The sequence below is a fragment of the Microplitis demolitor genome, chromosome 4 (assembly GCF_026212275.2).
Source record: "Microplitis demolitor isolate Queensland-Clemson2020A chromosome 4, iyMicDemo2.1a, whole genome shotgun sequence".
NCBI lineage: Eukaryota > Metazoa > Arthropoda > Insecta > Hymenoptera > Braconidae > Microplitis > Microplitis demolitor.
Window position 1 is genome coordinate 159,544 of NC_068548.1, and position 535,775 is coordinate 695,318.

Sequence of the window (535,775 nt, forward strand, 5' to 3'; positions counted from 1 at the left end):
ATAATATGCTTGTGAGTTATTTAACCCAAAAAGAGTACAGTGCTGAAAAGATAGAGAGAGAAAGAGAAAGAGAGATAGAAATGGATAGTATTTGAAGTTGGTGTATAGAATTGCTTGTGAACTCGGTAACTAGTCCAGTCACTTTACAAGGTATCAAAGTGGAATCAAGGGTGGTTCGGATCCCCGGGGATTGAAAAACGTGAAATGGACTCGCGAGTGCCCACGAAACACGATTGCCGGGGATAGAGAAATTCATGTTGCGGTTGGACGTGATCCTCCATCGGGAATTATACATATATACGCTATTTCGCTAGGATCAAATACGCCTATCTATATATATATATATATATATATATATGTCCGCATACATATAAATATATATCGGAATTTGTTAATAAGGAAAGGGAATAATCTACTATCCCTGGTTACTATTTCCCTATGTAATAATTTCATGAAACTTTAATTTCCCTATTTAAATTTTATTTGACCTAGTTATAAATAAATAATTTCATTTTTCAAGATTAGTGAATTTGAATTTACGAAAATCCATTATTTACTTAGTGTCTAAAAAATACGATAACGCATCGCTTGCAATCCATCTTTTGATAAATAATAATCGTACTTTTTTAAATTTATTCAGAATGATAATTTCTATCCATGTCATAATATTCAATATAATGTGATGAAAAATTGGCATAAGAAAATCTCTTTATCATAATATAAGTAATACTTTAAACTTAAAAACAACGATCGTGAAATAACTGACTAAGATTAAAGTTACGCTGAATAAAATCGCTTTATTTAGACTCATTAATTTGATAGTTTAAAAGTACTGGCATTAAAAAAATTTAATAAAAAGATTAAGTCTTATTTAATGATGATAAGTTATTAAAATTATTTTTAGACAATGGCTGTAATTTATAAAGTTTAGCACCAAAGTAGCATTAAATATAAAATATAAAAAATTGTCTCGGTAATTATAATATTGTATAAATAATAAGTAAAAGATAAATTTGAATATTGTAAAAGTTTTTAATGAGTTTAATGAATATTACTACAGTCGACTACCCACCCGATGTAATCGGATTCCTCTCAATCACTATTTACTGAGTCCAAACAGTTTCCCCTATTGAACATTTCTATTAAGTTTCATTACAGATAGAGTTTAGTTTGTCAAAACTTATATATGAGTTTTAAATTAAAATAAAATATAACAGGTATATTAGTTTATGAAAGTTATTATTTAAATATTGATGTAATTTTTTTCAGAATAAAATAAAACAAGTATGAATGGAAGTGGTGAATCTGGCGGGACAATGTCCAGCGATGATTATACTGAAAGTTGTACAAGCAGTGAAGAAGATACTGGTGCTAATTTACCATCATGGGAAGCAGCAGCAGCATCATTAACTCTTGGTTTTTTAGTATTAGCAACAGTATTAGGGAATGCCTTAGTAATATTGTCAGTGTTTACATACCGGCCATTACGTATAGTTCAAAATTTTTTTATAGTATCACTGGCAGTTGCTGATTTGGCAGTAGCAATATTGGTAATGCCATTTAATGTTGCATATTTATTATTGGGTAAATGGATATTTGGTATTCATTTATGTAAATTATGGTTAACATGTGATGTATTGTGTTGTACAGCAAGTATACTTAATTTGTGTGCCATAGCCCTTGATCGTTATTGGGCAATAACAGATCCAATAAATTACGCACAAAAACGTACATTAAAACGTGTATTAGGAACAATTGCCGGTGTATGGATATTATCTGGTGCAATAAGTTCACCACCATTGGCCGGTTGGAATGATTGGCCTGAAGAAATAGAACCCGGTACACCATGTCAATTGACCCAACGTCAGGGTTATGTTATTTATTCATCATTAGGTTCCTTTTTTATTCCCCTGTTGCTAATGAGTCTCGTTTATTTAGAAATATTTTTAGCAACACGTCGACGTTTACGTGAACGTGCACGTCAAAGTCGTTTTGGTATTGTTTCATCAACGCGTAATCGTGGTGGCGCTGGTGGTAATGCTGGAGCTGGTGGTAATGGTGGTGGGGGTGGTCCTGGTGGCAGTCATGATCCAGATGACGCTGAAGAATCTGTTAGTAGTGAAACAAATCACAATGAACGTACTATTACAACACGTGTACATGGTAAACCAAGTTTAGTTGTTGTTGAAGATGATGCTGCTACTGAAGTAACACTAAATCCAACTCCATCACGAATTGGTAAACGTTCGGGTAATAGTGAAAAAAATAATCAAACTCCAACAGTTACTACAACAAATCCAAATGCAACAACTACAACTACAACCACAACAACGGTTTATCAATTTATTGAAGAACGTCAGAGAATTTCGTTATCTAAAGAACGACGTGCTGCACGTACACTTGGTGTTATAATGGGTGTTTTTGTTGTATGTTGGTTACCATTTTTCCTTATGTATGTTATTGTACCATTTTGTCCGGCATGTTGCCCATCTGACCGTATGGTTTATTTTATAACGTGGCTTGGTTACATTAATAGCGCACTTAATCCACTTATTTATACAATATTTAATCTTGATTATAGACGGGCATTTCGTCGACTATTACATCTCGGCTGATATTATGTTACTTACATATTATTTTATCTTAATAAGGAATTGCCATCTCTCTTTACTACATTTATATTTTAAAACTAAGTTATTTTATTACGACTATAAACATCAGATGTAGTTCGAAAGTTATGTATTTTAATCTTACGGTACATTTTTCTCAAAATCCAATATCCGTTAGTTATTTGTTACAGTGAAATTTAATAAACTCACAAAAATTATAGTAAAACATCAAAACAGTTTTTCTATAGAAAATTTTTTATTAAAATTCAATATCATATTAATTCTCTAATAATTAATTACCTCCTCGCCAATGGGGTTTTAAAAATTGGAATCCCGATTCAGGTTACGAATCCTAGTCTTCAAAGTAGTAAACTAACACTGATGTCGGCTTTGTAATTTTTACATAACAAAAAAACAACGAAAATTTAATGAATTATAAAAATATTAAAATTTTTTTAGTTTATGAGAAAAATGTATCAAAAGGGCGTTAATTATTTTTCTAAAAAAAACAATTTAAAAGTTGGCAGTTCCAAAAAAATTAAGTTAATATAAATTTTGTCGTACTAAGCCAATATCCCGTAAATTGAGATTTTTCTCAATAAATGCTATAATTTTGGGGTGAATCCAAATAACTGGAATATAATTTTTACAACCCAAAATTATAGATTTAAGGTTGTATCGATTAAATATAATGAAAAAATAAAATTTTTCTACGAAATTGACCAAGACTTCAATTTAGATTAGTGAATAAATAAATAAACAGGTTGTAATTGTACTTAAATAACATTCCTGAATCAGGAATTTGTAATAATTTTTTTTTTTTTTTTTTTTTTTTTTTTTTATATAAACGTATGTCTGCATTTTTCCTCAATTTTATTTTCTTTACACGACGCACATATTTTATTCTTTCGTCGATAAGTGTTTGAGATCCTACGGCAATCGAGAAAAATGGAAAAAATTTAATGCAAATTGAGGGAAGGCTGCGTCATGTAAAAATAAAGAAAATAACTTTAGTATTGAGAAAAATAAAATTGATGAAAAAAAAAAAAAAAAAAAAAAAAAAAAAATCAACAGATAAACGTTTAAAAAAAATTTTTTTTTTTCGTCAAAAAAAGTAACATTATACTTATCATTATTAAAATAATATATCGAAAATAACTTTTTAGCAACGACGAAGACTTGTGTAGAATCGGTAGTGAACCTCTACCAATCGTTATTATATTATACTAATTCCAAGTATTAAGGTTGTGAGTATTATTAAAAAAAAAAAAAAAATAAATAAAAAAAAACAGAAAAAAAAATGATAATTAAAAAAACCAAGAAACAAAAGAATCTATATAAGAACAATGAACATTTAAAAATAATAATAAAAACAATAAAAATAAAATGAACATTCTTACGTAAATCGTACAGCATATCGACTTAGCCATTATGCGATAACGTTTTAATGAAAAAAAAAAAATAATAATAAGTAAGAATTTTAACTAAATTTCCGATATGCACTCGGAATATTATTATTATAACTCTCATAAGGTTGTGATAAGGTTGTGAGATATACAATTATATATATATTAATTCTTAGCCGTGCTTTGAATGGAAAACTTAATAATTTAAATAAAAAAATATGATATTCATATTATTATAATTATTATTGTGATTATAATTATTATTAGAGATGAAGAATTAATTAGTGTCCTGGATAATTGAAAGTTTTGAGACATTTCTACGTGCTCTGTTGTTTGAGAATAATCGATAGACTACCGAGTTGTGACATTATATATCTAAGTAAAGTATCACATCCCTATATCTAAAACCAGGTACAGGAACAAAACCGCCATCGAGTATTGCACGATATAAACTTTGTTTATGAGACTCGGAGGTTTTATGTTTCTACAACTTGAAATTGTTTTACTATAACACTACGTCTAGTATACTCATGTCTAGATGTCTAGTCTACAGTTATATATGACTTTAATATTGTTCACTATTAGAACCGGATACATATAGTGTCAAATTTGATTGCTATTGTAAATTCAATTTAAAACTTTGATTAATTGCTGTCGGTATGCAATAAAAAACAATTTTTCATCGAACCTGCACCGAAAGTTTTAATTTCTGACGTTAGAGGGAAGAAAGTCGTATATTTTAATTTTCAGGTGCAAATCTGGTGAAAAATAAAATTTGAGTATCCTAATTTCTGCTCCTAAAGTGAATTAAAACAATAGATTCATTTCAATAGAGTCACTGCTCGGTTGCCTTGAAAAAAAATCTTGAGATGGTACATAGATGTATGATAAGCTGATTCTCCTTGAGCTACTCTTAAATATGTATATATATATATATTTATATATATCGTGAATTTTAGTCTCTTCTTTTCTCTAGCCTTTCATTTTTTTCTTTACTTAACTCTTTTAAGATACATTATTGTCTTATTATGTTTAAGTCAGTAAAAAGATAGTCAAGGGATTTAATCTATTGTTTAAAGAGTTCTAGAATATTCTATTGAAATATCATATAGTATCTTCATATTGAAACAATTATGCTCTATTTTATTAATTAATATTCTTATTTGTAAATAATATAATATCATAAATATTTTTTCTTATTTTTAGTGAAAATTAAATTAAATTTAAATAAATGAGCTCAATAGCAAAAGTAGTTGTTGTTAAAAAAAAAAAAAAAAAAGTTGACTAAAAATAGCGTGGAAGAAAAAATGAGAAAAAAAAAAAAAGGAAATAACTAAAGAGAATGAAAAAGCACTACTTCTCGAGAGTGTTTACTTGGTCAAATAACTCTTCGTGCTGTTGTTAAAAAAAGGCTACTCATGCGGCTTTCAAGTCATTTTCATTTCTCGTAAAAAGGGAAATAAAAAAGTAAATCATAAAAAAATAGCTAAGAATTATTAATAGCTATAAACGCGAAAAATACTTTAAAGTAATTATGATTTTAAGGGTTAAAATTATATTTATTTCATGAGCTTTAATTAATTAAAAAATACTTCTTAAATTCATAAACAAAAAATAGATTTTTTTTAATAATTCCAAAAAAATCTATAACTAAAAACTTTTAAAGTTTCTTTATGTTAACTTATTTTTTAAGTTTACGTAGTGCTCTACCAACTGAACTATCGAAGATTCTAGTTTATAAGTTACATTAATTTATTTTTATACAAATAATTCCAACATTGATGCCTTCCCTTTATTGTAGTTTTTAAATTAATTTACAAAAAGAATATCTCAAGGAGAATATTAGAGCTTGGTTGCCCATGACGTAATCTTTACATTATTTAAAGAAAAAAAAATAATAATTATATAAATAAAAGAAAACTAAAATAAATTAATAAATATAGGTATATATATATATATTTATGTAATTTACGCATAGGAGTGAATAATAAATAAAATTAATCACTCATATTCGTATTTTACCGTATAGATAAATAATAAATTTAAGTGATAAAATAAAAAATAAAAAAAAATACTCAGTTGGTTGTGATTTATAAGTATAGCAATATACAGGAAGCCGGTGGGAGTTAAGTCATTTTGGTGAAATTATATGCCTGAATGTGTTCTTAATAGAAAATGGAATAATAATAAAAATGATATGTTTTGTCAAACAGATAAAGAGAAAAGATATTACTTATTTTAAAATTATCTCAACGTTTAAATCCACGTATATTTGAATTTAATGAATTTAAATTTTATGAATACATAAAACATGTGCAAGTAAATAAGGACGTATTATACACTTAATAATGATAAATTGAAGAATATAAAGAGCAAATTACTTATGGTAATTTATTAAAGATTTAAAAAAAAAAAAAAATTAGAGTGAAAACGAAATAAAAGTTAAAGGATAAGATTTAAAAAAAAAGACAAAACTCCTCTGGCATTTTTTCGACTGCGTGTAAATAATTCTCCCTGAATAAAAAAAAAAAAAAATTAGTCGAATAATTAAAAAAAAAATAATAATAATGTTACCACATGAGTGATTATTAAAATAAAAATGAAAATTTATTTACAAAAAGAAATTTATTAATTATAAGTGAAATATTAATTAGCTTTAATTTATTGTTATTTATTTATTATTTTTAATAAATTTTAATTATTAAATCCAGTAGTTATTTCATTATCGCAAGCAATAAACAACAGTAATTATTTTTAAATTTAATTTCAAGGGAATATGGGACAAAATCAAATAATTTTCATTTTTTATCTCAATAATAGTATTCAATTTTGACCCAGATATTTATCAAAACTATGGTGTCTCATTTTACCCCAGATCCTTTCATATAATAAAATTATTAACCGCAATAAAAATATATATAAAACTATCGAAACAATAAATGGTTTAATTATTGGATTTAATAATAAATAAATAAATATTGTACAAAATAATAAAATAATTTATATAATTTTTACCTTTCGTCCTTGCGTAAAATAAAATATATATATATAAAAAAAAAAAAAATATTAAATTAATATAAATAAAATTGTGTATTTGATTTTACAAAATTATTTATAATTTATAAATGAATAAATAAAAAAAATGATTAAGCTATGCTGATAATTGGCGTTTATTTTATATAGTTTTATAAAGATAAAAAAAAATATTAATAATAATAATAAAGTTTAAAGCTATTTCAAGAAATGGATTGAGTAGAGGGTGATTTTTTAAGTACGCAGGCGTGGAAAATAGTCGATATATGTGCCGGTAAAGCTTGCCTGAGCCCCAGGACTCACCTGACGTGTCCGATAACATAGAATAGTGCACTAGTATATATAAATATATATATATATATATATATATATATATATATATATATATATATATATATATATATATAGGCCAAAGACTAAATAATCCATTTATTCTTCTTTTCTATACGTAAATTCTTACACCTTTTGAATTCTAATAACAAGAGGGTTGCTACCCTGTTTTCATAATTTTGATATATTATTCATTTGTTAAACATACGTAACATTATTTTTTTTTTCATTCTTTTTCATCTCACGGAAAATATCTGAAAACTTTTTTAATATAAATTTTTTTTTTGGTATTAAAATAATTTGAATTATTATTCAAAAAAATAACTAATTTATATATAAAGTTCATCCGTATTTTTTATGTCTAAAACTTTGTTATAGTTGATGACAAAAAAAAAAAAACGTAAAATTTTATTAAAATAAAAAATAAAAATTATATGTTAGGAAAATTAAAAATCTTATACAACTTTATAAGTCGGAAATCATGTCGGTACTTAAAAAATTCATTAAATACTCAAAGCCCCTAGGGCTTTATTCTTTATTTTTATTCATTTAGTTTTCTTGTTCGTTAAAACTTTATTTTAAACAAAAAAATAAATTCTTAGTGGAAAGTATTTACTAATTTTTAATAAATTGTAGATCTTTAAGGGAGGAGATAAATTGGAAAATTCCATATAAATTATATAAATTTATTTTTTAATAAATATCATAATGCATGAATGACTTTTAATCTGACAATATTTTCATTTTTTTCACATTTACCGTCACCTTTTAACGTGAGGATCCTATTCATTCTTACCCGGAAATTTCAATTTTCTAGACAAAAGCATACATTGAAATAGAAAAAAATCTAAAAGTAGAACAATGATGACAAAAAAAAAAAAAAAATATAAAATGTTTCCTGCGTATTTAGCGGGTGAGCTACGTGTCGCTTAATAATACGTTAATAAAATAGCAATTGTTGGGTAAATATAAGAGTAGTAATGGACACGTCAGTTGAAGGACTAATGTTGATAGGCTTGGAAAAAAACGGTAGCAAGGAAAAAATGGAAAAAAAAAGGGTACGTGGTAAATTGATTGGGTCATCCCCGCGGCAACCGATGGACAAACACGATCACCCTGGACATCCTGTCAGCAGGGACACTACTTTCCGATCCTCAGTCATTCAGAGTATTTCAATGAGTCTTGATGCTCATGTCTCTTAACCATTATGGGCATCATGGGTAATTGGTTTTGGTGGAATTATATTTTTTTAACTAATTTTTTAATTGTATTTGCACAACAAAATCAACAACCAACTGGTCTTAGACCAGTTAATTTGTGTAAGTACATTTTTATTTAATTATTATTTATTATTTTTTATATTATTGATTTTTTTTTTTTTTCATTTGTCGTTCGTGTGCGAGCTTACTTCAATTCAAGGCCAAATTAATTTTATTAAATTGATTTTTAAAATTATTTTATTATTTATCATAAAATATTTAAAATTCCTAAAATTGATAGCTACTTAGAATTAAATTGTGATTTTAAATCGATTTACGGTGATTATAAATTGTAGAATTGAATTTAAATTTTATTATTCAGTTAGATTTAAATATTTAAAAATTCAACACAAATTTGAATTGTAAATTTTTATAAACTTTCAGTTATAATCAACGATGAGGAAAACAGTTTAGCAAACAATAGTGTAAAAAATGCACTTATGGGTATAAAAGACAAAGACAAAACGGTATTGGGTAACATAATTGTTGTCCAAATAAATGGATCCGATCCCAAAGGAAGTTTAGACAAAGTTTGTGCTGCATGGGATCCAGCGGTTCGTGATGGTGGTCCAGGTGTACCAGATTTAGTTCTTGATACAACACGCAGTGGTTTTGGTGCCGAAGCAATTAATTCCTTTACAGCTTCTATTGGAGTTCCAACTTTTTCTTCACAATTTGGTCAAAAAAATGATTTAAGACCCTGGAATGATGTAACACCTGATCAAAAAAATTATCTTGTTCAAATAATGCCACCCGCTGATCTAATTCCTGATGCAATTCGTCAACTCTGTTCCGAAATGAATATCACAAATGCTGCAATTATTTTCGACACAGATTTCGTTATGGATCATAAATATAAAAGTCTTCTTCTTAATATTCCAACCCGACACGTTATTGTTCAGTCTAAAATAAATACCAATGAAATTTTAAATCAATTACAGCGATTACGTGATCTTGATATTGTTAACTTTTTTATTTTGGGTGAAGAAATAACATTAAAAAGTTACTTGGATGCTGCCGAAATTAAAAATTTTACGGGACATAAATATGGTTGGTATGCATTGACGATGAATGAAAATTTAGATTTAAAATGTGAATGCCGAAATATATCTGTTGTATTTTTTAAACCAATTTTAACAACATCGAATCAACAACATTTGAGTACTCTAACAACCCAAGGTCTATTACCATCACCCTGGTTAGCATCTGCTTTTTACTATGACTTTGTACGCGTCGGAGTTGAAGCAATCAGATCAGTTATTAAAAATAATAAATGGCCAAATGAACCCTATCATATAACTTGTGATGAATTTAATGGAACAAATACACCAATACGTAATTTAAATTTACTATCACATTTACGGGAAGCTACAAAAAATGGATTTGAACCGACATTTGCTGGATTTAGTTGGGGTAAAAGTAACGGTGAACATCATGCTCAATTTGATATGCGTATACAAATGGTAGTTATTGAAAATGGTAATATTGTATCGGCTGATGATTTGGGCACCTGGAAAGCAGATATTGAATCACCTTTAAACGTAAGTGATGATTATACAGTTATTGAAAAAGTAAATGCTGTTGAAGTTTATCATCTAAATTTAAAAATCAAATCGCTTGTTGAAAACATAAAAAGACAGGTGTTAATTATAAACCAATTGATTCCAATTACATTTGGAGCTAATTATACAGATTATTAATTATAAAGTAAGTTTTAGATTTATTTAAGACTCTATTAGAAGCCACTGGGAGTTGATTAATTATTACTATTTATTAATTATTTGCCTACAGAGTAAAGATTCCTTGCGATCTTGCAACCACTTAAAATACAAAAAATACCATATATAGTAAATAAATTCCATCCATCATCTTAATTATAAATTATTCGATTTACGAAACAATCATAGCATGATTTTAAAATTTAAATAAATGTATGTATGCCTGCTGCATGTAAGCACTTGGTAATTCATTCCATATGCATCCATTGCACAAATTAACAACAATTTGTCTCATATATTCCATGCTGTGGAAATTTAGTCGCATAAAATAATCTTGACGTATATCACCTCTGGGAAGACGAGACTCCAATACAATACACATAAGTTTTTTAAAAATAGTGTTTTCTGATCAACATAACAATAATTTATAAACAAACCAATATTACATTGATTATTTTTTTTTTTTAATAATGTGTTATTGGAATCAATTATAATATTATATGCATGATATATATTTATATTTATTAATAATATGTAACATCTAGCTTACAGACACTGATTCAAAAGTTGCAAAACACACGGCAGTAACAAGTTTTCGTATTGTAACGGTACGTATTGCACCATTTGTTGATATTAATGCAACAGGACATTGGGAAGGTTATTGTATCGATTTGATAAATGAAGTTCAAAAAATAATGAATTTTGAATACGAAATATATGAATCACCTGATGATAAATTTGGAACGATGGATGAAGATGGTAATTGGGACGGGATGATTAAGGAATTAATAGACAAACGTGCTGATATTGCATTGGGTACATTATCTGTTATGGCTGAACGGGAAAATGTTGTTGATTTTACTGTACCATATTATGATCTTGTTGGTATATCAATTCTTATGAAGAAAAAAAAAGAAGAAACGTCGTTATTTAATTTTTTGACGGTATTAAATCAAACAGTGTGGTTGTGTATATTAGGGGCATATTTCTTTACAAGTTTGCTAATGTGGATTTTTGATCGTTGGTCACCGTATAGTTATCAAAATAACAAAGAAAAATATAAAGATGATGAAGAAAAACGTATATTCCATTTAAAAGAGTGCTTGTGGTTTTGCATGACATCACTGACACCTCAAGGCGGGGGTGAAGCACCGAAAAATCTTTCCGGACGATTAGTTGCTGCTACCTGGTGGCTATTTGGATTTATCATTATTGCATCATACACAGCTAATTTAGCGGCTTATTTGACTGTTGCACGATTAGAGCAACCTATTGAATCACTTGATGATTTGAGTAAACAGTATAAAGTACAGTATAGTCCGATAAATCCGTCTGAAGCCTACACTTATTTCAAACGAATGGCTGATATTGAGGAAAGATTTTATGAGTAAGTAATTATTAATATATTAATAATAGATTGTAAATTATACCATAATTAAATTGTTTATATATATACATATATATATATTTAACAGAATATGGAAAGATATGAGTTTAAATGACAGTATGTCAGAAATAGAACGTGCTAAGTTAGCGGTTTGGGATTATCCAGTAAGTGATAAATTTACAAAAATGTTTCAACAAATGCAAGAAGCCGGATTTCCTAAAAATCGAGCAGAAGCTATTGGACGTGTTCGTAAAGAAATTCCAAAATATAATAACACTGATTTTGCATTTATCGGTGATGCCACTGAAATACGTTATTTAGAAATGACAACATGTGATTTAATTATGATTGGGGATGAATTTTCACGTAAACCATATGCTATGGCTGTGCAGCAAGGATCACCCTTGAAAGATCAACTAAATAATGCGTAATTATTATTAAATAAATTTATTTTTAGTCGAATTCCATTAAGACTGACCGCTGCTCGATGGAGAAGTGGGAAATTCAGAGTTATTGGGATTCGACTGGATTTTTATAATTATTATAATTAATTATATTTGTTTTAAAGGATATTGAAACTACTTAATCAACGTAAGCTGGAAACATTTAAGAGTAAATGGTGGAGCAGGAACCCATACAGAGTTGATTGCACGAAAAAGGATAGTCAAAGTGATGGTATAAGTATTCAAAATATAGGAGGAGCTTTTATTGTTATATTTGTCGGTATTTTACTTGCTTGTTGTACTTTAGCTTTCGAGTACTGGTACTATCGTTACAGACCACGTGCTCAAGCTAAAAAACTTAAAAAGTTAAATAGTAAAAATGGTGGTGGCAATAAAATATCATCACAGCGTATTAAGCCAACGAGATTTAATCTAAAACCAGCTCGTAAAGCTTTTGAAGATTCAGGAACTGAATTTCGTGCGAGGTTTTAAATAATCAAAATTTTCCGCTTAGAATTTTTCTATTTTAAAATTACGATATTGTGCCTTGATATTAAAATACCGGATACGGGTTTCATGGTTACGTGGGATCAATTGTTACAATGGAAGAAAATATTTTTTTTTTTTAAATAATTATTTTCATAAAAAAAAATTACCGCAAAAAATTACACTCGATATTTTTATAAAATTATTGAGCTGAAATATATATATATATATATATCTGCTGATAATAAATATAAGAATTTTACTGTTAAATTTTTTGGCACTTTATTGTGTGAAAAAATTTTTCATGTGACTTTCAAATGCACAATAAATTTTATTTTTAAACAATCTTTAAAATTTCTTTATCAAATGATTTTAACAAATAAAAAATTTATATTATAGATGTTTTAATGAAAAAATACATAAATTTTTAAATTTTACTTGAATCTGATAACGTCGCCCGCCATTGGCGTGTGGACTGAATCATTGAACGTCAAAACTGAAAGGTCAAGGGTTCGAATCCAAGACTCGGTATTTAACCATATTTTCTGAAACACTTGAATAAAAATAAAAATAAAATGAGTGAAATTTTATCGCACGTAAAAACGCACAAATTTTAAAGGTTGAAATCTAAAAAAAAAAATTAATCATTATTACGAAAATCCTTAGGATATTTTCTAAAAAATTTTTTACTCCATTGTTGTCTACATTTAATTAAATTTACATGCATTAACATATCCGACTTTTAATTTTTACTTTAATTAAAAGATTATTCGGAAAAAAAAAGTAACATTTTTCTACTTTTCTACAAGTTAATTTATTTTTTTGTTATTTAATTAAATTACTGATGATATTTAGTTTTTTGATAAAATACTGCACGTATATTTTTTTAAATGTCTTTTAATAAATAAATATTTTAAAAGCTGGCATACAATTCCACGTTATATATTATGAAAAAATATATAGAAAAGATAATCCGATGATAATTAGAGAAATAAAACGGGCTTATGAATTTATGAAAGATTTTTTTTAATTAGGTCGAATAGTATATAAATTTGGAGCTAATTATTGAAATAATATTGGTGAGAGTCTTTTAATTTTAAATTTAGATTATTTATTGTAATTATAATGAAATGAGAATAATTATTTATAAATAAGCTGAGCTTTAATCAGTATACATTTTTTTTTTTTTTATTAAAATATTAATATTTAAGAAATAATTATTAAAATATTTTTAAAAAATGTACTTGTGTATTATATGATTGTTTATTAATAAATCTGTATTTCTGTGTAAAGTGTGATAACAACACGTCATGGAAATTGTTAAAGTTTAAATAAATAATTTAAGAATAAAATATTATATTATGATTTTTTCGCTATGAATGTAAAAAATCCTTTTTCCCAAAAATCCAGATAAAAAAATTTCGCTGCCTGCTCTCTTGCTAAGACTCCACGGATTTTTATAACTTCTATGATCATTTTTCTAGTGCAGAAGGTTGCCCAGAACGCGCCTGTGCAGTTGTTGCTCTATAAGCTCATGATTTGATTATTTTTTCTAAGATCTTGTGCTGCTTTGTGTGGAGTTACAAAGCATAGGTCACTATAATTTCGCAAAAAAAAAAAAAAAAAAAAAAAAAACACGAGTCAACAATGTCTAGATCGAAATCATTCTGTCAGTGTCATCTGTTAATAAAATTCTAAACCTCCTGGTATTTTTTATGTATTGAGGATAAAAGTATTGTTTTTTATTTTAGTATTTTCACTAATATCATCATTTTATACACATCTAAGTAATCGGTTATCGATATTAATATATGGATATTGTCGTTTTCCGCGGGGAAAAATCAAAACTCTGTTTTCTCGCCTATAAATGATCGTTTAGACTCAATTATCTGGTGAATCATTTTCCAGATCTATTGAAATTTTTAGTATATTTTCAGAGGAAAATGTCGATGGTGTTTTCTTCCACTATCGAATCTTTCGTGCCGCGGGAAAAATCAAAACTCCGTTTTTTTTCCTATAATTATAGTTTTTGGGCGAAATTTTCAGGTGTTTTCTGATTTAAATATATATATATATATATAACCCAATATTTGTTATTTAAAAAATTCTTATTAAAATTTATTTTTTATTGAACTAACGGTAATCAATCTCATGGTAAGTAAACAAAAAAACCTTGAAAACCTATAATTTTCCAACTCCTACTTTTCTATTCGTAGTTTTATGCCGCATAGCTCTCAGAAAAACAAGGCTTACGTGTCGTTCAATAATGCGTTAAAGTAAAAACAATAGCAATTACCGGGTAAGTAATAAGAGGCGTAATGGACACGTCAGCCGAAGGACACTATTGCTGATAGGCCCGGGAAGAATAAAATGTTGCCCGGGAAAAGGAAAATAGACAATGTGGTGGATCTGTTGGGTCATCCCCACGGCAACCGATATGCAAATACAATTTACCCGGGCATCCGGTCTGTCAGGATTCAAGCCATCGTTATTCAGTATCTCCGAATACTTGAAGCTAGTTCCTGATGGTCTTCCTGATCTTCAATCGTCATGTATAATTTCCATAAGCGGAATATTTTGGTTATTATTTTAACACAATATTTAGTTGCAACTCTGCAACAAAGTCAACCGCAAAATACTGCTAGACCAGTTAATTTGTGTACGTAACGTATTTTTTAAAATAATTTTATTAATTTTTTTGACTTTTGTGTGCGATTTTATTTATATTTAAAGTCAAAAATTTTGATATCCAATTAAATTACATATCTGACAGTTTTTAAATATATTCCCGGGGTTTTTTTCGAATTTTTTATACTCAATTTATATTAATTATTACTCTTTTTAATAATTAAAGTTTCAATAATCACCCAATTTGATGTTTATTGCAAAATTTTTTAAATTTTTAGTTATAATCAATGACGAGGAAAACAATATAGCAAACAACAGCCTCAATAATGCATTATCAAATATCAAAGATAACGATCCAACGGTATTAGGTGATGTAATTGTTGTCCAGATAAATGGATCCGAGCCGAAACCGGCTTTAGAAAAAGTTTGCGCTGTCTGGGATCCGATAGTTCGCAAGGGAGGTCCTGGTGTACCAGATTTAGTTATTGATACAACGCGCGGTTACTTTGCTACCAAAACCGTTGATATATTCACATCTTTTCTTGGGATACCGAAAATTTCCGGGCGATATGGTCAGCAGAGTGATGTAAAACACTGGGGAAATTTGACAGCCGACCAAAAAAATTACCTGATTCAGATAATGCCACCAGTTAATCTTATACCTAAAGCATTTCGTCAACTTGAGTGTGAAATAAACGCGAGCAATGCTGCGATAATTATTGACAGCAATTACATAAGGGATCCCGCTTATAAGAGTCTTCAGCAAAACATTTCAACGCGGCATGTTATTGTCGAAGCTAAAATCAATAACGACAATATTGACAAACAGTTAAACTATATTAATGATCTTGATATCGTGAATTACTTTGTACTTGGCAAGGAAAACACTTTGACTAATTACCTTGACGTCGCTGATGATAAAAATTTGACTGGACGTAAATATGGTTAGTATGCTTTATTAAAAACTATTCTTTTTTTATATGTAATCTATTTATTTTGTTTTATGTAATTTAAGGAATAGCATCAAACCAAAAATATCCTCGTAAACTTACTGCCCAAAATCTTCTACCCGCACCCTGGTTAGCATCAACATTTTACTACGACGTTGTTTATATTAGCGTTGAAGCCATCAGATCAGCTATTGAAAATAATTTTTGGCCAAAGGAACCCCGGTACTTTACATGTGATGAATATAACGGTACTAACACACCAATACGTAATTTTGACTTACTATCACAACTACGAAACGCTACGACAAATAGAATCAAATCAACATTCACTAGATTTCATTGGGGTAAAAATAATGGCGAGCATCATGCGGAATTTCATAGGCGTATCAGCATGGTTGTTATTGGAGATGGAAATTCCATTTACTCGGACGATTTGGGTCTCTGGAATGCTGAAATTCATTCACCATTTGATGTAAGCTATTTATATTTAAATATAAAAGTTATTGTAATAATTTTAACTATTAATCAGTAATCACTTTATCAGGATTACTGATAAAAGGAGAAAATTTTACTTTGCAATGGAAAATTTAAATAAAAAAAAAAAAAAAAAAATTTAGCTTACAGAAAATATCGACACAGCGCTCGCTCATTATGACAGTATACCAATTTATCGTATTGTCACAGTACGTAGACCACCATTTATTGATTTTAATAATGAAACAAACGATTGGGAAGGTATTTGCATAGACATGCTAAAAGAAATGCAAAAATTTATGAGATTTGAATATAAAATATATGAATCACCTGATGATAAATTTGGAACGATGGATGTAAATGGTAGTTGGGACGGAATGATTAAAGAATTACTGTTAGATAATGCTGATATCGCATTGGGTACAATATCTGTAACAGCAGCCCGTGAATATATTATTGATTTCACGGTACCATTTTATGAACCTGTTGGTTATTCAGCAATAACTAAACGTTTGTTAGACAGAACAAAATTATTTAGTTTTGTAGGATCATTGAGTATAAAAGTATGGTCAAGTGCTATTATTGGTTTTTTTATATCAAGTATATTAATTTGGATTTTTGATCGTTGGTCACCCTACAGTTACCGTAATGATCCTAATGGCCGTTTCAGTCATAATTACGTTCGTAAATTTCGTTTAATAGACAGCTTTTGGTTTGTATTTTCATCATTGTCACCACAAGGCGGTGGTATTCCGCCAAAAAATTTATCCGGACAAATGGTCGCTGGCATCTGGTGGTTATTTGGCTTCATAACTCTTGCTGCTTATTCAGCAAATTTAGCAGCTTATTTGACAGTCTCCCGGTTACAACCAATTTTCAAATCATGGGATGATCTCAAAGAACAATTTGACATTATGTATAGTCCTGCTAGACCATCCGATGCTTACACTTATTTTAAACGATTGAAAGACATTGAGGAACGTTTCTATTTGTAAGTTTTATATCTATATCATTTATTTTTTATTAATGCTGCTCCTAATTTTTCTACCCTATCACAAAAAATCCGTATGGAAATCCAACTAAGATTACATGAATTCCTATATAAATCTTTTATTTCCTGTATAGATTTATATGGATTCCCATGTAATCCCAAATGGATTTTTTTGATAAAGTAGTACTTGTTAATAATTTTAAACTTAAAAATAATTTTTTCAATAGTGTTTGGAAAGATATAAGTTTAAATGAAAGTCTAACAGATAGAGAACGTGCTGCATTAGCTATTTGGGAATATCCAGTGGATGATGAGCACACAAGATTATTAGCACAAATGGCTGAATATGGATTTCCATCATCAACAGAAGACGGAATTGATAGAGTTTTAGGGTTACCACCATATCCAAATGATTCGAGTTATGCATTGATTGCTGAAGCTACAACTCTACGTTATTTAGCTATGACAGATTGTAGATTTTTTCTACTCGAGGGTGAATTTTCACGAAAGCCATACGCCATGGCCGTACAACAAGGCTCACCGCTTAAGGAATTATTTGACGAGGCGTAATTATTTTTTATCACATAAATAATTATTTTTTAAATAATTATTTTTTTTAAATGCAATTGCAGGATAGTAAAATTATTGGCGGAGGACAAAATGTCGGAATTGAAGAAGAAATGGTGGGATGATAACCCGAAAAGACAGCCTTGGTGTCCTCAGGCACTAAATAAAAGCGACGGTATTGATATTAAAAATCTTGGGGGTATTTTTATTGTTTTATGGGTCGGTATTGCAAGTGCTATTGTTACCTTGGCAGTACAATACTGGTGGTACCGTTATAGATCACGCATGCGTTTTAAGAAAGACTTTGAAAATGGCGGATCATTGGATAACGTTGAGCCGAAAAAGTTTAAGGTAAAACCGGCTTTAAGAAGAATTTCGAAAGCTACCAATAATTAAAATACATAAGTTGCAATTAAATTTTAAATAGCAAAATTACTTTGAGTACTTTCTTTTAATCAATTGTGTAATTTTTCACAATCATAAAAATAGATCACTTGTGTGAAATTTTTATGATTTTTAAAAATATTTTATTACCGTAAAATGTGGTAATAAAAAAAACTATTAATTTTAATAAAAGTTTAAATTTGCGGTAATAAAATAGTACTTTTAAATATTTCACGTTTTGTGTGAAAATAATATTTGTGATTAAAATAAATATCCAGCATTGCGTAATTTACCATACAGTATTAACTTATTTGTGGATTATAAAAACTTCTGTCGTAGTATCAATAGAAGAATAAAATTCATAAAATAAAAATGATATTTTTTGTGGATTTTTAAAAATTATGTAATGAATTTTATCAATAAAGATTTTTAAAAAATTCAGTAATTGTAAAAAAAATATGTTTTCCCTAAACCTGTTCGAGTTAATGTAAAATTTAAAAAAACTTATTATTCATTCTCATCATTTTATTTCACAAGTTTCATACACACTATCCATTTAATAATTTATTTTTATTTTTTGTCAATTGAATTTAAAATAATTCATTCCATCGGTCTATTTATTTAAATTAATTCCATCAATTTTACTCATTCATTTCCATTCAATTGTTCTTTTAACATAAAATTTTTATTATTTCATTCGATTATTTAATTGTTTTAATCACTCATCAATTTATTTATTATTCATCTTGCGTGCTTGTAATTCTTTTTTTTTATTTATTTATTTATTTTTTTTTTTTTTTTTTTTTAAATTTTTTTCGCAAACAAGAAGAAACTTTCAAATAAATAAAACACATAAAACAACAAAATAGTAATTGTAATATTAATAATAATAAACATGATCTACCTTTTTTTTTTTTTTTTTTTTTTCAGTATCGTGTCTAGTTCTCATCAATTTTCTCTATATATTACTCTCTCTTTATTTATTACTTTTATTTTAAAAGGTATCAGTTGTCTGGGAGTTTATTAATAATTAATTAATCGCTGACTTTATTGTTGCAAACACTTTTTATTGTCTACTTTATAGATTATTACTGTTCAGTAATTAAAATTAATTGCCTACAAAATTTTTTTTGCCTCAATTATTAAATAAAAAAAAAAAAATCACTTTCTCAAAGCAGACAAAATTTCCTTTAAAATGAATACCAACATCGATATATTTAAATAAATTCATGTATTCGTTAACTGTCTGCGACTCGTCCGCGAATTAATCGTCACCACTGACTTGATTAAAAAATATTCATGTGGGTACTCAATCAACTGGAAATTTTGTCACAAATTCAACCGTAATGATATTTTTTTTGCAAATTAAATTAGTAAGTAATTTGTCGATTGATAATAAAAATATAGACAACTGATATCTTTCCCTATTTTCACTCACTTTTAAATAAATAATCGACATAATTACGAGTACATTTTTAAATTTTAATTTTTTCAAATAAAATAATTTTTTTTTTTTTGACTGAATCAGAAAATGACTTTTTTTTTTTTTTATTTTTAATTATTTAATTTTTTTTTTTTTCGACTTTTTTTTTTTTATTAAGGGTTTCAGAAAAGGCTGTAAGGTGATTAGGAATGTGTTAATAATTTATTTTGTTGACTACGAAGGTATTAATTAATAAATTAATTAATAAGATTCTTCTTAATTTTTTTTTTCTATCAATGAATTAATTTGATGATTAATTTATTAGTTGGGGCTTTAAATTATGATATTTTTTATTATTATGATAATAATTAATAACCAACTATCGATTAATTAATTTGGTTTTATTAATTATTAATAAGGCGATATTGTTATTAATAATTAATTAAACTATTAACCCTTTAACGATATATAGAGATGTAGATATACATATATCTATTATTTTAAATATTAGAACGATAAATTTATAATTCAATTACTAAAGTATATTTTTAATTAATAAGGCAAAATTATTATTTTAATCGACTCAACTATTTTAATAAATCGTTAAAGGGTTACTACATGATTAATTAAACAAAAAAAAAATCATTCAAAATTATAAAGAAAAAAAAATCATCGTATTGGTTTTTTTTCTTTATAATTTTTACTATTTATTTTTTTCTATTTCATTATTATATTAATTACGATTAATCATTATTTATTTATTAATGATTAATTAATAATTTTATTATATATACGATAAAAGAAAAAAAACATGAAATTTTGTTTTTACTTAAAAACTTTAATTATTAACCTTCTGTTCATTTCCTTTTTTTTTTTTTTTTTTTTTTCATGAATCAGAATTTCATTGCTAGAATTCTATTAATTTAATTAACAACAGAAAGTTAATAATTTTAAAAAAATTTTAATCATAAATTAAAAAATTTCGACGAAATTAAATATTTTGATAATTTATCTCGTTAATTATAATTTAATTCATTTTTTTAATCAGCATTATTGTTAAAAAATAAAACTCAACAGAATAATTTAAAATTGACTTATTGATATTTTAAAAATTAATATTTATCATAGAAAGTTAATTATTTATTGATTAATATTGAAACTTAAAAAAAAAATTAACTAGACAGGATAACATAAACACTCGAAAAAAAAATCCACATCTCAAATAGTCACCTCATTATTTATATATTTAATATATTATTCAACTATGTTTTATTATTTCCGACGAAAAAAATATTGAGGTGAGGTTGCATATATATTTCTTTGTTTATTATTCAATATGTTATTTTTTTTTATTTTTTCATTATTTTGTTTTTTTTTTTATTTTTTTTGTATTTTCTTGTTATTAACGCACATCGTTGTTTAAAAATTTTTTTTTTTTATTTAAGGGCTCACTAATAATAATTAAATTAATAATAATAATAATTAATAATCGGAATAATATTAATAACTTTCTTTCCGTCTATTACTTTTTTTTACTGTCTCGTTATTTTATTCAAAAGGTATTTTCAAATATTTGATTTTCCCGCCTTTTAAATAAATAATCAATTAAACAATTATCAATTAATTAATTAATAAAAAACAAATTATTCAGTTAATTATTACAAGCTCTCTCAAATAATTTATTAATAAATAATTTTTAATCTAACAATTACGTTATTTGTAATTAATTAATTCAATTTTTTCTCTATCACTACGACGTTTAAAGCTTTTTTTTTATTTTCATTAATTAATTAATTGATTTTTTTACACGATATTTAATTAATTAATTATCAGAGACAGTTGTATTTTTTAAAAAATTTTTCTTTGTTTTAAATAAATTTAGTTAATTTAAATAATTATGCAAGGGAGCTAGCTGTGCCTCCTTTCATGCATAACAAATTCCACATGCCAAGAGGACTCCCTTACTATGCTTTTATTTTATTATTTATTTATTTTTTTTAAATTATTAATTAACTACTCCGATCGGTTGATCATTAGATGATCACTAAATCGATTGATCATACTACATTGTATTGATAAATAATATTTATGTAGACTTTTGCGGTACTTATCTTTATGCTGTTGTTTAAAGTATTGATTAATTCTTTCTTTTTTATTTATGTTAATTAATATTTGGGTTCAAATATAATTATCCTCCACGTGATTTGAAGAAGCTGATGGTTTAATCCATTTGCTGATGATTTTATTTTTTTTAAAGTGTCAATGGGCGTAAAGCTGCCAATGGACGACAATTGAAACTACTGCTGTGTCTCCTGATAATAAAAACAATTTTTATAAAAAAATCAAATCGATTTAATAAATTTTTAATTTCGAAATTTATTTAAATTTCATACTAACCGTTTTCTATCGTTAAGAATTGATAAACTTGGTTGAATCCAATGCTTCCGGTCTAACATAAAAGAATCTTTCTCAGTATCATAAGATTCTTTTGTTAATATATTATCATTATCATCATCATTATTATCAGTATTATTATCATCATCCTCTTCATCGTCATCATCATCATCATCATCATCATCATCATCATCATCGTCGTCGTCGTCGTCGTGATCATGTATCAATTTAGTATAATAAAAATGATGATTAGTCTCAGCAATAATCCGACGTTTAACTGGTGATCTAATGGGATCGGTTTGTATTGATTTATCACACTGTTTAACACGAAATTTTAATGTAAAATTTTTAACTGCTGTTTCTTGATCTCCATCAGTGGTACGAGTTGCTCCTGATGATGATACTGATGGTGTTATTATTGTTTCATGATATTCCATGTATGGATTATCATCATTTGGTAGATATAATATATTACCAGATGATGAACGACGATAATTAACTAATTCATAATTATTATTGACAGGAAATGTTGTACCATCAGCCCAATTACCATCGTCTTTTATTGGACGAAAATGAGTACGCGCTGATGTCAATAAATCTTCTTCTTCTTCTTCTTGCTCTTCTTTTTTTTCTTCTTTAACTTTGTCTATTTTACCAGCATCATCTTTATTTTTAATATCAATTCCTAATTGTTCTTTATTTCCAATAACTTGAATAACTTTATTTTCATTGTCAACTTTTTGTTTTTGTTCTTGCTCATTATTTATTTTAACATCCTCAATCTTATGACCACCAGCATCATTATTAACAACACCGACAACATTATTAGCGTCATTATTAATTTTAACATCGACATCAATTTCATTTTTTAAATTATTTAATTTTTCTTTGTAATCATATTGTTGATAGTTCTGTTGTTGTTGTCGTTGTTGTTTTATTATTAAATTAATATCATCGTGCGGAGATGAATAGAATGAATTTATTTTGGGATTATCAATTGTTATCAAATTATTGCCAAGATCTTTCCAATTCCATGGTCCATCGCCCCCATAATCAGACCAATTTAAATTATAATCTAAAAAAAAAATGATTATTTATTTCAACAGCCACTTGGTTGCAAATTGATGTCAATTTAAAAGTACAATTTTTACTATCAAATTTCCTTGTAGTGTTACATTTGACAAAAAAAAATTTCAATAAAAACTTGACAGCCAAATTGATATAAATTTTGTAAATATCAACGTTTATATAAAAAAAACTTACCAATTTTATCTTTAGAATCATCAATAAATTTACTAACACCAATAATACCAATGTCCCATGGAATAATAGTTTCATCAACAATAGTACCATCATCATCATTATTATGGTGATGATAATTATTGTCATAATAATATGATGTATTATTATAACTATTTATTACTTTTTTGCAACTCATGATACTATTGTTATCATCATGATCAGCAATGCCATTATCATCGTCATCATCGTCATCATTAATAATGGGTAATATCAATAATTCTGTTGGATCAACGGGCCACAATGGACCCGATGGTATTGATAATGATGGAGCTGCCCATATTGACGCAGTATCACCAGCATTACCCGGTCCACTATCCCAAAGTGCCTCAAGACTTTCATCAAATTTAGCTTGCAGCTGTGCCAATTTTATTTTATCCATTTCTAATTCACGTTCCTTGTCACGTTCACGCTCCATTGATTTTGCGAATCTAAATGTTTCTTTATCTTCTTTACGATCAATTGTTCTCTGTAATAATTACAATTGTGATTAGTTAGATCTAATTATTTTATAATAAATAAATAGAATACTTACAATGGACATTTTAGGTTTTCTTTTTTTTTCGTTCTTTTTATTTTTATTATTGAAATTTTTTTTATTCAAATTATTAATCGTATTGGTGGCACTGTAGGTTTTATCTTTCTTGTGATTATTATTGTTATTTTTATTATTATTGTTATTAATATTGTTATTATTATTATTATTATTATTATTATTATTATTATTATTATTATTATTATTATTACTACTATTATTATTATTATTATTATTTTTCTTTGGGGTGGCAGGCTGTAAGGCTGGAAAAGCTGCGTAATATCTTAACGCTTTATCACGAGGTGTTAAGGTCTCAAATTTAATATTATTAACACTTTCTAGATTTTTTCTTTTACTTTCTTCTTTTTCAGTGTCACTAGTATCATTTGTAGACCCACTGCTACCTTCGAGATTGCGTAATTTTGCACACAATTCATCAACCAATGGTTCGACTCCACATTTCTGAAAAAAAAAAAAAAAAAAAAAATGGAAAAGGAAGAAGGGGGAAATGATTCAATTAGTTGAATAGATAAAAAAATTTCCTGTCGATTGAGTACCCACATGGATACATTTAAAAAATCATAAAATTACCTGATCAGCAGCATTTGTAAGACATTGAACAACAGCACGTCGCTGATCACGATCACCAGATATCCGGGCCCTTGGTCTGACACGATAATTTAAATGTCGACGTGCTCCAGTACTACTTCCTCCGCCAGCAGTAGCACGATTATTTACGACAGCAAAGTCAATGTCTTCGTCGAGAGGACTCAGGGCCGAGTCGGGGGGACGACGTAGAAGGCTAAGTACAAAACGCGAGTACGCAACCGGGTCTATACCCAATGCATCCAAGCGTGATTCAAGCCAATGTCGCAACTCCTCCTCGGCCCGTGTGCCAAATACGCCGCCACCACTTGGTGACGTCGTAAGCCCGACTAAACGTAGGCCCGGATTCCTCATTCCCTGAGCACCAATCTACACCATGAACCTTTTAATTTTGATAACTCCACTGCCTCCGGGGTGATCATCTCTCTAAACAATAATATAAAAAAGAAAAAAAATTCATTTTTTTTTTGCAATTTGTTAATAAAAATAATTATTTAATTAAAATAAAAACGGGCGGAAGATTAAAAATAAATTCATGTAAATATAGATGTAATTTTTTTTGTATTCGCAGACATATATTTTAATTATTCATATGAAGTAATAATTTATAAAATAAATTAACTCATTAAAAATATTCATATTTTTAGTATTTAATAATAATAATAATAATAATAATAATTCTATCGTTTGGATAAATTATAAATGTATGAAGCAATATTTGATATAATTATAATTCATAATATTAACACTAGACAAGTGTCTATAAGCATAATTACTAATTATATAAATATTCATTTATTGTACTTGTAATTGTCTGGTCTGAATAATAATTATAAATTATTGATAAGAAATAGTCGTAATTTTTATGTTCTCTCAAGAAATTTGCTGACAATTGATGTCAATAATTTTTTTCTAAAATTATTTTTGAGTAACATTTAGAATAGCGCGGGAAAAGGTGTTTAATTTAAAAAACGACCGATGATGAATTTTTCACTGATTAATTGATATCAATTGTCAGACAATTTCTCTGTGGAAAATAAAAAAATAAACAATAAATAAACTCACCTATTAGTTTTTGAATTAAATTTATTGTCCGTCCTCAATTGTGACAAAGGTAAACCACCACCCCGTAATTACCTTAAACTTTTGTTTATTTTATTTTTTATCACTTTTATTTAAATCACGTTTTGCTGTTCAATCTTGATGATTAATGATGGAGCTTTTTAATTTATTTTTCCTGATTCTTGAATTTTTTTAAATTAAATATATAGATTCAGTTGGAGATTTAAATTTGTTTTATTTCTTTAGTTTATTTTATTTAAATTAGTTCTTAGATGTTGATGTTTTGTTTTGTTTTGTTTTATTTATCAAGTTACTGTAGTTCCGTTTGTGGTACCTGGGTGGAGGTTCCGTTGTCTTTGATAGGATGGCATGTCTTAGTGAAGGAAAAATTATATCTCCTTCCCATTTTGACGCTAAAATTATTTTAAATAAATTTTCATTATTTACAATTTATTTTTTGTAACAAATTCAAAATTGCGCCCTTTTGTTCACCAATTTAAAATATTTTAATTTGTGACGTCAGTGTGCGTAAAAATCTTATTTTTAGCCCACGTTTTATATTTTAATGGTTTTGCTACTCGGAAAAATCGCGAGCATACGTAAAATACGTAAAAGCAGAGAATTGAGTCATTGCGTCATCTAGTGGGAAATTTTGATGCGCTTTCGATATTCTGACGATTACGGGCAATTTATTGGTGTAGTTTTCGAGTTTTTACAAAAATTTAAGTACAGATCTAGTAAATTTTGATATGAAATGTTTTTGTTGATTTTTTCAGCCAAAAATAGACCGAGCCATAATTTAAATGATTGATAAATTTTTTAAATTTTGAATTAATAATTTGAGATACATTTAAATTTCAAGTGTTCAATTTATTTTGCAGTAAAAAAAAAAAGTAAGAATTAAAGTTCTGCGTAAAAAAGTTTAATGTATTTGAATAAAAGATAAAAAAAAAAAAAACTAAAATTTTTGCGTAGTTCAATTTTTTTAAAATTATAAGTCAATGTCATTGAATTCAAAAATGTTTATTATTTATAACAAATAAAATAATTGACCTAAAAAAAAATATCAATAAAAAAAAAAAAAATGGCACACAACAAATAACGTTAAGAAAACGTACAGTGAAATAATCCCGCGCAAAGGTTAAAAGGGCATGGAATAAAAAAAAAGTTATTAATTAATAACAATATAAAAATAATAATGGTAATGTCAAAAAGAATAGTACGTTAATAATAAAAAAAAAAAAAAAAAACTAGACAAATAATGAACATAAAATGATGCAATCTCTATGACTAACGCAATATTATAATTGTAAAAATAAATATATAATTAAAATATCCCATAAAAACAAACTGTCAATATACTCAGCTGTCATTTAAATTTGACGTTTAATAATGACAAGAGCATATCAATAACCCATAGACGTGTTGTGATAACACACGAAAATACTTGGTAATAATTAGTAAATAACCTTGTCGTGTAGACTACGCGTTTGGTATGTACGTGACTCATAACGACACGGACTGCAATTTAGCTTAATGACGTTGCTTCATATTTTTAGTATTTAAATATTTAAATGTCAATAGTTGTGTTAATTATGTTTTTATATTTATTAAGTATGTGTTGATTGATCAGAAAGGGTTTAATAAATACCTGCATATCCTGAGAGATGATTTTTTCACCCCGGCCTTCTAAACACCCCACTTGGTGAAAAACATGGCGGCCACTAGCAATGGCCGCCACTCCCTTCTTTTCTCTTTCATTTTCGCAGTAGCGGATTTACTTTTTTAAAAACCCCGCCCTTATTTTATTATTATTATTAATAATAACAATTTTTAATTTTAATTAATGTTAATCAAAATATTGCCGATAAAATTTAAATTTAAAAAAAAAAGGCGGGAATTTTTGAATTTAAAAATAAAATAATTAACTTAAGTTTAAAATTAAATTGTAATAGACATTTATTTATTGAATTAATTACTATTTATTAATAATAATAATACATTTTATTTATAACAATTGTACAATTATCTCAATTGAGATTTCAGTGCGTAACTTGTTCCGTTATTAATTTTAATTTCAATGTTTTTTTTTAATTTTTATGGCATTTAAATTTCTCAGCGTAACAAAAAATGACATTAAAAATGCTCTTATTTATTTATATTAATAATTAAGTAATGAAATTAAATTAAATAGTGAATTATTTTAATTAGTTTTATAAAAATTTTCAAACTTTTTAAATATTACGGAATGATAACGATCCCATGTAATTTTTAATTATTTTATTGAATTATTTAAAAAAAAAAAGTATTTATAAAATAAAATAAATTTTTACCTTTTTATTATTTTCCATAACTTGAAAAAATAATAAAATTAAATCCAATTTAATTATATAATCCATTATGACGACGTATCAATATTTTAATCTGGTAAAAAAAATATTTCGTTTTGTTTTCGATTTACTAAGCATTTAAAATATTAAATTATTTATTATCAAAGTATTCTTTATTATTTAATCATAGCTGTTTAGAACCTTTTATTTTTTTAGCTGGTTTCGGTGGCGGTACTGTCGATGTTACGGGCGGTGTTGATGATAACGTTTTATGATCAATTGAATCTTTAATAATTGGCGCTGGATCTTTAAGTTCTTCTGGATCACTCAATTTATTTATTGTGGGTTTATTTTTAACCGACTGTGATGACTCGATATCACTGGCAACATCAGTCGCTTTCACTGAAATCTTGGGTATTTCGTTAATAAATTCTTCGGATGGCAATTTGTCTGGTTTAGTAACTGGTGTTGCTGGTACACTTGATTTACTACTGCTACTAATATTTTCCTTTAACTCTTTACTTTCTTTAAGTAAAGCTTTTTGTATTTGATCTTCGACTTCAAGTACTTCTTCTTTCTCCATAAGATTTATTATTTCATTCAATTGTTTTTTGTTCAGTTTAACGTCTTCTTTGCCAATTAATTCAATTACCTGTAATTAAATTTTAACAATTATTATAATAATAAATAAATAAATAAATTTAAAAAAATATACACTGACCTTAAGGACATCTTCAATTTTAATAGCACCATCTCTGTCAACATCAATCTCTCCTAAAATTTCCTGCATCCTATTCAACTTCTCTTCATCTGGGACACTCTGAATCTTCTTTATTGCCGCAATAAGTTCATCAATCTTGACCAATTCTTCTTCTACATCACCTTCAACTTTATCCTCATTATGTTTCAAACCCTCAATCTTTTGCTTGACCTGTTTCTCTTCAACCTCCAATTCTTCCAACACCTTGTCCATTTTGCTAATCATCTTGTTGACCTTCTTGTACAATCTATTAGCACCCTTGGAGACCTTCAAATCCTCAATTTCACTGCCACCATCTTTCATAGCCTCAGCTTTAATGTCATTCAATTCCTGAATGTCTTCAACGTACTCAGCCATTTCTTCCTTCAATTCCTTCAACTCTTCTTTCTCAACGGCCATTTTCTTTTCTTTGCCAATAGAATCTAGAGCCTGCTCCAGTACTTTAACATCAGTGGTAGTTATCTCATCAACTTTCTCTACAACAACAGGTTCCGGTGTTTCCTGAGCTTTTTGTTCCTGTCTTTCTTCTTCGATTTTCTTTTCTTCAAGTTTTATAATTTCAATGTTGGTCTTGTGATCAACTTTACCCTCTTTGTCACCAATGGCACCTTTAGTTCTTGCAAGGACATCATCAGGTAGTGCTGAAATAGTTGCTTTAAGTTTATCAGACATAGGCATTGTGTCTGGTATAAACAGAGCTCTTGAAAGCAACAGCAATGACGGCGGTACTTTTTGATGAATACTTAAATCTAACCATTGATTTAATTGTTCACGTAATTTGTTCTCGGGCATTCCGTATGCTCGCATACCGCGCGCACGACATGCTTGTTGCAATTCGGCTCTTGTTAAAGTTTCAACACCTTCTTTTTCAATAACTCTATCATCAGCAGCTAAATTTCTTAATTTCATTCTCAATAAAAATCGTAAGAAATTACTGGTACCTAATGTCTGAATATCTAAAAGACGACAGAGTGCAACTAATTGTTGACGTGATAATGAATCAAGTGTTATTTCATCTTCAAATACTTTTGAAAATTTTAATATATCATCGTTTGATGCAACACCACCAGTAGAACGTAATTTATTAAAAAATTCAGAAAATTCTTTAGCTTTAACTGAACGATGATCAGATGATTGTACGGCCATTTCATCAAGTGTTTTTTGTAAAAATTTAGCCATTTCTATTTTAACTTTCAATGATTGTTTAAGTTTATTTTCTTTATCGTCAGCTGTTTGAAATGTTGATGGCAACATACCAGGAAAAAATTTTATAAAAAATGGTAACAAAAATTCCATAAATGGGACAATTATAAAAACTGAAAATGGAATCAATCTAAACATATCACCAGTTGTTTTAATAAGAAGACGATGTTCACGTCGTGTTAATTCATGACCTCTTAATAAACGTACGACTAATTTAGCAGCTATTTTCATATCAAGACCAAGAAGACGAAATCCGTGATAATAATGAATCAGTTCAGCTTTTACTTTTTCCCAGATTTTACGTTTTTGAGTAAGCGATTTATTTGCCTCAGTGACTGCAGGTGATTTTTCTTTGGCTTCTTGATCTTCTTTGAGACTTTTAACTGTTTCTTCAACCTTCGACGAGGGTTCTTGAGCACGAAGAGGTAAAAACAGATGAAAATCACGGATCTGGAGGGTGTTCAAGGAAAAAGGAAGAGAGGATGGTGGGTTTAGTGAATTGTATGTCGACGAGGGGGGAGGAAAAGTACATATATAAGGTAATTTTGTTATCGAAGGGTGAAGAAGTTTGTGATTTAGATACCTGTGCTTCGTACAGTAGCATCCTGAAATTTTTTATTTAAAAAAAAAATTTCATTATTTTTAAAATTATGAGTAAAAAAAATCATAGAAAGAAAAAATGAAAAAGTCAAAATATCTGCTTGCAATATTTTTATTTTTTCATGTAATCTTTTGCTGATATATTTATTCTTTTTATTTTATAATTATTACTCATACAATTAAAGTAACCAATCGATAATTATGTAAAAAAAAAAAAAAAAAAAAAAAAAAAAAAAAAAAAAAAAATTTAAATAATTTTTACTTTCAACTCCTAAGCTCCTGATATAAATTTTTATAAATAAATTAAATAATTAATTAAATTATTTGTGTATTATTAAATCAATGTCACTCGATATTTATAAACAAAAAAATATTTGAATTAATTAATTGTAAAAATATTTAATTGAATAATTTTTATCAAAATAATTAAAAAAAAAATATGATGCAACAATAAAAAAAATTAATAATTCATAAAAAAAAGTATGTTTATGAATAAGTGATAAATGTAATTAACCTTAACTACTCATTATGAAAATTTACATTATTTATAAAAAAAAAAAAGAAAATGTGACACATGACAATAAAAAGTCAACGTATTGTTAAAAAATATATAAAACTAATTGATTGATAATATAATTGAATAAATAAATGAATAATTAATAATTATAAGTGTTATATAAATAAAAATGCAAATGATGTCATGGAAAATTAATAACCATCAAAATATAGCAATAAATATATATATATATAAATAAATATGAAACTTACGTCGTATGAGGTTAGAATTAACAGCAATTATGGTTTTATTATATACGATGGTATTCATATTGACATAAATATTAATTTTATAAATAACTTTTAATTTCAATAAATAAATATAAAAAATTTAATATATATATCTATTTATTATTACTTGTGTTTATTAATTCGTTACTCGTGTTATCGACACATATATAATACATCACATGTAACAGCAGACATTTGTATTAATTTGTATTGGAATCGTACGATAATTCTTTTTTTTGGATCGAACACGCGGGTGTCATCTGAAGTATTCTCATGACAATGAAATTTGAATATTTTACCGCTCATTTTATCCGGCCATTGTCAATAAAAATGTATATGAATAATTAATTCAATGAATTAAAAAATCAAAGTATTATTTCTATCAGAACTGATCATCATCTAAGAAAATCTATAGAAAACATTGAATATCACATTTTCTTTTTCTTTTCATTTAATAAATATTTCTCCAATACGCAAAATAACATCTATAGCTTATATAGATGACTTAAAAATTATATAAAGGACATATTACAGCTAAAATGGCAATGAGCGATAGTGACATCTAGCGAAAATGACAAAAAGTAAATGGACTATGGCCAAAATTACAAAATTAACAAACCAATCGAAAATGCGCATGCGCAAAAATTTAAAAGAACAAAACGGATGTCCAATAAAAAGTTCGTTGCATATATGTATTGAAATTTTGATTTATTTATTTTCGGGTATATATCGTACAGGAGATAGGTACTTTTGTAAAAATTCTTTTAACAGTCAAGTCATTTGATTCGAGTCATTTTTTATAAAAGTTGAGTTATTATTTTAGAATTAGAGTCTTTTTTTTTTAATTAGAGTCATTGATTTTAGTCATTTTTTTTCTTTAATTAACGAATTCGTTTATTGCAATTAGTCAAGTTACCCTAAAATTTTTTAAATTTCAATTTTTAATCTATGCTGATCTTCTGGACTGGTACGCATAACCCTCCGGTTTGATCGATGTCGATCCTTCTTGATCGTATACGCTAAGAAAATCTATTATTATCATGTTGTTATAGGTCACATTACACAATTAATATTAATATTGTTTGCAATGGTTTTATTGATAATATCATAATAAATGATTTTATAGTGACTTTTGTGTGTGATCAATACGGGGATTCGATTCATCGATTGGCTGGTAGCCTAATGCATACTTACGGTTCGGTTTTTACGGCATTTCAATTATTTAAAAAAAAAAAAAAAAAAAAAAAAACAAGTTACGAGAACCGCCCGATTTGTTTAATGATAATCTTTCTTTTTTGTTTTTTTAGATTTAGAAATATAATTATTTTTATCAGATATCCGCTTCGCAGTTCTAAATTTTCGCGCATGCGCATTTTCGATTCGGTTGCTAATTTTGTAATCCTGTCCACAGTCCCTTTACTTTTCGTTAGTTCCGCTAGATGTCACTATCGCTCATAGCTATTTTAGCTTATGTATGTAGTAGAAATTATTTTACGCGGAAATAAAAAAATTTTCAAAATAAATAGCCTGATTTTCTTTGGCACATTAATAAGTGTACCAGAAAAATCTGTACCTTATGACAACTGAACCACAACTAGGCCTACCACAAGTAACTGTACCACACAACAACTATACCAGTTTTAAACACTACCCGCAAAAATCTCAACCAATCAACAATTCTACTACTTAAGAACTCTCTGACGTTTCTGGGAGGGTTGTAATCTGGTAGAGTTGTAACGTGAGAGAGTTCTTAAGTGGTAGAATTGTTGATTGGTTGAGATTTTTGCGGGTAGTGTTTAAAACTGGTATAGTTGTTGTGTGGTACAGTTACTTGTGGTAGGCCTGGTTGTGGTTCAGTTGTCGTAAGGTACAGATTTTTCTGGTACACCTATTAATGTGCCTTTTCTTTTAACAATTAATCATTATCACTTTTAAAGAATTACGATATATTCTACTCATAATTTCAAATTTCATTTATACCTAACCTCGAAAAATTGCCACTAAAGTTTAAAATTTGAATTCTTCGTAATTTACCGCCACTGCAATACCGACGTAAAAAAAAAGTAATTGACATAAATTTAATATCAATTTCTACTCTATATTTTTTTTTAACATATACTATATCATACGTACACTGTACATACAGTAATTAATCCTTCAATTGATTCATTTCAACTAACGTTAAAAAAATAATAAAAAATTAAATTACTCTACAATAAGAAAAAAATAAAAACAATAATAATAATAATAATAATAAAAATAATAAGTGTAACAGCAACTTTCACTTAAATTTAACAATGTCTATAATAATGTCAGTAAGTTTTATAAAAAATATAAATTAAACAATTAAAAATAAAACCAAAGTATTTAAAAATTTTAAAATGATTTTATATTAAATGTGACAATAAATCTGTTTAATTAATTAAATAAAAATGATTAATTTATGAATATTAATAATTGTGTTGATAAATAATTAAAATAAATATATAAAATGCTTCAAGCAGTACGATTATTAACAGAATTAGCACGACCAGTTGATTATCGTCGTGATAATAGTGATATGGATCCACGTCAACAATTACAGCAAAATAATAATCAGCAGCAGCAGCAGCAGCATCATCAGCAAGTAGTAGGACCTGAGAATTCAATATTATTCCGGGAAATATATAAAAATGGTTGGTTAAGAAAAACAATTAAAACTGATAATAAAGAAACAAATCGTTACTGGGTTGCGTTTTGTGTCCATGATGATGTTGAGCCGAGATTAGAAGGTTTTACTGATCAGAAACAAGCAACAACTCATTCCCCTGTCTGGGCAAATTCATTGAGAAATATTCAACATTTATCACCAACACTTTGTGCTACATCAAGACATGACTATGAATTTTGCATAAATTTTTCTGATGATCGGGTACTGAGACTCGCTGCCCCAACTTACTCGGCAATGCTAGAATGGGTACAAATAATTACGAGGAAACTTACGGATATGAAAATACTGAAGCCTAAAGAAAATCTTTATTCGAGAGGTCCTGAAAGAATCGCCACCAGAGATCCTACTAGTCCGTTGCCGCCACCACCTCTGCCTTCTGGGTAACATTTATTTTTAATACTTGTTCTTAAACCAAGGGATTGAGTAAAATGCTGTTGGTACTCATCCCAGGTTAATTTTTATCTATATTATGAAGATTTAAAATCAACCTTAGGTCCAGAAACATCCAGGAATTTTGATGAAAAATTTTTTTTTTTTTCAACTTTTTCTAGATCATGGACATCTCAATCTACGAATGATCCACCATCAGTGCCAAGTATTTCAAGCACCCCATCATCTTCCTCATCAGTGTTATCTGTCGATCAACAAAATTCATCAATATTTACTTTCGAGGACATAAGTCTCGACGATCGTCGATCGCGGCCAAGTCAATCACGTCTAAGATCTCTGAGCTCAAGTCCTCATGTAATTCCAACACCTGCACCAGCACCAACTCCTGCATCAAGTATCGACGAAGACACCAGCTACGAAAATATATTCATGGCCTCATCATATCCATTACCAACCAACATAACCGAAGAATCACGTACCAATGAAGTATCTGTGCCAACAATCCAAAGTAATGTTACTCAAGAGCCATCGACTGACCAATATGCCGCATTGATAGAGTGCCGTAGCTCAGGAACGCCAGAGCCACATCTTCCAAGTGTCTCAAGTCTATCAAGTATCTCAGCATCAACAGGAATTTCTTCAGCATCATCATCCTCATCGTCATCAAGTTCATCTAGCACAAGAACTGTACAAAGATCAACACCTGGAACAACTTCATTGGCTTCATTAGCCGGGCCAAGTTCATTAGCTTCATCATCACCTGGACCAAGTTCATTAGCTTCATTATCACCTGGACCAAGTTTACTGGCTTCAACTTCATCATCTGGATCAAGTCTCTTAGTTTGTACATCACCTGGACCAAGTCTCCTACCCCCAGCATCACCTGGGCCAAGTCTCATAGCTTCAACGTCATCTGGAGCAAGCATCATAGTTTCTAAATCACCGGTAACCAGTATTTCATCATCAAATCCAACACGACAATTAACATTACGCGAAAAACAAATAGCTCAACTAAAACGTGAAATGACACATCGAGCTGGTGTACGACTACAACTTGGAAGACGTGATTGTAAAGACAGTATTGCTTTTGTTGATACTTTTGGATCCATCTGGTAAGTCATATCATTATTAATTTATCCAAGAAAGGGTAAAAAAACGCAGAATTTAATAATTTATCTAAATTTTCTAGGGTCGCCGGATGGAAATGTCGTGAGCATCCATTACTTTACAATGTTCTACATGTTGGCGACATGGTAATAAGTGTAGCTGGAGTTGTACCAAATAGCGCAAGTGCTATCCGAGATATTCTTAAGGGCATTACAACACCTAGAGTAAGTAAATTTAAATACATTATCCTAATAATATATATAATCGCATTACAGAACACAAAATGACAGAGTATCATCAGGCATTTTGTTAATCTGTAGCGCGATATTTATTTAATTTAATTAATATAATTATTATTAAGTAATTAAAATTTGATGTAAGGTTGAAGTGATAGTCCGTCGTCTACCTTATGCCCGCGCAATGATACTAACTAAGCGTACGGACAATGAGGATTTTGGTTTAGAGGTTAATGGTAATGAATTATCTGGAGTTAGTGGGGTTGCAATAAATGCCGGACTGTCACCTCTCGCTGATGCAACAGATCCTACAGCAACAACTGGATCTAATACAACCTGGACAATAACAGAGGTTAATAATCGTCCTTTGAATATGTTTGATAGCTGTGCTAGTGATCGGCTCAAAGCTATCGGTAGAGATATTTCTATTGTTGTACAACCTACTGATCTTATTGCGTCATTACGCAATAAATTACGTGCAATGCGTAGCTATAAAAGTTTTATTTTACAGTGATATATTTTTTTAGGCAAAGATTACTATTTTTTTTTTACTTTTGAGATTTTTGTTTGACCCTTCAGGGCTATCGCGATTTTTGCGCACGCGCATGCGTACAATCAGTTTAATTTAAAAGAACTAAAAAAATGAGATTAAACATAATTTATTTTAAACTATGACGTAACATGACGTACGGAAAGACACGAATCGAGCCGAGTAGACCCGATCATAAAAATTTTGTTACTAATTGTCCTCTGAAGGGTTGAATATTTTTCTTTGTTTTTTTAATTATTGTTTATTAGTCCAAACGAATAATTAATTTTTTTTTTTTTCAAATTAGAGAGATTAATGGCTATTAAGTATCTAATTAATAATTTATTTGAACTTTGAAATTAAACGTTTAATTATTAGTACAAAATTGTTCCGTAATTGGGACAACCCGGGTATTTAAAATTGTATTCTGCTATTGGCATTTTTTTTGTTTTTAATTGAAATTATAGATAATATTTAATTAGTTGTTATTATTATTATAATAATTATCAATATATATAGAGTAGCGCATTTATTAATTACTTGTCAATTATTTTTAATTAAAAACAATTAGAGTAATAATTAAATGTGCGTAACATAATAATAACAACAACAATAATAATAATGATAATAATAATAATATTAATATTAATAATAATAATAAGCGTATCCTGTGATAATTTATACGAACATAATTATTAAAATTATATAATTATGGGTGAAAAAAAGTTATTATCGATTATAATAAATTATTGATAGTTAATAAAAATAAGAAAATATATAACACTATTAACAATATAATTATAATTACAACAATAATAATAATAATTATTACTTTATTGAGGAATATACATATATATTGTAATGTTTTATTTACATTAAAAAAAAAAAAATAGTAAACAATATTGTTATTAATTAATATCATTAATAATTAACAGCGTCAGTCTCATGTGAAAAAATATTATAATTATTAAATATTAGAAAAAAAAAGTTTTTGTCTAAAAATTATCTTAAATATTGAGCATTAAAAATTTCAAATTTAATAATCTTATTTTTCTAATAAAATTTTTTTTTTACCGAAATTTAAAAAAAGTAAATATTAATAAAAAATTAGCTAAGTAATCAGTTAAATTATAAAATTACCAATCTAATGATTGGACTGATTGATAAGTCGGACTATTATCAGTATAAAAATTAGAGTACCATTTTCTATAAGAAGATATAGTATGATCTTCTCTAACAAGTTTTGGATTTTTTTGATATTTTTTATTATTCCATACAGCAATATCACGTTCAAACATAAAACATTCACCTAAAAATACTATTTTAGCATATGGACTTAATAATAATGGTGAATATATATAATGTGTAACACGTTGTAATAATGGCTCTAATGGTGTAACTGTTTGTATTACATACATCGGACCAAATGTTGTATCTACAAATAATTCAACATAACCTGGTCCTATTTGTTCCACATTTATGTTTAAATTTATAACTGACCATTTATTGAAAAATATTAAATTGTGACATAAATTTATTGTCGCACGATGTTTTTTACTATTACTACTGTTATTGTTATTATTATTATTAATATTATTAATATTATTATTATTATTATTATTATTATTATTACTATTATTGCTATTAATGTGTAATTTATCGTTAACTGTTTGCTGGCTATTATTGTCATTACTCAAAACATCAGCGCACTTTGAAGATTGATAAGATCGCCATCCACTTCCGGTCCATGAATGACGAACTATATTTGACGGAATCATTTGGATTATTTTAGCTGGGCCGTGTACTGCACTAAGATGGGCCCAATCTGCGCCATTTTCTGGTATTTCCTATTTACAAACAAAAAGTTTTTTTCTTTTATGAAATTGATATAGATGGAAAAAACCCCAGAGATAATTTCTAACTTCATTTGTTCCAATAATCCTTCCCCCTCCATTATAAATTAGAAAATTTAGACTAATCCGTACTATTAGCGAAAACTTAATATTTTATTCGAAAAAAATGAATAATAATAATTACTTGAATATGACAATTGATATAAAATTCATTTCGTCCTTGAAATCGCCAAGATCCATCGGTTATTTGTTTAACTGGTTCTAATTCCCATTCAGGATCAGCTAATTCAGCATGATACCATACAAAAATAATTTCGTTTACTTCACGGGATTTCCATGACTTTATCTCCATTTTAGAGGGATCTAAAAATTCGATTAATAAATAATTTAATTAAACAAAATTTATATAAAGTCGTCTCAGAGAGTAAGTCTATCGTTTTATCTTCAGCCTTAGAAAATTAATGACAATTTCGAACGGTGACTTACTCTTTGAAAAAACTTTATTATAGATAAATATTACATAAATAACCTGTTTTCGAGTAAGGAATGCTTGTACATTTTCCATCACCATTAAATTTCCAACTATGAAATGGGCATTCAATACAATCATCTTTAACTTTACCTCCTTCTGCTAAATTAGCACCCAAATGTGGACAATATGCATCAACAATATGGACTTTGCCTTTTAGTGTTCTATGTAACATATAAATTTATTAGTTAATTGATTTTTTGTTGTTATCCTACTGTAAAAAATTTTCTGATAAAATCCGGAGTGAATTCAAAGTATATGGGGAATAATTTCCCTTTTTATAAAATATAAAATACCTAAATACTGCAAAATTTTCACCAAGTGCACAAACATGTTTAACTTGTCCTTTAGTTAATTGCGCACTTTCAAGTAACGCAAACCATCCATTTGGATAAACTGGCGGTAAATCACCAATTTTACGATTTTTTAAATATTTTCGCCTTTCATTTATATTTTTCAAGTTCTAAAATATATATTTTTTACATTATTTATGACCACATAAAACAAGAGGGAGCTTTTATAAATTTCAGAGAAAAAAAAAAATATTACAATTTTTTTTACGGAAAATTAAGCGACTCTGCCTTTTATTAATTTACAAAAAATAAAAATAAAATGTCTTACCTGTACATAATTTATTTTGTGAATAAATAAAATATAAACGAGACATCCGACTAACGAACCAATTAACCATTCAATCATTTTGCTTCTGTAATAATAATAATAATGATAAAATAATTAATTACTAGGCGGACAAAAATAAATTTAAAACGACCGGTAATAAAATACTTGTTAGCAATACGAGGAGCTTACGTTTAACTAAACTGATTTTGAGTCTCCGTTGTCTTTTATACTCAACAGAAGCTCGTACATGTGTTCTAGTAAATTTTACCTCAATGTTATTCTGTAACAAAATATCTACATTAAAAAAAAAAAAAAGAGCAGGTAGACTTCGAGGCAAAATGATAAATTATTTTTTAGATAAAAAATTTGTTTCTTTTTTAAATTCTCAGTTACAGTTTGTAAAAAGGTACGGGGTAGGTTGGTCAAAAATCCTGGTAATTAAAAAAAAATTTGGGTTTTGAAATAGAGTATAGTTTTACTCCGTATAAAAATATGTATATATATGGATTAAAAAAAATATATATATATATATATCTAGTGTACGTGATCGTTAACACGTAAGTATGTAAAACGTTCTCGTAAATATATTATGTAGGCACGTATATTTTTTGTAAAAATATATCCTTTAAGTATAACATATATACAATTTACGTCACGGATTCCTATCCTATTTAGTTAAATGTATTTTAGTATCCATAATGCATGCTCCGGACACGAACCCATGTATTATCAATTTCTTCAGACATCGTCTCTGTCATCTCATCTCTAGACCGATCTCTTAGCTGACCACTACACCAGATCCATACATTTTAATTTACATTTATCTTGGGATTGTTATCTAGCACTCTATCTTTAGGTGAATTCGACGAAAAAAATTAAAAAAAAAAAACTAAAACACTGTATTTATAAATAATTACCGTCTATTAAATTTTCGGAAGTTGATAAAAATTTACTGTTATATTGTCTTCTGATAATAGAAAAAAAACCAAAATGATATTAAACTCTTTTTTTAATTCTAACCTTGAAGATTAATAATAATTACAAGTTTTATTGACTGATTAGTTAATTATACTTATTAACAACTTTTAAGTAATTAATAAATTTAAAAAAATATAATTTATAAATATTTTTGAGACTTAAAAAACGAATCAAATTTAAATTTTTAAAAAATTATAAATTAGTGATATATTAAAAATATAAAAATTAAATAACGTAGAAATACAATTAATATGATAAATTTATGTGCAAACTTACCCACGTGTGAAATATAAAAAAAAACTAAACAAATAAATTAAAGTGTTGAGTTTGTTGGTCACTCTCCTGCTGACACAAAAATACTGAGGATATGAAAGAATACTTGTGTGTTTGGTAACTTGTTCTTTCCTCTGGTTTAAATTCTCAATGTATTTATTATGATTATATTTATTTTTAATCCTTGTTTTAATTTAAATTTATTTTTTATTTTATTCCCCATATTTTTATTTCACTTTCATTATCCATCGTTCTCTTTTACTCCTTTACACTATTAAATATTTATATCTCGATTGACAAGTTATGGCCTGGTCTTCTTTCTTAGTCTGTTCCGTGTACAAGAATATTAAATAAATATAAAAAGAAATATAAAATCATGAAGAAGATGATTTAAGATATAAAAAAAAACCCTTGTCTTTAAGAAGTTGAAAAACATGTATTACAGCGACTGAATAACATGTTACCAAAAATATAATTATATTGTATAATAATAACAAATTGTAAAAAATTCGTTTTTTTTTTGTTAAATTTTCGAGCAGGCCATTATACCCCCTCTTCTTTTCGTAATTTCAAAATTTTGTAATTAACTGGATTTGATAAAATAAATTTTCAAGGAGACTGTCTTACCCCCACTTGACATAAATCCTAGCGGCAAAGAAAAGGATTTTTGAATTAATCATATATAGAAATTGTTACATAAAATAAATAATAATAAAAATTATATAGTTACATAATTTAGTTAGCTAATATTAAAATTGTCTAACTTGATCTTTCTCAATATATTATTTTTAATCTCGTCTTCCATCAGACTTATTTTCAAGGATTCTTCTTCGTTTGCTCATTCTCTCAACTTTCTTTGTTTTTTTACATGCATGACAACTTTTTTTTACGACACTGACCATTAGTTTTGAATATCTCGATCAATGTGTCAATCACACACAACTATTTTATAGCTTATTAATATTTATTTTTAAAAAAATAAATAATATTTAAACAAGTAGTCGAGTCCTTTTTTAAGGAGTTTATTTTATAGTATTTTTATTAAATAAAATATTTATATTTTACACAAAATTTGCATTATCAATACACAACTCATATAATTTTTATTATATAATTATAATTAAATTAATCTCAATTATTACTGATATCTTCTGTTTTTTTTCCGATGAATTCTTCGGGTGATTTTTCCTTAAAATAAAAACTTCAGCCGTAGACATGTGGGTTTAAGCTTTACCTGCAAATCAGAAGGTCTAGCGTTCGAATCCAGGACTCGGCGCCTGACTTAAATGACTAAGAAATTTGCGATTAATTAATAATAATAAACTTTGTACCTGTAAAAATTAATATAATTATAAATAAATGATTTGTTTTGGTCCTCGACCTTTGATACAAAAAATTAAAGGATTCAGGAAATGGTAATTTATTAATAACAAAGACAAAAACGATATTTGTTTAACATTATTTATTTTTATTATGTTAATTATTTTTTTTTTTTTCATTCATCAGATTTTAGAACTAAATAACATATACGCATTGTTCATTATTATTTTTTTTTATTAGTATCGTTATTATTAGTTCTGTTTTTTTTTTTTCTCATTATTATAATATATTTTCACCTCTATGTAACTATTGATAATTTTATTGTTTATTAAAATACATGACCCTGAAATATTGTATTTTAATTATCAATCAAATTAATAAGCACAAGTTAAGATAATTTTTTGGTCAGCCTCGATAAATTATTCCCTCTACTTTTACCTAAACAATAAATCTTTTTAAAATTAATATTAATTTCTCATTAATTCAGGGCACATTAAATTATTTTTTATTTCCATTCAATTTCCAAGTTTTTTATTTTTTTTTTTTTTAATATTGTAGTAATTGTTTCTTTTTTTTTTGTTTGGTAATATCATATCTATATAATATAACTAACAACAATATATAATATTATTATCGTTACTTAATCAATTTTTTCAATTATTATTATTATTAATATTTTTTTTGTTTGGTTTTTTTTTCTTTTATTACTTAAAATTACATTTAACAACAAACTTCGCTCGTATTCCAGCGTTCAACTTCTAAGCCAACTATTTATATATATATAATAAATATTTTTTTTATATTCTTTATACAAGATTTGTTATTTTTTTTTATTACTTTATATATTTTTAACTCAATAAAATAAAATTGTTTTTTTTTTTTTTATTTAACTATTTGATGACGTCAATTATAAATATAAAAAAATGAAATAAAATAAAATAAATTTTCCCCAGAAAATTTCGTGCGATTTTTTGGTACAGAAAAATTTTATTTAAGTTTAAAGTTAGTTTAATTATTTTGTAGTTCAATTTTTTAAATTCAGACTATTATTGATTAGTAATTTTTTTTTTTTTTGTTTACTTTTATTTAGTCATTTACTTTTTTCTTATTTGTGTAAAGAATAATAAATATAGGCATCAATAGTATTGCTTCTTGTTTATAATTATTTATTAATTTTATAATTTTTTTCGATTAATTAATTTTAATAAAAATAATAATAATAATTTTTTGAACCGAAAAATCGCTGAAATTTGTTGTGGGTAAAAAATTTATTTATAAATTCATATATTTAGATATTCAATATGATTATTTTTGATAACAATATATACCAAATAATATGGCAGTTAAAAAATGATTTACTCAAATTTTTTAAATTTTTGTTGTTGCTGTCCATATATAGGGCACTTAAATTACTGCTTTTGTTGTTTTTGTTTATTATTTAAAAATTCAACTGTTTTATAATTTAATTCATCATTCATACTCGTACAAAGCTAAAGCCTAAACATCATATTATTTTTCAACGTTAAATCTTAATTAGTTAATCAATAACCAAACTCACTCCACTATTTATTTATATTATTAATTAATACTTTAATACTAATTAATAATTACATTTTTAATAATCATCACCACTCATTATTTATGTAATTTAGATTTCTTTTTTTTTATTTTTATTTAATCGAATATTTAGTTGATTAAATATATTATTGTTGGTAAGGTATCAGTTACTTGTCATTTTAATTACCCATTCATCAATTTTTTTCACTACTTCTGGTCAAATAATGGGATTTTCTTATAGTATGCAAAATTCCCTTTATCAACATTACTATGTTTGAATAAAGTCATTAATTTGTTAATAATCCGGGAGTTCGTAAATTAACCGCGATTTGATCGTCAACCATGACTTGCTCCAAATATATTGATATGGGTAATCAAACAACAGGAAATTTTGTCACCAATTAAACAATAATCATTTTTTTCTAATTGACTTCAAAAAAAAAAAGTAGTAATTTCTTAATGAAAATTTAAAAATACAATTGATGAATCAGTATCAAAATGTCAGGCAATAGATACCTTCCTAAATAATTTATCAATAATATTATCAATGCAATAAATATAATTAATATAATGCTGATTAGTTTTTATTAACTTTGTTATTTTATTTGCTTTAATTATTACTTATTTAATAATGCGTTGTGTCGTTGTCTCTGAATAGTCATTATCTTTTTATTTTATTTTAAGCTGCTTCTAATATTTATTAATCAATAAATAAAAATTTATTTTTGAATTATTAAACAATTCAATGAAGAAAAAATGTTACTTTAGAATTCGGCGTTTAATTATGAGTTTAAAAAAAATTTTTTTTCATTCTAAACATGATGAGAATATTAACGTCTTATTTTCATCTAAATTACATTATTTTATTATTAAATTAATTAATTATTATTATTTTAATATTTTTTTTTTTTAAGAATCATTTTGCAGAATTTTTTTTATGAAATACGAATCATAAGTAACAAGTTGTAGAATTTTTTTTTTTTTATTAAATTTAATATTTTTTTATATCACGTGCCACATTGCTTTGTAAGAGCTGAGGGTGGCTTTTTTTAAATTATTATTATTATTAAAGATTTTTTTTTTATTTTATTTTTTTTTTATTGAGAAAGAGAAACAATTTTCAACAGGAATATTTTTTATTAATTTGAAAATTCAGTAGAAAGGGTTGTATAATTATAATAAGTTGGGCCATTTTAATTTTAAATTACGTAGATTTAGATTTTAAGAATTTCAACAATTACTTTTTTTTTTGTATTTTTATTTGGATTAATAATAATAATTATATAATAATAATAATAGTTGGTAATATAGTTGGCTATTAGGCCACAACAATGGTTCAAACGGACTGACAAACTCGAATCGTAGCGTCTTGTCATTTTTTTTAAAATTTTCTTTATTAGTAATAATAATGTTCAACTCCTTTTGTTATATTATATTTATAGCTTTCACAGCAATGCACTGGAAAAATAAATTTTTTCAAAAATTGTTTATTTAGAAAAAAAAGTCACTAGATATGTTACTTGAATTTTTTTTCCATGCTTTCAGAGCTGCCTAGTAAAATTAACAGATTCTAAAAAATCCTTAGAAAAAGTGAATAATTTCCTTAGAATATCCTAGTATTTTTTAAATGAAACATTTCCCAGAATGACCTAGTAATTTTTTATTACAAAAATCACTAGAAATAGGATTTTTTTAATTGCCATAAATTTTTTAGAGAAAATTTATATTCTAGTGACTTTTTAAATTAAAATAAACAATTTTTTTAAAATAAAACACCTGAGTATTAAAAACATTGACAAAATTTTGAATATCGAGAAACAACAACGACATACGGCATTACCCAGCATTATAACAATAGCATTAGCAACACTGCAATTAATAACAATAATAATAATAAAATTATCGAGCGCTTGTTAAGATAAAGATTAAATAGACATTCATTTCAAATTTACATCATCTAATAATTATTTTTTTTTTAGATTCAATACTTTTCAACGACGAATACACGATTTATTTTTTTTTAATATATATATGACTAAAGAATTTCATCTACTTTTTTTTTTTTTTATAAATTTCAATATTAATATAATTAATTTTGAAATTTAATTTTTTTTTTTTTTTTTTTTTTTTTTTTATATTTAATCAAGATAGACATTGAAACATGCATGAATTCGAGTTAAGTGTAAGAGTATGTAGATAAATTGTTGTTTTTTTCTAAGTATGATATTACGTTTGTATTTTTTTTTTTAAAACTAATTTTTTTACTCTTTAATTTAATAGGAAAATTAAGGGAAAAAAATAATTTATTTGCTATAAAAATAATTAGATTTTATTATTAATTATTTATGATATTTTATTTCTTTATATTGGCAGAATATTATTTTTTGAAATATGAAAAAAAAGTTTAATTAATTTAATTTAAAAAAAAAAAATAATATTTTCATTTTTACAATTCCTTTTTTTTTTTTTATATTAAAATATATTTTGTTTATTTTTAGCAATAATTGACTTTAGTAATATTATTTAATGAAATAATTGTTTTATAAAAAAAAATTTAAATAAAAAAAAAATGAAATTAAAAAATAATTAGTTTGAATTTTTGGTGTTGGTTGTTTAGCAGACAATGAGCAGAGCGACATTGACAAGCGTCATGCAATTTTATTATTTTAGAAAGAGAGAGAGAGAGAGAGAGAGAAAGAGAAAGAGAAAGATGAAAAATAAGTTTGATAAAAATGATAGAGAAAGAGAGAGAGAATATAATTTGAAAATTTCATACAAAAAGCCAAAAAAAAAATGTATATATATTTTATGGGTGTGCAAATAATTTCATCAGATATGAGCAGAATTAAAATTTTTGAAATTAGGTTCAATCGCTCCAATTCATATATTATTTGTACACCCTATATATAAATATATGACTAGTATAATCATTCCAGGGACGCATCGATTCGAGGATACAGTTTTCCGTTGAAACTAGATAACATGTCTCTCATGTAAAAAATAAATAAATACTAATTATTAATTATTAATTATCAATAATAACTAACAATATTCGATTAATTAATAATAATTAATTATTAAATACTAATAGATAATAACTATCAACTAATGACATCTTAAATATAAATAAAAAGCGTGCAATTATCTAGCATTGTTCATATCAACTATAACAATATATATATTAAACATAATTATCAATTGTAAAAAAAAATAAATTAATAAATTAATGACATTTATACATACAATCTCTCATCTCTCTCCATCTTTACAATCATTTACACTTTTTTTATTAAATTTCACGGACTTGCCAAACATTCAAAACTCGGGTCAATTTTTTATTTTTTTTTTTTTATTTTTTGAATTCATAATAATTATCATTATGTTAAAATAATAATAACAATAGCTTTTTTATTATTTGTAGAATATATAAGGCATGCATCCGCTCGGTGAGTTTTCTTCCATTTAAGTAAATAAATTAATTTATTAATTAATAATAAATATAATAATAATAACCGGAAGATAATGCTCACCTATCAACACTATAATTTATTTATTTTTTTTTTTTTTATCATTATTATTGATTATTAATTAATAACTTTAACAAGTGCCTCGACATGCGTGTCAGCTAGAAATACAGGCAACAAAAAATTCACCTAAAACATTTTACACAATTTTTTTTGTGCAAAAGCCTGTTATTAATTTTTTTTTTTTTTTTTTTTTGTTTTTTTTTTTTTATATGGGGAATAGGAAAAAAGGGGAATAGGAAATTTTTATCAGATTTTTAATTCTCATCAATGGCCCTGTGTCCCTACCTAATAAATTATTAATATTATCACTAATTTTTTTTTTTTGAAATTTTTTTTTTTTTTTGTTCAAATATTCAAACAGCCGTTGAACGGTTCAACAACTACATAACTTGCTAAATATTTAATGGGTACTAATTTATTATTATTATTATTATTTTTTTGTAATTATTAAAAACTCAAATTGTTGTTATTATTATTTAGTAATTAATTAATCCTCGTTGTTTAATAATACGAGGAAAATGAGTCCCTTCGATGCTTAAATTATTATTATTATTATTAATTTTTATTTGTTATATTTATCAATCGTCAAATTTAAATAATTATTATTAAAAGCATGTCAATGTCATTAAATTTAAAGAAATGAGTAAATTATAATTATTTTATGTCTGCTAAAACAATTAAGTTCTTTTATCAATCGATAGAAATTTTAAACTCTTTCTTTTCTTTTTCATTCTTATCCTCATTTCTTCTATTATTAATTTCCTTTTTTTTTTTTTGATATATATATGTAGTAATATATTTAAATCTCAAAGCCCTTTGTTATACTTTACTTAAGTTCTTTAGCTTCTTTCATCTCCTTAAATTTTTTATATTTTTATTTTTATTCATTATTACTTTCTTAAAGTTTCCTTTTTTTGTCTCTCTAATACGCTTTTTACGATCCCTTTGAAATAATTTTAATCTCCTTTAATAAGAATTAATACCGTAGCGTAATTATTATCATTATTTTTAATAAACTTATAAAATTATTTTATTACTTCATTATTAGTTGTAATAAAAAATTAATCTACAATTATTTAATTATATAAAAAATATTTTTTTTAAGAATTTATCTAGGGATTTTTTAACTCCAATATGACTAGATCCTAAATAATATAAACTCTTTTCTTTCTAGTTACTTTTCAAAATTAGACCAGCAACTTTTTAAATAAAATGTTCTGTAATTTTCTAGTATCCCTAGATTACAAAAAAAAATTTTAACATTTTCTGGTACCAAAAAAAAAAATCTAGTAAATTTTTTTAATAAAAATTCAAACAAATAAATAAAATAGACCGAATTTTTGACGATTGTTTTAGTAGTTTTTTTTTGTCTTTTTTTTTTTTTTTTTTATTTAAACCGAAATCAATCGAGCGTACGAGTACTCCTGTATCTCATCTCTATTGGCTGCTAGAGATGATACTATTTAATTAATTACCAGTGATTAATAAAATTATTAACTCTTTATTTTTTGGTTTAGTGACTAGATAATAATTTTTTTTTTTTTTTAATAACAATCACTAGATTTTAATTGGTTACTCATTGCAAGCTACATTTATTTTCAAGTTGTGATTTTATCTCCGTAACATGTGTCTCCAATGTTTGTTTTAATTCTAGAAAATATTTCAACATTTATATATTTATATATAAATTTATATATTTTATAAAAAAAAATCTTACTTGTAAACTCATCTTGTTCTTCAGCTTCAGCTTCCGCTGCTAATTCCTCTGGTGTCTTTTTCTTACGCATCAGAGGATTTGGTTCTTCTTGCGTTATTTCTTGAATTTCTTCACGTTTTTTTATATTATACTGCAATTACAATTTTTTCATACATTAATATCAAAATTTACTTTTAGTCGCAGTCACGTTAAATTTTTAATTAAAATCCTAATTTTTTTTATTTTCAAATTCTATTTATTAGTTGAAAATAATTCAAGCAAAAAGAGGAAAAATTAAAAAAAAAAAAAAAAAAGTTGAAATAATGTTTTAGATAAAAATAAAATAAGAGTTTAATTGAATTGAGGATTTTAATTGGAAAAGAGAGTAAACCACAAATAATTGATTTTTACAATACGAGAGGTCATTTAGCTTTTAAATCACAGCTCCAAAACATGTGTATATATATACATATATATTGTTAACTACAGGTTTCAAGAGTATTTTAGTATTGACTTTCACAAGTAGTAATTAACGTCAGATCCAGTACCGCCACCTTTGACGTATCCACGAGGTTCGACCTCATTTACACTAGTACCATTTGTCTTACTCATGCATGATCGGTTTTATACATATATAATCAAGGGTTTGTTTGAAATAGATCAATTATATACCTCTGTAAAATAAAATCTATGTTTACTTTTTTTTTTTTTTTTAGTCTAGTTCCGAGGCCGGGACTCGAACACTAGACCTCTCGCGTCTCAAACCTTTCAAAGCTTTAGCCCCTAAGGCTACATCGGGTATATATATATATATATATATAAGTACCTACTGGTGATGCCTTCATCCGCTTATTTATTCACCGCCAGTTTAAATTATATGATGTTAATTTTAGAAAGGAATAAAATTGAACCGTTTTCAAATTTTTTTTATAATTCTTATAATACCACATTTTTTACCTTCTTATAAAGTGCATATATAAATATATGAGTATAAAAAAAACCAATTTGTTTTCAACTTACATTTATTAAAATTAATAATTAGATACATAAAAGTATAAATTAGGATAAAAGTAGAGTAATAAAAATATAAATATAACAATTTTGGACTCTACTTTTTCCTTTACATACATAAATATACAGTAATAATTAAATTAGTAAATAAACTAAAGACTTAATTAAGTAACAATTGGTGAGCGTCTTAAAAGGAGTCAGCCTGACTCTATTAGGAAGTCGCCATATTGAATGCAGGGACTCCCTACTAGAGTCAATTTGACCCCAGTTAAGTTTACTTATTTTTTCTTTACACTTTATTATTATTATTATTATTATTCTTGATGATTTTATTATTTTCATCATCTTGTTTGTATTTAATTATCTTTCGTTGCCTCTTCTTTGGTCCCATGTCTCCAATTTCGCTTATTAATCCTTAATAATTATTTTATGTAACACGAAATAAAAAAAGTAATAGAATTTTTTTTTTGCTCAATTGTGGTATTAAAAGAATTTATAAAAAAAAAATAATAAATTTCTTTATGAAATACAAACACTTGTCTTTTGTGTTAAAAAAAAATATATCAAAACATTCTTGAGTTTTAAATCCTGACGGAATAATTCCGTTGAAAAAAAATAAAGTTTTTTTTTTGTGTTGTATGAGTGTATAACGTACGTTACGCCGCACTGCGGACATCATCCCCTCTTAACTTTATTCACCAAATGTGTTCTATTTGTGTGAGTATACAATGGGTGAAAGATATAGAGTGAAAAAGAGAGAAAGTTTGAACAATGAGCAAAAAGCTTTTTGTTTGTTTTATTTTTATTTAAATTAAATATTATTTTTTAGTTTTGTAAATTAATATTTCACGAATTATTTATTTAATAATAATAATCATTAGTATGTATTCATGTTCACATAAATATTGTGTGGTTTGTAAAAAAAAATAATTTGAATTCTTGTTAAAAAAAAAATAAAAATTCTTCAGTCAAATATTCAACTTTTGAATTGAGGGGTAGAAATATTTATTTTCATAAAATCATATTCTTCGTTCGAAACATTCTTGTTTTAATTCAAGAAATTCAAATTTTTTCGAAAAATAAAACCGCGAACCCAGACCGGGATTCGAACTCAGGCCGATTTGGTATCTAGTAAAGCGTTCTCCCGATGCGCTAATATGAATATTTTCAACTCGACCCATCTCTCCCATGAAAATTTCATTTACACATAATTATTTTACAGCCGGAATTGAATTTTCCAACGAAAATATATTTATATATAAATTTACAAAAATTTTTTGGTGAAATAAAATTACGCTATAATAAAAATTTCCTGAACAACCTAGATCACCAATGGAGGGTTGAAATAATAAATGTTTACGATGAAATAATAAAGATGGATATCTATTTTCCTGCGACATTGAACGATCCTAGCTGTTTATAGTGAAAATTTATTGTTTGCCGTCATAAAAAGTTTATGGTTATGTTTTAATATAAAGGATAAAAATGAATATCAAACATGTAAATAATAAAACAAAGTACTGAGAAATGAAACAAATTAAGAGAGTATTAAAACCATGTAATTATACTTTACTTTTATTATACTAAACATTAAATAGAAATAAAAAATGATAAAATTTAGTGAAAGCGTAATAATAATTACTGTAATAAATTTTATAAGTCATTGTTACAAAAAATATAACTATCATATATATTATAGTCATATATATGAACGCGGAATAGACTGGGGTACTATGGGCAATTTCTACCCAATTTCAAGTTGATTTTAAATTTAAGAGCAAAATATCGTATTGGGTATATAACAATATTTAAAGTAATCCAAAGTGTACTTAGTACTTGATACTTGAAAAAAAAAAAAATGTTTTTAATCAACTATCGATTGAAACTCGATGAGTGTTATCAAAGAAAATGGATGAAAAAAATTTTGAACAAACAACAATAATGAAACACGAGTTTTTAATTAGTCTAAGAGCACTATTGTTTAATTAAATAAATCTATATAAGATAGGGTAGGATATATATGTGATATAATCCATGGCCAAAAGAAAGCACTTCTCATCTTATATTTTTAAATATAAATAACTTTGGTAATTAATCCCGCGGGTATTGACTAATCAGAAATTGCGAGATAGTAAAACATAATAATAATAATAATAATAATCTGATGAAAAAATAATAGTATCATCGCGTATACAATGAAAATCAACACAAAAGATTCACAAAAAATTAACAAAGATGGCGGTTTTTTAATTAGTGCTTTGTTTATTTGTTCGCTCATTTTTCTTTATTTCTGTTTACGAATAGGCTGCAAATGACATCAGGAATTTTTCAATAGAAATTTTTTATATTGTTTTTCATATATAATATTATGATTAATTGTAAGATAATGAATCATATATGCGAGGTTCAAGTGGTGATAAAAAATGAAAATTTCCCTGGAAAAATGAATCAGATAAACTCATATAATTCATTTTTCACAGAAGTAACCAATTTTGATAACAACTTGATCGAATCCAATAAATTACAATCAAAATTTCTATCTATTGTTATCGATTATCTAAATTTAGTAATAATCGATATAAATAATTTAAAGTATTTCGATAATTGAATTTGATTAGTAGTGGTTAAATATGATGAAGATATATTAAAAAGGTGTTAGACAAAATTAACTTGAACCTAAATTAGTTTGAGCATGTGAAAATCAAGTGTACATACTTAAGCCCTAACCCAAATTACATACATACATTTATATGATATATCGAGCTTTTATGTAGATATATAATATATATGTATTGGTAATGGTAATGTATATACTTTATGGAAAATGTCAAAGAAACTTTTGATGCGAATTTAGTTAAATGCTGAGGGTAAAACTGTCAAAGGGGCATAGCACATGCTTCAGGATATTAATGGTCATACTATATATCGCAATATATATATATAGATATTTTGTATTCTCATATCTCTTTTGATGTTTTTTTAACCTCTTTTACTTTTTCACTGCTCTAGTAATTAAACTTTCATGAGCTAGTGAAATTTCATGAAATTCGTCTACATTATATGGATATATATATAATGTAATAATTGTATATAGTATATAAATTTAAAAAATAAAAAATATAATTAAGTATTTATTTACTTTACCTTATCTCGAATTTCTTGTCGCATTTTTTCTCTCTCTTCTTCCATCTTGCGATGTTTTTCCTTACGCCTGTCTTCGGCTTCCTTAATTGCCTCAAGCCGTTCTCTCTCGGCCTCTTCTTCCTTTTCCTTGTCATCATCATCGCCACCTTCACCGCCAACCGCCCCTATAAAAAATTATTCAAACAACAGAACATGAGTAATGGAATTTTATTTTTTATTAATCTTCGATTACCATCACAAATTTTATAAAATAAAGTCATTTTAACAAAACTAGTCCTTAATTTTTTATTTAAATTTTTAAAATCTTATCACAATGTTACCCTATAAAAAAAAATCCATGTAGGAATGGTAGCATAGATTCCTATATAAATTCTTCTTAGAGAATCTGGATACCCACAGTTTCCTAAGCCCTACATGTACTTTCTCATACAATCCTACATGGATTTTTTTAATAAGGTATGAAATTTTTTATATTAAAAATTAAAATATGCGGTAACCCAAAATTAATTAATGAAAATTTTTAATTTACCATTATTGTTATTATTATAGAAATTTTTGTTATAAAATATATAATTAAAATCAATCTCTTGTTAATTCTAATTATACGTACCTTATATTAAATGATTAAATATATTGAGATAATTGTACGTAAATGCGTGTATACGGGAATGTTATTAGGACACGCGGTGTCATTTAGGGCCCGATGATAGTAAGACGTCAATATCTGAGAGGAGAAATTCGGCAAGCGCGTGTAAGCTTCTGTTAATGGATGTCACCCGCGAGGATTGACCCAGTAACGACCTTGCTCAACGCAAACCTTGCTCCTCGACCTCGTTTGTTCGATGACCTCCAAATTAGTCCCAGAGTATCCCAGATGAATGTTTGGCCCTTAAGGGATTTACCGTCAAGCTTATTTTATTCATTCATTCATTCACTTTTTTTTTTTTTTTTTTTTTTTTTTTTTTTTGCATTCAAAATAATAAATTTTCTCATTTTTTAAAACCCCGGAAAAAAAAATATAATTTCAAATTAATAGTAGTATTTTTTTTTAATCAGCAGAGCATACGATAAAAATGTCAGATTGTCACAGGCAGAGTAGATAGAGTGTTTTTTTTTTTTATATTGATCCCAAAGCCCGATATATTCCTCGAGAAAACATTGAAAAAAGAATAGAATAGAAGGGATTGGAACAACAGTTTTATCGACTGCATACATATATACATATATGTGTGTGTGTGTGTGTATATTTTAGTATTTTTTGCACTAGATCTAGTGTACAATTGAAAAACAACGTTGACAAATGATTCCCATCAGCTAACCTACGACATTTTTCTTTTATCGATACAGCAGAAAAAAAATGCTAACCTAAATTTAACGGGATTCAAATTTTTTTTTTACCATTTTTTATTTATACTAATATTTTTTTTATTATGTCCTGAGGATTTATGAACATAAATATGATTGATAAACACTTTGGGTAGAAATTTATCAACTATAAGGACAAAAATACTTATATACTTTTTTTTATAATGGTGCGCTTTGAAACAATTGAAAAATAGGCCGATTTGAGACATTCTTAGACAATATTTCCGCCCCATGTTTTTTATGTTTGATAATTTTGATAGAAAAAACGAATCATACATGCCCATATATAGAAATTGACCGTATATGATTCATATATAAAGACCAAAAAATTTAAAATTAGAATTTCTTTGTTAAAAAAATTTTATCTCCGATTTTTGAGAGACATTTGAATGAATAAATGTTACTCGATATTATTTTTACTTTCAAGGACATGAATATAAAATTATATAGTTAATTGAGAAACTGAAGAAAATTCTAATTATAAATGGAGTTATTATTAAAAATAATTAAAATTTAACCATTTTCTTTATTTCCAGATTTAAAAAAGAGGTTTGTATTGATCAAATGTTACTAGGCATTATTTTTAGTCAAGGACAGGGGACTCGGAGATTGAATAAAAATTGCCCGGTTATTTTAAAAAATCAAAGGCGGCCTATTTATAAAAATACTTATTTTCTGCACCTTCATGAAAATTTTCCAATATCATTTTTACCGAAATCTATATTTTTAAATTTTCAAGATACAAATCATCAGATTGAAATCGAGAAAGTTTCTTATTTCGTGACAGTTTCATTAAATTATGGGATTAATTTCCCAGTGCACAAGAAATATTTTCATATTTTTTTTTCTTACTAAACTTTTATCGATGTCTAGATTTAAAAAAATTTATTGGGCATTAAATTAAACAAAAAAAAAATGTATTATTTACGTCGACTTATTTTCTACAACGAAAATATTTCAAAGCGACTTTCCAACGGTTAATTTACACATTTACTAAAAAAAAATTTTTTTTCTTCTTTACAACTTCTTATACGAGCGTAGAAATTTATTATCACTGTAATTTACATTTCCACTGATAAAACACGATAAAACTTTTCTCATTTATATAAATATTGAGCAATTTATTAGAACGACTTATTTTTGAAAAAAGTATATATATACATTTTACTTTCTTCAACTTTTTCATTTTTTTTTAAAATCGCAAAATTATTCATGATTATGTTATACCAATCTTTAATATATATATATATAAATTTAAAAAAGATTGAAATAGAGATTTAGCATCTTATTCTGTAATCGACATTTCGCTTGGATAACGATCGTATCCCTACTTTTTAATGTCTTTACTTCTATATCCGTCTTGTCGCGAGTTGGTTACTTGACCCAGATAAAAAAAAAAAAAAAAAAAAAAAAAAAAGGAAAAATATAACAAGAAAGCCTATTAACTTTTCTTGTCTAACTATTTTTTACCATTTTATTCTGTTCCTCCATTCCCCTGTTCTTTTATTATATATAATGATACTTTTTTCTTATATATATACTAGGGGTGTGCAAATAGTATGAACTTGCGAATTATTCTTATCGAATCGAACTATTCGATTCGACTAAACCGAATAATTCGAAAATTTTCGAATCACCGCACGCCCTAATCGATATATATTTTATCACTATTGGATAAAAAATAACTTTTAAACTTTTCCAACAAATTTATAAATGAAATTTTTTTTAGCGGTATGTGGTATCAAGGAAGCTGCCTAGTGCAATAAGAAAAGTACTTTGCGCCAACTTTTAAAATTTTCTATCTAAATTATGTCATTTTTTTTATTAAAGTTCGCGGTATTCAGTTAATTTATTTTTATTTCTAGTTTAAATTTTTTTGCAAATAACTCGTAAATCAAATTTTGTATACAAATATCTAGTTGATTTTTATTATTATTTAAAAGCATGTAATGAAAAATGAACCCTGTTAATTTAAATCTCCATTATCGCTTTAGGTTACCAGGCAGCAAAGTTTTAGTTAACTGCCAAATAGTTTCTCAAGATATTTAATATTTTTATATTATAAGTTTACAAGGCACATTTTCAAAGTTAACTTCCTTAGTTGAGTTAAAACTTATTTTTTAAATTTTTAGATAAAAATTCAAATATCACTTTATTTTCTTAAAAATTTGTCAAAAAAATATAAAGTTTTTGTGGCAAAATTATATAAATTTTGTCGAGATAAAAATAAACTTGCACCTGAACCTCGAAAGCCGCAGAAAATAATTAGCGGCTTAGCGCTCTCTTATTTTATAAAAAAAAAAAAAAAAAAAAATTCTTTGATCTGCGGTTTGTGTAAAATGTAAAATGTTTATTAAATTTAAAAAATAAAAAGGAAATTGAATTTAAATTAAATGACAAACTTTTAATAAACTAGTCTGTTAGGAAATCCTCTCTCAGGTGCAAGCAGTGCAAGTTATCAGAATTGGTGATTGGATAGTTAGAATGTCCGTTCAATTTCACTTTTTTTTCTTCTTTCTCTTTAACATCCCCTTTTCTCTTTACTTTTTTTTTCTGCTAGATTTTCTCTTTTATTTTCTCATCATCCGCGTTTTCATTTTCCTTTTTATTTTACACACCTGACTCATTCTTACAGAGTTTAAATGCAGATTAAATTCCCACAAATCGATTTTCCAGCTGCCAATCTCAATAATTTCATCAATTTCACATAAACTTTATAATTTAAATTTACCTCTATTTTTTCAAATTTTGAATTTTATAAAAAAGTTAAATCCGGGAAACTGCCATTAAAAATTAATATCAATAGTATGTTATTTTTTGTAAGAAATAAAATGAGGTAAGTTGGTTCTCGACCGCGGCCTCTCAGAAATAAAATATTAATAAATAACTGATAATTAAATTAAATCGTTAATGTAATTTCAATGGCGTCGCGGTAGTAGTCATAGAAATCGATCGCATCGCTGCTGCAGCAACGGTAATATAAAATGACGTTGCCTGTGGACTTGCGCGGATGATGCTGTCAAGAGGCTTCATCTTGTTCGAACAAGTAAAAAAAAAAATAATAATAATATAATATTTGTCTCTTATCTTTCCCTTAACTTTCCATAAACGATGACAAAAAAAATTGATACAAACCCTCACAACAAAATAAATAAAAATATAAAGTTTCCTTTATAAAGTATTTTATTTAAGTTTATTTTTCATAAGCGGATATAACTCTATTGATATATCTATATATATATTCTATATACATCGACAAACTTTGTTGGAGATACTTCGACAAGTGTAATCAAGATCTATTCATTTCCTATTTATGTATACAAACTTTTTATATACAATATCGTCTTATATATTACTCAATTACATATATATATATATATCCCTTCATTATTGTTATTATTATTAATAGACGGTAAATAATCAACGCATAGTAAGTAATTACGAGTTATATTGCTTGTAAACAAGACAAGATATTAAACTAATTACTAGAATTAATTAACACTTTCTTGTCGCTCTATCATCAAATTTTATTCCCTATATAAATCTGTATAATTATATATATTTTTTTTTATGAAAAAAAATTTTAACGCTTGTGAAAAAATAGTATTTATATTTGTATATAATAAATATGTGAAGATTAAGAAAGATAATGAAGTATTTAAATAGTAGGGATAAGAAAGCATTTAGCAAGCAGCCGTAAGCATCGTCAAATTAAAAAAAAAAAATTTTAATTGAAAATAGTTACGCGTTAAAACATACCCAGAATATCCATGGCAATAGTGTGCCTGCGGTCGTGTTGGTGCCGACAGTAGTACTGGCGTGATAACAGTCAGACATAAACCACCGGCACGATACAAATAAATTTACCGCGCATGTCGCACTGCGCATCTTATCCCCCCACTTTTGGTTCAGTCGCGACGAACCCACTTTCGGGATTTCCATCCCTACTCTTTGCGTTTTTTATCCCTACTACTAAGCACCTTATCCCCACTTACGAGTTTTTAATCCCTACTCTTAAAAATTTACCCCCACTATACCGAGCGTTACTTCCTTCGCGTAACATACCCCCCCCCCTTGAAAACTTTTTATCCCCTCTATTAATTCTTAGTCTTATTCATTAAACGAATTTTTTATTCGTCTAGATTTTTATTAGTTTTGTAATTAAAATATTTATTATTCAATAAATAAATTATTATTGATTTTTAATTTTATTTTCTTTTATATTAATTACAGATGGGGAGTAAATAATAAATTATAAATAGTTGAGGTAATCTCATTTTTTTTTTCATTAGTTTCTTTATTTTTTCCTTTCGTATTCACCAGAGGGTTGATAAATATAACCGAGCGTTGAATAATGCAGCTCATGTATTATATATATACACATGAACGAATAACACGAGCTAAGTAATCTTGAAAAACACTACCAACAATCTTGTATCACTGATTTCTTTAAATTTTGTATTTTGTTACTTTTAAATTTAAGCTATTTTATAAATAAAAGAATTTTCTTATTCTCTTTATTCATTTTTTTTATAAATTTTGAAAATTGAGTTTACATGTACACAAAAATGTTATATATATGTTCCTAATATGAAAATTGGCCTTATATTCCCCATATATGACAATTTTAGTGATATATACAATATATATGATCCAATTATAAGAATAAACCATAAGTCCGAATTATATGATTTATATATGACATTTTTGACCATATAGGCTATATGTATGATCCAAATATACAAATTGTTCATATATTTCATATATATAAATCATATATATGAGCCACATATATGTTCATATGATTTAATATTTCCATTAAATCGTGATATATATTTTAAATGAAAAAATAATAATAACATTAAATAAGTATATTAGTTACAGGTTACGGATATATTATTTGAACCATATATTTATTATTCGACAGCGAATTGGTTAATAGCCGAGATAAAACCAATAGAATGAATAAAAAAAAAATTTTTAAAATCGAATCCCACGAATTAATTGTCCGCCTGATTACTCATACTTTTATTATTATGTACAATAATATAGAGCTTATGTATGATTGTACATAGGTAAGATAAGGACACTATATGTAATAATTATCAAGCAGACAATAAAGTCGGGACTATTATAATACACAGCGTATGACGCATTGGTGCATCAATAACCTGTGTAATCTAAAATTATCGTTTAATTATGTAATACTCAACATCATACATTGTGATGTAACAGTGTATAGTAAATATGTTTAATTAAATTATTTTTCAATATCCATATAAACTTTATCGAATATTGTAAATCTCAATATTCATCAAATTAATATACGTTATACATTAAACAATAATCTACTTAAATTTTCAGCGAAACTTTTTTTTTATTCAAATTTTCAATAGCAAAATTCAGTTACCATAAAAAAAATAATACGGCCCATTTTACCTCAATTAAATTTTTTTTATAAAAAACCATAAATTCAAAATGTCAGACTTGAATGTCACAATTTTGATTTAAGTGATAATAGTAAACGTTTAATCGGGCCTCAGTAGTCTTGTATGAGATCCCTATAAAAAAAACTATATAGGATTATATGGGAATCTAAGACACTGCGTACCTGGATTTCCATATGGATTTTTAAGATTCCCATGGAAAAAAATATTAAAAATCCACATAGGAATCCCTACTAGATTCTCATGTGGATTTCCATGGGAATTCACGTAAGAATTCATATGAGAATCTTTATGGGAATCTAAGCTGGATTCCCATGTGGATTTTTTTCATAGGAATTCAATAAAATTCGTACATAAAATATCTATTTTTATGACATTATGCAATAGAACATCTATATATATATATATATAAAATTGTACAAGTTTTTTAAAAAAATATATGTATGACACTTTGTAATATCGACATTACAGTAGTTGTTAAAATGTTCAATATAAATGTCTTTATATATAAATATATATTTGAGCGTTTTCAACGTGTATGTTTTGTATAAAGAGTGTGATTTCTCACTTCTATCCGACTTTTTCACTGGATAGCTTTTCCCGTATCGTCTTATCTCAAGGGGATTTACGCCAAAGGAATTTATGGAGCAACCTGATGATAACAACTACAATCTATCTTTATTATAAATATTTTCGTTTAAATAAAAATAAATTATTTAAAAAATATAATTTTTTTTCTTCTTCCACTTGAAGTACATAATTTTATCGTAGTTTAACAGCTGCACAATTATCTGCCGCTACATTTATCCAAGCTCCCTTAACTTATGCTTGTATTATGTTACATATATTTATATATATAAAGGATGGGCTTATATATATATGTTATATATCCACAAGCCTTCGTTACGTTCAAACCTGCGGAAACGCGATATGCAATGGATGACAAGTTTAGTGGACGGTATACTTGTATATATATATATATATTGAAAAATGTCGAGTGTATTTTACACTTGAGTGAAATTCAATTTTCAACTTTCATTGTTTTTTTTTTTTTTTTTTTTTACTTATTATTTAATTTTCAAAAGCTGTCAATTTTCATTGGTAAAAATTGACATTATTTTCGGAAAAAAGATAAATTTTCCTTATGTAGTTGAGGTTTTTAATTGTAAAAGTACAAATAGGAAGAAGAATAATAAGAAAGAGAAGGATGGAAATAAAAAATAAATAGGAATCAGAAGAATGAGTTAGAAAATGAGATAAAGTAAGAAAGTTACCGTTGACTATTTCCTAAAGAGTCTACGATCGAACGAAGCCACTCAGTCAATTGGAACCCTGTAGCACTTGACTTTTAAGAGCATTCTGCGATTTCCAATTTTTCACCTCACAGAACTCACGAGACATGGACTAGACTCTTATGTGATGAAAAGACTATATATATGAGAAAGTGTTGACGGTAATTCTTTCCGAGTGCTCTTTAATCGCTTAAGCCAACTTCTAAACTAATGTCAAAATAAAATTTACTAAATAAATACATGATTTCATTTTCTTTTAATTATTTTATTATTTTTTCACAACAACTTTTTTTTTCAAAATTTTGTTATCTGAATTATTTAAAAGTCCGAGGTAACATGGGCCATTATAGATTTTTTTTGACTGACCAATTTTACCTCAGACTTGGGTCTTAAAAATTTGGAGGTCGTAAATCGAGCATTTTAAAAAAAAAAAAAGTTTTTAAAAAATTTCTTATTTTGGCTTTTAGATAAATTTGAATATTTATCCTTTGATATTTTAATTGAAGGAGAATTAATTAAATTAATGTATTTATTTAGTGTATTTACATGGGATTGTGTGGTATTTGGTCACATGTTTGCGTAGGTCTTGAATTATGTACAAGATGACAATTAATTAGCAAATACGTAATATTTACTTGGGATTGTTATTTGACATAAATACTTACAATTTTGATACATTTATATATGAATTCTTTGACAATACAGCCTCATTGACTTTTAATGTTATTTGTATATTTTTTTATTTTCATTAATTACGATATTTAATTAATGATCCAGTGATGGAGATTAAAATAATTAATAAGAATTTATATCATAAGATTTTAATAAAAATACCATTAAATAAAGATGGTTTTATCAATTTATAAATATATATCGCTATTTTCTATTGGTATATATATTTTAATTTATGATGTACATACACATATATATATACAATATGAGTCGATATAAAAATACTAGAAGCCCATTAATCATATTCTCTATTCTCGGCATCTTCGTATAAGCGCTTTTGTGTAGTCTTGAAACAAATGACCTTTTTTCATCATTCTTCATTTCATTAGAGCTACATTTAATTTTCACGCAAAGAAGCTTTAGCTTTCATTTTCAGTTTTTTTTTTTTTTTTTTTATTAATAAAAAAAAAATAAGAATTAAATAAGAAAAATCATCCTATCTGATCATATATGCTCATAAATACTTATATATGCTAATATGTGGTTGTATATGCTCATGTATAATCATATATGATCATATAGAATCATTTTTCGTCACATTTATCAATTGTAAGTATCTGTAGATTTAAAAATATGATCTTACTTGATCATATATGATAAAATTTCAACATACGTGATCATATGAACTCACATGTGATCATATATGGTTATATCCCTCTATTTTTCATGAGCATGTTGGTTATTAAAAATTCTTTTTTGTCAATTTCTACAGGCGCCAAATGCACGAATAAAAAAATTTGTCTTTAACATTTTAAATCACTTGGCTTATGTTAATTCAAAGTAATTTTTTTTTTCTCGTGCAAATAAATAAGATACTAAGTAAATAATAAATTAATAGAGTACAAAGGAGACTTAAATGTCCTGTAATTTGCTGAGCTTAATCATTGTAAGTGAAAATGTAAATTTAGTAAGAGTAACACGACAAATAAGAGAGTGAAGAATTAAATAAAGAGATGAAAAAAAAAAAAAAAAATAAAATAAACAGAGTAATAGAATAGAATAGAATAATAATTTAACAATGAGAAAGACAGTAAAATACAGAGAAATAATAATAAGAAAAAAAAAAAAGATAAAATTTAGTGTAGTAGTGAGGGAGTGAAAAAAAAATTACAATTTCAAATGTAATTTCTTTTCGGATGTTAAAGATCATGAAGGTTGACACCATAAAATCACTACAACATCTCGTATATTTTTCAAAAACTTTTTCCGCAAGGTCTTTTCTTTTCTGCTCTATTTTTTATCCTCTACTTTTTTTCTCTTACGCTATTGTATTATCGGGATTAAATGACTTGGAAAGAAGATCGACAAGTTTTCGAACTTTTTTTTTTTTTTTTTTTTTTTTTTTCTATTTAACAAAAGGATATTATTAAATTAATTAAATCTTTCTAAGTCATTTCTTCGATCTAAATTTATTTTTTATAGTAAATTTAATTATTACATTTCTTTTACGTATTTCCTTAACGAGTTGAACATGGGAATGAAATTTGAATTTAGATAACATTGAATTTTTAAATTAATTTTCTGTTTAATTATTAACCAATATCGTGTTTCAGTTGACAGCCGCGATGTCCCAACCAAATATATACTTAGTATATATGTGGTGTGTATTATTAACTGATTAGTAGAATGTAAAATATTGACAGTTTAAATTTTCGTTCCAGACACTCGGGGATTGAGAAAAAAAAAAAGTTTGTCAATCCGGACATGACAGCAAAAAATTTTAAATTTAAATAAAATAAAATTTCTAAAAGTTGAAAAAATTAAAACTCAAAATTATCGAAATAGTCACAAATTTCGAGCTTCTGCATGTCGACTTTTTTTAAAAATATTTCTTATTATTTTTTTCACAAACTTAATTATGCTCGTACTTATTTATTATTATAATTATTACTGACTTTCTTACTGAACGTTAACGTTTTCCAAACACGGATCTTAAAAATTTAGGGCTAATTTAATCGCTGTTCTAGATCTTGTCATGAATTAATTATTTTTATCTTTTTCTACAAACCTTTAATTATTTAATCGATACTAATAAAAAGAAAAAAAAAATATGAAATTTATTTCAATGAAAAAATATTAAATAAAATAATTTACTCGTCGCCTCTTAATAATTCCAATTAATATAAAAGTATGTTCATCATATATTTATTTATTATGTCCAATTAAATAAATAAATAATAACCGCAACATATATTTGATATAAATAAATTTATTAATGTATCGATTTTAATGTCTGCTATATATTGTGGCAATATTTCATTGACATTTATAGAACGAGGACAGTAAGAAATATAAATACATAGATGTCAGTATAAAATTTTTATATATTTAATATTAATATTTATACCGTAAATTTTATATTTTTTAAAAATTATTTATTTTTTTACGTAACTATTATTTTTGCACCCTCAAGAAATTTTTTTTGTCGACTATATCGCGGGTAAAATAAATTGTCAACTTTACAATGAAGAAAAGTGGTTATACTACTGTCGAGTCACGTAATCTTCGATAGATAATATATATCACAAATCATGATATAAATTATTGTGAAAAAAAAAGTCTTATATATTTTTTTTCTCATTAAAAAAAAAGAAATTTAGATGATTATGCAAAATTTCGATTTGAAAAATTTAAAATAAAAAAATTTATCGTTTCTTTTTCGGGATTTTACTAGTTGGTAAAATATTTAAGTAATGAAAGAAATGTTTAATTAAAGACTTTTAAATATCGAATTAAAATAAATGAAATTCTTATAATGAAAAAATGTTTAATTAAAAAAAGTAAGTAATAAAATGGATGAGAAAGAATGTTAATAAATATAATAATTATAATATTAAGTTGATATAAATAGTGTTTTTTATTAATTCCTTAAATGGTGATGATGAATAGGATTTTATAGTATTATACGAAAAAGGTAAATATCTATTTGAGCGCATGCCTGAACGCGTAATTTAACGTTAGCGGGTCGGTAGGAATGTCATTTTCACCCTCATTCACAAGACTATATTAAGGATTCCACCTCGTCGGACGTTCCACAAGGTTCACCTAGGCCACATAAAAGGGGAAACAAAACTGGGGTGGGTTTGAAAAACCCAAGGGATATAAAAGCCCGTAAGAATGAGTGAAAATAAGTATATAGAGATAGAAAAATAGAGAAAATTTATAACTACAGATCGTTCAGAAACTATTCTATAGGTATATGACTCTGTTCTTGCTCTGGTAAATGAGCATTCAAAGCATTTCAATTCCTTCTTTTATATTATGTCGTCTACAACACCCTTCTCTCTGATATACCACTTAGCTTCAGGCGAAAAGGGAGTCACGACCAAAAGAGAAAGAAAAAGAAAGAATATATTAGAGGAACTGAAAAATCTTCAACACGCTCTGTATATGACGCAGGTTATTAACTTTCAATTGACGTGACCGTTTTTATATTTTTCTCTGACAGCAACCAGTTCCTTTTACTATTTTTTTTATTTTTACCGACAAATAAGAAAAAAAGAAATCATGGAATTGTCAATTCAAATGGCAAAAGTATGTTTAATATATAAGTCAGGATATTCATTTTTAATAGATTTTTTTTTAACCTCTAGAGCTTTTTGCTGTTCAATTAACTAAATTTAAATAGTTTATAAATTATTCACACTTCGAACGCAAAGCGGAGTTACCTAGTGCTCTACTGTCACCAAATTTCAATAATTTTTTTAGATGATTCGGAAAATGCTTAGCGAAATAGAGTATAAAGTATCACAAATGACCAAACTGGAACTCTCGGATAAAAAATATAAAGTAGAGTCTCAGAAAAAAATCACTCTATTAAATGACAGTTTCGATAAATAATTCCGTCGTAGAAATCCACAAATCGATTAAGAGTCCATTAGATTTTCATCAATTCATTAATTATTTTTTGTCTTAAAAATAAAAAAATATATTCCGACATCTCGACATGGGCAATACATAAAATATGACTATTTATCTGCAGGTTATCGGAAAACAACATTTTTATTTATATTTTATCCAGAGCTTTAAGATTTTAAAAAAAAAATTCATAAATCTGAGAGTCGTAAAAAAAAGTTTGAATGACCATTCGCGAATTATTAATCCGATTAGTCAAAAAAAAGGTTATTAAGTCTTTTTAAATTATCGAGTAAATCTCTTGGGGTGTGCACAAGCTTCTCTTCTGTCAATCCTCCTCTCATCGTGTCTTTATTACATATATATATAGATATTTAACGGAATTTACAGAAGCGGTTTATTAAAATCTCCCTCAATTACAATCGACATACGTAACAATTCACTATCATCATTGTTGTCATCATTGTCATCATCTTATAATTTTAAAAAAAAGTACTTACCCTTAACGGCATTCAATTTATTTCCAACCATCTGCTTTGCCACAAACGCCGCCATTTTTTATTCTTTTTATACTTTTTCTTGTTAACTTGTTTAAAACTTATTTATTTAATAGTTAACACCCCGTGTTATCTGAAATAATAAATTTTAACAATAATTAGCCATTTTATTTCTATTTTAAATATTAATATCATTTATGGAGCATATCTGGTTATAAATGATACATTTTTATCAAATTTTTTATATTTTTATCTACAGTAATGTGTGTTGATAAATTTTTTATGTTTAAAATACCGAAAAATTGTCATAGTACACAAGGATCCGATAGTACGGAAAAAGTTTCTCAACAAAGAAATAAAATATAAAGAAAGAGGATTGACAAACAAAGTCATTGGGGAAAAATTCTCAGTGGGATTGGATGTCAGAGAAAGAAAAAAAAAATACCAGAAAAAAAAACCATACTATTGGATATAGAAACAAGAGAAATACAGAATGTTAGAGATCGATAAAGAAACTATATAAACCAAAGAGTCTCAAGTCCAAGCTAAATCATATATATATATATATGTATAAAAAGAGAGAACTATATTGACGCCAGAGTTTCCACTTTCTAACATTAAGACGTCGCGACATCCAAGATATATATATATATATATATATATGGTTATCAGTGAAAGCTTGATTTTCCAACACAACGTATGTCAACATCAACCCCTATTTTCGCTCTCTTGCAGCTTCAATACTCTAGCCCATTTAGACCCTTGAGTAATCAAGCACTAACCAAAGGGAAAATTGTTAAAATTGCCTATCTTCCTCTTTATTATTATTTTTTTTTCTTTCCACTAGGCATTTATTTATTTTGTTGTACTACAGGCGATCGGTAATCAACGATCGATATAACATTTTTTTTTGCATGCTTTCATAAACGAGAATATTAAAGCTTATGCTTGATATATAACTAAATATCCAAGTAACTATATACATATACATATATACACTTTTTTTTATATATTTGTGGATGTGTAAAGTATAAGTATATGTGTAGTGGGTATATCTAATAATATCGAGAAAATCGATACGGCTTTATACTTGCTATTCACGTTATTGTGTGCGGTAAATTTTAACCTCGAGTTTAATATTTTATTAATTTTTTTTTATTTATCTATACATTTTTTTATCTCTAAATATAGAGCACAAAATACTATATTTTTACTTAAGATATTTTTATTGCTTTTTTTATAGACCCAAGATATTGAATTTTTCAGCATGAAATTTTTACTTTCAATAAAATTCTTAGATTTTAAATTTTTTATTCCATGGAACTGGATACTTGCATTACTATGATAAAATTTTTTGCGTATACAGATTTTTGGATTCTTTGGATCCCCATGGGAAATTGTTGTAAAAGACTACATAGAAATCCATACTGGTTTCTCATATGGATTTGGGATGCTGTGGATTCCTATGGAAAACCATGTGGTAAATTATCCTAAAGTGACATATGGGAATCTAAAGCTGGATTTTTTTGATAAGGTATATTTTGTATAAAAAAAATAAAAAATATCAGATTCATAAGTGACTTTGATTGTTCATTAGATGTAGATAACCTTTCGATTAAACTATATAGAGTTGATAAAGTAAAGTTTGTTTTCGTCCGATGAACAAACTTATAACTTATAACTTGTAAGTTTGTGATGAAATTATTAGTTTCGAAACTGTCATCGTATCAAAGGTACATAAACAAGGCAAAGACGAATATGATGATGAACGGGGTTAAAAGTAAAGAATTATCAATTAAATTCACTTTATCATGCTATTAAATTAATATCATAAATTTCATTTCAATTAACTCTATATTGTTTGATACAATATAGCGACATCTGTTCCTAAAGATATATATAGATATATAGATGTAAAAATAGTAGTTAGAAATTAGTGTATTTGACACATGAGTGTTATCTAATATGATAACATTCTGTTGGCTGACATCAAAAGCTGTCAAGAGTATTCCGGAGATATATAATATTATATGTAAACGTTGGGTTGCTACCATAGAGAATAGGTTATGTAAAACGTTTCTTTGTCTATTGTCTAGTTAATTAAATGGATAAAGTAGCATTCTGTTACTTCAGACATTTTGTCTTTCTGACAGTGGAATATGAACATATTATTTTTCCTTTGTGTTAATTTTTAACATTATCCATTTTATGTCTCGACTCTATTTCATTTTATTCAATTTTACTCATTTACAAACAATGTGTTGGTAAACATTGTTTCATATGTATTTCGAGACATGTTAACAGTAAAAATAGAAAATAGTTTCGGATTAAACCAATAAACAGAAGTTTGTTTGACATAAAACGCTCATTTTTTTTTCTTTTCATTTTAGTTTGTATGCAAATAAAGTATTGATTTGTTTCGAATCGAAATGTTTCATTAAATTTTATCACAAACTTTTTTAGATATAGTTATAATCTTGCTGCAGACACCGGGAAGCATTAAAAATTTAAGCTTTGCTAAAGATTGTTATTTCGTATCTAAAACATTGTGTAAGCCAATACACAGCTCGTTGATGAAATTCTTTACACATTTCTTGAGCAAAACCCGTGACAGAAATTAAAACAAGAGATAAAGTGACTTTAACTTTCTGCAGCAAATTTTTCCCAAGAAATGTGTAAGGAATTTTATTGACAAGCCATGTGTAAGATTTCTGCAACATTATTTCGTACAATATGTCTTGCAAAAATCTTGCATTGATATCTTGTGCTAAACAGATAAAAGACTTAACCTTTTTCAGTGAGAACATTGGTAAAATATTTATGAAAATTAATATTCAACATAATTCTAAACGTCCTTGACGGTAATAATGAAAGCTAATTGTTTGAGCAATATATTAATTATACATGATTAATAATTAACATGACGAATTTGATAATTCACAGTATAGCCTACATGTTAATAATATTCTAGACAATTTATAGGAGAATTAATATTTCTATTAATTAATTCAAATTTGCATTGTGCAAATACTGGTACCCTCCAAGCCCAGCCTCAGTGTTTGCTCTTTAAATACCAAATCAATTATTCCAAGTGACAATTCAAGAATTTATTTTTAGCGTCAACAATTTTTACCAACAATTGACCACATAGTAAAAATGTTTCTAAATTTTATTGTTCCAAGTCTAGCAACGCTCCATTGAAAATAAATAAGGATAATAATTCACTATTAGAGTACAAAAGTACCAGAAAATGCAACTTTTTCTATTGTCAAAGAATTAGGATCCTCAATTTAAACTTATCTTCAAAAAACGATAAATAAATATTGATAATTTAAATTCATGTCGAAAGCTTTGTTAGCAGCAACTAGCATCTCTTTAATTAAATCGAGCTTCGTATTCTTCGAAAAATTTAATCAACGACTTTGTTTGCTTGCAGAACAAAGTATTTAAATAAAAACATTTCGTTAATATATTCCAGCTTCGTTAGTAACTGCGGTATCTTTTTTATTAAATCCAACTTTGTATTCATCGAAAAAATAAAACAATTTCAATATACTGTTTGTTTGAAAAAAAATATATTTATGTGGGTGTACATGGTGAACCATGTATAGAAAATTTCCACATAGAAATCCGAGTACGTAGAGTCCTCTAAGTATTTTTTTTTATGGGGATTGCCATATAATCCTATATAAATTTTTTTAATGTTTTTTTAAGCCGCATTGTTTCTCAGTTGAAACAACAAAGTCATTGACTTAATAAAATATTAAGTAGAAGATCTGATGGTTGTATCTCATACCCTAACCCCACTTGGCGTAGTTTGTTTGCAATAAATATGACCAAGTGGTAATATACCGATAGCCTAGTGTGTAATATTGCGAGAACTCAAGTTTGTACGCTCGTGTGAAGAACTAGATACGCTTGTATGCACTAAGGCTTTGTATGAACATGCATGAATGCCTCTACTGCTTTTTATCACATACATATATATATATATATATATATATATATATATATATATATACTTATTCTCCCTTAAACCTCCCACTTTACGTTCGCTCCTACTGCTTACCTCTATCCCTCACCCTTGCCACCCACATAAACCCATATGTCTCGTAAAAAAAAAATTACGCCATTTTTTTTTTCTTTTTATTTTTTATCCTCAAGATTAAATGTATTCATAATTCATAACGAGATTTTTGCATATTAAGCTTACATTTTTTTAGTAAGATTTTTTTCATCCTCTGTTTTACGGTACTTTAAAGATTGTTTGACGATAGCCCATCCAAAAGTCACCGAACGTAAAAAAAAAAAAAAAACTTTTATTATAAAACTTTTTTTATTCCATTTCTCACTCGTTTTTTCCCATGCCCTTTAAAACAAAAAAACTTTAACTATTTTTCTTCTCCTTTTTATTTCGTCAATCGCTTAAAAGCCATCTCTCTTCTTATTTTCTTTCTTAAATATTAAAAAAAAAAATTAATTGAAATGAAAAAAAAAAAAAAGTGTTAATGAATAAATTATAGTTTTAATAGCTTCGATCTATACTCTTATCTAATAGAGACCTGAGACATAACTTCATTAACTGTAGTCACCAATTCAATTAAAAATCCATCAACATTTTCTTTATGATCGATTATAAATTTTTAGTTTTTTTTTTTTTTTTAATTAAATGATAAATAAATATTGATCGTCAAAAAAAAATATCAGGTCAAATCATGTATATATATATAAATACATATATATACATATATATATATATATTTTTTTTTTTTTGAACATATATATAAAGGTACTTACCGTTGTTGTTAGCAAGAAATGGCGTAACAGACACGGGTGAAAAAATATTTGTAATAATAATTGAATAACAATAATGTAATTAAAAAAAAACTTAAATAAATAATAATTATAGCGCCTTGTAAAAATAAAGGCGAAAAAAAGGGAATGAAAGTCTCGTAGCAAATAACGGTCTAGTCGTAGACTGAATCCGAGTTGAAACTGAAGAGACAAAGTGTAAAAACGGACGACAGTGGCGCCATTGCGGCCATAATCTACGACGAGTAACGCCAGTCTCGAATCGATCGCCGCCATGTTATAAAAGAAGACGAACAAATACCAACTCGTGTTGGGGTGTAGTAGTAGTTGTGACCGAGTAGTAGGGTTGCTTTTGGCAGTACCCAATGTGCTACTAATTTTTAGGGTAGTTGTGACTACACATATATTTATCTATACATGTGTGTATAGAAGATTTTACATTTGTTTGTATGATTGTTTGGTAGGTTATATGATTTTAGGCAATGCTAGGGGGTTGTTTTAAGCATGTGTATGAGTGTGTGTGCGTTAAGGGAGTCCGTGGGGTAGCCGGAAGAAGACCAAGCGCGGAAAGAGGGTGAGTATGGGTATGTGAGGGAGAGATAGAATTCGAGCTTGACGACTCGACTTTAGCTTCGGTTTCTGTTCGCTGAGGGCGGGGCAACTCCTTGTGCATTGCTCTTTCTATCAAGTCGATGTCTTACTTTACAATATCCTTCTCTTTATTTTTAAACTCTACTGACTCTAGTTGCAGTTCCGCGGAACTTGCTCATGCTTTTTTATTCTCTCATGATCAAGTAGTACTTGGATTCTGACTTAAACCCTTGATGATAATTGCTTTTTATTCCAAATTTGACTTTTTTCTACTTCTCAGAAATTTTATTTTTTCAAGACTTTTTCGATTATTTATTTTTATTAGTTTTCTTTTTGGTTTGTTAAATATTATTATTTTTCAAGTTTTATATTTATAGCCCTATTAAATCTCCGTGTTAATTAAACTTTGTTTTTTTGCTATTAATTACTTTTCCTAAAAAGTATTGTTTTATTAGATATTACTTAATGATTAATTAGGTTATCAATATCTATATTAAGATAATTATATAAAAATTTATATAAAAACATATATTAAATGTATAATTATACGAATTAGATATGATATTATAAAGAGCGCGAATTTCCACTTTCTTGAGGTAAAATTTTTTTATGCGATTTTTGATTAAATATATAAGTTTTGACACATGTTCAAATTTCCCGCAAAAGTGTACTAAATTATAAGCGAATAAACCTTTACAAACCCCAAGCCAGGAATCGAACCCATGTTCTAGGGGATTAAAGTTACGAAGGGTACAGAAGCGAAAACTTTATGGTCATGATTCATCGGTTTTTTATTATATTTTTTTTTTTTTAGATAAAGAATGACAAGGATATTTTCAAAATAATTATAGTTTTCATGTACTACGTAGTTAATTAATTGAATAATAATTTTATAAAATAAAAATGCTACCTCCACATAACAAAGATTTGACGAAATAAAAAATTTATCGATTATCGATTATCGGAGCAGAGTTTAACAGATGTCGAGGCTCCGAAGTATGGGATAGCAAGCGTTCCTGATTATTTTGAGGATAATGTTTAAGTGTGCGTGAATAAATATTGAACCTCTCTACCACCTCAGCCAATTTCCACGACTTGTGTGTTAATTACAAAAGTATCACTTAATTCCAAAAGTTTTTTTAAATCAGACGGTGAAAAGTCTTAAGGCATTTTAACAAAAAACATTTCAAGATAAATTCTATGCCATTTTGATTTAGATCCGATGTGAATAAACAGAAATAATTTTTTTCAAATTTTGCTATTCGAAAAATCTGAAAAATTACAGGCCGGAATTTCGAAAATTTTTTCTAGCCCAAAAATAGTTTCTCATTTTGCTCAACTTTCCCCTCGAAAAAAACGTAAAATGAATTACTGGCATTTATTAATGAAAGATTTTAATGAATAATTTATTAGAGTGAATTGTATATATTTGAGTGATGTATGATAGACTTTGGGGATACTGCTGCTGAATTATTGTTGTTATTATTATTATCAGATAGTATTATTTTGATTATTTTTATATATTGTATGAGAATAAGAATAAGTGTTGGGGACGAGCGAGACTAAAGTGAGGGACGTGTGGTTGAGGATCGAGGACACGGTGAGGAAGGAAGTAAAGTAAAGATTCGTGTAAGCAACCTAGAGCACTACTCCATCAACAGCTAAGTATTATTATACTGTGACCGTAATAAGCGTGATAAGCATACATAGCGCAGACTTGAGTGGTTTTAGATTTAAGTAAAAAAAATGTAGAAAAAGAGAAATACAATGAAATAGAATTGTTATTATTTTTATAGGTAATAGGAGGAAGTGTTTATTGGTCGATTGGTCGTGGATGGTTAGATGATTGGGTGGATGGAGGAAGTGTGGAAGGATGGATGAAAAAGTGTAGCTAAGAGCTTGAGGATGTCAAGAGAAATGAAATATTATTTTTTTTTTTTAAAAAGGTTTACTGAAGAGACTAGACGAATTCTGCGAGAATTAATTCTCATGATATGTCATTAATAAGATGGTTTCTTGCAGCGAAATAAAACTCGATCGGTTTGATGTCATGAAGAATTAAATTGAATTTACCATAAGCTTGCATAAGAAAAGATTGTAAAAAAAATTTCTTGTAACCCGTGAAGTTTCAATTACTAGAAATAACTGAGGGTACTATAGACACTTTATGTTCAGTAGGATGTTTCCTAACGAAAAAATAGCCAGAAAGTCATCGGAAAAATTTTTATTTCGAGTAATTAACGTCAATTAATTTCGAGTAATTAACGTCCCAGGAATAATTTATTTTTTGAGAAATCGACATCAGGCGGATACGGGCAGATCCAGGCAGACGACACTGTCTATGCAATATTATACAAAGTGGCCTGTAACTTTGCTCCTGTTGGGAATAACCCATCATACCATAAACGTTTTTTGTTCGTTATGATGCCCTCTAGTAGGAAAAGCCATGAAAAGTCCCAGGAATAATTTATTTTTTGAGAAATCGACATCAGGCGGATACGGGCAGATCCAGGCAGACGACACTGTCTATGCAATATTATACAAAGTGGCCTGTAACTTTGCTCCTGTTGGGAATAACCCATCATACCATAAACGTTTTTTGTTCGTTATGATGCCCTCTAGTAGGAAAAGCCATGAAAAGTCCCAGGAATAATTTATTTTTTGAGAAATCGACATCAGGCGGATACGGGCAGATCCAGGCAGACGACACTGTCTATGCAATATTATACAAAGTGGCCTGTAACTTTGCTCCTGTTGGGAATAACCCATCATACCATAAACGTTTTTTGTTCGTTATGATGCCCTCTAGTAGGAAAAGCCATGAAAAGTCCCAGGAATAATTTATTTTTTGAGAAATCGACATCAGGCGGATACGGGCAGATCCAGGCAGACGACACTGTCTATGCAATATTATACAAAGTGGCCTGTAACTTTGCTCCTGTTGGGAATAACCCATCATACCATAAACGTTTTTTGTTCGTTATGATGCCCTCTAGTAGGAAAAGCCATGAAAAGTCCCAGGAATAATTTATTTTTTGAGAAATCGACATCAGGCGGATACGGGCAGATCCAGGCAGACGACACTGTCTATGCAATATTATACAAAGTGGCCTGTAACTTTGCTCCTGTTGGGAATAACCCATCATACCATAAACGTTTTTTGTTCGTTATGATGCCCTCTAGTAGGAAAAGCCATGAAAAGTCCCAGGAATAATTTATTTTTTGAGAAATCGACATCAGGCGGATACGGGCAGATCCGGGCAGACGACACTGTCTATGCAATATTATACAAAGTGGCCTGTAACTTTGCTCCTGTTGGGAATAACCCATCATACCATCAACGTTTTTTGTTCGTTATGATGCCCTCTAGTAGGAAAAGCCATGAAAAGTCCCAGGAATAATTTATTTTTTGAGAAATCGACATCAGGCGGATACGGGCAGATCCAGGCAGACGACACTGTCTATGCAATATTATACAAAGTGGCCTGTAACTTTGCTCCTGTTGGGAATAACCCATCATACCATAAACGTTTTTTGTTCGTTATGATGCCCTCTAGTAGGAAAAGCCATGAAAAGTCCCAGGAATAATTTATTTTTTGAGAAATCGACATCAGGCGGATACGGGCAGATCCAGGCAGACGACACTGTCTATGCAATATTATACAAAGTGGCCTGTAACTTTGCTCCTGTTGGGAATAACCCATCATACCATAAACGTTTTTTGTTCGTTATGATGCCCTCTAGTAGGAAAAGCCATGAAAAGTCCCAGGAATAATTTATTTTTTGAGAAATCGACATCAGGCGGATACGGGCAGATCCAGGCAGACGACACTGTCTATGCAATATTATACAAAGTGGCCTGTAACTTTGCTCCTGTTGGGAATAACCCATCATACCATAAACGTTTTTTGTTCGTTATGATGCCCTCTAGTAGGAAAAGCCATGAAAAGTCCCAGGAATAATTTATTTTTTGAGAAATCGACATCAGGCGGATACGGGCAGATCCAGGCAGACGACACTGTCTATGCAATATTATACAAAGTGGCCTGTAACTTTGCTCCTGTTGGGAATAACCCATCATACCATAAACGTTTTTTGTTCGTTATGATGCCCTCTAGTAGGAAAAGCCATGAAAAGTCCGAGGAATAATTTATTTTTTGAGAAATCGACATTAGGCGGATACGGGCAGATCCAGGCAGACGACACTGTCTATGCAATATTATACAAAGTGGCCTGTAACTTTGCTCCTGTTGGGAATAACCCATCATACCATAAACGTTTTTTGTTCGTTATGATGCCCTCTAGTAGGAAAAGCCATGAAAAGTCCCAGGAATAATTTATTTTTTGAGAAATCGACATCAGGCGGATACGGGCAGATCCAGGCAGACGACACTGTCTATGCAATATCATACAAAGTGGCCTGTAACTTTGCTCCTGTTGGGAATAACCCATCATACCATAAACGTTTTTTGTTCGTTATGATGCCCTCTAGTAGGAAAAGCCATGAAAAGTCCCAGGAATAATTTATTTTTTGAGAAATCGACATCAGGCGGATACGGGCAGATCCAGGCAGACGACACTGTCTATGCAATATTATACAAAGTGGCCTGTAACTTTGCTCCTGTTGGGAATAACCCATCATACCATAAACGTTTTTTGTTCGTTATGATGCCCTCTAGTAGGAAAAGCCATGAAAAGTCCCAGGAATAATTTATTTTTTGAGAAATCGACATCAGGCGGATACGGGCAGATCCAGGCAGACGACACTGTCTATGCAATATTATACAAAGTGGCCTGTAACTTTGCTCCTGTTGGGAATAACCCATCATACCATAAACGTTTTTTGTTCGTTATGATGCCCTCTAGTAGGAAAAGCCATGAAAAGTCCGAGGAATAATTTATTTTTTGAGAAATCGACATCAGGCGGATACGGGCAGATCCGGGCAGACGACACTGTCTATGCAATATTATACAAAGTGGCCTGTAACTTTGCTCCTGTTGGGAATAACCCATCATACCATAAACGTTTTTTGTTCGTTATGATGCCCTCTAGTAGGAAAAGCCCTGAAAAGTCCCAGAAATAATTTATTTTTTGAGAAATCGACATCAGGCGGATACGGGCAGATCCAGTCAGACGACACTGTCTATGCAATATTATACAAAGTGGCCTGTAACTTTGCTCCTGTTGGGAATAACCCATCATACCATAAACGTTTTTTGTTCGTTATGATGCCCTCTAGTAGGAAAAGCCATGAAAAGTCCCAGGAATAATTTATTTTTTGAGAAATCGACATCAGGCGGATACGGGCAGATCCAGGCAGACGACACTGTCTATGCAATATTATACAAAGTGGCCTGTAACTTTGCTCCTGTTGGGAATAACCCATCATACCATAAACGTTTTTTGTTCGTTATGATGCCCTCTAGTAGGAAAAGCCATGAAAAGTCCGAGGAATAATTTATTTTTTGAGAAATCGACATTAGGCGGATACGGGCAGATCCAGGCAGACGACACTGTCTATGCAATATTATACAAAGTGGCCTGTAACTTTGCTCCTGTTGGGAATAACCCATCATACCATAAACGTTTTTTGTTCGTTATGATGCCCTCTAGTAGGAAAAGCCATGAAAAGTCCGAGGAATAATTTATTTTTTGAGAAATCGACATCAGGCGGATACGGGCAGATCCGGGCAGACGACACTGTCTATGCAATATTATACAAAGTGGCCTGTAACTTTGCTCCTGTTGGGAATAACCCATCATACCATAAACGTTTTTTGTTCGTTATGATGCCCTCTAATAGGAAAAGCCATGAAAAGTCCCAGGAATAATTTATTTTTTGAGAAATCGACATCAGGCGGATACGGGCAGATCCAGGCAGACGACACTGTCTATGCAATATTATACAAAGTGGCCTGTAACTTTGCTCCTGTTGGGAATAACCCATCATACCATAAACGTTTTTTGTTCGTTATGATGCCCTCTAGTAGGAAAAGCCATGAAAAGTCCGAGGAATAATTTATTTTTTGAGAAATCGACATTAGGCGGATACGGGCAGATCCAGGCAGACGACACTGTCTATGCAATATTATACAAAGTGGCCTGTAACTTTGCTCCTGTTGGGAATAACCCATCATACCATAAACGTTTTTTGTTCGTTATGATGCCCTCTAGTAGGAAAAGCCATGAAAAGTCCGAGGAATAATTTATTTTTTGAGAAATCGACATCAGGCGGATACGGGCAGATCCGGGCAGACGACACTGTCTATGCAATATTATACAAAGTGGCCTGTAACTTTGCTCCTGTTGGGAATAACCCATCATACCATAAACGTTTTTTGTTCGTTATGATGCCCTCTAATAGGAAAAGCCATGAAAAGTCCCAGGAATAATTTATTTTTTGAGAAATCGACATCAGGCGGATACGGGCAGATCCAGGCAGACGACACTGTCTATGCAATATTATACAAAGTGGCCTGTAACTTTGCTCCTGTTGGGAATAACCCATCATACCATAAACGTTTTTTGTTCGTTATGATGCCCTCTAATAGGAAAAGCCATGAAAAGTCCCAGGAATAATTTATTTTTTGAGAAATCGACATCAGGCGGATACGGGCAGATCCAGGCAGACGACACTGTCTATGCAATATTATACAAAGTGGCCTGTGACTTTGCTCCTGTTGGGAATAACCCATCATACCATAAACGTTTTTTGTTCGTTATGATGCCCTCTAGTAGGAAAAGCCATGAAAAGTCCCAGGAATAATTTATTTTTTGAGAAATCGACATTAGGCGGATACGGGCAGATCCAGGCAGACGACACTGTCTATGCAATATTATACAAAGTGGCCTGTAACTTTGCTCCTGTTGGGAATAACCCATCATACCATAAACGTTTTTTGTTCGTTATGATGCCCTCTAGTAGGAAAAGCCATGAAAAGTCCGAGGAATAATTTATTTTTTGAGAAATCGACATCAGGCGGATACGGGCAGATCCGGGCAGACGACACTGTCTATGCAATATTATACAAAGTGGCCTGTAACTTTGCTCCTGTTGGGAATAACCCATCATACCATAAACGTTTTTTGTTCGTTATGATGCCCTCTAGTAGGAAAAGCCATGAAAAGTCCCAGGAATAATTTATTTTTTGAGAAATCGACATCAGGCGGATACGGGCAGATCCAGGCAGACGACACTGTCTATGCAATATTATACAAAGTGGCCTGTAACTTTGCTCCTGTTGGGAATAACCCATCATACCATAAACGTTTTTTGTTCGTTATGATGCCCTCTAATAGGAAAAGCCATGAAAAGTCCCAGGAATAATTTATTTTTTGAGAAATCGACATCAGGCGGATACGGGCAGATCCAGGCAGACGACACTGTCTATGCAATATTATACAAAGTGGCCTGTGACTTTGCTCCTGTTGGGAATAACCCATCATACCATAAACGTTTTTTGTTCGTTATGATGCCCTCTAGTAGGAAAAGCCATGAAAAGTCCCAGGAATAATTTATTTTTTGAGAAATCGACATTAGGCGGATACGGGCAGATCCAGGCAGACGACACTGTCTATGCAATATTATACGAAGTGGCCTGTAACTTTGCTCCTGTTGGGAATAACCCGTCATACCATAAACGTTTTTTGTTCGTTATGATGCCCTCTAGTAGGAAAAGCCATGAAAAGTCCCAGGAATAATTTATTTTTTGAGAAATCGACATCAGGCGGATACGGGCAGATCCAGGCAGACGACACTGTCTATGCAATATTATACAAAGTGGCCTGTAACTTTGCTCCTGTTGGGAATAACCCATCATACCATAAACGTTTTTTGTTCGTTATGATGCCCTCTAGTAGGAAAAGCCATGAAAAGTCCCAGGAATAATTTATTTTTTGAGAAATCGACATCAGGCGGATACGGGCAGATCCGGGCAGACGACACTGTCTATGCAATATTATACAAAGTGGCCTGTAACTTTGCTCCTGTTGGGAATAACCCATCATACCATAAACGTTTTTTGTTCGTTATGATGCCCTCTAGTAGGAAAAGCCATGAAAAGTCCCAGAAATAATTTATTTTTTGAGAAATCGACATCAGGCGGATACGGGCAGATCCAGGCAGACGACACTGTCTATGCAATATTATACAAAGTGGCCTGTAACTTTGCTCCTGTTGGGAATAACCCATCATACCATAAACGTTTTTTGTTCGTTATGATGCCCTCTAGTAGGAAAAGCCATGAAAAGTCCCAGGAATAATTTATTTTTTGAGTAATCGACATCAGGCGGATACGGGCAGATCCGGGCAGACGACACTGTCTATGCAATATTATACAAAGTGGCCTGTAACTTTGCTCCTGTTGGGAATAACCCATCATACCATAAACGTTTTTTGTTCGTTATGATGCCCTCTAGTAGAAAAAGCCATGAAAAGTCCCAGGAATAATTTATTTTTTGAGAAATCGACATCAGGCGGATACGGGCAGATCCAGGCAGACGACACTGTCTATGCAATATTATACAAAGTGGCCTGTAACTTTGCTCCTGTTGGGAATAACCCATCATACCATAAACGTTTTTTGTTCGTTATGATGCCCTCTAGTAGGAAAAGCCATGAAAAGTCCCAGGAATAATTTATTTTTTGAAAAATCGACATCAGGCGGATACGGGCAGATCCAGGCAGACGACACTGTCTATGCAATATTATACAAAGTGGCCTGTAACTTTGCTCCTGTTGGGAATAACCCATCATACCATAAACGTTTTTTGTTCGTTATGATGCCCTCTAGTAGGAAAAGCCATGAAAAGTCCGAGGAATAATTTATTTTTTGAGAAATCGACATTAGGCGGATACGGGCAGATCCAGGCAGACGACACTGTCTATGCAATATTATACAAAGTGGCCTGTAACTTTGCTCCTGTTGGGAATAACCCATCATACCATAAACGTTTTTTGTTCGTTATGATGCCCTCTAGTAGGAAAAGCCATGAAAAGTCCGAGGAATAATTTATTTTTTGAGAAATCGACATCAGGCGGATACGGGCAGATCCGGGCAGACGACACTGTCTATGCAATATTATACAAAGTGGCCTGTAACTTTGCTCCTGTTGGGAATAACCCATCATACCATAAACGTTTTTTGTTCGTTATGATGCCCTCTAATAGGAAAAGCCATGAAAAGTCCCAGGAATAATTTATTTTTTGAGAAATCGACATCAGGCGGATACGGGCAGATCCAGGCAGACGACACTGTCTATGCAATATTATACAAAGTGGCCTGTAACTTTGCTCCTGTTGGGAATAACCCATCATACCATAAACGTTTTTTGTTCGTTATGATGCCCTCTAATAGGAAAAGCCATGAAAAGTCCCAGGAATAATTTATTTTTTGAGAAATCGACATCAGGCGGATACGGGCAGATCCAGGCAGACGACACTGTCTATGCAATATTATACAAAGTGGCCTGTGACTTTGCTCCTGTTGGGAATAACCCATCATACCATAAACGTTTTTTGTTCGTTATGATGCCCTCTAGTAGGAAAAGCCATGAAAAGTCCCAGGAATAATTTATTTTTTGAGAAATCGACATTAGGCGGATACGGGCAGATCCAGGCAGACGACACTGTCTATGCAATATTATACAAAGTGGCCTGTAACTTTGCTCCTGTTGGGAATAACCCATCATACCATAAACGTTTTTTGTTCGTTATGATGCCCTCTAGTAGGAAAAGCCATGAAAAGTCCGAGGAATAATTTATTTTTTGAGAAATCGACATCAGGCGGATACGGGCAGATCCGGGCAGACGACACTGTCTATGCAATATTATACAAAGTGGCCTGTAACTTTGCTCCTGTTGGGAATAACCCATCATACCATAAACGTTTTTTGTTCGTTATGATGCCCTCTAGTAGGAAAAGCCATGAAAAGTCCCAGGAATAATTTATTTTTTGAGAAATCGACATCAGGCGGATACGGGCAGATCCAGGCAGACGACACTGTCTATGCAATATTATACAAAGTGGCCTGTAACTTTGCTCCTGTTGGGAATAACCCATCATACCATAAACGTTTTTTGTTCGTTATGATGCCCTCTAATAGGAAAAGCCATGAAAAGTCCCAGGAATAATTTATTTTTTTAGAAATCGACATCAGGCGGATACGGGCAGATCCAGGCAGACGACACTGTCTATGCAATATTATACAAAGTGGCCTGTGACTTTGCTCCTGTTGGGAATAACCCATCATACCATAAACGTTTTTTGTTCGTTATGATGCCCTCTAGTAGGAAAAGCCATGAAAAGTCCCAGGAATAATTTATTTTTTGAGAAATCGACATTAGGCGGATACGGGCAGATCCAGGCAGACGACACTGTCTATGCAATATTATACGAAGTGGCCTGTAACTTTGCTCCTGTTGGGAATAACCCGTCATACCATAAACGTTTTTTGTTCGTTATGATGCCCTCTAGTAGGAAAAGCCATGAAAAGTCCCAGGAATAATTTATTTTTTGAGAAATCGACATCAGGCGGATACGGGCAGATCCAGGCAGACGACACTGTCTATGCAATATCATACAAAGTGGCCTGTAACTTTGCTCCTGTTGGGAATAACCCATCATACCATACACGTTTTTTGTTCGTTATGATGCCCTCTAGTAGGAAAAGCCATGAAAAGTCCCAGGAATAATTTATTTTTTGAGAAATCGACATTAGGCGGATACGGGCAGATCCAGGCAGACGACACTGTCTATGCAATATTATACAAAGTGGCCTGTAACTTTGCTCCTGTTGGGAATAACCCATCATACCATAAACGTTTTTTGTTCGTTATGATGCCCTCTAGTAGGAAAAGCCATGAAAAGTCCCAGGAATAATTTATTTTTTGAGAAATCGACATCAGGCGGATACGGGCAGATCCGGGCAGACGACACTGTCTATGCAATATTATACAAAGTGGCCTGTAACTTTGCTCCTGTTGGGAATAACCCATCATACCATAAACGTTTTTTGTTCGTTATGATGCCCTCTAGTAGGAAAAGCCATGAAAAGTCCCAGAAATAATTTATTTTTTGAGAAATCGACATCAGGCGGATACGGGCAGATCCAGGCAGACGACACTGTCTATGCAATATTATACAAAGTGGCCTGTAACTTTGCTCCTGTTGGGAATAACCCATCATACCATAAACGTTTTTTGTTCGTTATGATGCCCTCTAGTAGGAAAAGCCATGAAAAGTCCCAGGAATAATTTATTTTTTGAGTAATCGACATCAGGCGGATACGGGCAGATCCGGGCAGACGACACTGTCTATGCAATATTATACAAAGTGGCCTGTAACTTTGCTCCTGTTGGGAATAACCCATCATACCATAAACGTTTTTTGTTCGTTATGATGCCCTCTAGTAGAAAAAGCCATGAAAAGTCCCAGGAATAATTTATTTTTTGAGAAATCGACATCAGGCGGATACGGGCAGATCCAGGCAGACGACACTGTCTATGCAATATTATACAAAGTGGCCTGTAACTTTGCTCCTGTTGGGAATAACCCATCATACCATAAACGTTTTTTGTTCGTTATGATGCCCTCTAGTAGGAAAAGCCATGAAAAGTCCCAGGAATAATTTATTTTTTGAAAAATCGACATCAGGCGGATACGGGCAGATCCAGGCAGACGACACTGTCTATGCAATATTATACAAAGTGGCCTGTAACTTTGCTTCTGTTGGGAATAACCCATCATACCATAAACGTTTTTTGTTCGTTATGATGCCCTCTAGTAGGAAAAGCCATGAAAAGTCCCAGGAATAATTTATTTTTTGAGAAATCGATATCAGGCGGATACGGGCAGATCCAGGCAGACGACACTGTCTATGCAATATTATACAAAGTGGCCTGTAACTTTGCTCCTGTTGGGAATAACCCATCATACCATAAACGTTTTTTGTTCGTTATGATGCCCTCTAGTAGGAAAAGCCATGAAAAGTCCCAGGAATAATTTATTTTTTGAGAAATCGATATCAGGCGGATACGGGCAGATCCAGGCAGACGACACTGTCTATGCAATATTATACAAAGTGGCCTGTAACTTTGCTCCTGTTGGGAATAACCCATCATACCATAAACGTTTTTTGTTCGTTATGATGCCCTCTAGTAGGAAAAGCCATGGAAAGTCCCAGGAATAATTTATTTTTTGAGAAATCGATATCAGGCGGATACGGGCAGATCCAGGCAGACGACACTGTCTATGCAATATTATACAAAGTGGCCTGTAACTTTGCTCCTGTTGGGAATAACCCATCATACCATAAACGTTTTTTGTTCGTTATGATGCCCTCTAGTAGGAAAAGCCATGAAAAGTCCCAGGAATAATTTATTTTTTGAGAAATCGATATCAGGCGGATACGGGCAGATCCAGGCAGACGACACTGTCTATGCAATATCATACAAAGTGGCCTGTAACTTTGCTCCTGTTGGGAATAACCCATCATACCATAAACGTTTTTTGTTCGTTATGATGCCCTCTAGTAGGAAAAGCCATGAAAAGTCCCAGGAATAATTTATTTTTTGAGAAATCGATATCAGGCGGATACGGGCAGATCCAGGCAGACGACACTGTCTATGCAATATTATACAAAGTGGCCTGTAACTTTGCTCCTGTTGGGAATAACCCATCATACCATAAACGTTTTTTGTTCGTTATGATGCCCTCTAGTAGGAAAAGCCATGAAAAGTCCCAGGAATAATTTATTTTTTGAGAAATCGATATCAGGCGGATACGGGCAGATCCAGGCAGACGACACTGTCTATGCAATATTATACAAAGTGGCCTGTAACTTTGCTCCTGTTGGGAATAACCCATCATACCATAAACGTTTTTTGTTCGTTATGATGCCCTCTAGTAGGAAAAGCCATGAAAAGTCCCAGAAATAATTTATTTTTTGAGAAATCGACATCAGGCGGATACGGGCAGATCCAGTCAGACGACACTGTCTATGCAATATTATACAAAGTGGCCTGTAACTTTGCTCCTGTTGGGAATAACCCATCATACCATAAACGTTTTTTGTTCGTTATGATGCCCTCTAGTAGGAAAAGCCATGAAAAGTCCCAGGAATAATTTATTTTTTGAGAAATCGACATCAGGCGGATACGGGCAGATCCAGGCAGACGACACTGTCTATGCAATATTATACAAAGTGGCCTGTAACTTTGCTCCTGTTGGGAATAACCCATCATACCATAAACGTTTTTTGTTCGTTATGATGCCCTCTAGTAGGAAAAGCCATGAAAAGTCCCAGGAATAATTTATTTTTTGAGAAATCGATATCAGGCGGATACGGGCAGATCCAGGCAGACGACACTGTCTATGCAATATTATACAAAGTGGCCTGTAACTTTGCTCCTGTTGGGAATAACCCATCATACCATAAACGTTTTTTGTTCGTTATGATGCCCTCTAGTAGGAAAAGCCATGAAAAGTCCCAGGAATAATTTATTTTTTGAGAAATCGACATCAGGCGGATACGGGCAGATCCGGGCAGACGACACTGTCTATGCAATATTATACAAAGTGGCCTGTAACTTTGCTCCTGTTGGGAATAACCCATCATACCATAAACGTTTTTTGTTCGTTATGATGCCCTCTAGTAGGAAAAGCCATGAAAAGTCCCAGGAATAATTTATTTTTTGAGAAATCGACATCAGGCGGATACGGGCAGATCCAGGCAGACGACACTGTCTATGCAATATTATACAAAGTGGCCTGTAACTTTGCTCCTGTTGGGAATAACCCATCATACCATAAACGTTTTTTGTTCGTTATGATGCCCTCTAGTAGGAAAAGCCATGAAAAGTCCCAGGAATAATTTATTTTTTGAGAAATCGACATCAGGCGGATACGGGCAGATCCAGGCAGACGACACTGTCTATGCAATATCATACAAAGTGGCCTGTAACTTTGCTTCTGTTGGGAATAACCCATCATACCATAAACGTTTTTTGTTCGTTATGATGCCCTCTAGTAGGAAAAGCCATGAAAAGTCCCAGGAATAATTTATTTTTTGAGAAATCGACATCAGGCGGATACGGGCAGATCCAGGCAGACGACACTGTCTATGCAATATTATACAAAGTGGCCTGTAACTTTGCTCCTGTTGGGAATAACCCATCATACCATAAACGTTTTTTGTTCGTTATGATGCCCTCTAGTAGGAAAAGCCATGAAAAGTCCCAGGAATAATTTATTTTTTGAGAAATCGACATCAGGCGGATACGGGCAGATCCAGGCAGACGACACTGTCTATGCAATATCATACAAAGTGGCCTGTAACTTTGCTCCTGTTGGGAATAACCCATCATACCATAAACGTTTTTTGTTCGTTATGATGCCCTCTAGTAGGAAAAGCCATGAAAAGTCCCAGGAATAATTTATTTTTTGAGAAATCGACATCAGGCGGATACGGGCAGATCCAGGCAGACGACACTGTCTATGCAATATTATACAAAGTGGCCTGTAACTTTGCTCCTGTTGGGAATAACCCATTATACCATAAACGTTTTTTGTTCGTTATGATGCCCTCTAGTAGGAAAAGCCATGAAAAGTCCCAGGAATAATTTATTTTTTGAGAAATCGACATCAGGCGGATACGGGCAGATCCAGGCAGACGACACTGTCTATGCAATATCATACAAAGTGGCCTGTAACTTTGCTTCTGTTGGGAATAACCCATCATACCATAAACGTTTTTTGTTCGTTATGATGCCCTCTAGTAGGAAAAGCCATGAAAAGTCCCAGGAATAATTTATTTTTTGAGAAATCGACATCAGGCGGATACGGGCAGATCCAGGCAGACGACACTGTCTATGCAATATTATACAAAGTGGCCTGTAACTTTGCTCCTGTTGGGAATAACCCATCATACCATAAACGTTTTTTGTTCGTTATGATGCCCTCTAGTAGGAAAAGCCATGAAAAGTCCCAGGAATAATTTATTTTTTGAGAAATCGACATCAGGCGGATACGGGCAGATCCAGGCAGACGACACTGTCTATGCAATATCATACAAAGTGGCCTGTAACTTTGCTCCTGTTGGGAATAACCCATCATACCATAAACGTTTTTTGTTCGTTATGATGCCCTCTAGTAGGAAAAGCCATGAAAAGTCCCAGGAATAATTTATTTTTTGAGAAATCGACATCAGGCGGATACGGGCAGATCCAGGCAGACGACACTGTCTATGCAATATTATACAAAGTGGCCTGTAACTTTGCTCCTGTTGGGAATAACCCATCATACCATAAACGTTTTTTGTTCGTTATGATGCCCTCTAGTAGGAAAAGCCATGAAAAGTCCCAGGAATAATTTATTTTTTGAGAAATCGACATCAGGCGGATACGGGCAGATCCGGGCAGACGACACTGTCTATGCAATATTATACAAAGTGGCCTGTAACTTTGCTCCTGTTGGGAATAACCCATCATACCATAAACGTTTTTTGTTCGTTATGATGCCCTCTAGTAGGAAAAGCCATGAAAAGTCCCAGGAATAATTTATTTTTTGAGAAATCGACATCAGGCGGATACGGGCAGATCCAGGCAGACGACACTGTCTATGCAATATTATACAAAGTGGCCTGTAACTTTGCTCCTGTTGGGAATAACCCATCATACCATAAACGTTTTTTGTTCGTTATGATGCCCTCTAGTAGGAAAAGCCATGAAAAGTCCCAGGAATAATTTATTTTTTGAGAAATCGACATCAGGCGGATACGGGCAGATCCAGGCAGACGACACTGTCTATGCAATATTATACAAAGTGGCCTGTAACTTTGCTCCTGTTGGGAATAACCCATCATACCATAAACGTTTTTTGTTCGTTATGATGCCCTCTAGTAGGAAAAGCCATGAAAAGTCCCAGGAATAATTTATTTTTTGAGAAATCGACATCAGGCGGATACGGGCAGATCCAGGCAGACGACACTGTCTATGCAATATTATACAAAGTGGCCTGTAACTTTGCTCCTGTTGGGAATAACCCATCATACCATAAACGTTTTTTGTTCGTTATGATGCCCTCTAGTAGGAAAAGCCATAAAAAGTCCTGAGAATAATTTATTTTTTGAGTTGAGACATCTATGAGTATCGGGTGGAGATGATTTTCAATGAAGAGTAGCCCGTAACTTTGCTCCTGTTGGGAATAACCCATCATACCATAAACGTTTTTTGTTCGTTATGATGCCCTCTAGTAGGAAAAGCGCCTGTACATCCTCAGGAAAATCCATTTTTTGAATGTACACTTATATCAGGATAAGTGAGGATTTCTATTCTTCAGTCGTTGTCCTGAAATATTGTTTTTATCATGAACAACTCCCACTAATTTAAACGTGTTTCGTTTCCCATCATGTTCTCGTGTGAGAGTATCACAAAAATGTTCTGATAGAAATTTTTTTTGTCATAACTTGTCAACAGTGTCATCAGAAGACTGGTTACTTTGTATTTCTATTGACTATAACAAATCTGAAATTAAATTTCTCCACAGCAGTTGTAATCCTTGTCTTCGCTCACTAAAAATTATTTTCTATCCTCAATAGCACACGAGTGTGTTTACCAACAATATCTCCAAACTTTTTTCTTAATGCTACTCAACTAACCCAGATCCCATCACAAGTCTCTGCCACAAGCATCATACCCACGGACAATGTAAAAAATCTAAATTAATTTCGTAACATCAACCATAATCTCAATTACTTAAATCTCATTTAATAATTTGCAGCATTGAGCAACGACCTCATCACAATTTCCTCTTACAACTTTACATCATAATTGCAAAAAAAAAAAAGTTAATAATTATTCCGTCATAATAATGAACATATCCCACAACCTAAAAACAGCTAAATTGAATTATTTCGAAGCAGTTATTAATAATTGACAAAAAAATTTTAAATTTAATATGGAATTATAATTAAAATCAAATTTTAATAGAAAAATAAGTTATTTTCTCTTATTACAAAAGTATTATATCGCGTGTTAAAAAAGGCCGTTACCCGCGGGAGTGAAAGAGTGCGGCAAGAGAAAATTTCTTTATGTAAAAAGATGTGGAGAGTAGAGAGTAGCAACAACACTGATATGCAACATATCTATATGTATATATATATATATACATCTATATACCTCATTTCGTGATGCTATATTTTTATAATTACCATATATATAATAAATTTTTTTAATATAAAAATTTTTAAATACTTGCATATAGAAATTTTTACATATATATTCAAAAGATAATATATATGAGGCAAAATGAAACTTCTGGATAAACTGGGCCACTTTTTACTAAATGAAATTTTTTTCAGATGTTTAGTTATAATTTCCCGAATGTAATGGGGTAAGTTGGCCATTCTGCCAATTTTTAATTTTCAATAGGATTTTTTTCTTAATTTAAAAATTTTGATTTGATGAAATTTTCAGAGTGGCTATTCGCTGCACTTCTTTAAAAAATTAATATTAAAAAAAATAAATTTTTTTTTACCAAAATTTATGTGAATTTAGTATCGGGTTTCAGTATGAATGTATACTTTGAATGCATGCGCATGTAATTGAAGTTAAATATGTAAAAAGAGAGAGGTAATGTATTGTCAGCGAAGTTGGGTATCTTATAATGTAACTAGTGGTTGTAACTGGTTGCCTGACTCCTGTCGGCTCAACATCGTGGGTCTACTCTTTTTAATTTTATTTATTATTTTACTCTTACTTTGTAATGACGATGATGAAGTTGATGATGTGATGTGTTGGGTGATGTTCGTTGGTGTATGTTATTAAAGAGTTGAGAGAGTGGGATCGAGGACCAAGTACTGGCAAATCGTACGATTAAAAAAAAAAGAAAATAAAAGAAAGATATAAAAAAAAACACATTTTCTGAGAGATCTGGTGAACACTTTCGACAACGCAGTTTACATCAAGACATCATGAAGACACGTTACTATTTATCAACCTACAAATATTTATTATTTTTAGTTTTTTTTATTACACGTAAGTTTTTTTTTATTTTTTTATTTTAAATCCTAATAAGAATTTCTTCAAAAAAGTTTTTTTAATTTAAATTATCACGATTTTTTTATTCGAATTTATTTTCAAATTTTGAGTCACGTGCTTTTAATTTTTTTTCTTCTCTTTTCTTAATTTTATTTGAAAAAATAACAAAATTTATTTTTTATTATTTTGATTTTTTAAAATAATTTTTAATAAATATAAATAATCATAACAATGAATTAGGTGTTAGAAATTTTCTTTGCTCTGTTTATCCAATAAATTACTAATTATTTAAGATGAAATCAATTTTCCGCTAATTAACATCCGATCTAATTTAAGTTTAAATTCAAATTCAAATTTTTTAAATATGATCTATTTTTTTAAATAAAAAAAAAAAGTGATCATTAATTATTATACCGAAAAAAATGGATTCATATAAAATTATAATTATACAAGATCATAAATATTAAATATATAGACATATATAAATATAAATGATCTTGTGAGAGTAAATAGAGGGGATATAAATATGATTGAATATTGAAAATATAGAATAGATGAAAGTAATGTATATACATTTATAATATAAAGAAATATATATATATTTTTGTTACGACATACGTTTATTTACCAATCCAGACATTTGTCTTGCTTTCTCCTCTTGTAAATGTCAGACGATCACAATATATATATATATATATATATATATATATATATATATATATTTATATAAAGTACATCTACCTGTATTCGATACCTTGACTCTTATATGTATAATAATTATTTATCTGTTATTATCTTTTGATTACTTTTGTTTCTATTATTACTGACAACATCTTAAGTAATTTTATTTTTTATAATTATAATTATAAAATAAATTTTTTTAAAGTAAGAGATTAAAGTTACGTAAAAATATTTTAGAAATAAAAAATTTTTAAATAAATTATAATTATTATTATTATAATTATTTTCCGACCTTATTTTTATTTTCGTATACGAAAAAAAAATAAGAACGTGTGAAATAGTATAAAAAGGCGTGCTTACATATTCAGCAATAATACTAAAAAAAAGAGGAGAAAAATTCACATGAACTAGGGAGACTTTTAAAAACGATGAAAGTCGTTTACTTATATATATGTATATATAAATGAAGAGTCAGCAAAACGTTTCAGCAAGTTACCTCGCGTACAAAACGTGAGTTAAAATAAGAATAAACGTGAGTTATAAATCCCGAGAATCGTAAATTTAAATCTTATAAACAAAAAAGTTAATTAAAAAAATATACGAATGTTAAAATAGCAATAACTCATTAAATATTAATAATATGAAAATTTAATAAAATATTAAATTTGTAGAAAATTAAATTGTCTACAAAAAAGGTCCTTACACATTTGTACGGATTTTGAATATTTAACGAGTTACCGGCAAAAAAATCGACTCCTAGTTTTCCGAAATTGTTACCATTATCTCAGTAGACCAACAAACATTAAAATATCAATAACTCCTTAAATATCAATAATTCGAAAAATTTACAAGACATCAAATATATAGGAAATTAAATTCTCTACAAAAAAGATCCTAATACATTTGTACGTATTTCCTATATTTAACGAGTTACCAGCAGATAAATCGACTCGTAGTTTGCCGAAATCGTTAGCATCATCTCAGTAACGGCTAACAAATATTTAGTATAAATGATTCTCGGTATACAAGAATAAATGGTTTAAGCTCAATACATATATGTATATAGGATGTGTACTCTAGAATAATAAATATCAATTGTAAGGCAAACTAAACGAGACTTGGTTGGTCTTGTTAAAGAGAGAATGCGCAGATCCATGGATGTCGTTAAAATCGATTCGACGGTTAACGGTACGACAGAGATAGAGCTTAGACTACTAGACTACGGACTAAACTGCTACAAATACAACTAAACAGTATACATCCTATAGAATAGTATATATAGATAAAATTGATGCATAAAAAATTCAATGCGCAAGAAGACTGTGTGTAAAGTACGATGTTACCTTATGTTATTTAAATTCAATTCTATTCACTAGTTTATTTATTTTATAACAAGCCCATAAGTCTAATGTTATTTTAAAAAGATCATCTATGTTACACAGTTAATCTATTTTATTTAACTCTGTTATTCTTATTAGACTGACATTTAACGATCAGATGTATATTCATTACTTATTTTATCCCTTTTCTTTAAATAGATTATTGTCATGCGGAGGATTATTATGGCAAATTAATTGGTAAATTATCCGAGTTACATCATGGACTGAGCGGTGAAGTTTATGCGGTCGATGCCAGAACATTGTTTATCAAGGATTTAACTTATGATGGTGAAGGTCCTGGTAAGTATTTTATTAAAAAAAAAAAAAAAAAAAAAAAAAAAAGGATTTGTTATTTTTTAATAGACTTCAAAATTATCGACAGAGAAAAATATTTCAATCAATTAATTTTATTTTGTGATGATAAATTTCCTCTGGAATAAATACCCACATCAATATATTAAAATAAAAAAAAAAAAAATTTCAAAAAAAATTTCAAAAATAATATTTTTGAGTCCACTATCAAATTTCCTCTCGATTGAGTACCCACATCGATATATTTAGATAAAAAAAAAATATATGCCTTTGGATGAAAAGAAAATGTTTTTATTTAAAGCTGCGTATTTTTACGCCGGAAACTCGCGAGCACCGATAATAAATGGATTTAGAATCCGAGATGAAAAAGGTAATTCAGGACCATTGAAACAGTACCGGAAAAAAAAAATAACTCTGACACTACCGGAAGGAAAGACTTTGAAAGACATAAGATGGTTCTCAGTTTATTGTGACGCCTACTCAGTAAGTATATATTTATATATTTATTTAAACTTTTGTACTTTTGTATATCTGAAACATCTTCATTGCATAGATATATATATATATATATATATATATATATATATATATATATATATATATATATATGGCGATGATGGGACTTTCACGCATATTTTTTGCTCCGTTATTCAATGACAAAGTAGAGCGTCGAGCATAAAATGCCAGTTAGTCTCGGTCTCAATGCCATTTGTTATATATTACACCAACTTTCATTCACTTAAATGCCTTTCAGCAAGAAAATAAAAGTCTCAATTTACAAAAGATATAATTTAATACTTTAAGAAATGAAATAATTACAATACATAACCAATTTGCTGCTTTTAAATCCAAGGACGGATTTAATAACTTTATGTCCTAAGTATTCACTGTACAAATTTACATTTTGGATGATAAATTTCTTTTAATAGTAATTGCTATTGACTACATTATGTAATTTCCGCTAGAAAGAGTACCGGCATCGTTACATTAAAATTTCATAATACTACAAGTAAATAAATATTTTTTTTAAATTTCAAATTTTATTTGGCGAAAAAATTTTTTTAAAATTAAATGAATTCCTGTACTGCCTAAATTACCCAATTTCCGGTAGATTGAGTACCCACATCGATATATTTCGAAAAAAAGTTTATCCTCCCAAAATTCATTATTAATTTAACAATTAAAGGTTAATTTCGGGGATGTAAAAATACCTCGAGGTTTCGATGCTCCAAAACCACAAAAGCTCGCAGGTTTAAATGGCGTCCATGGAGTCCGCTCTGAGCCCGTGGTGGTCGTCGACGCCCAGACACTATTAGTACCCTCATTCTCGTACGACGGAGAAGCCCCAGGTAAGTGAAAATAATATCTCCGAGATATAAATGATATTGCAGATAGTAAATAAAAAAAAAAAAAAAATCGGTTAGATGCGAAATTCTGGGTTGGTTCCGGAGCACATCCATCATCCAACGGCATTAGATTACCCGATGAAAATGGGAGAGAAACACCATTACGTGCTTATGATCGTAAAACAATAGTACTAACTCTACCCGGTGATATTACTATTCATCAATTGGGCCATTTTGGTATTTGGTGTGAGGCCTTCACCGTAGACTTCGGTCATATACAAATTCCATCCAACCTCAATGTACCACCGTCACTCAAAATGCTTGGCATTTCACCTCAGGTACATATATACATTAATATATAACTATATATATTTGAATACTTCATGATATTAAACGTCCACGAGTTTCTTTATTGTTATCGACTACAAAAAATACAAGATTTTTATTATTTTAAATTTATTGTTTGTAGAATAAGTGGGGGCAAGTTGGTGCACACCTCAATCGCTCATAATTATAATTATTAATTTTTTAAATATTTTTTTTACTTTCAATTTGAATTTTTAAAAATATCCCGCCTTTTTTAAAATCTCTTTTTCTTTTTAAATTTGACTGCCGCGCATGGATTTTTTTATAGGACATACAGCGTGTCGCGCTTGAGGTGTGCAAAAAAAAATGATTATTGTGATAAAAAAAAAAGGCGTTAAAAGGAAATTACAAAATGACTTTGAGGATAATTAAATTTAAAATGGTATTGCGATGAAAAAAACGCACTATCGGTAAACTGTCTCTGTCCTGTTACAGAATTTAGAACAGGTGCAGGGTCAGATTGGACCGTATAATCAACCAATAGACCAGTATTTGACGCAATCTTCTTATTCTTCTGCCTCTTCTGCTTCTTCTGCTTCCATTTATTCTGATTCTGATTCTACTACTTCCTCTCACACATCCGACAACCACCAACACCACCACCCTACGTTTGATACTACTTCTTTGCTGATAAATGAGTTTCAACGTCCAACGACCTATCGTCCTCCTATTATTCTACTATCGAATAATCGTCAACCGGCTTCGGCTTCGGCTTCTTCTCATCCTCACGTCCAAATAATTAACAACCAACACAACCGCCAATCGATTGATCGAACCCCGGGAAAAAATTTTGACTTATCAAACACTCAATCTGCTATACGCTCGTCGGGATTTCAATACATACATAATAATAATAACAATAATAATAATAATAATAATAATAATCAAAGAGGTTCTTATGCACGTTTAAGAAAAATTCATGGTGACCAGCGACATGACTCATATACTTCTTATTCTTCATAATTAATTTACCCTCAAAGGGTCACACTTCCGGCGAGGATCAAAAATCTATAATTTATTTTCATATTTTTTTATAAAAGTTCAAAATTTTTACCAAATTTATAAGCTACCAAAAATTTTAAGAAGTGTGATTGGTTTTTTGTAAATATTTTCGAAAATATTGAATTTTTCGAAAAAATTAAGAAACTTTTTTTGTAGCTCTTTTAATTTTCTACAAAAAAAGGTATCATACACTTTTTGAAAAAACTCAATAGTTATTGAGATATTTTGAGTTTAAAATAACCCAGTGTATTCCGGAACCCATGTGACCAAGGGTGAACTAATTAACTACTAATTTATATATTTTTTTATAAATAAAAAAATTTTATCTCTCTGTTACAAAATAAAAATTTTATTTGATGTTACTGGGTGTAATTAATGCAAATAAAAATATAAAAAGAACAAAAATATATATATAATTTTATTTTTCGAATAATTTATTTTTTCAGTCGAAATTAAATTGTGAGGTACTCGATGATAATTTAACATTTGAGGTAAGATGGGCTGTTGCTGGTGAGAGTATTGTTATACAACTCGTTTCACGTTTAGGTAATTATTAATTTCACTTCAATAATATTTAATATAAAAATATTTAATCGTGTTATTGATTAATTTATTTCTTTAGATGACAATAATTACATGGCGTTTGGGTTGTCAGCTAATCCGGAGCGTAGTTTGATGGTGGGCGGTGATGTTGTAGTAGCTTGGGTTGACAAAGAGACATTGCAAGGATACGCGATTGATTATATACTCGATGGTAAATCACAGTGTTCTGGTAAACGTGGTAGTTGTCCAGATACTCGTATACAGGTATTTACTTTTTTTTTTTACTAAAATACTAGTATCGAATATTGAATTTTTTTTTTTTTATATTTGATGTAAATAGTACGCTGAGTAATTGCCACTGAACAAGTACTCACATCTATATATTTAGAATCAATTTTTAAATGATTATAAAAATTCAAAATTGATTTTTCAGTAAAAATAATTTTTTTTTTTCAATTGAATACTTAATCGAGGTTTAAAATTAAATTTCCTCTCGAAAGAGTACCCACATCACTATGTTTAAATAAACTTTTTCAAAATTTGGTATAAAAGTTAAAATTGATTTTTTTTCCAATTGAATACTTATTCGAGGTTTAAAATTGAATTTCCTCTGGAAGGAGTACCCACATCACTAACTTCGTAGCTAATGAATATTTTCAAAAGAAAAAAAACTCCAAACTGACATTTCCAAAAAAAAAAAATACTGAATTCCATAAGTTATTTTATGCTCTGAGTCAAGGGTATCAACATCCCATAGATCTAAAAATAATTTATTTAAATCGCGTAAAAATCCCCAGATAATCCGTCGGTAAAAAACTAAAATAAAAAACGTAACTCAATTAATTTACCGTTTAAAGGACTCAACGAATTCAATACGTTTGCTAAACGCTGCAATGGTAAATGGCTACAGCATTATAACATACCAAAGACCATTAAAAGCCTCTGATGAATTGGATCTCGAGATAAAAACAAACCGTTCGCAAGCAATTATTTGGGGTATTGGTCCATTAAATGAAAGAAATGAGGTCAGCTTCCACACTCACTATCTCAAGAGCGACAAATTAATTGAATTTGGACGACCCGCCGCTTGGAATTGCCCAATGCCTCAGACTGATGACGATCAATATGAAGAAGAAAGTTTAAACAACAGTCCGACTACTCCTAAAAATAATTTCAATAATAATAATAACAATGACAATCAAAATAACAATAATAATAAAAATACCAACAATAACTACAGTTTCACTAACAATACCAATAGTAATAACAATAATCAAAATATTAACGAAGAAATTTCAGTTAAACCTACAACTCGTCGACCAACATCACGTTCTAGACCTTATACTGCAACACCAGCACCCGCATCAACAGCCAATGCATGGGAAATACCACCAATTCAATGTCATGAACCAGATGATGGGACATTTTACGCACAACTTGGTCCTACTGGTGGTAAACATGGATATCCTGCGATAACGGGTAATTACTTTTTTTTTTATATCAAGAATTCATCCCTGATAACAAATCTGACAAAAAGCGACAACTTACTACTGCAACTTGACGTCAAGTTGAACGCCATAACTTGGGAATCCCATAAGTTGGTTTCAATTTTTCTAAAAAGATGGTGAATGGATGCGGCAGCAAATCGTTGCCAACTTTAGGTGAACATTGGCAACATTTTGTAGTCAAAAGTTGCAGAGAGTAAAGTTGTCAACAATTGGCGGCAATATATTGACGTCAACTTGATTATCAGAAAACTGATAATTTACCGATTTTTCGAATAAGATGGGGAAGGGGGTTAAAGATTTTATGTACAGTCAGTGGGTCGATAAACTTAAACTGAGTTGAATAGAATATGATGTTATAAAAAAAATTTAATATCCAGCATTAATTAAATATTTGTTACTTAAAAGGTCACGTTGGTTGGGGAATTTCCTGGTACATAAATGGTTTATTGATACCTGAAATTAACGTAGTACGTGGCCGTCAATATTCATTCATCGTTGAAGCGGGTGATGATCCAAGTATACCAGCAAAATATCATCCATTTTATATAACTGATGATCCAGTTGGTGGTTACATGCATAAAACCCCTGAAGAACGTGCTCAAGTTAAAATATTTGCTGGTGTGAAACGCAGCCAAGATTCAAATAATTTAATACCGACTGGTGTCGGTCGTTTTTGCCGTTGGAACCATGACCAGAATGCACCTGATGCCGATAGTTATGCGTCATTTGGTGCATTCCAACGATCTTTGGAACTCGTTTGTGAAGAAGGTGTTCCGGGTATTGTCACATGGACACCCGATAAAAATACTCCCGATACCGTTTATTATCAAGTGAGTAAATTGGATTTCATTTTGCTAGCACGTGGGTAATGTTTAAATTTTTTTCTTAATTACATCTTTTAGTGTTTTACCCATCGCTATCTTGGCTGGAAGATAAATGTCTTGGACAATTGTCAAGAACCTGAAGGATCAGCATCTGACACTCATCAATCTTATGAATTACCTGATTCCCAAGTTGACTCAAGTATTCCAACACCTACCAAGGTAATATCAACTACTACTTATCAATCTCCTAAATTAAAACCTAAATTAAAACCTCATAAAGCTTCATCCCAATCCTATCAACCTCAATCTCAAACTCAAACTTATCAATATCAATATCATCAACATCAACCTCATCAACATAAATCTCAATCTCATGAAACTCAATCTCATCTTTATGAAAGTCAACCTTATAAACATGAAAGTCAACCTCATCAATATGAAAGTCAACTTCATAAATATCAAACTCCACCCCATCAGCATGAAAATCAACTTCATCAACCTCATCAACATGAAAGTCAACATAAAACTCTTCTCTATCAACACGAAAATCAACTAAATCAACATGAAAGTAAACTTCATAATCATGAAAATAAACTTTATCAACATGAAAATAAACTTCATCAACTTTATCAACATGAAACAGGAAATCAACGTTATCCTATAACTTCTAACCTCAATTCGATTAATCATGACATCATCGCTACTAACAATATCAATAAAAAAAATCCAATAGAAATGCCTCTACAATCATCACAATTGAAAATGTATCCAGAATATCCACCCTATCAAAATAACTATCAACAACACTATACAAAACAACTAGCCTATCATCAACCTCAACAATCTTATCAACATCAACATAACCAACAATACCCTCAACCCCATCATCAAGCATATCATAATTTAAATCAATATCAACATTATCATCAATCACCACGTCCATATCGTCATGATATTCCATTGCGCTGGCAATCATCATTAATAACATCATCATCATCATCATCATTACCGTTACAATACAATAATTATCAAGATGATGAATTACAGCATCAACAGCAACAGAAATTACTTAAAATGCCTAGTAAATTAATAAAAAGTCAACCTCAACATAATCCGTATCAATTAATTACAGATACACGTGGTGGGATCTATAACCAAAATTTAAAATTAACATTACCCAGAAATCAAAATCAACTGTACAAACAACACATTAATAATAATAATTATGATTATTATAATAATATCAATAACAATAATAATAATAACAATAAAAAATATTATTATGAAAATTATCAAAATAAAAGACGTCAAGATAATATTAAAGATGATCTGATTAATAAAAATGGTTTTAATCCAGATTCAATTATTATTGAAGGCGGTTTCAAGCCTATTATCAAAGAAAATAATAATAATAATAATAATAATAATAATAATAATAATAATAATAATAATAATAATAATAATAATAATAATAATAATAATAATAATAATAAACAAAATAAAAATTTGAATTTTAAAAAATTGCCGCCATTTGTTGATAAAACAATTAATGGGATTTCCCTTTCCCAGCAGCGTAATGAATTCAACGGTTATGGCAATAATAATTTAAATCATTTACGTATACAAAGATCAGTTGATAATAACAATCAAAGTAATTATTATATTAATGATGATGATAATGATAAACTAATATCAAGTACTGGTGAAACGGTTGTTACTAATTTACAGTATGTTATTTTAACAATTATTATTTATTTTGCCATTTGAAAATATAGCCTTTTCACATGGTTTTTTTTACAATTATTATTATTATTATTATTATTATTTATTTATTTATTTATTTGTCAATTTAATAGCAGATCTGAATTAAGGTAAATTGCTGTATTCCGAAAAATTACCGCAAGATGCGGTAATTTATGGCCGCATTTTAGGGCAAATTTGCAGTAAAGTACGATATTTTGTGGTAAAATATGTAATTTACCGTAATCCAGACCCGCTAGGGTTAGATTTATTGATTACTGCTCAATTGTTAGTGTCTGCAAATAAAAGTGTATTAGTGGACATAAATATTTTCAATTAGAAATTTTTGATATTATTATTGTTGTTATTGTTATTAAAAGTGTTAGCAATAGTTAATCATTTTATAATTAAATGTAATACATTTTTGTAAATAAAATAAAAAAATTGTTTAAAATTATAATTTTTCAATTTTTAAAAATAAATTTAACAAAATAAAAAAAAATTAATAAAAATTACTATTAATTATTTTATCTATCAATTCCTGATCAGGCAAATCGGCCATAATTATAACTAAATAAATACTAGGATTACGATAATAATTTACCATTTTCGAATTTATTTTATGAATTTTCATTAACCGCAATTTTGAATAATCGGAATTCCTAAACAAAAATAATTCTGGGGTAGAACTAAATATTGATATGTCTAAACTAGTCAAATAATTAATGAAACACGATTGATATTGATGATAAGGATTAAACATATCATCAAAATTTTTTTTTATTAGTGCCCATTTCGTCTCCACTTCCATAATTCCTTCAGCTTCCCAGTGGTTTTGGATGTCACATGCTAGCCAAGTTGTACAATCAACAAAATTACGTCCGTCATATTGACCCAACAAAACATGGCCGCGATGTTCTCCAATATAATCATCAATTAATGACCAATTTTTGATCAGCAGTAGACCACGGTTGTTCCATTTCCTGATATAATTATCCAGTACATTACACTGTTTTGATTTTGGAACGCTGACATTATTGTCGTACTCAATCCTCATCAACATGATGATAAGTTCACCTGAATTTTTTTTCATAAATTCAAGTACTTGTCCCAATACATGATCAAATGTCACGTTCAAAGAAACAGGGCCATAGTACATGACCAATTTATCTCCATGTAAATTAACGCACATATCTAACACACGAATTCCTGATTCCAATTGTTGTTTTATCGTCAAATTTTGAATTTGGCTGAATAATTTATTTTCTCCTGACGCTGAATTATGGGTACCAATTAATGCTAAATTTCGAATTAAACTTGTATCAGACAACTTTATTATAAATTGGCTGTGATCTGTAAATTTATCGGTTGAAGTTATTGAACAATGCGTTTTTTCAAAAATAAATTCAATCAATAACAATAATACTATTTTTTTAAACATTTTGAAGTGTGGCTTTTAATTAAACTTGTTTTTGGTCTGTATGATTAATAACTTTGTTTAAAATATTATTCCGCCATTAAAGTCATATATTTACTAAATGAATATAATTTCCAACTAAACGTAATTTATTTAAAAAATTTTCCAGCAAGAAGGTGTATCTCGGGTATTTTTTAATTTTACTCCCACTCTGAGTGTTATACATACGATATATTCTCCCACTCTTTTTCACGCACGCGCAGTTTAAAAATTTCCAGTGGGAGTGATTTTTCGAATTTCATTGTCTCTCAGAGACAAGTTTAAGTTTAACTTGTTATTGACGCGCAATAAATTTATTTTTATTATCGCTCAAAAGTTATTACTTTGAGTCGTAAAATAAAATTATATATAATTTATTTTCTAGTAAATACATATTGAGAATAAAAAACAAAGGAATTTTTTGAATAAAAAATAAAATAATAATTTATTCAATTTTAATGTTTTTTACAATTATTTTTAATCTCTAATACTAATTACAAAAAACGATAATAATTATACCTATTACATAGTAAATGGTATTAATATCTTATTATCAAATTACATATTGTACTTTATTTTATTTGTTATCGACATTTTATTACTATTTTACTTACATGGAATTTTTTTTTTAATTAACCTATTACTGTATGTGATAAATTTATTACGAAACTCATTACATTTATATCTTATCTTAAAAAAAAAAGACATTACCGAACTAGAATAAGGATGTTATTTTTTTAAGTTTTTTAAATTTTGAAAAAGTTTTTTAAAATCACGAGATCTCGTCTAATAATTTTTCCCGAAACTGGTTCCAATTGGAGAATGTGGGCGCCATATAAGCGCTCTCTGATTAAACTGATTGACTTTCAATCATAGTTTTAAATATAAATTATATGACTAAACACAATTTTTTTTTTAGGATGAATAAAAAATATTAGTAGAAATTACTATTAATAATATTATTAATTAATTCTTGAGTTGGAAAGTCAGTCATAATCATAACCAAAGTAACAATAGGATTTCGAAAATAATTAGCCATTAACTGATTAATATTTTCAGTTGCTTTTAACCTCTTTTCGAAATTGTCGCTGTTATTATAATGAGTTAATGTATCATTTTTAAAGAACACAGGATTGTCGGAGCATAAATAATTAACATAACATGAATGATAAGGGTAATACGGATTAAGCATTTTATCATAATTATCTTTTATGAGCTGCCACTTTCTTTCTAAATTAGTATCCCAACTATTTTGTACTTCGCATGGTAAATATGTTGTACATCTACTGAAATTATCGTCATCGTGTCCCAATAAAACATGACCGCGGTGTTCACCAACATAGTCTTCCAACAATGACCAGTCTTTAATCAACATTAATTTTTTATGCTTCCATTCTTCAATATAAATATCTAATACCTCACAATAATGTGAATTAGATGGTAAATAATCACCATAATGGTCTATTTTCATTAACAATATTATTAATTCACCGGAATTTTTTCTCATAAATTCATTTATTTCTTGTAATATATTTTCAAACATATAAATTAAAAATGCATCACCATAAACCATTACAAATTCTTGACCAACAAGACTCAGACGTATGTCTAGTTTAGAGATAAATTTACTGTGATCTGTGTATGTAGTTTCATTTAGTATTTTGCAGTATAGTGAATCGTATAAAAATATTATCGTTGTATACAAAAATAACAAAATTTTGATAACCATTGTTATTTATATTGAAATTTGAAAAACGAAATTTTTTTTATAAAATCAGTTTTTTCTAATCTCAATTACATTCTATAAAACTAAATTTATTTCAGACACTAGAAATTTTCGCACGAATTTATATTTCTTTGAGCAATTTTTAAAAAAATTTGCCTTACTGTCTGTTTTAATGGTTTTATACTTACAAGTCTATCTTGAGAAAAAAAAACAAAAAAAAAAAACATTGACAAGCTATTTCGGTGAAGTAAAATGTTGACAAGCTACAATGCAATATCTTATATTGTCTATACCCGGGTAAAAATTTTCAAGCCAAAAAGTAATAAAATTTCTTCCCGTAGTGAACACAAGGCCGAAAATAGGCAAACTTAAATAAGACTGAATAAAATTCCACGTCTTCAGCGTTAATTTTATTTTAGAATAAACTACCAACTACAAATCTATAAACTGTTGTATTACAATCACAGCACCTCTACCTGACTATTTATATAAACTATGATTATAATAATTATATTAGTTCTCTCATTGGCCGTTGGTTCAACGGCGCCGAATAGTTGGGATCATAATTAATTAAAGTTACTATCAATAATTTTATCAATCAACATTTGACTCGGAAAGTCTGTCACAATTATAACGAGAGTATAATATGGGTTACGAAAATAATTAGCCATTCTGTTGTTAATTATTTCAACTCTATCTAATCCTACGTCTAAATAATCAGACGGATCATCTGATGAAGTTGATGAACTAATAAACAGCAAGGGATTAAGACCAAATAAATAATTAATAAAACAGGAATGAATGACCGAGTATCCATTGAACATTTCTTCATTATTGTCTTCAATGAGTCGCCATTTTTTTTCTACGTCCGTAACATCCCAATTGTTTTGTACAACGCAGGGTAAGTAAGTTGTGCAGTCGTCAAAATTTTTTCCATCAACATGACTCAGCAAAACATGGCCGCGGTGTTCTCCAACATAGTCGTCCAATAATGACCATTTTCCAATTAATGACAATCCACGTCCTTGCCATATTTCAATATAATTTTCTAACACTTGACACTTTTCAAACTCAGGCAATAAATGATCAAATTCAATTTTCATTAACATTATTATTAATTCGCGTGGGTTTTTTACAATAAACTCATTAATTTCTGATAATATATCATCGAATGTATAAGATAAATATGTAGGTCCATAATAAAGTTCAAATTTTTCATCAACGAGCCGTAAATGGATGTCCAGTACACGTAATCCTGCTTTCAATTGTTCTGTTATCGTCAAATTTTGTGTACGCAGATATTTAATAGGTTTTACGGAAGCTGATTGATAAGATCCAATTAATGCTAAGTTACGAATTAATTTAGTGTCAGGTAATTTTGAAATAAAATTACTATTATCCCGTAATGTAATCTCATTAATTGTTGAGCAGTAAGACGAATTTTTAAAAAACCCGATAGTCATTAATGACAACAACAATTTAAGTATCATTTTTAATCTGAAAATAAATTAATTAGTTAATTAATGAGCAATATTTAGCAACTGTAGGATATTAACTTTCGATTGTTTTTAGAAATTAATTAATTACCGCATGATTGATTAAAAATTAATATATTAACTTACGGTTAAATAATCACTGGATCTCCGGTTCAATAAAATGATGTATTTATTTTTTTTAACTCTCACAAAAAATGCGTTGTAAAATTTATAAAATTTTATGATCACTATTTATAAATTTATAGTTAAGTTGTTTTTCTAAATGCTTGGGTTTATTTCTTATGAGCGATTGCATTAGGTCATTAAAAGAAATTAAATTTTTTTATTAATGAGCCTCATAATAATATCTTATCTCAAAATGAAATAATTTCTATTTTTAGAGTATTAATTTTGATTTGATTTGTTTTTAGATTCCTATCAGTTGTTAGGAATAAAATATATATAGAAAAAAAAATCATAGTAAATAATGATAATAATTTATTAACAAATATCGTTAATAATTAATACAAAAATATGTACATTAAAGATAATATAAGTAATTAAATTGTTCATAAGATATTTATAATTAATGATACATTATTCGATCACGATCGTGATTAATTAAAAAAAAAAAAGTTGTAATTTTTATGTTCAAATAGTCGCTTAGTTTATTTTGTAACCAATAATTACGGTGTTATAATTATAGTTGTCCCAAAAAGAAAATGGAGCTCAAGTTTCACTCGTCATAAATTTTCAGAAGCGCATGCGCCTACTTTTCTAATACGAAACCTTAAAAAGCCGATTATACCCGAAGTTAATTCTCTTGTTAGAACAATATAAACTTAAACCATTAAATTAAATTATTGTTTATCAGACTATTGTTTAATTGTACAGAAAATAAAATTTCAAAATTTGTATAAATAAGTCATGATTAAGTAAAAGTTATTCTGTAATTTAACTAATTAAAGTTAAATCATTAATTCCTAACCTTTAAATTGTTGATGTGGCATCGAGATACTGTGACTCTGCTAATTTTAAATACCAATGCATACTTTACCCCCATAAGATTCCATAGTTTGGGCGCGAAACTTCAAATTTTATTCATCAAAATTTTTGCTGAAGATAATTGGAAGTTTTGCGTACAAGCCGAATTCAAATACAAGACCCGATTGGGACAGTGCCGGCACCGACCACAAAATGGCATCGACCCAACTGACCAATCATAGATATAATTATAATTTGCAGACATACTTGAATATTTAAAAATAAAGGATACATTATTACCGCATGTGAGATTTAAATTGTCGACTACTTAAACATTATAAAAAAAATTTTATATAACAGGTTGATGCCAAACAATTTTACCACTCAAACATCCAGATACTAATAAACAATGTTTTGGTGAAAATTTAGTACTAAGAACAATGTCCGTATGACTAAGAGTAGTAGCTAATTCACACAACTGTCTCGGTCGGTCCATATCGGGTACACACGCCGACAATTCCTGGCACTCATTTGAAAATCCAAGTAGTCTTATACCAAAACCAAATGGGGAACATATCAGTCGTCCATCTGCCGAAAAACATAATTCCTTAATGTAACCCAGTCCAACATTTGGCTCCTGAATGTAATTTATCAGTCGGGGTACATTCTGATGAATTTTATGATTTCTCGGTATCGCAAAAGCTGCCTGTGTTGTTGATAAACTTGAATTATTAGCAGAACTTCTATCACCCAGTATAAAAACAGTATGGGAACGATCATCACGCAGAGGTCGTCTTAACATCCAATGACGTGGGTTATTTGATTGGTTATGATTATTATTATTATTATTTATTATTTGTTCAAGTTCACGCTCGCGTCTTGATCTATTTTCGCGTACTGCAACCAATGCTTCCCAAACATCAGTTGAGCTGACATGTAGTTCCATATTAGCTGCTGAAAAATTACCATTGTTATAAACATGATGATGATTACGACGATCCTGCTGTGACTGTTGCTGCTGCTGCTGTGAATTACCAGGAACACGTGGATCATTGTTTGGATTCACATTAGATCTTATAGCAACGACTTCAAAATTATTTGGAATACGATTATCTGGTCGTAATTCAGATAATCGTGAGTTCTGATTATCAATAACAAATGAATAACGTATTGATGATTGATCAGAATCATTTGATCCAGTAGTAGCAGTTTGATTAGTTGGATTAGCAGAAGGACTACTTGTTCCAGTTGTATTAAGATTATAGAGACCACTCAAGTCAGCACTTGATGATCCATAATCACGTTTATTGTCATTATCATCATCATCAACAACTGGAACTTGATAGTCTTGGATGTCATGAACGCAAGTATACTCGGATTTTTCTTCATTTCCGACGTTACGTGACAAAACACACCAACCTTGTGGGTGGACTTGAAGACTTGAAATAAATTCAGCGTCATTACCTTGAGGAAAATCGGTTATAAATTCAACCCGATTGTAATTACGTGATTGTGAAAATAAATGAGTATAACTAGCGGCTACTGGTAATGTTGTTTGTGAAACTTGCATCAAACGGTATACATTTGGTTTGAAACCATCAAGATCTTGGGCTAAAGAACTTAAACGTAAATTATGAATAATAATTAAGTATCCAGAAGTTGTACTGACTAGGATTTTTTTAGCGTCGGGGGTTAAACGGGTACGCATTAAACCATTTGTATGAAATACTTGAGTGAACAGAAGACTATTTTCAGTAGCGCTATTGATGTCCCAGGAATAGATACTACCGTCAAAACCGCTGGTAAGAAGAAGCTGATCTTGGGGGCTGTATTCAATACTTTTAACCCATTTTGTATGACCAAGAAGTGAACGAATTTTGTATTTAAGATTACGCGCATCCCAGAGAGCTACAGAATTATCATCAGAGCAGGTTGCGAACATACGATGATCAAGAAATTTAACGCAATTAACACAATCATTGTGAGCGTTATCCAAAGCTTTTATCAGACGGCGACCCAGTGGATCGAACATTAGGATACTTTTTTTTTCACATGCTGCCACCAGTAGCGAGCTGAAATTTTTAAAGACAATTAACAAAAATTTATACTATTTAAATTTTAATTTTTTAAATTCTCCCGCTACTGCGACATTAGTTTTCAAGTGGACACTTTATTTTTCCATGACTCTAGTTAATTTGCAGACTAATTATGTTATAAATAAATAAATAATTTCCTTACCCGTCAGGTGAAAATTCAAGATTAAAAACTCCACCATGGATTGCATTATTTAAATTATTACCATGGTCCCAGGACGTTACTGGTTGAATTGATGAATATAATGTTTTATAAAAACGATCACCATAACCTAATGGTGAATTTAAACCTACTTCGCGTTGACGTAACCACCATAAACTACTACCCGGTGAATCAAGTTTTTTTATTTTTGGCATTTCACTGTACTAATTATTGTTATTATTATTTAAATAATTAATATATTGTACTATAATATCAACAAATAACACAGCACTGCTAAATAAATTAAATTTATATTTTATTTATCATTTTTTAATTTTTTTTTATTATTGTACTCACTGTAACTTCATTTTTTTTTTTTTTTATATAAATATATATACATATATCTATGTATATATATGTTCTTTCATCGTAAGGTTAGGACATTTTTACACAGCCATTTGTTGTTTGTATATTTAGCAATAAATATATAAATTTTTTTTTTTCCACATATTTTGTATACTTGCGTGGTAATATATATTGTATTTATGTCGCAAGATGACGCTTTGGTTATTGTTTCTAATGAGTTATCAGCAATTGCTTAATTATCGATTCTCATATATATATATTCATATTATATATATTAGGGATGCAAGAAAAATTGAAATTATTGTAAACAATTTTTATTTTTCGTTAAACAAAAATTTCATTTGAAATTTAAATTTCGATTTAAAAATTCAAAAATTTATGATAGTAAACAGAAAATTTAAATTATTAATTTAAAACTTTAAATTAAAGAAAATAATTTTGAAAAATTCAAGCAGCTGTAGCGTAGCGCATCGCATTTCGGAGTGTACCCTTAGTAATTATTCTTATTACGTGCGCGGTAAATTCGAATATTTGAAGATTAAATTATTAAAAATGAGAAAATTAAAAATCATATGTCAAAATAAAATGGCGGCTAAGTATGACAGAAAAATATTTGAAAAATTCAAAAAAAGAAAACACTTGAGTGTTTGAACAAACCTTGGCAGAGAAATAATATGCAGAAGGGTATCCTAATACACTTGGAGATTTAAATTAAATTGCTCCAAGTGTATTTCAGCTAAACAAACGTCACTTAACTGCTATTTCCCCACCAGACGATGCCAGATGATTTTGCTCAGGAACTTGGAAGTTATCAGCATCAGCCATCAGCAACACTTTACATTAGCACTGAACACTCAACACTTAGCGACACCACAGACACTTTACACAATTTAAATTAACAAAAGATAAATTTTACAATCACTGCACAATTTTACACGACTTAACTGCAATACTGCGTTTCAATTTAAACGGAAAGAATTAATAATCTGGACTACTACTGCCATTGTCGAGATGATACTGACTGCCGCTATTGGACCGTTAGTTGGTACTAAGCAATAGACTTTGCAATTTATTCTCCTACCCCCACTTTAGCAAAAATATGAACGTCGACTACAGCGACGCCCAGTAGTAACGCCAACTTGGCGCGAAATTTAAAAATGTTAATTCAATAATTTTAGTAAAATTTATTTGTGTCAATAATTATATCAATTAGAATAAAAAGTAAACTCGAAATTTTTTGTTTTAATCAATAATTTATTAAGTAATCTTATTATCTGGGCGGTAAATTTAAATATTTGGAAAATAAATTATTAGAAGAAACGGGAGAAAAATTAAAGATAATAAATTGTAATAAAATGGCAGCATATGATATATATTTAAAATATATATATAAAAAAAAACACGGAATGTACTCTCATATGGCGGAATTTTCAAAATCTCTGTGTAAATTTTTTTACATAATTTTTAATAAAATTTTTAATTGAATTCAAAATTTTTTAAAATTTCAGTTTCCACTTATTGTTATGAAAATAAAAAAGTAATTGAATTTATTGTAAGTAGTCGATAAGCAATAAAAGTTCTGTACTAATATTGATATCCGGCCATGATCATTAAATGTTGACATTTAAAAATGGCGGCGTCCACAGGTGATTCAGTGGATGTCCGAAATAATTGTAAAATATGTATTATTGGTGCTGGCATGGCTGGTCTGTCAGCAGCAAATCATTTATTAAAAAACAATTTTAGTGATTTTATTATAGTTGAAGCAAGAAATCGTATCGGTGGACGTATATGTTCTACTAAAATAGGTAACCTAGCTTTTTACTCCACAATATATTTTCATATATTTTATTTCAATAATTAATAATTAATTATCAATATTTTCAAGTTCAAAATTCAAAATTTTTTATTGGGACAACAACATTTTATTCAAACAAAAAAAACTCACGACATTTAAATTTTTACAACAAATTCTATTCATGCTTCATATATTTATATTTTATTTATTTATTCCATGACAATTGACAACAAAAAACTAACAATGAAAGAAGAAAATTAATAAATGATTTTTTTTTAGGTGAAGATAATATTGAATTAGGGGCAAATTGGATCCATGGAGTATTGGGGAACCCAATATTTGAATTGGCGATGGCGAATGGTTTAATAAATATAATAAACTGTCCAAAACCCCATAAAGTTGTTGCAGCAATGGAAGACGGCAAGCAATTGTCATTTCCTATTTTACAAGAAATATATGAAGCATATGTATGTTTTTTACGTCGTTGCGGTGAATATTTTTTAAGTGCATACGTGCCGCCAGATGGTATCAATAGTGTTGGTGAACATATTAAATTAGAGTCAACATTATATTTATCATCATTACCTGAAAATGAACGTAAAATACGACAGTTGTTGTTTGATTGTTTGTTGAAACGTGAAACATGTATTACTGGCTGTGATAGTATGGATCAAGTTGATTTACTTGAGATGGGAAGTTATGCTGAATTACAAGGTGGTAATATCAGTTTACCTGGTGGTTACAGTAGTATATTGGAACCTGTTACTAAACACATTCCTAAGGATAAAATTTTACTAGGACATCCCGTTACTGAGATAAGGTAATTTCAATTATTAACATAATAAGCATCATTTTGTTACCACTAAATTTAAACAATAGAATTATCCCTGATAGCAAAACTTTTTGGTCAGAAAATAGATGTTTATCAGCAGCGATCAAATTGATGATAACTTCAGACTGGAAAATTTAAAGCAACTTTCTATTAACTGGATGTCAACTTTTGCCATCAATTTCCTTAAAAAGTTGACGTCCAGCTGTTCTAATTTTATGGGATTCCCAGTTGCTTTTAATTTTCACAGGAATTTAACATCCAACTGCTAAATTTTAATTTAAAAAAAAACCGGTCCATGGTCAATTATTGGGTTATTTTTTTTCAGAGCTTACTAATAATGAATAATTTACAGATGGCAGTCAGAAGACGATACGGAAGGAGAAGAAAAAAATAAAATTCGCGTCAGCTGTTCAAATGGTAAAACAATAACAGCCGACCAATTAATTTGTACATTACCACTAGGTGTATTAAAAAAAAATAAAGCAATATTTAACCCACCATTACCACAATACAAATGCGAAGCAATAGATAAATTAATGTTCGGTACCGTGGATAAAATATTTTTAGAATACGATCGTCCATTTCTAAACCCCGGAGTATCTGAAGTTCTTCTTCTGTGGGACGACAGTGTCATCAGTGATCAAGAAGATTCTTCATCTACCAAAGACATAAGTAAAACGTGGTACAGAAAAATCTACTCCTTTACAAAACTATCCGAGACATTATTGCTTGCATGGATATCAGGCCGCGAAGCCGAGTACATGGAGCAATTAACGAGCAAAGAAATATCTGATGCCTGCACAATGATATTGAGAAAATTTTTAAACGATCCGTTTGTTCCTGTACCGAAAAATTGTTTGAAAACAAGTTGGCACTCACAGCCATGGACTTGCGGGTCTTACACCGCGGTTGCGATTGGCTCCAGTCAACTAGATATCGAAGCGCTCGCTGAGCCTCTTGTTTGCGATGAACCAGACGGCAGCAAAAAAATATTAATTGCCTTCGCGGGTGAGCACACGCACTCGAGTTTTTATTCGACTGTTCACGGCGCTTATTTGACTGGTCGCACTGCTGCGGCGAGTATCATTGAGTCAAAGCAATTAAATGATCATTGTAAGCTCGGTAATAATCAAGGGCTTAGTCTTATTTGCGAGGATACTAGTGATCTTAGTTCTTGGATTCAAGGCATTTCGCTTAACTAGTTTAAGTTATTTTTTAAATTCAAATTCGAGTTTTTTTAATTTACAGGCTGTACTTAAATAACGTAACATTTGGAAGCACATTTTTACCTCCACCTTTTTTTTCTCCCTATTGTATGTAAATTTTTTTATTGTGCTAAAAAAGTGCGAATGGTTTCAAAAATTCAACTTCGGGATTCCCTGTCTGGTGTCGGATTTTTTTTCCCGCGACATTCAAATTGGGACTTTTTGGGATTCCCAGTCCGGTGTTGATTTTTTCCATCAGAAATTAAATTAATTACCCCTCCTCCCCCTAACCCTTAAAATTTGTTATGTAATTTAAGTACTGACCCTCAGCGGTAATTGAAATATTAAAGAAACTTTTGATATAAAAAAAATATATACGTTAATTTTATTTGTAATTGATGTGAAATTTTTTTTTTTGTTATTTAATGAATGTATATATTTTTCTTCAATATCAAAGACCGAAATTACGGATAAAAAAAACCGGGTAATTTAAATTAAACGCTTTTTTTAAGCTAAAATTCTTTGTTTGTAAATATGCAAAGAAATTATAATTAATGATAGTAATTAACGCTTTTGTACATACCAACAGCCTAATTAAAAATAAAATATTTATCTAGTCAAAATAATAAAAATAATTGCCACCAGTATATTAAATTTTTTTTTACGATTGCATTAATTAGTGCCATATATTTTGCACTCATTAATTAGTTGTTAATAATATTTACTTGTTTTATGCACGAAAACCAAAGGATAAAAAATTTCCAAAAAAGAACTTTAATTAATTTTTTTTTTAATGCACGAATTTATTTTTAAAAAATAAATAAAATGTACAGAAAATAAAATTGTATAATTTAATTAATATCTTAAATTATTTGTCTATAAATATAATTAATTGTAATAATAAATATAAGATTAGAGATTATTGATGTGAATAAAGAAAATGTAAAAAATAATTTCTGATGGGTTTTATTTTATTCAAGGATTTATTTGTTACGTAAAATATTGAATAAAAAATCCATTTATGGAAATCACTTTTTTTTTTTTTTTTTTTTTTTTTTATTTTATTTTAAACATAAAAAATACAACGAAATTGATTAACATGCAGATGAAAAAATAAAGAAAAATAATTTTATTATTATTTATAATAATAATAATAACTATGGATCAGTAAACTTATAAAACATAGTCTGGCACATGAAGTAACGATTTATAAAATTAATCAAAATTATTTTTTCACAAAAAAATTACAGGCATAGAAATATTTACTTTTTCTGGATTTTTAAAATAAAATTTTTACTTTCAATAACTGTCATAATAAATTTTTGATTTACATTTTTTTTTTTTTTTTTTACAAGAGGGTAAGTTTTAGAAAAAAGATTTGTTGTCAACTTTTTTTTTAATTAATGCAAATTTAAATTTTGCAATTTGAATTTTAAATTTTGAGTTTGAAAAGTCTATAACTTTTAAAATATTTGAATTACATCAAATATGGTGAAGATCTTTTTTGTCAAGGGTAAAATTATCTATGAATTTGTATTGATATATTTTTTTCATATTTTTTATAGTTGTGACGGAATTTTAATTTTTTTGTAAATTGAAAAAAAAAAAAAAAAAAAATTCTCAACAAATCTATTATTGACTTAGAAAATTCTCAGACAAAATAATTTACATTTTTTCATTAAAAATTTATATAAAAATCGACGATTGCATAATCGATTTTATAAAAAAACAATTTTTTTTAGGCGGGTATAAAATACGCAACGCATTGCCTTATTTTATTAAAAATAAAAATAAACAATAATAAAAATAAATCTTATAGTATTACTTTCTATAATTTAAACTTGACATAATTTAAAGAATAAAAAAAACAACTAAAGTACAAAAATAAAATATTATCCAAACTATCCTTCCATAAATTTTTTTTTCTTTTTTTTTTTTCATTAAAATTATTACATAGAAAACTACTTGTTTTTATTTAATTATAATGATTATATTCTTTTCAACGATAATAATTATAATAATTTTTTTAAAGCATAATATCAATATAAACCAGCATCGTTTACGTTATAAATATTTAATAAAAAATTTTAAAATTTTAAATTTAATAATCAACTCTCGTCATATAATTTTTAATTCTCTCAGATGGAAAAATATCATAACCACTTAATAATATTGATTATGCATTCTAATATACTAATTATTAATTTTATCATACGAATTTTCAATAACAACAAAATCGATCATAAATCAAATCAGATAAAATATTTATATCTGATCAAATACAAGAAAATGGTCATATATGACCATATATGATCGTATGTGATTATAAATGATAAGTATGAGCTACACATAATTATTTATAATCATATATGACCTATATAATTATATATGACCCTACTCATATATGATCAAATACTCATATGATCATATGTGGTCATGTAAACTACTAGATGAGTATTGATAATTATAGTTAAGGCCATGTATAATCATATTTGGTCATATACAATCATATATAGCAATATACAACTATTTATTATCATATATGATAATATTAAGCTACACATAACCATATATAAACATATGGCATATGTGATCATATATGACAATATATCAACATTTGTTACCATATATGATCATATTTATTCATATTCAGTCACATGTGTGACAATATTATGATTATTTTTAGTGATATATAATTATAGCTGATCATATGTGATCATATAATCACATATAGTCAGATATAATTTATACATCGATTAACTTTGATTTTTTTTCCTTAATAGCTATCATATAAATTAATTATAAAGTGATTATAATATTTTTCCTGAATACCATAACTACCCCACGAAATATATAATTTACTCCTTTCAAACACTACTGTAATTATAAGATTTCGAAATTAAAAAAAACAAATAATAATTATGATAAATGTATAATTAGACGCTCATTAATTAAAAAGCTACCAGAGCTTTAATGGTTACTGAATATATATTCGTTTAAATATGTTATTAAAGTAAAATATTATTTTCTTAAAATCTATTTATAAAAAAAAATAGTATATATATTTAATATGTATAAATATATATATTTATTTTTTTTTCATCAAGCATATATATACTACGATATTAATATTAATCGTTATTATTATTATAGTTTAAAAATAATTATGCAGGTATAGCGTTTTCTCTGAGGTAGACCAAGTTAGCCAACTATTGTTATTGTTATTAACATAATGTACTTATTACTTCTTAATGTATTTCATTAATAACTATTACTTTTTAATAATCATTGATATTTTATAATTATTATTGATTTTTTTACTTCAAGAATAGACGATTTTTCTTCTTACACACGATAAAAATATAGTTTTTTTAAATTTTGATTAAAAAAAAATGTAAACTAAGAATAGGCAATTTTTGTCGTAATCATAATTGTTGCCGATGATTACAGTGATGACCCAGGATATTATTTATAACTAAAAGTCGTCGATGCCACCGTCCGGAACCCCAGACTTCATTTTATCCAAAACTTTGTTAACAAATTCAGTCGAATGGTTTGCGATACGTACCTCTGTAATTAATAATTAAAAATAATTAAATATATACACGAGTATTTCGACAAATGTCTTTTACAATTTTTTGTTGACGCATACGCGGGAAATTTATTTTTTTAATCCTAATTGCACAGTTTGTTTTCGCAAAAGTTAACTTCAAAAAGTTTCCTTGAATTTTTCCTCGAATTTCCGTTAACTTGGAACTTTTCCGTTTTTTGATGACAATTCGTATACAACTTACTATATAATTTGATACAAATTTTTCTTTACAACTTTTGCTGTTAAATTGTCAGTAAATTTCAATGTCAAATTACTGTCAATTTCAAACTAAAGTAGCTATTAGGGATTACAAATTTCTCTGATAGCAAAACTTTCAGGTCAGAAAGTTGATGACAATTTGTTGCCATCAAGTTAATGACAACTTCAGTCTGTGTAACTGTTGACTAGTAGTTGTCAATTTTCTAGGAAAATTAAAGGTAATTTTAATTAACTAATGGATGTCAACTTTTGCCATCAACTTCTTTAGGAATTTGACATTCAGTTGATAAACTTATGGGATTCCCGGGTTGAGTTAAAGTTGACAACAACTTGTAGCAGTAAGATTGTCGCCAACTTTTTGTCAGATTCGCTATCAAAACTGCAGTAAATAAACTTTTTAGTGACAATTGTACTAGATCTTTTTTATAAAATTTCCATTTAATTTAAAATTAAGTTAAAATAAAACTTACTTGTAGCAAATTTGCAAATTTTGTCTATTTGTCGTGTCAACTCTTCCTGGTTATCAGGACTCGATTCCGTTAATTTAGCCGCCAATATTGATTTCATTTGTGAAATCCCATTAATAAGACGTTTGTGTTCAACTTCAAGACCGTGTAATTTTATTTTATTGGCTTCATGTTGTGCTTTTTTTTTCAAACGGCAAGCACGTGACGCCAACTTATTTTTTTCTTTACGTGTTTTAGGCCTAGCAGGAAATGGCAATTCAGATACTGGTGTCATATCATTTATAACACGTGACAATTTATCCAATTCTTTGCCAATAATACACAATTTACGTGGATTTGGTGTCAAGTCATTACCGTCACCTTTGCGTGCTTTACCAGAATGTTTTATGCCGCGCAAAGAACAACTTGGACTGAAAACTGGATCTGTTGCTTGATTGAGAACATGTGGGTCCACTAATCGTTTGTGTGCTATCAGACGTTGTCCTTTAGGTCCCTTGGCTTGCACATTATACTGCCAAAAATATTTTTCTTTCTTAGATAATTTTGATGATCCTGATGAAGTTGTTGGATCTCGCATCATTCTAATACTGTTGTGATCCTCGCCATCGCTCCCAGAGTCTTAAATCACAAAAAAAGAATAACGATCATCACAATATCCTGTAACAGACGTCACTGATTAGAAAAAAAAAAAAAAAAAAAGAAACGTACCATTATCACTGCTGTAGTCATCGTAGTGATCGCTATCATCATCACTGTCCTCGTAGCCTTCATCGTGACTAAGCGGATCCAATTGTCCAAGTGGATCAACCTGTGGATCGGGACTCAGTGCACCTCCGGTACTCAAACTACTAGTCGACTCAGCTTCTGCGACCCCAATACTTGATGTACTCAACAAATGACGTCGGGGTTCACGTCTAGCCCATATTTGTTCTAATCCAAGACTTTGTGTTGGCGCTGATGTTGATAATCTCGATACTTTTATTTTACTACTGCTGCCAATGTCCATTGGAATAGGATCCACTCGTTTTATTGGACTTACTGTATTATTATCAACTTTTCTCATCAACAACTCGTGTAGTGTTGATGTTTGTCCAACAGTTATTGATTTATTATTTATTGTTAAATTATTATCAGCAGTAGCATTTATACCACCAGGAATCATGTGTGGTGACGTTGATGAACTTGCTGTTGAACTTCCAATTTCGTAGCACGAGTCCATTGATTCTATTTCAAATAAAAAAAAGAAAACTAATCAGTAGAGACAGGATAATAGCTTTTGTTAAATTTAAAAAAAAAAAAATTTACCGGCAATGTTGCTGGTACTTGGACTGACATAAACAACATCGTTATCAAAGTTTCCAATAAAATTAGTCGAGTAAGTTGTGGTTGGTTTGAATGTTACTGTGCTACTGGGGTAACTGGCAGCAAAACCGCTGATGCCACTTGATACTCCAACATGAGAAGCAATGGGAATAGGTGCCGGCGCTATTGTTACTGGTTGAGGAACGACTGTCTGTGGTGACAGCGGCTGCAGTCGTTCTTCAGGTAGCAATAAGTCATCAAAATTCAAATCACCGAGTAAAATATCATCGTTGGCATTCAATTCAGCCAGTGTAGGGCCTTGGATTAGGTCGGCTTTGTCAACTTGGAATATATCATCATCTTCCATTTTGAATGTTATTCCCAGTTGCTCTGGGTCTATTGAGTAGTCGTCGGTGTCTATTCTGGAGCCCCACATTGACGGTAATGTCAGAGGTGAAGGTGAAAATTGGTCATAAATTCCCCGGGCGCCACGATGACTACCAGGTATTGGTACTGATGCCGTTGTTGTTATTTCTAATCCATTGGGTTCTTGTTTTATCGAATTGTCCATCTGATTTGAGGGATTCAGGTCACTCAGTATGAATTCTTGATAATTGTCACCCATTTTTATTTCTGGAAAATTATTTTTATAATGGATGAGAAATACGAGGCTTACATTTAATACGTTTAAAAACGTAATTAATATAACTACAGCTATAGGTTTAGTGTAACTACAGTGTTCAAAAATGAGTGGCGGCGCAGATTGTTTATTCTGTCGGCCATTTCGTTACACATTGAAGTTGATGTAAAAATTGTGTGATATCTTCCAGGGTAAAATTGTCATATTTTATTACTACAGAATCTACAAGACCAATTTATACTATAATGTAGTTACTGAATTTTTAATTTTAACCAGTCGTAAAAAACTAGAGAGATAAATTATAGTGTCACTCGTGCCAGATTGTCAATACGGTGAACACAAACTACAGTTTAATTATCTCAGTTGTAGTTAATTTAATAACATTTTTAATTTTGAATTTTCATTCATAATTTTACTTTTAATTCAAATTGTTTTTAATTCTACGGGCGATTGCTGTGGGTAAAAATAACTATTTATGTTCGTATTTTGAAAATTGTTGTTTATCATTAGATACATAACTCGGAATGGTGTTAATAAACTTTTTAATCTTTAATGCTTGAAATTGAGCTGCCAGTCATAACAACTTTGCTGGCGGGGTTAAATTCTGCTATTGGGAGTTTTTTTCCGTCGATGATTCAATGGAAGTAAATTTGTGCTGCTCAATTAAAAATTATCATAAAAAAAAACCAGGATGTCATTTTTAATTAACGGGTTTTGTTTTAATATTATAATTAAAAAAGCTGAATTAGTTTTAAGTTTTTAAATTTCGCGGGAAAAATATCTTTATAATTTTGTGGTAAAAAAACTATAAAATGTTTGAAAAAATAAAACGATCAATTTGAAATTTAATTTAAAATTCTTAATTAATGTATCTTAATGTTTTTATTATGACAAATAATAATAATAAACAGTATTATTGTTTACTTTTTGAATTTTAAAATAGTAAAAATGAAAATGGCCAGCCAATAGAAAAAACATTACTAGTTAAAAAAAATCCAAATAAATTTTTAAAATAAATAAATTACATACCTGTTTTTTTTTCTTTACATAAAATGATGAAATATTTAAAGAAATTAGGTTAGAAAAACAAAAACGTCAGTTACAATAATTTAAATAACAATAAATCCATAAAATAACTAAACCCAACTATCACATAATTGTAAGAATTACTTTCAATTATTATTATTATTATTTTTTTACACAAATATTTTTATTAATCACGACCATGACGAAAACAAAAACAATATTTATCTATTTTTGTCTTGACAATCACTTTTAATAACTTTTACATAAACTTTTTTTAAATTCTTATTTTTATTCACTCAATTATTTTTTCAAACTCAAGTTTTAAAAAAATTAATTTATTTTTCAATTTCCACTTCCCCGATTGTTTATTTGCACTAAATAGACAAAAAAAAACAAAACGCGTGTCTTATTTATTAATAACATCAATTATTTACATATATATGTATACATATATATACATATATAAAAATATCTATACTTGTATAGGTATATTATTGCATTAAAAATGAGAGGAAAAGACACGATCAATCACTAGACATATATAATAAAATATATATCTATATATATGAATATATATGTGTATGATACTTCACATTTATAAGAACATTAAACCCAGCAGATGTAGTAAATACAAACACTAAAATAAATTTTATCTTTCTTATTATTTATTCGACCAATCAGAAGACAAGATGCCACCTCACGTCACGGGAATTTTTTTTTCTTATTTTTTTTTTTCTATTCTGTCTACACACAAAGAAAACCACGCGACAAGTATATTTATTATTAATTACTTGTATTATTAATAAAAAACTTTTAAATAATTATTATTAGTTATAATTATTGTTTATTATTTAAAATATGATGATAAATTTATAAAATGTCCTATCAATTTGTTTTAATAGACTTATATTTATTTTTATTGTTAAGAGACACTTTAACGTGATGTTTACGTTTTCACACTTCGAGAATTCTAATATCGATTGTTGGGCTATCGAGTTAGATTTTTTTTTATATCACAGGATTATCGATTATGTAACTTCGATTGTTACGTCAAGCGCACGCGCTGACAGAATGATAATTTTCAAATTATCTTTACATTGGCGGCATTGGCTTATTTAAAAAAAAAATTTTTCGCGCGTAACTTCAGATAGCCGAGCGGAGAATCCAAACAAACCAAGACAAATTTTAAATTCTTAAAAAATGCACATTTGAAAAATTTGAAAATTAATAAATATCATTTTTTTTTATTATTTATAATTTTTAATTTATTTGATGTGTGCTACATTCAGACTATCGTTGCGCGCTGTTTCTGCGCAAGCGTTAAGAAATATTTTCAGGTTAAGGTCCAAGTTCTCGTTACCGTCAAAGCAAAATAAATAAACTGCATGTTCATCGCTTCAATCACAAGTGATAAATAAAAATTAATATAATTATAAATAACAAATATGATAAAGTTAACAGAAGAAATAAATTTATCAGACTACAAATTAATAATCCCAGCAGTTGCTGTGGGAAATGTCGGGCAATTAGCCCTTGATTTATTAATAACGAGTATAAGTATGCGTAAAATTGGTCATGTTATAAATTCATGTTTTATTCCAATCCTCGGCGCAGATCCTTACGTCAAAAATTCAAATTCTTTGTGTACGAGTTGCGATATTTATTGTCAGCAGAGTAAGAAAATAGTCGCGATTCAAATTCGCTCGCCTGTGGTCAAAAATTTGAAGAGTTTTTTTGATGAACTAAAAGAATTTATTATGAAAAATAAAATTTCACAGGTAAAATTAATTAATTAAGTTTGATTTATTACAGGTAATTAAGTTTTTTAAATTGCAGGTCGCAATTTTAACGAGCGGCTGGTCACATACGAGATCGGACATTCAAATTAGAACGGAGCCGATGCGCTACTTGGCCTCGCCAAGTATCCAAATTACCACGGGGAAATTATTCCAGTCTTTGGGTTGGCTGGAACTTGAATCGACGACAAGTGCTGATGGTACTGAGTGTGTCAGCATCGCTGGTGGGGGATTTGCTTTGAAACTTCATGAGTTTTTGATGCAAAATAAAATTTCCTCTGTCGTAATCCTGAGATTTTGCTCTGAGGGCGACAATGTACCTGATGCTGTTGCTTTTGTTGATTATCTGAACAAGTGGCTGTCATTTGGTTTCGACTCATCGAAGGTCAAGTTTCCTGACTCGTGGGAATTTCTGTTTGGGAATCCTGCACCTCTAGATATTTATTAGAAAACTTACGGTCAATTTCAGAGAAATTTGTGAAGATTTCTTTGAGATTTTTGTATTTTTTATAAATAATTAATTATCTTGTAATAATAAGGGTTACAAATAAAATTACGATTGTATTTTATTGTAAAAAATTTATAATTCATTTGAAATTTCTCGAAGGAAAAGCTCGTAAGAATTTTTTTTTTTTTTTAAATGGAATTGTGACTTAAATATTGAAGTTACGATAAAAATAATAGGAAATGATTTTGTAGGGAATTAAATTTCCCGTAAAAAAGGCCCTTATCAATTATTCCATAAATTCAATAGTTTAATTGATATTTTGATTTGAAGCTTACGGTTCACAGTGACAGGAATTTTCAACGAAAATTTTGAACTCTGTAACTTTAAATTCAATTTTCAAGTAAACTATCAGAGATACGAGAAAAAATAATCAATACAATTTTGTAGGAAATTATATTCTCTACGAAAATGGTCGTTATCAATTTTTCATTTAAACCAATAGTCTACTCAGAATTTTAATTTTTTCTTAAAATAAATTCATGGGATTTGATTTAAGAAAAAAAAAATGAATTATTTGTGATTTCTAAATGAAGAGAAATATTTTAATCTCAAGTAATTAATTTATTAAAACATTTAAATATTCTAATAATAAAAAAAATTAAATTTAAATTTAAATATACATTTTTAAAGTTAAGCGAGAAGTTTTGACTTTGAAGAAAAAGCTGCGTAGGAAACAAGAGCAGCGAGAGCTACGGCCAAGAGTTCTGAGTTTATCCAGGGTCCTTGATATACTCCAGGATTCTTCACAATGACAACAGCCAAGGGCTTGACACTTGAGGGGTCCTCGTTGTTGCGGTGAGCTTTTCTGATCGCGGCGTAACTTTCTTCGTCGTAAAGTTTAACTTCGTAGTCACCTGAGCGAACTTTCTTTATTTCTTCAGTCCAGGAAACCTTAAAATAAATTTTTATTATTTTAAAAACTCGTCTATTTCATGGCTCAATTTCCGTTTAAATTTACTAACTTTGAAAACTGAATTTAAAAGAAAAAAAAATTGAAATCTTGGAATTTAAAAATTCAAATTTTTAAAAATACGCGCCATTAAAAAAAAATGTTTTTTAGCTCGAAATTTTAATATTCATAAAAAATATATGAATTTTGATAGGTTATGTTACCTGATATTTATTATCAGCACTCAAACGAACAGCTGGCAAAGTTTTTCCTTCACATTCAGCATAAAGAGAAATATCTTTGACTCCATTGCTGCATTTTAATGTAAATTGTGTCGTAAATGCAACATTTGTTAGGACAGTTGCATCTTGAGTTACATATGCCGATGAAGTAACCTCTGGTTTTTCGCATTTCTCACATTTAATTACACTAATTAAGCAAGCAACAACACTCAGTACCACTAAACACTTCATTTTGAATATTTCGTTATTTAAAAAAATAATTTAAACGAAAATTTTCAAGTTTTAACTCAAAAATTTAAAAATTCTCTCTCGTGTTGATATTGAGCTCGTGGATTTTTGAATACACTCTAGTTACTCTAGTGTGTGTAGCTGAATGTTTTTTAAAAGTGATGTGTCAAACTCACAGCCACGTCACTAAAAGACGTGGAACTGAATTGATGTCAAAATTTTTGTAAACGAGTTTCTAGTCTGGGAAACTGATACTCAGAGGCGGTAAATTTAAAATTTTTAATTTTATACTATAAACTGGGTATTAGAAAATTCTTTAGCTCTAGCTATCGCTAAACAACAACGCTTGGCTAGAGTTAGATCTAGAGTATTTCAAAATGCACCCACAAATAAATTTTAATTAAATTATTAAATTAAAATTTTGAAATTTCGCGCCAAGTTAGCGTTACTACTGCGCGTCGCTGTAGTCGACGTTCATATTTTTGCTGAAGTTATGGGAAGGAGAATGAATTACAAAGTCGATTGTTTAGTACCAACTAACGGTCCAATAGCGGCAGTCAGTATCATCTCGACAATGGCAGTAGTAGTCCAGATTATTCTTTACGTTTAAATTGATACGCAGTATTGCAGTCGTGTAAAATTGTGCAGTGATTGTAAAATTTATCTTTTGTTAATTTGAATTGTGTAAAGTGTCTGTGGTGTCGCTAAGTGTTGAGTGTTCAGTGCTAATGTAAAGTGTTGCTGATGGCTGATGCTGATAACTTCCAAGTTCCTGAGCAAAATCATCTGGCATCGTCTGGTGGGGAAATAGCAGTTAAGTGACGTTTTTTGGCTGAAATACACTTGGAGCAATTTAATTCGAATCTCCAAGTGTATTAGGACACCCTTCTGCATATTATTTCTCTGCCAAGGTTTGTTCAAATACTGAAGTGTTTTCTTTTTTTTTTTTTTTTTAAATATTTTTTTATCATATTCTGCCGCCATTTTATTTCGACGTATGATTGTTAATTTTCTCATTTCTAATCATTTATTTTTCAAATATTTAAATTTTCCGCGCAAGTAATGAAAATAATTATTAAAAATAAAAAATTTAGGGTATATTTTTTAGTAAAGGTAGATTCGGAAATGCTTTGGCTGCTGAGAGACAGCGCTACCAGCCATTTTGAATCTTTTAATCGCGCGCTACATTCAAAGCGCGCAAGCGGCTGACGGTAAAATAAATTTTGAATTTACCGCCAGTTATTCAAATTTTTCTACGATGAGTTTCCGTGTCTGTGAATTTATTTTTTCACTGGATTGTTATTATTTTGTTCGGGTATGTTCCAGAAGTTATTATTGAGTACAAAAACAAGTACGTACATACTTGAATAAATATAATTCGCGGTTATATTTATATATTTATTCGTAAGAAGTGGCAAGTGTAATTATTTATTTGTTTGAATTCCATTATTGACAAAATGTCTGACACATCTGATGGTAATTTGGAGGTAACTGTTTTATATATTTATTTTTTGGTTATATTTATTCATTTTCATAATTATTAGTAATTAGTAACATAAATTTATATGAAAATTAAATGAATTTCAAATTTCATACATTATTTGAGAAATTTTTATTTTTTTATTTTTTATCAATGAAAATAAATGTAAATTTATATCAGAAGTACTTAGTAGTAGCTAGTAGGTTGAGTGACCAATATTTTGAATGAATTTTTCAAATTTTTGATTTGAAATTGTAATTTTTATTCAAAATTTTTTTTTTATAAAAATTTCAAATATTTGATTTTTTTTTTTTTAATTATTTCCAAATTTATGGCTAAACTATTGGGTCTAGAGACAAAATGTACAGAAATGAATTTTTAGAGAATTTAATTTCGTACAAAAAAATTATTCGTCAATATTTTTGTAAATCTGATAATTTAGATGGAATTTGAATTTATAAAAAATATGAAAGTGATAAAAAAAAACACTTTTTTTGAATTTAGCCGCCACAACTTCACGAAAAAAAATAATAAAATCCAAAACTTGTTGCAGTTGAAACCCGTGGTCGTGAGTCCATCTTCCCCCACTCCCGTGAAGTCAACCGCGGTCGTAAAGTACTCGGCCGTAGTGCCAGCGACCTTCGCCCAACTTCAATGCAACACAAACTTGAACCATCCCCCCTCTAATTGGCTCAGCAGTTCTGCAGAAAGCTATGGTCTGCAAAGCGTCCAGCCTCCGAATGCGGGATTCTCAAGTTTCCGTATGGCCCACATGTTCCCCGACTGCGTCGGTGAAGTTGACGTCGTCTCCGACGCAGAGAACATTAAAAAACTACTAAAAATGCCTTACAGCCACGGCGTAGTCTCCATGATGGTCCATCGTATAGAAAATACCCTCCTCCTCGACGACTTTGACATCCAAAAGTACCTTTTGCGTCAGGCTGAGAATGACTGGAAGTGGCTGAAAGAGTTCATTTACCAGCACGTATTCCACAGCGCAGAAGACAAAGAAAAGCGTCTCTCCCACAAACCCAACAGCCGTAACGCGATTCAGCAAAAAAACTTGACATCAAAATTCCTCTACCACTCGCTAGTCCCAAATGTCCCCCACCCAAAGCCTTCGGAGCAGCCCCCACTCCCTCTTCAGAAACTCGAAACTGAGCCCCCATTGCCCGAACCCACCAATGAAGAGAAACCCGGGCCCCGGAATCACTTTTCCCGCAACATAGTCTGGACTTTCGAGAACATTCAGATGTTAATTGGGACTAACATGCCCATTTTCGGGGGCCAGACCCATCCCTGCATATCTCTGAGGCTCCGAGACATGAACAAACCGATCAATGTCTTAACAGGAATCGATTACTGGCTAGATAACCTCATGTGCAACGTTCCCGAGGTGATCATGTGCTACCACCTAGACGGAATCGTCCAGAAGTACGAACTGATTAAGACCGAGGACCTCCCGAATCTAGATGACGCTAAGTTCAGTCCCAAAGTTATCAGAGATGTGGCTCAAAATATTTTGAGCTTTTTGAAAAACAATGCGACCAAAGCGGGCCACACTTACTGGCTATTCAAAGGCAAAGATGACGACGTTGTAAAACTTTATGACTTGACGTCACTTTGCAGTGATATTTCTGACGACAAAGGACAGAATCCATTTACTGTTCCGGTCGCCATGTTGTTGTACCGAGTTGCCAGAAACATGAAGTACTCTAGCGATGGTCATCAGGGAACTATCAGGATGTTATTGAAAAATTGCATCGATTTGCTTAACATCGAAAAGTATCCGCAAATTGTTACGTCTGCGCACTATATGCTTTCGGATTTGTATGTACCCGCGGATACTGATCCCGCGGCTCCGGTTCTTGTTGACCAGGGGACTGATGATGACGATGATGATGAGGATCAAAATGAGGAAAGTGTTCCGGTTATGGAAGAGGACAACGTTGAGGAAGGGGCTATTTCAATTCAGTCATTAACTTTGGCTCATATGAGAGACGAAGAAGAAAATGGCTGCAAGTTTAGGCCACCGGCAATCAGCGGGACTGTTGCAGAAAGATGCTTAGACGGATTAAAACATGTGGCTGAAGGCTTGGAGTGCTTGAAGTATTTTCCGGAGGAGGTTAAGGAAGAGGTCAAAGAGGAAAAAGAAGATGTTCTTAAGATGGCGAAGCCGTTTGAGGCCATTCCGATGCCCTATGAGTCGCTGAAGAACTCGAAGAATGAGAGGGAAGTGAGGGACGGAAGCCCTGGGCTCAGGAAGAAGAAGAAAAAGAAGGGGAAGGAAAAAAATGATGATAAGGTCAAGGACAGCAAGGCTTTGTGCAAGAAAATGGAGAATTTGCCGACTTGGCAGGCGCCCAAGAGTGACATTCATGACTGGAAAAACCATCTGAGAATTTTGCTCTACGAAAAGGCGACGCTGATCTTTGCTGTGTTGGGGGAGTATGAGTATACTAATCAGAGGTTCGGGAGATCGCTGAGGTACAGCTTGGCGGTACTGAGGTGTCATAAAATACTGGAGTGGTTTTGTGGGATGAAGAATGATAAGCTGATTAGTTACTTGCTAGGGAGGACTGGGGACTGCTGTTTGATGATTGTTCATGATTGGCAGAATATTGAGACTCACAGGAACGCTTATGAGGAAGCGGATGAGGTGGAGCTCAAGATTCTCAGCGAGTTTTTTGAGATCAGTGGGAATATGAGTAAGTATGGGGGTGTGTGGATACTCAAACTAACGGAAATTTACCGCTCTATTGAGAAATAATAATAAAATTATTCCAGATGAAGATGAGCTACTTCCCGACACACTAACGACCCTGGAGTCAACTTTGGTAATCTCACTAAAGTGTTACGAGAAAGCATTAGCTCTGGGTCCGTTAGAATCTGATCGAAATATTTTGATTCGTCGACTTGGAAACGTCCACAATGAACTAGGAGTCTTGTATATGAACCAAGCGACATCCAAGTACCAGCAAATTGACCAAGATGAGTCAGCCGCAGTCGTTGAGGTGATCGGTCTATTGACCAAGTCTCATAAGCATCTTGAGGCAGGAGTTGAAGCTTTCGAGATCAGCCGTGATGATGTTAATCTCGCGTTACTTCACTCAAATACCGGGAGATTAATGAGAACGTGGGCTCACATACCAGATAAAAAACAATCTCAGGAAAAATATTTTTACAACAAAGCTATCACTAGTTATCAAACGGCGCTTCTTGTTCTTGGGAGCAAAAAAACTAATCCTTTTATTTGGGAAGATGTCACATGGGAATTGTCGAGTACGCTTTATGCTATGGCGACATTAACACAAGATTTTACTAATAGCAATTATAAGGTATTTTTTTGTTTTTGATTAAAATTTATTTTTAAGATTTTTAAGTTCATATTTGGGTTGAGGGCATGATTTCCTCTGGAATGAGTACCCACAACCCCGTACCCAGCTTTCATAAATTTCTATAAAAATTTTAATCATAAACAAGAATACTAATAGAAATTATTTTACAGACTGAAGAAGAAGTAACGAGAGAAGTCGTCGAAATATTACAAAAAGCCTTAAAACACTGTGACACTGAAACACCTGGCTCGCGTCAGCCAATTTATCAATTTCGCGCCGCTAATATTGAACACCGCCTCGGTTCACTTTATCACCGGATTTACCGTGAACTCGATCACGATAACGAGACAACAAAACGTAAAACAAGTTTGCAATTAAGCCGGATGCACTATGAGAGAGCAGCTAAATTATTTATGACACTAGAGCAACCTGTTGAGTTTCTTACAGTGCAGCTGGAACGAGTCGCACTTGCAGAGCACCAGGCGTCTAGTGAGTTTTTTAAAATTTGATTTTAATTCAAAAAAATATCAGCTACCCGCCATTTTATTACCAGATTACAAATAATTTTTAATAAATACTAAGTAGTTTACAAATAAAATTTTTGACTATTTTTGGAAAAAAAATCGTTTTTTAGTAAAATGAATTTTATTTTCTTAAAGTTGATGAAATTTTCTGTCAAATGAGTACCCACATCGATATATTTAAACCAAGTCATATATTTGTTAAATATCCACGAGTCGTCCGCGAGTTGATGGTTAACAATGACTTCAACCAAATATATCGATGTGGGTACTCAAATTAGAGGGAATTTCGTGACGAATTCAACTGTCGTAAGCATTTTTTTTAACTTGCATTAAAAAAAAAGAATAATAATAATTTTGGCAATTTATTGATCGATAATAAAAGAGTAGGCAACTGGTGGCTTGTCAGTTGACAAAATAACTAATTTTTTTTTTTCTTTTAAAGCCTCACCGTTTAGCAAAAAATTGAAAGCTTATCAATCAGGTTTAGAGATAATTTTACAATGCCCACCGATGCTGGAAGTTATGATTGAAAAATATAAAGATAATAAAGTAAAATATAAAAATGATGATGAAAGTAAGGAAAATAATTTTGAGAATAAGAATAAAGAAAATAATATGGATAATGATGAAAATATTAATAATGAAAATCTGCAAAATAAAATACAAGATAAGAAGATGAATCATGATAATAAAAAAATAATAAATAATATTAGAGAAAACCAACAGGACAATGAAGAAAATCAGCAGAATGAAAAAGAAGAAAATTTAATTATTTTACTCGAGCAACGACTACAGTATTTACTAAAATCATTAACTAAATTATGTTTGGAAAAAAATTCAAATAAAAGAGAGTAAGTATTTCATTTTTTTAAAACTGAATTTTTTTCAAAATTCGATTTAATGAAAAATTTTTTCTTTGAAAAATGAAATCTCTTTCTGTGTTGTACACAAAATTTCCTCTCAAAAGAGTACCCACATCGATATATTTCGAGTAAAAATAAATTATTCAAACCTAAATATACAATTTTTCTATTTCCTATTGAAGCAAAACTAAAATATAAAATTGGTTTTAGGTACGAAAATTTATCCAACACTTACAAAATGTGCTACGGAAAAACTCTGAGACCAGTCAGTAAATCCGGAATCGATTTACTTGAGCATTTAATTAAAGTACTGAGTGAAATCGCTCCGAAATTACGACAGATTCAGGATAATTAATTTTATTTATTCACACCTTTGAGTATTTGGCTGTTCAAGAATCGGTAGTTTAGTTACGCAAAGTTATAAGCCTTTGTATTTATATATGTATATATATCCTCAATAAGATATACTATTTAAGTTATTTATATCATTACAATAAAGTGGGTTTTGATTTTTCTAAAAAAAATTTCTTTTTATTAAAAATTCTGCATGGTCCATTTTACCCTATTTGCATATTTTACCCCTTGTGATATTAATTTATAAAAAAATTTATACGATACATTTTGTTTTTCACTCCATCCTCCAGCGCATGCTCATAATTAAAAATTAAATTATTTATTTAAAATGAACACTGAAATACTAAAATTTTCAAAAATTAATTTATAAAATTTATAAACAATAACTAAAATAATAATAATAATTTTTTAAACTAGATCGTAAAAGAAAATTAAAATTAAAAATAGAAGAATTAAATATTTTCGCATCATAAATTTGTCATATTTATGTCGACTTTTGGACACAAAAATCGACACATTTATCAGGAGAACATAAATCCCTACAAGTTAATCCTCAACATATATTTCATACACATATATTCAATTATATCTTCGTCTAAACTCGTGAATCCGCGGGATACAAATTTTACCCGCGAAATATTTAAATTTCAAATCATCAAATTTTTTATCAGTCCCTAACTCTTTAACTACTAGACTTAGAGAAAAATTGACAGAAACCTTTTTTGTAGGAAATTTAATTTCCTACAAAATTGTCTCTTATCATTTTTGCTGTAAAGTTGATAGTTTGGCCGTAATATTAACTTTTAGGTAAAAACTAGAAGTATACAGCGATTGATGAAGAAAAATTTTTTATTGGCCAATTAAACAACTTGAGCGAATTAATGGACGTTAAAAAAATATACTAACTGTGGTTTAATGATCTCCTGGTGTAATACCGACCGAAAACCGTGCCCGTGCGTCAAGTTTGTCCGAACTTTGACGACTTTTGGACACAAAACCCGTGCTCGGGATCAAGAGCGCATGCAATGTCAGGAGTTACTTCTACTCATATATATATATATATCTATATATATATATACTATGTAACATATATATTCATGGACGGAGAATAGTTCTGTTAATACAGCGGATTATAGTACGAATATTAATTGTATTATTAATTTAAATAATTTTTGATAATTGGGTCAAATTATCAATTTTGTTTAATTATTTTTTTTTAATTGAAATTTTAAAGCCGACAAATGTTATGATTGAATACATACATATACAATATATATATATGTATAAATGAAAAAATTGCGAGGGTTAAAATGAACCTCTAAAATTATTTTTTTTAACTGTACAAGCGCAACTCTGACATTGGGTAATTTGGACAATCCAAAATTATTTTGAAATTTCGTACAACTAATTTTTTTTACCGTTAATTATTTTCAATTTTTATCTATAGCTGAATAATATTGAGTCCTAATATATTACCTTGACAACGTTATTGTGATATATATAAATATGTTTGGTCAATATTTATTGAAATGCTTCCAGTATCGAAATTATGAAATTTATATAAAAATCTCTAGACATTTTTAAAAATATTTAAATCCCTACAGAATTTTATTTTGATGTTTTTTCGATATTTTACATAGGTGGCCAAAAATCGGGTACTAAACCAAATCCACTAAAAATAAATTGAATAAGATTGTTATATATTCAAGCCAAAAGTAATAAAATAAAATTAGTATATATACAGGTTATATGACTAAATATATATGTATGAAGTTTCCTTTAGATTAACTAGCATTAAGTGAACAAGGATCTTACGGAGGGTGGCTTTTATCTTGTGGTTGGGGTTAATGTCGTACTATAACGGCTCTTTTATGTTCTGTACCAGCAATGCAAGCTTTGTATTATATATTCAATTATATATATATATATATATAAATATGAAGTACATAAATACACGTAGTATTGTCATGAGTACCTAGTGTTGGCGTATTAGTACCAACTTGTACTTGTACTTGTAGATATATTCCTACCCCAAAGTACTATTAATTCACTTTCCCTCTTTCTCTCTCTATTTTTACCTCTTACTATTTATAAATACTTGTACTTACTCTTATTTTTATCATTATATTTGTTCCTTTCTCTTCTATACCCGTACAGATCATTTTAATTTTTACAATAAAATTTAAATAGGGAAATACTAGATCATTCTTTTATTCTATTAGTAAAAAATTGACTTTTTTTTTTTTTGAGAGTGAATAAAAAAATCGTTATTACAGTTGAATTAGCGATAAAATTTTCTGTTATTTGAGTACCCACATCAATATATTTGAATAAAGTCATTGATGACGATCAATTCGCGGGCGACTCGCGGACAGTAAACGAATTAATGAGTTTTCTAAAATATGTTGATGTGGGTACTCATTTTACACGGAATTAAGTCTACTTCAAGAAAATATCAATTTTTTTATCATAAAAAAATATCATATTTATATAGGTAATATATATATTGGGAATTGATTATTAGTAATAAATTTATGATAGGAAAGATTAAAAAAAAAGGATTTCCATTGAAAATAAAAAACGATAGTTATATTTTTTTTTATTGTAGATTTTATTATTTAATATAAACCTTATATTATATATATATGTTAAAACATTACTACATGTGTTTTAAAATTTAATAATTTATTTTTTTTTTCTTAAAATTAATAAATCTAAATCTAAAATGTCCTTAAAAATTACGACGCTGATTTATATATATTATATTATTAATATATCATTCATATATTTTTTTTGTTCGCTTTCTTTGGACTGTGATGCAAAATCTCTTTGGATGTCTTTGGAAAAATTATTTATTGCAATTTTATAAATCCGGGCAAAATAGGTCGCGAAATTTCACATTGACAAATTTAGAAATTCACTAGAGGCAAAACTATCAAGTTTACATAAAAATCCAAAGAGACTCTTTGTATAGAGAATTTAATTTCCTACAAAATCGGTCTCTTATATTTTTATCATAACTCCAGTACTTTGTCCAAAATTTGAATTTAAAATTTCCAACTTCGTTAAATTCCAAACTATGCGACCATTTTACCCCTGAATTTTTATTTATCGTCTGAAATTTTTTCGTCCATATAAATACTTAAACAATAATTATCAAATATTACACATTACACATTAATTAGTTAATTTTATATTAAAAAAAAAATTCTCGTACTTTTTTTTTATTTAATCAATTATTTTTTATTAATAAAAAAATATTTAATTACTCCATCTAACTTTTTTTATTAATTAATAAATTTATTTAAAAAAAAAATACGAGATTTAAAAAAAAATTTATTAATAATTTTTGTTAGAGCTATTAATTAATTTGTTTATTATTGTTATTATTATATTTATATATATATATATTAATATTTACTGAAAGAATATATAATACATTTATATCTAAGTACCATGATATACATTTTTTATATTTTTTCTTTTGTAAAAATTTTTTTTGTATTTCATCGATAACTGAAAATTTGATTTTTTTTTTTAAAGAAATTTTGAAAAATTGAAAATTTAATAATATTCATTCTAATTTTTTGAAAAAGCATCTAGAGCAATAAAAACACAAATGCAATTTTTGTAAATAAAAAAAAAATGAATTAAATGCATTTGTTTGAAATAAATTTGGATTTATTATAATTATTATTTATTAGTAATAATAATAATTATTTATTTTACCAAGAAAATATATCGACAATAGGTTTATTATTATTATCAGGACAGGGTGTGACACTGCCGCACCATTTTGTTTCTTTGAGTGGTGGACAAGCAGCGCCACCACGTCGTGGTTTCACTGTAATTTTACGCACTCGTTGGGTTTCGCCAACACCGCAACTACGACTACATGCACTCCATGCTCCCCAGTCTCCAACTTTACAATCTCTTGGAAAACCTGAAAGAAAAGCAAACAATCACTTTGAAACTCCGCCATTTTTAAAGAATCTTTCACCTCAAAACTTCGACTTTCCTTTACTCTTTAATTAATTACAGTAACTACGTCAACTATTTTTTTTTAGGCTCTTTAAAAGTGAATTTAGAAGAATAACCCGCAATTTCTCAAAATTATTTACACCAAAATTCTTATCTATTCAAAATCAAAATTTTTGAATTGTGAATTTATCATACGTTTTTTTAAATAACGGATATCTCGTCGATTTTCAAAAAAATGCCTATACTGATAAGGAACTTTTTTGTAGGGAATTAAATTCTCTACAAATCATTCTGTTGAATATTTTCAAAAAAACCAATAGTTTAAAAGTTACAGGCTTTCAAAGTCAAAAATAAATATCCGCTGATTTTTTCCACTTCAAGATTTTGGTTTCTCCCCTCTCCTTATCGAACCGACAAAAATAATGAAAAAAAATTTTTTTACATTCTTCAAAAGTGAATTTAGAAATACCACTAGCATTTTAGTAAATTTAATAAACTACTAATTAATAAAAAAATTAATTAGATATTTTATAAAAGTGAGGTTACGCTTTTTTGATATTTTTAATTATGCGAGTGTTAAAATGTTTAAAGGAAGCTATTGTAAAAAAAAAAAAAAAATAATAATAGTAGAAAATTGAGGGTGAATGAAAAAATAAAAGTAAAATATAAAAAGCTTGAAAGACGAGCTTTGATCGGTCACGCAGAAAATATGGCTATTGAACGTGCTCTCGTATTACGGAGCATAAATGAAAAACTCCTGGCTCTCATGGGTTTTCTTTCTTTTTTTTCTCGTTCCTACCCCTTGTACTTTATATACCCTAGTGTATATATAGAACCATGGGGGGTAAAATGGGCCAAACGTGCGAATAAAAAAAAAATTGAATTATTAAAAAATACTAGACGGGGAATCGAACCGGGATCGTATTGTTTGAGTTTTATTCATTTTTCGGGTATAAATATTTTATAGAGGATTGTAAGCGATTTAATTTTGAGTTGAAAGGGGCTAAAAGAGGTTAATTGAACTGACCATGTAGCCAATGAGTTAAATGTTTTTAAAAAAACAAACGGATATTCATGCGAGACCGAAAATTAAATGAGTCAAACGTATGTCCAAGGATTTTATTAAATGCCTCAAGGGCTTTTATACTTTTGTTTTACCTATTATATGGACATTTTTTATTTGCTCTTCTATTATTATCGTTTTTTAATAAATATTTCTACTTTTCGTTCGCGATTTTCGTTTCTATCAAAGGACATTTTTAATTAATAGAGTTATTAAATTGAATTTTTATTACAACATTGATTGGCTTTTACTTTTTTTATTTCATAGAAAAACTCATTTAGGGGAAGATGGGGCAAAATGAGACATTTTTTTACTCACGTCGACGATAATGTTTTCCTTTCGTAGAAAGCCGGTGTTGTTTCATACGATATTTATGTAAATTATCTTTCGTACTGGTAATAACATTATTATTGTTATCGTAATTACTACGTGTCGTATTAAAATTATTATTATTATCATTATTATTGGTAACATTAGAAATTCTTCTCTGTATATCCTGATAAATTTGTGCTTTTTGTGCTTCCATAAGTGCATCGGCGCTCTTGCGCTGTATAATTTCTTGTCTTGTTCTAGTATCCTCGCTATTGGCCACATTAAAATTAAAATTCCCCGGACTAACGTGATAACGTTGCCCCGGCAAAGATGTCGGGGTCGCAACAGGAAAACGTGACCGTGACAACCCCAAGCCATACGAGGACGCAATGCTATCCATTATCAAAGCTTTATTATCTCCTGGATGATCTGTTACCACAGGGTTCGTTGGTCCAGATGTCCAGTACCTGCAACAATCACCCCATCATTTATTTCACCGCCTAATTACCCCAACTTATATATTTTTAATTAATCGATCAGAAAATCCCAAATTTCGACTTTTTACTCTTCGCCTGCTGATATCTTCCTAAATATCAAAAATATCATGATTTTTAATCAATACTTTTTTGTAGGCAATTAAATTTCCTAAAAAATTTTCTTATTACTTTTTTTTCTAAAATCAATACTTCTGAAGTTACACCGGTTTCAAATAAAAAAAAAAAAAATCAAGTAATAAAAATATATGTTATATATTTCTCATATTTTGTGATATATTTTTTATATTATAGTATCATCTGGCATATTACAGTGTAGAGAATAATAAAAATATATGACTGTATAGAAGGTTATGTATATTTATATACATTTGTATCTCAATTCCAGAATCCAGATTTTTTTTTTTCAAATTTATTATTTATTTTTTTTCCGTTTTCCAAGCGATGCTGCTCAGTAAATATTTACTACAATTATATATACAACTCATGTTTATAAAAAAAAAAAAAAAAAAAAAGAGATTCTGGAATAAATAAGAAGAAAAAAACGGGTAGAAGTAGATTAAGGTAAGATATCTAGTTAAAACGATTACCTGTATCTCTGAGTGTCCATTTCCTTTCGCTCCTCAGCAATCGCTTCGTTCAAGTCACGGTTCGGATCGATTCCCCTAGGAGTTGCTCCCGCTGAATTGTACGGTAACTTATCATTGGTTATAAACTCCATTTCTACTTCGTCTTCGTGATAGCTTTCTGTTAATGTGTATTCCTTTAACTGCAATATAAATTTATATATATTATATATATAACTACAAGTTTTATTTTTGATCGAATATAATTTGCCCCACCACCTATGACCAACTTACCCCACTCTTCTACGGACCCTATAACCATTTCCGAAAAAATAACAAATTTTTTTCCTACCTAAAATCTCTTCTCTCCCCTTCCTAAGTCAAAATATTTTGTCACCCCCACCCTTAATTATAAAAATATGATTGAGTTAACTGAAACAAACGTCTTAAATAAACACGTCTAACATGTGGTATCAAATGCAATTAGACATATATAACAACAAGTGAAGCTTTGAATGCGTTAATTAGAGATTGGCCTTAATTAAGCGTCATCCGAGAGTCTCTTGAGTTGAAAATCAAATAGATTTATCCGTATATAGTTTGAGATTATATTGTGCCGAGGTTGTTCGTCTCTGTCTATCTCTAGCTACTCGTCTTACTATATATATTACATATATATTTGAATAGAAGGGTGAGATAACTAGAGAGTTATGCAGATCAAATGTAATTCTCGTGGACATTCGACAGTTCTATCGACTGTATTTGATCAATCGATCGTATAATGTTGGGTCTCTTACTCTGTAATTATCCAAAGATCCATTAACTAGGACTTTATCGACCCCAAAATGTCTTTAAGTAATTGGAAATGTACTGAGTGTTAATGAATATTGATGTCACTTTACTTTTATTAACATTTTATTTCCTATTTTTTTTTTTTACACTTTGACTTTATTGAGTTACGTAAATTTTCAGTAGACAAGTACTTAGTACTTATTATTTAATTTAAATAAATTTTTTTCGCGCGCATGTCAAAAGTCGATTTGAAAATTTTTTAATGATTAATGGACTGTAACTCGGAAACTAGTCGATGAATGTAAAAATTTGTAAGGACATTTTTTGTAGAGCAGAAAATTTTGAAAAAAAAATGTATCTTAAGAAAATTAGAAATTTTTGATTGGTAATGAGATATTTGGGATAAAAGATTTTGCAGGGAATTGGATGTTCGAAATTTCGATTTATGAATGTAAATTATGGAAAATTTTATAAATTTAATTCAAGATTGTTGATTAAAAGGTTTTAATTAAAAGTTGGTACAATAAATCAATGATTGATGGCATTTAAATGTTTAATCGCGATATTTTGCTATGCAAATTTATAAATGCTGATATAAATAGAATGAAAAAAAAACTTGGGTTATATCGACGATTGCAAGTGATTAATAGTTATCCACGTCCGCGGGTTACATTCACTACATTTATCATACGTCCAATTTCGATTAATGTTTTTTTTTTTTTATTTACATTTCGTTTTTACTCCCTAGCATTCATTAAAAAAATTAATTAATTTTTACACTTTTTCTTTTTCAATCAAATCTTCACTGCGTAGTAACTACAAAAAAATATATGTATGTATATATATTTGTATAGTATATAAATATATAAAAGTGGGGCAAAATGAGACACCATTTTTAAACAAATTTTTTTTTTTATTATAATGAAAACTTTTTGTTGACTTTAAATTCATCATATCTTCGAAACTATCACAGTTACGAAAATTATTAAAGAATACTTTTTTATAGGAAATTCAATTTTCTACAAAAAAGTATTCTTTAAAAATTCTGATAAAACCAATAGTTTAGAAGTTACAGCTCCATATAGATAGAGGTAATAAATAATTGCTTAATTTCAAATATATATATATATATATATATATATATATATATGTATGTATATCTAATTACTAGAAGGCTAATAACTGTAGGTATGTATACGGTTCAATTGAATGGTACAGAAATGGCCGACTATTGAGACACGTCCATAGGATTTATAGTCTCTGAGAGAATACGTTCTGTGTTCCTTGTTTGGGAGGATCGACAACACGAAACGTTAATGAACATTCGAGTTCCATCTATATATATATATATATATATATATACATATACATATATAATAAATTCAATACATTCCCAGTGAATCGGCTAGAAAATATTGTCAATTAATTAAAAAAAAAAAATTAGTGATTTTCCAAATTTTTCAAAATCAAATATCAGCAAATAAAACCAAAAATAAATTGATTGAATTACAGAATCTTGAGTTACTTATTTTCGAAAAAAAATTTGTTTTAAAATGTAATACGACTCGTAAATATGTAAATTAAAGAATGAAATTCAAGAAATTGCAGACGTCTGGTGAGGATCTAAATGTGAATAAGTAGACTGAGTAATAAGAGACGAAAACGTAAATGGGATTGCAAGTCATTTAAGTAAATCTGTTTCTCTTCTGTCGTCTACTCAAGTATTTTATTTCCAGTTTGTAGTCTTTAGTTTTTGAAGATAATTGTAGACAAGGTGATAGTAAATCTCGTTTTATATATTCTTACTTCAAATAACATTACGTCATAGTTGTCAATTTTATTTCTACAAAGTTACAATAAAAAAACCTTACAAGTATAGAAAGTTTTACTAAAGCACACCCGCGTGTTTTTGGGGTGTGCTTATTTTTAAAGCCCAACAAATTCGCACTTCTAATGCTCATTTTGCAATAAAAATGTACACTCAGTGTCATGTATTCGTACTGTATTCAGTAACATACCGACCATTTAATTTCCGAGATGAAAATTATATGCACACCCTCAATTTTTCAAAAAAATGTCTACTTTATCAACTTATGACTGTTGCGCGCCCTTGGTAAAATACCGAATAAAAAAATCTAATTCTAGAACTCTTCGACTTTTCAATCGAGATTTCAATCCTCGAAATGATCAAAAATAGTCATTTGGGCTATGAAATGGCGCCCAATTTTTTTTTTAATTTTTACGTCGGTCTGCAGGCTCAGAAAATGACTTTTTAGACCAGAAAAAAATTGCCGCTAGCAAACGAACTCTTAGTCGAGTCGGGATTTCAAGCCGCGAAATGGTAAAAAATGGGGCGAATATAGAACAGCCTAATTTCGATTGCGCTTGCGGTGTGCAATATAAATATATGTATGGTTAAATAACCTTGTGATTGTCAATCAAACTAGTAATATAGGGTGTGGAGCATTGAACCAGTAACAGTTAACACGACAATCGCGGGTAAATGATCAGGATCTCGATGTTCAAGGGTATTAACTGCAAGATGATGGGGTTCGATTATCGATTACCGATTCAATTATTTTAGTATATTAAATGTAAATGTAAAAAGCTTATCATTGATCATTCTTTCATTCTTTGTCTTTCTGTGAACAAGTTTTATCTTTTTGTTATCAGTGTCGCGAGTCGCGTTATCGATCATATCGCCCCTTTATAAATGGGGAAGAAGCTTTTGACCACTTTGAAGCTATGCTATCTCGAGTACTAAACTGAGATCCAATCCTCTTTACTTAGAGATTATTGAGCTCTTCAATTTATTAATTTTCATTCTCAGATAAATCAAGATATATATATATATAGATTGCCAATCGTATTAGAGATATGAAATTGCTCGAGATTGGGAAGGGGAAATTGTTATTTAATTATTTTTAGATTTTTCGAGTATGAGATTATTTTTTATAATTTAACTGAAGAGTAATGCGAAGAAGAAAAATTTCTAATTTTTTATTTTTGACAAATGGGCTGAGTTTGGAAAAATGAAGTGAAATTATGCCATGGAGTAAAATAAATTTATTTTAAGGACTAAGAAACTAAACTTATTTTCAAAAAGTGAGCTAATTTCGGTGAAGAGGTTCAAAATTATCAGGGCCTAATTTCGGCTAAAAAAAAAATTAATTATTTCGAAATAAATATTAAAAACTTATCTAATCGTATTAAATATACGTAATAGACGTGCGATACGAAGCAGGGGCTTAAACGAACAGCCGAGCAAACGAATTTACGTTAAATCCGTTTATTGGCACGGCAGTGATGGTTCGAAGCTTATACTACTAGTTTCATGGCTCTCATGGCTCCTGTGATCGCACGCCTCCGGTCATGGGGTTCCTAAACTCATATATATATAGTAGGAATAATAACATGTGGCTAAAACGTTATTGCTCACTAGCCTAATCTTGCAAATCCTCTGCCCTACGGTCGTTCAGCGCGTCAGACTGCGTTTATCTGTTCCGCCGACGGTAATTTAACGTTAACAGTCAACTACCACTACCAACACTATTACCACCCTCCCTCACTAACTCACTAACTCATCCTATTACCTTAATTTATTTTATATTAATTAATCTATTTAATACTTTTATTATTATAATATCCACTATAAAATTATTCTAACGATATATCGTCTTCCTATGGAATCACGATTTTAAAAAATAAAAAAAAAAAAAATGTAGAGAAATAGAAAATTCCATGCCCTTCAAAATGAGTACCCACAAGACATATTTATTTTAAATATTTTACAACATCTATATATATGTTTAGTAAAATATATATAAATCATTTGAAATTTTGAAAATAAATATGTCTTGTGGGTACTCATTTTAAAGGGCATGAAATTTTCTATCTTTCTATGTATTCATATATATATATATAAATATATATGGGTCATATGAATATTTTTTGTAATTTAATCGACTCTAAAATAGTCTGTTTCTATTTGACAATTAAGTTGGGACATGGTGCCAAGTTAGTGTAATTACTTGCTGTTCAGATGACGTAAAATGTATGACTACTAGAGAATATTATATATATCTAGTTGAATTTCCGTTAGGGCGGTAAAGTCAATGGCGTCAAACTGGCACGTGTCCACGTTGAGTTTTGAGGATCGTGCTCGAGGATCCTCACCTCTAATCTCAAGATCTCCATGAAACTCGAGTGGTAACCCGGTTACCATTAGCAATACTCAGAGGGCTTTGAGTACTCTCCTGTACTTTGATTCGTTATGCTCGTCTAACTATTGAACATGTTAACCAACAGCACTCACCAACAGTTAACTCGACGAGTCTTTCAGAATTGCCTTATATTTTATTTTATTAAATTAAATTTTGTTATTTTTTTAGATTTAGATTTAGATAACTCACCTTGGTAAAGGTCAGGGTGGCAATTGGCGGCAGTCGTGGTAGGTTTGGGTAATAGAAACTTCCAGCTGGATGTGCAGGATATCGTGATGTTATTCTGTAAGCAATCCCCTGAGGGTTCGTCGGCCAATTTGCTGCCGTAAAGGTAAAACCGTTGTCTGTCCCACCGTCCAATGGGTCTAGCTGTATAAAATAAAACATTCAACTTTTATCTTACTGTACACTAGTGCAATAGAATAAAAAAAAGAAAAAAAAAATTGAAAGTTAGCTTTACCTCAACAGTTACGGTATCAACCCAATTACCCTCGACGCAAAGTTGAAATGAATCGACCCCGACGAACCAATCGGGACTTGGATTTATTCTCGCCATAATACTGACCAGAGTGTGATTACCATCGAGAAATGCACGTGATACGGTAGTACCCTCACCTTGGGGTATCCCAGGAGATCCAAAGACATCAAGGATATTAGTACTGTCACCCCCGGTGTCTAGACTATCTGTACGGCCTGTTTCGACATATTGCATTGCGCCGGATGATAATCGCTCTCCTAGACGGTATAGTGTATACGTTGAATCATGCGTTCGGCCTGAAAAAATATGAAATTTTTTTTTTTTTTTAATTATAATAACCAATGACTAGAATTTTTGTTGAAAAATAGATGGTAATTGACACTGTGTCATTTGATGGCGAATTCTATCGAAAGTTATGGGCTTAGAGAAAAAAGTATAGAAACCTTTTTTGAAGGAAATTTTATTCTGAACAAAATTGTTCATGTACATTTTTGTCGTATCTTTGATAGTTTAGGTGAAAATCGGTGAAAATTTTCCTGAGTCTTTAAAAAAAAGAAAAGGCTGAAAATTTTGGTTTTTAAAAGACTAGACTTTAAATCGCGTTAATATTTTGAACCAAAAATTCTTGATCTAATTTATTTTGAACCCCAGTAATTTATATAATAAATAAAAATAAAGAGTAGATCTAAAGGGGTCGTTAGTGATTTAGTTATTATTATACACAACAATATACAAATGTACTATAGGATGACGTGTATACACTAACTCATATCCTACAAGAGACCGGAAGCTCTATGAGATAGTCAAATTAATGCGGCACCTTGAATTTATGGCCAATTAATGCACCTCTCAACTCTCTACTACTCATCCTCATCCTCATCTTCGTATCTTCAGCCTCATCCTCAAAGCATAACCACTACCCCTCACTCCTTTCATTCTTTATGAATTTAAAATTTTTTTTTATTTTATTTTACATAATAATTTTTCTCTTCATCTGTATTCAACAATTTTTCTCCCTCTTATTTTTTTCCACCCACTCTTTGTTACTTTTTCTCTTAGCGTTCTATTTTATCCATGTCCTCATTGCTTCAGGACACAAGTAGACGTTATCCAGACAATAATTTCATTTTTAAGAGTTTACATTTTTTTTGTGACAATAAAAAAAATATACGAAATTGTGTAGAAACAAATGACCGCAGAAAATTGATATTTTCATACCTTTAGTTTGAAATTCAAATTTATTACTCTGTAGAAAAAAAGAATAAATAAATGAATAAATTTTTAATGGGTATGAAATTAGTTAAGTGACGTCATTGTGTAACATAAATAATAGTGAACGTCATCATGGACCATTGAACACGAACATACGTCTATATGTCCTTTGTGTCCCTTGTGAATTTTGTGGTCTACCATTATTTGTATTTTCGTCAATTGCTCGGAACACACATAACATTTATTTTCATTTAATTTGTACACCCACTGGCTACTCTGATATAATAAAATTTATTTATATTGTTATGTTATTCAATTAAACTAAAAAAGCAAATAATACTTTCTCAAAGGTCGTAGAACCAATTTGTTGGCGAACCAGCAATTTATGAGCAAAAAAAAATAATTAAAGATTTTTTTTTACATGAATTTGCAAAAATCCACAGAAATCCATAATGACATGGAAATATATATAAATCCATGAGAATTTATAGAACCTATGGGTTTTCATTGGGTAATTATTCCCTGCCCCATATGAGATTGAATTGTTGAGTTGCCCTCGAAAATTGTAATTTTAAAATATCAACTTCCAATAATAAGAAAATAATTTATTACGGCATCAGATTCATCGCTCAAAATTTATCTACTTATGAACTTAACGAGTGAGTTAATAATAAACCAATAACCACATTAATGAACATATTTAATATAGTTACCCAACAAGAATTAGGTCACAGTCGGATAAAACCTACGGAAAAACGTCAGTTCGTGTTGAAAATAGTGTCTAGCGTCGAAATAGACTTAGAGTTAGAAACAAGTTGTTGATGGTCACGCGATAGCTTCCATTCCGCGTACATGTACATAGATCGTAGCTAATAGTTGGGCGCCATGCTTTCTCTAAGCCCCTAAATCCTCGAAAATTTAGACGTCCTAGACTACGCCAACTTTTACAGTCTAATGCTCTAATAGTCTAATAGTCTGACAGTTTAGATTGTCGAGCTATCGATTGTTTATGTATTGAGTCTGTATTTTCTATGGGAGCTTCAGTCGAAGGCTTCTAGAATAGTTATAGAAACTCCTTTATTTTTCCAATAGCATTTATCAGTTTTCGAAGTATTCGTTAATTTTTTTCAGTTTTTGCATTAGTCAATTTCTACATTATTTTGAAATTTTCGCATTATTCGAACTATAAATTAGTATAAAATTTAATGAAACCAACTTTTGGCATTTAATATCGTCTTTTTAAAACTTTTTTCTTGTACCAAATAATTACAGTTCATTGAACTGCTAAACTAAGAACATTAACCATAAGCCCTGGCAATTCTCGTTCTAACTAAACCCAAAATTAATTTACCGAAAAAGGGCTCTGAATTTTCCGATTCGAAATTACGTTTTTTTATTCTTTATCTGAAATAATGTAATTTGAATGCTTAAGGCAATAATGATAGCAGATAAAATAATAAAAATAAATGAGATTTGTAGATATGAAAAATCTCATGAGATGGGGTTTAATAGTAACCCCGTTAGGTAAATTATCGCGGTATCTTGTAGCAGTATGACTCCCAGAGTACTCGGTGGTACATGAGGGCGGTTTAATTCACCCTCCGAATCGTTTGCCAGCCGATTACCTAGTTTTAGCAAATATATTGCGTTATCTTGTGTGTTTATCGACGGTTATTTCTATAATCTCATTTAATGTGTTTACGTATAAAAACAAATCTCTCATTATAAAAAATTTTTTTTTATATTTCACTAGGAATTATCTTAAATTATAAATTGGCTGCGATCAATTTTATAACTTCTTTTGACTGAAAACTTTTTTACCTGAGTAATTTTCGCATTAGTCGAACTAATCATGTTTTTAGTTAAAATATAAATAAAATGAGTTCGAAATAATTATCAAAACGTGACCTATCTAAAAATGAAAAAAAATTAAAACGCCATAAATGACTTTGTGGCTGGTATGGTAGTGAGCTCTCTAAACATTAAAACTAACGTTCATTTCACTAATGACACTCTGTGTGTAACAATATAAATACACATAACGTGTTTGCACATTAAGCTAGTAGTTCATTCGAGGATAGTTTGTTTCTAACGACCTATTTCACCCTACTACCCTTCTCCCCCTACCCCTAATTCTTCTAACCACGTATTTTTTACTCTAAATCCTTTTATCTCCCATTGCCAACCCACGCTAAATAATTTTTATTTTTTTCCATGAAAAAAAAAAAAAAAAAAAAAAAAAAATGAAGTCGATAATTTTTTTACAGAAAAATTATCCACGTTATTTATTATTTATGGTGGATTACTTTATGTTGTTACATTATATACGCTCAATTGTAAACTAACCGATAATTTAATAATCAAGTTGATAAATATTTTGTTTAAATTACTTGATGTTTTCACGTAAATATGTTATGGAACTGAGGGTTTCTATTTAATCGTCAAACTCTATATATATATATATATATTTGTATAGTATATAAATTGGGTGGTAACATTAGCTTTACACACGTTTGCGTTAATAATTGTTGTGGGTTTACACAAAATTAATTATTCACTGTAAATTAATTAAATTAGGGTAATTATTATTATTCTTATAATAATCATAATATTTTAATTATTGATATCAATATTTATGTTAAATTTAGTATTGACTTTACTTTGCAGTTGATTAAAAAAACAAATCGAATTAATATTCATTGATTCATTTTGATCAATGAAATGTGTATATTTATAGATTTCAAAATATGTACATAGTTTTTTTTTTTTATAGTTATTACGTATATACTGTGAGAGGCTACTAACCTATCAGTATGAGCTGGAAATTCAACAGTTTACTCGTTACTTACCAAAAAAGAGGAGAAAAAAAATACATATACATATATATTCGTGTGTTTGTATGTGTAGTTAGGTTCGCTGGCGCCATGTATTTATAGACTGACCTAATCTTAAACGTAAAACGCAGAGATACTTTTTTTCCTCATTTACTTCTGCGTCTTAAATTTCTAAAGAAAACTTTTTATTCTTACAAGAAATAAAAAAAAATATATATGTATTAGTGGAGCCAAATTATAGATAATATATATAGGGAAGTATATAAAATTATAATGGTCAAATATATTAATATGCTTGGTCTTTTATTCCCCATCATACATGGCTGTGCATGATTTTTTATGAATCATGCAAAATCAAACATGACTTTACAGAACCCATGGATCATGAATGACTTTGCTTGAAACATATAGGCTCGTGTACGACCTTTCATTCTCTATCATGCATGGTCTTGCATGATTGAATATGACTTTTCATGAATCATGCATGACAATGATTTTGTTTTCATACATCATGGTGCATGACTTTGCATTATCAGGCATGAATTTGCATGACTACGCATGAATCATGTCTTATCATGCATGTTGATTTTTTCACAGATTGTCATATATTTTTGAACATATACAATTCATAAAATTATATTGGGTTATAATTAAAAACCGTGGGATTAAAAATTAATATCTGACCATTTTTTTTTCCTTTCATATATTTATCACGCGCAATTGATTAGAATGAATTAAATTAATTAGGATAGTTAATAAAAAAAAATTTATTACAAATTTAATTAAAAAACTAATTAACCAAATTAATAATAATAATTGAAAGGTATAATTAAAATGAAGCTGTAGAATAGATTGGTTTGTCTATCCCATTATCTATATATATATATATATATATATGTATGTATAAATGTATAGATGTATGGAGACGACAAGGTTCACTTAACCACGAGGAATTCATACCCTCGGCGATTTCAAAGTACGTTAATCCGCATCCCCTACGGCAATCGATTCGCTCGCTCGTCTGGAATTTATTAGCGGGTTTTAGGATATCCACAACTTCATACACCCCTTCCGCACACCCCCACCACACCTTCTCTTACCTCAACTCCACCCTAACCTACGTTATGTTTGAAATCCTCTAATTCCATTTATACCGACTGACTATCTTCCAATTGCTTCATTTACGTCTATAATACAAACCCAACTCTCAATTATAACCTTCACATTTTTATAATAATTTCATCAGACCAAATATCATATTTTGAATTTTCACTAAATTTCTCTATTTACTTATTATTTCGTAATTAATAAAATTGGTGATTATTAAAAACGTCTTGAATATTGAATATTAAGTATGCGGCGACACAAAACAGCACGTTTGGTTACATATATATGCTGTCTTGATATCGCATACTAAAATGCCGTTTGCAACTCACGAATTTTGAATAATACATCAAAAGATCAGCGACAGGAAGCCAGTGCGCATCCGGAAGACCTAGAGATACCATACAGACTGATAGAAATACCGTCGGAAGTATAAATAAACCGTAAAAAAAATTAACATTTACATCAACAAGCATCTTTTATACAAATAATCCAAACAGTTATTATTTATAACATAAAAAATTTTCCATTTTTCTATAAATTTATTAAAATTTTACTTTTCAAATGAATAAAATGTTCAATTTATGACATCAATATATATGCGTTAATAAATATAGGAGGTATTAAAAAGCTTTTTTGAACATTATTCGTAAAAAGTCATATATATTTGTTTTACATTGTAGTCAACATGTAGCTTTACTTTATTGATTGTTATTGTTATTATTTTTAATGGCATTGAATTTAATTGAATTTTGTTATCAAAACAGAAATTCATTTTTTTTATCGACCATTTTTTTTATTCAAGATTTGTTATCGCAGATTTTTTTTTTTTATAATGATATTATTCAGAAAAAAGCTTCAAAATACAGACAATAATAATTAATATAGTTTTTTAACGGAATATTTTATTCTTATAAAATTTTTCCAAGTTCTTTTATCGAAAAATAAGTGATTGAATGGTAAGAAAAGTGTCACTGACATTATTGAACGTAGTTTTCATCCGTTCTAGTAAAAATCAACCAACGTCCTGAGACAATTTTTCAATTTTTTACTTGTATGTATTCTCTGTCATTTTCATATATTTTATTTATTCATCTTTCATATACACTTACAAATGCACACATTTATTCGGCATGAAATATACAATATGACAACCATCAGTTGCTTATCATAAATATTTTTTTCTATCCAATATTCGCTTTACATTTTTTTCTAAAAAAAAAAAATGCAAAAGCGTAAATAACCATTTCTGGCTCAAATATCGCGAATACCGCAAAAATGAAAAGAAACATTTTTATAGCAAATTCAATTCTCTATAAAAAAGGTTTCATTGCCTTTTTCCGTATGTTTGATAGTTTAGGCGTAATTTTGAAAAAACAAATCTGACTCAGTTTGAAGTATGCGAAATCTCACAGAATTCTATTCCGCTGGATAATTTATGGATTTGAACCTCAAAACTAAAGTGAAATATTGAAAAAAGTTTGCTTTTACTTTCTACAAGGTCTGTATAGCAAAATTATTTTTTTATCATGGATTGTATAGAGAATTGTAAGGGTGATTGCGGTTGGAATGTTGAAAAGTTTAAAACGGATGCCCATGAGGAATGGGATGAAAGAAATGGAGATAGGGTTAGAGTAATCGAAAAAAGAGTGAAATGAAAAAGAAAACCAAAGAAAAAAATAAAAATAAAATTGGAATAGCTTCTTTATTTGCTATCTTTTTTACTCTATACACTACTTGACTTTTTTATACTGCACTCTGTACATAACCAGTCGGTTTATTGCACGAGCTTATTTGCCACAAGAAAAAAATATATAAATATATATTGCGGAGCTAAAAGTTTAAATGAATACATTATGGCTAAAACTTTTCTTTTTTTTTAAAGCATATATATTAATTTATATTTAAATGAACATTATATTGATTTTTAATAGTATTTTGTTTAATTTGATTAGATGTGCGGAAAGTTTCGACGGAAGTGAGATAATCGGGTTATTTTAAATAAATTAAATTTAGATATTGCAGGGGAGGAATTTTAGATGAAATTTTGTTGGGTAGTTAGGTTAACAATTAACAAGTCATAAAGTTTATTTATTTTTGACTTTCAATTATCGGAAAGATTTCGAGAGATCGAAGTTAGTGAACCAATTACGAGGTGGCGGGTTTGACTTTTTATTTTTCCATGTTATTAGATTTTGTAGTATTTAATACTGCCCATGCATTTTTATGCAAAATGGCCCATGGATTTTTTTATATGGAAGATAACTCGACACAACAGAAACATTTTTTGTTTCTTATGGTGTCCTCTAGTAGAAACATGCCAAAACTAAAAGGTTTTTCTCTAGCTCGAAAATTCATAATCTAATATGACGCAAGAAAATTCCATAACTATCATCCCTTTCTTTCGAATATCGAATATCAACTGAAATTTTATTTGTTGTTTAATTCTTTCATCCACATTCAGTTATTCAGAGAATCTGTTCAATAAATTGTTTTTATTTCCGTGACATTTTATTGAAGAATGAATAATAGTGATGAGGGTAAGCATTTTTTTCCTTTTTTTTTTTTTTGGATAAACAAGAAAAATTCAAAGCTCGCCATTTTTTTATATTTCTTTTTTTATTATTTATTCCTGTTCTTCAGAGTTTGGAAAAGGGTCAGAGATGAAAGATTTAAGAAAGTTTAACCTTATTTGTAGGCTCGATTTGTCTTTAAGATAAATCTATCCTCGGAAACATTATAATCAAAAAAAATTATCATTTTTAAATTTTTTATCACCGAAAGTTCATTTTTTTTCGATCTCAATTATTTTCAATTTCTTTTTTTGGTACCGCAGCTTTAAAAAAATAAAAAACCATTTCTAAATTACTGTAAGTAAAATTTTCACATGAAAGACTTTTTATTAAATAAAATGTAAAAGTTTCCCAACAAAAAAAAAAAAACCAAACATTTTCGGTCAGCTCAAGTGTAACCTAAACGACCAATATAAGATCTGAAAGGGTCTATCGGAGGCATTAAACCGGAAATTCCACTACTTAACTTCATTCTTCTAACATATGAGTCTATTTTTTTTTTTTTTTTTTTTTTTTTTTTCGCTAATCCGCGACATAGAAAAATTCTTAATAAAAATTGATCGATCACGTGACGATAAATCATAAATGTCATTGATCAAGTTTTTATCTAAAGTTTGTTGGAAAATGACAAGTATGTTATATATAAGACAAATATGAAATAAATTTTATAAAAAATAAGTGTTTTATCGGGACGAATGAGAACCTCGAGAACTTTATAGGTAAAATCTAAGGAACAGTATTTTGTTCAACTATCACGATTTCGGTTGTAACTTCGATATTAATGACGCAATTCGAGACTTTCTGGTAAATTTATGGGTTTGGTGCTCGAAAAAAAAAAAAAAAAAAAAAAAAAACACGATGGAAGAAAATAAACTGAGAGGTCGAAAAAAATATCTTGAGGTAAATTTTAGGTGTAATTCTGTGCACTAAATTAGAGAATTTTTAATTGACACGAAGTCTGAAAAACTAATTGGAGAAGTTGCGCGAACTCAGCTTCAGTTTTGAAAAAAAAATTTTTTCCTTCAGTATTTTCTATTATTTAATATCGAAAGAGCTTCAGAAATAAAGTCATCGGTCCGAAATCATCTTGTTCCGACTGGCAAATCAGGTATTGAAATACACAGAACAATTGCAGGAGCTATGAAAGGAAACTTATGTCAATGCAATATTTATCATTATCACAGCTATTGTTCGATTGTTAATTGGCAAAATTTAATGAGTCATGGTCATGAAGCCAAAGAATAAAGGGTTTGTAGTGCATGCTCTAAGTACCCATGGTATTACATTCACGTATTTATATATAAACGTGTATTGTATATATATGAGACTCGTATTTACGATCACGCGTGGATATTTGGTCGGTCTGTTTCACCAACAAATATATTACCAGTTCGTGTTTATGACTGAAACTAAACACCTATATGTGTATTTGTATACATGTGGAGATATATATTAGAGGAAGATAGAATTATATTGAGGGTTAGAGAGAATTCACTGATACAGGGTGAAAGGTTAAATGTGTATTTAGACAAGAGAATAGTAAACTAGTGAATCCTAATTAGTCTGTTTCAAACATTCTAACATAAACACGAGCATTGCTCTATTAATGTTTTATTACTCTTCTGTTAAATAAATTTACTTTATATTTAATTAATACTTTGGACAATTTACCTTCCGAAATAGACTTTATTGACTTATTGTAGTATTCCGATAATTAATTTATATAATTAGACTTCGATAGATTAGAAAACAAAAAATAATTAAAAACTGTTAATTTTGATAAAATTTAAATGTTTTTCGCGGGATAATTAAATATTTGATTATAGGAACTGTTTAAGGATGTATTGCCAATCAAAAGTGAGATTCTAACAAATTTGGGTTACTCTGAATTAATGAATAAAAAAAACAGGAGGTTAATTGTTTAAGACATTGACAAGAAAATAAATGAACATCCGAGTTTAGTGGAGTGAAAAAATACATATATATTTATATATATGTGGGGAGTAGAGTGGATATATATAGATCTCGTTTGCGGTTTCACGATGGTCAGTTACTAGTGGTCGTGTATCTCTTGGTAATCCTCAACAGACTCAAGCACACTGGTTCGACAGATTGATGGATAAATAGATAGTCCAGAGAATTGACCTCACAAAAAATATATTATAACCGAGAAAAATAAAATATATAAATTTAAATTTAGTCTCCAAATAATACGCTACTAATTTTCTATCGAGTTAAATTATCGATTTGTGGAAATTCATTTATTTCGGGCTGAAATGTTTGAAATTATTGTAGATTTGATTCAAAAATGATTTGTTAAGAATTATGACGGATTTCTTTCAATAGATTTCGAATTTTAAATAGATTTCTGTGGATTTTTCAAATTTTCATACACTGATAGAAGGATTTCTTAGTATTAAAAAAGATTTGTTAATATTTAACAAATTATTTCTTAACGGAGCTTTATTTAAGAAATATTTATTAATATTTAACAAATCATTTCTTAAACATCATTTTTTTGTATTTAATAAATATTTCTTAGCATCTAATAAACGATTTGTTAATATTTAATAAACGATTTCTTTCCATTTAAAAAATGATTTATTAGTATTTAATAAATCACTTTTTAACATTTAATGAATCACTTTTTAATAATTAATAAATGAATATTTTATATTTAATATATTTTTTATTATTTGAACAAATTTTTTTTTTATATTTAAGAAATTATCTATTAACTTATTTATTAAAATTTAATTCATAAAATCACACAGTTCAAGAATATATATCTATATATGTTTTTGCATGCAGCTACACACATTCATTAATATTTGTATTTATAAACAAAAATAACTAAAACAACCATCGTATAAAATTTTCTGTTCTTTTAATTTCAAAATACAATTTCATAGTAATTAACACTATAACTAGAATAAACAAATTAAAATTTCTTATATTAAACTACGCTGAGAAATAACATAAAATCCGTTTGATAGTACATGTGTTTTTAATGGTTTTATATTTGATTAAAATTGAACTGAATAAAATTAACAAGGCTTCCATATTTTCATAGTTATAATATGGATGACAATTTACAAAACACTTCTGATATAAATATTATTTAAGTATATGAGAGCTTCAGTTGTAGGTTACGTTTAACCAACAATGCAAGCTAGAACGGAGTAAACAATATGACGTCGCAACGACACACACATATAGCTCTTTTAATACGTGTACACCACTACAGGCTCGTGTGTAGCCCTCTACCGACAAATTCGTCTAAGAAATATTTATTAAATATTAACAAGCCTTGTTTGGTGCTAACAAATATTTCTTTTATGTTAATAAGGCTTTGTTAGCATTAAAAATATTTCTTAATAATAAAGATGTTACTTATTTCATTATAATAAATATTGTTAATAATTACTAAATATTTGTTAAATCCAAAAAAGTCAGTTGAGAAAAATTTAATAAATCAATTTATTACTCCTAAACAAATCCTTCTATCAGTGTACGAAATCCTATAAACCTCATGAATCTATACAAATTTTAAATATCCATATAAAAATAAATTTCACTAAAATCCAAACAATCCCAAGCTTCATAATTTTCACCAAAGCCCGGGGTTACTTTTCACCAAAAAAAGTTTCAATTTCTAACAATTTTTTTTTTTTTGAAACCACATTTTTAGTGAATTTTATTTCACTGCTGAGTAAAATAAAATAATAAATTTAACGAATGAGAATTTTATTCATTAATTTTTCATTAAAAAAAAATCTTATTCTTTTTTTCTGGCCAAGGGAAGCAACCCTTAGTATTTGTTATAAAGAGTAGTATAGTAATAGTAATACGTCGTGGACTAGTTGGAGTAAAAATAAATATAGAAAAAAAAAAAAAAAAAAAGCTGGGACACAGCTCGTTAGCTGAACTTCCGGGGCCTCCAACCAGTCATTTATCTCTACCGACAGACTTACTTGTATATATCTACTGGACAGACAGACTTTTCCCACCCTCTTAATCCCTCCTATCCACCTAAACTATCCACCTTTCCTCTTTGCTTTATATATATATATCTAACGTTTAACATTTACTTTTTTACTTCTGTTTACTTTTTCCAAGTCTGCTACACTAGTCCTCGTTTTTGTCTTAACTAGTCTCATTTTTTTAACACTCGTAGAACAAACTATCGTTTAAAGTCAATTGTTCACATTTACAGTAAACTCTAACAATAAAATAATCCGTTCGATATTTTTATCACTTCGAACTCATATTACTTACGAACCATCAGAGTTATGAAAAAAAATTAAGATACCTTTTTTGAAGAAAATTAAATTCCCTATCGATTTGGTCTTATATATATTTATCATATTTTTGTTATTTTAGCCAGAATTTTAATTTGAAGCAAAAAAAATTTTTAATGAATTTTATTTTTTTTACTTTAAATTAAAATTCTGAGTTAATTATCGAATTTATGATAAAAATGTATTGAATAAAATTTATAGAGCATCAAATTTCCTAAAAAAAAGTATATAATAAATTTTTATATAAACCCAATAGTTTGTGAATAATTGCGATTTAAAAATGAATTTCAAGATAACTCGAGTGATGTCATAAAAAAAAAATAATAATAAAATTTTATTTGATATTTATTCGAGCAAATATATGAGCTTACAGGTTAATCTATTGAGTTATTGTTATAAATTTTTAAATCGCAAGACTGACTCAATACAAGCTGAAGAGTACTATTATATTTATATTTGTATCGATGAGTAATAATATATGACATATATATAGTTGTATTATATATGAAAAGCTTTCGAGCTTGATGATAGTATGAAAGCGAAGAATTGATACCGGCTTATCGGTAAAAAATATATTGAGAAAGTAAAATAGGTCGCAAGAAAAAAAATTACAATGAAGGATTTTTTTTTTTTTTTTTTTTTTTTTTTTGAAAATTTCATAGGAAAAATTGATATTGTTGTGACAAAAAAATATATATGTCTAAATATAAGCTGAATGTTTTTTTCATATTTTTTACTCGAGTATTTTAAATGAGAAATAATGAATCGATGAGCTGAGACAACTTTTTATTTTATGCTCAGAATATAATGATGTGGGTACTCATTACAGAGGAAATTTACCGTTTAATATAATGATGTCATTAAATTTAATGAAAAAATTTTTTTCAAATTTTACATCATTTTTTTTACAGGGACCGACAATTTTAATTTCTGTTACGGATAATATGATTAACAATTAATTAAATTAAACTTGTATATCGTACGTAATTTCTGGTAGCACAAAAAATAAACTGAAATCACAAATTAACGATGAAAAAAGTCGTTACTAAAAAATTCAAAACTAAATACAAATACATGAACTTTTTCTATGAATATTAAAGCATTCAATATAGTCACAAAAAAAAAATTAATTTAATCCGTTGCCAAACTTTTGTAGTAAATAACAAAAAATTTTTAATTAACCATTTTATTACATTATGCAGAGTGCAAACTTTATTATTAATTTTTTTTTTTTTTTTTTTTTTTTTTTTTTATTAATATTTCACAATGATTCACTAGTAGCTTTAAATTTTTTACGACATAAGAAACTCGTGCCCAAGTTTTTTATAACTTGCTACCTACTCTATCTAGTGAAAAATCCTGTTTATATATATTTATATATGAGAAAATTTTTAAATTTTAAAAACAAAACATTGTTTACAAAAAAAAACTTGAAACTAAAAAACTAAAAACTAAAGTTTTAGGAAAATTTTAAAGGTTTTTCGAAATCTCCATAGATCTGAATAATTTTTTTTTTGGGTACATATATATTTTGTTAGTTTCCAATTTATGCGTGCGCTCGTGCGTTAGTTTGTTCATTCGTGCGTCTATTAATTTGCATTATTTACTTTTCAGTTACATAAAAAATTTATCTATTAGAATTCAACTTCTTTGTAACATTTTCACCCCTAGTACACACCCTCGATCGATTTTAGTCTCGTTTATTTATCCCCTGTATTGCGGAAGCTAACGCATTCTCGAGTGCAATAAATCAACATTTTTATTTTCCTTTCCTCTACTTGCTTTCTTTATTTATTTTATTTTTTATTAATCATTATTTATGCACCAACGTGGCAATGGTCGAGTGCACTTTCATCAGCGACCTTAAGAAAAAAAAAAAAAAAAAAAAAAAAAAAAAAAAAAAAACACATTTCGCGATCGAAGTGCGCAATAGCCTTAGAAATTCTAATAAAATTTTACTGGTTCCAGTAGTTGTTTAAAAATTTATTTGAATCTTTGGCTGCTCCCAGTCCATTAACCCGGGAAATTTGAAAAATTTTGAAAACCGAACCCACTTTTATAAGTTCCCGTGAACTTAAGCATGAAAATGATTGAAATGTAAAAGTTGAGAGGTAGGAATATTGTCGAAAAAAATAAAAATCACCGAGATTTTACAAAGCGCTGAGTGTAGAATAGAGTGAACAATTTCCTGGATTAACTGAAAGGATAATTCATAGATATCTCTTAAGCGTACTGGTGCGTTTATGGATAACGATTCACCCGAACGCTACCTCTTGAGTGCATTTCGATTATCCCCAAAAGAGCTGTTACAAGAGAGTACATTAGATAAAGATAAAGATATATATATAGGTTATATATTGACTGCGGTATTAAATTTGATGGTAACGATCGACGAGTTTTGGTCAACTGAACCGTGAACTCAAGACAAGACTTTAGACTTTTCCCTTATTTTTTATGAAATTTAAATCCCTTGTCTTTATAACTCACTTTACATCTTTTACACTTGTGTTATACATCAGCCCTTACTCACTCAGTCATTCACTTACGCCCCTTGAGTCCTATCTACACCTAAGAATTCTCAAATATCCATTTACAGTCCCTATGTTGGAATAATTTGTATGACTGGCTCTCTGCGGAGAATACCAAATTGTTAAGTGAGTTTACTGATCGTGACCCAGTTATCTAACAAACTATTTTATCGCTGCTAGTGAATGCAGATACTGATAACTTTTATCTGTCTAGAGATTAGCTTTCATAGTACCGTTCTATGGTTGTATGTTTGTCAGGTACTTTTAGGGTTATGATTAGAGGATCACTTTTTTGGTTGAAACTTTTCACTACTTTTTATTATAATAGCTTCATGATGCGTTAACTTTTTATCTATCAACTTTATGAAAATTTTTACTGATATCAATTTTGTAGGAAATTTAATTTCCTACAAGATTGATATCTATGAAATTTTTTGTAAGGTTGAAAGATTCGGAGTTATAATGTTTTAAAGTTGGTAAGATTGAATTTTGGGCATGAAAATAGAAAAATTGATTAATAAGTATTAATTACAATGTATCTTATTAACAAGTGAATATACGGTGATTAATGTAAGGACCTTTTTTGTAGAGGATTAAATTTCCTACAAGATTGATATCTATAAAAATTTTTGTAGAGCTGAAAGATTAGAAGTTAACGCGTTGTAAATTTAGTAGTAAATTTTAGAATAATTGAATTATGTAATAAAATGAATTAATTGAAGCTTAAATGAAAAATAAGCATTGAGGAAATAGTAATAAGAGATTTTCGGCAAAACCAATGGCCTGTAAGTTGTAATAAGAAGAAACACACCCGGTTATTCAATAATTTTTTTTTCCAAACAATTTCTTAATGGCAGCCCACATTACAAAAGCTAAGTAAGCAACAAACCCATGGACCCGTGATGCGTAAAGAACAAAGGGAAAAACAGACAAACACTTCCGATGAAGTCAGAATCATCCTCGGGGAAAAAAGTACCACACAAAGCCAGAAAAGAAACATAAAAAAGTAAAATAAAATAAAAGATAAAGAAATAATAAACGGAAGGCTGTCAGTGACACCAGAAGAGGGTGAAATTCAACCCTCAACGTTTGCAAAACACTTTTCTATGGACATACATAAGACTAGACAGGAACTCAAGGTTACAAAACATCCAGAGACCAAAAACAAAAGACGCAGGACTTAAACTTTTCCCTTTGTCTCGAAAAGAATTAAGAGAATCTCCGTTTCTGTTGCTAAAATAATCGCGAGGACAGAAGATTTTAAAGTGAATTTATTTATTAAAATTTATTTGTTTATTTTTTTTTTTTCTACTGGCGCTTAGCGCACTTTTATTGTTAATTAGCGAGATAATAACCGAGCAAATAATAGTAAAAAGTAACAGGGATTTAGGGGCTAGAAAATGTTGGTAGTTTCACGCATTACCAATTCCGATGAATAATTCATTTAATTTTCCGGGGATTGCTGAATGTAGAATTCCATTGGCCGTTGACCTAGCAACAAAATTAGTACAAGCACCGTTATATATATATATATATACATATATATAAAGTTATACAAACGAATAATAGTAACAGCCAATTTACGATTACGCTGTGAAAATTCATGATCTTGATTGTGTATAATGTATTCTACGATTTCATGATATGTAATCATAGCTAATGGATTCATATATTATTATTCACTTTAATTTATTTAAATAAAAGTGTACATAAATAAATATATAGGGTAATCCATGAACCACAAAAGTCATGAAATCAAATATTTTCATGATTTCGTTAATAGGTTTCAGTTATTTTTTAAAAAGGCTGTACTCATATGGAAAAATTTTTAAATTTCCCGCCTTAATATAATAATACAGAGAATACTAGGGTTAGATGGAGCGTCAATTTAAAAATTTGCATAAAAATGATTATAATTGAAATCAATTAGAATAATTATATAAAATCACATGAGCGATGTGCGTTTGATGCAAGTGAAAATATTGAACAGTTTTAACATCTTTTAAAAAAACACTTTTACTGCAAGAGATAAAATTGAAGTCAACTCCTAATAGTTATTATTATCTTTAATTTCACCCGGCATTCGTAACATTTATGATAATTAAGCAAAAAAAAAATCAATATTACAACTTAACTTTAGTTTTCAGAATCAATAATTCTCTCTATTACTCTATTCGCACATTTTCCTTTCCAATTATTTTTTCTCCTCTTCTATATACATTCTACTACATTACCATTCTCACCGTAACACTCTATTTTCCACTATCACCTCTTTTCTACACAATTTTTTTATTTTTCATTTACGTTTTTTTACCCTTTTTCTTTTACTTTGTTACCATCATGTGCTACGTGACCCACACACGAGAGTCATTCTCACTTAGTTTTCCGTCTATTTCATTTATTTATTTATTTTATTTTTTTTTTTTTTTACGTCCGCCCTATTTTTCTATTTCTCTCAGTTACGTTTTTAACATTCTAATGCCGCGAGAAATTTAAAAGTTTGTTACGAATCCGATTGAGTGCACTAACAAAAAACTACCTTTTTCTCGTCACCCTTTTCCCCCACCTCTCTCTGGGTCTTTTCATTGTTTTTTACTTTCAAAAGCTTCATTGTACTCATGACAGTGTTTAAAAAGCTTTTGCAAGCTTTATAGAATATTTAAAAGCAACCTTGTAATTTTTTAATAAACATTTTGTCTTTTTCATTCTCCTGATGAAATTAACATAAATGTAATAAATTTAATTAATAAACCAACACTATGGCTTTATATTAATTTATGTACTCTAAAAATAATTATTTTCTACAATAGCTAAATTTATGACCGTCAAAGCAACGTTTTCACATTTAATTTAAACAGAAGGTAACAAATATACCCTAGCAGATCCGAATCACGGTAAACTACCGTAATTTACCTAAAATACCGTAATTTGTTATGATAACTACGATATTTACGGCAAATTTGCGATATCTTACCTGAAATACCGTAATTTACGATACTAAGAAGAATTTTTGAAAATTACCGCAAAATATGGTGTTTTGCCGTAAATTACGGCACTGTCGGCAATTTTTGGTAATTTACCTAAAATATGGTAATTTACTATATTAAGAAGAATTTCTGAAAATTACCGCAAAATATGGTATTTTGCCGTAAATTACGACACTGTCGGCAATTTTCGGTAATTTACCTAAAATATGGTAATTTACTATATTAAGAAGAATTTCTGAAAATTACCGCAAAATATGGTATTTTGCCGTAAATTACGACACTGTCGGCAATTTTCGGTAATTTACCTAAAATATGGTAATTTACTATATTAAGAAGAATTTCTGAAAATTACCGCAAAATATGGTATTTTGCCGTAAATTACGACACTGTCGGCAATTTTCGGTAATTTACCTAAAATATGGTAATTTACTATATTAAGAAGAATTTCTGAAAATTACCGCAAAATATGGTATTTTGCCGTAAATTACGACACTGTCGGCAATTTTCGGTAATTTACCTAAAATATGGTAATTTACTATATTAAGAAAAATTTCTGAAAATTACCGCAAAATATGGTATTTTGCCGTAAATTATGGCATTCTCGGTCATTTTCGGTAAAATATCGCCTGTTATGGAAAATTTTTCATAGACTACGGTATTTTCCGGTAATTTACCTAAAATATGTTAATTTACCGTAAATCGACTTCATTAGGGTAAAAATCACAAGATTATGAAAATTACTAATGAAATCTTTGGTAAAAATTATATCTAACAGAATCTTTATCTGATCAAATCTGATCATGTACCGCAAAATCTACTAAATTCGAGTCGACTAGACTAAAATTTAAGTTTATAAGGCTTAAATCTGAAAAAAGCTTTATGACAACAAAATAGTCGATTTATCAAGAGCTTTTATACCAAAGTACCACATCCGTTTTGTAAGAGTAAGAGTCACGATATATTTTGTAACAGCACCAAAGCTAATCAATACTGCAACGAACTGAATTCAATATATATCCAGAAAGACCGCAACCAAATCTGTTTATTAAACTCGTATTGAGCATCAACCAATTCGCATTTGTCACCAAATTAATTCCATTTGAAATTTCCAGAAAATGTTTTAAAAAATTCCATTCATTTATCCATCGATTCATTTTCATTCATTTTCAGCAAATTCACATTTCCAAGCTTTTCCAAGCTTTTCATTTGTGCAAACATTTTTCAAGTGTACCTTCTGTTAAATCTGATGAAACTAAACGAAATTTCGAAATAATCATTTCTGAAATTCCATGGAAAATCTAATAATAACAAAAAATATTGAGCCAAGAATAAATAAAAAAAAAATCATGAATACTGGTGGGAATAATAGCACGTGCAGAGCCGACTTTGATCGTTCTAGTCGTCGAACAGAGTTGTCGCACGTCCATATCTCCCTTACACTCGAACGCAAGTGAATCCTCTCGAATTTATGCGACCAGTTAGTTTCCCAGTGAATTTACAACTATGTCTATACTCTCGTACTTTTAGTACACCTTAACCTCTATCTAAACCTCCCCCCACCCCTCCTCCTCCTTTTTCTTGTCCTCCTTCACTGAGCCCCAACTGGATCCTCTTTACACCCTAGCTCTTGTCGTCCTCAAGATTTCCCTATACATACATATATATGTACCCTTACTAGTTATATGTTATATGTTTCCAAAGTCTCTTATAACACACTATGTAGATAAAAAAACTTTTTATCTACTTATCGTCTTTCATAATATCATATTTTATACATATCAAATTATTCAATTTTTTTTTTTTCGTCCGGAAAAAAAAATTCAAGTAATCATCTAATTTATTTTAACTTTTATCAGACAATCTTGCACCGACCTTTATAATCGTCCTCTTCTCTCAAAAATATAAAAAAAAAAAATTTTGAATAAAATTACCGGGACGTGGGTTCGACATCACGACCTCAGATTACTGATTTTTTGGAAAAAAGTAAGAAAATTCTAAAAGTTATTAACCGATTTACTTCAATGAGGACTCATTTTAATCAGAGGCTGATTCTTTATCATCAGAATCACTCTGAATCAAAACTGGGGCAATATGGGTCATTACAAAAAATTAACAGAAAGAGAAATGTTTTTCTATTAATGTAATGTTTAGCTTTGGGTAAAATAAAAAATGACAACGATATTTAACAAATGTTACGTTGGTGTAAAAAAAAGCGTATAAATAATTACGTGATTTATTATATTTCCTCTCTTTTATCAAAAAATCTTGGCACGAGAATTATATATATAAAAGGCGTCCAAGCACGTCTAACCATTATGGCTTCTGACGTTAGTAACACTAAATCCTCCGAGACTCGAAACTGCCTTCGAAGAACTTATTGCAATTATTACGGAAAATTCATAGCTCTTTTTTTTTTATAGCACGTGACGTTTTTTTAACGTACATTTATTTAATCCCCTTTTTATCTTTACCTCCAGTAGCCCCACCCTCTGACGACCTTCCAATGTACTATTTTATTTTAAAAGTAGCATTATACTGAATCTACAAGGAATAAAATAGATAAAATGTTATGGAGTACTAGTTATTCTTGACCTAATTTTTTTTAATTTTACAAATAACTTATATTTTTTTCTGATAACCGTTTACTGAAAATAAGCCATTACCTTAATTATTTATTGAATTTAATCAAAAAGTAGTTAATAAATCGTGAAAAAGTAACTGTTACATTTATGTCACTTATGTAAAATCCATATAACTCCTCAACTATCAGGTTTTGGAAAAAAATCATAGAGACTTTATTTGTAGGAAATTTTATTTCTTATAAATTTTCTCTCATATATTTTTTTCGTATCACCAACAGTTTAATCAGAAAAACGAATCAAAGTTATCAAGACATAAAATTAATGTTTTTCGAATTATACCTCAAATACTTTGAATCAAAATTGTGGGCTAAATATTGGAGATACAATAAAAATATATTAGAACAACATTGTAGAAAATTAAATTTCTAACAAGATTGTTCTAGTACAACTTTTTCATAAATCTAATATTTAAGCCAAAATCGTAAGTTAAAAGAAATAAAGTATAAATTTCTTTTTTTTTTTTAATAAAGTTGTCACTTTTCGAAGTTAATTATGACTTTTAAATTTACTATTTACTTAAAAGAGTTTTTTTTTACCATAATAATCTTCTCTACAAGTCTATAAGACAAGCTGTAGTCTTTATACTCGCAATTAGCGACGCTCTCATTAAATTTCAAGTAAATCTCTACTCTCCTTTCCGCTAACAATTAACAACTAAAAAATATATATCTATATTTGAGTCAACTCAGCTTACAAAGTTATTTTATGTTAGAAAAATATAAAAAAAAATTTGTTTAAAATAAAAAATTAAATTACAAAAAAAAAAAAAACTAAACAGAAAATATTTTTTCTAGTTGATTGGAGTTGATTTTTAGTGAAAGAGAAAAATCAAGATTATTGATGGAAATTCAATAATTTCTTACTATACTCGCGCTAAAACCCTCGGCTCGGTTGTTTTGCCCGAACGAATTTCACGGAACGGAACGGATCGCTACGACTAGGCTACGAATAGAACGAATGAACGAACCAAGGGAACAAGAGCGGAAGTTTACACTTGGTGTTTCGAGGGTGGAAGAGCAAATAGATCGTTGCTTCCTGTCAATGTCGACCCCATTAAATTAATTAGCTACGGGAGTTGATACATTCACGGGTTTATAGAATGACAATCAACTTCATTTTTTTTTAAAATCAACTTTTTATTATTTTTCGTGTCAATAAAACTACAGAACTCGGTTATTTACTTTTGTTAATTAAATGGCATTCTATATTTTATAGGAGAAAAGAAAAAATGGAAAAACACTTTTTTTGTTTAACCTGCCAGCTTACTATGGCTCGCTTAGTGCGCGAATCTCCGGTAGGTGGCCGATCCAAATTTTTTTTCTCGCTTACAGTTCGGATACTTGGATTTATAAGACCCAGTAAATAGTCGCTATCAATGACAGTAACAAAATTTATTAGGACACGGGTTATCCTAGCGAATAAGAAATTCTATAGACGATCGATAGAAAATCTAGACCCAGGTTTCGGTGCTAGAAAAAAAAATTTTTCAAAAAATTTACATATTTTTTACTGTTTTGACTCCTAGTCCAAGTGAAAAATTGAATTAGCCAGGATTTGCAAAACAGAGTCTCAAATTTTCAAATAACGGGTAAAAGGGTCACTCTGGTCGTTTGTTAAATATTCGGGCTGCCGATATAGCATTTTTGTAAAAAAAATTGTCAGGACGATTTTTTTTTGTCTATTATTAATAGCAAAGCGGTAACTGAATAAATAAAAAAAACAATTGACATAAAAATATCAAAATGACAATTAAAATAAAAATAATAAAATAAAAAATAAACTCGTTATTTTTATCGATCGTTTAATTAAAACTTTTCATAATAGACTGAATCAAATATTAATAATAAGTGAGACGGTTTTTTCTATTTGTGTATTAAAGTATTAATAAATATCGGGACTCCAATAAAGTAAAAAAAAAAATTTGACTGACGTGAAAAATTTTAAATTTAATTAAAGCGGGTTTTTTTTTTTTTTTTTTAATATAAATAATGAATATTGTAAAATTTATCAGTTTATTTTAGGATATGGAACTGAAAATTTGTCGATTTTATTTTCCTTACAATTTTCCACTCGCTGTCTCATTTTCTCAAAGTACCGAAAACTTTTTTTTAAGATCACGAGGGTGGAAAATGCTAAGAGACTATAAACATAATAATAAAAAAAAAAAATTACTGAGCCTGAGGATAATTCGCCGTTTGACTTTTATCGTAAATTGTATACTCTGTTAAAATATGAGTGAAAATTTTTTTCATTAAGCTGGAAATCGAATCACGTGGGAGCTAAAAATAATTATTTATTTAAAACAAATATAACTCTGTAACTATCGACTTTATAGAAAAAATTATCGAATACTTTTTTGTAGACAATTTTACTCTCTACAATATTGATATCATATATTTTTTTCATATTATCGATACTTTGGCTGGAAAATGGAATCATTTATAAAAAAAAATTTCTGTAATTTTTTTTCTTTATAAAATTCAAACTTTGAATTTAAATTCTGGTTTAACTATCAAATATATGAAAAAAATATAAGAATATAAATTTGTAGGAAATTTAATTTTCTATAAAAAACATTCCGATGAATTTTTTGAAAATCCTTATGGTTTTGGAATAATTCGAGTTTGAAGATTAATTGAATTTTCTATCGATTGGAAAAAAAAAAATAATCTGAATAATTGAATTTATGGACTCATTAATATAAATTTAAATAAAAGAAAAACGGTTTAAGTTTAAAAAGTTGTTTGAAACCTTGTTAAAACCAATATTATTTAAAAAACTTGAAAGAGAAAAGTTTCAAGATAAAAATCATGTAATTTTTATTTTATTTATATATTTTTTTCATTCAGCAACTCGAACTAGAGTGAACGTAATATTTTTTAAATTAAAAATACTTGTTTTATTTTTATTATTTTTATTTTTTCCATTCGCTTTATCTTGCACTCGACATTTTTAAACTTTTTACGTAGTTCGGAGCAAGAGGGCAGGAGAAAATCTAGTGAAGAGGAAGGATATGAGTAAGATAGAGGAGAGGAAGAGTGCAAAAGAGAGAGACCGAAAATGGCATCTGCGACCCCTGAGACTTTCGAGTCGCGCGTTCATCCCTTATATACATCTGATGGAAAAAAGGGTGATTCGCATTGGAGTTGCGGAATTTCATTGCAATTTTCAGTTCAACTATTACCTTATTTTCAATTTTCTTATTCAATAAACTTAAAACATAAGAAAATTCAAATATTTAGTTTTTTTTTTTTTTTATTTATTAATAAGAATCTTAAGAAAAAAAATCAATTATTTATTCAATTTTATCGCTCGTAAAAAAAAAATTAATCTTAAATGCACTTATATGATCATATATGAAAATTGACAATATCTGATGATCGCATGTCAAGCAGAAATATTTTTTCCTCAATCATTTAAACATCATATATAGTCATATATATGTTCATCTAAGAATCATATATGATTTCATATGAATCGCATATACATCCACATAAGACACATATCACCATATGTGCTGGCATATATTTCCATATGGATCATATACAATCATATAAGCCATATATGACCATATACAATCATATAGGTCATATATGATCATATATGATGCACACATACTCATATATGTTCGTATGCGGACCGTGTATCTCACACGAGCCACATATGCTCATATATGTTCATATAGGAATCATATATGATCTCATATGACTCATATACATCTACGCATGACATATATTACCGTATGCGCTCACATATGAGGTATATGTGCTCATATATGGTTCCATATGGATCATATACAATCACATACGGTCATATATGATTTTTTTCGGGATACCAATTCCAATATTTTAAATTTATAAAGTTTTCTAATAAACGCAATCGAGTAAACCGTATTCAATTAAAAGCTCATACAATATTTTTAATTTAAATTGTACAAATATTAACATTAATTTAGCATCAGTTTGTTATTAAATATTTCGGCATAAAAAGTAAATAAAAATATTTTCAATAAATCTTTTATTAACAAATTTTATCAATTTTACTTTCCAATACCATTCTTGTAATTTAAATAATGTAATGTCCTCGTGTACATAATAGAGCCGATATTCTGAAAATTGGAATTTACCCTCCGTTTATACTTTAATAAAATATTTTTCTCGTATATTTGTCAATCTTTTTCAGCATTGACGCTTTTTATCAGTATATGGCTCATCGTAATATATTTTTTATCCTCCATCATTCAGCTATTATTACACGCATTTTCGATTTTTACGAACGCGCCACACTGCCCGTGATTTTTCTCTTCATCCCTTGTCATTTACTTTTTTTTACGACTAGTACTAGAAAGATCGTTAGTTTTTTTTCACCCCAGCATACATTTTTTTATTAGCTCTCTTTATTATTCTATTACTTCGTTATATATAGGGGAAAGTGTGGCAAAATGAGTCACCATTTTTCAGCAAAAAAATTTTTCATTCTTAATTACGATCAAAATTTTTCGTCCACTTTAAAATCAAAATATATTCGGAACTATCACATTTAGGAAAATTATTAAAGAATCCATTTTTATAGGAAATTAAATTCCCTACAAAAAAGTATTCTTTGAAAATCGTGATAAAATCAATAGTTTGAGAGTTACAGCTCTTTAGAGATGCCAATAATAGAAGTAATTGTGTAAGATCAGAAAAGGTCTCATTTTACCCCTCCTACCCCTACATTCAATTGAAAAAAATAAAATGCAAGAGCACTGGCCTATTTTCTATGAATAATAATAATAATTAATATATAACAGTGGTGGTAGTACCAGTAAGTAGTTATAGAGAGCAGTAGTAAGTTGATCCGAGTAGTTAAAGCCCACTTTGAAAGTCAAATAAACTTTTTAAAGTCTTAAACACTTTATTGCGGTGAGCATTTAAATTTAAATATCATTCGATTACGTTTGAAGAAATGCACTCGAGTAGTCCAAAGCTTCACTCATCATATTTTTATTATTCACTTTATACTCTTTACTCCTACCCTATTTCCTTCTCATCCTTATTCGCATTTCTATAATTTTTTTTTCTTTTTTTTTATATATTTTTATCTCTATCTTCAACTTGGTACTCTATTTCCGTCTCGCTTGCGTCATTCAATCTTCGCTTTATCCCCATGTGTAAGAGGAAAAAATTTTTTCTCTCTTTCTTTGATTTTTTTTTTCTATATTTAAATCCATTCAAATATATTCGTCGCCCACTTACTTCAGCAACCCTCAGTACTTGTTACAGCCCCTATAATCGACCTCGAATTTATTTTTTCTTATTGTTATTATATAACTCATCCTCGTTATTGACAAGTACTTATCAAGTTCTTTGTTAAAATTTATTTTTAAATATTCATGGATTTTTATTTTCGTTCGCTACTGATTTTTTTGTTGAGATAATTTTACAAGAGACGAAAAGAGATAACGAAAAATTTTTTTAAAAAATTACCGTGATGTAGATTCGAACCCGCGACTTTAGATTATGGATTTTCTTTGTTTTAAATTTGTCTTCAGTTGCCGAGGGCGATAACTCGGACACTAACTGACCGATTTATTCAACCAAGGGCATATTTTATTCGGCACTCAATTCTACATCACCGGAATTACTGTCAAAAGAAAGTGGGGCAGTATAGGTCACTCAGAATTTAAAAAAGTAATAGAAATTTATGTAAATTTTTTTGTCTTAGAAATTTATATAAATTTTTTTTTTTTCAAAATAAATGATGCCAGGGAACAGAGCGGTAAATTTCCTCTAGTTTGAGTACCCACATCAAGATATTTAAAAAAAAAAATTTCACAATTGATTTTTTGAAAAAAATTGTTTTTGTAAAATTGACATCAGTATCGTGTAAATTAGTCAATTTCCATTTAAATGAGTACCCACAACGATATATTTCGAGTAAAAAAAATCGAACATATTTTTGGAAAGTGTATGGAAATTAAATAAATTTTACAAAATGCAACGGTAGTCATCTCATTTATAATTTTATATTTTTTATGAAATTCAACGGATCTATAAGTATTTAATTTTAAAATATTCAAGTCACGCAGAAAAAATTTCAATAAATTATAATTTAATATAAATATTACTCTTTGAATACTAATTATACTACACTACGATTAAATTAACAAGGTTAAAAATGAAAGCTTTTAATTATAAAAGGAAAAAATTTAATCATGAGAAAAATTTTTTTTTTTTTCCGCATACAAGAGCTTAATAATCCCACAGATGTGCCTAAGTAAATTGACACACGTTATAAAAGTGAAATGAACAAGTAAAAGTACCCGGAATAAAAAAAAACACATCGCGTTACTAAAACCATAAGGGCGTATCTCAAAATATACGCCCTTTTGGTTCTGCAGAACCAAAAGGGCATATAAAAAAACTTTTTTGCTTCAATCAATGTAAAAATGTTGACAACATTAGAATCTATTGAAAAAACGAAAGAAATTTTTTTTTTGTTTTACGCCTTTTTGGTTTTAAGAAAAAATTTTTTTAAAATCATAAGGGCGTATCCTGTTTTTTCGATTTATTATCAATTATAGGTAAGAGTAAGAAAAAAAATTGCCAGCGTAATAAAAATTATCACTCCACAATTTAATTTATATGAACAAATATTTATTTAAGTGAAAAAACAAATAAAAAATAGAGAAAAAATAAATTCATCAGGGTATTAGTCCTATACCATCTCCATCGTCAGAATCATCTGTAGCTAAGAGTATGAAAAAAATTTTTTTAATTTTTTTCAGAACATAACTTGACAATAATAAAAAAATTTATAAACTATTACCATCGCTGAAAATTAATCTTTAATAATATTGATAATATTTTTGTGGGACGGTGCCTGATGCACAAAAATGATTTAGGTCATTAAACTTGCTTTGATATATTGGTATTCTAGAGCCATAACAATTCTCAAGAACAACGGTAATTGATTTTTGAAAATAAAAAGAAAAAAACAGGAAACAGAAAATGAAACTTTGATTGAAAAATGAAAAAATGCACCTTTGAAAAATTGAACAATCTAAATGTGCATTTTTTTAATTTGATTAAATTAAATTTCACAGCACTCATAGAATTTAGAATTTTTTCGTTCCCGAATTATACATATTTTTTACATTAATTGTTGAATTAAAAAAATTGTGACAAACTTAAGATTCGATCAAAATTAAATAAAGAAATTTGGTTTTTTATTCAAATAAATATTTGTTCAGATAAATCAAGTTGTGGAGTGATAATTCTTATTACCCTTGCAATTTTTTTTCTTACTCTGACCTATAATTAATAATAAACCGAAAAAATAGGATACGCCCTTATGACTTTAAAAAAATTTTTGCTTAAAACCAAAAGGGCGTAAAACAAAAAAATTTTTTTTTTCGTTTTTTCCATAGATTTTAATGTTTTCAATGTTTTTACATTGATTGGAGCAAAAAAAAAAATTTTATACGCCCTTTTGGTTCTGCAGAACCAAAAGGGCGTATATTTTGAGATACGCCCTTTTGGTTTTAGTAACGCGACATAATAATAATAATTTAAAAATAATAATAATTATTATTAAAAAAAAAAAAAAAAAGTAAAAAAATAAATAACGAGAACTTTGATATAAAAGGGCGGGTAAAAAAAATCTTTCAAAGGATAAAAGTTGTGTTAGTATTAATTGGAACATTGTTTTCTTCTGTACTTTGAATTAATTTTTTTTTTTTTTTTTTTTTTCAATTTATACAACTTGGTAAATTATTTTATAATTAATAACTTGTTTTTATAAATTTTTTAATTAAAAATTTTTAATCGTATAATTTTTTTTCATTAATCGATTCGAATTTCAAATAATTTTTTTTTATTTCTAAAAAAACCTGATCGGGATTCTAACCCTCGACTTTAAGTCACTGTTCTAATAAATGTCTATAATTTTTTTATCAGCAGTGCATTCTTAAAACGGAAATATTTTATGTATTAATAAACTTTTACTACGATTTTACTCTAGGTTATTAATAAAAAAAGTTAAAAATTTATTCCCAATGTCTTATATACACATAATTTGTGGACTTTGTTAATAAAGTGAGTTAATAACTTGAAATCTTGATAATTCTATAAAATTTTAAATATATACTGTATAAAATAACCAGAAATTAAAATAATAATAATAGAAATGGAAATAGAAGTAAAGTTTCATATCTATATATATATATGAAAAGAACAAGAGATTGTTATTCTAGGTTGATTTCCCATGGAAACGACAGTAAGTCGGAAAAGAGGGTAAATCCCGAATCCAAGAGTCGTTAAGAAAGTCGTTAGAGTCTTCTCTAAGTGTTAGAATTGTGTAAATTTAAATTCCGTCGCCATTTTGACTTCACAAGTACTCGTGATAAAAAAATTCATTAAGAAAATAAAAAAAAAAAAAAAAAAAAACAGGATTTTCACTAAAACGCATAAAACTTTTTTTGGTTATTTTCATTTGAATGTTTAATGTCTATTGTATCCGAACGAGGTATGCAAAGAAAATAGCAAAGAATATAAAAATTAGAAAAATATATGAGAAGGGGTGTTAACGACAAGTCGTTTTGCACTCTCGAGAGGCAACAGCTTTTTTAACGTTTTTTTTTTTTTTTTTTTTTTTTTTATTAAGAGCTTCTAGTCGCCACTGCCAAGTTCCAGTGGCTGGATTGTGGTTTGCTGCAGACTTTATATGCCATTGCGTCATACGGGAGATTGCGCTAAGGGGGTAATAGTGTGCAAGTCTGAGGTTCAAATAAATATAAGGATTTTATTATATATATATTGTTATATTTATAACCAGGTGTTACAAGCTATTTCTTCAAGTGTCATAAATTTTTTTTATAAACATAAATATAAACCCTTTTAGACGGCTTACTTATATGACACTTCGACCCCCTCCCCTCATAGTTTTCAAAATACCTCACATTCCCCTTTATATTTTACTGTTTAATGTAATCAAATTACACGATTTTCAATCAATCGTAGCAATTTAAATTTGGATGTTACAGCCCCCCCCCCCCCCCCCCCCCCGCTTGGAGTTCAAGGATCGGATGAATTCTGCCATAGCTTCTATGAAAAAAATTTCCATAATTCCAAACAACCAACATAGATAACATTACAAAGGAATTTTTTTGAAATTATAGTCTTTTTCAATTGGACAAAAATAAAATACAAGCGATTATCCGAGGACGCGAGATATTTTAAAATAAAATTGACAGTGATATCAAATGATGCTGGCCTCCAAGTTACTCGATAAAATTTACGACATAATAATAATAAAGGACGTAGGGTAGATATGAGATTGATGTGTGTATATATAAATATGTGGGTGTATTAGAATATCCTTTGGTGTATTCTGTAGCTGTCGTCAGTGACTATCACAATGATGTGACAGGGGTTGATATATGACACGTTTGACAGTCTGAGTCAGTGCCTGTTATAAGGGGACTACGTGAAATTTCATCATTTGTTGTTATGTTATATATATATATATATATATATATATATATATATATATATATTATATTGTACAACTACTGTCCCTGAGTTGATATCGGCACATGTGTTAGTTGTTATACCTGATATAGATGCTTATGCTGGCTATTATTGACACGTGCTGGACATAAATACATTTACAGGGCATAGCATGTTGTGACATCTTTTGTATACAGTTTCATATTTTTGGATAAATACGACCTGTTACAATCCTCTCATTATTTTTAACGACTTTTTTTATCACTCTCGCCATCCCACAGTTTGAATTTAATATTTTCTGCTATAAGCCGAATTCACAGTAATCGCTCCGATCGTATAAAATCGTGTTCCCGAGGTTCGAATTTCGTAAGTATAATCTAAAAAGTTTAATGTGCGGATACGATTCGCAAGAATTGATTGGTTCAAGTGACCTACGGTTGAAGTTGCCTAGAAGAAGCTTATTCGAGTTCGTGCCAATAATGCGGTAATGGTATCATTAAAGTAGTTTTAAGAAATCTTCGATTGTTGTTTGTAATAGTGTTGTAATAATCACTAATCACACTACTAATGAATACTATTGTAAACCTGATCAAAACCCGTCACTTCTAATAGTCTTGGGTTGACCAATGATTTTAGGCTTAAACAATGATATTAGAATCTGATCGATACTAATCAGCACTAAAAAGACTTACTAATCATATTTAATTTTTCTGCAAAACATCAGTCTGGATTTCGAAAAAAAATATCACAATATTGATTACCCGATTTATAGATACAAAAATAGTGTCTAGATTGGTAGTTTGTCATTGGCGCGTTTTCCATGACCCTTTTAACGTACTGACACAAGTTGGTGTGAGGAAAGAGGTTATGGGAATGGGTTTGGGGGTAGAGCTGAAGCAGAAGTAGTAGCTGGTGGAGATATTTATGCAGGAAATCCGAGAAATTCCAGTCTACCACCCCATCTGCATTTTCACCCTCATTCCATCCCGTACAACACCACCCTCAATAGCAACCTTTCCAGCATCCCCGTCCTCTCTATCTCACTTCCTCTAGTACTTATATTATATATATATTTTAAACTTATTCCAGTACCTCTAGCTACTACTTTTGCTGGTATATTTCTCGGTCGTGCCTGAAGTCAACCCTTGTATATACACTCTGGTTTACTCACACCATAACGATCCCCGGATTGTGCCTCCGAGATTTCAAAAAGCCCATGCTTTATAACTATCTAAACTCAAATGATATATCTCCGTATATGTATAGATACATTCTACCCGAATATTCTATAGAAACCGTATAAAGCCACTTTTCATATCACATGTCACAAATATAAATATGTCCATATAAAAAGTATATAATGTAAAAGGGTAAAATGGACCTTTTTCCTTTTTCCTCCTTATATATTTCTCCCGTCTCGTCCATTTCGCTCCAGATAACGAATCGATCGGTCCCATTTCCGCCCCTTTTTTCTTCCTTTTTATAGGTTTGGAAAATTTAGCGATATTCATAATTAGATCCTTCGGGTAAGATAATTATCCTGATTGCGAATGAGAAATCATAATATAAGTTGATGATAATAATAATAATAATAATGATCTAAAGCAAACAAATTACATTAAGTATATATTAAAGATGATATAATTAAACTGATGAATAAACACAGTGAATAATGAGGTACAAATAGAAAGGGTGAATACCCTCCAGGTGTGTCAGTGCATACAAAATTACGAGCAGGGAAGTATTAGAGGAACAGATGTGAGAGGACGAGTGTAGAGTTTGAGTGTAGATGTATAGGGTTGAAAGCAGAGAGTAGAGAGTAAGTTTTAGTTGAGAATACGTCAGTAGCAGGTTGGTTCTCATCGTTACTTAACTTAGCATAGTGTTGTAATAGTTCGCTATTCGTATACAAGCATGCAAGCAAGCAAACTAGCTGGATGGTTGGTTGGTTGGTTCCTGGGTGAATGGTTGGCTGGCTGGCTGGCTGGCTGGCTGGCTTGCTTTAGTTTCGGCTCCCTTTGCTTAAACATGTTCAGTTGCGTTTCAGTTGCCTTTGCCTAAGAGATAACCTAAGTAGCTCGGGATTATATACGTATTTCCTGGGGTTGTAATGCGATGCGGTCAATTAACGTAATCGTTTAACTTTTAATAGCAAAAGTAGATTAACTTCTTTTAACATTCTTTTAATTTGTTTCGTTACTTATTTTTTCCTCGATTTACATCTTTTTTGAGAACATTGATTGCTGAGGTTTTTACATTACCGGAATTTATTTTATCTTTGATAGAAAATCCAGTGCAGGGTAATTTAGACAATGATTGTTTTATAAACTGCGTATGATTACCAGACATTACAGCTAAGTTACAGCAATTATAGAACTAGTTTACTGTAACAGGACTAAGATCTGGGACTTGTTATAATTGGGCATATTTGAACAGAAATAGTAAAATCTTAGAAATTTTAAGTATTAAATTGACATTATTAAAAAATTTTAATTAAACAACTTGTTAAATATTTTTTTTTCAACCCCAATATTTAATGAACACTTTTTTCAATTTCTTAGTCAAAGTTCAGTGAGTTTGAAGTCTTGTACTTTTGCTAATTAAAATCAAAGACGTACTCTGTAAATTTATAACCTACTGTAAGCGACTTTATATATTTAAGAAAAAGGGATCTTAAATATTTTCTTTCATTAGTTAATTGACGGCAACAATAATTTTAAAAAATTAACAAGCGAAATTAATCTCTAAAACAAACTATAAACAAAATAAATTAATTTTTTGCATTGAATAATTGAAAATGAGAATAAAAAATATTACATTCAAGTACTTTGTCATTAAGTAGTTAAGTTCAAAGGGACGGTGTCTTTGTGCGATTTGATGTCGGAATGTGTAGAAATGCCTCGGACTATTGGCAACTCTGTTGGGTAATTAAACTCTCCCTAGTACTGGATAATTATGCTGAGTAACATGAGATGTATGTATTGAGACAAGAGGAAATTATTTATCTCTATTACATTTACTCTTCAACTCACACTCACTCACTAATGTTACATTTAGAGATTAATCGACCGATTTATTATTGCTTCCTCTAATTATCTCATTACATTATTTGATTATTTTAGAATCGATTGAAAAGTACTCTAGTGAATCCGAATTACGATAAATTACCTATTTAACGTAAATTACCGCAATTCACGGCAAATTTACCGTAATCTGCATCAATTACCACATTTACCGTAAAATATCGCAGTTTTCAGTAAAATGTCGCATTTTATGGAAATTTTTCGGGGTATTGCCGCAAATTTCATCAAAAATTTCCAGTAAAATATTGTATTTACAATAAATTACCGCAAACGACTGGATTTTACGGTAATTATTCTTAATGCGGTAAATGATGGTAATTTACCGTAGTTTGGATCTGCAAATTTATAACGAATATTAGTGCAAAGGGTCGACCCCCCCCCCTCACCCTTTGTAAAGTGACCGACTGTACCAACTAAATTTTCTGAGGTTAGCCACATTGCGACTACGGTTGGAGGGAAATCAATGAATAGATTCAATAATTATGACAACCAAACTCGTATTGTATAACTTTCATTTCACGACTTTATAGAATCGTTTTTTAAATTATAAATAACAATAGAAATAACTATTAAAAAAACTGCATCGTATGGATTAATCTCTCATCAGAAAACAATAAAAAAAAATCTAAAATATATAAAAACAAATTGAATAGGACTTATAACGAATTTACGTGACATTTCCCATCCGATAAATAGAATTTTTAAACTTCAGCTATATCAAATAAAAAACATTCGACAGTGAAAACAACAATAACACTCACATAACTCTTCTTTCACATATTCCTATTTTTTTTTTTTAATTTATTATTTCATACGTTGTTTTGTCTCATCATTGCTTTTGTTTATTTCTTTGTTATTTGATACAGAAAAAAAACTTTATAAAAGAAAAGATATCCACATTCACATACACATATATATATATATATACATAAATTTATCGATTACATATATATATATAAATACAAAGATACTATCGTGCGCATTTTCGAAAAAGCTCTTCTCTATTTTCCATACCCTCGGGCATTTTAGCTTTCCAACCATTTTCAGTATATATTGTGTATACCCTTTAGCATCATCCTTCCACATATATATATATATACAAGGCAACATCTCTTGGCTTCACATCATTGCGAATACTGCGAATGAATTTAAACGCATAACGAAGGACTAGTCGATCTATATATGTATATATATGTGAATGTATAGGCCCGAAAAAAACAGATGAAAAGAATCGGATTAAAAAAAAGAGACAGATTTAGAAGCCTTTGGGGATAAAAAAAAAGTTTTTGACGACAGAAAGACGAAAAAGTGTAACAAAAAAAAAAAAAGTAAATATGAAAATCTATTTGACGGTTTGTATATCGTTTTAGATATGTATAGAGAAAATAATATTCAGCTGAATTGAAATCCAATTGGTTGTAGTGGATGAATTGGTGATTTTTCGACGGATATTGGGGTGGAAATAAACGGTTATTGTGGAGGATTTTTGAACATAAAAATTTTTTTGACGGATTGTTTAGTATTTGTATTGACGAAAAATGCGACTTTATGATTTAAATTGCTCGCGTTATTTGTTAAATTATAATTTTTATATTTTTATTGATTGAGACATGCGATTGTTGCAAGTATCAATTTTTCACGCGGATTTTAGTCGGAATTGTTAGATAAATTTTGTGATTTGGTCACGAAAAATTCGATCTTATTTTTCTATAAATTCAGAAAGCAAACTCACAACTCACGGGTATTTTCTCTCACTGAAATTTTTCCATTGATTCCAGGAGCTTTATCTCCGTGCGTGATAGTTTTTCTTCAAAGTTTGTGTACTCTATTGGCTGTTCTGCTCTCTGTACATACATTCAAAACTATTGCTATTTTGCTATTGAAGTTGTTTAACCGAACAGTGATTTACGATGTAATCTCAAAAAAAGTTTAGGAATTTCCATCGAATACAAGCGATTACCAAAAAAAGCCAATTAAACTTAATTGAATTTTTAACAGTGAAAATTTCAAAGTAAAACGAGAAATGTAAAAATGAAATTATTAAAGAAGTAGATAAAATCTTTCTCTATTTCTACATTCGTAAGATCTGAAGGATTTCGTCGGGTATTTCCTTACCCTTTCACGTGCAGACTGATGCAGTTTGTAACCCCCATGGAAACCGCCCGATCCCACTACTTTTTTACTGTTCATCCTATCTTACCCTCACCTTGAACCCGGTTTTCGTCTCCTTCTCATCCTCTTTTCCTCATCCCCCTCCAGAGCTACAATCCCCGTCAACCCTCTGCTGTTCTTCAAACCCCGGGAGGCTTTTGTTGATTTAATAAACGCAACTCCCGCAGGCTTGAGAGAAACGTGCATACTTTTCATCCCACACTTTGTATGAACATCTCACTACCCCCATCTACTATTCTCTACTTTCCACTTTTACTTTTCTTTTTTCACATTATTTTTTACAAGCTTATTCTTTATTCTTCCTCTATCTTTTTATTTTCCTTTCTCGAATATATTTTTTTTTTCATATTCTCTCTTACATATCTTTCTTTAATTTAAACCTTTTATTTATTCATTGTATTTCTCTTACTTTATTTTACTGTGGAAGCGAAATTTAATTTTTTTTCTTCTTTTTTTAACTTCGACTTCAATTATACCGACATTACTCTTAAGGAATATTGATAATCTCTATGGATTATTTCTGATACAATTTTCTTGAAGAATAATTTCATTTTTTTATCGTCTGTGAAAAATAAATAAATCTGATTATATGTGTTCTGATAAAAATATATATTATGTATAATATTAAGATTTGATTATATCTAGACAGGCAACGTCAGATTTTAAGAAAATTTTCATCTAAAGATCTGACAATATCTGAGTAAATCTGGTCTAATCTTGTCAGATTTTCATGACCAGATATATTTATAAATATCTATATCTGTTAAAAAAAATATATGAATATTATAATGTGATATATTGTACCAGATATATATGAAGAACATATATTTATAAATATAGATATTTTTGCCGCCATATCTATTACATACTCACCATATATATTTTAATATATTTTTAACAATATATAGCTTTTTCATGCGGGCAAAGTACTTTTATATATAAAATCATATATTTATAGGGCGATATAAAAAATTTATCAGTGATAATATCATATGTTCGTCATCAGCATATATATTGACATTTGAAACCCTTAAAATAAATTTAAAACCAATCAAATCCTCATTCACAGTAAAAAAAAAGAATCTAAAATAAAAAAGTAAAGTCGTCTGTAATCAATGAGAATTTAATATACGTATAAATGGCAAGAAATGAAATATTAAATACGCATAGCCTTCAATAGTACTATAAACTCAGTAAATTGTAAAATTTCGAATTGCCTCCATAACTGCCTGGTATTGAATATATGAATTGCCGACTAATGATCTCGGTATTATCAGGATCGTATTATCTGCCGCATAAATGATCGTCCGATGGACAGTCGACATTGCTAAATGCATATATATATATATGTCATTATATAGTAATGATAAAGGGTAAAATGCCCGTCAAAAGTGTAATAATATATGAGCTGGGGTAGCGGTTTACTGCGGAGTTATAAAAAGGGATGTAAAAGGGAGGTTAGGGCCTCCTATGGGGAAAGTTAGCCCACAGGGGTCGGGGTTTTAGTCTCTCGCGACATAAATACAGAGTAGCCATGGCGCCATCAACAATTCATCGCTATTATTACACGAGCTCTAACGGCAACACTCTCGACAAAACGACTCCCCCGAAAGGGTTCAATGAATTTATATACGTATATATGTATATATATGACTAACACCAATGAATAGTTTCCATTGGTATAGATGAGAGTTCTCGACTCTCTAATCTGCATGACTAACTACTACAGTTTATCCCCCACTTCTCAATTCACTGTTATAGCAGTATAGCATACGTGTAAAATATATATAATTTTACTTCCACAACACGTAAAACTACCCTTATATAACTAATTCTCGGATGTTGAGTGCACGCGCTTTTGTTAAGCTTATACCAGACTCTTTAAAACTCAAGTTGTTTTGTCATGTGGATCACCACTGCTATGAATAAAAGGCAAAGAGGATGAGATACTTTATAGTGGATGCTCGGATGAGCTTGTTCCTTGTGCTTTATACCTAAATCTCATTACCCACGCGTTAAAGGGCTGTCAATTTACAATTTATAATTCAATATCTAACAAATTAATGGGGTTTCTTTTTAATTTTTCGGTTCCGAGTTCATTTCGGTGAGATTTAAAAAGCTTTAATTAATCCGAGGTCGCAGACCCGAGAGCAAAATTATTAGATTCTACGACATAGTTGATGATAATTCAAATTTAGATCATTCATTTTTGATTAATGATTTATGGAAAAATAACCCCTGGCCTAAATCACTTTGAATTTTACACTATTAAATTCCTTTATGGCGTTTTCGGATGGATCCCTATGGGAACCTAATCTAGATTCTTATGTGGGCATACATAGTTCACGATATACATAATATTTTTATGGGAATCTTTTTTCAAGTTGATTCTTAGTCTCCAAAAGATTATTCATCAATTTATTTCACAAAGAATAAAAAGTGATTTAACAGTTTAAAATTTATTTTATAGTATACAAATATGAATATCATGAATTATTCAGTTAAATATTCTCTTTGATTATTTGTGTCAATAACTCTTGTGTTTTTATAATTTGAATAAAATTTTATTTGTTTTCAGTTCATTAAACACCACCTGATACATCATCCGTCATTAATATCCGATAGATTTATTCAGAATAACAATATTATTGACATACTACACTTTTCAACAGCTCTCGATAATCTATTTTTTTTATTTTATCGAATATATTAACACGGATCATTTGGTACAAAGGAAACGGCATAAATCAATACGTAAATATACAAATTAACAAACTAAATATTAAATAGGTAAAAGTAACTAATTGGATGATTGAGCCAATAATTGAATATTCAAAAAAAAAAAAAACTTACCAACAAGTTTGCCAAATTGCGCAGGAGGTCGCCATTCAGGATAATGCCTGGGAAATCGTGCCCTCGACCAATATGTGCGTAAGATAACTTTGTAAATGGCCAATTTATCTTGACGATCTGTTGATGTACCTGTTGTCCCACATTGTGATGCCACGTTTGTTATATTAATTATTAGTAATAGTAAAATATATAACAATGTTGATTTTATTGTACGATTAAAATATATCACACGAAACATCTGTAACAGAGAAATATAAGTAATACCATTAATGGTTATTTTATAACGAGATAGTCTTTCCGTAGAACAGAGGATTTTTGACACGAGTCCAATATTAATTGATAATAGAACTTGTTATTAAATTTTTCTACTTTTCTTATCTTAGTATTTTCTGATTACTTTTTTTTTTTACAAAACATTTGTTTTTTATAAGAGAATTTTATACAAAAAACATTAAATTATACATATAATTTTTTTTGTAACATTCTGCACACGAGAAAAATTTTTGTCATGCGCCACCTAGCGGGGCCTCGGTCAACTAAATAATTTTTTTTCTCAGCGATCGAATATGAAAATTTTGAAGTATAGAATCGTAAAAATAACTAAAGTTTGAAAGATCTGACATCAAAGAAAAAATTTAAAGTCAAGTGTCAAAAGAGAATTAAAAAATTTCTAACACTCTTGACATTTAAGATCGAGACCGGAAGTATCTGACTAAATTCATACACAGATAGCAAGTATTCAAAGTTTCATATATTTTAAATAATTTAATTTCTACCAAAAATAACCTCTCACTTAGAATTCGTCTGAAAAATCATATTTTTAGTCTAGATAAAAATAATATTTAAAATCTACGTCAGTACAGTACATGTTATATTATGTATGTAACAGTTAAATCTGTAACACAGGAAATAAAGAAAATACAGTATGAAAAGCGTATGAAATAAAAAATTTACAATAAAAAAATAAAATAAGATAAGAAATAAAATAAATTGTAAAGGGAAGGATGTTATAACAAGGACATTTGTTTTTAACGAGGTTAAACTAAAAGTACCAGTAATAACTGAGTTTCTGTTGTTATATATGTACATAGTTTTATGCAGTACAATATTAAACAATAACAAATACAAGAAAACAATGCAGAAACTCGTAAAACAACGAAAAACATTACTGAAGTTTACGTCGACGTTACACCGAGTAATGAGCATCGTAAACAAAAAAAAATACACTACTAATTAGAAAAATTTATTTTTATCTATTTCTCTATATACTTTTTGTAACATTCCCCCCCCACAAAATTTTTAAACTTTCAATTGTAAATTACTCGTTAAATTTTGAAAATACGCTGATTTTCAATGAGAACTTTTTTGTAGAAAATTAAATTTTCTGTAAAAATGGTAAGAGCAACTTTTTCTGTAGGATTGATAGTTAAAAAGTTACAGGGGTTTTAAATTTAAAAATTTTGGTGCTAATGAATTCAAATGTTTATATTTATAAATAAAATTAAGAGAAAAAATTTGATCCACTTAACAAATGTCTTAACGAGATAGATAAAAAAAAAAGCTCGAGTAAAGAGTAGGTATGTGCCAACTCACGTAGATGTTACTCTCGTTGAGCCTGTTTATATCTCGTTCTCGTTTCTATTCTCGTTTCCACGAAAAACGTTATGCGTCAGTGGCCCCTTCAGTACAGTAACAGTAGAGAATATAAGAGTAAGAAGAGAAATTAAGAGAAAAGAGAAGCGATAGCAAAAGCTAAAGCTTAAATAAAAATAAAAACAAGAGTTTTGTCGTCTCTAAACTCTAAAGTCCGATGACTTTGCTAAGATTTTTATCTTGTATATTTTCCACCCCCGACAGATGGTTTAAATTATAAACTTGGCTCTGATTATCTAATGAACTCTTTTTTTTTTTTTTTTTAGACGAAAATTTATTAATTAAGACGATAGTTAATTATTAACAAGTCGTAGAAAAGCTCAGATAGTAATATGCGCTTCTTTTGCATTTATTTTTAAAAAAGCGCGAAAATTTGAATATTTGAATAATCTAATTCTTATAAAAATTTACGAGTATTTTTGATTTACCATAACTTGGTAAGTATTGAAATTAGGAATGAAACCAAAGATACCTTTTTTGTGGAAAATTAAATTTCCTATAAAAATGGTATTAGTAAAATTTTTTGTAACTTTCATGGTTTTAAAGTTATAGCGGTTTAAAATTAATTAAAATATAAATTTGATAAACTGATTTTTTTTTTTTTTATAAAAATTGTAAATATTTTGTAAACAGTTGGAGATACAAAAATTTTCAATGAGACCTTTTTTGTAGAAAATCAAATTTCCTAAAAAACATTATCAATAAAATTTTCCATTAAATGAATAGTTAAAAAGTTACAGTCACGAAATTGATAAAAATAATAAAATAAACGGAAATATACAGTTTTTTTTAAATTTTTGGTTTTAAAATTCCAAAAAAAAAGCCGATAATACTTTGCTTGGGGCTCGGTGACCCGGAGCTTTAAATAATGTTTGAATAATAAAGTGTGAATAAAGTTTTTCTTATTCAAATTTACTGAATGTGTCAGAAGAGTCGATAAAAATCTTTAAACTTCAAAGTAATTTAAATAAAAAAAAATAAATAAACAAAAAATGTGATTTATAAATTTAAACTCACCATCTTCGATCAGTTATTTCCAATAAATTTATTATAATTATTTATTAATTAATAAAAAAAAAATTTGCTTATTAATCCACGCGTCACATCACCATCGAAAAAAAAAGAACGATTATTTATTCAATATTCCGTGAAATTTTATTTTGTATTTAACAACAATGTGATTTACACACAACACGTGATCACTAAAAACTAAACACTAATTTTTTTTTGTTATTGACACGAATGACAAAATTTTTGAGTTAATTTATGAACAGAATTATTTTGAAAAAAAAAAATAAAAAATAGATTACAAAAAAAAGAAAGTGACTTGTCTAAATATTTAAAATATTATGTAGATATATATATATATTGTGATATATGTATATATAAATAATAGATAAAGTACCGAACGAGGTGAATATTGCGAGGGCTGTCGCGTAACTGGCATTACTACTAGACGAAATTCATGATGCGTCGACGTATGCGCGCCAAAGTAGATATTAAATGAACAAGTAACGTCATCTGGTGTCATTAGTGCGCATGTCAATTAGTATACTTACATTATTTGGTGCACATTAGAATTAATTGGAAAAAGACTCTAACTACTAAGAAGTCGCTAAAAACTACTTTTCAATGGCTGAATTTTAAACTTTTTCAATGAAAATTACATGAAATGTTCTTCTATGGTCAAAAATTCTATAGAATGTTATTTTTTTTAGACACAAAAATTGATTATAATTTCAATTCCTTTTTATACTTTTAAGACCAATAGAATGATATTCCAAATCTGAATTTGAATTTCGGTAAATTACCATAAAATGCGGTGATTTACGGTAAAATATGGGAATTTACTGTCAAATACCGTATTTAATAGGAAATTTATGGTAAAATGTGCGGCAATACTGAAGTATTTTACCGCGAATAACCATAAAATGCGATATTTTGCCGTGAATTAGGATCAGTTGCGGTAATTTTCGGTAATTTACGAAAAAATATCGTAGTTTACGATAAATTTCGGTAATTTACCGTAATTCGGGTCTGCTAGAGATGCATAAAAAATATACTTTCAAAATCTATATTCATTTTGTTTTTTTTTTTTTTTTTTAACATTTACCTAGAGCTATATAGACTCCCATTTATCAGATGTTGAAGGCTCAATCATAGCAGTAATAATTTATTGCTTTAGCTGTACGGTCTCTATATTGATTTTCCAGTTTCTCAAGTTGATTGACTAGTAGAAAACGTATCATAAGATCAATAAATTAAATTTAACATATTTATTAACGTAGAAACCTCAGAGGGTTCGACTAAATGACGGAGATATTCTATTAATAAACTTCATTAATTAAAAAGAAATATATATATATATGTATATGTATAGGTTTATATAAATAGATATCAATGTATATTAATAGGCATTTATAAATATATAAGAATGTATCAAAACGTATTTATAGACATTAAATGTATTAGGATGTTTAAAAAAAAATATAAAATTTTTCTCATGTCACGAAAGACTTAACATAAAAAATTGATCATTAAATATGATTCATAAAATTATTTATAGCTCTTATGAAATTGCGTCGTATATTTTGAATGCAACTTCAATTTGCCATAAAATAACCATAATAGCCAAAACTCTAAAATCTATCGTTTTTAAGTTATGGCTAATAAACTTTGGTCTATAAGGACTTTAAGGGCAGAAAAGAGGGGGAAAGGTAACAATTTTACCAGTTTACTATAAAACTAACCGATAAAATTTATCACGATTTAAAAACATAATTTTACATAATTCATTTGATAAATCGCGAAAAATGCGGGCGTGAATAAAAGAATTGAAAATTTTTTTATGGGTCCAACTTGCCCCATTAAATAAAAAAATTAATTGAGTGTTAGATTCTGTTTGAATTAAAATGGAATGTAAGGAAAAAAATTTTTAAACATTTCAATGTAATGCGATGAGTAATGACATCATATATGATGTCTTTATATCTTAATGACCTGATCTTAAATATTTTTTGTTGCAACAATTAGCAAACTCTTCGCAGAAATAATTAATTAATTATATTTTCTCATCAGACTTAATTATATCAGCAGATAAAAAAAATTTATTTTTAAATAATTAACTAATTTTGAATTATAATTAAATATTGAGGTTAAAAAAAAATAAGTAAGTTGTAAATATTTTAGTGACATTAGTGTACTCGACATAATTTTTTTTTTTTACATAAAGAAGTAACAACCACCTAACCCTATTCATTTTACAAAAGAGAACTTGAGGCTTTTTTCCTCCCCGAGCATTGCTACACGTTTTCTGAGGCTAAAAGAAGTGGAATGAAGGTACGAATGAAAAATAAAAGAGAGAATGAAGAAATTATAGAGAAGAAAAATAAAACCCCTTGACATAAATCCTTAATACAAGTCTTTTAGGACAAATGGAAAAAAAAATATCAAAAGAAATAAAAACCACTGACACTAAAATGTCAACCTAAAACATACGATACTTGACCACATGTATAGCGTGATCTCATTCTCAAGTCTTACCTTTAATTAAACCTATGTACGAACATGAAAATAAAGAATTATTTTTTAATTATAATTCAGGTCAATAAGCTTTTGAGAATAAAAAAAAATCGGATTTATAGCTTAAAACAAAAAAATATTTGTTACTTTTGATATCTTATATTTTGAGTCAGTATATCAAACTGTTTAAATCGAGATGTCGTACTATGCAATCGATTAATCTATTGAATCAATAACTCAAAATTTGAATCGGCCCCTAGCGGATCAAAATTACGGTAAATTATCTATTTTACCGCAAAATACGGCAATTAGCCGCATTTTACGGTTATTTGCGACCAAAAGTGGTAATTTAGGCATAATAGCCCTAAATAACGTAGCTTAGTGCACAGTTTTAACATTTACGGCAATCCGCGGAAAATTAAGATAGAATACGGTAATTTGCAGTAAAAAGTAGTAATTTACCGCATAACAGTACAAAATCTCATAATTTACTGCAAATTTCGGTAGAATACGGCATTTTATGGTATAATAGCACGAAATACCGAAATTTACCGAATTCTGAAAAATTTCCGTACAATACGGTATTTTACCATTAAGTATAGCTTTTTACGGAAAAAAAGGTGGATTCGCAGTAAAATGCCCCAATTTGGTTGTACACTTCCTATATTACCGTAAAATTCCATATTTTATAGGAAGTATTTATGATAATTCTTCTAAATACCATAAATTTCGGTATTTTCGTATTATACTGTAATTTACCGAAATTCGAATCTGGAAAAGATATATTTAAGATAATAAATTAATACCTAGGATTTCATAAATTAATATAAAAATTCGATTTCTGTATATTTTTATATCGACATATCAAACTCGATATATTATAAATTTAATATAAAATTTCTAAATTTGAATTTCCCATATTATTATTTCTTAATATTGAGATTTTTTTCATAAAAAAAAATTTCTGGCATGTTTTATATCACAGCCCGTCATATCAACGTCTTTCGTCTTTTCACAAGACACTGATACATAATAAAAATGTCAGAAAAAAGTTTTCCTTGATGCCTGGTTTCTTAAGCTGACCTCACTCTTTAGCCCCGAGCAAAGTCTGATGACATTTTTAAATATGCAAGTGTTTTTTACATCAAGCTTGGCGACATTTCCTAAAAGGAAAGCTTACAAATTTTTTTTTTCACGGATCGAAACGTAAATAATTTTATATCAATGTATACACTGATAGAAGGATTTGTTTAGGAGTAATAAATTGATTTATTAAATTTTTCTCAACTGACTTTTTTGGATTTAACAAATATTTAGTAATTATTAACAATATTTATTATAATGAAATAAGTAACTTCTTTATTATTAAGAAATATTTTTAATGCTAACAAAGCCTTATTAACATGAAAGAAATATTTGTTAGCACCAAACAAGGCTTGTTAATATTTAATAAATATTTCTTAGACGAATTTGTCGGTAGAGGGCTACACACGAGCCTGTAGTGGTGTACAAGTATTAAAAAAGCTATATGTGTGTGTCGTTGCGACGTCATATTGTTTACTCCGTTCTAGCTTGCATTGTTGGTTAAACGTAACCTACAACTGAAGCTCTCATATACTTAAATAATATTTATATCAGAAGTGTTTTGTAAATTGTCATCCATATTATAACTATGAAAATATGGAAGCCTTGTTAATTTTATTCAGTTCAATTTTAATCAAATATAAAACCATTAAAAACACATGTACTATCAAACGGATTTTATGTTATTTCTCAGCGTAGTTTAATATAAGAAATTTTAATTTGTTTATTCTAGTTATAGTGTTAATTACTATGAAATTGTATTTTGGAATTATAAGAACAGAAAATTTTATACGATGGTTGTTTTAGTTATTTTTGTTTATAAATACAAATATTAATGAATGTGTGTAGCTGCATGCAAAAACATATATAGATATATATTCTTGAACTGTGTGATTTTATGAATTAAATTTTAATAAATAAGTTAATAGATAATTTCTTAAATATAAAAAAAAAATTTGTTCAAATAATAAAAAATATATTAAATATAAAATATTCATTTATTAATTATTAAAAAGTGATTCATTAAATGTTAAAAAGTGATTTATTAAATACTAATAAATCATTTTTTAAATGGAAAGAAATCGTTTATTAAATATTAACAAATCGTTTATTAGATGCTAAGAAATATTTATTAAATACAAAAAAATGATGTTTAAGAAATGATTTGTTAAATATTAATAAATATTTCTTAAATAAAGCTCCGTTAAGAAATAATTTGTTAAATATTAACAAATCTTTTTTAATACTAAGAAATCCTTCTATCAGTGTAAACAAAAATACCATCTTATTAAACCCGAAAAAAATAATAATAATAATGATAAAAATTGAGAAAGAATTTGAGAACAAAGAAAATTGGGTTCAAAGGAATTTATTTTAGAACGAAATTAAAGAATGTGCAAGGGTAAATTTTCAAGGTTAACAAAACGAAGAGACAAAAAATATAAAAGTTTAAATAAAATTGCAAAGGTCCGCAGGAATTCAACGACCGACCGATAAAGCTTTTACTTGGATTTCTTTCACTTTCTACTTCTCCCTTTATTTAATTTTTTTTTTCCTCTGTATATCTAAAATTTAACAAGTTGATTCGCTAAATAATGCCATACCCAGAGAATAAGAAGTAAATTTGGATGCACATATATTGAGTTATTTATGTATTTCATGAATTTTCTTAATCCGAAAGTCTAAGCTTGTTGCCAAAATTGAGAGTACGAAAAAATAAAATGTTACGGTGATTAATATAAATTTTGTACAATTTTAAGCGAAAAACTGAAAATGGATACTAATAAGGTAAAATGAGACTATCTTTATTTCTAGTCTCGAAAAAATATGGAATGAGTTGGTCGCATTCGTAAGTACTTACCCTCGACTTCTCGGAGCTTCTTATGCTTATTCCTACCAGAGGGCATCATAATGAACAAAAAACGTTTATGGTATGATGGGTTATTTCCAACAGGAGCAAAGTTACGGGGTACTCCTCATAGAAAATCATCTCCACCCATGTCCACCCATCTCCATCCGATACTCATAGAGGTCTCAACTCAAAAAATAAATTATTCCTGGGACTTTTCATGGCTGTTCCTACTGGAGGGCATCATAATGAACAAAAAACGTTTATGGTATGATGGGTTATTCCCAACAGGAGCAAAGTTACGGGGTACTCCTCATAGAAAATCATCTCCACCCATCTCCACCCGATACTCATAGAGGTCTCAACTCAAAAAATAAATTATTCTCAGGACTTTTTATGGCTTTTCCTACTAGAGGGCATCATAATGAACAAAAAACGTTTATGGTATGATAGGTTATTCCCAACAGGAGCAAAGTTACGGGGTACTCCTCATAGAAAATCATCTCCACCCATCTCCACCCGATACTCATAGAGGTCTCAACTCAAAAAATAAATTATTCTCAGGACTTTTTATGGCTTTTCCTACTAGAGGGCATCATAATGAACAAAAAACGTTTATGGTATGATGGGTTATTCCCAACAGGAGCAAAGTTACGGGCTACTCCTCATAGAAAATCATCTCCACCCATCTCCACCCGATACTCATAGAGGTCTCAACTCAAAAAATAAATTATTCTCAGGACTTTTTATGGCTTTTCCTACTAGAGGGCATCATAATGAACAAAAAACGTTTATGGTATGATGGGTTATTCCCAACAGGAGCAAAGTTACGGGCTACTCCTCATAGAAAATCATCTCCACCCATCTCCACCCGATACTCATAGAGGTCTCAACTCAAAAAATAAATTATTCTCAGGACTTTTTATGGCTTTTCCTACTAGAGGGCATCATAATGAACAAAAAACGTTTATGGTATGATGGGTTATTCCCAACAGGAGCAAAGTTACGGGCTACTCCTCATAGAAAATCATCTCCACCCATGTCCACCCATCTCCACCCGATACTCATAGAGGTCTCAACTCAAAAAATAAATTATTCTTAGGACTTTTTATGGCTTTTCCTACTAGAGGGCATCATAATGAACAAAAAACGTTTATGGTATGATGGGTTATTCCCAACAGGAGCAAAGTTACGGGTCACTTCTTATAATATTGCATAGACAGTGTCGTCTGCCCGCATCTGCCCGTATCCGCCTGATGTCGATTTCTCAAAAAATAAATTATTCCTGGGACTTTTCATGGCTTTTCCTACTAGAGGGCATCATAACAAACAAAAAACGTTTATGGTATGATGGGTTATTCCCAACAGGAGCAAAGTTTCGGGCTACTCTTCATAGAAAGACATGGACAGACAAAACCGGGATTTTGATCCATTTTGACCACTTAGGGACCCTCTGGATGGCTTTCTTATGGAATCTTACTTTATCCTTCGCTCGATTCCGATGCAGGGGATTGAAATCTAGTTCCAAACAAAATGTTGATGCTGTGTATAGTTATTGTAGAAATTATTGTTCGCTACTAATTTTCAAGTTTTCCATCTATAGTAATGTGTTATTACCATTACGAAAATTTTGAATTTTTCCTGGTTTCTGTTTTCCATGTTATCATATTAACAACCAACTAAACAATTTGTTTATATTACATGAGTAACCAATAACACATAAATCAATCATTAAATGATATATTTATCATAAAAATATTAAAATCAAAATATTTTCGTGTGAAAGTGTTAATAAATGTTATAACATCATATCGCAGACATGCGCAAACAATAAACAAATTCAGACGTTCTAAACTTGATCAGTACCCATATATATATTCACTCCAGAATTCGAAACTCAAATTAAATTTTCTTACATTGCACAAGTAGTCGAAGGGAAAATGCTGAGCGCAACAATTTTTTTTGGGTTAATCGCCGGATCTTTTGGCTACTTGACATTGCTCGATGGTAATTGTCCAAAAGTAAATCCTAGACAACAACTAGATCCGTATAAGGTAATTTTCAGTAATTTTTCAAAAAAATATAATTAATCATTAACATATATATTTTACATGGACAATTGATTTTAATTTTCTGCAGATTACCGGAAACTGGTGGTTAGTTGAACGCAACGTTGAAAATACAGATCAAAAGGGAACTTGTCAAAAATTACACTGGGATTCACCAGTGAATGGTGAAGTAAGATGCGTTACCAGCCGCAATTCAATGACGTAATTATTTATTATTTATCATGGATCTAGAAATTATTAGTAAAATCATCTAATTATTGGTGATTTATTCATTGAAATGCTATTATATTACACAGAACCAATCTTACTACAATAGTTGAGGCCCAAGCAACCATAAATGAAGACAATATCGTTAAATTCCGTAATGAAGTCCCTGTTCAGGGAGAATTCGACGAGAACCAATGGGTTCTTGCAATAGATTACGACTCTTATTCAATAGTCTGGAGCTGTACTAATATTGGAACCATGCGGTAAATTTTGAAAAATAACTATCATAGTAATTTACACCCGCACTCGATTGGGCAGCATTCGATTTTTTTCAAAAGACCATATTGAAAAAATTCACTCGGGAATCCAGCTCAGATTCCAATATGGAGTTCTTGGACGGATTCCTGTAGAAATCCAACTTAGATTAGACTAACTCGGAATTTCAAATTTTTTTTCTAGTATTGAGAAAGCCTTCGTATTCACAAGAAACCGAGAGTTAATGGACCCGAACTTCGTTGCGGCAGTATTCAACAGTTACGGCTTAGATTATCCTAATTTCACTGTAATTGATAACGAAAATTGTGATCCAAACTTTATTTACTAATGTGCAACTTAAGTTTCAAATAACCCGACATGTAATTTTCGAATCATTAAAGAATTCAATTTATTCACTTACTAATTATTTGGGTGTTATTTTTTTCTGTATTTTACTTGAATTCACGCTATAACGGCCGAAGAAAGCATGGAATAGATTATTTTTTTCCAAGGGCGCAAAAGATGACATTTTTTACTGTCAAGAGTTCCATTATAGACGAGTGCCAATCTAACGCATGTTAAATTTTTGTATTATTGATAACAATAATTACTGTAATTATTATAATCAATTATACAAGTAAATGTCATGTTTGAACGATTGATTATTATATTTTATAGTGTTCAGCGAGACTTTACTCATACATGCATACAAATTTGTAACATCGGTTTGAAGACAGTGTAGCGTAGTGGGGTTGAGAATTGAGGATAAATTGTCACCTGTTGGAAGCTTACTTATCGGAATTTCAGTAAAATCATCTCGATTGCCCCTCCCCAATTAACAGTAGTTGATAAAAATTCATAAGCTGACTACCTGCCGTATCTTGTTACAGAAACACATGACGAAAAGTAAAGGGCCGTACTAAAAATTGATTTTTGCAACGTCATGCATGAAAAACATTCGTACAGAATTACATCACTTTGCCCTAACTAAAAATATCTAGAGAATTTATTTTTCACAGCTGATGTTAAAAATGTATTTTTCTTTCTTCCATATAATTTTCAAGCAACAAGTTACACAATAATATGCAAATTATAAATTTCAAGTTTTTTTAATAAAAAAACAGTATAAATACTCGTATTTAATCAAGACATTGTTTTCTCAAATAATAATTATTCATAAATTTTTACTGCTCAGAAAGTAAATAAAAAAATTTCAAAAAATCTGTTAGATTTCTAATGAATAAACATTCTATGGTGAAATCAGGTTCTGAATTTGAATTTTCACTTAATCATACTTTCTAGTTATAGTGCTACAAATAAGTAAACATAAATTAATCACTATCGGTTAAATAAGTATAAAAATTTTTAATAAAACTTGTTTGTCAAAAATCTTGATAACAGTTTGTTTTTATGCAAATCTCAAAATATCTTATAACCCTGAACTGCAGATGTAGGTAAATAATAAACAATCTTCGGTAGATAACCACTTATATATACTGCCAATTTTATGACCAAGTTCAAATTCTTTTAAATTATTGAACAAGTACTTTAATAGTCAAAAATGTTGAGCGTCACAGTTTTTCTCGGATTAATCGCTGGATCTTTTGCCTACTTGACACTACTCGATGGTAATTGTCCAGAATTATTTCCTATGGAACCACATGATCTAAACAAGGTAATTTAAAAGCTACTATTAATTGTCGCTTTAATTTTACATAAACAAATTTTTTTTGCACACTTCGAACGCGAAGTGAACAGGTATTACTTTCTCTATGGAGAACATGCCATTTTAATAATTAATCTAAAGAAATTCCTTTGGCAAATTTGCTGTAAAATTGCGGTATTGCACCGTAAATTACCTCATGTTTGATTTAATAATTTTTTAAAAATTGAAATTACTATTTTTGCTCTTAGGTTCCTGGAGACTACTATTTGATTAAGCGCAACGTTGAAAATTGGGATAATCATGGAAAATGCTTAAGATTACATTTCGATCCACCTGTAGATGGGGAAGTAAGATGCATCACCACTAGCGTTTCTACAAAGTAATTATTTATTATTCATAAGTGATGTAAAATATTTAATCGAATTATTTTTCAAACTTGTAATTATTTTTGTTGACTTAACATCATTTAGAACCAATGAAATTACAAAAGTGGAGTCTAAAGTAACAGTAGATGAGAACTCTATTGTACATTTCCGTCACAACCTGCCAATTTGGGGCGAATACGATGAATACCAGGTGCCTCTTAAGTCAGATTATGTAAACTATACTATCGTCGTAAGCTGTCGCAATTACGGAGATAAACAGTAAGTTGATATTAGAATATTAGAATTATCCTTTTGTGCACCTCAAATTCGAAATTACCATAAAATACCGCAATTTATGACATTCAGAACCATTCCCGTAAATTCCCGTAAAATACGGGGTTTTCCGTAAATTATGGGACTTTACGGTAATTTACAATCAAATCCCGCACTCTACGGTAAATTTACGGTAAAATTGCAGCTATTGCCATGAAATTTTCGGTGATACTGCGGTATTTTAGGATAAAAAAGTAGTTATTTACGGCAAATTGCGGCGATTTACTGTAAATTACAGTAAACTGTGTTAGTTTGCCGTAATTCAGATCTGCTAAGGTTATGTTTTTCATTAACAAAAAATTTTTAGCATTGAAAACGCCTGGTTGTTCTCAAGAAATAAGGACTATAGCGATGACGACTTTGTGAACAGTGTGTTTGACAGTTACGGTCTCAAGTATCCAAATTGGGTTTCAATTGATCAAGATAATTGTGATTAAACTTCTATAGAATAATCATCAATTTAAGTTCTGTATAATACGATGTGTATTTTCACTATATGAAATAAACGCCTATTTTAATACTAAATTATTACGATTTTCTTTAGACATTTATTACACTGACATCCTTTTTTTGTATGCTATCAATAAGGAAATTTATGATTTTGAATAAATTATTATTATAATTATCATATATTTGATGTGGGTGCCAGATCTTTTGATGATTTCCAAATCGAAGTAAGTTTGATCAAACATTAACATATTTGATTGCTAATTACTGTCACTTACGACACAAACCAGGACAAAACAAGCAGAAAATTAAGAAATTATATGCAAATAATTCTTTATTAATTTTATAAAAATGAAATAATTCATTGGAATGTAATTAAGTTGCTGCAGTTTTCTAAAATAATTATAATCAAAAATTTTTTTACTTAAACTATAAATACCAACAATCTCAAATAATCTATGATTTTTAATCGATCGAATTCCCTAGGGATAGAGTAACAAACAATAAAATAATTAATTAATTGCTTTTAAATAAGTAAATATATATAAACCCCAGACAGAAGTTAAATAACTGTTTCACATACAAATTTATTAAAATGTTTCTCAATAATGTCTCGCAGATGTAGGTAACATATTAAATAAATATAAATGTATGATAATTAGATGATTAACCTATATATGTATGTATATATACCGCTAAATTAATGCCTTAGATCAAATCTCGTGAAAGCATTGAAGAGTCCAAAAGTTTTGAGTCAAAATGTTGAGTGTTACAGTTTTTTTCGGTTTTATCGCTGGGTCTTTTGCTCTGACGTTTCTTAATGGCAATTGTCCAGAAGTAGGTCCCCTTAATCCAGTTGATGTTAATGCGGTATGTATTTTTTTATTAAATTTAAAAAATAAAAAATATTTATTTTATATGAACTGATTCGTTTACAGTTGGCTGGAGACTGGTGGTTACTCGAACGCAATGTTGACAATTGGGATAATGGAGGAAAATGTGGAAAAAAACATATAGATCCACCTATAAATGGCACTACAAGAGTTGTTACCAGCCGTGTTTCGACAACGTAATTATTTACTGCTTATTAACGATAAGAAAATTTTCCCTAGTGGATTCTAATTGCAGTAATTACCGTAATTTACCATAAACTGCGGTAATTTACAACGAATTATCGAGATTTTACCTACATCGCGGTAATTTACCGTAGACTGGTATATTTTTGCGGTAAACTGTCGCATTCGACCGTAACTTGCGGTATTTTAGGGTTTTCGATAGGGAAACTTTTCAATTGTTTCTAAAAGTTTGAATTATTCGTAAATAATTTATTCTTTTTTTTTTTTTTTTATTTAGAACCAGCGTAACTTCATTGGTTGAGGCCAAAGTAACTGTTAGTGAAGATAATGTAGTACATTTCCGTATTCAAGTACCAATTTGGGGCGAATTCGACCAAGACCACTGGATTCTTGATTCAGATCCTGAAAATTATGTTATAATCTGGAACTGTCAAAATTGGGGTAGACAACAGTAAGTTAATAACAATACGGACAATAATTTCATTTATTGGAACAGTAGTAGTATATAATGTGAAATAGAACTGTGTTAATTACGGTTAATAGCAAACTTTAAATTGACTAAATTTTTTTAGCACCGAAGGCCTTTGGATATTCGGAAGAAACAAATCCATAAGCGGATTCGACGAAGGATATGTAAGACGAGTACTTGGAAATTACGGCCTCCGTTATCCGGAGATGGTTAGAATTGATAATGAAAACTGTCTTTAATTTTTTAATGCAAATATAATCTGTAATTTATTTATATGAAATCCATGTACTTTTTGCAAAAATAGAGATCCGAATATAATTTTATGGTCCACATTAATTGGGCGATTAACTGATAAATCTTCTGAATTTTTTTTACATTTTACCCTACTCTTCTAGAGATTTTTTAAATTTTGTAAAATTTTAACATATCTTATATTATGATAACTGCTTGCTGCAACTTACATGTTACGCCCCCGAACGTATGATCAGAAAAAGAGATGATTTTTTATCTCTCTTCAGCTCAGTGGTTTCCATAACAACACAAGTGATTTTGAATCAACAACAGAAAAATGATAATTTTAATCTTAATATAAATACAAATAAATGTTTATTTTAAAATTTAAAAAAAGTTTTGTTTCTTTTTATCTTAACACAATATCAGTTTTTTGTTTTTTTCGTTTTTGTCAAAATATTTATTTTAAGTTATTTTAGTGCAATTAGATAATTTTAATTTTTTTTTTCAAACTTAAACCTTTTGAAATTTATCATAACCCACGAGTAAAAGTTGAATTGAAAAATGTTCCCATATGGATTTAGGATGCCCGGATTCCCATGTAAAACTTCGGAAAAATCTATTTCTATTGGAAATCATACGAAAATCAATCGGAAAAAGGCATATGAGAATATAAGCTCGCCTCCCACCCAGATTGTTTTGATAAAGTTGTTTTTCTATAAAACTGAGTATGTTTAAAAATAACACTTCGCAGATGTTAGGTTGTATACAATAAACAAGTCTCACATTCAGATAACTGGGAGTGATATATAAGCCGCGAAACTGCCAATGGAAATTGCATTCTTTGGAAAAATCTGAAAAGTATCCAAGACCAAAATGTTGAGAGCCGTAGTTTTTTTCGGCTTGATTGCTGGTTCATTCGCTTTGGTATACATCGATGGCAATTGCCCAGATATAACTCCTAAGGGCCCAGTTTCTCTGGATCAGGTAATTTCGCTTACTTTTTCTGAAATACCGACTAATTGATGCTTTTATTTTGTGTAGACTAATCATTTTTTTTGTTTTTTTTTTTTTTTTTTTCAGATCGCTGGAGACTGGTGGGCAGTTCTACGGGACGATAATAGTTGGGATCTTGATGGAAAATGTGTATTAGCTCATTTCGATCCACCTGTAGATGGCGTGATAAGAGCTCGGGGCAGTCGTCTTTCGGCATCGTAATTATTTATTATATTTTATTTATTACTTGTGATTTTTTATTTATTTTATTGACGTTATGTCTTTCAGGACCAATGACATTTCAACAATAGAATCCAATGTTACTTTGAGTGCTGATAAAGTATTAGAATTCCGTCACCATTTACCAGTTTGGGGCGACTTCGACCAAGATCAGTTTATTCTTGACTCAGATCCTAACAGATACGCTGTAGTCTACAGTTGTCGGAATTACCGATATCGATAGTAAGTGAATAATTAGGATATTACACACCTAGGGAAAAAAACAGAGACATTCCAGCCCACGTGTAATTTTTACTAGAACCCAACGCGACTGCAACAAACGCGCAGGTTATGTTCACCCCCCACCAAATGTGTATACAATTTTTTACCATTAGCGCATGCGCGAGTTTTTAATTCTTAGTTTTCTCATAAGATGAAAAATTAAAAACTAACTTTTGATTTTCATTTTTCTAGCGTTGAGAAATTCTGGGTATTTGCAAGACCTGGATATTTGAATGGATATTATACGAACGGGAACTTTTTGAAGCAAGTATTAGACAGATATGGTCTGAGTTCTCCAAATTGGGTTAAAGTTGATAACGAAAACTGTAATTGATTTTTCTTTCTTGTAAATTTTTGAATTATCAATAAATATGAATGATATATATTAACATTTTGTATGATTTTTCACATTCCGAGATCGAAAACAGCGAAAAGTTTCGCGGCTAACTTATTTAGACATTTATTAGTATTGAGTTGTCAGGCTTCGCACTTTCTGAATGTAATTTTACAGAATTATAAAGTATAGTAAACAGAGATGTTAAATTAACTGACAATCTATTGTAGAAAAAATAAATAAAAAATGTATAGAATTTATGAAATAATTTGCGCACCGTTAATTAATGAAGAAAATTCTCTTCGCTTGAATTGAAAAGTATAACACAAGAGAACAAAGTGGGAAAGAGATAAGAATAGACGGAGAAAATAGTTTGTACATTTTAGAACTTGATAATAATGTCCGAGACATCCGCAGATTAATTAATTCGAGCTGTAACTGCTGAGTAGATAAAAGAAGACAAAGAAATTAAATTAAAAAATATAAAAAACTTATTATAGTAGAGAGAAGACCGACAATCGCTGAGATACTAATTATGTAATTCCTTACATTTTTAATAAAAAGGTATTGTTGTTATTGACGAAGGTAATCAAGCGAAATAAGACGATAATAAGAAAATATTTTTATTATTTTCATAGATCGTTGCTTGAAATTTTAGGTTATTTTCACGATTGGCGGATCTAAATTACGGTAATTTACCAAAATAAAAATTCTTTGTAGTAAATTACCGTATTTGACTGTAAAATGTCGGATTTTTCAGAAAAGTCTGGATTTTACCGTAAATTACGGATTTTTACCAAAAAAGGCGGTAGTTTACCCAGCATACAGAAGTTTTCAATAAAATAGAGGATTTTACAGCAAAATACGGCCGTGAATTTCAGTATTTCACTGGAATCTCGGTTCGCTTTTGATTCTTGATTTAAATAAAAAAATTTTTTTTAAACTGAGGTGGTAAGTAAAGAAGGTGAGCCGTGAATAGTGATATAAGAAGATAAGAAGGATGACGTGAAGACAATAAAGTACGAGTGAAAGGTCTATAAAAAAATGAAATAAAAAAATTTATGTATATATATTTTAAATATTAGCTGAGAAAAATTCAGGAATACTCAAGACCCAAGACACTTCTGTGCTTATATACAAAAGCTGTGAAAGAATAAGAAATATAATAATAATAGTAATGATAGTACGGGCATAAAGACAGGAGTTGGAGTGAAAAAGTAAAAAATGACTGTCGAGTATGAAAAAATGAATACTAAGAGGAAAACAAAAGAAAAGTTTGTTGAATAAAAAGCAACTTGAGCAAGGCCAATAAGATCTTTTATTATTTTTTATATATATTTATATATGTATATATTTACTTATTGATTTCCTTGAATATTTATCATCACTTGTTTATCGAATTTCTTAATTTATTAATTTTTAGTCACAATTAATTGCAATTTCCCGAATTGAAGTGTCGAATTGAAGTTAATTTTTTTTTTTTTAAATCACCTAGAAATCTCTACTCTACTTTTACCTGACTATATTTATAACAAACAAAGAAATAAAATATTATTTTAACAATTCATCTTTCATTTTATCCATAAATCAAATGATTCCCATAACCAATAAAAAAAAGCTTTAGTTTTCTAAGCATTCCCAGGTCACGTACAGACAAAATGTTTGCCCAATATCGTCTCTACTAACTTCTACCAAAATCGTCTTCATATCTATATATATATATATATTTTTTTTTCTACTGACGTATATTAATAACCGTAGATATTTTCTTACTGACAAACGACGGCGTCAACTTTCATAATGAATATCGACAGTTCAAATTCAAACTTTATTATTAATAAGAAAAATAAAGTATAATATTTTCGTAACTTTATCAAATAAAATAACGAGATGATTTAGAGCCAGTACATATATTGTTAGTGTTTTAAAAGAAAAAAAAAAAGGTCATAGAAAATACTTTAGAATAAAATGAGGACTGTAGTAAAACGTTCTCGGGTGGTCAAGCTGTTGGTGCATAATAAATTTTACTGGGCAAAACCACAATCACCACAGGCGGCCACCCAACGAAAGCTTAACAGTCATGCATTACTTTATATATATATATACATATATATATTGCTAGAGTAGTTACATTTTATTACTAGAGAAAAATATAACCATGTATTCTAATCACCACTACGACTGGTTTAAACTGCTTTTGTCTACTAAATTATATCTGCGTAAAAAACGGATTTTAAATTACTATTTTTTTTTTTATTTTTTTTTTTTTTTTAAAGAAACTTTTTTCAAACTAATGAATGACTTAATTGTTAAAAAATACTAATTTGGAATCTCCAATCTTCTAATTGCCGATTTTTGTAATTTAGTTTGAATTTTCGCCACCAGGCGGGAGAACTCTTTTTTTTTTCTCAGACTTGGAGAGTTATTAAAAAGATTATATATTCGGAGAGGAATAAAAATTCTTATTGACGGCAAAGTCAAGAAAACTTTTACTTTTTACTATCGAAATTCGAAATCATGTATTTATGTATGAATCAGTGATTAAAAGATTTAGATTTAATCTAGTATTTTTGACACAATTAAAAACATTTAAAATATTTATCTATAATGCAAATAAGTACAGAATTATTTTTTTAATCAGAAAAATTTCACCCAGCCCCGGATATGCTGACCTGCTTTTTTTGGAGTACTGTAAATAAATTACTATTTTATTCTTTCATCGATAAAATTATTTTTTAACTTATTTACAGAATTAATAATGTAACAATTTTCCAGTGCAGAAGAATATAATTAATAGATGAATATGATGGTATTTTAGTTGTAAATAAATAAAGCGCGGATGCATATAAAATATAATATCTGAAACCGAGGCGAGACGAGGGTTATTAATTAATTAATTTAAATCTCATGGTAGGTCACATGAGTCTGGAACACAGCTTCTATAGTCAGAGGTGATAGTTATGCTGGGGTAAATTAGAATTTGTTACAACAGTACATAGATATTTTACAGAATATTCGTATGAGGGTGAAAAAGAGGTATAGAGGTATAGAATTAACCCTCTCGAGTACATTGTTTTCAAGTTTATCCACATATACATTAATATTAATGCCTTATTTAAAAAGTTTTTCAATTTTCAATTACTTGAAAATTATACTATACTCGGATTCCCATGGAAAACTCCAGAAAAATCTATTCCTATAGGAAACCATATGGAAATCAATCCAACAATGCCATATGGTAATATAAGCTCACTTCTCACGTGATCTTTTTTTTTATAAAAAACGTTTTAAATAAAACTCAGTATATCTAAAATTATCGCTTCGCAGGTGTGAGAACATTAAATAAAAAATAAATTTCACAATTCGACGACTGGGAGTGATATATAAGCCGCGGAACCGGCAGTCGAAATCACATTCTTTGAAAAATATAAAAAACCAAAATGTTGAGAATCGCAGTTTTTTTCGGCTTAATTGCTGGTTCTTTTCCTTTAAATTACTTGGAAGGCAGTTGCCCAAATATAACTCCTATGGGCCCAGTTTCTCTGGATCAGGTAATTTTTATGAATTTTTAAAAAATTATTTAAATTTGTATTTTATACCAACTAATTTTCAACAAAATTATATTTAAGATTGCTGGAGACTGGTGGTCACTTCTACGGGACGACAGTAGTTGGGATCTTGACGCAACTTGTATATTCGATCATTTTGATTCGCCTGTAAACGGCGTGACAAGAGCTTTTGCCAGTAGTATTTCTTTATCGTAATTATTTATATTTTACTTATTTTTTTTTTAAATTATACGAGAATGTCAATACATTATTTTTTATTATATCTTTTAGGACCAACGTACGTTCAGTGATTGAATCCAACATAACTATGAGTGCCGATAAAATACTACATTTCCATCATCATCTACCAGCTTGGGGGGACTCTGACCAAGACCAGATTCTTCTTGATTCGGTTCCTGGTATTTATGCTATAGTCTACAGCTGCAAAAATTATCGAACTACGTAGTAAGTTATTAATTAGTACATTACACACCTAGGGCGGAAAGTAGAACATTATTCCAACCCGCGTGTATTTGCCGATTTGACCCAAAGCGTAGATCCCTCATCATTAGAAATTATTCGAAACAATTCAATTTTAATACTGTTTAAGCAATTTAATTAATTCAAATGTGAAATTAACTTTTAATATTTTTTAGTGTCGAGAGATTCTGGGTCTTCGGAAAAGATAAAGATCAATACGGATATTTTACTAACCAGGGGTTCTTGAGACAAGTATTGGACAGATATGGGCTCAGATATCCAAGATGGATTAAAGTTAATAACCAAAATTGTAATTAATTATTTTCACTGCATTTTGTTGAATAATTAAAAAAACTAATGAATCTTATAATATTTGCGTATGATTTTATTTCTGTATCCAAGCACTCTACAAAATAATAGTATCTCTATAAAAAAAAATCCACATAAGAATTAACGGCAAATAACTATCAATATTTAAATAAATAAATGTTTTGACAACTTGTGAAATGAAAATATTTTTATAAAAAATAAAGTTTATCTAAAGAATATAACTCCACAGATGTGAAGGTACGTTTTGTAATAAACATGTTTTTAAATTCATGTGTTTAATTTTTATTTATTTTTACATAAAATAAATGAAGACGATTTATGATTCAATTTCACTTGTACGCAACTCTTTCAATACGAAATTAACCCATTCGTCTTGACGAAAAATGCCTTCCGGTTATTTTTAACGATACATTTTAACTGTCCGAGAGTATAGACACACGATATTGTATTACTTTTAAATTTTATTTATGATTTTTAATTCACTCCTTTTTTTATATTGCTTTTATTTTTCCATCGATATCGCCGTGAAAAATGGCCGTACAAATATAAAAATAAATTTTACTGTTGAAAATACAAACTTTTTCTATTCAAAATTAGAAAAATTCAGGTTCCTAAAAAAAAAACTTAAAATTACACGATGAAAAATTCGTGATTTACGTTCTAATTAATTTAAAAAATTATAAGACAAAATAAAGAATCAGTGTAACGATAAAAAAAAAATACAAAGAAATTTCTGTTTACTCTTTTATAATTTTTTTTTTTCCTCCCTTCGAGTCTGAGAGTTTAGTATCTTTGCGGATTAATATTCGTTGTCTCAAGAGAGCTCGAGTTTGTGGATACAGAGACAAAATGAAAGTATAAAAGTAAAACGAGTTGAATAGAAGCTAAATAAAATGATAAGAAAATTGTGGAAAGAAAAAAATATTATTTTAGGGGTATATAATATAAAATTTTTTTCGAAACTTATCAACAATTACTTCCTTTATATTTACTGATTTAAAATTCAAATTAAAAGGCATCAGAGCGAATTTTCGAGAAATATTTTATTTTTGAATTTAAAAAAACCCCTCTATCACGCAAACGAAGAACTTGAGCCTCTTAACTAAAAAGGCCTTTTTTGTAGAGAATGAAATTTTCTACAAAATTGTTATTTGCATTTTTACTGTAAATATCATTGTTTAGTCAATATCAACTAAAAAGGCAAATTATCATCAGAAAAATGACTCAGGACTAAAACAGAAAAAAATTGAGACTGAAATTTTGTTTTTTAAGCATCAAAAAAGACAAAAAGTCGAAAAATATTACTACCCTAATATATATACACATATATAGTTGAGATAAAAGGGAAACCGAACAAATAAAGGTTTTGCTTTAGTATAGAATTTTATTCTCCGAGACAAATTGCGTGAATTTTCCCTTTGGGATGTATAAAATCAACAAAAAAACCTGCAACGTTTCAGTTTCCAATGACAAAATTAATTGATCCTAGTTTTCTCACGTATTTCAGTTGATTTATATATTGATATGAATCGAAAAAAAAATTATTAGAAAATATCTGATAGTAAATATTGAAAAAAAAAAAAATTAATTTCAGCCGTTTTGTTGTTGATTTTTTTTTTTATTCATTATTTTTCCGACAACAGAGATTTTTTGTTTCATTTCCCTAAAGAGAAAGAAAATCTCTTGTTACAGAGAGACAACTAGCCCATGACAAGTCTACTCGACCACGAGGGATCCTGGATGCGAATGCGATTGACAGGCAATTGTTATCTGGACACAAGTTCGAATTTCATTGATCCTCTACCAATTCGTTTTTTTATAGATGTTGCGAAAAAAGAGGGTTACAAATGAAAAAGAGTTTTACTGAAACTACTCAAAATAATGTTATTACCAAATTTTATTAGTTACTTAATTTACAAAAAATTATTTATTTATTTCTGAACAATGTTATGATAGTGAAATTTTATTGTATTTAGTTAGATGTAAATATAACTTTTTAAATTTTGATGGCAGTCTTTGAAATTTTATTTTCGTCACAACATCATTTTTTAATTCTTTTACTATTTTTATACATAATTCTTTATTGTCAATTACTTTTATTAAATCACTTGTTTCATCAATATCAATATGTTCCGCATCATTTATATAATTCATTACTAAATTTTCAAGAGTTACATTATTACTCATCGATTTTATGGGAGTAGTGTAAATCATTTCACGTGGAACATTCAGTTTGCTTGAATTTTTTAGCTTTCTTTTTAAATGATATGGAAATTTAAATACAACAACCTGTAAAAATAAAAAAAAATATTATAGTCTTGTGTAAATCTTACACAAGTTTTTCTGACAGTGTGATAATTTTCATCACAAGTTTCTGTCAAGACACTGCTCACTAAAAATTTCTGCACAAGATGGCACAAAAGACAATTTCAAGTCATCTTGTGCTAATTTTGTAAAAGTGTCTTGCAAAAAACTTCAAAGCTTCTCAATTCTTTTCAATCGATATTTTTAACCAGGGTTGCACAAGATTTTCTCAACGACCGGTGTAAAATCTGTAGTTTTCTCCTTTTTTTTTTGTTATCTATAGCACTTATTAATAAAATCAACCGCAGCTCATGCATAAGTGTCTTGAACAAATTTCTGTCTGCAGCAAGATTTGGGTAAAGACATAGCAAAAGCTTGAAATTTGGCGCCACTTTCGCAATATTCGTGACTGCGCATGTGCAGAATATCTTCAGATTGTTATAATGGTAGGAGAAAAGTCGATATTCTCACTGGTATTGTTGTGATGACTAGACTTGCGCAAGATTTTAGAAAGATTCTTATTGTCGTCCCATAAAGAAATTGTACTTCGGGTATCTTCGGTTTTTACTTCCACTCTCAAGTTCTGTGTACAAAATAACCTCCCACTTTTTATTGCGCAAATATTAAGTAGTGGGGGCATTCCGAAGTTCATTCTCTTGCTGGGACCACAATACCAAGGACGCTACTAACTTATAGATTATTAAAGTAAATTGTACTCATTTATTAGTGTTACCTGATACAAACAATTGCCTGTAGTTATAGATGACACATAATGTGTTCCCGTAGTCGAAAGTGGTGTTACTACGACCATCGATGAATTGTAAATTAAAAATTTATCAAAATCAATTGAACTTGTGTTATTTATAATCTCATCAAAATTTAATGAGTATAATGTCTCGTTTATTGTTTTAGTCATATTTAATGATATTTTCCTTTCCTCAATATTCCGGCATAATTTTAGTAATTCATATCTATGATATTTCTTGATATATTTATTATTAATATTAAATTTCGATGGTAAACTGTTATCATATTTTTTCAAAATTTTTCTCTTTGTCACCGGGTGAATTTGTTCGATATAGAAATCTCCGTAATGCAGTAATATGACATCTTCAAATTTTTTAATATTATAAATTGATAACTCCCGTTTTTCTGACAGAATATCCAAATTTGGAATGATTTTATTTTCAAATATATTATCGTAAATAATATTTGATGTTGAACTTAAATAATTTATATTAATGACATCACCCGGTTTCAAATCAATCGATGGTTTCATTATTTTACAATTTACTTCAATTAATATTAGACTTGAAAAAAAAAATATACTTACTAACATAACTTTTTTTTTTTGTAAAAATTTTTTTTAAACTAAAAATAGAATTTTCAAACAACTCTATTTATAAGAGTGAAATAAGTGATGATTCATCGAATATTTAATTTATTCACAGGACTAAAGAGAAAATTATACTAATTTTGACTTCCGCTTTTACTTCCAATAAAATTAATAGAGTTATGTAACCGTAACATTTTTTGACCGTGAAAATTTAAAAACATCACAAGGTTCCTCTATATTTATATTTTTAGATGTTGTAAGAAAAAACAATAGCCATTATTTTATTAATTTATTTATTCATTATATTAATTTGCAGTAAAAAAAAATTGATTATAATCATTATTTGAAATTAATTATTCTAATACAAGTTTAGCTTTGTTGCCATTTATTTCACTGTGAAGTCCACTTCGTAATGCAAGCTCGCGTTTGACACTAGCAAACAATACATCAGTAAGTAAAAATATTTGCGCGATTGCGAATGCCAGTGTTACGCCAAAGTAAAAGTTAGCATTCGCTGAACATGAGTAAATCCATTGGTGCCATACAGTTGGCGCAAATACTGTACAAAAAAGCACGAAACATCCGACAATAAATCCTTGCTGCATATCTACAAGTACAAATTATATTTATTTATGTATGCATTGTAAATAATAAGAAGAAAAGAAGAATTTCAAGGTGCACACCTCAAACAGACATTTTTTTAGAGAAAAAGTCAATTACCGACAGAAAAATTACCAACAGAGAAATTATCGATACAAAAAATTGTTAAAATAATTTTAAGGTGTGCAATTTATTTTCAACAGCCAAGTTGACATCAATCTACTGCCACAAGCTGACATCAAAAAGTTGATAATTAAATTAAATGTCAATTTAAAAATAGCTTTTACTCTTGATGCTTTTTTTTGTAAACAAATTGATGGCAAGTTTCTGTATCAACTTGCAGTAGATTTCTGTTAACCTTCAGTAAAATTGAATTATAAACTTACGTCGGAATAAATGTTGCCACATTGGTAACAGCGCCATATAAAATCCAACATCTCCAAGACTGGGATACGATTTAAAAATAGCAATTATTGCTAAATATGCAAATGACAATAGCATCGGATCGTTGCGTAATCTTAATGCCAGAGGTACGACATACAATAAACCGACGTTTATTTGAAATGATGCAATAAATAAGCCACGAAAATGTTCAAACATTTCAGTAAAGAAGTACCAGTACAATCCAATATTTGGACGTAAATCGGGAACCATTAATATGAACCCGGTTGTATTTTTCACGAAATTCCAATTGCCCATTATGTAATAAGATAAATAAATTAATGATATTAATAATGCTACGAATAGTGTTACCATGGTTAAAATAATTTTGAATATTTGACGGTTTGATTTAGCATCTTTGGCAACAAATATCGTCGCGGCAACGATCAATGACGCGGGATATAAATTTTGTAGCGTCAGCAAGGCGATTGTTAAGCATGCCGCTAATTTATATTTTTTTATCATGAAATAGAGAGCTAGGGAAGTAAGCAGATTTGAAAATACTGTCGTTGTTAATGCGACGCAGTTTAAAACAATGTAAGGATTGAAAAGATACGCGGCGGGTACGTAAATTATCGACGATGTTGCGGTTTTTGATATTGGAGTGTACGTTAATTCGTCTGTTGGATTTTTTGAAACTTTTAACTCTTCTTTTTCTCTTTTCGCCTGCAAAGTGATTAATTTTTTTTTAACTTAATTATTATTAGTAATAAAGTTTGAAATTTTTAGCGGAGTTTTGAAAGTTGATGAAAATCGAAAAGTGTGATTAGTTTTTTCTAAATTTCTTAAAAGTATTGAATTTTTCAAAAAATTTTAAGATGTCTTTTTTGTAGAGCGGTAAATTCTCTATAAAAAAGGTATTCTACACTTTTCTCAAAAAGTCGATAGCTACCGAGATAATTGGAGTTTAAAATTCCAAGAATTTGATACACAAAAAACTGTCAAAAAACTAATGATTGGTTTTTTTGAAATATCTTTTCAAATATTAAATTTTTCAAAAACTTATAAGAGACCTTTTTTATAGAGCGGTAAATTTTCTACAAAAATAGTATCCTATATTTTTTTTTAAAAACTTAATAGTTATTGAGATATTTTGAGTTTAAAATTCCAAGCATGAGATTCAAAAAAAATTAATGAGAAAATAAAAAGCCGTGACAGAAATGGATAATAAAAAATGAATCTCCATAATTTCAAGCGCTTTTTTTAAACATTCAATTCTCATAACAACTGACATCACAAAATCATTAAAATTGTCAGCTGTTTGTAACAATCGTTGCACATTTAAATAAGCAATAAATTAAAAAATTAAAAACTTACCACTTCTTTGACGTAATTACATGCCGTTGCATACAAAAACCAACTTGTCAATAAATCCCCAATGATAAATAAAATTCTCAATGACCACAATGACAGATATTTATGGACCCAAGTAAAGAACACAAGCCCGATCGGTGTTTCATGAAATAAATCACCGCTGTAAGGATCAATTCCAAAATTCCGTAAATGCACTCCTTCGGTAACTGGAATTACAATTAAAAACAATAATTAAAATAATAAATTATAATTTAAATAAATTTCCTTACCTCTTTTCCAAGAATTTAGTGCCGTTGATATTTCAACCCTATCACTTATTGTTTTTTGTAATTCCGAATTCATTAAAATTAAACGAATGCCTCCCGCTAATGTACAGTACAATAATTGTTTCAATGTAATCATTATTAACTTATTTTTGAATTATTTATCACTTTGTTTATTATTTTATAACCTCAATTTTACTATTAACTTAAAACTATTATTGACTTTTTTAAAAAAAATACATTTTGTTATTTTTAATGGAAGCTAATTAATTTTTATTATTATTAATCATTATTATTATTAATTATTCTAATTTATAATTAAAATTAACAATAACAATTTTAATACTTATATTTATTATATTTGTATATTTTTATTTTGAGGTTGAGGTAGACTGGAATTACTCAATAAGTCAAGTCAGTTTTAAATATAATTTTTTTTTTTTTACTTTAATTACACAATTTAATATCAAGATATATGTATATATACATATTTATATAATAATGAATTATAAATTTTATACACTAATCAATTATTAATTAATTACAGACACTAGATACTTTAATTAATTACTTAAAAATGTATTATAAATTTGGCGCGAAATTTGAATTTTTTTAAATTCTAAAATTGAAATTTTGTAAAACTAAGATTATCGTGGTTTAAACTGAAAATTTAATTTCTAATTAATTACTATGGATAATTATATCAATTTACAAATTATTTTATTTTTAAAATTAAACTATTGAATAGAAAAATAAAAAAAGTAAAAAAAAAAAAGGAGTCGAAAAAATGATGATTAACAGTAATCGATTTAAAAATTTGAATTCTTTGTCCTTGTGGTTTCTGGTAGTCTTGTCAGGAACCATAAGGGCGTATGAGAGAAATTCAAAATTTTATATTTGTTAATTTTTAAATTAATAGAAAAAAAAATACGTCAGTCTCCAAAAAATTTATTTCACCTTATGGTTCCTGGTAGCCCCTCCAGGAACCATAAGGGCGAGAACATTTAAAACTAATATTTTTCTAGCCCTATTAAAAAAATTCATGAAAACAAATATGAGTGCCTAGATTTCCATATGGGGATTCTATTTAAGAAACTCTAAGTACCTGGATTCTCATACAAAAAATACATACGAAAATTTGGATTTATATAGAAAATTATTTTAAAAATCTCCATAGAAATCCATACTAGATTTCCATATGAATGTAGGGTGCTGTAAATACCCATAAGAAATTGTTATAAAAATCCCCATAAGAAATTATTGTAAAAATCTCCATAGAAATACATACTAGATTCTCATATTAATTTAAATTTCTGTGAATTCTCATAGAAAATTATTATTAAAGCCCCCATAAAAATCTATACTAGATCCCCATGAGTTTAGGAAGCTGTGGAACTCTACAAGAATCTATGCTGGATTCCTATAAAAAACCATATGGAAATCTACTCGAAAACGCCATAAGACTCCATGGATTTTTTTAATAGAACGCTCATAATCATCTCCACTGCGCTATACAATGATTACAGACCATAGAAAAAACTCATAAACTCATCATTCTCAAATTGCTCAAGCTAAAATACTCTGCAATTTCTCTGACAACCACATCCGGTAGTTTCCCATAAAAAACATTATACAAAAGCTCACTAGCGGTATTCAAATATTCCTTCGTCTTCATCGCTCTGTACAATTTAAAACCCACAATTTTTCCATACAACGGAAACGTCGATTCCAATACTGTATTAGTAAAATTAATCCTACAATTTTTCAGCGCCAACGCCAACTTAAAATTATTTTTACGCAGCACATCGTAGTAACTCAAATGAGTCTCCGGAATTTTCTTTTGCTTCAGTGAATCAACTTCCCTGCAGCAGTCTCTGTAGTAGTCATCAAAATCTCTCTCCACAGCTTCCAAGTTACATCTCACGAGATAAAAATCAGCAGCTTTTAGCTTAACAATATGCTGCTTAATTGACTTCTTCAATGGCGTGCCAATAAATATCGATGATGTAGAATCGAGAACCTTAGTGTCCTTTTCATTAAGAACATTGACATCAGCACCCGCCATCAATAAGTAATTTATTATTTTGTCATTAGGAGACTTGAGGGCAGTGTGCAGACATGACATCCCATTGCTTTTCAAATTTACATCCGCGCCATTATTTATCAAATACTCGACCATCGATTCTAGTTTACTGACGATGGCGTGATGTAATGGGGTACCATCGACATCTTGGTCAATGTCTGCACCAGCATCCAGCAAAATGTCGGCAATTTTAAAGGAACTGCTCCAGTTCAATAAATGAATAAGTGATTTAGGTCGCGTTTCAACGTTTACTTTCGCGTTGTTTTTTATCAGCAGCTTGATTACATCTTTATATTTCTTATCAACGGCAACATACAGTGGCGTGGCACCATTGCAATTAGCATCGACATCAGCACCGTTGGCTATCAAGTACTCAATTATTTGATAATTATTCTGCTGGATCGCGAGATGCAGGGGAGAGACAACGTCACCGACTGGTAAATTGTCAACACCTGAATCGAGCACTCGATCATAAGGATTAAAATTCTCATTACCCATTGCTATAAAAAATCCTTTCTCCCCTAAAGATATGTTGTCATTATTCTTGTCTTCTAGCAACAATTCGATGACTTTTTTTATTTCTTCGCTCACTGCTGGGTAAATTGTCGTGTACCGAAAAAGTTTGTCAGTGAACTTTTGCTTTACATTGACATCAGCACCAGCCTCGACGAGTTTTCTCACTAGCTCATAGGAATCTAGGCGGATCGCCAGGTGGAGAGCGGGCTCGAAACATTTCGACGTCGCGTTGAGGTCAACTTTGTGCTTCAGTAAATAATTTATCAGACAAATGTCGTTTTTTGTTATCGCCAGTTGCAGAATGGATGGGTTTTCGTCAGAATCACCAGGATATCTTGTGTTGACGCTCATTGATCCTTGGAGAATATTTTCCCGGATTTGTTGGTAAATTAAACTAAATGGTAAAATTTTGACAGACGACATTTTCTTGATATTCTTTTTTTATTAATTCTGATTCGTTAATTTTGTAATTTTTTTTACTGTACGCTACATATATGTCATAAGTATCAAATCATAAATTTGTAGATTAAATTCACTGTAAAGAATGTAGGTATTAGAAAATTTTTTAAAATATTTTTGCACACCATTGAAATTTTACTTACGATTTGTATTTTTGAAAATTTTAAGATTTTCTAGAGTCTGCGTTTTAAATCTCAAGAAATTGTTTTATTGTCCATCAAATCCATGACAAAAAAATTGAGGCAGGTATTTTGATTTTTTTTTGTAATTTATGGTTTTTGAAAATAAAAAAATAATTTGATGTCCAGGAATTTCAGGATCATTATTATTGATTACTATGAATACTGATATAGGTTAGTTCATTAAAATTATAAAGTTAACCTACAAAAATTACGGACACTGATCACGGTTATTATTTGGTGCTTCGTTCTTACTGTAAAAATAAAATAAATTAATTAAAAATAGTTTTAGTGGTTTAAATAATAAAGTTATAAATTTACCTGATAAAAAAGTCGAAAAATTAATTTACTTTACACTTTTTTTGTTGTAAACAACTTGGTTACTTACGACACGAATGACCCAGATACTTATGACAGAGATTGACTTCCTCGCATACCAACCGTGGATCTAAAGAAATTGAATGTTTTAAAATTCAAGTGTAAGGTGCCGAAATATCAATAAATATTTCCGCTAGGTGTCACTACCGCTCATAGCCATTATAGTTATAAGTATTCTCATGGACATCTACCAAACGAAATTTTCCCATTTTTGCTTGCGCATGCGCAGATTGAGTACTCGGTGGTAGATGATTCTAAAGTTCTGTCTCTTTCTGGCGCTAGTTTATATTTACATATTTTTTTATAAATAAATTTTATATTTTAAATCAAAATTTTTTGTTATTCTTTCAGTTTAATTTTCAAAAAACTTTCAATTACTAAATAAATACAAAAAATAACATTTATATACATCTGTATATTTTTTAGGTTATGTAATATTTTTTCAGAATAATTCAATGTATTACATCAACGTGGGTAATTTCGGTCGTGATAATTTCAGTAAAAAAATTCTAGTATTCAAAAATAATCTCTTTTTTTCTTTTTATCAGAATTAATTTATGGAACTGCTGCAATTTTACTGAAAAATAATCGGAGTTTAAATTTATTTTTAAAAGGTTTGAATTTATTTTGACAGCCAAAGGTACTCAGGTTGATATCACGGTGAGATGAAAAATTAACGAAATTTGAAAATTTTAGATGGAAGTAAAAAGAAGAAGATTACCAAAGCCGACTGGTACAAATAAGAAATATATATTTCTTATTGGTGGATTTTTTACAATACTTAGTTGCGCACTTTTTCCCGCGATTATTCTCCCAATGTTCAATCCCGAGCCTTGGAGTAAGTAAATAAAAAAGTATACATAATAATAATTTACACTAAAAGTCTCAAAAAAATCTAGTAGATTTGAATTTTTTAAAAATCCCCACTCTGGTCGATAATTTAAATTTTAAAATAAACTCGGGTCCATTTTTGTTTTAAAACTCCTGAGATAATTATTTTATTTTACAGAAGAGTACAGAGAAAAAATAAACGCTCAGAAACAAGGCGTGGGGAAACGAGACTAATTTGTAAATAATTAAAATTTACTGTAATTAATAAAAATATTTATTTATGTTAGTTAAAATATTTTATTATTTAATATAAATATAAACTATATACATTATCTTGTAGACATAAAATTACTTATTTTTAAAATTTATTATAATTTTGTTTTTTTTATTTAGAATGTCATTTTGTTAGTTTATTTTTGTTCTTCAAAATTCATTGTCGTCACAAACATCAAGAAAAACATCAAATGCTTCGCGATTACAATTACCTTCAGATGTAAATACATATTTGTGAAATGTACCATCTACACAGACAGCTGAAAAAATAATTATAACTATTAATTTTATAGTAAAAGTTAATATTAATAATTAAAAATATATCAGTATCATCAATTCCAATTAGACATCAGTATAATTAACAATAGTATAGTTGTAATTAAAATTTATAGTAGCAATTAATCTAAGTAAATTACCAATTACTGAATTACGAGATCCAAATGCACACACACATGCGCACTCAGGTGGTACCGTAAATGTTGCTAGCGCCCATTGACTTTCTACATAATTACCAAGAAATCTCATTTTTGAAAACCTAAAAAATTTTATTCAAAAAATAACCACAATAATTGTAATTAAATAAAATCATTTTTTTTTAATTACTCACGTAGACCGGCGGTTTAAATGAGTATCTTTCAATGCGAAAATATGGACAGTGCCTTTATCACTGGACATGCAAAGAAATTCGGAATCTCTGCTAAATGTTATACTATAAAAGAAAAAAAAATTAATAAAAATTTGGGCGGTAATTAGAGTTGGAAATTACCAATAAAGTGTAGCGGGATCAGCACCACGTCTCAGTTCAACCAATAAGTGTCTTCTCACACTATCCCATACACGCACAAGTGTACCCTGGGCTGATGCCGTTGCTACCATTGTGCCATTTGGATTAACGGCTAAACAAGCCAGTGGTCCCTTTAATTAATTATTTTTAATTAAAAAACAATAATTATAAATACTTTTTTGTATTTATAATTTACTTGATGTGCAGCAAGTGTTGCTGGTGCTGATGAACTTCCAGCTTCAGTAGCAGCCAAATCAACCAACTGTACACTCCCTAATTTATGACCAGGAAATGCTAACAATTGTTTGTGCGCTGTCCCTAATGTCGCGACTTCAATCAGACCTTTTGGATTGTCACGTGTTTCGAGGGTCAATAATCGTCTTGTGGGGAATGGAAATGAAAAGACATGAATTTCACGTTGTAGTGCGACGATCAATCTAAAAAAAAATATCAAAATTAATAAATATATAAATAAATAAATAGTTTGTAGGAAGGAACTCACTTGTCACGCCGTAATCGTACGGCTTTTATTGGACTGGTGAATGTTATTTCCATGACGAATTTTTTTACCACGTCATCGTAAATTAGGACGGTATTATCAGCAAACTTTGGTCTTGTTCCTCCTCCGACGACGGCTATTATATTCGTTCGCCATAACATTTCCCCGATTGCTATACTGCCCATCAGGTCATTTTCAAAATGAGCCTTTTCGACCAATGGCTCGACGTTGTAAACTCTCAAGCCAGACTCCATGCAACAGGTGAAACATCCTTGGTATAAAAAATATATAATTAGTCATTTAGTTGATCATTTTTAATTTCCGTCATAAAGAAATTTAGTTTTCTTTTTGGAGGATGAATAAAAAAAATTGTTATCACAGTTGAATTCCTGGTGAAATTTCCTGTTGTTTGAGTACCCACATCGATATATTTTGATCAAGTCATTTTTGGCCATCAATTCGCAGACGGTCATCAAATAAATGACTTTATTTAAATATATCGATGTGGGTACTCATTTTACAGGAAATTTTGTCTACTTTAAGAAAATAAAATTCATTTTTTGAAAAAAAAATTTTGTGTATAAATTACATAAATATTAAATTTTGGTATTTAATAAATACCCCAGGTCAACTACTGGGTCACTGAAGTAATTAATGATTAAAACGTTAATAAAAAATTTTGTATTTACCTTGATCTTGATTAAACCGTAAATTAATAATACCTCGTCCAGCAGCCATTTTATAAATATTTATATTTTATATAAATATACTGTTATAAATATCAATCATTTATTTATATAAATAATAGTAATTATTATAATTATTAATGACAATTAATTTATTAATTTATTTTTAATAAATTCTTGGTTAAAATTATCATTACAACGTAAAATTTTTCGACTCCTTTGTTTATTTTTTTTACATACAATGTATAAATATCACATATACACATATATATTTTCACCAAGAATTAAATTATTCTGCCATCTATACATTTTCGAAAAAATAAATTCTACTTTATCAACAAGACAAAAAAAAAATTTACAAATTTTTAAAATAAAATTTTGAAAATTCCGCGTAATTTTTCAAACGTCAAAATTCGCATTTTTTTTCCATTTATTTCAAAATTTTGAAAATTTAATTCCAAAAGAAAATTAAAAATTTTCTTTTTTTTGACAGATCAAAAAAAAACGTCAAATTTTTTGACATTTTTTAAAAATAAAAATAAATTTGACGTCAGCTAACTTCAGACGAGTGTCAATGCAATGTCAATTTTTAAATTCACTAAAAAAAAACTGTCAGTAAAATAAAAATTTAAAATGCGCTTAAAAAAGTTCAGAATTCAAACGCGCGGTTTTTTAAAAAATTTGAATTATTTAAAATTTTAAAATTGTCAGGCGCTACATTCACTTCAGTCATTAAAAACTGTCAATTGTCGCTATATTCACACTCATATATATATGTAAAGTAAAATATACTCAATAAAATGAGTACAGTTTAACAGTATAATATATACAGTATATAAATATATATTACGTATTGTGCGTATGAGTTAAAAATCAGACGAACTTTAAGTTATTAAACTTACTGCGTTTTATTATTCATAATACCATTGTAATAATAATAATAACATTTATTATTATTATTATTTATCATAACGTAAGTAAATACAATAATAATAATCATTATTTATTTATATATATATATATATTTAATATAAATAACGTCGTAATATATGACCTGTAATACTCAACCCTTTATTATTATTATTATTATTTTATCATAAATATATATATACATATATATTTATATATTATACGTCATATATATATGACACCCACACCCGACCTTTGAACTCAAACTTTTTTTAAATATTTCAAATTTTTATTTAAATTTCCCTCTTTAATTTTAAAAAATTTGTTGTTTCAATTGTTTATATATTTTTGATACTAAAAATATATCATAAATATTTATAAGTATTTTTATTTTGTATATCATAAAAAAAAAGTCTTGGTTGCTTATATTTGATATATTTATATATTAATTAATGTGCGTTAGAAATATTAATTCTAATTCTAGGCTATCAATAGGTCATGAACAGTACGTAATTTATTTATATATGTACGTACGTTTCATATTTTATTTTTTTCATTAATATTTATAATTAAATATTTATCACTTTTTTTATTATTATTAATAATAATGAATAACTAATTAATAATTATTTCCTTGTACTTTTAATTTGTAGGGATAATTAGAGTATGATCAAGTCTTTATGGATAAATAATTTTGAATTTATTGTTGATAATAAAAATACAGTAAACATTTGTGCTGAAAATATTTTTAATTTGAGTGATTGTTTGAACGATAATATAAATAAGGATAATAATAAAAATATAAAATGCCACCGAAACAAAGGAAAATAGCAATTATGGGATACAGATCTGTTGGTAAATCGTCATTGAGTATACAGTTTGTTGAAGGACAGTTTGTTGATTCTTATGATCCAACAATTGAAAATAGTAAGTCTTTTTTTTAAATTTTTTATCTGATAATTTTTACGACTTCATATCAACTGATCCCATGACAATTGATCCCAACAAAATTCGATTCCACAGACTCAGATCTGATTTATTTGTATATATTGTTTTGATTGTCTATTTAACGGGATCAGTTATCATGGAATCAATTAACGGCGCCGTATTTTTTACACAATACGTTAACTAATGTATGATAATTAAAAATTACAGCTTTTACTAAAAATACTCGGGTAAATAGTCAAGATTATGAAGTTAAATTAGTTGATACAGCTGGTCAAGATGAATATAGTATATTTCCCACCCAATATTCCATGGATATACACGGATATGTTCTAGTTTATAGTATAACGAGTGCTAAAAGTTTCGAAGTTGTACAAATAATTTATGATAAATTATTGGATATCACTGGAAAAAATCAGTAAGTTATTTTTAGTTAACTTTTCAGCTAATTATTGACACTATAGAGAATGGGTTTTGATTTTTTTATCATAATTAGAGTTTATATTTTCAAATTTATTTTATACACTGTCTTTATATTTTTACTTACAAAATCAATTTTTTTAAGATAGATGATTTTAAACTAAAATTATCTCAATAACTATTGAGTTTTGGAAAAAAGTATAGGATACCTTTTTTGTAGAGAATTAAAATCTCTACAAAAAAGGTCTCTTACAATTTTTTGAAAAATTGATTATTTATAAAGATATGTCCAAAAAACCAATCATTAGTTTTTTTGACAATTTTTCTTGTGTATCTAATTCTTGGAATTTTAAACTCTAATTATCTCGATAGCTATTGACTTTTTGAAAAAAGTACAAGATATCATTTTTGTAGACAATTTAAAGCCCTACAAAAAAGGTCTCTTATATTTTTCTAAAAAATTCAATATTTATAAAGATATGTCCAAAAAACTAATCATATTTTTTTTTTTAAATCAAATTTTTCTAATGATCTTCACCGGAAATGCAACAATTAGTTAAAATAATAAATACTCATAAAATTAATAATTGAATTATTTAATTGCAGTGTCCCAATCGTTTTAGTCGGCAACAAAACAGATTTATACGTAGACAGAATGGTAACAACCGAACAGGGAAAAAAATTAGCCGATTCATGGCAAGCAGTTTTTTTGGAAACAAGCGCCAAACAAAACGAATCTGTCGCTGATATATTTCATACACTTCTAATGGAAATCGAAAAAGCCGACGGCAACGTTCAAGAAAAATCAAATTGTTTAATATCATAACTTTTAATTAAACAAATAAATAAATTTATTATTCAATAATTTCAACTCTTACTCTTTTTCATTAAGATGCAATAATAATAATAATAATTATTATTATTTTTCCTCATAATTATTTTTTTAAAATTCATACTGCATTTAGCATTTATTTAAACATTTATTATATTTTTTATTTCCGCTCTACATATTAAAATTTATTGTTATTTGTAAATAATTATATTGTAATTATAAATAAATAAATAAATAATTAATATGTAAAAATATACAGTTTAATTTTTTAAATTAGCCCTTAGGAACCTCAGCTTAAGTTTAAAAATCCTCCGTGGTCGCGCGCTTTTATTCTTTAATTGCAAGTCAGCAGGTCTCGGGTTCAAATCCAGGACTCTGTGCTAAATTTAAAAGGCTAAAATTTATTAATTATTAAAAGAGTAATAAATTTGTACCTGTCAAAATGTTTATATAATAAATAATTAAGTTTAAAAAATAAATTAAAATTTTTTTTGAACATAAGTAACATTTATTGAGGATAAACAATTTTACATTGAAAAAGGACACTTGGAATAGAGTTTAGCAGCCATTAGCAGGATTGTTCCTTATTATTATTTTTTTATATATATCAAGATATACATAAACATTTAATTGAATAATTAATAATTAATGACTACATAAAAACTATCGCTATTGTTAATTACTTGACTTAAAATAATTATAAATAATTGATCAGCAGTCATAAATTATCTAAACTTTTTGCAATTACAATACTTGTTAATTTTTTTGTCAAACACATAAATAATTTAAAAGAAAATTTTTTTTAAACAAGTCAAAATTTATGAAACTTTAAAGCGTTTTATTATTTTAATATTTTTGAGCATAAATATATGAGTATATATATATTTTTTTTGAGTATTTTTTGCGGCAATTGACTGTAGATCTATAGACTTAAATATATAATAAATATAAATAATTCAAATAAATAAGTAGCAATTAAAGCAATTTTTTAAATTAATAACAAACAGCCTTTTCTATTATTTATATAATTTGTCTATTAATTGTTTATATATTTTTTTTGTTAATTTGTTATATATTTATATATATTTTAATAATGTCATACGTACTGTAAGAAGCACGGTAGGTACATTATTGACAATTTTTAATTATAATTAATTAAGACGGAGTAAGATTTTAATTATGTAATTATATATTTATTTAATGGTCTTTTAATTCTATCACTAATTTTAGGTACGTTTTTTTTATATTTTTTTTTAATCGTTGTATGAGGACTCAAGGATCCGTACATATATTTTTTTTTTTTTTTTTTTTTTTTGGATTAATTTTTTTTTTAAGCGATAGATTGGAAGTGAAATTTTTTTTTCTAACACAGCCTATATTTAATAAATATGAATTATAATTATTAATTAATGATATTTTTTAAATTAAAATCACTTGGTTTTTTTTTTTTTTTTTTTTTTTTTTTTCAAGTACTGAATTTTAAAAAATAATAAAATGTAATTATCGTAATTAATTTGATATTTTTAAAATTCAAAAAAATCAAAATAAAATTTTTGACGAAAATTTTGACAAAGATAAAATTATAAAAATTGAAAAATTTTAGTAAAACAAAAATTTTTTATATTTATATATAAATATATGACGGATTAAAACACGTTTGATTGAAATTATTTGTAAATAATTAGACAATTAATTGAAGAAAAAAGAAAACGTGCATTAATTTTTTTGAATATGAAATTTTGGTTAAAAAAAAAAGATTTGATTTTAAAAAAGAGCGGAAAAAAATTAAAAATTGAGAATTTAAATTCTCGATCAAGTTGATAAAAAAAAAGATAAAATACTAGCAAAAAAAAAGAAGACTGAATTGACTAAAAGAAAAAAATAATAAATAAATTAACTAATTTTATTTACAGTTAATTGCTACGTGTTGTCAATTAATCTCAAAACACGTAAATTTATAAATTTGAATTTAAAATTATCTAAGTATTGAATAAAATAAATAAATTATATGATAATGACAATAATTGTTAATTAATTTATTAAAATTAATTAGTAAAATAAATAAGGAAGGTAGCAGCTATCTTCTGTCTTATTACTGACCGATTATTTATTTATAATTTCCATCACTGGACAGTAAAGACTTTTTTTTTTGGGAGGACAAAAAAAAATGGTACCATATTTGAATTGGTGATGAAATTTCCTGTTGTTTGAGTACCCACATCAATATATTTCGATGAAGTCATTTTTGATCATCAATTCGCGAGCTCGCGGATGACAAATAAGTGACTTTATCAAAACATATTGATGTGGGTACTCAAACAACAGGAAATTTCATCAGGAATTCAACTGTGATGGAATTTTTTTTTTACTTGAATTCCAAAAAAAAAAAAATTACAATTTTATAAGAATCGAAATTAAAAATAAACAACTGATTGATCTGTAATAAGTAAGAAACCGATACTTCCTTACAGAAATTCAATTCTCATTGCAGTTGCGATATATTTGATATGTAGCTAAAAATTATCTATCATTTTTCTATTGAAAAAAAAAAAAAAAAATTAAATAAAAGTTTTAAAAATTTGATAGTTCTTACACGTGCTTCTTACCCTAAAAATTCTAATTTGCACTAGACATTTCTCTATAGTAGACATCCATATATATAATTATTTTTGTTTCATATATATATTTATAATATGACAGTAGGATATTCAACGTTAATATAATTGTTAATTACTAATAAAATTACAGTATTAAATATCAATATTTTTTTTCAATACCAGACTTTTAAATTTCACATTGAGCCATCTAGGATGCGACTAAAGTGGAAGCCGAAGCTACCAAACATTTAATATTTATTTAATATCAATATTATTTATTATTATATCAATCCATCCACTTTTATGTTTACTTTCTATTCAATTAATCGATTAATATATTAATTAAATTTTTCATACAAATACATAAGTGTACTGATATATGAACATTTGTTTAGATATTTTTTTTTCTCAATCTATTAAAAAATTATTAAAAGCAGTTAGGATTTAAAATTATCATAGTTTATTATTAAACAATTAAAAGTTATTTGTCAAGTATATGAATAACAAATAATTGGTCGATGTAAGATTATTTTCGTTTTATGATTTTAATTGTTTAGTATTTTTTTTTTAATATAAAAAATTTTTACAGATATGCTTCGATTGAATCAATTTTTTTTTTTTTTTAATCAGCTATAATTCAATTTATTGTTGTAATTGATTATCAAATCTTTTATTATTATTTTTTTTTAATCAATGATTAGTCTTTATATATTTTAAATATCTCAATATAATTAAATTAATTATTATTTTTAATCAAATGCTAAAATTACTATTTATTATTTTTTTAAAAATTAATTTTTATCAATAAAATTAATTTGGTAATTTTAATTATCTGAGATAAAATAATTAGATATGATCATATTTTATCTACATGACCATATATGACTACATATGACCATATGTGATCACATATGACATGTAATCAAGTATGACTACATATGACATGTGGTCAAATATAAAGATACGATCATATATGACCTATATGATCATATCTGATGATTTTTATCTCAAATATAATAATCATTGAGATAAAAATAAAAAATTAATTTTTTAAAATCCAATTTTTCATTAATAAAAATAATAATTAATAAGAAATAAAATTCTATAATTATTATTATTTTTTTTTTTAATATTTAAATTGTATGATATAGTATCACATGCAATTAAATTTTTATTTAGGATTGTCGGACACATATTTGTTATATTTTTATTCGTTATTTATTTATTATGTTTTTATTCGATAAAATTTAGTTTTATCGTTATTCAAATAAATAATAATAATAATATATACTTTTAAAAGCGAATCTTTCATTATTTTCCTATACATGTGCATGAGAATCTAACACTCTGTGTCTCGTGCACAAAAAAAAAATATTTAACGTTTATTATTATCATTTTATTCATATAAATAATAAGTACTTAATCTTGGACACGTCTTTTATCTATTCAATGCAGTCCAATCATCAGCTATCCATATCTCTACGCTCTAAATTCTCTATATTATTATTTTAATTAAATTATTAAGCTTTATTATGAACGGAGTTGCCGATAAAATTTCAATTATTATTTTAATTGTTTAATAATTATGTTTCGTTTATAACTATCTCAGGTCATTATATCGAATGATAATGTAATTAAGTAATACGATAATTGGATTGATTTTTTCTTTTTTTCAAATTTAGATTTTTTAATTCGATGATTTAGTTAAAATTTTTTTTAGGCTTTAAGTAAGTTAAGTTGGCATTTAAAAGTTATCACAGTTAATAATAAACAAAAAATAATTTAATTAAAAAAAATTTGATTGAGTTATTAAAAAAAAATTAATTAATTAAACAGATAAATGAATTTTTACAATATAATTAGTAATGGACGAATGCAGGAAGGGCATTACAGGCAATTGTTCATTAAATAGGCATAGTAGCACATTAGCTTTAATTAATTAATTACTTAATCTCGGTCATTTTTTCCAGTAAAAAATCTACGAGAAAATTTTATTTATCAAAGTCAATAGGAAAACATCTACGTCATTCTAATTTTATTTTTTTTTTTTTAATTGTTTAATTAATAAATTTTTGTGTCAAGATAAGCCAGTGTATATTTTTTTAATTAATTATTTTTTATTTTTGTCACTCGATATTTTTTTCCCGGGTTGAAATATTCATATATAATCATATACATTTTAATATGACCAGATATGATCATATATTAAATTCTAATTACATACAATTAAGTCAGACAAGTTTTTGTAGTCATATATGATCAAATATGATCATATGATCGAGTCAGATATGACTAGATATAGTCATATATAGTCAGATATGACCATATATGATTGAGTCAGATATGAGGAAGTAGAGTCGTATATGATCATACATATTTAAGTATGACCATATATGATCAGGTCAGGTGAGTACGTAGTCGTATACGATCATATAAATTTAAGTATGATCATATATGATCAGATATGGTAATGATTAAGCCAGATATGATAAATTATGGTCATGAATATTTCAATATGATCATATATGAATATTTTTACCCAGAAAAAAAATTTTTTAAAAATAATAACGGAAATTCTAGCGTTATTAAAAATCTAAGACGGGTCACACCACATACACACGTGAGGAAGGCCACATTAAACTATTCTATAGAGACAACATCTTTATAATAATAATAATAATTATAATTATTATTATTAAATATAATTTTCTTTTGCTAAGTAGCAAAAAAACTACTCTCTAATAGCCATTTATTTTAAATATTTAATGTTTATTAATTAACTAAAGCCATTTACTTTCGTTTTTTTTTTTTTTAAATTAACTATCATTGATTATTAATTATGAAAATCCATGTGGATTTTTTAAATTATTTATTTGTGTTTTTTCTGGAAGATTTTATTGTGCATTTTTAATTAATTGTTTAAGTAACTCAGATGCTCATTAGCACCATTAACTAATACTTGATTGAGGTATTGTAGACTGAAGAATTAAATAAAAGTGTTTATATTAATTAATTAATCAAATTAATATAATTAAACACTGTTCCCAATATGGACGCAATTGTGAGCAGATTGTTGCAATTTAACAGATATTGTAAAGAAGAATTGAGCTTTTTTTTATCGTTGATATTATTGTTATTAATTATCATTAATAAAGTGTGATTATTTATTTTTTGTTCACTGTTGCTGTTTATAATTAAATCTAAGTTGCTAAGTCGTAATAGGTGATGATGTACAATTACCGTCAGCTGCCGGTGATGTTGCTGATACTGATGACACTGAAGATACTGCTGCTGATGAATCTTTAGTAATTATCGTAAGTATTACGTCACTTGAAGTTTCGATGATTTTTTTTTCAATATCTTTGTTTTGTAATAAAGTTGACTGCATTGCATTGAACATTGCAGTGCGCGCCAAACGTGCTGCCCGTGTTAATTCCCGGATACTTTCTGCTAAAATTATTATATCTAAAAAAAATATTTATTATTAAAAATAAATAATGCACCCTGTAATGAAGCAAAAAATAAGAACCTTTGTCATCATGAATGGGACTGCAATGTGGGTTTTCTTTTTGACGTTTAGTTGCGTGAGTTATTTCTTTTTTGCGGCATTCCTGAACAAATTTAATAGACTCAAGCCAGAATTCCATCGCTTTGTGTACTCTTTCATTCATAGTCACACCCCGCAAGTGCTCCATCTGTAAAAAAATTAATTAATAAATTAACATCCAATCCCCTAGTAGACCCAAAAAAATTACCTTGGCAATAAGAGTAATAACTCGCGCATGTTCTCTTAAATGATCAATGATAAGTCTATCGGCTCTCGATGGATTACCCTGAAGTCTAGGTACCGGGATGTTATTAGCACTGGTGACCCTTTTGCCTGGAAAGTGAGCAGCCAGTCCAGCTTCACATTTTTTCCTCTCTTTCTCCAGTTGCTTGAACTGATCGAATGTCTGCTCCAATCTCAAGTGCAGAATACTCGATGCCCCAGCACGTCTTGCTTTGATACCACGGAGTCCAATCGCACTAGCATTTAATATCGGCTGGACCAACGGCACCGGCAGCATCGATGGATAGACACCGACACCAACACCTGTACCAGTTCCAGTTCCAGGTCCAGCTCCAACTCCACTGGCTCCAGCATTAGCACCATTAGCTCTAATTAATCTAGCATTCATTAGCATATCCGGCATTCTCATTGGCTGGGACTGTTGCTGTTGTCTCTGCTGCTGCTGCTTAATAATTGAGTGCAATAAATTAGGATCAGCATTACGCAATTGCGCTGCTAAATTACTATAATTTATTGATCCAATAGCAGTCGTATCAGTTCTCGTGTCATAGTGATGATTGTTCAGTGATTTTGATCCATTTGTTTGGTAACAATTGTTGTTATTTATCATCGATAGGGAATTATTTATTGTAGAATTTGTTTTGTAATCATAATTATTGGCAGTGTAACGTTGCTGATAATTTTGATCAACATTCAATGGATAATTGTATTTATTTAATTGGTCCATTATTATTGGTTGTGATTGTTGTCCATTAATACGCGGTGTCACGCGATACTGATAGCAATTTAATCCTTGATTAGTATTATTTTGCTGTGATGGTAACTGATTATGATTATTTTGTAAGCTCTGGTAGTTAAATAATTGATTGTTTTTGTTATTATGATTATCATTTACTTTAATTGATGATGGCGTCAACATTTTAATTAAAGTGTCATCTATTTTTTGATTAACTGCCATTGATTTAGCATCATTTTCATGATAATTGTTTATGTAATCCCCTGAATGTCCTTTGTAATCATAATCGTAAGCTTTGAATCCAGTGGCAGACATCAGCGATGATGCTGATGATGAATTTTGTGAGTTAGCAGCGTCGTCATACCGATATCCTGATGAATAATTGCTGTAATCTGGTGATAGATGTTGATTTTGGAGAGGAGAGTTTGATAGGAACCCCGAGTCGGTTGAGAAATCGGTCATTGCTGAGCTGGAACGATTGTAGGGTTGGTTTGTTGAGTTGAAGTCCTGGATGTTTATCAGAGATGGCTGCTGATGACTCAATTCTTGATGATCCTGATGAATTGATGGAGAAATTGGATTGTAATTCAAGTCGTGGGATGGAAACTGTTGATGGCTGTCGAATATGTCATCGAAATCTGTCCAGGTTTGATGGCCTGGTTGGTGGTACTGAGGTTGAGGTTGGAGTTGAGGTTGAGGTTGATGCTGAGGTTGTAAATCAGTAAATTTTTTCGAAATCAAATCATTTACCGAGTAGGCCATCCCTAGATCGTTGTAAGCCGGTGATAAATTTTTGTATTTGTTGTTATTTAAATAAAATGTGTCTTGAGAAACTAAATCGTTTATGCAAAGTGACTCTAAATTTGAATATATATCAAATATATCACGATTGTCTTTAAGTGTTTGTGGCTGATGATTTTTTATGAACTCTTCATGTTGTAAATCGTAACTTTTGTAATACGAATTGTGATTTTGTGATTTTAGTAGATCGATATCGTACTGATTTACGTTGTAATTATTATTTACTGGCTTATCGGTTATCGGATCATCGTCCAATACTTTCGACACCAAGTCATTGACCATCGAATTGTTTAGATCCTGTGTCTCTTCATCCTCCATCTTAAATATCAAATAAATAATTTGTTAATAATTAAAAAATGTTTTAATTAAAATCTTTACTCACTTTGTGATTTTTATTCCGACTCATTAAATCATAATTCCATGGGTTGTATTCCCGGCATCTAGTTGGATCTGATATGCTATTGGTTCCTGTGTCGTACATATTGATATCACTCAACTAAAAAAAAGAGGAAATGTTAATAAATAATTTGAAAAAGGAAATTAGCCGATGTAATAGTTTTTGAATTTATTTTACAAACGATAAAATGAAAAAAAAATTTTTTCGAAAAAATGCACCTGTAGTTTTTTAAATTTCCTACAAGTTCATTTTTTTTTTAATTTTTATTTGTGTTAAAAAAAATCGTAAAGATTTAAATGTCAATGTGAGGATCATTAAATTAAAATGTTTAATTAATAAAAAAAAAATTAATTAATTATTTTTCTACCTTGTCATTGGTATTATTTCCAATTAATGTTAAATTTAGTACCTTGGAGAGAGCCATTGTATCAAAAATTAATAAACAGTCATTTTTTAATAAACGTCAACAGACTCACCAGTAGCTGACGGCTACTTATTTTAAAAATTAATTATCATATTTTTGACAGACCATTATCATATATATAAATATATGTATATATACATAGAGATGTTTTTTTATTGTAAGGTCTACGTGTGTGTTGAATTGTAACTGAATTGCGTTGGTGTTGATTTAAGTTCGCGACTCATATCACCAGACAACTCAGTCGACATCGGCTCTAGACTCTTGTGCGCCTGACCCTCTTCCCTCTCTTATTTTACGGATTAATGTTTTGGTTTTTTAGTTTTTTTATTCACTTATTATATATTTTAATAATATTTTTACTGTCATACTTTTGATGAATTTATTTAAAATTTATTAATCTGTTTTTTTTTGTTTAATTATTTTTAAAAATTTATTTTTATTTATTTAAATAATAAATAATTATTTTTGGTAATAAATTAAATATAAAATAAAGCGGGGTAATTTGGTACGCGAAAATTTTTACGCGGAGTTTTTATTTATTTAAATTTAATAAAAAACAAAAATATTATTTTTTAATTTTGCGCGCGTTTTTTTAAATTATTTTAATTTACTAATTTAATTTAAAATTAAATTATTTAAAAAACGAATTGTTTTTTTTTATTGATAATTTCAAATTTTATTTGCTACAAAAAAAAAGTTGATACATTTATTTTATTAATTGTTATTCAATTATTATTTCTGAGTAATTGGAGAAAAAAAGTAAGACGAAAAAAAAAAAAAAAAAAAAAAAACAAATACCAGAGACACGAATTATATTTTTTATTTGTTGTCAATTCTTAGAATTTACTATTCTACTTACTTACTATAACGTACACTTTCTACCTAGAACTCGATCATACTTTTTTTCACTTTAAAAAATTTTATACTTTTTTTTTTAATTTTTCCCACCAAAAAGATTTCAAAGATAAATTTTAAACATTATTAACAAAAACTAATTATTTATTTAACTATAAAAAAATTAAGTATTTAATCAATTTAAAAAATCAAATTTCCCGCTATGAATTTTAAAAATATTTAAATTAAAATTTTAAAAATTACTTACGCTCATAATAAAAAAACTCCGTTTTTATTAATAACTTTCACCATAGAAAATTTTTTTATCGATTTTTAAAATTAACTCAATATATTTTTTGTAATTTAATTTGAAAAAACTAAATTATTAATTAAAAAAAAAACTATTGAGAAATTTGAATAATTTAAAATTTACTACACTGTAATAATTAAGAGTGACTCGATGTGTAATTTATGGCAGACAAGAGTCGACTAACTTGAAACCGGATAAAAAAAACAATAGAATTTTGGCGGCCGGAAATTTCAACTTAGCGCCATTTTTAATGCGCAGTTAATTCTGCGCAGCACGCAGTTTTTTATTATTGCACAATGGCGGCAATTAATTTATAATTTGAATTTCACTTTTAATTTATAATTTAAATGAATATAAATATATATATATATATGAGTACAAAAAATAAAATAATAAAAACACTAATTAATTTTAATGAAATTTATTTTTAAAATTCAATTAAATAAACAATTAAAAATAATCAATACAAGCTTTAAATTTGAAATGAAATTTTTGGTTTAAATATACGTTTTCTTTTTTATAAATTATTATTACGTAATACTAATTAATAATTATATTATTTAATTTTTATAATTAAAAAGAAATTATTGCAGTATTTAAATTATATTATTTATAATTAATAATTAATATCAACAATTGCTTACTATAATTTGTTTCTAAATAAACATATTTACATAATAATAATAAATATAGCAGATTATTATTATTTATAAATTATATATATAAAATATATTAAGCCATACTTGATTCATTGTTCAAATATGTTATTTATTAAATAATTAATTTAATAGTGCGAATTTATAAAGGAATCGTGTCTTATTGACGAATAAAACAATAAATAGGCACTGGAGCTTATATTCTTAACATCTGATTCACTTACAGCTGACACTCGATCATCATCATATTTAAACCATCTATAAATAATTGAATATACAAATTAATCCACAGAAGAAATATATCCGGGAAATTAATTCGAATGATTTAAAAAATTGCAATCGAATACTTAAGTACGAAAATAACTATTGTAAATTATCAATAAAAAAAAAATTACTCACTTTTGATTATTTTTACAATAGGCCGTATAATGCCCGCCATGAATACCACCAATGTGATGAGAAAGACCATACAGATCATAACTATAATTTTTGGTACTGTCATTAGCAACAAGATGACGTAACTTAAGATTAACAAGCGGGCACTTAACGTAAGTATTTTTTTTAGTCATTATTCCATCAGTTCCACTAAAACGATTCAAATGTATAATAATAATTGGCGGCAATCTTACAAAATCACATTTTTTAGTTGCTGGACGAGCAACTTTACATTTTGGACATTTCCATTCACTTATACTTTGTTCACTTAAATATTGTCCAATACAATCCTAAAATAAATATATATCACTAATAAATTACAGAATAAAATACCGGCACCGGGATTCGAGCCCGAGTCTCTCCGAATACCAGACTGTTACAATTAATTTGATTTAATTTAATGAAGTTTACTTACATACAAATCACATGGTGAATTTTCAGGCACTGAAAGTGTTAAACTATTGAAGGTTTCATAAGTCGCACTATGAAATCCGCAAGATATACATGTACATGTAGAACGTGATTGTCCATTAAATAATTCACTCAATACCGATCTTTTTCCTTCCAATGATTGCTCGTATTGTTTCTCGGCCTCGGACATCGGAGTATTCGGACGAATTTCTTTGTTGTCCTGTCAATTAATTCAAATATATGAAAAATTTCGCGGGAAATCGAAGGATTTGGAAAATTAAAATTGATAATTACCGTTCTGAGAGCGAGGTGCATCCACTCTAGCAAAAGAATTAAAAATTCATGGGAATCTTGTTGTTCATTAGTACCAAAGGCGTTGCTTAAACTTCCTAATGTCAACTGTAATTTTAAAAAATTTTAATTAATTAATATACTGCAATTAATGAATTTAATTAAAATTTGTTAGACAAATCTTATTTTTAAAAACTGATAAATAATTAGACGATAATAATTTATCATTCACTCCAAATAATCTCAGTAATAACTTTCTCGATAACCGAAGAGTCAAATCAATCAAAAAATTATCAATTATATAAAAGAGTAAATAAATAAATAAATAGATAATTTTTTTACCTTGAGTTCGATTGGTGAAATGTGACGTATGGTACCAGTCCAGAGTGATTTAATAACTTGGGCAAATGCTATTACTAATTTTTCATTGTTACCATAACTACCGTTTTCATTTAAAGCATCTTCGTAACTATTGTTTCTAAAGTACGTAGATAAATATGGAGTATTACTCAAACACTGAATTATTGAGCTCATGTAACACGAATTGCCAAGATTTTTTAATCCAGTTGTACCTCGTTGCTAAAAAAAAATGTCGATTAATTTAATCGAACCAGAAGTTCAGACAATTAAAATTTTGGATTTTTTTTTCACCAAATAAATGACAAAAAAAATATAATAAAAATATGCACATGTAGAAAATTAAAAAAACTATAAGTGCAATTTTTTCAAATATTTTTTTTTTATAATTTATCTTCTAAAAATAAATCCAAAAATTATTAAACGTCAGCTGACTTTGGTATCATATTTAATCACCTTCTTAAATTGTATGACAATATGGAACGGAGCTAATTTTTTATAAATATAAACCATATTTTATAAAATAAGTAAATACATAACACATAGTTTTTTTATCACGAGTTAATAAACAATTTAATTATTTTTTCCAAGTAATTTAAATTATTTAAATTTGACAGATTTTTGGTCATTAACATCTTTAGTTAATTGACAGAAACTTTAGTGTTGTGAGTTCGGCGGGTAGTGTCAGAGAGTTGAAATAGTAAATAAATTTAGCTGTAATAAAATATTGTTACGTCACAGAGCACGTGGTTTTTGTTGTTTTAGAATAAATTATTATTACTATCGTATTTAATGAGATTTCGAAGCCTCATCGATAACTCGTTTTTTCCTACACGTGTTTTTATATAAAAATATATATATCAACATTTTGTACATATATATTTAAAATTTTATTTTATAAAAAATCAAGTGACTAAAATTTCACAGAATTTATTTGATTAAAAAAATTAATGACACAATTAAACGAGAGTAACGCAGACTAAACTTGACGTTTGAGTAAATTTAAAAATACCCAGTTATTTAAATAAAAAAATTTACGTAAACAAGATTTATTTCGTTTCCTCAAAGATAATAATAATTAATGATATAAATAAATAATTAAATCAAGTTAATAAATAAAGTAATAACTTACTAGATAATAGATGTCGACATGAAAAAATCTAATTTGTACCATATTAAAAGAATTAATAACCAAAGGTTATTAATTATCGATTAATTGAATAGTAAAATATCACAACATGTTTTAAAAATATATAAATGTAACTTAATTAATTTCTAATCTAACTCGGACTAAAACTCTCATTAAACTGACAAGTAAAGGCATGTGATAAAAAATTTATCTTACGTTAAAATGTCCCTCGTAAGATTAAAAAATAAAAAAAACCCAAGGTCAATTTCTCAATCTTTGATAATTATTTTCAATTCATCTCATATATCATTATCATCAAATATTTATTTTATTTTTTATATTTACTCAAACTTCTGTTTTATTTTTTTTCGCTGCTCTTATTAATTTAAACATTTACTCAGTACACAATGTATACAATTTTAATATGAGAGTTTTAAATCCTCTTATAGTTTAAACGAATTAACTGTCAACGTCATTTGTCATAAAATATCTTATTTAATATTTATATATTTATTTTTTTAATATTATTCAATTTTTTTGTTTTAATTTTGCAAAGTTATGTAATAACTTTCTTTTTAATTAGTTCATTATTAAATACTTTTTTTTTTAATTCACGTGTTCAAATAATTGATCACGTGGATATGTTTTTTTTTCGTCTTTAAATAATTAATTTTACAAATAAACATATTATTATTTATAAAAAAAAAATCTAGTTGTTTTATTTTTAATTTCCATAAATTTTTTTTTTAAATGCAGGTAATAAAAAATGGATGTCACAGCTGAGTTTGTGACAAAATTTCCTGTTATGGGAGTACCCACATCAATATGTTGCAGTAAAGTCATGGGTGAAGATGAGCTCGCGGTTAATTCGCGGTCGACTCGCGGATACTTGAGAAGTAAATTATTTTATTTAAATGTTATGTTGTGGGTACTCATTTTAAAGGGAATTATGTCTACTTTAAGAAGATAAAGGCCGATTTAAAAAAAAATTATTTAAATATATATCTTACCATATTATCCATAAAAACCGGTTTCATATGAGAAAGATTTGAATCATCAACGGATTTATTATGAGTATTGCCATATAGATTTTTACGGAATTCCGAGGGCTTAGATGACCGATCAAATGTTGGTTTTTTTGAATTCTCATACTGCAAATTAAATAAGTAATTTATTCAAGAAACAAATGAAAATATGCATAGATAATAACGTAAATATGTTTTAAAATGTGGTGATAAATAATATTTACGTCTCGGGTTAATTTGATCTTTTTTACCTGGGCGAGATTTGGGCTTGACAAAGATCTTTTTAAATCAGAGTTTATTGTTACCGTAGCATCCTCTGATTTTAATGGCTCTTTATAGATTTCATTGTCATATTTATTTGTTTTATTTTTATTGAATGCTTCTCTTTCTGTTATTATTTTTTCAATATTTTTTAAGCTAAAAATAAACCAAATAAATAAATAAATTATATTTATAAATATAAAAACTTGGTAAATACTTACACTTCTTCACGCTTTAATTGAGTCTCTTTAATTCGACTTTCTATATCCCCGAATCGGATATCTAATTTTGTTTCATCAGCAGAACAATATGTAATTTTATTTTTAAGTGGCATTTTTTTACAATTTACCTGTAGTTTATTAATCTTTTTATCTTTAAGCTAAAAAAAATTAAATACATTAATTAATTAACTAAATAAATATAAAAAATCAGTTGCCTTATTTTTAATTTCCATAAAAAGTTTTTTTTTTTGAGCGCAAGTCAAAAAATAATTCTGACCGTTTAATTTGTGACAAAATTTCTTTTCATTTGAGTACCCACATCACGATATTTAAATCAAGTCATCGTTAACGATCATCTTGCGGTTAATTCGCGGCCAGGTAAGAATAGTATGACTTTGTCCAAATATATCGATGTGGGTACTCATGTAACAGGAAATTTTGTGTACTTTACGAAAATAAAAAAGTACTAACTATTTTATCAAGTGTTTCTTTAACAAGATTTCGCTCCTGTATTTTTTCCGTGGTATCAGTATCGTCTTTAACCAGCTCAAGAATACCCTGCTCAATTCTGTACCACTGGTTTTCTAATTTCTCTTGATACTCAGCAAGATCATTACGTTGCTTCAAAATTTCAAAATATGCCAAAATATCCGGATCCTTATTGGTGGGTTTTTTAGTACGATCAATTACTGGCATACTTGTTTTTTTAGCATTAGCATTAGGTTTAGTCGTCGTATCATCAACATCACCATTATGAAAGCTAGTACTTTCATTTGAGGTATCAATTTCCATTTGATTAAAATCTTGTGACAGCCGTGAAACCGAGTTACTTATTTCGTCTAATGTCTCATTAATTTCTGTAGTATGTTTAGGAATCAATTTAAGGAGATTAGATCCAGGTCGCTTTGGATCTGTGCTCAGCCAGCTAGGATATTCTATCTTCGGTATTAAATCATACTCGGGATGGTTATCCCAATCCGATGGACACGTGACATTCGGGTCAGTTACAAATGTCGGATAGACATTTATCCATTCATTGAAACCACCTTCGAGCATAACGAGATTTCCTTTAGATTTTCCTGGGTCCCATTTTGTTAATATTTCCTTCATTAACGCTATTGGACTAGACGGTTTTAATTTATCGTGAGTTGTATGCCAATCTACTAGTACCAATAAATCTATGTATTGATTGCTGCGTTCTTCATAAAGTGTTGCATCATTAGGATCTTTAATGAAGGTGGAATACTTCTTAGCAACCAAGCTGCAAAAAAAAAATTATTAATGAAATTTTTTTTTTTTTTTTCCAAGAGATATTTTTATAGTTATTAAAATCTGTATGTTTTATAAGCAATAAAATTTCGTTATAAAAAAAAAGTGTTAATTACATTATTATCTTATCTAATTATCTGAGGTTTGTTATTAATTACTTGACTATTGATAAGACCGCGAAATCAGACCCTGGTATGCGAAAAAAAAATAATAAACTCCAGTATAATTTTTTATGATAATTAAAGTGATTTAAACAGTAATTAGAAAAAACGTCCAGAGATACGACTTGATATATTTATGAATATAAATATATGTGTATATTTTTATATGTAGTTGAATTAGTGATAAAATTTCCTGTTGTTTGAGTACCCACATCAATATATTTAAATATATTTATTATTACCGGTCAGCTCGCGATTAACTCGCAGGTATTAATTAATTAAATGACTTTGATTAAATATGATGATGTGGGTACTCGTTTTACAGGAAATTTCATCAACTTCAAGAAGATAATATTCATATATTGATTTTATGAAAAAAAAATTATGTATAATAAACTTACCCAAGGCGGATACAATTTTCAGGTATATTGATACATTTTCTGGCTTTAATCCGTGACAATTTAAAATCATTTTCAGATCTAACATCTAGTATCAAAGTTCTACTATGATCAATTGCTGGAAATAATTCTTGACATGTTATAAAACCTTGAAATTTATTTTTATTATCGCTATCATTGATTTCATTATTGCTATCATTATTATTAGTTTTATTATTATTATTATTTATTTTAATAACATTATTGTTATTGTTGTTATTATTAACAGGTTCATCATCTGGAATGTCGGGACAACTAGAAAGTTTATCGAGGTAAGAATCTTCATCGTGTTTTTTCTTTTTTGGTTCATTTATCACTTGTTGATCGGATTTTAATTTTATTAATAAACTATCTACGAGAGCTTTAACTTCCTCAATCTGTTAATTTGTAATAAAATAATAAATTATAGTTTAAATAAGATGTAAATATCAAAGCTGTACGAATTATTTGTAAACCATTAAATAAAAATTCAATATTTGACATGTGGCAGACAAAATTAAAATTATTAATAAATAGAGTAAAAAATTAATAAAATAAAATTTTTAAAAAATGGGCATTTAAAAAATTAAAAAATTAATAAGTGCATTTTTTAAAAATATTTTTTTTTTAATTATTTACTCTATTTATTTATAATTTTAAATGTCTGTCTGCTGCATTGACACTCGTATTTGACAGCTGTCAAAAATTCAAAAATTTAAATAGCACTTTCGTAAAAAATTCAAAATAAATTTTTGAATTTAAAAAAAGAATTTAAGGAGTCTTCATAGTTATAAATTATATATATACTCACTTGTTTAGGCACAATATATTGTTGATAAATATTAGGGACATCATTATACGCCTTTTGCTTTTTAACCCATGCTACTATATTTAAGTAACGTGTAAAAAATACATATGAGTCTTCATATTTATTTTTATTTTTGCTTGTTATACCTCCTTCATATATCTTAGATAGTCGAACAGCAAGATCGAGTAATTTTTTGTTGGTAAAATCTACTTTTGCTTTATTATTTAATCTTGTTATCAATGAATTTTCACAGTCATTTGACATTTTATATTTTTATATATTCATTTAAATTTACTGTTCTAAAAAAAATAAAATACAATTTTACTATAAAATTTATAGGTTAATTTATTTTTTTAAAAATTACTCACTTTAATAAAAATATCAATGAGGAATGTTTATTATTTTATTACTTGTAAAGTATTTAGCTTATGTATTTATTATAAAAAATGTTCATTGTTTTTTTTTTTACCAAAAAATATACATGAGTAATTACAATTAATTAGTAAACGTCTATGAATATTAAAATTAGACAATAGGGTGGGTTTTTATGATAAATGCTCGCTGTCTTTGCAATAAAAAAATTTCGCGCGTGCGCAGATGTAGATGCGCGCTGTTTCTGCGTCATTTATTTAAGCGCGAGTATTTAAAAAATTTTAGCAGATGTTTTTGATTCAAATCTCGATGATTCAGATTCCAGATATCCTTGAATTCAAAATACTGAAGTGAGTCAACATCTTATAATTTTTGACTTTTTTTTTTGATAATAAATTATAAAGAAACAAATATTTTGAAAAATTGCACATATAGTTTTTTAAATTCTCTACATGTGCATATTTTTAGTTTTTATTTTTTTGTAATTAATGCTGCAGGATTATTTGATATCCGCCTTTCCGACAAGTTGCCGCAGAATCTTTCAAAAAAATTCAATGATCCGGATCTTGATCACCTCGTAGATAATGGCTCATCTACAGTAAAATCTATATATTTGATCAATTTCTAGTTTTTTCTGTCCATTACACATCAGAAGTTCCCCCATCATACGAAAAATCGAATTTTCAAGGCAGGTGTTGCAAAAGATACTCATTTTTGAATGAGTGTTAATGTACCATATATTAGACAAATTTTTAATTATTAATAAACCGAGTAAATAATTAATAAAATTAAATTTAAAAAAAATGCACATTTACAAAATTTTGCAATTAATAAATGCATTTTTTATAAATATTGTTTTTTTGATTATTTACTCTATTTATTTAAAATTTTAAATTTGTCTGATTCAAGAAGTGTGGATGTAGCAGACAAATTTAAAATTATAAATAAATAGAGTAAATATTAAAAAACAATTATTTTAAAAAAATGCACTTCTTAATTGCAAAATTTTTTAAATGTGCATTTTTTAAAGATTTTATTTTATTAATTATTAACTCTATTTATTAATAATTAAAAATTTGTCTAATGTCTGCCGCATTCACTCATATTTTTCAGGTCCGGAATTCAAAATAATTTCTGCGTTTTTTATAAATAAAAGTCCAAATGTTTTGTTCAATAATTACTTTATTTTAATTAATCATCGATTAATAAAAAAGAAAAACATCTTGTATTATTTTTTCTCTAAACTTCCTAATACAAAAAAAATAATTAAAAAAAATTGAGAGAAAAAAAAGAAAAGAAGAAAATAATAATATTGAAGTACACAATTTAAATTAACGTAAGAAACTGAGACCATAAAATAATTAACATCTCTCAGTACTAATTAATTAATAATTAATAATCGCTATTTAATATTTATTCTACCGTAAAATAAAAAAAAATACATACTCATTACATTTAAATTTCCTGCCAAGTAAATTCCTATCATTTTTATCTTTCAAATTAATGTAATTAATTGTTGTAATTAGTAATTATTTATTTTTCTTACTATCAATATGTTAAAATACAAATTGTTCAGACAAAAAATTTATTTTTTTATTCATTCATTCATTAAACTCTCATTCATTTATAAATAAATTTAAAATTAAATCCAGTGGATAATTAAAATAAATTTATGATAAAAAAAAGGCAGGAAGATCTCGTGAAGAAAAAAAAAATAATAAATAAATAATTAATTAATTTTAATTGTTAAAGAAAAAAAATGTGTTAATTTTTATAAATTACGTCTTAAGTTATTAACAATTAAAATATAAATTAATTATTTATAATTTTAATTAAATAATTGAGAGGACGATTGAGGAGAATGAGGATTTATATTTTCATACAATTAAGTACTCTCACAAGGTAAATTGGTATGTACAGTGAGAAATTTTTGAATTTTAATAAAAAAAAAAAAAAAAAATTATTGAGGAATGAGGTGACAACTTTTTTTCTTAAGGAAAAGGACGTCAATTCTCAACTTGTTAACTTTAATGACGTATTTTTGTTTGTTAATTAATATTTAATAGAAATCAATTAATCGAAAAAGTATCAGTTACCTAGAATTTTATTACCGATAAATAAATTATTAATGTCACTTAGATTTATTACTGTTTAGAAAAAAAATAACTCGCTTGATGTTTTTTTAAATAAAATGAATTTTATTTTCGTCAAGTAGACGAAATTTCCAGTAAAATGAGTACCCACAATGATATATTCTAATAAACTCATTTATCTGTTGATATTCCGCGAGTCGTCCGCGAATCAGTCACGAGTTGATGATTAATTTGAACTTTTTTTAAATATATTGATGTGGATACTCAAATTACGGGAAATTTTCTCACTAATTCTCATATCGCCATCAATTTTTTTTTTTTTTTTCAGTTCCAGAAAAAAAAGTTACAATTTTGCAGAATATTAAAATTCTTTGTAATTTTTTTCAGTACAACAGTAATAAATAAAAATAGTGAGCATTAAAAAATGTAATTGAAAATTGATCGGTGGGTAGGCAACTGATACCTTAATGCCATTAATTATTTAATAAAATTAATAAACAAATCCACGCTATTCATCATCATCCTCCTCGGCATCATCCTCTTCCATGTCCTTCTCACTCTCGTTCTTAATCATCATAGCATTTGCAGGTGCTCCCATCACAACACCAGGACCATCCTTCGTTTTCATTTTGTACGCAGTCATTTCCTTTAATGAAAAGTTTTTAATAGTTCGAAAATTACTTAATTAACGCAACGACTACATCAAATAATTGTTTCTTTAATTGTCAGTTTTTTTTTCTTTTTTTTTTTTAATATATATTTTTTTTTACTTTTTGTTTTTGTTACACACACGCTCTTTATTATAATTATCAATATTTTAATTAATCATGTATTTTAATAATTATTATTATCAGCTAATTATTATTACTAAGTTTAATAACTAATTATAATTATAATTCTTAATTAATTAATTTTTTTTTAATTAAATTTATTTATTATTCAAATACTAAACTTAATGTAATTTGTTTTTAAAAAATTTTATGGTAAAAATATATATATTGATATATATATAAATATACATTTATATATATACTATGTATGCAATAAATGAAAAAAAATTTTTTTCATACAAATTTCGTTACACAAAAATTTTTTTCACACAGCACATATATATATATATATTTATATATGTATAAATATATAACATATTTATAAAAAAAGTTACGTGGAAAAAAATGAAGAAAAAATCAATACAAAAGAAAATATGTGAAAAAAAAAATTTTTTTTTGTTATACTCGCTCCAAAGGTTCAACTTTTGAGCACTGGGTGGCGTCCGTAAAGAGACTCTTTTGTAGACTCTACTATACCGTCTTTTTTTTACGGCCTAGGCCGTGAAGTTTTACCCCCTCCTTCTTTTTACTAACTTTTCGTGAACACCCAGACGAAATTGAGAGATCGTAAAAAAAAAAAAAAAAAAGTCTCATTCTAGGGTACCGACCAATGAATTTGAGTTAAGTTTAAACTTAATTACTATTGAATGGCGCTAATTATTTCTCTGTTGGCAGTTTATTACGAAGCGGACCTAATGTTAATAAAATAATAACCACGCCATTTTATTAACTATAAATACACGATACAAGTAAATTATCAGCGTATATTTTTAAAGCAAGTAATACAAATTAGTCAACTATTTGTTTAAGAAATATCTATATTCACCTATGAGTGTGAATGTAGCAGACATCAAAGTGAAAATTATAAATAAATAGAGTAAATAATTTAAAAAATAATATTTATAATAAATGCACGTATTAACATTTGAATTTTTTTCATGCGCATTTGTTAAAATTATATTTATTAATTATTTACTCTATTAATAATTTAAAATTTGTCTAAAGTCTGCTACATTTACACTCATATTCACCTACAAGTGATTGAATGGAAAAAAAAAAAAAAATAATAATAATAATAATAAATAAAGTCATTATTTGCCTCCTATCCCTCAAAAGTTGAACTTATGGAGCGATAATAACAAAAAATATTGTACGTCATTCGGCCGTTTAGTGGCGATTTTGACAGCGACTTTTTTTTTATATTCGCTTTGATGTTAGTGACGCGAATGTTCGAAAACGAGCGTAAATTTCCGTTCTCGGCTACGCCTCGGACATTAAAATTACGCCCGTTTCGAACTTTCCCGAAACAAACCTTAAGCTCATAACGAAATATCGTCGCCGTCAGAAAACTGCCACTTCACGGCCTTATGACGTAAATATCTATTCTTTTGTAACAAAAATAAAAAAATTATCAATTTTCCTGAAGATTTTTCATAAATTATTTTTTCTTCTTTTCTTCCTTTCTTATTAAATAATTGTTTTTTTTTTCTTTATTTTCAATCCTACGTGTTATTAATTATTTATTAGTTAATAATTATTTAATGTATGATTAAAATTGTAAGTTTTTTTTTTTTTTTGTTTTTTTCAATCCTTTTTTCGTTCGTAATTATTAATTATTTAATGTCTCAAAGTATTATTATTACTATTATTATTATTATTTATAGTTTAATTATTAATATTATAATTATCCCCGATGAGAATAGCGCATTTTCATTCTTTCATTTTTTCTCTACTTCTCAGTGACTTATTAATCGAAATTCCGATCATAAAATTTCTCCCGGTCCGTTTGCCATTTTCTTCTTGTATGCAGTCGATTCCTTTAATGAAAAGTTTTAAGTTTTTTTTTCAATTATTACAACTCAATTCTACGCGTTGTTTTTTTTTTTTAATCATTTCAATTATTTAAATTACTTATTTATTTATTTATTTTATTTTTTATTTTTTATGACGAGTAGTTTCATACTTCATATATATACTTAGAAATATATATATGATTTATTTACAAAAAAAAATATATATTAAAATTGTCTTTTTTCTTTTCTTTTTAAATTAACAATTACGTCAATTAAAACAGAATTGTTAATTTTTAAAGGATAATTTTGTAAAAAATAAAAAAATTAAATAAATAAATAAAAAATTGTATTTTTTTTTAAATAAAAGTGGAAACTTGTAGTGACAAAAATTGATTAGTTATTAAATTGAATTCATTTTTCAATTAAAAAAAATTAAAAGTCAACTAAATTCTAAATATTTATATTTATGCTCATAAATATGGAAACTGAAATCATAAATATTTTCTCTTTATCTTGAAATTTAAAATAAATTAAGTCCTACTTTTATTCCGCCGCCATTTTGTTTTACTCAGTCGCTTAAATTCCTGCGAATATTTTGTTTAAAAAAAAGATTTTTCAAATTTATTACGACTGTTATCAATAAAAATTACTGCAGTAAAAAAAAAACTATCAATTACTAAAAATAAAATTTTCAATTCTTCAAATAAATTCAAGTAGTAAATAATCAATTTTAATCACGAATCCAAATAATAAATTTTACAAATAGAAAATTTTCTTACCCTTTCATATCGAGCTTTGTCTTTCTCAGCCATAGCCTCGTACTTAGATTTGGTTTCTGGATCTGCGTCAGACCATTTTTTACCCAATTCCTTGGAAATTTCACCGACACCGTACTCTGGATTACGCATTTTTACATTACCACGTTCATCATGACAGAACCAAAAGAATGCCGATCTGTTAACAAATGAAACAAAAAAAAATTATTTAAACTTTCCTTCAAATTTTCTTTTTCTTTAAACAAAAAAAAAAAATTTCTTACAATGATCTTTTGGGCGCATTGGGATCTTTAAGGTGCTTGCGTTTCTTTCCTCTTCCTTTAATATTTTCACCTTTGGGTGGTGTGTAATTTTGCATTTCAGCGTCGTATCTTTTTTTGTCTTTTTCAGCCATTTCTTGGAAACGTTTTTTTTCTTTGTCAGACATTATCTATAATTTTAAAAAAATAAAAACCAATTAAATATAACTTTCACGAATAAAAACGAGGCCGTATTTTAAAATTTTTCTCCACCGAAACTGTCTAATTCAAAAAAAATATTTTTTTAATTTATTTTGACGATTGCTTGCAAACTATTGACTTAACAAAAAAAATGATAAGGAACTTTTTTGTAGAGAATTAAATTTCCTACAAAATAGTATTCTTACAAAATTGTCATATTTCCATTATTTTAGTAGTTATTTCAATTTAAAGACCCGAGACCAGTTAGTTTGAATTTTAATCACTTCAAATAAAAAGAAAATATTTTTTAAATTTATTTTGACGATTGCGTGTAAACTATTGATTTTACAAAAAAAAAATGAATAGGAACTTTTTTGTAGAGAATTAAATTTCCTATAAAAAAGTATTCTTACAAAATTGTCATATTTTCATTATTCTAGTAATTATTTTACTTTAAAGACCCGACTTCAATTATCTTGTAAATTTAAATTCAAAAAATAATTACCCTCCACCTATCAGCGCATTTTTTCGAAAATTCTTGAAAAATAATGGTCTCTTCAGGATGTTTTTTCTTGTGCTCCTGACGGCATGTTTGAACAAAAAATGCATACGCTGTCATTCGCCCTCTCGGCTTTGAATCCGTTTTACCACGCGGCATTTTATTTACTTGGGCGTTATTTTGTTGTAAATTATTTTGACCTGGCAGCTGTTGGATCTGATGCTATTTAATAAATAAGTAAATAAAATAAATATATATATATAAATTACATATAATTATTTACATTCAAGCTTATTATAATAAAATCCATCTACATATATATAAATATATAGTTTTATTTCAGTTTTTATTTCCCGTAACTCGATACTGAAATTCCAAACCTTTTTAATCTCATTGATTAAATATTTTCAATTAAATTTTAATAATAATAATAATAATAATAATAAATTTATATATATATATATATATATATATATATATATAAATAAAATCCATAAATGTATATTTTGTAAAATATATTACGTTATGAGCAAAGGGAGGGTAAAAATGGTTTGAGGGGAATGAGATACCGAGTGAGAGAGAAGAAAACGACGCGAATTGCGCGCGGGCACGACCCGGCTTTAACCAGAATCAATAGCGACGATGGCTAAGGAGAGAGACAAAGCGAGAGATCGACAGAGAAAAAAAACGTAAATTTATAACGGAGCATTAATTTTTTTAAATTTAAATCAAAATTAATTTTTAAATAAATAATCAATTGTTAATTTTTTTTTCTCATTTGAAGTAAAATTTTTTGCACGTGGTAATTGCGTGAAATAAATAAAAAATTACCAAAATAATATTTTTAGGTGAAAGTTGAAGTAAAAAACTAAAAAAAAAATTATATAGATGAGAAGGATAAAAAGGGGGAGGTAAAAAAAAATGTAGCTGACCCGAGAGAGAAACCGGTATCTGGGGCCTGGTAGCAGCTCGGCTTTAAGGTACAGTACGTACTCAAGCCGTAGCTATAGACGAAAAAAAAAAAACGTACCACGAGGCCATGAAAGTGAGAGAGAGAGGAAACTGGGTAACGCGAGCCAACTAAAAAATTATTTAGTAAATAAAAAAATGTTGAATTTTAGTTGATGATTTGAATTTGTTGTTGTTCTGTTGGGTAACATACCGCGGGAATTTGATTTGCCGATAAATGTTGTCCTTGCATTTGTTGATGAACATTATTAGCGTCCATAACAGCACCACTGGTGGTATACCACCATTGCACAGTACCAGCTGGTGGATTATTTGTTTGTGTATTTGAATTAGCAGTATTACCACCAGTATTTGCTTGTTGATTATTACTATTATTAGGTTGATTTGAACCAGCAGATGTATTACTGCCAGCACCACCGGACTGCTGGGGCATACGATAATCGTAGCCACCTCCTCTCATACAATTAGCACCACCACTAGAATTATTTTGATTTTGATTACCACTATTACCACCGGCACCACCACTATTTGATGATGTCGTCGATACAGTAGTATTTGATTGTCCACCAGAATTTGCTGGATTTTGAAAACTTGATGCCATTTTATATGAAAATAATTGTTGGGTTGCTGCAGCAGTACTGCGTACGATGTCTTGATGATGTTGGTTTAATTGTTGTGCAGCAGCAGCAGCTGCTGCTTGTTGGTTCATTAAATGTTGATGTAATGTTTGTTGCTGTTGTACAACAGCAGCAGCAGCGGCAGCTTGTTGTTGCAGTTGTTGCTGTTGTTCAGCATTTATACCAGACCACCAATTATTAGCACCACCACCAGCATTACCAGTACCACCATTGTCATCACGATTCCCAGGGCTCGATGTACCCCAGCCACCAGCAGCAGCCGCAGCAGCCGCTGCCGCGGCGACGCGGTGATGTTCCGACATTTTTTTCACACGCGCCCTTACCTCCTACACCAAACTTATTTTTATTATTTTTATTTTCACAATTTTTTTTTCAAAATTTTTTCTATATATTATAGATCGAAATTCTCATATATTTATATTTATATATATATGTATATTCAATCTATACATGAATTGCGCACATCACTTTTATTATTTAAAATTTGAATAAACTTTTGAATATCGAATTTAAAATAAGTTTTTTTAAAATGCCACCGGTTTTTATTTTTCACATTAACACGCGCGCACCCTCCCGGGTGTCGACGGTATAAACACACGCCCGTATTTCTGAAGCGTCCTCGTCGTCTTCGTAGTCAAAGTCCTCTGGATCGACTAGACGCGAATATTTTACTTCAAATCCACTCAATATATGTATCTATATATATACATATATATATTTATATATATAAATATAAATATATATGTATATATATATATATATTATCACACAGTAACAAATAAAAAACTAAAAAACTAAAAAAAAAAAAAAAAAAAAAAAAAAAAAAAAAAATTAATTATTTAAAACTGACCACGATGCGCACTTTGAATATATTTTTTTAAAATAGTAAATTGCAATAATTGTAGGCGGGAAAAAAATGTGACACGTTTCGAATCAAGATGTATTATATATATACATATATATGTGTGTATATATGTATATATAGATGTATGTATATATATATATATAAATAATAAATGGTTAAAGAAGAATAATAATAACGAAAAAATGGTTGAAGTACTACACACACTTTAGGATGCGGTCTACTCGACGCTACACGTTCAACGGCTCCAACGCTCGTTCCGGCCATTCCATGGCCAGACGGGTGGCGGTGTACAGAGAGGGGGTGGCCGCCCCTTCTTTCTTTCTCACTCAGTTCTCTTCCGTTCAGCCCCACCGTTTTAAATATTAATAATATTAATTTAAAAAAAAAACGCGGTAAAATTATAAATTTTGAATTTTTAAATAATAAATTGGCCGATTTATTATGCGTGATAATAAATATAAGATAAGATATTGTTGTAAAATAATATAATTGTACGGTTATTATTATTTAAAGATGCGCGCGCATTTTATCTGTCTCTTTTTAGAGCGCATACGCAGCATTTTGTGTTGGCCAATGGATATAAAGAATGAGATGGCGATGGATTTTAAATAACAGAGACGGAGAGTGTGTGTTAGTCACTGAGGACTAGGATCTGAGGGGGGAAGAGGTAGAGGGATGAGGGGGGAGAAGAGGGAGAGATACTGCGTGCGCAGTTGCCACGTTGCGCTTTCACTTTAACGTTCACAAAGAAAATGTTCGATCGTAAATGCTGATCGTTTAATGCGAGTCGTCACGATCATGGCGGGAATGTTTTTACGTTTGGCAACCTCGCTTTTTACGTTGTAATTGTCGAGTATTTTTTAGTAATGAGGATTTTTATCATTATTTTTCGAGGGAAAAATTTACAGGAAAATATTTTTTGAATTTTTTTATTTTTCGCTCAAGGGACGCCAGCGGAAAATTTTAGGGGAATTAAGGGGAGAGGGAAATGAGGTAGTTTTATTTTATGAGGGAGGGTAACTGAAGGACGAGAGGATGGAAGAGGTAAAAGAGAAGGGAGATTACGATTAACTGGCGTCGGTGTGTTGGCAATATGGTAAAATAGTGGGGCTGAGGGGAAAAAGAGAGAAAGAGAAGAAAACCGGGTCCGGGTCAATAAGACGCGAGAGAGGCAGAAAGCGGACATTCCCAGGGACGGATCAAATATTTTACTTTTTTTTCAATTTATGGAATTTTTTTTTTTCTATTATAATTTTTATTTTGTAGGTTTTGAAAAACTGTATTTCATTCAGGTAACGGTCAAAGTTTCAACTGACGTTTGGTTTTTTCGGGAAACAAAAAATTCTCATATTTATATTAAAAATTAAATTTACGAGAACTAGTTTTCAATTTTTGAAAATTTGCGTAAGAAACATTTGAGAAAAATTCTTCAAGAAACCTTTATTAAAAAGAAAACTTGAATTTTCTGTAAGTAAAATCCGAGTTTTTTTTTTTTTCCCGAATTATTTTGAAAATCTTCGAGAATTTTCTTTTAAAAAAATTCATAATCATTTTTATAATGAAAATTTTGAAAACTCCTGAAGATTTTCTTTCAAAGAATTTTCATAAAAATTTCTTAAAAAATCTATAACAGAATTTCCTTCCAGAAAAATCATAATAATCTTTTTTTAAAAAATTACGAGTTTTTTTCAAAGTTTCCAATGCAAAGAATTTTCTGAAAATTTTCGAAAATTTTCTTTGAAAAAAATCATTAAAATTTTGTTTCCAATATTTTTGTTAATTTTTTTTATAAATAAAATTATTGAAGATCATTTTTAAAAAGAAATCTTAAAATTTTTTTAAAATTTTCTTTTGTAAAGAAGACTTAAAATTTCCTTAGTGAAAATTTTCGATAATTTTTCTAAAAATAATTTATTATCTATAATACGATAAGTACTTTTTTTTTTAAATAATGTAGCATGTGGCGTTAGTAATATAATTTATAACAAGGGTGGACTTTAGAAAAGAAAAGAAAAAAAAAAAAGGGTCGTTGGCATATTGCAATTTATGTCTGTTTCGTTGCAGCCGGCTTTTGCACGAAACATTAACTTTATTTTATTATTATTTTTATTATTATTATTACCCCCCTCTCCTTGTGATTTCTCCGTAACTTAGGTAATTAAAAATATTTAAAAATAAGTACCTTAAGTACTTAAAGTTAAAACTTAAAACTACAAAATAATAATATAATTCTTGGAATTAATTACGGCAATTTTTGCAAGGACAAAGAAATCTTGTCATTAAATTTAAAAAATTCTACAATAGGCGCGCAATTGTATTAATTTGAAATTTATAATTTAACAGGTATAACTTTTCAAGGAATTTTATTATTTTACTCAATTGGAATGTAACGGTTGCAATAGCGTAAGCGTACCGTTATTTTTCATTATTTATTTTTTTAAAATCTATTTTTATAAATTTAAATATTTTCAAAAAATTAGCAGATGCCCAGACACTTGTTCTGTAATTACACATACACTAAACTGTATTTATTTTTAAAAAATGTATTTAAATATTTATAATAATTTTCCCACGTAACAAAAGATGAGCATTTCCGGTTTTGCATCGCGTGCTGACGCCGAAAAAAACCCCGCGAAAATAAATAAATTTAAAATTTTAAAACATTCAATTAATCTACATAAATTTTTTAATAAAAAAAAAAAATAATTATTAGTGTTTCATTCTTTGTTATAAAATTTAAATTTTTTGGCGCGTAAATTATAGCGTCTGACGCCATTTTTTAAATCCCCACCACAAGCTCGCAACAAAAACATTACAGATCATAATATAGAATAACCTTCAAAAAATAAATTATCGCACATAAATATTACAAATAATGATAATAATAATAATTATTATAATTTACAATAACAACAATAACAATAGAAATAAATTGAATAATGGTAACGCCATACCTGAAATTTAATTTCCACAATTAGATAATTTAAAAAAAAATCAACAATAAACTTAAACTTTTTTTTTTTTATTTTTTAGAAAAAAAATAACGTATCGTCTTAACGCGGGAGCTGAATCGTAATTCTGTCGTTCTCACTCTTTACTTCCCTGGCAACCTCTTGTCCTCCCTCCACTACATATACTAGTACCCAGACGTCCATATAGAATTGTACATTTATATATATTTATATATATATATATATATATATATATATATATATATATATATATATATATATATATATATATATATATATATATATATATATATATATATATATACAAGAGAATAGCGTCGTAACGAGAAAAAATAGCGCCCCTAAGTTAAACAAACAATAAATAAATAGAAAATATAAAAATCGAAATTAAAAAAAAACATTTTAATTTAAATTGGCGCGAAAATAAAATTTTTTTAAAAAATCTAAAATACGCAGGAAAAAAATAATAACTGAAATAAATTGCGAGCTTGTAATGGCTGACATTTTGTAAAATAAATAAAATAAAAAATAATTTTTTTTTTATTTATTAAAATTAATTTTAAAAAATAAAATGAATTATTTCATGACATTTGAAATATTGCTGACATAAATATATATGTATATATAAGTAGCTTAGGGTTTTTACAATACAGGCAACAAACAGCAAGCAAGCAGCCTTGATAGCTGTTGGACTACACGTAATGGAGTCTAATGGACGCTTGAGCAACATGACAATTTACAGAAATTCAAATAAATATAAACTACAGCGTAAACATAAATAATTAATTACTAACTAAATATACATATATTTATTATAATAAACCCGCAATAATTATTTATTGTCATCAATAACAATATTAAATACATGACGTTATTACGCGGCCGCCATTTTTTATTTTATTTCCAAATTATTGGATTTCAAATATTTAATTATACATTTTTTTATAACAATAATTATTTAAATCATTTATATATTTTTTATACTTGATTCCCTTAAAAATATATATATACATTAATATATGTATATATATGGACAAGTATTTCAGACTATGGCGTTTCGAGTTACGGAGTAACAATGTTGTAGTTTAATATATATGTTATATATATTTTAAATATATAATATAAAAAAAATATTTAACGATTGACATAATTAATAATTACTAATTACAGTAGAATGTATTATTTAAGTATATATTTATTACTCACCGAAAAAGATACTGCAAATATGATTCTTTATAAATACGGGTCTTGGTATATCGTTACACTAGTAGAACTTGTAGTGTAGTTTAGTGTAGTGTGTAAATGGTGTATAAGGTATAATGTTTAAGTATTAGGGACCAAACACGCCACACTTATGTATGCGACAATATACAATATCATATTATGTACATATATATATATTTAGGTTTTTTTTTGTTACTATAGTCCGTGTTGTAAAAGGTCTGCCAGGGAATTTTCATTGGCGCGTTTAAGATAAGCCGCAAAAAATAAACCAATGAGAGCGCGTCATTTTCTACACTGGATCTTTTATACAGTTCCGACTCTTTTATGTCAGGAAATTTTTTTTTTTTGGAAATGAGAGATTGCGACATCTGGGAGGTCAGTTTATAATATTCGTTTGCGCGCAAAATTTGAATTTAGTTTCAAAAGAAAAATTGACATATTGGTATTAATTATTGATAATGGGTATTAATTAGATTAATAAAAGATAATTGATTCGTTATCTTGTGATAAACTAAATCATATATTTTATAATTTATATGAATTTGCATTGTAAATATAAGCAAAATGTTTAAATCAATTATTTAAATTTCCGCAGGATTTTTAAAACTCACAAGGGGGCGGCACTTTCCATGGCAATTAATTAATACAAAAATAACTACAATTTAATTACAGAAATTATTAATAAATATTACATATATATTTATATAACATGTAAATATATGTAAACTAATTAATTATGATTGTAATTAATGTAATTAACGATAATAATGATAATGAAAAATATTTTAGGAGCGCAAAATAAAGGCGCGTTTTCAGGAGGCTTAAAAATAAGTTGAATTTATGAATAAACCTTGAATTCAGTACTTGCGATAACTACACTGACAGACAAGTAAATTTCAAGCATTCTCCATACGTAATTGTGTAATTGTATGTTTTTATGCTTAAGCAATTAAATAATTAGTTAAAAATTAATTTTAAATTACTTGCGATTTTCCATCGTCCAGCTCTCAGTTATTAAAAAAAAAAAAAATATAAAAAGTATTTAAATGGACACGTGTTAAATTATCTTTGTTTTGTTGAATTAAATTTTTTAATTTTAATGTTAAAGTTGAGTAATTAAATAATTAATGTAATTAATTAGCAAGTGATTTAATTATTTAGTGAGTCGAGTTTTTGGAGGATGGTAAATTAATGGAATTAAATATTAGGTAATAATAAATAAGTTATATATAAATATATAATTAAAAATGAACGGATTCAGTACCGGTGAAGAAGACTCTCGTGGTGCATCTGATCAGATTTGTTGCCTCGTTGACGAGGGTGAAAGATGTACCAGAGCTGCTGGAAATGCGTCGTACAGCAAACGGATACAAAAGACTGTTACTCAGAGACGGCTCAAATTAAATTTAGATCATATGGTAAGATAATTGTTTATTACGAAACCCCATGGGGATTTCTCATTTTTTTTTTTTTTATAAATTGATATTCAGTTTAATGGAGTGACAATTTGGGTTAATTTAGAGTTTGGTTCTGAATTTTTGTATGTGCTGGCTAAAATACTGGGTTTAGGTAGAAGTTTGTAAGGACCGTTTTTGTAGAGAATTTAATTTGCTACAAAAAAGTATCAGTGGGTTTTTGCTGTATTTTTGATACTTTAGCTAGTATTTTAATTTTTAATATTAGATTTGAAAAAAAAAATTTTTTTTTTTAATTTTAATGTTTAATCACTAAAGTAATGGGCTTAAGTAAAAATTGAAAGATACCTTTTTTATAGAGAATTAAAATTCCTACAAAATCATTTCTTATGATTTTTAGTGTATCTTCGATAGTTTGGTTATAAATTCGAATTGGAAGATATGAATAATGAAAAAATAAATAAATGGAGTTCTTGTTTGATACATTTATTATTAATGTATATTAATATTTATAAATTTATAGGCAAGACATATCTACATATGTGATTATCATAAACAAGTAATACAGTGCGCGAGATCAAAACAACAGCAGCAAAGACGGAGAAAAGATTCAGAAGAAGATTCCGGAGAAACTGATAACGATGTACCAGATGTTGATTTATTTCAACTGCAAGTTGGTACTTTAAGAAGATATAAAAGATATTACAAAGTACTTGCTAAACCTGGATCAAATAAAGCACAGCTCGCCGATGTAAGTTTTTTATTTATTTCTACTAAAAAAAAAATTTAATTAAATTTTCAAAAAATTATTGAATTTGTAATTAGTTATTAACTCACTAAGTACTAGACTTATCACAAAATTCATAAGGGCTTTTTTTGTAGGAAATTAAATTTCCTACAAGTTAGCTTATAATCATTTTTTTCATATCTTTGATAGTTTAGTCGCAATTTTGATTTTAAAGAAAGAAAATAAAATAAGTGTCAAATTAATGATTTTTTTTTGTCTTAATCAATTAATTAATGATTTTTTGTTACAGACTCTGATGAAACACTTCAAAACAATCCCAGTATCGGAAAAAGAAGTATCAAGTATTTTTATTTACACCGTTAAAACAAACGCCAACAAATTGGATCAGAAAAATGGAGTCAGTGCTGACACAACGTAACCATTAATTAATTTATTATTCTAATTTTATAATAATTACTGATAAAATTTATTAATTAAGAAAAATAACTGTCTCCTATAACTATAATTAAAGTATAAATTAATTATATTATTATACACTTAATATTAATAAAATTACTATATTAATTGTAATCTATTGATCATAATTACATTTACGATAATAATCTTTTTAAATTGTTAATTAAATATTAATTTACAATAAAATAAAAATTAAATAATAATAATTGTTATTATTTTTTTTTATTCAAAATTTATTTTACCAAATGATAATTCAACTTTTTAATTTATAGTAAATCGGGATTTGATAATACTTGGGTATCTTCTTCTTCGCTGTCACTCAGTACTGAAAAATAAATTTTTCATGATTACATGTATATAAATATATATGTATATGTTTTTAGTATGTGAGTAGATAGCATTTTAAATGCCCTAAGTACCAACATGACATATTTATTTTCAATATTTCAATAGATATTCATATATACTCATATATATGTGCATATGAGTATATATGAACGTATTTTTATACTTACTTCATTTGATAGAAAATTTAATTTCCTCTGAAGCGAGTACCCACAAGCCATATTTATCTAATATATTTTTATTACATATATTTATATATATAAATATAAATATGAAAAATAATTGATTTGAAATATGGCATGTGGGTACTCATTTGAAAGCGCATTCAATTCTCTATACAATCACATACTTCAAATATACATATTCTTAAATATATATATATACATATATGTTTATGTATAATTTACTAAAAAATACTAGAATTAAATATTTTAAAAATTACCTATTTCATCGAGTACTTTATTAACTTTAGTTACTTTTAAAGTTTCAACTTCATCACCATCATCATTATCATCATCATCATCATCATCATCATCATCATCGTCGTCAGACGAATTAATCCATGAATTTTTTTTACCTTCGCCAAAATTTTCACCCTAAAAAACAAAATCATTCAATAAATTAAATACTCAACAAAATGACAATAATTGCCATTCAAATTTTACATAAATTACCATTTTTGTTATCAATTCAGCGGATCCGACTCCTATTTTTCGTACTTCTGTATTTGATTCCACCATTACAACATCGTTATCATCATCACCATTATCATCATTTCCATCAAAATTGCAATCCATCTTTTCATCACCGCTATTTTCTTCTTTATCAGTTTTAATTTCTCTGGTATTCCATTGCGATAATTTGATGGCTATCCTTTCGCTGAACATACTTATTTTATCGGAAGATATCGCGTCTTTGAATCTATTTATTTTGCATATTTCTTTTTTGTATCTACAAAAAAAAATTATAAATATAATAATTAGTACTTTTTCAATTAAAATAAATAATTATAATTACCTGGTTTGAACGTCAAGTGTTACAGCATCACGTATTTGACGTATGACATTAACGGCATGTGTGGCTGCGATAGATTTAACAGAAGCCAATACGTCAGTTGACACTTTAGATGACGATGATTTGTCAGCGAATGATAAATTTACAAACTCATGGTACGCATTCAACCCCATCGTTAATTGAGTGACTCCCAGTCTTTCTTCAATGTACGTTGGATCCATAACTGTCTTTCCACTGAAATAATTCATTAGTTTCTATGAGATCACTTGCCATGATGATTTTTTTTATCAAAATATAGTCATGTGAGTACTCAAACAAGAGGAAATTTACCGCTTGATACAAAAAGTTCATTAATTTAAAAAAAAAAAAATTTTTTTTCATAAAATTGAATTTTTAAATTTTTGACAATTTTATTTTTAACTGAAACATAGCGATGTGGGTACTCATTCCAGACAAAATTTGTCGCTTGACATGAAAAAATGTCTGAATAGACGATCGCAGACACTCCGTACTTTAGAAATTATTTAAATTTAAAGAAAATTTAAATTAAAAATGAAATATTTACTTTTCAAATGTAGAAAATGAAACACAAACAGGCTGGTGGAATAACGTCAAAGGCAGTGGATCTTTTTCTGCAAATGAATGAATAATAACGTCGTCTCCAGTTGAAGTGACATCAGGTCGATGGAAATGCGATAGAGCTGCTAATGTTGCGATACTGGCGCAATCAACTAAATTGCCATCGTGATTGATGACATTGATATCAACTCTGATATTCCATACCTAAAAAAAAATCATTAACTTTTCTTGTGACATATGAAAAAATAAAAATGATTGAGTAAATTACTTTTTTATCAGCAACAATGCACAGAGATTCCATATCAATGCACCTAGAATCTTTGAAACATCTTTCTAGTTGTCTTGTTAGGGATACCCCAGCCTCGGATTGTCTTCCAGCTTCAAAGTGAGCCGCTGCCAATGGATTTAACTCAACATTTATGTACAATAAGCCTTCATTCGGTCGTGATAATTTTGGCTGCTGGATATCACATGACACATTTGCTATTACTCTGTCCCATAACAAAATTATTTTTTTTATTAATAAATAAAAAAAAATATTAATTTATTGGTATGATTCTGAAGTTAGCCAACTTTTGAATTTTTTTTTTAGCTACTTAATTTTGAAAAAACAATATAAATAAAAATATGCACATGAAGGAAATTAAAAAATCTATACATGCATTTTTTTTTTAAATTTATCATTTTTTAAAAAATTCAAAATGAGACGTTGAATAATTTCATTATGATGCTGAAGTTAGCAAACGTCAAATAATTTTTGACATTAAAAAAAAATAATAAATTATAAAAAAAAAATATTTTGAAAAATTGCAATTGTAGTTTTTTTTCATTTTCTACAAGTGTATTTTTTTAGTTTTTTATTTTCGTAAGTGATTTTATGAAAAAAAAAAAAATCAAAAAATTGTTGATTGCTACCTTCTGAATCATAATATCAGTATCATTTAATGAATAGAAAAAATATTTAATTAATAAAATAATTAATGTAAAAAAATAACCTGGTTTGTCCTAGAGATGCTAAACATGATCCCCAACTGGATCCAAAATGTAATTTTATTTTTCTTGCTTCATTTAATTTCCTCCCATCGAGTCTCTGAAATTGCAAAAAATTTCTATTGTTATTATCAATAATTATGATTTAAATTATTTAAATTCAAATGAATACTTACGATATTTTCATCAAGAGCGGAATTTATAAATTTTTTTTCGCACTTTGTTATTAAAATTTCTTTCATTCTAAATTATTTATATTCTTATATTTATTTATCAAAATATAACCACAAAAATACACGAGGATACAAAATTTTCAAATCTACGATACAAATTTTTTTTTTTTTTTTTTTTTTTTTTTAAATATGACTGTCCAATCAAAAAAAATTATTTTCAATAAAAATTCACTGCTCGTGATTGTAAATTTGCCTTAATAAATTTTAGAGGTTAAGTTGGTCCACATTTTGAAATAAATTTCATCATTCTTAAAGTAAATTTATAATTTTATTTAAATTAATTTTGAAACAGTGACAATTTGTAAGATAATTACAATTTTTTACAATTTCTATACAATATTAATAATAATAATAATAATTATTGTTTATATTTTTATATATTTAATTATTGATATTTTATTTTAGGTTGGAATTTAGCGGCATAATTTTTCGTTAATTATTTATTTAAAAAATAATAAGGAAATAAAAATGAGTGATTTATTTGGAAACACAAGTTTTGAAGAACCAAAAAAACCAGGAGTTGATAATGAACTCAATGAATTTTTAATGATGGAGAAACAGAAAGCGCAACTTACTGCACAGGTTAATTATTTTAATTATTTAATTATTTCAATCAATACCTCCGACTTTTTAAAAATATTCAATCACTATAAATTGTAATGACGGTATTCAAATTTTATTAATTAGTAAAAAAAAATAGTTTAAGCATTAAATGAAAAGAAGAAGAGCACAGTTACATTTAGCTGAGGTATAGATTGAAAAACTCTAATTCATAAATTTATTAGTTTAGTTTTTATACATTATTAAAATTTTTTCTCTTTTTTTCTTGAAAAAAAAAATTACTTAAGTCCGCGGAATATTTTGTAAAATTATTCCAGACCTACGGAGCTTTAAATTCAAATTCTATCTAAATCTTATATATTAATTGTTATATTAATTAATTCATAGTTAGTGAAATTATATATATTTATATATCATGTAAATATATAAATATATGTACAGTTTATTTATAATTTTGTAATTAATATTAATTATTGCAAATAAATTATCGTTTAATTTTTAATTACAGATTCATGAATTCAATGATTTCTGCTGGGAAAAATGCGTCGACAAACCAGGAACAAAACTCGATGGTAAAACAGAAACATGTTTAAATAATTGCGTCGACCGATTTATTGATGTCTCGTTGCTGATAACAACTAGATTTGCTCAATTATTACAAAAGTCAACCAGTGGAATGTAGATATAGCTGGAGAACTATATAAATTTATCACTATTTTAATTCTATTAAAATTAATTAATAGATCTTAGGCTATAGAATGAATACAAAAAAAAAAACAAAATGTTAAATAATAAACAATGAAAAATTAATTATTGTTAGCACTTATAATTATTCATTAATTACTATTCCTATAATTAGTTAATTACCTCAATTTATTTTGAGGAGTTTTTTTTTTTAGTTGAAACATTCAAAAGATATTACGAAGTCTACATTATTATTCTCAAGTAATTTTCCAAAATTTGATTTATTAATTGGAATAAGAATTTATTAATTTAAATAAAAAAAAAATTATTTTAATTTGAGTAAAAAAAAAGTATCGTGTTCTTGATAAATTTTTATGACGAGTGTTGAGTGGGATTTAAATGAAAAGTTTCTAAATAATGGCAACGCTGTAAAATGTCTGGTAAAGAAAAATAATATTTGAATAAAATAATTCTGAGAAGCAAATTAGGTAACTGGCTAACTAGGTAATCTGTCGAGACTGATGACGTAGTCATCTTCAGAATTCAGTAGACACATGAAAAATAATAAAATAAAATATGACAGCTGTTTTATAAGTAAAGCTACGGTAACTAATACAAATAAATGTCATACACATATATTTTATTTTACTCGAGAGAACATTAAATTTGCTTTGAAATGAGTACCCACAATCCGTTTTTATTTACTATAATTTTTTTACATAAATTTATATATATATATGAATATATGTAAAAAATAATTTATATAAAATATAGCATGTGGGTATTCATGTGAAAGCTCTTTTAATTCTCTATTCCTTCACTTACTCCAATATATAAATATATGTTCATATATATATAAATATATGCGCTTCTTAAATAAATAAAAAAAAACTTACGTTAGTTATAATTAATTATAATTTAAAAATTACTAGTAAAAATAAGATTATTTAAAGTTTATAAAAATATTGATTATTAGTATACTTTTCTATAAAATTTATTAAAAAAATAGTTAATTAAAATATGTACATAATTTTAAAATATACTCTTGCATTTCAAACACACTGAGTTTCTCTAAGTATTTCGGTTATTCCCTTATCGATGTAATCTGCATAAGCCGAAAACAGGTCATCGAAGTCGTCGCCCGATTTGTTTGAGGACGCCGATAATCTCGAAAACAATTCATCGTCCTCATCAATAGAGTTATCTGTTTCTGATGTCATTTCTTCAGACCCTTTATTACTTTCTTCAGAATCCGATTGAATAAAAGCCGGAACGTAATTATCCCAGGTACCATCTTCGAAAAATATTATTTCACAAACATTAGGCTGTAGTTTACCTGAAGATAATATCTCACTAAAGTAATTGTCAATAATGAGGCTTTCAAACCCCGCTGGCCGGTTGCAGACTGGACATTCCCAGGTGCCATGAGCTTCATTAGCTTGTAAATATGCTGACGCGTCAAAACACTCAATGTGCGTACAAAAAAATCCTCGGCAGGGGTCACGGATTCTCTTGTTCCCAAGCGGACAGACAAAAGACATTATCAATGAAACAGCAGCAAAGTCCTTGATGTCTTGATCTTCATCCAATATTCCCTTGATAAATTCCCTCGTATGATTCGAATCCAAACCAGCCTTAGACTTCAATTGGTCGAATAATTCCGCGCTGGTCTTCTTACGGACAAGATTGATAACCGCGACATATGTATTCGCATCTGCTGGTATGTTTATTTTCACGACATTTTCAACTGGTGACACTTCAATTCGAGATGTGATATCGATTGGCTTGAACTTCTGGGGCAGGAGTCCTGCGGAATCGTCAGTTAATAAATCACTAAATTCAATATTTTGTTCGTTGATCATCAGTCTAATGCCCAAAGGAATAAAGTCATCGTGTTCTTTGGCTGATGGGTCCAGTTTACACAAACGAATTTGCACTTGAACGGAGAATCCTGTATCCCCGGACTGGGACCGTGAGTTGGAAATTTCCTCAGCTTGTTTCGGAGACAACTTGAACCGAATGATATTCTGCTGCGGCTGTAAACTTGTCGGCTCAACTAATTCGGTCAACAAGTCGAATAACGGAGACTTGGTGAATTCAACATCCGGATCTAAGACAATGATCTCGGGTGAATTGTTTGACTTCAAAACCGTCTTTTTGGAGAGTTGATATGGCCGAAATCGACTGCGATTGAGTTTCAACTTTGATTTCTTGTCGACAAGGTCCGATTGCTGGTACGGTAATGATATTGAAGCACTTACTGATGAGTATATGGGTTCAGTCAGCAGAATATTTTCAGTTATAGTTGGAATACACTTTAACTTTTTTTCAAATTTGCTATAGTCATTTCCCAACAAATTTTTGAGTAAGTCTTGGTCGTATCTGAATGGCTTGGAGTCTTTCATTTTGCAATACACTGGTTTGTAGAGCTATATATTAAGACACTAGTCCGGTTGAGTTTATAATTGTAGAGTTTAAACTTTGTACGAAAAATAGCTGACGGCAGAACTAATTAGAGTTTGAAAGGACACTGTAACTTGACCGAGGTAAAGCAAGTAACTGAAGTTCTATAGTGGAGGGTGCAGAGCCAGGTAATGGGGTATCTTCCCCTTCCTATGGTGAAATAGAATGGAGCGTAATGCGGGGAGGGGGAAAATATCTCGTCTGTCTCTACTGGGAAGCTAGTACACCTCCGAGTGAACTAATTTCGATAAAGCTTCATGGATTGGCCACTGGGGATTGGTTGGCGCCTGGCCAATGAATGGTGGACCACTGCGTGGCAGCTGATGATGAATCATTAAGTAGATCCTCTACAGAGACATCAACATGGTGGGATAAATTTAGAATCCTCGGTAGCCTCTTCGTCTGAAACTTTCAGCTTAAACTGGACCGCGAAATTCCTGCAATTCGTTGCGAGCACAGCAATTGATGACAACTTGTCGCCAAGTGGAAACACAATTTTCCGTATCATAATGAAATTTTTTACTTATACTAAAAATTACATTTTTATTCAGGCATAACAAATCGCGTTACTAAAACCAAAAGGGCGTATCTCAAAATATACGCCCTTTTGGTTCTGCAGAACCAAAAGGGCGTATAAAATTTTTTTTTTTGCTCCAATCAATGTTAAAATATTGAAAACATTAAAATCTATGGAAAAAACGAAAAAAAAAATTTTTTTGTTTTATGCCCTTTTGGTTTTAAGCAAAAATTTTTTTAAAGTCATAAGGGCGTATCCTATTTTTTCGGTTTATTATTAATTATAGGTCAGAGTAAGAAAAAAAATTGCAAGGGTAATAAAAATTATCACTCCACAACTTAATTTATCTGAACAAATATTTATTTGAATAGAAAACCAAATTTCTTTATTTAATTTTGATCGAATCTTAAGTTTGTCACAATTTTTTTAATTCAACAATTAATGTAAAAAATATGTATAATTCGGGAACGAAAAAATTCTAAATTCTATGAGTGCTGTGAAATTTAATTTAGTCAAATTAAAAAAATGCACATTTAGATTGTTCAATTTTTCAAAGGTGCATTTTTTCATTTTTCAATCAAAGTTTCATTTTCTGTTTCCTGTTTTTTTTTTTTTCTTTTTATTTTCAAAAATCAATTACCGTTGTTCTTGAGAATTGTTATGGTTCTAGAATACCAATATATCAAAGCAAGTTTAATGACCTAAATCATTTTTATGCATCAGACACCGTCCCACAAAAATATTATCAATATTATTAAAGATTAATTTTCAGCGATGGTAATAGTTTATAAATTTTTTTATTATTGTCAAGTTATGTTCTAAAAAAAATTAAAAAAATTTTTTTCATACTCTTAGCTACAGATGATTCTGACGATGGAGATGGTATAGGACTAATATCCTGATGAATTTATTTTTTCTCTATTTTTTATTTGTTTTTTCACTTAAATAAATATTTGTTCATATAAATTAAATTGTGGAGTGATAATTTTTATTACGCTGGCAATTTTTTTTTTTACTCTTACCTATAATTTATAATAAATCGAAAAAACAGGATACGCCCTTATGATTTTAAAAAAATTTTTTCTTAAAACCAAAAAGGCGTAAAACAAAAAAAAAATTTCTTTCGTTTTTTCAATAGATTCTAATGTTGTCAACATTTTTACATTGATTGAAGCAAAAAAGGTTTTTTATACGCCCTTTTGGTTCTGCAGATCCAAAAGGACGTATATTTTGAGATACGCCCTTATGGTTTTAGTAACGCGAAATATTACAGCTTCAAACTCGATATTGTCTAGCTCTTAATAATAAACAGATTTTATAATTTTGAATTTTGTTCTGCACTGAAAGAAATCTCAGTAGTTGCCATAACTAAAAAGAGACAACTATTTAAATTTAGTTAGTGTAACGAATTCAAATAGTTATTGTAACTATTTATTATTCAGATGACTATAAAAAAATAGTTGAAGTAACTGAAATTAGTTTGTTATTTATTTTTAGTTATCGCTATAATTAAAGTTTATTAGTCCCAACAAATACTAACTAGTTGAAGCAAATATTATTTGGTACTCAATTCAACTAAAAAAAATCGTAGCAGTAATTATATACTTTTAACTATTTCGAAATAGTTGATTCAACGATTTTTTTTAAGTTGTATCCGTATATCACTATATTTTTGCTGTTGATGTAACAAGTTTCAGATAGTAGTGGTAAAACATTTTACATGGTTGTATCCAACTATTTTTATTTAGTTGTTGTAACTATTTTAAATAGTTATGATAATTCGCGTTACTAAAACCATAAGGGCGTATCTCAAAATATACGTCCTTTTGGATCTGCAGAACCAAAAGGGCGTATAAAAAAACTTTTTTGCTTCAATCAATGTAAAAATGTTGACAACATTAGAATCTATTGAAAAAACGAAAGAAATTTTTTTTTTTGTTTTACGCCTTTTTGGTTTTAAGAAAAAATTTTTTTAAAATCATAAGGGCGTATCCTGTTTTTTCGATTTATTATAAATTATAGGTAAGAGTAAGAAAAAAAATTGCCAGCGTAATAAAAATTATCACTCCACAATTTAATTTATATGAACAAATATTTATTTAAGTGAAAAAACAAATAAAAAATAGAGAAAAAATAAATTCATCAGGATATTAGTCCTATACCATCTCCATCGTCAGAATCATCTGTAGCTAAGAGTATGAAAAAAATTTTTTTAATTTTTTTTAGAACATAACTTGACAATAATAAAAAAATTTATAAACTATTACCATCGCTGAAAATTAATCTTTAATAATATTGATAATATTTTTGTGGGACGGTGTCTGATGCATAAAAATGATTTAGGTCATTAAACTTGCTTTGATATATTGGTATTCTAGAACCATAACAATTCTCAAGAACAACGGTAATTGATTTTTGAAAATATAAAGAAAAAAAAAAAAACAGGAAACTGAAAATGAAACTTTGATTGAAAAATGAAAAAATGCACCTTTCAAAAATTGAACAATCTAAATGTGCATTTTTTTAATTTGACTAAATTAAATTTCACAGCACTCATAGAATTTAGAATTTTTTCGTTCCCGAATTATACATATTTTTTACATTAATTGTTGAATTAAAAAAATTGTGACAAACTTAAGATTCGATCAAAATTAAATAAAGAAATTTGGTTTTTTATTCAAATAAATATTTGTTCAGATAAATTAAGTTGTGGAGTGATAATTTTTATTACCCTTGCAATTTTTTTTCTTACTCTGACCTATAATTAATAATAAACCGAAAAAATAGGATACGCCCTTATGACTTTAAAAAAATTTTTGCTTAAAACCAAAAGGGCATAAAACAAAAAAATTTTTTTTTTCGTTTTTTCCATAGATTTTAATGTTTTCAATATTTTTACATTGATTGGAGCAAAAAAAAAAATTTTATACGCCCTTTTGGTTCTGCAGAACCAAAAGGGCGTATATTTTGAGATACGCCCTTTTGGTTTTAGTAACGCGAAATGTTAAATTCGAAAATTTTTTTAAGACCGCCCAATCTTAAGACTGACATTTTCTAAAATTATTCTACAGTGTGACCTAAAATCTTTTTTTCCTGTTTTCTAAAATAAATATATATATGTATATTTGTCTTCAAGTGAAAACACATTGTCTTCAATTTGTACAGCACTTAGGCTACATGACGTCAAAGATGTCCTGAGACCGATCCAAGTAATCATAAAAATTCACTAGAAAATGGTTTATTTTTTTTTAATAGAAAACATACATTTTAAATTTACCTTTTAACATTACTATTAAACGAAAAAATATAAAATATTATTTTACGGAGAATAATTATTTTTTTTTCTCTAAATATCCTGATATATTAAGATAACTTAAAAATTAAATAACACTCATATTTTGTAATTTATTTATTTTAAATACTCGTATAATCCCAATAATCTCTTCTGCTATAAAAAAATTCCCATTCGTCTTGTCTGAGACGTAAATTAGTGATTTATTTCCTTTTCACACCTGAGGGACAAAATATTTAAGTACCGACATAATAAACTCCAATGGTTATCTAATTAAGGATAGACAAACTCTTAGTCATTATAGGATTAAAAACACTTAAGATAAATAAGTAAGGGTTCATTCAGTACAAGGGGTCATGAGTTCATTACCTGCGTAATTACCCAGTCTGCCGTAATGTTTGTTCTTTGTAATATACACAGTCTCCTTAGAGTTACCATTATTCTAAAGTAACTAATGAGATTCACATAAATTTTGTAAAATTCATCTGACCAATGAACTTGTAAGAAGTGTCCCTTCTACCTTAATTTGGATCTTTAAACGAAAAAGACTTGCTGGGTATTTGAAGTGCAACTCGCACCTTGATGCAGTTTAGTTGTCCTGTACTCTTTTGAGGATCACGATCACACTTTATCTTATTGATAATTGTTACAGAAGTTACTATTCTAACATCTAAGTTGATAGTAGTTACAGAAGTTACTTGTGTTTTTTTTTGAAAATATCTACATCAAAAAATTATTGCTGCAAAAATGAATTTCGTAAGTTTTTTTTCTTTATTTATTTTTTAAAAATCGCGTTACTAAAACCAAAAGGGCGTATAAAATTTTTTTTTTGCTCCAATCAATGTAAAAATATTGAAAACATTAAAATCTATGGAAAAAACGAAAAAAAAAATTTTTTTGTTTTATGCCCTTTTGGTTTTAAGCAAAAATTTTTTTAAAGTCATAAGGGCGTATCCTATTTTTTCGGTTTATTATTAATTATAGGTCAGAGTAAGAAAAAAAATTGCAAGGGTAATAAGAATTATCACTCCACAACTTAATTTATCTGAACAAATATTTATTTAAATAAAAAACCAAATTTCTTTATTTAATTTTGATCGAATCTTAAGTTTCTCAAAATTTTTTTAATTCAACAATTGATGTAAAAAATATGTATCATTCAAGAACGAAAAAAATTCATCTAAAAAATTCTAAATTCTATGAGTGCTGTGAAATTAAATTTAATCAAATTAAAAAATGCACATTTAGATTGTTCAATTTTTCAAAGGTGCATTTTTTCATTTTTCAGTCAAGGTTTCATTTTCTGTATCTTGTTTTTTTTTTCTTTTTATTTTCAAAAATCAATTGCCGCTGTTCTTGAGAATTGTTATGGTTCTAGAATACCAATATATCGAAGCAAGTTTAATGACCTAAATCATTTTTGTGCATCAGGCACCGTCCCACAAAAATATTATCAATATTATTAAAGATTAATTTTCAGCGGTGGTAATAGTTTATAAATTTTTTTATTATTGTCAAGTTATGTTCTAAAAAAAATTAAAAAAATTTTTTTCATACTCTTAGCTACAGATGATTCTGACGATGGAGATGGTATAAGACTAATACCCTGATGAATTTATTTTTTCTCTATTTTTTATTTGTTTTTTTACTTAAATAAATATTTGTTCATATAAATTAAATTGTGGAGTGATAATTTTTATTACGCTGGCAATTTTTTTTCTTACTCTTACCTATAATTGACAATAAATCGAAAAAACAGGATACGCCCTTATGATTTAAAAAAAATTTTTTCTTAAAACCAAAAAGGCGTAAAACGAAAAAAAAAATTTCTTTTGTTTTTTCAATTGATTTTAATGTTGTCAACATTTTTACATTGATTGGAGCAAAAAAGTTTTTTTATACGCCCTTTTGGTTCTGCAGAACCAAAAGGACGTATATTTTGAGATACGCCCTTATGGTTTTAGTAACGCGAAATAATTTAAGTCAAATTTTGAATTTAATGTGGATCAAATAATTATTTTGAATTAAATATTGTCAAATAAATTTTTAATTTAAGTGAATAGATTAATTTTTTTTTGGTGCGACTTTTTGAAATGTGATTTTTTAAAATGAAAACTATTTTTAATAAATATTATTTTATTAATTTATAGTTAAAGAACACTGAAGAGTATGAAGAAGTTGAAAACAGGAGATTTAAGAATAACGTGATAGAAAGCGACGACGATGAAAGCAGTAGCAGCGAAAGTGACGGAGATGATGATGAAAGCAGTAGCAGTAGCAGTAGCAGTAGCAGTAGCAGTAGCAGTAGCAGTAGCAGTAGCAGTAGTAGTGAGGAAAGTGACGACGATGGAGAAGTCAACGGTAGTAAAAGACGAAAAAGTTGTGACGACGACGATGAAAGCCGTAACAGCGGAAATGAGAAAAGTGACGGAGCCGACGATGAAGTCAACGGGAGTAAAAGAAAGAAAAGTCATGACGACGACGATGACTTTGATGATCGTTTGGAGGACGATGATTATGATTTGATTGAAGAAAACTTGGGCATTACTGTTGACCGTCGACGATTCAAACGTTTGAAGCAGATGCCAGCCGGTGGATCTGACGACGAAGATGACGAAAATGGAAGGACTGAGAAAGAATCTATTGCTAATGAATTATTTGAAAATGGCATTGATGATGTAAGTATTTTAGTTTCTATAATAATTATTTTAATTTACTTTATTTAATTATTTCATGGATTCAAATTTATAATTAAAAATTTTAGGATACTCAAAATCAAAGTCCCAGTCGCGAATCGGAGCATCAGGGATCCAATCTTGACGACGATGATCAAAGTGTTCCATCAGAAGATGATTTCATTGTTGACAATGATGACAAGCCCATACCCAAGAGGAAATATGTTTCTGCAGGCGATTCAGCTCTGGACCAGGCCAGGGAAATATTTGGTGTTGACTTTGATTATGACACCGTACAACACCAGTACGACGATGACATGTTTCCAGAAGACGAAGATGAGGAAGCTGAAGATGAGAGGAGTACAAGAAAACCTACAGGCAAAAATATTTTCCAAATATACGAGCCTAGTGATTTAAAACGCTCATTCTATACGGACCTAGATCATGAGATCCGTTGTAAGGACATTCCTGAAAGAATGCAGTTACGCTCAACGCCGATTACTCCTGTACCTGAAGGTTCCAACGAGCTTGATGAAGAGGCAGAGTGGATTTATAAGCATGCATTCACACAACGAAAAATTTTGCAACAAGTTACGGATTGTTCAGGCGGTATGAATAATTTTGGATCTAAAGGACCAGAAACGGTGAAGAAAATAAAGAATGCATTGAATTTGATGCGCAATCAAAACTTTGAAGTTCCTTTTATAGCTTTTTACCGCAAGGAACTAGTGAAACCAGAATTAAATATCGATGATTTGTGGAAAGTGTACAAGTTCGATGCTAAGTGGTGTCAATTGTACCAGAGAAAACAAAAATTGCTGAGGTTGTTTGAAAATATGAGAGATTTTCAATTGGACGAATTAATGAAGAATCCTGACGCGTCACTTCCAGATGAGATTCGGATTATCAAAGACGAAGATATCGAGCGATTGAAGAACGTCCAAACAAACGAAGAGAGAAATGACGTTTATAATCATTTCATGCTCTACTACAGTCGCGACATTCCGCGAATGAAGGAAATCTTGAGACAGAAGGAGATGGAAGCTCGACAGGAAAAAAATAGGAAACGTCAACAACATCTTTTGGAGGCTGAAGAAAATAGTGAAGATCCATCGCTTGGGGATCAAGATGCTGAAGAGACTGAAAAAAATGACTGTACTCTTAAGCAGGCCGTCAGAAGTGGACCTTACGCACTTTATGTCCGCGCCGGGCTCAGCAGTTTTGCTAAAAAGTTTGGTCTCACTCCTGAACACTTTGCTGAAAATTTACAAGACAATTATCAGCGTCATGAAGTCAATCAACATCCAGTTCATCCTGATGTAGTGGCGCAAGACTATCTCGGGGGAAGTTTCCAGTCCACAGAAGAAGTTCTGAAAGCTGTTCAGCACATGGTGGCCATCCAACTGGCACGTGAACCAATTGTACGAAAATGCGCTCGTGAAATTTACATGGATCGTGCTAAGCTGTCAGTACGCCCGACTAAAAAAGGAATCAGAGGAATAGATGAAAGTCATCCGATCTATACCATGAAGTACTTGAAGGACAAACCAGTTCGTGAACTTGTTGATCATATGTGGCTCAAGTTATCGACTGCTGAAGCTGACGGTTTGATAACGATCACATTCAGCGAAACCGTTAAAGGCATTGTCGGCTCAGACTTTATCAGTGAATTCAAGCAGCTATACATCAAAGATGAATTCAACAGAAATGTCCAAGACTGGAATGATTTACGTACTGGTAGTGTAGAATTGGCTTTTAAAAAATATGTTATACCAGATTTGAAGAATGAATTAAGAGCTAATATCACCGCTGAAGCAAAGGAATCCATCACGTACTTGTGCTGTCGCAAATTATTCAACTGGATAAAATTTGCTCCCTACACATGCAAATTTCATGGCCAAGATGACGAAGCTTGGAACACTGGAGAAGGCATCAGGTCAATGGGAATCGCTTATGTTCCAGATGTCAATCAAGCTGCGTTTGCTTCAATCGTCGCTCCGGATGGTGAATGCGTTGACTTTTTAAAATTGCCTCATTTGTTAAAACGTAAGAATAGTTTTAACCAAAACGAAAGACGTCTCAAAGAAGCTGATTTACTTTCTCTGCGAAATTTTATCAGCAAAAATAAGCCTCATATTGTAGTAATTGGCGGTGAATCCAGAGATGCTCAAACAATTTCCAATGACATCAGGGAATGCTTGGCAAAGCTTGCTGTCAAAAAACAGTATCCTGCTATACAAGTTGAAATATGTGACTCTAATGTAGCAAAGTTATTTTCTACTAGCAATAGAGGAGTAGCTGAATTCCGCGACTTCCCTCCACTACTGAGAGAATCGATTTCACTTGCGCGACGTCTACAAAATCCTCTCGGGGAATTTTCGCAGCTTTGTAATCCAGATGAAGACTTGCTCTGCTTGAAATTCCATCCCCTTCAAGATTTACTTTCAAAAGAAGAGCTTTTGGTGGACTTGTATACTGAATTTATCAACAGAGTCAATGAAATTGGTGTCGACTTGAGCAGCAATAAAGTTTACAATAAAAATTTATTACAATTCGTTTGTGGATTAGGCCCCAGAAAAAGTCAGGTTCTATTGAAAATACTGAAAAGCAAAAAAAATAAATTGGAAAATCGTACTCATTTGGTGACTGTGTGCCATATGGGACCTAAAGTTTTTATGAATTGCGCTGGATTTATAAAAATAGACACGGCTACTCTCGACGACAACTCAGATATCTACATTGAGGTGTTGGACAGCACGAGAATTCATCCAGAAACGTACGAGTGGGCGCGTAAAATGGCCGTCGATGCTCTGGAATACGGGGTCAAAAATGCAGATCCAGGTACAGCTATCGAAGAGATAATAAAAACTCCCTACAAGCTTCAGGAATTAGATCTCGAAGCTTTTGCTGTCGAGTTAGAGAGACAAGGCTTTGGAAATAAAATTACTACTCTCTATGACATCCAAACTGAATTAACTTACCGCTACAAAGATCTACGAGTGCCCTATAAATCTCCATCTCCTGAAGAAATGTTTACTCTATTGACCAAAGAGACTCAAGAAACTTTTTACGTCGGCAAACTAGTCCAGGCAACAGTTATTGGGTTCAGATTCAAAAAACCCAAAGTTACACAACTGGATCAAGCACATCCCGTTAAAAATAACGATACTGGACTCTGGAAGTGTCCATTCTGTTCCAAGGATGATTTTCTTGAACTCACTGAAGTATGGAATCATTTTGACACGGGATCTTGTCCAGGAAAAGCTGTCGGCGTTAGACTTCGTTTGGACAATGGAGTGTCTGGATACCTTAATTCTACAAATATATCTGATAATTATGTCGCGAATCCTCAGGATCGGGTGCATATCCAACAAGTGATAGCTTGTCGTATTATCAAAATTGATGTAGACCAATTCGGCAGCGAATGTTCCAGTAAAAGCAGCGATCTTGCTGACGTAAATAATACCTGGCGACCTGCTAAGGACTTATACTACGACACAGAGGCTGAAGAAGAAGATAAAAGAGCAGAACAAAACAGCAGGAAAAGTAAACAGCCGATTTATACTACACGTCTTATTGTCCATCCGTCATTTCACAATATAAGTTTCGCTGAAGCTGAGAAGATGATGAAGACTATGGATCAAGGGGAAGCTATTATCAGACCCAGCAGCAAAGGAATCGATCATTTAACAGTCACTTGGAAAGTAACTGATGACATTTATCAGTACATTGATGTAATTGAAACAGATAAATCAAATTCTTTTTCATTGGGACGAAGTTTGTGGATCGGCACTGAAAAATTTGAAGACCTGGATGAAATACTTGCGAGATATGTCAACGTAATGGCTAGTAATGTCGTAGAAATACTTAAATTTAAGTACTATCACCCTGAGGTTCTTGGATTCAAAGAAAAGGCTGAGCAAATATTGAAGGAACAGAAGAGAAAAAATCCTGCTAGTATTCCATACATTTTTTCGGCTTCGAAAAATTATCCTGGTAAATTTTTACTGTCGTACGTGCCTCGATTAAGATGTTACCATGAGTATGTTACTGTTATCTCACAGGGATTCAAATATCGCAACCAAGTGTTCAATAATCTTGATGCATTGATATGTTGGTTCAAAAAACATTTCAGGGACCCAATTGTTGTACCCCCTAGGGTTCCTGAAATGACACATCGTAATACTTCAGAGATCAGATGTTTGGCTGCTTGATTATTATTTTTATTTATTTATAAATTTGTATATATTTATTTTCAAGGCTTTTATCACTTCTCAATAAATTCAATGATGTTTGTATTTTTTAATAAAGAACAATCAAACGAATACCAATTTTTTTTTTTTAAATATTCCCATTAATAGATAATTAAGACTTTAGTTTATAAGAAATTAGTTTTATATTTAGAACTTAAGCTGCTGTCCAATACGTTGCGGAAATGAAGAATTTAGTCTAAGGTAAGTTCATTTTTAGTTCAATTTTACTGCCGTAAATAAATTAAGAATAAATATTTCTATACAATTGGTTTAAATATATATATCTATATGTATATTTTCACAGCGTATTAGAAACGATACATAATTTTACAATAAGGCAAAACATAAATCTTTTATAACAATGTTAATACATTAATCGTATTAGAAAAATTAATAAGTAAAAATGAGGAATTTTTTTATTTATATATATTTATTATATTAGTTGCATTTTTTAAATAATTAATATAAAAGAATTATAAATGTCTTTTAAATATTTTTTTCTTCATTAATTAACGATTAAGAGGCATTACCTCAGACTTATTTGTTTTATTTACTTTTTTTTTTTATTTTGTCGCACTTAATTTATTATGTTCTTCGCAGTTTTTTAAAAACTTACAAAATATCTAATTAAAAAAAAAATAATTAAATCAACAAAAAATATCAGTTTACATTTGTGCCACATAAATGTAAAACTAACTTTGATTTTCTTTCATTTTCCTACACTTCCGCTAATAATAAAATATTTAACCCCTATTTCTCATACAATTTATTTATTAATCAGCGGATTTTTTATTTATTCAAACAAGAGAACAAACCAATATTTACATAATACGTTCTCTCTTCATTATCTTTTACTCAATTCTCTTTTCAATAATAATAATAATTATAATAGTAACTTTCAAATAAATATTTCACGATTGAGCATTTGCATTTTTTTAGAAAAACACTAGAAAAAATAAAAAAAAAAAATAATAAATTTAAATTGCAAATGTTCTAGTCCGTGACAGCAAAGAATCAAAAATAAAAAGTACTTAATAATAACAATTTTGTTAATATGTAAACACTTATATATTCTAGCTCTTAATTTTTAGGACAATTGGTATTATTACATTTTATTTAAAAAAAAAATAATAAAACATTAAACTTAAGCGCAACCTCGCGTATTAGTTCAACTTTTTTTATTATCAGATCATAATTGTTCCAATAAAAAATTAATAGGTAATGGTAAATATTAATTTTCTTACAACAAAAATTACAGAAGTCTACGCGCGGGTCTGCCCTTTGATGTTTTTTTTTCCCCGAACCGGATCAGTACCCGCGCGTAGAAAATCTCTTTTCAAAGTTACAATTACATTTAAATTTAATTTTTAATATATGAAAAAAAAATTAGGAACAAAGTTTTAGTATAAAGATTAAACAAATAATTATTTTAAGTAAAAGTAAATTAATTACACAATTAAATATTTAATAAATGATAATTATAAATATTATTTATGTAAATGGCATTCAAATGTGTAATGAGACTGTTTTTCTTTTTTAGCTTGTTTGTACGAACTAATTTCGTTCGGTAACGAAAATTCGGTACTATTAGGAACACTTGTTAGTTTATTTTAAAAATTTATTATTATTTATATTTTAATTAACTGACTTTAGTTCATCTCTGTGACCAATAAATCATATTATACAATAGTTTATTTATTTATAAATCTGTTGTCACTTAGTAACGTTAAATTTTTTATAATTTCGTCAGACGAGGCTCAATATTAATTAATATGTAAGTTAGTTTATATATTTTAATAAACTTGCTTGATAAATAGAAATTTTAATAATTTTTTAAATTATTTTCACTACACTTAAATATGTTAATTCTATTTTTCGATATTTTTTTTTTTAAATTACGTTTTAAATATTTTTTTTTAGTTTTTTTTTTTTTTTTAGACAATGTAAACAATTTATTAGCGATGCTCTTAATAATTACTGGCATTGCGTTTGATTAAAAACAGTATGAAAAGCTCGATCAAAGATAATCTAGTTTTTTTTTTTTTTTTTTTTTTTTTTTAATTTATAAACACGATATTTGTGATAATTTTTTATGATAATATAAACATACGTCTCGCGTAAACGATTTAAAGTTTTTTTTTAGTTTTAAATTTTAATTACAATCTAAATGGAGCTCTCTGATCAATGGCCGTGGGTTTGGTTCCTTTGCGTGATGAAACTGGAAGAGCTGAGACTGAAGTATCTGAAGCTCCTGAAGGTTTGCGCGATAATTTTGACGCCGGTGGCAAGGGCGTCGATGAACCACTGGAAGGTGTTCGTGTCCTAAGATAATTTAAGTATAATAATTAGTAATTTTTATAAATGAATTATTATTTACACCAAGATAAACTACAGTTGACATTTAGACTCTTGACAATCACATTTTTCTACAAGCTATTTTTATAAGCATTTATTTATAAAGCAAACAAAATAATCATTTTTAAATTTAAATTTCTACTTTAAGAAATTATTATTTCAGTGTCAATTTTACTTTAACTAAATTTTTTAAATTGTGACTAAAAATTAGACCACGGATCGCTAGATTACGTGACATAAAATTGAAAAATGATTATTTTGTAAATATTTAAACAATGAATGACAGATGCTAGTTACCTAGCATATTTAATAGCTGATGAATAGTTAGTTGCTGAACTGGTACAGACAGAGCTGCCCCTGATATATATTTATGAGAGTTAGTATTATTTCAAAGCAAAATAAAATAGATATTTAGATAAATAAACAGTAAGGGTAAATACAAAAAAAAAAAAAAAAAAAAAACAAATAATAATAAAAGTCGGAGGTTGTTTTAAATAAAAATAATTTGATAATTTGAAAGTGGGTAAAGGAATTGTGCTGGCACTCATTAAAACGGTACTTTTTTTTTGGTTTTTGGAAAAATAATAATAATATCGGTGCAGTTTATGATGCAAGGAAAGAAAACGGACATGACAAACTAGCGACAGATCAGGCATACCCAGTGGAGTCAGTTGAAATTGTAGAATGGTTGCTTTGCGTGGAATGAGTTGAAAAATTACTCGTTGTAGATTGAGGAGATTTAATATCTGGTCCCACGTACACAGGAATCCGCGAGCGACTAAACCATCACCGCAGAGTTATAGAGAGCAAGACAGTGGAAATGTTAATTGAAAGTGGTTTTATTTTTATCTTTTTATATATATATATATATATATCAGAAATAAACCATTAGTTAAAGCAGCCTATTTTATTATTATCCCGACACCGTATTAAATAAATTATAATTCCCAGTTATATTAATTACGCTTTACCTATTTGGTGTTACGGCACCAGAAAGAGTTGGGATACTCGATGTTCTATAGATCGAACCAAGCCTAAAAAAATTTTTAGTTATGACTCTAGATCAGTTTGTTATGTTTTTCCGACATTATATGTCAAGCTATGATTATAATTTTATTTTTAAAAAATAATTTGCTCTTGAAAGTAACCAGTATATGAAATTTAAAAAAAAAAAACATTTTATTTCCTGAGTGAAATGAAATTTTATAGTATTCACTTTAGAACAAGATTCTACATTGACTATGTTTATAATATAATTTAAGATATAAATAATAATATTTTAGAAAATACAGTATGATATGTAACTTACATTTTCACCTGCTTCGGCGCAATTGTTTGCTGAATCATAGGCAAAACTGCTGACAGCCAACAGACAAACAGCAAACAGAGTCAGTAAAAATCTTATGGACATCTTTTGATTTACCCTTGAAATATCCAACTGACAATAAAAATAATATTTCTAAAGAATTTTCCAAGCGCAATTTATTATGAATAAATAAATATTCATCGATTCAAGATAACTATCTCATAATACATCAGTTTAACGAAGGATCAACCAAAGAAAATACTCAGAAATTGATTGTTATAGATTTGCCACAAAAGTGATATCTGAATTCCTGATTTAGAAAAATGATTTTTTCCATGCTAAGTGTACATCTATATATTATCCAATTCAAATTGTTGTAAATCATTTCAAATAATTTTTCTTGATCAGGGATCACAAGATGCTTCAGTAATTTATTAATATTGGTTTTATAAAATACTTACCGAGGAACAAGTAGCAAGTTGATGTAAATTTGTTAAAAAATTATAAACGAGAAATGCAGCTTTGAGAGTTTTTCGATGTGGTCAAGTTAGAACACGGTCCTTATATATTTATAGGGCATATGTATACCGTGTTTATCAGCCTTGAAAAAATTCTTTAACAATAAATATTGTTTTTCAAATTCTTATCGAAAATTCTTAATGATTTTGGCTCGAACCAATTAAATTCATCGGCGTGTCACCTTAATCTTAATGTGGTCTTTGATAAATACTAGACGTGATATTCTTGTATATAAAAAATCATAACAATAAATATTTTTTTTTGTTTTAGGGAAGAAACAATAAGTTTATTTTTTATTGACCTATAAAAAAATGTAACATTTTTTTTACTAATTTGAATAAATTTTCTAATTGAAATAAAATATACTCGTATTAACTACGAATCATAATTTTCACAAGAAAAATGATAAACAAATAAATGGAATTAAAAAAGTTCCACAATAATTTTAATACTTAAACTCATCTATATTTTTTTGTTAGTATCTCTTGAAATATTTTTTTATCGTAGCTCAAAAAAAGTCATGTGAATATGAATCATAGATCGTGTAAATAATAATAAATAAAAATTAAGAAAATTGTGTTACACTGTTTTTTTAGAACTTTTTTTTTATAGCTTACACAGATAATATTTTTATTTAATAGTCATAAAAAATAGCTGTAGGGTTACGAAATCCTGAAAACAAAATAATTTTTATTGAGGGCTGATTTTAAAAATAAAATAAAATGAATTATTTTTGTCATCTTTATATAATAAAATAAAAATACATATCGCGTTACTAAAACCATAAGGGCGTATCTCAAAATATACGCCCTTTTGGTTCTGCAGAACCAAAAGAGCGTATAAAAAAACTTTTTTGCTCCAATCAATGTAAAAATGTTGACAACATTAGAATCTATTGAAAAAACGAAAGAAATTTTTTTTTTGTTTTACGCCTTTTTGGTTTTAAGAAAAAATTTTTTTTAAATCATAAGGGCGTATCCTGTTTTTTCGATTTATTATCAATTATAGGTAAGAGTAAGAAAAAAAATTGCCAGGGTAATAAAAATTATCACTCCACACTTTAATTTATATGGACAAATATTTATTTAAGTGAAAGAACAAATAAAAAATAGAAAAAAAATAAATTCATCAGGGTTTTAGTCCTATACCATCTCCATCGTCAGGATCATCTGTACCTAAGAGTATAAAAAAAAAAATTTTTTTAATTTTTTTTAGAACATAACTTGACAATAATAAAAAAATTTATAAACTATTACCATCGCTGAAAATTAATCTTTAATAATATTGATAATATTTTTGTGGGACTGTGCCTGATGCACAAAAATGATTTAGGTCATTAAACACTTCAATATATTGGTATTCTAAAACCATAACAATTCTCAAGAACAACGGCAATTGATTTTTGAAAATAAAAAGAAAAAAAAAAACAGGAAATAGAAAATGAAACCTTGATTGAAAAATGAAAAAATTTGGTTCTGCAGAACCAAAAGGGCGTATATTTTGAGATACGCCCTTTTGGTTTTAGTAACGCGAATTATTTATTATTCAAATGACTTTAAAAAAATAGTTGAAGTAACTAAAATTATTTTGTTATTTATTTATTATTAGTTATCGCTACAATAAAAGTTTAGTAGTCATAACAAATACTAACTAGTTGAATCAAATATTTTTTGGTACTCAATCTAACTAAAAAAAATCGTAGCAGCAACTATATATTTTTAACTATTTCGAAATAGTTGATTCAATGAATTTTTTAAAGTTGTATCCGTATATCACTATATTTTCGCTGTTGATGTAACAATTTTAAATAGTAGTGGTAAAACATTTTACATAGTTCTATCCAAGTATTTTTATTTAGTTGGTGTAACTAATTTAAATAGTTATGATAATTATTTATTGTTCAGATGCCTTAAAAAAAATAGTTGAAGTAGCTAAAATTAGTTTGTTATTTATTTTTAGTTATCGCTACAATAAAAGTTTAGTGGTTACAACACATACTAACTAGTTAAATCAAATATTATTTGGTACTTAATCAAACTAAAATTGGGACTTAAAAAAAATTTCGGGGTTAAAATAATATATTATTTCGATATGATCTACATATAAATCGTTAAATTTGCGTTAGACAAGTATTATTATTATTATTATTTTTTTTTTTGAGCACCGAAATCTTTTCAGTCCCGAAACTTAAAATTTTTCTAAGTCTGAAAAGTCTAAATTGTTCTAAGTTTCTGAGCCCAAAATTTATAAGACAAAAAAATTTGGCCAAAATTTGTGTATGTCAGTCGATTCGGAGTTTCGTGACATGAACTTCTGTTTTATAATCAAAATATATTTTTTTTAGCGTGATATGTGAATTTTTTTAAGTCCTGAAGGTTAATTTGTGAGCGAAAACAATGGTTGCCGTAACTAAATTAATTTTGTTGCTGTAACGAAGTGAGTACTTGTACGCTTAGCTTACGAGTTAAGTAACGTCTATGGCTACTCATCGGCCGTGTGGCGTAGCGGTACATCGTCGGTCTTGCGTGCGTAGGGCGCTAGGTTCGAATCCTTCTTAGGGCGACTGCGAAATAATTATTTAAGAAGCATAGGAAGGTTGTTAAAAATATAATTTTAAGCGCGTGTGTCAGATAAATTTGACAAAAATATACATAAGCCATCTCCCATCACAAAAAAAAAAAAAAAAAAAAAAAAAAAAAAAAAAATCACATAAAATGAAATAAACTTAAAAGCCTCAAAAAAAAAAAAATAAATAAATAACCTAACAAACCATTAAAATTAACATTGTAAACAAAAAATAATTTTTTTTTTCCTTAAAATCCACTAAATTTCCATGGAGACAACAACTAAGTTTTTTTTGTTAGATGAAATATAATTTCATCACACTGGTAAATAAAAATTAGTTGTTCTCATAACTACATATATATGGTTAGCCGTACTATCCTACTTTAATTACTGTAGCTAAATATTATTTGTGTAAGTAATTATGAAATGATGTTAATATTCACTATTATTTTATAGTTTTAGCAACTTTAAAAATTTCGTTATGTTTAGTAAAAAATCTCAGTTGATTTAACGATTAGGGTTTAGTTCTTTGAATGACTGCTTTGAATTAAATATAACTATTTTTAGTCAGTTACATTAACAGTTAAAACGTTGAATTAACTACAAAATAGTAACTGCAACTAAATTTAATTGTTATATTAACTAAAATTGATTTGTTATCGTAACTAAGAAAATATATTTGTATCCATATATCACTATTTTTTTGTAGTTGCAGTTACTGATTTTTTCTCTCAGTGTGTAAGGCGCCCATTTTAAAAATTTAAACTCCGGGATTTTTTTAAAGATTTTCAATTTAATCTTGATTTAATTTCAGGCGGCTAGGATTCAAAATCATCCAATATTTCAGTATTTCCGGACAAATAGCAAGCCTAGTTTATTTTTAAATTAATCCGAAAAAATATCCGACACTAACTGAAGTTCCATCATCGAGAATTTGAACGAAAAATTGTCTCAGATTTCAGGAAACAATATCGAATTTTTCAAAAAATATATTAGATTACTTCAATCGATTAATGATCAATAAGTCTGTTTAAAAATTTGAAAAGCTATTATATTTTCAAATAAATATATAAATAACTCACTTTTAGTTTGGCAAATAATCACAATTAGGTCATTATTCAAATTCACTCTCTTTTTAGGAATTTAGAAATTGTTAATTACCGAGAATTCGTATAATTATTTACAAGTTTTTTGTCCGTGCGCATACAAGAAAAAAACAAAATTTGACCCTGATTTTTGATGAACAAACTCTTTTTGCGCGAAAAACCGACCGATGATATGATCAATCTCCGTTCTGACGACTTTGACATGAAGTATTTTTTGATTTAGAAATTTTCTTGGTAACGAACGTCCCTAGTCTGAGTTAAATGAATCTGTACTGAAATCCCATAGAAACTCACTTAAATTAGACTAGGACTGATCGTCAAGTGGAAATTTAAGAAAAGATCAATAGTTGGAGATTTGAAAAGGCTGTTCGTTGAAGAATATATTAATGTATTTTTTTTGGCGGATTTCTGGACAAAATTATGCAAATTGACCATGTTCGAAATGTATCTATTATTAGAATGCGTCTCTTCACAGCACAGTGAACTATAGTATTCGTCTGTGACCTTGAAGGAATGTTGTCACAAGTTGTTAGCTGATAAGTGTGACTCGAATGATATTTACATTTTGATACCAATATGCACTCAAAATTTCAGCTGATAATATGAGCAGGTAATAAAACTCCACTTTGGAAAACAAATTTTAATAACAATAAATAAAAGTTGCGTCACAATATATAAACATCTAAAGGGCTTTAATTAGTTATTGCATAGACGCGTTAAAGCGTCTTTATTTCTTGAAATTTCGTTTTCTATTCTACTGAGTTCACTTCGTCTATTAGGAGAATCTGGTTGTCGAAGTAACTCGTGTTTTCTCTGTGTAAATACTTGGATTCTATCTAGGAATATTTCAATTTTTCGTCGCATCGCGCCATTTGGCTGACCAGAATTAGACTGGAACAAGAAAACATTCATTTAGCAGAAGAAAAGTATATTTCAAAATTTTCGTTACGCAATCTTCCATCCAATGGAAGTTACAAATTTGTATGTACGTGTGCCTAACAAGTGCATTATTTATTTCGATGTAACAGAGTATGGGTATGGTTAACTCACTAGAGAAAGAGCATCGATAAGTCTGAATATCCACAAAATTTCCAGTAAGGTTCTATAGAGGATAAACATTTCATTATGTACTCACATGTTGCATGATTTAGATTTCTTAATAAAACACTTTGCAAAATCAGGAGCTCACTAGCTCAGTAGATAACGATTAGGTCTCAAATGAAGCGCATTTTGTAAACAACATTTTTATAGCCTAGCAGTTTCGCCTTGAGCTGGTACTCACACAAACATAAATAGTATGAACACTAGATTCAAAAAAATACATGTCCTAACTTGCTTGCATGTATGCATCTATACTCGCACCAACGGCTTGTACTCCGCGTGCGAATGAGACGTATATAGGTCGCTGAGACAAAATTGATGAATTTTGGTGTTCAAATAGATTGATAAAGTGTTACATCTGCTTCACACATGCGTCGTATGCATGTAGGCCAATTTAGATTATGCGCATATGTCCAGGATCCAATTAATAAACTTAGCTATTAACAAATTTAACTATAATAAATTTGTTTTTTCCCGCTTGATTTACCGGGCAGTTCTCCGAAAGGATAAATAAATTATTAGACACTGAATCGAGAATTGACATTTCGCTTAAAATGAAATCGCAGCTGCCAATTCTAGCGATATTGACTATTAATTTATTGTAAATGGTTGTAAACAGAATTTCTATTAGATATGAAATTTATATGAGACAGTTACCGAACACTTATCATTCTAAGTTATGAATACCTCGATTGTGTAATGAACTAAGATTGAAACTTTATAGAAATTGTTATGAATGGTACTTTAAACAGTACAATGAACTATAACATTTATCTGTTACTTCGAGGCAATGTTGACACTAATTAGTATTAGCTAACTGATAGCAGAACAGACAATATTTGAATTTTGATACTGATACGAACTTCGAATGGTAGCATATATTTATGTATTTACTTTTTTTGGATATTCTGTTCCAGTCTGATGGTCTAGAAGCAGATTAACCTCTATTTTCTTGTTACTTTTCTTGTCCTACGTCACCTAATACTGTGCTAGATGGCAATGTTCGGAATAGGATTGTGCCGACTGAGTAAAGAATGAAAACTCAAGTTTCTTATCAACTTTAATTACAAGAATTGCGCACAATTGGAAGAACAAAGAACAGAATGTTTTCACTCCACTAATTTATACACGAAGCATCGCTTTATTCATTGGAATAATCAGCGTCTCTGATTGTAACCGTTTTTCAAAATTTTCATCATTTTCTTATCCTTCTTGCTCTTAGCCATTTCCAAGGGTGTCAGATTGTCGTTATTGCGAATTTCCAAATCGATATCTTCCTGAAAGGACAGCCACTCTGCCAGCTCATATCTTTGTTGTGAAACTGCTAAGTGCAAAACAGTATTACCTTCTGCACCTTCTTGCCCGTTGATGTCAGCTCCCAACTCTTTTAGAACTTGAATCAATTTCACTGCATATAATTTGTCGTGGGTAACTGCCGCAACATGTAAGGCCATTTGCCCGTTATGATTTCGGGTATTCAAACCTGCCGCAGCATCAAATCCACGGACGTAAGGGGCAAATCTGGATAAGAGTGAGAAACTTCCAGAGCGCGCCACCTCATGGAAAAAGTTCTCCCCTTCGCTATTTTGTTCAAGTAATATTTCCTTCAGTCCATTGGTCAGCCATGATAGTAACTCCATTTCTGCTAAACAACACGAGAATTTTAGATCGTAACTATACTCAGCGAGAGACACAAAGACAATGCTCACTTGCAGGATGATTCCATATAACTGCTGATAATTATTCTGATAAATAAGTTTGCTTTTGTTAATAACAGTTAAAGGTTATCTTTGTTTTTTCGATTTGCCGCCGGAAATAGAACTTTTCGAGTTTGTCGTTGGTGGGTTATGATAAACGAATGACGAATAGTGGTTTCTATTCCGATAAAACTTCATTCTTAATCATTATTGACACCAAATATATCAGCACACGATAGCAAAAAAAATATTGCTCGGGAATAACAACGCTTGAGTGTCTTTGGTGCCGGATCTCTGTTACAATTTGAGGTAAAGACACTTTTTTAGTTTTCACTAATTTGAACAAAGCATTGTCTATCGCGCAGAAAGTTCCAGTTCGTCCAATTCCTGCACTGCAATGCACAACAACAGGACCCGGTGGAATTTGATGAGAAATCGATGCCATTTGTCTAATTGTTATAAGCACTTTGTTGACTTGTAGCACAAACAGGTAAAACTTTTTTACGTCAGGATAGTCATTTTCCGGCCATTTTGTGTACAAAAGATGATAGACATTACGTGATGTTCCAGTTAGCTCATCAGTTAATTTTAACACTGTCAGAATAAAAGTAGGTAATACATTAATTTTCAATGTTTTGATTTTGTAATGTCCGGCTTGCACTTGACCCCTTTCTTGAAGACTCCAGTACTGATAGTAATTGTCTTTATCATTATCAGCTGAATTTATCAGCACGACTATGATACGACAATTCTTAATCCACACCATTTTCCAAAAGTCTTTAACTGTATGAGCCATAGGTCCTTGGGTACAGATAAATTTCTTCTTGTTTTTGAATCCATTCACATAGTTGGCGTGAATGTAACTCGATGGAGTATTTTTATTCTGAGATAATCTCACCCGAGTTTTATCCCAACATGGAATGTAGTTGCTGCGATTCTTATCTCTATTGCCTAGGACTTCAAAAGCTTTCCACGTACCTGGATTCTGTCTATTAGTAATGAGAAAGTACTCTTCCCAAACAAGGCTTGAAAAATTTGGCTGATTCGCTCTTTTCCATAAGCTTTCCACATCGAAAGGCTTGAACTCCATGGCTTCTACAAAATGCACTCTTCAGTAAGTCGACTGTTGACTTCTCACAATGATAGCTGCTTACACAATAAATGAATCTTATACTAGCTGGGGATTCATATGAACAATGACGAATATTTTAAAGACAATGATCACGTCCGACTTAAATCGAATTCGGAAATTCAAATGAGCTGAATGTTTACCTAATACATTATTCAAGATATTTTTTATGACCATGATGTGATATGGCGAAAATCGATTCAATACTGGATGATAATGTAAAATGGATGCGGTATAATATTGTTTTTGTCTAATTATTGTTTACTAATTTTTTAGGGAGCAGTTTTCGCTACAAAGTTTTTAAGAGTTTAGGATTACTCGTTCTAATCATTTTTTGAACATTCATAATTTTTTTCTTTTTATTAAAAACTGTAAAACATATCCATGTATGGTTGTAAGATACATGTATTTTTTGATGGTCTTAAAAATATGTATATATCTATTAATGGTTAAATTTTGAACAAGTAATGAAACGAAAATGTAGGGCGAATAATGAAATAATACCTTGAATAAGTAGAGACAAATATTAGCGGATCCTTGTTTCCAGCGAAATATTTTGAACTCTGGCATTCGATATCATAATGACAGTAAACAGACTTGCACACACGAGTGGTCTGTGTTATCAGCGAGAAGCCGGAATCGAGTATTAATTAAACCATCATTAAAAATAATTGAATTGGATAATTATCTTTGAATTGTGTTGTTCTTTCTTTTGATAGATAAATATTAGTATGTTTAGAAAACATGGATTTTAGCAGTGATACACTAATAAACAAACATAGCCTTGAAGACATCACGTAGGAGACTAGCTTTCCTCGTAATTAGGTGATATAATGGTATTGTCGAAGAACGAGGGAATATCAGGTGTTGATTACGAAACCTAATAAATATTTTGAACTTGAAATGTCTTATAAGACATCAATGCCAAGTTCTCACGAGGTTGGTAGAAATAAAATACAACAACTCAGTTAGTGTTTAATATTTTTTTACTTATATTTTAAACACACAATAACCTAGATTAGAGATCCAAAAAAAATGACATTGCAATAGTATAATAGATATGACCTAATAAACTTCTCCGTAGAGTCTGCTGAGCTTAATTGATAATGTCTAGTGGCATGAGATGATATCACGGCGACCGCAAAAGGCAGCATGACATCATTTCATTGTTTAACTGCAATCTGTAACAATGTCAAACAAGATAATTTGAAGAAATGTCCCCATAGAATAGAGTTTAATAATGTTTGAAATAGATAATGAGGTTCAGAAAACTCACTTAATTCCCCAAAGCAGTTAACGAGACGCGTTTATTCAATGTTTTGCTGGAAAACCGCAGCTGTGCTTCCGTTGATGAATTCTGCTGAACAATTCAATTATGTTACTGACACATCTTCTATTGTTCTTATTGAATATGATCCATAATTGAAAATTACTCACCGCTTAATACTCCGAAGTAGTCGTCGACGAACTGTGCTTTTGTTGTTGTTTATACTCGATAGCACGTTCCCACTAAAAATATAATATTGATTTTGAGACCTATCCACTTTGACCAAACACTTTCAGCATCAATACTTACAGAGAAACCTACCACAATTTTGGAAATATCGGCTGATGTAATATTCTACTGACATCTGGTAGGACAGACGTCGCGTTATTTGACCACGTGTTGTCCAAATTCCTTCCGCTTGTAATTTCTATCTTAATACTTTCTCCATCTTTGGGAACATCTACATTGATGATATAAGCACCCATCATTTCTCTGAAATCAAAAACAAGGAAAACACCCTATTAATTATCTAATTTTAATCCAAAGCATTAAATTATTAGAAAACATATTTAAAGTACTTACTTTTCGGGCACTTTTTCAAAAATGTAATAAACTCCAAGCATATTAATGCAACGGCTCAATCGTGTTGGTATATTATTGATTTGTAGAATAGGACTGACATAGTCGAATTGTTCGATTATCCTCTCTGCTAAGGTCAACAGTAGGCTTTCTGCACGACTCGGCCATTCACTGGGCACTACAATGTGGACGCCCAATTTTTTATAAAAAATAGTCGCGTATTGTTTCTCCATTTTGTCTAGGCGGAACTAGCTCGTTGACTGCCAATAACATTCTGTCTGCTAACGGGACTGGCCGTCTTTTATATGCCTCTTTAATGACGCATTTGACATGATTAGATCCGCGTGCTAGTATATTTAGATTGAAATTATTTACGAGTAACTTTTGGTCAACGAAGTCCAAATTGTTTTTTGATTACCCGATAAAATCAATGATTTATTACTCTGAATAAAAATGTCAACACTCAGTGCTTCTGGGTTCTAGATAAGGAAGCATTTCGCAAGTAGCCTACAATGCCAACTGCCTGCAGATTTTTTTATTACGAATGACAGGAAAACCTATATTTAGAAACAAAGGCCTTGAGTTATTATTATTCAACCAATTGTATCATTTAATTTATTATTTCCTTTTTACATGAAAATTTTAACACATAAAAAGTGCTAATAAAGAAGTTACTTCCCTTCACCCTATTGGTGTCATTTTGCTCAGTGTAACATTCCCCCCCAACGGATCTAATTTATCGTGATTCATCATCGTTCATTACCATGAATTGCGATGATTCGTTAGGGAATTCCCTCAATATAAGACAACTCAAACCAGGATTTGAACCCAAGTTCGCGGAATGACAAATTTGGACCAAACCGTTCGTTATTCTAATTGGTGCCAATTCTTAATTATATTCATAGATATTCGTGTCTAGACTGATTTGTTACATTAAGTGGGTTTTCAAACCGGTTCTCAATTAAGCCAGTTATTCTAGACAGACAACTTTTATCGGAGAATCCAAGGATTATAAAACTTAATCCGAAACACCTGTAGGTATTTTTGGCAACTCATTGTCCGTGGCATGCAATACGTGGTGTGAAACCAAAGAGATTGATGTTACAGACTATTATCGCACTTACATACAAAGCATGTTCCATAGCCTTGACTTTGTAGTCAAATTCTAGAAAAAGTTTAATCACCGTACAGCAAAAGCGTTACATCGCTCAACAAGTTCACTCGGCTGGAATCTACGATTGTAAATATTCAAGAAAAACTGCTATCATCAAAGATAAAATTAAACTGGCCATTACGTTGTTTTTGTTGGGCTAGATCAGTGCCTGTTTTGATCATTTGCCTATTCACGGAACATTCTTTTGCACAACTGATTAGATAATGTATAGACATGTCCTATCTCAATATTATCAGCACTTCCAAACTAAATTACGAATAGTTCTAAACTTCGGACGAATTTAGAAAATCTGGAATCTTTATGTTATGAATTATAGCCATGGCTAATTGAAGATTTCGGCGAAAACAAGTAAACAAATTAGGGGACAATAAACTTGGAGGCATTTTTAAGACCAGAGAGAGAAATAAAATGAAATGAATATTGTAACCATTAGCAATTTTGACAATATCCGTGGGACTTGTGTTTGTCTAAACATATATTTTTGAATTAACGTTTCAACAGTTTGCTCATAACGAACACATAAATGTTTCAACAGAGAAAATAAATTCAGCCCCGAAAATTTAGAATTATTTAGCATTATGTTGAGTAATACTATTTACCGGTCAGCAGGACCATTGGTCGGCCAGTAAGCGTTTGTTAATCTAAGCCGAGAGACGCTCTTTACATCTCGTTACTTTGTTCAACCAAATAATAAAATTGGAATGGAGAAAAATGGTGACATTGATAATAAAGTGCGAAATATTCGGTTGACGGAAGATGAAGAAAATAATTTTATGATGATTTGCCGTAAGGGTAACGTTTATGAGCTGATGGAATTGGCACCATTCATTAGCGTTGATGGACATCTGCTGCATAAATACGACCATCGTGGGAGACAGTGTATTCACATGGTGGCATTGTACGACAGAAAAAATGCTATTATGAAAATAGAAATACTTGTAAACATGGGTGCAGACATTAATGCAAGGGAACGAAATACTGGTAATTCATTACTTCATATTGCTGTGAAGACAAAAAATTACGAATTGGCTGAGTGGCTGTGCCGAGAGCCAACCGTTAATCTAGGAGCTATTAATTATGAGCATCATACTGCTTACCACATGGCCTACTACCTTCATGATGAGAAGATGAAGGAGCTTTTGATAACCAACAGAGCTGTCTGTGACAATCCTGAAGGCATCGAAATGTCTGAAGATGATATTAGTGACTTTTCTAGTGACAATTAACGGATTCTTGTTTACAGTGTTTTAACCAATCTTTAACCTTGAATTGGTTATAAGCAACTAACAAAACAAAAAATGTAACCGATAAGATTATTATTGTTGCGTCTTATTGTCCATTAATGTGATGTAATTATTCGCGAAAGTGTTTTAGTGATAAACTTTAAACTTTTATTTGACAATACTTAATTCGATAAGAACATAAACAAGAGTATTTAACGGAACCGCTAACCGATCATAAGACATTTGTAACTGTACCTTTTATTTGTACACTTGAAACATGGGCTACTATGTCTATGATGAAAATGATGGAGCTTTTGGTTACCAACGGAACTGTTTATGTCGATCTTGAAGGTCTGAAGACGGTATGTGATTTTTCTCGTGAACAAAGCTTTAGAACATTAATTTAGAGTTGCGTTGTTTCACGTGATCGTGAACTCGATTGTGGAAAACTAACAATGAAATATGTATATGGTAAGATTACAATGCAAGGTCTTATTCTACATACTTATTTGTAAGTGTAGTTGACTAATATTTTGTCAAAAACACTGTTTATTGCAGTTCAACTGCCCATAAACCCTAATTGCTTGTAAATTGTATAACGAAAACGTTTTATTCATGAAATGTATGCAATAAAACTATAATAAAACGATTGTGGATTCATAGTTACTTGTTTTCGTCAATGTTCTGACAGTAAATTTATAGCTTTCACGCTTCCTAAATAAATATTATTCTTTATGAGCTTGTTAGCTAAGAAATTTTTGAGAACTGTTTACATTGCACCCGCCAGATTTCTGGCAACTCAGTTATTGCCTGTGTAATTCGACCCTCGAACGAAGCGTACCAATTATTTAGAGGTGTTTATGTTTTTTGCTTCATTATTACAATCAATTAAGAGAAAATATATAGCATTCTTCACAACAAATGACTGTTTTGTAAACTCAAAATTCATGAACAGCAATAGAATTCTATTTTGAATCCCGAATCTAATGGATTTTAGTTTAAAAATAGTGGGATAAAAATATTTTGACCATTCATTAAATATTTTGATGACACTGACAAAGATTTCACACACTTTACTATCCCGTCCGATACCTAAGCTCGATATGAACTTTAGGAGATTTTCATGAAATGATTATAAAACTCCTTATAAATAATTGGACATTTTCGTTTATAATCTAATCTTCAGGATGTTATCTTCTAATTTTTTTAATATTGATAAGAACAAACGATGCTACGGCATCAAAACTCATATATGTAGTAGTTATGTCTACGACGATATCACATGGCGACGTGATGTCTACAGTGCTGCGTCATAAATTATTGGCAACTACTTTTGAATACTCGGAATATACCGTTTTAAAAAATAGAGGTAATATTTTATTCGAGTTTACAAGTACGATGTCAAAACATGTTTATTTGTTTACCCAGCTTCAGTAAAAGTTGTGCTCAGTGATCACGACATTTATGTAAATAGTTTTTTACTTCTTTCAGTTTGTTCACTATTTTTGTTCAGCATTTAGAAAGCTATCATATTTAACTATACTAATGAATTAAATATAATACCAGACGTGATTCTATAAAAATTATGAATCATATTGATTTGGTATAAATAATTTATATAATAATTGATTTCTAATATTTTTGAAGAAAATTAAATGCTGCAGCATAAAAATTTTTTTTAAATTGTATTCTTCTAATAGTTGTTAAAAGAGGGGATATATATATAAATATATATTAATTGTATTACTTCGATTAATTCACTGTCAGTCGAATTTCATTAATTTTTTATTCATTTTATTAAATCGTCAATTTATTGATGAATTTATTTTTGGTTTGGAGTAAAAGTGGGAGATTAGACACGTTTTCTGGGAGTTCATTGATAATTGAAAAAGCTTTATTACTTTTGAATTAGTTGTGGAATAGTAAACATGTATTTTATGCGTAATGTTTTATTAGATATATATTATGATTCACTTTCTATAAAAATACATACAATGTCTTTACATAATAGGATACTCTTACATGGTAACACTGAGATTTTGACTCAAGCCTAACGACAGTGATTTCCTCTTGAGCCCGAGGATGGCTAAGCGGCCACCCATTTCAGTAGTGACCGTTCGCGCCACTTCTTAATATTTTGGTGATCGCTAGAGCCATACATTGACTGCGCGGCCATCACTGTCGCTATACCACTCGGAGCTGTTGTTTCGGTTTCGAAGACTTGGTTGAAAGTGGTTTACTACGAGTTCGCTTACTACGTCGTGGAGTGGGTCCCATTTTTAGTGGTTTGTAGTTATTGACTCATAAAAGCAAGGGCTCTTGTGCGTTTCTTTATTTTATTTTTGTTCTGGACCAATCCACCTGAAAAAAAAATTTCGTAGTTTTATAAAAACTATCAAAAAATATATATTCTGACATTGCGTTCTGGAAAAAGTTTATAATCGACCCGCTAGAGTAGGTACTGAAATATCCATATGTTGTCATAACAAAATAGAATGATAAACGAGTATGACGTCTTTCGTATAAATATAGATGCGAAACACCCGAACGGTGCCTTAATTCCCTACTCAACTACAATGTTCTTGCATACCGGTGTCGTATAAAATGATAACTCTTATGAAGTCTAAAGAAAATTGCTCATTTAATCCAAAAACAAATGTTATATTTTAAGATGCATTGAATTCGTCCCATTTTCAAGGCTACGAGCTCTATATGGTTTTTGTCGTAGGGAAAGCTCATAAACTTTGCCAACGAAAGGCTCGAAATTCCAGAAATAAGAGAGAATGCATGGTAGTACACGGATACTTTTCCTACTTTCTTGACAAAAATAAAGGGAATTTAAAGTTAGGAGATGTAAGAGTTATAGAAGTTCCACTGTAAACACTTATTTTAAGACAAAAGGGCTACAATTTAAGGAAAAAATCAAGATACTTACCTCTACACAAACAACAGTAGTTGAATTGATGATGCACAGTTCACAGTTGTAAATACTCAGAATTCATTTTAATTAGTTTCTGAAACCAACGCCAACGTTCGACGCCGTGCCCGACAAAGAATTCAGTCAACATACAGTAGACTGTTCAAGATTGTTTTTTTGTGAAGTGGGTGGGCGTGTAAGGGCAACAAAATATCTCGCTCTGTCTCATTTACGGATGACTCAATAACTACACGGAGAAAAAAATATAGTAATTTTTACTAAAAAATATGGGTAAAAATTACTATATTTAGATTGTAATGTTGAACCGCTATTGAAAATATAGGAAATATTATTAATCACATTAGTATATTTTACTTATCGTGGTTAGTAATTTTTACAATACGGATAAAGGAATATTTACTATACTGCTTAGTAAAATATACATCTCAAATATGAAATAGTATAAAACCTCATTAGTAATAATTGTAAGTCGTTTAGTAATTTTTAAAGTACGAATATTGGAATATTTACTATACTGCTTAGTAAAATATACATCCCAAATATGGAATAGTACAAAACCTGCTTAGGAATAATTGTAAATCGTTTAGTAATCTTTAAAGTACGAATATTGGAATATTTACTATACTGATTAGTAAAATATACATCCCAAATATGGAATAGTACAAAACCTGCTTAGGAATAATTGTAAATCGTTTAGTAATTTTTAAAGTACGAATATTGGAATATTTACTATACTGTTTAGTAAAATATACATCCCAAATATGGAATAGTACAAAACCTGCTTAGGAATAATTGTAAATCGTTTAGTAATTTTTAAAGTACGAATATTGGAATATTTACTATACTGTTTAGTAAAATATACATCCCAAATATGGAATAGTACAAAACCTGCTTAGGAATAATTGTAAATCGTTTAGTAATTTTTAAAGTACGAATATTGGAATATTTACTATACTGTTTAGTAAAATATACATCCCAAATATGGAATAGTACAAAACCTGCTTAGGAATAATTGCAATTAATAATTACAATAAGCTTCCGTAATTTGAAAAGTAAGAATTAAAATTAACTGATTGTAAAAAATAATATATTTATACGAATTATTAATAAATACATAATGCATTTTTTTATCTTAATACATGAATCTTTTCATACTTATAAACAAATATATATATGTGACTATTATAAAGATTTATAAACAATTACATTTTTAAAGTATAATTAATTAATTTGAAATCATTGATTCGAGCATAGTTGACTGTACACTAGTTGACAATTTAGTGTTAACTAGATTTATAACTATTTATCTAATTTAAAAATTATTCATCATAAAAAATTCAGTGAGTCTATAAAGGATAAATAAATGATTCAATTTGCTATTATTGTTATAACAAAACATTTAATTTAAAAAGTTATTGTCATAGTACAATATGTTGTGTATTTGTAGGAAAAGACATTAATTATGATTATATATAATAATATAATAAATATTAAAAAGTAAATAATAATAACTTATATTATATATAAACCAAATTTATATTAAATATAAACCAAAGAAGCGTCTATAACCGGCAGTTCCATTTTCACTTTTCTTAATCACAAGCTTATGCATATATATTTCACCTTCACTCAAATAATCACTATACAATTTTATAGGTTATGCTTCCTGAAGACAGGTTAACAGTACACACTATTCCAAAGCCGTTTGGGCAGTACTGAGTGGAGCGCACGCCGGGTTACAACGATATGGTTTCAACCTAGTACAAAATTACTAAACGTTTAGTAATTTTTGTATACTATGTACTTAGTAGTATTTCTTATGCGCATAATAAAATTCATAATACACGTAGTAAATTTTATTTCATGAATAGCAAAACTTATATTCCGTTCAATAATTTATCAAATCTCAGAAATGTAATATTTACTATATTGCTTTGTAAAATATACTTTCCGTTGTATTGTATTTATTAAAAATTAATGTAATAAAATTTACAACTCTGTTTAAAAAAAATTCAATCATGATAGTAAAAAATCTATTACGTATAGGAATTTTTAAAATCTGCATATTGTAATAATTACTGAACTGTAAATTTTACTAAACGTTTTGAAATAATTACAAAATGTAATGTATTTATTCATTTCTGTTAGTAAATTTTACTAAAATATTGTAATTATTACTATATTTTCGAGACTCGTTTTCTCCGTGTACTAACGAAAAAGCAACAGTGTATTATACAAACGTAATGAAAATTGGAACTTGCTATTTATGAAAAACATATAGTTTAATAAATTACTCATCAACAATCAAGAATTTTCTATTGTAATAGTAATTATTAAATGATGCGCACAAATAAATATTCTATACATACAGCAATGAGAATCTATCGGAATTTTTAAGCAGGAAAACAAATAAAACAGGATGAGCCAAAGAGGGCTGTATGGGGCTCAAAATTTCGCCGTCGTTTTAACCTCACCATAGTAAATGAAGAACAAAGCTATAAATGATTTTATTTTCAATTGACTCTGCACAACCTCAGCAAAGTTAGTGGTTCGAGGTGTGGTGAGAGCCAAAATTTCGAGTCGGGTGTACTTTTGACATACAGGCACACATGCGATGGTAGAGTTGGTTACAAATACTAATGTAAAGGCAATAAATATGCTCACTAAATAATAATTTGATTTTCTACTACTAGATGTTTTGTCCAAGCAATTAGTTCGACCGGTATTGGGAATGATATACATCAGTATTCTTAACTAGTTGTTGACAGTTAAGCGGAATGGCGACTGTTGATAAATTCCTCTTAAGAATAATTTGATTTATTTCGATTATTAATTAGTGGTTGGAGTAAAATGAGGAGGAAAAAAACATAGGGTATTATGATTCTTATTTCCACATATAATATTATAAACGTATACTTAATCACTAGGCGGAAAAATCTTATCAAATTACGCTAATGAATTCTTGAAAATATTTAAATCAACTAATACTAATTACCCGTAAGCTTTTCTAACAATAATACATTGAAATAATCTATGAATGTATTTATTTATTACATTTGAATCTAATTTCTTGCATTTTATTACGTATACTGTTTAAAATAGACTGGTTGTCTATTTTAGGCCACTTATTGGCTTGGGCATACTGTTCAACGTAAGTCAATAAAACAGTTCTTGCGTTTTCATCCAATCCAGGCCTTACATGTGTTCCATCGATATCGAATGCCTTAGCTCTAACGCCAGTTAAGGAACATGTATACAACGCACTTTCTGTAAAAATTTCTATTAACAATAATCGTGCTAGTGTTTTAGAATTTTTCGCGAATCTTTTACAATTCATAAGTCTGACAGCATTGATATACACGCCTGTATGTTCCATAAGTTCAACAAGCCCTGGTGCGTACTCACGATACCTTAAAGTCCATTTTGAGTCATTTTTATCATATTCAGGTGGTAAAGTAAGTTTGCGAGATTGAAATCGTTTTCTTTTCACATAATCATCATCATCATTATCATCATCCTCATCATTATCAGCAACATTATCATATTCCTGTTCGTTCCTTTCAGCCTCTCTTCTTTTAATAATCCCTATTTCAGCTTGTGTTCTTTTTGCCACTTGTCTTTTTCTTTCAATTTCTTTCTCTTCACGTCCTTTCTCTTCTACCACCGGAGCTACCATATCTTTTATTGTAGTATTAATAAGATCACAACTTCCGCTACCATAGCAATTTTTTACCTTATTCATTAATTTTTCTAAAGCCGTACAGTTTTGAAAAAATGCATCGCTGATATGATCGAGGAATGATAAGCCTTCTTCAAAAAAGATGTCATTGGCGTTTTTTACCAGACCTGGTTTGCTAGTATCTGAAATTGGTTCGCTAATTATTAAAGGATTCAATGATTCGTTTATTGATTGCGGGTCATCATGATTCACTAGTGATTCATTTGCTTCAATGCCTTCTAGACTATTATTATTTCCAACTGAATCAACATTGTTTGATTCCTCATTATTATTTTCTTGTCTAACGGTAATTTCATACGCATAATTTTCCCAATTCGATATTAGCTGTTTGTCATTTAATGATTCAAATGAGGCATTCGTCTGTTTTATGACCTCATTCGCAGAGTTAACAGTCTCGACTCCGTTAGTTTGTTTTTTATGAGTTTCTATTTCTGTACCGATCACCGCTAGCTGTTCTGATACGCGTTCTATGGTATAGTTTGACGGAGCTTCAGATATTTGAGGTTTATTTACACTTAGATTTGACTGATTTCGCTTGGACCTTCGTAAGCTCTTTATTATCTTGGACGGTCCATTGCCTGGAATAAACATTGCCATGAATTTCAAAGAATACATAAAAAAAAAAAACAGAACAATTTATACAAGAGTTCTGTCATAAAACGAAAAACTAGCCATTATTGACCGGTCCTGAACAGCTTTGCTTGTTAATTAATTTTTCATTGAGTGTTTTGATGTATTTTTCTGCGTCTTCGTAAGAATCTGTGAGAACAAAAACAAAAAATAATCACATACTTTAAAAATCAAACGCTTTAATTTCAAATATATTAACATTTTAATGTAAATATTATTCAATTCCAAAATGACGTTCGATATTAAACCACAGCTACTTTCAATTCCCTTCAATTCAATCTAATACGCATGTCTCATATCTCGCTTGGTATATACGCGCAGAGTACACACGATCATCAATTAATTTTATTGTTACGGAAAAACATCCGCACATGACACATTTATTAAAGATAACGAGTGATAACTGAAACGGACGACACTATTAGAAATGACTATTTTAAACCAGAGTGTTGTTTTTTATTTTATATATCATTCTTTGACTTTTTGCTCACTTTAAAACTTATAATAATTTTTTTACAAAAGTCTGTTTCAAAACATTATTTTAAATGGAAATCATAACACACTTGAATCTTAGAAATTTACTTACCAGTGCCATATTTAACTTCAGCCACATAAATTGACCAACCATCTGAGAAAACCTCACCATCTTTAACACGTTTTTTTGTTATTGATAAATTTTCAACGGGAAATTTAGCAACAACTGCTTGATCCGCTATTTCACGTAACTGAATCCAAGAATGCGGTATGCAAACGTATCGATCGACGTCACTGTATGGCGGATCCGCAAATTCCACCACATAATATCGGTAAGCCATCTTAATATCCATCTAAAAATAAAAGAAACGTTACATTAGTTAAAGTTATTCGAATAGACACATACATACAAATGACTTGCGTAACCGCATATTAAATGTTGAATAAATGTCACCTTTAGGTATAATGAGCAGAATCAAACTGATTGTCGAATGGATACCATTAAAGTATTACTTTTATTGCGCTTACTATAAAATCCTCTGAACGAATCAGAATAGAGCCCGCTATTATAATTAAAACCAAAACACGTTTTACAACGACGACGCCAAAGGGCCTACTGATCGTTAGATATGGCGCGTTGGCTTATATACTGACCTTTTTTATCGCAAATGTATTTTGCGTACACACAATACTTATCTGCGTCTACTCATTCATTTATTTGAACTTATGTAACCTCTTAGTTTTGAAACCACAAGATTCATTACGCGTAAATGCCACGTGAATAAACTTTTGGGTTACGGGGAAGTCTCGTCAACATTCTTCATAATTCTTTCTTCATTAGTGCAATTAAAGTATGGAATGCCTTGCCTGAACACTGTACATCACAACCGACGTTTTTGGATTTTAGAAAGTCATGTTATGAACATTTTATATTTGATTTATAAACTATTGATTGTTTTGTTGATGGTTGTGTATATCGTATATCGTATTAATTATATTGTATTAATTATAGTTAACTATTATATGTAAACTTTTTGTATCATTATATAGCATTTATTAAACTGTACTATTTTGCATTTGTAAATGGATGGCCGCAAGGAGTTATTACTCCATGGCCAATGAACAATAAATAACAATAATAATAAATAATAATGAATTATGAGGAATTTTAACTGAGTCACATCATGGGGAAAACGTATTGTAAAACAAAGTAAATAAACACAAATGTTATTACATGTTCACACTCTTTATTATTAATTGCATAATACAAAGTAGCAGGAAGGTTTTTATTTATTTATATTTCTAAAAATAAATCAATTTATAACTAAGACATGTACATTATTTACAACAATACTCTAAATGAACAAGCAACATTTGCAGGATCTGAAATAGTTATACAAACAGCCGTAATGTAATATAAAAAACTATTTTTCATTCATCATAAATCGGCTAGCAAGGAAACAAAAAGATAAATGAGAAATTTTCTTAAAACAAATACACAGACAAACCGAAAAAATAATAGGGACAGCTCAGACCGAGATTCGAACCCGGATCCCTCCGGTGTCGCGCCGAGTGCTCTCCTACTTAAGGGTATATGTATGCACACTTTTGACTCTACCCATATTTCCTATTTAATATTCAAACAGTCATGAGTTCTTGTTAGAGAACTAAACAAACTTAGATTGAATATATCAGTGGTGCGTAAGCAAAAATTACTCGATTTTATCAACTTATTGACAAACTTTATTGCATCAGTCTATAAAGCGAATTAATTAAACAAGTTTAGTTTTTCTATAGTCTAAGATCTTAACAATAAAATATTTAACACAAGAAACAATACATTACTTGTAATAACCTTTCATAACCATCATTATCAATGCAAGTGCACTCAAGAGCTCTTGATAAATTTTCAATTCTGATGATTGTACTTCACCAAGTGTCGATTGTGGTGATTCCGTTTGTAAAGAATGTAAATTTAAATAATTTTGCATGGTTCTTTGATAGTGAACATTATATTCATTGCACATTGAAATAATCGCCTTGAAAAGCACTTCTAAGAGGTTTTTCGAGATTTTGTAAGAAATTACTATGACTTTGAGGATACCTCGACTAGCGGTGCTTGCCAACAAGAAATTTTCAAAAACGACTATTTATGAGAAATAAAACTTGTAGTGACGATTACTGTAAATGTATGAAATTAATATAGTGCAAACTCGCTGAGTGGATTTTTTTATGCATCATATTCATGCCTCGATGGCCGGCATTGTGTTTCAGAACTTTGTTCAGTATTTTTGTTCCTAATTGCGAAAGCTGATAAACTTTCTACTGTATAATGTATTTTGCTAATGTTCAATGTCTCTGTAGTAATGATATTATGCAGGATGCTTAGGCAGAGTATTCGACAAAATACTTGAAGCAGAAGACGTAAAATCTTATTCAAAAATAGGATTTGAAGTTTTTAATGCAGAATTGTAATTGACAAATATTTAACTGTATTTAATTATGTAGCACATAAACTTTTAGATCCGTGTTCGTTTACAACGCGTAACAAATCGATATCATCGAATTCAAACCAAAAAATTGAACAAATGAGTTTTTAACTTTTTTTTGTTATAATAGCTTATTTATTAGTTACAGAATAAGGAGGGGGTACATATTTATATATATATATATATATATATATATATATATATATATACACATATATATATGTATATTCCCCTATACTGTAACTAATAAAAGAAATTAATATTTTTAAAAAACGATTTTGTTTCATTTCTCGCATTGAATTCAATATTGTGATTCATTTGCCAAGTTACTATCGCTCTATCTCACGTGACTAATACTGCAATACAATAATTTATATCATAGACACTACGTAATAAAACACGTATATTTATTAGTTGATGATGGTGTAGAAGTCAAAATTCTTCGATTGAAGTAAATCAATTCAAATTACTCAATTCACATAGTAGCGTAGCTAGATCTTGCATTCAATCTTGATCTATCCAGAAATTTCCAACAATTTTCAAGGAAATACTATACTAAGTAGTAAATCTATTAGCTTTTTGAATGATGAACGAAAATAGTGAATAAATTTCTGTTATATAATTTTGAAGTGATGATGTCATCCGGTGATGAAAATCATAAAAATAATATAGGCGGAACCAACTTCTTTGGTATTCCCCAACAGGTATCATGTCGAAATTTTCGACCTAGAGTGTGTTCCTGGTGGGGGTTTTAACGATAGTATGGAGTTTTTCATAGAAACTGCGCTTTTGCGTACTAGTAGTGATCTCCAAACTGAAATTTTCTCATTTAGCGAATCTTATTACAAACGTAAATTGAATCACTACAACAACTACACATTTAATAACAATGATTTTTGGCACTTATTTATTACTTAGCTCGTTATTTTATTACGTCAGATAAAAAACCTACGCTTGCAATAAAACCGCTGATAATAAAAATATTTAACGTCTTTTTCTCGTTCCTACTGTATAAATAAATGCAATTTGTCAAGCAGTTTTATATTTTATTATAATTTATCATCTCTTTGTGTTAATATATTTTAATTCAATTTTTGTAAACTAATAAAACTCATCAACACTCCCAATTTAACTCATCAACACTCCAATAAAAATCTAAAGTTACTAAGGAAAATCAGTTTGTATTATTCTTTTCGTTGCAAAAATAATATTTATGACATGTAAACAGCCCGCCAGTTCAATATTTTGATGAAATCGTTATTTCACTGCGGGTTTGTGTCAGAATTTTAGAAAATTGTTATAACAGGGCTTAAACGGATTATCGTAGATCTTACCGAAGTGCAATTCTTTCGTAAATAAGTTCTTCATCACAACAAAATGAGGCAAGATTCATAGAACAAATATTTATCTCATGATTATTATCGCACTTATATTTATGACATGTACATGCCTATCTGAATTAAGCTCACTATTAATCATTTATTTACAAAAATTTCAAACCATCAGTGTTTGTTTTTGTGACGTTTGTTTTCGATACAGTCATAGAAGCGACCTCGGAAATCTGGTTTTTTCTTAAAGTCAAGGTGATCTACTGCTAAAAATAAAAGATAAAAGAATGTGATAATAAACCATCAGCAAAATTTGAAAACACGCATGCATTGTAATGTGGCTTTGTTCCAAAAGCTTTTATCAACCGCAAATGTTATTTTTCAACTAACAAGTACATTCTCGACATTTAACAAGCCTCTTTATGCGATGTTTTGAAATTATGAGTCATTACTTTTAATGAAACTTGGCGTATTTTCAGAACAACTGGCTAGAGGTCAAGTGGCTAATATTTTGTATTTTGGTCTCAAAACAAAATTGCTGATTAAAATATTAGATTAGTATTTTATGTAAATGTGAATTTTATTGAAATATATGCTAACATTTTTGTTTTATTCATTTTTGATCTGATCTTAGAGTAATTTTTGCAGAAAGTTCCATGTTAACTGCTTCAAACGATCAGGATATCAGTTGACGTTCATATAACTCCAAAAAATCTTAGTCCACTTCTACAGTCTTCCCATAGAAAGTTCGGGACAGTGCAGCCAGATCGTGGATGAAAAGTTCCCCTTCCTTCGCACCATTTTAGCATCACTCACAGCTTAAACGGTGCTTGGGAAGAGGAACTTTTCGTCCGCGATCTGGCTGCACTGGTTCGGGACATTGCCCTACCACATTTATTCTTCCCTTACCACAATATTTGACTTTACGCGAGCGCAGAATATATTTTTCGGAATATTACAATAAAGGGGTAAGGAATGATGGAGGGAAAAATCCCAAGCTTCTTCCGGGACGACTATAAGTCAACTAAGTAATTAATAAAACGTATCAAATTATTATCATAATAAAACAATAATGTTACAATTAACTAACATGATTACAGTAGATGTTTTTATTTTTAGTCTACTTATCTCCGGCATTAGAAAGGTTATCTCTCTGTAATTGAAATTTAGTTTAATTAGTTGCCACAGAGATAACATAAGCAAAATATTGTTAACGTACATGAGAATATCATTCGATAACAAGTTGTTTGTTGGACATAAATGTAATAAAGCTGTTAACATAAATGAGATTTACTTTTATGTTCTGGCGACAATGAATTTTTGTACCAGTATCAAGAGTCAATTCATAAATTTCGTTTCTTGAGTAATCTCCCATAAAATACGATGTTTTCTTTCATCGTGCGCTGCGATCGTGCCAATAAACTGTCGACATTCACTACCGAATTCAAAATATTTCGTTGACATGCAGGTGTTGAAACTAGAAACTTATGCTGCGAAAAAAAATTTGCCTGATTTTTTCGGGGCCTGGCAAATGGGTTTCGCTAATATGTCAAGAGGTATCTTCACAATCGTCGATGCTAGTCTTGTTTTAATTAGAACGTAGTAAGTTTTGAGCTAATCAATTACGTGACCAAGTGTGCGATAAGACACTTATAATGATGGCTGTGTAGCGTAGGTCTTATTATTCAATTCTGTGGAGCTGTCAAACAAATAGAGTTTTTGTTTGTAGATTTACAAAGGAATTCGACTATCAGTGACTAAAATATGATTAATGATGGCAGTGAGATATGAAATAGTTGAATTAAAATTTAAAAAAAATATACAGAAAGTTTGTACATGACCAGAGTAAAAATAAAAGAAACCGTATTTTGAATAATTTATGTGTTATTATTCTGGGAGTTTCTAAACGGGCGTTAAGAAATAATTAATGAGTTTTAAAAAACAAACGATTAATCAACACATACTTTAATGCATATTTTTTATACCTGCGTACATCAGAGATAAATAAATCAGTGTCATAAAGTAAAAAAATATATTTGTGATTCAGACTGCGTCGTAACGCAGTTATCTTGTGTTAAGTCACTATCTTAGCGTGAAAATCACGGGACCATTGTACATAAGAACTTAAAACAACAGACAATAGTTGGACATAATAATCTTAGCCATGTAGCCATTAGGATAAATACATTAATATAGATAACGGTACTTAATACGATCCATTACTGAACAGTAGACAAAATAGTAATAGATATATTATAGTTAAAACTCTATTAACCCTTTAGCATTGATCCTTAAAACCCTACGCCATATTTAAGCGGGTCATTGTGGAACTAAAATTGACACGTAGTATTCGCTTTAGGTGCATTTTATAGAATAAGAAGCATTTTTTTCTTTCAATATTCAACTTAGTTATGTGAAGAGTCCTAACTATGACACTGATACTGTACACAAAGTAAGGTGAGAATAGAGACGTTCTGAGCACACAAGCACTAAAGGGTTAATTGGTATTTGTTCCATAAAAAAGTAGTCGACTTAAAATAACAATTAGAAAAATACATCGAAATTAGGGCTAACAAGGTTTAAAATCTGTTCTAGTTCATTGTGACAAACAATAATTTTAACATTCATGGATTATTTACGTCAATCACCATACGTTTGGAACACAATAGGCATTGCATAGCATTGTTACAAGCGACATCAATCAAGGAAAATGTCCGAGATGAGGAAAAAAACAATAAAGCTGGAGTACTTACATTATAAAACATGAATCTTTTGTATTACCACCATAGGAATTACTTGTATATTTGCATAGTAGTTATTGTAAACTTGGTTTAAGAACTTGATTTTCTATTAATTTACATATTTGTATTTGCAAGATTTTCGGTCTTCGCACTTATTTGGTTTTAGTGTTAGATTTCGCACCTTTATCACTGTTGCCTTGTGTCGATGAAAAATTCGACGGGTTTTGATTCGATGCCGAGTTCGATGACGAATTTGCAGATTGTGAACCAGACTGGGTATTGGTTTTCCAAATTGTTGATTTAGGGCCAACTGGTGGTGAATCAATACGCGCCATTTCAAGAATTTTCTAAAAAAAATTAAAAGTATCAGAGCTAATTCTTTCTCACTATCTTATACTAGGAACTTTTACTTACATGAAGAACAGTCAACGGGTTTATTCTGACTGAACATTAGAATTTGAACTGCCTAATAAAAAAGGTTTTATAATTAATATTTTGTATTTTATAAGTTTTACGAGCAAATAATCTCTGAGATAAATAACTAAGTTCACGAAAGTCGTAAAATTCTGACATCTGTTTTACGACTGTAGATAAATACTTTATTAAACTATTCTGATATGTACAACGTAATTATAGAGCTCATATTTAGGAAGAATCTAGGCCAAAAGGGAAATAATTATGGTCTTAAATATTAGGTTATTCATAAGAACTCACCATCATGGTGGTAATGGGTCTTTTGATTAGTTTCATATGAGCAGATGCTAGTGCGATCCGATAAAAACATAGGCTGGCTACGATTACTACACGACTTCAGTGTTAATGTTCCTTATTAACTAAATACTAAATAAGGAGGGGCTCCCCTTTTCTTAGAGTATCCAAGCCAGGACTCGAACCCTGGCCTACGGATCGTCACACATCCAAATCTGCCACTAGTGTTGGCTCTTAATGTTTCAAAGTTGAATGTAGCAAAACAAGCCTTTTCTAGCAAAAAGTCTTTTCATTTAGCCAAAGGTTGGTTCTTACCATGTGTCCAAATTTATGTGATGTCCAATTCAAGGGATGTGCATCATGGAACGGTCACCAAATTGAAATCTAGTCGTGTTGCTATTGGCTTATATCAGTCTGTGGTCTTCAATTGGCTGAAGTTGGATGTCACATAAATACTTTCTCTATTGATTGGCGACGCCTCGAAATCACAAAAATATCATCTGATTAAAGATCATGGATTTCTAGGTCTAGTTTCCCTTCATTGCCTAAGTATCAGCGTTATAAAAAGTAAGGTCTGGTTGAGCCTGTCTTCCGGACGGCAAATCAGACAATTGCCATCACGTGATCATCGATACCAAGCTTTTGTTATTACTTCTAATACAAATACATTTAGAAATATTATATGATAACAATGACCTTTGACACGTACCTTATAAAATTGGGTTAGGCAAGCTAATTGACGGAATTCCGGATCGTGGCAACAACAAATTTCATTTCTGTCTGTATTAACACTAACTTTATATTGAAATGTAACTTATTTATTAAAACCAGTGATTTTCCGGTTCGTGCGTCAATGCAACGCATTAAAATTACGAGAGTGCTCTAACGTTAATTCTAGGGTTGTCAGCAAAAGAAGTCCGTTATTTTCGTTGGTTTAGTCTTCGTGAGCTTCATTTTACTAGACAACGTAAGTAATTTATAATACATTTGATAACTATGACGTTTATTGTGTTAACTGTTGGTTGTTATTGCATTTTTTTTGCAGAACATGAAATCAATGAAAGGACAATACTGTGTTGTGAAATTCCTAGAAATGCTTTTCTTGGACACAGAAGAATATCAAGTGGTGCCAGCTACATGGATCGCACCAGGTGTAAATGAGCATCAAGTTTCAGTAAAATTCCCGTTGATGAACAAAACAAAACTTTTGAACGTGGTTGAAAATAGGCAACCAGCCGGTGAAAAGTGGCTTTCATTTCCAGCAACAACTGAATTCATAACGGGTACGTAACATTTCAACTTATTATTACTAGGATTCTGTTATTGAATATCAAACTAAACCTAACGGTCGTTTTGAAAAAACGACTTTCTACTTTGTTTACCTGAATTCAGCTATTCCATAAAGCAAAATATTGAAATAAGGCACAGAAAATCCTAAACATGCAATGTAACTTCGTTTTTCGTTACAGACAATTTCGATCACGCGATGCTTTATTTAGATTTACTTCAATAGAAGATTCAGCTGGATAATAAGAAGGAATAAATCGTCTCGAAGAAACGTTAATTGGGAATAAATAACGATCGCCCCTTCAAGCAAAGATTGAATCCACAGAAAATGAAAGCTGATTTTCTAAATTTATCGACATGTTTACTATTACAGTTTGATTTGTACTGTTGTTGTTTTATTTCATTGGATAGTCTAGTATGAGTCATTTCAAACGCGGTCAATAACCATTTGATAAGATAGAGTTAATTGATCTATTAGAGCCATTAAAATTTTTATTGCGCAAATAAAATAGTCCAGACATCAATTGCCACGATATTTGGGTCACACTAAAAATAATATCTTTATCTTATGAATGACTAGTGCGCATTAGTTGTTATTTGCTCTAATTTTGAGTAAATTCCGCACTATACCTTGATACTACTTTACCCTAACCCCACTTTTCCATTTCTCTACTCGTCTAGCTGACCATACAAATTGGCTACCTTACTACTTTGTCTCCCATTTACTTACGATGGTTCGATCAGTATTGATGGAAAGGTCCTCATAAAATCCAGCTGATATAGTTGGTCACTTTTCTACAAACCTCCCTCGAGATTATGCGGCTCTCTTGTTCCCGAGCCAAGTTTCGAATCCAAGCTCGCAGAGTGACAAACTCACGTCCTGTTGACTCACCCACTTTTCAGACATCGCAGTCTAACACTATGTTTGATGTTCAAAATTAGGACTAATTCTATCAAATTATTGTCTTCTAGTTTCATATTTGATTAAAGTGGAAATAAAATACAAAGTATCGAAAATAATTTATTAACGTATAATAATACAAAGAAGTAATTTTTCACAGCAACAGTATGATCTGGAACAAAAGAAAATCGCTTAATTCTCAATAATAATAAAAACTGCATTAGATTTTTTTATATCTCCAGTTTACGACCCAATCAAAACTATTTCCAGTGAAAAACATCTGCATTCATTCTGAGTGTATTTCAGAATCTATATTTTATAGGGATCGTAAAAGACATTTTTAATAGTTTAAGCTGTACTAAAAACTATTTTCAGCGCGTGCTCGTAAACATTATTTTTAGAAGAATCTTGTAAGAAAAACTAACCACACTTTTAATGATGTACACTCATATTTCTTCGTCATAATTTACGGTTATGTTTCTTATTAATTGGAATAGATTAGATATCTGAGTCCTACATACCAGTTCTGTAGAAATCAAATAGTTGAACACAATGTATACGATAAAAGATCTACCTCAATATTGTAAGTGTGAGATCATCGCAAAGGTCAGTTGGGTAGTAAAATATATATATAGTTTACCGGTTTATCTTGAGCTTCTTCCATTTTTAAGTGAAGAAACTTCTACAGCTTCAAAGTATTCAATTCTCATTGGATGATACCTGGTTGTATTTATGACAATACTTCTGTCCTCCAATTTTCTAAACCATAAAACTTTGTTGTGTTCCATTGATTCTGCAGTAACACTATTTATGGAAACGATGATGCCCTCAGATGTATTATGCCTTCTGCAGGACTCGCTGATTTCTTTTTGCAAAATTAATCTTGCCACGGACGATGGGTAATTTTTCCATTCGATGGGCACGTAACACTCACATTCGATGAAACAATACTTGTACCTTAATGTAGACATTTTAATTCAAGAAAAACACCACCGAGACACTCGAAATGCTAATGCACAATAACTATCAACTTCTCAGAGATCACGTTTATATACATGTATTTCGATAAATATTTATTTTAAATAATAATAAATAAGATACCCATTGCATCAGACGCAGCCGAATACTAATTGCGTCTGAACGATAAGGACAACACGATTTTCCGAGTAGTCTAAAAGCACTGATGGAAATACATTACCGACTTCACACATTTAAAATAACATTTCGTCCGGAAGGGAACAGCATGTTTTTCCTGTTAGTTGTAACAAAACTCTTGTTGTTCTAAAGCCTATAAATAGATGATAAACTTGTTTTGACTACCGAGTTTACTAATGCGTGTGGATGAACGAAATAATTCATTATTTATGTCGAGGAGTGAATGTTGGAATTGATAAAAGTGTTTATTCAATAAGAGCATGATTATCCTGTTTACACGGATAACCATTTGGTCTGCCGATTGACGTAAGCTTGCAACTGAAACTTAACGCTAACATTTCTGCAACTCGTTGGTGTACGCATCAGTTGATAGCAATAAATAGGGCGGATAAGAAGTTGCCTACAACTTGATTGTAGCCAATTTCCTGGTAAAGTTGGCATTTTGTAATCAACAGTTACCAAGGCTGAGGTTGTCGTCGTTGATCCCAACTAATGGACATTAGCTTTCTGATCAGAAAGTCTCTGACTATTGGAGTACTATGATGCACTTTTATAGTTATCATTGATTATCTCCAATATACTTAAGTTAACTTGGTCCAATTTATCTAGTATTATTGAATTGTGATTGCATTCAAATGACGACATAATTAAGAATTCAAGCTTCTCTTATACGACATTGACTGGAAAATATAATAGCTTTTCTGATTGTGTATGGACCATGTTTTTTACTAACCAATAGTTAGAAAAGCTATTAGACTTCCAGATAAAAAGATGACTAAGTCATCTTGTAGGCATTCTTTGTTCATAATTTGCGTGTTATTCGAATTCATAATCAGTTTCATAAACATAGAATTAAATTGAACAATTAAACTGAGTTCATTGCAATGATACTCTGACATTGAAAATGACAAACAAATGCATGAGTAGTTCTAGGTGACTGAACTGGATCATTATAAAAAGCAACACGTGTTTAAAAATAGAAGAAAACGAAATCACTCATCGGACGCTACAGTCGTTTTTTTGTATTTTTCAAATATTCCCGAGTTTCCATATGAAAAATGTGCTACAAGTTCGGGTGTGTAGTGCCCCGTGAATGGGAAAGTTTTCCCATGTTTGCTGTGAAAATTATTTTATACGCCGAACTCTTTGAGCACTGGCGGAGTTACGGCAGACTTGACAGTGCAGTGATTATCATAGGAAATGTGGTAGCTATTTCGGAAGCTTTATTTCCATTTCTGTGGTTACGTAGAGTTGGCGATACGAATCTTTTACCAAACTCAGAGTATAGCTTTGTTTATATTGACTGTTTTTACTGAATGATGTATTCAATTATAAGTGTGTTAAAAAATTAACATCGTTGTTTTATTTGTTTCGCACACCTCAAGCGCGAAGCACTTAGGGCACTCCATAGCTAGTTTTCTTGAGTAACTTATAATATTATGTAATTTTCATTATTGTTTACTGGTTTCTTAAAGGTGCGCATATCAAAAAAACGACTATTGTAGTCATAGATGCTAATTGAAATTTTCGACCTGACGATCGCCCCTAGTACGAGCCAGAACAGTTTGTTCGAAGATTCCATACATTACTTGTTAAAGCCTACTAGGCATAGTCGTCAGGCAGAAAATTTCGTGTTATCTACGAGTGAGTTATCACTGTCAGAATTATTTATCCTTGGGATATTACGCCTTAGGCTTTATTGACTCACTTGTAGAAACCGCAAACAGAATCATATCATCCAGACATACGAAACTTATCAACCGTCTGATTGGTGAAAAACAAACAGAGATATCAGATATTTTTCTGATTGTAAATAGATAGCGTTGCCAAAAAAACGTCCCTAATTACTGTTTAGTCCATCAAAATATTTACTCTAAAGTCGTACATGCACCTAAATATAGGAGTATGTTAAAAATATTATTTACGAGCGAAAAATTCAAGCGGTATTTTGTTCCATTGTAGTTAATATATTTCGTGTTTTTATCGCTCACGGACGTGGTCTCGAGCCACCATTTTTGTGTTATTATCCTTGTATGGTGCGGCAATAAAAACGTACTCGGTCATAAAAATAACCAAGTGAGTATGCCTTTAAGATAGTTTTCAAATCGTAATTTCTAATCAAAAATGAATGAATAATTACCGGAAGTAATAGTTGTCCTTCACTAAACTGTCACTTTATATTTCAGATTCGAGACTTTTGATCATGGTTCTTAATCTAATCATACCACAAGAGTGGAACATACTGCCCTGCGCGACGCTGCAGGTGGAACTGCTCCGTATCATCAGAGCAAAGAAAAAAAGTGACTTGACATCAGCCGGAGTTGTGGGCTATTACAATGACGTAGTTGCAGAATCAATGGATTTCTTCGATTGTTTGTGGTTCCGGAAGCTTGAAGATACTAGTAAAGAACCCGACTTTCATCGTTACTCGTTGATGATAGTGCCAATGGTTCCATCATCTGCAGCAGATTCGGATGACTCAAGCAGCTGCTCAGAGTGTGATTCCGATGCATTGCTATCTGACGATGGACCCTGTTCTACTTGTGATGAGTGTCACGACTCAGATAGGTATGAACTGTCATCAGATTGTTAGTAAACTGTAGGAGAGTAAAGTCTCAAGTAAATTCTAGTGTTTAAAGTAATTTAAGCTAGTGATTTAGATGTAATTGCGTGTAATCTAATGTAAACAGTGAAATTCGTGGTTATTTAACTCCGTGAGCCATATTCGTGTGAGAGCATTAGTGTCGAGAACATGTCACATTATTTGTTGGTACCCCGTGAGTGGAAAGTGATTCTAAAGATGAAAGTGAAACGACAGCTAAGGTATATAATTATGCAACATCACGAGGAATGTGCAATATCTGACGAACCGGTTGTGTGTTATAATAATGTGTGCGCAAGAGCAGAGAAATTCGGATGCTACATTTAGTTTAAAAAGACAAGTGATATCAGTAAAAAGCCGGAACTGAAGGAATACATTAAACTTACATTGGAAATAGAAGAAAAACCCTTGATATTTAGTCAAGAAGACATTATGTTATTATTAGAAATAGATAAGTAAATAGCTTACCTTTGAATTGTGTTGTTTTATTTTATAAACAAATACTGATATATTATAGGTTACATGAATTCCAGCAATACTAATGGACAAGCATAGCCTTGCGGACATCATTTAGGCAATTGGGTATTTGCGTGACTAGGTGATTTGAACACTAAAGTAACAAACAATGAGGTAATATCAGGTGTTAATTAATGAGCCTGATAACTATTCTAAGCTTGACATGTCATATAAAACGGCAGTGCCAAGTTGTCACGAGTTTGGTAGAAATAAAAGACAACTCAAAAAATGTTCAACACTTTTTCTTTTTTTTTTTTTTTTTTGCTTACATTTTAAACACACAATAACCTAGATTAGAGATCCGAAAAATGACATAAAAACAGTATAATAGTTGACCTAATTTACTTGTCTGTAGCGACTGTTGAGCCTAATCAATTATATTATGTGACATAATATCGCGGTGAGCGCCAAAAGCAGCATGACATCATTTCATTGTTCAACTGCTATCTGTTATAAAATCAAACAAGATAATTTAAATAATGTCCAAAAAGTAAAATCATTTACACTAACAAAGTGGTGCAAAAGAGGTAAATTATGTAATACTTTTGTTATCGTTTGGATCACCCATAAAATATAGTTGAACAATGTTTTATATAAATAATCAGGTATAAAAAACTCACTTAATTCCAGGAATCAGCTAGCGAATTCCGCGCTTATTCAATGTTTTTCTGCGCAAGCCGCCAATGTGCTTCCGCTGATAAGTCCTGCTGAATAATTACATTATGTTACTGATACGTCTTCCAAACTTCTACCCACGTTGTTATGAACTAGATATGATCCGTTAGAAACTTACTGTTTAGTACTTCCGAGCAATCGTCGACGAAGTATGCTATTGTTGCTACCCTTACTGGACATTGCGCTCCAACTGAAATCATAATATTGAATTTTAAACATCCACTTTGGCTAAACACTATTTCAGCTTCAATACTTACAGAAAATCTTACCAGGATTTTGGAGAAGGCTGATGCGACACTTTAGCAACGTCCGGTAAGGCACGCGTCGTGTTATTTGGCCATGTCTCACAGCCCGAATTTCTTCCGCTGTTTATTTCTATCTTAATAGTTTCTTCATCTTTAGGTACTTTTACATTGTAGACATTAGCATCAACAGTTTCTCTGGAATCAAAAACAAGCAAAGCACGCTCTTAACTACCTAAATTTGACTCAAACCATTAGATTATTAAAACAAATTTAAAGTACTTACTCTTGAGATACTTTCTCGAAAATGTAATAAAATCCAGTAGTATCAGTGCGACGAGTTAATCTGGTTGGTACATCGTTTATCTGTAGAATGGGACTCACATAGTTAAAATGTTCAATTATTCTCTCTGTTAAGGCCAGCAATAATATTTCTATGCGAAAAGGCCATTCATTGGGTACCCAAACGAAGGTGCCCAATTTTTCGTATACAATAGCTGTATAATGTTCTTCCATTCTATCTAGACCAGTTCACTACATTAAAAGCACAACAAATTGTCTATCTTGGCTCAACTTTATGCCTTTTATAAGTTTCCGTCTTGTGACGTCGTACAAATAAACATCACATGTATAGATATTTTTAGAGCCAATTTGTTCATGTGTGACTGAAACGTAAGATAGTCGCTATCGTTTCTATCGCCCAGATTAGATATTAATTATCTCAAAATTTGAAAATCGGTTTATGGTCATGTAATAATAAAGATCAGCAATAAAATCCAAATCTTCATTTATTAATCTAGAATGTTAGATTTTTTTACATCATTAACATGTTTATTTTCTTATTTACGACCAACTAGATTTTAAATGTGACTTTCAATTTAATAGAGGGCCTATAAAAAAACAGGATAGATAAGAAGATTAAATGGTGGCCTTGCTATAAGTCTTCAAATAAGCTGCGTAGATACCGCGAACAACAATACTCTTATCAAACCAATGACGTTAATTGATACCAATGCCAAGCTGATCAATTGAATGCCTATGAAATAGTTGAAAGTCCATTTAGCTCCATCAAAACATTTGCCAGCTTCTAGCGGTCCCAAATAGCTTTTATCAATGTTTACGATCTACTAATGCTAAAAAGTAAGTAAAATTAGCGCTTGCAAACCGAAATAACATGGTAAAACCCTACTGCAACCAACTTGACGTACGTAGAAGCATAAACTAGGATTTTCTGATTGATTTATGTGACAAAAAAGATAAACAATCCATTATACGTTGAATGTTTCACGCGAAAACAGAATGATCCGTAGCCTTGAATCCAAGGCTAAAAAGGTAAATGATCGCGGATCAAAACATCGCAGAGCTCAACAATGTTTACGATACCAAATTACGCATGCGCAAAAACGTGTTTAGAAATAGACAGAAAGGCAAGTATATTGTTGTTTGTTGAGTGAGATCAGTGATATATCAAGAATTTTTTATTCATACAGAAATGAATCATCAAAAAAATCTATTATCAGCTGTCTATTCATGACCTACCGCAATAGATCGTTATTATCGTTTACTGCTTAGAATGTTATAAATAGTTTTGAGCGTTATGATAACCTGAAAGACGAGTATCCGTTATCTTATTTGTTTCAACCTTGGCACAGTAAGGGCTTCAATGAATCTAGTAAACAAGCCTATGATAGAGAACGTAACAATATTATGTAATGTCTGATAAACAAACCTAATTAGGTATGTTTGTGTATACTAGATTATATTTTGCTCCCGGATGAACAGAGCGTTTTTTAGGATAATAAAAGAAACAGGTTTTGGTATAATGGTTAGTGAGTCATTGTGATATTACCTAAAACGCATATAGCTATCTTTGTGTATGAATCTGTACACGTTTTTAGCCACATGATCTCAGTGTGTTTATAATTGTAGAAACGTGAAAAATAAATACAGATGTTGGAATGAGGGTTCTAAAGTTTTCCACCTTCGTGAACCGATTGGTATTTCAATTATTCATCCAGTAACATTTGGTATTTTTTGAGAGGAAGCCGCTTTTCTTCACGCTCCGTTGTCTTGTGCAAGGGTACGACCGAATCGTAATGGAGAGGCAGTGTAGTACTAAAAGTCAATCTTGGTGTGTAAGAACAGCCGAAGATGAAGAAAACAATTTTATGATGATTTGCCGTAAGGGTAACGTTTATGAGCTAATGGAATTGGCACCATTCATTAGCGTTGATGGACATCTGCTGCATAAATACGACCATCGTGGGAGACAGTGTATTCACATGGTGGCATTGTACGACAGAAAAAATGCTATTATGAAAATAGAAATACTTGTAAACATGGGTGCAGACATTAATGCAAGGGAACGAAATACTGGTAATTCATTACTTCATATTGCTGTGAAGACAAAAAATTACGAATTGGCTGAGTGGCTGTGCCGAGAGCCAACCGTTAATCTAGGAGCTATTAATTATGAGCATCATACTGCTTACCACATGGCCTACTACCTTCATGATGAGAAGATGAAGGAGCTTTTGATAACCAACAGAGCTGTCTGTGACAATCCTGAAGGCATCAAAATGTCTGAAGATGATATTAGTGACTTTTCTAGTGACAATTAACGGATTCTTGTTTACAGTGTTTTAACCAATCTTTAACCTTGAATTGGCTATAAGCAACTAACAAAACAAAGAATGTAACCGATAAGATTATTATTGTTGCGTCTTATTGTCCATAAATGTGATGTAATTATTCGCGAAAGTGTTTGAGTGATAAACTTTAAACTTTTATTTGACAAGACTTAATTCGATAAGAACATAAACAAGAGTATTTAACGGAACCGCTAACCGATCGTAAGACATTTGTAACTGTACCTTTTATTTGTATACTTGTAATTACATAAAGAAATAATTGACTAAGGAAGTGATTGGACATGTGGTCACTGCAAGATTCTATCTTCACTTGTGAACGAAATCATGAAGGTGAGAACATAATTCACTATCTTTGCCGCAATGGAGGAGTCATTGATTTGCTGACTTTCCGAAATGCTATTAATGATGAAAATAGGTATCTGCTGTCGGAATACAATCGTGATGGAAAACAGTGTATGCATATTGTCGTAAGCCAGGATAAAGTTGATCCCATAAATAAACTCATGCTTTTGATGAAGTGGGGCGCGGATATCAATAGTAAGGATCAAAAAGATGGCAATACGGTTCTTCATATTGCAGTGCTTACAAACAACTACGAAGTGGCTAAATGGCTGTGCCAGCAGCCGGGAGTTGACATGGAGATTATCAACTTTGCTCGTAAGACTCCGTATCAGATTGCCTGCGACCGTGCCAATACCAGGATGATGGACCTACTCCGGAAGAATGGTGCACGATGTGACGTTCCATTGAAAATAAATACAGCTCGCCGAAGGGCAAGTCATGATTATGGTGTCAAGCTCATCAGAATGGGAGAATCAGCTCGTTAGTTAACGAGCGATACAACTTGAAACTCTGATAAGTTTTTGTAGAACTTGCAGTATCAATGCATTTATAAGTCATTATGTTCCGAAATTGTTAATTTTATGTGCCAAACAAACTTTTTAAAACTATTATGTGTAATTATTAACAGTTTTCCATTTCAAATAATTAGTCTAAGTAGATTCTTGTTTGCTTTTCTATGTTCGTAGTTCAGGCAAGCATACTCTCCGCGAACATTATTACAGTAAACTTTTGGCAACTTACTGTAAATTAATGAAACAGCAATAAAATAGCAATGTTTCAAATATTGTGATGGACATTTGCTTTTTAGCTGTCCCACTATCAGCACAAAACACATTTCAGTGCTTACGGTGTTTAATGTGATCTAAAATAAACAACAGGATATACTTTCGTTGAAAAATCAGTTACAAGGCTTTGTTCAGTATTTTTGTTCATCATTCAAAAAGCTATTATATTTTACAATAAATAAATTAATAATAGATATATGTAACATATATTATGAAATATGTGTTTACGATTTGGAAAAAATTGACTCAGATTAAAAGCTACAAAAATTTTTTCTCATTTGTTTTCTTTTATTAGTTGTTAAAAGGGGATATATATATATATATATATATATATATATATATATATATATCCCCCCTATACTTTAACTAATAGAAAGAATGAATATTTTTAAAAAATGATTTCGTTTCATTTCTCGTATTGAATTCAATGTTGTGATTTATTTGCCAACTTACTATCGCTCTATCTCACGTGACTAATATTGCAATACAATAATTTATATCATAAAAACTACGTGATAAAACACGTATATTTGTTAGTTGATGATGGTGTAGAAGTCAAAATTCTTCGATTGAAATAAATCAATTCAAATTATTCAATTCACATGGTGGCGTAGCTAGATCACGCATTCAATCTCAATCTGTCCAGAAATTTCCAACAATTTTCAACGAAATACTATACTAAGTATAAATCTATTAGCTTTTTGAATGATGAACGAAAATAGTGAATAAATTTCTGTAATATAATTAAAAGTGATGATGTCATCTGGTGATGAAAATAATGAAAATAATATCAGCAGAACCAACTGTTTTGATATTCTCCAACAGGTGTCATGTCGAAATTTTAGACCTAAAGTGTATTCCTAGTAGCGGTTTTAACGACAGTATGGCGTTTTTCATAGAAACTGCTCTTTTGCGTACTAGTAATGGTCTCCAAATCGAAATTTTCTAATTGGACGAAATTCATTGTAAACTTAAAGTAGAACTCCTGCAACATACTCTTACACTTATTTTCCGAGAATGTATACTATTTTCAGAATAAAGAAATACAACCCGTTAGCATATAGAACGTCCCGAAATCAGCTAATGCAAAATTTTTCCATCTCTTTGTTCATGAATATAATTATGCATCGACTTTTTGATAATCTATACACCCCATTATTCACGTGGACTGATTTAACGCTCCTGAATTGAGTTTCCATCCAAAATTTTCAAATATTTACGCAAATGATATACAAAATTGAACAATCGATGACGCACATATTCACATGTATAGCAACGTATTGAATAATTGCTTCACAATTTATTCCGAACGGTCATTATATTCATTTCAAAAAAAATTTTCTTCCGCTATGAATACTGTCGCAAAAATTTTGAATTCCTTCATTCGCTTACAGTGCGTGAGAGGCCAGGTACGTAAAAGAATTTTATTACACTGTTAATTCCATCAAAAGTTTCTGTTCCTCAATTCTAGAGATTTATTGCCCTCACAAATATTTATATTTTACGCTATTAACTTCGTATAAGCACATTAATCCTGATTTAAACTGGTGGTAAAAAACATTTCGCAGAAGCTGTTGAATTTGTTTTTTTAATGAGTTTTTCGCCCATTAGTTAATTAGCTAGCAGCTCACCTTTCACAAAAAGTAGTTGGTACATGCCAGTCATGTTTGGGTTGCGAACTAGGTCGGTAGTGTACTTATAAACATTGCTCTCATAGTTATTACCAATTAATTATTTCAATTGATCTCAAATTTACAATCGTGGGCCCTATTAACGTGTTATGATACTGTAAATAAGTTTTTAGTAATAGTGAAGAAATACTTGCAAGGTATGTGCTGACAAATCATTTTTTAAAGCAATTAACATTATCGTAGAACTATATGAATTAAAGCTCAAAATTGTCGATTGTAGAACAGGTTTGATAAGCGAATGTTATAACGATCAAAATAGATGAACCTTGAAAGCATTCATTGGAATGTAGCCTTCTTCAAATAATTTTTTTTAAACGCACGTGTTGGGATTCGAAAATCGATTTATCTTATGTATTATGTATCCAAAACGTTTGAACGAAATCTATTGTATTTTCAGAATGAGTGACTTCAGACCTCGTAGCTACTCTATTCGCGAGTTCCCATCTAACGGCATGTAAGTAAAATATAATTTCAGTAGGATTCATAAATGTAGAGTCAACGTTTTTTCTCCAACTCGTTTTTTGTTCACAGAACGAAGCAGGTCTCGCAGAGATCGATAGAAAATTCAGGTCATGAAACGAATACGGCCATCGAAAATGCGTTGGACAAGTTGAATAACCTAGTCGTTAATCCCGTTGGTCTGGTAAAAAAAGATAGTAAATTACCTCGTTATCGCTGAGATTAATATCCATTTATTCTTAAGCAATTTAATGCCTAGATAATAAATACTAATTCCTGCATAATTCGATAGTTTTATTATACTGCTGTCTGAATTTTACTGCTTACAAAGTTAATGAACATCTAATTTGAGTGAGTGCATTCCAGTCTGAGCCATTGTAATAATTCACGGCTTGGAAAATTGACTTAACTCCAGTGTTCTTAAGGCTTGAAGTCGCTTGAACATTTCTCTGTGTAAGTTCTAGCATGAAATGGTTAATGGGTTTGAATTCTATTTGAAAATATTTGCGGAATTGCTATTTGTTCAATTGAGAGAACATGACCTACAGTCAATACAGCCAATAGGCTTTTTGTGATTATAAGAATCTCTATTCAGTCATTTTTTAGTGACTTTTGCTACATGGAACAGCAACTCGGTCACTACAATGTTGGAATTTGCAACATGTGTGTACCAGAAACGGGTGAGGCGATGTCTGGCAACGAGTAAGACATGGTTTTCAAAATCCGTGATTCCATTCCACTAATTAATTAATCAATTAGATATAGAATATTTTTTTGTAAGAATGTTAATAACGTCCGTGAACCTGTTATCTCTAGAATTAAATTAAACATCCAGCTTATCAGTACGAAACTACACAAACTTTACAGTAATGAACCATTATTGTTATCATAGTTACGTAGTTATCCAATGCGAAGGTGAATAATATTTTTGTTAGAGTAGGTTAGGCAAGTTTATATTTCATTAAAACAATCAACTTATCGTAATACATCTCTAAGAATAGACAAACGAACGCACGTACGTAAATTAGTCACATTTGAATCAGAATATTGGGCTTATGGATGACCTACGTGTCAATAAACTGTTGAAATTGAATAGCGGATTGAGAAACATCTGGGCAAGATAGTGTTTTTTAAAAATAATTAAACTTGGTATGTGCTCGTAAAAAAAGATAATCATTTGTTGTTAAGAATCTTGGTTCACAACATAAAAAGAAGTTATCTTGAATGCAATTGACCTACGCTTTGATAAATCATAGCATTCTGGGCATGAAGCTAGTCTGTCGTTGGACGGGGAACACTAAACACTCGTATCTCAGTTTTCGTTGTATAAATTTTATTAAAATTATCTTGCTTTGTCATAAAAACGTCATGCAAAATTTAGATGCAAATTACGTTAAACTGTCGAGTAGAATTTTTGTGCCGATGGACTGGCCGGTTGGTCGATTCAAGAAACTGCTATTGTCATTAGCTAAAAAAGTGATTGACGATGTTGTTTCTGATCAGATAATCGTTTTACAAGTAAACAGGGTACCTACAACGCTGGCTCGATACCAAGATGAAAGTAGAGCCTACTACGTCTTTGAAAAAGTCCGCGATCAGTAAGTAGGCTATTGTTTTAAAGAAAACAAAGTACAGTACACACCAAGGCAAGGCACTCCGTGGTACTAATTAATAACTTCTGATGTTTATTTGCGTGTACCAAAGACTTAACAGTTTCCTTCATTCCTTGCAGAGAACTAACGGACGCATACATGATTGATGTGATCATTAGTAAAAATATCATAAAGGGAAGAAATTCTACGGGGGCTGGTACTTCAACTGCGTAAGTCATTACAACTACATCGCCTTTTTTTCTGAAATAGGCCCACGCTACGGGTGCTACGCTCACATTCTAGTTTTACAACGGCCCTTCCGAGCATGGAGTGAGGTTTCAAAGTCAAGCGCTAAAGGTTAATTCTATTTTTGAATTATTTCAGAGAGAACGCTTCAGCGAAACCGGTCGACGAAAATTCTAATAATGACATGTTGTTTGATGATTATGTTATTTGTACATATCAAACTGACAATCGAACAGCGTATTACGTAGTGCCGCCCACACAATTGTGAGTTTTTTGGGACATTCATGTGAAATTATATTGTAATATTTTTTGGATAGGAGCCTAATCTGAATTTTCTATTTTCAGTATACAGACGATGCGTCCTGAGAGAAATATCACACGTGCGACACATCAACGTACGTCAGGCGGTATTGAGAGGTGCTCATTATTTAGAATAATATAAAATAATTAATTAATATCCGTTTATAGTTTAGGTTTCTAAAGATGTGCAAATAGCAGAAAGAAATAAATCATACAACAGTAAAAACTAAAACGTAATTTTGTAATTTCAACCGGAACTGGCTTATCGTTGAAGAGACCTTGACCGTGTTCGGATTATGAATGTATTTCTTATCTTGTGTTATTTTTTTTTTTATTACAGACCGGGTGCGCGCCACGATGTTCTGCGTTTACTTGCCGAAATTGTGCTAACTTTTCTGTTTTTGATGATAATAATTAGCATGATCGTCTTTGTGTTGTTTAAGAACGAACCACTTGATGATTTATTTTAATAATGTTATCCCTTCGGTTTTTGTACAGAATAATTCTGTTTTTAATGTAAGAATTTAACAAATAAAACAATGGTCAAATTATAATTAGAGTTTCAACTTTATTTCAAATACTTTAGTAATTATATAATGATTAAAATCATGTAAGGAAGGTGTGCGCAAATCTATGCATTTCAGTCCGAAATGAATGGTCTTGCACACACTCACCCACAGCACATAGTTAATAGAACTGATATTAAACCGCCTTCTTGTCTGATTGTTCTAGTAATCTTTAGATCAGAGCATTAATAATAAACATGTAGTTCATTGTATATTCAAGTAATGCCAACCGCAAAATAACTTGCTATAACTGGACACCCTAAAATGACCATACTATAACGAATTCACTATCATTTTGTTTGACGAGAAATAATGCGCCTATTACGCCGTACTTCCGTGCCAATGAACTGATGACATTTAATGTTAAATAATAATCGGGCAAGGTCTTGTTTATCAACAGCTATTCAATTTAATACCTAGGTACTCTTACAAAAACAAAGCTAAGATTGGTTTTAATAATCTCGGGAAACCTGTTCCATACAAAACATCAAAAAAATTTCGCTTAAATGAGATTGATCTAGGCTTGATATAAATATAGAAATCTTGGGCATTGAGCTAATCAGTCTTCGGGTGGGAAGTACGCGCTAATATTTGTGGTTCAATAACGTAGATTGTATCAATACATAAGAAATGGAAGAATACTTAGTTGCATCGTATGATAAACTATCGCACAGAATTTTTGTGCCTAAGGGCTGGCCGGTTCGCGGATTCAAGAAACTCCTATTATTATTTGCTGAGAAAGTAATTTATGAAGATGACCCTGACCAGATAGTCATCTTGAGAATAAACGATATATCAACAATGTTGGCTCACCGCAAATATGGAAGTGAAACTTACTACATTTTTGAAACAATCTTCGATTAGTAAGTAGGCTATTAATTATTAATATTTTACTATACACCAAGGAAGGAAAGTATGAACCCGATTCAAGTATTGGCTATCCTCGCCCTTAGCTCAAGTAGACAATCAAACGTTTGGATTAGAATACCCTGCCTTCTTTTCTTGGTGTGTACTATACTACTAGCGTACTGTTTGTATTCCCGAAGTGAGTGAAGCAACACTTCAGCAACGGATAAGCATTGAATAATTAACAGTTTTCTTTATTTGTTTTAGCGGACTAAAGGACGCACACATCATTAATGTTGTCTTTACTGACCTTGCAATGATAAAAAATCCAGTAGCGGCTGATGCTTCAAATTCGTAAGTAATCGTAATTGCAACAATAATTTCCTTTAACTAATTTTGTTATTAATTTTATTATAAAATTTTTCGTAGAAAATCTTCAGCGGGAACGGTCGAGGAAATTTCCGATAATGAGATACCAGTTGATGACTACATTGTTTGTAAGGAACAGAGTTATTATATAACGACGCATTATGTTGTGCCAGTCACACAAGTGTAAGTATTATTACGGACATGTGAAATTTAATTACTATATTTTTCGGATAGAAGCCTAATTTGGATTTCTATTTTCAGTATACAGTGGATGCGTCGTGAAGCAGATACCATCCACACAGTGGATTCTCATACTTCAGCAGATTTATCTAGGTACTTATTGTTCATATTCCTTGAGATATGCGAACAGCAGATAGAAACTAAATTAGACGGCGATGGAGGCATAATCGTAGTTTTAGACTAATCATCTCGGAACAGGTTTTGCGTTGCATAAACCTTGACCATGTTCAAAGTACTCACGAATTTCTGTCATGTTGTTTATTTTTTTATTTCAGCGAAATTATGTGCTGTGATGTTCTGCGGTCACTTGTAGTAATTGAGACCTTTTTCCTCATTTTCATAATAGTGTTTCTCTGTGAATTCTTTTACAATCAGCCATCTGATGGTTTATCTTAGTAATATAGCTTATTGAACTTTTTATAAACTATAATTGTGTTTTTGATATTAGTACTTTGAAAATAAAACAACATGCTAAATACAGAATGTTTGGTTATTTTTAGATTATAGCTATTCATAATAAATATGTACTTTATTATATATCCATATACTACAAACGCAAAATTACTTGCCATAATTCGACACCCCAAAATAACCATATCGAAAAGAATTCACTCATATATTGTTAGGTAGAAAATAGAACGATTATCACGCCGCACTTACGTGTCTATCAACTGCTGACATTGAATACCGGATTGAAAGACATTGGGGTAAGATTTTGTTTATCAAAAGTTAGGTATTTACTTTAGTATACAGTCATGCAAATAAAACTAAAAACTGGTTTTAATAATCGTGAGAAGCTTGTTTCATCCAAAACATCAAAAAAACTTTGCTTCAATAAATGACCTAGGTTTAATATAAATATAGAAACCCCAAGTACTAAGCTAGTCAGTCGTCGGGAGGGGAACACTAAATACTAATATCGAAAGTTCAGTGACGTTCATTTTATTAATACTTTGTGATTTTGACAAAAAAACGACATGGAAGAACACTTAACTGCAAATTATGTTGAACTATCTAGCGAAATTTTTGTGCCCGAGGACTGGCCGGTTCGCAGATTCAAAAAAATGCTATTATTAATAGCTAAGAAAGTGATTAATAGTGATGATCACGATAAGATAGTCGTCCTTCGAGTAAACGATTTACCTACAATGTTGATCCAATACCAAAATGCAAATGGAAGTTACTACATTTTTGAAAAAATTTCCAATCAGTAAGTAGGTTATCGTTTAAAAAAAATAGTATACAGCATACCGAGGAAGGAATATATAATGTCCCGACTTGAGTGATTGCCACCTCGTCTTTGGCTTGGGTAAACAATAACATGCTCCAATTAGATAGCCCTACTGCCCTTCCTCGGTGTGTAATATACTACTAGCGTAACGTGTGTATTCCCGAAATGGGCGAAGCGACGAATCAGCAGCAAGTGACCAAGAATTAACTGTATTTTTTATTTGTTTTAGAGAAATAAGGGATGCATACATCATAGATGTTGTCTTTAGTGATGCCGCAATGATAAATAACCCCATGGAGGCTGGAGCTTCAACTTCGTAAGTATACTTACAATCATGAAAGCAATTTAGTGGTTGTAGCACTAAATCTACGGTGTAATACATTTATTTTAAAATTATTATTTCAGAGGAAATTTATCAGCGGAAACGATCGATGAAAATTCCAATAATGAGGTATCAGTTGATGACTATGTTGTTTGTACCAGTCAGAATGATCATGGAACAACACATCGTATCATGCCAGTCGCAGAAATGTGAGTTATTAGTAGTATGTGATATTAAATCGTTATATCTTTCGGATAGGAGCTTAAATTGGGTTTACTATTTTCAGTGCACAGATGATGATGTGTCTTGAGATAAATACTGCACATGCAGTAGATCCACATGCGTCAGGAGGAGCTTTATTGTATGTATTGTTTAAAACAATATAATATCAATTAATATTCACTTACATTATACATTCTTAGAGATTTTGTGACCAATCAACTTGGAACTGGTTTTGCGTTGCATAGATCTTGACCATGTTCGGACTATTAACATATTTCTAACGACGTATTATTTCTCTTTCATTACAGGGAGGTTCTGCGCTTCGAAGCACAGCGTTTACTCGTAGACATTGGGATATTTTTAATATTTCTCATGATAGTAGTCTCTGTGATCGTCTATAAGTTCTTGAAAAATGAACCATCTGATGGTTTATTTGAGTAACGCTGTTTATTCAGATTTCTGTAAAAAATAATTGCGGTTTTGGTGTAAGAATTTGGGAAATAAAATAATATTCTAAATATAACTAGAATTTCAACATTAATTCTTTTATTTTAGTAACCACATCATGATTAAAATATTTATGGCCGTCTTTTAATTGTTACCTCTGGTTTTGTTTACTACTGCAGATTCTTTTTGGTTGCAGAGTATGGAATTAACTAGAGGGCAATACTGCGTTGTATAATTTATAGAAATGCTTTTCTTGGACACGGAAAAATATCAAGTTGTACCAGCTTCATGGATTTCGCCAGGTTCAAACGAGCAGCAAGTTTTGGTAGCATTCCCGTTGATGAACAAAAAAAAAACTATTGCAAGCAGTTCAAAATAGGAAACTACCTAGTGAAAAGTGGCTTTTATTTCCTGCAGTTATTGAATTCGTGACCGGTAAATGAAATTTTAAACTTTTCGAAAATAAAAGAATCAGGGATCAGGTACGACCCAAAAAGTATTAAGAATCTAGTGAATGTCATCTGAGCTGCAAGACTGTTTTTGTCACCACTCGCCATAGACAAGAAGTTAAACCCGTAGATCATAAGTTCTTGCAAATGTCAATTGTTTAATGATGTGAATACGTATTTAAATTAGTTTTTTAGGTTTAGTGATGTAATTATGAATAAAGACTATTCTTAAAGCCATTGGTTGGTTATTTCAATTGACTAAATACGCGCATCCATTCTATATTAGGTCAAGTATTAGAATCGGATAAATCAATCAAATGTATCTGTGTCAAAAGATTCGTCATTGCCCAAATGGCACATTCATGCATGACTGATTGTAATAGTTATCGTGTTGCTAAAAAGAGAACAAGAGACTTTTATAAGTCTGCGCATCGTTTGATACTCAGCCAAAATATTAGTAAATTCTTCAAAATAAAGAACAATTATTGAAAATAGTAATTTATTAACCCAATTTATCTTGATTTCGTATCTTGGCGTCAGAAAAATCTGTAAAGAAACAAAAACCTTTTAAAGATTTACAGCATAAAAACAAGAATAAATTGGAACAGTAAATATTTAGGTATACTATGGCTATGGCCATGATTTTAAAGAAAACCCTTTTTAGAAAATGAGACTAGGACTAGAAGCATTAACCAGAAGCTCTCTATTTTCTGAAATGGAAGGGACGTAGGTCCATAGAGGCTTGAATTCGAGGTGGTTGTAGTTATATCTCACATCCTAATGGAATGTGATCTTTGAACATATCTCCAAAAAATGTCCAATACTAGTCACTTGATTATGTTTTAAACTAGGAGTGTCGTCTGGGCGAAAGGTGGGGTCAGTCGCAATGCGTATGTACTCAGAACGGGAGAGGCAATAATAATCCCGTTTTATTAGATAACTAGCAGTGACTTTTAACCACCTCATTTGTTCCTACTTACTTAATTTTTCAAATTTTTGTTATTAATAATTTCCAAGACTGCAAGTACACAGTAAAATAATGACATTGATTTACAAACCTTTTTAAAAAACAATGAGGACTACAGTACTATATTTTTCATCGGGTTCAACACTTTCATCGCCAATTTCACGGAACCATAAATGATCTTTCTGATCATCAACTATCGTTGCTGTTACATTTTCAATAGTTACAGTTGTACCAAAAATTGTATTATGAGATGCCCAGTGATCACGCATGTATTGGAACAAAACTATTTCAATTACATCCACCGAATACTCTAGCCACTGTACCGGTAATACAAACGAGTTTTGTCTGAACATATTTTATTAGTTTTCCATTATGTTTTATCACTAACTGATTCGCGACAACAACTAATACGTCCTCTCAAGATAAAATCAAATGGCGGACTCATGGGGCAGAAAATATATAAGTTCAAATAGTTCAATTGTTTATCAATTGAGAACTTTTATAACGGATAATTTCGTCAATAGGTTATTGTAAAATTTTACTCAGCTACATCTTACCTTCGTTAGTTATTGTTCACTGCAGTGTCCCCACTTCTAGAGCTTCAAAATATTCTATCTTCATTCGAGAATATCTTGTCAAGTCAACTAAATGACATGTTTCGTCGATTCTTCGGAACCATAAAGTGGACTTGTATTCCACTGATATAGCCGCCACACCAAAAATGGAAACCATTGTGTTCTCGGAAGTATTGTACTTTTTACATTGTTTACTTATTTCTTTTTGCAAAGTGTATTCTAACACAGGCCGCGGACAAAGTATCCACTCGACTGGTATAAAACAAGAACACTCTATAAATGAATATTTGAATCGAAGTGTTGACATTGTGTACACGATAAACACTATTAACGCACTTGAATGACTGATGCTTAATAACAACCGACTGGCAAACACTCACGTATTTATAGATATGAGTAAGTGTTTGTTTTGGCAAAAAATCAAGTTCATGAAACCACAAAACGTAGCATAAATAAAAAAACTGAAAGATTAAACAGTGATACGGCTTTTGTTAGTGAATAACTTTCAGTCATTTACATAATCTTATCTAACGGACAATAACAAGCTGATAAGACCATTCTGAAAACAGGACTTATCAGCGCTGATGTAACAAATTAATGTAATGGACCTCGTTTTTTTTTAGGTCGGCATAACACAGGTGTAATAACAATTTAAATACATTGTTCGTATACAAACGTGTCGGATAGTTATGTATAGTTATTTGCTACACGTTGACCTCGACGTTATTAGTTCAACCATATCACGCAAGTATATTTAAGCACAAAATTTTATTCTACAAAATTTTTTCTCAACTACATCTTTAGAGAATTCGGAGATCAGTTTAAAATTAATTTCAATAATTGCTTATCATAATTTTACTTACTCTCTAAACATAAATTAGTGAAAATAACTGAATATTCACTAATTCCAAGTGCAAACTGAACCTCTAATTTCAAAAAGTGGTTCGATTGACACTCAGAAGCCAAGTGTCTAAAATTTATGATAAATTTCGAGAATTCCTATTCTGCCATTTTCCCATAAAACAAATAAAAGCGGGTGTTATTTGATTTATGTTCAGCACTGTACTAACGTCAGTAATAAAACTGACTGATTGTTAACCTATGCCATAAAAAACATACGATAAGACAGGTTTATAAATAGAGCCAACGCGTCATATAGCGACCGTCAGTCAGCTCTGTGCTGTCTTCATGCTAACATGTCTTTTGACTTTTTAATTTTTAAAGCGGGGTTTATTCTGATTAATTCAGGGGATTTTTTAGTAAAAGTAATGAAATTAATACTTCAGAATTATCAATTCGACAATCAATTTAGTTCTGCTAATTGTACCTAAAGGTGAGATTCATATTCAACATCTAATATCCGTTTGTGCAAGTCGTTTGTATATTTGTGTCTATTCGAATAATTTTGACAAACGGAATGTTTCTTTTCATTTTAGATGGATATAAGGATAGCTTACCGATATTATGTTGTTAAATTTTTGGATCCGCCATACAGTGACATCGATCAATACGTTTGCATTCCGGATTCGTGGATTCAGTTACGTGAAATAGCCGATCAAGTAGTTGTTGCTAAATTTCCCGTTGAAAATTTATCAATAACAAAAAAACGTGTTAAAGATGATGAGGTTTTCTCAGATGGTTGGTCAATTTATGTGGCTGAAGTTAAATATGGCACTGGTAAGTAAATTTCTAAGATTCAAGTGTGTTATGGTTTCCATTTAACATTATGTTTTAAAACAGACTTTTCTGAAAAAATTATAAGTTTTAAAGTGAGCAAAAAGTCAAAGAATGATATATAAAATAAAAAACAACACTCTGGTTTAAAATAGTCATTTCTAAGAGTGTCGTCGGTTTCGGTTATCACTCGTTATCTTTAATAAATGTGTCATGTGCGGATGTTTTTCCGTAACAATAAAATTAATTGATGATCGTGTGTACTCTGCGCGTATATACCAAGCGAGATATGAGACATGCGTATTAGATTGAATTGAAGGGAATTGAAAGTAGCTGTGGTTTAATATCGAACGTCATTTTGGAATTGAATAATATTTACATTAAAATGTTGATATATTAGAAATTAAAGTGTTTGATTTTTAAAGTATGTGATTATTTTTTGTTTTTGTTCTCACAGATTCTTACGAAGACGCAGAAAAATACATCAAAACACTCAATGAAAAATTAATTAACAAGCAAAGCTGTTCAGGACCGGTCAATAATGGCTAGTTTTTCGTTTTATGACAGAACTCTTGTATAAATTGTTCTGTTTTTTTTTTTTATGTATTCTTTGAAATTCATGGCAATGTTTATTCCAGGCAATGGACCGTCCAAGATAATGGAGAGCTTACGAAGGTCCAAGCGAAATCAGTCAAATCTAAGTGTAAATAAACCTCAAATATCTGAAGCTCCGTCAAACTATACCATAGAACGCGTATCAGAACAGCTAGCGGTGATCGGTACAGAAATAGAAACTCATAAAAAACAAACTAACGGAGTCGAGACTGTTAACTCTGCGAATGAGGTCATAAAACAGACGAATGCCTCATTTGAATCATTAAATGACAAACAGCTAATATCGAATTGGGAAAATTATGCGTATGAAATTACCGTTAGACAAGAAAATAATAATGAGGAATCAAACAATGTTGATTCAGTTGGAAATAATAATAGTCTAGAAGGCATAGAAGCAAATAAATCACTAGTGAATCATGATGACCCGCAATCAATAAACGAATCATTGAATCCTTTAATAATTAGCGAACCAATTTCAGATACTAGCAAACCAGGTCAGGTAAAAAACGCCAATGACATCTTTTTTGAAGAAGGCTTATCATTCCTCGATCATATGAGCGATGCATTGTTTCAAAACTGTACGGCTTTAGAAAAATTAATGAATAAGGTAAAAAATTGCTATGGTAGCGGAAGTTGTGATCTTATTAATACTACAATAAAAGATATGGTAGCTCCGGTGGTAGAAGAGAAAGGACGTGAAGAGAAAGAAATTGAAAGAAAAAGACAAGTGGCAAAAAGAACACAAGCTGAAATAGGGATTATTAAAAGAAGAGAGGCTGAAAGGAACGAACAGGAATATGATAATGTTGCTGATAATGATGAGGATGATGATAATGATGATGATGATTATGTGAAAAGAAAACGATTTCAATCTCGCAAACTTTCTTTACCACCTGAATATGATAAAAATGACTCAAAATGGACTTTAAGGTATCGTGAGTACGCACCAGGGCTTGTTGAACTTATGGAACATACAGGCGTGTATATCAATGCTCTCAGACTTATGAATTGTAAAAGATTAGCGAAAAATTCTAAAACACTAGCACGATTATTGTTAGTAGAAATTTTTACAGAAAGTGCGTTGTATACATGTTCCTTAACTGGCGTTAGAGCTAAGGCATTCGATATCGATGGAACACATGTAAGGCCTGGATTGGATGAAAACGCAAGAACTGTTTTATTGACTTACGTTGAACAGTATGCCCAAGCCAATAAGTGGCCTAAAATAGACAACCAGTCTATTTTAAACAGTATACGTAATAAAATGCAAGAAATTAGATTCAAATGTAATAAATAAATACATTCATAGATTATTTCAATGTATTATTGTTAGAAAAGCTTACGGGTAATAAGTATTAGTTGATTTAAATATTTTCAAGAATTCATTAGCGTAATTTGATAAGATTTTTCCGCCTAGTGATTAAGTATACGTTTATAATATTATGTGTGGATATAAGAATCATAATATCCTGTGTTTTTTTCCTCCTCATTTTACTCTAACCACTAATTAATAATCGAAATAAGTCAAATTATCCTTAAATGGAATTTATCAGCAGTTGCCGTTCTGCTTAACTGTCAACAACTTGCTAAGATACTGATTTATATCATTTCCAATACGGAAACTGATTGCTTGGATGAAACATCTAGTAGTAGAAAATCAAATTGTTATTTATTGAACACATTTATTGCCTTTAATTAGTGTTTATAACCAACTTTACTATCGCATGTTTGTCCGTAAGTAAAAAGTACACCTGAATCGAAATTTTGAGCCCCATTCAACCCTCTTACTCTCGTCCTGTTTTGTTTATTTCATTGCTTAAAAAATCCAATAGATCGCTGTATATTTAAAATATTTATTTGTGCGCATCGTTCAATAGTTACGATTATAATTTAATAAAGTATATATTTTTTCATTAATAACAAGTTTCAAATCACATTACGTTTGTATAACACATTGTTTTTTCATTAGTGATTATAGCGTCATCCATAAAAGAGACAAAGCCAGATAGTTTGTCGCACTTACTTACACACACATTATACAGAAAAACAACCTTGAACAGTCTACTGTATATACATTTTGTATGTATTTTTATAGGACTTGAATCATAGTACGTGTTTAATGAAGCATTACGCATAAATAAAGCTTTTACTATTCTATGACTAATTCAAAAATATTAAAGCTTTTTCAATTATCAATATAGAGAGAAAATGTACCATAAAATCCATTATTGTGACACGGAAAAAAAAATTATTGTGATCAGCATGATATGATTTTCTGACACGATGCTCTTTAAGCTATTATTCGGAAGTTAGTTGGGTCAGCAATGCGTACATTTCTCTCAGTATGCCGCTGTCGGTTATTACCCCCCACTTTTCAAAAACCAGTCTAATGTCTCATTTATGCGAATTTATAAAAAGTTTGAAATAGTAGTGTAGTATGATAATAATAACAATAGAGTCATGTGGGGCAAGTATGCACATATATATTATACTCCCCCCTGTTAGAACTAATGAAATATAGAATTTTTTAAAAATTTCTAAGCAATCAATAAATCAGTGAATTATATTACAATCAGTGATTATTAACTAATTGAAATATTTTTTTCTGATTCATTTCAAAATAACATTTTCGCTCCCTTACAATATATACACATACCAGATAGACAATCATAAGCATTAATAATAATAATAAGATTAACTAGACTTGCCATAATTTTGAATTATTTAATCCGGACACTGAATAAATCATGAGTTATGTAGCAACTTGATATAAATACTTTCTCAATAAAAAAAAAAAAAAATATGTTGACTAACCTGGATATATGGTAACCTAATTTAAATGATGCTGCTAATACATACACATATATATATATATATATATATATATATATATATATATATATATATATATATATATATATATATATATAATTCAGAAAGAATATTTATTTAAAATATGTTTGCTCTTGTGGCCGACTAGTTTTGAGATCTCTGGTTTTAAATAAGGAAGTGGTTTGTGGGCGTTGCCTAAAAGTACGACAACGAAACTAATTTTGAAATATGGACACACATATGTGCGAGAATAGTTTGGGTTATTAATAACGATGTTAATGGGAAAAAATGCGTAAATTATGTAAAGTTTGGTTTTCTGTCACTGGATGTCATTTTACGGTTGGTCAGTTTCCAATGCACCTTGGAGTGACCATTCTTACGCTCTTTGCGTCTCCACTCTAATTGCGCGCGCATGTAGGTTGATCGGACGATCTGATTGGTTCGGAGAAGAAAAGTTGTTATGTTGGATTACTAATAGAATATGAGAATCGAGCGGGGTCTAAAGAAGCTTCAGCATCGTATTGGCTTTCGAAGCAGACTATGACGGCTGAAAAATTAAAAAACAAGGCGGATCTTCAGAACCTCAATCTGAATAAAGTACTAATAGCATGAAAGAGTTGGAAGAGAATGTCTGTGAGTTTTTATGAAAAGTGACTTGTAACTTTGCTTCTGTTGGGAATAACCCATCATACCATAAACGTTTTTTGTTCGTTATGATGCCCTGCAGTAGGAACAGCCATGAAAAGTCCCAGGAATAATTTATTTTTTGAGTTGAGACCTCTATGAGTATCGGGTGGACATGGGTGGAGATGATTTTCTATGAGGAGTACCCCGTAACTTTGCTCCTGTTGGGAATAACCCATCATACCATGAACGTTTTTTGTTCATTATGATGCCCTGCAGTAGGAACAGCCATGAAAAGTCCCAGGAATAATTTATTTTTTGAGTTGAGACCTCTATGAGTATCGGGTGGACATGGGTGGAGATGATTTTCTATGAGGAGTACCCCGTAACTTTGCTCCTGTTGGGAATAACCCATCATACCATAAACGTTTTTTGTTCATTATGATGCCCTCTAGTAGGAAAAGCCATAAAAAGTCCTGAGAATAATTTATTTTTTGAGTTGAGACATCTATGAGTATCGGGTGGAGATGATTTTCAATGAAGAGTAGCCCGTAACTTTGCTCCTGTTGGGAATAACCCATCATACCATAAACGTTTTTTGTTCATTATGATGCCCTCTAGTAGGAAAAGCCATAAAAAGTCCTGAGAATAATTTATTTTTTGAGTTGAGACATCCATGAGTATCGGGTGGAGATGATTTTCTATGAAGAGTAGCCCGTAACTTTGCTCCTGTAGGGAATAACCCATCATACCATAAACGTTTTTTGTTCATTATGATGCCCTGCAGTAGGAACAGCCATGAAAAGTCCCAGGAATAATTTATTTTTTGAGTTGAGACCTCTATGAGTATCGGGTGGACATGGGTGGAGATGATTTTCTATGAGGAGTACCCCGTAACTTTGCTCCTGTTGGGAATAACCCATCATACCATGAACGTTTTTTGTTCATTATGATGCCCTGCAGTAGGAACAGCCATGAAAAGTCCCAGGAATAATTTATTTTTTGAGTTGAGACCTCTATGAGTATCGGGTGGACATGGGTGGAGATGATTTTCTATGAGGAGTACCCCGTAACTTTGCTCCTGTTGGGAATAACCCATCATACCATAAACGTTTTTTGTTCATTATGATGCCCTCTAGTAGGAAAAGCCATAAAAAGTCCTGAGAATAATTTATTTTTTGAGTTGAGACATCTATGAGTATCGGGTGGAGATGATTTTCAAGGAAGAGTAGCCCGTAACTTTGCTCCTGTTGGGAATAACCCATCATACCATAAACGTTTTTTGTTCATTATGATGCCCTCTAGTAGGAAAAGCCATAAAAAGTCCTGAGAATAATTTATTTTTTGAGTTGAGACATCCATGAGTATCGGGTGGAGATGATTTTCTATGAAGAGTAGCCCGTAACTTTGCTCCTGTAGGGAATAACCCATCATACCATAAACGTTTTTTGTTCATTATGATGCCCTGCAGTAGGAACAGCCATGAAAAGTCCCAGGAATAATTTATTTTTTGAGTTGAGACCTCTATGAGTATCGGGTGGACATGGGTGGAGATGATTTTCTATGAGGAGTACCCCGTAACTTTGCTCCTGTTGGGAATAACCCATCATACCATGAACGTTTTTTGTTCATTATGATGCCCTGCAGTAGGAACAGCCATGAAAAGTCCCAGGAATAATTTATTTTTTGAGTTGAGACCTCTATGAGTATCGGGTGGACATGGGTGGAGATGATTTTCTATGAGGAGTACCCCGTAACTTTGCTCCTGTTGGGAATAACCCATCATACCATAAACGTTTTTTGTTCATTATGATGCCCTCTAGTAGGAAAAGCCATAAAAAGTCCTGAGAATAATTTATTTTTTGAGTTGAGACATCTATGAGTATCGGGTGGAGATGATTTTCAATGAAGAGTAGCCCGTAACTTTGCTCCTGTTGGGAATAACCCATCATACCATAAACGTTTTTTGTTCATTATGATGCCCTCTAGTAGGAAAAGCCATAAAAAGTCCTGAGAATAATTTATTTTTTGAGTTGAGACATCCATGAGTATCGGGTGGAGATGATTTTCTATGAAGAGTAGCCCGTAACTTTGCTCCTGTAGGGAATAACCCATCATACCATAAACGTTTTTTGTTCATTATGATGCCCTGCAGTAGGAACAGCCATGAAAAGTCCCAGGAATAATTTATTTTTTGAGTTGAGACCTCTATGAGTATCGGGTGGACATGGGTGGAGATGATTTTCTATGAGGAGTACCCCGTAACTTTGCTCCTGTTGGGAATAACCCATCATACCATGAACGTTTTTTGTTCATTATGATGCCCTGCAGTAGGAACAGCCATGAAAAGTCCCAGGAATAATTTATTTTTTGAGTTGAGACCTCTATGAGTATCGGGTGGACATGGGTGGAGATGATTTTCTATGAGGAGTACCCCGTAACTTTGCTCCTGTTGGGAATAACCCATCATACCATAAACGTTTTTTGTTCATTATGATGCCCTCTAGTAGGAAAAGCCATAAAAAGTCCTGAGAATAATTTATTTTTTGAGTTGAGACATCTATGAGTATCGGGTGGAGATGATTTTCAATGAAGAGTAGCCCGTAACTTTGCTCCTGTTGGGAATAACCCATCATACCATAAACGTTTTTTGTTCATTATGATGCCCTCTAGTAGGAAAAGCCATAAAAAGTCCTGAGAATAATTTATTTTTTGAGTTGAGACATCCATGAGTATCGGGTGGAGATGATTTTCTATGAAGAGTAGCCCGTAACTTTGCTCCTGTAGGGAATAACCCATCATACCATAAACGTTTTTTGTTCATTATGATGCCCTGCAGTAGGAACAGCCATGAAAAGTCCCAGGAATAATTTATTTTTTGAGTTGAGACCTCTATGAGTATCGGGTGGACATGGGTGGAGATGATTTTCTATGAGGAGTACCCCGTAACTTTGCTCCTGTTGGGAATAACCCATCATACCATGAACGTTTTTTGTTCATTATGATGCCCTGCAGTAGGAACAGCCATGAAAAGTCCCAGGAATAATTTATTTTTTGAGTTGAGACCTCTATGAGTATCGGGTGGACATGGGTGGAGATGATTTTCTATGAGGAGTACCCCGTAACTTTGCTCCTGTTGGGAATAACCCATCATACCATAAACGTTTTTTGTTCATTATGATGCCCTCTAGTAGGAAAAGCCATAAAAAGTCCTGAGAATAATTTATTTTTTGAGTTGAGACATCTATGAGTATCGGGTGGAGATGATTTTCAATGAAGAGTAGCCCGTAACTTTGCTCCTGTTGGGAATAACCCATCATACCATAAACGTTTTTTGTTCATTATGATGCCCTCTAGTAGGAAAAGCCATAAAAAGTCCTGAGAATAATTTATTTTTTGAGTTGAGACATCCATGAGTATCGGGTGGAGATGATTTTCTATGAAGAGTAGCCCGTAACTTTGCTCCTGTAGGGAATAACCCATCATACCATAAACGTTTTTTGTTCATTATGATGCCCTGCAGTAGGAACAGCCATGAAAAGTCCCAGGAATAATTTATTTTTTGAGTTGAGACCTCTATGAGTATCGGGTGGACATGGGTGGAGATGATTTTCTATGAGGAGTACCCCGTAACTTTGCTCCTGTTGGGAATAACCCATCATACCATAAACGTTTTCTGTTCATTATGATGCGCTGCAGTAGGAACAGCCATGAAAAGTCCCAGGAATAATTTATTTTTTGAGTTGAGACCTCTATGAGTATCGGGTGGACATGGGTGGAGATGATTTTCTATGAGGAGTACCCCGTAACTTTGCTCCTGTTGGGAATAACCCATCATACCATAAACGTTTTCTGTTCATTATGATGCGCTGCAGTAGGAACAGCCATGAAAAGTCCCAGGAATAATTTATTTTTTGAGTTGAGACCTCTATGAGTATCGGGTGGACATGGGTGGAGATGATTTTCTATGAGGAGTACCCCGTAACTTTGCTCCTGTTGGGAATAACCCATCATACCATAAACGTTTTTTGTTCATTATGATGCGCTGCAGTAGGAACAGCCATGAAAAGTCCCAGGAATAATTTATTTTTTGAGTTGAGACCTCTATGAGTATCGGGTGGACATGGGTGGAGATGATTTTCTATGAGGAGTACCCCGTAACTTTGCTCCTGTTGGGAATAACCCATCATACCATAAACGTTTTTTGTTCATTATGATGCCCTGCAGTAGGAACAGCCATGAAAAGTCCCAGGAATAATTTATTTTTTGAGTTGAGACCTCTATGAGTATCGGGTGGACATGGGTGGAGATGATTTTCTATGAGGAGTACCCCGTAACTTTGCTCCTGTTGGGAATAACCCATCATACCATAAACGTTTTTTGTTCATTATGATGCCCTGCAGTAGGAACAGCCATGCAAACTCCCAAGAATAATTTATTTTTTGAGTTGAGACCTCTATGAGTATCGGGTGGACATGGGTGGAGATGATTTTCTATGAGGAGTACCCCGTAACTTTGCTCCTGTTGGGAATAACCCATCATACCATAAACGTTTTTTGTTCATTATGATGCCCTGCAGTAGGAACAGCCATGAAAAGTCCCAGGAATAATTTATTTTTTGAGTTGAGACCTCTATGAGTATCGGGTGGACATGGGTGGAGATGATTTTCTATGAGGAGTACCCCGTAACTTTGCTCCTGTTGGGAATAACCCATCATACCATAAACGTTTTCTGTTCATTATGATGCGCTGCAGTAGGAACAGCCATGAAAAGTCCCAGGAATAATTTATTTTTTGAGTTGAGACCTCTATGAGTATCGGGTGGACATGGGTGGAGATGATTTTCTATGAGGAGTACCCCGTAACTTTGCTCCTGTTGGGAATAACCCATCATACCATAAACGTTTTTTGTTCATTATGATGCCCTCTAGTAGGAAAAGCCATAAAAAGTCCTGAGAATAATTTATTTTTTGAGTTGAGACATCTATGAGTATCGGGTGGAGATGATTTTCAATGAAGAGTAGCCCGTAACTTTGCTCCTGTTGGGAATAACCCATCATACCATAAACGTTTTTTGTTCATTATGATGCCCTCTAGTAGGAAAAGCCATAAAAAGTCCTGAGAATAATTTATTTTTTGAGTTGAGACCTCTATGAGTATCGGGTGGACATGGGTGGAGATGATTTTCTATGAGGAGTACCCCGTAACTTTGCTCCTGTTGGGAATAACCCATCATACCATAAACGTTTTCTGTTCATTATGATGCGCTGCAGTAGGAACAGCCATGAAAAGTCCCAGGAATAATTTATTTTTTGAGTTGAGACCTCTATGAGTATCGGGTGGACATGGGTGGAGATGATTTTCTATGAGGAGTACCCCGTAACTTTGCTCCTGTTGGGAATAACCCATCATACCATAAACGTTTTCTGTTCATTATGATGCGCTGCAGTAGGAACAGCCATGAAAAGTCCCAGGAATAATTTATTTTTTGAGTTGAGACCTCTATGAGTATCGGGTGGACATGGGTGGAGATGATTTTCTATGAGGAGTACCCCGTAACTTTGCTCCTGTTGGGAATAACCCATCATACCATAAACGTTTTTTGTTCATTATGATGCGCTGCAGTAGGAACAGCCATGAAAAGTCCCAGGAATAATTTATTTTTTGAGTTGAGACCTCTATGAGTATCGGGTGGACATGGGTGGAGATGATTTTCTATGAGGAGTACCCCGTAACTTTGCTCCTGTTGGGAATAACCCATCATACCATAAACGTTTTTTGTTCATTATGATGCCCTGCAGTAGGAACAGCCATGAAAAGTCCCAGGAATAATTTATTTTTTGAGTTGAGACCTCTATGAGTATCGGGTGGACATGGGTGGAGATGATTTTCTATGAGGAGTACCCCGTAACTTTGCTCCTGTTGGGAATAACCCATCATACCATAAACGTTTTTTGTTCATTATGATGCCCTGCAGTAGGAACAGCCATGCAAACTCCCAAGAATAATTTATTTTTTGAGTTGAGACCTCTATGAGTATCGGGTGGACATGGGTGGAGATGATTTTCTATGAGGAGTACCCCGTAACTTTGCTCCTGTTGGGAATAACCCATCATACCATAAACGTTTTTTGTTCATTATGATGCCCTGCAGTAGGAACAGCCATGAAAAGTCCCAGGAATAATTTATTTTTTGAGTTGAGACCTCTATGAGTATCGGGTGGACATGGGTGGAGATGATTTTCTATGAGGAGTACCCCGTAACTTTGCTCCTGTTGGGAATAACCCATCATACCATAAACGTTTTCTGTTCATTATGATGCGCTGCAGTAGGAACAGCCATGAAAAGTCCCAGGAATAATTTATTTTTTGAGTTGAGACCTCTATGAGTATCGGGTGGACATGGGTGGAGATGATTTTCTATGAGGAGTACCCCGTAACTTTGCTCCTGTTGGGAATAACCCATCATACCATAAACGTTTTCTGTTCATTATGATGCGCTGCAGTAGGAACAGCCATGAAAAGTCCCAGGAATAATTTATTTTTTGAGTTGAGACCTCTATGAGTATCGGGTGGACATGGGTGGAGATGATTTTCTATGAGGAGTACCCCGTAACTTTGCTCCTGTTGGGAATAACCCATCATACCATAAACGTTTTCTGTTCATTATGATGCGCTGCAGTAGGAACAGCCATGAAAAGTCCCAGGAATAATTTATTTTTTGAGTTGAGACCTCTATGAGTATCGGGTGGACATGGGTGGAGATGATTTTCTATGAGGAGTACCCCGTAACTTTGCTCCTGTTGGGAATAACCCATCATACCATAAACGTTTTTTGTTCATTATGATGCCCTGCAGTAGGAACAGCCATGAAAAGTCCCAGGAATAATTTATTTTTTGAGTTGAGACCTCTATGAGTATCGGGTGGACATGGGTGGAGATGATTTTCTATGAGGAGTACCCCGTAACTTTGCTCCTGTTGGGAATAACCCATCATACCATAAACGTTTTCTGTTCATTATGATGCGCTGCAGTAGGAACAGCCATGAAAAGTCCCAGGAATAATTTATTTTTTGAGTTGAGACCTCTATGAGTATCGGGTGGACATGGGTGGAGATGATTTTCTATGAGGAGTACCCCGTAACTTTGCTCCTGTTGGGAATAACCCATCATACCATAAACGTTTTTTGTTCATTATGATGCCCTGCAGTAGGAACAGCCATGAAAAGTCCCAGGAATAATTTATTTTTTGAGTTGAGACCTCTATGAGTATCGGGTGGACATGGGTGGAGATGATTTTCTATGAGGAGTACCCCGTAACTTTGCTCCTGTTGGGAATAACCCATCATACCATAAACGTTTTTTGTTTATTATGATGCCCTGTAGTTGGAGAGTCTCAAAAAAGTCTCTGGAAAAATGATTTTCTCTAATTAGATCATACCTTTCTGTAGGGATTTCTACAATCCCAGTATTTTAACAATCACCCCAATTTCTCCAAAGTGCTGCCATCTCCCTTCCCTTATTAAAGACCTTTATTTTTGATTGTGACATTATCAATTGAACAAAAACTAAATTCCTACATTACTGACTGATTGATATCGAAAATAAAACGTTATATATATTTTTTCTTTCTCTAATTATTGACGTTGTCGTTCTCTTTGACATTTCTCTAGCAGTTATTACACTTAGGGGTGTGTATCATTAGAATAATCTCAAGTAAACCGAAATATTCGCTCTTAATAATTCCCAACTCAGGTAAAATATTTATTACTCATACATTTAGTCAAATTTTTCTATTTTTCACCCACTGAATATTTTTAACTCCAATCGTGACGAATTCAATTTATAGGTTAAAAAATTCAATTCGATTATTAGACCGAGTACTAAAATATTTTTAATTACTAATTTTTTCAGGTATTAAGTTCATTAAGTTCTATTATTTTGTTCGTAATTATTATTTTAGAAATAAAATGGACGGTTTTGGTGACAATTTTACTGGCAATGATGTCGAAGTTGATCCAGCGGCTGAATTTTTAGCTCGTGAACAAGATCAATTAGCTGGCCTCGAAGATGATATTCCAGCAGTTGCTGTATCTAACTCAGCACCAGTTTTATCAAATATTGAAGGTTATCATTTTTTTTATCTTAAAATACAAAATTTTTCACAACCCAGCCAACAAATTCTGAAATTTTAATTAAAACTTGTTATTTTCTATCAAAAATAATATTTTCTCTTTAATTTAAATTAAATAAAGAAATAAAAATTCATTTCTCAAAAATTTTGTAACTAAATTTTTGTTTTTTGCCGGATTTTTAAAAAATATAAAAATCTGACAATTTTTGAATTTGCGCTCATTTTTTTTTCCAGTTATTAAAAAAAAACCGTGTTTTACATTAAATTTTACAGCAATATCGGAATTCATACCGCAGACATTCCAAAATTATACAGAAAAAAAACGACTGCCGTGAAATTCTCATATATATTTTTAAAAGTAAATTTAATATCAAAAATATGAGTACAGTTGATTCGTTGACCAAATCACCTCTAGTTTGAGTACCCACATCTATATATTTAAATAATTAACTTTTAATCACTTTAATTAGCAATTATATTAATTAAATATCATTTTTTCTAAACATTTCGATGTGGGTACTCATTTAACGCGGAATTTTATCAACAACTCGAATCTCATATTTATTTTACCCAAAAAATTACTGACAACAAAAAATAAAGTAATTCAGACTACAAGATAACAATACGTTCTGTTAATTAAATATTTAATTATTATATTTAAAGCTTATGAAATATTTCGTTGGCATTTTATTTATTAATTTAAATATTTATTTGCTTAGGTATTTATTGAGTTATTTATTTATTTACTTATTTAATTATTTTGTTTTATTTATTTTTCTTATGAATTTAGACGATTTATCTGGTAACTTTGAAAATATGACCGTCGAATCCGGTGGCAATGGTACTACCGGTAGCTTCGAGATGATTAATACTATTGATCAACCTACTGAATCATTTTCAACCCCAGGTAGTAATTATATTTTATTTTATTTTATTAACTCATTATTTTGTTAATTAATTAGCATTTTTTATTATTTAATTATTTATTTATTTATAAATAAATTAATTGCTAGAATTTTAATTAATTATTTTTATTATTAAATAATTTATTTTTGTACAGAACCAGTCGTCGTAAAAGAAGAACCAGAAAAAATAAAAAAATGGCGCGAGGAACAAGCAGCAAGACTCGAAGAAAAAGGTTCGTTACTTAAATAAATATAAATTTATTCTAGTATTAGAAATACCTCTAAAAAATCTTTTTACAAGATTTTTTGGCCTAAGGATAAATCTTTCTAAGGATCGTAATTTTGCAAATACGAGAAAAAGATTTTTTTTTTTAATTTTTAAATTATTAATTTAATTTTCTATTTAAAATTTTTTAAATATCCCGCCTTTTTTTAAATTTACAATCTCATGACTATTGTAACAAATTATTAAAGATGCTGAAGAAGAAAAGAAAAAAGAAGAATGGAAGGTAGCGGCTAAAAAAGAACTTGAAGAATGGTACAAACATCATGCTGAAACAACTAGTAAAACAAAAGCTACCAATAGGTGTGTTTATTTATTTATTATTTGTAATTAATTACTAGTTTATAATTACTAAGTCCTGTAATGTCGTCGAGGATGAAACTCTCCTTCAATTGCTGACCCAGTACAGGACCATCAAAATTTCGAAAGAATATTTTATATTTATAAGTAAAAATATGAATTTGAATATCGACTTGCCGCGCTGACTTTTCTCGAAAAATATCAATAGTTTCCGAGATATTTCATTTTACATCTAATTTTTCGCATCGAGACCTCCAGGTGTCTGTAATGGGACAGTAATTTGTTGGAGGTGGACTAACCTTCAACTTGTCCTAATACAAAAATAAGGATTTCTAGTCCCAAGAAATTATTTTTTTGCGTACGGCCCGAGTTTTCCCGTCTGTCCTGTCATTAAAAACAATTTCCAAGTTTTAAGTAATTAGATAATTAAATTATTTAATTTAAATAATAATAACAAACAAAATCTATTTTGATTTTGCTTCCTAGGGGAAATGCCAAGTAAGTTTTTCTTTGTTTATATAAATAATACTCATGCATGATTTTCGTAGTAAATAATATATATAGAAAATAAAGAAAATATAATTTAAATAAATTTTAAATCGTCTAAATTTTGACGTCATAAATTAGGCCAATTACTTTAGATACTTATTAATTAATATGCACAGACTAATTAGAAAGCCTAAAAATGCTTTAAGCGCATGACTGATTATTTATTTAAACAATAAAAATAAATAATTATTAATTATAAAATGTATCAAGAAAAATATATGGATGATTTTCGTAAAAAAATTTTATTGTTTAAAAAATTTGATTTTTAAAAATTTAATCGCTAAAACACGCGCATAAAAAATGCATTTTGACAGTTCACTGTATTATTAAATACGTATTTAAAAAAATGAATATATGTTTATATTTGTATATTTATAATTCAAAAAATTTTCTGCAATAGAAATGCTGAGAAACAATTCGTCGCAGAAGCAGGTGAAGTCGAACCGGGAACAGAGTGGGAACGTATCGCTAAACTCTGCGATTTTAATCCAAAATCTTCACGGATATCCAAAGACGTGTCGCGCATGCGATCAATTATTTTGCAATTGAAGCAATCGCCACCAGCCACTACATCAATGAACGTTTGAGTTCATAATCGCTGATCTGTTAAAACGATAACAATAACAATAAATAAATAAACAAACCTATATATATATATAAACTAATTATAAATTTAAAAAGAAAAATTCCATTGAGTTTAAATTGTTGATTTAAAAAATAAATTAAACTAGATAATTAATCTTGATTAAAATTATTATTAATTATTAATTATAAATAAAAATTCAATTAACAAATTTAAGTTTACGTATTTAAATATTTATTTTTTTAATTTTACATCTCAGTTTTTTTTTTAAGTGTTTAGTTTTAAATTTTTAGAAAAATTATTCAAAAATATAATTGTTTTAAATATATCACTTGTTATATTACAATGGTAAGTATAAATATCAGTTATTAATATTAATATAAATATGTTTGATTTTTTTTTTAATTGAAGGAAGAACTGATTTGAGGCGTAATTATATCTCTGTATTAATATAATGATTAATTAATGTAATTATAAATGATAAGACTGTAGATAAATAATCAAATTTTTTTATCGAGAATATAAGCACGAATTTTTTTTTTAATTTAGGTAATAAAGAAGACTTGTTTATATTAGAGATATAATGCGTTGGATAGAAGAAAATTTATGTCATTAGTTTTAAATATTTTAAAAAAAAGTATAATTTATATTTTTGAAACTTTTTATCATTTGCTTGGCGTGAATAATTTTTTTCTGGGTGTCCGGAAGCTGACACTGAAAAAAAAAAATTGTTAATTTATATAAATATTATATTATATGTATATATATATGAAACGAAATTAAGTATAAAAATATGAGTACAGTTGAATTGTAGAGGAAATTCCCTTTAGTTTGAGTACCCACATCGATATATTTAGATTAATTAATTTTAATTGATTAATTAACAACTATTTTAATTAAAAATTAATTTTTATTAAAATATTGATGTAGGTACTCATTTGACGCAGAATTCCATCAGCTACTCCAATATCATATTCATGTATATTTATATACACATACCTCATATATTTATACAAATACCGTGCAGCTTAATTGCGAAATTTGAATTATAAATTATTTACATAAAAAAAATTACCTTATATCATTTTTACGGACTGCTAATTGCAAATCGTGCCTCCATCGGTAAATTAATGGATAAATTTCCGGATCAATCGACTGAGGTATTGCATTAAAAACAGATAAATCAGTTTTACTGGGCGCGGACCCTTCTATAAATACCGGAAGTCCTTCTGAAGCGACGTACATTTCGTCTTCCGAGCTGCTATCAGTATCATCATCATAGTAATCAGAATAATCCGAACTATTGTTATCAGTTGGCAAAGGTGAAGATGGCGGTGTATAAAATTTATCATCAATAACTTTATCCGGAGAATTAAGTATCAGTAACCCCATATTTTTAATCAACGCATCAATATCACTATTATAAGTCTCATTGACTTTATTCTTTACATCTAAATTATTGTTATCAAAATTATCAAACAAATTATTATCATGAGAGTTATAAAAAATTGGCTTAATATCATCTGTGTCATCAGCCGGTGCAGATTCAATGCAATTATCATTCGTAAAATCTTTAGCCAAATTTTTAATCCTCTTAGATTTAAATGTTGGCTTTTGCGGGTCTTCTACTGAATTTACTGCTTCAAGTCTTTCGTGTCTCTGTAGATTACTTAAATAATTTTCTAATTTATCTAGGCCTTCAGTGGATTTTAAATTTACAAATTCGTTTAAAAATGGCCAGTATTCTTTCCAAGGTACATGATATTCCTCAGCTAGATCTCTGGTAAAAAGAATATTTATTTTTTATACTTTTATACCAGTGTAAAAATTGTCAGAACTTACCTTCCAACTCTTTCGAGACCTTTATCAAAATCAACAAGCCTACAGTCCGTTTTTTCAACCACTGAATCATTTAAGAACTGAAACGAATCATTCAACGAAGTATCACGTCTAGGTGTACCAAATAACGTCCTCGGCGGTGTTTTCCACTTCTTCCTAAACTCTAGAGCCTGTGGCTTAGTCATAGGTCCCGCGAAAGCTTTCACTTCAAACCGCGGACTAATTGGATCGATCTCAATCCGCGGAGGACTTGCCGGGGTAAAAAGATCCCCGACTGCCGGCGCCATTGAATTGTCTTCTGATCTCATTACTGGAACGTAATAGTGATCCTCAAGTAGGGTACAGATTTCTTGGATCAGTTGCGGGTTCTCCGCGCCTTTTCTATCACAGACAATCTATTTTAAACAGTAAATTTATTAATCAATTCATGGTTTAATTACTTTATACATAATAAACTTACATCAATAGGCATCTTATCATATTTATTTTTGACTGTTTTGGAACACTGAGGATAAGAAACTAGAAGAGCTACGACGTCTTTGAGGCCGTATTTAGCAGCGAAGTGTAGAGGCGTTTCATTGATGCCTTTATTCGGTGTATTTAAGAATGCGTCGATAAATACTTTACTTTTGTTGACGTAAGACGCTGATTCTTCAATGCCGTCAATTAATTCTATGAAGTTTCTATCACTGATGACATCCAGGATTAATTTGCACATATTAAAGGCATCGGTATTTTTAGATGTCGCTACATGGAGTGCATTGTAACGCGGACCTTCCTTTAATTTAAAAATATAAAAATTATTCAAGTATTTGTGTAAAAAAACGACTGAATAATTTTTTAAAATCTCGCGAAAATATTTGAATAAAATTACCTTTAAAATTGTTGGTGTTGCGCTGACACTGATCAAATATCTCGGGTTTTCCCAAATAGCTTTTCTGACACCTTCCAAATCTCCAGTCTCGATGAGTTTCCTGAAGACCACAAGTTCCTGTGGCTTGAGACTTTTGAATGCTGGACCTTTTTCATCGGCACTTTTACATTCGGAAATTTTTTCATCGCCATTAACTTGTTTGTTATCAAGGTCTCCATACTTTGCGTAACTCTCAGCTTCTTCTCTGCTTCTGAACGACTTCAGTCTACTGGTTTTGTATTTTTTAATGACTTTCAATGCGTCTAATTTGTCTGTATAAACATGCAGTTTATCTGAAATTAAATTTGAAAATTGATAATAGACTTGTTTGCGTTAGAAATTTAAATAAATTAATTTACCTGGATCTTCAGTTTCGGGTGTCGTTGGCTGTTCGTTAACAAATACCGCGTGATAGACATTGTTATTTTTAAAACTATCTAACATCACTGATGAATTATTTTTGTTAATTGATTCATTGACACTCATTTTCTCATATTTATTTAATATATTTTTTTATAAAACACTTTTTTAGGTTAGAATACAAGTTTCAAATTTTTGGAATTTTTATGATTTTTTAATTTATTATTTAAGTAACTAGTAATTAATTAATCAATTAATTGATTGATAAGTTAATCAATGATAAGAATAATAAATAGAATACCAGTGGTTTTTGATTAACTGGTTCGTTTTATTTTTTAGTCGCTGATGAATTTTAAAAAAGCGCGCGATTTTATTTTTAATTATTTATTAAAAATAATTAAATTTAAATGATGATATTTAAATTTATTTGTTAATTAGAGTGATAGTAGTAATTATAGTAATGGATTTTAATATTTTTATAAAAATATGACACGTAAGTGAAGTTTGTTTACAAACTTTTCATTGACCTTCGGCGCCATATTTGTTTTGTACGCAATTTCCAGTGCGCATTTATAAACTTGACCTTTTATTATACATAAAAATATATGTTATTTATTCAATTATACATATTACCTAATGTCATATTTATTATAGTAATTGATTTTAAATAAATTATTTGAATATTTTTTAATTTATTCAAATAGCCCGCGAAAATCTCTGTGTTGATAAAGAATTTGTTGTCATTGTTAATTATTAATAAACAATGTATTTCTTTTTATTTTCATTTTAATTTAAGATTACATATTTATTTTACAAGATTACGAGTTATGTTATCGATAAAATTCAAAAAATTTTTATAAATACCGCAGCTGGGATCAGACCATTGACCTAATGACTATTGTTTTGTTTCATTTTTTCATTGATAACAATTTTTTTAAATTTAAATTGACGTCATATTAATTTTCAAAAGTGTAACGAAAAAAAGTTCATTTTTTTGCTGAAGCGCAATTTGAATTTTCGTAATTTTTCGCGCGTAAATTTATGACGAATATTTTTATCCAGATTCAAAAAATGAAAATTTAAAAATACAAAAAAAAAATCAAATTTTTTTATCATAATTTAATTTAAAATTTAGTGTGGTTTTAACTCGCGCGCGCGTAAATTAAAATTTGAAAGCGCATGCCCGTAGTACACACGCGCCATAACCTAATAAAAAATGTCTACGCACATAGTGTAAATAATTTTTAATGCATAAATATATAAGTATATACATATCATTACGTCACAATAATAATAATTACAGTTGTTTTCATTGGTATAAATAATAATGATAATAATTTATTGACGTTTTTATTTCAAATTATCAATTACGTAGTCATCGAATTTATTTAACTGAAAGTATCAAGTGTTTAAAGTCAGTAGAGTTGAGGCTGCTGTCAGTGACAGTTCGAGTACATTCTCGAACTATATTACGCGTAATAAAATTTTTAATACTTAAATATTACTACAATTACCAATACCATTGATCTCATACATTTATATATTTGTAATTTGAATATTTGAATTTAATAAAAATAGACAAGGTCATGGTGACGTTTTGATCCCATTATATAAATGTATAATAGATGACCGTCAATGCAGTGAAATATATTTTACACAACAGTAACAAGTGACATATAATATATAATATATATATATATTATATATTTTTAAAATAATTTCGGAGAAAATGAATTTGTCATTTGCTGGATGCGGTTTTTTGGGAATTTATCATGTTGGAGTTGCTGTTTGTTTTAAAAAATACGCGCCACATTTATTGTTGGAAAAAATAAGTGGTGCATCAGCTGGTGCTATTGCTGCATGTTGTCTTCTTTGTGATCTACCCCTCGGTGAGTGAACTATATCGTAATTATTTATTTACATTTTATTATATCGTTCAAACTCTTTGTTTATTTATTACATATATAGATATATTAACTCATACGCTTTGACGGTATCTCATATTTTTATTTTTACCCCAACAAATGTAATTAGTCATTTTTAGTTATCTGGTAATTATTTTTATTCTTACTCTGTTTTTTATATTTAAGTCTGATATTTTATTCAAATCTTCGCTGAATGTCAGACGATACCAAGTTAGCTGACGTTTAATAAATGATTTTTTTCGAAAAAATAGTATATTATACACCTAGGATAGTAAAGTAATCTCTTAAATCACATGTTATTGGCCGAGGTGAAGATTTCAAAAATTCCACCTTTAGTTTTTTTTCGTAACTGATTTATTGAAAAAAAAAATTCAAAAATTGTTTAGTCATTTCTGAATTATGAGTAGAATTTTAAAAAATTGACAGTTTAACCTAGAGTAAAAATTTGGGCCCATGTGAAATACCGCTAAGATTTGTTCTGTACAATGAAAGTAAACCAGCGTGTGCAGGTAACTGTTCCCAGGAATTTTATCCCACGATTTAATAGATTCTTAAATCTACCGCAAATTATCTATGAGTTGGATCAGATGCCACGAAATCCAGAACCTAAATAATTGTGGTACGAATAGGAATCTAGTAATTACGAAGACCTAAAAAATAAACTAATAGTTTTAGAAAATAGAATAGAAATTTATGTAATTCATTTAAAAGTCACAGTAATTAATTTTTAAAAAAATTTTAAATTTCATAGGTCATCGCGAATGGTACTAAAGTTTGATGTGAAATTAGCCAAAGATAAATTTTCAGTTCATTTAAATGAGTTCAATGTTCTCAAGTCAGGTCCGTCACCTTATTTATCATAAATTAATTTTTAAATTTTGTAAAATGATAATTTTCTAGACTACTCGTTTTTAAATTTATTTTTTGTGCATAAATATTTAGAAATAATAACGATAATTATGACTCTTGAAAGCCGTAGAAAATTGATAGATTTGTGCTTCTTCCTCAACATCGTCAATAATAGAATAAACAGCCCAGAGATTCTCAACGAAATAAAATTAAACAGTTTTAATCCTCAAGAATCGTATTTTTTAATCAGGATGTTTACATAAAATAATAAATTTAAATAAAAATATTTTTCAAGCTTATCAATTTCTAAAAAGTTTCTATTTCACTCAAACAGGAAAAACAGTTATGAAATATGTGATCAATAATATTTATATTCACGATAGTATTATAAATATATATCTAAAAAAAAACATTTATCTAGTAGATTATTAAAAATTTGAATGACGTTTTAAAAACAAATTTCTATATTTTCTTCATTAAAATAAAATTACGACTTTAATTAGTTGAGCAATGAAATTTCTTTGTTTGGTAATGAGTAATGATCCTATTTAACTACTCTAGTTTATTATCATAGTTTTTAAATTTGAATAAAAATAATGCAATAAATATATATCGAGCTCAAGCATCCCCACAAAGACTATTGATAAATAATCATATTTATTATCACTTACATTAACATATATAAACGAGCATTATTATCAATTATCATTATATATTTTTAAAATAAATAAATAAAAAATTTATATTAAATTTTATAATAAATAGAACAAATAAATTATATTGTTAGAACTTTTTTTTTCTTATATAACATTTTTGAATTTATCAATTATTGCACATATTTATATATAATTTTATAAAATATTTAATAGAACGTGTGACAGATAACTGGGTCATACTTTTGTTTACGTTTTATTAAAACTATTTCATTAATCATGTGATAGTTTAATATATATTTTCCAAGGTTTTCATATATATACATTATTAATCAATTTTATCTTTACTTTATAAACTATATATAAAAATATATATGGCAATGAACTTGTTATCATTTTTACTACTGGAAAATAATTTAAATTTATTTATTAATATTAATAAATAAATAAATATTTATTTATTTATTTATCAATTTTATTAAAAAATTTTATATCAATTGTTATATTTTACTGATAGAATATTGACTGATAATCGATTAAAATGATAAAGGTTAAAAACCTTTAAGATAAAAAATTAACTGAAAAAAATTGATAAGATTTTATACATTTTATTTATCAATAAATGTTATTAATTATTATAAATTCTGTTCTCAGAAATATGTAATTCAATGATAATAATTTTAAAAAAGGGGCAAGTTGATCAATGATTATTTTTTTAAAAAATGATGACAATAGCTGACCATTTTACCTCAGATTCATTTTTTTTCTTAATAAAATGATTTAAATTAAAGGCCCGCGAAAAATAAATTGTTTAAAATCTCCCGATCCGATCAACTTGTCCGGTTTTTTACAAACCGTTTCAATTTTCCCGCCTAGTAAGTTTGAATATCGATTTTAATTCAAAAATATCAGACATGAATAAAAAAGTGACTCATTAAGTTCTTATATTTATACTGTGGCGTAATAGTCAGTAAATATGAGACGAAACCTCTTGTAAATTAATTAGACTTTGATTGCTGTCCTGTAGTCCAAATTCCGATGATATTAATTCCGATGTAGGAATTTTAAATTATTCAAACATTTAAATCAATGCCGCGAGAAATTTTTTACTTAAATAATTTTCCACACTTCAGATTCGCGGGGCGCAAAAAAATAGTCAATGTCGTGATAATTCTTTACGGAATTAAGTAAAACCCGCCTGAATTGATAATTATATATTTATCTGTTACAGGACTTTATACAAGTGATTTATTGAAATTAAGTAAGGAAGCAAGAAGAAAAACACTAGGGCCGTTTAGTCCTACTTTTAATCTCCAGGCTATTTTATTAGAATCATTACAAAAGGTTCATTAATCATTTAATCATATAATTGATATCTAAAAAATATTAATTGATTAATTAATGAATTAATAAATAATTATATATTTCTAGTATTTACCCGAAGATGCGCATATTAGAGTCAATGGAAAACTTCACATTTCATTAACGAGAGTTTATGATGGACGTAATGTTATCGTATCGCAATTTAATTCTAGAGAAGATCTATTTCAGGTATTTATTAATTAATTAAATAAGTAGATTATGTGACAAGGAATGGAACAAAACGATTTCAGATCAGGTTGCTGACATCACCAGTAGCCTGAAATCGTGTTTTATTCTATGCCACACATTTTATTATATTTTATATACTACCCTAGTAGCATTATAATCGTCTTGGTAATTAATGGAATGGATAAGGATGATCAAACGGGAATTTCCGTAAAACTATTTTTTAAAATTGTTGAGCAAATCTGCTCTCGAGATTGATAGATGCTAGTGTCTCTACGTATGATTTTTGCTGCAGATACTTAGTCTAGAATCTTGCTCAAACACGTGTTACTTGAGAGTAGTGTACGTTAAAAAAAATTTGACGGCCCTGAAAAGGGCCATTGGTGCTTAAGAGCATTGAGGTTATCCCTTCGGCTTGCGGGACGTCTCGGCTTTGTAGTCCCAAAGGACTCGGGTTACTTTAACACGACTTGAACGCCGTATTGGTACTGGTGGTGATGGTGTTGGTTCGGGCGTTGGTGGACGAAACGTCTCGTTAATTGCCTCAGCAATTAATGAAACGTCGAGATCTTCGAGCAACTGCAGGACATCTTCGTCGTCTTGATATTGGTCCATTTTCTTGTTCTGTTATTGCAGCAAGTGTGAGTCGGAATGGAAATAAGTAACGTAACCTGAAAGGCCGTCGGGGTTAAGGACTTTTCGTCGGGACCTGCGGCCCAATCAGATGCCATCTATCCCTTCTACTAGTGCTGCGCTCTGATTGGCTCTTCTCGAGGAGTGGGGGTAAAGATTGCCATAGACGAACATTCCATAGATTGCTATTAGAGTGGCTTCGTTTGCTATTTGGCTTCGGGGACATCACTACTCAGCCCGGACTCACTCAACGGCTTTGTCGTCAAGCCGACATGGAAAAACTTCGCAACCAGCAGCCATGGTGAAGAAAACGGACTGCCAGAATCATTTACATTATAGTTGAAATTAGAACTTTGGTCATGTCTTAAACTCCGTACCTATTTTTCCTTTTTCTCGACAGCAAGTCTGATCTAATAGATCATAGCCAAGTATTACTACAAATTTACTTGAGATATTTTATAGAAGCGTCTTGCCTTAGACTTTTCCAAGAGTGATCATCTAAACTTAAGACACAGATTCACATAAAACTTCTTTAACAATGCTACTAGGGAATTTCATTTTAATAAATAACTCGTTTAGAAATTAAAGATGTTAATATGTTTTAGGCACTTCTCGCAACATCATTTGTACCGATATTTTCAGGAATACTACCACCCCGCTTTCACGGCATTCGTTATATGGACGGTGGTTTTAGCGATAATTTACCAACATTAGATGAAAATACCATAACAATAAGTCCTTTTTGCGGCGAAAGTGATATTTGTCCACGTGATTTTTCTTCACAATTATTCCATGTCAATTTTGCCAACACGAGTATCGAATTATCACGTGACAACATTTATCGCTTTGCCCGTATTTTGTTCCCGCCAAATCCAGAGGTTGGTGTTCTATTACTTTTAGATTGACTATATTTTTATAATTATGCAGAAAATGATATGAGATAAAGTTCTTCCGCCGATTAAACGGCAAAAAAGTCGACTCGGAAATATTCATCTGATAGAAAGAAAAATGTATAGTCAATTAACCTACTTTTCATGAAAGTAAACTTTCAAATCTACAGAGATTTTACCGTAAACTTCTTGAAGAAAAGTAGTTGAAAAAAATTATATAATTAATGCAGATATTTTTTAATCGTTTTTGAGAAAGTATACGACCCGGTTCTTGACCTTTTCAAAATTTATTTGCATAATCATAAAAATTAACAATTAAATAAAATATACAGAAGATTAATGATTATTTAATAAAATATTAAATCGCAGATATTATCAAAAATGTGTCAGCAAGGTTTCGACGATGCCTTGAGATTCCTACACCGCAATAATCTAATAAACTGTACCCGTTGCGTGGCAATACAGTCGCCGTTCGTTGTATCCGAAACACTTGACGACAGTACTGAGTATGATCCCGAGTGCATTGAATGTAAAATTCACCGTCAGGAAGCGCTTGTCGCAAACTTACCAGAAACAGTTATGAGTATTCTTCAGGATGCTATTGACTCCGCTAATAAGGGAATCGTTAATTGGTTATTCAAACACAAAAGTATTAAATTGTTATCTGTTTTGAGTCTTCCTTACACGCTGCCTGTTGATGTTATGTGCGCTACTATAAACAAGTTAGTTTTATTACTTAATACTTATTGTATAATTTAGACAGTGTTCTACTGTAAAAAATCGGAGTTAATTCGGACTCATTACTCCGAAAATTTTTACAGTGTTAATAATGTCTTCAATTGTAGTAAGCTTGACTACGCTATTTTTTATATGTATTGTAATTTTTTATTTTTTTTTTAATTGCAGAGTTATTTCAACTGCACCGAAATTAAGTATCAATATTATTGAATTAATAAGAAATATTTTGAAACAAGTAAATTTATTATTACCGACAATAAATATACAATTTATATCAATAACTGATTTAATAAGGTTCCAAGTGGCGTTAGCGAAATACAAAAGTAATTATCAGTTTATTGTTCATTTTTAGCTCATAAAAATAAGGATATCAAAATTATAAATACTATTTTTATTTAATAGAAAGCTACAGTGAAGATGATACTGATGGGTGTATAAAACCATGGAGACGCGATGCGCACACAGACAATGGTGATAATTTTGAAAACATATTACATGTCACTACAGACTACGACGCATTAATGGCTTACTATTATATGAACCAGAATAAAAATACCGCGGGAATAAATGACTTATTTAAAATTAAAAGTAATGATTATAATGTGGATTTAAATTTTGTAGATAATAGTAATGTCAATATTGAATTTTCTGATGATTCTTGGGATGAACCTGATTGGATTGCGCAACATACACTCGCTGATGGTAATTTATACATTTTATTTGTCAAATTTAAAAATTGACTTTGAATTTTTATTTTTGAGGCGACAATTTTTAACCTCGAAAATAATAATGAAGTTAGGTCCGTTTAACCTTCAGAGAAAATGGCGGTCACGCGACGTTAATCAAACAAGTTAACAAAACTTTATTTTTATTCTATTGCATAGAATTGTAGCTGCGATATGATTGGCTCGCAGTTACAGACAAAGATTGTAACCTGCGATCTGATTGGGTCGCAGGTCCCGATGTAGTTCTACTCGTACATGGACTATAGAGGCAGCACTGCTGCCGGTCGCGTTCTTTAATATGAAGTTTTCACACTAAATCGAGTTAAAGACTGTCTTAAACACTGAAAATGATTTATAAAGAAAAAAAAAAATATAGGTATCGGCCAATGATAAATATATGTATTATTTATTACAGTTACAGAAATAAAAAATAACACGATGAGTATGAAAGAAATCCACATTAAAGAAGATGATCAAGGAAGTCTTGAATTATCAGATCATTCAATCGAAGATTCGACCATATTTTCCGATCCCGAAAGTGAATGGGTAATCGATAAAACAGACAAAGTAAAAGAAGTTATTGAAAATACAAATTCAACTCCTACTTCTCTCGCGTCGGACTGTCGCCCGGAAGTTGACCAACCTAGTCTTTAAAAATTTATTTATTATCACCATCTCCTAAAATCCACAGTTTATAATTTATTTTATTATTTTTTTTTTTTGAATTTTAAAATTAAAAAAAAAAAATTCACGAGTCTGCTTGAGATCAAATTTATATTTTGCACTACTTTTTTGTTACAGAAAATTTTAAGTGGATTTTAGGAGTGAGTGATGAATACGTGTACCTGAATAAATGGTACTAACTTTGAGAATTTATTTACTTGGAAAGATTTTAATTAAATGGAATGGAAAAAAAATTAACAGTATTTATATTAATGTTAATAATAAAATCAGCAATATCTGTTGTTTAATATTTAAATATATAATGAACGGGTCGTATTTTGTCAAATGACAAGAACGAATACAATATACATTTTTTTTTTAGTTATGATAATTTTTTTTTTTTTTTTTAAGAAAATAAAAGTTATTTATGGAAGAATAATATGCATGCACAAAAAAAAAAAAAAAATATTATTTATTCAGTAAAAAATATTTAAATGGAAAGTGATATAAATATACAATTAATTTATTTAATTGTTGATATTTTTATTAGTTTATATTATAAACATAATTATTAATTTAATTTTAATGGATAAAGTTAAACAAATACACATTTAATAGAATATATATTTTGTTATGTTTTTAATTTTTTAAATTAAATGTTAATAAGTATTGATCAAAGATTATATTAATGGAAAAATATCCGCATATACACTAGGGTAGAATTGATAATTATTATGAGTAAAATAAAAATTGAATTTCCGTAAATATTTTTTTAAATTTAATTTGATAAATTTGAATATTCTAAATAAATGAAAATAAGTCAATTAATGTAATATTACAAATAATGATAGTAATTCTACTTTATAAAAAAAAAAATTATATAATCTGTAATTCATTATTATAACCGAATTAATTAATTATTGTGTATAAAAATGATAAAAAAATTCTTGCCACGATTTTTTAGTGAAATTTTATATTTATAGAATATTTGTATCAGATATAAGTAAATATGTGATTGAATTTGATAATCTATGAATCATAACCCAGTAAAATATGAACGGGTGGTCACAAGTTCATGCATTTGCACTAATGCGCATGCGCGACAATGAAGATTCTAGAAAAATCGCTAAAAGATCATTTTTTATAGACTTTATATATGATTATGGTCATATACAAACATAAATGATCAGACATAATCATTTATATATCAAATATAATAAATGTAATTATATATTACCATATAAATTAGACATGTACATATATGAGTATCTGCGATCAGAAAATGTCATATTTTAACATATATGAGAATTTCAGATCTAGTATAGTCATATTTACTTCCAATAGTCATCAGATGTATACAAAATGATCAGATATGATTATATATTATTAAATAATTTATAGAAAATAAAAAATCTTTTTGTAACCAAAATTTCATTGTCACAAAATTCTAACCCTAAAATTGAAAGTGTAAATATTGCAGACATACACCTTTTTAACTATATTATATAAAAAAAGGAAATGATTAAAATAAAATTTTAAAAAATGCATGTACTAAATTTTAAGTTGTCTAAACATGCCTTTTTTAAATTTTTGTTTTAGAAACAAACTTGCTGACTTTTATTAGTCTAAAAACGCATTTTTATATCTTTATTCTATTCTTAAATTTGATTTGTTTGTTCGAAAACTTGAAAATTGCCACGTGTCTGTTACATTCACACTCATTTTAAATCATACTTTTTTTTTCAACTATATATTTATGGAATACATAATTTAATTTTTTCATTGTTATCTATTCTATTATATTACTTATAATAAAACAGAATAAAAAAAAAGTTTGCTTACCTTTTACTTTCATTAATTCCCTACTTTGTTTACTTCCATACATAGAAACTTTTTCTAGGTTAGAAAAAAACAAGTTACAAGTTTTTAATTATTATAATCATTTTTATTACTAATATTATCATTATCAATAATAATCATTACTTAATATTTATTATTATAACTTTTTTCATTAATTACCATAATTAATTATTAACTTTTACTTTTTTTTTATTTTTATCTTTTATATAAAAAACAAATTGTATGTATATGTAATTATGTACAATAATTGAAACCTTCGACTAATATTTTATTTTACTTTAATAAATTCATAAATTAATTAAAACAATCAATTTGTTCTTCATTTAATTATTTTTTTAATTTACTTTCATTTGATCCATTTTTATCACGATTAATTTGTTCATACTTAAAATATTAATTTAATTTGTTTTAACTTTTATTGCACACTCCTATTTAGTTAAAAAAAAAAAACCTTTTAATTTAAATTAATAATTTTAGTTTTTACTTTAAAATAAAAATCATTTTTTAAAATTATTTTATTCATTCAAATTGATTGTTCACTTTTTGTTAAAAATTCATAAAAATAATTATTAATTTACTTAAATTAATTTTACTTGATTGTGAAGGTTTCAATTATCCGCGATTTGTGATGTTAAAAAAAATGATTTATTAAATTAACATAAATAGTAAAAAAAAAAAAAAAATGTGAGAAGGCTATCTATATAAATAGTATTGAAAGTAATTTTTTTTGTGGATCATTTGTGAATAGAAAATGAAATAAAAGTAATATTAGACAGACGAGAGAAGAAAAATTATAAATATAAATAAAAAAAGTAAAATTGAACATTTAGAGTGATTCGTCTCCAGGAGCTGACGTTGCGGAGCTTCGAGGTTATATTTGAGTTCTATTTGGAGAGTTACCAGCAACTGCGGCTTTTTGTTGAGCTGCCAAACATTGTTGTATTTGTTGTAGCTGAAAACATTATATATTCATACATATCAGGGTTTTTTCCCAAGAAAAAAACACTTTTGGTTTTAAGAGTGGGTCTAAAATATAAATTAAATACAAGGAAATTTTTTATGGGAGACTGTAAATTATAATCTTCTTCTGCTATTAAATGCAGACACTTGTGTGAAGTGTCTGTTTAACCACAGACGTTTTGGCTTAGGTGTTCTACAGCTAGAAGAGATATCGACGGAATTCTTGAGACTCTTCACTAGAGTTTCCAACTGTTGGGACGTCAAGTCCCGAAGAAACTCCTCCAAGTCTAAGACCTTGACGTTGTTGGTTGTTTGGGAATCCATGGTGACGACAGTAACACAGTTGAAAGATTAAATGATCTCTGGGTCACTATGCGTGCCGTATATAACTTCCGCAAAGGCAGATGAGTGTATAGGTCCCTTTGGTACCCCCACTCTTCGAATGTGACCAATGGCAGCGAACCACAATAGACCTACTAGAATTTCTCTGAAGAAAGAGATAGAAAGACCGTGGCGCGCTACTATTGGTCAGTTTTGAAGAGTGGGGGTACTTCGAATGTGACCAATGGCAGCGAACCACAATAGATCTTCTAGAATTTCTCTGAAGAAAGAGATAGAAAGACCGTGGCGCGCTACTATTAGACAATTTTGAAGAGTGGAGGTACTAAAAGGGACCTATACCGTTGAGTCTGTATGTGCGCAAGTTGTTTTATAAGGCACGCATAGCGACCTTTGACTCGTTACCAATCTTACCAACAAGTGTACACGACGCAATGGCTCCAGCAGTATCAACAATCGACAGCAACTACAGCTATTCTGAGTTGGAGGTCATTTTACGAGCTGTGAGGCCCGAACGAGTGGACGCTTTGGTCAAGAGCCTGAAGAATTTCGCGAAGAATCCAACCGGGGTACGAGTAGCGAAGCCTAAACGGCTTTTGCTGGGCAGACACCTCAGAGAGTTGTCGAAGAAGAAGGCGAAAAACCCTAAAAAACTCTGGCTGGAACGACACTCTGCACAGTTTCCGTAAGAAAGACATCTCAGTCAGGTGTCAAATACGACGGAGGTGAACACAGAGCAGAAGACAGAGTAGAAGTCGAAGTAGAAGAGCTGTTAATCAGCGTGGAAAAAAAAACGGCCTTTTTCAAGGCCACCAAATTTTTGAAAACGTAAAAAAACATTCAAGTTTTTTCTTTTTAACTTCCCTTTAGAAAATTATAAATTTTCAAAATTTTGGGGAGTTATTGGTTTCACTCCGATTTTTGAAAATAAAACTTTCGAGGTCCTAAGAAACTATTCTGACTATTTTCCGGATATTAACTTACATAAAACTTTATCACTTATTTTAATATTATATTTTCCAAATTTTAAATAAAAAAGTCGTTTAGGTCTTATTTTTTAAAAGAAAGTACATACTAAAAAATATCTTACCTGTTGCTGTGATATACTGGCAACGTTAATGCCCTGAGTTTGTTGATTAACTACATGATTATTAACATTAGCACGCGCGAGTAATAATTTAGTAAGGAGTGTATGTTTATTTGCAGGTACAGCTTGGGAAGACGGCGATGCTTGAGTCGTCATAAGCACTCGTTTTGATGCTTAAATTAAGAAAATTATTTTTATCTCCTATTTATATTAAAAATAATTAAATGATTAATTTTAACTAATAGTTACCCATAATTGGAGTTAACACTTGTTTATTACCAGATAGTAACGCAACTGCTGTTGTAACAGCAACCGTAGCAGCGACCATCTATTTATATCAATAACTTATTAATAATTACTAAGGCGGATTAATCTTAATATATATTTTTAAAAAGAACAGGTTGAATAAGTATTGAACTAAGTCATATTCTGTAAAAACATTCATCAGAAGAAAGTATTTTATAGTTTAAGTATTCGAGATCAAAATGGCGGATGAAATTATTGCGATCAGAGTCATCTATCAAATCGGAACCTGCGACCCAATCAGATCGTAGGTGACAATCTTTGTCTGTAATTGCGACCCAATCATATTGCAGTCTTCGCCCCGAATTCTGACTGCGACTGGTGACAAAAATTTACACTAAGTTGGATTTATCGAAATTTTACATTTTAGCTATTGTCCAATAATTTTTAGTGTAATCAATACATGCCTTTCTTTCTAAATTATTTTTAGTGTTTAAAACAATCTTTAGTCGATTTAGTGCGAAAACATACTAGGGAACGCGAACGGCAGCAATGCTGCCTCTATAGTCCATGTACGAGTAAGACCTATCGGAACTTGCGACCCAATCAGATCGTAGGTTACAATCTTTGTCTGTAATTGCGACCCAATCATATTGCAGTCTTCGTTCGGAATTCTGACTGCGACTGGTGACGAAAATTTACACTAAGTTGGATTTATCGAAATTTTACATTTTAGCTATTGTCCAATAATATTTAGTGTAATCAATACATGCCTTTCTTTCTAAATTATTTTTAGTGTTTAAAACAATCTTTAGTCGATTTAGTGCGAAAACATACTAGGGAACGCGAACGGCAGCAATGCTGCCTCTATAGTCCATGTACAAGTAAGACCTATTGGAACTTGCGACCCAATCAGATCGTAGGTTACAATCTTTGTCTGTCATTGCGACCCAATCATATTGCAGTCTTCGCCCCGAATTCTGACTGCGACTGGTGACAAAAATTTACACTAAGTTGGATTTATCGAAATTTTACATTTTAGCTATTGTCCAATAATATTTAGTATAATCAATACATGCCTTTCTTTCTAAATTATTTTTAGTGTTTAAAACAATCTTTAGTCGATTTAGTGCGAAAACATACTAGGGAACGCGAACGGCAGCAATGCTTCCTCTATAGTCCATGTACGAGTAAGACCTATCGGGACTTGCGACCCAATCAGATCGTAGGTGACAATCTTTGTCTGTCATTGCGACCCAATCATATTGCAGTCTTCGCCCCGAATTCTGACTGCGACTGGTGACAAAAATTTACACTAAGTTGGATTTATCGAAATTTTACATTTTAGCTATTGTCCATTAATTTTTAGTGTAATCATTACATGCCTTTCTTTCTAAATTATTTTTAGTGTTTAAAACAATCTTTAGTCGATTTAGTGCGAAAACATACTAGGGAACGCGAACGGCAGCAATGCTGCCTCTATAGTCCATGTACGAGTAAGACCTATCGGGACTTGCGACCCAATCAGATCGTAGGTTACAATCTTTGTCTGTCATTGCGACCCAATCATATTGCAGTCTTCGTTCGGAATTCTGACTGCGACTGGTGACAAAAATTTACACTAAGTTGGATTTATCGAAATTTTACATTTTAGCTATTGTCCAATAATTTTTACTGTAATTAATACATGCCTTTCTTTCTAAATTATTTTTAATGTTTAAAACAATTTTTAGTACACAAATTTATAATTTATAATTTATTTTATTATTTTTTTTTTGAATTTTAAAATTAAAAAAAAAATTAACGAGTCTGCTTGAGATCAAATTTATATTTTGCACTACTTTTTTGTTACAGAAAATTTTAAGTGGATTTTAGGAGTGAGTGATGAATACGTGTATCTGGATAAATGGTACTAACTTTGAGAATTTATTTACTTGGAAAGATTTTAATTAAATGGAATGAAGAAAAAATTAACAGTATTTATATTAATGTTAATAATAAAATCAGCAATATCTGTTGTTTAATATTTAAATATATAATAAACGGGTCGTATTTTGTCAAATGACAAGAACGAATACAATATACATTTTTTTTTAGTTATGATAATTTTTTTTTTTCTTTTAAGAAAATAAAAGTTATTTATGGAAGAATAATATGCATGCACAAAAAAAAAAAAAATATTATTTATTCAGTAAAAAATATTTAAATGGAAAGTGATATAAATATACAATTAATTTATTTAATTGTTGATATTTTTATTAGTTTATATTATAAACATAATTATTAATTTAATTTTAATGGATAAAGTTAAACAAATACACATTTAATAGAATATATATTTTGTTATGTTTTCAATTTTTTAAATTAAATGTTAATAAGTATTGATCAAAGATTATATTAATGGAAAAATATCCGCATATACACTAGGGTAGAATTGATAATTATTATGAGTAAAATAAAAATTGAATTTCCGTAAATATTTTTTTAAATTTAATTTGATAAATTTGAATATTCTAAATAAATGAAAATAAGTCAATTAATGTAATATTACAAATAATGATAGTAATTCTACTTTATAAAAAAAAAAATTATATAATCTGTAATTCATTATTATAACCGAATTAATTAATTATTGTGTATAAAAATGATAAAAAAATTCTTGCCACGATTTTTTAGTGAAATTTTATATTTATAGAATATTTGTATCAGATATAAGTAAATATGTGATTGAATTTGATAATCTATGAATCATAACCCAGTAAAATATGAACGGGTGGTCACAAGTTCATGCATTTGCACTAATGCGCATGCGCGACAATGAAGATTCTAGAAAAATCGCTAAAAGATCATTTTTTATAGACTTTATATATGATTATGGTCATATACAAACATAAATGATCAGACATAATCATTTATATATCAAATATAATAAATGTAATTATATATTACCATATAAATTAGACATGTACATATATGAGTATCTGCGATCAGAAAATGTCATATTTTAACATATATGAGAATTTCAGATCTAGTATAGTCATATTTACTTCCAATAGTCATCAGATGTATACAAAATGATCAGATATGATTATATATTATTAAATAATTTATAGAAAATAAAAAATCTTTTTGTAACCAAAATTTCATTGTCACAAAATTCTAACCCTAAAATTGAAAGTGTAAATATTGCAGACATACACCTTTTTAACTATATTATATAAAAAAAGGAAATGATTAAAATAAAATTTTAAAAAATGCATGTACTAAATTTTAAGTTGTCTAAACATGCCTTTTTTAAATTTTTGTTTTAGAAACAAACTTGCTGACTTTTATTAGTCTAAAAACGCATTTTTATATCTTTATTCTATTCTTAAATTTGATTTGTTTGTTCGAAAACTTGAAAATTGCCACGTGTCTGTTACATTCACACTCATTTTAAATCATACTTTTTTTTTCAACTATATATTTATGGAATACATAATTTAATTTTTTCATTGTTATCTATTCTATTATATTACTTATAATAAAACAGAATAAAAAAAAAGTTTGCTTACCTTTTACTTTCATTAATTCCCTACTTTGTTTACTTCCATACATAGAAACTTTTTCTAGGTTAGAAAAAAACAAGTTACAAGTTTTTAATTATTATAATCATTTTTATTACTAATATTATCATTATCAATAATAATCATTACTTAATATTTATTATTATAACTTTTTTCATTAATTACCATAATTAATTATTAACTTTTACTTTTTTTTTATTTTTATCTTTTATATAAAAAACAAATTGTATGTATATGTAATTATGTACAATAATTGAAACCTTCGACTAATATTTTATTTTACTTTAATAAATTCATAAATTAATTAAAACAATCAATTTGTTCTTCATTTAATTATTTTTTTAATTTACTTTCATTTGATCCATTTTTATCACGATTAATTTGTTCATACTTAAAATATTAATTTAATTTGTTTTAACTTTTATTGCACACTCCTATTTAGTTAAAAAAAAAAAACCTTTTAATTTAAATTAATAATTTTAGTTTTTACTTTAAAATAAAAATCATTTTTTAAAATTATTTTATTCATTCAAATTGATTGTTCACTTTTTGTTAAAAATTCATAAAAATAATTATTAATTTACTTAAATTAATTTTACTTGATTGTGAAGGTTTCAATTATCCGCGATTTGTGATGTTAAAAAAAATGATTTATTAAATTAACATAAATAGTAAAAAAAAAAAAAAAATGTGAGAAGGCTATCTATATAAATAGTATTGAAAGTAATTTTTTTTGTGGATCATTTGTGAATAGAAAATGAAATAAAAGTAATATTAGACAGACGAGAGAAGAAAAATTATAAATATAAATAAAAAAAGTAAAATTGAACATTTAGAGTGATTCGTCTCCAGGAGCTGACGTTGCGGAGCTTCGAGGTTATATTTGAGTTCTATTTGGAGAGTTACCAGCAACTGCGGCTTTTTGTTGAGCTGCCAAACATTGTTGTATTTGTTGTAGCTGAAAACATTATATATTCATACATATCAGGGTTTTTTCCCAAGAAAAAAACACTTTTGGTTTTAAGAGTGGGTCTAAAATATAAATTAAATACAAGGAAATTTTTTATGGGAGACTGTAAATTATAATCTTCTTCTGCTATTAAATGCAGACACTTGTGTGAAGTGTCTGTTTAACCACAGACGTTTTGGCTTAGGTGTTCTACAGCTAGAAGAGATATCGACGGAATTCTTGAGACTCTTCACTAGAGTTTCCAACTGTTGGGACGTCAAGTCCCGAAGAAACTCCTCCAAGTCTAAGACCTTGACGTTGTTGGTTGTTTGGGAATCCATGGTGACGACAGTAACACAGTTGAAAGATTAAATGATCTCTGGGTCACTATGCGTGCCGTATATAACTTCCGCAAAGGCAGATGAGTGTATAGGTCCCTTTGGTACCCCCACTCTTCGAATGTGACCAATGGCAGCGAACCACAATAGACCTACTAGAATTTCTCTGAAGAAAGAGATAGAAAGACCGTGGCGCGCTACTATTGGTCAGTTTTGAAGAGTGGGGGTACTTCGAATGTGACCAATGGCAGCGAACCACAATAGATCTTCTAGAATTTCTCTGAAGAAAGAGATAGAAAGACCGTGGCGCGCTACTATTAGACAATTTTGAAGAGTGGAGGTACTAAAAGGGACCTATACCGTTGAGTCTGTATGTGCGCAAGTTGTTTTATAAGGCACGCATAGCGACCTTTGACTCGTTACCAATCTTACCAACAAGTGTACACGACGCAATGGCTCCAGCAGTATCAACAATCGACAGCAACTACAGCTATTCTGAGTTGGAGGTCATTTTACGAGCTGTGAGGCCCGAACGAGTGGACGCTTTGGTCAAGAGCCTGAAGAATTTCGCGAAGAATCCAACCGGGGTACGAGTAGCGAAGCCTAAACGGCTTTTGCTGGGCAGACACCTCAGAGAGTTGTCGAAGAAGAAGGCGAAAAACCCTAAAAAACTCTGGCTGGAACGACACTCTGCACAGTTTCCGTAAGAAAGACATCTCAGTCAGGTGTCAAATACGACGGAGGTGAACACAGAGCAGAAGACAGAGTAGAAGTCGAAGTAGAAGAGCTGTTAATCAGCGTGGAAAAAAAAACGGCCTTTTTCAAGGCCACCAAATTTTTGAAAACGTAAAAAAACATTCAAGTTTTTTCTTTTTAACTTCCCTTTAGAAAATTATAAATTTTCAAAATTTTGGGGAGTTATTGGTTTCACTCCGATTTTTGAAAATAAAACTTTCGAGGTCCTAAGAAACTATTCTGACTATTTTCCGGATATTAACTTACATAAAACTTTATCACTTATTTTAATATTATATTTTCCAAATTTTAAATAAAAAAGTCGTTTAGGTCTTATTTTTTAAAAGAAAGTACATACTAAAAAATATCTTACCTGTTGCTGTGATATACTGGCAACGTTAATGCCCTGAGTTTGTTGATTAACTACATGATTATTAACATTAGCACGCGCGAGTAATAATTTAGTAAGGAGTGTATGTTTATTTGCAGGTACAGCTTGGGAAGACGGCGATGCTTGAGTCGTCATAAGCACTCGTTTTGATGCTTAAATTAAGAAAATTATTTTTATCTCCTATTTATATTAAAAATAATTAAATGATTAATTTTAACTAATAGTTACCCATAATTGGAGTTAACACTTGTTTATTACCAGATAGTAACGCAACTGCTGTTGTAACAGCAACCGTAGCAGCGACCATCTATTTATATCAATAACTTATTAATAATTACTAAGGCGGATTAATCTTAATATATATTTTTAAAAAGAACAGGTTGAATAAGTATTGAACTAAGTCATATTCTGTAAAAACATTCATCAGAAGAAAGTATTTTATAGTTTAAGTATTCGAGATCAAAATGGCGGATGAAATTATTGCGATCAGAGTCATCTATCAAATCGGAACCTGCGACCCAATCAGATCGTAGGTGACAATCTTTGTCTGTAATTGCGACCCAATCATATTGCAGTCTTCGCCCCGAATTCTGACTGCGACTGGTGACAAAAATTTACACTAAGTTGGATTTATCGAAATTTTACATTTTAGCTATTGTCCAATAATTTTTAGTGTAATCAATACATGCCTTTCTTTCTAAATTATTTTTAGTGTTTAAAACAATCTTTAGTCGATTTAGTGCGAAAACATACTAGGGAACGCGAACGGCAGCAATGCTGCCTCTATAGTCCATGTACGAGTAAGACCTATCGGAACTTGCGACCCAATCAGATCGTAGGTTACAATCTTTGTCTGTAATTGCGACCCAATCATATTGCAGTCTTCGTTCGGAATTCTGACTGCGACTGGTGACGAAAATTTACACTAAGTTGGATTTATCGAAATTTTACATTTTAGCTATTGTCCAATAATATTTAGTGTAATCAATACATGCCTTTCTTTCTAAATTATTTTTAGTGTTTAAAACAATCTTTAGTCGATTTAGTGCGAAAACATACTAGGGAACGCGAACGGCAGCAATGCTGCCTCTATAGTCCATGTACAAGTAAGACCTATTGGAACTTGCGACCCAATCAGATCGTAGGTTACAATCTTTGTCTGTCATTGCGACCCAATCATATTGCAGTCTTCGCCCCGAATTCTGACTGCGACTGGTGACAAAAATTTACACTAAGTTGGATTTATCGAAATTTTACATTTTAGCTATTGTCCAATAATATTTAGTATAATCAATACATGCCTTTCTTTCTAAATTATTTTTAGTGTTTAAAACAATCTTTAGTCGATTTAGTGCGAAAACATACTAGGGAACGCGAACGGCAGCAATGCTTCCTCTATAGTCCATGTACGAGTAAGACCTATCGGGACTTGCGACCCAATCAGATCGTAGGTGACAATCTTTGTCTGTCATTGCGACCCAATCATATTGCAGTCTTCGCCCCGAATTCTGACTGCGACTGGTGACAAAAATTTACACTAAGTTGGATTTATCGAAATTTTACATTTTAGCTATTGTCCATTAATTTTTAGTGTAATCATTACATGCCTTTCTTTCTAAATTATTTTTAGTGTTTAAAACAATCTTTAGTCGATTTAGTGCGAAAACATACTAGGGAACGCGAACGGCAGCAATGCTGCCTCTATAGTCCATGTACGAGTAAGACCTATCGGGACTTGCGACCCAATCAGATCGTAGGTTACAATCTTTGTCTGTCATTGCGACCCAATCATATTGCAGTCTTCGTTCGGAATTCTGACTGCGACTGGTGACAAAAATTTACACTAAGTTGGATTTATCGAAATTTTACATTTTAGCTATTGTCCAATAATTTTTACTGTAATTAATACATGCCTTTCTTTCTAAATTATTTTTAATGTTTAAAACAATTTTTAGTACACAAATTTATAATTTATAATTTATTTTATTATTTTTTTTTTGAATTTTAAAATTAAAAAAAAAATTAACGAGTCTGCTTGAGATCAAATTTATATTTTGCACTACTTTTTTGTTACAGAAAATTTTAAGTGGATTTTAGGAGTGAGTGATGAATACGTGTATCTGGATAAATGGTACTAACTTTGAGAATTTATTTACTTGGAAAGATTTTAATTAAATGGAATGAAGAAAAAATTAACAGTATTTATATTAATGTTAATAATAAAATCAGCAATATCTGTTGTTTAATATTTAAATATATAATAAACGGGTCGTATTTTGTCAAATGACAAGAACGAATACAATATACATTTTTTTTTAGTTATGATAATTTTTTTTTTTTTCTTTTAAGAAAATAAAAGTTATTTATGGAAGAATAATATGCATGCACAAAAAAAAAAAAAATATTATTTATTCAGTAAAAAATATTTAAATGGAAAGTGATATAAATATACAATTAATTTATTTAATTGTTGATATTTTTATTAGTTTATATTATAAACATAATTATTAATTTAATTTTAATGGATAAAGTTAAACAAATACACATTTAATAGAATATATATTTTGTTATGTTTTTAATTTTTTAAATTAAATGTTAATAAGTATTGATCAAAGATTATATTAATGGAAAAATATCCGCATATACACTAGGGTAGAATTGATAATTATTATGAGTAAAATAAAAATTGAATTTCCGTAAATATTTTTTTAAATTTAATTTGATAAATTTGAATATTCTAAATAAATGAAAATAAGTCAATTAATGTAATATTACAAATAATGATAGTAATTCTACTTTATAAAAAAAAAAATTATATAATCTGTAATTCATTATTATAACCGAATTAATTAATTATTGTGTATAAAAATGATAAAAAAATTCTTGCCACGATTTTTTAGTGAAATTTTATATTTATAGAATATTTGTATCAGATATAAGTAAATATGTGATTGAATTTGATAATCTATGAATCATAACCCAGTAAAATATGAACGGGTGGTCACAAGTTCATGCATTTGCACTAATGCGCATGCGCGACAATGAAGATTCTAGAAAAATCGCTAAAAGATCATTTTTTATAGACTTTATATATGATTATGGTCATATACAAACATAAATGATCAGACATAATCATTTATATATCAAATATAATAAATGTAATTATATATTACCATATAAATTAGACATGTACATATATGAGTATCTGCGATCAGAAAATGTCATATTTTAACATATATGAGAATTTCAGATCTAGTATAGTCATATTTACTTCCAATAGTCATCAGATGTATACAAAATGATCAGATATGATTATATATTATTAAATAATTTATAGAAAATAAAAAATCTTTTTGTAACCAAAATTTCATTGTCACAAAATTCTAACCCTAAAATTGAAAGTGTAAATATTGCAGACATACACCTTTTTAACTATATTATATAAAAAAAGGAAATGATTAAAATAAAATTTTAAAAAATGCATGTACTAAATTTTAAGTTGTCTAAACATGCCTTTTTTAAATTTTTGTTTTAGAAACAAACTTGCTGACTTTTATTAGTCTAAAAACGCATTTTTATATCTTTATTCTATTCTTAAATTTGATTTGTTTGTTCGAAAACTTGAAAATTGCCACGTGTCTGTTACATTCACACTCATTTTAAATCATACTTTTTTTTTCAACTATATATTTATGGAATACATAATTTAATTTTTTCATTGTTATCTATTCTATTATATTACTTATAATAAAACAGAATAAAAAAAAAGTTTGCTTACCTTTTACTTTCATTAATTCCCTACTTTGTTTACTTCCATACATAGAAACTTTTTCTAGGTTAGAAAAAAACAAGTTACAAGTTTTTAATTATTATAATCATTTTTATTACTAATATTATCATTATCAATAATAATCATTACTTAATATTTATTATTATAACTTTTTTCATTAATTACCATAATTAATTATTAACTTTTACTTTTTTTTTATTTTTATCTTTTATATAAAAAACAAATTGTATGTATATGTAATTATGTACAATAATTGAAACCTTCGACTAATATTTTATTTTACTTTAATAAATTCATAAATTAATTAAAACAATCAATTTGTTCTTCATTTAATTATTTTTTTAATTTACTTTCATTTGATCCATTTTTATCACGATTAATTTGTTCATACTTAAAATATTAATTTAATTTGTTTTAACTTTTATTGCACACTCCTATTTAGTTAAAAAAAAAAAACCTTTTAATTTAAATTAATAATTTTAGTTTTTACTTTAAAATAAAAATCATTTTTTAAAATTATTTTATTCATTCAAATTGATTGTTCACTTTTTGTTAAAAATTCATAAAAATAATTATTAATTTACTTAAATTAATTTTACTTGATTGTGAAGGTTTCAATTATCCGCGATTTGTGATGTTAAAAAAAATGATTTATTAAATTAACATAAATAGTAAAAAAAAAAAAAAAATGTGAGAAGGCTATCTATATAAATAGTATTGAAAGTAATTTTTTTTGTGGATCATTTGTGAATAGAAAATGAAATAAAAGTAATATTAGACAGACGAGAGAAGAAAAATTATAAATATAAATAAAAAAAGTAAAATTGAACATTTAGAGTGATTCGTCTCCAGGAGCTGACGTTGCGGAGCTTCGAGGTTGGATTTGAGTTCTATTTGGAGAGTTACCAGCAACTGCGGCTTTTTGTTGAGCTGCCAAACATTGTTGTATTTGTTGTAGCTGAAAACATTATATATTCATACATATCAGGGTTTTTTCCCAAGAAAAAAACACTTTTGGTTTTAAGAGTGGGTCTAAAATATAAATTAAATACAAGGAAATTTTTTATGGGAGACTGTAAATTATAATCTTCTTCTGCTATTAAATGCAGACACTTGTGTGAAGTGTCTGTTTAACCACAGACGTTTTGGCTTAGGTGTTCTACAGCTAGAAGAGATATCGACGGAATTCTTGAGACTCTTCACTAGAGTTTCCAACTGTTGGGACGTCAAGTCCCGAAGAAACTCCTCCAAGTCTAAGACCTTGACGTTGTTGGTTGTTTGGGAATCCATGGTGACGACAGTAACACAGTTGAAAGATTAAATGATCTCTGGGTCACTATGCGTGCCGTATATAACTTCCGCAAAGGCAGATGAGTGTATAGGTCCCTTTGGTACCCCCACTCTTCGAATGTGACCAATGGCAGCGAACCACAATAGACCTACTAGAATTTCTCTGAAGAAAGAGATAGAAAGACCGTGGCGCGCTACTATTGGTCAGTTTTGAAGAGTGGGGGTACTTCGAATGTGACCAATGGCAGCGAACCACAATAGATCTTCTAGAATTTCTCTGAAGAAAGAGATAGAAAGACCGTGGCGCGCTACTATTAGACAATTTTGAAGAGTGGAGGTACTAAAAGGGACCTATACCGTTGAGTCTGTATGTGCGCAAGTTGTTTTATAAGGCACGCATAGCGACCTTTGACTCGTTACCAATCTTACCAACAAGTGTACACGACGCAATGGCTCCAGCAGTATCAACAATCGACAGCAACTACAGCTATTCTGAGTTGGAGGTCATTTTACGAGCTGTGAGGCCCGAACGAGTGGACGCTTTGGTCAAGAGCCTGAAGAATTTCGCGAAGAATCCAACCGGGGTACGAGTAGCGAAGCCTAAACGGCTTTTGCTGGGCAGACACCTCAGAGAGTTGTCGAAGAAGAAGGCGAAAAACCCTAAAAAACTCTGGCTGGAACGACACTCTGCACAGTTTCCGTAAGAAAGACATCTCAGTCAGGTGTCAAATACGACGGAGGTGAACACAGAGCAGAAGACAGAGTAGAAGTCGAAGGAGAAGAGCTGTTAATCAGCGTGGAAAAAAAAACGGCCTTTTTCAAGGCCACCAAATTTTTGAAAACGTAAAAAAACATTCAAGTTTTTTCTTTTTAACTTCCCTTTAGAAAATTATAAATTTTCAAAATTTTGGGGAGTTATTGGTTTCACTCCGATTTTTGAAAATAAAACTTTCGAGGTCCTAAGAAACTATTCTGACTATTTTCCGGATATTAACTTACATAAAACTTTATCACTTATTTTAATATTATATTTTCCAAATTTTAAATAAAAAAGTCGTTTAGGTCTTATTTTTTAAAAGAAAGTACATACTAAAAAATATCTTACCTGTTGCTGTGATATACTGGCAACGTTAATGCCCTGAGTTTGTTGATTAACTACATGATTATTAACATTAGCACGCGCGAGTAATAATTTAGTAAGGAGTGTATGTTTATTTGCAGGTACAGCTTGGGAAGACGGCGATGCTTGAGTCGTCATAAGCACTCGTTTTGATGCTTAAATTAAGAAAATTATTTTTATCTCCTATTTATATTAAAAATAATTAAATGATTAATTTTAACTAATAGTTACCCATAATTGGAGTTAACACTTGTTTATTACCAGATAGTAACGCAACTGCTGTTGTAACAGCAACCGTAGCAGCGACCATCTATTTATATCAATAACTTATTAATAATTACTAAGGCGGATTAATCTTAATATATATTTTTAAAAAGAACAGGTTGAATAAGTATTGAACTAAGTCATATTCTGTAAAAACATTCATCAGAAGAAAGTATTTTATAGTTTAAGTATTCGAGATCAAAATGGCGGATGAAATTATTGCGATCAGAGTCATCTATCAAATCGGAACCTGCGACCCAATCAGATCGTAGGTGACAATCTTTGTCTGTAATTGCGACCCAATCATATTGCAGTCTTCGCCCCGAATTCTGACTGCGACTGGTGACAAAAATTTACACTAAGTTGGATTTATCGAAATTTTACATTTTAGCTATTGTCCAATAATTTTTAGTGTAATCAATACATGCCTTTCTTTCTAAATTATTTTTAGTGTTTAAAACAATCTTTAGTCGATTTAGTGCGAAAACATACTAGGGAACGCGAACGGCAGCAATGCTGCCTCTATAGTCCATGTACAAGTAAGACCTATTGGAACTTGCGACCCAATCAGATCGTAGGTTACAATCTTTGTCTGTCATTGCGACCCAATCATATTGCAGTCTTCGCCCCGAATTCTGACTGCGACTGGTGACAAAAATTTACACTAAGTTGGATTTATCGAAATTTTACATTTTAGCTATTGTCCATTAATTTTTAGTGTAATCATTACATGCCTTTCTTTCTAAATTATTTTTAGTGTTTAAAACAATCTTTAGTCGATTTAGTGCGAAAACATACTAGGGAACGCGAACAGCAGCAATGCTTCCTCTATAGTCCATGTACGAGTAAGACCTATTGGAACTTGCGACCCAATCAGATCGTAGGTTACAATCTTTGTCTGTCATTGCGACCCAATCATATTGCAGTCTTCGCCCCGAATTCTGACTGCGACTGGTGACAAAAATTTACACTAAGTTGGATTTATCGAAATTTTACATTTTAGCTATTGTCCAATAATATTTAGTATAATCAATACATGCCTTTCTTTCTAAATTATTTTTAGTGTTTAAAACAATCTTTAGTCGATTTAGTGCGAAAACATACTAGGGAACGCGAACGGCAGCAATGCTTCCTCTATAGTCCATGTACGAGTAAGACCTATCGGGACTTGCGACCCAATCAGATCGTAGGTGACAATCTTTGTCTGTCATTGCGACCCAATCATATTGCAGTCTTCGCCCCGAATTCTGACTGCGACTGGTGACAAAAATTTACACTAAGTTGGATTTATCGAAATTTTACATTTTAGCTATTGTCCATTAATTTTTAGTGTAATCATTACATGCCTTTCTTTCTAAATTATTTTTAGTGTTTAAAACAATCTTTAGTCGATTTAGTGCGAAAACATACTAGGGAACGCGAACGGCAGCAATGCTGCCTCTATAGTCCATGTACGAGTAAGACCTATCGGGACTTGCGACCCAATCAGATCGTAGGTTACAATCTTTGTCTGTCATTGCGACCCAATCATATTGCAGTCTTCGTTCGGAATTCTGACTGCGACTGGTGACAAAAATTTACACTAAGTTGGATTTATCGAAATTTTACATTTTAGCTATTGTCCAATAATTTTTACTGTAATTAATACATGCCTTTCTTTCTAAATTATTTTTAATGTTCAAAACAATTTTTAGTACACAAATTTATAATTTATAATTTATTTTATTATTTTTTTTTTGAATTTTAAAATTAAAAAAAAAATTAACGAGTCTGCTTGAGATCAAATTTATATTTTGCACTACTTTTTTGTTACAGAAAATTTTAAGTGGATTTTAGGAGTGAGTGATGAATACGTGTATCTGGATAAATGGTACTAACTTTGAGAATTTATTTACTTGGAAAGATTTTAATTAAATGGAATGAAGAAAAAATTAACAGTATTTATATTAATGTTAATAATAAAATCAGCAATATCTGTTGTTTAATATTTAAATATATAATAAACGGGTCGTATTTTGTCAAATGACAAGAACGAATACAATATACATTTTTTTTTAGTTATGATAATTTTTTTTTTTTTCTTTTAAGAAAATAAAAGTTATTTATGGAAGAATAATATGCATGCACAAAAAAAAAAAAATATTATTTATTCAGTAAAAAATATTTAAATGGAAAGTGATATAAATATACAATTAATTTATTTAATTGTTGATATTTTTATTAGTTTATATTATAAACATAATTATTAATTTAATTTTAATGGATAAAGTTAAACAAATACACATTTAATAGAATATATATTTTGTTATGTTTTCAATTTTTTAAATTAAATGTTAATAAGTATTGATCAAAGATTATATTAATGGAAAAATATCCGCATATACACTAGGGTAGAATTGATAATTATTATGAGTAAAATAAAAATTGAATTTCCGTAAATATTTTTTTAAATTTAATTTGATAAATTTGAATATTCTAAATAAATGAAAATAAGTCAATTAATGTAATATTACAAATAATGATAGTAATTCTACTTTATAAAAAAAAAAATTATATAATCTGTAATTCATTATTATAACCGAATTAATTAATTATTGTGTATAAAAATGATAAAAAAATTCTTGCCACGATTTTTTAGTGAAATTTTATATTTATAGAATATTTGTATCAGATATAAGTAAATATGTGATTGAATTTGATAATCTATGAATCATAACCCAGTAAAATATGAACGGGTGGTCACAAGTTCATGCATTTGCACTAATGCGCATGCGCGACAATGAAGATTCTAGAAAAATCGCTAAAAGATCATTTTTTATAGACTTTATATATGATTATGGTCATATACAAACATAAATGATCAGACATAATCATTTATATATCAAATATAATAAATGTAATTATATATTACCATATAAATTAGACATGTACATATATGAGTATCTGCGATCAGAAAATGTCATATTTTAACATATATGAGAATTTCAGATCTAGTATAGTCATATTTACTTCCAATAGTCATCAGATGTATACAAAATGATCAGATATGATTATATATTATTAAATAATTTATAGAAAATAAAAAATCTTTTTGTAACCAAAATTTCATTGTCACAAAATTCTAACCCTAAAATTGAAAGTGTAAATATTGCAGACATACACCTTTTTAACTATATTATATAAAAAAAGGAAATGATTAAAATAAAATTTTAAAAAATGCATGTACTAAATTTTAAGTTGTCTAAACATGCCTTTTTTAAATTTTTGTTTTAGAAACAAACTTGCTGACTTTTATTAGTCTAAAAACGCATTTTTATATCTTTATTCTATTCTTAAATTTGATTTGTTTGTTCGAAAACTTGAAAATTGCCACGTGTCTGTTACATTCACACTCATTTTAAATCATACTTTTTTTTTCAACTATATATTTATGGAATACATAATTTAATTTTTTCATTGTTATCTATTCTATTATATTACTTATAATAAAACAGAATAAAAAAAAAGTTTGCTTACCTTTTACTTTCATTAATTCCCTACTTTGTTTACTTCCATACATAGAAACTTTTTCTAGGTTAGAAAAAAACAAGTTACAAGTTTTTAATTATTATAATCATTTTTATTACTAATATTATCATTATCAATAATAATCATTACTTAATATTTATTATTATAACTTTTTTCATTAATTACCATAATTAATTATTAACTTTTACTTTTTTTTTATTTTTATCTTTTATATAAAAAACAAATTGTATGTATATGTAATTATGTACAATAATTGAAACCTTCGACTAATATTTTATTTTACTTTAATAAATTCATAAATTAATTAAAACAATCAATTTGTTCTTCATTTAATTATTTTTTTAATTTACTTTCATTTGATCCATTTTTATCACGATTAATTTGTTCATACTTAAAATATTAATTTAATTTGTTTTAACTTTTATTGCACACTCCTATTTAGTTAAAAAAAAAAAACCTTTTAATTTAAATTAATAATTTTAGTTTTTACTTTAAAATAAAAATCATTTTTTAAAATTATTTTATTCATTCAAATTGATTGTTCACTTTTTGTTAAAAATTCATAAAAATAATTATTAATTTACTTAAATTAATTTTACTTGATTGTGAAGGTTTCAATTATCCGCGATTTGTGATGTTAAAAAAAATGATTTATTAAATTAACATAAATAGTAAAAAAAAAAAAAAAATGTGAGAAGGCTATCTATATAAATAGTATTGAAAGTAATTTTTTTTGTGGATCATTTGTGAATAGAAAATGAAATAAAAGTAATATTAGACAGACGAGAGAAGAAAAATTATAAATATAAATAAAAAAAGTAAAATTGAACATTTAGAGTGATTCGTCTCCAGGAGCTGACGTTGCGGAGCTTCGAGGTTGGATTTGAGTTCTATTTGGAGAGTTACCAGCAACTGCGGCTTTTTGTTGAGCTGCCAAACATTGTTGTATTTGTTGTAGCTGAAAACATTATATATTCATACATATCAGGGTTTTTTCCCAAGAAAAAAACACTTTTGGTTTTAAGAGTGGGTCTAAAATATAAATTAAATACAAGGAAATTTTTTATGGGAGACTGTAAATTATAATCTTCTTCTGCTATTAAATGCAGACACTTGTGTGAAGTGTCTGTTTAACCACAGACGTTTTGGCTTAGGTGTTCTACAGCTAGAAGAGATATCGACGGAATTCTTGAGACTCTTCACTAGAGTTTCCAACTGTTGGGACGTCAAGTCCCGAAGAAACTCCTCCAAGTCTAAGACCTTGACGTTGTTGGTTGTTTGGGAATCCATGGTGACGACAGTAACACAGTTGAAAGATTAAATGATCTCTGGGTCACTATGCGTGCCGTATATAACTTCCGCAAAGGCAGATGAGTGTATAGGTCCCTTTGGTACCCCCACTCTTCGAATGTGACCAATGGCAGCGAACCACAATAGACCTACTAAAATTTCTCTGAAGAAAGAGATAGAAAGACCGTGGCGCGCTACTATTGGTCAGTTTTGAAGAGTGGGGGTACTTCGAATGTGACCAATGGCAGCGAACCACAATAGACCTTCCAGAATTTCTCTGAAGAAAGAGATAGAAAGACCGTGGCGCGCTACTATTAGACAATTTTGAAGAGTGGAGGTACTAAAAGGGACCTATACCGTTGAGTCTGTATGTGCGTGAGTTGTTTTATAAGGCACGCATAGCGACCTTTGACTCGTTACCAATCTTACCAACAAGTGTACACGACGCAATGGCTCCATCAGTATCAACAATCGACAGCAACTTCAGCTATTCTGAGTTGGAGGTCATTTTACGAGCTGTGAGGCCCGAACGAGTGGACGCTTTGGTCAAGAGCCTGAAGAATTTCGCGAAGAATCCAACCGGGGTACGAGTAGCGAAGCCTAAACGGCTTTTGCTGGGCAGACACCTCAGAGAGTTGTCGAAGAAGAAGGCGAAAAACCCTAAAAAACTCTGGCTGGAACGACACTCTGCACAGTTTCCGTAAGAAGGACATCTCAGTCAGGTGTCAAATACGACGGAGGTGAACACAGAGCAGAAGACAGAGTAGAAGTCGAAGGAGAAGAGCTGTTAATCAGCGTGGAAAAAAAAAACGGCCTTTTTCAAGGCCACCAAATTTTTGAAAACGTAAAAAAACATTCAAGTTTTTTCTTTTTAACTTCCCTTTAGAAAATTATAAATTTTCAAAAATTTGGGGAGTTATTGGTTTCACTCCGATTTTTGAAAATAAAACTTTCGAGGTCCTAAGAAACTATTCTGACTATTTTCCGGATATTAACTTACATAAAACTTTATCACTTATTTTAATATTATATTTTCCAAATTTTAAATAAAAAAGTCGTTTAGGTCTTATTTTTTAAAAGAAAGTACATACTAAAAAATATCTTACCTGTTGCTGTGATATACTGGCAACGTTAATGCCCTGAGTTTGTTGATTAACTACTTGATTATTAACATTAGCACGCGCGTGTAATGATTTAGTAAGGAGTGTATGTTTATTTGCAGGTACAGCTTGGGAAGACGGCGATGCTTGAGTCGTCATAAGCACTGGTTTTGATGCTTAAATTAAGAAAATTATTTTTATCTCCTATTTATATTAAAAATAATTAAATGATTAATTTTAACTAATAGTTACCCATAATTGGAGTTAACACTTGTTTATTACCAGATAGTATCAATTGGCTAGCAGTAACCGTTTTAGCGACAGTTACCAATTGATTAGGAAGAACTGCTGATTTAACTTGATTAGCTTGTACTTGTCGTGTTAATTGATTAAGACGCGGTCTTTGTGATCCCACTAATTGTATCGCTTGTCCACCCTTTCATATATAGTTTTATAATTATTAAGAATATTCACGTGAAAAACATATATGATCATTTTATATAAAAATTAGAGTAGTAGTACCGATTGCGGCCACTGCGGCGTTTTTGGACATTTTATACTCTTTCAATTAATGAGTAAGTCTAAAATATAATTTTCATTGTAAAAGTGTGTTTAGGTAAACTTTTAGGCAAATTTTAAAAACCGAATTCGGATTTTCATATATTTTATTTAAATTTATTCGAGTGCCAAAACTGGCCCTCAAGCGGCCGAAACCGGTACTCTAGACTATGCTTCAATGAATCTCACCTGAGAAAGTGTTACAGCATTAGTATTACGTATATTTTGGTGTGTTAAATTTTTAACACCCGAAGGTATAATTTGAGCTGAAATACCAACTAGATAAATTAATATTTCATATATTTTAATATTAACTATAATAATATTGTTAATGTATGATCGATATATTTTTACAAATCTTGGGAATATTTTTTTACTAGTTTTGTCCCTCTACTATTGATTTAAATAATTAACAATATAAGCAATAAAATGAGGTTTTGTTCATTAATTAGATATTAAGTTAATAATTGACTAAATTTCTTACCTATTGGCAATGATAAATGAGTATTGGCAGGATTGGCTATTACAACAGTTGGATTAGACCCCGCAACTGCTGTTGTAACAGCAACCGTAGCAGCGACCATCTATTTATATCAATAACTTATTAATAATTACTAAGGCGGATTAATCTTAATATATATTTTTAAAAAGAACAGGTTGAATAAGTATTGAACTAAGTCATATTCTGTAAAAACATTCATCAGAAGAAAGTATTTTATAGTTTAAGTATTCGAGATCAAAATGGCGGATGAAATTATTGCGATCAGAGTCATCTATCAAATCGGAACCTGCGACCCAATCAGATCGTAGGTGACAATCTTTGTCTGTAATTGCGACCCAATCATATTGCAGTCTTCGTTCGGAATTCTGACTGCGACTGGTGACAAAAATTTACACTAAGTTGGATTTATCGAAATTTTACATTTTAGCTATTGTCCAATAATTTTTAGTGTAATCAATACCTGCCTTTCTTTCTAAATTATTTTTAGTGTTTAAAACAGTCTTTAGTCGATTTAGTGCGAAAACATACTAGGGAACGCGAACGGCAGCAATGCTGCCTCTATAGTCCATGTACGAGTAAGACCTATCGGAACCTGCGACCCAATCAGATCGTAGGTTACAAAGATGGGGGAAGCGTTATTTGCTACAGAAAGAGGAGATATGAAAAAACTACCATACGCATGCGCGAACAAGAATATTGTGATAGTGGGAGATGAGTTTCAGTCAGAGCATAACTCAAAGCCCTCACTGTCATTCCTAAATACTCTATCCTAGCGATCGCAATAATTTTTCCCAAGTCTAGAATTCAATGATTCGAATATTTTTCCATGAAAAAAATTGACCCATTGTCCTTCTTAAAATCATTAAAAAAATAAAAAATACTCACACTAGAAACAGTAGTACAAATATTGCTGGCAGATGAAATCGGTAGCGAAACAATAACACCGGAAGGTGTGACCGAAGCAGTAGCAGCCGAGACATTGATAGGCATCGTTATGGGAGAACTCAAACCCGGAAAGGAAACTTGTACATTCTGCAATCCATTGATGGTATTGGGTAGACTAGTTAAATTAACACCTTGAATAGTAGCTGCCGGTGGAGGACTCGTCATTGGACTAGCCGGCGCACTTCCTTGACTGGTTAATCTCTCCAAGAGCGAACTGTTGTTGTTCATACTCGGTACTGGATTGTCAGCAGAGGGCGTATTCGCCAATAAAGCGTGTAATCTCACAGCCGTAGCTTTAACCGGTTGCTGTTGTTTAGCAAACTGACTTGTCAACGCGGAACTAAAACTAACCCGCACCTGTCCTGTAGTGTTAGGAACTGTTATGACATTACCAGGACCCAGTACACGCTGTGGTATAGAAGCATTCAATGATATCCTACGCGTTTTTTGTTGACTACAATTAGGACTATTCAATAAACTTAGTATAGCTGCATTGTTATTTTTCTGCTGAACTTGGACCTGTTGCGGTACTTGTTGAATTTGCGGTACTTGTACCTGGGGTACTTGTTGGATTTGTGGCACTTGCACCTGGGGGACTTGCACCTGAGGAACTTGTACCTGGGGAACTTGAACCTGTGACACTTGTACCTGAGGAACTTGAACCTGTTGTTGAATTGCGTTAACATTATTGACATTATTAAGCGCAGCAGCGGCAGCAGCAGCCTGTTGACTTTGTTGAAATTGTTGAGCAGAATTCATTAATGACGTAACTAATGCACTTATAGCTGGATTTGAATTTCTTTTAAAACTACCATCTTGACTTGACTCGCCGTGAGATGGCGCTGCCAATGCTGCCTGCAGTACCGGTACCTTCTGAACATTATTAACCGACTTTTGAAATACTAGTATACCCGATCCGTTAACTTGATTATCATCGACGCCATTTTGCTGCTGCTGCTGCTGAACCTGAACTTGTTGGAGCTGTTGGTCATCGTTTATTTTTATAACTTGTCCCAAGTTGTTCAATTGTCCCTGAGCACGTGATATTATTTGGGCAGCAGCAGCATTCTGAGCTTGGATTTGAGCAGCGAGAGCCGCTTGGGCAGCTTGAGCAGCCTGATGTCTTTGCATACCAGGGGTACAAGTAACACGCGCGGGTTGTCCTGGTACGACATGTTTGATACGGACATTTTTACGGCCTTCCTCAGTGAATATTTCAGTAAATTGCTGCATGTAATGGTTCGCTTGAACCCGGGTTCCAAGAGTAAAGCGACAAGCCGAACCATTGCGTTCTCCTTCACGGTAATCCCGATCCACGTACAACTCGCCCAAATATTCGGAATTCGATGGCCGTTGGAGGATCGATAACTTAATGTGATAAACGCGACCTTGTCCGCGTTCAGTCTCGAGTATGTATTCTTCAATTAATTGGGGTAAGCAGTCTTTTGTTTCACGTGGGCGTTCGTAAGCTTTCGCGTACGTAAGGACATCTATTGGTGATGATGGTGGTAGCAACGGTGGACTTATTAGTTTGGGAGCTGGACAAGATGTCGTCAGTGATTGGCCACGTTTAGCACGGATACGTTGCATCAAATCTTGTATTGTCACTCCTTCATTTGCTGACGACAATTGTTCGAGTTTTCTTTTACGATTGACTGTAACCTGGGAATATTTCTTGGCCTGACGTTGCAGACTTGTATCTGTACAAATAGAACGGGATGAACGAATACGAGCAGCAGCTATGGTTGGCGCTGGATCTGGATCTAGACAAAGTGGACCCTGAGTTACTTGAAGTAAACGTGATTCGAGTAGTAGTCGATCTTCGTGACTCCAATCACCGTCACTCGTTAATGTATTTATGTCGGTTAATATACTTTGGGTTGTCGGTTTAAGTAACACATGATGAACTTCCGCTTTACCGTGGAATAAATTTTTACGATAGTCGCGTACTTCGGCGATAATACAGCCGTCGTAAAATAAATGGGAATTCGTGTACTCCAATTGTTCTGCTAAAGATGACGGTAATTGGCCATTGTCGATACATGATAATAATTCCCCTTGTTCGTAACCCATAAGTTGGGTTTCCGCGAATGAATTTTTATCAAAATCATTTTTATTGCTGTGAGGAAGAAACAGTTTGTTTAGATTTTTGTTTATGGGAAGTTTGTTTATTAATCAGATTAATTGCGAGTTACTTACTTATTTCTTACAGCTAATGAGTATCCTTTATTACCGGAATAAAGATTAACAATAAGCGTATGTAAACCTTCTCTTTGTACAAGTCTACCAAGTAGGTCGCATTCATTTTCTAAATTATACTGCAACAAAACAAAGTCATTGTTTTTATTGATGGATGATATTAGATTTTATATTAATTTAGGGCTTTTTTTAGGCGACATCGGACTTTTTTTATGCTTCCGATGACGACCGAAGTAGCATTCTTAAAATAGTCTTATTTAAATCTGTATTTTAAATTTTGAATATTTTCATGCAAACAGTCTTAATTCGAGTATCAGTTTACTTGAATATTGATAAAAATAAATCATATAAATCATAGACTTCAATTAAATTTTTTCTTGTTTTCAGTATTATGAGTCAAGTAAATATGTTTACTAATTTAATTTTTTCTCAGTCAGTAGCCTTGATTTAATTTTAAAGTGCTACAAATTTACATTGTGGCAGGATAAAATTAAATCGAAAATAGGGTGAAAGCTACTGAGGTTAGTATTTTAATGCTGACCACGCGTTGGTTTCAAAAACGCCAACTATTGGTATCTAACGGGTCACGTAACCCTTTGGCACTACCGTGTTTTTTAGCGTCGCTTGCACTATGGCGATATGCTATAATTTGAATAGTGTGAGCAAAATGCTGACTAGTTAAGGGTCGGCAGTACTGTTTCTGGATTTTAGATTTCTAATTATGTTTTAAATATTTATAGGACTCGAATGATGAAAATCTTCCGAGAAAATTCGTTTTATGCATTCAGCATGATCAATTAATTAATAGAAATTTAAAATCCGAGAACTTGATGAGTACGGCGCAGCTTTAAGTATCTAAGCCAAGTATTGCAACAAATTTACTTGAGATATCTTATGGTAGTATTTCACTTTAGACTTTCCCAAGACTGATCATGCAAATTCGATATTTTAGGCGGATTCTGCAGTAATTCTTGTTTAAAATTCTTGTTTAGGATAGGAATCACTGCAGACTTTCTTTATAGATTTCTATTAGACTTTATAGATAATCTTGAGTAAGACCTGATCAAATCTTTGGTAAGTATTCTTATGAAATTGATCTTATTCAAATTTTATTTAAACCTTCAGTAACAAGGATTTTATAGTCTTGCTCAAAACAATGCTACTAGGGCATACTATTTTCTTAAATCTTGAGTTCTGGTCTTTCCTAGTTTATTATCATCTCTCAATAATTATTAAAAACCTCTCTTTAAAAATAAAAAAGAAATCTGACCGAAAGTTAGTGACCTGCTACTGCAACTTGTCATCAAATTGAATTTAAAGTCAACTGGACGCAAACTTTGAGAAAGTTGATGACAAGTCAATAATCTGTTATCCTCCAGAAAGTTGCCTTCAATTTTCTCAAAAATTTGACATCTTGTAGTTAAGTCACCAAGTCTCAAGTTGTCATCAACTTAATCGCAACTTGACACCAATTTTCTGACCAAAAATTTTAGCTACCATTTTTTTTTTAAAACCCGGTCATTAATTAAATTACATGAATAAAAAAAAAGAAAATTACCAATACAGAATCAGGTGTAGCATGGGGCACTTTAGACAGCTCTTCAAAATAAAGCCGCGTCAATCTAGCATGTATGCTATGTTTTGAATGACCAGCCAGACTTTTTTGCATAGACGACGACGAACTTTTTTCAAATCCATCTTTTAAATTTTTTGACACTTGATTTATCATATCCTGTCAACAATAACAACAGTATCAATAAATAATCAATTAATCAGCCAATTAAATAAATAAATAAATTACCTGCGCTCGCTGGTAGGATTCTTCAACACCCGAGGTAGTGCCCATCATCATGGACATTTATAATTACTCATTAATATCATAACTTAATAATCATTATCTAAAATAATTATAAATTCGTTATAAAATTTCCCAATTAATTAATTAATCAATTAATTATTATTATTATTATAAATAAAAAAAAAATTCTACATGCAGTTGTAAATTCAAATAAAAATTAAAAATAACAATAAAAAGTAAATAACAAATGAAAAATATGTAAACTTACATTTTCAATAAATAATTAAATATATGATATTATTATATATTAAATAATTAATAATATAAAATCATAACCTCTGTTTTATATTTTGTATACTCGAGTTTTAAATGAGTGTAAGAAAATTGTCTTTCTATTATAAATAATATATATGTATATATGTATGTACGAATGTATGTATGTATATACACAATTTATAATATTATTAAATATATAACACACACTTGTTTACTTAATTTTTAAATATTAAATAAATACATCGTTATTATTGTTTATAACTTATTGGATTTAAATAATATATGTAAAAATAATTAATAACATTATTTATAATTATTATATTATTAACTAAAAGTGTCATTTTCAGAGCACTAGAGTAAGTAACCTATTATACAAACACCACATAAGCACAAATATATTTTTATCGGTTTTAACCGGAGCTCTTCGGCTACGTTCGTTATTGCGCACATGTATGCCTTGTCATATGGATATTTATATGTGTGTAAATATATGGATATAAGTGGAAATTATTGTGTGGGCGATGGTAATGTCGTCTAGAAGTTGTTACTCTTGTTTATGAGATGGCGGCATATTTAAATTTTGAATTATGGCTTTGGCGGTAAAATTTGAATTTTTAAATTACCGAGTATTTGAAAAGTTTTTATTAGTAAGCTGTCAGTTTAAATTTTCGGATAATTTTGACTTAAATATTTTTCAGAATTTTTGACTCAAATATTTTCGAAAATTTTTAACAGTTTTTTAAAATTTGATTTTAAATTTTAAATTTAATGATATTTTTACCGCGTAATTCAAATTTTGGATTTTTTAATTTTGTATGAGTGGTTTTTTTTATAAAAGGGGTCAAATGGGTCAATTAAAATGAATTTTGTTTTTAAATGAATCACAAATTTGAATTTAATTTTTTTGGCGCCAAACTAAAAAATTTTAAGAATCAAATAAATAATTTTTTAAATAAAAAAAATAAAGACAATTTCAAAATTCTGTTTATTAAAAATCTATGTAAGGCCTGAATGTAATTTTTGAATTTTCGCGCTTTAAACTTTTCAAAAGATGGCGCCACGTTTAAAAAAATTCTACGTCATCTAACGGTAAATTAAATAATTAACTACCAAGTCTTTAAATATTTATTATTTATAAACATATGGTCATTAGAAAATATTACGAGCTGAATAAATAAATTAGTAATTATATTTATTTACACAAATTGTTATAAATAAATTTATAAAAATGACGCCGAAAGTCAGGATATCATCTAAAGTTATGGCAGTAAGTAAATAACTTTTTTATAATTAATTAATATAACCCTCTAATTAAATTTAAAACGTCATATTTAATTATATTAAAAAATTTCAAAATTTGATAGCCTGAAAAATTTAAAAAATTTACAGAAACTAGAATGTCTTGGAACAGCAACAACTGGTAGATTATTTGGTGTCATGTGTGATAATTATTTGACAGTTTTAAGTTTCGTATTGAACCCTACCAAAATTGAAAATTCAAATGACGAACAATCAGAGCCGAATTCACAGCAACAATCAGACCAAGATAAACAAATCAATGAAAGTAATGAATTATTAAAACCAATTGATTTACAATTGAATATGCCGGTGGAAATCGATTTATGTGGAGTATTATTTGTTGATAATCATGAAGAAAATATACCGGAAGCGTTTAAAGACATTGACATCACTGACAATCCATTGCTGATTAAATATTCACGAGTCAATGGAATTTCTGCTTACTATTATGTACATGAACAGTTGAAATCTGCTGGTAAATTGGAATTTATTGATGAAAAAATTTTGCTTGATAAATTTTCGTACATTAGACTAAAGACGAGCGTGCCCATGATTACGGACAAACATGATTTTACTGAACTGTTTCAATCCACGCGCAAAAATGTAAGTATTCACTTTTTTTTTTAACGCGAATTCTTTCAGAGCTCGACAAAATAAGACTTTACGGCGAAAATATTGGTCTTATAGAAAAAGTTTTCAAACAAAAGTTTTAGGAAATTTAATTTTCGAAAAAAAATGTCTCGTATGATTTTTTTGTATGACCAATATTTTCAACGAAATTCCAAAATTAAGATTCATAATGAATGATTCAAATTTTTGATAATTATGAAAATCTTAATTTTAAAATTACGGTGAAAATATTGGTCGTATAAAAAAATCATAAGAGACATTTTTTTTAGAAAATTAAATTTCCTGCAACTTTTGTTCGAAAAATTTTTTTATACGACCAATATTTTCACTGTAATTCCAAAATTAAGATTCATAATGAACGACTCAAATTTTTGATAATTATGAAAATCTCAATTTTAAAATTACGGCTTTCCTATTAGTTTTATGGAAAAATTGTAAGAGACATTTTCTTTGAAAAATTAAATTCCCTACAACTTTTGTTTGAAAAATTTTTTTATACGACCAATATTTTCACCGTAATTCCAAAAATTTGACAGCATTAATTATTAATTGGTTTTTTTAAATCAAAGCAAAAGTCCTGGCCCTAATAATAATTCTGAAAAGAGTGGAGATGAAAAGCTAAAAATTTAGTTCAAGACTTCTTTCTACATGTATGAAAACATATTAAAAAATCTAATAAATCGAAAAGGGTCACCGTCGCAATATCGCTAATTAGACCATCGATATATTTAATTCTCATGGATTTTTTTTATTAAAAAATTTCCCCATGATTAATACTATTATGTTAAATTATATAGATTGCATCTGGTAATGTTGGATTTTATTTTCCATCAACGAAATTATTTCTGACAAACAATGATCCCGAAGATCGAGATGTATCAGTGAAAATATTATCATCAAATCAACCATCAGTTATTCCAACTGGCTACACAAATACCATTCAAGCCGAAATGTTCATGCGCATAACAAAAGAAAAAATATCCGATGATAACAAAAAAAATTACGCTCCCGTATTGCAACACATAAAGCAGCCATTTGTAAATTACGAGTTTAATTTAAATATCGACAGTCTAGCGTTAGTGGGACATAATTTAACAGCTCCACAGATTTATTCAATTCTTGTTGAATCCGTCTGTCGTTCCTTGCGTTTAATAGAACGTTCAATAATATTGTCAAGCAACCATACGATTAAAATTCCTGAGATGATGCATTTCAAGCTACCACACTGTGATCATTTGATATCAATCGCTTACGCTGATACATCCGCTGAAAAAACACGTAATTTTTTTTTTAATCATTCATTCATTCATTAATTAACAAATAAATTCAAATAAATTTTTTCCACAGGAGAGTACAGAAAAAAATTACACGAAGCGTTAGCTTGTGATTTAACGCGCCCGTATTTCCGTCCAGGAAATGCTGTTAAATTTCTGAGTGACTACAGAGCCGATCAGCCGTTATTAGAACCGCATACTGCAATTAAAACATCTTTAGGTAATTAATATTAAATCTATTAATTATTTATCAGATTTCGCTTCGCTATCTGGTGGCCGGATGCGATAATACTGAAAGTACGACCGCCATCTTGATGCCGCTTACGAATATTGAGTTCAATAATTTATTTTGCCAACAGATAATTCTAGTTTGGTCAATGGACTATATGGTTACTATCATTATGGTCAAGATAATTTCCATGATAGTGGTTGGGGATGCGCTTACAGATCACTACAGACAATATTTTCATGGTTCAGGTATTTAAATTATTCGTTTTTTTAAATTAGAAACGAAAACTTAACAATATGATTAGTAGGGTCGTTAAAAATTAAATTTTCTCAAACGCCCTATAAAAAGCTTCATTTTAATGAAAACATACAATCACGGTTTTTTATAAATATCTCATGAAATATGCAGATTAACGGAAAAAATCACGGGAACAATTTTGTAGGAAATTAAATTCTTGACAAAAAAGGTCATATTCATTTTTTTTATAAAATATGTATTTATGAAAATATTTTTAAAAAACGCGCAATTCATAAGATACAAAAAAAGTTTTTTTTTTTTAAATATCTTCATAAATACGCATTCTACAAAAAAAAGAAAATGACCTTTTTTGTCAAGAATTTAATTTCCTACAAAATTGTTCCCGTAATTTTTTCCCTTAATCTGCATATTTCATGAGATATTTGAAAAAAACCGCGATTGTGTTTTTTATTAAAAAGAAGCCTTTTATAGGGCGTTTGAGAAAATTAAATTTTTAACAACCACTAATGATTATATAAAATTTTTGATTCCTTGTAGGTTTCAAGGATACACTGAACAGCCGGTTCCGTCACATCGTGCAATTCAAAAATGTCTAGTCGACATCGGTGATAAATCTCCGAATTTCATTGGGTCGAGTCAGTGGATTGGTTCAACGGAAGTAGGTTTCGTTTTGGAAACTCTACTGGATGTCAATTCAAAATTTTTGGTTGCCTCTAGTGGTAAAGATATGCCGGATTTGATTGACGACTTGCGGTACCATTTCCAAACCCAGGGAACGCCGGTCATGATTGGTAATTTTTTATTTTTAATTTCTTAGTGATAATTGAGGATAATATTTATAGTCTGATTGAAATTTAGGCGGCGGAGTACTTGCGCATACTATTCTAGGTGTTAGCTATGATGAGAATAAACAATTGCCTTATTGGCTGATACTAGATCCTCATTACGAAGGCAAAGAAAATTTGAGTATTGTCCTGGAAAAAGGTTACTGTGGATGGAAAGGTAAAGACTTTTGGCGCAAGGATGCGTTTTACAATATGTGCCTTCCTCAGAGACCTATTTGTTATTAATAAAGTAAAAGACATTTATTATAAATAATTATAAACTTTTATAAGTGCAATAGAAATATTGTGTGTTGAAACTTTCTTGTATTGGTTATGAGCTTTAGTCCCTACGCTACCTATTGCCTTTGTCTCCAACTAGCTTTATCCCCTCTACTACTGCCATGCTCTGATTGACTCATAATGAGAAGTGGGGGTAAAATGGATTGTCATAGTCGAAAATTTTATATATTACTATTCATGAGTGGCGGCAGCACTTGTTAGTTAGCGCTCGGGAACATCACTACTCAGGACGGATCACGGACAGCCATCTGGTATTTTAAACAGTTCTGCAGCAAGTCAGAGCTAATAGGTCTTATTTGAGTTTCTTAGCCATGTTTTACAGCTGATTTACTAGAAGTATGTATTTAGGTGTGCAAAATAAGACTTTTCTGTAAATAGCTATGATGTCCATTTGTACTAACGCGCATGCGCAGTAATGACTCAATTCTAGAAAGATGAGACGGAACATCATTCTTTTACAAACTTTACAACAGAACTATCTTACCTTGGATTTCTTCAAGGTTAATCACGTAGACTTACTTCAGAGATACATATTTACGTACTTTATCATTAATCAACTTACTATAAACATGACAAGGAATAGATGAAAAATCATGGTCATTTATAATTATAAAAAAATAATGATAATTATAATAAATATGATTTATTTGAAAACAAAGCTTATAAAAATACTGTACAAATATAAAAAAAATATTAAACAATCGTAATAATGCTCTCTTACAAAACAATAATTTTAGATAAAAATATCAACAAATTCATTTAAATCGGCTTTATCTAATAATTCAAAGATCATCTGCATGCGATCATTCTCCAGCAGCGTAGAAGAATTCGTCAAATAATTAAGAATTTTCGTGCTTTCATCAATAAGTTTTTTTCTCTCCATTGCTTTATTGAAACAATCACTGATATCTCGCGCGAACAATGGAAATTTTTCAACATACTCGCCTTTACAAAGTGATAAATCCGCAACTATGTCAGGATCATTAACATAATTATTCAGTTGACTGATATCACCGGTCATAAAATCATAATAAGAAACATTTGTATTATTTATTTTTTCGTTTTTCATCTTAATTATCTGTTTTTCAAATTCATTATAAATATAATACGTCACGGGGTGATTTTCAATTAACATAAATATTTTATAGTTTTTCATGTCATCAGCGACTTTGATAAAATGGCCGATAAAAATATTCGCAGCTGATAAATATTTAGTTCCATATATATTTCTGTACAAAATATATTTGTCATTTTGTAACTCTTTGAAATTTTCGCGCGTATAATAAAAAACAATATTATCATAGCAGTATTCAAATGCTGTCTTATCATTGTTATCAACAATATTAATATCAGTGTGATATTTAAGAAGTAAATTAACCAGATCGGGAATCCCCTGTTGCATTGCGTAGTGAAGCGCCGTTAGACCTTTCAAATCTTGGAGGTTAACATCAACTCTATTGTCCAGTAATTTTTTTACAATGCCGCCATTTTGACATTCTACTGCGTACATCAATGCCGTTTTACCTTTTAGACATCTGCTATTAATATTAGCACCGTAATTTAATAATAAGTCGACTATTAATTCAGAGGTTGGATTCGATGAAATCGATGCTAAATGCAGAGCCGTAAATCCAAGTGTATGATCGTGTAAATTACTTGTCGCATTGACGTCAACTGTATTTAATTTAAAAATAACTTTTATTTTATCGTAGTCGGAGTTTTCAACTGCACTATGAAACTCAGTCACTTGTTCCGATAAATGTGAGGTTAATTGGTTGTTTAATTGCGCAGTAGACATTTTCACGTTAATTATCTTTTTAATGACGAGATCTAATAAAACTGATGCGATTGCTATTGTAACCTCTTATGGAATATTTAAAATTTTGCGCGAAACGTCTAGGTTGCTGGGTTGTAACCTAATGGCTGAAGTAGAGTCAGGAAGACGGACGACAAAATGGCGGCGATGAAGGCCAGGGATGGAATTATAGATAGATAGATAAGATAAGGATTGGGTTTTACTGTAGGGTATTGAAATACAATAGTAAATTATAAAATTCAGATCATTATTCAGTAAATATTAAATAAATAGATATAACAATGTTTTGTGTTTAAACGTGTAACTTCATGGCGCTTTTGATGAAGGATAGATAGTAGTAGACGCTCGTCACAGTGTAGTCGGTATTGAATGAAGGGCAGCCGTAAGTCGTGTAGCCAATTATAGTCCCATTGCTAATTACTGGGGATGAATGGATTATCTAAAAAAATAAAAGAATAATTTTTAGGTTTAAAGTATGGAGGTTTTATTACCGATTTATTGTTGCAAATATTTGTCAATGTCTATTCTAAAGTTAATTACTGTTTCTTAGCCTACTGGAATAATTAATAATAAAATTATTTAAAGTCTGAGAGACATTTAAGGAAATAAATATTAAATAATGATTTGCTAAATTATTTTTAAATTCTATTATTAACAACCTACGATAGTTCTTCTTGGGATTTAAGTAAAATAAAAAATCATTAGTACAGTTTGATTTGTGATGAAATTTCCTGTTATTTGAGTACCCACATCAATATATTTAAAAAAAGTTACCACTTACGATCAACTCGCGGTTAATTTGCAAATAGTCAACAAATAAATGACTTTATTTAAATATATCGATGTGGGTACTCATTTAACAGGAAATTTTCTCCACTTTACGAAAATAAAATTTATTTTGTCAAAAAAAAAATATTTGCAATAATAATCTAAGCAATTTATTAATCGATACAAATACTGTATTGCAAAAATACCTTTTCTGTCATCTCACTGCTAGAACAAAATTCATCGTCATCAATACGAGAGCAGTTGCTTCGATCCAAGACAGTTAATGGCGCACTTAAAAATCGTGGCGGTGATCTAATGGTACATGTTTGATACCAGCCATAAATAGTCCCTTCGTCTCCTTCTTTGACATCTTCAACTGGCAAGTTAGCTATTTTTATATTATTGCCTATTGGTAAACTTTTCCTCAACTATAAAGTCAATTAAAAAAAAAAAGTCAATAAATTTGTAATTTTGCTTCTTTTGCAAAGTAATTTTGAAAATTTACTCACAGTCAAAATTACGAAACTGTTATGGATTCTCATACTTCGGATTTTGTTGACGAATTCCGCATGATACTTAATTTTTTTAATTGTTCGATAAACTCCTGAGTTTCCCTGATCATCATCGTCATCATCATCATCATCGTCGTCGTTATCATTATAAATATTATGAGTATGTGGAATAGCACCTGCGACTATTTCTAATCCACGTTCATGTCTGCGTATGCATGAACCACTTGCCAGTAGGTGCTTTTTACTTATTATTACACATGGACATGAATATAAATCGCCATTTGTTACAAATGCAAGATATTTAATATCTTCATTATTGTAATTTATTAACTGCTGATTAATACTTTTACAAAATCCTGAAGAAAAATTTATCGTTTACTTTTAAAATCAAATTATCTTTGAAACTATCGCACTTATGAAAATTATCAAAGAATACTTTTTTACAGGAAATTTAATTTTCTACAAAAAAGTATTCTTTGAAAATTATGATAAAATAAATATTTTAAAAGTTACAGCTCTATATAGAGAGTAGCCGAAAATTTAGTATAAGATTCTATCGAAATTTTTCTTTGACTATTAAAATCAAAATATCTTCGAAACTATCGCACTTATGAAAATTATCAAAGAATACTTTTTTACAGGAAATTTAATTTTCTACAAAAAAGTATTCTTTGAAAATTATGATAAAATAAATATTTTAAAAGTTACAGCTCTATATAGAGAGTTGCCGAAAATTTAGTATAAGATTCTACCGAAATTTTTCTTTGACTTTTAAAATCAAAATATCTTCGAAACTATCGCACTTATGAAAATTATCAAAGAATACTTTTTTACAGGAAATTTAATTCTCTACAAAAAAGTATTATTTGAAAATTGTCATAAAATAAATATTTTAAAAGTTACAGCTCTAAATAGATAGCAATATCAAATAATTGCGTAATTTCCCGAAAAATAATATACATACATATAAGTATATAAAATACTTACCATATTCGATGACCGAAATTAATAAAAGAACGCAAATTAATTTCATATTCATTTTTGAACCCTAATTAAAATACTTAATAATAAATTTATTTTATAAATTGATCACTTTATTAAAAAATAAAATTCTTAAAAAATTTTAGCGACTATCGTCTTAAGCAACTGAATTATTATTAATTAAAAATCTTCTTTATATAAAAACAAAATATGTTTTCTCTCGTCTGCCACGCACAGTAATGTAAAGCAGTGATTAATCATGCGTGTCGTAAGAAAATAAAGATAATTTTTATCAACTATCACGACAGTTTAATAATAGATCACCGATTAAAGTCATGGTATTTTAAAATTTTTTTTTCTTGATCCATTTATTTACTATAAAATATTAATAGGGCACTACGTTTAATGTCATTCAATCACATTAAACTAGATTTTATAAATATATTAATGTAAAACGCACGTTTTAAATGCGTGATATTAAAAGTTTTATCAGGAATTATAATTAAAGTCAATGTAAAACGTAGAATTAAAAGGACTTAACTACCATGATAATGAGTAATACTTCGTTGTTTATTATTGTAATTTCTTATTTATATGATAAGCCATAGCTACAGGGAATTATCATTTAAGTTATGAACTGGCTCTTGTAATAAATTATTATCGAAGAATTTTCAGTAAATATTTAAAACAATGAGTCAAAGTCGCTTTAGAATCTTCCAATGTACAAACAGCTCCACCTAAAATATCTCTATGGTAGCAACTTATATGAATCAGAGCTAATTCAATAATAAGTTAATTTTTCCACAGCTTATGCTGCATAGCGAAGAGCTGTCAAAATTACGTCACACGAATTTTAGGACTTTTGAACCCCTTTTGAACACATTTTTAAAATTTATGCATGAATTTTAAAATAATCGAGAGAAAACAGCTATTTTCATTTTTTACTTAATTTTATTAAATAATCTACTTAAACTCTCACCATTCAAAATTATCGTGAATTCGAGTGTCTCATTTGCATTACAACGCCGCTTTAGAAGTTAAATGACGTTGCATGATATGAGAGATAATCTCATAGCGAGAATACTAAATTATTAATAAATATACATCAAGTTCGTAAATTTTTAGTTTTTTATTCACATCTGAACTTCACGTTTTAGTATTTTTTTCAAATTTTATTGACTCCCCCATACCCCTTGTCACATTTCAGTGATACTCTCTCTCCCCATTAACGTGTGATGTAATTTATGGATGACCTCTAAATCATTTATTGTATTTCTGCAATTCACATTTGGAGTATGCCACTTTCAAGCCTTTTATGTCTTCCTACATTAAGGAATTTTTTAGTATCCTGTAACCAAAACTTTTTCAGTGAATACTCACTTATAGAATATTTATTTTAAGATTAAAAAAAAACGTTAAAAGTATGAAATTTTATTGTATAAAACAAAAGAATATAAATTATATTACATTAGCTTATCATTAAATATGAGATTGACAAATTTCTAATACATGAAAGTAAATTTTTCATCAACTTATATATCTTATGGAATCTAAAATTTCTTTAAAATAAAAATTTTTATTTATAATTAATTAAAATAAAAAAAAAGTTGATATTTTACTCAGCAGTGCCACTGCCATAAGTTTTATCCCACTTGACATAATGGACCAAATCATCCTGCGCAACACTGGGTCTCACACGTTTGAACGCCTCCAAAAAGTCATCAATCGTCACCCCTCTGACATCTTCCATTCTAATATTCTCCATCATATCAAAGGGAATACTTCTAATCGGACCCATGCTCGCTTCCTTGCACAGTGTCGTCATATCAGCTCCTGAAAAATGATCAGCCTTCTCGGCGACTGTCTCAACATCCTCTTCCGACAAATGATGTCTCTCATTACGCAACAAGTTATTAACAATTTGCTTCCTTGCTTCAAACTCTGGCAACGGGACATACAACCGTTTGACAAAACGTCTTCTAGCAGCCTCATCAAGTTCCCCTGGTCTATTAGTCGCTCCTATTAGCAAAATCTTATCATCGTCGCCAGTAGTTGCACCATCGAGATGTATCAAGAACTCAGTCTTTATTCTCCTTGAACTCTCGTGCTCTGTATCCGACCGCTGGCTCAACAGGGAATCGATTTCATCGATAAAAATAACTGATGGTTGATAAACCCGCGCCACAGCAAATAGAGCCCGTACCATTTTCTCGCCCTCTCCGACCCACTTGGAAGTAAGCGAACTCGAGGAAATAGCAAAGAACGTTGACTTACTTTGGGAAGCGATACATTTGCCAATTAGGGTCTTGCCAGTTCCAGGTGGCCCGAATAGCAGAATTCCTTTCGGAGGACGTCTTAGTCCTGTAAAAATATCTGGACGCAACATAGGCAAGACAATGGCTTCTTTAATAATACTTTTAGCTTTCTCAAGACCTGCAACATCATTCCAAGTCACTAGAGCCCCAGAGTCCATTATTTCATTGCGTATAAGTTCAATCATTTTGGGATCTATGTTTTTAAGACGTTCATCGTCGCAGTCCATGTCTTCCTGACTGTCTGAACGCTCGACCTTTTCTTCCTCATCGCGTTTATTAAGCGGGCAGACAAAAGGTTTGCTCACGGATGTCTTGCCTCCAAGAGTTTTACCCTGGGGCTTTGATTTATTGGCTTTCTGCTGCTGGATATTGATCTGACGACCAGATTTAAAGGGCTCTAGTTTCCGGGTGTCTTTATTACTAGATTGAGAAGGTAATAAATCATCCTCGTCGTCATTGTGACGGTTGTATTTTTTATAGAGGTTATCAAACTGCGAACGTTTTTCCTGACGCTTTACTAAATCGCGCTCTTGGTTGTTTTGTGATGGGAATGATGTTGATCTAGATTGTACAGGGCCTTTATTCGGGTAATTTTGAGATTGGTTTGAATAACTAGGGCTTTGGTTTGAAAAATTTGAGCCGGAATTTGAATAATTTTGAAATGGGCTAGTGTTACTGTCTTGGTTTTTTAAAACTTGAGATACTTTGCGACGACGTGGTGACTCTTTTTTACCATTCCAGTAGCCAATGATATTCTCAACGTCACGTTCATTGGGTAAAGTAGATTTACAGGATTGCAAAGGGTCTTTCTGACAAGGCAGCGGTTGGATTACAGACAATATTTCGGAAGTAGTTATTTTAGACGGAATTGAGACGTTTTTAGTGCGTTTTGTATAAGGGGACTGAAGGACTTCGCGAGTTGCCATTTGCGAAATGTAGTCGTCGATATCGTGTGATAAAAGACGAAGGGCTAATTCGTCAGAGCTAAAAGAAAATTCCCTTATCAGTCGAGGGTAAAAAGGACCAGATAATTTTGGTTAGATTATTGTTGCAAATACTTTTTAATGTCTACTGTAAAAATTTATATATGTGCAGTAGTTTATTGATATTTATTGCCAAAATCATTTAATGACGTTTAATTGGCTGGGATAAATTTCGATGCTTTTAAAATATACTGACAAAAATAAGTGTCTAAGTGGTTTGTATATATTTTTTTTTTTTGATAAAAAAAAGTATATTTTTGTAAAGTGGAGAAAATTTCCTGTAAAATGAGTACCCACATCGATATATTTAAATAAAGTCATTTATTTGTTGACTATTTGCGAATTAACCGCAAGTTGATGGTTACCTGTAACTTTTTTTAATTATATTGATGTGGGTACTCAAATAACAGGAAATTTCATCACAAATTCAACTGTGATGATGATTTTTTTTTTACTCGAATTCTAAAAAAAAAAAATGGAATTTTTTAATAATAGAAATTAAAAATAATCCAATAAATCATTATTTAATACTTATTTCTTCAAATATCATACTGCTCAGACTCTAAATAATTATATCATGATTTTATCAAATAAATAGACATTTAAAAAAATAATTGCAACAAGAATGAACAGTAAATCAATCGACAGTAAAAAGTGTTTAAAAAATTACTGAATATTTTAATTAAAACTTTTTTTTTTAAATAAAAAAAAATTAAGAAAATAAAACCCGAATAAAATTAAAAAAAAAATGTTTTTGAAAAATAAGTGATTAATTTAATCAAATAATTAATAAATTACAATAATTGCAACGAAATGTTGATTTTTTTATCGACAATAAAAAAAAATAAAGGAAATTTTTTTCAAATTAAACGAAAAAAAAAATCTATTGTTTTTTTAAATTAAAAAAAATGTTTTACCTTTTTTTTGCAATGTGATATTTTAATGCCAGACACTTCCGATCCCTATCGAAGTTATTTTTATCCGACTTTGAAAATTTCAATTCCTGATATGCTGCCAAATAATTTTTTTCCAGCAAATCATCATTCAAATTTTGATTACTATTTATATTCGAATTCTCCATCTTTACTTATTTTTACTAATTACTCAATAAAATAAATAATAATTAATAAAGTCTTGGCAAAAAAACAAATATTTTTACTGTAAACAAATCAACTTATCAGGAGGTTAGAAGTTTTCTGGATATTTTTTAAAAAATAACTGCGCAAGTCCCCGGCCATTTTTTCACCAGCGCACGCGCGAGTTTAAAAATCGCATTAAGTAGAAAAAAATAATAAATAGGGAGAAACAAATAAAATTTGTAAGTAATAAACAATAAAATTGGAAATTTTTTTTTTTATTTAATTATAGCGAAAAATATCATAAGTGAACATAATTTTCAAAATTACAATTTCCAGTTACAAAAATTAATTTTTTAAATTTTTATTACAACAATTAACTTTATTCAGAAAATATGCAAATTTTTTTTTTTACATCCAATGAAATTTTACCTTAAAAAGCCTCAGTTTCTATGAGCGTTTACTTGAAGTCGCTTCGTGTCGCTCGATATCTCGCCATTTCTTTTGGAAAAAAATGAGTCGCCTCCACAAGTAAGTTAGCTTTTAATTTCTTGTACTGATCAATCTGACCTCCAACTTGTAGATTTTTATTGAAAGCCTTGTCCATGACGTCCTTAGTATAAATTTTAGGATTTTTTCCTTTATCGATGTAATCGAAAACTTCAAGGGGTATAATGACATCAGGAACTCGTGATTTAAGTTTATCTATTTCTTGTAATCCGCTTACTAACCCCTGAATTTTATGGTTAAGCGCAGTCTGACCCTGTGGTTGAAAATCACAGACCATAATATTTAATTGCCGCACATTTTCCACTAATTTTTCTATGTGTTCTTCTAGAGCCTTCAGTGTTGGTTCGGCCATATTTACTTTTTTTATTTTATAATATTACTTTGCAACGAACAGTTTATACTGAGAGCTGTTCACTTACTGACTATTCAGATGTAATTTTAGGTAATGAGTTTACAAAGTAGGTAAGAAATTTTCCGAGTGACCTCTCTCAGAAATGACCAATGGGGCTGAGTTATTCCACATATACAAAATATATGAGTCTATGTTATATATATGTATATATTTAGTAGGTATATTAATGACGTCACTAAAATTACACACAAAAAAAAAATAATCTCTTAGTGCAAGTAAAATTTTTCACTATGAAGTGGAGAAAAAAATTTTTATAGGACACAAAAAATATGTTAGAAGTAACTTAGAAATATTTTTTTTCAAAAGTCGGATCTACTGAAACTAAATTTGAATTTTTTCCTACTCGGGTCTTTGATTCGTTGGAAAAAATTATTATTTAATTACTATTTTATTAAAAAAATTATTAGAATAATGTGGGACAAGTGTGCGCAAACTCATGCATTTGTTCGAAATAAATGAGTTTGCGCACACTTGCCCCACATGACTAGGATCTATCGACTCTAGCATTGTAATTATTGCCAATCAATGTCACGGTAATTTTTTTCAAACTGATTATCTCGAGTCGTTTCATTGCGTGATTTTCATGGCATGGATCTAATTACGATGATAATCTGGCTAATGACAAATAATTAGTAGAGAGTATACTTTGAACTTAGAGGCTAATTGATTAATTTATAATTTATTACAATAGAATTATTTTTTTATTGATATCCTGGTGCAGTTACAATTTTTATAATTTATTGTGGGATAAATAATTGCATGTAGAGTGAAAGAAAAGACAATATTAGATTGTACACACATGGAAAAATATTATCCAACTTCCAATTTATTAATTAGAGATCATTTATATAAAATTGTACGACGATAATGAGATAGGTCGCAGTTGTTCCAGTGATCTGTAAAATTTCAAGAGTTTTATTGAATTCTATTGTGGAATTTTTGGAAGGATATTATATGAAAAGATTAAATAAACTCACGATTGCCAGAAGAGTTCGGTCCAGTGGTATAATATCACAGGCGGTGAATTCGACTGTCAGATGCAAGAGATTTACCGAAAATTTCGTCAACTGTAATCAGCAAAAATTTATCACATTACTAAATTTGCTCATCTGTTAGTGATATTGTCAGTACTGTTATTTGTAGAACTTACTTTTTTTTCGATTCTTTCATCCATCGAATATCGATCTCTAAGCAAGTTTATGATTTTTGACGTCTCTTTGTTCTAAAAATAATAAAAATTTACAAATATATATATATATATATATATATATATATATATATATATATATATATATATATATATTTATATTTTATTTATTGTATAATAAAGATTTCAATTTCTATTTAAAGGCTTTTAAAATTTATTAATAGTCAATTTCACTGATCAGATCAGTAACTTTTTTTACTGAAGCAATCTATCAGTTTTATTTATTCAATTAGGAATTTTGTTTCACGGACGCAATTAAAAAAGTTCACTGATTATGTCAGTAAAATTTTCACTGACTATCAGAAATTTAATTTTACTCGTGACCAGTAAATTTAACTGATTCAATCATTAATTTATTCCACTGCAGCTCTCAGTGAATTTTCACTGAATCGATCAGTAAAATTTTCACTGATTATCAGTAATTTCGTTTTACTGGTGACCAGTAAATTTAACTAATTCACTGATTCCATTTATTTCACTGAAGTAATCAGTGAAAAACCGAAGATTCTTTCATCAAAACTAAAACTGAAAGTTAAAATTTTCTTCATTGCAAAATTTCATCAGAGAAAAATGCAGCCTCTTTTCATTACTAATCAGAAGTTGAAACTTATCTTAGAGAGAAGAATGAATTCGTATTATTAAATACCTGTTTAATTATTTGTGTAACATTGGTAGTCAATACCATATATAAATATACATTGCGTAACAAAAATATCACAAATATATACATTTTCTCATCAATTGAATGAATCCGAAGAGCTATCAGAATAATATGATACAACATAAATATACTTTTGACAGCTAAAATAAAAATTGATATCAAAATAGACAGTCCGTAAAAACTTTCCGTATCTTCGCACATGTCAGATAATTTTAAATATGCAAATTTAATTTTATCGATATCATCAATAACTAATTCATGTGAACGTGATATTACGCTTCTATTGGTACCCAATTTCAAGAGTGTCGAATTGATAGCTTTGAATCGTTTGTATATCATATTTAGCAGCAATACGTATTGTATTGTCACCCAACTGCTGATAAAGTAAGCGAAACTTCTGATGAACAGCATTGTCAGTGATTCAGATGCTATTATTCGTAATATTAGTATTCCGCTCGTTACAATAACATTAACAATAAATACAAAATAATTTGTGTAACTATTTTCTGTGTTATAATCCGCACAATTATTCAGATTATTATCAACAATTTTGAACATATTGTTAACATTTATTAATAATTTTTGACGAAAAACATAGATTAGTGGTATTAAACTCGCGGATAGTAAGGAAGTATACTCAACTTTTGCTGTTATCGACTCTAACATATTGTCAGAATCAATTTTCGTTGATGAACTATATGAAATATCATAATAAGTCAAAATAATAATTATTGCAGATAATATAATATTGTAACAAGATCCAGAATATGAAAAACTACAGTTGAAATTATTGTTTTCAAGATCTTTATTATTACGGAATATTACAGAAGTGTCCATAGTCCAGGGCGATATTCCAGAAATTTTGAATATAATGTGTTGAATGAACATAAAACATCTATAGTACACTGAATTTTCTTGATTATTACTTTTTTTGGTTTCCCGATTGACAAAATATGTCGGCTCCATTTTGTGTAGAAACTTTTTCTATCTGAAATGTTTGGAAAATTGACGTGTTTACTTGACGGTATCGCAATAATGACTAATTAGCACCACGATAACTTTTTCCGATTTGAGGGATAGCGTTCATTATAGCGTGATTATGAATGCATTATCTCATTTGCATTAATATATTTATGGAGATAATAATATGAGTCATTTCAAGGTTATAGTATAGGTTTTGATTTGTAGGTTAGCATTAAAAATGGAGGAATAGTGGAGAATTCAAAAATTTGTTTAGTAGCATTGTTTTCGGAAGTTACTTCTCTGATGGAAATTTTTCGGACTTTTGTCTGAAAGATTCAGTTCTAGAGACGTAATTAATGAGAATGCGTATCAATAGAAAATTGCACACCAATAACGAGATAAATTGCAATTGTGCCGGTAATCTGAAATATAGAAAGAGGATTTAGTTCAAGTTTTGAAAATAATTTTGAGGTTATAATAATAAATGTTAGTTACTGTGGCCAAGAGAGAACGATCTAGAGGTATAATATCACATGCCGTCAGTTCGAGTTTCAAAGGCCAGAGATCACTTGAGAAATAGTCCAACTGTAAATAAAAAAGTATTACTTTGTTTAGTAAAATTTCGAAATTTGGATGGTTATCAAAAATATGATGTATGGCATGAAATGACATAGAACAGTAATTACTTTTTTTTCAATATTCTCATCCATGGTATATTCGTCCGTAAGCCTGATTAATATTTTTGCCAATTTTCTATTCTGAAAAAATAGCAATGCCATTCAAAATATCTAGATTACCAAAAATATATATTATTAAACACCCTAGTAGCAATTGTTGCTAATATTGTCAGCATTTTTAGTTTCAAATTGTCATCAACTCGCCCGAAATGTGATGGCAAAATGAAAATAAAAATTCTACTAGGGAAATTTGGCCATCTAGGACAGCCTTAATGACTCTAAACTCAAAAACGTTCAACTATTGCTCAAAGGACTATTTTTACCCATTGCTACTAGGCCAGAAATCACAATACCTGTTTCGTAATAGCACTGACACTAGATGTTATCACCGTGAATAAAAAAATTAGGCATACCATCCGAGAAACGGGTACGGGCAATACAATATCTATTGCTTCCAATTGAGTAAACTTGAAAATAATGCGGTTAAGAGTCATAACACTTCTAAATCCGCAGCAAACAATGGCAATCAAAATAGGCACCCCATAAAAGTCAGCCATATCGTCACATATTCTACACAATTTGACGTAAGCATATTTGAAATTTTCAATATCGTAGAGAATAGATTCACGTGAAAGTAATTGTGCAACAGATGATACTTGAACTTGACCGCCTAATTTCGAGTAGCCCAGTTTGCAAATGGCCATGTTAATGCTCTCAAATCTCTTGTCGATCCTATTGAGTTGCATCGCGTATTGTATCATCACCCCACTGCTTAATACACTAGGAATATTACCAAAAAATATCGTTATCGCGGGATAGTATACTAGGTCGTACACTATTATGAAGTTAATGGTCATAAATAAATTGACAGCAAATAATATAGTGTTGACGCAGTCATTTTTCAGTTTATAATCTGAACACTTGTTCAAAATTTCGTCCACATTTTTTAATTTATTGATGACTTTTATCATGGTTTTCTGCCTGATGATATATATAAAGGGAATCAAACTTGTACACAGCAACGCTATGAACAGCATTTTTACTAGCATTATGGTTGAATTCGAGCCTTGATAAGTTTTATTTGATAGTTCATAAAATAATCCGTAAGGCGCAAATGTAATGTTGAATAAAAAAAATATAATATTGTAACAAATTCCGGCGTATGAGATTCTACATGTGTTATTTCTATTTTTATTTCGGAAAATTCCTGAAGTATCTGACGTCCAGGGCGATAGTCCTAGTAGTTTAAAAAAACTCCATTGAATAAACACAAAAAGGCGACAGCATATGGAATTATTTTTATTTAAATTTAATATTTCAAAAAAGTTTGTGTAACGCATTGTTAAATTACTATCTAACGTGTTGACTTTATAGTATCACAATTATGACTAATGAGTACCAGGTTATTTTATCTAGATTTCACTTCATTGCGTGATTATTTTTTTCCCACATGTGTTGATAATCTGGTTTATTAATCGAGTATTAACAAGATAATTTATAATTTAATTTAATTGTTTCAGTTGTGTGCCTCGGATTTTTACTCTCGTCCATAAATTATGGAAAGAGTGTGTTCTAGGGTTTTCCTGCGCTGTGGGTTTACTTGCGCATGATCGCAAAAGTAGGATGATATGAATTCACTAGAACGACTAGAATACTATAAAATAACTTTAAGTCGCACATAACCAATAGGGATAATAGCCAATAAGGAAAAAAAAACTTGTTGTTGGGTAACTTAATAGGTATGTTTAGACATGTTCTGCGAGCATTGTTCAGTACTCTTACTTATAAAAAATTCATTCCGTTATGAACTGCCACAGTACTCTAGGGAAATATATGACGTCATGAATTGCCGCCATTTATGAAGTGTAAGTATCCCACCATTGTCATCCCACCAAGAGATTGGACTTCAGGTGTCGTCGGTTTTTACTCCCACTTTAGATGTTTTATGTCCTAAATATTCTCCCACTTTTCTGTGCGTATGCGCAGTTCATAAATGTTCGGTAGTGGGGGCAATTTCCGAGGTCTATTCTCTTAATGGGATCACAATACTGAAATTTTTGAGGTTAGACACTCACAGTACTTTGATCATGTGATAAAAGCGGCAAGTTACAGTTTGGCCTGGGTTAGGAAACGTAAAGCGGCCATTAAGGAGATGTATACTTGTTTTTGGGCAGGTTAATTTATTAATTGCTTCAATATTTCTTTACACTGCTTATGATTCGTTAATATAAAATTTTACTGGTGTGAATAATTGATTTTTCAAATTATTTTTGTTGAAATGCTGAAACGTTGAAAAGTACTGGACGCTGCTGATTTATTCTTTGAATTATGGACTTCATTTTACTGCTGAACGGTGGATAATAAGTGAATGAAGTTGGAATTGATGACTGTTGAAAATTAAAAATAATTTATGGTTAAATAAAAAAGCAATAATTTTCACTATATTCAGATTCAAGCCGTTTTCCAGACAATTTTTTTTTTTTTCCGTGAAATAATTATACTTACTTGAGGAGTAGTTGGTCTATATTCTGGAGCTGGCCGAGTAGTTCCCTGTAAAAATAAATGAATGGTATTAATTTTAGTAATGAAAATACTATTAATTAAAAATCACTGGACTTACTTTGCGAACCGTTGGCCCATAATTAGGACCAAATGGAACTACTGGCTGTAAAGAATAAATAGACGTTAATTTTGTAGGTAAAAAATAATGACTTCTTATACGAACTACTATTTTTTTAAAAGTATTACACTTACTATTGGAGATGGTTTCTTTTCAGGAGCAGGTATAATTTCAGGAATAGGCTTCCTTTCAGGAGCAAGTATAATTTCAGGAACAGGCTTTCTCTCAGAAACAGGTATAATTTCAGGAATAGGCTTCCTTTCAGGAGCAGGTATAATTTCAGGAACAGGCTTCCTTTCAGGAGCAGGTATAATTTCAGGAACAGGCTTCCTTTCAGGAGCAGGTATAATTTCAGGAACAGGCTTTCTCTCAGAAACAGGTATAATTTCAGGAACAGGCTTCCTTTCAGGAGCAGGTATAATTTCAGGAGTTAATGTGATACCTTCTGGAATTTTCGGCTGTTAAAAAATAACAAATATTAATCAAATTTAAGTAAATAATGATATTGTTTAAAAACAATCACACTTACTTCTTCAGTTGAATGAGTATCAGGATCGAATGGAAATACTGGCTGTAAAAAAAACGTCAATTAAAAAGAAGTAAAATATATCTTCTTACAGAAATTACTTGACTTACTATAGAAAAAATTGGTCTCCATCCATGACCTCCTGAAGGTTTTGACTGTGAAGCAACAAACGAATATTATTTAAAAGCTACAAAGTTGTCTGTCAGTACAGTGATCAGTTTTGACCAGAAAATTGTTAATAGGGAATGAAAATTGCCTTACATGTGCTATGAAAATATCTATTTGAAATTTATTGTACTCACCGTAGTAGGATTGATTGGTGTATCAACAGTAGTAGGTTTTGCTGTGGTTGTAGTACCAGTTGCCTAAAAATTATTAATAAATGTATAAACTTTATTTTTATGAAACTAGTGCGTTCCCATATAAAAAAATATATATCCGGGTGAAATAGTATATTTCATATATTTTTAGTATTGTCGTATGCTTTTTTATCTGCAAATATTTCTGGATATAGGAGAGCAGGGGGGGGGTACTTAAAGAATTGTAATTTTTGGGAACTCCCCCCCCCTGTCCTGTTTTGTCTCGGTTTTTCTTATATTGTGTTTTCATATGGGTTATTAAAGATTTTTTAATTACCGTTTTATCGATTTCGTTTATTGCATCATCTGCACTTATTTCAATGTTACCTATAAATTCATCCAATGAATCCACATCTGAGCTATTGTCGACATCAATCTATAAAAAAAAAAATTAATTTTAGATTTTAGCTTTGTCATTTTTTAGTTTTTCGGTGACCAAATTTTTTTTTTCCTGGTTCTAATTTTGACACCTGCTTTTTTTTGTTTTTAGTAAAAATTTAATAGTAATTTAACAGAAACAACATAAAATTTTTTTTTATAATTTTATTTAAATTAAGGGGTGATAAGTATTATAATTAGCGTGAAAAACAAAAATGGAGTTAGGGCATAATAGATGATAATTAAAAAATTTTTAAATGAAGTTATTGGTTTTTATTTCGTTAATGGATCACTTAACCTTTAAAAAAATGATTTTGTATTCATCATTAGACATTGAAAAATCTGTTGATTTATTTCCGTTGTAAGTATGAATTTATATTAATTTAATTATTTTATCAATTAATAGTAAGCCTAACAGAAGGGGCAAAATGAGACACAACAAAATAATTTTTTTCGTGATTCGAAGAAGAAATTTTTTTAAAAATTACAGCCGAAACTTAACTTTTAAAATCAACATAACTTGGAAACTATCACAGTTACAAAAAATATTAAAGAATACATTTTTATAGCAAATTTAATTTTCTACAAAAAAGTATTCTTTAAAAATTTTGATAAAACTAATAATTTAGAAATTAGAGCTCTATATAGAAAGTAGCCAAAAATTTAGTTAAGATTCTATCAAAATTTTTCTTTGACTTTTAAAATCAAAATATCTCCGGAACTGTCGCACTTACGAAAATTATCAATAAACACTTTTTTAAAGAAAATTTAATTTTCTACAAAAAAGTATTCTTTAAAAATTTTGATAAAATCAATAGTTTAGAAATCGCAGCCCAATTTAGATAGTAACCGAAAAATTTTTTTCTAATGTTGACCAAAATTTTTTCCGAGCTTTAAAATTAGAATATCGTCGAAAGTATCATACTTACAGAAATCATATAAGAATACTTTTTTATAGAAAATTTAATTTCCTACAAAAAAGTATTCCTTATAAATTGTGATAAAACCAGTAGTTTAAAAGTTATAGCTCTCCATAAATAGCAATAATAAATAATGTGTTTTCCAAATCATAGCATAATTTCGACAATAAACTTAAAAAAAATTTTTTCCATTTGTGTCTCATTTTGCCCCTTTTCCTTTTTATATATTTTAAGCTAATTGAAAAAAAATTTCTCTAGATGATCATAAGTAATGAAAAATTTATAATTTTCTATTAAAAAATAATGAATCAGTCATCAACACGAAATACAATATTTTCCCACGAATTCCCTTTCAAAATAACGGAAAACAATAAATATGTTGATTCAGAACGTGTTGATCTCATAAATTCATCATCTAATGGACAATTTTACATATCTGCCCTCGTCACTGATAAAAACCAATTAGACGTCAAAATATTTAAAACATTTTTACAATCAGCCATAGCAACTATTTACATAAAAGTTGCCGATCAAGCTTATTCGATAATCGATATTTCAGATTGGAAGGAATCATGTGAAATTTACAATATCCCCATCCCGAGTTATTGCTACAAATGTTATTACTGCAAAAAAGTCGGCCCTCACAAAGAACACGATCTACTTTTTACATACTTCAAAATAACATGTAAAATAATATGGTACGGATTTGTTGACGAGTTCAAATTATCGGATATAAATCACGATGTACAGAATTATCCAAACAGATCTGAATTCAGTGACGTTGTTATAAAAACCCGTGACAGAGTATTTCCAGCTCATAAAATTATTTTGGCCATTCAGAGCCCGGTTTTTGCAAAAACATTGACTACGGAGACCAAAGAGTCGAAAGAAAATAGTATCTTTCTTCCGAATGTCGACGGGGATGTAGTCGAGGAACTGATGACGTTCATGTATGAGCGTAAATTGGAAAAAGTTTACCATGATGACGCCATAGCATTGAAATTATTCAAAATTGCGGGAATATATAAAATTAAAAAATTAGTTAATATTTGTGGGTTAATATTAAGCAAAAGTCTAACGATGGATAATGTTCTCATGCTGTATGAAACCGCTAAAAAATACGATTCATTTATTTTGAAACATCGAGCGATGGCGTTTATTTTGATAAATCGTAATGATATCATTCCTTCTAATATATTTAAGGAGTTTTGTATAAAAGAGCCTGGATTAATGTATGAAATAATTGAAAACCTCAATAATATATATTAGAACCTGTCAAAAATATGAACTTTGAACCAAATAAATTAAAATTTTAATCTAGGCCTTGCAGATTTTACTCTATTTGCCTTTATCACGGTAGTGTCTCGCGCCAATACACGTTCAAATCAAACACATGTATATGTATAAAGTGTCATGGCGCGAGCCTACTGTGTCTCTATACTGTAGACAGAACGGTATTTAGCTCCAAATTTCACTTTATTGGCCTTTAACACGGTAGTATCTCGCGCCAATACACGTTCAAATCAAACACATGTATATGTATAAAGTGTCATGGCGCGAGCCTACTGTGTCTCTATACTGTAGACAGAACGGTATTTAGCTCCAAATTTCACTTTATTGGCCTTTAACACGGTAGTGTCTCGCGCCAATACACGTTCAAATCAAACACATGTATATGTATAAAGTGTCATGGCGCGAGCCTACTGTGTCTCTATACTGTAGACAGAACGGTATTTAGCTCCAAATTTCACTTTATTGGCCTTTAACACGGTAGTGTCTCGCGCCAAGTATACGTTCAAATCAAACACATGTATATGTATAAAGTGTTATGGCGCGAGACTACTGCGTCTCTATACTGTAGTGGAACGGTATTTAGCTCCAAATTTCACTTTATTTGCCTTTAACACCAAAGTTATTCTCTCTCATTTTTTGCAGTGGCCAACTTACCACTTTTTTTACACGACCGCGTTCGCCTGCAATGGCGCAATCGCAGGATGAAAAAATCTCAAAAAACAGCTGGTATAGTCGGTCACTTTATTGGCGACTTTTTGTTCGTTAGTGAAATCCCCTTTCCACAGATGGCGGACACAAGCCTACGGGGTGCCACGTAGGCAATAACGACGGCGTAATTTTGAATGATATAATATCAAAATTTTGACTAAATCACAAAGAAAATAATTTTTTTCACTATTCTTCATATTTTTTTCAAATAATTAATTTTCTAATCGAATTAAAAATTTAACACTGAAAAATACTAGACTTATCGATGACCGCACACACTATAGATGGGAGTCGAACCCGGAACCTTATGCACGGAAGATCGACGCTTTTGCAACTACGCTACGGATCAAACTCGTGGCTATTTAGTTGTTTAGAAAAAAAATTTGATTTAAAATCGACTACTAGCGATGAAAAAATCTTTTTTTTGCTTCATCGTATATATATATATATATTAATGTAATTTTATAAATGTATACATATATTAATACTGACCATAGGATCATCGTCGTCACATCTTCCAGTAGCGGCGATAATTCCAAAAATAATGAAATATATGAAATGAGATTTCATATTGATAGATTTTCAAAATCTAAAAAATGCGATTTATTATATTTTTTATTATTAGTATTCAAGATTCACAAAAAAAAAAAAAAATCGTTTATTTAAAAGTCCTTAAATAAAATTATTAACTAAATTGCTCTGAAAAAATAATTAAAATAACTTACAGACTGTGTAAGTTGAATCGTCGTCGTGTCAACTGAATAATAAATATAAAGTAGATTTTGTCCCGCTTATTATTGCCTTATCTGACCTAGTTCCCAAGTAGCTATTTCGCCCGGAGGAATTTTTAGTCATTAAATTATTAATAAAATTAATGTTAAAAAAGTACGGCAAATTCCATTCCAATATGACATTGTGTTCAATATAAGTAGAACAGATAGATGATTATTGGGAAATAAAATAAAAATGTAGATAAAAAATTCATCGTTTCATAAAAAAAATATCTGTCTATCGGTTGACTCTGCGGGCCAGTCCTGAAATGTCCCATTGTTTTCGAACTCCTTGATCTTGAAAACATTGTTGTGATACACTTTCCAGCTGTTCGATCTTTTATGGAGAAACCATCTATGATAACGATGGCACATGAAAGTAATGGAAAAAATTTCTCAAAGTTTTCTCTCGGGTAAGTCTAAGATTCGTCTTGGAGTCTCGGAAATGAATTTTTATTTTAAGTTTTCTCTTGGATTTGTCTAGGATTTCTCTAGGATCCAAAAAAGTCTTTGATAATAACGCTAGTTCAGAAAATTGAAGAGAGAAAATTTTTATCTAGGAATTGTCTAGGATTTGTCTAGGATTTGTCTAGGATTTTCAAAGATATAAATCTTTCTAAGTTTTCTCTAGGATTTGTCTAGGATTTTCAGAGAGATAAATTTTTCCCAGTTTTTTTCCAAGTTTTCTCTAGGATTTCTCTAGGATTTGTCTAGGATTTTCGGAGAGATAGATTTTTCTAAGTTTTCTCTAGGATTTGTCTAGGATTTTCAGAGAGATAAATTTTTCTAAGTTTTCTCTAGGATTTCTCTAGGATTTGTCTAGGATTTGTCTAGGATTTTCAGAAAGATAAATTTTTCTAAGTTTTCTCTAGGATTTCTCTAGGATTTGTCTAGGATTTGTCTAGGATTTTCGAAGAGATGAATTTTTCCCAGTTTTTTCTAAGTTTTCTCTAGGATTTCTCTAGGATTTGTCTAGGATTTTCAGAGAGATGAATTTTTCTAAGTTTTCTCTAGGATTTCTCAAGGATTTCTCTAGGATTTTCAGAAAGATAAATTTTTCTAAGTTTTCTCTAGGATTTCTCTAGGATTTCTCTAGGATTTGTCTAGGATTTTCAGAGAGATAAATTTTTCCCAGTTTTTTCTAAGTTTTCTCTAGGATTTCTCAAGGATTTGTCTAGGATTTTCAGAGAGATAAATTTTTCCCAGTTTTTTTCCAAGTTTTTTCTAAGTTTTCTCTAGGATTTCTCTAGGATTTGTCTAGGATTTTCGGAGAGATGAATTTTTCCCAGTTTTTTCTAAGTTTTCTCTAGGATTTCTCTAGGATTTGTCTAGGATTTTCAGAAAGATAAATTTTTCTAAGTTTTCTCTAGGATTTCTCTAGGATTTGTCTAGGATTTGTCTAGGATTTTCGAAGAGATGAATTTTTCCCAGTTTTTTCTAAGTTATCTCTAGGATTTCTCTAGGATTTGTCTAGGATTTTCAGAAAGATAAATTTTTCTAAGTTTTCTCTAGGATTTCTCTAGGATTTGTCTAGGATTTGTCTAGGATTTTCGAAGAGATGAATTTTTCCCAGTTTTTTCTAAGTTTTCTCTAGGATTTCTCTAGGATTTGTCTAGGATTTTCAGAGAGATAAATTTTTCCCAGTTTTTTCTAAGTTTTCTCTAGGATTTCTCTAGGATTTGTCTAGGATTTTCGGAGAGATGAATTTTTCCCAGTTTTTTCTAAGTTTTCTCTAGGATTTCTCTAGGATTTGTCTAGGATTTTCAGAAAGATAAATTTTTCTAAGTTTTCTCTAGGATTTCTCTAGGATTTGTCTAGGATTTGTCTAGGATTTTCGAAGAGATGAATTTTTCCCAGTTTTTTCTAAGTTTTCTCTAGGATTTCTCTAGGATTTGTCTAGGATTTTCGGAGAGATGAATTTTTCCCAGTTTTTTCTAAGTTTTCTCTAGGATTTCTCTAGGATTTGTCTAGGATTTTCAGAAAGATAAATTTTTCTAAGTTTTCTCTAGGATTTCTCTAGGATTTCTCAAGGATTTGTCTAGGATTTTCAGAGAGATAAATTTTTCCCAGTTTTTTCTAAGTTTTCTCTAGGATTTCTCTAGGATTTGTCTAGGATTTTCGGAGAGATGAATTTTTCCCAGTTTTTTCTAAGTTTTCTCTAGGATTTCTCTAGGATTTGTCTAGGATTTTCGGAGAGATGAATTTTTCCCAGTTTTTTCTAAGTTTTCTCCAGGATTTCTCTAGGATTTGTCTAGGATTTGTCTAGGATTATCAGAGCGATAAATTTTTCCCAGTTTTTTCTAAGTTATCTCTAGGATTTCTCTAGGATTTGTCTAGGATTTTCAGAAAGATAAATTTTTCTAAGTTTTCTCTAGGATTTCTCTAGGATTTGTCTAGGATTTGTCTAGGATTTTCGAAGAGATGAATTTTTCCCAGTTTTTTCTAAGTTTTCTCTAGGATTTCTCTAGGATTTGTCTAGGATTTTCAGAGAGATGAATTTTTCTAAGTTTTCTCTAGGATTTCTCAAGGATTTCTCTAGGATTATCAGAAAGATAAATTTTTCTAAGTTTTCTCTAGGATTTCTCAAGGATTTGTCTAGGATTTTCAGAGAGATAAATTTTTCCCAGTTTTTTCTAAGTTTTCTCTAGGATTTCTCTAGGATTTGTCTAGGATTTTCGGAGAGATGAATTTTTCCCAGTTTTTTCTAAGTTTTCTCTAGGATTTCTCTAGGATTTGTCTAGGATTTTCAGAAAGATAAATTTTTCTAAGTTTTCTCTAGGATTTCTCTAGGATTTCTCAAGGATTTGTCTAGGATTTTCAGAGAGATAAATTTTTCCCAGTTTTTTCTAAGTTTTCTCTAGGATTTCTCTAGGATTTGTCTAGGATTTTCGGAGAGATGAATTTTTCCCAGTTTTTTCTAAGTTTTCTCTAGGATTTCTCTAGGATTTGTCTAGGATTTTCAGAAAGATAAATTTTTCTAAGTTTTCTCTAGGATTTCTCTAGGATTTGTCTAGGATTTGTCTAGGATTTTCGAAGAGATGAATTTTTCCCAGTTTTTTCTAAGTTATCTCTAGGATTTCTCTAGGATTTGTCTAGGATTTTCAGAAAGATAAATTTTTCTAAGTTTTCTCTAGGATTTCTCTAGGATTTGTCTAGGATTTGTCTAGGATTTTCGAAGAGATGAATTTTTCCCAGTTTTTTCTAAGTTTTCTCTAGGATTTCTCTAGGATTTGTCTAGGATTTTCAGAGAGATGAATTTTTCTAAGTTATCTCTACGATTTCTCTAGGATTTGTCTAGGATTTTCAGAAAGATAAATTTTTCTAAGTTTTCTCTAGGATTTCTCTAGGATTTGTCTAGGATTTGTCTAGGATTTTCGAAGAGATGAATTTTTCCCAGTTTTTTCTAAGTTTTCTCTAGGATTTCTCTAGGATTTGTCTAGGATTTTCAGAGAGATAAATTTTTCCCAGTTTTTTCTAAGTTTTCTCTAGGATTTCTCTAGGATTTGTCTAGGATTTTCGGAGAGATGAATTTTTCCCAGTTTTTTCTAAGTTTTCTCTAGGATTTCTCTAGGATTTGTCTAGGATTTTCAGAAAGATAAATTTTTCTAAGTTTTCTCTAGGATTTCTCTAGGATTTGTCTAGGATTTGTCTAGGATTTTCGAAGAGATGAATTTTTCCCAGTTTTTTCTAAGTTTTCTCTAGGATTTCTCTAGGATTTGTCTAGGATTTTCGGAGAGATGAATTTTTCCCAGTTTTTTCTAAGTTTTCTCTAGGATTTCTCTAGGATTTGTCTAGGATTTTCAGAAAGATAAATTTTTCTAAGTTTTCTCTAGGATTTCTCTAGGATTTCTCAAGGATTTGTCTAGGATTTTCAGAGAGATAAATTTTTCCCAGTTTTTTCTAAGTTTTCTCTAGGATTTCTCTAGGATTTGTCTAGGATTTTCGGAGAGATGAATTTTTCCCAGTTTTTTCTAAGTTTTCTCTAGGATTTCTCTAGGATTTGTCTAGGATTTTCAGAAAGATAAATTTTTCTAAGTTTTCTCTAGGATTTCTCTAGGATTTGTCTAGGATTTGTCTAGGATTTTCGAAGAGATGAATTTTTCCCAGTTTTTTCTAAGTTATCTCTAGGATTTCTCTAGGATTTGTCTAGGATTTTCAGAAAGATAAATTTTTCTAAGTTTTCTCTAGGATTTCTCTAGGATTTGTCTAGGATTTGTCTAGGATTTTCGAAGAGATGAATTTTTCCCAGTTTTTTCTAAGTTTTCTCTAGGATTTCTCTAGGATTTGTCTAGGATTTTCAGAGAGATGAATTTTTCTAAGTTATCTCTAGGATTTCTCTAGGATTTGTCTAGGATTTTCAGAAAGATAAATTTTTCTAAGTTTTCTCTAGGATTTCTCTAGGATTTGTCTAGGATTTGTCTAGGATTTTCGAAGAGATGAATTTTTCCCAGTTTTTTCTAAGTTTTCTCTAGGATTTCTCTAGGATTTGTCTAGGATTTTCAGAGAGATAAATTTTTCCCAGTTTTTTCTAAGTTTTCTCTAGGATTTCTCTAGGATTTGTCTAGGATTTTCGGAGAGATGAATTTTTCCCAGTTTTTTCTAAGTTTTCTCTAGGATTTCTCTAGGATTTGTCTAGGATTTTCAGAAAGATAAATTTTTCTAAGTTTTCTCTAGGATTTCTCTAGGATTTGTCTAGGATTTGTCTAGGATTTTCGAAGAGATGAATTTTTCCCAGTTTTTTCTAAGTTTTCTCTAGGATTTCTCTAGGATTTGTCTAGGATTTTCGGAGAGATGAATTTTTCCCAGTTTTTTCTAAGTTTTCTCTAGGATTTCTCTAGGATTTGTCTAGGATTTTCAGAAAGATAAATTTTTCTAAGTTTTCTCTAGGATTTCTCTAGGATTTGTCTAGGATTTGTCTAGGATTTTCGAAGAGATGAATTTTTCCCAGTTTTTTCTAAGTTATCTCTAGGATTTCTCTAGGATTTGTCTAGGATTTTCAGAAAGATAAATTTTTCTAAGTTTTCTCTAGGATTTCTCTAGGATTTGTCTAGGATTTGTCTAGGATTTTCGAAGAGATGAATTTTTCCCAGTTTTTTCTAAGTTTTCTCTAGGATTTCTCTAGGATTTGTCTAGGATTTTCAGAGAGATGAATTTTTCTAAGTTATCTCTAGGATTTCTCTAGGATTTGTCTAGGATTTTCAGAAAGATAAATTTTTCTAAGTTTTCTCTAGGATTTCTCTAGGATTTGTCTAGGATTTGTCTAGGATTTTCGAAGAGATGAATTTTTCCCAGTTTTTTCTAAGTTTTCTCTAGGATTTCTCTAGGATTTGTCTAGGATTTTCAGAGAGATAAATTTTTCCCAGTTTTTTCTAAGTTTTCTCTAGGATTTCTCTAGGATTTGTCTAGGATTTTCGGAGAGATGAATTTTTCCCAGTTTTTTCTAAGTTTTCTCTAGGATTTCTCTAGGATTTGTCTAGGATTTTCAGAAAGATAAATTTTTCTAAGTTTTCTCTAGGATTTCTCTAGGATTTGTCTAGGATTTGTCTAGGATTTTCGAAGAGATGAATTTTTCCCAGTTTTTTCTAAGTTTTCTCTAGGATTTCTCTAGGATTTGTCTAGGATTTTCGGAGAGATGAATTTTTCCCAGTTTTTTCTAAGTTTTCTCTAGGATTTCTCTAGGATTTGTCTAGGATTTTCAGAAAGATAAATTTTTCTAAGTTTTCTCTAGGATTTCTCTAGGATTTCTCAAGGATTTGTCTAGGATTTTCAGAGAGATAAATTTTTCCCAGTTTTTTCTAAGTTTTCTCTAGGATTTCTCTAGGATTTGTCTAGGATTTTCGGAGAGATGAATTTTTCCCAGTTTTTTCTAAGTTTTCTCTAGGATTTCTCTAGGATTTGTCTAGGATTTTCAGAAAGATAAATTTTTCTAAGTTTTCTCTAGGATTTCTCTAGGATTTGTCTAGGATTTGTCTAGGATTTTCGAAGAGATGAATTTTTCCCAGTTTTTTCTAAGTTATCTCTAGGATTTCTCTAGGATTTGTCTAGGATTTTCAGAAAGATAAATTTTTCTAAGTTTTCTCTAGGATTTCTCTAGGATTTGTCTAGGATTTGTCTAGGATTTTCGAAGAGATGAATTTTTCCCAGTTTTTTCTAAGTTTTCTCTAGGATTTCTCTAGGATTTGTCTAGGATTTTCAGAGAGATGAATTTTTCTAAGTTATCTCTAGGATTTCTCTAGGATTTGTCTAGGATTTTCAGAAAGATAAATTTTTCTAAGTTTTCTCTAGGATTTCTCTAGGATTTGTCTAGGATTTGTCTAGGATTTTCGAAGAGATGAATTTTTCCCAGTTTTTTCTAAGTTTTCTCTAGGATTTCTCTAGGATTTGTCTAGGATTTTCAGAGAGATAAATTTTTCCCAGTTTTTTCTAAGTTTTCTCTAGGATTTCTCTAGGATTTGTCTAGGATTTTCGGAGAGATGAATTTTTCCCAGTTTTTTCTAAGTTTTCTCTAGGATTTCTCTAGGATTTGTCTAGGATTTTCAGAAAGATAAATTTTTCTAAGTTTTCTCTAGGATTTCTCTAGGATTTGTCTAGGATTTGTCTAGGATTTTCGGAGAGATGAATTTTTCCCAGTTTTTTCTAAGTTTTCTCTAGGATTTCTCTAGGATTTGTCTAGGATTTTCAGAAAGATAAATTTTTCTAAGTTTTCTCTAGGATTTCTCTAGGATTTGTCTAGGATTTGTCTAGGATTTTCGAAGAGATGAATTTTTCCCAGTTTTTTCTAAGTTATCTCTAGGATTTCTCTAGGATTTGTCTAGGATTTTCAGAAAGATAAATTTTTCTAAGTTTTCTCTAGGATTTCTCTAGGATTTGTCTAGGATTTTCAGAGAGATAAATTTTTCCCAGTTTTTTCTAAGTTTTCTCTAGGATTTCTCTAGGATTTGTCTAGGATTTTCGGAGAGATGAATTTTTCCCAGTTTTTTCTAAGTTTTCTCTAGGATTTCTCTAGGATTTGTCTAGGATTTTCAGAAAGATAAATTTTTCTAAGTTTTCTCTAGGATTTCTCTAGGATTTGTCTAGGATTTGTCTAGGATTTTCGAAGAGATGAATTTTTCCCAGTTTTTTCTAAGTTTTCTCTAGGATTTCTCTAGGATTTGTCTAGGATTTTCGGAGAGATGAATTTTTCCCAGTTTTTTCTAAGTTTTCTCTAGGATTTCTCTAGGATTTGTCTAGGATTTTCAGAAAGATAAATTTTTCTAAGTTTTCTCTAGGATTTCTCTAGGATTTGTCTAGGATTTGTCTAGGATTTTCGAAGAGATGAATTTTTCCCAGTTTTTTCTAAGTTATCTCTAGGATTTCTCTAGGATTTGTCTAGGATTTTCAGAAAGATAAATTTTTCTAAGTTTTCTCTAGGATTTCTCTAGGATTTGTCTAGGATTTGTCTAGGATTTTCGAAGAGATGAATTTTTCCCAGTTTTTTCTAAGTTTTCTCTAGGATTTCTCTAGGATTTGTCTAGGATTTTCAGAGAGATGAATTTTTCTAAGTTTTCTCTAGGATTTCTCAAGGATTTCTCTAGGATTTTCAGAAAGATAAATTTTTCTAAGTTTTCTCTAGGATTTCTCTAGGATTTCTCAAGGATTTGTTTAGGATTTTCAGAGAGATAAATTTTTCCCAGTTTTTTCTAAGTTTTCTCTAGGATTTCTCTAGGATTTGTCTAGGATTTTCGGAGAGATGAATTTTTCCCAGTTTTTTCTAAGTTTTCTCTAGGATTTCTCTAGGATTTGTCTAGGATTTGTCTAGGATTTTCGAAGAGATGAATTTTTCCCAGTTTTTTCTAAGTTTTCTCTAGGATTTCTCTAGGATTTGTCTAGGATTTTCAGAGAGATGAATTTTTCTAAGTTTTCTCTAGGATTTCTCTAGGATTTGTCTAGGATTTTCAGAAAGATAAATTTTTCTAAGTTTTCTCTAGGATTTCTCAAGGATTTCTCTAGGATTTTCAGAAAGATAAATTTTTCTAAGTTTTCTCTAGGATTTCTCAAGGATTTGTCTAGGATTTTCAGAGAGATAAATTTTTCTAAGTTTTTTCTAAGTTTTCTCTAGGATTTCTCTAGGATTTGTCTAGGATTTGTCTAGGATTTTCAGAGAGATGAATTTTTCTAAGTTTTCTCTAGGATTTCTCTAGGATTTGTCTAGGATTTTCAGAAAGATAAATTTTTCTAAGTTTTCTCTAGGATTTCTCAAGGATTTGTCTAGGATTTTCAGAGAGATAAATTTTTCTAAGTTTTTTCGAAGTTTTCTCTAGGATTTCTCTAGGATTTGTCTAGGATTTGTCTAGGATTTTCGGAGAGATAAATTTTTCTAAGTTTTCTCTAGGATTTCTCTAGGATTTGTCTAGGATTTTCGGAGAGATAAATTTTTCTAATTTTTCTCTAGGATTTCTCTAGGATTTGTCTAGGATTTTCGGAGAGATAAATTTTTCTAATTTTTCTCTAGGATTTCTCTAGGATTTGTCTAGGATTTTCAGAGAGATAAATTTTTCCCAGTTTTTTCTTAGTTTTCTCTAGGTTTTCTCTAGGATTTCTCTGGGATTTGTCTAGGATTTTCGGAGAGATAATTTTTTCTAAGTTTTCTCTAGGATTTGTCTAGGATTTTCAGAGAGATAAATTTTTCCCAGTTTTTTCCAAGTTTTCTCTAGGATTTGTCTAGGATTTGTCTAGAATTTTCAGAGAGATAAATTTTTCCCAGTTTTTTCTAAGTTTTCTCTAGGATTTGTCTAGGATTTGTCTAGGATTTTCGGAGAGATAATTTTTTCTAAGTTTTCTCTAGGATTTGTCTAGGATTTTCAGAGAGATAAATTTTTCCCAGTTTTTTCCAAGTTTTCTCTAGGATTTGTCTAGGATTTGTCTAGAATTTTCAGAGAGATAAATTTTTCCCAGTTTTTTCTAAGTTTTCTCTAGGATTTGTCTAGGATTTGTCTAGGATTTTCGGAGAGATAATTTTTTCTAAGTTTTTTCTAGGATTTGTCTAGGATTTTCAGAGAGATAAATTTTTCCCAGTTTTTTCCAAGTTTTCTCTAGGATTTGTCTAGGATTATCAGAGAGATAAATTTTTCCCAGTTTTTTCCAAGTTTTCTCTAGGATTTCTCTAGGGTTTGTCTAGGATTTTCGGAGAGATAAATTTTTCTAATTTTTTTCTAGGATTTCTCTAGGATTTGTCTAGGATTTTCAGAGAGATAAATTTTTCCCAGTTTTTTCTTAGTTTTCTCTAGGTTTTCTCTAGGATTTCTCTGGGATTTGTCTAGGATTTTCAGAGAGATAAATTTTTCACAGTTTTTTCTAAGTTTTCTCTAGGATTTCTCTAGGATTTGTCTAGGATTATCAGAGAGATAAATTTTTCCCAGTTTTTTCCAAGTTTTCTCTAGGATTTGTCTAGGATTTTCGGAGAGATAATTTTTTCTAAGTTTTCTCTAGGATTTCTCTAGGATTTGTCTAGGATTTTCGGAGAGATAAATTTTTCTAAGTTTTCTCTAGGATTTCTCTAGGATTTGTCTAGGATTTTCAGAGAGATAAATTTTTCCCAATTTTTTTTCAAGTTTTCTCTAGGATTTGTCTAGGATTTTCATTGAGATAAATTTTTCCCAGTTTTTTCTAAGTTTTCTCTAGGTTTTCTCTAGGATTCCTCTAGGATCTGTCTAGGATTATCAGAGAGATAAATGTTTTCCAGTTTTTTCTAAGTTTTCTCTAGGATTTCTCTAGGATTTGTCTAGGATTTTCAGAGAGATAAATTTTTCTAATTTTTTTCTAGGATTTCTCTAGGATTTGTCTAGGATTTTCAGAGAGATAAATTTTTCCCAGTTTTTTCTTAGTTTTCTCTAGGTTTTCTCTAGGATTTCTCTGGGATTTGTCTAGGATTTTCAGAGAGATAAATTTTTCACAGTTTTTTCTAAGTTTTCTCTAGGATTTCTCTAGGATTTGTCTAGGATTATCAGAGAGATAAATTTTTCCCAGTTTTTTCCAAGTTTTCTCTAGGATTTGTCTAGGATTTTCGGAGAGATAATTTTTTCTAAGTTTTCTCTAGGATTTCTCTAGGATTTGTCTAGGATTTTCGGAGAGATAAATTTTTCTAAGTTTTCTCTAGGATTTCTCTAGGATTTGTCTAGGATTTTCAGAGAGATAAATTTTTCCCAATTTTTTTTCAAGTTTTCTCTAGGATTTGTCTAGGATTTTCATTGAGATAAATTTTTTTCCAGTTTTTTCTAAGTTTTCTCTAGGTTTTCTCTAGGATTCCTCTAGGATTTGTCTAGGATTATCAGAGAGATAAATGTTTTCCAGTTTTTTCTAAGTTTTCTCTAGGATTTCTCTAGGATTTGTCTAGGATTTTCAGAGAGATAAATTTTTCTCAGTTTTTTTCCAAGTTTTCTCTAGGATTTGTCTAGGATTTGTCTAGAATTTTCAGAGAGATAAATTTTTCCCAGTTTTTTTCCATGTTTTCTCTAGGATTTGTCTAGGATATGTCTAGGATTTCTCTAGGATTTAGAGTCGTCTTCTGAAATGACGCTAGCACATAAAAGTGATGGAACCTAATATTTCAAAGTTTTCTGTAGGATTTCCTCAGGATTTTTAGAACAGTCTTCATTTGTACGTACGTACATACACTCGGACATCATCTTGAAATCCGTCAGAATAGCTTTCTAGAACCTTAAAACTCCAAGATCTCTTAGAAATTCGATTTTCGAAAATGGGACTGAAATTATTATCTCGCTGAATTTTTGAAAATTTCAAATTTTCTCAGCGGAAAGTCAAAAATTAAAATTAATCAATAGTTTGTTCAATTATTTAAAATCAAGTATTAGTTGAATTAATTTTTTTACCTGATGTATGCTAACATGTCATTATAGGAAGTAATAAGTAATATCAGATATGTTGTCTATACCAAGTGCTAAATATTGTACATAACTCAACAAACATATAGCGATTACGATGATGATTACAAATATAAAATACTGCAGCACCAAACAAACAATTAGAGCCCCACCGCATAAGTAATTAATGTTTTTAATTTTATCAACAACTTTAATACGGTTCATATGATCTTTTTCATACTCATACAGATCCTTCTGCGAGTACAATCGTAACAAACTAAAATCAACATCATCAAAATTAATGTTAATATTTTCAGGAATTGTAACCTCATCTCCCCAATCAATTACCGATCCTTCAGAATTAACATGTAAGTTCTTACAGTAATGAAGTCGATATTTAGAAAGGTTAAGTTCCAAAGACAAAGTCTCTTCTTCGTTAAGCAGCAATGTCGACAATATTTTGAATGTCAATACGGGTTTTATCATATCATAGCTTATTCGCATTTCATGCTCAGACATCTCCATGAAAGTATCAATATAATCATCTGGATACTTTTTATTTAATTCAAGAGGATCAATAAATCCAATAATCATGTCAACGAATCCCAATACAGCTGTTAGTATACCAACAACAGTTAATATTTGAGAAACTACTTTAAGGAGACCTACTATCAGTTTAGATGCTAATTTAAATGCAAGCGACTCCCCAACACGTAGTGCCGATTGTCGAAATACAGTCTTAACCAAATTTTTCAATGCTCCTTGACCTATTATTTGGATTGTTTTTACCACTTTTTTCTTTAACCGTTCCAATAGTGTGCTATACAAAGAATCTAACCCTAAACTCACCCAAAAGTCTTTCGTTGCTAACATATTAATAATTCCTTTAAATAGCTTTTCAGGCCACAATTCGTCTTTCGCTTCTCTTTTAACCCGTACTGATTTACTTTTCATCGTTTTAGCATCTTCTTCTAATGCACGACGTTTTCCGGAATCTAACGTCGGCCTTTCTTCTCTATTTATGTTATTTATAATCCGCGAACGATCTTTCAGCGTCGGTTCTTCAGGTTCGGTATCAATGCTTCCTACCCTACCGGCAGCCGATGATCGTCTAAGGGCCTCAAGTTTTTCATCCGGTAATACAAAGCTTTTATCAATATTGTTCAACCAATTTTTAAGCAAAAATACTGAATCTGGTTCTTTGACTTCTTCTGCTCTCATTAAAGATGGCGGAAGATCGGAACCATAATGTACATAATTATCTAATGCTTGGCATGCTTTAATAATGTATTCACCGAGAATAATATTACCGATATATTTTTTCGCCCAGTGAACGTAACACACTTTTGTTTCTGCACAATATTCATCGTAGAATGAATCACAATACGTTTTATTGTAGTGATATCTAATCCCACTGAATGAATAAGGATGCTCCCCATCGGCTCTGTCGAAACCAACGGGAATATCAGTAACGCGATGTTCAGGTACTTTTGAACGTTTACTAGGAAATTCCATGTATGATTTAGCATGTGATGATGTTAGAACACATTGGTTTTTGTGATAAGCTAATGTAAATGGATTTTTCTTTTGATCACCGTTCTTCTCTTTGAATAGGTTATAACAAGATGGCTGACATGACATGCCGGACCATTCCTTTTCATTGGTTTTCTTAAGATCAGCGTCACCTACCGGATAACGCGTTGCTTTTGAGTCTGCTGTACAATTTCCCTCGTTGGTAGCTAGATTACATGATAATAAGTCTTCACATAATGTTTTTTCTATTCTTGTTGTTACGACAATTGCTGGATATTTGCTGGATGGGCCTAAATCATCGGGAAAGTAATAATCTTTTTTAGGATCCGCTGGTCTGATTTCATACTTCAGATGTGAGATTATGTGGGGGTATTTTTCGTATAAATATTTTATTGTTTCGAATATTCTGTAATTGTCGACAAACTTTTCACAATTTTTGTCGTCTTCTACTGTCATACTCATGATTGCTTTTGATTTTTCTTTATTTATTAGAACAATAATATTCTTTGTCTAATAAATAACATTAAAAAAAAAAAAATTATTTACGATCATTTTATATATGAGTCATGGATATTTTTGTCGATATTGATATACTTTATCGTAGAAAATGGATTCCGCTCGAGGTGATTACGCACCGGGTTTAAGTATGTTAGTTATGAAATTGTGGTAATGGCAGTAGTGGGGGGAATCATCGGATAGATGAATTACAAAATTTTTAATGCGTAATTTTTATAGGGTTTTTTGAAAAAATATGATTTTGTATCATTGTGTGGATCGAATATTACTATTCGATCAGGGTTGAATCGAATAATTCGAATACTTGAATTATTTGTAAGTTTTCAATGTATTTGAGAAAATTGTATTCAAAGTATTCGAAATTTTTCGAATTATTCGAAGTATCTATTAATAACTTTTAGAATCATATTCGAGGAAGCCAAAGTATTCTAAGAAGTTTGAGTAGAGGAAGGGAGGGGGGGGGGGCAAAATGGACCCCCGGGGGAAAAATGGACTGAAATTTATATCACATATAAGCCCTCATTTCTTAAGCCCATTTTGCCCCACCTTCCCGTATTTAAAGAATTCAAAATATTCATAAATTTTCGAAGTATTCGATATTCTTCGAACTATTCGAAAAATTTGAAATATTAGTAAATTTAGAATCATATCCAAAGAAGTATTTGTAATTTTTCAAATATTAGTAAATTTTCGAATTATTCGCTTAGAAATAAAAAATTAAATAATTTAAAAATGACTAATTCTTCGAATAATTTAAAAATTACAAATGATTCGAATTTTGAATATAATATTTCTATTGTATTCTATTAGTTCGGATGTATTTGTACACTACCGAGAAGTCATTGTATATATAAATAGACCTGATGATATCTAATTGATATTATATCATTAAAAAAAAACCGAGACATCGAATTTTTATAACAAACGTTACACTAAATTTCTCGATCACACTATAAACCTCTATATTCACATAAAGTCCGCACCGCCATCTTCCATCCAACTTTTAAACTATTTCATTGTTTTCCATTGATGGTAAAGGTTCATAATTTCGGTGTTCGGGTCAGACTCGATCCGCCTAAAATTATCGTTGTTGTTAGCAGTTCGTATAAAAAGTGTTTTTTCTGGTTCCAACAATCGATCGTCTAGAAATAATATCCCACCTCGCCATAAGACGTGTTATTTTATAATTAAAAATAAAATTTTTATAATTTAGGTCATGCAGTAAATAGCTAAATTTGGATATTTAAAAAAAATGACATTATTAAATAATTTTTTTCTTTGTATTTTATTTTAAAACGTCAAAAGCTCATTCAGGTGAGCTTGACGATAATCGATTGCTCTCAAAGAGAGTTAATGGATAAAAAAATCTCATGATGTGGGTCGAAAAATAGAAGATGGAGAATAAGAAGAAGATGAATATAAGAAGATAGAATCTTTGCTGAGTTAGCTAACATGACAAGAGATATATACATATACATATACGTGAGTAAGTAAGTGAGTGAGAAAAATAAAAAAAACAAAAAATGTAAAAAAAGTTGAAAACGGTATAGAAAAAGAATACGATGAATTCAAGATAATAGTCATGACGATCGATCGCCCCACAACTTTCTTGGACATTTTTCTCTTTCTTTCTTTTTTTTTTTTATTACTTTTCATTGTTCAAAGTACTTGAGAATAATTCATTGCTTCATGTTTTCTGAGCTTTCTACTCGGATGTATTTTCAATGTAATTGATTATTAATTGAATCATGTCATGTTAAAATCTCATTAGTGAATCGGCGAAACAATTAATTAATTTTTAATCACTTTTAAAAAATTATTGTTTTAATTACTCTGAATTTTTTTAGACTGCCCATTTTAAATGTGATTTAATTTTATTTTAAAGGAATAGCTTATTTATACTTTTTTTATTTATTTAAATGATTTTTAGTCATTCAGATCCATTTGTGGAAGACTAGGCCTAGACCAGGTTTGGTCCTTCGAGCCACTACACTTTTATTATTTCAGGCATTTATAAGTACCATTTTTATCTATTGCTTATAAATTTTCATTGTTGATCAGTATTAAATCAATTGACACCATACTGAAAATTTTGGTCCGTCAGCCCATTCCATCAGTTTTGTAATTTATACCAAATCATCAATTCTAGTGAAAATAGAAAATTGAAATAAAGTTTCGAACCTTTTCTATTTTATAGGTCAATCAAAAAAACAAATTTGGTCCTTCGAGCCACTTTACTTTCGCCTGTTTAACTTATAACTTTTTCTATAACTTGTGTAAAAACATAAAAGAAGTAAAATTTATATCGTCATTTCTCTCAAGTAAAGTTTAGACATTTTGACTGATGTCCCAACTTTTAGGGGTGACAAATAAATATCTAATAAAAAAAAAAAAAAAAAAAAAAAAAAAAAAAATATTCAATAAAATTTGTCACGTTCGAAACAAGCCGAGTTTATTTATATGTTTATTCAATTTGCTAACAATAAATTATTGAGTAATTCTATAAGCATCTGGCTCCTCATAGTCCTTATATTTGTGTGTGTGTGTGTGTGTGTCACCCGGTTCTTGGGAAAATTCGCTTGATGAGATAGTAGTAAAGCATGATGATTGGATGCATTGTTTAAAGACAAGCATTGTTCTACCGTCTCAACGTGAATTGCATCCAAACAGACTTTTCAAACAAAGAACAAACGGTGGATATATTTAAAACTACTCCGGCTCGTTACTTTATGAAAAATTACATTTAAAATTAAACAATATTTTAAAAGCCCTCTTAATTTGTTAACAAAATATTTAATTAATTGCAGCAACACATTTTTCTCTTGTTACATTAATTTAATAAAGCTAAAATTATTCGTAGTAATTAATTTAGTTTATTTTTATAATTAAACTAATTATCCCAATTTATAAAAATACAAGAGTGTTTTATTATGGGATTCACGAATCCAACTTTTTACGCTTCCATTCAAATTACGGACAAACTACTGAATTTAGGATTCAAATTGCATCTGCCTTTTTTTGTAGAGAACTGAATTCTGCACTAATTGGTTCCCAACATTTTTTTTTTTTTTTTCATACTTTTGTAACCATTCACACTAATAGTTATATTTATTTTCACCTTGAAATTTTCTACTGTTTTTTCAGTACTAAAATCAAAATTCTGGCTAAACTATCAAAGATGCGTAAAAAGTCGATAGAAACAAATCGATAGAAAATCAAATTATCTAAAAAATAAGCTTTAATTCATTTACCTACTGGCTCAGCATGTCACTATAATGTAAATTTTAAAATTAAAAACCCATGTTATAGTTAGAAATTTTGTAAAATTTTTTCCTGAGACTATAATTTAAATCCTGACTAAACTATCAGAGTTACGATAAAAGTTGTCATGACCAATTTTATAGTAAATTGAATTTCCTACAAAAATTTATCCTTATAATTTTTTCATAATTCTAATACTTTGGCTACAAATCCAATTAAAAGCAATTATGAAACATTCCCCCCCTCATCATAGTAAAAAAATGACTTCAAATTTTTAAACTGAAAATTCTATCCAAAATATCAAAGATACAGTAAAAATCTATAAAATCATTTTTGTAACTCGTTAAATTCTCTACAAAAAAGGTCCTTATGAATTTCCAATAAAAGTAATTACTTTCCGAGTTATCTTACTACAAAGTAAAATATAATTTTTTATCCATGTTAAAATAATTAATTAAAATTTCTGCGCAAGCTTACAACCGATTTAAGGGGTAGATAATAAATTGAGTAGGTTACTGGGGTGATTGTTATATGTGTGAGTATGTGATACATATGAGCTCTCTAATCCTTGGGTGTGGTAGGAGATTTAGTAAAGGGATGAAAGATCAGTAGGAACTAGATATAGGCAGGAATAGGATTTCCCTCTTCTTCTCCCCCACCCACCCACCCCTTCCATGAGTAGGAGGGGGTGAATTTCGAAATCATCAAGAGTGGGGTAGGGGCAGAGGGGGAAGAGATGATACGCAAGGGCTGCTGCGCGCAAAACTATCAACCCCCTGGTGTCTTGTCGTCGTCTACGTTCTCGTCCGTAGTCATCGTGAGCCAAGACACGAATGCCGGCTCTTGATTGTAGCGGTTATTATTATTATTATTATCATTATTATTGTTATTATTATTATTTTTATTATTATTATTGTTTAGTGATTCACATCGGGCGGTGACACGTGCGTTAAAATATCCACATCCTGGATAATTATTGTTATTAATTTATTTTTAATTACATATCTACTTAAAATATCATAAGCTCATATATATAATTATATATTATTTAAACACAGTGTTGTATATTTTACTGACAGTGATAATTACAATGACAGTGATTTATTTAAATTTTAGTGAATTATTTAATTGCTTGTGTCATTATGAGCTATAACTTGAAAACTACCCTATTTAGGGCTATAATCATCATAAACTTTTTTGTAGGAAATTTAATTTACTAAAAAATTTATATATACTATTTTTACTGTATCTCTAATAGTTTAGTTAATATTTTAATTTCAGTGTTCGAAGAATTTTTAATTTCGTTAATCTGGGTTAGATATGTTTGTAGTCCTTTAAATCAGTATTGCGACCAAAGTATTCGAGATATCGAAAAATTCAAAGAGACCTTTTTTGTAGGAAATTTAATTTTGCGAAAAAAAGTATAATAACTTTTTTTTATAAATTAAATAGTTTCTGAGTTATTCAATTACAAAGTTATAATTATAAGATTCTATTTTATGAATAGTTAAATTTTTTTTATTAATGAGGGAAAATTTAAATCAGAGCTAAGGTCAGGAAAAAATTTATGAATCAATAGTTGATAAATTGAAATATATATCTATATATATATATATTATTTGTCGTGGTTTATATTTTCAATTATAAAGGAAGTAAATTAAAAAAAAAAATGATTGGATTGAGATTTTTATTAAAAATAAAGTCTTCAAATGTGAATTCTGCAATACAATTCTAATAACTTTTTTTTAAAAGTACTTATTAAAAATCTATATATAATCTTTTACTGCTTTCTCGAATAAAAAAAAAAAAAAAAAAAAAAAAAAAAAAAAAAAAATTTCTAAGGACGTTCATATAAAGGGAGCGTGGGGCAGAACGAGACACCATTTTGTAATAAAAATATTTTATATGGTCTCTAGGCGGGGTAAGTTAGTCACCCCTTGCGATCACTGACGAGTCTTTAGTGTGGGAACGAAAAAAATTTGAATTACAAAAAAAATTAATAATTTTTAGAAATATTGGCGTGACCGAGTTTATTATAATTTATAATATATAATCCAGTTATCTTACATATATGTGTATTAGTTACGTTTGTTCGTGTTGTTTGTCGTTGTAATAAGGGTGTTTCCGCTAGTATTAGTACCTTATATATACATAGAAAGTTGAAGGGTTGAAAAGGGGTATGAGTCTAACTTCAACCGCGTGGTATCGTCTATGTCTCAATATGTACCTAGGCCATTGCTCATGATAATCCAGTTAACTATCAACTGCGACCGCTTCTCTACCGTCTGCCTCGGGTTCTCTGTTTGAAATATTATTTTACTTTTGTATATAAATATAAATTTATATGGATATTTATGGATAAAAAGCGTGAAAAATAGCCGATTCAAAATTATAATTTTAATATATATTTGTATTATAACTGATAATTCGTGAAATATCAAATTTATCAAAAATAGTAATCACACCTTTTTCGAAGGAAATTTTATTTCCTACAAAAAAGGTCCTTAGGCGTTTTCACATAGGATTGATGGTTATCATAATAATTACTATTTTAAAAAATAATAATGATTTTGGCAAAAATATAATGAGACTTCGGTTTTTTTACTTTGATACTAAATAACTCGTGAAATATCAAATTTATCAAAAATAGTAATCACACCTTTTTTGAAGGAAATTTAATTTGCTACAAAAAAGGTCCTTAGGCGTTTTCACATAGGATTAATGGTTATCATAATAATTACTATTTTCAAAAATAATAATGATTTTGGCAAAAATATAATGAGACTTCGGTTTTTTTACTTTGATACTAAATAACTCGTGAAATATCAAATTTATCAAAAATAGTAATCACACCTTTTTTGAAGGAAATTTAATTTGCTACAAAAAAGGTCCTTAGGCGTTTTCACCTAGGGTTGATGGTTATCATAATAATTACTATTTTCCAAAATAATGATGATTTTTGGCAAAAAAATAATGAAACTCCATTTTTTTTACTCCGATACTAAATAACTCATTAAATATCAAATTTATCAAAAAAATCAATCATACCTTTTTTAAAGGAAATTTAATTTGCTACAAAAAAGGTCCTTATGTTTTTTCACCTAGGGTTGATGGTTATCATAATAATTACTATATTCCAAAATAATGATGATTTTTGACTAAAATATAGTGAAATCCCGGTATTAAAATAATAATAACAGTGTCGTGGATAAGTGGGTGTTAAAAGTGCGTGTAGTGACATTGAATTATAAATAATAAAAATATATATGTCAACTAATATCAATGTGGTATACATACAATATATTGGCCTGCGCCAATAACAGCCTCAGAAATTTATTGAAAATTTTGAAATAATAATAAGAATACTAATTATGATTGACTTAAATAACGAGTGGGTCTCGGTCGCTCGGGTTCTAGACCCCATGACGATATTTAAATAATTAATTAAGAAATGAAGTTATCAGTGTCGGCTTATAGAGCCCAAGCTAGTGCTCACAAAAAGATCCTGTGTAATTATCAACAGCAACTCAGTTACGGTGCTACGACACACCAAAGTTCGACTGTCAGAACACCATCTGATCCAGCGGCACTACTATCGGGCTTAAAGGTAATTCACAAAAAATAATAATAAATTAAAAAAAAAAAAAAAAAAAAAAAAAAAAAAAAAAAAAAGTTTATTCTTCTGCACACCTCAGGCGAACGTGCTGTGCTTTGCAATTGCTTATTAATTTTACGCTGATTCACCGACGTAAATCGTTATTACACTTTTTATAGTTGACTAAAATTGGGAAATTTTATTTACGCACGAAAGTTACTGTTACTATTATTAGACAATAATTCTGATATATTTCAGGCTGAAATATCGAAATTTTTGGGATAGTTTTTTTGCGCGGGGGAATTTGAACCGACAATTTTGTATGAAATTTAATAATTTGTTTTGTTAATTAAGAAAATTTCATGAAAAAGGCAAAAATAGATCGAATGTTATGAAATTTTTAATGAAACTCGAGGATTTCATAAAATTTCATGATTTTGCAATTTATTTTTTTCAATGCATGTAAAATTTTATTCTGGAAAAGGTCCAATAGAGATTTCATTAAATTTCATAAGTCATTTGAATTTTAGAAAATTTCATGAAATTTCATAGGTCTTTTTATTTTTTTACATGAAATGCACTGAAAAGATTTCATTAAAGTTCATGCATTTTCATAATATTTCATAAAATCTTTTTTTTAAATGGCAAAAAATATCATTTCATAAAATGGACTAGAAGTTCATAATTTTTCATGAAATTTCTTGAAAATTTTTTTAGCACTACTCAAATTTGATAAAAAAATATAAATAAACAGCTACAATCCATGTAAAAGTTCCTAGAATTATTTTTCCAAAAAAAAAAAAAAAAAAAAATGGTGGCACCTAAAAAAAAATGGGCGTTTGGGGTGTGCACTTGTGATTTAAAATACGTATTTCCTCTTTGCAGCTTAAAAGTATAAATAACATGAGACATGATCTAAACCCTTTTTATATATAAATATATTGATTTATAATAAATTTAGCATGTATCAATAAGTAAAATTACAATTTACTTGACTTAATACCATTTTAGAAATTTTTAAATCGTATTTAGTATTGTATTTTTGACATTTACTTAAATTTAAGTAGACTTAAACTCATGTTTGAGTATTTTTATTATTTTTAGCTAAAAAATATATCCGTTTTGTGGCACGTATTCTATTATTGCTGCTGACATTTAAAAACCGGAAATCATTTTTGGTCAATAAATTTTTCTTCATTTTATTTTTATCAAGAGTTGAGTGTATTGACGTGGGTTTAAAAAGTTTATTACTGAAGACGACTATTGATTTTATGTAAAAAAGTATTTGATACTTCAATTACCCACGAGATTAATTTAATTTTATTTTTTTCTCACATATATATATATATATATATATATATATATATGTATTTCGATGTGTATATAGATAGAAAATTCAATGCTCTTTAAAATGAGTACCCACATGACATATTTATTTTAAATAATTCAAAACATAAATATATGTATGTAAATATATATTTAATAAAATGTATATAAATCATTTAAAATTTTGAAAATAAATACATATTGTGGGTACTCATTTTAAAGGGCATTAAATTTCCTATCTTTCTATGCCGCCAAATATATATATGTATACATATATCTCAAATAAAATATATATAAACCATTGAAAATTTTAAAAAATAAATACGTCTTGTGGGTACTCATTTTAAAGGGCATCGAAATTCCTCTCTTTCTATGCATTCAAATATATACACATATATATCAAAAACAAAATTTATATAACTCATGGTAAAGGCAATTCGTCAGCAAAATAAAAAAAATGTTATCAAGATAAAAGCTCTAGCGACACAACTTGAATAAACATGAGAAATATATAACCAAATATATCCAACAATATACCTCGTATATATTCTCAAGCTTTTTTGCACATTTCGCTGCAATTTTCTGTAACACATGTATTTTATCGTATCTTCTTTTTCCTCTTTTTTTCACACTTAAAAAGTAGATAACATCCTTTTGTATTTTTACTCTTTTATATTGAAGTTTTATCTTCTCTTCTATTCTGCTCTATTAATTGATTGTACTTTTGTAATATTAATTGGTGTTATTATTATCATTGAGTATTTATATTTAAATTGACTAAATTTATTAATTTAGCGGCTTGGTAGTTTGTTTGATCACTTGTTTGTAGGAAAATTTTACGTTCGCTAATTAAATCATTACTTAATTAATTAATTAATTGATTGATTGATTGATTAATTATAGAGTAAAATTATTATTATTATGGACGCAGCTAAAAATCTGGATGATCCAACTTACACCGAGGGCACGAAATCGTAGAAAATGCAAAATAAACAAGTGGTTTGTATTTAATTATAAAAATACATTTTTTCTTATTATTATTCGTGATAACAGGGAAACTAATGGAGATATGATAAAATTGATAAGGAATAATTTTATAGAGAATTAAATTTCCTATAAAAAAGGTCTCTTTGAATTTTTTAAAAAATTCAATTGCGCAGGAGTTATTTCAATTTTAAGTGAAGACATTTTTTTTTGAATTCTGAAATTTGAGGAAAAATTTGTTTATTTTTTTGAATTAAATTTCTGGCTTAAATAGTAGAGATATGATAAAAATGATAAGAAGTAATTTTGTAGAAAATTAAATTTCCTATAAAAAAGGTCTTTGAATTTTTTAAAAAATTCAATTGCGCAGGAGTTATTTCAATTTTAAGTGAAGACAGTTTTTTTTGAATTCTGAAATTTGAGGAAAAATTTGTTTATTCGTTTGAATTAAATTTCTGGCTTAAATAGTAGAGATATGATAAAAATGATAAGGAATAATTTTGTAGAAAATTTAATTTCCTATAAAAAAGGTCTCTTTAAATTTTTGAAAAAATTCAATTGCGCAGGAGTTATTTCAATTTTAAGTGAAGACATTTTTTTTGGATTCTGGAATTTGAGGAAAGAATTTGTTTTTTTGCTTTGAATTAAGTTTGTGACTTAAATAATAGAGATATGATAAAAATGATAGGGAGTAATTTTGTAGAAAATTAAATTTCCTGCAAGAAAGATCTCTTCAAATTTTTCCCTAAATTTAGTTGTTTAGGAGTTATTGTAATTTTAAGTTTTATGAAGGAAAATTTGGTGTCTGATAAAATTTTTTCATGAAAAAAAAAAAAAAAAAAAAAAAAAAAAAATTTGACAAAATTTAAATAAAATAATAAAACTTGAAATTCTGAGAGTTATAAGACTGTAAATAATAAATGATAAATTTACTTAACATGAAATCTCATTACTTGTGCGGCACAAGAACAAAAGCTCGTTATTATTAATTTTAACTCGAGATAAAATACATGAGCAAGTGATTTGACAAATAATTACAAGGATGTAGCGCAGAATGAGTGGGTCAGCGGGTTCTTTTGTCTCGTATAAGAGCAAACGACCGTCAAAGATTATTATTCAGGACATCCGAAGAGGGTCTTAATATCCTTTTGATAACCAAAGAGATTTATTTATTTAAACAAACCAGCATTAACATTCACATCCCCAGTAACGGCCAGAATTCCGTCTACTTCCTCCCTATTTTTTCCGCTCCTATTCTCAAACCCCACATTATTTTTTATTCCAATAATTTTTACTATCTCATTTGCCTTCATATATTTCTGTATACTATATATATACATGTATACATAAACACATGTACCAATCTCTATAGAAAGATAGAAAATTAAATTCCCTTTAAAATGAGTACCCACAAGACATATTTATTTTTAAAATTTGAAATTACATATATATTTTATTAAATATATACATATATAAAATATTCAAAATATATATGCCTTGTGGGCACTCATTTTAAAGGGCGTTAAATTCTCTATCTTTATATATATATATATATATATATATATTTATTTGAATAATAAGAAAACCCAAGTATCTAACCATTAATTTTTAAATTATAAATTCATAAATTTATATTTCATAGGTCATAAATTATTTATATATTGCTATTAATTTATACAACAATAATTTGATTTATTTAATACGTCAGTTGATGTGAAAATGAGTTATCATTACTCGTCGTGAAAATTTGCTTATTTAAATAATGGTTGTTAAGATTCAGTAAAGTTGTTTTTTTTTTATTTCTCAAAGCAAACTAATATTTCATTTTGTGCGTTTATTTCTCACACGTTTCGCTGCATCGACTACCAGCCTCACTATTATTATTTTCAGTAAAGTTAGCAAGCTCGGTGTGTGCTCGACTGCTGTAGAATATTAAGTTACCTGATATTTATTAAATTTAAGCTCGAGACCTACCAGCGTAACTTCACTTTCGATGTGACGTTTGAAATAAATAAAACTTAAATTTTTTATAAACGTTTGCTTTTAATATTTTTATCTATATTTTATTTGCTGTCATTTTTTTTATTTATATAAAAAAAAAAAAAAATTCAACGGTAAATTTTATTTCGCTCTTGTAATATTTTTTTTTTTTTTTTTTTTTTTTTTTTTTTTTTTTTTTTTTTTTTTACTTAAAACGTTAAATATTTACTGAACTATTGATTTTATCAAAAAAACTATAGAGAGTTTTTTTGTAGAGAATTTAATTCTCTATAATTTTTATTTAGACATTTTTTTCGTATGGCTAATAGTTAAGTCATTATTTTAAATAATTGAATTTAAAAAATGGGCGGGAATTAAATTTTCAAATAATTATTTTTTAAAAATTAAAATTACAGCTAAAATATCAAATTTATCAAAAAATTTAAAGAGACCTTTTTTTTAGGAAATTAAATTTCCTATAAGATTGTTCCTTATCATTTTTACGATATCTCCAATAATTAAACCACAATAGGTATTTTAAATATGACGATTTAAAAATTTGAATATATCAGTGAAAATAAATAATTATAATTAAATGAGTAAAATAAAGTGCTGTGAAAGGTCATGGATGTTAATGGACAGTATATTAAATTAAAAGTATTGTTTTGTAATTAAACAATATAGTCATAGTTAGTATAATTTTATTTCGAGTTGCCACGAAAACTCAAGGATAATTGAGATAGTATTAGATCACGCAACAAAACTTATCCACTAGCAGACCAACTGCATCCCAAAGGATTTTAGTATAAATAAACTTTATTTACCGTACTCTATTTAAACAAATTAATGCATAAAAAATAGAGTTAACTCACAATATTATTCACGTGTTTAGAGACTATCCTGTTTACGTGATTTTAATTTTAAATAATCAAATCTATACTTAAAAAATTTCAATTTTTTCAAGAAGCAACTCATTAAAAAAAAATTTTTTGATTCAAAATTTTTTTTTTTTTTTTTTAATAAAAATATTTCATTACCGCGTAGTAGAAGAGCTGAAGATATTTCTGGTAAAGTTACAAACTACTACTTTTTTTTTTTTTTTAAAGGAAAAAAAATTTTGTTTGTAAATAAAAAGTTTGATAAAAATTGAAGAATAAAAAAAATTGCCACAGTCGATTGAATTTACAAAATAAAAAAAAAAAAAATGATACGTGATATAAATATAAAAGTATACTTTTTTTTCTATATATACTCTGTTTGGTTGAGAGAACGCGATAAATTTATTTTCATACAGATACAATTTAACTTTCAACACATGATATCGATGGGTATTTATATATCATATTTATTGACACGTATCAATAACAAAAGTATTTTGGCATGGCTTTTTTTTCAAAGGTCGGAAGATATTGAAATAGACTTTTTTCATAATCTATATGAAATAATAAATGTAAACAATGGTAATAATTATAAATGCATATAATACTACAACAATTATTTTTGAATTCAAAAATCGCCTTTAATATGTCTGTATTAGTTGAAACAAATAGAGAATTTAATGCCCTTTAAAATGAGTACCCACAAGCCATACTTATTTTCAAAGTTTTGAGTGACATATATATTATACAAAATATATATATTTATAGACTTTGTAAAATATTCAAAATAAATATGTCTTGTGGGTACTCGTTTTAAAGGGCATTCAATTCTCTATCTTTATATATATATATATATATATATATATATATATATATATAATAAATTACAAATTTATGAAATCACTCTGCGATGTCTGAAGTAGAAGTATAACTCAAAAAAGTATGACATGTCTGACATAAAGTCGATGGTACAGAAAATATAAAAAAAAAAAATTTAACTTCACTTCAAATAAAAAAATTTTATAAACTTCATGCACACAAATTTCAGTTGAACTATCCAAGTGTCAAAAATAGTTTTCACTAGTTTTCAAAAAAAATTCAATTGTCTAAAAAATAAAATACTGAGTTTCACTTTTTGACGTAAATTTAATTCTTCTGACAGAATTTAAATTTTAACTGAAAAGATAAGTTTTACTTCACAAACAAGTAAAATTTTTTTTTACTCCAATTTACAAACGTCAGCTTTTCTTAATTTGAAACATAAAAATAAAAAAAATTTTCTGTCAAAATTTCAAAAAATCGGGCTTTTTTAAAAAAAAAAATTTTGTTGTTTGCGTCTCATTTTGCCCCGGGACCGCTAATTTAAATAAATTAAAATTAACGTCTCAGTAAATTTTCCACTTAATATTTAATTTCATTTAAGTGCTTTCATGCCTGGGATGTGAGTTAAACTTGTACTTTATCGCAACATTCAAAATAATTATTATAATTATCATGATAATAATAATTATTATTATTTAATATATTCTAAACACGGTAATAAAGTTTTCAAACTAATTTAAATCCTAAGATGTGATGTGCGCGTCAATGTTCTATGCATATATCATTACCATGAATATAAGCTCATTAAAGTTTTAATACACTTTTCATAATTTAGATTTATGTATCTAGTTAAATTAACTACCCGTGAAATTTAATATTATTATTTTTTTTCTAATGAAAATCAAAGAATTTCAGTCCATTTTATTCTCCATGGATTCTGCGCATGAAAAAAATGGTTTTCAGAGCATTTTATGAAAAAATATGAAAATTGATTTTTTTAAATATTTCAAGCAAAAAAAATTCATTTGAAAAGTGACTTATATGATAGAGGGTTCAATACTGAGGGTAAATAATTTTTTTTCTAGAAAATCGGTCGATAAGTTTCTGAGTTATCGCATTTTTAGTCAGAAAAATTAAAGTTGCAAATTAAATGCTGCAATTCTAGGTCACGGGTTCGAATCCTCGTCTCGGTATTTTTTTTAATTTTGTAAAGAAAAATTAAAATGAATCTCTGGTACCTCAGTAAGCTCTGAAGATGCACTAAATACATTTTTTTTTCTCTTTCAAGGCAGCAAAAAAATAATTTTTTGATGAATTATCCATAAAAACCCAAGTTTTTACTTTTTTATTTTTTTCAATGATTTTTTGAATTTAAAATTCATCTAAAAAATGGTTTATGTGACGCAGATTTCCATACTGAGTAAAAATTTTTTTTTTCATGAAAATCGGGTGCTAATTTTTCGAGTTTTCATGTTTTTAAGTCAGAAAAATTAAAGTTGTAAATTTTATGCTTCAACTCTAGGTCGTGGGTTCGAATCCTCGGCAATTTTTTTTTTTTATTTCATTTTTTTTTTTTTGACATCTCCAATCAGTTTCTACTATAAATAAAAAAAAAGTACTGAATATAAATATAGGTCAAAAAAAAAAAAAAAAAAAAATTGAAAATTTTTTTTTTTTATAATTTTTCTAATAAATAATATAAGTAATAGATATAATTGGACATCTCGAGTCTAGTTAAATTCTACCTAGTAGCAATGAAAGAAGAGAATGTAATCCGAGTTCTTGTGAAATCCTCTGGAGCTTAACTAAATCGTAATAGTAACAGTCATCGATTTTTCTCAACCCGCCCCATGGCTCTGGCTCCTTCACTAGCCCAGCCTCCACCCACGATGACTGTTCACCGGCTAGTAGTACTAGCACCAGTGCCAGTATATTCCTGGTCACAAATCCTATTTATAGCTTTTATTCTTTATTTCAAGCTCATCGACGATCGTCATCGTCTATCGTCTATGTTTTTAAAAAGATCAAGCGTTTTATTTAACAAACACTATTTACTTTAACCTCTAAGCTAATTTACTTTTTTTTTTTTTTTTTTATATTTTTTCATCACATTTATGTTAACTACAATTAAGTTAATTTTTTTTTTTTAGAATTTAATTTAACAACTCGACATCTGGTTAAATGAAAAGTAATAAAAAAAAGTCGTAACTGTGAGTTAGTACTGGAAGTACAAGTGCGTTGAATAATTATGTAATTTATTACTTTTTTAAGTACTTATGAATGGACTATATTTAACTTTTTGAAAATTACATAATTGCGTTGTAAATATTCGTCATTTAAAGTCAATTTTAATTTATGAGCTTGCAAAAATAAATTTTATGAGAAATTATTTTTATGGGTCAAAAGTGGCCTGCGATTAATTTATATATATATATATATATATATATATATATATATATATATATATATATATTAATGTGTATAGAATTCAATGCCATTTAAAATGAGTACCCACATGACATATTTATTTTGAATATTTTATATGACCTATATATATATATTTAACAAAATATATATGTAATATAAAATTTTAAAAATAAATATGTCTTGTGGGTACTCATTTCAAAGGGCATTAAATTCTCTATCTCTTTATGCACCCAAATATATATATTTATATACATGTATATATATTTAACAGATAAAAGTAAATATATAACATATTTTGATGTACGTCCAAGTGTGACAGTTGTGATAGCACACGGTCGATTACCCACTGCCAAACATTTCCCGGTGGTATATACAAGCTGAGTTTCAATATCACGGTCTATTGTCATGACTCAAATGGCTACTATATATATATATATGTATATATATATATATATATATATATATATATATATATATATATATATATATATATAATCTATATAAAGATACATGTATAATATAACGTAATCCATGTACTGCATTGTATATATATATATTTATATATACATATATGGTAGACATATATATAATAGATGTATGAATGCTCATTTTGTGAATGTGCTTCTGTGCACATCAAGTATCACGAATAATAACGCCTGGCTTGAAAAGTACATGCAATAAGTCTAGTTACTTTCAATATTGTCACTGCCGACGAGTATTATCTCTCTATATATATGTGTATATATATATATATATATATATATATATATATATTTTTTTTTTTATTTCTATCCTTATTCGTATTCATTGTTGTATAACAGAATCTAATATGATCCTATATATAACAACTGGATTTACTATATTTTTTTTTACTAAAAAATAAGTTTATTTATATAACATGTCTATTTTACCCCGGTGTCAGAAAAAAAATTTGTAGTTTAAATGTAGGGTTGTGGGTACTCAAACTAGAGCAAATGTGATGCTTTGAAAGATTTCGGAGTTAATTTTGAAAAAAACAAATTTTGAAATTTTTTTTTGATAGTAATGATGTGGGTACTTAAACTAACGGAAATAAGTTAGTTAGACTGAGATGATTATGGAGAAAGATAAATAGTCAACGATAGACAAAACCACAGCAAACATCCCAGAATAATTGTTTACCGAAATTAGAAATTGCATGTTACGAGGTCGTTTAATGGTACCGACATTTAATTTCACTCTGCTATCGTTATTATTATTATTATGTGATGCACTTTCTTCACCCCATATCACCATCACTACCACTCTCACCCGTAATTGAGTTCGATATACATCTAACCACCCTTCCATCTCCGCTTTTCATATCATCCATACATATATGTATATATAAATATGAGCCCACATGTCATACAAAGTAAATAGACCAAAGTGATACATGCTATTACTATTATTATTATTTATCGATATAAATTTAACGGCTTCGTCTTTCAACAAATTGTATTTGAACTAATTGCTAGCATTAAATATTTGATTACATTACACTATAAGTACTCAAGGTTAATGAAAAAAAAAAAAAAAAAAAAAATATGAGTATCGAAAAAACCGCGAACGGGATTCGAACCGCGATCCTTAGATTGGAGTTGACTTTTGTATTTTATCGATTTCTGTCTAAACTATTGAACTTACGTAAAAGTGGCTGAAGACTTTTCTTCAGGAAATTTAATTTCCTTCAAAATTATCTCTTATCATTTTTTCCATATCTCTGATAGTTAAGCCAGAATTTCAATTTTAAAATCGTCCATACAATATATCTTTTCCAAAATTATTGGCCGATTTTAATTTTGACTTTCTGGCTAAAGTATTGAAGATACGTAGAAATTTATTAGGACCTTTTTTGTGTAAAATTTAATTTCCTACAAGATTGGTTATTTCAAATTTTTTCGTATCTTCAATATTTTAGCCAGAATTTCCATTTGAAAATGTGTCCATGCATTTTTTCTAAAAATGGTAATTTTTCCCTACAGTTCTTCGTTAAACGAAATTTTTTATTGTTATTGTAATGAATGAGTATAAAAAACATTTACGTAATGAGCAATTAAATTGAATAATGTATTTTTTATTCAATGGAGTTCTATGTTTAAAGTGGACGCTTGTTAGAAAACTCACAGATCCTTGAATAACAATCAGATCGATTCCAATTATGTACGACACGCCTACTTCCCATTAATTTTTTTATTTTATTTATTTTTCCCTGTGTCTATGCTGTCAATCGGATGAAATCCCCAACGAGCGGATTTGCAAAAAAAGCCTTTCAGAGCTTAAAATTGTGTTGTCATTGATGAAGGCTGAGTTTACAATGCCATGCTCTCTTTATATTCATTTGAATTTCCATTGATCTTATATAAATAAAAACTCTTTTATGAAATTTAAAATTTCTACTATTACACTAATTACAATACTCATAAATTGCCAATTAATAAAACAATAGTAGAAAAAAACTTGTGAATTTTTTGAACTGTAGAGATTATGGTATTGGCAGGAAAAAAATTTATCGCGGAGCTTAATGTTGGTATATTTCGGTCATTGAAATTTTAATGTCACTTGATACCAAATGGGCCAGGAATAGATCAGCAATAAAAAATTTATACATTTTTTTTTTTTACTTCTATATGAAACAGCTTCAAATTTTCGCAAAAAAATGTTTTAAGTAATATAAGGATATGATCAGATCTATATGATCAAATTTGACCATATTTAATCAGATTTAGTCAGATAGAGACACGTTACAGATCTAGTCAAATTTCGATAACTCAAAGATTTTATCAGATACCAAAATGACTGATTTTTGCCATATCTGAATATTTGATCAGATCTAGTCATATAGTGAAAATTTCAAAGATCTGATCAGATTTTGATGATTAATTTTCGGCATATATAAACATATATGATCAGATTTGGTTAAATAAGATGAAAGATACATAAATAAGACAAACACAGGGTCATATATGATCATATAACACCATATATGGTCAGATTTGGTTACATCATCAGATTAAAGATAGTTTAAAGATATAGCATATTCATATACGACCATATATGGTCATATATGATCATATAAGACCATATATGGTCATATATGATCATATAAGACCATATATGGTCATATATAATCATATAACACCACATATGGTCATATATGATCATATAACACCACATATGATCAGATTTGGTTAGATTATCAGATTAAAGATAGTTTAAAGATATAGTATATTCATATACGATCATATATTTTGATATATGGTCATATACGACCATATATGGTCACATATGATCATATAAGACCATATATGGTTATATATGATCATATAAGACCACATATAGTCATATATGAGCATATAAGACCATATATGATCATATATGATAATTTTTACACAAAATATATAAAAAAAAGTTAAAATTAAAATTATTAGACTGCGACAATGAAATTAATGATAAAAAAAAACCTGGGGAAAGAAAATAATCATCACTGTTACGCAATAAAATTTACTTGTCACCTTTACATAATATATATTTAAATAAATATAATACATATCATTTTCAATAAAATGTACACTGATGCAATCAACATGACGCGAGCCATCTAAGAACACACGTGACAGATATGAGAATGTACACGTACGACGTTGGGTGCATTGCGCGAATAATAAGGTAATTTGTAAGCATACTGAAATCTACTTCTGTCGTTTCTCACTTTATATATGTGTATATATATATGTATGCATATATAATAGAATTCGTCCTCTTTCTCTTGTAAGTTACCCTCAACGAATGATATCCCTTCGGTATTCCCTTCAACTCTCTTCTTAGTCTCCTGAAGAATAAGGACTGGATGTCAGTGGATTGATCGTGCACTTCAGAATATTATCTATCTTCAACACTCGTAACCACAATATATACAAAAATAATAAAATTTATTTTTCATCATATTTTAAACTCACTTTTTAAAATTTAATTTAATTAATCGTTTAAAATCATCAATAATTTTTAATTCACTTATATACAGACCGCTAACTCTATAACTATTGATTTTAACACAATTTTCAATAAATACTTTTTTATAGAAAATTTAATTTTCTATAAAAAAGTATTCATTGAAAATTTTCATAACTGTAGTAGTTTCGAAGATATCTTTATTTTAAAAGTCAATGAACATTGTTTAAAAGTACAAAAAAATGTTTTTTACATTTGAACCACTCTAACTTCAAAATTTACAATTTTATCAAAAAATTTAATGAATACTTTTTTATAGGAAATTTAATTTCCTTCAAAAAGTATTTAGCCAAAAATAGCCGTAAATCTAACCATTTAGAAGATATTCGCAATAAATGGTTAAAAAAATAAAACGTCGAATTTTTATTAAATATGATTAATAAAAAAAAAATTTCACGATTTATATTATCTCCAAGTTTTCAATAAAATCACTTATTATAAAAAAAAAAAACAATTAATTCACGTTCGTACTTTTAACGATCAATAGAACGAGCAATTTTATTTTTCTTCCAAACAAGAAAGAATATATATCTATATATCACAATAGATAGAATAGATTTGACCTCGTGTTTCCGATCCCATTTTATTTATTTTTTAACTTTTTTTTTCTTATCTATATTTTCTGGCTTGTCTTATTTTTTCACTCTCTGATCTCGTCGAAAAACTCTTCTGGTATTGACAAGTTTTTCTCCGAGTATCCTATGGCTGTTCTTACTATTTTTATACTCAATGTACTTTTCTTCTTCTCTGCTGCACAGTTCAGCCTTTTCTTATTTTTTTATTTTACTTCTGGACAGTTCTTTTGTAAAAAGTAATGGATCAGACAAGTAAAAAATTTACTGTATATTTTTTACTTCCTTTAGTTATATTTATTAAAAGTATAGTCATTTGTTATACAAAATAACAACAATAAAATATATGAAAAAATTTATCTACAGGAAAAAATCTAGGACCCGTGACAAATGGTCTTGGAGAAAATTTATTATTAAATTATTTTAGGAACAAACACGCTAAAGAATTTTTTATCTGATCACCGCGTGTATGCCTTCGGTAAAACGGCGGTGGACCGATTAATTTTCTATAGAATTTCTATAGAATTTATCTGATGGAAGGTTTTCTTGAAAGTAAAAATTAAGGTGCCTTAGAATCAACAAAAACACCTTATTTAAATAATTTTACAAATCGATATATTTATTACACACATCGAAATTAGACAACTCTGTTAACAATAATGATTAACAAATAAAAATGGTGGACTGGAAAATTAACTCACACAGGTTTATTACTAGCCACGGTTTCACAAGGTGTTGTTAAAGTTATTGTTGACACCATTGAATGCGGTGTTGTTACCACGAATGTTTCTAAGACTGTTGGTCATGTTGGTGTTAGCTTGGTTAGATGCTATATTGTAGGGGTTGTACCAGAAGTAGCCACGGTTTCCAATATTGTTGTTCATGGTGTTGTTGACACGATTAATGCCTAGATTGTTACCACGTACATTTGTCATGTTATTGGTGAGGTTAGTGTTGGCAACATTGGAAGCTTGATTATAACCTGGTCTGTAGCAATTGGAGCCGTAACAGATTGCTGATGTATAGGCGACCATGGCCATCAAACAAACAACTGCGAAACGCATCTTAACTTTTTTTCTGAAAATAATTTTATTAGTTTATACTATACACTAACTTTTTTTAAAAATTTAAATTTAAATAATACTATTGCTTACTATTTGAGGTAACAAAATGAAATATCAGTTTATTTGGTGAGAGTTGTTCTGAATTTATCGCTAAATTTTTGAGTATTTATATTACTACTGATGTTTATTTATAAGTGTGAACTGTTTTTGTTTTTGGCGCGAAGGTATTTTTTTGGGGCTTTTTTGAGAAATGGTCGACTTTAGTATTTTGACAATTGTGTCAAAATCTTTGGAGATAACCAAATATAATAAATTTTGTTATTTTAAATAAGTAACGGTTCGTTTTAAGGAAAAAAATTTTCATTCCTTTACCCCACTCTAGAACTTTAAGATGACAAATTTGAGTTCAGACGAGGTATCGAAGGCCTTTTTAAGTAAGACAGATTTTTGTTGCTATCTTTGTCTAGAAAATCTCATAGAATTCAATAGATTCTCATAAATTCCCATACACTGTGAAAAATTTCCAACAAATTTTACTATGGGTGCATTGTAACCCCGGACCATAAGAAAATTGGCACAAAATTTCCAAGCGTCTCATAGTAAACGTATGCGCATAGGTTCCAATCGTGTCGTCTGCGCATACCATTTAATAGTAATTTTTCACAGTGTATGGGACACTTGGAAATTTTGTACCAGTTTTCTTATGGTCCGGGGTTACAATGCACCCATAGTAAAATTTAATGGGAATTTTTCACAGTGTAGAAATTTTATAAGAATGAACAAGTTTTATGAGAAGTGCTATAGTTAAGTATAACGTCTTATTCATATATATTCAGACCAAATCTTTCAATTGTCTCAAAATTGGTTGTTTAGATCTGATCAGATTTCGATCCGACTAAATCTAGTCGAATATAAGCAAATCTGGCCAAACATGGTCAGATTAATAGAAATCATCAAAAACTGAAAATTTAAAAAAAAAGTTTACCTAAAATGATCTTATCGGATTTTAGATTATATTTATAAAGATCCTATAAATCTATGTAAGTCTGAATTAAACGCAGAAATTGGAATATTTTTTTTTGTTCATAAACCATTTGCCAATTTTATAATTATATGTTAATTTATGTCAGTATATATTGACTTGGAGAATAATCTGTCGATAAGATTGCTGCAAGTAATTATTAACGATTGGTTGGTTATTGAAATAATTCGGCGAATCGTGGATTAGCAGACAATAAAACATACGTTCGATATAAAATTTTCACAATTGACTGATTCTGTTCTATGATTTATTGAAATACTAAGTTACTAAATCATCCGATAGATGGTTACATATTTTGAAATTATCCACTGATCGGGATTTAGAATTTTATATTACGCAAGCATCGTTTCTTATCTGTTTGAATTTGGTCAGCAAAGATTTTATAATAACAAATATATTATGATATCAGAAAAATATTTATTCCACAAAAACTGTCTTTACAATTGTTTAAATAAAAAAGTTGCTTTATTTGAAGTTTGGTATTGCATTGATTAAAAAAAACAGTTAATCGATTAAAGTTAATATTTATTTTAATTATTTAAATATAATTTATCCAATAAATAATTTTTTCTCCACGTTAAGTACTGGGATAATTATATTTAATTGCATTACCATATTATATGTAAAATCATACTTTTAGGTTCACTTTTTCATTAAAATCGTGAAATCGCAGAAAATTCGGACCTAACGGACTACGCGTGAAAAAAAAATATTTTGCTGCTATGCTACGTCACCAATTAAGAGTCACGATTCGATTGTATCACGTTCCGATCATGTGGGTATTCAAATTTGATCAGAAGGTAGCATTGATGATCAGATGATATGATCATATATAGTTGATTATAAATCTCAGTTTGATAAAAAAAAAGCATGTGATCATACATGACCATATCTGATATCACATATGATCATGCATGCAGCTATGATAATGTATGAACTTATTTTATGATCATACATGATCACACTTGAGATCACATATGATCATATATGCAGCTATAATAGAGTATATGGATTAATGTATGGTAATGCATGATTATATCTGATAGCACATATGATCATGCATGCAGCTATGATAGTATATGAACTTATTTTATGATCATGCATGATCACACTTGAGATCACATATGATCATATATGCAGCCATAATAGAGTATAAGGATTAATGTATGGTAATGCATGATTATATCTGATATCACATATGATCATGCATGCAGCTATGATAGTATATGAACTTATTTTATGATCATGCATGATCACACTTGAGATCACATATGATCATATATGCAGCCATAATAGAGTATAAGGATTAATGTATGGTAATGCATGATTATATCTGATATCACATATGATCATGTATGCAGCCATAATAGAGTATACGACTTAATATATGGTAATGCATGATTATATCTGATAGCACATATGATCTCATATGCGCTATGACCATGTATGGGGCTGAACATATGATCATGCATGAAAAGACTATTTTTCTAATCTGGTGAGGTATAAGTATTCATACATGGCCATATGTTATTATAAGTCTGAAAGTTGGTATTCCATGTATATTGCAAAATATATGAAAAACCTTGGAAATTATATTGTAACCCCCAATTTCGGTCTTCGCTTATTATAGATATGGACATGTTCTTACATAAATGCTCAAAAAGATCAATAATGCCAACAATAAAGAAAAAACAACTTATTTAAATTGATATATTTATTATTCACATCGAAATTAAAAAATTGAAATAACAACAGTGAATAACAAACAAAATCGCCCGACTATTGACGACGAATGGTCAATGTGTCATCTTGGAACCCGTTTTCTTCAATTACTGTCAAAAAAAAAAAACAATAAATTAACCAATACTCATCGCAAATGACTTTGCTAAAAATTTATTTGATAACCACAAAAATAACTTACGCAGGTAGAGCAGCCTCTACGGCCGACGGTATTTCCTACGTTGTTATTGACACCATTGATAACGGCAGTGTTACCATCGTTGCCGATTACGTTGTTTTTGATGCCGGTGTTCATTTGATTATGAACTGCGTTATTGTCACGGTTCCAGTTGTTACCTCTGCCTCCAACATTGTTGCCCATATTGTTTACAACACCGTTTGAGACCAAAGTGTTGCCGTCGTTACCTACTACGTTATTTTCGATGCCAGTATTGGCAACATTGTCTACGGTGTTACCACAATTGTTTCCCCAACAGGCTGATGATGCACAGGCAACCATAGCCATCAAAAATAAAATGGTGAAACGCATCTTTGTTTCTATTCTGAAAACAATTGTATTAGTTTTTATATCACAACAACTATTTTTTTTTTTCCATTTAACTATTACTTACTATTTGTAGTAACAGAGGAGATTATCAATTGATTTGATTAGAATTGTTGTAAATTGTTGAAGAAATTGACCGATATTTATACCACAGCTTCTGTTTATGCACAAACACAAAACGTTATTGTTTTCAGTAAGAAAGTGTTGTTTTTGGGCTTCTTGAGGAAGCTATGGATGTTTTTTGTTATCACAACTGTAGTTAAATCTTGGCAGATGACGAAATTTCATTATTTCATTGCATTAAATAAATTCATCGGCAGATTGGTTTTTCAAAAGAAAAACAACTTTTTTTCCTTCCCCCGCTCCGAGAATTTTAGATGACAGACTTGAGTTTGTCGAGGGTTTGGAGACCTTTTTAAGCAATTTATGAATTTTTTGTTGCGAAAAAAGGGCTGGATGGAGCGACCAGATCAATAAATTGTCTATCTGACTAAATCTGTCCAGATAATAGCAGATCGGGTCACATATGGTCAGATCTCGTCACACTTGGGCTTTTAGATCTGATCAGATTCTTATATTATTTTTATCTCATTAAATCTGACCAGATATCAAACCTGGTCACATATGGTCGGATCTGGTCAAACTTGGACTTTTAGATCTGATCAGATTTTTTTTACTTCTATCTGACTAAATCTGGTTAGATATTAGCAGATCGGGTCAAACGGACTTTTAGATCTGTTTAGATTCTTATATTATTTCTATCCCATTAAATCTGACCAGATATCAAACCTGGTCATATATGGTCAGATCTGGTCAAACTTGGACTTTTAGATCTGATCAGATTTTTTTTACTTCTATCTGACTGAATCTGGTCAAATATTAGCAGATCGGGTCACATATGGTCAGATCTCGTCACACTTGGGCTTTTAGATCAGATCAGATTCTTATATTATTTTTATCTCATTAAATCTGACCAGATATCAAACCTGGTCATATATGATCAGATCTGGTCAAACTTGGGCTTTTAGATCTGATCAGATTTTTTTTACTTCTATCTGACTAAATCTGGTTAGATATTAGCAGATCGGGTCAAACGGACTTTTAGATCTGTTTAGATTCTTATATTATTTCTATCCCATTAAATCTGACCAGATATCAAACCCGGTCATATATGGTCAGATCTGGTCAAACTTGGACTTTTAGATCTGATCAGATTTTTTTTACTTCTATCTGACTGAATCTGGTCAAATATTAGCAGATCGGGTCACATATGGTCAGATCTGGTCAAACTTGGACTTTTAGATCTGATCAGATTTTTTTTATTTCTATCTGACTAAATCTGGTCAGATATTAGCAGATCGGGTCACATATGGTCGGATCTGGTCAAACTTGGACTTTTAGATCTGATCAGATTTTTTTTACTTCTATCTGACTAAATCTGGTTAGATATTAGCAGATCGGGTCACATATGGTCAGATCTGGTCAAACTTGGACTTTTAGATCAGATCAGATTTTTTTTACTTCTATCTGACTAAATCTGGTCCGATATTAGCAGATCGGGTCACATATGGTCAGATCGGGTCAAATGGACTTGTAGATCTGTTTAGATTCTTATATTATTTCTATCTTATTAAATCTGACCAGATATCAAACCTGGTCATATATGATCAGATCTAGTCAAATTTAATCGTTCAGATCTGATCAAATTTGTAAACAGTCTTTATCTCAAAAGATGCATATGATTATGGGTTTTAATTAAACAATAGAAATCACTGGACCAAAAATTTGAAAAAATATAATCTGACAAGATCATGTTAGATCTCAAATCAGCTTTATAACCATCCTAGAGATCTAAGTAAGTCTGAATAGACTGCAGAAATTAGGTCGTATTTGTCAATCATATAATTAAATGTAAATTAATGAATTTTAATTTATGTCAGTATATATTGACTTGGAGAATTATTTTTTGATAAGATTGCTGTAAGCTATTTTTAACGATTTATTGGTTATTAAAATGACTTTAAAAAAGTCACAAGAGCTAAAAGTTACAATAAAATTATGATAAAAAAAAATACTAATGCCTTTTCAGCGGTTGCAAAAGAAATTATATATAAATGGAATAATCTTGCTGACGGTTAAAAGTCACTATTTGCTTTATTTGTATCAGTTTTAAGTCTGTGAAAACAACCATTTTTGTTGGCAAAAACGTTTTTATTTTTTTTCTACTTAACTTTTTTTGCCCACCGTCTAAAGTACTTTTAAATCTTTTAAAAGGAATTGATACTGTTTATATTTACTCAGCCTGTTGTTATTCTCTTTTTTGTTGAATTTTCGCATATATATATTTCTATTATTAAATTTATTCAATAAATATTTCGCTTAAATGAAAAAACGCAGTAGCCTCTCGCGCCAAGTAGCTGCGCCCTTATTTATTTCATATCTCGTAAACTATCAAAATTACAGAAAATTTTGTTGATACCTTTTTTGTAGAGAATTTAATTTCCTACATATTTTGTCTCTACAAAATTTTTCTCAACATCAATATTTAAGAAGATTTATATAAATAAACTTGAAAACTAAAATTATTATTTTTCGTCAGGTCTTTTCTCAGTTTTAAAACTTTTTAACTCTTAAACTATAATTATCTCATTAAATATAAAACTTGCCAGAATTTTCCCATACTTAGTTCAATATAAATTGAATTTTGTAAAAATTTATATTCTTGACATTTCGTCATAAAATCAATACTTTAGAAGTTGTAGTGGAAAAACTTGAAAATTCTTCTTAAAAAATAAAAAAAAAAAACTTCTTATTAAAAAAACAAAAAAAAATATCTTTAACTAAAATAACTCATATTTGTATATATTTTAATTAAAGATAATGTATAAGTATGAATAAATATTTAATTAAAATTTAATACATGGAATTTAATTAAAGTACAAAGAGGTTATACTTGAAATCATAAATACTATTGTTGGCAAGATATATTGTTTCTAACTCTATTATATATATATATATATATATATATATATATATATATTTATATATATATATATATGTATGTATGTATGTATGTATGTGTAGTGTCAAATGAACAAAAGCACTCCCACTTAGACAGAATTAGTCACACAAGGGGAGATATTTAAATCCTCAAATGTCATGTACAGAAAATTTTGATTTACTTTTCATTTACGCCTACTATGCCACTCATTGTTTTAATATATATACATATATATGTATATATGAAGGGTGTGAGTAGTGTGTTCAAGTTGAATTGAATTCAAGAATGTTAAGATTCGATTCGAAATTCTAACTTTTGAACAGTTTGAAAAATTCAAATTCTTAAATTTTCGAATTATTCGAATATTTAGTTTTCATATAATAATTAGATAGAACACATTATTTTTTTATATGACTTCGACCATTAACTTATATATCATTAAGAAATTGAGAGTTAGGGGTGTGCATTTTTTTTTTTTTTTTTTTTTTTTTTTTTTTTGTGAATTCTATTTATTACATTTTTCATAAAAGTTTTATTCAATTTGAAAGATTCGAGATTATAAGAAATATTATATAATATAACATGGGGAGTATTGATACAGTATAAACGATAAAATAGGGGTGGATTTTTATTTATTAAGAAGACTGTCCTTAGGGCTGATATTAAGTTATAAAATGTTAGGGAGTTTTTCTCTTTTTTATACTTGCACGGAGAATAAGTCATTCATTTATATGATTTATAAATATATATATATTTTCCGAGGATAAATATTATTTCTTTAGAATTTTGCTTCAAGTGTTGAATAAAAAATTAAATTTCCCGAATAAGTAAATGATGGCTGAGAAATCACAGCCGGTGGATTTAAATTTTCAAGTACTTGTACAAGTTAACTTCTAGATAACAACTATAAAGTTTTATATAATCCTTCACTATTCATCTCTATATATTATAAATTCTATTCATTGTGACTCGAGCTTGTCTTCTATATATTTATAATTACCATAATTATTTAATGGCCATGTAAACTTGACGACATACAAAATTTTAGTCCTCAAAATCACAAAAAAAAAAAAAAGTTTTAATCTTTTAATATAATTTTTATTTTTAGCAATTACTAACTGATTGCTAAGTAATTAGACATTTTTCCTCAAGAAGATTAATTAATTACAGTTTTTTTTTGGCCCGTCTTGCCTCTTTTTTTTAAATTCACGTAATTACTAAGTAATATGACTAATTATTGATTAAATACCTGACGAGTTTCATTATAAAACCGTTTTTACTATTGACATAAAATTTATTATTATTGACTTGTTCTAGTTCGCCCATTCTTACTTAAGCGTTTTCATATATGGAGATAAACATATAAGAGGAATTTAAAACAAACGTAGTGCCGTTTTTATTGCAGCTGTTTAACTTAGCATTGTTCTGAAGTCGTTTCCGACGTCAAAAGTGTCATAATAAATAATAAAAATGTAAATATTTAATAAGGTTATGTAGAATAAAATGAATTATTAAAATAAAATTGACGAATAAAATAAAGAGGACAGTTGCGCAATATAAGACACTATTTTTCAATAGAAAATATTTTTTTTTGGCTTTTTAATCTACGTTATTTTATTATACTGGCTCAAAATCACACAGAAATCTTTGTTTTGTTGGAAAAGGCCGAAATTTGACTGAAAACACCCCAAAATTTCGTTATTCTTAAGAAAATGTCGAAAACTGGTCGAAAAGCCTAAATTTAACCGAAATCATGCCTAAACTAGAAATTTAATCACAGAGAGCGAAATTTAGCCAAAATCACACAGAAATCTTAGTTTTGTTAGAAAAAACCGAAATTTGACTGAAAACACTCCGAAATTTCGTTATTCTTAAGAAAATGTCGAAAACTGGTCGAAAAGCCTAAATTTAACCGAAATCATGCCTAAACTAGAAATTTAATCACAGAGAGCGAAATTTAGCCAAAATCACACAGAAATCTTAGTTTTGTTGGAAAAAACCGAAATTTGACTGAAAACACCCCGAAATTTCGTTATTCTTAAGAAAATGTCGAAAACTGGTCGAAAAGCCTAAATTTAACCGAAATCATGCCTAAACTAGAAATTTAATCACAGAGAGCGAAATTTAGCCAAAATCACACAGAAATCTTAGTTTTGTTGGAAAAAGCCGAAATTTGACAAAACACCCCGAAATTTTGTTATTCTTAAGAAAATGTCGAAAAGTAGGTCGAAAAGCCTGAATCGAACCAAAATCACACCAAAACTAGAAATTTTATCACAGAGAGCGAAATTTGGCCAAAATCACACAGAAATCTTATAGTTTTGTTGAAAAAGGCCGAAAGTTAACTTTTTTCCGACCATACAATTTTCTTTTATGCTAGAAAAATACTTTGGAAAAGTATAGTTCGAGTTTTTTCGGTATTTACCCTACTCTGAGTAATTTATGTCTTAAATGTTCTCCCACTTTTCTTTACGCATGCGCAATTCATAAATTCTCAGTAGAGGGAGAAATTCCGAAGTTCATTCTCTGTCCGGGAGAAGTTCAGTAACGACATGAAATTAGACCAGTTTTCTGTGAGTGGGGGTAAAAACGGCTACTTATCCTCTGAAGGACTTTATCTCAAATTTGCTCAAGTACTTAGACCGAAATTTGATAAACACCCGGGAAATGCTTCGCGGGCGTTAATTTTCCTGAAGTTTATTTATCTGGATAAAGTTTTGGTTGCATGTTGATTTTTAGCTCTGCTCATATTTCGCAAAGTCAGAGGTCTTGGCTTGAAGTTTAATAACTAAACTCTAGTGAAACCACTACTATATGTATAAATATATATATATATATGTGTATGTATTATAGGTTAGAGGTTGAGGAATATGAGGTGAAGAGGGTTAAGTTACTAGACCCTTAAACACGTACCGAGTTAAGTACTTTCTGTCTCATTAGAAGTAAATAGGAAAAAAAATGTCGAATATTTTTTTCAGGTAATAGTAATGTTTAAATATATGAATAAACGTATTTAAATATATGTAAAAATATTTAATGTATTTAAATGAAGGAATTTATGAAGTGAAAATGGTTTAAGATTTAATTGGATAATTCGATGAACTTTGAAGTGGAGTTGCTTGGGATAGTTTTGAGATAATTAGATAGTTGAGGTGGTGGTTGGGAAGAAAATTTAATAAGCTTCCTGATTGGTTATAAGGGAAGAATGCGTAGGATTGATAGTTTTGGAAATAAAATGGAAAGAAAGGTTTGAAATCAACTTTTAGGTATTTTGTAATAGCCATGCAGTAAAAATTCAATTTTTATGGATGCATGCATTAAAAAAAAAATCATTAATTTGTGAGTGTCTTGTACTTGGCTTTAGTACAATGGAAGTTTTTTTTTATATAGAACAAAGTTATTTAATTAATTACATTAATGGACAAATTAGCCTGCGGCGGGCTTCGTTATTGAGAAATTATATTTATGTAGGTTATATATTTTTTATTTTTTTATTGATTCTATTTTATAAGACAGATAATTTCCGTTGGAATGAGTACCCACAACACTATATTTCGTTTCAAAAAAAAAAAAAAAAAAAAAAAAAAAAAAAAAAAAAAAAATGAGAATTTTTCAATTTTAAAAAAAATGGAAAAAAAAAAAAAATAGTGGCATCATACAAATCAGTAAGTTTCCATTGAAATGAATACCCACATCGATATATTTAATTAAAAAATAAAATTTCAGTGATAAAAAGTATAAAATGGTGATATTGCTATTGACAAAAAAAATGGAACGATGTTTTTTGTAAAATGAAAAATTATTTGAATTTATTTTCTGATTTCACTCTTATCTCTGTACTCAGACAATCTTATCAAACATTTTTTATCTTTTCACACTTTTCTCTAGTGTCTCGTGAGAATATTCTCACGGATAACAACTCGTCTGAAGAAATCGATACACGTCAATCGGTTTGATGGACAAAAAAAAAAACAGAGATAGCGAAATAAAACCTCGAGTATTTGAGAGCTAGATAGAACTTGATCATGGCCTCAAGCTCAAGACAACTTGAAAGATACAAGTGGGCACTTGAAAAGGGCCAATTTACTCTAACGATAATAGAGAACGAACAAAAGATAAAATAAATAAATTCGATACTATTTTATTCATTAATTAAAATTTTTCACACTCATGTAAACTTTTGGATTCATATAACCCACGCTCAAAATCAATTTAGCGGCTTAACTATCAAAAATATGGAAAAAATATATCAGTACAAATTTTCAGATGATCAAAATTTCTAAAAATAATGTCTCTTGTAATTTTTCCATAAATGCGATGACAATAAAAATAATAATATTCTGCATTTTAAAATTTCAAAAAAATATTTTTTTTTGAATTTATGATATTTATATATATTAATATTATTCAACATGAATAAATCATTACTTTTTTATGTATACATATATGTGTTGAACATATATATATGAAAAGTATGATATGTAGATTTTATGTCAATGCATGTATAAACATATATATTTATATATATGGTGTTAAAGATTTAAACTCAACAGCTGAATCTTACATGACAAATATCAGAATGACATAACTGCACATCTCATATATATATATATATATATATCAATTTTAAGTTATTCAAAATAATCATTACCATGATCGACAGTTTTACTTACTCGGTTTTCTTACATTTCCTCTTAAACTATCAACTTTACGAAAAAATGTAAAAAGGTCTTTTTTGTAGAGAATAAAATTTCCTATAAAATTGGTATCTTATATTTTCACCGTATCTCTGATATTTAAGTCAGTATTTCAATTTTAAATCTGTTAGCGGTTAAATCCGTGAACCTAAGTATGTTTATTTCTTCTCGAGTGCTTGAATCATACAATATATATATATATAAATATATAAGAAGGGTATATCACACGATAATATATATGATACACAATATATAATATCAATATAACAGTAAAAAATGCTACACAAATGGTAGCAGACATATCAAAACCACCATTTTATAAAAAAGCTATGCTGATTTTATATGTATATATATAAGTATATATTTATATATATGAAATCGCAGTATTCCTAGGAAATTCCATTTCTGACAGACCTTTATAGGCCATTCTGTACCCTAGTATTCCATATTATATTACTTATGTATATATATATATATATATATATATATATATATATATATCTATATATATAATCCCAACCCGTCGTCTTTAACTTGCAGATTGCCTGAAGCGACTTTTAGATGAAAATATGCATATCTTCAATACCAAATGTCCCTAGAGATATTTGTACTTGTTTTTATTTATACTATTGTTTGTTTGAATTTTTTTTGAATTGAATCATACGTTTTTATCAAATAAATAAATAAAGGTTCCGTTTTTTTTTTTTTTAGAAACTGATTACTGTCAGTCGGAAAATCTTACAGGATTTTATACTGACATACAAAACAAAATGTACACATGCCAAAGATTGTTTGTTTGAATAAATTCTTATACTGGAAACGATAAATTTTTTTGATTTAATACCAAAAAAATCAGTGAATAAAAAAGTTTTGTCGATAAACAATTGTTCGGAACAATAAGCTATATATATATATATATATATATATATACATATATGATATATATGATAAAATTTTTATTTTTGAATTTTTTTACGGGTGGCGGGAAATTTAAAAATTTCAAATGATTTTATTTTTCCCTCTAACATTGAAAAAAAAAATATTTATGATGACAGTACTGTTAGTAACAGTTATATATATTATATATGTATATATATACACCTGTCTAACATTATAAAATAACTAAAGTAGTCACGCGAGTGAAACCGAGTTTGGACCATTTCCAAAAATCTAAACCCATTCACTTTATTTTATTTTATTTTTATCTTTTATCTCTGTCTCTTTTATTACATACATATATAGTTGTTATATACTATTGTATGTAGTCGAGTTGAATTTGTGAACTTGGTAGAACTAGTGCTGGGAGTGAGGTCTAGGATCTGGGGTTTGGGGTTTGGGGTTTGAGAAAAAGATCGAGTTGAAGCATCAGCTTTAATACTGTGCTCTGCACAGCGCGCTAGATTTAACATGAGCTTTAGTCTGATGTAACTAGAGAAATATGCTTCATATGACCAGCAAATAGAAATGTTACTAATTTGAAATAGCAAATATGTTCTACATCTACATATAAACTTTACGCGAACGTATGCTGCTTTACAGCTAAATTTCGGTGGTTTATTGTTATCGTTATCTATTATTGATAGAGGATTCCTTCTTTATTTTATGACATATTTTATTGGAGCTTCGATATGATAAAATAATATATACTGAATATATATGGTCTATAGAAAGACATTTAGGAGACTAAATTCGGTAGTTTGATGATAAAATTCAAAAAATTTGTATAGATTTTTTTTATCGAAATATATCGATGTGGGTACTCATTCGAGAGGAAATTTTGTGACAAATGTAAAAATTATAATCATTTTCGAAAATTCATATTTTTCAAAATTTTGAATTTTCAAATTTTTGAGTGACATGACTGACAAAAATGTTGTTTTTTTTTTTTCACAGCACCCAAGTATAAATTTATATAAAGAAATTTAGTGACTGAATCTAGTAGTTGCTGATAAAAATTCTAGAACTCATATATTTTAAATATATACATATATGAATTTATTTTTATCAAAATATATCGATGTGGGTACTCATTCGAGAGGAAATTTTGTGACAAATGTAAAAATTATAATCATTTTCGAAAATTCATATTTTTCAAAATTTTGAATTTTCAAATTTTTGAGTGACATGACTGACAAAAATGTTGTTTTTTTTTTCACAGCACCCAAGTATAAATTTATATAAAGAAATTTAGTGACTGAATCTAGTAGTTGCTGATAAAAATTCTAGAACTCATATATTTTAAATATATACATATATGAATTTATTTTTATCAAAATATATCGATGTGGGTACTCATTCAAGAGGGAATTTTCTAACTAATTCAGAAATACTAATCATTTTGACAAATTCATATTTTTCAAAATTTTGAATTTTCAAATTTTTGAGTGACATGACTGACAAAAATGTTGTTTTTTTTTTTCACAGCACCCAAGTATAAATTTATATAAAGAAATTTAGTGACTGAATCTAGTAGTTGCTGATAAAAATTCTAGAACTCATATATTTTAAATATATACATATATGAATTAATTTTTATCAAAATATATCGATGTGGGTACTCATTCAAGAGGAAATTTTCTAACTAATTTAGAAATACTAATCATTTTTACAAATTCATATTTTTCAAAATTTTGAATTTTCAAGTTTTTTAAGATTTCAAAAAAAAATAAACTCGCCATCAAAAAATATACAAACGCATTCCTGCATTTTCCCTACACTTTTTCCACCACATTTAAATAATTTACAATTTATTCCTTTTAAAAATTTAAGAACGCAATATTTTAATAAAACCTAAAGATTCAATTTCGCTTCATAAATATTTATCAAATCTTTCATATAAATTCTTATTCAATATTCTCTTCTCCCCCATCTATATATACATATATGTCTATAGATATTTACATTTTTTCCCTGCTTCCTAACAAAACCTACAAAAAATTATCAATAAAAACATGTCGCATGACAGGTGTGAAAATCCTCAATATGTGTCCTTATCTTTTTTTTCTCTATTTTTTTATCTATTGTCTTGATAAAACTGTCAGAATCATACGTCCTAGTCCCTTAAGACTTCAAAGTCATCTATAATATTATCATTATGCTTTTTATCTTGTCAGTATCCCATATCCACCCATATCATAAATATAACTTTTTATATTAAACTGTCCGATGATTTGTTGCATGAAATTTTAAATTTACTTCGAAAAAAAAAAAGGAATATTATATGGAGTTTTGAAGATAAAGTTATTAATGTAATTAATTTGAACCGTAGTTTGAATAATTAAGTTACAAAACATTAAACTTGTGTCAGTGAATTAAATTATATTAGAGGATCATCTTGATACCAATTGAGTTAATCATTAAGTTTATGTCAGTTTACAACATAATATAATATAATTTTGATATATATGACACATATTTATGCATACTTAAATAATGTAATAAAGTAGATGCTAAGTTATGGATGGAGTCGCGTAATCGAGTCTAATAAGATTTATTGTTTATAATATATACATATATGTATGTACATTTAGATTTAATCCAATCATCTCGACTTTCACTTGAATTACAATAAATTATTATTATTATTTTTTAGTATGAAAGCTTTTGAATACTAGATCTAAAAGCTTTTCCATTGCAATAAATAACTTTTTTTTTAAGAGATTAAAGTTTTGAGTTTAATGATAGATATCTCGTAAACTATTGAGTTTACGACAAAAAGTAAAGAATACTTTTTTGTAGGAAATTTTATTTTATAGAAAAAAGGTTATGAGGACTTTTAACGTAAGTTGGATAGTTTAGATGATATGGCTGTTTGAAGATATTTTGGAAAAAATGCACACCATTAGGAAATTTTGATTTTGGAAATTTGAAATTAAAATTGTGACTAAACTATTGGAGATATGGAAAAAATGTAAGAGGGAAATTTTGTAGGGAATTAAATTTCCTGTAGGGTGGGTTGGTGGAAAATTTTGGAAAATTGATAGATAAGAGAGAATGGAGGTTTGAAGTCGTGGAAAGGGAATAAAAAATGCACACCATGGGAAGAAATTAATTTTTGATAAAAAATGGGTTAATTATTGAAATTACGGTGAAAATGAACTGACATAATTTTGTAGGGAATTGAATTCTCTACAAAAAAGGTCTGAAGCCTTTTCTACGTAAAGTGAATAGTTTGAGAAGGATTTTAATTTAAAAAATAAGAATAATATTAAATTTTTTTAAATTTAAATAAAAATTATAAATAGAATGAGGCGAAATAAAAAATTTAATAATGAGGATTTCATTGGTGTGAAGGGTAAAAAATGCAAATGACTTGAAAATAAAAAAAATATAAAGAAAAAAAGAAAAGCCAACGATTATCACAGGCGCTCCCTTGAGTGTCAGTTGAGTTAATTCCTTTTTTTTTTTTTTTAGAACGCGGTCGTCGGGGTTTTTGGCAGGAAATAATTGTCGTGACCTGATTCTATTTTTGCTCTCGTTCTATTTTTATCGATGTAAAAAAATTAATCGCAAAATTTGAAAATTCAAATTTCGCGCCGAAAAAAAAAAAATATAAATTATCAAATTTCCTATAAAAAAATCAAAAATTTCAATTTTTCATCGACATTTTTCCTTAAAAATTTTCATCATTTTCTTATGCCCCCCCCCCCACAACCCTTTTAATAAAAATAAAATTCACTCTACAAATGTAAATAAAAATAATTATCTTTGAAATCTCAATTTCCCCTAGAGGAAAAGTGGTGTAAAATGTAATTTTCATCGGGTTTCCCTCAGTATCTAAATCTTAATAATAATATTCTCCTCTCACTTCTCAATCTCTTTTACTTTAAGATGGATATTATTGATCGATAGACTCCGGGACTAGACGACAATTTATTTCTTTTCTTCATATCACTCGGGGCTCGTATCTGGAACTCACCTCAACCTCATCCTATTCCTCTTCCTTTACTTCAACCACAACCTCACCCTCACCCTCTTTTCCTCCTTTACTCAATACTATAAAATGAATTGTAACTGTCTTATATATTTATCTTTCAACTGGGTTACATTCCCTTTTATGTTTGTCTATAAGCTCGATCGCTATGTGCTCGACAATTTTATACATACATATATACATTAGACTGCACACTCAATACATAGATAGCGACTGAGACGATAGTGCTAGAAAACTAGAAGCTAAAAGTAAACGCGAGGGTAAAAAACTAAAAGACTACAGACATAAGCGTCTTTACTTTTAACTTTTTACTCTTTCCTTTTACCAGCAAAATGAACGTCGTTTATTAAATATTTACTTCAGGACAAAGAGTGCGAGTATGTTGAAGATTTAAGGAGGTTGATTTTTGAAAGTAAATTCATCTGCAGACTTTTTATTTTAATAACACGGAAAAATATTTTTTCTGACATTAATAATTTTTGTAAGATATTCTGTGAGTAAATAGGAAATTATTTGGATATTTTGACGATTTTTGATAAATGGTGGCTTTAATTTTTTTTTTTTGGAAATGTTCTGGAGAATTTTGAAATTTTTGGGTTTGAGGGTATCGATGTGGGTACTCATTCGAGAGGAAATTTTGTAATTTACAAGGAAATAGTGATAATTTTGATAAAAACGAAATTTTTCAAAAGTTGAATTTTTTAATTTTTTTTTTTCAAAGTATATTGATGTGGGTACTCATTCGAGAGGAAATTTTGTAATTTACAAGGAAATAGTGATAATTTTGATAAAAACGAAATTTTTCAAAATTTGAATTTTTTAATCTTTTTTTTCAAAGTATATTGATGTGGGTACTCATTCGAGAGGAAATTTTGTAATTTACAAGGAAATAGTGATAATTTTGATAAAAACGAAATTTTTCAAAATTTGAATTTTTTAATTTTTTTTTTTCAAAGTATATTGATGTGGGTACTCATTCGAGAGGGAATTTTGTAATTTACAAGGAAATAGTGGTAATTTTGATAAAAACAAAATTTTTCAAAATTTGAATTTTTTAATTTTTTTTTTCAAAGTATATTGATGTGGGTACTCATTCGAGAGGGAATTTTGTAATTTACAAGGAAATAGTGGTAATTTTGATAAAAACAAAATTTTTCAAAATTTGAATTTTTTAATTTTTTTTTTCAAAGTATATTGATGTGGGTACTCATTCGAGAGGGAATTTTGTAATTTACTTGAACTGAGTATTTATTTTGAAAAATATAAATTTTTTTAAAAAATTCAATTTTTGATTTTTTTTGAAAATTTTTTTGAAAATTTTCTCAAGCTACTTTTATCTTTTCCCCAATATTATCATGTCTAAAAATGATTCATAGATCACTTCCGGTCTACAGTAGGAAAAGAAACCAGAAATGTAACGATCGAGACGTTATCAGTTGACCAGAACGGAAGTTACTGCAAGTGTACTAACGGTTTCAGTGGATAAGTGTCTATATAAATAAGTTGAAACAATGCCAGTCCCAAGACACATCCCTCAGATAACATACCGTCTTATTTCACATCGTACATCTTATTTTTACTCCCGCGATCCCGCGAACCCTCGCTCTCTTTTCTCTCACGTGCTTTTTTTATCGTCGTTAACTTTGTTTAATAAAGAGAAACTTTTTAGACAAATTGCTTACTAAATTCACACTATCTCACATATATACACATACATACATCCCTATATATCTATATATATTCATATATTTGCCCAAAACAATTTTTCCAAAAATTACTACACTATGAAACTTAAAATTGAATTTCTGGCGCAACTATCACAGATATGATAAAAATGTATAGGAACAATTTTGTAGAAAAATAAATTTGCTATAAAAAGTATTTCAACAAATTTTATCGTAACTCTGATATTTTTGCCGCAATTACACTTTGAAGTTACGGATGAATAATTAATGGGTAAAAGAAGAATTTTTTTGAAAAAATAAATATTCTGCGTAAATTATTAGAGATATGGTAAAAATATAAGAGACAAAAGTTGTAGCAAATTAAATTGCGGTGAAAAAAGGTCCCTATGAATTTTTAAATAAACCCAGTGATTTACGAGATATTTGTAATGAAAGATAAATGTAATGATAGTAATTTAGTTGGTTTTTATTTTTTAGTAAAAAAGTATCGAACTTGAGCCGCCTAAATTGCGTTAGCCTATATACAGTTTATATTAGAGGTATGACCTTAGTCAGGGCAATCATAAAGAATAATCCCTGACTTTTTGCCTCGACAACTTTTCATCATCAAGAGCCTTCATGGCTAAGTAACTTTATCTCACCTTTTTTTTTACCTTTTGCCCTAAAAAAAATTTAATATCAACAAAAAATTGACAACTTCATTCTGCGGAGTTATTAAAAGTTATTAATTACTTGTTACTTCAATTAGTTTCCACAGCCTCTGACTTAGACCTTTTTTTTTGCTGATACTTTTTTTTTTCACAACTTTATTGGAAAAATAAGAATCAGATGATAGTCAACAGAAAATTTCCTCTTGAATAAGTACCCACATGAGGCACAAAAAAAAATTTTTAAAAACCAAAAAAAAATATAATTTTTTAAAAAATCTTTTTTTTTTTTATAATTTTTACTAAAATCTTCATGAGAACGAAAAATCCTCTCGAATGAGTACCCACATCGATATATTTTGGAAAAGAAAATTCCAAAGTCAAAAATAACAAAAATTCAAAAAATCGAATTTTTTGGAAATTTCAGTACAGTCATTGACATCACAAAATTTCCTCTCGAATGAGTACCCACATCAAACACTTTCTAATAATATATATGTATATATATATATAAATATATATACATAATTTTTTTCACTTAAATTGTTTCATAACTCTATAAAATCTGTAAATAAAAATTTATACATATCCAAACTCACTTAATAACTTTAAAACTCAAAAAATTTACCGCCATTTTTATTTTATACTATAGAAAAATATCGTTTCATTTCCACACCCAAGTTATAAAAATAAAAATAAAATTTATACGTAATAAAAGTTTAATATTCCATAGCACAGAGTTTCTAAACTGCATATACTTGCAAAATAAGAAATTACACCGTGTACTTGTAACTTTCTTGGTAATTTTATATTTTCTCACTACAAATATATACATATTCATGTATATCACATTTAAATGCCTTGATATAAACGCTTTGAGAATCGTATTCTCTTCTTTTATTGCTATTGTTATATTTCTCGAAAAAAAGAAAAAAATAATACTTTGCATATCGCAGAGTTCTTTCCTACATCTTAAACACAAAGCAAAGTATAAGGAATAAAAAATGACTCTTTGTAGTTTGACTCGGTTGAAATAAATCCTAGGGTCATAAGCTCTGAGATGGATAGTACTATATAAATTTAATATTTAACTTTGTCATTTTTTATCCTTTTTTATTCTCAAATAAAAAATTTTATTTTTATTTACATTCAATTAGTCATAATGCCTATAGAAACTAAGTCACTATATATATTATATATCTATATATATGTGAACTATTTATGTAGACGTAAAATAATAGAAAATGAAATTCCCTTTCAAATGAGTACCAACAAGCTATATATATTTTTTAGAAAATATTCATATATATTCATATGTTGATATATTAAATATATCAATAAATCCATTTTAAAATAAATGTCACTTGTGGGTACTCATTTGAAAGAGAATTGAATTCTTTATTATGTAGGAATAGCGTGGCTCATATTGCCCCACTTTTACTTAAATATATGACTCAAGTAATTTCGGTGTAAAAAAAGTTAAAAAAATTAATAATATTTTTCTTGTAAACTAGAGCAGACTAAAAGGTTTTGTAAGTAAAGAAAAATTAGTGAGTCAAAAAAACTCAACTACGGTCACATAAAAATAACATGACAGTAATAAATGTGTACTCTTTTTACACGTTTTATTCGCGGGATGAGATACCAGAATTTAAGTATGGATGACAAGACTAATGCGATAACACCAAAATAATATCACGTACGTGTTTACTACATACGTGAGATCATAAAATATTTTTTTTCCCAAAAAAAAAAAAAAAAAATAAGTACACGAATCATTTTTTTTTTTTTTTTTTAATAATAACTTTAGAATTTTTTTAATCAAAGATGTGTCATCATTATCATTGCAAGTTATTATTTTCTGATGATTAGTGACTTTTTTTTTTTTTTTTATTAAAGAACGTACACCATAAGATTAAAGAGAAAAAAATGTCAAAGAATATTCTCTTTTATTATTATCACGATTATACGGAGTAAAAAGTATTGAAGAAAAAAAATTTCCATGACCTAGAAATTTATCAGGCTCAGAATAAAAAAGCTAAAATATTAATATTAATAAACTAAATCCAAAGATGGTTGAATTTTTTATTTTTTTATTCATTTTAGAAATTTGCAGTCATGGGATTTTCTTTTTTTTTTTTTTTTTTTTTTTTTTGGTATGGTTGAGTTCGGAAGACAATTTCCTCTGGAATGAGTACCAACATCGATATATTTCGATTAAAAATAAAAAAAGTACGAATTTTCGAATTTTGGAAAACTAATAAAAATTGGTTTTAAAATTTCAGGTGGATCGAACGGAGAACGAAGAAATCCAGGGTGGAAGTCTGACAGCGACATCTGCCTTGGCGTCTGGATCCCGGATGGGCGCGGGTCTAGACTCCGGTAGCAGCGCACCATCTTCGGCCCAACATTCTCAGGCGACATCTCGCGAGGAGGAGGACGATGAGGAAGAAAGTTCCAGTCGTCCTTCCGGTAACAGTGGCTCCAGGTACGCGGGCCTCTGAGTAATTCCTCATTAACAAAAAACCCCCTTTTTTACCTCGATTTCAAAATATTTTCGGCCTCTATACAATCATACGCAATAAAAATTACATATCCGGTAAAATTTCCAGCTAATTTCACCGTGACGGTAATTTTCGGCAAAGTTTCCGGGTAATTTAACCGCCACGGTGATTGGCAGTAAAAATTACCGGTTATTCGTAAACTTGTGGCGGGAAAATATTTTAAAATTGAGGTAGAAATTTTTTTTATAATCTAGTTTTTTTTATAAATCACTAGTGTCAGCATTTATTAGAATAAGTTTGTTTGGTGGATGGTTAGAATTATTTTAGTTGTAGGTTTTAATTATAAATGAAAAAAAAAATTTTTTTTTAAATTTTCATTGAGAGTCGTCAAAGCTAATTTTCATCTGTACATACAAATATACTACACACTTATAACTAAAGTTAGATAAATGTATATATATGAAGTGACTGAATAAAGAAAATTTTGCGCAATATAACTTTGAATGAAAATTCTGGCTCAAGAATCAAAGATACAAAAAAAATGAATGAGACCAATTTTATAGAAAATTTAATTATCTACAAAAAATATTCATGTGACTTTTCCAAAAAATCCAAAATTTGAACCAGAATTTTGATTTGAATATAAAAACATATTCATGATTCCCAAAAACACAGTAAAAATTACTTGTCAAACTTTAAATGTAAATATTAGAGAAACTATTGAAGATACGATAAAAATGAATAGGACCAATTTTATAGGAAATTTAATTTTGTACAAAAAGTATTCATACCAATTTTCTTATAAACACAATATTTTAGCTGAAATCACACTTTGAACTTCGACATACAAAATTTGGATATCACGGTAATAATTATCGGTCTACAAAACTTGTGTTCAAAATTCTGGCTTATTTATCAGAGATACGGCTTAAAAGTACTAAAATGTTTTTGTAGAGAATAGAATTCTCTATAAAAAGTGTTCTTACCAATTTTCACATAAATGCAATATTTTCGATAGAATTTGACTTTTAATAATAGATGAATATATTCCCAAAAAAATTTTAATCTTAGTGGTCTATTTTACCTCAATTTTTTCGAATCTAATTTCCCTGAAAAATTTCAAGCCCAAAAAAAACTAGAACGTGCTTTAATATAATTCCCGTAGGCGAAAGTGACAACGTGACAGTTAAAAAAAATGAATAGACTCAAAGAATACTTGCATATTTTAAGAAACTCTTGTATTCTAAAAAGCTAGACATTTCTTTTCTTTATTTACCCATTTCCTTTTTTTTCCAACTCTGACTCACGAAAACTTTGACCCGCGATTTCGTCTTTGTCAGTCGCGATGACGGCATCACTTTTTTTCCGCTCATATTTCAAGGGATTATCTATTTTTTCTTTTTTTTAAAGCGTCTCATTTTACCCCACTTCCCTCTGAATTTCGAAATTACGCCCATTTTTTTAAATAATTAATTTCTGTAAATTTTTTTTCTCTATAAAATTTTTTATTTTCGGTTAAATTGTAAAACGAAACTTTTTAAGGCGACTCCTAACCTCTTAAGGAGAAAATGAGGGTCTAGAACATAAGACACGGAGGTGAAATGTAAAATGGGGATAGTTTAGAGGGCAATAAATTGATTGAGACATGAAAGAACCCAATGGGGTTTAACTGGTAGTCGGGGTAGAAAAGTATCTTAAAAGAATTATTGAGCCGTAAAATTACGAGTGATTTTTTCTGTTGCCCCAAAATGGCTGTCCTTTGATAGAATCATTAGATTAAAGTTAAATTTCTAGGGTCTAATGTCTAGGGACAGCAGGACTAGTTATTAATTGAGGCGATTTGTCCAAAGATAACTTCCGATTTAGATTTTTTATCTGAGATAATTTAAGAAAAATTCATGAGCTACCCGTGTGAAAAAATAATTTTTCCGACTTTTCCGAGGAAACTATCAGACATGAAATAATTTTATAGGTTATTTTTTGTCAATCATGTCATATTCGAAAAATTTTTTTTGAGACATTCAGGGCCCGGTCTAAAATTTCGCTATCAGCTTGTAGTTTTGTTTGAAATGACAATAAGTAAAATTTTCCCCAATATAATGAATTTATTTAATGTATTATTTAGTTAGAACTTTAAAAGCAAATAATTCTTACTATAAGTTTGTTTATGTGTCAAGGTAAAGTGTAGGGGCAAAGTCGGTAGATTTTATAACACAACAGCCGAAAATTTAAGCATCTGTTTATTTCGTAGGACCGAATTTTCTCTCTAAAAGGGAATAATCCCAAAGTAAATACATAATTCTACGTGTCAAGGGTTTCAAAACGAATGTCTGGGAATTAAAGTAGGCGGCGAAATAGTCAAAGGATGTCTAGGTCGATATCACAAAAAACATGTATAATAATAATAATAATAGGGTTGTGATAAAAAAAAATAAAACCCGCCAGTGAAAATGTTATTTATGATTTTGTTTGCTGAAAAAGTTAATGGACTTTATTGACTAGACTTTTCTTTTTTTTTTGAATTGATTTGCATGTTAACGAGTATCATTGTCCATTATTACTACCACTGCTTTTTTTTTTCTACAAATAATCATAAATTGACGCAATAAATTCCAGTCAATTTAAAATTACCCGGGAAAAAATGAAAATTTAGAGGTTATCTATTTTGATCTTAAATAACTTTTGAAAAATTAAATTTATCGAAAAATCATAAGAGACCTTTTTTGTAGAGCATTCAATTTCCAACAAAAATATATATAAATTTTTTTAATTCACTGATTTGCTGACTGATAAATTTCAAATTTTAAGAAATTTCTCCCCGATTTTTCATAAGAAATTTGAAAATCGCGCCAAAACTGTTGTTAATACCAATATTAAGAGCTCGAACGCAGTGTTTTTTTTCGTCATCTCGAGCAATATCCATATAATTTTTGAAAAAAATATAGTCCATGTTTGACACAGTCTACTACATAAAAATAATAATTAAAAATGTAAATCAATTTTCTACTCCATCTCCTCGCAGAATATTGAATTTAACCCTCTAGTTACTCACCCGGGTATATCGATATACTTCCACCCACATATATATATCTGTATATATATATATATATATATATATATATATATATTTATCAGGTATTGAGCGTTAATCCTCGTAGGACGATCTCACAACACGATAATTGAATTAGTCCATCAAATAAACGATTACAGATTGACTGAAAGCCGATCGGAAATGGCTTTCGATCACAAGCATAAATATATCTAACCTTAAAAGCACCGGGATCACTCAATGACACACTTCCAGCATAGCGTAACACTTTTTCCGTATAGTAACGAAACCCCAATCTAAAGTTAAGACTCCCAAGATAAGAAAATAAATAAAACAGACGGACACGTAAGATAGAGAGAACAAAGCACGTTGCAAATTCGACGGGTTGTCTCCAGGTCATCAGGAATCCAGCAGCGATCTGGTCTAATAAGACGACCGTCATTGAGGAAATCAATCTCCAACGGTCATGATTACGATTCTAATTCAAACTCATTGGATTCAAATTCAAATTCAAATTCAAATTCGATCGAGAGTGCAGACCCTCTGCCGATTCCAGAGAACCCAAGAAGACAACGTAGCTCACGTGGCTCGCAAAAATGGAGCAATGTAAGGGCAGTGGTGGCGCTTTATTCCTCACTACGGAAGATCAAGAGGTGACCTGACGAAGAAATTTCGATAAATATATTATATGTCTATAAATAAATAATATTGATATTTATGTGTTAAAATCGTTTCCGGTGAAACAAAGTCTGCATGTTAATATTAGATGCCTGCTCTATGGGCGACTACTTGAGCATTTGTAGTTAATAGTTTATAGAGTAGACTCTCTATCTATCTATCTATTTAAATATTGTCCGTAATTACTGATTACAATAATAGAATTTAGTCTTATTTGTAGATGGATGGGATGGAAAATAATTTAAATGAATTTTGGGGTGACTGCAATCTTTTTTAAATTTCTGTCGCACTAAATCTCTCTCTGTCTTTCGTCCGTCTGTACTTTAGATTTTCTTATTTTTACTCTACTTGGGTATGTAGCTTTCATACTTTGCTATGAAAAAATTTCAAAAATTTGAAATATTGATATCAAATAATTCGATTTGTGTATTTCAAAAAATTAAAATTTTTTAAATTTTACTGAATCAACATACCCTGGGTAACATTTACTGAAACGAAAAATAATAATACTGAAAAAATTAAAAAATCATATTTTTGATGAAATCAAAATTTTTCTGTAAATTAATAATTTTTTAAAACGTCTATTTATTTCTAAATAAGCACAAAAAACTGTCTCTCTGTCTTTCAACCGTCTGTCTGTATTGTCTCTAAAGTTTACATTGTCTACTGTACTAATAAAATAAAGTGGTCGTTATTTTGAAAATTATAAAATTTTCCATTTCCTGTCTGATAAATTTTTTTTCCACAATCTGAAGTCTGCATGATTTAACATACCTTCAAAATTTGCGAAGAGTTAACAAAAATTTACCAAACTCCATAGAAATCTAAAATCCCAAAATCAAAATTTTCAAATTTTCAGTATTTTCTCGTTGCAAAAATTTTTCTACTCAAAATAAATATAAAAATCATCTTCGTGACAAAATTTCCTTTAAAACGAGTACCCACAATCATATATTCAGAAATCAAAATTTTTTTTCATTCCGCGAATTAATTCGCGTTTTTTTTATCAAAAATTTTCATAACCCAAATATACTGATGTGGGTACTCAAACTAACGGAAATTTCCTCCCGAACCCATTTCCGCTTTAAAAAAAAATTTTCAAAAATTCTAAATTTCAAAAAATCAAAAAAAATTTTTTTTTCAAAATTTTCAAATTTTAATTTTTTACTCCTAGCTCTCAAATAACGACCACTAGCTCCCCAACGAATCCACCATTTCTGTAAATTTAAATTTTCAAAAAACAAAAAAAAAATTCTTTAAATTAAACCAGAACCTAAATGTTATTTTTACAGAACAAAAAGTAACCAGCGATGGATGAAACTTCGCACAACAGTCCAACTATCATCAGCAATTCAAACAATTCAAAAAAAGCCGCCATTAAAGCGTGAAGATTCATTTCTCAAGCGTTTTTCCACCCGACAAATCCCCGAGAGCCAAGAAACCCTCGACGCTGGTGAAAATGACGGTGACCCAACGAACAAAGATTCGAATCGCGGTAAGCGGCCGCGTAAGCCGCAGCGACCCCCGCGGACGGTAGTGAATCCCGACGAAAATTTTTACTACTACTGGCTGATGTTGTTATCAATTTGTGTTCTCTACAATCTTTGGACGCTAATTGTCCGTCAAAGTCTTCCGGAATTGCAAGAACTTTCGCCATGGGCATGGAAATCGTGCGATTGGTTTACGGATGTAATATTTTATCTTGACCTCGGAATCCAATTTCGAACGGGGTATTTAGAGCAGGGTCTGATGGTTTATAACAGCCGTAAATTGGCCGGTCATTATATTAAATCAAAGTCATTTATTTTAGATTTGGTGACAATTTTACCTTTAGATTTATTACAATTTCAATTTGGTGACAATCCGATGCTACGATTCCCGCGTTTTTTTAAATTATATCGTGTTTATAATTATTATTATATGGTAGAGTCGAGAACTGTGTATCCGAATTTGTGGCGAGTGTTAAATTTAATTCACATTTTATTAATTTTGGCCCATTGGTTTGGATGCTTCTATTATTTACTGAGCGAAGCTGAAGATTTTCAAGGCGACTGGGTTTATCCATATCGACCTGGCGAATATGCGACACTCACTAGAAAATACTTGGGATCGCTGTACTGGTCAACTTTGACGCTTACTACCATCGGCGATTTGCCGACACCCGAAACCAACGCTGAGTAAGTTTTTACACTTTTTTTTTTGTTTTTAACTTTGCATTAAATACTTGAGTTAATTATCAAGTTTTTGTGTGCGGGTTTTCTTTAATTTTGTGAAAACTAGTTGTAAATTTTTTTGGAATTTTTTTTTGGCAAAATTAGTGCGAGTGTCTTGTAGACGACGAAATTTCTGATAAAATGAATACCCACAACCTTATATTTTGATGAATTCATAGTTTCCAAAATTTGTAATTGAAAATACAAATTTTTTTTTTGAAATTTGAATATATTGATGTGGGTACTCATACTTGAGCAAATTTTTTTTGGAATTCAATAGTACGTTTTTAATTTATGGCTTACAAAACAAAATTTTTGATAATTTTGAAAAAAAATTTTGATATGAATTTTGAAAAAAAAAAAAAAAATTGGATTTTGAAAAGTAGATGAGATCCCCTCTGGAACGAGTACCCACAACCATATATTTAAAAATTCAAATTTTTCAACCAAACCGCGACTTTAAATCCGCGGTTTTTGAGTAAAAAATTTTGCGACTCAAATATATTGATGTGGGTACTCAAACTAACGGAAATAATCTCACAAATTTAATGGTATAGTTATTTTTTTACGTGACCTAAGCCACCGGAAGTAACATCTAAAGTAATGAATACAAGAGCACAAAAGCTTGATAAATAAAAGAAAAAAAAAATGTAGCTTAAGTATTTATTAAAAACAAGTGTCTGAAGTAAAGAAAAAAACCAACTCGAGCGGACAAAAAAATAATTATTGTGTTGGCAGAGTCATACCGGGCGGAAATCCCCGGAGCCTCGCTCGTCGCGGTCGACTGTCCCGGCTACTGCAGTTCAAGCATAACGGAGGGTATTTGTATCGTTTTTAAAATGAAATTATTAAATTAAAGTTTTAATTCCCAATATTTACAATTAATTAATGATCATTAATTTATAAATAATATTTACGATTTTTAAAAAAGTGACAAAACCTCCCGGAGTTTCTTTCCGTGCTGCGCACTGTATTCATGGTCAATTTAAAATTTTTTTTATTTCCGATACTCGGTAAATAATTTTATTTTCCGTCCATACAATTTTTTTTTTTTTTTTAGTAATAATTACACTGTTGGATAATTTTAGCTTCGAACGTGCTTGTAAAAAATTGTCGAGTGTAAATAGGTCGAGTGTAAGGTGACGAAGGTTTGTTGAGTGTTTTAGTTAATAAGAATAATAATGATAATAATGAATGGTATGATGAACCAGAGTAACAAAGGGTTAATTGTTTTTTTGAAAAAAAATTCTTTTAATTATTTAGGCAAAATGGAACTTTTTGAGCGCTAATTAAAATATCCTCCAAACCGCGAGAGTTACGACTATTTTGAATCAAATGTTTTTTGTAGGAAATGAAATTTTCTACAAAAAAGTATTGAGTTAATTTCCCCATAAAATTGAAAGTTTCAAAGTTACAGGGATTCAAAGTTTAGAGAAATTTTTTTTTCTATGGAAAATTTTTCATTAACTTTTGAAATCAAAATATCTTTGAAACTATCACACTTAAAAAAATTTTTAAAGAATACTTTTAGATTGAAAATTAAATTTTCTACAAAAAAATATTCTTTAAAAATTTTCAAAAACCCAATAGTTTAGAAGTTAGAGCTGTAAATAGGTAAGAACTCGAAATAGTCATCTGAAAAATTTTCTTTCAAGAAAGTTAGTATTTAAAATAAATAATTAGTATTCATTATTGCAATTATAATTTTTTAAAATATATTTATCACATTTGTTATTTGTGGGAAAAAAAAATATTTGTAGAATAGTTTAATAATGAGAATAACTGGGGACGAAAACTGGAAGATAATGTAGTGGAAAAAAATTAATTCGCCAGTAGAAAAAACACTCAACAGATAAAAATTTTTTTTTTTTCTATTATTGTACCGCAATAATAAAAATATAAGAACATATTTACTAACCAGAATATGTCATATTTTTTTTTAACAATAAAATGTTAAATAATAGAAGAGATAAATGACAAGATGAATTGCAATGGATGGAAATTTATTCGAGTTTGAAAATAAGAGATAAAAAATATGTCATATATATATAAAAAAAAATTTATGAATAAATAATTTGCATACATATTCGAACTAATTAATTTTAATTGAAGTGATTATTATTTTGGGGTAATTGCGCGGTATTTCATGTGGTTTAAATTGCATTAAGAGTAAAACCATTAACATATAAAATTAATTTATTTGCCGGCTCGTTACAACCCGTTCAAATAAATTTAATTTGATGGTGAAGAATAAAAATAAAATTAAGTGCAGGACAAAAAAATTTAACCACAAATTGTTGGCAGCTATTCAGTTCGATATAAAAAAAATAGCTCACGAATGTGGGAAATAATGAGGAAAAAAAATTAATGGAAAGTTTGAATTGCGGGTGATTAAAAAGTAAATTTAGTTGGAATATAATTGACATGTTTAATTTTTTTTTTTTTTTAAATTTTTTTTATGACTGAAGTTAACAGACAATTGAAAATTTTCAAATTTTTCGACAAATCGTTTACAAGAAAAAAACAATATGCACATGTAGAAAATTTGAAAAACTACATGTGCAATTTTTTCAAATATTTTTTTTTAATAATTTATTGGTAAAAAAAAAAAATCAAAAAATTATTAGACGTCGGTTAAATAGTATCATATTTTTTTTTGTGATAATGAAAGTGATGGTCGTGAAGACGATGAAATTTCCTTTGAAACGAGTACCCACAACCCCATATTTAAAATAAATTTTTTTTTTCCAAATTCCGCGAACTAAAATCCGTGGTTTTCTATAAAAATCTTAGTGGCTAAAATATATTGATGTGGGTACTCAAACTACCGGAAATTCTCTTCCAAATTCAATGACATGGTCATTTTTTAATTTTAACCTGACCCACCGGAAGTAGAGCCACAATATTCCAAAACCCGTAAAAAATAATTTATTCATACCAAAAAAAAAATATCAGCTCCCAGTCTCAAACTTTTGCCCATAATTCCCCTGTGCTGACTACTCCAGTAACTTTTCCCCATTAAAAATCAAGAAACTCAACTAACAATCCATTCCACTTTAACATACCTTTGAAACTAAAAATTAGTAATTCAAATCGTCTCGTTATTGTCATCTCAATATCCCAATGAAAGTTAACAACAAGACAACAAAATTTCACCACAAAACTCTTAAACTCGATTTCCCTAAACTTGTCTCTTTTCTCTTAAAAAATAATATACTAAAGCACAAGACTTTTAAGCCATAGTTCCATTGAGGGATAGAATTAAATTCACCCGCAATGCAGAACGTTAGCTCTTTCTCTGGTTCTGGTTCTGGTTCTGGTTCTCAGTCTAGGTTTTAGTCTAGGTCGAGTAAAATAAAATTCATGACCTGTTTTCCTTCTGTTTATCCCAATATATATACATATATATATTTGTCGGGTAGAATTGAGTTGAGAGAAACATCGAAAATCCGTAGCAGGCATTTTCATTGATCCGTTAACGACAATGGCGTCGCCACAATAAAATGTGATTGATTGTCGTCATCGAATACTTAAACTAGTACCACTCGGAAATACAAATAGTCATACTACATGTATTAGTACTAATAGCGGTACTAGATCAGGATCTATAGCTAGAGCATCAGTACAATAATTATTGTAGAGTCTACTCTCGGGTTGTAGGACCCTGGAGAGAATATCTCAAGTTAACAATTGTCATAGTCATGGTATGGCGTGTTGTGGTCGTGGTGAATCAGCTTTTACTGATGCACTGATAGATGTCATTAACATATGTCATGCTACAAATTATAGGGACCGAGTGACCAAACTGATGAGTCAGGTCACGAGTTCGTAACCTAATCCTCGAAATTTGAGTGTGTTTATTTTACTACTGGGTTTGTTGACTTGCAATAGCCTGTGTCTACAGAATTATGACAACTCATTTTTTTTACTTACTGATCTTGGAGAAAATTAAATTACCTTTCTGATGATGACCCTAATAATTTAATTACCATAAAAATTCAACAATGCAACGAAATAAAATGAGTCGATAACGATTTCCAAAATCTTGGAATTTTCCAAATTGTTCTTTTGGCTGTAGCTCGAAAAATATCAATCCTATTGACTTTTTTGCCCTTACCAATCTTGTAGCTTATAAAATTCCCTTTCCAATGACCACCATAAGTGTTTAATTATATTAAAAATAAACCGAGATATCATTAATCAAAGTAAATTCAAAAGTTCTAATTATTAATATATAAATGCAGTTCTGTTCCAAATATTTCTATTGGCTATATCTCAAAAACTATCAATTCTATGGACTTTTTTGTTCTTACCAATCTTGTAGCTTATAAAATTCCCTCTCTAACGACCACCATAAATGTCTGATTATATTAATAATAAACCGAGATATCACTAATCAAAGTAAATTCAAATGTTTTAATTATTAATATATAAATAATGCGATTCTGTTCCAAACATTTCTATTGGCTATATCTCAAAAACTATCAATTCTATGGACTTTTTCACGCTTACCAATCTTATAGCAAATTAAATTTCCGTTTTAATGGACACCCATGATGTCCAATTATCTCAGAAAGCCGCCCAGGAATCTATAAGAGATCGCGGGGCGGGTCAATAAAAAAATGTTTCTTATAAAAAAAATTAAATAAAAATAAAAATTCTCAATGGAGTTTTTAAAATTTTGAAGAAAAATATCTTGAGTTACTTCAATTACTTTTTGTCAGATTTATAACAGAATTTTTTATCTCTCCTTATAAATTTTCCTCTATTGTCCCGTGGCCACTTTACCTCCTACACTTTTAAACTTTTCAATTTTTCCCTTGCCCTCTTTCTTAACTTATTATCCGTCTATTTATTTTTATGGGTGAGAGTATTTTTTAGGAATTATTTAGAGAGGTGAAAACAGGATAAAGTTATACATTTTAAGCTCGTTCGAGTGTTATATTTATTTGGGTGCTTGAGTCGCTCGTAAAAGAAATAAAAATAAAAGTACGTAAGAATGGTTCCGTAAACGCTGGCAAACACGAGCTAGATAAATATGAAAGAGACTGGGGCAAAAAAGCCGCCCCAATTTTTTAAAAAAATAAAAATTCATTTTAATCAAAATTTTTCTTCTTTTAAAATTAAAATATCTTTTAAACTATCACAGTTACAAAAATTATCAAAGAATACTTTTTTAAAGAAAATTTAATTTTCTATAATAAAGTATTCTTTCAATTTTTCCATAACATTAAAAATTAAAAAGTTACAGGAATTCAAAGTTTTAAAAAATTTTTTTCGAAATTTTGATGAAAATTTTTCAGTGACTTTTAAAACCAAAATATCTTTTAAACTATGATAGTTACAAAAATTTTCAAAGAACACTTTTTTATAGAAAATTTAATTTTCCATAAAAAAGTATTCTTTAAAAATCGTTATAAAACCAGTAATTAAGAAGTTACAGCCCTAAATAGATAGAGACAAAAAAAATCCCTTCATTTTAGCTCCCGCAGTTTTCCCAATTTTTTCTAAAATAATTTCGATATAATTTTGTTGTATAAAAGTCTTGTCTCACTTTTCCTACTCCCCTATATAAATATATAGACATATACGGACATGTGTAGATAAATTATAATCGTGATCGTGTCAACGTGATAGAGATTATCCAGCAGGGGATCTAGTCTCCGTAATAATTAATACGTTCCAATAGATTCCGAGCGTTTCCACTCACTTGTTTTATATCTCCTGATAATTAATTTATTTATTAACATCCTCAATCTTCTTAATACTTAGACATTAAATTTTATCAATTACATTAATAAATAAATATATAACGCTATAAATTATTTTAGATCAAAAGTAACTTAAAACTTTTCCTGAAACTTCCCAACTAAAAGTCTCATATATAAAAAAAAAAAGTTCAAGTAGAGGGTGAGGATAAGGATAAGGATAAGAGGATGATACTGCAAAGTGATGTAAAATATAATTTTAAAAGTCATTAGAGAAGCGAATCCACTCTCACTTGGGGATCGGGAATTACTTATTTGATGTCATAAAATTTGCGGGAATAGGAAATAAATTTATTAAAATTTATCAAAGGAAAAATATTATGATTTATTATTAGCATCAATACTGAGCTTAATTATTTTTTTTTTTATTAAATGGTTGACATTTTTTTGATTGCCGTTTACTTTTTATTAATTACGATAATTAGTTCGTTTAACTGATTGATTTTTTTGGAAAACAGAATTTTTGAGGAATGGGATATTGATTTGAGATCTTGACGAGATGCTGAGTAGAAAGAGTGGTCACAAGCCTGTGTTTGGATAATTTTTTTTTTTTTGAAAAAAAAAAAAAAAAAAAAAAAATTTAAAATTTGTTATTTTTGACTTTTAATTAGGTTGAGTGTGTAATTTTAAGAAGAATGAGTACCAACAACCCTACAAAAAAAATTTCGTCACGAATTTGAAAAATAGAAGTTTTGAAAATTGCTTATATAAAGAAATTTGAAAAATTGTGCCCATAAGTTACGAATATTGGAATTAAAATAAAATATTTGCGAGTAATTACTCCGGTTAATTGTTATTTAAAAATAAATTTAAATAAAAATCAATTTACATATTGATATGAGTGTAAATGAATATCGATTGCATGCACGCTCGAAATCGAATTTACTAAAGAGAATGAATATCCTGAGGCATTTCAATCTCTCTTCGTGTCTCTGGATTTTTTATCTCTCTCATCACTCACTATCACTCTACACTCGCTTCATACCAATTTCCACTACACTCTAACCCGAAAAAAAAACTACAATAGTTATTTTATCATTTTATTCTCAATAATATCCAGAATTACAAGTTACTTACTGACAATAGTGACTTTACACTCGACTAAATTTTTACAAGCCAACGATTCACCAAATTGATATTTCAAAAAATCTATAGATAACTATCTTCTTTTTATCACTCTAACTCCCAAACTATTAGAGTTACGTAAAATTACAAAGAGACCTTTTTTACAGAGAATTAAATTCGCTACAAAAAAGGTCCTCTTCATATTTGCCGTAACTCTGATAGTTTTTGTTAGAACCACTTGGGAAAAATTTTAGAATTTTTAAATTTGAACTCCAAGGAACGCGGATCGAATCCCGTCCAAGTTTTAAAAAAAAAAATTTTTTTTTTTTTTTCAATCAAGACCATGAATACCGTGTATTAGGACGTAACCTTAAAAAAAATGATGTTAAAAAAAAATTAAATGGAGAGAGGCTCCGGCGGGGCTGCTCGTAGTTAACACCGCCAACTGAATCATTGACTGATCTGTTTTTTTTTTCTCCTCTGTTTCCGTTTGACGGGATTGTAACACACTGAATGCAGATATGTGTTTACAATAGTGAGCTACCTCATCGGAGTGTTTATTTTTGCGACAATTGTTGGACAAGTTGGCAACGTAATAACCAACAGAAATGCTAATAGACTTGAATTTGAGAGACTTTTGGACGGCGCTAAGACATATATGCGACATCACAAGGTACCCGGTGGCATGAAAAGAAGGGTCTTGAGATGGTATGACTACAGCTGGTCGAGGGGACGAATTCAAGGTGGGGGTGACATTAATACTGCGCTTGGATTACTGCCCGATAAGTTAAAGACTGAACTTGCACTTCATGTTAATCTTTCTGTTCTTAAGAAAGTTACTATTTTTCAGGTATGATATCATTATTATTTTTATTTTTATTTTTATTATCAATTAAAATTAATTGCTAAATTAATTCCTTCAATTTTTTGATAATTTTGGAGTTCGAAATAGAATAACTCATAAACTATTGAGTTTTTGGAAAATTTCAAGAAATACTTTTTTGTAGGAAATTTAATTTCCTATAATTTTTATTTCAGACGTTTTTCGAAATTTTCAAAAGTTCAGCGAGGAATTTGAATTGAAAGATTACATATAAGGAGTGTGAAATTTTTGTAGAACTTGGATTCGAAATTTTGACTAAACTATCAGAGATATCATAAATATGATAAGGATCAATTTTGTAGGAAATTAAATTTCCTACAAAAAAGGTGTCTAGTAATTTTTTCGTAACTCGGATACTTTGGTCATAATATTATTTTTTTAATTAAAAAAATTTAAGAAATTAAATTTTTACGCAATAATCTTATGGCCATTTTACCTCAACTTTTTTTTTCATTATCGAGTCGAAAAAATATATTTTTCACAAATCGTAAATATCTATAAATGTATACGTACGTAATAAAAAAAAAAAAATTGACGAAAAATGAAAAAACGTGACTGGCATCTGCTTTCAAAAAAAAAAAAAAAAAAAAAAAAAATCATCAGTATTCCAAAGGTATCTGATAGATTCAAATAAATGAAGCAGAAGTCGTAGGTGTGAATGAGAGCATACAGGGTGGGGGTGTAAGAGAGACTCGTTGGTTTGGATCTCGGTTTAGGGGTGAGTTGGTCGCCTGGTGGGGATGAGAGGGGCACTATAAAATTGGAGGTTGAAGGGGTTTCCGAAGGGGTTGAGTTGAAGTGAAACGAGTTTCGAAGGAATGACATGAAAAGCCTCATTGCTTGCTATCGATTCACTTCCGTTTCCGAGCTTGCTCTCATCTGTATAAAGAAAAAAAAAATAAAGAAAAGTAAAGAGAAAGTCAGTAGACAAAAAAGATAAAAAGGATATCTAGCTTTTTAAGCTCTATCTAAAACTTTTTCATGATTTCGACATTTGTAAACATTTGTTCTTTCACTCATGTTACTTTTTTTTTCTCATTCATTTTCTGGCTCTTTAATTTTTTTTACTGACGTTTTATTTTCATCACACATTTTTATTACGGTCCGTTTTTTTTATTTTTATTAAACCATACGTTCTAAAATATTTATTCGTAATAAAACTCATATTTTTGGTCGAAAAAAAAAAAAATAATAATTTTCATATATTTATGTGTTTTTTATTTAAATAGGATGTGGACATTTTAATTGCCAGTAAATTTTCTTTTAATCCTCAATTTATATAAAAAAAAATTATTTTTGTAAACAATTTTTTTTAAATTTTAAAAAAAATTTGACAGTAGAATAAATTAAAAGAATATAGTTGATTCGTTACGTGGACTGACGACTATATTGACACGCAATGAATTCATTTGTAATCATGCAAACACTCAGATAAATACAAAGTGAATATATTCACGTCCATATTTATAAGTCATGAATATTTATGAACCGATATTTTGCGTTATCGAGGGATTTTAATAATTTCCAGTAATAGAATTTTCACATCCAACAAAATCCTTCATATTTATTTATTTACTTTGGATCATTCTCATATTTTTCAATCATTATTACTTTCATTCAAATAGAAATTGATGGGAATTGACAGTAAATTCAAATTACCATGAAAATATCAAAGTTACGGAAAAAAGTATGAAATACGTTTTTGTAGAAAATTTAATTTTCCGAAGAAAATATTTCTTTCATTTTTCCTGTAAACTCGATAGTTTAGTTACTAGAAGACTTTATTGGTACCAGAAAATTATATTAGAATTTTTTTGACTCATTTTCCGGAAAATTCAAATTGTGCTCAAAGTAATGAAAATTGAGGAAAATTTATAGAATACAAATTTGCAGAAAATTCAATAGTGAATAAAACAAGTCTCATTGAATTTTCACGCATCTTTGACAGATCGAGGAAAATTTTCATTTTTCCGGAAAATTTCTAATTTTGGTCAAAGTATTGGAAATAGAGGAAAATTTATAAAATAAAAATTTGCAAGAAATTTAATACTGAATAAAACAAGTCACATTGAATTTTCACGTAACTTTGACAAATTAGGGCAAATTTTCATTTTTCCGGAAAATTTTCATCGGAAAATTTTGTGAGAATTTTCCGATGAAAAAAAATATTTTAAATTTATAAATAAGTAACGGTAGCATTCTTAAATGAAAGTAAGTGTGGAAGGGGAGGGGATGGATAGAAGAGAGAGAGCAGAACGAGTCCGGAGTGGTAGTTTTGTCGAGTCGCCGTCCGATGGCGTGTAATTTTTTTACTTGTTCCTGTTAGGTCACTTATTCTAGAAGTGTTATAAACGATTTAAAAGCAGAATGTAGTATCGCTTCTCGGCTTCAATAGCTAAGATCAAAGTGTAGTATCTGTTCTTATCAGCTTAATATCTGATACGATTCTCATTGAGAATCCAGTATATTAATCTGATTTTTGAAACTTGACGGAAATTTGGGGCTTGCTCCAAATCTGTCTCGAGTTGCCCTGGCATTGCAGTGCCGTCAGGTGCAGCTCACTAATAGACCTCAAACATAATTCCTTTAGAACTGCTTTAAAACCACTAAGATTTTCGAAAAGAAAAAAAAATTTTCTTAAAAAAAAAAAAAAAATTTTTTTGAAAAATTTTTTTTTTTTTCACTTTCAACTAAAATTATTACCGTCAATATAAATACATTGCCGTCTACCGCTGATGTAGAAAATATAATTATGGAGCCTGTTTGACTGCCCGGTAAGGACAAGTTTGCACCGGGTAATACAGCAAGTGTTTTCTTATTTTAAATTTAAAAAAAATAGTTTTTACAAAAACACTTATAAAAAAACAATATATAAATAATATTCGTGTGGCGGGAGTCACAATAAATATATAAATTTAGCATACAGAATGGTCTCGAACATAATAAGACGTCTCATCAGACAAGCATAGTATGGTGAAATACTAAGCGCCCTCAGAACCGACTCATTGTTAGGGTCCCATCCACCTAGTCAAATATATAATATCATACCCGCAGTGAATCAATCCTTCGGTATATAGTATAAAAATAAATAGTTTACATATGGTACAGTCAGTAATATAATATTTACATCACCTCTTTCACTACATGACAATAGTCCAGCATTCAATTTTCAAAAATTTCTTTTTTTTTTCGCTTTCAAATAAAATTATTTCTTTTAATATATATATATTGCCGTCTACTGCTGATGTAGAAAAAATAATTTATTAGACTTCGAGCCCCTTAAAACTACGGCAGCAGTTTACTTTATAACTTTTGCTGCCACTGAAAACTTTGTTCATATTCACACACTCACACTGCTATTTACATTTCTTTTGTACTATGTATGATTATATCAATCATTTTAACAGATTGAGTCACTTTATTTTTAAAAGTCATTCAATTGTATAATAAATGAAAATATAAAATGTGAATATGCGTGAATAAAATCTTAGAAAAAAACGAAGACCAAGGTGCTACCAGCTTAATACTAATAAATGTTTAATTTTAAATTGCTGCTGGGAGTCTGATATTTCCCGCAAAAATAGGTCAGATTTGATCTTTGGGAATAGTCTTATGGGGATACTCCCACCTGTACTGCAATGACACGGAAACTCGTGGTCAAACTAAAGCAAGTTCTGGCGCTCCACCAATTTCCAAAAATCAGATTATTGTACTGAGTTTCTGTAAATTCAATTTCTGCCTAAACTATTAAAGATATAGTAAAAATGATGATAAACATTTTTGTAAATAATATAATTTTCTGTGAGAGGTCTTTATGAAATTTTTCTCAAAATGAATATTTTAGTCATAGTAATTTTCCAAATATAAAGAAAATACATAGAAAATCCAAACTCAGGACTCTGTGTTGTGAAAAAAATTTATTTCCTTTACTTTTATGGGCTCGCAATATTCCATAAAACGTCTCAATAAAATTCCATAGAAAATTTCGACTCAGGACTCTGTGTTCTGAAAAAAAGTATTTTTCCTATAAACTTGATCTCTATTTAAAACTAATTACCCAAAACTTAATCATAAATGATCCTTAAGGATCCTTTGTAGTTTATAACGTCAAGAATCTTCAATAAAACCTTTGTACCCTTTTATCCTTATTTTTTAAAAGGTATAAAAGCAACAGAATAATTTTTTTTATCCTCTTCCATACCCGACAATTTAAATTGAGAGTTTGATGAGCTAAACCCCCAAAGCTCTGCTCTTTATCATCTTTTTTTTTCTCCATCAATCTATAAATATATATGTAAGCTTCCATTAGCTTCTGGCTCATTCTCGTATCCACATCATACAGTTTTCGATTTTAGACGCCGGAGATGTGGGTCAAACCCGGTTGGTTATTAACAAATCTGCGATGTACGCTGATTCCACCTTCCACCTTTTGCTCTCTCACCTCTTATCAAGCCTTTAAACAATGATTCTCGAGTAATTTTAACAATGATTCAGAGTATTGACCTCAACCTTAACATTTTTCAATAAAAATAGAAATCTATTTTAAAAAAAAAAATTCAATTAAAATTTCCATCATGCTTTTTCTAACAATTATCAATATGGGCCATGTGACTTTTTTATTCAATGAGACTTGTAATGAAATGTCATTTAGAATTTTTTAGTGAGAAAAAAAATTGGAAAGTGTTTTTGGAATTTTCGGAGGCGGAAAAATTTTTGGGAGGAAAATTGATGAAATTTTTGGGTTCCTAAGTAATTTTCCTAAAGAATGAGTACCAACAACGGTATGTTTTGAAAAAGTCGAAATCTGTTGATTTAATCATTATTTAAAAATCAGTATTTTTGGGTTTATGAACTTTTCTTCGAATATTGTGGTGTGGGTACTCAAACTAAAGGGAATGTAATTTTGTATCAAGTTTTGATATGAAAATTCTATTAAACATAAGTGTAATGAAAACAAACCGTAATTATACAGAAATGGTAATTTAATTTTCAGGAGTGCCAACCGGAATTCCTTCACGACCTAGTTCTAAAAATGAAAGCCTACATCTTCACACCGGGTGATTCAATCTGCCGGAAGGGTGAAGTCGCCCGAGAGATGTTCATAATAGCTGACGGCATTTTAGAAGTTATCTCTGAGACCGGTCGGGTCCTAACTACTATGAAAGCCGGTGATTTTTTTGGTGAAATTGGCATCTTAAATCTCGACGGTCTAAACAAGTAATTAATTTACCCTTTCTTTCATCCCTAATTTATTCTTCTACTTTTTTAAAACCCCTGACTTAAATTCCAATCCTCATATTTCCTCAAAAAATTTTTATCTCAAAGTTTAGTGAGTCTAGCGCCCTCTACCTCGAGTTAATTATGCAGATAAAATTTATTAACAATTTAAAAAATTTTTGAAATTTTCCAGACGTACCGCCGACGTTCGTTCTGTCGGCTACTCGGAACTATTCAGTCTTTCCCGAGAGGATGTACTGGCCGCGATGAAAGACTACCCCGAGGCACAAGAAATCCTGCAGAACCTTGGCAGAAAACGGCTGATGGAAGCCCAGCGTGTCGCGCGCCTCTACCGGGCCCCGGTGTCACCAGGTCATGATTCATCAGACAACAGCACCAGCAAACGGATAGTCTCGAAACTAAAGAGCGACGTGAGAAATCTCAAGACCGTTTTACGCAAGAGCCGAAGGGCAACGCGGCCAGAAGAAGCCATGGAGTTGCAGCCATTGACATCGAAGGTCCCGCCACTACGTCGACAGAATAAAGTCGACGTCGAAGACAGAATCGAGACTGTAGCAGCCGTCGAACCTCCAGTATCACCTCTCGGTGCGGGGTTACCCCTTCTTTCACGCCTTCGTCTTCTTAAAGAAAAACATGACCGTGAAGAGCGACGCCATCTTGTTGACCATCCTCCTGACCGTCCACCAGAGCCAGTAAATTTAACCGCAAAACCCGAAGATTTGAATCCTATGAATCCAAATTTGCCTCTGCTGCAGAGGATTCTGTTGCTGAAGAATAAAACAGAACCTGAACCAGTCGATAAAGAAATTTCTAAAGACTCCAAGGTCAGTAAAGAAGGTAAAATTTTGAAAGAAAAACTTTTGCCTAAAAAAGTGGAGGTTGCGCCCAAAAAAACAGATCTCGCTTGTGTGGATAACACCAACGAAGCCAAGCGGCCGTGGGAAATGCTGAAGGATGCGTCGATAAGTACGGCAACTGTGTTATCGAGCGTGCAGAGCCAGCAGGTGGTAAAGAAGACCCCGAAGGTGGTAAAGAAGGAATCGCAAAGGCAAAGTCTCGTGCAGATAAGGCAGCAAACTAAAATGTACTCGTCTGTTGATGACTTATCACCAGAGTACTGCGGGTTACCTTTTGTTAAGAAGTTGAAGATTTTGAATGAAAGGCAAAAGTTGGCGGAACTTGAAAGAGCCGTCAGAAGCTCGAGTTTAGATGCCGGTGAGGTCGCGGAAGCAGAGTTCGATGGTAATTTAACGAGGAGTCATTCTGAGGCTTGCGCTATTGAGTATACGAGAAAATTGGCGAAATTTAATAAGGTAATTTTTTTAGCGGGATCTTTTCCTTGGATTTTAAAACGGGAAAAATTTTAAGTTTTCGCGGGAATTTTAATTTGAATTTGAAAATTTAAATTTTGGCGGGGATTTTAATTTGAATTTGAGCGGAATTTAATTTTTGGGAAAAAGTTTTTATTTGAATTTAGGCGGGAAATTTTGAAAATTCAAATAATTAAATCAATTTTACAGGAACATGGAAGTATTCGAACAGATTCATTGTCACCAGAGAATGAAACACTCGAGAGGCGAAATTTGAAAAGTATATTAAAAAAATTATCTGCTGGAAGTCGTGCCGACAGCTCAGAGACGACGATAACACCAGATCCAGAATTAGTGACCGCGGAATTGAAAAAGTTGATGCGTGCGCCGACGATCGAGGGGTACGCGGCGCGACACTCTAAATTATCAAAGAGTGTCACGTTTAATTACACAATGCAAAGTCCACCGTCGGAATCTTCAGGGGCCAATATCGACTTGACTGGAGAAAGCAGTGGGAGTACTGACGGGCGAATGGAAGAACTAAAGGGTGGAGATATATCGTTACCAAAGCCCAAGAAATATAGTATCCGTCCTCTTGGTAGCGGTGATATCATTAAAATGCTTTCGAGACCTGAAGACGAGTATTTGGGCGATTTGGTCACTGGGATTAAAAATGTTGTACATAAGAGGATGGTGAGTTATTTTCAATTGTTTACTAAATATAGTCATGTGGGTACTCAAATAAGCGGAAATTTACTGATTAGTCTAATAATAGCAATTTTTTTGACGAAAATAAATTTTTGAAAATTTAAAAAATTTGAATTTTACTTTTTTTGACATTCAGCATGTGGGTACTTAATCTAGAGGAAATTTACTGCTGACTAAGAATCTTATGCCGATTAGGCAAAAAAAATAAAGTTTTTAAAAAATTCAATTTTCAAATCTTGAAATTTTTTTGTTTTTGAAATATATCGATGTGGGTACTCCATCGATCGGAAATTTACCGACGTGACTAATGGCAGTATTCTTTTTTTCAAAAAAAAATAATTGTAAAATCTATAATCTCATTTTAGGAGGCGTTGCAGAATAAATTTGCTCACCAATTTTCCTCATTGGAGCTCGAAATCCACAAACGAGATCAACTGATAACTCAACTGCAGTCCCGAATCTACGAACTCGAGCGACTGAACCCCAACCGGTCAAGCAGCGGGAACGATAACGCAGATTCTGGTGACGATAGTACCGACCTTGACGTCTCTCTCGACGACGACACTCTTCGAGACCACGACGAGCATCCATTTATGAGAGACGGCTCAGTTGATACAGTATTAGGCGCTGCTCGATCGTCACTTACTCGTTCTTCCATACCGACCGCAGAGCAGCGCTGCCGGAAAAGGAGATCCTGGGAAGAACATTCTGAGGAAGAAACCCTCCAGCTCCAAGATCTACCCAGATCAATATCTCCTCAGAGTCTGTGGCGCGAAGGAGTCGTAATCGATATCGAAAGCTCCGACGACGACAGACCCCGAAGATGCGCGAGCGAATCCGCGGCTGACGACGAGGAAGATTCGATCGACAGTGACAAGGGCCCGAATAATTGGGAGCTCAAAATGTTGGCCGAGCAATTAAAGAAAAGAAAACGCAGTCATGAGACTCCAAGTCCTGGCTCCTAGCGCATTAATCGAATTATTAGTATTTTTAGTTACTCAAAAATTTATAAAATTTTTAATAATAATAATAATAGTGTCGGTGAATTGAATGTTTTCCAGATTTTCGAAACTAGATATACTGATAACTGCCGTAATTTATCATTCAACGGTTTAAATGGTTGTAATGAGACCATTATATCATCCATTAATTGATTAATCAGTCAATTAATCGATCGACTCACAATTTTATTAATTTTTTATTGTTTTATATTGACTTTTAAAAGGAAGAGCTCGAAGTGTAAAACGAATTTTAAATTTTTTACTTTGATTAATCGGCTGATTAACTGATTAATTGAGCGATTAATCGACTGATTAACAGAATTTTTCTATAATTCTTCGACTTTTTAGTTAACGTCTTAAAAGTGTGACTTGGAATGACTTTATTTTTCATAAAAAAATATTAATCAATTTTGATTAATTGATTAACGTTATGATTAATCGATCGATCAAATTCGTGTTTTTATTTTTGCTCGAAAACTCGGATATGATGAGGCGACAAGATAAATTAGGCAACGTTGAATTAATTTAGTAAATTAATTAACCCATTAATCGGGCTATTAATCAGTCGATTAATTAATAATACTGCATTAATTTAATAAATTTTTTTTAACTAGAGAGTAATTAATGCACAATTGCAAACAAATTTTTTAAAAGTAAATAAAAGTAATTAATTAATAGTTAATGATTAATTTATTAATGATTAATCGAATGAATGAGAGTTTTAATAATAAAGAAATCGGTTTTATCGTTATTCATTTCGTATGTAAATACTCACTGGTGCCTGAGAGATATATATATAATATATAATTAAATTAATTTATTAATTAATTATTAATGATTAATTAACGATTAAAGTAATTTAATATCGCGTTAATAATTGATATTAATTTATTAATTGAATTTATAGATCAAACATAAATAAATATATATAATATTAACGAATAAAACGAATTTAGACTACGATCTACTATCTAATTAATTTAATTAATCAATTAATTAATTAATTTTTTTATGTAGATTAATATTTAAATTTTTTCAAATAAACAAATTTTTAAAATATTTCATAGAAAAATATTGAGCTGGGAGTAAAAAGAAGCGGCAGGGATTTTTTTTTTTAATTAAAAAAAATTAATTATTGATTAATATAAATATATATGAATATATAAATAGAGATATATTTAAAAATAAAGTCGAAAGTTTATTAAGTAGCGATGTAATTTATAAATATAAATATATGAAGGTATAGTTTATTAAAATTATTTCGGTGAAAAGTATTAAAATTTATGACATATATTTGTATATATATGAATATATATAAATATGCATACAAATGTATAGAAAGATACAGAATTTCATGCGCATTAAAATGAGTACCCACAATCTATACTTATATTTATAAATTTAAAATATTCATATATATTGAAATGTATATATATTTACAAAAATTTGAAAAAATAAATATATCATGTTGGTACTCATTTTAAAGCGTATCAAATTCTCTATCTTTCTAAACCAATAAAATTTTTTTTTAATTTAATCACAATCTCAATAATTACAAATTTTAATTAAAATTTTCTCTTTCTCATACTCAACTTTTATTTTTAATTTTCACGTCTTCCTATCAATCTTACGTAAAAATTAAATCAGACCTTTTTTGTTCAAAATTGAATTTCCTACAAAATTAGTCTTATATATTTTTGTCATAAATTCCATTTGAAAAAAGGAAACCGAAATTTTGATGTTCACTTCAATTCCCACAATTTACCGACACTGGAAATTCAAATTACAGCTAAACTAATTAAAATATCGAAAAAATTATTCAATACAAATTTGTTAAAAATAAAATTTTCTACAAAAAAGGTCTCTGTACTTTTTTACGTAAAATCGATAATAACGATAATATTTCAAATTTAAAATGAACCCCCCTTCAGAAATTGAATTTCGTAAATTCAAATATTTTTAACCGAAATAATTAATAAGATAATTAAAAAAAAATATATATTAATTAAATTATTATTTATATGGACCAGACCAAGCTCAATATTTATAGAGTCTACTGATAAATATTATGTAAATGAATTTAAAAATAAAATATGTAATTTAATTAAAATGATAACGAAAAAAAACGCGTGTGTGATTAATTAATCAATAATTAACGACTTGTAAATAATTAGAGTGAATTATTTATTAATGAATGAGTAAATAGTAATAATAATAATGTAAATTTTTATCAACGATTGTGAATTATTTAATTTTAATTTTAAATGAAATAAATGAGATACAGAACTCGCGGTCGCGGGTCTCTACAGATCAGAAGTATTCGATTATATTAATATAGAAAATTGTAAGAGTATTTATTAAATATGTATGTATGTATGTATTTTATTTGCGGTGGACTAAATGATGAATAAAGCGAACAATGTTTTCAAACTTTATTTTATTTACTTATACCTCAATCTATTTAATTGAAAATTTTGAATTTGAATTTTTTGGCGGGAAATTTTTTTTTTTTTACTGATGATATTGAAGCATTTTGAAATGCACTGCTAGTGTAGAGCAATTTGGAATGCATCCTTATTAATTATTTTTATTATTTGCGCGGCAAATTTAAATATTTAAAAAATAAATTAAAAGAAATTAGAAAAAATCTAAAACCGTGTCAAAATAAAATGGCGGCAGAATATAATAGAAAAATATTTAAAAATTAAAATAAAAAAACACTTGAGCGTTTGAACAAACCTTGGCGGGGAAATAATGTGCAGAAGGGTGTCCTAATACACTTGGAGATTTAATTTAAATTGCTCCAAGTGTATTTCAGCCAAAAAACGTCACTTAACTGCTATTTCCCCACCAGACGATGCCAGATGATTTTGCTCAGGAACTTGGAAGTTATCAGCATCAGTCATCAGCAACACTTTACACTACCACTGAACACTCAACACTTAACTACACCACAGACACTTTGCACAATTTAAATTAACAAAAGATAAATTTTACAATCACTGCACAATTTTACACGACTTAACTGCAATACTGCGTTTCTATTTAAACGTAAAGAAGAATCTGGACCAGTACTGTCGTTGTCGACGATACTGACTGTTGCTATTGGACCGCCAGTTGGTACTAAGCAATCCATTTTGCAATTCATTCTCTCTCCCCCACTTTAGCGAAAATATGAACGCTGAATACAGCAACGCGCAGTAGCGCCATCTTGGCGCGAAAATTCAAAATCGAAGTTTTATAATTTTATTTGTGTCAATAATTATATTAATTAAACTGAAAAGTATACTCGAAGTTATTTATTTTCATCAATATTTTATTAATTAATATTATTACTTGCGCGGTAAATTTAAATATTTGAAAAATAAATTATTTGAAATGGGAGAAAAATTTTAAATCGTAAATCAAAATAAAATGGCGGGAAAATATGATAAAAATATTTAAAATTAAAAAAAAAAAAATACGCGTGTTTTTCCTAAAATTTTTGAATTTTAGTATGGATTTTTTTGAAAATTGTAGATTACCCAAAATATATCGATGTGGGTACTCAATCCAGAGGAAATTGTCCAATTACTCCAAAAAAAATTATCAATTGTAACAAAAAAAAAAAATTTTGAAAATTTATTTTCTTATAATTTTGAAAACACCCAAACCTATCATGTGGGTATTAATTCTAGAAGAAATTCTCTAACTTTTACCCAAAATTTGAAATTCCCTCCCTAAATCTAAATTAAAAAATCCAGAGATTTACTTTCCACAAAAGTTCCCTAAAGCTCCCTTACAAAATATTCAGTCCGTGTACCGACAATCGATAGGCTTAAAATCGATTACTCTCGATACATACATTCACACACTGACATGAATCACCAACTAATCGATTTAAAGGTATACGTACATTTTGACACAGCATAACCTAAAATGTTATAATCCTGCCGTCAATCACAACAAAAACCGACGCGGCAACAAAACATTTAATTCATTTATTAGTTCCAATACTTGTAATTCAATAATAATAATAAAAAATATTATTGGTGCTTAGGTTAATGGTTTGTTTACTTAAAATGTTTGATAAAAATAATATTGGAATTATTATTATTTAATATTTTAATATTAATTATTATCAACAATGGGAGATATACGCGCGGGATTAGACGAATTGAAACTTGACGTCGCTTTATTTGCTGATGTTAAATTTTATGTCACTGGACGTGCTGACCCTAAGGTAATTTTAATATTTTTATTTACTGCAATAATTATTCGTAATTGTGATTTTAATTTTCAGATCCCGGTGTTTTTATTTTTTATTTTTGACATTTTTTAAATTTATTTTTTTGTAATTAATGTTGTTGTTGTTTGTGTTGATGTTGTTGTTATTATTTTTAAGACATGAAAAAAATTTAGGTTATAATTTTATTGACTTGTTTGTTATGAAAACTGTTTTTTTTTCTTTCTTACTTTTTTTTTATTTATTTATTTTTTTTTTTTTTGCATATAATTATTGTCAATAAACTTAGCGAGTAGTTTTACTTGGTCTGAGGTCGTAAAATTAAATTTTAGAACAGTCATTTTTGTTCGTTTATTTTTTTTTTCAAAAGTTTGGAATTGGCGGGTAATTTTGAAAATTTAAATTTGTGCTGGTGTGGAAAAATGATTCATGGCTTGTAAGAGATAAACTATGGGGTTTAGAGAAAAATGATAGAGAACTTTTTTGTAGAGAATTTAATAAGGAACAGAATTGGTCATGATGACTTTTGATGAATTTTTGATATTTCAAAAGATATGAAGGTTTTAAGTTTGAAAAATTTTTGGTCGTTGTGAATTTTAGTTATTTAGTAGAAAATTAAAATTCACTGGGTTAATTATCGAGTTTGGGAGAAAATGATAAGGAGCTTTTTTGTAGAGAATTCAATGAGGAACAAAATTGGTCATAATGACTTTTGTCGTATCTCTGATAGTTTAGCCACAATATTCTTTCAAAGTAAAAATTCAAGATGCTAAAAGAAATTATTAATTCCAGGTGCTGTCACTGCTACACAAAGGTGGTGCCGAGCATTCGAACTACTTCAGTGACTTTGTGACCCACTTGATAGCCGGAGAAGAGCCTGCCGAGAACGAGTTATTCGAAGCCAAAGATATCTACGAGATTCCCGCGGTGACTCAGAACTGGGTCCTGCAGTCTGCGAAATGCAAGCAGCTGCTGCCGACCCACTATTTTTCTGCCCAGGAGAACCAACTGTTCAGTTCCGTCAGGATCTGCACCAGTCTGGTGTCTTCAAGGGACATCGAGTCAATATGGGCGATGGTAGTCTTGCAGGGTGGTCACTTCCAATCGCGTTTGGATCGGACCGTGACCCATTTGGTGGCTGGTAAAGCATCGGGAGCCAAGTATGAGACGGCACTCAGCCGGGGAATCAAAGTAGTGACCCCGGATTGGGTGACAGAGTGCTGTCGGACCAGGACCTTGGTTGATGAGACCGAGTATCATCCGCGGTTGCTGGTCTACCCCTCGCCTAGTTCCATCGGTCTGATTACTGGATTCATTGACCAGGAAGAGGACAATGATGACGATGATGACGAGGATGATGAAGACAATGACGAGGATAAGACACTGTCTGATGTCCTAAAGACCAGACTACCTTGGGAACAATCTGGTTCCTATGGAATGGCCGTTCCAGTTCAACAAGTCCAGCAGATTCAACAAATTCACGTACCGGTTCAACAAGTCCAGCAAGTCCAAGTCCAGGTTCCAGTTCAGCAGGTCCAGGTCCAACAACAAGTCCAGCAAGTCCAGGTCCAGCAAGTTCAGCTTCAACAGATTCAGCAAGTCCAAGTCCAGGTGCCAGTTCAACAGGTCCAGGTCCAGCAACAAGTACAGGTCCAACAAGTTCAGCAACAAATCCAACCACAATCACCATCGCAATCACCTCAATACCAACGTCCAGCAACGAGTTTACCAGCTTACAGTTCTTCCAACATAAACCCAACTTGGACATCATCTAAATCTGTTCAGGAACTACAGAGTCCAATTATTCAGCAACAGATTCATCAGCAACAGCAACAACAACAGCAACAAATAAATCAGCAGTCAATTCAATTGCAGTCATTCAATCAAGTGAACCAGCATCAAGTCATGATTGCCCAGCCTCAGCAACAAATTCCTATTCAGCAACATCAGCAAATTGCACAAAAACAAATAAATTTACAGCAGCAACAAATTGGACAGCAATTGAATCAGCAACAACAGCAACAGCAACTAAATCAGCAGCAGCAATTAAACCAGCAGCAACAACAAATAAATCAGCAGCAGCAGCAACTGAATCAGCAGCAGCAAATAAATCAGCAGCAGCAAATAAATCAGCAACAACAAATAAATCAGCAACAGCAATTAAATCAGCAACAAATGGGACCACCGCAATTAAATATGCAACACATTCAGCAACAGATGATTCAGCAGCCAATTCATCAGCAATCAGCAATTCAGCAACAAGCAGCAATTCAGCAACAGCAACAACAAATTCAGCAACAGCCAATCCAACAGCAACAACAAATCCAACAGCAACAACAAATCCAGCAGCCAATTATTCAGCAACAAATTCAGCAACCGCAGCAGTCCCCAATTCAGCAACAAATTCAGGAGCCACAACAATCACCAATTCAGCAACAGCAATTGACATCAGAACAACGTCAGCAATTGTTGCTAATTCAGCAACAGCAGCAACAGCAGAAAATCCAACAAATATCCCAGCAGTTGCAGCAATCAGCACCACAGACTCAATTTATTGTCCGCGAAGCTGCGATTCAGCAACAGCCAACCCAGCAACCGCAGCAACAACAACCTCAGCAACAGCAACAAAACCAGAGCTTTATTGTCAATCGGGAAACATGGCAGCAGCAGCAGTATCACTTGCAGCTGCAGCGTCAGCAACAGTTGGGTCAGCAACGACCTGCTGGTCAGTGGGTCCAGCCACCGCAGCCTCTGCGACAGCTGATTCATCTAGATGCGCAGACGCATCAGAAGCTCCAGCAGATGGATCCTCAGCAACGGGCACAGGTAATTCAGAAGATTCAGAAGTCGAGGACTCTGATGCTGCAGCAGCAGCAACTTAATCGACAGGCGCATCCGGCGATAATCAGGACTGCGGGTGTTGCTGGAGCTGCGGGGACTCAACCGGTGCAGTGGGTCCAGAGAGGGCAAATTATAAACCAGAAGCCTATGCCTGGTCAGCCACCAGCACTAGCGCCGATAAATTCTAACCAGGTGATCCAGGTTCAACCTGCGACTCCTGTTGCTCAGGCGCAAACTGCCCAGACTTTTCAGGGCCAGTTGACTCCGCAGCAGCTTGCGCATCTTCATCTGCAGAAGCAGCAACAGATGGCTCGGCTTCAGCAAATGCACTTGCAACAACAACAGCAAGAAACCATGACACCTCTGGCGAATCCAGTTGCTGCCCAAATGCCTGCAGAGCAACTGGTCGTCAATGCCAAGACCAAAACTGCTCTTGCTAATATGCTGACCAACAGATTGCAAGGTGGTGCAGCTGAGGGCAGTGCTGCTGGACAATTGAGACTTATGACTGCTCAGCATCGGGCCCCACCTCCACCTTCTCAGGACCCAGCACTTCTTGCTGCTTATCAGAGACGTACTCTAGGTAAGTTTTATTTGAATGATATTTCTGGCTCAAATATCGAAGATATCAAAAAAAGTAAAGAGACCGATTTTGTAGGAAATTAAATTTCCTTCAAAAAAGGTCCTTAGCCCTACCTCCATATTTCCAATAGTTTCAAAGTTACAAATCAACAAATCAATTTAGATCATTAAGTTAGTAGCAAAAATTTGACTCAAACTTTGAATGAAAATTCTGGCTCAAATATTAAAGATATCAAAAAAAGTAAAGAGACCATTTTTGTAGCTCGTTAAATTCTCTATAAAAAAAGTCCTTGACCCTACCCTTCTAAAATTGAATTTTGACCCATAAACTAATGAAACAAATTATTATTTAGGGAACATAACCAACGGTGCAGCAGCTGGAATAAAAATGTACACACAGCAAGTCCAGCAGCCCAAGGCCCAGTTCTACGGCCACAACCCCAACCTAAAACTACCCCCCGACCTCTGTTTACTTGGTTGCATCTTCGTGATAGTGGAATACGAGTCCCACTACACAGCCACGGAAGTGTCAAACTGGCGGCAAGTAATCGAGCGACACGGGGGTGAAGTAGAGCCGGAGTACTGTCCGCGCGCGACCCACGTCCTAGCGATCACCCAGAAACACCCAATAGTAGTCCAGGCCCTTCGCGACGGCAAGCGATGCGTCAACGCCCACTGGTTATCGGACGTCGTCAGCAAGCAGCAAGTTCTTCCCCCCTGGCATGCGATCCACTTCCCCATTCCCTACGAGGTCTCCGAGAAACCCCTGGCCCAGCACAACATTTCCTTCACCGGTTTCGAAGGTGACGAGCGCGTGAAAGTGAAAGCGATGCTCGACCTCCTAGAGGTCCAGTACACAAAGTACTTTTCCCGGCACAACACGATCCTAATCTGCCGGAAACCCGAAGGTCCAAAGTACAAAAAGGCCAAGGAGTGGTCGGTTCCCTGCGTCAACGTCCAGTGGCTGATGGACATAATCTGCGGACAAGTCGCGGCCCTCCACCAACTAGACCAACCCAAGTACCAGCAGTTCAGCGTCAGCAATCCCTTCCGACTCGACTACTCGCTAGTCCCCCACCTGATGACCGCCTGGAAAATGCCCATCAACATCACCCAGGAGTCCTACGACAAAGTCAAGGCCGTCGGTCAAGGTCCCAATGCCCGAAGGAACAAAAAACCTCGACTCGACGTCTCCCTGAACAAAGACCCCCAGCTAATGGGTCTAGACGAGCCCATCGTCGTGACGAATCCCGACCCCCCGAGTCTTGACAGGCAGCCGCGGATCCTCTTCAGTGGAACGAACCCCAGAAAACACGCAAAGAGGATCAGGGAATTGGGCGGAACTCTTGCCGCTAATTGGCGAGACGCGACCCACCTGGTGATGAACGCCCCCTACCGAACGGTTAAATTCCTCTGCTGTCTCAGCCGCTGCAAATTCATCGTCAGCGTCCAGTGGCTGCTGGAATGCTTCGCCAGGAACACTTTCGTCGACGAGGCTGGCTACGGGTTAGACAATGAGGAGTTTGAGAAAAACTTTAACTGCAATATCGAGAAGGCTCTCGTTAGTCCCAACCGAGGCTCTGTACTTAAGGTTCGTATTTTTTTTTTTTTTTTTTTTTTTTAGTTGTTATTGAAGTTATCCTGCACTGGAATTTTTAAAATTTTATTCCAGGGTAAAACTTTCTATGTAACACCGAGTGTCGTACCGGCGCCTTCGGCATTCGCTGAAATAATCGAAAGCGCTGGCGGGATTTTTGAAAAAACCAGACGTTCACTTGCGCAAATACAGGAAATAAATGCTAATAAGATAAATTATATCATCGTTACGCAGGCGAACGATCTGCATTTACTCAGTGATGTACTTCGTGCTAATATCGGTAAGTTTATTGGACGTAATATTTATTTTTAATAATTATTTGTGGATAATAACTGACGAGTGAATTATTATTGAAGGTGTGTACAGTGCTGAGGTCGTACTAGGTTCAATATGTCGTCAATCTTTCCAACTGGAAACATCACAAATCTGAGCGTAGCTCTTAGTTTTATAAGTAATTGAAAATATAATTTTTAGAGGTAAACAATATCTTTAAATCAACAAGTCTTTTCCAGAGTTATTTTTAAAGAATACAGAATTAAAATTATATATAAATAAATAAATGAATGAATATATATTATATTAATATAAGGGGACAATAAAAAATACTTTTATCATACTTGTGTTTTTGGGTTTATTGGGAGGTGGAATTTTTTTGAGGGTTTGGATGAGTAGAGCGGTAAATTTCCGTTAGTTTGAGTACCCACATCGATATGTTTTGAAAATAAAAATTATTTTTGGAAATTTGAATTTTTGAAATTTTTTTTCACTATTTAATGAGTAGTTGTAAATCGAGAGGTAAATTTCCGTTAGTTTGAGTACCCACATCGATATATTTATATATTTATATATATTTTGAAAAAAAATCTAAATGAGTGTGAATATAGCAGACAGATAAATTTAAAATTAGTAATAAATAGAGTAAATAATTAATAACATAAAATTTAAAAAAAAATGCGCATTTCAAAAATTTTGAAAGTAATAAGTGCATTTTTTTTATATATTATTTTTTTAATTATTTACTCTATTTATTTACAATTTTAAATTTGTCTGATTGCTACATTCATACTCATGGCGAGTTGCAGGTGTTTAAATTTTTCAACATTTATATATATATATCTTCATTGATATATATTTGTAAGAAAATCTATAATTTTAAATCTAAAAAATCAATACTCGAATTTTTTTTAAATAAGTATATTTTGAATAGAGCGTCTTTTAAAAAACGCGGGAGAATTTAAAATTTAATTTTTTTCAAGTAAATTAAATAAATGTTTATATTATTGTGTAATAAAAAAAATTTTTTTGAATTTACTCACTCTTCCCGCCATTTTTATTTTCAGCTACGAGTGCTTGTACATCACCGATGTCTAATTAAATAAATCACACACATAACCACTTCCGAAAAAAAATTAATTTATACAAGTAATTAATCACTAATCAACAAGAATAATTTAAAAATAATATTTTAAATAAAACTATATGATTTAAATATTTATTCGGCATTCAAATTCCGACAATCAAGACGGCGAAAAACGACCCGAGAACTACATCGACACTGAATTTAATTTATTTATATATTATTAAAGTCACCTTCTCTGACACACATAATTTTGAATATTTAAATATTTATCATTAATCAAAAAATAATTTTATAATATTTTTATGTTCTTAATTATCCCGCGCAATAATTAAACAAATTATTTAACCGAGTTTAGAAGACAGACAATGAGAGCAGCCATCAGGCGGGAGACTGACTGTTTCTGCGCACGCGTATGTCTATTTTGTATCAACTGCGCAGGACGTACCAACCGCTTCTACAACTGCGCAAGTTCTCTGTGCCAAACTTCAGTTTACCGCCATTACAATAACTCGAAAGTTATCTAAGTCGTGATTAAATAAATAAATTAAGTGTTTTTTTGTTTAAATAAATTAAAACTCGTATCTTTAAATGTTCTCTACCACGCAGTGAATATTTCGTGATAATAATTTTATCGGTACGGAAAATATAAATGACAAAAAATAATAAATAAGTAAATCGTCCCGTGGTTTTTATTGTTCAGTTACCGGCGTTCGTTGTCACTCGTTTTTTAATTCAAAATCGAGTAATTAAAGTGAGTATTTTATATTTCATCATGACTTTTTTGCCGCCATTGTGAAAAAATTTAAAAATAGAATTTAGTTTTTTTTTTTTTTAATTAAAAATTGTAGTTCATAAATAAGTGAGTGATTAATGCCAGTGTTTTTGTGAATAATTTCCATTAGTATATTTTAATATAAATAATTATTAAATTATTCAAATTTCGTTTCCGGATTGTGCAGAATTAATTCATCACAAGTGTCCAAAATGTAAGTCTTTAAATTTTTTTAAACAATTCTTTATTTATTTTTTATCCTCTAGCAATAATTTATTGCTTACAATTATTTATTTAATTTATTACTTATAATTATTAATTTTTATTTGTAAAACAAAAATTTTTTAAATTTCAAAATTTTTAAATATGGATTTTTTAAAAATTTTATTCTATTTATTAATAATTTTAAATTTGTCTGTCTGATACATTCGGAATCATAAAATCGGCCATTATTTCTAAAGACATTGCTAGTAAAAATTAAAAAAAAAAAAAAACGAATTATTTCATTACTTTTTTTTCTTATTTTTTATAACTTAAATTTTTGGACTGGAAGCTGCAGCATTACTATTATTTTTATTTAACTATTACAATTTAAACAATCAATTTTCACTACTTTCCGTCGATTCTTCAATTTCCGTATCCTCGTTGCCCTTTTTAGTCCCAGCCAACTCTTCTTTAACCTTCTTCTCTAGTTCCTCAAGACTCTGATCTGTTTTACCGATCGCGTCTGCGACTTCTTGGAGGTCAAGGCTCCTACGCGAGCCAGTAGCTCCTTCCTTCGTCGAGGAATTTTCCAGTAAAACTTTAACGACAATCGGCTTGTTACACAAATTGCACAAGCAATTGTTCGACGCACAAGGCCCATTGTGTTTCACCATCTCATTGGGCCCCGATTCTACTGTATTTGGTCCTTCGAGCCCACCCTTATTTGGTTCTTCGAGCGCGTTCCGATTCTGCCAGTTAAGTCCCACGGGCCTATTCTGGCCCACTGGCCAACTTGGTGGATAGCGCAATGAATACCGGTTGTAAATGACGTAAGGAACAATGGGTGGGTCCATGAAGTTCCCATTTGGATGCCTCCAATTTGGCAAGAACTTTTTCATCTGCACTAATCGTCTCTGCACTGCAGACTCTTTGCTACTCGGATTCTGTTCTACCGGCAGAGTTTTACGGTACCCAAAATTGTTGTCGATCATCGTGGGCCTCAATGGGCCCAAATTTGTATATCTTTGACGCGGTTTCCAAAAACACTCTGGCTGCCAATTATTTTGGTCACATGAAACTGGTGGCTGCCAATTACGAGGTGCTGGTCTGTAAGCGGACCCACCTGGCCCATTTAATTTGTTGGGTTTACTGGGCCCATCTATCGCATTGAGTGAGTCAGAATTGTAAGGGCTTCGTCTATTTGGCATCAGAGAATTCATTTGCTGATTAGGATTGAATTGGAAATTAGGAATTGGGTAGGGCCCAATTTGCTGACTGGGATAGGCCTGAGGTAGACGTCGTTGCTGCCAAGGAACGTAACCATTTTGACCAGCGTAATTAACTGGTAGGACATAAATAATTGGACGATTGCACGGAGGGGGTTGAGGTTTTGGTTCTGAGAACTGTCTTCTGGAATTCCGAGTGTTGGATTCTTTTGAATCTTCACAAGAGTCCTCCTGGAGAGGGAGTGGGTCATTTAATGCCCGGCTCCCATTACCCATTTTCGACTCTGGAGACTCCGAGGTACCGAGGGTCGAAGGCTCTTGGGTCGAGGTGTCGAGTGCCCGGGCTTGGATTGAAATTTTCTTCATACAAATCAAGGTCTTGGTCCCCATGTCCAGCGCGAGGTAGATCATGTAGCCATCGGAGATGTTGGTAAGGAATTTCTGCCAGTCTTCAGTGTGATTGGAGGTCGAGTTGAGGACCCGGTAGAGACAGATTATGTCATCTTGAGGCCCGTTGTCAATTAGGTCCTTCCAGCCCTCAAGTTCTATCTGCGTCGCGTTGGTCCCGGTGTCCAGCGCTGATTTTAGCTCCGTGGCCGCTGATTTGGTTTCCGCAGACGCTGGAGATGAGGGGTCGATTATCGCGGACAGTAGTTCGATGGTTTTCAGAGGAGCTCTTCGCTCCTGTGACACTGAGCTCAGCCACTTTATGCCTGAAGGCTCTTTTAGGAACACCAGAATTTTTTGCTGAGCCTCTTTTATGTCTCTGCAAATTTAAAGAGGTCAGGTTTAGATGGCAAACTAAAAATAGACTACTTACTTCTCAGATGTCGCTTCGGCGATGATTGACGACGAGAGGATGCTCAAAATTATCCAAGTCCAAGTCATTTTATGCTAAAAGTTAAAAATTTTTGTGATTTAGCCAGAAGCTTGAAAGGTCTACTTTCAAATTGAGTTTATAGACAAACTACTAGAGATAACGCTAAAATGTATAAGAACTTTTTTGTAGAGAATTAAATTTCCTACAAATTTGTTCCTATACATTTTTTTCGTATCTTCAATATTTTCCATGTAAAGGAACAAAAATAGCAAAAATTCGAATTCTTAATAATTTTAGATCAAAAATTTATATATATTTATATATATGTCATATATCATATATATTTTTAAATTCATTGAATACACGAAAAAAATTTAGTTTACTATGAAATTGAAATCCGGGTAAAATGGGTCGTTTTTTTTTTAATCGAGCATCCGTTGGAAAAAAATCGCAATGTTTTTAGAAGTGTTCCATTATGGCCACACAAGAAACAAAATTTAGGAATAAATAAAACGTCACTTTCATTTTTAAAAATAAACACAACTTACTGTGATAAAAAAAAAAAACAACTATAGAATAGCGTGATCTGAAGACATAAAAAAAATCTTTACACGGCAACACAAACTGCCAAACTGATTTTTTCATCAAGGACAAAATAATGACATGCTCCAATCACACATACAAATATGACTATACATATAAATATATAAGATGTGATACTTTGTTATCGCAACTTTACAGTTCTCACCTATGAGCTGACCGTTAATCATTAATTATTGTTGGTCTGTTTAAAGAAAGTTTTAATTGAACTTTCGTTACGGACAATCGAGTTACTGACGTTTATGTACTGCGATAATAAATGATACTAACTTGCTGGTGATAATATAAATTAAATAAAAACCAATGTTTATAAATTTTTTATTTCATTTATTTTTTATTAAAAAAAAAAATTATTTGAACAGTAGAATTTTGAGGCGGCCCATTATGCCCCAGGTAGGTCATTTTACCCCAATTCTCCTCATATATATTTATTTATATATAAAAAATAAAAATAAACCATGCCGCAAGACGTCAGAGTTCATTTTTTGATCAATTTTCAGTTTTTTCAAAATATCTCACGAAATATCAAAATTTGACCAAAATTTTATATAAATGATTTTATAGGGAATTAAATTCTCTATAAAAAGTATTCTATACATTTTTTTCAAAAAGTCCGTATTTATGAAGATATTTTCAAAAAACTAGAGCCACGTGGCATTTTTGACGTCAAAGTTTCGGATCTTAATTTTGAAAAATTTTACCTAATATCCAAATGTGATATTTAGCGACGTCAACGTAAATAACGTATTCTCTATAATCGCAACCGAGATTACTCCTGTCCATAATAGACAGCGAAGCCACTCCCCTTAAATAATATCTTCCATTTAAAGAATTATAAATAGCGAGCGCCGTGCCACTGTCGCCATTACAGGGCCCACTGCGGCCATTTCGTGAACCGGCGCAAAACGTATTATTAGTGATGAAATTTCTCAGTTGGAGGCTCTGATAACATTTACGAGGCGAGACTATGGGAACCACGTGGAATTTAGCAACTTGATGTTCATTTTCCATCCTTAGGTCAGGATCACTGTCATAATCATCGTCATCGGCATTATTGCCCCGTGACGGGCTTCTGTCCCCCCATCCGGCGACGTAACCCAGCTGGTTAATGATTCCGTCCAATCTGGCGTTAGCTTCTGGCCATAAACACAGAGGGCGTATCAGCCATTTGTAACGCACTGTTTCGGATAATTTAAAGACAGCGATATCTGCATTCAATTTTCCCCGTTCGTAGTCAGGGTGGACGTGGATCTGATCAACTTGATAGTTGACGGCAAGTGACTCATCCCAGTTAGAAATTCGGTACCGTCCCAAAGATACGATAAATAAATTTGAGGTTAGTTTTAGGTTAAAATGATAAAGGCAGTGAGCAGCTGAAAAAAAAATATATATATAGATATATGTATGTAAATTTTCGAAATTTCGGGTGATTTGGCGGGAAAGAACTTTGAAATTTAAAAATTAAATTACCAGTCAAAATATGGCGGTCGCTAATTAAAGTCCCGGTACATTGAAATTCAAATATTTCCCGCGTAATGAAAATGGCGGCAAGCCAAGGCCATTGTCCGGGACTCAGTCTTCTGTTGTTTGTAAATATAAATTTTTCGTTATTTACTGGCCTCCCACATGATGCTGATAATTTTTCGAATTCTTTTTTAAAAAATGTTTCTGCTGAATGATAAAGAGTTTGTGGTTTTTCGGGATATTCTGTTGTAGGTGTCGCCAATGTTGATGTAGGTGGCGCTGTGGTTGTGAATGATGTCGTCGGTGGCGCGGGGGTTGTAGTTGATGTTATAGGTGGCGCTGTCGTAAGATGCGACAATGAAATATTTGAAAATTGTAGATTTTGATTATTATTAAAATCAAAATTATTATTATTTGGATCGGAGTAAATTGGTGGAAATAAATTATGTTGAATTTCAATTTTTCTTGCTGTTAAATCTGAAATTGAATAAAAAAAAAATTGAATAAAAAAGTAAGAATTTTTTTAAAGTGCAAAATTATTCCATACCTGGAAGTCCGACGCAATATCGCACATTGTTTAGAGTAATTAGAGATATGTCTGGTGTCGATTTTAGAAGGGGAAAGTGGAGGAAGTAGATGATCGGTAGCCCACGGGCAATATTTTTGATAACTTCTTCTTTAGGCTGCGCCAATCGCAGCTCTCCGCGATCAGACTGAAAATATGTTTTTTTATAGAAACTAAATATTCAAAAATTATTTTTTTTGAAAATCAAGTTGGTTTTCGTATTAAACGGTAAATTTCCGCTAGTTTAAGTACCCACACTCATATATTTTGAACAAAAACAAAAATTTTGAAAATTTGAACAAAAATATTTTTTTACGAAAATCAAGTAAATTTTTGTATTAATCGGTAAATTTCCTCTAGTTTGAGTACTCACACTCATATATTTTGAACAAAAAAAAATTTTGGAAATTTGAAAAAAAAAAAAAAAAAAAAATTTCTAATTAATCAAATTTTCATACTATTCACTCAATTTCCTCTCGATTGAGTACCCACATCAATAACATCCTCCCAAAAAAAATCAATTTCCAAAAATAAAAAAACGACTTACATCCTGAAAAATTTCCGTCGTCTGATACCGTACCCGCAAACTCAAGCACCGAAAGATTTTCGGTGGATTATAAATAATTATCCTTCCAAAAATTTCCCCACTTACTGGATTCAGTCTATAGGAAAAAACTTCCGGGCACGGGGACTGTAGCCCGCGAGAAAAATCAATCAAACAAATAAAAAGAAAAACAATAAATCTACAATAAATCATTTCAATCACTTGTCAACGAACAATCAAAAAGTTTTTAATTAATTTTATAAATTAAAATAAACATTTAATTAATAAACAAAATAATTATAATTTAACACGTGCTTACTTACAAGTCTTAATTTTTTTTTTGTTAAATAATTAAAAGTCTCGGCTTTGCTGACAAAATGGCCCTCTGACAGAAGCAGGTAGTAATTTAATTGCTGATTAAGGACATATGAGTACACAGTAGGGAAAGGGAGGGGATAGAAAATTACTAACGTGAGGTAAAGAACAGACGGTAATTCGATATATATTTTATACATATATATGAATAATATAAAAATTGTGGAGGAAAATGAAGTAAAGAAAAATATTTTATTGAAAAATTCTGAAATATTTTAAAATTGAAAAAAAAAAAAAAAAAAAAAAAAAAAAAAAAAAATAGGCTCACACTTGAAAGCACTTGATTTCCTCTGGAATGAGTACCCACATCATATATGTATATATATTTTTATTTTTTTCTCATCACTTTACATTTAAAAATTTCCAAGTCCTCTGACTCCCGGAATTTATTAAAATTGTACAAATAATTTTTTAAATAGAATTTATATGTTTCTTCGGGTAGGTTTTGAATTCTGCTTCATACTCCAAAGGGTATAGTCGGAAATTTTCTTTTACGCAGACGTGGATCCAGTCTTTAGCTGCCTCTGCGCTGTCGCTCTCTAAAGAAAAATTAAATAATTTAAAAATTCCCGCCAATATTAATTGATAATAAATCAAATTTTTCTTACTCTTAGCGAGACATCGCTTGAGGTTTTCTATTTTTTTCTCTGGGGCTGGAAGTTGTTCCTTGAAATTCGGATTTGTTACGGAGAAAAAACTCATTACTGCTTGCAAGTCACCGGAATTATCAGGATTTATCTGGACAAACAATATGAATACTTTGTTTTTTTAAAATATCTCTGTAAATATCGCGTTTTTCGAAAAATTGCATTTGACACTTTTTGTAGCTTTTTAAATTTTCTACAAAAAAGGTATCTTATACTTTTTTCATAAACTCAATAGTTACTGACATATTTAGAGTTAAAAATTTAAAGAATAAAATTAGAATTTTGAGTTAACGAAAGTGTAATAGGTTTTTTTAAAATAACTCTGTAAAAATTCAATTTTTTGAAAAATTACAAAGAATCTTTTTTGTAGCCCTTTAAATTTCCTACAAAAAAGGTATCGTACATTTTTTTCATAAACTCAATAGCTAATGAGATATTAAGAGTTTAAAATTATAATTATTATTTTACCAATCCCATGTGCTGGTAAATACAAGTCGCCCTTCGTTCCATTTCTTTTTCACTAATAGCCGCGAAATTTTTATTCAAAATAGCGACTTGATAATGTTTCTCCTCAATTTCCATTATTTTCATCAAATTGTCGGGGTACTCTGGGCATTTTTTCGAAACTTTTTTCAAACTGTTATAAATTGGCCCAACTTCCAATTCATATCCTACAGGATATAACCGGAAGTTGTCCTTTACACACACGAGAATCCAGTCTCTGGCTTCATCTGCGCTGTCGCTCTCTAAAAAAAATCAGAATCAGAATTTTCCACCAAAAATAAATTAAATTTTTCTTACTTTTAGCGAGACATCTTTCGAGATTTTCTAATTTTTCTTCTGGAGCTGGAATCTGTTCTCTGAATACCGGACTAGTTATTGAGAAGAAACTCATTACTGCTTGTAAATCGGCAGAATTGTCGGATTTTATCTGAAAAATTTATTAATTTTTTTATTTTCAAATTTTTTTTAATATGGGGCAAAATGGGCCACTAGAAATATGCGAGCCCATTATACCCCTTCTACATAACTGATATTTTACCAATCCCAGACGCTGGTAAATGCAAGTCGTTCTTCGCTGAATTTCTTTCTCACTTATGTCGGCTTTGAAATTTCTCTCTTCCATTTCCAATATTTCTTTCATACTTTTATCTTCCGGGTACTCTGGGCACTTTCCAGCAACTGGTTCGTTCTCCAAAGAAACTAACCGGAAATTTTCCTGTACACATACGAGGATCCAGTCTCTGGCCTCGTCTGCGCTGTCGCTCTCTAAAAAAAAGTTAATGAGCAAAAATTTTCCATTGAAAATTGAAAAAAAAATTTCCTTACTTTTAGCAAGACATCTTTTAAGATTTTCTAAAGTTTCCTCTGGAACTGGAATCTGTTCTTTGAATACTGGACTAATTATAGAGAAGAAACTCATTACTGCTTGTAAATCAGCAGAATTGTCAGGGTTTATCTGGACAAATAATATAAATATTCTGTTTTTTCAAAATATCTTTGTAAATATTGAGTTTTTTGAAAAATTGCAAGATACCTTTTTTGTAGGGCTTTAAATTTTCTACAAAAAAGGTATCTTATACTTTTTCCATAAACTCAATTTTTATTGAGATATTTGGAGTTTAAAACTCTGACTAAACTTGAAATTTTAAGATGACAAAAAATAATAAAAGTGTGATTGGTTTTTTCAAAATATCTTTGTAAATATTGAGTTTTTTGAGAAATTTTTGAAGACCTTTTTTGTAGAGCTTTAAATTTTCTACAAAAAAGGTATCTTGTACTTTTTCCATAAACTCGATAATTATTGAGATATTTAGAGTTTAAAATTGCCATGGGTTATCTACTCCAAAAGGGCGCGAAATTTAAAAATTCAAAATCATAATTGATATTTTACCAATCCCAGGTGCTTGTAAACACAAGTCGTCCTTCGCTCCATTTCTTTGTCACTGACGGCCGCGAAATTTTTTTCCCTCAAGGCGGCTTGGTAATTTCTCTCTTCCATTTCGATTATTTCTTTCATACTTTTATTTTCCGGGTATTCTGGACATTGGTCAGTAACATCTGATTCGTATCCTAAAGAACGTGACTGGAAATTTTCTCTTATACAAACATTGATCCAGTCTCTGGCTTCATCTGCACTGTCGCTCTCTTAAAAAAAAATTTTAAAATCAAAAATTTTCCATAGAAAATTAATCAAATTTTTCTTACTCTTAGCAAGACATCTCTTGAGATTTTCCAATTTTTCCTCTGGAAAGGGAATTTGTTCCTTGATAATTGGATTTGTTATGATTAGGAAACTCAATACTGATTGTAAATCACCAGAATTGTCAGGTTTTATCTGGAAAATTGAATTATTTTGAAAAATGTTTTTGTACCTGAGGCAAAATGGGCCATTGCAAACTAAATTATTATTTTACCAGTCCCAGGTGCTGGTAAACACAAGTCGTTCTTCGTTCCATTTCCTTTGGACTGATGGCGGCTAAATTACCGGCGGCCAATGCATCGCGGTAACTTTTCTCTTCGATTTCTAGCGTTTGAGTAAAATCATCTGGATACTCTGGACATTCTTTTGGCTCCTCTCGAATTTTATCAGTTGGAACAGAAGCCTGAGTAATTAATGCTGTTTATTAAGGGGTTTTTAAACCATAAAAAAAAAACTTTCTAATGGAAAAATACTTTTTCTTGTGGGAAATTTAATTGGCTACAATTTCGGTGTCTTTAGTTTTTCCCGTATTTTCAATATTTAGCCCGGAATTTTAATTTTTAAATTCACAACTCGAAGCCTTTGAAAATCCGACAGTTTTCGTAAAAGTTTCTTATTTTTCCTAGATTTTTCAGCTAAAAAAAATTGGGAAAATACTTTTTCCTGTGGAAAATTTAATTAACTACAATTTCGGTCTCTTTATTTTTTTCCGTATCTTCAATATTTAACCCGGAATTTCAATTTTCAAATTTAAAATTTGAAACCTTTGAAAACGTGGCAGTTTTTTTTTTAAAGTCTTTAATTTTTCCTATATTTTTCAGATAAAAAAAAATGAAAAAGTACTTTTTCTTGTGGGAAATTTGATTGGCTACAATTTCGGTCTTTTTAGTTTTTTCCGTATCTCCAATATTTAGCCCGGAATTTAAATTTTTACTTTAAAAACAGTCTTCTTGTTACTTTCGCGCGTTTCACAAAAAAAAAAATCACCGTTTTGAAAATCTCTGCGCGTAAAAAAATTTTTTACAAAAAACGGCGGATAATTTTGCATCAGAAATTTTTTTTCTCGTAAAAATTTCAATTCTTTTTTTTTTATTTTTCTCAAAAATTAAAAATGCTCTATTTCATAAAATTTTCAAATATATCAACTTACTGCGTAAATATTTCCAGCTAAAATGTTGACGCAGACAAAAATAAAAACTAAATACATTTTTAAATAAAAAAAATAAAAACTTATTATTTTTATCCAAACTCAATGCAACTCTTAGTAACACAAACTGACAATTCCGCGGATAAATATAAAAAAAAACTATTTAAACGGTCTTTTATATAACATACACGTAACCGTGGATCCGTGAAGGAAATAATCTCCGGAAAATTTCAGCAGAAGGGATAATAACACTAGATATATATATTTATATATATATATATATATATACGTATTTAAAAAAATAATTAAATAGTTATGGCAATGAATAATTATCTAGTATGCGAGATGGAATAAAAAATACGTACGGTCACGTTTTACTTTTTTTTTATCAATTATTGTAATGACATTCTTAAAGTGCGCAGTAACAACTTCTGTAATGAGACGTGATTATTTTTTCATTGTTTACTACCATTATTATTATTGGCATCGCACATTCTAATGCCAGATAATTTTATTCTCAAGCTGGAAAAAAATAAAATAAATAACTAAATAAATATCGAAGTGTATGAAAATAAATTATACTTAATTTATGTTACTGCGCTTTTAAAAAACCGCGAGGATTAAAAATAACTTTTTTTTTCGCGGAAAAATTTTATTTTTTATATTTTATTTTATTTTGTTGCATAACTTGACAATTATTGAGTTTATGTGAAAAAGCGTAAGAATGTTTTTTGTAGGAAATTTAATTTAGAAAAAAATTGTTTATGTGCAATTTTCATGTAAAGTTGATTCTTTAGTGGATATTTTTAGTTTTAGTGGAAATGAGTACATTTTTTTAAGAAAATTTATAATTTTTTTAATTTTAAATTAAAATTGTGGCTAAACTATTGGAAATATGAGAAAAATGTATAGGAATGAATTTGTAGAAAATTAAATTTTGAACAAAAAGTGTATAAATAAATTTTTTGATAAAATCAATTCCCGAGCTGATATTTAAATTTTTAAAAAATATGAGTAATTTTTTTTCAAGTAAATTTATAATTTTTGAATTTCAAATTAAAGTTGTGGCTAAACTTTTAAAGATATGAAAAAAATGTATAGGACTGAATTTGTAGGAAATTAAATTCTAAATAAAAAAGATATAAGTAAATTTTTACAAAAAACCGATAGTTTAGCCGGGAGAAGAAATAAATTGAAAATAAAATAAATCGACTTTGAAAAATATTTCAATTTTCGATAAAATAATTCAACAGAATCGATAATTACGATTCGATGTGACAATCTGATAGTCGATTGAAAAAAAGTTCAATTTTATTTTATAACTCAAGTATAATTTAAGAAAAAAATGTCCAACACTTTTCCAGTCCTTTTTTTCCGGACGGTTTTTCAATAGTTTTTTTGTTCGTCTTCGCTTCGAGAGTCTCGACGGTGTTATACGTGTATTTTCTTCGGATTTTCTTTCTTCTAGTATCTCTCAGCAGATAATCGAATGTCCCAAGTACTCTCCTGAGTATCAGCGTGTGTTCAACCAAGCGAAAATTATTTACGACCTTAGTTCTATTAGCTATAGTTTAAACTTTTTTGTCAACTTACTCTTCAAACTCACTTTTCATGCCTCATATACTCAGTATTCACTTTATTATCATCTCTACTTTTTTTGCCCACGAATTTAATTCATTTTTAGACAATTGGTCCTCGAAAAAAGACATGATACTAAAGGTACCCGAGATTTAATAATTTTTGGATTTTGTTTGTACAGTAAATTATAAAAAAAAAAAATATTTGAAAAAATTGCACATGTAGTTTTTGAAATTTCCTACAAGTGCATTTTTTTGGTTTTTGTTTTTTTTTTAATTTATCTGTTTAAAAAAAAAATCCAAAAATTATTGTCTGCTAACCTCAGGTACGAGACTAAAGTTAGCTGACATTTAGTAATTTTTTGGTTTAAAAAAAAAAATATTTGAAAAAATTGCACCTGTAGTTTATGAAATTTCCTACATGTGCATTTTTTTAGTTTTTTTTTTTTTAAATTACATCACTGAAAAAAAAAAAACCAAAAGTTATTAATTGAGTAGAATTTTTTTCCCGCGCAAAAATTGCCGTCAAAAATTCATATTTTTTCATAAATAACCAGACTTCACCATAATTATTTACCCATAATAAAATTATCTTACCCCCGATGGCAAAATTGACTTACTCACAAAATAATAAAATAAAAAGAAAAAAAAAGTCCATTAATACTTTGAAAGTTACAATAAAGTTTATCAACTTCCCACTCTTCAGTCTTCATTTAATTCTCTCCCTGAACTTTTAATTCGCCGTATCCGAATACGAGTTTACCTCAGCAGAAACCAAACGGATTAAATTAAATCGCATAATAATTCAAAGTATGTGGATCCATGCAGAAGCAATTAATGCCTCATCTACAATCATCATTTAGCACCTAATAAATTTGATAAACGACAAATGCTAGCTGGCTCGCTAACTCGCTGGGTTGATCAGAGAATTATATTACACATATATATGTAGTATGAATGTATGTACGCTGACTCGGAGTTTGAGTCTGATGGAGAGTTAAATCCTTTGAGGATTAATCCGATCGGAATTACGATTCGTATTAATCGACTTGCAGGTATTGCGTGCCGATGATGGAATGCCGCACATGTATGTCAATAAAGGGCTGGCAATTGTAACATATGGCTTTGTACGTATGTGAATGGATAGAAATATATCAAATGAACTTGCTCATAACCAATTTAGATGAAAGTCGCTTTGAAGGATTAAGACGATTTGAGTGTTCGAGTAATTGTTTATATACGTGTATAATAAATTTATAGCCTGTATATTGGGCTTATTGGTCTAATTACTGAATGGGGTAAATGGGTTGTAGGTGAGTAAGGTTAGATGGATTTTAATTTTTATGTCATGAGGAAATTCGTGAGGTGATTTCATGAAGTTTGAGTACCCACATCGATATGTTTCGGTGACATAAATTTTTAGGGGGTAATATGGGTCAGAAAAGGAAAATTGAGTTTTTTTTTTGTTTCTGAGGTTGTACTTGAGTTCGTAAGGGGATTTCGTGAAGTTTGAGTACCCACATCGATATGTTTCGGTGACATAAATTTTTTAGGGGTAATATGGGTCAGAAAAGGAAAATTGAGTTTTTATGTTATTTCTGAGGTCATATTTGTATTCGTGAGGTGATTTCATAAAGTTTGAGTACCCACATCGCTACATTTTGATGGCAATAAAACTATCAGGGGTAATATGGGTCATAGATTAAAATAAAAAATTGATATTTTTTACCCGTTTTTTGAATATTTAATTACAAGTATACATAGTTATTTTGATTTTTTTTTATCTACAAACAATACACAATATATTTATTTCATTATAATCAATAAATTACTTAATTATAAATAAATAATTTAATAAATATATATATTTACATTTAAAACGATCTTAATTACAATTTATTCATTAAAAAAAAAAAAGGATAACTTTTATTTAATCATTCTATCAATTATCATTATCAGTATTATTATTATAATTATTATTATTATTATTAATAAGAATAATTACAACTAAATGAGTATTAATGCGCTTATTTTGAGACATAAATATTGCTTACATTAATATTGCGCACGTATTTATAATCAATTAATTTATTTTAACATTAATTAATAGAAAAAAAATTCAAGTCTTGACCTTTGACTTCAATAACTCTTTTTTTTTTTTAAAGATTCTTTTTCTAATGTCTCGTACTTTGGTTAATTTTTTTATTCGTTTAAACATTTAATTTAATTATTAATGAATAATAAAAAAATAAATAAATGATCATTTACAAGATGAGAAAAATGGTAATCACTTGATAATTTATTTATAGTTTTTTTTTCTAAGAGATGGCCTGTTTTTATTTTTTGTGCACATGTAGTGAGATTCAGATATATACCATAAAAGTGTAATTTTTATTAATATTTGATGCCATATCTAAATTTGTGAGGTAATTTCATCAAGTTCAAGTACCCGCATCGATATGTACAGGTGACAAAAAAAAAAATTTGAAAATTCTGATATCAGTGAAAATATGAAATTTTTTTTTGCTTATGGTTGGATTCGAAATTAAATTTCCTGAAGTTTGAGTACCCACATTATAATATTTTATTAAAAAAAAAAAAAATCATCATTTTAATTAATAAAATTAATCAATTTTGAAAAAACATTTTTTTAAATTAAAGCTTCAGTTCTATCACATAGGTGACGTCATTACGAGTAAAATGAATACCCACAACCCAATACTACTTAGAATTCATTTTTATTAATCATCGATTAATTAATCAATTAATTAATTAATTAACCTATTAATATTTCTTGGCGCCACTTGCCGCATAATTTCTTGAAATTTCCCCTCATGACATCAATGGAGTCCAGAAAAACGTTTACTCCCCAAAAATCCCTCATTCTATTAATAATTAATTGACCTATTAATCATTAATTAATTAATTCTCTTAATGATCATTTCATCAAACCATAGTCATGTGACCACTCGTTTTACTCGGCTTTTCATCACCATTACTCTCCTTATAATAATTTCCTCGAAAATAAATTTTAATTCTACAAAATCCATAATTAATTAATTGATTAATTAATTAATAACCTTAATATCACTTCGTCATACCATAGTCATGTGACCACTCATTTTACTCGGCTTTTTATCGACATTCATGTCCACATATTTATTTTTATCAAAAAAAAAATAATCAATAAATATCATTAACGTTAATTAAAATATCAATTAAAATCCAGCTCTTATGGTATAATAACTTCAAATAAAACTCTAGAATTCATTTAAATTGATATTGATTTCCATATATGTATATTTATCTATTCAATATATATAATAAAATTTACTATTATTATTTCTCTTTTTTATATGTGCGGATATGTTATTTGCGAATTGATTGTCGTTGACATGGTCTTTTATAAATTAATTATTATTATTATTCAATAATTTTTTTTTTTTAAATAAATCCATGACAGCTACATGAGCTCGTGATATTTAAATATAGTACAGTTGGTATCTATTATGATAATATATTTAAATATTGATTTCTATATATATATATATATATATATATATTTATTTATATATTAAAATTTAAATAGAACTAACGATGGTATCACGATGGTGATTAATCTGTTGTAATCTACCTAATTGACCGACTTGACAACTGTCAGCGCTAGATCTATGACTTATATTACACTCAACAATAGACCCATTTCTTTTTTGTACAATAACCGAACGAAATTCACCGCACTCACTAGTCGATGGCTGATTACCACGTGCTCGGGCTCCTTTTGTTAGGATACGTTTAAATGCCTCACGGAATTCTGTATTAAAGATGCTATAGATTATCGGATTAAAGGCCGAGTTACTGTATCCGAGCCAGGTTAATACCTTTAATTATTATTTATATTATTATTTATTAATTAGGAAATAATTAAGATCGATACATTGATTTTTTTATTTTATTGGTAATTCAAAATTAAAAAAAAAAAAAAAGAAAAATACGAATTCAATTTTTTAAATTTTTAGTAATCGATATATCGATTAAATAAATCGATTAATCGATACATCGATTTATTGTTAGTGTATGAGATAATTTAAGATTTTTAATACTAGAAAGAAATTCGAGTTTTAAAATTTTGATTTTTGGTAATCGATATATCGATTACATAAATCGATCAATCGATACATCGAATCAATATTCGTTTTGTAAGTGATTTAAGACTTTAATACTAGAAAAAAAAATTGAGTTTAACAAGTTAGATTTTTAATCATCGATAGATCGATTAATTAAATCGATTAATCGATATATCGATTAATGTCAATTCTCGAAGTATTAAAAATTACAAGTTTCATTAAAAAAACTCGATTAAAAAATTACATACTTAAAAAAAATCGATTCTTGTTCCAACGATTAATCGATACTAAAAAAATCGATTTATCGATTAAATCGATATTTTACGAAAAAAAGTTCAATTGCATAGAATTTTATAAATTTAATATCTATCAGGTTTTTTAAATCGATTATTCGATTAAATCGATTACTCGATTAAATCGATTATTCGATTAAATCAATGTATCGATTGTATGTATTCTTCGTAATTTTATAAAATGAATTAAAAATTTACCTGAAAAGCTCGATCTGGTATACAAGTTTTGCAAAATGAAGCAACGATATTGACACAAAAAAATGGTACCCAGCATATCAAAAAAACTCCCATAATAACACCAACAGTTATTGCTGCCTTATGATCAGAAACGTGATAGGGTGATGTGGGCTTCGTTTTAGCCGGTGGCTTACTTTTAGTTTGCTCTTGATGCTGTAATTTATTTCGTGTACTCTTGGCACGAAAACTTTTCCCTAATGATGATGGCTGCGGTAATTTTGTAACCGCTCGTATACTTTTAACATGTTTCTGAGCATAACAATACAGTCGACAATATATGCTGACCATCACAACACAAGGAACGTAAAATGATATGCAGGATGATAGAACAGCGTAGGTGGGCGATAAGTCGAGAGCACAAGTTGGATATTCCTGCAACCAACAAATTTTATTTTTTTTAAATTAAATCTAAAATTCAAATTATTCATATATTTTGTATTCTCAACAACCGCTCAGTTATGCAAATAAATCCCAACTCTTTATTCACGCCCAACAATAGATTAAAAAAAAATTAAATTATGCAATTATACAATTTCATTAAATTTTTTTTAGTCAAATAAAAATAAAAAAAAATGACTAGGATTTTTGTAAAGTCGATAAAATTCCGCGTAAAATGAGTACCAACAACAATACTTTTTGATTAACTGATAATTAATCGATTAATCGATCATTAATGAGACCGCCATTGTTAATTAAATATGACCGACACCAAATATATCGATGTGGGTACTCGTTTTACTCAGAATTTCATCCTCTATGACAGAGTCTATTTTATTTTTCAAAAAAACTCAAAAAAAAAAAAAAATTTTTGAGTTTTTTTTGTCATCAGAATATATTGATGTGGGTACTCAAACTTCATGAAATTTGATTTCTTATCAACTCCTACCGGTCATTTTTCCAAAATAATTATTTATATGGACATACATGAGCAATTCATTTGCTGGGAGTAAATAAAAATAAAGAAAAACTAACTTGGAGACCATCGTTGTAGGTAGGAGATGAATTTTTCGAATCCTGGCTCTTGTGAAGACCCAGACTAATAGGAACAAACGAAACAGTACCGGCAAGAAGCCAGACAACGGCAATGCTTCCAACAGCGACTCGTCTGGTCACCCAGCGTCCATACCTTAAATTAAAACCCACAATAGCTTTTAATTAATTTCGTGAATATTATCGATTTAATAAAATTAAATTAAGGGTAAACTAAATTAATTACGTATGAATTGGATAGACTGAATTGAAATTTACCTCAGGGGATCTTTTATGTGAATATAGCGATCCAGTGATATCGCGCATAGATTTAATATCGAGGCAGTACTGCACATAACGTCAAATGCTATCCATGTGTCACAGAAACTCGGTCCGAACATCCAGTAACCCAATAGATCATTTACTCCAGCAAATGTCATCACTAAACATCCAACAAATAAATCCGCGATTGCTAATGAGGCCAAAAATAAATTTCCTATTCTTCGTAATCCTCTGTCAGTGTATATTGCCACGCATACGAGGACATTGCCGGCAACTGAGAGAAATATCAAGACAAATAGCAGGAAACCTGATGTGAAAGATAATAATAATAATTAATTGATTGAATTATTTCGGAAATTTGGAATTGGATATTTTGCTATTTTTACTTTGTTTAGTGATTTCATGATGAATTTTTCAGATAATTAGACGCTTAGGGTGGTCGTTGGAAAGGGAATTTTATTGGCTACAAGAATGGTAAGGAGGGTAAAGTGCGTAGGATTCATTGTTTCTGAGATATAGATGATACAAGTATTTGGAAATAGTTTAATTATTAATATATATTCAAAATTAGTAGTTTTGGATTTTGGTGGATTAGTGATTTCTCGGTGAGTTATTGAGATAATTGGAGGTTTAGGGTGGTCGTTGGAGAGGGAATTTAATAAGCTACAAGATTGGTAAGGAGGGTCAAGTGCGTAGGATTGATAGTTTTTGATAAATAGTCGATTAAAGTATTTGGAAAATAATAATTATACAATTTTTGACGTAATTGTTATTTTTAATGTTTATATGTTTGATATCTTGGTGAGTTTATGAGATAATTTGATACTTAGGGTGATGGTTGGAAAGGGAATTTAATAAGATACAAGAATGGTTATCATAATAATTAGGGTGGGATTGATAGTTTTGGAGATATAGTCGATAAAGTGTTTGAGAAATAACTTTATTTTTTATATATTTATTATTAATTAATTAATTAATTTAATTTAAAATTAGTATCAAAAATTCGTAGCCACCTTAATTTTGTTTTTAAGCAAAAACTACATATTTTTATGAAGAGATTAAATAATAAAGTCAAAGTGATATTTTCTGGTGAACCATATTTCAGATTTTAACTTTTTCTCTTTTTTTTATGAAGATTAATTACTTCAAGTGTATTGTATTTTTTTTTACACTACATTCTTTTTCACATGGTCAGGAGTAATTAATATATAAGATATATAGTTTTATAAAGAATAAAGGATATGAAAGAGAAAATAATTACGTTGCGGTTTTAAAAAACTTTTTTTTTTCGCGGGAGCGGGATTTTGTTTTTGTTTAATTTTTATTTATTAAATTTTTTTTTTTTTTTTTTTTGTAATAAAAATAGTTTACTAGGTCATTTTTACCCAAAATTTTTTCGGGATCAAGGAAATATATTTTTTTTTTATTTGAAAGACGAAACGTAATAAAAATTTTTATCAACAATCGGATTACAAAAAAATATATTTTCATGTTTTTAAAACAAAAAAAAAAATATCATTTTACATAAAAAACGTCGAATTGAATAACAAAACAATTGTTTGTAAAATATTTTTATAAAAAAAAAAATTTACTCGATTTTTTTTTTTGTTTATTGTGAGAATTTTTTTTTAAAATTCAAGTAAATGAAATATTACCAACGAATAACACTGAGAGCAATGATAGCGCGTCCTCTGGTAATTCCTCTTCTTCATCTTCTGTCAGGTTGCTCTGAAAAAAAAAAATCAATTTTTTAAACTTTTATTTATTTAGTAAAATAAATTTTTTATTTTCCATTTTTATCGAATATCTTTTTACGGATCCAATCTACGAAAAAATTCATAGATATCTTTTTTTTAGGAAATTTCATTCCCTACAATTTTACTTCTTTACACTTTTTTCGAATCTTTGATAGTTTGCCTAGAATTTTAATTCAAAAGCTAGTACTTCAATTTTTCAGTATCTGAGATACTCCAAAGTTTTAAATCATCGATTCTAGCCAAACTATCAGAGATAAGACAAAAATGATAAGAACAAGTTTTGTTGCAAATTTAATTTTCTACAAAAAAGGTCTCTATAATTTTTTCGTTAAACTTAATATATTACGAGTTATTGTTATTATTATTAAAAAAAAAAAAAAAAAAAAAAAAAAAAAAAAAAAAAAAGAAAATCGTAATGAGACACAAAGAAAATTAATTGCGATAGTGAACGGCTCGGGCAAATTAAAACGGTACAATGTTAAATTAGATAGAGCTACACGTCAGCGTAAAAAGTTCAAGAATTTTTTTAATTTATTTTTTCTTTGTTAATTTTTTTTTTTTTTTTTACATTTTTATTATGATAACATAAAGGACTGAGTACAATAGATTTTTTTTACTCACATTTCGTATGTGACATTATTAAAAATAATAATTGTTGTAAATAAAAATACTATACATGTTTTTTTTACAAAATAAATAAAAAAATTTATACTGAAATTTAAATATTTTTTTTTATAACGACAATAGCTCAGTAAATATTGAGTTTTAGAAAAAATTTAATGAGATCTTTTTTGTAGGAAATTTAATTAGCTATAAGATTATTTCTCGTCATTTTTGCCGTATCTTTAATAGAAACATCAGTAATTCAATTTAAAGGGAATGAAAAATATTTACGATACAAATTTAGTATTTTGATTTTGAATTTTTTTTTTTTTTCAATGCCCGTAGTAAAAAATTGTAATTACAGTGGAATTTATGATGAAATTTCCTGTTAATTGAATACCCACATCGATATATTTTGGTGAAGTCACTGTTAGCCTTCAACTCGCAGTTAATTCGCGGATCGCTCGCGGGCATGTAAGATATGAATGACTTAATTTAAAAATATTATTGTGGGTACTCATTCTACAGGGAATTTTGTATACTTTACGAAAATGAAATTCATTTAACCAAAAAAAAAAAAAAAAAAAAAAAATTAACTCTTAAAAATAAAAAATTAATAATAAAGAAAATAAAAAATTTAATTTTTTTAATTTCATATTTTTTTTCACATGTGAAGTGGTATTCGAATGTATGTTATTGACAATAGAACATATTATATTATACGGTAGATAATTAAACAGGCAATTAATTTAAACACAATACTCAATAGTAATTAAATTCTGCACCAGGAATTAATTATTTGCAGTGACAATAAAAGCAACTAATGGGCAATAAAACTAGGCATGGTACCTTTGATAATTTTTTTTTATCATGTATTTATTTTTTTAATTGACTCGTAATTTCTAATCAAAGTCTGAAAAGTAATTTTATATTTTCGCTCATCGTAATCGAATTCTCTGCTTTCATATATATATATATATATTTATATATAAGTAATATGTTACATGATAAAGCCATTCAATATCCAATATCAAGGGAGAGTAAACGTAGATTTCTTATTATCATTTTTCGCCTCAGGTAATTTTATTTTTTCTTCACTCAAAAAAAAAAAAAAATAATAAGGGCGCGAAAAAAAATTAAATCCGATGAAATATTTTAATATCATGATATTTTTTAAAACGGCCATAAGGGAAAATTTTCAGAAGTTTAAAAAAAAAAAGTTGTCATTTATAATAATTTTTTTTTACGTTTGTGTAAATGGAGAAAATTTAATAAATATATATACAAACGTGAAAAATTGTTTATTTATATTTATACTCATATATTTGTATATTTATATAAAAAGAGCTGGGTCGTGTACACAATTGTGAAAGCAAACTGTTGCTAGTTAGAGACAAAGTGTCTGCAAATACTCGACTACAATTTCTCTAACTTAGTGCTGAGATGAAAAAAAAATGATGTAGAATGTCGGGTAAATAAAAGCGTGGAAGTGGAAAAATTTCGAAAATGTGGATTTTGTCTTTTTTTTTTTTTGAGAGGCCTAAAGATAAAAATAAATATCGTAGGGCGGATGGCAGTGCAATTTCATGAAGTTTGAGTACCCACATGAGTATGTTTGGAGTTGGTGCAAAAAAAGTTAATTAATGATTAATTAATGAGTTAATTAATCATCGGCTCAAAAGATATCGTTGTGGGTACTCGTTTTACTGGAAATTCTTTCGACTACAAAGATATCCTTCTCATAATTTAGTGAAAAAATTTCTGATGGAGCAAAGTCAAAAATTAAAAAATTAAAAATCTCAAAAATTTGTATAGGAAAAGTTTATCCGAACATATTGCTGTGGGTACTCATTCCACGTGCCTCTGTCTCTGGAATACGAATTCCCAGCTAATTTTCTCCAATTCAACCTTTGAAAGAAAACCAAACAGACCTTTATCCCCATTTATAAAAATAACAACGAAATTCACTAATCCCTTAATACTACGAGCTGCAGAACAAAGAAACAAACTATAAAAATGTAAAGTTTAAGATAAAACATGTTGATAAAATACATGAAGAATTATCTGAACGTGAAAAGAAAGAGGATTTTTCGCTCAGCCTCTTTCCTTTTTTTTAAATCCGCCGTTTCGTGCGCGCGCGTAAATTTGTTGAACCAACTACTGTGTGGAATCACAGTAAAATTTTTTTTTCATTCCTCTTTTTTTCTTTTTCCATTTAATGAATTCATGCTTTTGCCTCTTTATTCATTCTCTTTACTTTGATTTTGTATTTTTCTACTTTTTGTTATTGTTATTTATTTATTTATTATTTTTTTTTTTTTTTTTGTATTTTTGTTTTACAATTTTATTGTTTTTACTATAAAATTATTGAGTTCAATTGTCTTTTGACCTATGTATAGATTTAACAAATATATATGTATATATATATATATATATATATATATATATATATATATATATATATGTATATAAATCTTTTACTGATCGATGTTTCATTTACTAGTAACTATTGTTCTCTTTTGTGCCACACCCACATCCACCCATACAATTTTTATTATTATTTTCATTGAAATATAATTATAGTAAGGGTTTAAATTAAGATAATTATCAAATTATCTAATTAATGAAAAAAAAAAAAAAAAATTGACTTGAATCGCAAAAAAAAAAATTATTCTTGATTCAAGAAACTTTTCTCAAATCAATTGATAAAATTTTTTAAATTAAAGGAAAAAAATTATTGAGTCAAATATTTTATTCTCGAATCAAGAAAATAAAATTTAAAAATCTCGGATTACAAAAAAATTATTATTGATTTAAAAAATTATATTACTCTCATTTGGCGGGAATATTTTCTTGATTTGAAAATAAAAAAATTAATTTTTAAAAAATCTTGAATGAAGAAATAAATTTTTTTTATCAAAAAATTTCTAAAAAATTTTTCTTTAATCGTAAAGCTTTTTTTTTGCGTATAAATATCAAACAATGCTAATTATCATAATTATAATTATAATTATTATTATTCAAGTTAGAATTCATTACTGCTTGTCAAGCCTCCATTTGAAAGCTTGTAGGAGTTAAACTATTCATGTCACACCGAAACTTTTCAAACAACAATGTCGCGAATTTAATGAGCTACCAAAAATTTATAATTGACAAATTTTATGACAATAAATAGTTCATAAATTTATAGAAGACACTAAAGAAAATTTAGAATCACTTAATTTAATTAAATTAAAATTTTGAACATTCTTGTGTGCGGTGACAGGATCGGGATTCGAACACTTGATACCCTAATGTCTGGATAATGGCCATGGAGATCAGTATTGATTTTATTATAGAGAGCGTATATGAATATACAGCTCAAACATTCATTATTATTATTATCATTAATTAATAAATAAAATATATAATATATATATTATATATAAATATTTAATATTAACATTTAATAAAAATTTTTTTTTACGGCCTCTTTAAATTGTTTTTCAAAATTTTTAAAAATATTTCTATTAAAATTTTTAAAAATATTTTTATTAAAATTTTTAAAAAATTTCTCAAAATTAATTAAAAAAAAAAAATTAAATTATAACGAGCAAAAAATCTTATGTTGACTTAAAACTTAAAAAAATGGTAAAAAAAAAAAAAAACTCCAAAGGCAAACAAACTTTTTGATGACAAGAAAAACATTCTCCCTTTGGGATAGGTCATGACCCTCTGGCAAGAGTATCAACACGATCCTTTGTCATACTAAAACCCGACGTCAAAAAACCTACTACACTCTCTATACATATATATGTATATAGAATATATATATATATATAGAAATAAAATGAGTAAAAAAATTTAACGTCTGATCCTTTTACTCTACCCTCAAGATCCTCGGCACCCTTTATTGAAGTTAACTTTAGCAAACTACTTAAATCAGCTATTACATTATTCAAAAATTTTAATAATTTATAATATCAAATTTAATGTCCTTTAAAAGTTTAAAAGTTCCCGCTGCAGAAATAGAATTAATCGGAAATCGCAATTTTCTAACCAATTGCTGGAACTTGTTTAGAAACTGAGTAATAGACAACTTTCCAATATCATGTAAGAATTCACTCAACTGTAGAATATCTCATATAAATTATATATGTACATATATACATATATATAAATATTTATTTGAACTTTGGAGGGGTTGAATTTATTTTCAGTTTGCTTAATTAACTTTAATTAGCTCTAGTGTCTTAATTATCGACTTTATGACAAAATTTAAAGATACCTTTTTTGTAGGAAATTTAATTCTCTACAAAATTGTATTCTTTCATTTTTTCGATATCTGTCATAGTTTGGACAGAATAATTAATTTTGTAAATGGATATTTTTGTCGGGTTGCCGTCGACCGAAATTAGGTTTTTTTTTTTTTTAATTTTTTCGGTAATTTGGAGTTTATTGGAAATTTTTAAGTAAAGTAAAGTTGAGGGGTATAATGGATCATATAAAAAAAAGGAATAAATTAAAAACAGTTTTAATTAAATATAAAACGAAGTTTAAATATCAACAAAAAATTCTTTCCTAACTTTACCGTGGAAAAAAAGTCAACGAAAACTGAAACTCATTTTCTTAAAAAAAAAAAAATTTTAATTAACGCCTCTCATTACTTGTTACTTGTAAAATAAAATCTACTGGCTCAAGTTATCGAGGCGTCGCAAATTTAAAGTTAGACGATAGAAACCACGTTGCCATTACCGCCATTAAGCTGAGAGTAAAAACGCAAGTGCCGAGTGGAAAAAAATAAAAATCTACTGGTTCGGAAAAAATAAAAAAAATATATAACATAAAAAATAATAATAATAAAATAAATAGAGTAATTCTGTAAATTAGTCACGCAATTTTATTTTATTTTCATGTCTCCGGAAATTGAATTTTACAAGTGCTATTTTTTAACGAACGTATGTTGGAGTTTTATTGTTTTTACTGTAATGAAAAGAAAGTGGGCCAATATGGGACCATTTAGTGACCTAATAATTTCGTATTGTTCAAAATTTCAACTTTTTCTTTGGTAAAAATTTTTAGTTGATTTTTAAAATCAAAATATCTTCGAAAATATTACAGTTATGGAAAATATTAATGAATACTTTTTTATGGGAAATTTAATTTCCTACAAAAAAGTACTCAAGTAATTTTCCCATAAAGTTGAAATTTTGAAAGTTATGGTGGTTCAAAGTTATTTCTTTATTTCAAATTTTGATAGGAATTTTTCTTTGACTTTTAAAATCAAAATATCTTTGAAAATATCACAGTTACGAAAATTATTAAAGAATACTTTTTTACAGGAAATTTAATTTTCTACAACTTTGCTCCTTTGCATTTTTATCATATCTCCAATAGTTTAGCTAGAAATTAAATTCAATCGAAAAAAAATTTTGCAATTGATTTTTGTACCCCGGGATTTATTTTTTTGTAACCTGATATTTTTTTATAAAAAGCAGGATTTAATTTTTTTTTCTCATAACTATATATTTATAGCATATATGAAAGACCTGGAGATTACGTAATAAAATATGCATAGAATTGTTTCATGAAAATGAGGAAAAAGATTTAAACGAGTAACGAAATATCCGATATTATGTTTTCAGGCGAAAATTTTACGTCTCTTTTAACTTTTTTAAATAGAAAAATAAAAAAATAAAAATAATATATATGAGAGAAAGAAAAAGTACATGTAAGAGATAAAACAGAAGTGGGTTGGGTTGGAAAATAGTTAATAATGTATGAAAAAACGACTGAGAGTAGTGAGAGGGAAGTTGAATTTTTTATAAAATTTTTTTTTTCTATTTTTATTTGAGTTTAAAAAGTGTGTCTTATTTTTTGTTACTGAAAGAGTAATAGATCTTGTGGTTTATTGAATTGTAAGTGATATAAAGTGTGGAATAATTTAGTTGGACGGTCTTAGGAATTGTTGAATAAAAAGGTTTCAAGTCTTGAATTTTAAAGTTATATTTTTTTTTTTAAAGATAATTCGGTGTTAAATAAATTCTTTTGTTATTTAATATTTATGGGGGTCGAAGTGATGGAATTTTAAAGCTGATGGTGTGCTAACTTATTTACTTATTGCGGGAAAAGTTTTATTTTCAGTGAGGGAAATTTTGATTTTTGAGAAGGGAGTGAACTTTGTATTTTTTGGGTGATTTTCCTTGATGTCCGTATAATTCCGAGGGAAATAGTGTGTAAGTTAATTGATTATTAAGATTTATTAGTAGAGAAAAAAATGATTGAAAATGAATATGATGAAAATTTTAATTTTCGTTAATTGATTAATTGAAATTTTCTTGAAGAATCAATTTTTTTTTGATAAATTAAATCCATTGACCTTAAAGTCCATTAAATTCTGAGTAAAATGGTCTATGAGTTTATTGATTTTGTTCAATAAATAGCCAAGAAAAAAATTATTGAAAATAAATTTAAAAATAATGCAAAAAAAATTTTTATTTTCTTTAATTGATTAATTGAAATTTTCTTGAAGAATCAATTTTTTTTTGATAAATTAAATTCATTGGCCTTAAAGTCCATTAAATTCTGAGTAAAATGGTCTATGAGTTTATTGATTTTATTCAATAAATAGCCAAGAAAAAAATTATTGAAAATAAATTTAAAAATAATGCGAAAAAAATTTTAATTTTCTTTAATTGATTAATTGAAATTTTCTTGAAGAATCAATTTTTTTTTGATAAATTAAATTCATTGACCTTAAAGTCCATTAAATTCTGAGTAAAATGGTCTATGAGTTTATTGATTTTGTTCAATAAATAGCCGCGAAAAAAAATTATTGAAAATAAATTTTAAAATAATGCGAAAAAAATTTTAATTTTCTTTAATTGATTAATTGAAATTTTCTTGAAGAATCAATTTTTTTTTGATAAATTAAATTCATTGAGCTTAAAGTCCATTAAATTTTGAGTAAAATGGTCTATGAGTTTATTGATTTTGTTCAATAAATAGCCGCGATAAAAATTATTGAAAATAAATTTAAAAATAATGCGAAAAAAATTTTAATTTTCTTTAATTGATTAATTGAAATTTTCTTGGAGAATTAATTTTTTTTCGATAAATGAAATTTGTTGAGTTTGAAGTACGTTAAATTCTGAGTACAATGGTGCATGATTAAATGAATCTTAACGAATAAGAACTAACTAAAATAATTAATGAAAACAAATTTTAAATTGAAAAAAAAAAAAAAAAAAAAAAAAAAAAAAAAATGTAACAATATTTTGTTTTAATAAAATAAATAGATTTTATTTAAGATATTTTTCTTTCACTTGAAAACCTTATGCTTGGATACTCAGTTCTGCATAAATAAATAACCGTTTACTAAATACGTTTCAATAACTCGATTCCATTCATTTTTTTACTATAAAAAAAATGGAACCGCTGGTGAATAAATAAATCGAGTAAAATGAAATCAACTTAAATCAAACCCAAGCATTTCATAAATAAATAAAAAATTTATATAAAGTTTGTTATTAAACTTGCACTCATAAAAAAAAAAACAGATGAATAATAAAAAATTTTTTAATATCTAAAATTTAAATACTGGCTTAATTATTGAGTTTATGAAAAATATGAAAGATATCTTTTTTATAGAGAATTTAATTTCCTATCAAATTATTCCTTTTCATTTTTGCCGTATCTCTGATAATTAACCCACAAATTCAATTAAAACTTTCCTAAAACATAAATTTTTAATTAGTCGAAAATAAATTTATTATCCATGACTTTGAATCGCAATTACTCCTAAACCATTGAATGTACGTAAAAATCACATGAGACATTTTTTATAGAAAATTAAATTTCCTACAAAATCATTTCTTATACTTTTAGCTCTATCTTCAATAGTTCGTCCAGAATTTAAATTTTTAGCAAAAAAGTCAAAATTTCACTCGAAGTATCCGAAAAAAAAAAAAAAATTCGTCTCAATTTAAATAATAGACATTCTAATTTCTAGATAAGCCATCTCATTAAATCCTCTTGTTAAACAGTCGCGCTAAAGTTTCTCAATTACTCCCATTGTCTCGTAAAAAATAAAATAAATAAATAAAAAAATAAAAAGCGCAGAATTTAAAAAATAAGCGGGAAAAAATTCAAATCCAGTTAAATGCATAATTAAAAAAAATAATAGGATATAAATTGAAAGATAAAACGAGAGAAGAGGTAATAATGAAGTTAACGAAATTATAGTGGCAATTCACTCATTGATTTGTTTGTTATATCATCAATTCATCATCGATCAAAATTCTATTCATTATTATCATGATGATGTAGATTTTATGCTCGCAGATTTATAGATTGATAGCATATATATGAATATATGTATGTATTAATATAAGCACAAGTGCTACTAGATAGAGAGAGAGAGAGAGAGAGAGAGAGAGATTTCTGTAGATATAATTTACAGAGATAGAAATAGGAAGATAGAAATAGGTGGATAGATAATTAAATCTCATGCGACCTGAACAGAGCACGTATCTCCGCGACGCTAATTGGATAGTTAATTCCACCGAATGCTTGGATAAATGGTCAGCTCGTGGATATGCCATTTATATAAATTCTATTTTACTATATATGTATGCATGTATTTATAAATATATGAGGATGTGGAAAAAAAATTAATGGAGTGTTGATAAATTTTTTTTTTATTTAGAGGGGTGGGGCAAAATGGGCCTCGAAAATTTTACAATCACTTTTATAGATAATTGGGCATTATTTTGAATTTTTTTTACTTTAGGTGTCCGAGTTGCCCCTCTATTTATTTATTTATAAGATAGAGGAATGGACTATGGTTTTTTTTGGCTATGAGGAACAAGAATTTATTTTTTTGAATTTAATCAGTGAAGAAAAAAGAATAATGATATTAATAATGATGGATTTTTGAATTTTGGAAAAATTGAAATAATGGATGAACTATGGGAGATAGGATGAAAATGCATAGGAGCAAATTTGAAGAAAATTAAATTTGGAATCGAAATGTATCAGCTCGATTTTTTGATAAATTTGATATTTTGAGAGTTATTTTGAATTTAAGATTTAGTTTTTTGTAGCGAAGTGGAAATAGTAAATTTGGACATTATTTTGATTTTATCTGGGAAACTATCGATTCTATGGATATTTTTGAAAAGAGTGATTTTGTAGCTTATGAAATTTCCGTTCTAACGAGCTCTAAAAAGCCCAATTATCTCAAAAATGGTTTGAGATATTAATAAAATGAATTTTTTGCACAATAATTATTTCAAAAATCATAAAAACTACTTCAAAAACTTTTTTGGATTATATCTCAAAAACTATCAATCCTACGGACTTTTTTATAATGACCAATCTTGTAGCTTATTAAATTTCCTTTCTAACGACCCCTAAAACGTTCAATTATCTCAAAAATTCACCGAGAAATCACTAATTAAAGAAAACTTCAAAATTTCTTATTATAAAAATTTTTTTCTACTTTTATCGACTCTACCTCCGAAACTATCGATCTCACGCACTAGTTCACAATAATCGATTTTATAGCTTATCAAATTCCCTTTCTAACCACTGCCCTAAATATATAATTATGTCAATAGTTCACCCAGGTATCAATTATATATATAATTATTTCCTGTGAAAATAAAAAATTTCCTATAAATATATATTTATATATATATATAAACAGTATCTCATTTTATCTCAGGATTACTTTTATACACAAATATTTAATATCATAAAGTATTTTTTATTTTCATTAAAATTCATCTCTATATGAAAATTTATTAATTCACTGGCTTTATTTTTAAATCCGTGTTATTTAATGGGGATTTATTTTATTTTGAAGTGATGAGTAATCGAGTTGTTAATAAAACTGTGATAATAATAATAACGATCACTAAAATAATAATAATTAGCGAAACTATAGATAATTAACCACAATAATAATAAAATAAATGAACCCACTGAGAAATAAAATAAATCCCAAGATCAATTACACCGAGACAAAATAAATTTCCTCAATTTTTTTCTTTCATTGCTTTTGCCACCCACCCCACCCCACCCAAGCATTATTACATTTGGTATATATGTCGACCACAATCTCTTAAATTATCCAACACTTAAATAAATTTGTGGATTACATGGGGTATGGATTTGAAAGCAACAACCAACAACTTGACAATCTAGCCAACGAACCGACGAACCAACGAATGAACGAACGAACTAACCAACAACTTGAAACCACATATCCACTGATTTAATTGTCTATCCATCGCACATTGTTGACAATTGGAAAACAATTCTCAACAGGATTTCCATTATTCAATTATATGTATGTCGTTTCTCTCAACAAACTTGTCCGCTTCCATATTCTATTCATACAAATATCCTCTGTCGCATTATATTACCTGTCAATACACTTTACTTGTCCGCACTATAATATACTTGTTTTATATTTATAAGTATATTTTCAAATATCAATATCAGTACACTGTTACGTCAGTACTCTAGATTAAAATTTTTTTTTTTTTGATTGAAAAAAAAAAGGGAATTTTTTTATGTAAGTGCTTTGAGGGTAAAAGTTGCTTAGGAAGTAAAAAATAAATTTTAATTATGGAGTAGAAAAAAAAATTTGAGTGGGTCTCGAACCCGCGACCTCACGGTTTCAAAACATGGAGAAGTTTCATGTGGTTGCAGAAAGAGAATTTAATTTTTGACTTTAATTATTTTCGCTGGGGATTTATATATATGGAGGCGAAGTAGTGGTCGGAAGAGGATGTGGTTTGGGGTAAGGTGGACATTTTTTTTTGAGGACATTAAATTGAAAGAAATAATTTATTGAAGATTTATTGGATTTGTATGGAAAAGCGCAAATAATGGATAAACTATCAAAGATATGATGAAAATGTATAGAAATAAATTTGGAGAGAATTACATTTTCTATAAGATTGTATGGTTTGCATTTTTATGTAAGTTTGATAGTTTGAGAGTTATTTGCGATTGAAAATTAAATTTAATTGGAGCTCATTAGAAAAAGTGATTTTCAAAAATTTCTGATGATTCTTTTGGTCATATCTTCAAAACTATCAATTCTACGCAGTTTTTTATAATAAATGATCGTGTAGCTGATAAAATTTCCTTTCCAACAACCACCCATGACGTCCAATTATCTCAAAAACTGGCCAAGAAATTACTAGTCAAAGTAGATTCAAAATCTTAAATTATAAATACATAAATAATCAAATTATTTTTCAAACTCTTTATCGACTATATCTCCAAAACGATCAATCCCACCCTAATTATCATGATAACCATTCTTGTAGCTTATTAAATTCCCTTTCCGACCATCACCCTAAGTATCTAATTATCTCATAAACTCACCAAGATATCAACCATATAAACATTAAAAATAATAATTACGTCAAAAATTGTATAATTATTATTTTCCAAACACTTTAATCGACTATTTATCAAAAACTATCAATCCTACGCACTCGACCCTCCTTACCAATCTTGTAGCTTATTAAATTCCCTCTCTAACGACCACCCTAAACCTCCAATTATCTCAATAACTCACCGAGAAATCACTGATCCACCAAAATCCAAAACTACTAATTTTGAATATATATTAATAATTAAATTATTTCCAAACACTTGTATCGGCTATATCTCAGAAACAATGAATCCCACGCACTTTACCCTCCTTACCATTCTTGTAGCCCATAAAATTTCCTTTCCAACGACCACCCCAAGCATCTAATTATCGCAAAAATTCATCATGATATCATTAATCAAAAAGAAATTAATATTTCAACCTCTAAATTTTCAAACTCATTTTTTAATAAATATAAATATATAATTAATGAGGCCATCATTACTTATGATCATTATCATAAATAATAAGTGTTATACATTAATACACATATTTATGATAATTTTGTATATTATACAAGCACACCTAAGTCTTTTCAACCGTCGGAACCTGTTGCCGTTCATTTTAAACGAGAGCGTCAACGACTCAACATATATTTTATACTGTTTCATATATTTTACACTCAGTACAATCTTATTTAGATAATAATTCTCAAACTTGAGTATTTAATCTCAAAATTATCTCTAGACACTTAAAAAAAATAATTTTAATTTAATTTAATAAATAAATAAATTTTAGCTGAAAGTAAAAAAATAAAAAAACGCAAAATTAAATTTAAAAATAATAAAGTTTATTTATACATGTTTACTTTTTATCAAACTACAATATATATACATATTTATGTAATCAACTATGAGGTGAGTATAAATTTAATTAAACTTTAATAAATAAAATTTAATTAATTTTCTTTTTTTTTTTTTTAATTTATTATTATTTTCATATAAAGTTTGATGTATTTGACGGAATGAAAAAAATATGACTTGTGACAAAAAATTTGAGTAATTGAAAATTTAAAAAAATTAAATTTCAAATTTTTTTTTGAACTGCAAGAAATTAAAATTTTTTGAAAAAAATTTTCTACGGTTTGAAAAATGAAAATTTTTAATTTTTCAGAGAAAAAAATTTTTGAAATGTTTTTCATTCGACTAAATTGAAAAAAAAGATATCAGTAAATTTTGAAAAAAAAAAATTTATTTCCAATAAATTTAATCACTCAAAATTTCAATTTCCACTTGAAAAAAAAATTCCATTTTCAAAATAAAAAAATCTGTTATCAAATAAAAAATTTCAAAATTAATTTTTCTAAATACTCAAAAATTCCACTTACATGAAAAAAAAAAAAAGAAAATTTATTAATAAACATTCAAACGTGCATATAAAAAAAAAATCACTATCACTAAAAATATCATAAAAAAAAAAAAGTAACTTTGACTCGTGGGTGCGCTCACCTGGGCTAGAATCATGACGTGCGGCAGCTGGCGCGCCTCGCCGCGCACTGACTGACCGCTCCGCACCCCGAGCATCACTCCCACCCTTAAAACCAAACCCTCTGCCACCAGCGCCCTCAGTACTCCCTATCTTCACATCCTTCCCCACTCTCCCATAACTTTTCTCACCCTTTCATCCCCTTACTCTTACCCACCCCCTCCTTCCCCACCCAACCCCCACCCTTCCTCCATTCCCCCAACCCTCAACCCCTTCAACGTTACTAGTTCCCAAGTAACTTGCAAGTGATCATCTCATGCCCCTCCCCCCCCACTCCTCCCCTATATCCTGGCGCCCAATTCATATTTTTTTCCGAATGTTTTCAATTAACCGAAGAAATTAAATTTTTTTGTGTTGATTGGAGCGCAAACATGTAAATTGGAGGATACAAGTGTGAAGGCCTTGTCTGAGGTACAGAGTGTCATAATAAGGGAGTAAAAGGGGTGAGTGAACATGACTCGTGGGAAATATGTGATAATCCAACGGATTGAGTCTCTATTCCATTAATGAAATAATCACGTAATTTCCCGAACACTATTCGCTATATATAAATTTATATATATATATATATATATATATATATATATATATATATATGTATATATATAGATGTATATATGTATGAGAAGGGGAGGGGATGAAAATGTATAACAATGTTGATAGGTGAATTCATGGGTGTAATTTATTGAACGAGGGTATGGAGAACAAGTTTATTGTCGTGTTTCGTTTTATGTTTATTAATTATAAATAAAAATAGTAAATTGTTAATTGCCAGACAATTTATGGTATGAGAAACGGAGCGGAAGTGAGCCATTACTCGTGAGAAATTTATTTTTTTTTCCGAAGGGGTCAGGAGGACAAAGCGGGAAGTTTTGAATTTTTGGCGGGAAAATTTTTATTTTGAAATTGAATTTTTAAGGGGCGGTTTTTGATAATTTAAAAAAAATGGAAAAGTTAGAAATGGGGTAAAATGGGTCATAAGAATTTTAATTTGAAAATTTTTGGCGCCAAATTATCGATTTTTTTCACAAACTATAACAAAGTCCATATAAATGTGTTTGAAATAATTAGTGGTAAGAAAAAGGCGGGGATGATATATTTGAATTGTTTTTATGAAAAAGTATAATTGGGGACAAGTTCGTGTTAGAAATACTAAAGATATGACAAAAATGTACTAGGATTATCTTGTGGGGAATTTAATTTAGGATAACATTGTTAGAATACATATTTTGAGTATCTTGAATACTTTAAGAGTAATTTAAGTCCGTAGTTACAACTGCAATAGTGCTAAGAATTTTCGGTTCAAAATTTCAAACTAAAATAATTAAATTATTTTAAAAATTAAATTAATTTTTACTTAAAAAACGGCAACAGCGAAAGCCATTTACTCTTTTACAATTTTCAGTTTTCACAGAATAGATCCAAAAAAAAAAATTTCGATATTTTTTTTATATTTAATACCCGCCGGGGATTCGAACCCTCGACCTCGGGATCACAGAAAAAATTTTCACAGTTGAGTAGATGGGTATAAAAATATGTCCGTTTGGAAAATAAATAATCAGACACTACGTGATCATCTATTATAACAAATATAGAATAATGATATATATTAATAATAATATTGCCATAAGGTATATTAATATTTACAAAGGTGTTTAATTATTATAATTAACCTGGGTAAATTCCATTGATCCTCATTTTATAATGTACTAATGGTTAATAATGTTTTGTTAATTATCGTTATGTCCAACGTAAATTATATTACATGTACTTGTATATTTTAATTACTTTTAATAACGTGGGTAATTAATTTGATAATTATTAACCGATTTTTTTAAAAAATTTAAACTGTGAAATGGGGATCAAAATTTCGATAGCAGGAAAAAAAGTCTAGTTCTTGGATAAAAAAAAATATAGTATGGAAGAACCGCGAACTCGCGATTGATCGCGTCTTGAATTACGACCTATAAAACCGTTTATTCAAATTAATTAAGAGTTTTTAAGCGGAAAAAACCTCTACATTTTATGTAACGGTTAATTATTATAATTAAGATCAAAAATAGAGAATAAACATGACTTACATTTGAAGGAAAAAATTCTCATTAACCTGCATAATTAATGTACATTTCAGTATTTATTTTCTGGCTTAAGCTTTAAATTACCGTACTCGTAAAAATGGATGAAAAAAAATTAATCAACTCTTGGAATAAAAATTTAATTCCAGCCTTTTCAGATTAAAATTTTTCAATTAGAACTCTGTAAATTATTCTATTTATGTATAATGGTAATAAATTACTATTAATATTTAATTGGTCGAAACTCATATATTTAGTCTAGGTCGATTTTAATAAATTAATTATTTATCAAAAGAAGAATTTTTATTTTTATTTTAATAAATTTTGAGTTTCAAAAATTTCTGATGATTCTTTTGGTCATATCTTCAAAACTATCAATTCTACGCAGTTTTTTATAATAAATGATCTTGTAGCTGATAAAATTTCCTTTCCAACAACCACCCATGACGTCCAATTATCTCAAAAACTGGCCAAGAAATTACTAGTCAAAGTAGATTCAAAATCTTAAATTATAAATACATAAATAATCAAATTATTTTTCAAACACTTTATCGACTATATCTCCAAAACGATCAATCCCACCCTAATTATCATGATAACCATTCTTGTAGCTTATTAAATTCCCTTTCCGACCATCACCCTAAGTATCTAATTATCTCATAAACTCACCAAGATATCAACCATATAAACATTAAAAATAATAATTACGTCAAAAATTGTATAATTATTATTTTCCAAACACTTTAATCGACTATTTATCAAAAACTATCAATCCTACGCACTCGACCCACCTTACCAATCTTGTAGCTTATTAAATTCCCTCTCCAACGACCACCCTAAACCTCCAATTATCTTAATAACTCACCGAGAAATCACTGATCCACCAAAATCCAAAACTACTAATTTTGAATATATATTAATAATTAAACTATTTCCAAATACTTGTATCATATATATCTCAGAAACAATGAATCCCACGCACTTTACCCTCCTTACCATTCTTGTAGCCAATAAAATTCCCTTTCCAACGACAACCCCAAGCATCTAATTATCGCAAAAATTCATCATGAAATCACTAATCAAACTTAATATCTCACTTCCAAAATGAATAATTTTCCAAAATTCTATAAATTAAAATTTTATCTCAGTATATAAACTTCTCTTTTAATAAATGGTGGCTTCTCCCATTCTTCTGAATAAATAAAAAAAATTTTAATAATTCTTTTTATTCATAAAAGAGCATTCTCTTGATTAATAAATGGATGAATAATATCTTCTTTTTTTAAACCTTGTTCTTATTTTATTCAATAATTCACTTTGAAGTTCCGTTAATCCGCGATTTAAAATTCTCCATAAATAGCAAGAAATCTTATAAAATAATAAATGAACTCCGTTAATAAATAACTTTTTTTTTTATAATGTCTAATAAAAAAAAATAATCGAGTACACGATCGATTAAAAATTCAAATAAACAAATAATAATAATAATTAAAATATTTAGGTAAAATAACCAAAGTTTGAAGAATTTTTATATAAAAGCATTATCAAGGATGCAGCTCATCACCTCGTTGTCCCAGTTTCCGGTATATCATTTTTTTTTTTTTTTTTTTTTTTTTTTTTGTCTCTTCATCTCCATTCTATTCTATATATATTTATACAACGCGATTTTACGACATGACAAAACAATTTGTTTTTACCTCAAGTTTTATCTTTTTATTACGAAGAAAAAAAAAAATTGATAAATTTATTATTAGAATCCATTTTTTTTTTAAATTAAGATTGACATTAAAATGAAAATAATAAAGATGCTGATAAGTAGAGTAAAAAAAATATATGAGATTGTAGAATCAGTAGAACGGAGGTGATAAAAATATATATTTGTATGTATATATGGATATATATGTTAATGTATGTAAATATATGGTAATGCTAGTAAATATATAAGGAAGTAGTTAATATATATTAAGGAAATGTTTTGGTCTTGGTAATGGTCTTTGTGATTGTCAACGTGAATTGTCTAGATTTTCGGGATTGTCGTAAGGAAGAGATAAGGGGTAAGTGGGAGAATAATCGATAAGCTGTCAAAATAATTGACATTGTTGAGATAATCGAGATTGTTTACATTTCCTGGTGTAATCAATACTCTCATTGTTTGTTGAAATAAGATTATACGCTGATGCACCTTCATATTTGTTAAATATGGGAGACTTATAAGCCCGGAAGTTAATATTCAAATTGATATTTTATTTATGGATGAACTCATAATCTCGAATGTGCTCGGGTATTTGATTTGTATAAAACAATTCTGTTGATTTTATTTTGATTGTATCTAAAGCCCGTCGTTTGTGCAGTGATTTATTTTTTCAAATCGTTTTAGGGGAAAAAAATTCGGATCTTCCACTTTTACGTGCTAGCGTAATTTTAGAAGCCTTGTCTAGAGCTCCCATAGAAAATACAGAATCAGTACAGACTCAGTACAGACTCGGTGTTTGATATTGGGGAGAATAATTACATATATATTTTCTTGTTGGTATTCATGTCGATAACTGTCAGTTCGAAATACAAAATTTTTGGAATAAATTTTTGTATCTAGATAATTTTTTTAAATTACCAAAAAAATTATCTACATGCCATGATAAATTATCTCTTTTTTTATCCGTATTTCTAGAGGATTTTCGATGTCACAGTAAATTATCTAGAAACAAATATCATCTAGATGATTTTTTACGTAATTATCTTGACTTTTATTTGAAGTTTCTAGGAGTAACAGTAAGTTATCTAGATACTTATTCATAAAAGTATCTAGACTTTTATCTGCGCTTTGTAGATAATTATCTAAATGACACAATAATTAACCTATATACCAGTATCATCTAGATAATTTCTTATAAAGATAATTATCTAGATGACACAGTAAATTATCTAGATAAATACGTAAATTTAATATGAAAAAAAAATTTTTTTTTAATGACACCCATAAAAAAATTCAAATAAAAGCTTATGAGTCTCCGGACATAAAAAAGGCGTTAAAAAATGATAAAACCCTCGGGTTAAAATAAAATTGGGGAAATAATGTATGTCATTGTCAGGATGAAACTCGACTTAGACAACTCGGTAATGTGGAATAGAGTTGTTAGTCTTTAAGTAAAGACAAGAGAGTAAACCTGACGATAGTGATAGAGAGAAGGAGCCGAGCCGAGCAGATCCAATACGAGTGTAAGTTTTGTTGAGATGAGGGTTGAGTGTTGAGTGTTGAGTGGTGAGTGTACAGAGTGTAGAGTAGAGACAAAGTGAATAAGTGTATGAGTGAATGAGTAGAGCGACAGAGGTCGTAGTGTGTGAGCAGTGTGAGTAAGAGGCGTCAAGTGTGCGGTGGCCCGGCTGTTCTCGGTTAAGCTCGGCCAATGCCGTAGACGGATAATCGTATTTGTCAAGCTCCGAGTGCTTCGTGCCTCGCTCGTTCACTCCAGAAGCTCCTACACCCTGTACTACCTACACTACTACACTACTACACTTCTGCTCATCTACACAACAACCCATCGTCTATTGGTTTCACTGAGAGAGACAACAAGTCAACAGAGGACTCAAAGGATGAGCCCACTAGCTGAGTGATAAGGACAGCTTGCGAGTAACCGAGCGAGCTTGCAACTGAGTGAGTCAGCATCTCACTCACTCACTGACTGACTGAGCAAGTGAGTGAGTGAGTGAGTGAGATATGAGTGAACGCGTTCTGAATCTGGATTGGTTGGCTTTGCGAATATCGCTCGTCATCCCTAGGCTTGAGCTGTCAGACGTTAGTTCCAGGAGAGTGTAAACAGATAGGAGGGCAATCTCTGCAACTGATGCACTTAAACATCCTTCTGCTTACTTTAATTTCACTCTTATAATTTGTTTTCTTTGTATACATTTTTTATTCCCTCATTCTTATCGGGATTTATTTATACAAGTTTATTTAACTCGACAAATAACTATTTATTTTTATAAGAAAACTTGGTTTTATTACAAGATTGAGTTTTAAATTGTAATTTATTTAAATTACTTTTTTTTTTTTGCAATAATAGAGTGAAAATTTAGTTATTAAAAAAAAAATTTTTTTTTTTAACCAGAGTTTCGACGAGAGATGGAAAATTATAAGCTTAAGAAAAATTATTTATAAATTTACACGTGTCCGTTTTATCCGTCATAAAAAAATTCAAATTATATATTTTATCCCCTAGAGCCTAAAAAAATTTATGTCACGCATTTTATACTTCAATATCTATAAATTTTCAGAACCTATTTTATCCTCGATAAAAAATTGATCTGTTTTTTATCTGGAAATTAAAATTTGTCACTAAACTATCACATTTACGTTAAAATTATCTCAGTTATTTTTTGTGACAAATTAAATTTTCTACAAGAACGCTCTTTATATATTTTCAAAAAAACCCCATAGATTCTGAATTATTTAAATTTTAAGTTAATAACAAAAATTTTCGAATAATTTTTTGAAATAAATATATGAGTAATATCCGGTATATATATTTACATAAATAAATATGATGGATAATTGTGACGATCAATGTCACGGTGATATCATAAATGTATGAAAAAAAAATATTGCCTATAAAATATAAAATATTTGGTATTAAAAAAAAAAACAATAAATTTGAAACTAAAATCGTGAACGATAAACATAAATGTATAATATACCCCGGAGTATATCTAGCAGTAACGATAATACGTATATTTTTATGTGGACTGATGTTGAAATATCACCCGTTAGATGAGGGAACGTCACACGCTTGGCAGGCCGGAGTGTGACAGATTTCACGGGACGACGAGCTAACGAAAAACTAGTCGGCTGTGCAGAGAATTCCAGTTGCTATATTGTGAGCAACGGAGACGGATAAAAACGGATTGACGGAGACAGAAAAAAGGGAATTAAATACACACACACGCTCGCGGTTATATCTATCCCCCCCCCCTACCTGACCCCCCTCCCGCGAACTCGGATGACGGCCCGTGGGCTCCCCCGGTACCGCTTCTACGAGCTCACAAACACAAAAGATATTGCATACATCAACGTACACATAAAGTCCATTCAATACTGATTGCTTTTCATTATGTCAAATTTTTTTTTTTTAGAAAATTTTATTTTCCATTGATTCTAATGAATACTGACCGATTTCTCACTAATTTCGGCAAAAAACTATGAAAAAATTTTATTTGCATGATTTGAGTCTCTTTGTATATAAACAGAGATTTTTTCATTTTTAATCTGAAGCAAACTGTGCGTGAGTAATTTTAATAAATTTCTGACGCAAATTTTACTCAAGATATGTGTAAATTTGTGGGATAACAATATGGCCGATTTTGCTACAAAATGGCGGAACAAAAGTAGGGGATAGTTAATTCTAAAATTTTAAACATTTTTAACAATAGGCGGTAAATTTAAAAAATTAAAAAAATAGAATCAGAATTTAAAAAATCTGATTGTTTTAGAGTATATTTATTTAATGTTTCGGAATACAAAGCATTCTTTGTTTAAATTCAACAATGATGTTTCATTTCATAACACACAATCCCTGCCTGTACCATCCATTTGAGCAGTACCACGAAAAATCACAACATCCATAGCCAACAATCGGATGACACTTTAAAGAGAAATTTGAATAAATAAATAAACATATTTTAATTGAAATAAACGTTTAAGATAACAAACTATGGTTAAATTAATTTATGAATTATTTACCCATGCTCCATGAGGTTGGCACCTCTGATGACTCAGGGTTACTAGTAACGCAATAATTACAATCACAAAAAATAATTTGTCCATTTTGAGCAACTTTTAACCAAACAAAATGTTGGAACAAAAATGATAATGTATCAGATATTTATACCCCGTTTCGAATCAGAACGAAAAATAACTCGATAATGTAATTTTATGATCAGTACTGAAACAATGACAAGGACATGATAGGGCAACAGTCACAAAAAAAAAAAAAATTACTTATAATTCTTAAACTTCATCTTGTTTATGAAACTTGATATCTATTATTCGTTATGTCATTAGACATTGACCTCAGAGTGATAAACACCAAACGTCACGAACTTGGATCTAGATTTTTTTAAACGGAGCTGATATGTAATTTAAGAGTATTGTAATAATAGTTAACTCAGATTTATTTGTTGGTCTATTTATTGCCGTTTACAAAATAAATTATTCATAGGAGTCATGTTTCATATTTCCAGGCTTGATAAACATTTGATTAAAGTAATTTTACTAAGCCACTGAAATTAAATGATCCAGAAAATTACCAACGATTTATTACGAGAAATATTTAGCTTAGTTTGATTGTTGTATAATTTGACTTAAATCTCAAAATATTAGTAAAATTTTGATTCTAATTCAATTGGGAGTCTATTTGAGTCACTATTTTTCAAAAAATTTCCAAAAAATTGCAAATCGCAAATATTTTCGAAATAAACAGATACCGATATCTCGAAATCTTGCCGACGATCCAAAATGAATCTTGCAGCATCAGTAGGGCACATTATAAGGAAGAATCGACAAAATTTTCAGACCGATCCGACTAATAGTTTTTGAGTAAGTCAAAAAAATCTGAAGACTACCTGTTTTGGAATAATTTTCTATTTGCGATAACTCTGGAACTTATCAACTGATTTACATAAATAATGCGGCGTTTCAAAGCGCTTACTATGCTCTAAAGCTCAGTAAATTTTCAAAACAATCCGTTGCATAGTTTCTGAAATATGGCGCCAAAAGTAAGAAAAACTGATTTTTTTGATTTTTTGTTTTTTAAATATCTCAGAATTTCCTCAACCGATCGCGTTCGCTAAAGTGCCCAATCTATGTTGCAATGACCCCTTCCATTGGCCACATCAATTTTTTGAATCGGCTCATTCACTCAAAAAATCGAAAACTTTTACAAAAGGGTTCCCTTTGCGCGAATCAAAAATCGTTCGAAAAATACTTAGAATCGGTTCTTACGGCTTCAAATCTTGATGAAATCTTATTCTACATGCCCAGATCGAAATTTGTCAGTCCACAAATTTACTTTTTGCAGAAACAGACAGTTTTCATAACAAACTTAAATTTTTTTTTTTACGAATTCTAAAGTTTTCTTAGTGTGATCATTAAAAGTATGATCTCTTATGATTTTTACTGTATATACTTATATAATAAAGTCTGATAATAATCAGCTAAACCAATTATAACTTGTTATAAACTCAAAAGAGTAGATTTAAAGATTTAGACAGATTTAACTTTGACTTGTGACGTTTTTAAGAGGAACAGCCGCGAGGGAATATCTTTAATTTTTTTTTACGACCTTTCCAGTAACTTTTACATTATATATGTATATATCTATATATATATATAGATATATAAGGGGAGATGCGATGGAATTAAGGGGAAGCAAAATGACAAGAACAAATGATACAAGATCCAAAAACAAGTGGTTAAGTTTGTTTGGGTTTTGCTTTCATATATTAAATATTTATAAAAGAAAAAGTTAAAATCTATCGATAATTGAGACTCTATAACGTGATAAGATTAATATATGCGATAGTTTTGAAATATGATACACGGACAGTTTGCATCATTTTGCTGAATAAGAATGAGGAAGTAATAAAATGGGGAATGATAAATATGATTGAATTTATTTTTAGGATATGTCGTATAAATGGTTAATGGATATGCCGGAAATAAAATGACTTTAAATTCCGGGGTCATTTTTTTTTATGGATGCGGAGGTCACGTAATAGATTGCCTCTGAATTCAATTGTTTTAAGATTATTTTTTAGTCAAATAGGGATGCAGTAAAAATATCAAGTTTACAGTTGGTTAACAATATATACCCCCCCCCCCCACACAAAAAATAATTAATAAATAATGAGTAATAAATATATTGAGCCTCTTTAACCTCTTACACCCAATATCAACCTTCTGTTAAACTTCATATATATGGTGATATATATATATGAGCAATACATAAAATATCCTAGTAGTCGTGAAAGCAGCAGAGGAGAAGAGAAAGGGAATGAAGTAAAGAGGGGTCGAGAGGAAGAGGGTAGAAAGTTGTTGCAGGGTGTTATATACCCGCAGCTATCGATCACAGGAAAAGCGAGAGCAGGGTAGACTAGTATAGTAGAGGTGAACTCGTAGGCTCATAACGTCCAACAACGTCCACGGCAACATCTAGTCTGAAAAAAAAGTCCTCATTCTTTTGCCCTCTCCGCTCTTTACTAAGCATCCGCCAGCCCTCTTTTACTTAAACTATATATATACATATATAAATATATAGATATGCATGTATATATATATATAGATGGGTGACGCGTATTGATACTTTTTGGTGACAGTCGGCATAATCATTTACCCAGATGTAGGTTTATAAAAGACGTTAAACCTTTAAGTTAACCTCTGTCAAGACTTTATTTACTGGAGAATAGATACGGGCGATTAAATTGTCCGCAAGATTTATTGGCTATCGTTTTTTTTTTTTTTTTTTTTTTATAATAAAATTTATGAGACTGGTCTATTGTTTTCGCTGGAAATTATTATTTATTGTTCAGGTTCAGGTTAATTAGAAAAAAGTTTACGAGAAAATGGAAGAATTTTCCGGACTGGGAAGTACGGATCTAAAGTCGGCGGTTCGAATCCCGCTTTGGGTATTTTCTAATTCTTTTTTTTTTTAGACTGTAAATTGAGACTGATTGGGGTATTGGAAAATAGAGGGGTAAAAAATTTAGGGTCGAGGGTTCGAATCCTGATTGAGAGTTTTTTTTTTTTTTTTTTTTTTTTTGGTAATGAATGTCATTGAGTGAGATAATGTTTAGATGATTAGATTATAGAATAATTTGGGGTAAGATAAGACGCTGTAGAAAAAATTGAATATGGGATCGATTTTTATAAATGGAGATAAATTATTTTCACGGGTTCTATAATAAAAATAAATTTTCAATTATAGTTTATCTATTGAAACTTGAGTATCAATTTAAAATAATCCTCTGTATTGAGTAATCCCAATTATAAAACACCGCAAAAAGCTGTCAATTAAATAGAAAAAAAAAATTATTGCTACTGGAAATAAAAATAATTAGCCAAATCAAAAATAGTCACATCTTCATTTTCTATCGATACTTTAAACAAAAAAAAAAAAAAACCAATTATTTTTTTTTAATTAATCCAAAAATTTTTAATTAATTTTTTATAAACTCAAAAAATTACAAGATAACAAAATTCAACCCCCAGATCCCAAAATTTCAATGTTTTTTCCAAAAAAAAATTTCCAAAAGTCAAAACTTTGAACTTTTTTTACAAAAAATTTAAAATATCTCGTAAACTATGAAAGATAAAAAAAATGTCACAGGACCTTTTTTGTAGCCACTAAAATTTCCTAAAAAAAAGTCGTTATAATATTTTCCCATAAAACGAACCCCATGAAAGTTAGAAGCCTCGAAAGTGATGCAGTTTCCATCGTTACTCGTTAGCAAAAACAAACTAATCAAAAATTATTAATTACTTATTAAACATATAATTATAAAGCCTTAATTGCTTGATAATTACTTAACACACAAGTTAGTTATGGCCGAAATAACAGTAGTTTTATATTATTCATGGCGAACGCTCAGAGCGAAGTGAAATTAAAAGAAAAAAGAAATCAAAAGAAATTTTTCATAAAATAAACTAACGTATGATAACAAAAGCACTTTACTCAATTGAATTAATATTATATTCAGTATTTAATATTTAATATATAAATAAAAGCAGGTGGTTAAATGAATAGTGTATTATCCCATAGAATTCCCGGGAGATCTGGACTAGCATGACAGCCTCTGGCATCCTCAAATGACTCTAAAGTTACTGCTTCTTAGCCACCCACACATTTTCCTGCTTGAACCAATATATAGATATGTATTTAAATATATATATGTATATGGATATGTATATCTATATACGTTATCGCACCACGAAGCGGTAAAGATAATTGCCGTTCCCGTAGGGCAGAAACCCTGAGTAGTCTAGAGAGCATAGAACTCGAGTCAAGTGAGAAAGATATTTTAAGGAAAAGAGAAAGAAAATGCAATATAGACGCGATAACTTGCGTGTTCAGTCGCATGGGTCGATGAACGTGCAAAATTTTTAAATATATATGTTTTGTATATATTTTAGACTGTGCCAAATAATATTGTTATTTTTTTTGGTAAGTTGGTCACTGGAGACAATTTTAGAATTTTTGCAAAAAAATGGAACATTTTTAAGTCTCGACTAAATGAAAATTTCGGGTTTCGAGCTCGAAAAAATGGAAAAAAATATTTTTTTGACTTTTCGGTAGATTCTACTAAGTAAAAGGTCAAGTTGGTCGCTGAAGATAATTTTAGAATTTTTGCAAAAAAAATGGAACGTTTTTAAGTCTCGACTAAATGAAAATTTCGGGTTTCGAGCTCGAAAAAATGGAAAAAAATATTTTTTTGACTTTTCGGTAGATTCTACTAAGTAAAAGGTCAAGTTGGTCACTGAAGACAATTTTAGAATTTTTGCAAAAAAAATGGAACATTTTTAAATCTCGACTAAACGAAAATTTCAGGTTTCGAGGTAGAAAACGGAAAAAAATATTTTTTTGACTTT

General features: G+C 29.5%; 64 protein-coding genes, 1 long non-coding RNA gene and 1 other non-coding gene across 79 annotated transcripts in view; 32 read left to right on the forward strand and 34 right to left on the reverse strand.

The window, feature by feature from the left end:
• Positions 1-3,022, forward strand: part of LOC103572547 (probable G-protein coupled receptor No18) — a 10,161-nt gene extending 7,139 nt beyond the window's left edge. Inside the window, exon 2 of the mRNA XM_008551188.2 lies at positions 1,270-3,022. Within this exon, the coding sequence (XP_008549410.1) occupies positions 1,287-2,615 (1,329 nt within the window). The 5' untranslated portion in view covers positions 1,270-1,286 and the 3' untranslated portion in view covers positions 2,616-3,022. The remainder of the gene's footprint in view (positions 1-1,269) is intronic.
• A 6,007-nt stretch (positions 3,023-9,029) lies between these two features.
• On the forward strand, positions 9,030-12,788 carry LOC103572579 (ionotropic receptor 25a). Its single transcript, XM_008551224.2, has 4 exons — positions 9,030-10,178; positions 10,901-11,742; positions 11,831-12,169; positions 12,311-12,788. The coding sequence occupies exons 1-4, from the start codon at positions 9,078-9,080 to the stop codon at positions 12,675-12,677; spliced, it is 2,649 nt and encodes an 882-aa protein (XP_008549446.2). The 5' UTR covers positions 9,030-9,077; the 3' UTR covers positions 12,678-12,788.
• Positions 12,789-13,969: 1,181 nt separating this feature from the next.
• LOC103572578 (ionotropic receptor 25a) lies at positions 13,970-18,863 on the forward strand. Its single transcript, XM_014439600.2, has 6 exons — positions 13,970-15,330; positions 15,578-16,243; positions 16,315-16,721; positions 16,867-17,714; positions 17,942-18,280; positions 18,347-18,863. The coding sequence occupies exons 1-6, from the start codon at positions 15,222-15,224 to the stop codon at positions 18,675-18,677; spliced, it is 2,700 nt and encodes an 899-aa protein (XP_014295086.1). The 5' UTR covers positions 13,970-15,221; the 3' UTR covers positions 18,678-18,863.
• A 2,132-nt stretch (positions 18,864-20,995) lies between these two features.
• On the reverse strand, positions 20,996-27,721 carry LOC103572577 (probable WRKY transcription factor protein 1). The gene is made up of 7 exons (XM_053738302.1): positions 27,636-27,721; positions 25,988-26,397; positions 24,908-25,348; positions 24,317-24,778; positions 23,746-24,250; positions 22,486-23,557; positions 20,996-22,400 (listed from the first exon to the last, which is right to left on the reverse strand). The coding sequence occupies exons 3-7, from the start codon at positions 25,274-25,276 to the stop codon at positions 22,340-22,342; spliced, it is 2,469 nt and encodes an 822-aa protein (XP_053594277.1). The 5' UTR covers positions 25,277-25,348; positions 25,988-26,397; positions 27,636-27,721; the 3' UTR covers positions 20,996-22,339.
• A 358-nt stretch (positions 27,722-28,079) lies between these two features.
• On the reverse strand, positions 28,080-31,874 carry LOC103572545 (mitochondrial proton/calcium exchanger protein). Its single transcript, XM_014439596.2, has 3 exons — positions 31,646-31,874; positions 29,036-30,882; positions 28,080-28,966 (listed from the first exon to the last, which is right to left on the reverse strand). Exons 1-3 carry the CDS (start codon positions 31,701-31,703, stop codon positions 28,499-28,501), a joined length of 2,373 nt encoding a protein of 790 aa, XP_014295082.1. The 5' UTR covers positions 31,704-31,874; the 3' UTR covers positions 28,080-28,498.
• Positions 31,875-33,824: 1,950 nt separating this feature from the next.
• On the forward strand, positions 33,825-37,475 carry LOC103572544 (mucin-5AC). The gene is made up of 4 exons (XM_008551186.3): positions 33,825-34,753; positions 34,925-35,875; positions 35,953-36,094; positions 36,252-37,475. Exons 1-4 carry the CDS (start codon positions 34,155-34,157, stop codon positions 36,618-36,620), a joined length of 2,061 nt encoding a protein of 686 aa, XP_008549408.1. The 5' UTR covers positions 33,825-34,154; the 3' UTR covers positions 36,621-37,475.
• A 225-nt stretch (positions 37,476-37,700) lies between these two features.
• LOC103572543 (cholesterol 7-desaturase nvd) lies at positions 37,701-39,813 on the reverse strand. Its single transcript, XM_008551185.2, has 6 exons — positions 39,804-39,813; positions 39,639-39,723; positions 39,314-39,480; positions 39,018-39,181; positions 38,673-38,851; positions 37,701-38,482 (listed from the first exon to the last, which is right to left on the reverse strand). Exons 2-6 carry the CDS (start codon positions 39,714-39,716, stop codon positions 37,772-37,774), a joined length of 1,299 nt encoding a protein of 432 aa, XP_008549407.1. The 5' UTR covers positions 39,717-39,723; positions 39,804-39,813; the 3' UTR covers positions 37,701-37,771.
• Positions 39,814-47,784: 7,971 nt separating this feature from the next.
• Positions 47,785-71,322, reverse strand: LOC103572542 (complexin). Of its 3 annotated transcripts, none has more exons than XM_053738159.1 (5): positions 58,269-58,316; positions 53,755-54,032; positions 53,145-53,308; positions 49,011-49,140; positions 47,785-48,943 (listed from the first exon to the last, which is right to left on the reverse strand). In XM_053738159.1, the coding sequence occupies exons 3-5, from the start codon at positions 53,187-53,189 to the stop codon at positions 48,870-48,872; spliced, it is 249 nt and encodes an 82-aa protein (XP_053594134.1). In that variant the 5' UTR covers positions 53,190-53,308; positions 53,755-54,032; positions 58,269-58,316; the 3' UTR covers positions 47,785-48,869. The 3 variants fall into 3 exon arrangements, with proteins under 3 accessions (XP_053594134.1, XP_008549406.1, XP_008549405.1); XM_008551183.2 differs by lacking the exons at positions 53,755-54,032; positions 58,269-58,316 and adding exons at positions 66,336-66,465; positions 71,130-71,322 and having other exon boundaries at positions 47,790-48,943; XM_008551184.2 differs by lacking the exon at positions 53,755-54,032 and having other exon boundaries at positions 47,787-48,943; positions 58,269-58,299.
• Positions 71,323-89,436: 18,114 nt separating this feature from the next.
• On the forward strand, positions 89,437-98,956 carry LOC103572541 (protein Skeletor, isoforms B/C). Its single transcript, XM_008551182.2, has 11 exons — positions 89,437-89,770; positions 91,993-92,133; positions 92,447-92,628; positions 93,332-93,494; positions 93,570-93,829; positions 95,306-95,405; positions 95,482-95,666; positions 96,260-96,881; positions 97,316-97,740; positions 97,813-97,953; positions 98,867-98,956. Exons 1-11 carry the CDS (start codon positions 89,707-89,709, stop codon positions 98,897-98,899), a joined length of 2,316 nt encoding a protein of 771 aa, XP_008549404.1. The 5' UTR covers positions 89,437-89,706; the 3' UTR covers positions 98,900-98,956.
• Positions 98,957-101,524: 2,568 nt separating this feature from the next.
• On the reverse strand, positions 101,525-104,415 carry LOC103572540 (1-phosphatidylinositol phosphodiesterase). Its single transcript, XM_008551181.2, has 2 exons — positions 104,279-104,415; positions 101,525-104,153 (listed from the first exon to the last, which is right to left on the reverse strand). Exon 2 carries the CDS (start codon positions 104,144-104,146, stop codon positions 103,223-103,225), a length of 924 nt encoding a protein of 307 aa, XP_008549403.1. The 5' UTR covers positions 104,147-104,153; positions 104,279-104,415; the 3' UTR covers positions 101,525-103,222.
• A 252-nt stretch (positions 104,416-104,667) lies between these two features.
• On the reverse strand, positions 104,668-107,859 carry LOC103572539 (DDB1- and CUL4-associated factor 10). The gene is made up of 2 exons (XM_008551180.2): positions 107,354-107,859; positions 104,668-107,187 (listed from the first exon to the last, which is right to left on the reverse strand). The coding sequence occupies exons 1-2, from the start codon at positions 107,563-107,565 to the stop codon at positions 105,465-105,467; spliced, it is 1,935 nt and encodes a 644-aa protein (XP_008549402.1). The 5' UTR covers positions 107,566-107,859; the 3' UTR covers positions 104,668-105,464.
• A 1,487-nt stretch (positions 107,860-109,346) lies between these two features.
• Positions 109,347-112,315, forward strand: LOC103572538 (peroxisomal N(1)-acetyl-spermine/spermidine oxidase). The gene is made up of 3 exons (XM_008551178.2): positions 109,347-109,524; positions 109,794-110,334; positions 110,699-112,315. Exons 1-3 carry the CDS (start codon positions 109,347-109,349, stop codon positions 111,546-111,548), a joined length of 1,569 nt encoding a protein of 522 aa, XP_008549400.1. The 3' UTR covers positions 111,549-112,315.
• Positions 112,316-113,528: 1,213 nt separating this feature from the next.
• Positions 113,529-119,749, reverse strand: LOC103572537 (protein CREBRF homolog). Its single transcript, XM_008551177.2, has 5 exons — positions 118,801-119,749; positions 117,135-117,764; positions 116,538-117,053; positions 115,833-116,447; positions 113,529-115,121 (listed from the first exon to the last, which is right to left on the reverse strand). Exons 2-5 carry the CDS (start codon positions 117,754-117,756, stop codon positions 115,027-115,029), a joined length of 1,848 nt encoding a protein of 615 aa, XP_008549399.1. The 5' UTR covers positions 117,757-117,764; positions 118,801-119,749; the 3' UTR covers positions 113,529-115,026.
• Positions 119,750-119,949: 200 nt separating this feature from the next.
• Positions 119,950-121,162, forward strand: LOC103572536 (proteasome assembly chaperone 2). Its single transcript, XM_008551176.2, has 2 exons — positions 119,950-120,575; positions 120,634-121,162. The coding sequence occupies exons 1-2, from the start codon at positions 120,243-120,245 to the stop codon at positions 121,039-121,041; spliced, it is 741 nt and encodes a 246-aa protein (XP_008549398.1). The 5' UTR covers positions 119,950-120,242; the 3' UTR covers positions 121,042-121,162.
• A 477-nt stretch (positions 121,163-121,639) lies between these two features.
• Positions 121,640-122,645, reverse strand: LOC103572534 (translocon-associated protein subunit delta). The gene is made up of 2 exons (XM_008551175.2): positions 122,215-122,645; positions 121,640-121,992 (listed from the first exon to the last, which is right to left on the reverse strand). Exons 1-2 carry the CDS (start codon positions 122,461-122,463, stop codon positions 121,732-121,734), a joined length of 510 nt encoding a protein of 169 aa, XP_008549397.1. The 5' UTR covers positions 122,464-122,645; the 3' UTR covers positions 121,640-121,731.
• Positions 122,646-123,757: 1,112 nt separating this feature from the next.
• On the forward strand, positions 123,758-129,180 carry LOC103572533 (erythroid differentiation-related factor 1). The gene is made up of 6 exons (XM_053738434.1): positions 123,758-123,947; positions 124,494-126,648; positions 126,728-127,278; positions 127,449-127,767; positions 128,245-128,653; positions 128,876-129,180. The coding sequence occupies exons 1-6, from the start codon at positions 123,918-123,920 to the stop codon at positions 129,018-129,020; spliced, it is 3,609 nt and encodes a 1,202-aa protein (XP_053594409.1). The 5' UTR covers positions 123,758-123,917; the 3' UTR covers positions 129,021-129,180.
• Positions 129,181-132,524: 3,344 nt separating this feature from the next.
• On the reverse strand, positions 132,525-181,781 carry LOC103572532 (uncharacterized). The gene is made up of 7 exons (XM_008551173.3): positions 181,379-181,781; positions 178,709-178,946; positions 140,911-141,224; positions 140,640-140,819; positions 135,460-135,638; positions 134,382-134,842; positions 132,525-132,962 (listed from the first exon to the last, which is right to left on the reverse strand). The coding sequence occupies exons 1-7, from the start codon at positions 181,379-181,381 to the stop codon at positions 132,745-132,747; spliced, it is 1,593 nt and encodes a 530-aa protein (XP_008549395.3). The 5' UTR covers positions 181,382-181,781; the 3' UTR covers positions 132,525-132,744.
• A 6,974-nt stretch (positions 181,782-188,755) lies between these two features.
• LOC103572576 (apolipoprotein D-like) lies at positions 188,756-189,695 on the forward strand. The gene is made up of 4 exons (XM_008551220.1): positions 188,756-188,869; positions 188,955-189,085; positions 189,181-189,354; positions 189,551-189,695. The coding sequence occupies exons 1-4, from the start codon at positions 188,756-188,758 to the stop codon at positions 189,693-189,695; spliced, it is 564 nt and encodes a 187-aa protein (XP_008549442.1).
• Positions 189,696-190,907: 1,212 nt separating this feature from the next.
• Positions 190,908-191,660, forward strand: LOC103572575 (lopap-like). Its single transcript, XM_008551219.1, has 3 exons — positions 190,908-191,021; positions 191,261-191,391; positions 191,483-191,660. The coding sequence occupies exons 1-3, from the start codon at positions 190,908-190,910 to the stop codon at positions 191,658-191,660; spliced, it is 423 nt and encodes a 140-aa protein (XP_008549441.1).
• A 1,224-nt stretch (positions 191,661-192,884) lies between these two features.
• Positions 192,885-194,251, forward strand: LOC103572531 (apolipoprotein D-like). Its single transcript, XM_008551172.2, has 4 exons — positions 192,885-193,027; positions 193,096-193,226; positions 193,511-193,684; positions 193,806-194,251. Exons 1-4 carry the CDS (start codon positions 192,917-192,919, stop codon positions 193,939-193,941), a joined length of 552 nt encoding a protein of 183 aa, XP_008549394.1. The 5' UTR covers positions 192,885-192,916; the 3' UTR covers positions 193,942-194,251.
• A 558-nt stretch (positions 194,252-194,809) lies between these two features.
• LOC103572574 (lopap-like) lies at positions 194,810-195,764 on the forward strand. Its single transcript, XM_008551218.1, has 4 exons — positions 194,810-194,920; positions 195,017-195,147; positions 195,218-195,391; positions 195,623-195,764. The coding sequence occupies exons 1-4, from the start codon at positions 194,810-194,812 to the stop codon at positions 195,762-195,764; spliced, it is 558 nt and encodes a 185-aa protein (XP_008549440.1).
• Positions 195,765-204,044: 8,280 nt separating this feature from the next.
• Positions 204,045-206,762, reverse strand: LOC103572530 (phosphatidylinositol glycan anchor biosynthesis class U protein). Its single transcript, XM_008551171.3, has 4 exons — positions 206,387-206,762; positions 206,121-206,323; positions 204,749-205,469; positions 204,045-204,369 (listed from the first exon to the last, which is right to left on the reverse strand). The coding sequence occupies exons 1-4, from the start codon at positions 206,517-206,519 to the stop codon at positions 204,116-204,118; spliced, it is 1,311 nt and encodes a 436-aa protein (XP_008549393.1). The 5' UTR covers positions 206,520-206,762; the 3' UTR covers positions 204,045-204,115.
• Positions 206,763-206,936: 174 nt separating this feature from the next.
• Positions 206,937-210,057, reverse strand: LOC103572529 (putative ankyrin repeat protein RF_0381). The gene is made up of 3 exons (XM_008551170.2): positions 209,939-210,057; positions 209,582-209,871; positions 206,937-209,514 (listed from the first exon to the last, which is right to left on the reverse strand). The coding sequence occupies exon 3, from the start codon at positions 209,400-209,402 to the stop codon at positions 207,921-207,923; it is 1,482 nt and encodes a 493-aa protein (XP_008549392.1). The 5' UTR covers positions 209,403-209,514; positions 209,582-209,871; positions 209,939-210,057; the 3' UTR covers positions 206,937-207,920.
• Positions 210,058-210,200: 143 nt separating this feature from the next.
• On the forward strand, positions 210,201-211,112 carry LOC128667615 (uncharacterized). Of its 2 annotated transcripts, none has more exons than XR_008403553.1 (4): positions 210,201-210,469; positions 210,544-210,609; positions 210,692-210,833; positions 211,005-211,112. It is a non-coding gene; the product is annotated as an uncharacterized LOC128667615 (long non-coding RNA). The 2 variants fall into 2 exon arrangements; XR_008403554.1 differs by having other exon boundaries at positions 210,201-210,465.
• A 35-nt stretch (positions 211,113-211,147) lies between these two features.
• LOC103572527 (WD repeat domain phosphoinositide-interacting protein 4) lies at positions 211,148-213,295 on the reverse strand. Its single transcript, XM_014439509.2, has 7 exons — positions 213,072-213,295; positions 212,386-212,653; positions 212,080-212,320; positions 211,866-212,014; positions 211,707-211,808; positions 211,516-211,634; positions 211,148-211,359 (listed from the first exon to the last, which is right to left on the reverse strand). The coding sequence occupies exons 1-7, from the start codon at positions 213,118-213,120 to the stop codon at positions 211,250-211,252; spliced, it is 1,038 nt and encodes a 345-aa protein (XP_014294995.1). The 5' UTR covers positions 213,121-213,295; the 3' UTR covers positions 211,148-211,249.
• Positions 213,296-213,903: 608 nt separating this feature from the next.
• On the forward strand, positions 213,904-216,213 carry LOC103572528 (GTP-binding protein Rheb homolog). 2 transcript variants are annotated; one of them, XM_014439510.2, is made up of 4 exons: positions 213,904-214,041; positions 214,631-214,904; positions 215,133-215,340; positions 215,949-216,213. In XM_014439510.2, exons 2-4 carry the CDS (start codon positions 214,784-214,786, stop codon positions 216,166-216,168), a joined length of 549 nt encoding a protein of 182 aa, XP_014294996.1. In that variant the 5' UTR covers positions 213,904-214,041; positions 214,631-214,783; the 3' UTR covers positions 216,169-216,213. The 2 variants fall into 2 exon arrangements, with proteins under 2 accessions (XP_014294996.1, XP_014294997.1); XM_014439511.2 differs by lacking the exon at positions 213,904-214,041 and adding an exon at positions 214,456-214,503.
• A 3,266-nt stretch (positions 216,214-219,479) lies between these two features.
• LOC103572525 (putative uncharacterized protein DDB_G0282133) lies at positions 219,480-226,225 on the reverse strand. Of its 2 annotated transcripts, none has more exons than XM_053738055.1 (5): positions 226,022-226,225; positions 224,481-224,594; positions 222,527-224,416; positions 222,301-222,466; positions 219,480-222,236 (listed from the first exon to the last, which is right to left on the reverse strand). In XM_053738055.1, the coding sequence occupies exons 1-5, from the start codon at positions 226,025-226,027 to the stop codon at positions 221,980-221,982; spliced, it is 2,433 nt and encodes an 810-aa protein (XP_053594030.1). In that variant the 5' UTR covers positions 226,028-226,225; the 3' UTR covers positions 219,480-221,979. The 2 variants fall into 2 exon arrangements, with proteins under 2 accessions (XP_053594030.1, XP_008549387.1); XM_008551165.2 differs by lacking the exon at positions 226,022-226,225 and adding an exon at positions 224,863-225,129.
• Positions 226,226-226,647: 422 nt separating this feature from the next.
• Positions 226,648-234,033, reverse strand: LOC103572524 (ubiquitin carboxyl-terminal hydrolase 8). The gene is made up of 12 exons (XM_053738743.1): positions 233,872-234,033; positions 233,507-233,802; positions 232,681-233,093; positions 231,321-232,110; positions 230,850-231,007; positions 230,619-230,784; positions 230,353-230,493; positions 228,199-228,435; positions 227,860-227,964; positions 227,570-227,785; positions 227,119-227,444; positions 226,648-226,977 (listed from the first exon to the last, which is right to left on the reverse strand). Exons 2-12 carry the CDS (start codon positions 233,765-233,767, stop codon positions 226,848-226,850), a joined length of 2,943 nt encoding a protein of 980 aa, XP_053594718.1. The 5' UTR covers positions 233,768-233,802; positions 233,872-234,033; the 3' UTR covers positions 226,648-226,847.
• A 1,302-nt stretch (positions 234,034-235,335) lies between these two features.
• On the reverse strand, positions 235,336-243,044 carry LOC103572523 (high mobility group protein DSP1). Of its 3 annotated transcripts, XM_053738744.1 has the most exons (6): positions 242,981-243,044; positions 241,469-242,609; positions 240,313-240,528; positions 239,631-239,797; positions 239,371-239,545; positions 235,336-236,614 (listed from the first exon to the last, which is right to left on the reverse strand). In XM_053738744.1, exons 2-6 carry the CDS (start codon positions 242,213-242,215, stop codon positions 236,477-236,479), a joined length of 1,443 nt encoding a protein of 480 aa, XP_053594719.1. In that variant the 5' UTR covers positions 242,216-242,609; positions 242,981-243,044; the 3' UTR covers positions 235,336-236,476. The 3 variants fall into 3 exon arrangements, with proteins under 3 accessions (XP_053594719.1, XP_053594720.1, XP_014294994.1); XM_053738745.1 differs by lacking the exon at positions 242,981-243,044 and having other exon boundaries at positions 241,469-242,653; XM_014439508.2 differs by lacking the exons at positions 235,336-236,614; positions 242,981-243,044 and adding an exon at positions 236,630-238,615.
• Positions 243,045-247,830: 4,786 nt separating this feature from the next.
• LOC103572522 (histone deacetylase complex subunit SAP30 homolog) lies at positions 247,831-249,654 on the forward strand. The gene is made up of 3 exons (XM_008551162.3): positions 247,831-248,392; positions 248,913-249,140; positions 249,427-249,654. The coding sequence occupies exons 1-3, from the start codon at positions 248,222-248,224 to the stop codon at positions 249,553-249,555; spliced, it is 528 nt and encodes a 175-aa protein (XP_008549384.1). The 5' UTR covers positions 247,831-248,221; the 3' UTR covers positions 249,556-249,654.
• A 142-nt stretch (positions 249,655-249,796) lies between these two features.
• Positions 249,797-252,835, reverse strand: LOC103572521 (uncharacterized). The gene is made up of 8 exons (XM_053738746.1): positions 252,698-252,835; positions 252,527-252,621; positions 251,800-252,022; positions 251,518-251,735; positions 250,956-251,186; positions 250,613-250,889; positions 250,381-250,534; positions 249,797-249,918 (listed from the first exon to the last, which is right to left on the reverse strand). The coding sequence occupies exons 1-8, from the start codon at positions 252,761-252,763 to the stop codon at positions 249,860-249,862; spliced, it is 1,323 nt and encodes a 440-aa protein (XP_053594721.1). The 5' UTR covers positions 252,764-252,835; the 3' UTR covers positions 249,797-249,859.
• Positions 252,836-252,930: 95 nt separating this feature from the next.
• LOC103572520 (mitochondrial import inner membrane translocase subunit Tim8) lies at positions 252,931-254,125 on the forward strand. 2 transcript variants are annotated; one of them, XM_053738748.1, is made up of 3 exons: positions 252,931-253,008; positions 253,160-253,336; positions 253,824-254,125. In XM_053738748.1, the coding sequence occupies exons 2-3, from the start codon at positions 253,223-253,225 to the stop codon at positions 253,995-253,997; spliced, it is 288 nt and encodes a 95-aa protein (XP_053594723.1). In that variant the 5' UTR covers positions 252,931-253,008; positions 253,160-253,222; the 3' UTR covers positions 253,998-254,125. The 2 variants fall into 2 exon arrangements, with proteins under 2 accessions (XP_053594723.1, XP_014294998.2); XM_014439512.2 differs by having other exon boundaries at positions 252,948-253,055.
• Positions 254,126-255,051: 926 nt separating this feature from the next.
• Positions 255,052-256,404, reverse strand: LOC103572571 (E3 SUMO-protein ligase PIAS1). Its single transcript, XM_008551216.1, has one exon. The coding sequence runs from the start codon at positions 256,402-256,404 to the stop codon at positions 255,052-255,054; it is 1,353 nt and encodes a 450-aa protein (XP_008549438.1).
• A 5,448-nt stretch (positions 256,405-261,852) lies between these two features.
• On the forward strand, positions 261,853-267,160 carry LOC128667640 (transcription elongation factor SPT6-like). Its single transcript, XM_053738573.1, has 4 exons — positions 261,853-261,861; positions 262,422-262,557; positions 262,627-262,949; positions 263,036-267,160. Exons 1-4 carry the CDS (start codon positions 261,853-261,855, stop codon positions 267,158-267,160), a joined length of 4,593 nt encoding a protein of 1,530 aa, XP_053594548.1.
• A 10,148-nt stretch (positions 267,161-277,308) lies between these two features.
• Positions 277,309-277,791, reverse strand: LOC103571326 (nuclear factor NF-kappa-B p105 subunit). Its single transcript, NM_001414882.1, has one exon. It carries the CDS (start codon positions 277,789-277,791, stop codon positions 277,309-277,311), a length of 483 nt encoding a protein of 160 aa, NP_001401811.1.
• Positions 277,792-278,026: 235 nt separating this feature from the next.
• Positions 278,027-279,799, reverse strand: LOC103571327 (tyrosine-protein phosphatase non-receptor type 9). The gene has a single exon (NM_001414881.1). The coding sequence runs from the start codon at positions 278,936-278,938 to the stop codon at positions 278,027-278,029; it is 912 nt and encodes a 303-aa protein (NP_001401810.1). The 5' UTR covers positions 278,939-279,799.
• Positions 279,800-280,036: 237 nt separating this feature from the next.
• Positions 280,037-281,076, reverse strand: LOC103571328 (hypothetical protein). Of its 2 annotated transcripts, NM_001414831.1 has the most exons (5): positions 280,827-281,076; positions 280,566-280,736; positions 280,415-280,486; positions 280,254-280,334; positions 280,037-280,158 (listed from the first exon to the last, which is right to left on the reverse strand). In NM_001414831.1, the coding sequence occupies exons 1-4, from the start codon at positions 281,054-281,056 to the stop codon at positions 280,289-280,291; spliced, it is 519 nt and encodes a 172-aa protein (NP_001401760.1). In that variant the 5' UTR covers positions 281,057-281,076; the 3' UTR covers positions 280,037-280,158; positions 280,254-280,288. The 2 variants fall into 2 exon arrangements, with proteins under 2 accessions (NP_001401760.1, XP_008547674.1); XM_008549452.3 differs by having other exon boundaries at positions 280,037-280,334; positions 280,827-281,070.
• Positions 281,077-281,380: 304 nt separating this feature from the next.
• On the forward strand, positions 281,381-284,050 carry LOC103571329 (NF-kappa-B inhibitor cactus). Its single transcript, XM_008549454.3, has one exon. It carries the CDS (start codon positions 282,699-282,701, stop codon positions 283,221-283,223), a length of 525 nt encoding a protein of 174 aa, XP_008547676.3. The 5' UTR covers positions 281,381-282,698; the 3' UTR covers positions 283,224-284,050.
• A 1,659-nt stretch (positions 284,051-285,709) lies between these two features.
• LOC128667604 (uncharacterized protein DDB_G0288805-like) lies at positions 285,710-296,326 on the reverse strand. The gene is made up of 4 exons (XM_053738421.1): positions 291,456-296,326; positions 291,114-291,354; positions 290,570-290,656; positions 285,710-290,475 (listed from the first exon to the last, which is right to left on the reverse strand). The coding sequence occupies exons 2-4, from the start codon at positions 291,352-291,354 to the stop codon at positions 289,202-289,204; spliced, it is 1,602 nt and encodes a 533-aa protein (XP_053594396.1). The 5' UTR covers positions 291,456-296,326; the 3' UTR covers positions 285,710-289,201.
• Positions 296,327-299,315: 2,989 nt separating this feature from the next.
• On the forward strand, positions 299,316-300,545 carry LOC103571331 (hypothetical protein). The gene is made up of 2 exons (NM_001414877.1): positions 299,316-299,550; positions 299,737-300,545. Exons 1-2 carry the CDS (start codon positions 299,316-299,318, stop codon positions 299,778-299,780), a joined length of 279 nt encoding a protein of 92 aa, NP_001401806.1. The 3' UTR covers positions 299,781-300,545.
• A 554-nt stretch (positions 300,546-301,099) lies between these two features.
• LOC103571332 (hypothetical protein) lies at positions 301,100-301,426 on the reverse strand. The gene has a single exon (NM_001414875.1). It carries the CDS (start codon positions 301,424-301,426, stop codon positions 301,100-301,102), a length of 327 nt encoding a protein of 108 aa, NP_001401804.1.
• A 2,217-nt stretch (positions 301,427-303,643) lies between these two features.
• LOC103571333 (hypothetical protein) lies at positions 303,644-304,741 on the forward strand. The gene has a single exon (NM_001414876.1). It carries the CDS (start codon positions 303,814-303,816, stop codon positions 304,201-304,203), a length of 390 nt encoding a protein of 129 aa, NP_001401805.1. The 5' UTR covers positions 303,644-303,813; the 3' UTR covers positions 304,204-304,741.
• Positions 304,742-305,384: 643 nt separating this feature from the next.
• LOC103571339 (hypothetical protein) lies at positions 305,385-307,652 on the reverse strand. Its single transcript, XM_008549466.3, has 3 exons — positions 305,932-307,652; positions 305,673-305,843; positions 305,385-305,593 (listed from the first exon to the last, which is right to left on the reverse strand). Exons 1-3 carry the CDS (start codon positions 306,159-306,161, stop codon positions 305,518-305,520), a joined length of 477 nt encoding a protein of 158 aa, XP_008547688.1. The 5' UTR covers positions 306,162-307,652; the 3' UTR covers positions 305,385-305,517.
• Positions 307,653-307,741: 89 nt separating this feature from the next.
• Positions 307,742-308,285, forward strand: LOC103571338 (NF-kappa-B inhibitor cactus). Its single transcript, NM_001414879.1, has one exon. It carries the CDS (start codon positions 307,742-307,744, stop codon positions 308,264-308,266), a length of 525 nt encoding a protein of 174 aa, NP_001401808.1. The 3' UTR covers positions 308,267-308,285.
• A 269-nt stretch (positions 308,286-308,554) lies between these two features.
• Positions 308,555-309,541, forward strand: LOC103571337 (nuclear factor NF-kappa-B p105 subunit). The gene has a single exon (NM_001414878.1). It carries the CDS (start codon positions 308,578-308,580, stop codon positions 309,121-309,123), a length of 546 nt encoding a protein of 181 aa, NP_001401807.1. The 5' UTR covers positions 308,555-308,577; the 3' UTR covers positions 309,124-309,541.
• Positions 309,542-309,761: 220 nt separating this feature from the next.
• On the forward strand, positions 309,762-313,853 carry LOC103571336 (uncharacterized). Its single transcript, NM_001414835.1, has 7 exons — positions 309,762-311,568; positions 311,646-311,757; positions 312,169-312,275; positions 312,983-313,171; positions 313,306-313,395; positions 313,550-313,675; positions 313,757-313,853. Exons 1-7 carry the CDS (start codon positions 311,471-311,473, stop codon positions 313,851-313,853), a joined length of 819 nt encoding a protein of 272 aa, NP_001401764.1. The 5' UTR covers positions 309,762-311,470.
• A 266-nt stretch (positions 313,854-314,119) lies between these two features.
• On the forward strand, positions 314,120-315,922 carry LOC103571335 (hypothetical protein). The gene is made up of 4 exons (NM_001414834.1): positions 314,120-315,140; positions 315,391-315,477; positions 315,553-315,675; positions 315,754-315,922. Exons 1-4 carry the CDS (start codon positions 314,908-314,910, stop codon positions 315,914-315,916), a joined length of 606 nt encoding a protein of 201 aa, NP_001401763.1. The 5' UTR covers positions 314,120-314,907; the 3' UTR covers positions 315,917-315,922.
• A 762-nt stretch (positions 315,923-316,684) lies between these two features.
• LOC103571334 (uncharacterized) lies at positions 316,685-318,310 on the forward strand. Its single transcript, NM_001414833.1, has 4 exons — positions 316,685-316,942; positions 317,193-317,279; positions 317,369-317,494; positions 317,572-318,310. The coding sequence occupies exons 1-4, from the start codon at positions 316,710-316,712 to the stop codon at positions 317,669-317,671; spliced, it is 546 nt and encodes a 181-aa protein (NP_001401762.1). The 5' UTR covers positions 316,685-316,709; the 3' UTR covers positions 317,672-318,310.
• Positions 318,311-319,928: 1,618 nt separating this feature from the next.
• On the reverse strand, positions 319,929-320,471 carry LOC103571340 (hypothetical protein). Its single transcript, NM_001414838.1, has one exon. The coding sequence runs from the start codon at positions 320,250-320,252 to the stop codon at positions 319,944-319,946; it is 309 nt and encodes a 102-aa protein (NP_001401767.1). The 5' UTR covers positions 320,253-320,471; the 3' UTR covers positions 319,929-319,943.
• A 376-nt stretch (positions 320,472-320,847) lies between these two features.
• Positions 320,848-323,553, forward strand: LOC103571341 (hypothetical protein family 5). Its single transcript, NM_001414839.1, is given in 4 exon segments — positions 320,848-321,278; positions 321,382-321,622; positions 322,077-322,163; positions 322,258-323,553. Coding segments are annotated over 3 exon segments (1,602 nt in total). The 5' UTR covers positions 320,848-321,278; the 3' UTR covers positions 323,532-323,553.
• Positions 323,554-333,315: 9,762 nt separating this feature from the next.
• On the forward strand, positions 333,316-336,659 carry LOC103571342 (clathrin light chain). 2 transcript variants are annotated; one of them, XM_008549470.3, is made up of 7 exons: positions 333,316-333,444; positions 333,653-333,816; positions 334,614-334,730; positions 334,884-334,961; positions 335,203-335,314; positions 335,798-335,809; positions 336,261-336,659. In XM_008549470.3, the coding sequence occupies exons 2-7, from the start codon at positions 333,660-333,662 to the stop codon at positions 336,445-336,447; spliced, it is 663 nt and encodes a 220-aa protein (XP_008547692.1). In that variant the 5' UTR covers positions 333,316-333,444; positions 333,653-333,659; the 3' UTR covers positions 336,448-336,659. The 2 variants fall into 2 exon arrangements, with proteins under 2 accessions (XP_008547692.1, XP_008547693.1); XM_008549471.3 differs by lacking the exon at positions 335,798-335,809.
• A 124-nt stretch (positions 336,660-336,783) lies between these two features.
• LOC103571345 (ankyrin repeat and LEM domain-containing protein 2) lies at positions 336,784-340,118 on the reverse strand. The gene is made up of 6 exons (XM_014439494.2): positions 339,555-340,118; positions 339,157-339,488; positions 338,743-339,060; positions 338,286-338,677; positions 337,519-338,223; positions 336,784-337,157 (listed from the first exon to the last, which is right to left on the reverse strand). Exons 1-6 carry the CDS (start codon positions 339,679-339,681, stop codon positions 337,109-337,111), a joined length of 1,923 nt encoding a protein of 640 aa, XP_014294980.1. The 5' UTR covers positions 339,682-340,118; the 3' UTR covers positions 336,784-337,108.
• Positions 340,119-340,739: 621 nt separating this feature from the next.
• Positions 340,740-348,559, forward strand: LOC103571344 (1-acylglycerol-3-phosphate O-acyltransferase Pnpla3). Its single transcript, XM_008549472.2, has 8 exons — positions 340,740-341,444; positions 344,214-344,326; positions 344,414-344,533; positions 345,769-346,041; positions 346,423-346,775; positions 346,960-347,114; positions 347,194-347,493; positions 347,932-348,559. The coding sequence occupies exons 1-8, from the start codon at positions 341,285-341,287 to the stop codon at positions 348,168-348,170; spliced, it is 1,713 nt and encodes a 570-aa protein (XP_008547694.1). The 5' UTR covers positions 340,740-341,284; the 3' UTR covers positions 348,171-348,559.
• Positions 348,560-368,854: 20,295 nt separating this feature from the next.
• Positions 368,855-377,484, reverse strand: LOC103574661 (uncharacterized). Its single transcript, XM_014439579.2, has 10 exons — positions 377,300-377,484; positions 377,035-377,131; positions 376,792-376,965; positions 375,234-375,352; positions 372,975-375,153; positions 372,072-372,171; positions 371,777-371,853; positions 371,282-371,465; positions 371,036-371,205; positions 368,855-369,597 (listed from the first exon to the last, which is right to left on the reverse strand). Exons 2-10 carry the CDS (start codon positions 377,089-377,091, stop codon positions 369,472-369,474), a joined length of 3,186 nt encoding a protein of 1,061 aa, XP_014295065.2. The 5' UTR covers positions 377,092-377,131; positions 377,300-377,484; the 3' UTR covers positions 368,855-369,471.
• A 940-nt stretch (positions 377,485-378,424) lies between these two features.
• LOC103574660 (ufm1-specific protease 2) lies at positions 378,425-382,142 on the forward strand. The gene is made up of 7 exons (XM_008554161.2): positions 378,425-378,574; positions 378,697-379,209; positions 380,034-380,514; positions 380,584-380,730; positions 380,870-380,987; positions 381,535-381,788; positions 381,856-382,142. The coding sequence occupies exons 1-7, from the start codon at positions 378,536-378,538 to the stop codon at positions 382,065-382,067; spliced, it is 1,764 nt and encodes a 587-aa protein (XP_008552383.1). The 5' UTR covers positions 378,425-378,535; the 3' UTR covers positions 382,068-382,142.
• A 603-nt stretch (positions 382,143-382,745) lies between these two features.
• Positions 382,746-390,697, reverse strand: LOC103574682 (fidgetin-like protein 1). Its single transcript, XM_008554183.2, has 5 exons — positions 390,414-390,697; positions 386,205-389,497; positions 385,215-385,573; positions 384,912-385,133; positions 382,746-384,376 (listed from the first exon to the last, which is right to left on the reverse strand). The coding sequence occupies exons 1-2, from the start codon at positions 390,575-390,577 to the stop codon at positions 387,814-387,816; spliced, it is 1,848 nt and encodes a 615-aa protein (XP_008552405.2). The 5' UTR covers positions 390,578-390,697; the 3' UTR covers positions 382,746-384,376; positions 384,912-385,133; positions 385,215-385,573; positions 386,205-387,813.
• On the reverse strand, positions 383,069-383,919 carry LOC103574683 (putative ankyrin repeat protein RF_0381). Its single transcript, XM_053738574.1, has 2 exons — positions 383,357-383,919; positions 383,069-383,090 (listed from the first exon to the last, which is right to left on the reverse strand). Exons 1-2 carry the CDS (start codon positions 383,917-383,919, stop codon positions 383,069-383,071), a joined length of 585 nt encoding a protein of 194 aa, XP_053594549.1.
• Positions 390,698-390,911: 214 nt separating the features above from the next.
• Positions 390,912-397,062, reverse strand: LOC103574656 (mediator of RNA polymerase II transcription subunit 10). Of its 4 annotated transcripts, XM_008554157.3 has the most exons (5): positions 395,012-397,062; positions 393,348-394,910; positions 392,645-392,716; positions 392,472-392,561; positions 391,436-392,390 (listed from the first exon to the last, which is right to left on the reverse strand). In XM_008554157.3, exons 2-5 carry the CDS (start codon positions 394,326-394,328, stop codon positions 392,328-392,330), a joined length of 1,206 nt encoding a protein of 401 aa, XP_008552379.1. In that variant the 5' UTR covers positions 394,329-394,910; positions 395,012-397,062; the 3' UTR covers positions 391,436-392,327. The 4 variants fall into 4 exon arrangements, with proteins under 4 accessions (XP_053594224.1, XP_008552379.1, XP_008552378.1 ...); XM_008554156.3 differs by having other exon boundaries at positions 393,348-397,062; XM_008554154.3 differs by lacking the exons at positions 391,436-392,390; positions 392,472-392,561; positions 392,645-392,716 and having other exon boundaries at positions 393,348-394,747; positions 394,821-394,910; positions 395,012-395,083; positions 395,356-397,062.
• A 100-nt stretch (positions 397,063-397,162) lies between these two features.
• On the reverse strand, positions 397,163-402,636 carry LOC103574658 (E3 ubiquitin-protein ligase RNF12-B). The gene is made up of 10 exons (XM_008554159.3): positions 402,532-402,636; positions 402,299-402,395; positions 398,785-398,883; positions 398,451-398,513; positions 398,259-398,303; positions 398,152-398,193; positions 397,757-398,080; positions 397,623-397,667; positions 397,508-397,552; positions 397,163-397,389 (listed from the first exon to the last, which is right to left on the reverse strand). Exons 2-10 carry the CDS (start codon positions 402,374-402,376, stop codon positions 397,267-397,269), a joined length of 864 nt encoding a protein of 287 aa, XP_008552381.3. The 5' UTR covers positions 402,377-402,395; positions 402,532-402,636; the 3' UTR covers positions 397,163-397,266.
• A 10,738-nt stretch (positions 402,637-413,374) lies between these two features.
• Positions 413,375-415,474, reverse strand: P74 (per os infectivity factor, viral envelope protein p74). Its single transcript, NM_001414871.1, has one exon. It carries the CDS (start codon positions 415,428-415,430, stop codon positions 413,466-413,468), a length of 1,965 nt encoding a protein of 654 aa, NP_001401800.1. The 5' UTR covers positions 415,431-415,474; the 3' UTR covers positions 413,375-413,465.
• Positions 415,475-422,114: 6,640 nt separating this feature from the next.
• On the forward strand, positions 422,115-479,495 carry LOC103574680 (uncharacterized). The gene is made up of 9 exons (XM_053738236.1): positions 422,115-422,352; positions 456,997-457,199; positions 460,660-460,917; positions 462,235-463,119; positions 470,508-470,838; positions 475,865-476,088; positions 476,282-477,422; positions 477,630-478,112; positions 478,493-479,495. Exons 1-9 carry the CDS (start codon positions 422,197-422,199, stop codon positions 479,090-479,092), a joined length of 4,281 nt encoding a protein of 1,426 aa, XP_053594211.1. The 5' UTR covers positions 422,115-422,196; the 3' UTR covers positions 479,093-479,495.
• Positions 473,246-473,438, forward strand: LOC128667690 (U2 spliceosomal RNA). Its single transcript, XR_008403640.1, has one exon. It is a non-coding gene; the product is annotated as a U2 spliceosomal RNA (small nuclear RNA).
• Positions 479,496-483,026: 3,531 nt separating the features above from the next.
• LOC106693163 (PAX-interacting protein 1) lies at positions 483,027-488,989 on the forward strand. Its single transcript, XM_014439569.2, has 5 exons — positions 483,027-483,350; positions 484,146-486,777; positions 487,130-488,367; positions 488,449-488,653; positions 488,730-488,989. The coding sequence occupies exons 1-5, from the start codon at positions 483,255-483,257 to the stop codon at positions 488,801-488,803; spliced, it is 4,245 nt and encodes a 1,414-aa protein (XP_014295055.1). The 5' UTR covers positions 483,027-483,254; the 3' UTR covers positions 488,804-488,989.
• A 5,047-nt stretch (positions 488,990-494,036) lies between these two features.
• LOC103574679 (serine protease gd) lies at positions 494,037-495,763 on the reverse strand. Its single transcript, XM_053738575.1, has 5 exons — positions 495,758-495,763; positions 495,367-495,532; positions 495,211-495,296; positions 494,826-495,168; positions 494,037-494,728 (listed from the first exon to the last, which is right to left on the reverse strand). Exons 1-5 carry the CDS (start codon positions 495,761-495,763, stop codon positions 494,037-494,039), a joined length of 1,293 nt encoding a protein of 430 aa, XP_053594550.1.
• An 853-nt stretch (positions 495,764-496,616) lies between these two features.
• LOC103574653 (uncharacterized) lies at positions 496,617-500,570 on the reverse strand. The gene is made up of 10 exons (XM_008554152.3): positions 500,304-500,570; positions 499,368-499,556; positions 499,159-499,288; positions 498,845-499,098; positions 498,280-498,409; positions 497,993-498,219; positions 497,752-497,881; positions 497,419-497,696; positions 496,912-497,041; positions 496,617-496,842 (listed from the first exon to the last, which is right to left on the reverse strand). The coding sequence occupies exons 1-10, from the start codon at positions 500,358-500,360 to the stop codon at positions 496,715-496,717; spliced, it is 1,653 nt and encodes a 550-aa protein (XP_008552374.1). The 5' UTR covers positions 500,361-500,570; the 3' UTR covers positions 496,617-496,714.
• Positions 500,571-505,458: 4,888 nt separating this feature from the next.
• LOC103574652 (dopamine receptor 1) lies at positions 505,459-523,053 on the reverse strand. Its single transcript, XM_008554151.1, has 6 exons — positions 523,028-523,053; positions 509,441-509,513; positions 507,783-508,092; positions 507,507-507,660; positions 506,496-506,906; positions 505,459-505,758 (listed from the first exon to the last, which is right to left on the reverse strand). Exons 1-6 carry the CDS (start codon positions 523,040-523,042, stop codon positions 505,459-505,461), a joined length of 1,263 nt encoding a protein of 420 aa, XP_008552373.1. The 5' UTR covers positions 523,043-523,053.
• Positions 523,054-535,775: the final 12,722 nt, after the last annotated feature.

Bases quoted from the DNA above. Each gene is read 5' to 3' on its own strand.
- LOC103572579 (XM_008551224.2), top strand. From the start codon at position 9,078: ATGGGTATAAAAGACAAAGACAAAACGGTATTGGGTAACATAATTGTT. The intron at 10,179-10,900 runs GTAAGTGATGAT...TGTAACATCTAG, and splicing joins ATATTGAATCACCTTTAAAC to CTTACAGACACTGATTCAAA. The intron at 12,170-12,310 runs GTAATTATTATT...TTTGTTTTAAAG, and splicing joins AAAGATCAACTAAATAATGC to GATATTGAAACTACTTAATC.
- LOC103572578 (XM_014439600.2), top strand. From the start codon at position 15,222: ATGTATAATTTCCATAAGCGGAATATTTTGGTTATTATTTTAACACAA. The intron at 16,244-16,314 runs GTTAGTATGCTT...ATGTAATTTAAG, and splicing joins TTTGACTGGACGTAAATATG to GAATAGCATCAAACCAAAAA. The intron at 18,281-18,346 runs GTAATTATTTTT...ATGCAATTGCAG, and splicing joins AAGGAATTATTTGACGAGGC to GATAGTAAAATTATTGGCGG.
- LOC103572577 (XM_053738302.1), bottom strand. From the start codon at position 25,276: ATGAGGAATCCGGGCCTACGTTTAGTCGGGCTTACGACGTCACCAAGT. The intron at 24,779-24,907 runs GTAATTTTATGA...TTTTTTTTTCAG, and splicing joins TTACAAATGCTGCTGATCAG to AAATGTGGAGTCGAACCATT. The intron at 22,401-22,485 runs GTTAGTATGAAA...TTTTATTATCAG, and splicing joins ATTCTTAACGATAGAAAACG to GAGACACAGCAGTAGTTTCA.
- LOC103572545 (XM_014439596.2), bottom strand. From the start codon at position 31,703: ATGAATACCATCGTATATAATAAAACCATAATTGCTGTTAATTCTAAC. The intron at 30,883-31,645 runs GTAAGTTTCATA...AAAAAATTTCAG, and splicing joins TAATTCTAACCTCATACGAC to GATGCTACTGTACGAAGCAC. The intron at 28,967-29,035 runs GTCAGTGTATAT...ATTTAATTACAG, and splicing joins AAATTGAAGATGTCCTTAAG to GTAATTGAATTAATTGGCAA.
- LOC103572544 (XM_008551186.3), top strand. From the start codon at position 34,155: ATGCTTCAAGCAGTACGATTATTAACAGAATTAGCACGACCAGTTGAT. The intron at 35,876-35,952 runs GTAAGTCATATC...TAAATTTTCTAG, and splicing joins GATACTTTTGGATCCATCTG to GGTCGCCGGATGGAAATGTC. The intron at 36,095-36,251 runs GTAAGTAAATTT...ATTTGATGTAAG, and splicing joins AGGGCATTACAACACCTAGA to GTTGAAGTGATAGTCCGTCG.
- LOC103572543 (XM_008551185.2), bottom strand. From the start codon at position 39,716: ATGATTGAATGGTTAATTGGTTCGTTAGTCGGATGTCTCGTTTATATT. The intron at 38,852-39,017 runs GTTATTTATGTA...TCGAATTTTTAG, and splicing joins CATTCCTTACTCGAAAACAG to ATCCCTCTAAAATGGAGATA. The intron at 38,483-38,672 runs GTAATTATTATT...GTTTGTAAATAG, and splicing joins ATATCAATTGTCATATTCAA to GAAATACCAGAAAATGGCGC.
- LOC103572542 (XM_008551183.2), bottom strand. From the start codon at position 66,390: ATGGCGGCGTTTGTGGCAAAGCAGATGGTTGGAAATAAATTGAATGCC. The intron at 53,309-66,335 runs GTAAGTACTTTT...AATTTTTTATAG, and splicing joins TAAATTGAATGCCGTTAAGG to GGGCGGTTGGCGGTGAAGGT. The intron at 48,944-49,010 runs GTAAGATTTTTT...AATATTTTCTAG, and splicing joins AGAACAAGATGAGTTTACAA to AATTAAAACAAACATTGGAG.
- LOC103572541 (XM_008551182.2), top strand. From the start codon at position 89,707: ATGAAGACACGTTACTATTTATCAACCTACAAATATTTATTATTTTTA. The intron at 93,495-93,569 runs GTAAGTGAAAAT...AAAATCGGTTAG, and splicing joins GTACGACGGAGAAGCCCCAG to ATGCGAAATTCTGGGTTGGT. The intron at 93,830-95,305 runs GTACATATATAC...TTATTTTTTCAG, and splicing joins TGCTTGGCATTTCACCTCAG to TCGAAATTAAATTGTGAGGT.
- LOC103572540 (XM_008551181.2), bottom strand. From the start codon at position 104,146: ATGATACTTAAATTGTTGTTGTCATTAATGACTATCGGGTTTTTTAAA.
- LOC103572539 (XM_008551180.2), bottom strand. From the start codon at position 107,565: ATGCCAAAAATAAAAAAACTTGATTCACCGGGTAGTAGTTTATGGTGG. The intron at 107,188-107,353 runs GTAAGGAAATTA...TAAAAATTTCAG, and splicing joins CTTGAATTTTCACCTGACGG to CTCGCTACTGGTGGCAGCAT.
- LOC103572538 (XM_008551178.2), top strand. From the start codon at position 109,347: ATGGCGGCGTCCACAGGTGATTCAGTGGATGTCCGAAATAATTGTAAA. The intron at 109,525-109,793 runs GTAACCTAGCTT...ATTTTTTTTTAG, and splicing joins TATATGTTCTACTAAAATAG to GTGAAGATAATATTGAATTA. The intron at 110,335-110,698 runs GTAATTTCAATT...AATAATTTACAG, and splicing joins CATCCCGTTACTGAGATAAG to ATGGCAGTCAGAAGACGATA.
- LOC103572537 (XM_008551177.2), bottom strand. From the start codon at position 117,756: ATGGGTGACAATTATCAAGAATTCATACTGAGTGACCTGAATCCCTCA. The intron at 116,448-116,537 runs GTACGTTTCTTT...TTGTGATTTAAG, and splicing joins TGACTACAGCAGTGATAATG to ACTCTGGGAGCGATGGCGAG. The intron at 115,122-115,832 runs GTAAGTTTTATT...TATTAATTACAG, and splicing joins AATTTGCAAATTTGCTACAA to AGGTACGTATCGCAAACCAT.
- LOC103572536 (XM_008551176.2), top strand. From the start codon at position 120,243: ATGATAAAGTTAACAGAAGAAATAAATTTATCAGACTACAAATTAATA. The intron at 120,576-120,633 runs GTAAAATTAATT...TTTAAATTGCAG, and splicing joins TGAAAAATAAAATTTCACAG to GTCGCAATTTTAACGAGCGG.
- LOC103572534 (XM_008551175.2), bottom strand. From the start codon at position 122,463: ATGAAGTGTTTAGTGGTACTGAGTGTTGTTGCTTGCTTAATTAGTGTA. The intron at 121,993-122,214 runs GTAACATAACCT...ATTTATTTTAAG, and splicing joins GTGCTGATAATAAATATCAG to GTTTCCTGGACTGAAGAAAT.
- LOC103572533 (XM_053738434.1), top strand. From the start codon at position 123,918: ATGTCTGACACATCTGATGGTAATTTGGAG. The intron at 126,649-126,727 runs GTAAGTATGGGG...AAATTATTCCAG, and splicing joins TGAGATCAGTGGGAATATGA to ATGAAGATGAGCTACTTCCC. The intron at 128,654-128,875 runs GTAAGTATTTCA...AATTGGTTTTAG, and splicing joins AAAAATTCAAATAAAAGAGA to GTACGAAAATTTATCCAACA.
- LOC103572532 (XM_008551173.3), bottom strand. The intron at 141,225-178,708 runs GTAAGTTTTTTT...ATATTTTTTCAG, and splicing joins GCAATTTGGCAAACTTGTTG to GCCGAACGCATGATTCAACG. The intron at 140,820-140,910 runs GTAAAGCTAACT...TATTTTATACAG, and splicing joins TTGATACCGTAACTGTTGAG to CTAGACCCATTGGACGGTGG.
- LOC103572576 (XM_008551220.1), top strand. From the start codon at position 188,756: ATGCTGAGCGCAACAATTTTTTTTGGGTTAATCGCCGGATCTTTTGGC. The intron at 189,086-189,180 runs GTAATTATTTAT...TATATTACACAG, and splicing joins ACCAGCCGCAATTCAATGAC to AACCAATCTTACTACAATAG. The intron at 189,355-189,550 runs GTAAATTTTGAA...TTTTTTTTCTAG, and splicing joins ACTAATATTGGAACCATGCG to TATTGAGAAAGCCTTCGTAT.
- LOC103572575 (XM_008551219.1), top strand. From the start codon at position 190,908: ATGTTGAGCGTCACAGTTTTTCTCGGATTAATCGCTGGATCTTTTGCC. The intron at 191,022-191,260 runs GTAATTTAAAAG...TTTTGCTCTTAG, and splicing joins AACCACATGATCTAAACAAG to GTTCCTGGAGACTACTATTT. The intron at 191,392-191,482 runs GTAATTATTTAT...AACATCATTTAG, and splicing joins ACCACTAGCGTTTCTACAAA to AACCAATGAAATTACAAAAG.
- LOC103572531 (XM_008551172.2), top strand. From the start codon at position 192,917: ATGTTGAGTGTTACAGTTTTTTTCGGTTTTATCGCTGGGTCTTTTGCT. The intron at 193,028-193,095 runs GTATGTATTTTT...ATTCGTTTACAG, and splicing joins ATCCAGTTGATGTTAATGCG to TTGGCTGGAGACTGGTGGTT. The intron at 193,685-193,805 runs GTAAGTTAATAA...AAATTTTTTTAG, and splicing joins CAAAATTGGGGTAGACAACA to CACCGAAGGCCTTTGGATAT.
- LOC103572574 (XM_008551218.1), top strand. From the start codon at position 194,810: ATGTTGAGAGCCGTAGTTTTTTTCGGCTTGATTGCTGGTTCATTCGCT. The intron at 194,921-195,016 runs GTAATTTCGCTT...TTTTTTTTTCAG, and splicing joins GCCCAGTTTCTCTGGATCAG to ATCGCTGGAGACTGGTGGGC. The intron at 195,148-195,217 runs GTAATTATTTAT...TATGTCTTTCAG, and splicing joins GGCAGTCGTCTTTCGGCATC to GACCAATGACATTTCAACAA.
- LOC103572530 (XM_008551171.3), bottom strand. From the start codon at position 206,519: ATGATTACATTGAAACAATTATTGTACTGTACATTAGCGGGAGGCATT. The intron at 205,470-206,120 runs GTAAGTTTTTAA...ATCACTTTGCAG, and splicing joins GTAATTACGTCAAAGAAGTG to GCGAAAAGAGAAAAAGAAGA. The intron at 204,370-204,748 runs GTAAGTTTATAA...TTGTACTTGTAG, and splicing joins GTGGCAACATTTATTCCGAC to ATATGCAGCAAGGATTTATT.
- LOC103572529 (XM_008551170.2), bottom strand. From the start codon at position 209,402: ATGTCGTCTGTCAAAATTTTACCATTTAGTTTAATTTACCAACAAATC.
- LOC103572527 (XM_014439509.2), bottom strand. From the start codon at position 213,120: ATGGCTGCTGGACGAGGTATTATTAATTTACGGTTTAATCAAGATCAA. The intron at 211,809-211,865 runs GTAATTTCCAAC...TTTCTTTTATAG, and splicing joins GATCCCGCTACACTTTATTG to TATAACATTTAGCAGAGATT. The intron at 211,360-211,515 runs GTAATTTACTTA...TTATTTTTTCAG, and splicing joins ATCTCGTAATTCAGTAATTG to CTGTCTGTGTAGATGGTACA.
- LOC103572528 (XM_014439510.2), top strand. From the start codon at position 214,784: ATGCCACCGAAACAAAGGAAAATAGCAATTATGGGATACAGATCTGTT. The intron at 214,905-215,132 runs GTAAGTCTTTTT...TAAAAATTACAG, and splicing joins TGATCCAACAATTGAAAATA to CTTTTACTAAAAATACTCGG. The intron at 215,341-215,948 runs GTAAGTTATTTT...ATTTAATTGCAG, and splicing joins GATATCACTGGAAAAAATCA to TGTCCCAATCGTTTTAGTCG.
- LOC103572525 (XM_008551165.2), bottom strand. From the start codon at position 224,919: ATGGCTCTCTCCAAGGTACTAAATTTAACATTAATTGGAAATAATACC. The intron at 224,417-224,480 runs GTGAGTAAAGAT...TTGATATTTAAG, and splicing joins GTCGGAATAAAAATCACAAA to ATGGAGGATGAAGAGACACA. The intron at 222,467-222,526 runs GTAATTTTTTTG...ATTTTTTTACAG, and splicing joins TTATTACTCTTATTGCCAAG to ATGGAGCACTTGCGGGGTGT.
- LOC103572524 (XM_053738743.1), bottom strand. From the start codon at position 233,767: ATGTCAAATGACTGTGAAAATTCATTGATAACAAGATTAAATAATAAA. The intron at 232,111-232,680 runs GTAAGTTTATTA...TTTTTTTTGCAG, and splicing joins GAAAATTGTATCCGCCTTGG to CTTGGTTGCTAAGAAGTATT. The intron at 228,436-230,352 runs GTAAGATATATA...ATTTTTTTTTAG, and splicing joins CGGTTTTTATGGATAATATG to CAACGAGGTACAACTGGATT.
- LOC103572523 (XM_053738744.1), bottom strand. From the start codon at position 242,215: ATGTCGGAACATCACCGCGTCGCCGCGGCAGCGGCTGCTGCGGCTGCT. The intron at 240,529-241,468 runs GTATGTTACCCA...TTTATTAAATAG, and splicing joins CGGCAAATCAAATTCCCGCG to CATCAGATCCAACAGCTGCC. The intron at 239,798-240,312 runs GTAATTATTTTT...TTAAAATTATAG, and splicing joins AATGCGCTGATAGGTGGAGG to ATAATGTCTGACAAAGAAAA.
- LOC103572522 (XM_008551162.3), top strand. From the start codon at position 248,222: ATGAACGGATTCAGTACCGGTGAAGAAGACTCTCGTGGTGCATCTGAT. The intron at 248,393-248,912 runs GTAAGATAATTG...ATAAATTTATAG, and splicing joins AATTAAATTTAGATCATATG to GCAAGACATATCTACATATG. The intron at 249,141-249,426 runs GTAAGTTTTTTA...TTTTTGTTACAG, and splicing joins ATAAAGCACAGCTCGCCGAT to ACTCTGATGAAACACTTCAA.
- LOC103572521 (XM_053738746.1), bottom strand. From the start codon at position 252,763: ATGAAAGAAATTTTAATAACAAAGTGCGAAAAAAAATTTATAAATTCC. The intron at 251,187-251,517 runs GTAAATATTTCA...GAATTATTTCAG, and splicing joins TCATTTTCTACATTTGAAAA to TGGAAAGACAGTTATGGATC. The intron at 249,919-250,380 runs GTAATTTTTAAA...TTTATTTTTCAG, and splicing joins TAAAGTACTCGATGAAATAG to TACTGAGTGACAGCGAAGAA.
- LOC103572520 (XM_053738748.1), top strand. From the start codon at position 253,223: ATGAGTGATTTATTTGGAAACACAAGTTTTGAAGAACCAAAAAAACCA. The intron at 253,337-253,823 runs GTTAATTATTTT...TTTTAATTACAG, and splicing joins AAGCGCAACTTACTGCACAG to ATTCATGAATTCAATGATTT.
- LOC103572571 (XM_008551216.1), bottom strand. From the start codon at position 256,404: ATGAAAGACTCCAAGCCATTCAGATACGACCAAGACTTACTCAAAAAT.
- LOC128667640 (XM_053738573.1), top strand. The intron at 262,558-262,626 runs GTAGCAGTAGCA...ACGATGGAGAAG, and splicing joins CAGTAGCAGTAGCAGTAGCA to TCAACGGTAGTAAAAGACGA. The intron at 262,950-263,035 runs GTAAGTATTTTA...TAAAAATTTTAG, and splicing joins TTGAAAATGGCATTGATGAT to GATACTCAAAATCAAAGTCC.
- LOC103571326 (NM_001414882.1), bottom strand. From the start codon at position 277,791: ATGGAGTTACTATCATGGCTGACCAATGGACTGAAGGAAATATTACTT.
- LOC103571327 (NM_001414881.1), bottom strand. From the start codon at position 278,938: ATGGAGTTCAAGCCTTTCGATGTGGAAAGCTTATGGAAAAGAGCGAAT.
- LOC103571328 (NM_001414831.1), bottom strand. From the start codon at position 281,056: ATGGAGAAACAATACGCGACTATTTTTTATAAAAAATTGGGCGTCCAC. The intron at 280,737-280,826 runs GTAAGTACTTTA...TTTTGATTTCAG, and splicing joins TTTGAAAAAGTGCCCGAAAA to AGAAATGATGGGTGCTTATA. The intron at 280,335-280,414 runs GTGAGTAATTTT...ATTGTTCAGCAG, and splicing joins CTACTTCGGAGTATTAAGCG to AATTCATCAACGGAAGCACA.
- LOC103571329 (XM_008549454.3), top strand. From the start codon at position 282,699: ATGGAGAAAAATGGTGACATTGATAATAAAGTGCGAAATATTCGGTTG.
- LOC128667604 (XM_053738421.1), bottom strand. From the start codon at position 291,354: ATGGATATTAAGATGGCTTACCGATATTATGTGGTGGAATTTGCGGAT. The intron at 290,657-291,113 runs GTAAGTAAATTT...TTGTTCTCACAG, and splicing joins TGAAGTTAAATATGGCACTG to ATTCTTACGAAGACGCAGAA. The intron at 290,476-290,569 runs GCTAGTTTTTCG...TGTTTATTCCAG, and splicing joins TTCAGGACCGGTCAATAATG to GCAATGGACCGTCCAAGATA.
- LOC103571331 (NM_001414877.1), top strand. From the start codon at position 299,316: ATGAAATCAATGAAAGGACAATACTGTGTTGTGAAATTCCTAGAAATG. The intron at 299,551-299,736 runs GTACGTAACATT...TTTTCGTTACAG, and splicing joins AACAACTGAATTCATAACGG to ACAATTTCGATCACGCGATG.
- LOC103571332 (NM_001414875.1), bottom strand. From the start codon at position 301,426: ATGTCTACATTAAGGTACAAGTATTGTTTCATCGAATGTGAGTGTTAC.
- LOC103571333 (NM_001414876.1), top strand. From the start codon at position 303,814: ATGGTTCTTAATCTAATCATACCACAAGAGTGGAACATACTGCCCTGC.
- LOC103571339 (XM_008549466.3), bottom strand. From the start codon at position 306,161: ATGGAAGAACATTATACAGCTATTGTATACGAAAAATTGGGCACCTTC. The intron at 305,844-305,931 runs GTAAGTACTTTA...TTTTGATTCCAG, and splicing joins TTCGAGAAAGTATCTCAAGA to AGAAACTGTTGATGCTAATG. The intron at 305,594-305,672 runs GTAAGATTTTCT...TTATGATTTCAG, and splicing joins CAGCCTTCTCCAAAATCCTG to TTGGAGCGCAATGTCCAGTA.
- LOC103571338 (NM_001414879.1), top strand. From the start codon at position 307,742: ATGGAGAGGCAGTGTAGTACTAAAAGTCAATCTTGGTGTGTAAGAACA.
- LOC103571337 (NM_001414878.1), top strand. From the start codon at position 308,578: ATGTGGTCACTGCAAGATTCTATCTTCACTTGTGAACGAAATCATGAA.
- LOC103571336 (NM_001414835.1), top strand. From the start codon at position 311,471: ATGTATCCAAAACGTTTGAACGAAATCTATTGTATTTTCAGAATGAGT. The intron at 311,569-311,645 runs GTAAGTAAAATA...TTTTGTTCACAG, and splicing joins GAGTTCCCATCTAACGGCAT to AACGAAGCAGGTCTCGCAGA. The intron at 313,172-313,305 runs GTAAGTAGGCTA...CATTCCTTGCAG, and splicing joins TTTGAAAAAGTCCGCGATCA to AGAACTAACGGACGCATACA.
- LOC103571335 (NM_001414834.1), top strand. From the start codon at position 314,908: ATGGAAGAATACTTAGTTGCATCGTATGATAAACTATCGCACAGAATT. The intron at 315,478-315,552 runs GTAAGTAATCGT...AATTTTTCGTAG, and splicing joins GCGGCTGATGCTTCAAATTC to AAAATCTTCAGCGGGAACGG. The intron at 315,676-315,753 runs GTAAGTATTATT...TTCTATTTTCAG, and splicing joins GTTGTGCCAGTCACACAAGT to TATACAGTGGATGCGTCGTG.
- LOC103571334 (NM_001414833.1), top strand. From the start codon at position 316,710: ATGGAAGAACACTTAACTGCAAATTATGTTGAACTATCTAGCGAAATT. The intron at 317,280-317,368 runs GTAAGTATACTT...TTATTATTTCAG, and splicing joins GAGGCTGGAGCTTCAACTTC to AGGAAATTTATCAGCGGAAA. The intron at 317,495-317,571 runs GTGAGTTATTAG...TACTATTTTCAG, and splicing joins ATCATGCCAGTCGCAGAAAT to TGCACAGATGATGATGTGTC.
- LOC103571340 (NM_001414838.1), bottom strand. From the start codon at position 320,252: ATGTCAACACTTCGATTCAAATATTCATTTATAGAGTGTTCTTGTTTT.
- LOC103571342 (XM_008549470.3), top strand. From the start codon at position 333,660: ATGGACGGTTTTGGTGACAATTTTACTGGCAATGATGTCGAAGTTGAT. The intron at 333,817-334,613 runs GTTATCATTTTT...TTATGAATTTAG, and splicing joins AGTTTTATCAAATATTGAAG to ACGATTTATCTGGTAACTTT. The intron at 334,731-334,883 runs GTAGTAATTATA...ATTTTTGTACAG, and splicing joins TGAATCATTTTCAACCCCAG to AACCAGTCGTCGTAAAAGAA.
- LOC103571345 (XM_014439494.2), bottom strand. From the start codon at position 339,681: ATGAGTGTCAATGAATCAATTAACAAAAATAATTCATCAGTGATGTTA. The intron at 338,678-338,742 runs GTAAGTTTATTA...TGTTTAAAATAG, and splicing joins ATGATAAGATGCCTATTGAT to ATTGTCTGTGATAGAAAAGG. The intron at 338,224-338,285 runs GTAAGTTCTGAC...TCTTTTTACCAG, and splicing joins GGTCTCGAAAGAGTTGGAAG to AGATCTAGCTGAGGAATATC.
- LOC103571344 (XM_008549472.2), top strand. From the start codon at position 341,285: ATGAATTTGTCATTTGCTGGATGCGGTTTTTTGGGAATTTATCATGTT. The intron at 341,445-344,213 runs GTGAGTGAACTA...TATCTGTTACAG, and splicing joins TCTTTGTGATCTACCCCTCG to GACTTTATACAAGTGATTTA. The intron at 346,776-346,959 runs GTTAGTTTTATT...TTTTAATTGCAG, and splicing joins ATGTGCGCTACTATAAACAA to AGTTATTTCAACTGCACCGA.
- LOC103574661 (XM_014439579.2), bottom strand. From the start codon at position 377,091: ATGTCCATGATGATGGGCACTACCTCGGGTGTTGAAGAATCCTACCAG. The intron at 376,966-377,034 runs GTAATTTATTTA...TATTGTTGACAG, and splicing joins AATCCTACCAGCGAGCGCAG to GATATGATAAATCAAGTGTC. The intron at 371,466-371,776 runs GTGAGATTCATT...TATATATGAAAG, and splicing joins ATGCTGTAACACTTTCTCAG to GGTGGACAAGCGATACAATT.
- LOC103574660 (XM_008554161.2), top strand. From the start codon at position 378,536: ATGACGCCGAAAGTCAGGATATCATCTAAAGTTATGGCA. The intron at 380,515-380,583 runs GTAATTTTTTTT...TTTTTTCCACAG, and splicing joins TACATCCGCTGAAAAAACAC to GAGAGTACAGAAAAAAATTA. The intron at 381,789-381,855 runs GTAATTTTTTAT...ATTGAAATTTAG, and splicing joins GGGAACGCCGGTCATGATTG to GCGGCGGAGTACTTGCGCAT.
- LOC103574683 (XM_053738574.1), bottom strand. From the start codon at position 383,919: ATGTCTACTGCGCAATTAAACAACCAATTAACCTCACATTTATCGGAA. The intron at 383,091-383,356 runs GTACAGAAATAT...ATCCTGACATAG, and splicing joins CAAAATGACAAATATATTTT to TTGCGGATTTATCACTTTGT.
- LOC103574682 (XM_008554183.2), bottom strand. From the start codon at position 390,577: ATGGAGAATTCGAATATAAATAGTAATCAAAATTTGAATGATGATTTG. The intron at 389,498-390,413 runs GTAAAACATTTT...ATTTTCTTTTAG, and splicing joins TATCACATTGCAAAAAAAAG to CTCTGACGAATTAGCCCTTC.
- LOC103574656 (XM_008554154.3), bottom strand. From the start codon at position 396,342: ATGCGTTACACAAACTTTTTTGAAATATTAAATTTAAATAAAAATAAT. The intron at 395,084-395,355 runs GTATTGTGATTT...CTATTTTTTCAG, and splicing joins TCAGTGCTATTACGAAACAG to AATAGAAAATTGGCAAAAAT. The intron at 394,748-394,820 runs GTAACTAACATT...TCTATATTTCAG, and splicing joins ATCGTTCTCTCTTGGCCACA to ATTACCGGCACAATTGCAAT.
- LOC103574658 (XM_008554159.3), bottom strand. From the start codon at position 402,376: ATGAAATCTCATTTCATATATTTCATTATTTTTGGAATTATCGCCGCT. The intron at 398,514-398,784 runs GTAATTAAAAAA...AATAATTTTTAG, and splicing joins TAAACGAAATCGATAAAACG to GCAACTGGTACTACAACCAC. The intron at 397,553-397,622 runs GTAAGTCCAGTG...TTATTTTTACAG, and splicing joins ATGGGCCAACGGTTCGCAAA to GGAACTACTCGGCCAGCTCC.
- P74 (NM_001414871.1), bottom strand. From the start codon at position 415,430: ATGAGTATGACAGTAGAAGACGACAAAAATTGTGAAAAGTTTGTCGAC.
- LOC103574680 (XM_053738236.1), top strand. From the start codon at position 422,197: ATGAAGTTATCAGTGTCGGCTTATAGAGCCCAAGCTAGTGCTCACAAA. The intron at 422,353-456,996 runs GTAATTCACAAA...TTAAAATTTCAG, and splicing joins CACTACTATCGGGCTTAAAG to GTGGATCGAACGGAGAACGA. The intron at 478,113-478,492 runs GTGAGTTATTTT...ATCTCATTTTAG, and splicing joins ATGTTGTACATAAGAGGATG to GAGGCGTTGCAGAATAAATT.
- LOC106693163 (XM_014439569.2), top strand. From the start codon at position 483,255: ATGGGAGATATACGCGCGGGATTAGACGAATTGAAACTTGACGTCGCT. The intron at 483,351-484,145 runs GTAATTTTAATA...TATTAATTCCAG, and splicing joins CTGGACGTGCTGACCCTAAG to GTGCTGTCACTGCTACACAA. The intron at 488,368-488,448 runs GTTCGTATTTTT...ATTTTATTCCAG, and splicing joins ACCGAGGCTCTGTACTTAAG to GGTAAAACTTTCTATGTAAC.
- LOC103574679 (XM_053738575.1), bottom strand. The intron at 495,297-495,366 runs GTATGGAATAAT...ATTCAATTTCAG, and splicing joins ATATTGCGTCGGACTTCCAG to ATTTAACAGCAAGAAAAATT. The intron at 494,729-494,825 runs GTAATTTAATTT...TTTTTTTTTCAG, and splicing joins CGACCGCCATATTTTGACTG to CTGCTCACTGCCTTTATCAT.
- LOC103574653 (XM_008554152.3), bottom strand. From the start codon at position 500,360: ATGTATTTAGTTTTTATTTTTGTCTGCGTCAACATTTTAGCTGGAAAT. The intron at 499,557-500,303 runs GTAAGTTGATAT...TTAATTACTCAG, and splicing joins TAGCTGGAAATATTTACGCA to GCTTCTGTTCCAACTGATAA. The intron at 496,843-496,911 runs GTAAGAAAAATT...ATTTTTCTTTAG, and splicing joins CAAGCGATGTCTCGCTAAGA to AGAGCGACAGCGCAGAGGCA.
- LOC103574652 (XM_008554151.1), bottom strand. The intron at 508,093-509,440 runs GTAATATTTCAT...CTTTCACATCAG, and splicing joins GCTCTCAGTGTTATTCGTTG to GTTTCCTGCTATTTGTCTTG. The intron at 507,661-507,782 runs GTAAATTTCAAT...TTTTAATTTAAG, and splicing joins CACATAAAAGATCCCCTGAG to GTATGGACGCTGGGTGACCA.